The 576716-nt window shown below is 39.9% G+C and overlaps 5 protein-coding genes across 8 annotated transcripts; 4 read left to right on the top strand and 1 right to left on the bottom strand.

Annotated features, from left to right (window-relative positions):
* Positions 1-46883: 46883 nt before the first annotated feature.
* On the top strand, positions 46884-92549 carry ANO1 (anoctamin 1). Its single transcript, XM_061999299.1, has 26 exons — positions 46884-47054; positions 50722-51048; positions 53238-53336; positions 54867-55018; positions 56245-56299; positions 59136-59187; positions 61867-61932; positions 62422-62477; positions 63852-63893; positions 66907-66971; positions 67526-67660; positions 68924-69084; positions 72581-72663; positions 74465-74476; positions 75304-75375; positions 78473-78547; positions 79844-80045; positions 81607-81718; positions 82282-82339; positions 82437-82537; positions 83456-83601; positions 84376-84528; positions 86645-86697; positions 88360-88544; positions 90608-90713; positions 90851-92549. Exons 1-26 carry the CDS (start codon positions 46947-46949, stop codon positions 91109-91111), a joined length of 2937 nt encoding a protein of 978 aa, XP_061855283.1. The 5' UTR covers positions 46884-46946; the 3' UTR covers positions 91112-92549.
* Positions 92550-103348: 10799 nt separating this feature from the next.
* FADD (Fas associated via death domain) lies at positions 103349-107120 on the top strand. The gene is made up of 2 exons (XM_010206190.2): positions 103349-103898; positions 104294-107120. The coding sequence occupies exons 1-2, from the start codon at positions 103598-103600 to the stop codon at positions 104578-104580; spliced, it is 588 nt and encodes a 195-aa protein (XP_010204492.1). The 5' UTR covers positions 103349-103597; the 3' UTR covers positions 104581-107120.
* A 16648-nt stretch (positions 107121-123768) lies between these two features.
* On the top strand, positions 123769-179387 carry PPFIA1 (PTPRF interacting protein alpha 1). 2 transcript variants are annotated; one of them, XM_061999159.1, is made up of 29 exons: positions 123769-124994; positions 126098-126361; positions 144409-144510; positions 145173-145337; positions 146217-146291; positions 146717-146818; positions 147068-147289; positions 148046-148192; positions 149148-149282; positions 150316-150399; positions 150970-151101; positions 153313-153375; positions 154597-154676; positions 154931-155063; positions 155629-155852; positions 156249-156483; positions 160080-160231; positions 161017-161189; positions 161503-161596; positions 167595-167676; positions 167809-168009; positions 168796-168858; positions 171070-171245; positions 171330-171427; positions 173153-173328; positions 173901-173969; positions 175670-175835; positions 176981-177050; positions 178348-179387. In XM_061999159.1, exons 2-28 carry the CDS (start codon positions 126098-126100, stop codon positions 177037-177039), a joined length of 3672 nt encoding a protein of 1223 aa, XP_061855143.1. In that variant the 5' UTR covers positions 123769-124994; the 3' UTR covers positions 177040-177050; positions 178348-179387. The 2 variants fall into 2 exon arrangements, with proteins under 2 accessions (XP_061855143.1, XP_061855142.1); XM_061999158.1 differs by lacking the exon at positions 168796-168858.
* A 3185-nt stretch (positions 179388-182572) lies between these two features.
* CTTN (cortactin) lies at positions 182573-206885 on the top strand. 2 transcript variants are annotated; one of them, XM_061999753.1, is made up of 17 exons: positions 182573-182701; positions 185773-185856; positions 186288-186361; positions 187532-187661; positions 190653-190763; positions 191460-191514; positions 192031-192141; positions 192982-193092; positions 193719-193829; positions 194984-195094; positions 196791-196846; positions 197781-197850; positions 198291-198439; positions 203200-203289; positions 203382-203571; positions 204456-204527; positions 205058-206885. In XM_061999753.1, the coding sequence occupies exons 2-17, from the start codon at positions 185773-185775 to the stop codon at positions 205192-205194; spliced, it is 1662 nt and encodes a 553-aa protein (XP_061855737.1). In that variant the 5' UTR covers positions 182573-182701; the 3' UTR covers positions 205195-206885. The 2 variants fall into 2 exon arrangements, with proteins under 2 accessions (XP_061855737.1, XP_061855738.1); XM_061999754.1 differs by lacking the exon at positions 194984-195094.
* Positions 206886-219432: 12547 nt separating this feature from the next.
* Positions 219433-551738, bottom strand: SHANK2 (SH3 and multiple ankyrin repeat domains 2). 2 transcript variants are annotated; one of them, XM_061999345.1, is made up of 24 exons: positions 551648-551738; positions 543018-543121; positions 525427-525494; positions 510350-510569; positions 504390-504593; positions 502335-502406; positions 501696-501804; positions 501283-501434; positions 500317-500484; positions 497383-497499; positions 492535-492612; positions 472754-472820; positions 428537-428846; positions 424566-424735; positions 413029-413142; positions 369728-369803; positions 353105-353187; positions 351353-351477; positions 261739-261874; positions 259122-259202; positions 238430-238560; positions 237003-237114; positions 233456-235868; positions 219433-219533 (listed from the first exon to the last, which is right to left on the bottom strand). In XM_061999345.1, the coding sequence occupies exons 4-24, from the start codon at positions 510551-510553 to the stop codon at positions 219530-219532; spliced, it is 4926 nt and encodes a 1641-aa protein (XP_061855329.1). In that variant the 5' UTR covers positions 510554-510569; positions 525427-525494; positions 543018-543121; positions 551648-551738; the 3' UTR covers positions 219433-219529. The 2 variants fall into 2 exon arrangements, with proteins under 2 accessions (XP_061855329.1, XP_061855328.1); XM_061999344.1 differs by lacking the exon at positions 219433-219533 and adding an exon at positions 222327-222972.
* Between the last annotated feature and the right edge of the window lie 24978 nt (positions 551739-576716).

Raw genomic sequence — 576716 nt, 5'->3', positions numbered from 1 at the left:
AAACATGTCAATATTTATCACATAAATAAAGCTGGTGCTGTCATGAATCTGGTGGTATTTATAAATACACATCTGGCACAGTAACATTTGGTAATTATAAAATGAATGCTAATAAAATACACATAAATACTTACAACCTACTCTAGACAACTCAAACTACTGCTTTAGTCTCTTATCAAAACTTAAACATTGTACAGTCTGACATCATCCTTAAGTTCTTTAATGACCAAACATTTGTTACAATTCCCACCTGCCATTGTAACTTTATGGGCTTAACCAGAGGTGCTTTTGCTTACACCAGTGAAAGGAGACAGATTCAGACCATGTAGTCCTCATTATACGTTTTTCTTTCTTACGTTTTTCTTGCTCTGCAAGTCCAGTAGCTATTTAACAGTTATCTGGGCTCTCTTGATTGTAATGCCACTCCAATCTGGTGCTTATTATCCACCTCATCATTTTTTTTGTATCAGACCCAAGTCAAAAGTAATGAAAAGCATCCTCAGGTTTTTATTCCCTGCTACTACTTTGCATTGTGTTCTGAACAGAACAGTTAAGTTGGTGGCTTTTCACTGCCCAGATACAAGGGCAATGAAGTGCATTTAGGATGAAAGGGAGTTTTCCTACATCTTGACAAAGATCACAGGAGTATTTTAACTTTTAAAGCTCTGTAATTCTGAGGGTGATGTTGGTATAGTTCTGCCAGGTCAGGCTTTTCTCATCAGCTGAGTGTTTGATGTTCAGTAACAGCAAAGCTACACACACAGAGTGCTGAAACTGCCACTGTCACCTCCCTTTCTTTCAAAGCCAGGTTCTTTTCAGGCAGGGAGTACATGTTTATTACTACCTTGTTTTGTTTCTAGCATGGTGTGCCTCTGAAACAGCCATATCAAAAGGAGGCAACTCTTGTCTTTGTCACTGGTACAGGACTTCTGTGTACTGGTGTCAAATACAGAGGGTAGAAAGTGGAGAGAAGAGATGAATGTACAAATGTGTCTGAGTTATGTGAGCTCTGTGCATTTCTGTATACAGGTTAGTAATCTTTCTCTGGTTCCTTGGTATATTTTAGTATCTAGTATACCTGAGATTTTTAACTGGTTTTGAGTGTATTAAATGCATTCAGGACACATTAATTCCTTTTAAAGCACGGCTCTAGAGCTTGTGAATCAAATTCAGCTCTGCAGATCAAAGTTCCTTTTGCCATCAACACAAACTCAGTGTGCAAAACAAAGGGGAAATCTGCAGCAAACCTGCACAGCACACATCAAAAAGAGCACTATGGCTATTTGAAGTTTGAGTTTTGGGGTTTGGAAAGGTTAAGGTACTTTGCTTTGGCAACATTTTCTTTGTCATGTCAAAAGCCTCTTGGTTTTTTTGATTGTTTTGGGTAGAAATTTGAATGTAACAGCAAGATAATCAGACTGCATTAATCATTTGACTTCACTTTTACTTGGTTGATTAGTAAGAAGATTTCCTGTCTGCAGGAAAGCTCCACACTCTGGAAAGAAGGCTTTATTTCAGGCTAATTGAAATGTTCTGTGCCATAGTTGAAACAGTGAATGAAATAAAGTTCAGCAAGTTTGCATTGCTGCCTGAAATGAAATTTCATTAGACTTGACATTTATGATGTTAGAAGTTTCACTGCTAACAGTGGGGCATTTTCTAACTTTTCTATGACTGATTTCAATTCAGACTGTAGTGCCATGTGCAGCAGCATGGTTATTTATATAGGATGTTATAAGTAACCCTTTGCTTTTACCTCTTTCAGAGCTGTTTCATGCTCTGGGCCATCCCAGCATGTGTGCTGTCATGTTGTGAGATGGTCTCATGAACTAATTCAACTGAAAATAAAACAAACCCCTTTTTTAACCTTTTTTTCTCTCTCCATTCAGATAAGTTACCTAAGCAGTTTCTCATATGCAGAGGCACAGCTTGGGGAAAGGAGTACAGCAATAAAAGGCCCAGCATATACAGAAGGAGGGATTAAGCCAATGTTGCCACCACAAGATATTCATGTCAAGCCATAATCACTGTATAACTTCATGATCATGTATGTTATACCTTGCTTCCCTAAAATAGTGTATCCAAATCCCCAGAGAGTTGATTCATATGTCTGAGGCAAATATATTAAGTACCATGCAAGGATAAGAAACAGATGTTTTATGTAAATGTTAAAAATCCCAGGACAGTTTTTGCAGTGATAGAGATTGCTCTGGTGTCCTTGGCCAGCTTCCCTGGTCTTGTCACTTGTGTTGTATATTGTTTGGATACACTGCAGAGATGGACGCTGCAGTCATGTTTAACGTAAGGCTTCTATCAATGGCATCCTAGAAGTTTAGGGCACACATGTAAGGTATCTGTAGAGGGAAAAAATACAAAGGAAAGGAAGACAAAAAGAAGAAAATCTATTTATCTAAGTGAAGAAAAAGGAGGTAAACACAGAATCATTATTTGGGTTGGAAAAGAACTTTTAGATCATGGAGTCCAACCCCCCCCCCCCCTCCCCCATTGCCAAGCCCATCACTAACCCATGGCCCTCAGCACCTCAGCTCCATGGCTTTGCAATAGCTCCAGTGATGGTGACTCCACCATCTCCCTGGGCAGCCTGGGACAATGTCTAACAGCCCTCTCAGAGAAAAAGTTCTTCCTAATCTGCAGTCTAAACTTCCCTTGGTGCAACTTGAGGCCATTTCCTCTTGTCCTATCCCTCATTACATGAAAACAACTGTAGGAATAATGGCTCATGAAAAGTAAGCAAAACACAAAGATGTCAGTGAATATTAAGTACTGAAGCCCTGAGCAAAAGCATCAGGTCATGATTCTCAGTTGGTGGTTGTAGTGATGAAGGAGTTGACTGTCAGATGTCCCAGCAGCATGGGGCAGGAACAGTTCTGCTTGAAGCAACAGTGTGCACTTCAGCATGAGCAAAACTCCAGCTTTTGCAAGTACAAGAATTAACACTGCTACTAGGACACATGGACAAAAACATACCTGTGTCATAAACATAGTTGGAGACATATGGCACAATGCAAGCAAAACCACTAGTACTTTTGGAATTAAGTGAAATGAAAGTGAGAAAAAACCGTCTTAGGCACCAGTTAGACAATTGTAAAGTGATCTGCTCCTCTTCTCCATCCCACCAACCATTTCAGATTAAATGACTGAAGAAAAAGCACCTCTCACACATCTGAGAACTTTACAAAGCCAGAGATTTCCCTGATTTCAAGGACTGGTGCAATTGGAAGCCACTGTGGCAAAGGCTGGCAAAGCCAGGCTTCTGTCTCAATTTGCAGGAGTAATGGTCTTTTATTCTCCTAGTTACTGGGTCCGTTGTCAGTAACATACAAGGTAAACATTTACACATGAGAACTGAAGCACAGACAAGTCAGCAGACTCATTCACGAGAGAGGAAGTTAATGGTGTCACATCTCTTGACTCCCTCTTCTGTGTTTTATCCACAAAACCATTCTTAAGTCACAGGATACTTCTGAGTTTATGAATAATTTAAAGAATATGTCACTTCTTCAACACATATTTACAGAGCCAAAGGAGTTTTCTCAGTCTGGAAACCATTAATTTGCAGTTCCACCTATATTAAATAGGTAAAGGAATAAGAAATGATATTTTCATAGCTACAAGCAATTGTATTTTCTTGTCTACACACTGGAGGTTGTCTGAGCAAAGAAAACTGACAGCTGTAGTTACATGGCAGTCAAAGTTATACCTGCATGCAACTAATGCAGAGGGACTTCTAATCCAGGAGTATCCTGCTCTTGGATTCTCCAAGCTCCCCAGAGACCTTCTGCCTTTGGTTTTGCAAAGTCACCTGTATCTTTGTTCCAGGACAGATAAATTGTAAATAGAGGCTTTCCCATCTGCAGCATTCATTATTTGAAACTTGCTAATAAAGCCTTCCTAGATGTGGCAGACAGACAGCTACAACAGTGAACATGCAATTCGTAATCTATATGAACACAGAGAATGGGAAAAGTTATTCTGTGCAGGCCCAAACATGGTAAATTATCAGGAAAATCTTGACAGTGAGATCTGTGTCATTGTAGAACCACTTTCCCAGGTAGGATAACAGAAGCCTGAAACTTTCATGCTTGGATAGTCATCACATCAGTGGTGTAATTGTCCTTTGTATGGTATGACTCCATTGCTAAGCCATTTTAACTCCAAAGAGGGTTGTGCAAGGCTCAGCTGTGATTTTAAACGAGTGAAAGTTTAGCACTTTTTAAAAAGATACTTCCTCCTTGTGATTGTTGCCTGCTGACTTAAGGGTCCCACTTAAATGAGCTCTCGGTTAGGTGAGTCTCCTTTGAGACCTCATGTTCACCTGGAAAGCATTAATTCCACTGAAAACTGGTTCTACCAATGTTTGTTCAGCCTGGGATGAGGGAAGGGCTAGACAGATAATTACTCTGAGGAGTAGAAGAACATAAAAAATCCAGGATGAGTGAGAGTGCAACTAAGAAAGCAGGAAACAAGTAGAGAGGAAACCTCCAGCATGTGAAGTCAAAGAAGAGAAAAAATGGAAATGTTAGAACAAAAACTACTCAGGCAAAGCCCTTTACTGAAGTCCCCCAAGTGACTTGCTTTCAGTCACTGCACTAAAACATCCTGTTCCTTTGGATTTGGCAATCTTTTATGAGCAACAGTGGGAAAATGAAGAGCAACTGATCTTTCACCTATGTGACCTTACAACCTGGCAGAGGATCTTTCAATGGGACTAGAAAAGCACAGCAGCAATTCAGCAGTTAGAAAGGTGAGCAAGCAGAGCTCAGATTGCCCTTCCATCCCACCACAGCTCTGCTCTCAAGTCTCATGCACATCCTGTGCACTGGAGCAAATTCCACTTGTTTGTAAGTCCAGATGTCCATATTTCAATAGATGGGATCATGCTACATTAAAAACTTTACTATCTTTATTTGCATTTCAAGATTTCCTTTTTAGTCAGCTTTGTTGTGGAAATACAAAGAAATCTAGACGAGACTGGAAATTTTGGTAACACAGCATCACTGGTATTACTCTATTAAAAAAACCCTTTGGCTCAACTTTAACTTTTGGGGTGTATCTGGTATTTTTTTACATAAACCTGGATTCCCTCTTTATAAAAGCAAGGAAACAGGATTCTATCTTCCTCAAAAACCAGCTGTGGTTGGAAATAATCCAGATCCTAGCTAGTAAAAGAAAAGAGGGAGCCTAATATGCACTTGCTGGGGATTACTTTCCCAGTCTTTTCAGGTGAAGGAATGAGAAAGCGTTTCATTGCTTTCCTTTATTTTCCTTTATCTCACTTGAGGAGACTATCAAGAGTTGTACCATTTTTTTTTAAACAGATTTACTTGTGTGAACAGTTCCTGCCTTGTTCCACCAGCTTGTTGGTGCCCTCTTGTGTTTAAAAGGACATGATAAAGATAGATTGCATCTTCTAAAACACAAGATTACTGGAGAAGAACTTAACTATACATGATAAAGGAATAAAAGTTAGGGCAGAGGTAAAAAAGATTGTTAAAAGCCTTTTATTTAGACATGAAAAGTAATGTTTAGCTTCTAATTTTTCTGAATTGATTTCACATATTTCCAGATGTTACCAACACCCCTGATGAATTAAAGGTATTTGTAAGATTATATGAAGTGTATTTTTAAGAAGTATTTAAACAAATATTGAAAACAGAACATTGACCATTCTTCTCTTGGTTCAGCTTTATCATTCCCATGTGTATAACCAATAATCAAACACCACCCTTTATTGTCTGACAATGAAAAGTATCTGAGGGCTTATTTTTCAGGTACCATTATTTTCAGGTGTGTGGGTTGTTGCATGTGCAGGTTATCAATGTGAAAAAGGAGCTGGAGCAGAACCAGACACAGGACGGTCCCTTACTGTGTCACTGGTCCCCTTTCAGACCTCATGCCAGGTACATCATCACTTTGCAGCTGTTGATCTCCTCGTCTTCACTGTATGTGCATCTTCCCACAGCAGTTCAACCTACTGTTAAGGTGAAACAACTGAGTAGAAGCTTCTTGGGTCTAATTTATCATTGATGAAATAGGTCAAAGATAAAAAAGCTATGCATTTGGAAACTAATGACTAGATCCCCCCTTTATTCTTATACAATAGCAATGAATTGGGAAAAAAACAACCAAACCCTGCATGATTTTCAAGTCCCAGCATGAAGAAAGATGGATTCGAGTAAGCAGGCATGTTGCCAAGAAGAGATTTTGCTCTGGTCCTGGCTAATGGCAGAAAATGTAATGTCACATCTGTTGTGACTTCAGAGCAGAGCACAAAGCATGTCAGCAATCCAGCAGCTGAAAAAGAACTGCCAGACTATGGCACCAGGTCAGGAGAAGAGCAGTGACCAGACATGGGTTGGGTGAGTGGCAGCCATCCCAGCACAATATGATAATCCTGCAGATTGTAAGAGCTGCTGAAGGTCCTGTGCTTTGTAAGGGAATGTTCAGGAGCTGATTTTGAGAAGAATATGGCTCACCAGAAATTTGAGTGAATGCATCCATTTCCCACCTTTGCTCCACCTAAATAACACACACAGAACTTCCTAAAACTCCTCAAATAGTTTTCCATCTGTGGTCAGCAAGAGGCTGCTGTGATTTGAGTTCTCCTGAAAGAAAGGTAGCTCACTTCTGAAAGGAAACTCTTTAATCTGGTACCTCTTGGATCACAGCCTCAACAAATACGGTAGTGAAACACTCTTTTTTCTTTTCTTACAGTTAGATGTCTGTTTGACAGTCTCAAGGGGGTGCTACAAAAAACCCACAAATGACAGATTAACTCCCAAGTGGTGCAGTTAAAGAGATTTATTAACATTAGGTGGAGAAGGTAACATTAAAGTGGAGGAAATGGCTTTGATGTCATGTCACAACTGCCTTGACATGCAGCAACAGCTAATCAGGGAAGTTCTACTTTGCCTTAGTCACAGTAGATAAAATGCCATGAGTTTACAAACTCTTTTTTTATCAAATGACCAGGAAACAGTCATTGCTGCATTAATTTATTTACATAGATTCAAAGCACAGTATAAAAATGTCTATATCCTTTCTTGGATATAGATCCATTTGATATTGAAAAACATGAGGCTACAACCATACCTAATTGCTCATGTATTGCTGTGATGCTCTGTCTTGCTAAGATCTGTCCCAAGTGGATGACTTTATATTCAAACATTCTTTCTTTCAATACCTGTCCTGCAGGAACACAGAAGTTTGGGGCTGGAAAAGTATGCATAACTCTTTTTTAACGAGCTTATCATCCTCAGAGTTTCTTATTCAGGTCCTTGGATATTGGTGTTTTGGAAAATATTGATGAATCTCTCTCTACTTGCTGTTGACTCACAGCACTGGGCTGGATTCATTGTTCCCTTGTTTCCAGGGAGTCTCCACAGTGGTTCCCACTGAACTGGTGATTCATATGTTTAAACTACAAGCACCTCGGAGACAAACTGTGGATATTACAATAGGTAATGTCATGAGTTTTACAGACAAAAGCACACAAACACATCAAAAACCTAGCAAACACCTGTTATCAGCAGTTTTAGCTGAAAATACAAAAGCATAGAATTTAAACCTACAATTCAGTGATAGCCACAGGAATAATTGCACTGCTCATGTCTCACGTCCATGGAAAGACTTTATAATATTGGTATGTTACCTGGGAAATAATTGCTCTGTGTAGACCATAGAGACTTGCACTGTAGTAACTGAATTCTGGAAGAGTACAGGTAAGATCATGTGTAATATTACCCAAACATCCATGCAACTGGCTCTCTGCTGTTATAGTGCAGTCTGGTACTTAGAAGAGAGGTCAGGTCATGTTCCTGGCTGCCTAGGAGGTGGGATGGGTAGGGAGCACGATAGCCCAGTGTGGGACTGAAGGTGTGATTTCTGTTATGCTGGGGGGTGAGTAGCCATGCAGAAGGTTTAGAAGCACCAGCAGGTCCTTCTGGAAGTGCTATCAAATCTCAGAGCTTTACAGAGTCTCATCTCCAGTGGGTATCAAATCTTGACTTGTTTTAGTGGCATATCTACTGATAACTACTAAGGATGTGAAAGTATTTAGGTTCTGGCATGTGAAAAAAATTGCTGCTCATGGTAAAACTGTCATTGCTGTTAATGAAGTGTTTGAAACTTGTCTCTTGGTGGACTGCCAGCCTGTGCAGGATGCTATTCCTTCTGTCTCTCTGCCCTGTAGATGTCTCATAGCACATGGGCTACAGTCTTTCAGCATCCAAATCACTTAAAGGGTATTATTAGTGCCTCTTTGTATCTTTTATGAGAAGGATTTGCTGTTTTCAATTGCAGGTTCAAGAAAGAAGTTGCACTAAACACCTCCACTAAATGTGTGTGGAGGGAGATGCTGGCTCCTATAAATGCAGAGTGGCAAATCGAATCACAGGTAAACACTTCATCCTTTTTCCCTCTATATGACTCAAGTGGCAGTAAAGCTCTAAGAGTCACTTCTGGTAAGCAATTTTCCTTTTTTCAAACTTCAGTGCTTAAGAGCAAAGGCATAGAGGCAGGTCACAGCATGAAGCTGCAGTTTGCACACAGAAGCACTGTGGGCTGATTGTTGCTTTTGACTGTACACCACAAAGATAAAAATAAGAAGAGAAAAAATACATAGGTGAAAACTGTTCTTATTTTTCCTGGCTCTGTTACCTGAAGCTTCAGATCAAGGTAATCGATAGATGCTGCTGTTAGCCACACAGATCAAAGAGAAGGGAACACACACTTTCACGTCTGATGGAAATGGTCATGGGCTGATAGACTTGCTCTGTAGCAAGAAGGGAATGAGATTAGGAAAAACTTTTCTAAATGTAAGGATAATTTTAAGCACAGCAGAAGATTCCTACAGAAGCTTGAAATCGATGATGGCAACCTCATAAAAATGAGTCAGGAAAACTCAGATGGGCAGTAGCCTGATCTGAGTAGTTGAGCTGCATCTGCTTTGGGACTGAGAGAGTGACTGGATCCAAAGACAGAGGGTTAACAAAAATGAGAGTGGGCTCAGTTTCACTCCCCCACCCCTCCAGCCAGCACAGCTGGGCTCACCACAGCTCAGAATTTCCTTCCATCAGTAGCAAGGGGAGAAGCAGAGACCAACTGTGACTCACACAGTCTGAGTCAAATCTTCTCTCTTGCCACTCCTGCGAATGCAGCTCACAGCATCCTCTCATTTCATTTCAAGTCCTGGCTGGGCTCATGGGTGGTGTCACTTCCAGCTGTAAATTGCAGAGGGAAGAAGTGGGAGGTTCCTCACAACTTTTGTAAAATGACACTTGGAAACTTCAACAGCACTAATGGGAAAACCCTTCACATACCCATAGTGACTGATAGTGACTAGTGAAAGCATCTTATGGGGACATGAGAAAGGGAAGAGCCTCCAATATGCAGGAGCAGGGGAGGAGGGGGTTGTCTTCTAATCTTTTTCTGCTCTCATGTAGAACATCATTTTTCACCTCTTACCTTGTCTAAACTAGTGAAAATCGGTCATCCTAAATATTTATTCTTAACTTAGGGAACGTGTGGTGACCCCCAACTCACTTCTGCCACTGGCACAGGCAAAGACCTGCAAAGCAGTGGATGTTTTTCACGACAAGACATTGTTTGATTCAGTCCTTAAACTGCCTTTGGCTTTGGGCATGTATTTGGCATACTAGACATTAGTATTTACAAACAGTAACATTTTTCTCACTCCACTTTTGCAAAATGTTAAATCACAAAAAAAGAAACAGAGACTGCTCACAGAAGTAATATTTAATATAAGCATGCACAGAAGAACTAGCAGGATTGGGGCATTGATGAAATAATGTTTTTAGCAGTGTCTGCTTAGTAATTCCAACATGGAACTATGCTTGGCCTAAATGAGTTCATAACAAATACCCTGAGTTTTAGGTACATGAGCCCTATGTAACTGCAAAGTGTTATGCAGCCAAAAGACTTGCTATGCTCTGAGGTCCATCTAGCCCAGGATCATGTGTCTGTCAATGGTAAGTAGCAAGGAAAGGAGATAAGAAACAGAACATCCTTCCCCGCAAATGCCTTTCGAACAACCAGAGGCTTAAGAGCTTACTGAGATGAAAATTATAGCCAGTCTACTTTGTACAGTAGGCACCATTGGGCCTACTTTTCATAGATGTTTCTCATCCCTTTGAAAAAAAAAAGGCTGTGCTTCTGGCTTCATGGAAAGTGTAATGGCGCTCTGTATCCATAGGTTTGTTATATTTACTGTTATAGAAGAACGTACACAGTAATCTTATAGCTTCAGTGTACTATGTGGGGAAAAAAATCCTCTTCCTCTTTGTCTTAATCTTGACACCTGCTTGTTTCTCTGACTAATGCCTTTGTTTTAACATTGTGACTTATCATTCCCCGTTTTCCTGCATTGCCTGTGATTTTAGAGCTCTTTGGCACCAGATTCTCTACCTCATATGCAACACTAACCTTTTTTCTGTGTATCTGCATCAAGGATAGCCAGGAAGTGTGTTGGGAGGAGAAAGGGGGTACAGGCTGTCACTGCCACAGGCAGGCTTTGTTTCACCATCATGTGACTGTGTTCATGTCGTTTCAGGTGGCTGCCAGGGATATGGGCTCTTATCTCCGAATGCCCCAGCCAAAAGGAGAGCTGGAGTGGATCCCTGCCTTCACTGCATGCCCCTCAAAAGCGTAAAAGCGTTCACAAAAATAGTTCAGAGGCAACTGCAAGGCAGGGAGGCGATTAGTGGGTTGTTTTTGCCATTTGGGATGGTGGGGCACAGGCCTTTTCCCTGGAGCACAAGCACCCCAAACACCCAGAGCCTTTGCTCAGCTCCAGATCACAAGAGCTGAGAACTGCATGATTATTGTTATAAAGGTACACAGTACATTTTGCAGGAGCAGACTGTAAATATTTCCAGCAAGTGCATTTATTATAGGTGTGGATGCCAAGCAGCACTGTCTCCTTCCTAATTGTTAAGAAGGCATTTTTGTTTTATTGCATAGACAGTAGATTCTCCATCCCTTTACCATTCTCCTCACAAGTATGTGTTGAGATGGCACACTGGGTTTATCACACTCTAAGAAAGAAAACTGTAGCTGGAGTCTCTGCTTCCTATCAGCTCAACAGCCTATTTTAGCTCACAGGGCTCTTGAAAAGACAAATCATGTTTCCTCTGCTCTCCTGCCCCATCTCAGCAGCCTCACTGCTCAGTTCTGTCACTCCAGGTGCCAGGGTGGTCCAGCCTTTGTCAATCTAATTGCAATGTCCTTTTGCCCGCCCAGGGGAGGATACCAGGGAATACTGACATGTAAATGAAATAGTGTCCAGAAGCAGTACAGAGTGATGGAGATGAGGTAGCCTGTGTCCAGATGTGTGATTTTCCACTTCTCTTTATAGCAGTTTCCAGCAATGAGCTTCCCCAAAGCAGCTAAGGGATCTGCTAGGGCTCATTGAGTGGAGTGGGAAGGAAACTGGTTGTCCTGACTCTCAGTACTCCTGGGTGGAGCAAAAAGCTTCTGCATCACACTGAGATTGTTCCATTTCCACTCAAATCTGGGCCATGTCAGCTCAGGGCCTTCTAAAATGATTCTAGGCAGTTAATGTATTTTAACTGTTTTAATTTAAAAAGAAATGATTGCCCATTAAGACTTAAACACCTGGAATGAGGCAGTAATATTAGCTTCATTTTTATCTTTTTCTACTCACAGAGCTGGAATCCAAGCTTAATGTTTGAAATCGTGCTTGTCAGACTAAAAACTTCCCAAAGCTGATGACCTCGATTAGCTGACCTGGCTCTGGCTGGGCTTTCAGCAGAGAATTACCTGCAGAAGAAGTAGCCCTTTGATGAGGAAGGCAAATGCTGTGCCTGTCGTATGTGTGCATACGTTCCCACCCCAGGCTGTACTCAGCAGTTCTCATGGAGCTCGTGGTCATTACAAGACAGGATACTGGGATCCAGCAATCTTTCCAGATTTCTTTGTGTTTCACATTCGTAGAACAAATATATATGTTGGTCTTGTGCCCACATTTGATTCTGTTGCAAACTTCCATCCAAAAGAAATTCATTTCAGGCAATGGGAAAAGAGCATGCTCCCAAGTGCCTTTGATCTCCAGTTAAGTGAGCCAGTAAGTGAGGCTTCAGTTCAACATCATCTCCTTGCCTCCTCTTTTGCTAATAATAAACTAAGTATTGTGCATTTCAAAAAGAGTTTAAATCCATACTGTCTCAAAAAAAAAAAGCATCAGACTTAAAAAGGAGTAAGAAGATGCAAGGTGTAGCCTAAAAGCATCTTGACTCTGTTTCAAAGTCTGTAAGGGATTATATTCTGCAAAGGAACAATCCACCCATGCAAATTCACTTGTTTATGTATTTATCTCAATGTCTTTTCTATCCCTCCTGCCAAACCTCCAGCCATCCCAGGAAAGATGCTTCTGCAGTTTTAAAAAACAGTCCCATGGAGATGTTTTCTCAGTAATGAAGGAGAGCTGAGAGTGGAATTAGCACCACGCTCTACACAAGAACAGCACCCGTTTGCTGCCCCACAGCGAGGAGCCCTGTGCCACCCTCCAATGTGCTGGGCACCTAGTTTTCTCAGTAATGAGAGAGGAAGTCACTCAGCCCCACAGGCTGTGGCCACACACAGCTCCATTGTAGCCCGGGGGCATGTGCCACCAGCAAACTGCCGCTCAGCAATGTCCCTTTTGTGGGCGCAAGGGGAGTGGGAAGTGTCAGTGTGAGGAGCTTGCCCTGGTTTGGTGACTGTAGTCTTCTTGGGGGCTGCCTGCCAGAAGCCTGTGGAGCCTGTTTCCTTCTGGCAGAGCCCTTGTGCACGTCTGTCTCTGCATTTTTGAGGGTTAAGTGCTTGACTGAGATTAAAAAAAGGAGAAAGCGGTCAGACAGTGGTGCAGATAAACCCGCGCCAGTTTTGCCCAAGTAGGTTTCTGCAGCAGAGCACAGGATCAGGCAGCAGGTTTGGAGAAGAGCAGGGAATCCCTGTGGGGCACTGCAGGGGGATTTAAACCACTGGAATCCTGTTCACAACCTCATGTAAAAACTGTAGCCGCTCTCAGCTGGAGGTGTAAAAAGTGAGCAGCAGCTATTTTACACCTCATATTTGTAAAGAATAAGAAAGAAAGAACAAGTTATGAAAAGGTAACCTGGGAGTATTCTGCGAGGGATCAAGTTCGTTGGTGTGTGATGTGGTTTCCAGAGCATCCCTCTTGGACCAGACCTTGTGGGGGGGGCGACGAGGGGAAGGCAGCCGGCTGCCCGGGCCCTGGCTGCCACCGCGGCAGCGCGGATGGAGGCGATCGCGGTCACGGGTGGGGCAGGGGGAAAGAGGAGGGGGGAGCCGAGCTGGGGAGGGGAGAGCTGCCCCCGGGAGCCACAAACGCCAGCTTCACTTTGGTAGCCGGCTAAGACGTGCTTTGCCTATTTTTCCCCCCTTTCTCTCGTCTTTCCTTACTTTCGTTAAGCCGAGAGGTGCGGGAATTTTTTTAACGTCCATAAACTCCAGGACACAGCGCGGAGAAACGGTTAAATCGGCTTCATTTTAGGGACCGAAGGGGCGAGCAGCGGGCTCGGCTCCAGCCGACCTCGAGCGCCGGTTCCCCGGGGGGAGTTCTGCAGCCGCCGCCGGTCCGCGGGCGCGCAGGGCGCGCTGACCTTTCGCGGCCGCGCTGCCCCCGCCCGGCAGCAGCTGCCGCCGTCGCTCCGGTACCGGCCGCCCAAGGTCAGGGCAGCCCCCGCCGCCACCACCGCCGCCACCACCCCTGTTGCTATCCCGATCCCGGTCCTCGCCGCCGCCGCAGGTAGGCGCGGAGCTGCGCGCAGGGTGCGCGGGGGCGGGCGGAGGAGGGGTGGGGGGGAGCGGCGTGACGCGGAGGGCCGGCTCCCGGCGAGGGCCGCGCTCCCGGCGGGACGGGACGGGACGGGACGGGCAGGGCCGCCCGCAGCCCCTATTTAAAGTCTGAGCGGGGGGCGGCGGAGAGGCGCGAGGGGCTGCGCGGTGGATGAACGCGCCCTCCCCCCCAAAAAAAGCCAAAGGAGAGAGGAGGAGGGAGGGGGGGGAAAGAGAGGAGGAGGAAAAGGACGAGGAGGAGGGATCCAGGCAAGTTGAGTTTGGTACCAAGGGGCAGCGAGGCTCTATAGGAGATGGAGAAGGATGAGATCCACCTGCGCAGGCTATCGCCCGCCGCGCCCTGGGGACCGCGTAAGTTGTTCGGCGGCTGGAAGGTGCGGGGCTGGGGGGCTGCGGGATTTGGGGGGGAGGGGGTCTCTCCTTCCCGGCAGAGAAATGGGCTCCGGTAGCGGCCGCTGCCTCGGCCCCCCGCCCTGAGTGCCCCGATAAGGGATTTATTATTAGCTTTTCATCGACTATTTTTACAAAGCCAGGAATAATCACCGCAAAGTAGCGCTGAAGTAACACAGCTCTCGCCCGTCTTCCCCCGCCGCCCCCCGAAACATAAGACAAAGTCAAGTCTCTTTTACCTACATTAATACAGTAATTAAAAGCTCGTCTAAGGCCGGGAAGCCAATCTAATTATGAAAAATTGCCGGAGTACCAGGTACACGGGATAAATCCTTGAGTTGATGATTGCTGTTAAATCACGCTGTGCCGCGGCAGACGAGCAAAAGAAAAGGGGGGGGGGGGGGGGTGGGGGGTGGCTTACAAAATGAAATGGGTCTATCTTAGGTTGTCAATAGTGTTTTTACAGAGCTGGCTAAATCATGTATCTTTATATCATTAACTAATGTGTGCAGCAAAATAAATTATAGATATTGGAAAGGGAAAATACATTCTTTGGCTGAGAAGTTTGAGAATGTTTAGAGCCAAAGAGCAGATCGTTTAAATGGTAGGGGGTGGGAATTTCCTTGGCTTCCCTCTAGAAATAAATCACAGCTCTGTGTGCATGTGTGTGCACCCACATAGGCATCTCTATAAAACCTCCATGCACACACCCCATGGATATCAAACCTTCACACACGCACACAAACGTTCCACTCACTATTTACTGAATGCATTTTTCTACCAGTTTAGAGACAATAAAACCAGGACTGAGATGCTAACCAGGAACATACTGGAACACATCTGATTATCCAGTGGAATTGTATACAAATGAAGTAAATTTAGCATGGCACCATTTATGAATTCCATGCTTTACAATCAAAATTCCAAATCTAACCGTTTGCAGCTAAGAATAGCATGGGGAGCCCTTTTCTTTACTCCCTCTTTTTGGATTCCCACGAAAACCATTATCCTAGAGTCTACTCATTAAATGGCCAAATATTTCACTGGAGTTCAGCCCATTTCTAAGAGAAATGCTGTACACTCGTCAAACCTTGGCTAGCCGGAGCGCTCAGAACAAAAACTCTTCCTTTAATGTTTGACACAAAGCAGCTGGGCTTTAAATACTGGGGGATGAGGTTTCTGCATGCCACTGATTGCCCCACGTTGACTTCTTTATTAAAATAAGAGTGAGTTTGAGTTTTTCTGAACTGAAATGGGAAGCAAGCAAAGCACGGGAAGCTCAAGTGTTACCACAATACACTAACAGAAGTATCAGCAAGAGGACTAAGTGATAAAATGCCCCCAGAAAGCTCTACCATTACTCGTGAGGCAGGTGGTGGTTTATTATGAGGTCATCACCGTCTTGAGAAATTGTTTGAGGGGCTCCTTAACTCTGAGAAAATCTACCTGATATTTTACAGTGGCATTCTCTATTTAATTTACTGAATCATCCATTAGCAGCGTGAACACTGTGCACCAGCTTCGTTAATGAGTTCAAGGAGCAGTTTTGTTCTATTTGTGTTTCTATTGATAACCTAGCCAAAGAGTTTGTAAAAGCTGTTTATAAGATTAAACTCCTGTCTAATTATATAGTCGAGCCATGTATTGTGGTACAAATCCTATCCAGTGCTCTGGCAACTTTTGGATTTATTGCTGGAGAGACATGTGGAGACCTATCCTTGATGTTTTTATGTGGTCTTTGTACTCAGAAGCCCTCCCACAGTCAGCAAAGGGAACTTGCTTGTTGCAAGGAGTTAGGGAAGAGTTGGGGTCAGTTAGAGGATGGCAGAAAACAGGAAAATGAAGGGGTTACTCTGAGCTCTGTGCAAATACTTTCAGTCATTTACATCCAAGGTATAATTACTTTTTGCTAGCAAGGAGAAAAGTGACCTCAGAACATTATTTTTGGCTCTTTCGGTGGCATGAAAGGACAGGTGTCCTCAGCTACATCTATGCCCTAAGGATTGAGACAGGGCAACTAATGGCTGCCAGCTTGTTTTATGCCGGTTGGTTCCTTGTGTTCTGGGGTAACAAGTGCATCTAATGAAGGGGCAATGGTCAGAATTGGGATGGGCTCTGGGGAAAGATGCTGGCATGTTGGCTTCTGAAAGGGTCATGGTGCCCTGTCACTTCAGAGAAAGTCTTAGAGGCATTGGCAAAAGTGCCCAGGACTAAGCACAGGGTTAGGAATCAAGTCTTTATCCCTTAGGTTTCATCAATCAAAAATTTCCTGAGTGAACATCTGTCCCCTTTGAAAACCATGAGAGTTTTTTTGTCGCGAACTTTAACATCATTAGACTATCACCCCAGAAAATGAAATGTGTTCCTCTTTTTCTCTAGTAGACATTGCTCAATCTGGAGCTGGGACTTCCAGGACGGCTTGGTAGGTTTCTCACATGTATTACCCTGCTTCCCATGGTAGCACTGCAGCTATTTCCATTAACAGTGAAAATGATGGAGCATATTAGGCTAATAATTAATCAGGGATGACAAGGGACTAATAACTGTATTGATTTAATTAGAACTTCTTTTCCAGCTCAGTAACTTGCAGCCATGCACATCATTAACTTAATATTTTAATTTGTAGTAATAACTTATTAATTTCTGGGGATGAGCACATTCAGAGCCACAGCTCTGACTTTGTGCTGGGCTGCAGGCTTGTAGGAAGCATACCTTATCCTGCACCAGACTTCCAGCAAGCAGGGCAATTTGTCAGTCCCTAAGGGCTCTTACAGAGCACTGAGGTGGTGGGCAGCAGGGCATTATGGGGTCCCATGAGCTGGTCAGTTGTGTGTAGCTCTACGGCTGTCGTTGTACGGCTGTGACGTGAAATATGGGGTGAAAGCAGCATGCCAAAACAGAAGGCAGGAGAGTAACCCTGGGAAGTAGCAGTATTTGTTGGCATCAGGAAGGGAAAAATGTCCCTTTTGGCTTTAATTACCCCCCTTGGATTCTGGCGATTTTGAGAAAAGGAAATGCCGGGGGACGTGCTGTGGTTGGAAAATTAGACTCGCTTTAAATTAGGATCACTTTGGGGAGAAGGAAGAAAGGAAGGGACTGTAACAGGCAAGACAAACTTCAGGGCTTTACTGTGTGAAAGGCTGATGAGTGCTAAGCTTGCATCATCATCATTTTAGTTGGGATACTTAGCACTTGCAGGGGCATGCTTGGCATCTTGTGCAGCTGGGTCCTCAGCAAGCCACCCTCTGACACACTCCCTACCAGGGACTTCTCCGGGCGGCGAACGAGGGAGAAGCTGTTCTCACTGAGGACATAGGGCTAAATATATGGCTGTATCACACTGTACAGCAAGGTTCGTGACTTCTTGGGAAAGAGATCCCGTTATCCTCTGCATGGAGCTCACTGTCCTGCTCTGTGCTCTCAAGGTATTTGTAAACCTATGCGCTATACCATCGAGAGACTGAGTCCTCTGCTGTATCTTCATTTACTGCAGAGGACAGTCAGTGCAGCGAGGAGATCTGTGTGAGCCAAAAGCACTGAGCAGGGTCCAGAGGAAAGCCTGTCCCAGGTTCTTGGCATCGTCCTTCAGTGAGATGATGAGGAGTTTCAGGTGTTTCTACTATTAAACATTTTGTATAGATGTGTTGGGTCACTGTATAGGTAAAACATTAGGCTAATGAGCTTCGTGAACAGAAGCCACCACTTCTTTTACTTCTTGCAAGTATTTTCAGGGATGCTGAAGAAGTACTGCTGTGTACATCCTCATGGTTTGTTATACAAGCCAAGTTAGCGACAGGGGCATGAAATAGTTCTGCTTACTTTCAAGGACTACAAAAGCAGTTGATCATGTGTCAGTATGGGAACGCTCACCTTCCCAACCTCACACATACTTTGCTGCCAAACTTGAGGTTATGGCAGGACTCAGGGTTCTGTCATAGGTAGAAACCCCAGGAGGGGTTTTACAAATGACAGATCCTCAGGGGTGGGCAGCCTATGTGCCGTGCTGCGACTCCATCATGGTGTTATCTTCAGATGATTGCTAAGCCATCTTGTGCCAGCTGTTAGATCTAAGCCATGTCGTGGAGTAGCATGACTGCTTTCTTCTGTAGTGCACAACTTTCTTCTGGTACTTTGAAGAGTAACTTGTGGTAAATAGAGGTCCCTTAGAAAGCAAAGCAGTGTCTGCCTTTCTTGGGAGGCTCTGGATGCGCAGGGAGCAAAGCTCCCCGTGCTGAGCTGCATTAGTCACCACCACTGCTTCACAGGCGAGCCCACACGCCCTCAAGGGAAATAGACTGTTATTTATTTGGTTTAGCCTTTGATTTGTATCCTTCGTCCCACTATTTCTGAAAGTAGTACTCCATCCTGGTGGGAGGCCCAGCCCTCCCCCCTGCCCCCTAACCTCCCGGGATCCTTTAGCCTTTATCTGCAGACAGCTGATCCGTGTCCCTGCGTACATCCTCGCTTCTCGTTTCTTCTGTCTCTTTGTGCTGCACCGCGTGCTCTGCTGTTCCAGCTTCTTTTACTGTTCCCAGTGCCTTGTCCCTGCCTCTCCTCTGTGGCTTCTCTCTTCTTCAGGCTCCTGCAGTTCACATCTTTGAACCTTTTACAGGCAGTCTGTCCTTCCAGCCTTTACGGCAACTATTTCCAGATTTGAACTGATAAAAAGATAGTAGCAATGCCAGATCCAATGCCATTCCTCTTTAGTATTTTGTCTGCTTACCTTATCTGCATATCTGATTTCTTCTTGGCAGCTCTGTATCTGTGCTAGGACCTGGATGTACATTCTGATTCCTCCAAGTGGTGTATTAACAATATACATCATTGTTGGAACGTCCTTTCAGGCCACAGCTCTGAAAAACAGAATCTTTTGGTTTGGGGTTTTTTTTTTGAAACTGACAGTAACACCCACAACTCTTTGCCCACAAGTGTAAGTGCTCTGCAGGAGTTTTAAAACCTGAAATCTGTTATGAAAAGGCTAAGTGATTTGCAGGCATCAACTGCTCTTTTTCTCTCTTATACATTATTTAACTTATATCATGACATCGGTGGTCACAGGTTACATATTCTTGGCTTCTAGTCATGCTACCTTACCTCTCCCTCTCTTTGGATCCTACATGAGGAGAAGCTTGATGAATATGTTCTAGAATGAACAAAAAAAAATCCCTTTGATTTCTAAACACATTGCAAATATTTGTTGCCTCTTGTACATCTTCATTGACGTCAGATGGTGTCCTGCTTGCAGAACAAACTTGGAATATGTGATAGGGATCTCTATGTTGATAAGTAAGGTTCACTAAGAAAAATTTTATCCAAGGAAAGAGAAACACATTTCACAGCACTCAGTAAAAAAGGGAAAATGTTGGCAACTAAATTACATCTCCAGTGCAGATTCTGGACACTTTTAAAATGTGAATCCAACAAGTGGACAGATACTGACACCAGTGACATTATGGAGATAAAAGTAACGGATGCATTACTCTGAATACATTTTAAACATCTTTTTAACACCATGTTGTGGGTGTTTCACAATTGTTCCGAAGAAGAGGAATGGGAGCCAATGTGAAAGTTTGAGATCTAAGCATCACTCAAAGTTTTAGGTAATTAATGTGGCAGGAAGATGTTCAGTGCAGTGTTAACAGTCAAAGAAAATCCTGTTCTGTATTTGTGTCTGATCATTGGTGCTATAGCATCTTGGCTGCCAATGTACCACAAGATATGTCAATGAACGTGCTTTGCAATTCTTCCCGGATTTTGGCAGGCAAAGGTTCAAAATATGATATGACTTGATGCTTGTGGTATGGTTGCCCAGAAGAAATCTACTGCAGACTGCAAAAGATAGAAGCTTTTATGCAAATACCATTAAATTCATCAGTGTGCTGCAGCACTATTGTCCTGAAAAGATTTTCTACTGATGGATGTATGCTATTTTGGCAACCCAGCAAGAAGAGGGCAAAGAGGGACGTGTGGGCATTTTGCATTTGCTGTCATGTTTCTGGGAGTATTAAATGACCTATTCATTTTTGGTAAGCCTTGGCATGCTCTGCTTATATGGAGAAGCTGATCTAGACTTTGAGACCTTTCCTCTTGTATTTCACCTGGTGTCGGACACTGTTGATAGAAAGCGCGTGTGTAACAGTTTGGAATGTACCTGTTGGTGTTTCTGAGGGGATGGATCAACTGCAAGGCCACTGAAAGGATGAGACTAAGCAGAGCATGTCAAAGCAGCTGTAACGTGTGGTGAAAGCACCCTTTCCCGAGGCTTGCTCGTGGAAACTACTACATTATTGTCAGTATCCTGTGTTCCTGGCACAGAGTCTGAGACTGGTCTAAAGAAGGAAAATGGTTCTCTGTGTGTAGTCTGAATGTTGGTATGTGGTCAGCAAACTTCATCCAGATGCTTAAATCTCTCTGCATATTTTTTGAGTGTTCTTTTTCTGATGAATGGCAAGAACAGGTTTCTAAAAATAAATTAATGGTTTTCCCTTTTTATTTCCTGTGACTTAATATACTTTATTTATCTATATAGCTACTAGTCATCGTCATTCTTCAGCTCACAAGAGTATAAACAGAAATGAGCCTGAGTCACAAAGTGGAGCCAGGCTTTTTCCAGGATTTTAGCCAGGTGTAGAACTTGCAGCCTGGGGCTTGTGGAGGAAAAGCACAGACTCTGAGGTTGTGTCTCAAGGGTCTTACACATGAAACAGGCGGCATGGAGGTGAAACACTACCTGCTGCTGCTTTCTGTGTCTTCTTCCAAGGAGGTAAGAACTTGCAGCTCTGTGCAAAGAGTTAAAAAAAATAAATGAGTGGATTTTTAAGATTAGTTTATCACTAAAATAATGAAACCCAAGTGAGAATCTAGTTAATTATTCCTCTTGCACTACCCCTAAGGTTGATCAGACCAACATCCAAAGCAGCAGTTACTTTAATTTCATCAGCTCAAGGGATACAATACTTTAACAAATTCAGTCTTCTAGGTCATACAGTCAATTCGTCATGTTGCTGATAGTGTGCCCCAAATCCATCATGAACCTGAATCAAACACATCTGAGAGTGATATTTTTGGGGAATATTAGGAAATTATCTCCTTTCTGTGTGCTTGGCTACTAAAATTGAAAGCTGCTGTACAACCATGGCAGAACACGCTACGATTTTGTTTATTCAGCAGAAATGTGGAATACTCTGACCTAAGACATGCTGAGGATTATTTTCCTTCCCAGAACATATCCTGGGAGTACCTCTCTTTGTTACTAAGCAGCACATCTATATGCTGTAATGCATATTAGATAGGAAAGATACCTCAGAAGTGGACAACACAAATTTGTGCTGTGTTGGGATATATCATTTGACCTTGTGTGTAGTGGAAGATAATAAAAGGAAATTAACTCTACCCCAGACAAAACCAGCACATACAGCCCCACACACTATCCACGTATCTTTACTGATCTCACATTTTTGTGTGCACCATGTCTGTTTTGCTTCTTATGGGTAGCATTGCTTCTTTTCCTTCTTTCTCTTAAGTAAGCACACATAGCTTTTTCCTCAGCTATTCTTGCTTTTTACATTGCCTGGTAAAAGTGACTACTGCTCTGACAACTCCTGTGTAGAGTATTGCAAAAATTTTCTATGCTTTGCTTCTAAATATTGGGTTAATTAAAAGGGTCAAAGATGCAGAAACAAACAACCTTCTCCCCAGGTCCATGTTTGCACTTCCTGTGAGTTAAATGAAAGTGTTCTTTAAGTAGACTGGGACAGTATTTCACAGTCCAGACTGTCTTGTCACGGGTTTCTGGGGATATGTGTATCAGTACTGTGCTAGGAGGGTTATGTTTGCAGACTCTATCAATTTGTATGGTGACAGCCTTTTAGAGTTTAGTGTTGACATTGACAGGGATATAGATTTGAAATGCTACTTCATCTTCATAATTGCTGTAAATAATCCACTTGGTAGATAGCTGAGACCAGTTAAAAAGCACAAAACAGTCTAAGACATGTAGTCAGGATGTGCTTCAGCTAACAGAGACAATGATTTCTATGCTATAGATTTGTGTTTCAAGTTCAATCACTTTATAGAATAGATATGCCCTGGGATGTAAGATGATGTTGGGGCTCTCAGATGGGAACAGATCCTGTTTCTCAACAACTCAAGGATATACAGGAGATCCTCCTTTAGCTCACATAGGAAACCAGATTGGGAGACAAAGCTGGGCATAGAAATCATGTCCTAGTTATTTTGTGCATGCTTTGGAAGTGCAAAGTCTATCTTTACCCATGGATCTTAAAGGACTTCATAAACTGCAGTGTGCCCCTGGGAGAGCCCATCAACGCTTTGCATTATGTTCATCTGCTGTTGCAGAACTTTTGTCATCTGGCAAGGATGAATATATTGAATTCATGGATTTGACCAGAAACAGAAAACAAGAAATGTCATTTTGGTTGACTTGAACTGTATTCAGCTGACACCTGTCCAGGATACAGACGTGTGCATTGAGCAGTGCAGGTGAGAGTGGAAGAAGCACAGTGGTGTGTACCTGCCCCAAATTAAACAGGATAAAATTGTTCTAGGTGCTTCTTAGTCCCAAATTGGACTTTAGACTATTGGACAGTGCTATTCACTCTGCTGTTTACTTTGCAGGGAACTGCTGACTGTCATCCCAGTGGAAAATCTGGCTGAAATGATCACAGTTATTTTCTGAAATTGCAGCTGATGGTTTTCATTTGAGAATGAGTGTGCTCTCTCTGACACACTGAGAATAATCACAAGTCATTGACTGGAAGAGAAATTGTGCTCTCCAGTAGCATTCTTACACTGCCATAATGACTTGTCTTCTGTGTCTAGCAATAAAATGTTTTTCATTAATCTTAACCATTGAAGCCCATCTGATGATATAAATGAGTAGCTGGATAATAAAACACACACTAATTACCCATGAAGAGCAGAAACGGGTTTGGGTTTAGATTTTAAACATTGCTACATACCAGAGGCATAGAGATAAAATCTAAGCCTTTTAAAGCTAATAGTTTCTAAGTGTCAGATGAACCATAATTTTTGAACTCTCTCCCTGTAGCATCTTGCTAACAAGCTTTCAGCTAAAAGAGACAGATTTCTGTCTCCAAAACAAGATCTTTGTTGTCTTGATAATATACATTAATGAATGCATTCCCCTTTCTCCCTCTCTTCAGTCTATTTTTCTCAAAATAGCTCATTTTGGCTGTATCCTGCAATTTGCTGTGCCCTCTGGCCCTCATCCAGTAAAGCACTCAAGCATTCCGATAGCCCTGGTTTTGGTGGGAAGTGGGCAACTGAGCATGGGACCCTCTTGTGTTTCCTGACAGCTTCCATGGGCCTCTGTTTTCAAGGGAAATCTACATTTTCCCACCCTGCACAGGGTTTTCTCCAAAAGCCATGAACAGTATTTCATGATACAGTCCTGATCCTTCATTCATGCATCCAAAGAGTTTTGGGAACTGTTGAGTTGAAGTGGAGAATCTCTGTGTTTCAGGTAGCTTCTCATGAACCCTGCTCTTGAATCCATGGGGGGTTTTGCCATCCATCTTAATTTTGGAAGCAAAGCAATGTCTAATGCATCTCACCAGTCATGCCACTGAGTCTTTAAACTAAAACCCAGTCAAAGCAGTTTCTGGGAGCCTGTGATTGATTTCAGTTTGGTAATTACTCTGCATTGACTGACTCAAACACGTTGTCCTTTGATAGCAGGAGATGCCTACAGAGACTCGGTTGCAGGAAGCTTTCATGTTTTTGCAGGTGGCAAATGAAATATATTTGCCAGTGTCCCTGATTTTTAACCTCAGTGTGAACAACCTGATGTTAATAAACCCCAACACTTGAATTTCATGCACTGTGAATGGGTAGATGTGTGCTGTCATTTGATAATGTAAGTAGGAAAATAGAGATCTCTCCTAATCAGATTATTAGAGTGGAATGTCCCTCCTCTGGAGTTTGGTATTGCTGTCAAAACAGGGAGCTAATTTCAGCTTCTGTCCTTTCCCAAGTTTGATACCATTGCTCTTCTGTTTCTCTGCACCACATCCTTTTTGCAGCTGCTTTCTTTCTTACTCTTAAAAAAAACCCACCTTGATTTTTAAGATGCAAAAGGAGGAGAAAAGAGGATATTAGAGAAACAGAGACTGAACTGGGTAGGGAAAATGTTTCAGCTATGCACAGGCAGGAAATTTGAGCTCCTCTGGAACCTGAATGAGTTCTGGAGCAGTCTCTTTTTTTTTTTTTTAATATATGTTTATTTCCCTGTTTGGCTGTTCTGCCTGCTTTTCCCACGTTATCATCAAAGTGGCCCCAGAAGGGATAGTGGTGAAACAGAAACTATCCATGAGCAGAGGAACAAAACCAGAGCTTTTGTTAAGCTACAGATGCCTTGGTTTTAGCAAAAAACAAACAACTTGAATTGCCTTAAGTATTTGTAAATGTTGCTGCTCTCTTCTAAGTGTGTTTTAATATTGGTGGAGGGAAATGAGGAAAGGGAAGAAGAGATGTTAGTGGCAACCTCGTCTTGTTGAAATTTGGATTGAGCCATTACACTGATGGTGGTTTCTCCCTCTTCCTCCTCTCTTCCCTGGCCTGAATGCAGATAGATTCACAGGAGTGAAGCTAAAGTAAAAAAAAATAGTTTCTTCCCCTGGTTCACATGAACTGCTTTGAACTGGAACAGATGTGAATGTACAGAACTATCTGCTTACAGCAACCGTTCCATTTATAACCACGGCTTTTCTATTCAGGTCTCTATCATTTTGACTTGTTTCCACATACTTTTCCACAATAAAATATTCCCAAGTAAATTGGCTTTCAGCTCACATCCAAAGACTTTGCAAGTACTCTCCATTGCATGAACTGGCTATGCCAGCATTATTGTTCAGTGACTTTTTGCTAATGATAATGGCCAGTAGAGGTAAGGTGGAGTCTGGGTTTGTGGTATTTGTAAGATGGGATTCAGAATATCTGTTTATTACCAAATTAGGGCAGAATCCGGAGTCTGATGTAACGATGATAAAATCTCACAAAAGGTGTTTGCAATATCTGTCTTCCAAGTGGCATTTCCATTAATTTTCTGCTTCATTAAGCTGCTTTCAGTTTTGGTGTACGAAATAAGTTTGTGTTGCAACGAGACCAAATTTGTCCCAGTTAGTCCAACCAAAAAAATTTGGACAATGGTGTTGCTTTGTGTTTCTCATGAACTCCTGCTTCAGAGTCGTTTCATTAACTGTTTGATTTGATTAAGTGCTCAATAATTAATTCTGCAAGTGCTCTGCTAAGTAAGGAGGTGAGCCCTGCAGTTCCCATTGACTGAGATGCAGGGATGTGTCCTGAGATGAAATAAAAAATGTTCGTTATCACAGATGAAATCATTAGTAGTTTTTGGTTAAAACTAGTGCTTTCTGCTGCTCCAGTTTTGTGCTCACTTGAGTGGACCATGTGGCCTTTATTACAAAGTTAGGAATTCATTTTTTTAGAGTTACTTCAGTTTCTCTGTTCTCTAATTTTCTATGGAAACAGCCAGTTGTTTGTATATCGAAGACCATACGTGTCGAGCTCTTTGTTTTACTTCATTGCTTTTGGCCTTGACACAGAAAACAAAAATCTCATCAAAGTTGTGCAAACAGATAGGATTTTAATTCAAACCATATTAAAAGTTGAGACTCTCCATGACCATGAAGTTTCTTAGAGTTCAGCCATGGACTACCCCCTGCACTACTTTTGGGGTGATTTTTCTTTGTCATCTAAGGGCACTTCTTCTCTTCTGATTGGCTCAATACCAACTGTAAGACTGGATGATACAGTCTTGGGAAGTGATGTTGTGTTGGTGTTGGGATACTCTGAGGAAGAGTCTAGGAAGTCAGTGTGTCCCAGTACCCCAGGCTGGTGATTTGTCACATTGTTGGGTAAGAAGTGCATTGCTGTTGTTGGGCTACCTTCACATTGCTCAAGTTGCATGAAGTTAAATTCAAATAGAAGTAGATACTCATAGTGTGGAAAAGAGAGTTTCAAACGTTCCACAACAACAAACAGAGGAAGAAATAAAAGGAAAAATTATACTTAATCTGCTTTTACCAATGTTAAATGGATAAGATCTCTCTGTCCATCTGTCAATCTCATACAGTGTAGACAGGTTTCTGACACACAACTCACACTCACTTAGACTCATTTAAAACGTTGCATAGTTGCACCCCCCGGGTGCGCTTTCAGTGTGAAGTGTTTCTCTTTTCTCCTTCTCATTATCCATATGCTTTCTCTTTTAGTGGCTGTAACTTGCTTTATTTGCTTGGTTTAGTTTTCATGTAAAATTTCTTCCAAGAAAAAAACCCCCAAATGATATTCAACTGCAAGTAATTTTTTACTCTTTCAAAGTTTTTGTTTATACTGTACACTGCCACCACATGGAAAACTCTTTCCACATTACCCCCACAACAGAACTTTTCTCCTGAGCTCTTCTAGTGTCCTTGCACTACCCTTCTGCAGCTTTAATAAGAATTAAGACTTCATGGGACTGTACTCATGCCACAGCCACATCAAAGCTGTGTTGAAGTCCAGTTTTCAAACAGCTCCTGAAGTTGGCCAAGTCTGGTGTTTCAGTTCTGATTTGATGTGTTATATGGGGGATCTCCTTGCAACATTCAGCCTTGAAGGCTGGAGAGAAGGCATCAAGCTCCCTGAAGCTAATTGCTGTCTGGGCTAAGGCAACATCTTGTTTATCCATTCCTGTAACTTGTCTACATGAGTTGTTTTATCCTCTCTTTCACCAAAGCACCACGTAATTTCTCTGGTTTTAATATTGACCAGGAGTAATTTCTTAATATGAAGAATGTGCAGTGAAGGAAAATCTGTTTACGGTTCTTTGATAGAGCAGTTCCATTTTTTTGTTCACATTTGCCAGTTTTATTGACTTTATTTTTAAGGAAATACAACTTCATGGAGTCTGGTTTTAGTTCAACATTTGTCTGGGTTATTTGAGGAAGAGATAAAGACCTGTCACATCCGAAGAATAAAATTAGGTGAGGGAAAAAGCATTCTCTCCCTTCAACAAATAAATCAAGTGCTTCCACTATACAGGAATATACAGCAATGTAACACGTGTGGGCACTAAGGATAAGCAGACACATCAGCAGAGGGAAATCTTTGACAAGTTTTAGGTATGTCACTTGGACATGGGATGTATCTTACTAGACAGTCTGTCACTTTTGTTGCCTAATAACTTTTGACAAGAGACAGATGATCCTGCAGAATTTGTTTTAAGGTAGATTGTTTAATTTTATGCCTGTTCTCTTTCTTTTTTTCTTTTTTTTTTTTTTCCCTTCTGGATACTTTCCCTTTTTCATACCAAAAAAAAAAAGTGCCCCAGCTATTTGTTAAGTTTGGGGATTTGGGTAAGTAGTTGGTTGTACTGGGGAAGGAAGCAATGGATGCAGAGAGCAGCTGGATGCTGTCAGAGTGTCAATTCCTTGGCTGTGGGAGATGTGCCCCCCACTCCCATCCCTCTGCCATGTGCTGCACCCCCAGAGGTGGGAGAAAGCCCTGGGAGCTCTGGGGTTACTGAGCCTCCATCTGCAAGAAAGAAATCATACTCCTGAGCTGTCTTGAGAAAATATATGAAGAAATGCTTGAAAAAAAATAAGAGTGTTATTGGGATCAACGTGTCTGCCACTATCTGCCTCCAGGCAGGTCCCACAACCTCCAAGAAGGGGGCAAGAAATCTTAGCCCAAACAGAGAGAGGATAATTTGCCCCTGAAGAACTTTCTTTCATGTTCAAAACATCCGAGTTCCAGCTCGGTTGGTAAAGTGTTGATTGAGAGGCTGTTTCTGTAAAACGTGTCAAAACTGTTCTTGAATCCAACAAGCTCTTTGCATCAGTTGGTGTTTTATAGTGAGAGTTCACCAACGTTGGTGTGAAAAAGTGTTTCACTTTGCCTTTTTATGTATTTTAGTGATATTCTACAACAGCAGGAGAGTGTAGCATAGGATCAAAAGATTCTGTAAAGGAAAGAGGAAAAGATCCATCTTGCCTCACAGAATTTGTACAGTAAAATTATGAACTTGGACCATTGGAGTTACACCTGAACCCTTGTGTTAATAAAGTGTTTTGCTTTCTGCTGTCTGTGGCTTTAGAAGCAGAGATCTTGCAACTCATCAGGAGATTGGGCTCTATTTTCACCATTCTCTTGCTTAAACACCTGATCAATCATTTATGACTGTTACATGCAGCCTTGACCTTTCCTTGGACTTGGCAGCGCTATTTCTTTCCACCCTAATTTACACAATGATCTTACAGCTTGAAGTGATGATCCAGTCATTCCTTAATCGATGCATGTAAAACTTAAACCCAATAAACCCCCCTCCAGATAAAAGCAGGTACCTGGATGTCTAAAACCTGCTGTTCTACTAAGTGCTAAAGAAAACCTTATCCTTTAAACTCTCTTTATCATGCTTTATGAGGGAATAACTTGTAGTTTTTAGATGGGGGGGGAGGCAACCATCAAGTAAAAATCCAAAGTGAAACTGATAGTCACCAGGAAGTGGAATGTTATTAAGACTATAATGACTAAATATAGGAGGCACCCTGATGCTGTTTCTTTCTTTGAAACTGCTGTGGGAGCAGATCTCACTGCTTGAGGGTTTGCAGTGTGGAATCCAGGAGCCTTCTGTTTAGGATGGAGGGGAAGATGCAATTTAAATTATGAATTGAAGTAATGAATTTGAACCACAGGAGTTATGAACTGTAGGATTTCTAATACTAGTGTTTTCCACTGGCTGTAACTCAGCTTCAGTAAGCAGGTAATTGATTGGAAGAAATACAGGCTGCCTCTTCACTGGAAAATGTTTGCCTTTTCACCAGTTCTGAAATACAAAATCCTTGGTCTGCTCCATGTGTCGTGTAGTGTGTTGACGTGGTCCATCATCCAGCATGTAGATACAAATGTTTTGGAAAGAGCTTTAGAAAAGTATTTCCACCTCTGTTTTCCTTGGTACCAGCTGCTCTTGCACCCTGAAAATAAAATGAGAGCTGATTCCTTTGCCTCTTAAGGAAAGGGCACGTTAAACCAATGTTTGTAGTGGTACGTGTTCAAATTTCATACGCTGCTTATTTGGGTGGCTTCAGGAAAGTTGCGTTGGAGGACAGGCACCAAACCTTCACCAAGGTCAGGGGATAGACTCCACCAGTAAATAAATGAGTCTGTTCTGGGAAGGATCCACCTTGCAGGTGAGTCCTGATCTGTGTCCTGTCACCTGGGGTGAGAGGGTGCCCATCTTAGCGGCCGAGCTGACGGCTGAGCATGCAGGCAGGAGCAGCACTGAGCTTGCAGCCGTTATTCCGTGTAATTAAACCCTGGTAGTGCCAGTGGGCAGCAGCTGTTTTGAAAATAACATGACAGAAACGTGTTGGGACACATTGGTGGCAGTAAGCCCATATGCATACTTGCAACTGAGAGCACCCTGTCTCTCCTTTGATGCCCCACTCAGTGCCCTAGTTTCAAGTGTCCTTAAGGTTGGCTGTGTTTATGAGAGTCCCTAGTTAATTTGCTCAACTTTGAAAAGCTGTAGTAGTTCACAGAGCATGTATATATCTCAGGGCACATTAGCACTCTCATTCAAAAGACTGTCTGCTCATGTGTCATGCTCATCCCTGGAGCTGTTACACACTCACTTAGTCTCTCTTCAGCAACGTAATTAAAACCCCTTTTGGCAATGGGCAAGCAAGGTGGGCTCTTGTCCGTGCTCTGAAGTGTTTTAACTTCATGGCAAATAAATAGTCCAATAGGTGCTGGCACATATTGTTTGTGAATAATCCCGACAGAGTATGCCTTTTTGTGGTTCATATAGAGGATGTTTTAAAAATGGATGTAAATTTTTTGTGCATCTCGTGGACGTGTTCCAGTTGTGCTCTCCATGCCCCCAGCTGGAGCTGTCATAGGAATTATGAACTTTAGAACACAAGAACTGAAGTTGGGAAATGTGGGGTGGGAACTATTTTGTGCTGATAATACAATGTTCAGGATTGTTGTGGTATATTGAAGGTTGTTGTATGGTTGTTTTGCGATACCTGAGGCCATCAAAGTCACATTGTGACGGTGAAAAATTCCCCTTTCCATGGCTTGGCTGCAGAGTGAAAATGAGTGTATCTCATGGACATTAGTTGATGTGTAAATGGAGGGTCTGATGGCTATTTCTATTGAAATTGGGGTTTTTTGTTTTTCTCCCTGTGGTGGCTTTTGTGTTCATTTATTTCATTCAGTTTAAATCTCAAAAACACTTGAGATATCTCTTTAGTTTTGTCTCGGGTGACTTTCTGGTGAAGGGGGTTAGAGAAAAATATTTAACTCCTATATCCAAGAAAAAATGGCATGTTTAGAGAAGCCAGAATGACTCCAAGTTTCTGTCCTTTCCTTTGGGTTCTTATTCCTCATCCTTGTCACTACTGAACACTGATATCTTTTCAACCCAATCCTACGAGTTAGTAATGAGCCAGATCTATCTAGCCTGAGACATCTTCACTTAGCATCAGCCAGACAAACAGCCTGAGTTTTTCTCCACCAGGACTGACATGCTTTGCCCTCAGTTTTGTACTTATTTTCTGTTTCTTTCTAAAGAAGGCCTTGTAGCAAAGTGGTCAGAGCAGGAGCTAAGCGTCTGACCCCAGTTGTACCCATGGCTCAAATTGCACTGAGTCAACATGCAACTTGGCCAATGCAGGCTGCAAACTGAATTGTTGAGAACGACTTGCCTAAAATCTTGCATTTGGATTTAACTCATGCGAACAAGTGGTTTTAAAGCTGTTGGAATGAGGGATTTTTAGCTGGAGAGGATTTTTTGTTGGATTGGGGGATTTGTTTTTTGTTTAAATCCATGTTTGTGTTCTGCTCCACCATGTATTTATTTTAAAATCTAGCTGTGCATCACCACATTCTCAATCTGAAATGTAGATCGCAGGCTGAGATGTTTTAAATGTTTGAACTGAATCCAGTTTTAAAGTACCACAGTTATCTAAGAAGTACATCAAAGTTTCCTTCAGTATTCATTTCTCATCATTATCTATTCTGGAGCACTGATTGTTTTTCAGTATAATTAGTGTATGTGTTACCATAAGTTCTCTTTCTGATTTTTGCATCAGATGTGTTCTCGTGTTTATAGAGAAGATTCTTCTAAGTTTTATTATATCTAAAGCAAACTTTGGCCCTGATTCTACCATTTTAGATACGGGATCTATGTACCAGCAGACACTTGAAAGTACTAGTTTTGTTTTCTTTTGAGTATGGGCACATGAGCCTTGCATTTCTGTCAAATTCCTCAAAAAGACACCCAAATGGCTTAATGGTGGCAGAAAGGTTGATAATAGATCCAAGATAAAGCCTGTTGATACCAAAATGCCCCGCCAAAAAATGTCTTGAAACTTGAACCAATAAAGTGAGTGTGTTTTGCCCTTCATCATTTTGTGTTATGTGACTGTGGAGTTTTGGATCTTATACCAGCAGCCTTAAATCTTTCCTTGTTAAACCAGACTTGTTGTTGCTTATCTTCCTGGAAAACTATGTGCTCTCATGGCTTGGGATAAGAACCAGACAAGTGGAAAATACTCCATCTGGGTAGGAATAATGAGTTGGTTAAATAGGATTTCCTTAGAAAAGGGTCTAGGGTTCATAAACTAAACATAAATCCTCAATAGCTTATGTTGTGGGGAACATGTAGTAATTCTGCTCAGGGCTGGAAAAGCCTGACCTGGAGTACTTCACCCAACTTTGGGCATCTTTTTGCAAAGAAAGTGTGTATTATATAGTCTGAAGCTGAGAGGAGAGCAACAAAAACGACATGAAGTCCAAGAAAATATATCTTAGAAGAAAGTAGCAGAACAGAAGCATTTGACCATCAGGATGTGCAAAATTCTATTTGGCTTTCTAGATGGACTTATCATTTGTGAGAGAATGTTCACTATCCCTTTCCTATTCTGAAATGCCCTGTGTTAGTGGTGGAATTTGTTTTGAACTTGGAGGGGAAAGTCTGTGTTGGGAGAGGAAAGGGAACAGTGGGAAACCCTCTGTGCACCCGTGACCTCCGTGCCAGCTGATTTCAGGAACTCCCAGGTCACCATGTCCAAATCTTTGCTATTTCAGGCAACCACATCACTAAATCCCATTCATAAATTTCTCAAGTACCATTATAAAAATAGTGTGACTTTCTTTCTTTCTTTCTTTTCTTTTTTTTCCTCTCCATTGCTGTGATATGAAGCTGGTGCCTCTGATCTGGAGCCTCATCTCTAATCATGGCCACTGGGTGTTTTAAATGGTAATGTGTTGGCACTTACACTTTATTTGTTCTTCACAGCCCTCTGGCCTTTTGGCCACCTGACTGGGGCAAGGAGTGGGAAGGGTAAGGAAGGATAGTTTTCTAGCTTAAAACACCCAAAATCTATTATTGTCTTCTAGAAGGACAAGCTTCTTCCTCCATCACTGCCACAACCCCGTCAGCTATTTTGCATCTGTTTAAATTTGAGTTCATGATTCTGAAATAGATGGTGATGAATACTGCAATCAATATCCTGGAGAAATGCTGCTGTTGCTCTTTGATCTTTACTGGAAGTACCTTGCTTGACATACCCTCAATTGTCATTTGCCTTTTTCTGAGCTTTCTCACAGAGGAAAGAAAGAGAAAGGAACACTAAAGTGTCTTTCAATGCTAGACAGACCTAGCATGTGATACCTCTGGAGAAGATTAGGAGCAGCCTGTGTTTGAGCAGAAACCACGTTCCACTGTACTGAGAGCCCTGCTGGGCTTGTAAAGGAATGACAGTCATAGGAAAGATATTTTTGTGGGTGTTCTTTGAAATTGAGAAGTCCCGTTGCTTTTGAGCACCAGAGGGGACAGGCAGTGGGTGTGCAATTTGATCATAAGGTGTTAGCTGCAAGTTGGTTTGATGCTGTTTTCTCTTCTGCTCTGAGCACCTCTGCTACGAGTAGCAACCTGAAGTTCTCAACAGAAGGTGTCTGTCAAGAAAAAGGTGAAGGTGGCTGTGGGTGTGGAAGAGTGTTACATTAGCAGTTTCTTACAGTAGCTTAAAGCAGCTTGGGCAATCCAGAACTTGAAGTTTCATTTACAAGGAAGAAGAGATTTACAAGGCTGTCGTGTAGCTAACACATGAGGAAGGCGTTGATGTGTGAGATGAGGTTTTCTAGAGACTGAGCAAGAAAAACCTCAGCTGACTTTTTTCCTTCTGAAGGTGAGGGTGAAGAGGCAGTGGTAAAGACTCTGAAGGTTCCCAGCTAATCACATTCACCTCTTTCAGTAAAGAGAATCACATATTCTCGTTGTGGACAGCACATCCAGTTTCTAAGAGGAAGTATTTCTTAGCAGGGTTTAGGCCAGAGATCAGATTTAGAAAACTGAAGAAATGTTTGGTCAGGTGTGGCATACCAAATTGTGGCGTTTATTGTCACTGGGACTTGAGCAGAAGCAGCCTTGTCTGTGGTACCTACAAAGTGAGGAGAAGGCAGAACTGTCAGTAAATGGTACACTCAGTAAATATCCTCCTCTAAATCAGAAGACTCCAACTCAAGGGAAGAGTGGATCTTGTGCCAGTAGTGGGGCTATTGATGTATTTTAGGATTGCAGGAGCTTGGCATCCCAGCTTAAACTGCCAGCCATTGGCCCCACAAGGACTGCCACTCATGAGGACATAATCAGTGCACCTCATTTGGTTCCTGATGATGTAGCAACAAAGCTCTGTTCAGAAGGGCAGAGTTTTAAAAGATCATCCCCAGGTGGAAATTTTTATCTGCTGAACTGAACCAATATCTTGCCATTTGTAAATCGAGCAGCAGTGTGGTGTGCACCAACGATGCTGTTGAATTAATGAAAGATAAATGGCTGTCTGCACAAGAAGATCCCTTTTTGCCTCCTCTCTGTGTTTTCCTAAGGCACAGCAGCAGCACAACCAGGCACTTTTGTTGTGCCTCTCCTAAGCGTTTCCATATTTAAACAGTACTCCAGATTGTTTATTGAAGTGGGTAAGCAATAGGCCATCCAAACCTCTGGGAATCAAACCATAAATTTCCCAAATAAATAGGCATAAGGAGAGAAGCCAAACAGGATACAAGTGCTAAAAAGCTTCAAGATTAGCAAGATGTGTCTCTTTCTGTCAAACCAGCAAGTAATTGTTTTCCTATGAAAAATAGCATTTCAGATGCAGATTTTTCTAAAATGGGCTGGTTTTGGTGCTTGGCTTCTTAAATCTTGTTGAAAAGGTCACAGGCTGAGTGCCTCCTAAGAGCTTGAAGGCTGATTAGCAAGTGGAAAGATTAGCAGAGAAAGCACTTGTTATTTTCTTGTCCAGGGAGATCCCAATAGGGTGCTGCAGGAATTGTTATGTGGGCTGGAGGAGGTGCGATGAGGCTTTTCTTTTTTCCACTGGAACATCATGTTCAGGGTGACAACTTTGGTCTGTAGCTATTTTCTCCTGTGGGAACTGGCACTCCAAAAGCTTTGGGCTGGGTCGAGTCACACCTACTTGCTCCAATTTTCAGTACCATTAGGGCATCCAGCCTCCCACAGAACAAGATTATATGATGTACTATTGCGGGACATTAATCCCTGAAGTTTCCTTGAAGCACCTTGTCAGAACTTGTTCTGTGGTGGCCAGTGACAGGACAAGGGGTAACAGGCTCAAGCTGGAAGTTCCAATGGAACGTGAGGAGAAGCTTCTTTGGTGCTGAGGTGAGGGAGCCCTGGCCCAGGCTGCCCAGGGAGGGTGTGGAGGCTCCTTCTCGGGATGTTTCCAAACCTGCCTGGACACGTTCCTGTACCCCCTGAGAGAGGAGAACCTGCTTTAGCAGGGGCTGGGCTGGGGGAGCTCTGCAGGGCCCTTCCAACTCCCACCATTCCAAGATTCTGTGAACAGAGCCAGGCTTGTGCATTCACTCAGAGGCTGGCTGCCCCTTTTTAGGTCTTGCCCAAGCAGCTGGAGGAAGGATGTATTGATCTTGAGTTGGACTGGAGAACGACAGTGTGAAAATAAAAACGTGTAGACCCCCTAAATTTCTTTTTTCAGCCACTGCAACTGGTTCTAATACCTTAAACATCATTTGTCCCTCAAATGAACAGCTTGTGCAATAGCTCTATGACACCCGTTCCACTGTAACTGCTGTTGTTCTATCACATCACTTCACAGAATATCACCGATACATAGCCAGTTATAATACAAAATAGCAACAGCTCTGGGTTCCAGATATCCAAAAGGTTAGCAAAGCAGACAGTTCAAGGACATTACAACTGAGCTACCTCCATTAGATTTTAAATCGGTTGGAATGGGCTGCCTTATATTTACCTAATTGCCCTCTATTTTTAAATATCAGTACTGACAACATTACTGTGGTCAGGGAGAAATTTTCTTTCTCTGAGTCAGCAATAAATTAGTTGCAGGTTGAAACCTCAAGGTAATTTCAGAAGAGCTTGAGTATTTTTAAAAAGCAATAAAACAGAGACTGTTAATGAGACTGGGAACCTAGCTGGCAAAAACTCGGCATGGGTTTTGGAAACTGGTTGAAGTAACCAACCACAGAGAGTATGTGTTATTAAAAAGTGATCAAGTTTGCAAATAGCAATTTACAATATGTTTTGACAAAGTTGTCTGGAATAATAGATCCACTAAAGGACAGTATCCAAAGGAGTTGCTTTTCTAAATATTTGGGTAAAACAAGATTATTATTTCTTTTCATGCAGAGCATTGCTTTTCTAAATGTTTCAGTGTTTGAAGGTAAGCAATAAATTAAAGTTTAATTCCATTTTATTCCATTGTTTAGGATTTTTTTTTCACTGAACTGATAAATATTTATCAGATAAACGAACAGAACATTTTCTTTCTTCAACAACAAAAAAAAAGACAGCAAGTGAAATATTATTCTGCTAACCAAAACAGAACAACACAATAAAACCTTGTCTTAAGCTTAGAAGCTTAATCACAGTTTAAAGGAAAATAAATTCTTCTCCTAAATTCTAGGATGAAACCTTGGCCCTCCATAAATAACAAAGTTAAAACATCTTTCATGTCTTTCTCAGGAAATATGAAAACAAAGAATGGGTTTTTTCTCTTCCCCCTTGTCTTGCATCGATGTCAAATGCCTGTTCTTGGCACGAGATGCCATTTCCTTTCTTACCCAGCCTATCTCCAGGTAGACCATGACCAAACACACAGATGGGATTCATTTTGGTCTGCTTCATGGTTGTATTTTGCTAAAGACTCAGTGCTTCAGAAATCATTAAAAAACTCACCCTCAAATCCTAAAACATTGTCCTGTACATTTTTCCATCCAGGAACGACCAATATCATTTTCTTGCTGAGCCAAACAGCTACCATTTGGCAATTAATAGAATATTTGGCTGCCAAAGAGACATGCTGCTTGAAACTATATAATTTCTAGCTTTTGGGTTGGTGAGTTATATGTTTATAGTGCTCAGAGTTGTTTCCTCTAGGGAGGAGGATTTATGCCTAGTACTAAAGACAGAGTATTGAGAGTATGTCATGGGAAGACTAATGCCCACCTGGTGATGCTTGTAGTTGTCAGTCTCTGTCTGGGGACGATTTCTGAAACAATAATGAACAAGACAGAAAGAGCTCTCCCTTTTGCTAACTATGTCACACTTCTTGACATAAAACACTGCACTATAGTTGCACTTCATTATTTATTTCTGGTTTCATTAGTGGATTAGTGTCACACAGGATCATCTAAAGGATTAGAAAAGTTGTCCTTTTTTTTTAGAGGACATGTCTGATTTTGCCAAATGTCCTTGTTTGTACACAGGTCGAACACAATGATCTTTCAAAATATGTCTTAGGTTCTCATGATGTGAACTCATTGAGTTTTGGATATTTTGGGGGAGATGGGTGTTAACTAAGTGTCTATACTCTGGCAGGATACAACAGCCTTCATGTAGACACCTGCTTGTTTAAGGGCCATACCTTTGGTATGGATTCAGAGCTCTACTGTTGCAAAACACACAAGAGCAAGTTGGGAATGGAACCTGGAAATCTGGATATTTTGGCCAGTTGCCTGTGATGACCCAGAGCACTCCCAGAGCCCTCCTCTGCTTTCTGTTTTACAGTTGACAGCAATTTCATGGCAATTTCCTTTGGTTGTTGGTAGTAAATGTGGAATGATCATGCTAATAACAGGCCTTTTCAGAATAATCCAGGTTTTTGAACAAGTCTCTTCCCTGATTCAAAACCTATAGGGCAGCTGTTTATATTTAGTCTGGGTCTTGACTGCTCCTGTAATATGAAGATGTACTAGATAGTAAAGATTGTCAAAAGCTCATCAAGTAAGAGACACAATGAGCCTGAGCTCCGTGCTGTCATTATCATCATCCCTGCTGAGGGCCAAATTACAAAGAACGCCTGTCTCTGCTCAGACATTTCAAGTCTGCTTTTCATCTAGGGTCTAGAAATGCCTTACCAAGGCACTGACCCAGTCCTTCCTCTTGCCTGCACTAAATGGGAGCTGGCTTTATTCACTGATTAGCTTTCTGCTCCAAGAATTTTGCCACTCAAGTTGGGAGCCCCAGGAATCCTAAGCAGGAGTATCTTCTTTTCCTATAGAGTGTGCTCCTGCATCCTCTGGCACAGGGCAAACTATCTGGCTGGCATGTGACACCTTCCCAGGGCATCAGTCTTGTTGTGACAGTCAGACCTCAGCTCTTCTTTAAGAACAAGGAGGAAACTGCTCAGTTGTATAGTCACTTCTTAGGTCTTCTGCTTCTGGTGTGCCTCATCCAGTTCATTGAGACTGAGGAATGCAGGGAATGGTGTTCTCATGGATAGACAAGAGTTAATAAAGCTTTTCCCCTTCATTGATTTGAGTTCACTTGCTTAGAGAGAGATTGTTTCATTTGCCAGTGAAATCTAGCAGTGTATTGTTGCATAGCAGTGTTGTTCTGCATCCAAGTTAAAACTGCAGGGACATGAAAAAAACTTGGTAGAAACAAGCTTTTGCTCAGCAGAGTTTTGAGTTTTAATTCCTCAAACAGCACTGAGCTAGAGGCTGCAGTGGGACCTGGGATGAAATTATCACTTACCCTCATCTTACTATCAAATCAGCTCTACCTGTTGTCACACCCTTAGAACATATATAAGGTGGAGCTCTGCCATACAAAACCTGACCCAACCCAGGGTGAATAAATGGCCTTGGGACTTTGATGTATGGCAATTTAAACATGAGTGCAAATGTTTCCAGATTAGGACTTTAAAGGGGAAACCTCTTGGGTCAAGAGCAGCTTTGCCAGTCAGTCTATGCTATGGCTTCATCATCTTTGGATCCTCATCTTCACATGGTTGGTATAAGGAGCTATTTGTATTAGCCTGGTAAAGGAAAGTATACTTAGTATTTTAAATGTAACACGTGGTAGGACAAGAGGAAATGGCCTCAGGTTGCACCAGAGGAGGCTCCGATATGAGATTAGGAAGAACTTCTTCACTGAGAGGGTTGTTAAACACTGGAATAGGCTGCCTGGGGAGGTGGGGGAGTCCCCATCCCTGGAGCTATTGCAAAGCTGAGGTGCTGAGGGCCATGGGTTAGTGGTGGGCTTGGCAGTGGGAGGGAAGGGGTTGGACTTGGTGATCCTAAAAGTCTTTTCCAACCAAAACCGTTCTGTGATTCTAAATGTATTTAGATATCTTTAAAGGCTGCTGTGAGAATTTAGGTGTATGTCTCAACACAGACCAATTCTCTCCCCATAATCTCTTTCATCTTACTTAGTTCAACCTCTTGTTCTCACAATATGTGTAACTGAGGGTATGACATTACAGAGTGCATTCAGGACAGCCATCAGTACATGGTTAGGAAGTCAGCAGTAACATGTGTAAGAAATAGAATGACAGCCTTTAGTTGTGCTGCATTTCAGTGACTATCACACCAGTGCTTCTGCTTTTATTAAAACTAACTTAAAATGCAGGAAAAAACACATGGCAAGAATTATTCACTGTGTGTAGCAAAAAACTAGGACCAGAATTTAGCTCATTTGGCATATTTTGCCTTGAAGTACTATCAAATAGCAGAAGTACAATGTGTAAAACTGTGGTTACAGTTTGCAAAGAACAGTCTGAAGTGGGCTGGAGCGTGGCTTTAATGCTGCTTTTTGTGGAACAGAGTAAAAGCAAATCTGAAATGTTTTTCCAGTGCCTGGTGGAAGAAGAGTGCATTTTAGGAATATGTCTGAAAATAAACTTACTTGATAGACCATTAAGTAGTGGTTGGTAGTTGGGGTAAAAAAGTGGAATTTGAGGGGGGAGTTGTGTAGTTTTTATAAAATGTAGGATTTTCCAGGGTCTAAATAAAGATGTGTTTTGTTGTGTTAAAACTGATATTTGCTGGTCCTTTATGTTCTGTTGAATGCCATTTTAATCATAAGGCTTGGGATGATATTTTACTTTCTTTTTGCTCTTATTTTTTACAGCTTGTGACAGACAGGTTAGATGTGTTCAAGCCTAGGGCTACACATTGCAAACAGGGTAAATTAATCTTTAAAAGCAAAAATAGAAAGGCAGAAATAGAAATTATGTCATAGTTGTGTGTCCTTCTAACCTTCTTTTAACATGTTGCTGATAATAATAGATCAATAACTTTATAGCTGTAGACAGCCTTCCAGGAAAGCTGCAGCCCCACTCTAGAGACCCATTGTTGGTAAGTCAGTCATGAGAAATATAGCTAAGCAAGCTGAGGTTTCAAATCATCCTGCCAGGAGCTGAATTTTCTCCCCCCATGTTACAGGAGTTGGTTTTCAGGGTCCCAAATACTTGGACAAAAAGTCTCCGAGTGGGCTCTGCCATGCAGCGTAATACAAAGTGTCAACAAAGTTGTCAGCATCAGCTCTATCAAAGTCGTCCTCCTTTAAAAAGTATTTGTATTCTGTAAAGGAAACTGTCTTTGGAGTCCAAGTTCTGTTTCACTCTTTGATCTTTTTCTTTCTTTAATGGATTGGATTGTAACCTCCTGTTTGCTTCATTAAGGTAATTCCCTGTACAGACCGAGGAGGCTACAGCCAAGTTTTGAAATAAATGCAAAAAAGCAAAGGAGATGAGTGAGTTCCAGGGTGTCCTTAGCAGGGTGCTACAGAAAAACAAAAGAGCAGGGAGTCATTGCTCTGCAGGTGAGTGGAGAGGAGGTGTCAGCATGTCAGCATCCCTAAAAACATTCCTCTTGACTAGGAGTAGATCAGTCGCCTTTTACAGCAGCCTTTTCCTTGCCAGGCCAGTCAATGCTGTCAGTGCAACCTCCTGCATCTCCAGGAGTGCAGCTGAAAGCAACATCTGGCTGCTCACAACTGGACAGGCCACAGAAAATGTAAATGCACCAGTCCCAGATGTGGATCTAATCAGTGCTTAACTTCTAGACTTTGCACAGAAGTTTCAGGGCACATATGAGTGCTCCTTAGAGAGCCCTGTGGTTCCTGGGCTGTTGGGCTCAGGCCAGTGCTTTGTAAACAGGTGTCAGCATCCCAAAAAAAGAACTGCCCAGTTTGCCAGCAGTGGGTATCCTCGCTGGCATTCCCACTGCAGAGCTCTGCAGGCCAGGAGCAGTGACCCAGAGGTCAGGAATGACACACGCTGGTGGGGTGACGTACAGAGGCTTCCTTCACGTTTGCCTTGCCTTATTTTTCCTCAAGGATGAAGCAGGGATTTTTGGCCTTCAGATCTAACCACCTTTTAATGTAACACTTAACAAAAAGAGGAGGAGGAGGAAGCAGTAGACAAGGTGCTTGCAGGTAATATTGTGCATCTTCTTCTTAACCCAGTGAGTAGCTTTGAATTTGGAAGGTACAGGAAGGAAAGAAATGGGTAAGAACGTGCTGCAGGAGGCTTCTGCTGCTAGGGGGCAATATGTAGTCAGAGAAACCACACCAAGGCATTTCCTCTCAGTATCTATCAATATTTTTTTAAAGAAAGAACCCAAATCTCTCAAATACCCAACATATTGCACACACTGGCATTTCCTCTGCAGAAAGAGCCTAGTGTAAGCAAGACATACAGCCTAAGTTTATGTGTGTATTATTTTAACACATAAATATGTGTGTGTATGTTCCTTACTATGCTTTTTCCCTGTCACAGTTGGGTCATTATGAGTTTTGGGACCCATGCACAGCACTTTTACCTGTTCCAGCACCTTCAGTTTCAGGAATCTAAAGCCCAGATGTTAGTATTTCAGAAGCTTATGTGAAGAAGTGGTGTCATTGCTCCTTTCAAATGATTTGCTCATGGAACTTACCCTGCATGATACCTATTTTTTTCATTCTGAGTTCTAGCACAATTGATATAAGGCAAAAAAGATAAGAATGTGGACGTTTAAAAGCCTTAAATTACATGGCCTTGTAACTCTTCAGCTTCTTCCTTGTTGAGAACAACTGGGACAGTTGACTTTTTTGTTCCAGCTGCTTTCTTAAACATACTCCTTAAAAAAGAAAACATGGGAGGTAAGAGAAGCCAGCTTCAGCAAAATTATTGATTTCAGGTTGAGCCCTGAAATGGTTGTTCATTTGTTTATATATATTCATGCTGACTTCATGATGCTTGATTTGGAACGAGTGCAGGATTTTTCTGTGAACTCTGCATTGTGTGAGTGCAACTTTCCATTCATTTTAGAAGTTGGTTATACAGGGTTATGGCTATTATATTGACAAGTTAGTTGATCAAGTCTCAGGCTAGTAATGGAGAAAATCCCCCCATTTCTAGAGCAGATTTTTCAGTTCTGGTTCACCTGGTCATCAAAATCTGATAAGGAAGCATTGTCTACGTGAGTAAAGGTTGCAGCATAGTGTGCCAGACTTCTGTGATGAAACATTTATCACCAATGAATTAGCATTAATTAATCACCTGCAACCAAAGTTTGAAGGCAGGAGCAGATGTTTGCAAGCTTGAGGGTTTTAAAAATTAATTTAATCTTGTATCTCATATTGTTCAGAGTGAGAGATTCATTGGAGAGTCAGAGGGAAAAGTAACTGGTGCAAAGAAACAAGACATGCACAGACCGTCCTTACTGTTATAATGCACTTGTCTCTTCTGATCCTTTCATTCACCAGTTTCTGTCCTCATGCTGTCAGCTCTGTGATTCATATATGTTTATCTATTTCAGATGAATATAGTGCTTGCTTATTTTGTACTGGAAATGGCACAGAACTCATTGTACCTGATGCATCTTACAGAGAAATAATTTCACAGTGGCTGAGACATTTCTAGCTTTATTGCAGTCTTGCAAGGTCAGTGTAGCATCTCCGTGCTCTGAATTGCAGCTGGTGGCTCAGTGTAATCCACAACCTCCCAAGATCTCTGGGAAGACTCCCACAAAGAGCAGAAAGGTAGCTCAAGAGCTGCTGCAAACATCTGTTTCTGTGGTTTTCTTCCTCTTACTAAAAAAAAAAGGACAGCTGTTAAAGTATGAGTATGGTCATGTACCTTATGTTGTTGTTCCTAAACACAAGTTGCTGCCTAAAAGCCTGTTCTTTAATACCAACTCTGAACAATACAGGGTTATTAACAGCAAATGCAGTGGTGCCTGTGCTATGGAAGGTAGAAGTTCTGATGTTCACCAAATACTGTCTTAAACCTGATTCATGGATGGGATTGAAGTTGGTATCAAATGCTTTTCAGCATTCTGCACTCTTACAGAATGTGGATGCTTTGAGACAGGCAAGGAATACTTTAAATGATATCATTATATATTGTATACTTGGCTGGGCGTTCTGCAACTCGTAGCAACTATTGGGAAATGACAAAGCAATAGATAATAAAGTGCAAAAGAGGCATCATCTGGGTCTGAGGCTGTGTTCCAGAAATATGACAGGCTTCTGTTTCAAAATCCATGAGCTTCTGAACATCAGTTGTGGATGTGGAGGGGGAAAGGATTGATAGGTTGTATGGCTGTGCTGAAATACACTAAGCAGTTTTCACAACACTCTCCCCTTTCATCTCCCAACAAAGAGATTAAGATTTGGCTCTAGCTGAATTAGGATGTTAGTGTGTGTTGTGCTCTTTTTGTTACATCTGCTCTCTTGCCATAAAGAATTCTGAACGTGAATTTATTTTGAAATTAAAGTATTGTCCTTGCTTAATATGATGAAGACAAAATAGCAGTTCATGGTTTGAAGCCTTTAAAGGACTTGATTCTATATAAAAAGATGTTTAGTGTTCTGCAACAGAGTGCTTTGACCTGCCAAATCGGCAGAAGTGAACTGGTTATAATCCCTGTGCATTTGTAATTACTGAAGTGGCTTGAATGGCTTAGTACTAAATCCTGACATCATCTTCAAGTACAGAAATCAAACCTGTTGTAATTAAGATTGTATCAATGAAATTCTCACATTTCACATCTTTTCCAGGAGCTGTAATAAACCAAAGCTGTGTGATTCATTGCCCATCTTATAAGTATTTGTTCTTTCCGATATTGCCAGGCTACTGATGTGTAAACACAAATGCAAATATATGCTTGTGGATGGATGATTGTTTGGGCTTGCACAATAGCATGAATCACTTCAGCAGGTCTCCTTGCTCTGGCTTAACAAATACTGCTCAACAAGTGCAGTTCCAGAGCACAGGGAGCTCATTTGGAGTCAATGAAGCTTGTGATTTTTCTGCTCTAAACATCCATCCCAATTGTAATTTCTAAACTAGCTCTGAAAAGTTCACAGGTCTGTTACGAGATATGAAGAATGTTCAGATTCACAGTCAGTAAAAAGTCTCTTCTCTCTTCTCTCTTCTCTCTTCTCTCTTCTCTCTTCTCTCTTCTCTCTTCTCTCTTCTCTCTTCTCTCTTCTCTTCTCTTCTCTTCTCTTCTCTTCTCTTCTCTTCTCTTCTCTTCTCTTCTCTTCTCTTCTCTTCTCTTCTCTTCTCTTCTCTTCTCTTCTCTTCTCTTCTCTTCTCTTCTCTTCTCTTCTCTTCTCTTCTCTTCTCTTCCCTCATCTCCATCCTGAAGTAACTAGATTTTCTTTAGTGTATGTGTGAAAGGAAAAGAGAGAGAAACAAGAGCACCTCAGCTCTTGTTTCTAGAAAGTTGTTTTCAGGCATTCTTCCAAATAAAAATAAATGTTGTTATGCTCATGAAGTTCCAAAAGTTGTTGTATGTTTACAGGAATAGAATAAAAGCCTGGGTACACAGGATTCTGCAGCTGATCACATTTGTATCAGTTCCCATGTGTTCAGGGGTTGTGTGTGTATATGCATGCATATGATGGGCAAGGGAGAGCCTACATGTGTAAGCAGTTGTCTGAAGCATGCTAGTCACTCCCTTTAACTGATTTTTGGCTGCATCTCTGTTACCTCATAAAAAACTTCTTTAACTATTACAAATTGTTATTCAAGTGCTTTACCGAGTTTAAAGATGGAGCCCAAAGATCACAAGTGTGGCATCTGTTCTGAGAACAGCAGAGTGGTGAGTGTTTTGCATTTCACGCACACAGTGTGCAAAGATAATTGCTGCCCAGCTTTTATACAAAGGTGATGATGTTAATAAGCACTGCAGTTCCTAGGAAAGTGGGCAGGTTGTAGAGAGTTGCTTTGGACAGCAGATTTCCCAGAACTGAAATGAGGATCCACCAACTCGTGGTGTTTACAAGTTCCAGAGAAATGTGACTTTCATACAAATAATGCTTTTCTTACTCTGACAGTCTCAGGAAATGTGCCAGGGCTTTGGCCACACCTTCCTCTGTTGCTGCAGGTTGTTGTCTGTGCTAACTCCCGTGTGTCACCATAAAGAACCTGGATCGCAGTCCTCTCCCAACATTGAAGTTGGGACAGGTTGTTTGGGGTCATGTGTGTTTGAGCTCCAACTGTTTCCAGGGAAGGGTGGAGACTGCAGCTTTGCTGAGCCTTTCCCCCATTATGACCTTGTAAAACAGCTAAGACTTTTTAAACATCTGGCTATAAATCCCCTTGTTGCAACTTGTATCTATAGCCACCCATCATTTTGCTGTGCACTTGTGAGAAGAATCTGGCTCTGCCATGTCTCTACTTGCTCAGTAGGTAGTTGAAGGCCGGAATGGGACCCTGTCATTTGCTGTCTTTTCTTTGAGCTGCATAAGCACAGATCTCTCAGCCTCTCCATGTGCACTCAAGCTCCCTAGCCATCCTGATGGTCCTCAGAAGTTTGTCAATGTCCTTGTGTTTAGGAGCCAAAACTGTGTACAGTGATTTGGCAAGTGTCAAATAGAGAAGAAAATCACTTCCCTAGACCTTCTATCATTGCTTTCTTAATAACGGAGATTAGTATGCACCCATTCCTCACCACTGAAGGTGATCACTCACCTGGAACTTGTCTGCCAGGACCTTTTTCTACAGAGCTACTGCTATGTGCCCAGTTTGTGCTTGACACTTGTGTCTTGTCTTTCATGAGGCTGCTCTCAGCCCTTTTTTCCTATCAAGATCCCTCGAAGTGGCAACCTTACTCTCCAGTTTATCAGCCATGCTCCTCAGTTCCATGTCATCTGCCAACTTGTCAAGCAATGAGATTTTCCCCGTCTCTTCCTTCCACACCATCTCTGAAGTTCAACCAAATCCAGACAAGTAGTTTGGTGGAGTAATATACCCTTAGACTGAGACAAAACTAATTAAAATGCAATATCTATCCTCACCTCATTGTTAGCTTAGTGGTAGCTCTATGTAGGAGGGAAGTATTTTTCTTAATGGGCTAATTCTGTGTGATTTCTGCCTGCTCCAGAGACAGGGTGTTGAACTGGTTGCAGCAACAGGCTATTGTAATGTAGCTGCTATTAGAGCAACATGTTTTTGTTGTTTGGTTTTATGGGAATGTTAATTTAGCATCCATTGGAGGCTGACTTCTGAAATTCTTGCTTTATCTTCACTCTTTAGACAAGCAAATCCTGTTCCTTTGTGGTTTAAAGAAAGAAAAGAAGGCAAAATGCTGCAGTATTTTACTTCTAAGTCAAAATGAATTAAATCTTGGAAAACTCTCCCTTCTGGTGCTTCCATAAATGCACATATGAAAACACTGCTTTGTGTTTTATCAGTTACCTCATTGCTTGGTTTGTAGCAACTTTTTTACGTTAAATCCTTTAGCCCATCTATATGCTTAAATAAGAAGTGGAAACGGTGCAGGTCTGGCAGGTCCAGAAGGAGGAAACCTCAGATTTTCAAAAGTAAGAACAGTTCAGTAAATCAGATGCAGTGCATAGGTACCCGAGGGTAAACTACTTAGTTTTTCAGCAGGAACAAGTGCTGTTGAAAGAGAAAATGCCTCCTGAAATGGGGAAAACACCGTGCCACCTAGCACCAGCTAATTCTCATACTAGTTTTCTCTTTTCCCCTTTTTTTCCTTCTCCACTCAAGAAATATAACCATTCTATGAGACCATACAGTAACAACATCCTGAGACAGCAGTGCAGAACAGAAGTTAACTGAGCACTGCATTGGAGGAGGAGGAGACCTAGGTAGGGCTGAAGAGGGCTGTGGGAAAGCTGAGAAGGGAGGCACAGAGAAGGGGTGGGAGCCCTGTACACAGGCTCATTGGTAGAATAAGGCAGGAACAGGATACGTTCCAGCTTTTGAGTGGCTCGGGGAGGAGCAAGTGTGGGGATTAAAGTGTTGACAAAACCTTTCCTTTTCTTTTCAGACGCAGACAGTGAGTTTCATGGGGTGAACTTTCTGCCAGAGGATCTTCACAAGGCTCCAGAAGAGACAGGAATGAGGATGAGCAAGAAATACTCCTGTCTACCTGCTGAGGAGAAAGGGATCCACATTATCAACATCCGAGCTATTGAAGATATAGGATATGACCAGCATGAAAGTACAGTGAGTAAAGGGCTTGCCAGATGTGTCATAACTGGCATACTGCACTTCACCCCTCAGCTTATTTCTCGTTCTTTCCATTCCCAGGATGCTCTGAAATCCTCTCCCTCTCTTTTTTAAGAGGTGCTGAGGAGGATTGCCACCAGCCACAGGACAGGCTAACGTACTGGAGTTTGTCCTTTGATGTGAAGAAGGGAAGCAACGGGTTCTTGTTTCACCTGTGGCATAAAAAGCAGTTGGCTGTCCTCAGTATAAAGAATCTGGCAATAAGGCTGTGGCAACCTTTAAATCTCTTTGCCCATATAGAGTAGGAGAGAAAAAAAGTCTCAAATGTCACATGAATGCTCTTGTTAACATAGGAAGCATTAACCTAATCCTCTGTAGCACACAACAGAGGTTAAATTTCCAGTGTCTTTAATTGTGCCTTGGTCAAATTCTTTAACACCTCTTTTAAGTATCACCATATTTTAAGTGATATGAATATCCAACAGGATTAGGAGTTGGTTATGTCATAAACACACGCACAAAAGAGTTTGTTCAGGTGAAGGGATTGAGATGGAGTGGGCTATTTAACAGAGCTCACTGGAGAAAGATGTACCAGAAAAGAAGCAATACTTGATTCATTGTTCTTGTGCCTAATTAGGATGGAGTGTGAAGGAATAATTCTGTCAGAGTGTAAACATCTCTCCTGCTGTGGTAAAATTGAAATGTCTGTTCTCTGTCTCATTCACAACTGAAGGAATATGAGCTTTACGTGGTCTAAGTCAATGCAACTCTCTTTCAGCGTAGCAGCACTGCAAGAAAGGAGGTGGTCTATGAGTCCCTTTCAGCATTAATACTCCATCCTTAAAATAATCTAATCTTTTATTTCTTTGAAAAAGGACCAACAGGCTTCTTTCTGTTTTCAGATACATCTCTTTCACAGTGGAATTCAGCTATTCTCATATAGTAATACATTTTTAGAGGCTTTGGTATTCACAGTGCAGCACCTGCTCTTAAATTATCAGTGAGTTCCCAGAAGGGTCCCCTTTCCAACCAGAAAATTCAAGCACACATGAAGAAGCTGTCATGCAGTTTCTGCAGTGTGACCAGTCCCCTTCCTGGTGGCAGTGCCTCAAAGAAGCAGAGTCACAAGAGGGTTTCAGTGCCACTATTCTCCACCCAAGGCATGCTCCAGGAGAAGAGGAGCGGTGCTCAGCTGTGCTCAGTATGATCTGATCTCTCCTGAGCTCCCCAAGCAGTTAGAAACATCATCTTCAAGAGCCATCTTCAGTCCTGCCTATTTATTTTATTTATTAGTCTCCAGAGCAGACCACTTAATTGCTATCCCACATCAAGTCAGTCCAACAAGCCTAGGAAGTAGCTGAGATCTCAGTCTCTCTCCTGTTTTATTTCCCTGCACTTAGCTAAACATCTGTTTGTTTTCTAGAAATTGATGTTAAATTAATCAATAAGATAAATACAATTCTAAAAATTAAATGCAGTTAGTTCCCTTAAAAGTAATCCCAGTGTTCTTGCATCTTGTTTACAACATTTACTTACTCTGAAGAGGAGTTAGATCCTGAAAATCCAGGCAGTTACTACTTCTTACTGGTTTTGTGTCTGTAGAATAAGTAATAAGCTATTGATGGTCTTCATAGGCACACTGAGGAACAAAATAAGAATATCCAGACAGGGCACAAACAGAAGCAGCCTGTGCCCTGAGGAATGTGTAGTTGTCATGGCTAAGTAAGACATGGAGTGGGGGAAAGGGGGAACAGGACAAAGATTGAATTCCACAGTGGCAGTAAATGTAGTATTTATTCACCATATGTTTATGTATATCCATATATCCATATATAGTATATCTATCTATATATATATATATATGTATTTGGAAGAAAGGGTTTAGATTAAATGGAAAAGAGAGATGGGATCCTGAAGGAAAAAGAGGAAGAGACAGATAGCAAAGGCAGGCCTGGAGCAAAGCTGTGAGGGACTGAGGAGATGGGAACCTGAAGCCAAGCCATGTCTTTGGTCTAATTACAGTTTTCTAATTACAGTTGTCTAATTACTTCTTCAGTACCCTTCTTCCTCCTTCCAAACCCAGGAAGCTTGAGGTTTGCTGCTTGAATTTGTTGGCTGAGTAGGAATCTTTCCAAGACAAAGAGGGAAGAAGGGAGTGTGCCCTTAAAGGCATTGATTTATAGATATGGTAGCTGGGACCTGCCCTCCCCAAAGCAATACAGAATCACAGAATCTTAAGGGTTAGAAGGGACTTCGAGGGATCATCCAGTCCAATCCCCCTTCCAGAGCAGGACCACCTAGAGTAGGTCACACAGGAACTCATCCAGGTGGGGCTGAATGTACCCAGAGAAGGAGACTCCACAACTCATCTGGGCAGCCCCTTCCAGTGCTCCCTCACCTCAACAAGGAAGAAGTTTTCCCTTGTGTTTCTTTGGAACTGTTTCTGTTCCAGCTTGTACCCATTGCCCCTTGTCCTATCATTGGACATCATTGAGAAGACCCTGGCTCCATCCTTTTGACACCTGTTCTTTATGTACTTGTAAACATTAATGAGATCACCCCTCAGTTTCAATATTCAGAGAAGTGTGCAAATTGGGTTTTGATGCAGTTTTGGCTGCATTGGCTGTGATACACTGTACAGTAAGCTCAGAAGTTGCTCTTTAAAAATTCAGAGTTTAAAAACTTAAAAATTTAACCATTGCACTGTCTTAGAAACAGCTGTTTGCAAATAACTTGCATTCATGGTTTTATGGATGAAGTGAGCTGAAGGTATACACAGCCCAAACGATTGTTGATCTGCAGCTGGTGTCCAGTTGCTGTCATTTGGAGCACAAGCCCTTTTCCCTACATGGAGGCCTAACATCCCTCTAGACTTTTTAGTACTTTTGCATGTTTCTACAGTTGCCCTGGGCAGTTTTTCAGACAAATGCTTACAAATGGAGTTGTTTAAAACTTAACGTTTCTTGCACCTCGTAACACTTACATGACATGAATTCAAAAGGAGAATCGAGCCTTTGCCTCCATCAGTGACTTGGGTTTGCAAAGTGACATGGGTTTGATAAGTAGGGAGAAAGAAGTGATGAAGTCAGTAAGCTGTAAACCCACTTCCCTGGCTACGGTCCATCTTCATTTTTGGCCACGCTTCATGACCAGCTGTCTCCCTTCAGTCTGTATCTAAGATGATCTCTTTCTCAGATGATACAAACTTGCAAGGGCAGATAAGAGAAGTGAGAAGTGTTTGCACATGATATTAATTTATTGGTCAGAATTGAAACGCAGATGTCTCTGGTGGAAAAGGACAGATGATCTTAGTGGTGATTAACTCCTAAAGGAGAAAACCAAATCCACCAAGTAGCTGACTTACGAGCTAGTGTGCTGGTAATTAGATTAAATCCCAGGCATTTTAGACATTTATTGCTGGCCAATAAAATCCCAGCTGGCCATCAGTAAAACTGCAGGTGTTAACTTGCAAAATTGTTTTGAGTAAACATCATGGGGGAAGGGGCTCCTCTTGTGTGTGTGCATTTTGGAGATGGGTCATTGTGTGCTCCAAGCAAGGAGCCCTTGACACAAGGATATGGTCTGTCTGGTACCTGTGTTGACATGTGTACTCATTATTCTTCTCCTCTCTCCTTTTCTCCACACCCCCATTCCCTGCTTCCAGTTATTAAATTCCCTATCCAAAAATCCAGATGCTGACTGCAAATATGGACTCTACTTCAGAGATGGCAAGAGAAAAGTAGACTACATCCTAGTTTATCATTACAAGAAGTCCTCGGCAGGGAGGATACTCACACGGAGAGTTCATCACAATGATTCCAGTGCCCGAAGCACCAAGCAGGACCAGCCTCTTCCTGGGAAGGGGGGACAGCTGGAAATGGGGGAAAGTGAAGCTCACGTGGATTACCATGAAGATGACAAGAGGTTCCCCAGGGAGGAGTACGAAGGGAACCTCGTGGAGGCTGGTCTGGAACTGGAACACGATGAGGATGTAAGGAGCCATTGCCATTGCTTAAAGATGAGGAGGGTAAACTGATGGTCAAATCCTGGGAGATGCTGAGCTATTCCTGTGAACCTGGCTCTGATCAAGGTTACACAAGCTCACCGCTTCCAGAGTTTGATTTCACTTCTGGCAACGCCGTCCTCACCCACTGATGTAATTCGCTTCACAGGAATGACCTGTGTGGTGTTGTAAATGCCCCAACCAGGTGAAGTTTCTTACTTTTCTTGGCCAGGACCCATGACACATCCACTTTTGCAACATGACTTTTTGATGTGTTGCCCTGTCTAGAAGCGAGGCTTAAACTGCTCTCAAAACTAATTCCAGTTGGGTGGGTTTACAGCGTGCTGCGGTTTGGGGCCACTGGTAATTCCAGTTCTGATGAAAAATACCTAATACAACCATTGTTATACCTCAGTATAGACTCCAGGAGAATGAAATTTGCTCAGGAGGTTCTGGTACGTGCTCTAGCTCAGGCGTGTGGGTCTGGGTTACAGTTTGCTCTTTCCATTCTTAGATGTGAACAGTACAGCTTGTAACGCCTTTCACCTGTACCCTGAAAACAGTGTATTCTATTAAAAGACCATTAGACTATATATATATATGTATATATATATAAAATGATGTGTGTGAAGTACTGCCAGTGTGTGATTAGTAGAAATAGCCACAGCCATATTCATTTCAAAGAAAGCTATTGCAATTAACTGATCCAACCAATTGGCTTGAAATTGCTGTGAGAGAGGGTAAACATTTATGCTGGCTTTATTTACAGGGTCTAAAAGTTAATCCAGACCTGTTAATCCAGAATGTTAAAGAAAAATAAATATGCTACCTATTCTTTGTAAATCTATATAATGAGATATATAAATGATTTGCATAGTATAATGAAATAAAACCTTTCATTTCCCTGCCCCCCAGGTGAAAATTTGACTAGCAAACTGATGTGGTCAACTGGAAGTTTGCCTGTGCAAAATCATAGCTATTTAAATCCTTTGCAAGATGGGAGATCCCCACCTACGACATGGAATATGAATTTCAAATGATGCAGAGGGGCTCAGGGTTTAAGCCAGGACATTGTAAAAGAGAGAGGACGCTGTCTTTTCAGTACAAGACACAAAACCAGATCAGGGATGGATAGACATGAAAGCAAGCTGCAGGGATTTACATCAGCTTCTGTGTCCAGCTACTTAGTCTAGGGAGAAAAACTTGCAGTGATTTGCATTGGAGCCCTAATTAATCACAAAAAGAGCAAAGGTTTCATAAAGAGACAATGTTTACTAAGTCATTTAAAGTCTCTTCAATGGAGTAAATTCAAAAGTGGTTTGGAAGCAGTGCTGTTTGGTAGGGCTGGCAGGTATTTATGTCCTCTGACTAACTTAATTCCTAGGAAGTCAGTGTGGAATAAAGCTGTGTGAAAACTAATTATTGTAATAACTGCCTGAGTTTGTATAGCAACAGGATCAGAAAGGTTTGTTAAAGTTTCTCTCTTCTGTTTGCTGAATACCTGCTAGTTTGAGACTCATTTGGCCAATGGCTTTGAAATCACTGCTTGTGTGGGAGTGAATATGGATGTATGTGGCAAGGCCAGAAGCAAACCCCATGTCCACCTGTCTCAGAGCACAGAGAACTAGTGGGATGCAAACATGCCACTAATATTATCATTAACATTTATCCTTTTGTTTTCTTCTTGTTGTTGAATTGTACCTCACAGTTTTCCTAATTAAAGGTGTATTGCTTTAATGCAGAGGTTCACATCAATCTCTAAGGCTGCTTCATTCTTTCAGCAGTTCTGATCCTTTGAGATGCTGAGCAGCTCTTAGGAGGCAGAAGGGACTCTCTCAGTCCCATTAATTACAACACACTCACAAAATCATACCATTTGGCTGGGCACCCATGCTTCAAATTGAACTGGCTTAGTCTGTGTTTTTTGTCCATAGTTATTAGCTTTTATTTCCCAAACAATTTTAATCTGTTTAACCTTGTGGTAATTGTTCTGGAAGACAATGGCATTTTTTTTAGTCTTGGGGAGGTGTTTAGTGATTGTCCTATTGTTAGAAACTAGCCCTCTCAAACAAATGAGATTTAGCTTGTTGGTGCTTGTTCCTTCAACATGCATGAAACACGAGGGGAAAAATATTTAGTTTCCTCTCACCAGTAACTTTCTCTCTTGTTTTTTAAAGACTAAAATCCATGGGATTGGATTTGTAAAAATACATGCACCGTGGAATGTCTTGTGTCGAGAGGCAGAATTTCTTAAGCTGAAGATGCCCACAAAAAAGGTGAGCCCTCGTTTTCTTTGTTTTCCCTCTGGAAGGCATAGTTTAAACACATGCTCATCCCTGAGCACCTTACAAATCCAGACTTTTCTTCCCACAAGCATTTTTTAAAATATGTTAACTAATCTGTACAGAAGATGAGAGTCACAAACTTGCTTGGTTGGGGGAGTAGAAATCAAAACTTGAAGGAGGAATGGAAATCAAGAATTCCTGGCTGTTACTCCTACCCCTGCATTTAATGCAAGGAGTGATTTCATACAATGTCTCACACTCTCAGCATGTGTTGAAAGAAGAGGTTGCAACTGATGATGAAATTTCTGTACATTTTGAAGGTCTTTTTCTTCAACCAAAACACTAAAAATGAACTCAAGGCTGACAATTCCTGTGTAGTAGTCTCACTGCAGTGGCTGTTCATACACACTGTTAGTCGTGTTTGCAGGAGGTGAGACTCCCACAGAATAAATCACCTCTCAGAATATTTGAAATATCATTAAAGAAATGACAGGATATTTTCATCAGTTCTAAATCATCTGTGATGGATAGCTACCTGTTCAGTGAGCACAGCTTAGAGATGGATTAATATTTAAACAACCTCCTAAGTGCATGTCCCAGACTGCGGAGGGAAGTCTATAATGGAGGAAGAGACAGTCTCAAAGCCCAGCATCACTTATTACAACACTAAAACCACACTTTTGGTTTGGATTTCAAATTAATCCCCATTATTGCCTCACTTACCACCGATTTTAATCAGAAGCACAATTAGATTAGAAAGAAAAAAGAAGTCTTTGTGATTCTACAGTTTAAAGCTGCTTTGCCACAAAAGAAAAGAAAAGGGTGAGTGTTCTGGGGGTGGGGGTTAGGGGAGGCTGGGGTGAAAGAGACCACTTAGACCTTCAGGCATTGCCCAGGAGAAGCAACATGCCTGAGAACATCCTCAGCCTTATTCCCAACTGAGCATTTTCCTGCAATGGGAACCAAGCCTTGGATCTGCACATAGTTTTTGTGTCTCAGAGAGAGAAGCCTGTAATCCTCTTTTGTCACCTGCTAACACGATTTCTGCATTTAGCACCTCAGAACCGCAGTTGACAATACGAGATATTTTCATCCCTTTATATGGAACAGTGGGAAAACTCTTGGAACCTCTGGGAGAGGAGATCACTTCTCTTGTATTGCACAGGGAGTCCATACCTCTTTCATTGTGCCATTGCACTGAGAAAATAGTAAACGCCAGAGAAGCCAGTGTCTCAGGAGCCTGTGCTGAGGATATCTCTGCTGGACACCCCAGTCTGATTATTTGAAATCAAACACAAGCTATGTTTTTGCTCAGAGGAAAAGCAATAGGCCTCCTCTGCTTGCCTTGGTTTGACTTTCTATATCCTTCTGAATGTTTTCAAGAAGTAAGCTACGCTCTTCAGTAGTTTATTACGATGCATTTCTTTAATTGGCCGTTTATTCCTTACAGTTCACTCACTTATGGACGATCAAAACCAAAAGGGCAATAAAGTGTTACTGTTTTTCTCTTTGCCCACTCAGATGTACCAGATCAATCAGACCCACGGGCTTCTGAAAAAGATTAATTCTGTCATTCAAAAAATAACAGAGCCCATCCAGCCAAAAGTAGCAGAACACAAACCTCAGACGGTGAAGCGCCTTTCCTACCCCTTCTCCAGAGAGAAGCAGCACTTGTAAGTAAACACTTTCTGTAAATGTCCATGTCAACAGGTTCCAGCCTTTCTGGGGAAAGGAAAAACAAACACCAACACTTTGTTAGGGATTACTGTAAAGAATATTCCCATTTTGTGGTAAATGAGCTTTTTTTCTTTAATCACTGTTGAGGAATGAGGCTTTGTAGAGCCCTGGTGGAAAATCTCTGTGTGTTCTAGCTGCTGCTGTGGCATTTAATACATATCTATAGAACTATACACATCAGCTGTCAGGCTGCCAAACACAATTCACAATGCTCTCTTTTCCGTGTAAAATGAAATGCTCAGTAAGGTTTGTATGCAGAGGTGTGGGCTGATAGGTTTCAGAGTAATTTCATTCATCTGGTATGGGATTGCCAACCAGGCCTTACCTTTTGCAATGTTATGAAGTCAGTGGTAGCTTTTGCCACTGATTTCAGATCAGTAAAATACCTGGAGAGGTGGATGTAGGAAGAAAACCCATAAGGTGGGGCCCAGCCAGAGTTTTAACTGCCCTGGATTGCTTTGATGCTGCTCTTCTTTGGCCAGCATCCCAGAGGAGAAGCTTTGAAGGCTGTGCTTATGTGTGTGCCAGCTGGAACAGACCACAGTCCTAGGGCAGGATTTCTTCACCGTACATACATGGGTTTAGTTTCTAATCACAAGATGCAGAACACTGATGCAGTTGTGTGTGGTAGTTGAGCCAATCAATGTATGTGACATCTAGCACGTTCTTGGACTTGTAGGAAATGTATTTATCTATTTGTTGCATGTAGGACGTTCCTACAGCAAAAGGAACGTGGTGGCTCAGAGATGGCCCAGCAGATGCTCCTTAACTAAAGTGTGGACATGCCTGATGGCAGTGGTGGCTTTTTTTCAGTAAGACCACCTGTATCTGTGCTGAATAAGGGGGGCTTAAGGTACAGACAAAATGCCAAGACTATTAGAGAGATTCAGGGAATTCAACTTAAACAAGCATCAACCTTTTTTTTTCTGCAGAGAAACCTCCAAATACATCAAGGCAGTGAAATGTATAAACAGCCTCTTTCAAATATGAGAGTTGGGATGGCTTTTCTTCCTAACAAGATTTCTACAAGCTACTCTTTAATGTTAGCTATGAGAGATCCCCAGGAGAAATGAAAATATTGAAGGGGTCAACAAGAGCAGGAAATTACTGTGGGGTTGGGTTTTTTTTTAACCTAATGGGCTTCCTTCTAATCTTTTAACAGATTTGATTTGTCTGACAGAGATTCCTTCTTTGACAGCAAAACGAGAAGCACTATAGTAAGTACCATGTATAAATAATTTACAGTGCCTTAGTCATAGTGTTAATAGCTGCTTTCCCAGCTTCAGTACAATGCCTGTTGCAAGTTTGCCTTTCTTAACCAAAAGCCAGAGATCACCTGTGATATCAGTGATTGAAACTGTAAATAAAGCATTTCCATCTCTAGCTAATGTGCTGAATGGTGTCTGGTGCAAACAGGTCTGCTGCCTTCTGAAACATAACTTGGATCTTCTTTCTAGTTCCCAGTTAACCTGGGACATACTTTCTCAGTACATACCATCACCAGAAAGGAACAGATTGAGATTCTACTGCCTTTCTCCCACTAGCTACCTCCACCCCTGTGACTCATTTACTGTTTGTAACTATTCATTGCTCTTTTGTAAAATGCTGAGAAATCTCCCAAGACAAATTCCAGGTATTTACAGGGAATACTATTTATAGGTTTTAGGAGCAATTCTCTAGAATAGTGTTAAAAGTGTGGAGGTTTCTGACTTTTGTTGAACATTACATATGATTTTTATTTAACATTGAAGCTTAAATGACGCAAATGCAACAAAGACAGAAAATTGCATCCCCTTCTGATTTCTTTTAATGCATCTGCTCACATCTCTTATATCAGCAAATGTGATGCAGAGGCACGCAGAACTGAGACTGGGCTGACCCATTCCTGCCTTTGTGTTGGAGGATGTCTCTCTTCCTTCAACACTAGCATGGGACTTTTCCTCTCATAATTAAGCTTTTGCAGTTCCCTTACAGAAAAAACACATTATGCAGGAACACGATACCACAAACTACTTTCTTATTACTTAAAGAACATAAAATAGAGTGGAGAGAAGATATAGCCTCTTTATAGCCACCAAAGGAGGGATTTAAAGGACAGCTCCTACGACATCCAGGGCAGTTGGAAGGGACCATGCCAAGCAGTATTTGCTGCAACACTTTTCAAAGTATAATGTGAGCTCTTTGCCCCATTCCTCTGCTGCTAATCGGTGCATTGGAATGTGACTGTGCATGCTTTTATCTTATATTTACCATTAGCCTTTAGGATGCTAAGTGGTTTCAAAAGGAGCTTATATGGCAGTTATAGGTGCCTTTTATTGCTACAATGATAAGGGGTATAAGATATCTAACTTCTCTTTCCTGCTTTGAGATTCCAGTGTGTGGACTTCATAATGTAGTTCCCTTGTAGCCTGAAGTGCACTGTTGGGGTGTGAGTGCAGGTTATCACGACTAGGTGAGTTTGACCAGGAAAGGCAGATGCAGCAGCACAGAAATGGAAAAGGAACAAAAAAAACCCCACCCCAGACATTGAATTGGTTTATTTGTGAGAAAACATTTCATCTGAGATAGAAGAAACCCACCAACATTAGCTTTTGTCTGTAGGCTTTCTTTTATATGGCTAGATATATAGTACAGAAATTCTAAGGACAAGAAACATAAAAGAGCAAATGGAGTGTTTAAAATTCATGATAACATGCTGTCTGAGAGAGTTAGCAAGACAAAATGGCACCACAGGACAAGAGGGTGAGCAAGACTAACTGAAAAATGGGCTGAAACAAAAGGAGCTCACAGCAGAGGCTGGGAGGGAGAGAAGGGATGGGGTGTTTTAAACACCCCAAGGAACATTGGGCATATAACAGTAATGCAACGTACAGTGCTTTGTTTGAGGAGTTACGGTTTAGTGGTGGACGTGGCAGTGCTGGGTTAATGGTTGGACTCGGTGATCTTCAAGGTCTTTTCCAACCTAAATGATGCTGTGAAATCTCTGTAAATCATCCAGTGATAAAAGGCACGTATCCCGGCATAATTTTATCCTGTGTGCATTTCTCTTTGTGTTCTTGTTTCTCAAAGTTCTCTCTTGCCTCTCTCATTTGTATTTTTAAACCACGGTGCAAATATTGACCCTTCCGCCTACCGCAAAATGAACAGGAATCTAGACACTCCCTGTGAGTCTTTGACGAACAGAAACTAAGCCAAAGACCTTTTACTTACTTAATAAAACCCCAACATTATGTAACTGGGAATCTCTCAGTGACAACCTTTTATCTCACTGGAGTTCAAAGGAGAAGACAGGCAGATGAGCTGCGGGGCTCACGCCATATGCCCTCATTCGCTTCCCTCCATGAATTAGGCAAGTGGCCATCAAGTTATAGCAGTTGTATTAGTGAGCATCTCCAGGAAACTGGTCCCCAGCCCCCCAGATAGGCCAGGCAATGGCCAGCAAGTGCCTCTGCCCGTATTTTCCCTCTGCTGCCCACTCCCCTGCCAGCCTTGTGCCTTGCCCAAGGACAGAGGCTTAACCGCTCAGGCAGTATCTCGAGACGTGTAAAGGTTATTTGACAACAAGTGCAACACATCTTCAAATAAATACATCTGATTTGCCACTGAGGTTGTGCAAGCTCAGAAATTTTAAGGTCAGACTGTGTTACTCCAGTTTCTGATAAGTGTACACGTTACGCTAAAGTCTGTGGGTTGAAGGTGAGGGAAGAACTGTCCCAGCATACCATCTACTCTAGGTAGAAAAAGGCTTCTGATCTTTGACTGCTGTCTAATCAGAATGAAATTATGTTGTGTGAGTGTTTAGAGCTAACACTATGTGTCCCCCCAATCCATTCTCCTGGTAGCTGGCTACTTAGTTAAGCCTTTCTCTCTTGGATAACTCAGCACGGAAATCTTTAAGCCCTGCTCTGCTGAATACCATGACTTTTATTAAAGAATGATGATTTCATCCACGTCTTGGGTTTGCCAATATTTGAGCTGTACACAAAAAAGACTGTGCTTTTTGCTGGCAGTATCTGCAGTAACCCTTTCCTTTCTTGTGTCTTACTTCTATAGGTTTATGAAATACTGAAAAGAACAACATGTACCAAAGCAAAATATAGCATGGGTAAGGAACTTTATTTAGCTTTAAGATCAATGTCATTTTCAAGTATTGGAAATAATTGCAACTTTTAACGGGCTGTGGAGTTTTTTCTCCTGCTCTCTAATGTGATATATGTGGGTATAATTGTTTTATTTGGAAATTTAATTGAATTAATGTAGCTGCTTGGAATTCTTTTTCAAATGGGAATTTATAGATTCAGCTCTAAATGAAATGGTAAGTGACAAATAGCCCCTGCAGATGTTTGTTAGGCCCTTTGCAGGGGACTGGATGGTGGTGTAAACCAGTGGATAAGATGTGCTCTGTGTTGGTTCAGTTTTACACTCACTGAAGTGGATGAGTATCATGAATTTCAATAACTGCAGTGGAAGTCTATGGATTGGCCCATTCCTTTAAGGAGTAACCTCACATTTTTATCATGGGATGGTTTTTCAATACGTTGGGTGAAATGATCTTAACTGTCCTAGGTGGAACTGAGATTAACCCAGTAGGACATCCAAGGGCTAAGGCATGCACTGAGAGCTGGCCCACCTCTTAGCCCTCAAAACAGCTGTTGCAGGTCAGTGGATGTGCAGTTTGTACTGGCACAGCCCATAGTTTTAGGATTTCAGTTTTAGGGCTTGTGCTCTAAGAACTGAATTCATCATACAGACAAACATGTCTCAAATCAGATCTCCTTAAAGATCTGTTGGCAGCTTTTCCTGTTCAGCTGTTCTATATATTTTATTTTATATGTGTCATGATGTATGGGTATGTACTTGGCTGTGGGACCAAAGTTAACAAATAGTTAATGGTAAGAGAACTTATATAAGGTGGAAGGCTAAATTCTCCCATATCTAAGCTTCTCAACAGACAACCAAGAGAAACAAGTTTGTATGAGAAAAGTGCACGAGCGTGGCAGAAATGTTTGATAACAGCTTGAATACGTTATGTCATTTATTTGCCTACAAGCAGTTAAGTAAAACAATGGGAACTTGAAATACAGGTAGTTCTCTTCAATATTGACCCATCATCTGCTTTGAATACATCAAATAATAGAAGAACAATTATGCCAGAAATTATCTCCATGCTTTGATTTTTTTTTTGGTTGAAGTAACAACGTACAATGTACAATTGTCAAGCCTTTATATACACTAAATGTTGGTGTCCAGCCAGTATTAATAGAAGCACTGTTTCCCTGTACAGCATGGGAAATCCAGATTGATCTGTGACTTTCAGGACCTTTTTCGAGTCTAGTGTTGGATCATTTTCATTGGAAATTACACATTTGCCCTCTTGACAGGGGAAGGTCATACAGCTCAGTTTGAATTCTTGCCTCAGAGCTGGTTACTCGCTTGATTTATGAGTTGGGTTTTTTTCCCTTCTTTGAGCTGGTTTTTTTCATTTTGATCCAGAAATGGGAAACACATCAGAGATTGGTTGAAGAGGGCAGAGGCTAAAGGAAAGTAAAGTGTTAGGATTCCTGAATCATTCTTCTTCCAGAGACTGGCAAGGTCACACAGTTTACCTAAATAAAATTATCATTCAGCCAGCCTGTCCATGGATATACTCGGCATAACTCAATCAGATCCTTTGTGTTCCAGCACTGGAATGCTGGGTTACAACCCAGCAAAGGTTACAAACAGATTTGAGCAAACACAGATAATGCTGCAACGTTTCTGCTCAGCAGATGAGGAAAAAAAAGTGGCTGCCCAGTGACCACTGCAGTCTTTGTCATTTATATAGCAATTGTAAACAGGTGAATTTGTTTTCATTGTTAAATACTGATGTGTAGAAGGGTACTATGTAGCTCTTGGATTGGTTGCACAGCCTTAGAGGAATAATTTATCTCTGCTCACTAGTTGTTTCTGCCAAAAGAGTGGAAACATTTGCAGACAATTCATAGACCTGTGTAATCTTAAATAGACTTTGAAGGCTAGTGTAAGATACTGAGCACTCCTGGAGCCCTTCTTCCAGCAGGTGATTAGTATCTTGAAAATGTTAATGAACTGGAAAAATTCTCAGTTCAAGACCAATCCAAAATGTCTTGGGGAACCTACAGTGAGCTGTTTCCTGGTTCATAGTCATTGTTCCTTCACATCCAGCCCCACACTCTTTTCTTAGCGATGAACTGATGGGCAACAGGGAGCACACTGTATCACATCATTTTTCTTTCCTTTTTCTAAGTCCTTTTAAATTCTTCACAGTGCCACAGGACAGTTTTTTTTGTTGATGTTCTTTTAATTGGCATTAATCAGCTTAGTCTTGCAGAAAGACAAGTACTAGGCACAGCTCTGATTCAGCACTCGAGACTGGTTCATTGAATCCCCAGATCTATCTTCACAGATAACACGACACTTTCAGACATGGGCAATACTCCAGAATTGGAAGTAGCTATATTAATGCCAGCAGCTGCAGCAAGAACATTAGGGAAGTAACATGTTCCAGCCCTGAAAGGTCCAGGTCCAGCTGAGTGACCTTTAGGAAGGGTGGAGTGAGCTGCAGTGTCAAAGAGCCCCTCGCCCTTGTGCTCCTCCAGACTTCCACTTCCAATTCCCCACCCACCCTTGCCTCCCGTACTCTGAAGTAGCAGTACCTGTGAAAGCAGGACTCCCCAAAAGTCCCTCGTGCCACATACATTTGATAGATGAAGCATTAATTGCTCTCAGCCTCATGCATGTCACTAATGAACGGATGTGTAAACAGGGAAAGGAGAGGGAAGAAAGAAGGAAACTACCCTTTTAAATAAAAGACGAAAATGTGGTAAATATGGTAAGTATAACGCCAAGGTCTTTGCAAAGGCTTTCCCTACAATTTCTCTAATCAATCTGAAATCTCAATTCAAAACTTTGTGTGGATGATGCGTGCGTATGCGTGTTCCCGTATGCCATCAATTCCAGCCATATTCTTCTCGTGATCCAGCCTTCTGCTACACACTTTCAAATCTGCAGGCTTGCCCTTCAATCAAACTGACTTTTCAGAAAATGTGATTTATTTTAATGACTAATTTCAAGTCATTGGCTTCTAATCCTTGATTCTCAAATATATATGACTTCCTCTTGCTCTCTGCAGTTTTCCATTTCATAAAATGAGTCATGTTTAATAACCTACATGATTAAAAATGAAACTACGTGGAAAGGAATGAGATGGCAGAAAAATCAGTATCTGACCAAATGTTCAGGGAAGTCTCCAGGAAGGATAATAAAGTGAGACTGTCTAACCTCAACATCGTAAATAACTATTATGTCTTTGTTTTTCAAGGCATTACCAGTCTGCTTGCCAACGGAGTTTACAGTGCTGCGTACCCTTTGCACGATGTAAGTGATCTTGGGATATATTTTTACATGTTTACTATCTGACACCAAGAAATTCTGACTGTGTTACCTATTAATGGTATCATCCCAAACACAAAGGTTTCAGATCCTGGCTTCCTGCTCGCTTGTATCATGATTATCAGTAACTTCTGCAGGGTGTTTCTATCACTCTGCTCACTTTCAATGAATTCCTCACCTCTGCTCTACCTTTGGTGATCATAAGTGATGCTAGAACGTAACATTAGGTGTTTTGGTGGCCTGGTTCCATCATCCACATCTCCCTGGCATCCCCCTTGAAAGTACAGAAACTGCATGTCTGTGCTACTGCCTGCCATTGATGAAAAGCATCACTGCAGAACTTACTGATGAAACCTACTTGTGAGCAATTCAGTAGGATGTCAAGAGCGTGTTGTAGTGTTCATGCAGAGGATTAGAGAGGAGTAGGGAATTTTGGTGGTACTCAAACACAAGCTGGGGATTCCCATCCTGCCAGAGGTACACTGAGATTTTCAGGGTATGACTGGAACTGACAAGCACGCACCCTCAGATAGACCCTCACAGAAGGGCTTGACAGATGTCAAGAGGACATGGCAGTCGTGCTGCTCACAAGGTACTGGCTGTGTGAGCACACAAGGCTTGTTGAGCCAGGTGCCAGTTTTCCAGTGTGGGATGTGAAGATAAAGTGTGTCTCCCTAGTTTTTTACTCCCCACACTCGCATTAGTTTTACGTGGGATCACGAATGTTTTATCTTGGTGTAACTGAGGCCAGAACGGCCTCTTTATCTGCCTGATGTTTATCGGAAATGTCAGGCACTCTTAAACTACAGCAATATCACTTAGAAATCCAGAAAGGTTAAATAAACTTCTCTGCATGTAGTTGTCTCACGTCTTTAGACAGCTACTGATAGTCTTGTATATATGTTATTGATTGGCTTGGTTTACTCCTTTATCATGTTTAAAAATAGCTCCAAATTAAAAACTCAAATCTAATCAGCCCTGAGTGTTTGGAGACTCTGGATAGGGATCAGCACTCTCAGCTGGTCTCTTCTCTTTCAAGTGGACTGAGCTGAACCCCAAATACCATGGCAATACCGCATCCTTTCCCTTGACATTTTTAGGCCACCTTTATCACTTATTCATTCCTTTTTTTCTCCAGTGACAGACGTTATTACTCTTTCTTAATGCGCCCGACGACAGAAGACAAAGTGTGCCATGACAAATGAACTCCTAAAATACAGCATTATTTTACAGATTGCTTTTTCTGGTTTTGATGCATTAAGTGAGTGGGATACATGGGTATGCAAGATGCATAGCAGCTCTGGGCACGACTCACTGAGTGACGCACATTTTCTCTTCTTTTTTTTCCTTTTTTTAAAGGGTGACTATGAAGGTGAAAACGTGGAACCTAATGACAGAAAAGTAAGTTGATATAGAGGGGTTTTAACATATTTACAAGAGTCTCAGCCTGAGGAGTTGTTGGAGTCTGGGCATTTGACAAGGTTTCATAGAAAATACCACTGAAAGGCCTTAAATGCCAAGCAGTAGAAGTACAGAAGTACTATCCAGTGTTTACATTTGCCTAAATGCAAAATGCAGTATGGATGTGGATCAATTACCAAGCTCAATAATGATACATTTCTTGCCGTGCTGGTAAGAGCAGTGACAGCATTTAAGTGTAACTCTTCCTAAAGTTCAGATGACGTCATTTCACGACAGTACTGAGGAGAATACGTTCAGTTGTATTCCAGTGTCTGTACCTGACATAAATCCTGCTTTGCTCCACAGCAAGCTCTGGTCTCAGCACTTCAACCTCTGCTGACTTAATATGCTGATCTGGAGTGTGAGGATCAGAATTAGAAGAGGAGAAGGAGACAGTTGAACCTTTATCAGAAATGAGACAATCTTTACCAATAACGTTTGTGCTTATGCTTTCAGTCTCTGCAAAGGTTTGATGTGTGTTGTTCAGCTAGAAGCTGCCCTGTGGATGCATACTGATGCATTGCATCACTTCTCACAGAAGCCTGTGGTTTATATTGTGTTTCTGTTGTTTGTATACTGAAAGAGATTTGTTCACTGCAGTAATATGAGTAGGAATTATTTTTTTCACAAGACAAAGCAAATTGCTCAACCTTTACAGAAGTGGTGATTTCTTAAATTCAGAGTGCAAATGCTATGTACTCCCAATCACACTTCTCTAAAGAAGTTAGTCTCTTTTTTCTGTGTATCAGACAAAAACTGAAGTAGAGAGGTTACAACCAGTCCTCTCAGGAGCTACTAGATTTTTTTCTGACATATATGTTGGGCTTTCAAACTTGAAACTTTTGCCTTTCCAGTTTGTTTCATGGTCACATCTCCAAACAAATGCTGTGGACATTAAAGTCGTAGGAAAAGCAGATCTAAAGCCCTCCAGGTTGGTCGTGTGAAAACAGGGTACACAAATTAGGGGTTTCTTGGACCTTAAGATTCAAATGGCTCATCAAAAGACAGCGACTGTTATTTCAACCCCCTCTATCGATTTGTGTTAAAAATACCACATACCTGTCATTTCATTATTAAGCAACACATTGCTCAACCAAAAATAGGATCAAAGTCCCTGTTTTCTCAAAGTGTCTGGATTATCATCTTTTTTTCCCCCCTAACTTTTCAAACCTCACAAATTCACTCATTTCACAAGTTCACTGTGTGTTTGGAAATGTTTACCTTGGCTTTTGACTTCCAGTTCCCTCAAGTAATCTTTTGGTGTGTTTTGGCATGTCTCTTCTGGTGTCATGAAGCTTTCTTTAATCTCGTCCAGTGCTAGGCCAGGCTTGTGTCTTCTTTAACAAAATTAAAGATTTGAGGCATAGAAATGAAGTAAATATTTAGGGCTAGTGTGCTGATCTCCTCTAATCGTGTCTTTGAAGCTGTACTTTGGATATCAGGCTGATAAATGTCAGGATAAATGAGATAATTCACTTGTACTTTAGGCACAAACTTGGTTTGAAGTGTTGTACACAACTGAAACGGGGCACTGATGAAACATCTCCTTAGCCTAGTATTTTCCTGATATGTCTGACCAGCTGAGACCACAGAAAAGGAATCTAATTTCCAACACAAACTTAGCTTGTAAAAGTGAAGTAAAAGAAATAATAGAAGGAAGAGTCTCGGCTAGTACATATGGATGTTGAGGTGCCCCAAATCATTGTTTCCTAGACAACTATGTCAAGTTTCTCATGATAAAATAGCCTGCAGATTTAAGCAACAATATCCTATTTGGTCCCTCTATGAACAAGATTAGTCATGTTGCCCTCCCTGTAATGATAAGTGATTTAGGTCTTGGTTCTCCATTGCAATTTCTTCCACGGCTGAGTTGGTTGTGCAGCCCTCACACACCGATGAAGGTTTGTGTAGCCAAGCTCTGAAATCTTTTTCCTTTGTTGTCTTTTGTTTTTCACTCAACGTTTGATGAAAGAAAATACCTCAGTGATACTCTGTTAATGCTCTCACATTTGAGGAAAAAAGAAAAAGATGATGAATTAATGAAAAGAGAAGTGACCATCAAAGCACCCACTTGAAATATTACTAGTTTGTTCAGGAACATCCCTCTACCAAGTTCATGTCACTGGTTTGAAGCAGGAGGAGTTGCAGTAAAGGCAGATCTGACTTCACAAGCAGATGTAAAGCTTTTCTTCCCGTGTCCCACAAAGGAGATGATGGTTGGGTGGCCAGCAAGCACAGTTTGTGTTCTCCAGTAGGTTTTGTACACATGTTGATTTCTTGTTGACTGTTAGCTGAACCAAATCAGGGGGAAAAAAAATCAGATCTGAGAAGGACTTATTTATATATTTTACGAAGTAAAGGGTAAGTTGAAGGTCTCAGAGGATCCTATTTTTCTCAAAGATCCAATTTCATAACTCACTAATGGGGGATCATTGTTTTCCTTGGCCCGTATCCTAAGGATGAGTGGAAATTGTCGTGTTCTTTTAGTTTAAAGCTGAAAAACTCTTCACTGCAGCCTGTGAGGCACCTCTGCATGGCACCTCTTGATGAATGATGAATATTCTAGATGATATAGTGAAAACAAACGAGTTTATTCTAGAGGGTTTATTCTGTCTTGTAGCTCAAAGCATATTCATCTTTCAGATCCATTCTGCTTAGATACCTCCTACAGATCATAAAATCGGGACTGCTCTCCCTGTCCTTGCTGTAGTTATCCATCATTCCAGTTGCCCAAGAGCCTTTTAATGTACTAGAATTCACCACACTGTTATAGCATGCCAAATCATCGAATTTGTTTTTAATAGTTAATGCAGACTGCGTGTACTGGCAGGTTATGGGTTGAAACCACAAAGTGTTGAGAGCGGACCCACTGTGTGAGCTCTGCAGTTTTCTGGGACAGAAGATGCTCGTGTACTCAGCACTTTATCTCTCTCCTTGCTTTTCTGTTTTACAGCTCCTGTGTGAGGAGTGGGCAAGCTATGGAGTCTTTTACAAATATCAGCCAATTGACCTAGTGAGGTGAGAGCTCAGCCCTTAACATCACGTTTCTATGGGGCAATGCTGAAGCTGTGCACAGCGATGCTGGAGTGGGTGTCCCTGCAGGGATGCTGCCCTCAGTGCCACCCTGGGGGACTCCAAAGAATGAGAAGTTCACTGGGAAAAAAAGTGTTTTCTGTGGGTTTGGAAACATTCTGATGTATTCCACTTAGTGTGAAAGCTTCCAGGGAACATATTTTTAATGCATTTTGTTTGCTGGGACTCTTTAGAGAAAATGAGGTGCTTTTTAAAGAGGGTTGGCTCATGAAAGATCCAAAGATACCAATTCACACAGCAGAAACACGGCGTAAAAAAAATTACTAGTTGGACTGACTTGCTCTTGTGGTGCCCACATCTCTGAACTCCAGGCATCATGAGAAAGAGAGTTCTCTGAGAAGCAAATAATTCCCACAGGTCATGAGATCTTACATTCTCCACGCTTAATCCAGATGTGATTCATAATTTTAGCCCTCTTATATTTTAAGAAATAGGAAACATTTCTCTCTCTCATTTCTCTTTTTTTAAATGTCTTTCAGAAAATACTTTGGAGAGAAGATTGGACTATATTTTGCCTGGCTGGGAGTTTATACACAAATGCTTATTCCAGCTTCAATTGTAGGGATTATTGTTTTCCTATATGGCTGTGCAACTGTGGATGAGAATATACCAAGGTAAAATAATTAAATAAATGAGATTATGTTATTGGAGGCCCCTGAAAACTCAAAGTAAAACGGTACTTTTCTCTAGAAATGGTTTGTCACTCATATCTAGGGTGAGGACAGATGAAACTGTGGCTTCTAGTTTCTAGGACCGTACCATTCACTGCCCGACATCATCTTTGCTGGCCATGCCTTCCCCAGGTCTGTGCCAACTGGCCCTTGGCAGAGGATGGTGTGCTCTCCCTCCTCTCTCCCTGCATGCTTTCTCTTTTGGGAGCTCTGCTTACAATGAGGCCACCTCCACACGAGTCAGGGAGCCTGCAGCCCCATCAATTTCTGCTTCCAGTAAGCAACGGAGCTCTACCAAAGGGCTGAGAGTGGGCAGAAGAACTGCAGCACTTTTTAAAATCATTAGCATTTATTGTTAATCTTACTTGGGGAGTTTGCATTCATGTAGTAAAAATAATTCTTGGCTGGTTGCTCAGGTGTTAGAGTTGGTTTTTTCCTAACTTGGATCATTATGTTGAAAGAAACCAACAAATTACTGCTAATGATAGGTTTTAGTGCTTCCCATCATAAAGTGCTGATGAGGGCCTGCGTGACACAGAGATGATTCAAGAATATATATGCCTAAAATAAGCCATTGTGGTCACATTAACAAAATCTTGATGTCTTACTATTTTTAATTTCCTAATGAGTTTTGTATTGTAACATTTTTGAAGCCCTGTGATTTTGCATTCTTCGTCGTGCATGCATCATCAGATGAAAATGACAGAGTTTGTACAACAGCCATGAGCCCCGAGGAACAAAGCAGATAGTGGATATCAAGAAATAGATGGGTTTTTTTGTTCATTAAGGTTGCTTTGTACCACTTCCAACAGTTAAAGGAAGTCAAAGGGAGGGTCACTGCTGCTATTTCACAGATGGAGTGCAGAGAAAATAAATTGGTTGAACTCCAGAGTCTCGACACTCAGCGCTTCCTTTGAACCTTATCTGTTGCTGGAGAACAAGAATGATCTCTCTTTTTTTCTACTATAAGATCCTATAGTAAAAAGCACAGAGCCTTATGCCTCCCATAGTGCTATCTCTAATTCCCTGGAATAGTAGGGCTGGGAATGGAGTGAGACAACAACCTCCTGTGAGGATTTGAGCCTCTACAATGGTGTAGGTTCGGGATGGAGCTGCTCTCAGGAGGAAGAGCTGAGGAGCACTGTTAGGGTAGAAAGTGGAGCCATACTGACTGTGCTTTTTCCATATCTTGTTGCTTCGCTGCAGTATGGAGATGTGTGACGAGAGAAACAATATCACCATGTGTCCCTTGTGTGACAGAACATGCAGCTACTGGAAGATGAGCTCTGCTTGCGCGACTGCTCGTGCAAGTCATCTGTTTGATAACCCTGCAACTGTCTTCTTCTCAGTCTTCATGGCTCTCTGGGGTAAGAAGATAGATGCCTTCATGTGAAGTTTTTAATGATTTAAAATACAACAGGAAGAAGCAGAAGAGATAAAGCAATGTATTTGTACTTGGGCAGTTAATTATATAAAGAACTTCCCTTATTTTTTTTCTTTCCCATGCAACTGTCACCCCCAAATTTATATTCTGGACTGAGGGCTAAAATTCAAAAAGTCGCTCCAGATGAATATCAAATGAAACTGTTAAGCATCTGTCATAAAACTGCTGCATGGTATGTCAAAATTTCATTAAGGGGATTGCACAGCTTGCCAAAAAAAAAAGAAGGAGGAGAGAAAAAATCTACTTGCAGAGCCAGATTTCACTTTAGAACATTATAGAAGAAACGTATTAATGTACTCTGGGGTTGAGAGGAGGGCTCCACAGGGAAGTGTAATGGCCTTTAGCATCTCAGGACAAACCAAGATTGATTCTTGAGTGTGCTCTGAGATGCAATTAAGTTTATCATCAAGCAGGCATCATGCATGTAGACTGTGAAGCCAGAGCTGTTGCACTGTAGGCTTTTTTGTCTGAGGCTGACTGCCCCTGTACTTTGAGCACGTCAGTCACTTAACCTTTCTTGGCACATCTGTAGAGCTTGGTTAAAAATATTAACCCTCTCATGAAATCTTTGTGAGAGTGTCTTCAGGAATGGTCATAGAGGGCTTTTCTCCTCCATGCTGAAGCAGGGATAGAGACCTCCTTTCTTGGGCACCCTGGGGCCAGGCATGGGGGCTGGAGAAGCCTGCCATCATCCTCAATGCAGGCCATGAAGGACTGTTAAGATAAATGGGAACTGGTGGGGTTGAAAACCCATGTTTGCAGCTGGGAGCTCTATACAGAAAGGCTACAGAGAACAGGGAAATGTACATGATGGCCCCCATCATGTAGTATGATAACTACATACTCCCAGCATCAGTGAGAGCAGCACAGGATGATCTTTGACTCCCTCATACACTTTGCTCCAAGTCAGCAAATAACCCACTTTGGAATGCATTTAATTCTAAAACCATAGCCTAAGTTTGTATTGGTTGTGGTATGTGGGGAACCATTTTTACATTAACATTCATCTGAACTGATTTAAATGGAATTCAGCTTAATTCAGTCTGATAAAAAAGAAACCACTCTCAGGTCTCCATTTGAGATGACTATTTGAATGCAATGCTAAGAGTACATCATCAAGTGCTGTAAGTAAAAGGACAAGGACAGTCCTGCAGAGGGATTTTGGGAGAGCTGCAGGTTCAGAGGGAGAGCTGGGAAACGTGGGGAGGTTGAACTTGATCAGCCTTGTAGCAGAAAGGAGGGATCACTGTCTTATAGATCATCTTGCCATGCAGCATGTAGATAGAAACGTGATATACCCTAAAGCAGGATGCAGCGTCAGAGACTTTAAATAGTCTGATTCTCTCATATGGAGAGTCAGGTATTGGTCTCAATCTCCCTCATTTGCCTTTATTGTGTGAATCCCACGTGGATCTCAGCCCATAATACTCTATTGCCCAAAAAGCAGTGCTGTTTGCCTCCCTGTCTGTAGCAAAATACTATGAGTCTTTCCATCCTTTGTTTGTTGTTTGAATTTGTGGGGAAAGTGAGGCAGATTGGCAGAAGCCAGTTTGTGTGCTCATACAACATCAGGCTTAGTATCTGAGATGGTTTCAGAGTTGGATGTGAAATTCTTTGGGGTCAACATAAAATTTGATTGTGATACAATAACATGTAAAATGTTGTTTCAAAAAATTCTTTTTGCATTGGGAGAATCAGAGCTTTTCCCATATACTTTTGATTTTGAGTTATTACAAATTTAATTCCTAAGGGATTTGTCAAAACAATTAAAAAAATGAAACTAGTGCTTCATTTTTTAAAGAAATGGTATGGAAAAAAATTGTCTCTAAATGTGGGCAGAGAATCTTACTCACACGAGTGCTAAAAGAGCTACAGCACTGAGCTGGGCCCCAGTGAGAAGTTCAGCATTAAACATGGACCGTGGCCCAGTGCTGTTTGGTATTAAATGGCATTAAAAATGTCAGAGAATCCAGATAAGATCATCTGGACAATAAGCTTTGGGAATTATTAAGCTCCACTTATGCTTGTGGGCCCAGATGAAATATGGAAATGCAGGTACACTTGGCAGAGCGGCGGCTCATCGCTACCTGGCACGTTCGCTGGGGGCCTGTGAAATGAGCTGGCAGCGTTTCAGAAGCAGCCTTTTCATTTTGCATTGTTGTAAGTCAGTGCCACGAAGGATTTCCAGTAGCACTGAGCAATGATGTCTCGTTTATTCTCCATACTTCTTGCTGGACATGGAAGCTGCAGACCCCAGCGTGAGAGCTGCCTGCAGTGGGGAGAGGGGACTGTGCCATAGACTCCTTTTAAGATATAGCTATGGCCATCCCAATTTACAGGAAGCCTGCAGGGGCTCAGTTGTAAGTTTTGCACATGAGGGTTTCACTTGGAAGGTGAATGAATGTCACGACCTTGGCTTGGATGCAGTCATGAGGGTGTCTTTTCCTCTCCACTCAACTTTCTTGCCCTCTCCCTGCCTCCGTTTTTTTCTGGATATGAATGTTTCTGAGCACATCTGTTAATACTCACTGCTGGAAACTCCCCTGGGAGCAGCATTTCTTGGTAGACTTGCTTCTTTCATAATCATTTCTTATACAGCACTGGTGTATTCCCAGCGTCTAAATATGTCCTCTGAGAACTTGCTGGGTCTCAGAGGCAGATAGACTGATATAGACCGGGATTGTTCATTGGAACTCAATAATTGCCTTAACGAGGTTTCTTTTCTGTAAGTCTTCTCCATTGGGAAAAAAAAAAATAAAGCAATGTTTCTAATGATAAAAACCCTTAAAGGCTTCATTTTTAACAGCCTGCTTACCTGCAGCTTTCACACTGACATAAGTATTTGGGTTTGGAGGTAATCACACTATTACAACCAATAGACAGATGTAACTGCAACAACGTAAAAATGCTTTGTCTTGATAGCTTTGAAGGAATAACTATGCCATCAGTACAAACTAGTTAAATCATTCTTCTAGATGAAACACTGGTTCGTTGTGGACCTATGGATGGAATTATATGCAGGTGAAGACCAACAATGTCAGTAGTCCCACATACAAGTATTTAATTAAGTTTGAGTGTCTGACTTTCGTAAACCCCTTGAAAATTGTCATCGTCTTTCTACATAAAGCTATGGATGTAACAAATGCCCTTTCTTTTAGCTTACCTAGATAAAAAGGTTGTCTTCTAGCACTTCAGTATTTCCAAGATAGATGTTACTTAAAAAAAAGGACCAAAACTAAGTTAAGCTGGCCTATATATGATATGATATTGCACCTGCTGAGACTTTTTGGAGAGCAGAACCTACAGACATACAGCAGGTGATACAGAGAGTGGCCAGCAAGCCTCCTAAGACAAGTCCCAGAGGCTGATGTGATTTTTTTGGTAAAATAACAAAAATAATTGTTAAACTGTTGTTTCAGCTGCCACCTTTATGGAACACTGGAAGAGAAAACAGATGCGTCTCAACTACAGGTGGGACCTGACTGGGTTTGAAGAGGAGGAGGTTTGTCCATTCAGTTCTCACCCTTTGCCTTCCACCATGGTGTTACTGATAGCTCCTTGCCTTGATGTTGCCTCCTGAGGAACTGCTCTTGGAGTAGTTCCATCATTTAGAAGAAGGGAAAATCTCTGTACATGAACTATTTGAGGTTTTTATAGCAAGGGTATGACTAGTATGTCTTGTTGCCATAGAAATGTAATTGTGTAGCCACAAAATGTAGGGGTTTTTTTTTCAAGTGTGTAGTTGGGTCACACCTAGCAGCATGGGCATGGAATGTACAGCTCAGACCTTGGGGCTGGGTTGGTGTCAGGGTGCTGAAAACTAAGGACCTCATTCATCTCACACTGCTGTAAATCAGAAATGAAGTTATGGAAGCTGATAAAGCTACAGTGCTGTGAAAATGCACTGAAAAGTTCCTGTTAACTTTAACAGTGCAAGATCAAGCACTGACTTGGAAAATGCCTCAGGAAATATTGCCAGACATGTGGGCTTAGGGCACTGGGAAAGACACAATGTGCAGTTGTGGGGTTTGAGGAAAAAAATCAGTAATATCCCTGGCCAGGTTTATGCTAAATGTGCTAAAGAGCACGAAGGGGAAAAAGGGCAAATCTGTACACAAAAAGGTCTTAAAAATCAATGAAGATTTAGAAGAAAAGGAGAGAAAATCCTCAGCCACCTTTTTAGTTTTCATTTTATTGCTTAACACAAAAAAAAAAATAGAAGGAAAACACTTTCCCAGACCCTAAGCCAATCCCAGTCTGGGGTAGGGCTGACAGGGCTGTGCTGCAGGTCAGAGGCAGCAGAGGCAGCCGGGTCCTTTCCTTTTTCCCATCGTACACGACGAGCCGTGCTGTGACAGCCCCGCCGCGGGATCCGAGCTGGGAGCCACGGCTTGTACAGGCCTCTGCTGCTTTGTTTGCTGGCCAGCTGGCTTGCTTTTCCTGTTGTGATTATTAAAAGAAGTATGACTGCCCTTGTCATATCTCTAGATGTTCTAAATAGATACACAGCAAATATTGCTCACGTGAAACGAAAAAACCTCACCGGCCCTGGGTTTAACACTATTCAACTCGATGAGCCTGGCATAGTGATCGTTCCCCTGACCCCCAAAATCTTTCTATCTGAATTATGTCCTCTTAATATGTTTATCTCCTCCATAATATTTTCAGGCATGCTCTGCCAGCAGCCCCTATGCCATGCACTTCCCTAGACCATACCTGGTTTACTGGGAGGGAGGACAGGGATTTGTTTCTTGGATACTGCACTGCTCTTTTATTTTTGGCAACTTGATGTTAGCACACATGAAAGGAGAGAGGATTAACTGTATCTTTCTGATGTCTGTCCCCTTCATGTCTGAGTTCAGAGCTCTTACACAGCTAAAACAGCAGCTGTTAATAAAGTATATGTTGTTCTTTGTTTTGTGTAGTCAATGCTAGATAATACAGTCATGGGTTTAGCAAAGAATTCAAGCCCCTCCTATTTCTGATTTGGGTGAAACTTAAGCTAGTTTCATGTTGAAGAACCAGGGTTTCAAGTGATATACTAAACCCCACAGTGTCTCATCTTCTCATGTTTTTAGGGACATGCAGTTCACACAATACTTACAGTAACGTTAAGAAGTGGTTTGCAACATGAGTAGGCTGATTGAGGCTGGTAGTGTCTAGCCCTCCACTGTACCTGTGTTTGTTTCATGTAATTTTTAAGATATAAATCCAGTGTCATCTGCAACAGTTTAGTAATCATTTTTTTTGTGTGTTTTGTGTTTTTTTTCTTGTTTTTCCTGGTTTTTAATGGTTTCCTGAAGGAGGCAGTCAAGGTTTGGAAATCTTTTTTTTTTTTTGTCCAATTGCTCCTACCTTTTTTATTACATCTCTACTGATGAATCCCATCTTTTGATCTTCACCTCTTCTTTTTCAAGCATCAGATTTTCTTTAAATCTCCCACTGATTGCTTTGCCTTTATACCCTCCTGCTCTCCACTTGTTCAGACTTTTTCAGCTCCATTATGTTTTCCATCTGATGCATCATTGTGAATTCTGAATCTTTTGTGAATGCATAATTATCATGAATTCTGAATCCCTGAATCTTTCTGAATCTTTGGCTGTCTCTTCTGAGTGTTTTGTATACCCTCTCCTTCGATGCACATGGGTAATCTGTGGATACTGTCTAAAACAGGACTAGGGAAAGACCCCAACTGCCAATTATCTGGGATCCTAAGTATTTTGCATACTTACAACAGGTAACTGTTTCCCTCAGGAGCTGAGGTTCACTAGAATTACAGTTAATGACATGCAAAATCAAACTTTTATCCAAAAGGTCATTAAAATCCAAGTATAATGCCATTTGGAATGAACCAAGTTGTGCTGGATGCTCTCAAGTGTTAAATTTGATCTACATAGTGGGTGTCTGATAGGGAGTCCAGATCGTTCTGCAGTTGCTGCTGTAGAACTGTGAATGATAAGGGATTTAACATATTTTTCTAATTACAGTTGACAAACAATTGACATGAATGACATACCAAGTGAATTAGAATTCAGTGAAAAAACTCAGAAAGGAACAGGAAAATGTCCTGCAAACAGTTTATAGGTAGCTGGTATAGAAAAGAAATGATTTTGCTTTACATTAAATATGATTTATTTCACAGGATCATCCAAGAGCAGAATATGAAGCTAAGGTTTTAGAAAAATCACTGAGAAAAGAACACAAACATAAAGAGGTATGGTAAAAATGTATATCTGTTTCATTTATTAAAGTCTTTGAAAAAGAAGGTCATTATAGCAGGCATTGTCCCCAGACTAAGAAATAGGTTAAAAATAGAGTCACTGCACATTGTGTTTAAATTCCAGGTGTCTTCAGTCCCAGTATACCTGGGATACTCAGTGTATGGCTGTGCTCAGGACCTGACTGAGTCAGAAATGTCTTTAATAATTAGACATTAGGAGGGTGGCTCAGAGATTACTGAGCCTGATTGAAGGGGTGCTTTTTATGCTAACAAATCAAAACTGTAACAAAACAGCTTAACCTGTGCTAGTACAAGTATGTAATGCCTCTCAGGAAAGGTTCTCTGTCTTGCTAGACTTTGGTTGTTAATAAAAGTATTTCTAGAGCATTAATGAAGAATACTAACCCCAATTTCCTTGCTGAATTCCAGCTTTGGCAATAACTTTCTGCCTTTTAAAACCATAGCTGCCATTGTATTCCACTGAAGAAGGAAATACTCACTTCTGCTTTTACTTTGCTCTTTTACACTGCCATGAGAAAGGTGCTGCACATGCATCTCACCAACAAATGGTGCAGCTTCCCTGCCCTTTCACTGAAGGCTGTAATTCCTTCTCTACTGCTGTCTGTCAGCAGCAGGTCAATTTGAAAAAGCTCCTTTTCTCCCCCACATACTAGTTTCCACCCTATCAGAGATTATTCCCACTTAACTGCAAGTATTGAGATGTTTGCATGGCCATGTTTTCTAAGCAGAGAAATAAAAGCTCTGGCATAAACAAAACCTGCCAGCAGAAATTCCTCTTTTGTACCTGTTGCCAGTGGCACAGGAGTATGGAACCATGTCCTAAATTGTGTTTTTTATTACAACCCTATGAAAATATGACTGCAATAACCACTTCAACACAAAATCCACTTTAGGAGTCAACATACATAGATTGGTGTTAAATTAAATGTGTCCAATTTTTCATGTGCTTATACTTGAGTACTCCTGGGCTTCTCTTAAAGATGCTCTGAAGCTGACAGTGGTATGTTTCCCCTTAATGTATAGAATGTGATGTATAAGCAGATCAGCATCATGTGCAATACCTTACTTGCAGCACTGCTTTAAAATCCTTCACAGAAGAGAAAGAATTTAGATTGCTGCACTCTTACATGCTGCATAAACAGTGTGTTGGAATACAAATGTTGTTGTATTCTGCTAAAAACCCAAGACTTGCTGTACTTTTGGGCATATTAAGAGTGAAGATCTTAAACGTGAGAGACTGTAGGGTCATCAGACGATTACTGAATGAATGGTGATCTCAAAATATATCAGAGTATGAAAGACAAGCAATTAAGAGAGGATTATTTTTGTTTTAACCAAACTATTTATAACTTTTAGGGCTATGTTCAGTTTGGATGTTACTAATTTGGGAAACGTGAGAAAAGGAGGGTTCTTTTTCTGAAAGGCTCAGTGATTCTCTTTCACTGGCATCTAGAGTGTTAAAGCTGAAAATCAACAGTTGTAAGACAACTTGGAAATCTTAAAGAAAAACAGTACCTAAAGCTAAACCAGAAATTACTCATATTTTCTCAAGAGAAGTTCAATTATAAAATAATTGGTTTTAAAGGAAAAAAAACTTTTGGGGCATTCTTTAGACATCATAAAGGAAAAAGAATGGCACATTCTTAAATCAGAATGGATATCCTTTGCAGAGCAGCTTGATCTACCTCAGGATTTGGGGCAAGAGTTTGTCTTTTGTTGTCGTTACGTTTTATTAACCTATAGCTGAAACACAAAGCCTTAAGCAAACTAACAGAGCATTCACTTGTAGCTAAAGTGCTGTGAAAGCTGAGTCAGTAGAGAGTATACACCTTAATTTAGCAGTGCTTTGTAATGCTGTGTTGCCCGATCCTTTTTTGTTTCCTTTGACTGCCATCAGAAGCACCGATATTTTCCAGAAGAGACAGCAAACAGATGGAGACAAAGAGTTAAGACAGTCATGGCTGGGGTGAAATTGGTTCTTTTTATTCAAACTTATGAAGAAACTCAAATTATGAGTAATTATGGAAGACACAAATCCATTTGTTTTTGGCTGTTGAACCCTTGTTTAATATTCACATTCAGTTCTGGGTTTCTTCCCCTTCCTCCCCTTGTTTCTTCAGCACTCTTTGGGACACTCTTTCTATGCATTGGGAATGGCACTGCATGGCTAATCTTAGATTTACCATCCTGGACTGGCATTACATTTTGCAGTGGAGCATGGGCTGTGTGTTGAAAGAGTTGCTTGCACTTCCCTGAGACAACATGCCTGTAATAAACTTAGAATTTGAGTCATATTTTTATGTTTGTTACAGTGTGTGCGTCACTTTCTGTAATGTTCCTTTTTCTTGTTTATTTTCTGGTGTTTAGAAACAATTCCAGGCATCAAAGTTTATGGCTCTGGATGAGCAATACTGTTTTAAGTGAAATTTTCACACCCAAATTCAGGCAGTGGCTGGTTGATTGGGTTTAGGGCAACCTACGAAGACTTATTATATGTGCACTTCTTAACTCCTATTGGTGTGGTCCATTGAATACCATGTGGATAGTCAGGGAGTTCAAAATCAGTCCTGTTGAAGGAATCTCAAGTCTTATGGCACACCAAAACAAGATCTCCCCTGTCAACGGTGTGTTCCTCTTGGAATTACTCAGCAGTGTAATCAATCTGTATTTCAGTGGAACCAGTTGTGTGACTGCAAAGCTCCAAAATCTAAGTGTAGAGGGAGAAGGGAAGAAGGAGAATTTTCCAAGGGAAAGCAAAAGAAAATATGTAACATTAAGAGAGATCTTACTTTATGGTTTATGACAGCCTATTTGCATGTTTTCTTCAAAAAGTATACAGACAAATCTGGTTTATTTATACTCACAGTGCAGGCGCTTGACCAATCTGAATCTAGTTTTGGAGTAAACAATTTGCCTGTGTGGAATTGTAACTGTAAACACTGTGTCTTTGCATCTTCTAACTGGTGTGTATTTGTTAGCCTTTCCCCCCTTCCTTCTCTTTTTTTTGTCATGTGCAAAATCACACGCTCCCTCTTCATTAAAAGTACTCATTTTTCTCCCCTAATTTTAGACAGACAAAGAAAAGCTGACATGGAAGGATCGTTTTCCAGCCTATGTAACCAATTTTGTTGGCATTATCTTCATGGTAAGCATCACCTGAAATTTGTCTTACTGAGTCACTGTATAGAACAGAAGTGATGGAGATGTTTGTGAAACCGTGACAGACTTTCCCAGATTGATGTAGTTTGCAATGGCTCTGCCCCAGTGCAAAAAAATCTAAATAATCTAAATAATAAATAATCTAAAATCTTTTCAAGAGCTTGAATTTGTCCTTTGCTGTATTTTTCCAGGAAAGAAAGAAGAATACCTATATAGGGTAGAGGGAAAATGAGGGGAAATGGACATGGAAGTTACCACATCCATTGATGGGATGAAACTTAAAAAGTACAGTGAGCCCTGTCAGAAAATAGTCAGGAAATAAAGAATGTCCTTATTTTTATACCAAACTTTTTTGAAAGAAATTCTGTGGCCAAGTGCAGTCCTGACTGCAAGGGTTTTTAATTTGGAGTTATACCATATAACAGGAGAATTGCAAACAAAGCACTTAACTCGGGAAAAGGGTAAAATAATGATGAGAACAGCCTTTTTTTCCTGTTTGCTGATAAAGCATCAGCATGTAAAACAAATTTTGAAGGAAATTACAATAATTCAAGACATGGAACTGACTGGCAAGAGGTAGAATACACCAGACTAACTCAGTTCATTTGGGTTTTTTAGGATAGGGATTCTGTTTTGGGGTTGGCTTTTTTAATATTTGTGTTTTCAGAAGATGCAAATGCAGTAAATTTCATCTCAGCTGAAGAATCAGTACCTTATAAGCATCACATTTTTAAGTTATTCCTCTATTTAAGCAATCAAATATTGAGTAAGACTTTGTGCACCTTTCTGTTGCCTTGAGGCGTGTTGATTTAACCAGATTTCACTTCAGTTTGGGGTTATGGCAGCACAGTGTGCCTGATTAGGGTATTTGAAGGCTTGTGTGGAGACTTAAGCTGAAATACTCCTCTCTGCTTCAACCCTGCCTTTCTTTTCTAATGAAAAAAGTACCATGTATATATGGTATTACTGGTAGAGCTGAAAGGTAGCCCACTGATACTTTGAGTATAAGAAAGTAGTTTACATTTAGCTGCCTTGGAAAACAAAAAAAAAGGCTTTTACATGTGTTTGTGGCCTCATTGTATCCATTTTTCCACATAATGATCAAATAACTAACAAAAGAGGACCTTTTCCCTCAGTTCAAAGTGATTTGGGAGCCTTAATGCAGAATTGGGTGGGCTTGGGATGAGGCCCAGAGATCTCATTTTTAAGGTCATTGCTAAGTCTCAAGCAAAGCATTCATGGTTAAATCATCCCTAAGAGGCTGTGCTATTGTTACTTGCAGGTTGGGCTGACGTTTGCTATAGTGTTTGGAGTCATCATATACAGGATCTCGACTGCAGCGGCGCTGGCAATCAGCTCAACTCCCTCAGGCCGGTCAAGCGTGAGGGTCACCGTCACTGCCACCGCAGTCATCATCAATTTGGTCGTCATCATCATCCTGGATGAAGTATATGGCTGCATTGCGAGGTGGCTGACACAGATTGGTAGGTTGAAGTGCACCCTCGGTCAGTTTGCAGATGGCACGAAAATGGGTGGGAGCTTGGATCTGCCTGAGGGCAGGAAGGCTCTTCAGAGGGACCTGGCCAGGCTGGATGAAGGTGCCAAGGACAATTGAATGAGCCAAGGCTGAGTGCAGGACCCTGCACTTGGGCCACAACAACTTCAGGCAACGCTACAGGCTTGGGGATGTGTGGCTGGAGAGCTGTCTGGTGGAAAAGGACCTGGGGGTGTTGAGCCAGCAGTGTGCCCAGGTGGCCAAGAAGGCCAATGGCATCCTGCCTTGTATCACAAACAGGACCAGGGAAGTGTTTGTCCCCCTGTACTGGGCACTGGTAAGGCTGCGCCTCGACTGCTATGGTCAAGGTTGGGCCACTCACTACAAGAAAGACACTGAGAGGCTGGAGAGTGTCCAGAGACGGGCACTGGAGCTGGGGAAGGGTCTGGAGCACAAGTCTTAGGAGGACTGGCTGAGGCAGCCAGAGGCATTTAGTCTGGAGAAGAGGAGGCTGAGGGGAAACATGAACACTGGCAGGAGGCTGCAGAGAGCTGGGAGTCAGTCTCTTCACACAAGTAAGAAGTGATAGAACAAGAGGAAATGGCCTCAAGTCATGCCAGAGGAAGTTTAGATTGGGTATTAAGAAGGACTTTTCCCCTGAGATTGTTTTTAAACACTGGGCCAGGCTGCCCAAGGAGGTGGTGGAGTCCCCATCCCTGGAGATATTGCAAAGCTGAGGTGCTGAGGGCCATGGGTTAGTGGTGGGCTTGGCAGTGTGAGGGGAGTGGTTGGACTCGATGATCTTAAAGGTCTTTTCCAACCAAAATGATTCTATGATAAGTCCTCAACTGATATTCACTAGAGCAACTTTAAACAGGAGGGCCCCAATGACTGCCTTTTGTGGTTAACTCCAAAGCAATGAGCAAAGCTAGGAAATTAAATGTGTGGCTAAAATTCTAACTAGCTACTTACAAATATCAAAGCACATATGAATCTGGCTTAATTTTTAAAGCTTTTCTTTCAACAAGTGCTAACCACTAATCCAGTTATGGATGACAGGGAAATTCCTATGCATGACCTTAACATTCAGTCTTCTGTATCATGCAATTACTATTTTCATTTTCTGCTATTTTTTAATTGTCATAAGACATGTCAAGAAAATCAAAAGTGTTGAGTATAAAAAAACCACTGTAAAAACAGTTGAGTCATTTCCAAAAAACATCAGTGGTAGAGGGTCCAGAAATAAGATAAGTTCTTGCCCATCTGTAAATGATTGTCATAGAGGTCAACCAGATGTTAAAATTAAATTGGAATTACTATTGTAACACATCTGAATTGGAGGAATCCTCAGCAGATGGATTCCTGACCTCAGTGAGACCATATTGCTTTAATATATATTATATATATATATGTATATAGTTATGAATGAAGATATACCTCTTTGTTTAAAAGGTGGATGGTGTTTTCAAAAGTCCACATTTCTAAGGTCTTGAAATGTGCCAGGTAGGATAATTCCTTCATGTTTCTTATCCATGTCACGTTGGTTCCAGAGGTGCCAAAAACTGACAAGAACTTTGAAGAAAGGTTGATTTTTAAGGCTTTCCTGCTGAAATTTGTCAATGCCTACACACCCATTTTCTACGTCGCGTTCTTCAAAGGCCGGTGAGTAATGCCAAAGGCTGCTCAGGGTATCAGCTGGTCACGTATGAGACAGCTGAGTAAACACCATAGTTGGGCCCAAAAACTCTGCAGCCTCATGGGATAAAGCAGTTTCAAATTGGTTGGAGCCATTTTGGTAAGATAACTTTGTAAGTTCAGATACAACACCCAACAGGCTGTTTACAGTTGTCTGTCTACTGCTCTTAACTTTATATCATAGCAAGTATCACCTCTTTTCCTGCAACCAGCAGAAAAGCACAAGGTGAAACTAAATAGTCTATGTGGCACATTCCAGCTCATGCAACAGAAATGAGGATTATCTTAGAGCATTCCTGCCAAGGTGTGCCTATAATATTGTAAAACTTGCAGATTTACTGAGTTGTTTACTTGGTAAACGAGACTTACTCTTTTAAAACCAAAGCTAAGTGTTCTCATTCAGTTTGTCAGGACTAAACACGAGCTGGTCCCACTGAAAGCCACAGAGTTGGACATAAATGACTTTAGGGATCAAATCTGAAAAGCAGAAAACACATATGAGGTTTATAATTCTAACCATTTTGCTCTAGGTTTGTTGGACGGCCAGGAGACTACGTCTACATTTTCCATTCTTTCCGGATGGAGGAGGTAATTGCATTTTCACCCTGTCTAGGAGAAGCCCCAGCTGCCCCTGCCACAGGGATGCAGCACATGTTCTGATGGATGTTTCCTCTGTCCACTCTAGTGTGCTCCAGGCGGGTGTCTGATGGAGTTGTGTATCCAGCTCAGTATTATCATGTTGGGCAAGCAGCTCATTCAGAACAACTTATTTGAGATTGGCATCCCGTGAGTAGCAACTTTTGTCTGTTGGGGTTTTGCTTTTGAACACATGTTTTTCACAATGTGTACAACACACTGTGTATCCAACTCCCCTTTGATGTGAACACTTCATACGCTGCCTGCAAGAGTTTTGCAGTAACCTGTGTCTGCTCTACTGCAAATACCTGCATCCTTGCTGCAACTGCAGCCAGCAATGCAGATGTCTTCAAAGTGTCAGGCAATCTATTGCTTTCCTACTGGTTAGTAGGAGCTGTAACGTTGAACATGTGATTCAATTATAGCCATGTTTCAGTACCTGTATATGCTGATCCTTGATACTTTCAGCATACCGTGACTCTGGCAGACTTTTATATCAGGAAAAAAAAAGTATGGAGCTTACTGTGTCTGTTAATCACAGAATCACAAAGGATTGGAAGGGACCTTGAAAGCTCATCCAGTGCAACCCCCCTGCCAGAGTAGGACCACCTAGAGTAGGTCACACAGGAACTCCTCCAGGTGGGTTTGAATGTGCCCAGAGAAGGAGACTCCACAGCCCATCTGGGCAGCACCTTCCAGTGCTCCCTCACCTCAACAGGGAAGAAATTCTTCCTTGTATTTCTTTGGAACCTCTTGTGTTCCAGTTTATCCCTATTGCCCCTTGTCCTATCATTTGCCATCACTGAGAACAGCCTGGCTCCATCCTCCTGACATCTGTTCTTTATGTATTTGTAAACATTAATGAGGTCACTCCTCAGTCTCCTCTTTTCTAAGCTAAGGAGCCCCAGCTCCCTCAGCCTTTCATCAGAAGGGAGATGCTCCACTCCCTTTATCACCATGGCCCTGGGCTGAACTCTCCTGCAGCTCCCTATCCTTGAACTGAGGGGCCCAGAACAAGCACTGTGGCCAGGATGGCAACGCTGACTGAAGCATTTTCATTTCCCTCAGAAAAATGAAGAAGTTTATCCGCTACATGAAATTAAAGCGTCGCCGTTCTTTAGACCATGAGGAGCACATGAAAAAAAAGCAGCGTTATGAAGTGGACTATAACCTGGAGCCTTTTGCTGGTCTTACCCCTGAATATATGGAAATGAGTAAGTGAGGTGGAAAGAAGGCGTTTTAAACCACAGCTGTTCTGACTAATTGGGATGGAGAGCTGAGGGGTTTGAACTGGAGATTCAGTGGGCAGTGGATATGAGGCATAACTTAGTTATTAAAGTGTATATTATCAGGGATCAATTGTGCTCTCTGCTGTTCATGAGCATTTAGCACTGCATTTCAGGTATTATCTTTCAAGCCATGTGGCATGTCACTGTCAAGTTTCAAGTGCAAATGATTAAAAGGCATGAACTTGAGATTGTGAGGCATGTTTTGTCATCATTTGCACCCTACCTTGGAAATAAGTAACTTCACTCAGATTTGACAATTTCTAGTGCATATTCTCACACTGGCTTAATGTCCTTTTCGAAGCTCCTAAGTTTCTGTGCTTCAAAAGACAAAGCTTCCAGTGGGATCAGTGAGGGCTGAAAACCTGCTGGGTGAAGCATGGCAAGTTTAGTCAGAGCCAACACGGTCACAGCCCTAACCCCACTCCTTCAGGTCATTCTTGTGCCAGCCTTGCATGGCAACATCATTTTAGGACCTTCCTGATCCTTCTGGCTACTTTGCCTTGCCTTTTGCAAGAGGGGCAACTGGCTCTTCAGTGCCTGAACGGAGCACAGTCAAACCATGCCTGCTGCAGAAAACATGGTTCAGTCTCTCAGCAAGTGGCATTGTGTTAAAATTTGGGGTATGGCACTGACAGGATGATGCATGCATTCAATGAATGCTGACCACAGCCATTGAAATGGTTGCTTTTTCTTTTGCAGTTATTCAGTTTGGCTTTGTAACTTTGTTCGTTGCATCCTTCCCGCTGGCACCTTTGTTTGCTTTGTTGAACAATATCATTGAAATCCGCCTAGATGCCAAAAAATTTGTTACTGAGCTGAGGAGGCCGGTAGCAGTCAGAGCAAAGGACATAGGTAAGTGCACACTGCTATTGTTATCCTTGGTTTTTTGTTCCTGGACTGATGGCAGGATGTTATTCTGCTGAGTTAGTTTCATTAACAGGAAGATACTTATAGGAAAATTCAAAACATTAGGCTGTGGCTTAACTGTGAACTGTCATAACTTATCAAGGCTTAATTTTAAAATAGAAAGACCAGAGCTTTAAATTCAGATTAATATTTCATGAAGTAAACAATAGCACTTTTCAAATCAAAGTGATCAATACGACAGCAAACTATCTTGCACACTTTTGCATATCAACAGTTCTTCCTGGCAATGCAATTTTCTTGCAGAAGCAAAAATTTCTACATTTAATAATGGACTGGGCTGGAGGAATACACTGTCTGTGGGTAAATGTATCCCTTTGTCCCTACTCCACGTGAATGTCAGAAAGGTGAAGCCTGAAAGTTGCAGTGAATGTAGCTGGAATTGACACCTGACCAGACCTCCCCTTACTGTGGGGGGCTAACAGCTGTGGATGTATGTAATGAAGAAACTGTTTCTCCTAAACACTGGTTACTTAGGACTAAAAAAAATCACTGTTCATATTACAGACACAATCAGCAAGAGCAGAGGAGCTTATGATCTGGTACCAAACTCAGTGTTCATTCCGGTATTGTGCAAGCAGAGTTTTTCCTTGGGCTCATCCTTGTGCCTTAGGATCATCCTAGAGTGGAAAAACACATCATGTTTTCTCATGCTGTTGCCTTTATCACAACACTGCTTTTGGGGTGTTTTGTGGCTGTCTCATTTGATGCTACTGGGATGGTGGTTTTTGTTGTGGTGGGGTTTTGGAGGGTTTTTTGGTGTTGGTTTTGAGAGAATGTTAATTGCAATTTATGGCCATTGAATCCCACTTCTGTGAGTGAAAGAACTCCACTCCTTTCAGAGACATCCCAAAGTCAGAGACTGTGAGATGACCACACCAAACCAGACAAGATTTTAGGGCGGGTAACAGCAGAATCAGGAAAGGGAGAAGGTCCCACCTGCTAAAGGCAACGGGTAACCACTTGCAGCAAACAGAGGACTATCTCTGCTCCCACTGATACTGTAGTGTATCTTCCTGAAGTTCAATTCCATACCCTGTCCAGGCTGGCTTGTATGTGCTGTGCCAGAGGACTGAAGCTGTGTGAAGTATGAGTTAGGATTCAGCCAGGCTGAAGGAGTCGTCCAGGGATGTCACCCTGTATAAAGCCTCTTACATCTTCCTCTTCAGACCTAGAATAGAAGAGTGCCTGATCAGGGCTGTAACCACATGGATCTGGTACTAGCCTTGGATTTTTCCATCAAGACTGAATCTTGTAGTTTCAGTACTGCAACTAAGGAGAAATTGTCAAGCTCTCACTAATGACCATAAGATCATTAGACAGGCCAGGCACCAGCACTTAGTGTCGAATTCAGAGAAGTCCTTCCATGAGGAGTGGGATCTGGAGATGGGGAAAGGCCAGAGCTGTAGGACTTCATGAATCATCCTCAGACTAAATCCAGAGGAGCTGAACCAGAGTAGGGGAGAGTTGGTTGGTATTACATTGTAAATGCACAGAGGCCGTGCTGAGGAAACGTGTATCTACCTGGTTTCCAGGTGCAAAGGGAAAAATCCCATCAAGTGATTCCACTGGAGCTTTGCTTTCTTGAAATTGAGGTGGAGTCAGTAGTGATGAGAAGGTGTAGAAACAGATTCAAGTAGATCCTTCAAGCTGGTAGACCAATGTGTTCTATACCCTGTGTGTGGAAGTTCCAGCTTCCTATCTGTATTCTCAAGCATTTGAGAAGTTTGAGTGAAAATTCATGACCTCTTTTCTACCTATGCCAGCATCATTCCTCTGTCTCACACTTGCCTTCCCCTTCCTTAAAGAAGCTTATAGCTTAAAAGCTCGAAAAAGGGTACCTAAACATAGCTTTGGAAGATAGAGTTGGGCTCCCTTTGCTTACAGATCATTAAATGGATCTCTTATAATTTGCTCCTTTCTAATTTAAAATATAACTCAAGTTCAACACAATCATAAGTGCTTCTAACACTGCTAATTAAAAATGTGATTTCTCTAATTTTAATGACTGGAACAGCATTTACATATTTGTCTCCTTTCTTAGGAATCTGGTATAATATCCTTAGAGGTATTGGAAAGCTTGCTGTCATCATCAATGTAAGTATTCAGCATGAATAGAGTTTTAATTCAATAGGCTGGCTTTTACATTCTGCTCCATTAGTTTGATTTCAGCATAAATCCCTTAAAAATCAACGGAAAGGATATAATTTAGACCTTTTCTGAAATATTAGAGATTTAGATGCAGAGTTTATTTTAAAATTGTGATAGTAGTAGCAATAATATAAAGTAATAAATGGTCAGTGCAGCTTGTTTCCAGAATGTTTTCATAAGACACTTTTACCTTTCAAAAAAGGTAAAATCACAGCTGCTTCCTTTTGCTCTTTTGAAATACTGTCACTAAGATGATGTATTTTTTTCATTTCAATGCTAAAACCTATATAGGATCTGGAATTTAACTGAGATGTGAATTAGTTCAGCTTATCAGAGCACAGTGTCCCTCCAGTGAAAACCTGACCCCTGAACTGCATTGCATTGAAAACATTTTTGTTCACTTCAACAGGGAACATCCCAGCCCTTAGAAAAATTTAGCATGCCTTAAAATACTAATTAATATACTTGTATTCTATATGGACAGACATCCACAATGATCACCTTTATTGCACCCTACCTGGGCAAAGATTGAAATAAAAACAAAAGTTGAATGACAAGCTGAAAACTTTAGCAGTGCAGCAAAAGAGGGGCCATGTAGGGCTTACAGCCATGTGTCCATGGACCCTCTTGGGGTTTTTTTGCCATTATCCAGCCTGGAAATCCCTTCATTTTGCCCCTAGGTGTCTGTTGTGCTATAGCCAAACCATTCTGTGGGTTATTTGGTATGCTGCCTTAATTTGTCTTTACCATTTCTCCCCTTTTCTTTTGGAAATAATTTCTCTTCTTTTTTTTTCCCCTCTTTCCTTCCATGTAGCCTCTCTTTGTCATTATTCGGTGTTATTTTCCCCTCTTTGATCTATGTACTGTCCTCTTTTATCATAAAATAAGTAAAACATTTTGCACTGTGTTCGTTCCACATATACATGAAATTTATGCCAGTGAAAATGTTTCATAATAATGATAAATGAGAAAGACTAAAATGGTGACGAATTCAGCCAAATTGGCTGGTTTACATTTTGATGGTTTTAGAAAAAGAAAATTAAATAACCAAAAAAAGAGAGCCATTTTTGTGACCATAAAAATAAAACTGGGCTCAGCCTGCTCATCCATTTCTCCTGATGGAGTCAAAAACCACACATGATTAATGGCCTTCTGCAATGCAATGCAAATTTAAAGAGTCGATTCTCTGTCAGGAGTTTGCAGAACGGAAAAGTACTTGGAAATCCATCAATTGCACCTTACACAATGCATCAGGGACAAGCTGTGACCGGGGGATGGGGAAGCAGCACCACGTTTTGCTTTCCTCTGGTGCTGAGGAGTATGGCTTCTTCATTCTCTGGGGAGTTCAAGTTGTTATTCACCTACAAATCTCAGCTGGTTTGAGCCACTCCATCTAATACTCTGCAACTCGGAAGAGTAAGCAGTAAATACTACCTTGTTGCAGCAGTGGATACTCCCTTTTTAGGGCCCCATGGGCTGCAGTCATTCCTGTTGTTTTCTGAAGCAGTCCCCGAGTTGTGTGAGTTGTTGGGGCAAGACATACTCGAGTGTATTATTAACGTAACCACTGCTTGAATATTGCGCTCACTCTTTACTCTTGTGGCTTAGGCATTTGTGATCTCATTCACATCCGACTTCATTCCACGCCTCGTGTACCTGTATATGTACAGTGAGAATGGCACCATGCATGGCTTCGTGAACCATACACTATCCTCTTTTAATGTCAGCGATTTTCAAGCAGGAACAGCTCCAAACGACCCCATGGATCTTGGCTACGAGGTTCAGATATGCAGGTACTCTCTTGAGAGATAACTAATTCCAAGTGTTTTAACAGATGATTAAGGGTGGGACAAATTTTTTACATTCCTGGGGCAGGTCCCTTCTATTTTCAATACCTTTTCAGCACCGTTTCTCTCAGATGGATCTCCATTGCCTTGAACATCTTGGCTTACATATTCAACAACCACAAAACCTGAATATGAACTGTTTATTTGGGGAAATAGAGATCAGCATTGTTTGGTGTTGGTCTGAGCAAAGATTTCTTTATTCTTATATATATTCACTTTTTCAGGAAAGGGGATATATCATGGTACATAGCTCAGTGATGCTTAAAGGGAACAAAATGATGTTACTCTGATGTCATGTTGTATCATGTGCTATTGATGGAACCACCATGACTTCACAGTACACTTCTTTTTTGTCTAGTTTTTATAGCAATTCCTGATGCAGATAATAGCACCCTTATCTGCACTGGAACTTAAGATCTACTTAAATTGTCATTGTACAAGACATTTGCATGCCTGTAACAAATTCCACATATTCTTTTCATTTTAAAAGGATCATTACTGTTGCATATTTCAGCTGATGAAGCGATCTAGGTCAGTGCTGAAATGCATATTTTGCTGAGGCTTCCTTAGATAGCCATCATCTTCAAAACAAATGTTTGAATTCTTAGAATTAGGGACTAAAGCCAAATGTAACAGTGAAAACACTTAGACCAGCAAAACTGAAAGGGGGGCAATGGGGGTAAGAAGGGGAAGAGGAGAACAAGGAAGAAAGCATTCCAGTGGAAATAAAGATAAATTGAATAGAGCAAATTAATCTGCTGAAAAATTGCTCTGAGATGAAAGGAAAAAACAACTGCCATTGCATAACTATTAGCTTTATTTGATACTACTTTCTCCTGGTTTCCTTCTAGTGACTTTTGGGCACACGATAAATGAGGTTGGAAAACACAAGTGTCATGATCCAATACAAAAACGCCAAATTTATTTGCTTTTGAGTCATAGCCCCTTTCTTCTTCCCATCCCATCATTTCTTCTGTATTCCAGGGATTTAAAAAATCATTTGAAAACACAGAACCCTAATTCCTTTGACATTGACAGGATGCTGTGGTTTTAAATGTAAGGTATTTTTCTTGGTCCCATTTCTAGCAAGTTATTGTTGATCATAGAATCATAGAATGGTAGGGGTTGGAAGGGACCTTTAGAGATCATCTAGTCCAACTCCCCTGCAGAAGCAGGGTCACCTAGATCAGGTCACATAGGAACATGTCCAGGCGGGTCTTGAAGACCTCCAAGGAAGGAGACTCCACAACCCCTCTGGGCAGCCTGTGCCAGGGCTCCCTCACTGAAACAGTGAAATAGTTTTTTCTTATGTTTAAGTGGAACTTTTTGTGTTCCAGCTTCATCCCATCACCCCTTGTCCTGCTGCTAGCTACTGTAGAAAAAAGGGATGTCCCAACCTCCTGAGACCCACCCTTTAGATATTTATAAATGTTAATAAGATCTCCCCTCAGTCTCCTCTTCTCCAGACTAAACAGCCCCCGTTCCCGCAGCCTTTCCTCATATGAAAGATGTTCTATACCCTTGATCATCTTGGTGGCCCTCATGGATGTTCTGAAAGCCATAGCAAAGGCAAAATTGTCACCTCTCAATTCGGTAAAGTTTATCTGTGACTTTTTGCTAACCATGACAAGGAGAACACCATGCAGTGTAACACACCCTTTGGATGTGAAATCAGTATTTCTGTCTGGTATGAAAAATGTATGGGAAGAGGAGGTTTACCAGTCTTAAAGTAAGTTATCTGAGCTGGGTAGTTTACTCCACCTTTGTGCAGAATTGATATTGTGTGTAGTAATCAAGGAGTATTAAGATAGAAGAACTTTGAGTAAAACTTGAAGGCTGTGGGAGGCTTTCATCCATGTCTTGTTTCTGAGAGGTTAATTCAGCATCATGTTGTAACAGTGAACTTGTTTTTAAATGGTTTGCTTTGCTGTTCGACTGTTTAATATTAATGCCTTGTAGTGTTAAAATTTCTGAATGACATCACTGACTTGCTGAGTCTTGTTTTGCAGATACAAAGATTACCGAGAGCCCCCTTGGTCTGAAAACAAGTATGACATTTCAAAAGATTTCTGGGCTGTGCTAGCAGCGAGATTAGCATTTGTGATAGTTTTCCAGGTAGGTTACACCACAGGCCCAACTCAAATATTGTTCTTTTTTATTCTCCCTTCCAAAGTAGACTGAAAATCACCCCTTCCCCTACAGTCATCCTTTCGTTTGACCTTGTTGACATTTTCTCACAATTTCATTTTCAGAACTTGGTCATGTTTATGAGTGAGTTTGTTGACTGGATTATCCCAGACATTCCCAAGGACATTAGTCAGCAGATTCATAAAGAAAAAGTTCTCATGGTGGAGGTCTTCATGAGAGAAGAGCAAGGGAAGCTGCAAATGCTAGAAACCTGGAAAGACAAGGACAAGAAAAAAGGTGAAAACTGTAACAATCACAGCCCCAGACTCTCCAGGAGCCGCAGTGGGAGCTTGTCCTCCTGCCACTCGTATCCTCTTGAAGTGTAGAAGAGGAGGGAGTTGAGGACGTCGGGGCATTCCACTGACACACAAGCCATCGCGTAAAGGGCAGGACTCGATTAATGGACAACTGGGTGCATGTTGAAGGATGTGCTGCCGTTTAGCTCCCATCTTTGTGAGAAATGCTCTTCTTACAAATATGGAGGACCACATTCTATTTCTGATAATGGTGTTGTTTTTCTTTTGCACAAGCAGTAATGCAGGGAATTTTTATACTTCATCGAGAGATTACACTATTGACCTTGGTGTGCATTAATAAATGCAGGTACTTAGTCTGTCTTGATAGAGATATTCTCTGAGAATTTGACATTAGCTTATTAATTAAGTCATCAAATAAAGGTAATTTTAAGTAATAATATTACTAATTTAAAATATTTTTGGACCCCCAGGCTTGAAGGCCCATGGGGTAACTCCATAAAATATAGGCAAAATCAGATTTAGAATGTGCCCTAGTATTCCTTTTGGCAGGAGAGAAACCACGTAAAGCCTACCAGACTGGCTTGCTTTCTAAGATAAGGTTTAGCTCTGCTGGCATTTATCTCTGCGTTTGAATCTGAGTCTGAAACCATCAGAGCTCCTGCAGAGCTTGAGTCCCACAGGTGTGTGGGGCACTTGTGGCAATCTGCTGTGTGCCAGAGATTCTTCACTGGGGCACTGCTCTCTTCAGAAACATCAGCAAAGTGAATCTGGATTTTACCAGTGAAAGACTGATGTGGGTGGATGAAGCTATCTCAGTGTCCCAGGCTGCATCAGCTGTGGTTGAGCAGTCCCCCAGCAGCTCCTCACTCATGGCCAGGCAGCAGTAGCACAATTTTGGAGATCCTCCCAGCAATTAGATATCACAGAGCATTTTGTTAAATGCCCTGAGTTAAGGAGCACACTTAGAGCTACAGTGACTCACACTGCCCTGCCTAGTACTTGGACACTGTTGTTGCTGAGGAAATTCCCTTTGTCCCCCCAACCTCATTGTTTTAGCACATCCCATTCTCAGCCAGGTTTTTCTCTGTAGCCCTCTATCCTCTGCAGGAGAAAGGAGTCTGCACCCATTTTTCACAGCCAGTTGCTCCCACAGACTTTCTGCTGTCGAATGGCATTTCCCAGAGGCTGTGCTAGAGTGGTAAATCCAAAATGTTGTCCCACTTACTGTCTTCAATGGATGTTTTGCCTGCACTGGGGCTACAGGACCAGACCTTCAGTTTATTACAGGACTTTCGTTTTGTCTTAAAATAGTCTATCTTTTGTACAAGGAGTTTCCTTAAGTATAAGTCTGAAATCCTTACTTACGATGCCTAGCTAAATCCCATCAATACAACTGTTTTTTTAAGCATAGTACATTTAATTTCGCTTTGTCAAAGGATAAACTGCACTTCCAAATAATATTGGTGCAATTCACCTCATTTCTTTTCTCGCTTTGTCTTGTCCATGGCACTTGCGTTACAAATACAAAGCTGAAAAATAAAGTAAAAAGTGAAAGATTTCTTTAAGTCTAACTACTGTATGGTTTGTTACAAAACCAAACATCAAAAGACTGTTTTCAAGAGAAGTCAGTTATTACTTTTTTTCCTTTTCTGTTTTTTTTTTCTTTGCCAAACTAATTTAAAGATTGATGCTAAAACCTTTTAAAAAATGCCATATTTAGCTTTTGATATATTTATTTGTTTTAAAGTATGTGATAAACTTGATTATTTTTCTGTAGTCTGTCCAAAGAAAGTACCAGAAAAAGAAATTATGTGGAAGAAAGTAAATGATATTAACCAAATATTCTTGGAGCTTATTTAAAATATTGATCCAACCAAAGATTTTTATTAATAAAGGGCTTATATTTTGTTAACTCTTGTTTCTGTTGTATTTTGACTTGCAGGAATGTCACTATTTAAAAAATTTGTAACTTATGATAGCTTCCTCCTGTAGGGTCAAATCCTGCCTGATTTATTCACATGATAAAGCCCTGGTAGCAAGCGTTTACCAGATCAGGCCCAATGACTGCAATAGGACTGTGAGTGGGGATAAATCAAGCAGAATTCAGTCCACACATCCTGGAGAAAAAGTGTTCTTCCTCTCATTCCTTGGTAGCCCAAAAGATCCAGAAGACAGCCAAACGTCAACTACTTATTCTGAAGAGAAATCTTAGGGGAACTTCCTTGAAGGGGATTTCATCTGTAAATACTTATCTGAAAGTATTCCCAACTTAATACTGACATTCCTGTAAATGGTAGAACTATATCCTGGACACATCCGAATTTTTCATTATTTGCTAAAATCATGAAATAGTCACAGTTGCTTCTACTTTCTTTTGTACAGTAAATTGTTTAAAATGAAATTTTGTATATAAACCACTGTATTACTACTTAGATAACCATAAAACTCATTCATGGAATCATTTTTTTTTAAGAAAAGCAAGTACATACTACATCTGTTTTAGTTCAGTTTTTTTCTCTCTTTGAACATTTATCGAAATAAACTTAAATATGCAAGAGTTTCTCCTGTGGGACAGGTTCTGTTCCCAACCCTCCTTGTGCTCGGAGTGTGCAACTATGAGTACTGTTAGATTTGAGAAATACAGTAATTGGTGTAACAGTTTGCCCAAAACTGGATCTGCAATGCCCTTTCCAGTGTTCCTTGTGTACTCAGACAGCAGAGGCCAGAACTGAGATTTGACTGCTTCATTTATAGACAGCATTGAAGAATAAATCTTATGTCCAAGCTGCTTTAAGTACCCACTTTCATATTAAGTGGATCCAACATAAGATGCATCTGTCTTCAAGGGAACAGAGAGAGGTTTGGCTTCTAGCACAGATGTGGTCAGTTGAATATTAAGCAATGGGTCTTAGCCTGGGAGCTTTGATGTTCTCCTGATTTTAGACTTAGGTATTTAGCAGAAATGGGCTTATAACGAGGAAGAATGCTCAATTATAAGTTATTTACATTGAAAAATGTGTTCATAACTAAGAAAAGAATGGAATGATAAAACTAAAGGAAAGAAACTCAGGGATTCCTTCAACTGCACCTTGCTGAATTCAGCTCTGAAAGGAAATATGTGAGGAAGCAAAACGTGTATGGTACATTTCTATGGCATTGTGGGACCTGTACGAGCAAAGCTGGGCTCAGAACTTAGCTTGCTGTTTCCATATTTTTCTCATTCTCCTATTTCTGTGTTCTGTGAGAAGATAAAGCATGAGGCTTCATACCAATGCTCCCTTTCTAGCCAGAAAATATTAATACTCTGACTAGTGAAATGCAGGTACAAGGTGGGAATGCTGTTCCGAGGTAATGAATATGAAAACCAGAAGCAGCTAAATCACTGCCTAGCTGGTAACTGGTTTGGTTTCATCAGTTCTTAAACACAAAATAGTAGATACGAGCTCATTGGACACAAGATAATGCCTTCCAGGATGAGACTGGCACTGTGGTTGTGGTGCTTTTCATGAAAGTTGGGGTTTTTGGTCATATTTGTGAGGCAAGTAGAAACAAGCTTTGTTTTTACCAGCAGTAAATTTGAGGCAGGATTATGCTAATATGGATTAGGAAGGGGAGAAAAGGGGTTTGGGGGAACAGTTAAAACAGAAGCAGAGATCTCCAAGTGATCAAGAAAGAACTGAACATACCTTGATGTGACTCATAGCTGCCACAGGGGCCAGGTTGGCCACAAGATAGCAATATTTGTATTCATACAGTTACAGTTGAATTCTGTGTCCATAAGACGGTATTGTCACAACATGCTTTCAACCTGTTCTTGGCATGCTTCTGCCACAAAACTGTAAGTACAAAACCCAGCCCTGCTTTGATCAAAGGGAAAAATAAAGCCAAACCCAAACCAAAACCTAATGTATCAATGTGTTAAACAGGAAAACCATTACACTGGTTTGCTTAGTTCAAGAGCTAATGCAAACAATAGTAGGAAAGAAGCTGGAAGTGGCCGCACAGACCATTTTTGAACCATTGCTAAAACACACTGCTTTTTGCTAACCAAAGTTTGTGATCAAGGTACGACTTCAGTTGGTGCATCTGAAGAGGAAATCATACCCACCCTATTGTGTTGACAGCACAAGTCTGAATCTTCTGGATTTCCATGTCATTGTGTTTCTAAGATACTGTCTTACAAATATTTTGCAGTCTTAAATAGCTTAAGGGTGAATAAGTCTCAAGTCAAGGCACAGACTCATTTCTATTTTTAAACCCTCAGTGCTCTCTGGTCCTGAGCTGTTAATGATCTTTTTGGCCGTTGTGACTTTTCAATAAGCAATAAAAACCCAATTTACTTTTCAGCTTGTCACCTCAGGAGTCTGAACTCGCCTGAAGTTTCATAGGTCACTTGAGTCCATTTATGCTTTACTGCAAAATTCTCAGAGTAAACAACTCTTTTTCCTTTTGCCCTTGAAGAAACTATGTCTTAAAATGTATATGGATTCCATTCAAACTCTGGTTCCATTCTTTTCAGATTTGAGTACTATTTATTCCATGACCAAACTCAATATGCCATTTTTAGTACAGCAGAGAAAAACTAAAGTTCTTTTTTTAACCTCCTCCTTTTTTTAGCCCATTGGGCCTTTCTGAAGAATAAAATACTAATGTGGCTTCTTTTTAATTGGAAGCTTTTTCCTTAATTTTTAACATCATGCATGCTGCCTGATTCAAGGCCACCTGACACCAAAGGAAATGTTTCCTTTGATTCCCTTTGACTTCAGTTCACTGTGCATGAGACTAAGCACTGCTTACTGAATGATTGGTTCTGCTTGTAATAACAATTTGAGACACTCACTGTATGGTACTTTTATAACCCACACAATCACCTGAACATAATTACACAAGTTTGAAGGTTTTAAGATCACAGCTTTTGTCTCACCTGTGTGGGAATATTCTTGTCAAAATGGGAGATGTGTCCATCCCAGTGCTCATGAGAATAAGAACCAACATATTTAGCAGAGTGTTTGTGCTGACCAAACTTCAAAGGCTAACAAAGCCTGTTTTTCAGAGCAAGACTTAAATTCAGGTAGTTAAGCATTCTTTCTTAAAGCAGGAGAACTATTTTTACTTCTAAATAAAAAAGGAGGGGCCATCTTCTCTAGTTGAAATATAAATGATGGAGGCTGTGGAAAAGGTGCAAAGAGGCCACTTGGCCAGTGTTCTCAGATTCAAGCTGGCTGGCAGATCAGTTGCAGAAGCCGTTGTTCTGGAAAGACAATTGCTTTCAAAGGTGAGGTCATCTTATGGGTGGTCAGGTGGCATTTGCCTATGTTGTTGTAGCAATATGCAATATTGTCAGCAATTGTCAGATGAAATCTCAAAGGCTTTACTTCCTTTGGAAGGAAATGGATGGAAATAGAGTAAGAAAGAGAAGACCTCTCAGGCATCAGTGAGGGCTTGGTGACTATGCCTTCGCCACCGATGTACTGAATTGCAAATAATACCATTCCTTGGCAATGAAACATAGGCAGTTCGTCTTATTTTGAATGTTGATCAATTTATGAACTCTCACACAGCTTCCAACATTGAAGTCAGGTCTCAGTTGGTACTAGCCCTTTGATTCTGTAGCTTCTCAAGCCCCAAAGATGATGCGCAGGTAAGTGGCTCATGTGCCTGTGCTGCCTGCACTGTACCAAGACAGCACTGTGTCCCCATGGCATGGTGCTCACAAGCATGGAATCCCCTTCTGTCCTGGCACAAGCATGTCATTAGATGAGTATCTCTTAACATACTCAACTTCAAAATACATCTGTAGGTACAGAAGGGAGGTAATTACAAGTAATTAGCCATCAAGTGGGAAAGTAATAAACCTTAGCAGGGTAGGCTGCTCCAGGATGACTGCATGACCCCACAGGTCAGCAAGGGCCGGTGCATAAAACAATGGCTCTGCAGTCTGGTGGACTCTGGGCCACACTCCTGAGTTATTTAGGTACTTTACTCAGGCACTGTTGTGAGTGGGTGGGAGCTTGGAGCAGGGAAGGAAGAGTGAAAGTGCAGAGAGCAAACTAAATTTCAGCTACATCTGCTTCCTGGCTTCAAAGAAGTAAAACTGAGAGTTCTGAGATTCTACTAAACCTCTTCACTTTTCTCTTTTTGACTTTTACTTTTGAAACTAAAGTTCTTTGTGTCTTGGTGATGCATCACCTTTAGCTCTGACCAAAAGAGCTGTAGAGCTAAACTGGTAATCATCACAGGGTCTTCTTGGGGATAAGAAATGACAGTTAATCGCTTCCAGGTTCAGGTACTTGGCAAAGATGTAATACAGGCTATGTCTGCTTTAAAAAGCCTTACTCTAAAATTGGTGATAACAACAAAGCTGTAAGTTTATGTGTGTGTGTGTGAGAGACAAGAGAGGGTGAGCTTGGGTCCGATCTTGTGCTGCAAATTATTTGATTTCTGTTGTATCTCTGATCTTTGTGTATCTCAAGGAAAAAGAAAATGCAGTGCATGACTCTTTTGAGGGCAGGCAGACAAAGCTGTGGTGTGTGTAACTTCCTTCTAAAGTACACAGACTGTAAGGAAAATACATAAGTGCTACATTTTGTATTGTATGAATCCATTCTTCTCTAAGTCAGACTCCACAAGATTCCATCATGTTTGTGTATGAAAATGAACTCCAACTTGTGGCTTCACACTGACTTGTATCTGGTTCTGACTAGTTCAAATTAAAGTGGTTTTTTTTTTTTTAGAGAGCAGAAAATAATACTCCCCTCCCCCAAGAATCAAGGGGTGAGGAAACCAGATTTGCTTTCTTATTTATTATAGCTAAATCCCTATGAGTAACTAACTCAGTCATATCCTGTGTCAATGGTTGCAAGAAACAATTCACATTTTATACGGAAATGAGTGGTCTGGATAATAACTGTATGTGTTTGAGCAGACAAGGCACTCCCTCCCTAACTGGATATGAACTTACACCTTCCAGCTTCAATGACGGTGAGAGTATGACTCAGATGGAAAACACTGTATTGGCACGTTCTTGAAGGGAACAACAAAAATGCACTGATACTTTCTGGAATGGGTAATTCTACTACTAGTCACAGATATCAAAGGAAACACTTGGTTTCAGGAAATGTATTCCACGCTCTTGATTTTTTCATTATCTGCAGTTGCTGTAGTGAGCTCACAACACCTGAGTTTAACTCATAAATCAAGCAAGCACAGCCAGGTTCATTCATTTCTATTTATTAAAGTGACATTTTAGTAACTCTGGGAGACATTTAGAGGTTAAGATACTTTCTGGTCTGCAGGCTGGATGCAGAGACATGGCTGGGAAAAAGGTTACATTTAGTTATCCTAACCTTTTTTATAGCTGCTCAGAATACTGTATTTTACAATGCAAAGAAGGAGACTGGAGAAAAAAACACCTCCATTCATTTTCTATGCAAGAAAATAAATCTCTAGAGGTAAGTACTTTTACCTTTTTGTGTCTTTATTAGGCTTGGGAACTGGCAATACTCAGCAGCTCAGAAAAATAAAGAACAAATGTATACCTTTTACAGAAATGAATCGGTATTAGCTTTCAAGCCTGGCATTGGAACCACCAGATTCTTTTCCTGGATGGATAGCAACTTCCAGTTTGGACTTTAACTTTGTTTACTTCATTCTCAATCAGACCCAGGGCACACTACTGTGCAATGGGAACATATGGAAATCAATAGGTTGGAGCGAGCGTTGGACTCAAAAATGATTGAAGTCCAAAGGCTCTTCACCTCACCCTGAGGGTGACATTTTGCCTTCAGGCCCACACCAGGATCTTCATGCAGCACTGCAGGAGACAAGCACATGCAATTGCCTCAGCACTAGTTAATGTAATATTTGGCATCTCTGTATCATATCCTGCTGCAGGTTTATCTCCAGGATGAAATTTCTCAGATTGGTTGCCTCACTTGGTGATTCCAAGGCAGCTCTCAGAGAGTGGGCACTGCCCATGCTCTCCAAGTCAACTGAGTTTAGTTCCAGCAGTGACTGAATAGAAACAGAAAAGGCCCAAAAGAGATCTAATTTGGGGAGGTTTTTTATTTCCTCCCTGGCTAATTTCACAATGACATTCCTGTGCAGACAATCCCTGTTTTCTGTTTTCCCAAGTGCAAAATTGATGTTGCAGAGCTTAAGTAAGAAATACAGTTTAGAGGAATGAAATGTGCTGGTCTAATATATACACACAGCTTTATTGACATGTGAAATGTTTGCCTGAATGATTTCATACTTACATGGTATGATGAAAATTCACTACAAAAATAGGTAAAAAGTCAAGTCAGAGTTTTTTAGCTGGAGAAAATAAACAGAAGTCTGCAATTTACCCTTCCCCTAAAGTTAAACTAACTTCTTCTGCCAACACTAACACAACAGAACTGTATCAACAGAATTATATCAACACTTCTTCTGTTTCAATATTAAGTTCAAGTATCTGTTAACAACTTATTGCTTGTTGTTGTTGTTACTTGGCCAGATCTTTTATCTGTATACAACCTATTCGTGCCAGAGTTCACTTTCTTTTCAATACTTATTTACTTTTCCCACAGTCTGCCTTTAATTTTCTCTCTTTCAACCCACAATAATTTGACATTTCTTATAGGCCCTTTTGTCACAGTTTTCTCCTCCTAAGTCTCTTCACAAATAGTTTCTTTACTAGAGCATTTTCAATGCTAGCAACAGAGAAGCAATATCTGACAAAAGAAACATGGGTGCACCAATTAATCCACAAAAGAAAATGCAGGATGCTAAAAAAGTGCATTTTGGGATTTTGCAAAGAACAGACGAGAGGCATTGAAGAAGTACAGTAAGAAATTGTATGGAAATCAGTTTATTCACCGTGAGAATAAAAAAGCAAGCAAGTGTGCTGGCTTTGGCCAGGACAGAGTTAATTTTCTTCGTAGCAGCTCGTGTGGAGCTATGTTTTGGGTTTGTGATGAGAACAGTGATGATAATGCACAGATGTTTCTGTTATTGCTGAGCAGTGCTTACACAGAGTCAAGGCCTTGTCTGCCCCTCACATCACTCCACCAGCGAGTGGCCTGGGGGTGCTCAAGGAGCTGGGAGGGGACACAGCCAGGACAGCTGATCCCATCCAACCCAAGAGATATCCCAGACCATAAGACATCATGCTCAGCAGGTAAGGCTGGAGGAAGAAGGAAGGAGGGGACGCTTGGACTGATGGTGTTTGTCTTCCCAAGTGACCGTTACATGTGATAGAGTCCCGCTGTCCTGATGGCTGAACACTGAAGTTTCCATGCAAACTCAGTCACTTGTGGTTAGGTACAGCCACATGTTTTACCAAAATGTTTACTATTCAGGGCACGGGGATTAATATACTGCTTTCCAAACAGCTCTTAAGTAAGTCATGAACCCTCCCAAGCGATGCTAATTCACACAACGTGTTGGTGCCCAAGCGAAGGACAGTCATCTGCTCACCCATTGTGTGTCCACAGTCTCTAAATGGGTGTTTGTTGCCAGAATGTCCTGGTGCCTGTCACCTCACTGAAGGCTCGGCACAAATGAATCTTATTTTTGCTCTCTTTGCCCCGCTCCTTCAGTGAAGACCATGAAGTCAAAGGCTCATTTTGCAACACTCCCAAGCTTCGAGCTCCCTCTGCAGGATTTTGCAAGGAATCGTCTTGCCTCAAGAAACCTCAAAATTATTTGGTTGGGAACTGGATCACCCATAGCACTTAAATTTCTGAGAAACCTCCACTGAAATCTGAGCTCGTCTAATAAATCATTTCTATTAAGTTTTATTCTGATGTAGGATCTGTTGACCTTGGCAAATTCTTTCTTTGTTAAAGTCCCGTGAACTGCTTTCAAAGGAAATAACTGGAGGAAAGCAAGTTGCTTGGGTATTTTCATCCGTGAATGTGTCAAAGTAGAGTTAATGAGTCAGATTCAGACATAATAAAAGGGACCACTAAATCACTAGGCCAGGCATTAGGAATCAGTTTAAAAGCATTTAAGCCATGATTTATATCTTAATTAAACCATGATTCCTGTGTTTTAGTTCCGTGTTTGTTACTAATTTAGACACCTTTAGAATTACACTGATGTATGGAATCACTTTGACACCTCCTTGTACCTCAGTGCTGAATCTGGCCACTAAGTTCTTATGAACCTATTAAGTTCGCAGTTGCTGTTGCTTTCAATTGCATGTCAAGAGACAAAGAATAAAGGTATAAATTACACTGACTTAGACTTCCTTCTCATAGATTTGTGTCTGAATTCAGCCAGCTGCCATCACCAGGCACAAGCTATGCACTGTGCAGTTTGGTTCCTCCTGTTTTGTAGAGTCATTTTCCTTGGCAAAATTAAGATGAGATTTTATTTAACTGGATTTTATCCTTCAGATACCTTTGTTACTAGGGCTTACATTTGCTTTCTAAGCTAATCCACACACTGCAAATGTATTTCTCCTTGGCACCACACTACCCTTCTTACAGATGTTTTTTTCCTTCAGTTTCCTTCAGTATATTCAGGGCTGCAGAAACTCTCAACTCAGGCATATATCATCCCAGCTCAAATTCTTAGTGCCAATTCTTGTCATTATTTACTTTCCATTAGACCCTGCAACAGGTTAATTCCCTCCAATTTGCAGCATTTAGGGACTAAACAAAGATCTGTCTTCTAAGCAAGAGAGACTGTGACTTACATGGTCACATGTAAGACTAGCTCTGGAAAACAGACTGAAACAGGATGCTGAAAATCTAGTGGTTTTATCTAAGGAGTGCTTGTGCCTGTGGGAGTTTTAAAACTGTTTTAGGAGTAGGAGCTGTTCCTCATGTTGGAATATGAGATTGGAGAAGGAGATGTAGAAGACGATAACACTTCAGCTCGTGTAGCTGAGACAGCAATCTTTTCATGAAAAGGACCATAGGCCTATTTGTGTGTTGCAACAACAATAAATTAAAAGAAATAATTTAGTAACAGAGTAGCTTGGGGATTTGACAGGCCAGTGTTTACAGAAGGAACAAGGAAATCTCTGAGCTACCTACACACACTGTGAAACTCAATCAATTTTTTCTGAACTTTGAGGACCTGCACAACAATGGGATGAACTTGAACTTTCCCATTTAAGAAAAGTTCACAACCTTTCACCTTGTATTAAAGTTGCCTTTAAAAGGCAGGGACTTAACATTTGCTCTATTTCTTCCCTTTTAAAGGTCAGGAGTTATGTCACAATTAATCTTTGCAAAGAACAAAGACGAGGCTGCCAAGGCCTGTGTTTCCCAGGGAAAGGTGAGGGTCTCCAGAGGGCAGAGGCTGTTTTCCTGGGCCGTTGCCAGGGAAGGATGCTACAGGAGTTGCATCTCTTTGGGAACAGTGCTCTAATGTGGCCTTTCTTGCTCTTTGTTGGATGAGTCCTTTCCTCCTTCTACTGCTCTTTCTCCTTTCATGAAAAACCTCAAAAAGTAACCCTTGTAGCTATAGATACTCACATGAAGTTCAGTAATCCTGTATTAAATGGGAAACTTACAGTTCTCCCAACCTAGGGCTTGGCCAAGGCTGATGCATCAGGCACATGGCCTCCTGCAGCGGCCATGGCAAACTCAGCTCTGACATGTTTCCTATTTGGCATCACAAAACAAGCCCATTAACTTCCATGGGCTTGTTGAGCACTAAAACTAGAACAGCGTGGCCCTCAGAACCAGTGAAGTGATTGTCCTACTGTACTGAGCACTGGTGAGGCCACACCTCGAGTGCTGTGTTCAGTGTTGGGCCCCTCACTTCAAAAAGACACTGAAGGGCTGGAGCATGTCCAGAGATGGGCAACTAAGCTGGATAATGGTCTGGAGCATAAATCTGGTGAGGAATGGATTAAGGCCCTGGGGGTGTTCAGCCTGGAGGAAGCACTCCCTGCAACTCCCTTGCAGGCGGTTGGGGCCAAAGTAACAAGTGACAGGACAAGAGGAAACGGACTCCAGTTACCCAAGGGGAGGTCGAGGTTGGAGCTGAGGCAGAACTGTTTCCCTGAGAGGGGTGTCAGCCCCTGTGCCAGGCTGCCCAGGGAGCTGGGGCAGTGCCCAGCCCTGGAGGGACCCCAAAGCCGTGGAGCTGAGGTGCCATGGGTTAGTGGTGGGCTTGGCAGGGTGAGGTGAGGGGTTGGACTCGATGATCTTAGAGTTCTTTTCCAACCGAAACGACTCTTTGACCGGGCTACGCGGCGGCCACGTCAGTGCCCAGCGCTAACGGCGCTGCCTGTGCGGCCGCCATCTTACGGCGGGGGGAGGAACCGCGTCCGGCGCTGCCGTCACGTGACTTCCGTGCAAGGCCGGCGCGCGGGCAGAGGGTCAGGGCCGCCGGGGCCGCACCGGGCTGGGCTGGGCTGGGTTGGGTTGTCTTTCGTATCGCTTCATTTCGTTTCACCGCGGTCCTCCCCGTGCTCTTTGCCGTCCCGGGAAGTCGCTTGGTGAAAACAGGAACGCGGTCTGCCCCCAGAGGGTGGCGAGGAGACGGGCCTCCGGCAGCCTTTCCGCGCAGCCTGCGCCTCGCCCCGGGCTTGGTGGTGTAGGCCTCGGCGCCATGGATCCGTTTTTAACTCTGCTGCATTCTTTCTCCTTGAGCTTGTCGGACGCAGAGCTTACATCCATGAAGTTTCTCTGCCGGGACAAAATTGGGAAAAGGAAGCTTGAATCTGTCAAAAGCGGAGCGGAACTTTTCAACATCCTTATCGAGCAGCAGCAGATCACAAGGGACAAGGTGTCGTTTCTTGAAAGCATGCTCGAGAACATTAAAAGAGAAGATCTGGTCGCACGGCTGAAGCAGTTCGTAGAGGAAGGAGAAGTTACTTCTCCCGATGATCAGCCAGATCCGCGTGAAAAACGTAGGTTATTTCCACCCCACCCCCAAAACAATCCCAGTAAGTCTGTACATACTCTGTAGCAGTGGGTTCGCTTAGAGCCCACTGCTGAGGCTGCTTTTGCTGCCAACTACCGTAAGGAACTGTGTTGTACTCTGGAAACGTACTGTGAGGGCACCATATGCTGCAAACAGCTTTCTGATGCGGAAGTTTTTTTCTTTTTTAAATCGGATGATCACTTGGAAGTCACATTATAAACTGGGTATATCCTGTTGCTTTTCAAAGCATGGTATGACTTTCAGTGTGTGTGATGCAGCAAGAGTAGTAGCATTTTGCTAAAAAAAAACCCGAGCTTTTAAACATTGTCATGTGTTACTTAGTAAATCCATCACTGACTTAATCTCTTTCTGTTGCTTCAGGACTTCTGAAGGCAGCTATTGGAGTGATATGTGATAATGTTGCGAGAAACTGGAAAACGCTAATGCGGGAACTTGACTTTCCTGAAGTGAAATTGGAGAGAGTGATGGCTGCCAATCCATTCAACTTGCGTGAACAGTTTTTTCAGTCACTTCAGGAGTGGCAGAAATCGAAGGGAAAAGATGCTAAGGCGACTGACTTAATAAAAGCTCTTAGGCGCTGTAATATGAATTTGGTGGCAGACAAAGTGGAACAGAAGCTCTTACTACTGGACACTGAAACCAGGTGAAATCAATATAAAAACACTTCCAGGCCCTACAGCTACAGTTTTTAAAAGTATAAGTGCCTTCTCTTCTGAACCAAAAATCAAGAAACATTATTCTGCCATTATTTTATGTGCCTTAATAGATTGACTTGTGGTCAGATGAAGTTAAACATAAAACCAGATTTCTCTCAGGTAATGCTTTGTAGTTCAGTGCTTCCTTTAAGAGATTTTAACTTTTAGACCTAAACTCCATTTTATAGACATTCTGACACTTTGTTCTACCACTCACCTGAGAACAAGATTTGCTTTACTGCAGATACTTTCAGATACACCTGGTCTGGAGATACATCCATGAGACACTTCTGAGGCTACTGTAATTTAAAATTTCACAGGGAGGTAGAATGTTTTCATGTTTTTCTTGCCTATTACAATTGTAACGTGAAAACGGGAAGGAGTAGACCTCTTAGCTATGTACTGCTTTTTCTTTTGGAGTAGCATAAATAATACTTCTTATAATTTGTTTATACATTTACTCTCCATAAAAGCATACTAATGTCACTAACCTTAGGCCCTTAGACTGCTGTGCAATAGGGCTAGTAACTACTGTGGTGGCTTTTTCTTGTCAGAAAACGTTACCAGATTGAAAATGAACTAGTTGAAATCAAGTATTTCTATTAAGTGTCTTCATCATCCTGAAGGAAGTGGTCTCCTAAATCTGTCAAAGAAATTGTGTGTGTGTCTCAGATGTTTACAACAGCCTCTTTGTACTGCTGTGAATGTTTTAAGATTCTTCAATAGGAGTCCTTTCACAACCTGTATCCCAGAGTCTGGTCATGTCTGCTGGAAGTTGCAGCTCACCTCAGAATTAAGCTGCAGTTATCTGTGCACTTGGTAAAACAAAAGTATGTACTGTAGCAAAGCCCTAGAAAACAAATTGGTTTCTTTTTAGTGGAGGGGTGTGAAAACCTCCTGAGAGTTAAGTACATAGTACAGACTTTTCTCAAGTGATACACTGTGAAGATCACTTGTCTTTCACCACTGTTTGTTCTCGTCTAAGGTCACTTGAGATCCAGTGGCTCCTTCCACTCCTCTGCAATTTTTTAGTCCAGTCCTGTTCCTTGACATTTTTTGAAAGTGGTTGTAAGCAACTCACAGAGGAAGGAGGATTTATGAAAGAGAACGGATTCAGTTTTCAGCTTTAATTTGGAACAGACTTCAAAAAATTGCCTTCATGCCAAACCTAAGGCTGGAAAAATTGCACAAGCTTCAAGACATGCAGGGCTATAGAGGCCTCTGGGGACCATCCCCTGTGTGTTGGGGGTAGAAAGTCCTCTGAAAACCTAACTGCTTGAACGAGTAGGATTCTTTATTATTGCAAACATCCTTTTAACTACATGAATAGATACTTGAAGAGGAGAGGCTTTTTTTCACTACCATACTTGTGTGACTTCTAGCCCCTTGCAAGTTGTTTTTACGTGGTGCCATCACTGTGAAGGCTGCGTGTCAGCGTATAATATACCACTACTCTGCATAAATCTTGGGACACTGATAATTCTCAAGGTTTTGTTGCAGTTGGTGCCTTTAGTTTAGATGATGACACTTCAATGCCTGATTTTAGTTAAGGGAAACTGCTGTAATGTGAACTTAACTTGTCATTAAGGTTTTTTCCTTCAATGATTCTCACGGGTATTTTTCTAATCATAGTGTATTACATATCAGTGATTGTATCCAAGTAGAGGAGCAACGGGTAGGACAGAAGCTCCCATGTGTCTGCTTTTGGGGCAGATACAGTTGCTCCAACACTTCTCAGTATTGATTGTCAATTCCAGACTTCCAGGAGGAGATACAGTGCTGTGCTTCAGCTAAATCGCCTAACACAAATGTGTTGGAGGTTTCTGTTTAAATAGATACAGTCTTTGTGCTGCAAGGTTTAAAGAAAATGATTGCTTTGGACTTTTTTCCTTCATGCCTCTAAACAAGCCATGTGAGCAGAGTGGAGTAGAAGTGACGTTACCAAGATGAGTTATGGTTGTGGTGAGACAGCTCTGCAACAGTTCCAAGTTCAATCTGTCTGGTAATGTGTTTTTCTTAACCACTTCTAATAAGTCTTCTGGTTCACAGGAGACAGATTTATCTGGAATACTAAAAGAAGCATACTGCTTACTGCATGTGACCAGTGTATTTTTAGAATCAGCAGGAATAACTTGTAGCCAAGTGCTCATCAGCTACAAGAAATATTCTCCCTTAGAAGAGAAAAAACCCTCTTCCTTCTTTAAGGCTTTGTACATAGTGGATGTTTTACTGAGTATGAAAGCAATGACCTAGCCTGCTTCAATCTGTGCAGTACCTCAGGGCCAATTAAAACTGGCTTTATTAGAGATTAAGAAGTTGATTATGTGAGAACAAACTCAAGTGAAGCAAAGGGAACAAGAGGGGTCAGGGAGAAGGGTGCAATTTGTAATGAAATTTGTCATTCAAATGAACTGTGTATTTTTATAACTTGAATTAATGTTTTGTATAATTTTGTACACATTTCATTAAAAAATACTTCCTTAAAAGCTTAATGGAACTGTTTTTTTTTCTATTATGGGATTGCTGTCTATGCTGAGATCTCTAATTGGGAGAATATAAATGTAAAGGACACTTAAAGCAAGAAGTGGTGCAAAACAAGTGTTATGTTACCAACTCCTCCTTGAAACACTGGAAAGAAACACTGGAAAGAAGACAAACAGCTTTGTCATTGAATTTCTCAGAAGTGTTAGAAGGACTACAGTTTACCTAATGGGAGTAGCATTTGAATGCTGTCACTCAGGGAAGTGTAACAAAAAATTCTCTGCCAGCCCTCAGGCGTCAGTACATGGGAGATAGGCCTTCTGTGAGTGCCTCACAATTGTTTCCTTATTTTTCCTCTGCTAGTCATGCTGTGGTAAGGAGGTTGTATTTGTCTTATAATTAATTAAAAACATAGCTTATAGCTTGCTGCAAGCCTGTTGAAGATTTAGAGGATGTGTTCAGAAGTTAAACGGATAGAGGCTTGGGTTTTCTGTGAGGTACATGCTGGCACCCAAGTATTAGCATGCATTTAAATCTCTGAACATGTGAGACAAGTAACCTGTTCACCCATTTTATCAAATTGTCTGTTACCTGCCCATGAGGATTTACTGAAACCTTTTCCTTTTGGTCTTTTGAGAATCTTGTTTCCTTACAGCCTCGAAAAAACACATCAAAACATGTTGAGAATAAAAAGTGTCATCTCAGGGAAATTCTCAGTTCTGGAGAACTGCTTTTCCATGTTGTTCCACAGTCCCTCTCTGTGCTTGCCATTTCCTCTGACTTTTGAAGGTACCAATTACATCTTGCATATCAAATTGGGTTTTATTTAAAAGACATTATTTTCATTAATGAGTTAAAAGAAGTTTTTGAGACTTTAAATTAAAATTCTTTCTGTACAAATTGGTTGTGACTATTTCAACTGCAGTTTTTCCTTTTTCCCCATTCCCCCCACACAGACAGCTGTATTTCCTCCAGCCTTTGTTTCAGTCCTAAAATAATTGGCTGCTTTCAGAAATCTAATTGCTTCATTTATTTGTCTGATGCAAAAAGTAACACATGCTGTATCTCTGAGCTCTCTGGCACTCAGCGTGTTCTTAATTCAGGCTTTTTGGTTGGAGTAGTTTTCAATTTCTTTCTAATCACCGTCCTTGTTTCTTTCACAGTTACCAAAAAGTGGTTTGTTCTGTTCTTCCCATTCCCTGCATGGATCATCTGTGTCTTTTAAAATGTGTTCCAGCAGGGACAGTATTTTCCTAAGTTGTTTTCCCTTTTTGATTTATTACTTCTTTTCTCTGCCAGTGACTTTTATTGCAAAGATGCACTTAGAGAATTCTAGAAATTAGTTCACTGGATCAGCTGCACACCATAAAAATAGGAATTGTCGGGGTGAGGTGAGGGGTAGGAGAAGAAGCTTTGAGTAAAAGTTCAAGAACTTTTGAAGAACCTGTCTTGGCCTTTGTAAAAAAATCTTGGTAGCTGAGGATTACTTAACATTAAGAGGGTGTGTTGCAATGGGTTCTGGGAATTGTAGGTTGAGATGAGGAAGCACAGCTTTACTCAGCTGCCGGGAAAATGCAGGTTACTGCAGGCTCCTGCATGGGAATGTCCGTGGAATAAACTTAACACTCTTAACAATGAAATAGGTATCCGTTTCATCCACAGAGCTATTTCTGTTGCTGTTTCATTCCTGAGAGCATTGCACGTGCATTTCTTAGAAGAGATTGAAAATAAAACAACACAGGTTTGTTCTTATAAAACTTGATGGAATGTACATTAGTAAAAGAAGTTGGTAATATTGGTTGTGTTTCAATTTAGCAATTGCTGTGATTCCATCAAGGTTGGAAGTTGAAAACTTTTTCATTGTTTCCCAGATATGCTGTCTGCACTGTTCTTGTGTGAATGGTTATTTAGCTTTCCTTCCTCCCAGCATGCTGGGTTTAGTTTGTCAAAGAAAAGGGTGATGCTGTGTTTCTGGCAGGACACTACTTCAGACAGCTTTTAAAGTAACCAGCTAGTGTAGCAAAGTTAAGGGGTTTGTATTCTGTAAGACTCTGAAGGGGTTGGTATATAAAAAAACAACATCTCTAAAAGAGGTTATGAGGATTACAATACAATGTAGTAGGTTCCTTTGCTCAGGAAAGTAGCTTAATGTCAGCTTTGTATGTCTAAAGCATTTTCATTTATTTCATAGTTCTCAAGGCTTCAGACCAGGCTCTGGTGTTGGGTGAAGATTGGACCGTTGTCATCAGAGATGTAAAAGCCATCCAGATGGGATTTTCTGTGGTAGGCATTTTATTTACAGGTGAGCCTGGCTTCACAGAACTTTTATGCAAAGCAATTATCTCACAATTAAAAAAAGTACCATTTTCATAACGTTTTCTTTCCCATTTCTTAATTCTCTTATTCCTCTTGATCACAGCAGGACTATTAACTTCAGAAAATGACTTTCGGGATTTAATAAGTGAACACATCTTATTGTGGTCTAACTTTTAAAAGGGTTTTAACAATTATTCTGCAATCACACACACTACCTGTGGCAAACATTTGTCTAAAGAGATGTCTAAAGCCTGCGCTTCTGTCCAAAGGTGATTCTTTTTGTATGCAAAGCTGGTGTCGTATTTTATGTACAGTGAGCATATATACCATGAGAAAGGTCTGCTTTAAAAATTTATCTACAAAACTTTTCTTGTCATCCATGTCACTATGTGAACAATGGAGCTGAATGCTTTTTTCCCCACCAGTGGTCTGACTGCCTGGGAGGTGCTTCCCGTTGCTGCCAGGCATCTTGCTAAATTCTATAGACAAAGTTGCAGAGAACATGAGAATTAAAAGGGTGCAGCACCTGGCAGGTCTGGGCCTATGGCTTCTGGGATTCACATTTTCTATTAGTTTTTCTTTATGTTATGCTCAGTGTGAGCAGAATTTAGTCACAGCTTCCTGGCTGTGAAGTCCCTAATGTGGGAAAGTCTGGCTAGCCTGAATTACCCCCAAAGCCATAATTCCCATGGCAACCGCCGTGCAGTACACGAGGCATGCAGCTGCAGCACGCTACCTTCACCCAACTGAATTATGTTTGGAAGCTGTTACTGTGAGATTTGCTGCAGTCTCTGGCCAGTGACCATGTCAAAACTCCAAGCTCTGAGTGGAGGCACCTAAAATGAAATTTCTTGACTGGACTCTATGGGTTCCAGTGCTTCATTGGGATGGGGTGTGAGAGAGAGCACAGGGCTCAACATTTTCCTACCTACCAGTTTAGCACGTGGTGCTTCCAGTTCAGTATCCAGCTTGAACAGTAAAGTTACAACTTGTGTGTCTTAACTGCATGCTAATAGATACACTGAGGAATTAAAACTAATTAGAGCCAAAACCAGTAAAGTGTACCTTGCTAGCTAATGGCTACTTGAAGCTCTGTTATATACCACCTAAACGTATTCACTGTGGATCTGCTCATATGATTTCTGTAAAACATATTCTATTTTACTAAAATACAGCACTTTGATGCTAAAGAACTTCATGGCTCCATATGGTACCTGTGATTCTTTAAATGTCAAATTCCACATCTGGCCTGTGAATTTTAAGGGATATTAAATGTTACGGTGTATCTTGGATTGACTGTATTTATAAAGCTCTTCATGCAGTATTATTTCCTTTCCTTTCCTGGAACTTCATAGTTACCAGCACTCCAGCCCTGACTCACTTCAAACCTTTATTCATGTGACTGAATGAGTAAGAATTTAAACCTCGTAGTTTTATCTTAGATGAACATAGTAAAACAGTAACACAAGTAAGTACCTTAATGTGAGCAAGAAGCACCCATAAACTGTGGACTTTGATTGTATGAGTAATCCTGTGAGCTGGACCCTCATTTTCCACCCCACATTCAGTACACAAATAAAATACTGGGGAAGGAAGATGTCCAGGCTGCTTCGGTGCTTAGCTAAGACCCCAAAGAGTCCTTAAGTTCCTCATCGTGCATAACTGATGCTTGTCCTGCCTACAGCCTCTATGGTAACATAAAAGCTGCTGGAGCATGGCACAGGATACTCTAGTTATGATTTTCTCCATAGGATTATCTCCTCTTTTCTCCTCAATTTGCTTGAAGGTTGTAAGAATCCTCATCAGAGTGAGAGATCTTCAAAGACAGAGATTCCTGATTCTGCAATTGTCATTTCCACTGGATAAGCTGCTGAGTAGCGCGAAAGAACAAAATCGTTTTTCCACTTGAAAGTCAAACAGATATTTCACCTGTCTTTACTTCTGTGAATTAAGGTTTGCAGAGGTGTCTAGACCAACAGTCTTGAAGTAGGTACCGTCACAAAAGCAGCTGGAGCACGTAACCACTGTTAAGATCAATCAACACCTTTGGAAATCCTGAGTTTGCTTTCATTCATAACGTAATGCTGTTGTTTGTGCATTTCCTAGGTCAGTATTTGTGCTGTTTCATAGAGTATTATTGTTAAGGATACTTGCTTTTAGGTTGACTTGGATTTTTGATGGGTGAGGGCTTTAATAATCCATGATTCAAATAGGGTTGTGCCATGTCTTCTGCCAGAAGAGAGAGGCCTCACCAGCAGAGTCTGATGTCTGTTGCTCAGATCTGACTTGTGGGAAACTCGGTTTGTTTCACAAGGTCTAAGAAGTTCCCACAGGCTAATTCAGAGGAATTAGAGTAAGAATTATGGAGAAATTAGATCACAGCTTCTTTTATTTAAACAGTACCTGAAGTACCCCACAGGCTTGTCCCATTTTCTCCTGCAAAAAGGTTTCATCCCTTATCTCCCTTCCACAAGCTCATCCTCCCACCATCATTAAATGTTGAATAATTACACAAGCCTGAGGGAGGACAAAGACTGTTTTTCCTAGTGGTTTGAAGAGGACTTTGACATTTCTTAAATCATCTCTAGTTAGTCAGTCTGTTCCAGTGGTTTTTAATGTATTCAAATCGGATACAAGGACGTCAGTGAGGGAAAAAATGGGTGTGGATGGAATTGCACAGTACCTGTAGGCAGGTCAGGGAATATCCTGTTTTTGAAACGTTATCATGTCAAACGTTAGAGCAGCAGTGGCAGCTTCCTGTTTTTTTTCTCCATGCAAAGGCTGTAATGGGGAGGAGCTGCTGGCTGAAGAATGCTGCCACCTTCTTTTCGTCACTTATTTTGATACTACAAAGGTGGCAGTATTGGAGACAGACAAAGTCTCTAATCGTGCAACCACAGGGTCCTATGAGCTGAAAACCTCTTCCTTTGTAACTCATACACCTTGCTAAGAGCTAACTGGTGTCCATACACAAGCTTTCCTGCAGCATTTTGGCTGCAAACTGAGACAGGTAGGAGATGCTGTCTCTGTGGGCACTTACAATTAGGAGTCAAGAACCTTCCCCATTGCTACTACTGGACATCCTGACCTTTCTGCAGCATGTATGATGAAACAACCCAATCCAGCAAAAGCACTGGATTTGGTTCCTAAAGCTTGTAATCGTCACTGTAGATTTTGGCTGGTGTAAAATTTGATGATTCTGTTGACATTAAAATCTGGTACTGCAGCCCTTATTTTCCTTGTATCACTTCCACTCAATAGTCCCCATGTTAGATGAATAGCCATGGACACATAGCAGGTAAATGCTGAATATTTATGCAAGGAACATTACTGTTTGTACACAGCTTAAAGATATCTTGGAATCAAACCATGTTATTTTGGTGAAAGGAAACTCTACAGATTATTGTGGGAGAGAAAGCGTTGGACCTGAAAATTATGTGCCTCCCAAATCCTGATATGCTTCTGTATGTGTATATACACATCTGCATACACACACACCATTAAGTAAAGCTATTTGGTGCAATCTGGAAGACAAGACTTTCCTGACAGGGCTGTTTTTCAGTACTGCTTCTCAAACTTCTGTCCATCACTTATAAACTGCATACAATCTCTGTAAAGAAATATATCCCTGTGGCAATCTCCAGGAGCAGCCCTAGTTTTGCTAGAAAAAACTGTGTTGTATTTCTGGCACAGCACTAAATATTAAGCACAAATTCAGAACAAAAGTGATTTGAAGCCATTGTTTTAATCTCATAGATTTAAATGCAAGAGTTGGCTCAATTCCTAGTATGTGCTAGAGCTGTCATCACTTACTATAATTTTCAATACTTTCCCTTAATCTAATAATTTTGGTCAATACAAAACTGTGATGCTGACATGAACCCTCTGTTCTCTCCTCTGTTACTTCTACTCTTGCAGGCAGCAGCTGTATAAACCAAAGTAATGTTTTAACAGGCACAGTGCAGTTTAGAAATGACACACCTGATCAAAGTGAACGGAACAATCCTTCCTCTCCTTCTGCGTGTGCTTGCATCATGCCTCTAAATTATTATGGCAGAAGATAGGTGAGTCCCTGCCCCTTCAGTCTTTGGCTTCCCAGGTAAAAAGTAGAAAGAAAAGGTTATTGCCAAAATTCCTCGATGGTTTTTGTGGCAAGTGCAACTGTTCACTAGATCAAAACTGCCAAATTAATCTCACCTTGGCTAGACTTAATATTTCACATTCATCTATGAAGAAGTGTTAATGATTCCTGGAAGTTTTAGGCATCATTTGAAATAGTTTAGGGGACAAAGGGAAGCTATAAATTTGTTTGGATTTGCGAGAGGATTTGGCCTGTATCTGGAGTATTGACTGATTGATTGTATGTGACACGAGAAGAAAAGGTGACCAATATTCCTGCAGCTCTTTACACAAAAGCTTAAGTGCATTGTGGCAGATTTAGTTACAGGCCTAAGCTAAAACCTGTTTGTGAGTCAATATTTATGTTGACTCTTTTAAAAATGTGAATTACAATGCAAAGAGATGACATGGTCAAAGTGTCTTTAATACAAACTGTGTTCAGGAAAAGAAGGAATTTAACTTTGAAATAAATAATTTGCCTTGCTCATTACATCACTGATAACAACATCAGCTCTGCTAGTTTTTATGAGTTATTCCCCTTTATATTTTATATGTGGCTTTGAGCCATTTCCTAAATGTTTTGTTTGCTAATTTCACTTTGTTTAAGGTTTAGATAAAACAATGATACGGCTTTTTCAGCTTTTACTCATCCTCCTAGAAATAATACATTCTAAACCCAGAGCAGGGAGAGGACTGCCTCTCATATCTTTTTCTCATGCTTTTATTTTTCTCTTGCAAGATACATGAAACCTTACTTTCAGCAGCTAGATTGTAAGTGGCTTCTTATTAAATAACTGCCAGCATTAATGAATTGTAATTTCACAAAAGCTACATAAATACCTTCATACAAAGGAACAAGGCATTCAGGCAAACAGAAAAAGGCAAAAGGAAAAACTGACTAAGAGTATAATCTGGCAAAACACAGGGACAAATCTTCTGTTGGTAGCTGAGTCGAAAGACTACACGTGAAGATCTTAGTGGCAGCTGAGAACCCACTGGATCAAACCTCAGGTGAAGACAAAGACGCTCCTGTAAGATGCTTAAAGGAGGAGTGACCTACAGGGATCAGTCAAGAAGCTGTGTTATGCTCATATCAAACAGGAGGTTAATTTCTTAAGGCAGTATCAGCTTCTGTTTCTGGTGCTCAGTAGTAGCTATCTGAAGCTGTACATGTCTTGCTTTGTTCTGAACAATAGACAATCTTTGTCTAGGAGGGGATGCAGAAACTGGCCAATTTGATTTATATAGTTGAGAAATTACTAGTGAAGTCAGGAGAATTAGCTTTTCTCTCTGGAAGACATAAGTCTTTTACTTGATGATTAATAACGTTGATGGAGGAGATTTTATTAAGTACGCTGCCTTTATGCTTGAGAGGAGAATTACTGGCATGTAGACTCTCTGGCTATGTGACTGTTGCACTGGATCCCCCAAACTTCTAATTCCAAGGGCTGCAGAAGGCATTCCTCAGTCTTTAAATCCTCTGCGTGCTCTCTGACCGTAAGTTTTACAGGGGAAATTCCTGTGTAGGGGGAAGGTAAATTTGGCCAGGCTAGTCACAGACACACTGCAGATGGCAAGCCAAGAAGGACGTGAGGCCTCATTGTGGTTTTACTCATTGTCAAAAAAGATGCTTTAACAAGGACTTAGGTATCCGTAACACAGAGATCTCAACACCAGGACACCTTAGCAGCACTGGAATTCTAATTTCAGACAGGAACCCTGAGAATGAAACGTGAATCCAGAGCAGGGCTAAGCTGTGCAAGCAGGGCAGTGCAGAGGCTGCTCCTTGTTATAACATTACAGAGGATGTTGTGAGCATTCTGCCTCCTCTGTGAGGCATTGTGAGTTCTCCTCCTCACTGCATGTCTCACTGCATGCTCTGGGTTTATGGATTGCAGGGAAATTTGCTCAAAGTTAATGGTGTTTCTCCAAAAGCTAAGGATGAGAGTACCTGAAGCTCTTCTGGCTTATATACTGACAAGCATGTGCTACCTTCTATGCATTTGTTAGTTAAAACATGAGAGTAGCATAGCCTTTACGGCGCAAGTATACTGCTGAAGGGTAGGGACAGACCAATACAAAAGCAAACAGGGAAGGAATTCACTTAAAAAGACACTTTGAGCATTTTGCAAAAGAGAAAAGTCATCACTTACTGTCTTTCCATCATTTTTATTAAAATACCATTTAAAGTTGACTTGAGCACTGTTCCCAAAGGTCTCATCTTTTTTTTTTTTTCCTCTGGCAATAGTAGGGCTGTTCTTTCTAAAGTATTGTCTGTTTTCCCTAAAGGTTCTCTTCTGACTCTGGTTGCTTTTAAATGTCACTCTGCTGCTTAAGGCTGCTAGTAGGTGGTCTGAATGTTTACCATTATATGGCTTATACTTGTTTTCCATGTCAGATCCTGACCTAGTAACCTTCTTCTTCTCAAGATGCCAAAGGTGAAATGTAGTTTTAAATTACTTGGTTACCTAGGCAGAATTGATATCAATCAGAACAGATAAATATTGAGTTATGAACTTTCTTTGATAGCAGTTTAATACACTATCTCTTGGCAATTTCATCTCAGTCTTAGGATCACCTTGAAACTGAGGATGTTTTTTGAGCAAAACATATTGCTGCCATTCCAAGATTCCATTGTTTTTAGAGTTTTTATCTCTTGCAGTGCTCTTTATTACTTCATTTTGAGACTGTGTTGTCTTTTACTCATCATCTCAGCCAGTTCATTTTAGCAAATTAATATTATTAGTAAACACAGTGAAGATAGTGAAGAGTTCTAAAATGGTGAAAAGAAACGTTTCACTCAGGTACATAAGCTAGTGATTCACTGAAAGTGTTATTTACATTTTCATTTGCCTATAAGCTGAAGCTAGCTCCACAGAAAAATCAGTTTGCCGTGTTTATACATACACTATGTGGGTTCTAATACCCTACCAACATTATTATCTTCACATACATAGGTTCATATTTTGATTCAGCATGCATCTGAATAATGAAGATAGTGATTGCTGCATACAATTTCATGCAGCATGTAATGAAAGGTATGTTATCACTTGAAATCTAGTCAGTTAAGGATTAAAAATAGGCTTAACTGCTATTTAAGATCTCTTGATTTTTAAATGCTTTTATTTACTTTACTACAGTGTGAAGGACTAATAATAGAGGATCCTGAGTCCACTCTGCTTAGTGCCTACTCCAAAGCCACTTGAAACAGTAGGAGCCTTTTTGTAGCAGACCAAGTGAAAAACAAACCCTTTTTATCTTCCCTTCAAACTCTGATTGACAAGAATGGAAAGTTTAAATCATATGCAAATCCTTTTTGTTGTAGTCAAGCTATTTACAAAGCTCATTGCATACATTATTAAAATAATAGAATCTTTTAATTTGATTTTTTTCTCTTAACAGACTTAAAACATTCTAAAACCTCAACTTTGAAATGATCCACATAGAAACCAACTCCCGTTTTCTCTTGGAGAAGTAAACGTGCGAAGGCTCAATGTCTGTAGATCTCACTCTGGAGACAGTGCACAGACAAAGTGTTGCAGAATAACTATAACATCATTCTCTTTTTTTTGTTGGTAATTGAGTTTTTACATACCTTGAGAGACTGCCATGGCTCTGAAGCTCTAGGCTCCAGTCTTGCAAATACAGGAATTTAATTCCAGAGCAGTTAAAATTAACAAGGCAGACAAACCTTAGGCTGCTAAATCCAAAGCAGTGAAGCTGATAACATCACTGCTTATTTTTATGGACATTCACATTAATTTTACTTGTTTTCCTACAAAGAAGCAGTGCTGTTTCTCACACGTATCCAGCATCTCAGCCCGGATTCATCTCACGCTGGTTTAGACATCGCAGGAGTCCAGCTGCCCTAGGCTCCCTCTGTAGTCAATGAGAAGAGACAAGCGTCTTGAGCAAGTGATTCATAGACCACACCAAAGATCTGAATCACTCCCATGGAGTGGCTCTCTTGCTCCACTGATTACAGAGGCAACCAAGGGTAAATGGGTTCATGATGTAGGTGGTCAGCCAGGTGGAATGCATCCAAACCTGTTCTAGTTAGTCAGAAGCTGCATTAACATGGCTTGTTCTTAACACTTGACTCCAGTTTCTTCTTCCAATATCATTCACATCTATGTCACATGAATCTGGCCTTTCCTAAAAGTATTCTTTTTTTAAAAAAACATAGCTAAATAATTACCCTGAACTTATAACTGAGTGCACTTTGAGGTCAATGTCTTTCATTATAGCTCCAAAAAAACCCTGCCCGAAGATGTGCTGAAATCAGTACACAGACGATGTTTGCATTAGCTATTAGAGGTATATTTCACTCCAGATTGAAAGAAGTGATACTTTGCTTTAGAAATTCTTTCTAGCTCAAGGGGATTTCTGCTGCTGTAAATCCATACCAAAAAAGTTAAAAAAGACAACAGCTGCAATAATTCTGAACTGCAAATTGCACAACTGAAGCTGAAACTAAGCTGAAAACATTCTGAGTTCAGTGGATTTATACTTGAGTGGGCATATGTGGTTTTAGTTTCAGGAATAGTAGCTAAATTTGGAAAATATTTATGGTCTTGACATAGATATGATTCCCATTAAATCGTGTAAGTTCATCTGGTCTAAGTTCATTTGGTCCCTTAAGAGTTTTCTGCATGTCTTCAGTTTCTTTGTTTTGTGGCGACTTTTCTTCCTATCAGATGCAGTAAGTCAAGACTCCAAACCCTCTGACATTTCAAAGCAGCCAATTCTAACTTGATTTACACCTTTCTAAATCCAATGTAGATCCATGTAGACTTGTATTATAAAAATACTTGTATGATACAAATAGAACGTCAACATAAAGAACGGTGTCAAGGCATGGTTTCTAGAAGTCATAGCCTCTGTTGCCGCAGGGCTGACACATTTACTAGTGCACTTACTTTTATACATGGCATAACCATTAATTACCTCCATCCTTTTCTTTATAGGCCACTTTCCAGCCTTTTCCCCTCTCATTCCTTCTCCCTCAGGCAAAGCGTCTCTTCTGTCTAGCAACCTCTGGAGACATTTGTTACGGTAACAGTCCAAGCTATGTCTATCTACTGACAAAAGAATAATCAGTGCTGTTGGCAAAAAAAATCCTGTTTTTTTTATCTATTCATTTTGGTAGGAAATGCCTGAAATGTGTTCAAAATGCATTTTGCTGATGAGTCATTAAGTCATCTGTAAAGGACAAGGAGTAAACAAGGTACCGTCAGCTCAGAAGGGAAAAAAAAAAGCGTAGGCAATCTTGGACTATTTTCAGTGGAGGTTTTGTGCCAGCGTTGGGTGGCTTTGAGGCTCACAAAGGAAATTTCATTCCAACTGAACCATAAAGCCCTCTGTGGGCAGAGAAAGTGGCGGTGGCTGCGCTGCTGCGAAGCGAACGGAGGAGCGCTTTGCTCCTTCGCCTTCTGCTGAGAGGCGTCTTCCTCGCAGCAAGAGGGTGGCAGCAGGTGTTTGTCCTCAGAAGGCAACTCAGCACGGCAGGACCCCGACACCTCGCCGTGCAAAACTCGCTGGCAGGAAGAGGTTGATGTTTTGCTGAGCTTGGATAAACATTAGGATCTCATTTATCATGTGACAGGAAAGGAAGGCACTTTTTATTCTCCCTCCTCCCTGTTTTTAACAGCTTTTGTTTGAATTTCATCATGTGGTTTTGAGGTGCAAAGAGAGGAGAGATATTTAACCTGTGTCCCTGAACTGATTATTTGCTGTCAGCTCACGTAGAGAATGGCTCTTTCTGGACATGTCTACAACTGTTACATCTGACTAAATGACACGGACAGGGAGACAGACCTCTTGCTGAACTTAAAAAAGAGACATCATAATCATTTAGTTAAAAAGATCTGAGCTGGAAGTGTTCTTCATGTCATACAGTGTATCTTGGGCTACATGCCCAGGAGGAAGAAGAAAGAAAACTGTTTTCCTTGTACTACAAAGTAAACAGGAACACTGAGAAATATTTTGGTATTTGTGGAACCTGGGGCTTCTCCTGACATTATTATTGTTTCATGTGTGTTATGTGCAACATGAAGCATTATGCAAAGATCTGAATATTTGGTCATGTTTGTGGCATTTAAAGGCCTGATCCTACACTGATCTGCTCTGGCCTATGGTGGACTATACACAGGGATAGCAATATGGCATCAAAATTAGGCCTTTCAGGTATTTCTAAAGCACCTGAGATTCTGCTCTATCCAGAGTCTGGGCTTTGAGTGTAACATTTGCAAAGTGAGGTGCCTAACAAAGGTATTTGCAGTATGTCATGTGGGAAGCATACTCCTTAACTATGATGTTCTGGATTCATGTTCCCTCCTGCACTAAGCCATCCTTTGGGGAATGAATAAATACCTAGCTCTTTATACATGAGGAGACAGTGCCTCCCTTTTATATAGCAGACATTCATATGCCATGGGAACTCTGTTCCCACCTGAGGCTGAAACCTATTTCTCAAGAAAGAGCCTAACTGCTGACATTTCCATCTCTCCTCTGAAACTTGTGTACAGAGTGACAGCTGGTTTGGAGTTGACAGAGATAAAGGTGACAACTCCTTGAGGCTCAGGAGCAGGAGGATCTACAGTTAAAACCTCCTACCTTTTAGCTGGGAAATCCAACCACAGGTGTGAGGAGCTGAGAGAGCTGAATGTGAGAGTGTCTGTGCCTTGGTTAAAGTGAAGATTAATATATGGAATTCATTAATATTTAGTCACCATTTCAGAATTGTGTAGTAGGCTCTTTGCTTTCATAATGAAGCATGATTATAGCTGGTAGTTGGTACAACTGTTTTTCTTTGGGTTTAACTGTTGAAGGACAAAAGAAAACTTAGTCTCAAGAGAAAAAACAATCCCATTCCAAGTCATCCCAAACTGAGAGAAAAAGTAATGACATCTTTTAGTATCTAGATGAATACTGACATTCACTTATTAACTTACTCTACATAAGCTGGCTCAGAGATCAGTTCATCTGACTGGATGCACTGCAATGTCCAATTTGATAGAGATTATCAACTCTGTGCGTATTATGCTATTTAACCTTTTGCTCTTATGTTCACAAAGTCTCCATTTGACTCATATGTTAAATGCGAATCAAATCAGGTCAGATTCTTGCTACTAACGTTATTAGTTTTCATTTTTTTTTATGTGTGATGAGTTGAAGTGAAATTGTATTTGTTGATGCAGCTGTAAAGCCAACTCTATTTTTCAGCCTTGTGTTGGTTTTGCTTGAACATGTTATTTTGAAGATGCTGCCTTGACAGCTCCTTACACCGAAGTCCTCTTCATTCACAGAAGGGAGATGGCAAAAGTAATCAAGATGAGGGTTTTGCTTTTCCTAGCATGCACCACCCACCTGCATTCTGAGCTCAAAGGACTTCCTCTACTTGCAATATTGGTTAAGCAGAGCGGCGTCAAATAATTTCAGCACGTTTGAACTCTTGACTCCCAAAGGATGAGGACAAATGAATGAGCGTTGTCCTATCAGCAAGGGTGTCCTGTGACTCCATCGCCCTCAGCACCACAGCTGATGCACCTGAGAAACAGCAGAAACAAAAATTGTTTCCAAGATATATTTTGTGCAAGCCTAAGCATGAAATCTAAACACTGGACCTAGAGTAGGTCAGTGGATGTAATGTCCAAAGTGGCTGTTCTGCCACTACAGGTGGAAGGACTATTTTGCCTGTAGTGCATTATTTGAAGGGCTGGTGGCTAGATTACTATTCACAAATGATTCCACAATGATACTAGTGATTTCAAATATTGAGATCCATCTGCTAAAAATTATCACTTTACTAGACTGGTATCAATTTGACTTATTTACATTTTTTGTATTACCTTCCTGAATATTCCATTATAGAGGAAGGAAAGAATTATCTGAAATCCTAGTTTGAGAGGGAAGGAAATACCATCTCTCCTTTTCTGCCAATACGTTTTCATCCTCCATATTTAGAAAAATGGATTTGTTTTTCACTTGCATATGAAGAGTTTAAGTATTTTTACTAGTCTTTTGCTTAACTTTCAACAAGTGAGTCTAGCAAAGAAATACATAGATGTGCTTTAAAAGAAAGGCCCAGATTCTGCTGATGTTCTACACTAATGCAAATTATGTGAAGGAAACCCTTAGTCTGGGTTAAACCCTCAGTAGCAGGTTGAAAGAGAGGCCAGGAGAAGGATGCCTTCCTTCTTTCCCTCCCCTCCTGTGAGCATTTGAAGTCTTTTATGTTAAAATATAACCTTCTAAGTTTCTAAATATATCAATATAAATCTATCAAAGGTTGCAAATAGTAGCATTGAGCTATACTGAGTCTATTTGACAACAATGCATTCATAACGTTGGGAGGTTTCCTCAGAAAGAGCACAACTACTTTGGGGGTTTTTTGGCTACTCTTTTTCAGTATTTAAACAATTATATTCAGTATTAAGTCTGTGCTAACTCATATTTGGCAGAAATCATGATTTGAATGTGCCTCATAATATTTGGCTTTTTCCTTAGAAGTTCCATCTCCCAAAGTAATGTGAGAACTTTGAGGGGGGAAAAAAAAAATCTAGACCTCATGGCTGTAGAAGAAAAGCCTAAAAATGTGACCTGATTCACTTCAAAGGCTGAAATAGCAAAGGGAAAGAGTATAATGTAATAAACTTGTATTTATAAAGATTTTCAGTTTTGGAGGAAGGAAGAATGACTGGTTAATGAGCCATTCTATCCAGTGCTAGGTGTCAATATGTTATGTTTACAAACCATCCAGTCACAAATCTGCACAACCTTCAGTGCATGGACTGCTACTTTTTAGCATGATGTGCCTCTGTCGGCATAGCTGGTCCTTGATGCTTTTCAGAGCTTTCCACTATAAAGGTGAGAATAAGGTCCAAAATGCAAATGCTTTATTCATGGTGACATAACACAAATGGAAGATGGAAAAGAGAGTTTTCTAAGATTTGCTTACAAACGCCAACTTTACCCACATGCACAGTAAAAGCTTTAGAAACACAAACCTCTAGGAAGAGTAAAAGCTATATAAATGCAAGTGGAAAACATTTATATGCCATTTTGGAAACAGCTTACACAGGGGAAAAAAAAAATCGACCAACTTCTTTTGTCAGTGTAGCCAAATCCTGTTTCCTGTGGATGATAAACAATGCTGGCGAAGTCACCCCTGGCTTGGGCTGTGCTGAGGACATGGTGGTACCTCTCCCTCACGAGGTGAAGTGGGAGAAGCCTTTGTTGCCCATGCCAAGCCTGCTGACAGCCACACGCATTGTCCGAATTATAGAATCATAGAATTGTTTAGGTTGGAAAAGACCTTTAAGTCCAACCAGTATCCTCACATTGCCAAGCCCACCACCAAACCAGCAGCAGACGGCTCGTTGCGTTGCTTTAGCCGTTGATCTCCGAGGCCCAAGGACCTTGGCTTCTCCAGCTGCTTTACTCATGACAAAGCCATTACACCGTTAAAATTGGTTAAAACCCTCACCTTATAACTCTGTGGGCCCTGAGGCTTCATCACATGGTTTTCTATCCTTCCCTGCACACCCCAAGTTTTTCTGATGTACGTTGCCCAGGTGCAGGAGGAGGGCAGAGGCAGTGGGCTAAGGCCAGGGGGCCATACTAAGGCCAAAAGGACAATCTGTGGCGATGGGAGTCACGGCCGAGGGATCGGGGCAGGGCCGCAGAAGGCATCGCACTGTAGTCAGGAGCAGGCAGACCCGCCTGGCAGGGCCGTGCCGCGACACGCAGGCCCCGGGAAGGACTGCTATTGAGGGGTGACTCCAAGTCCTGCTCTGTTGCTCAGCCCTCAGCGAGCACGCCTACTACCCTGCGGCTCTGCTTCAGAGACGCAGCAGCCATCGTTTGGGGCGGACACCCGTGGGCGGCGGGAGTATCGATGCAGGGGAAGGGAAAAGGCGCTAGCTGGGGCTCAAGCCCGCGTTCGGCGGGGAAGCGGGTCTCGAACCTGCGGCCCCACGCTGCATGGAAGGAGGGCAGGAGCGCCCAAGCCTCCCCGCGCGGTGCATTGTGGGTCCCGCACTGATTTATGCAGAGGCCGCAGAGGGCGCCGGGAGAAGCGGGAGGCGGCGGCGGCGGTCGGGGCTGGCGCGCGGGTCGGGGGCCGGCGCCGGTCGGGGCTGTCCGAGCGCGCGGGGCCTTTGCCGCCCCCTGAGGCCGCGGCGGTACCGCCGGGCCCGGGTCGCCGCCGCCGCGGGACGCAGCGACACCCACCCGGCCTCAGCCGGCCCCTCGTCGCGCGCCACGGACGTGGAGGCGGCGGCGGGCGGAGCCGGAGCCGGGCCCGGCCCGGAGGGACGCGAGCTCTGCCGCCGTGGGGGAGCCTGCTCCGCCGCTCGGTAGCGGCCGGAGGGAGGGGAAGGCTCGCTCGGCCGTCGCGGTGCCGGGGCCTTTGCGCCGGGCTCGCTGCTCAAGGGCTGCGTCGAGCCCGAGCCGGCTGTGCGCGGGCTGCCGCAGCCGCGGGGCCGCGCTCCCGGCGCCGCTGGGGCCTCCTGCGGGGAGGGAGGCAGGCCCGGCCCGGTCCGGCGGTCCCCGTGAGCGGGGTAAGCAGAAAAGCCCCATCTCCTCCGTCAGCATCTTTGTTTGTTGGGCCTTGCCACGGGGAAGAGGAGCGGCGAGACCCGGGCGGCGAACTGCTGGTATCTCCGTCTCTCTTCGGGGCCTTCCTCCGCCTGTGCTTACCGGGAGCTGCCTCCGTTCTTGCGCGGGTTTCTTTTCACTTTTCTCGGCTGGATATCTCGGTTCCAGAGCATCATCGGTGGGACCAGCTGGGGCGAAAGCGTGTGGACTAACACAGAGGAAACAACAGGTCTCTTTTCTCGCCTTCTAAAGCGATACCAGCGCCTTGCTCTTGGAATTATAAATGTTTGAACTAAGACCCAGGAAACTGGAAGGAGAGCCTCCCGTTGGAATTAATAGAAGAGAAAAGAAGGGAGGCTTTTCCAAATCCTTTACAAGAAAACTCGTGCCGTTTTCCCATGCTGTCAGGACTCTTTTAAATAATGCGATTGTGACCCGAGTGGAATTTATGAGCGATGAACTATTGAAGCTTGTTGCACCACTGCATAGACTTTTTTTTTTTTTCTCAGCACATGATTCCCCCATCCCAGCTGTTGCAGGACCTACGGGCCAGTAATAGAGGGATGGGAAGCTGAGACAGTTTGTTTTCACATTCTTCTGTGCCGGGGACTTGGCTAGTTAGCTGAAGCTGCTGCTGTTTTTTACTGGATCTGCTTTTTTCTTGGCAGGTTTATTTGTTTTCGCGTGCACGGGGTATTTCAATTAAATAGACTTTGGACTGGAGCTGAATGGATGCTTTGCAATCTCAAAGGTTTTTGGAGGTAACAAAAAACTGCTAAAAAGGAGAGAAGAACTGGTACTGCAGGAAACCTGGGGCCTGTTCTCCAAGGCTTTTTATTTCACTGAGCAAGGTAAATAATGTAGTGGTGTTGAAAATGCAGCGCTTATGGAAATTATGCATGAAAATGTTACAAAGCACTTCAGGCTGACCAAGTCTTTCAGGAGAATGAGAGGTCCCCACAGTAAGGCTTTGAATAACTTTAATCTTTAAAATGTTCAGATATGAGTGTGAAGCTTGGGGCTGAGTGATGACTTTGTGATACCTAAGGGGCTGAGAGAACTATTTTGTCTGATTTGCTTTAGGTTCTTGGAAGTTTATGTTGCTGAGAGAGGCTGTCTGAAGAACAGACAGTGGCTCAGTGAGAATGTGCTGTAATTATATTAGTGGGTTTTTTTCCTCATGCTTTTTAAAAAGTTGATGTCTTGTAAGGATTTGTTAGGATTTCTTAGGTCATTCCAGTTTATCAGCAGTACAGTACTTAGGTTTATATTGTTAGCTATATTCACACACTGCCTTGAATTATTTTGCCTGCCCTTACTTTTATTATCCACACCAACAGCTGCTATCCAGTTGTAATGATTTTTTTTGTGTTTAATCTGTCTTTACATGTGTACCTTGTGAATTGGACTGTTTGGATTTACCACTAATTTACTTGCATCACTCTTACCATAGACTTTCCACAGCCAGCGTAAGCTCAAAGTGCTGTTTTAGATACTATCTTTGTATGTTTCAAGCATTGGAAGAAGCAGATAATGATTCCCCAAATATGCAGTGTAATCAGTTACTGCTTTAAGTGTATAAGTTTAGGTAGCGTACTGCATGCCTTATCTTTGTTTTGCCTTTTTAAAGATCTCTGCAGCAATTTACCCCTAACAAAAATATCAGCCCATTTAAATGAGATCACAGTTTGAAATGTGGCTGTAAAAATCTGGTTTTGCAAGAAGTCACAAGATTCTCATTATGAAGTGATGCCTTGATTGAATTGATTGTCTACCATTTCTCCTGCAGTCTTAATGAAATAGTGGCAAACGCCAAGGTGTTGGCAACCTTTACTGATGCTATCATTGGGAAAGCTGAGTTGGTGTGATGAGTAGCATCCAAAGTTTCTTTGCTTGTCCTGTTTAGATTTGTTTGACTTGGAATTTATGGTCTTTGTTTTGTCTTTGTTTCAAGATGATGTGTGAGGTGATGCCAACCATCAGTGAGGCAGAGATTCCCTCTGGGGGAAATGGAGGCCATGGTTCAGGTTCCCCGTTACAGTCAGATGCTGATTCCCATTTTGAGCAGTTAATGGTATCCATGTTGGAAGAAAGGGATCGCCTTCTGGAAACCCTAAGAGAAACTCAGGAGACGCTAGCCTTGACCCAGGGCAAGCTACATGAAGTTGGTCATGAAAGAGATTCCTTGCAGAGACAGCTCAATACCGCACTTCCCCAGGTATGGATGTTTTAAAAAGAAGGTATCTAACAAAAATTTTTGTATTCTTTGTTGTATTTCGTTGACTTTTTTGTATATCTAACTTACTGAAGACTCAGGTTATGGTAGAGGAAGATGGATCTAGCTTAGTACTTTCCTGATGCATCTTTGGTGATTACTCACTTTGAGAAAGATGTAAGACCAGAGCAAGTGAGGAACATCAACCCTTTCCCTCCAGTGTGCTTTCCCAGTTTCTGGCATTTGTTTGGCTTAGCTTGAATGTGAAGTTGTCTCCACATCGTTTTGTTTAATAGAGCCTCATGGGCTTCCTTCTGTCTCTAGTATTTTTAAATGTCATGTCTGATTCATCCATGTGCGTAGGAACTGAATACAGGCCATTGTGATACCTTCATGTCTTGGATGTAAAGACTTGAAAAGTTTCAGACTGCGACCTTATGAGTACACGCTGGGTTGTCATGGCAGTGTAGAAGCTGTTAGTTCCTTTTTGAGACTTTGAATTTGAGTGGGTTTGGGGTGTTTTTGGTCTGGCTAAGAGTTACTGATTGTTGGTTTGGGAAGGATGTAGCGTGTCAAAATGCAGCCTGTAATGCTAAACCTGTTAATGGGGGAAGTAGTGAGTGGTTAGGAAAGATGACTGGTGACTAGAGAACTTCTTGCATTTTGTCCATTCTATTTAATAAGAATACAACTGAACTTTGAACACTTTGACTACAGCCAAATGCTTTTCAAAGCAGATGCCACTTTCAGGTGTCAGTTGACTGTTGATAGCCTTTCACTTTCTAGCATGGTTGGTTGTGGTCCCAAGGATGTCATCATGGTGGCGTTGCACCTGCACACATTATTCCAGGAATAATAATCATTACAAATGTCATCCTTAAATATTGTAGTCATTGTTTATGCCCTTTAAAACAGTAGTTTTAAACCCTCTGTTTCCACTGTTCTTGCTGTAGTGTCATCACTGTGTGACTCTTGGTGTGGTAATGGGTACTGGCAATTATTCAGGGAGAGAAACAGAAATGCACGTTAATCCAGGTGTTTTACGGTGATACAATGGAATCAGAAGGATGACGTTTCCAACCTTTGCCTGCACCCTGTATTAAATCATGTGCTGCAGGCAAAAATCATTCTTTATTTTTTGTTGTAATAATTGTGGCTTCTCTTTAGCCTCTATTTCAAATCTGCTGCATTAATGGATCCCATTAACCAACTGTGTCATCTGCAAACTCTTCTGCTTGAATTTGTGGCTGAGTAGACTAGCCCAAGCTCTCGACCATACTGTTCCTCTTTTCCCTTCTCAACTTTCCTTCCTAAGTATAGAAAGCTACTTACATGTGAATGTTTCTTTCTAAACATTTCCAAAATATTAATTCAGTTAAAAAAACAATTTCTGTTTTCAAGAATGTTGTAATTGTCTGGTTTTGTGTGAAATCTGTAGGCAGACAAGTCTCATAGCTCAGTTGAGAGAGAAATGTTACTGCAATATCGTATAAATATACAGCAGTGCATTGGTTTTTGTGGATTGCCATTGAAAAATACTGTTGTTGTGGTGTAAAACTTGCCACTTTTATCCTCAGTGGTACTTAAGCCCAAGTGATTGTAGAAGGTGACAATTGATGATGCCTTTAAAAGTAAGAAATATTTCATTATTCGTGCTACAAACAGAAATAACTTCTGTATTTGACAACTTTTTGTTGCTGTTACGATAAACAGCCAATTACTTCATAAGCTGAAGTTTTTTGATGAGGTGAAACAATGTTGATCTTATCAAAAATTCCAATAAGTGTTCACTAAGAAAAAACTGTGGTGCCTGTAATATTTGAAACTATTCTAACTTTTTTGTTGATTATTTCAAGCTGAGCATTCTTTTTGAACTACTGTCTCAAATGACCAGTTGTTTAGCTGTGGTTTTCAAGGAGGGGTAGAAGCAGAAAAACTTACTGAAATGTTAAGTATTTTTGAGGAAAGAAGGGATTTAGTAGCATACATGATTTAACTTCTTTTTACCATACTAGTTCTTATCAATTTAGTAGAAAGATACAAAGATCGAATTAACTAGTTGTATAAATACTGGTATAATTACATGAATTGCTAAATCACTATGTAACCAATGTATTCTTTCTCTGAGACTTGGCATGTAGCTTATAATGTGTCTCTGAAGTTTATTTTGAAGTACTTTATCTTAAGGAGTATTGAGTTTTTTGTATGTCTGCTTTTGCTGTTTTACATATTTAGCTGAATCAGCCAATTAGATTGTTCTGATGACTGATAGAAACTTGTTGTATAAAACAAGGGAATGCCAGATTGATTGCTTCTCTGCACAAACTATGTCTCTGTTTTTAGTATGAAGACACTGATGCTAATGGCATCCCTATACTTAATTCTCTAACATTTGATAAGTTCTTGTGTGTGAGGAGAAGGATCACACTGGTGTGTGTATGGTTGCAAAGTGGCAAATTGCTCCTTTTGTGTTTGCACATCTTGCATTTACTTTTGTAATGCAACATAGAACATATTCTGCAGCAGTGATACACATTTTCTGGGGTGACAGAGGAGTAGACTTTTCTAGTATACTTGGAGTGTGGTGGTCAGCTGATAATTTAAAGGCATCAATTCTAGGTCACATAAACCTGGAAAAGCTGTTTAAAGAAAGACTTTTGCTGTGGATGTCTAATTCATGGAGTAGAGCATTCTAGTCTCTTACATAGATGTGCTTTATCTATTACATTTACACAGAGTAAAACAGACAAGTTTTGCTTCTATGGACAGCTGGAAACTAAATACATCAACATTGTCATGATAAAATTAACTGAATTCTTGGCAAGGCCTTTTGTTTTCTGGGAGTTACCTTCTGTTACAGATTACCCTAGTCAAACTCTACTCTGACCTTGGGAGGGTGAACTTGATGAAATCAAATTGCTGTGCAAGAACTTAAAATTAATTTTATTCCTCCTAGGGTTTTTTTTTCACAAAGAAAAATGAAAATTATCTTTTGACTTTGAGAACTTAGAAAACTTTTAATGTAAATACATTCAGTTCTGATTTAATTATGCCCTTTATGTCCCTTCTAGAGTGTATTCTACAGAAATCAATGTTTTTGTGCTTAAAATTAAGTTAATGTGTGAAACGTGCATTTAAACTGCATTTAAAAGTCAAATTTTGAACTTAAGATAAATGAAGTCTAAGTGATTCCCAGTTCTTGCTGGTAAGGTGTTGCAGGCTCATTTGGCTGGTACAATATCATATAAACAACACTGTAAATGAAAATATGATGCTTGTTTTGGATGCAGAAGACTAGAATCTTAATTTATAGGGACTCTGGTACCTAGTACCAAAAAAACCCTATGGATGAATTCACAGCAACTTTTATCAGATGACATTTTTAAGATCTATGGTAATTATTTTATAAACTGATGTACAAATATTATGCTTCTGTAATACAGCAACACTTCTATTAAGATCCATCTTAATCTTGCACTTCTAATATTTTGATCTTCAATTGATTGTACTTTATTTTCATTTCCATGTAAGGGAAGTAAAAATGGGAAGTGTTTTCTGTGTTTCTGATGGTCTCTTCATAATTTCTGTATTTGACAAAATATAGGAGCAGGTGAGAACTTTCTGTCATGGACTGTGGATGTCTCTACAGTAAAGTCCTTTTATTTACACAATGTTGAGTTAAATATGTGAAAAAACCTGTCTATAATTTTGCTTTGGCTTTGGTTTGACTAGATTGCCCATCATATCTGAGTTTAAAGTGTGTCCCTAGCAGAGTTTCTTCATTTGGATTGTATCTATAGTAAATATTTTCTCACTGCTGCCCACTTCAGTTAAAAGTAATATGAGTCAGATTATATTTATATTCATGTAAATTCAGATGTGTTTCAATAGAATGATCTTCTCAGAAATATTTTTTGATGTTTCACATGTAAGAAATATCTAAGCACTTGCTCTAAAGACTGCCCTAGTATTGTTTTGTAATGATGAACGTACGGATTTAGTTGCCTTTTTATTAATGGTGGGTGTTTGGATTTTCTCCAGATGAGTTTTAAATAATACAGGATGTCATAGATGTAGAAAGGAGGTTTTGAGTTGTACATAATAGGGAGAACACAGTTGCACAAAGTACATTAAGTAAAAGGCTTGCCAAACTTTGCAACAGATGAAATTTCCTTAGTGTTTCAAGTGCAACTCCATTTACAGTATTCAGAATTGTCCAGCCTTGAGGTGACATAGCCTGTACTTCTTACTCTAGCAAGATGTAGTACTGACTTCTACATAAAAGCCACCAGTCTTAGCAGTGAGCCCATGTCTCCAGAAATTCTAGAGATCCAAAAGGATTTCAGATATATGTCAAAACAGGACATATCCTCCACTTCTCTCATCCTGTTCTGACAGCAAAGATGAACATGACCCTTTCTGTTGCATTTTAAAACAACTTTAATTTTACTCTTTCTCTGTGTTGAGTTTCAGTTGCTAAATCTTACTTGGCTCTTACCCTTGATATAGTACTGGATAGATTTGTCTTTACACTAATCAGATGGAGATAGGTCACAGTTCTTGTCAGACTAAATCAATAAACTGGAGATGCCCTAATGTTTTGTCCTTTGCAAGGCATGGAAACACATGACTTTTGTCCAAAACCTTCAGAATGTTAAGATGTCGGAAAATACACTGTATGACTGGGCAGAAAGAGGAGTAGCTACACCTAAATGTTATAGTGGAGTGTATTGAGTACCAAGTCTCTAGTATTTTTTGTTCTTAGTTTCCAATTTAAATATGTTTGGGTGAGTTTGTTTATTGGAATATCCTATTCCTACCCAGCAGACATCTGTTTGCCTATTGTTAGCAACTTGCTGTTTGTACTGTGCTTTTAATTGAGATTGTCTTGCTAACGGATAGACCTTTTAGCTAGAATAAGTTTAGAATTATTTTTCAAGTTTTCTTGTATTTGAGGGTGAGCTTTAGTGCTGCTCTGATGTCCCACCAATCCCTTTAATAAAAAGATGTTATGAAGGCTAAAGCTATTGTTTTTATTTTCCTTTGTTTGTTTGTAGGAAGAATGTTTTGCTGACTACAGAGAAATGCCTTTTGTTTGTTTTTAATAGTGGATGTAGCCCTGAAAAATGAGCTAGTGATTATTTTTCCCTGGTCTGTTACTGTGTACAAATGTTGGATAGTAGGTTTATTAATATTTGGTGTGCTGTTGTCTAACTTGGAGTCTTAAGGACCAGATTGTATAGAAGCTTGGATGAAAAGAGCCATAATAAAAACAAGCTGTGTTAAAAATACATGGTATATTTAGAACCAGGTGAACTTCACATATTTACTTATCTATGTGAACTTGTCTGTAGCCTCTTGTACAACAGGTAGTGTTTATTTTGGTATTCTGAGAATTCTTCACCTGTAAGCTCTCTATTTTTATCTCTTAGTTTTAAGAGTGTCACTAAAATCTACTTTAAAGATATTTGTTACAAACTTAAAGATTCAGTCTGGCTGCATAGTTCCAATTTCCATCTAGATGTCTAAAAAAATACAAGGAGAAAAACCTCTTGGGTTTTTGTCTTTCAGATAAGAATGAGTTAAAAAACACAATTCCCCTACCCTCAAGTTCTTAGTGTTTTAACATCCACTAGCCTGTGACTTTGGTTTCTCCTTTTCAATGTTTATTTAGGAAATGGATGTTAGTCTTACTCATTGTAGGATTTGATCATAGAATTAAGAGTATGCAATTGTTTGTGCTTTGATATACGTAGATCTCTTATAGTTAACAGCATTGTCAGAACTTGAATCTTTGGAGAGAGCATTTTAGCTGTACATTAGTAGTTTTGGGTTTTGCTCTTCCCAAGTTAGTTGTGGTTTTTTTTGTTTTCCTGCTTTGAAGGAATATGACAGAGTTCTTTGTGTAAGCTGCTTTTAGCAATTTAGGCAGCTTAAGTCACTTTAAGTCTGTAAGGCTGACTGGTATTTGTTGACATATATTAGAAAATACCATAATCTCTCATCCATATGAATCTTGAGCTACAAATACTGAGAAGGGATAAATTTATGTTGTGTGTGCCAGTCTGGGTGTTGATAACTTTCCAAGTGTATTTTTTTGGTAAGCCTGCCTGTGGATTCTCCAAGCATACATGGGGAAATGTGTGGCAGTTTTTGCCAGGAAAAATGTTTTCACATTCTCCAGGCTGAAAGAAGAGTTATTATTTTGCTGTCAAGTGCAGTGAGTTTTTATTCAGCTTGACTTTTTACAGGAGTGCATGGAAATATTGTTTCTGCATTTTGTAAACTGGAGATAATTGTGTAATGATCTGAATACATATCTGTAGGTCACATGAGGAGGCTACTGTCCTATTTCCTATATTCACAAGTGGAGGAGTTTTGTGATGACAATATTTGTTAATGCTCAGTTTCATTCTGAGTGTTGTTTTTCTTTAGGAGTTCTGTAAATTGATGGTTTAGCTTGGTTTTTGCCTATGACCTTTATCTATTTCAGACTTTACGTTGGGTTTCATTTAAGTTGTACAGAAAATCAGCTCCTTCTGATAGGCACATCAAGGCTCTGTGACCTGATCCTAAAGTGGCCATAGCTGTAACATTTTGAAGAGAAGCTTTGTTACTTAATCTTCTCTTCTGCTATTCCACTGTGACTAGCATTGAACTTCACTCGTGTTTATGTTCATGTCTACTCAGGATGTGTTTTGTGAGGATAGTAGTGAAAATCTTAATGGGAGTGTAATTTTGGTTGCATCTGAAATACACTGTGACTTTTGATGGGTACATATAAATAAGAACAGCCAACATATCTTTTCCTGTAGTTCTTCTGTTTTATGGTAATGTTTTCAGAAATATAAGTGTTTAGAGATAGTATTTTGTTTTAGAACTTCTGTGAAGTGCTCCAAGATTGCTTAGTATTAGACGTCATCAGATATCTTCAGACTTGATCTTAAACTTGATTAAAGGTCTATGGGGAAAAAAAACCCTTGAGCATTTTGATATACATATCCTTCTAGTTTTGTTGAGGAGAAAAAAGAACATCTACTTGGAAAATGTGTTTTCTGTTTGGTAAGAAAACAGTCAGCCTTTGACTTTTTTAACACCTGCCTGCACTTTCTCCCCCTCTGCCTCCTGGTAGAACAGTCGCTATTTGAGTATACTCTGAGCTGTACTCTATTGTGCCTTACTCCTGTTGCTAGTACATGTTAGAGTTTGGTGTCTAATTCAGTTTCACATCTAACTGTCTAGAAATATTCTGAAGCACAATACTTGAGTGTTTTTTAATCCCACCTCCCATTTAATAAATACATATTAAATTTGGTTCTGTTCCATTTAAATTGTGTCAGGAAGTGTTGTTTTCAAATACATATTTACCTTTTTATAAAGAACTGCAGGGTAGAATATCTAGTAAAATGAATAAAGTGTAGAACGCTGATTAATTAACAATTTACTACTGAAAGAATTCATGTCTTTTTTTTCCCACCTCAAATTTACAGAACAGTGACATTGTATGGATATAAATATATAAGCTTAAGTAGCTAAGTAATTTTAAGTGTTTCAAAACGAAGACAAGTCCAGGTAAGATGTGCAGTTCAAAAAAAGAATTTGTTTTGACCTATACAGAGTTTAGACTGAGTGGATGTATAGTTGAGAAACCTAGCTGTGAGTATTCAAGCAGAGGAATGACCTTGCAGTTTAGTAGTAATTGTCTTATCAACATTGACAATTTCCTGTAAGGAGAAATAGTGTTTATTCAGAATTAATTGAAAAGGAGTTTTGGCTGCCCAAATCCTTGGGGTAAAAGCTAAGACTTGTGGATTTACTGTTCCCAATGGTAACTTGAACTCTGAAGTTTTTGTGATCTTGAATGTTCTGTTGTTGATGATATTTAAAGCCATGACTGATGTCTCACACTTTAATTTCTTGCTTCTAGGATTTGAGACATGGGCTGTCTTCTGGGTTTCAAATTAAAACACAGAAATAAAAAACTTTTGACCCAAGTAAAAAGTAATTTAAAATTTGAAATGGCATTCTGTTGTTCAGAGTACCTGTAGTACTAGAAGATCTTCAGATAATCTAATTATGGATGTAAAGGATTAATCTACACTTGACCCACGAAGTTTGGAACAGCAACACATGTGTAGAGGGCAGTCTTGGATGTATGGGTGACTCTGGTTGGGGTTTCTTCCATGTTTTATGTATCTTAGGTAAATTAACTTCAGACAAACTCTTCAAAGCTCTCGCTGTTTGTATTGCATTTGAGTGAATAACTAGAAGTTTAGTTTAGATAATTTCAAGGATGCCTTGGGATACCACTGTGAATATTTCTATTTTATCTTTATTCCTAAGCAATATATATATTTCATACAGTATTACCACTTTTTGTAGTTCATGGGGAAAGTGCTTGGAAGGTCATAACATTCTTTAAGCTCTATGTTGAAGAACATGGTGCAGGTGCATGTAGTAATTAATTTATTTTAGAACATGCAGCTTGAGTTTTCAGAATGTCTTTAGAGGGTGTGGTTCAACACATCTTCCAAAAGCTGAGACTTGAAGAACTCTGGAATTACTTTGTGTAAAGTGGAAATGAAAAAGCTTTTTAAGATGTTAGCTCTTGCTGCTTGTCTATGCAGGAAAACAGCTGTCCCTTTCCCTTCCTATAGTCTTAACTCTGATCCTCTATTGGAACTTAGTCTTTAGAGACTGCGTAAGACTCTTCTGTATTTTGTGCAATGGTTACAAAATATTAAGTCCTGGGAGGTAGAAGAGAAATGGGCCAAGCATGCCTCTTCTCAACTGAGAAGGAGGCTGCAGGGTTTTCTGGTTGCATCATCTTGCTCTTGTTTTATTCCACACTGTGCTAACAGAGCTTAGTCCTCTCCTCAGACCACGTTCCTCACCTTTGGCTTCAGCAGTTGTTACTGGCCACGGTGTATTAACAGACTATCCTCATCTCCTATTTTTTTTTTTCTCCCTTCCCTGCCTTTTATCATTGTTTATATTCCTGGGTTTGTTCTATGATGTAACTAGTTGATCTAACTACTTTGGGTTCAGGTAGTTAATGAAGTTTGAAACTGTTGATTCTGGATATATTTTGTGTCAGGTGAAAGATTACTTAGAACATTTAAAAAAACTGAAAAAAATACTCTGACACAATCTGTGTTGCTGAGTTGATCTTTTTTCTGTGTTTAAACACCAGACTTGTAAGAGCTGAGGCTACACTCTGGTTGTATGGGCTTTTAGTTGCCTTTATTTCTAAAAGAGCAACTTTTCCATGGAATGGTCCTGTTGAATTTATTCTGACTGTTGCATATTTAGGTATATTTAGCTTCAGTTAGCCTCATAAATTCACTTAGCATGTAAACTGGGGTGATAAGAGTAAAAAGAAATAGAAAAAGAAAATGTAAAGAGCCTGTAAGTTGAATTTCCTGCTGAAGGCATGTACCTCTCCTCATTGAGTGTTACTTGCTTAAACAGGTTTGAAATTATAAGACTGAAGTGTTCATCAGTTGGCAGAAGAAATTATATATATATATAAAAAATAGGAGAGCACTGAGGGGGAAGTACATGTTGATGCTTGTTTAATTAGGGTGGCTTGGCCAGCCTTATTCAGATATTCCCAAGCATTCCCTTTTAACATAGTGTGAAAAACGTACTTTACAACTGCTAGCCACAGAACCAAACCTGACAACTAGAGGCCAAGATGAATGATTAGAATAGGGCAGGGCAGTGCCTCAGCTGCTGCTCAGTTTTTGCAAGCAGAAGTGTCTTGTCACTGAAATAATCATGCATGATGGATCTTGTCCTGAGTCTATTTCTAAAAAATAATGAAGTATTAGTCATGTGAAGATTAATTTTTCTAATCACGCTAGAACACAATATTTAGATTTAAATAACTTTTAGGTAATATAAGTCATAGGATTTTATTAAATGTCAACTGAGCCAGAATTGTGCTGTTTTTTAAGTGCAGTGTGTTTAGAATTGATATACAGAAAAAAAGCTATTTTTTTTTTTTTGCCTAGCCTAATTGAACTGTCAGTTTCATGTTATTTACAAGATCTTGCTATGGCTGTTGTAATAGCTGCTTAGCCTCCATAATGAGGGGTCCCCAGGAAGAATATGCAACTTGTACAATTTTCTGAGCATATCTTGCAGTTGGTTTATGGTTTGGCATTTGAGGAGCACTGTATGCTATGTAATCCTATGTGAGATCCCAAAAAATCTTGACCAACTGTATATGGAGAGGAAAAACTTCAACAAAATCTCTATGGTGTCATATTAAAGATGGAGACTGGTTTTGTCCCACATCTTGTCAAACTGGTAATACAAGATTCTTCCTCTTTAATTAAGTACAACTGTATTCTCCTTTTGCCATAGTGGGTATGGGTGTGGATAGGTTTCTTCACTGGCATGGACTCCAAAAATGGAGATGCCTAAAGCTACAACTAAGAAGTTGTGCTACTACTTACTGTATTAGTTACTAATCAAAATAGATTAGAGTAGGAGTGCAGGAATGTGGTAATTCATATTGTGAAACCCTTAGTTACACTCTGAATCAGTGATTTCTAAGAGGCACCTACTTTTCTAACCTTCCCCAACCCCCCCAAAAAAAAAAAAATATTGTAAGCTTAATTCTATGTTAAGGTAAACTTTTGTTCTGGAATACTGTTTTTTTGATTGATACAGTATTGGAAAGGGTTACTTCATTATTGACCTGGGACAACAGTCATAGTTCTGCACAAAGTAGCCAGACACATCCCAAGTTGAAAAGCCTGTTTTTCAATGATGACTCAAGTTTTCCTGATATGTACTTTAGCTGATCTTGTCCATTTTTCCAAGTTGAACAAGCTTGGTATAGTTTTGAATAATTTTGTGCCATACCTACTCTTTCAGAGGATGTGTTCTTGTACATCCAAAAGCAACTAAGGTGGAACTCTTTTGTATAACCACCACAGTGGATAGTAACCATTGGATGGAAGCAGATTTTTTTACCACCAGTGCATATGAATAGGTGCCAAGTTTCATGCAAGTCTGAAGAGTGCTTCTGTATTTCCTATGCTTGCTGCTAGGCAGCTAATACAGCCGTTGTTGGGGTTCTGCTTTTGGACTTCCTTACTCAGAAGATTCACAATGTTTGCCTGAGTAGGAACAACATTTAAAAAATATTTTACAGAAGAAAATAGCTTAAAACTAGAAACGGGTGTTTCTAGTTAGTGTTCAGCTTGTTCTTGTCATGTTAGCCCTCCGTGAATTCCGTGAAGCTTGCAGGGTAGCCCCCTGAGGTGAGTTTGAAGAAAGCCTTTGGGGGGAAAAAAAAATAGTATGGCTGTTCTCTGATATGTGATTTTTAATAGGCATCTGTAGCTTTAAAAGTAATTTAATAGACTAGGTTAAAAATGGATTGTGTCCACTCTGAGTTAACTGAAAATGTAACCCGTGTGATCTACCATACTTTGAACAAGCTTCAGATGCTGGCAGTGATTTGTTAAAGCTGTTGCAAACAATAATAATCTACCTGGAGAAATGATGGAAACTTAACCTGTCAAATATCACAAGGCTAGTTGCCCTACAGGAAGATGCATAGAAACCTACAAGTTGTTAGACTGAAAGGGGAATGAATAACTGGATGAAATTTTCTGACTTATTTGAACAACTTCACATTCTCTTTCCTAAACTTCACAGACCTCCAAAGAAGTCGTAGGATGCAGCTGTGGCTTAGGTTTGAATTACAGTAGTCTTGTAGATGTCATTTGTTGCATATACGGTTATTGTATTCACTGTGTTGTATGTAGGTCTAATTAATGGTAGAGCTTGGAAGATGCTCAGAGATTGGCATGTGTACCTTGCAGTGCGAAGTACAGTATATAATCAGCGATTGCTGGCTTCTCCGGTAGTACACAAAGATACATTTCTGCATGAGGCTTTGCCCCTAGTCTTGTTTACATAACAGTACTGTTTTACTGGGTTTAGAGAAAATGAAATGCAAGAGTATAGGCAGTAATGATTTTGCCAGCCTAGGCGGTTTATATGGGTTGTAGTTAATGACTTGAGTGTAGGTGACTCTCCAGCCTGTGCTTTGCTCTGTGTGTTAGGGCTTACAGACTCACTTCCCAAACTGCTCTTCAGTACGTATAAAGTTTGAGCATTGATTAATGTGGTGAAAGGAAGACCTCTGATCTTTAAAGAGTGAGAGTCTGGATCCAGCCGTGTTCGGGTTCACTCACCACACCTCAAATAGGAAACGTCTGTCAGAAATGTATTAGATCAGGGAAGGGGGGGCTACAGGATGGGGAACATGCAACTAATGTGTTTTTCCTTGTACTTCTGCATTCCTCTTCCAGAGCTGCCAAATACCACCCTTCACTTGAGTTTCCTTGCACTTCACCATGCAGCGCTTCCTGAAAGCTCCGAGCAATGAAGTCCAGATTTAGTGCTTTGTAGTTCAGGCTCAGTGAACACTGTGCATAAATTTAAGCTACTCACTCAGGATGGTAACTGGAAACCTATTTATTACCATGGAGACTTGGTCTTACCATAAGCTTTTTGCTCTTGGGCATATGTTTGGTACCTGCTGACTGTGAGTTAAGGGTTCTCTTGCATGTTACTTGTCAGATGCTACTTTCAGTTCCAAAGTGGACTGTTAACAGCAAGTTTCATTCCAGAACATAATAACATTATGCAACTGTAAACACTTTAAAACTTAATTGCCTATTTAGGATTGAGCAGCGTTAATGAGAAAGCCTAGATAGTTCAAGCCAAGCAGTAAGCTTGAATATGTACTGAAGAAAAGGGCGCTGGAATGATAAAAATTTACTCCAGTTTAGTATTAGTAACTGACTGTCAGCAATGTTCACTGGAGTGTTTTCATGCAGTGTTACCGTTTTTGCTAGAGAAAGAAAAAGGTATAAGTTTTGAGTCAAAATAGAAAATTCTGAAAGTTGATCAAAGGTGGTGTGAAATGTTGGAAAGTATCTCAGTGTCACTAGTTGGAATGTGAAAATTTTTTTACTACTAAAGAAATTTTCAGCTCTGTTTTGGTAGTGGCCTCTTGAGTTATAAAACACTTTATACATAAGGAGAAATAGGAGAGGTTGATGCATTATATTATATATGATGCATTATTAGTATAACATATTATAAGCTGCAGTGTATTCCAGTGGGTGTGTAGCCTTATTTGGAAGAACAGCATGAAAAACCTTTCAATGCTCTGAAACACAAAAGTTTGACATAACCCTTTTATAAATATTACTTTGTATTTTCTTGTATTCTATTTTACATTGTTGTGAGGTTTGGGAACGAAGGATAAACATCTCATAGAACTGACTCTCTTAATGCTTGAAATACGTTTTACGTTTCCAGGTTAGAAAATCCAGGCTGCTTGGTACTTACTGGAAATAAATTTCCCCAGGTGAAAAGCAAAGTATTTTTGTTTACACACTCTAGGCTGATTTTTCACTTTCCCATTAGCACATGCCAGAGATAGGGGAAGGTCAAAAGCACTCTGATTTATTATGTAGAATAGCCAAAGCACAATTTCGGGCACAATTTCAGTTGGTGGTTGTTTCTTCTGAATTGATTGCTGTTAAAAGTGTGTGCAACTGTTTTCTTGGACAGTTGCATTTAATAATTAAAACAGTAAATTCTTTTCAGTTTTAACTCTACCTTTGAACTCTTTAATAGTTTTGACTGTTAGCCTGAAGAAAAGTGACTTAATAGGTACAAAAGTTTGCTTGCTAGAATCTTCCATATATTGGGGATCTTGGTCACTGCTACCTAAACCACTTAGGTTTAAAGTGAAGTGGCTATGAAATATCCTTAGATATTTAGATTTTCATTGATGGTTTTGTTTAAGACTGTATATTTGTTGTTTTCATGCATGCAGCATTTGAAATTATTGTGGTTTATATATAGTGTAAATAACATGATGGAAACTTACCTGAGATTCCACTGTTTTCTCATCCCTGATGATCTGCACTTTCCCCAGTTGTTGTCCTGCTCTCTTCAGTTTCTCAGATTTTGAGTGGGTTGTTTGATATACAGGCTACAGAACAGAATGGTAACAGTAAAACAAAATACTTCTTAGAGTTTAAACAGATAACTTCCACTCATGTTTCTGGCAGAGATGTTCCTAAAAATGCAACAGTTGCATCTTCATTCTTGTATTGCCAGAAAGTACTACTTGTAATAGTGATAGTATATTCTTTGAATTTCAAATATTTCCCCTTTTTTTGTATCTTTTAATCCTTTAAATTAGCTTTCTAGTCATGTTGCCTATAATCCATGATTCCTTATGCACTCAAGAGTGGTGTTGCATTTCATTGTGGAATAAACTTTTTTCCTTGAGCAAATACTGAACAAATTTACAGTTCTTTGTGTGAAATTTAAACTCATAGTCTTTGAGGAGTTACCTCTGTTTCTTTGAAGTTTTTCCCTAACTTAAATACTGTCTTTCTTGTCATGTAGCCTTTATTGGTTTGTGATATACTAGCTGTGGAACCTGTAGATTGTGCTTCTAATAAACGTGATGAAGAGAACGTGGTTCCTGGAAGCTGTAATATTCCTGGACTGAAATCTTGCTGGTAACCAAATGTCTGTCAGCTTGGACATCAGAAGTGTAAAAGCTTGTCAGCTACACACCAGCTGATCCAGCTTTCAGAAGGACATTTGTTGTGGCCTCTCAAATACTAAGGACTGAAGGTCACTTCTGAAGGCTGGTGTAGAAAAATGCTGTTGCTTCAAAAAATGTACTACTTTGTGGGCAACCTCAATGTATTGCTGAAAACCAACAAACTTTACGTGATCCATTGAGCTCTCTGTTGAGAGTATTTCTGACAGTGTGTCACATTTGGAAAGATTCAGAAAGTTAATGTCTTCAGTAAACATTTCAGTTGAGTATATCATTAGGAGTGTTTGTATGTTCTAATCACCAGGTGATATTTACCTGGTGTATTCCACACTCTGATTCTTGTGAGCACTTATTCTGAGTCCAATTCTTGTCAGTCCTCAAAGTTGGATGTTTATCATTTTAATGGCAGAAGAAGCAGAGCAGAACTTTTTTCAGATGTTCTCAGTCTTTCCCCTAATTACAGAAAGGTAATACAGCTCTGTGGTTAAGTAGAAAAAAATTCACAGGATTTTTCTTTTTCCTTTAATTCTAATGCCAAAGAATAAATTATAAGACGATGCAAACTTTGAGATGATAAAGTTGTAGATAGTTTCTCTCCTGAGAAAATCCCAAGTTGCCTACTGTTGAAGGTAAGTATTAAAACTAGAAAGGACTTGTCTTTTGGCAGTGTCAGCTGAAACTGAGGACATCCAAGTATTCTTTATAAGGCAGACTCAAAGCAAATATATTTTGTCAAAACAAACAGCAATGGAGATATTATGCAATGCCAGAAATATATGTCAGTCTGTTTATGCAGCAGCAATATAAATTCCTGTGTGCATTGTTCTTTTTTGGGTCATCTGACAGTATGATGGTTCATGTCATAATTAAGATATATTTGTGTTACAATTTATATCTGCACAGAAGTATGCAATGGAGTAGAACTGCATGTACTAATTCGAAGAGTGAATAGACTTCCTTTCAAATACACAGCCGTTTTTCAGATGAGGCTCATGCACGTCAGCATTATTACATATTTTCTTATCTATACACTGATTTTAAATTGAGAAAGGATGATGAAACAGTCTGTAGTCTTTACTGCTTGCTTCATCCTCCTTTCAAGACTTGAGGCAGAGACTGCAAAAAGAGAGAATGTTCCTGTGTGCTTTGGAGAATTGTGCAATGCTTGTAAAAATTTGTAAACTGAAATTATTTTGGAAAGGGAGAGGGGAAAACTACCAAGAAAATAAGTTCATGTCAAGCTCATTGGTGTATACTTTGAGTCAGTTAGTACTTCTATAAGTTTGAGTAGTACTCAAGTATCAAACACAGAGATAAGTATGGAAGGCCTGTGAAGAACTGCAACTCTAGATCCGTGTTCTGGCTTACTCAAGCCTGTACTGGAGCAAAAGGAAAGTGTACTGTCAGTTCCTTGAGAGTCTTGGAAGATCCCATGGGTGAGATGTTGAAGGTTCTCTTTTTTTAAGGATGTAACTGAAATATTGCAGTGAACTATGTGAGTGTAATTAAGTACATTTATATAAATAATTCTAACAATTGAAAAAGGAAGAGAAATTAAGGCCTTTTTTATAGCCATTTGATGGTTACTAGGGGGAATTACTGAATCTTTTTTCTAGTAAGTAGATTTTTACTTAGGAAGGAGTACAAAGACGGATTCTGCATCTGTGATGGTGATACTGCTACCTTTTTTCATAGCAACTTTTAAAAGTAATTCCAAAGGAAGTCTCTGTATGTTGTGTGATGTATTTTTTTGTCTTTTCAGTCATATGTATGTCTTAGGTTAATTTGTTAGACTTTATTCTTGGAACTTGCAGACAGTGTCTTTGATGTCTGTTTATTTTTGCTGCATTAGAATTTGCTGATGTGCTGGTATACTTGCTGTGTCCTTTTGTTTTATAAGCATGTGTTTTCTGTCACTTGGGATTTTACTGCAAAACAGCTCCATCTTAAAGCTTTTGCTTCATGTGCAGCTACTGTCTGTTAAGCTATTTGGCAGAGTCTGGATAATTTAGAGAAGCAGTGTTTGTGCACACAGTGTGTCTCCACAGTATTATGTCCTTGGTTCTTATTTGACTGTTTGTCGTCTTCGTATCTTTTGGTCACCACAACTTCAGCTGCGCTAATCTACCTTTTATTAGAGATGACTTTTGTTTATTAGAACGTTTTCCTTGGTTTAGACAATAGAGAGGACTAATTTATTTACCGGCATTTCAATGTTTACTTATATAAGTGCTTCTGATGTGTTTACTGACCGTTGGAATGACTGATGTGTATTTATTTTCACATTCTAAGCTGCTTTGATAGCACAAGGGATCCCCCACCCATTTTCTACTAAGCCATCTTTTAAGGTGTGGACTTGTTCACATTCACGCTTACTCTGAATAATCATTTCTGATGTGGTTCAGATTACAGCTTAAATGTTGCAAGAGTAATTAGGTGGATAACATGCTCAATATTTGCTTATAAATGTGATGTATAGTTGTATCTCATGTCCTATCCAGAGTATGCTCAGTGAGTTGATAGAACATTTAAATACCTGTGATGTTGAGGATTTTTAGTGAGGCTATTGGTTGAGAGTGGTTTAGGATGTAGTGGCTTTTTCAGGTATTCAGTATAATAGTATTGTCCTGACCAGACACAAAAAAGTAGAAGTATATTCTTTAATGTCGACTAGTCTCAGTGTTCACAGGAATAAGCGTGCAGTCACTGCTGTGAGTTAGCTTAATTCCTGTTCCTTGATGCCTTTTCACCCTATGTACTATTTCCTTCTAATTGAATTTTGTTTGGTGAAAGCTTTTGCCCAAGGGCTCAGCTTTTAGAAATATCTCATTCTAATTCTTCTGAGATTTTGATCAAGACTGTAGGGAAAGGACTATTCCAGGTCCATTTTGTGAGATTTGAAAGTAGGTATAAAATTCCTATATCTAGCTTAAGTGGACAAATACAGTTAAAGGTCCACATTATCCGGTGGTGAAGCTTCAAGAGCAGATGCCAGGATTACACATTGTCTCTCACAACTAAACACTGACTTGAAATTTGTAGTGTTTTGCTGGTTTCTGTGTTTTGTTGTGTTTAGTGTTCTGTTTTCTCATTTCTCCCTTGAAAGTCACTTAAACACATAAACCCCAGTTTCTTGTAACAGTAGCCAAGTGCACTGCAAATAGGTTTTTCCCTTTGCTTACCAGGGATACCCCAGCTCAGATAATGAGATTTTAACAGTACTGGCCAAGCATCTTTTTATCCTTAGATCTGACAGTCTAACGGTTTTAAGTGTTTGAACATAAGGCTACTTAGCGTGACTAGACAACTGTATTGTCTTTAGGCATCTGAAGTGAATACTTCAAGAAATCATGTCTAAGTGTTCATATTAATCCATTCTCACTGTGTCCTAATACTTGAAGTGCTTATATTTCTGTCTGGTTTCTTTCAGGAATTTGCAGCACTTACAAAAGAGCTCAATGTATGCAGGGAGCAGCTGCTTGAAAGGGAAGAAGAAATCGCCGAACTAAAAGCAGAAAGAAATAATACAAGGGTTAGTTCCTTATCTTCCCCAAGATCATCCTTGTTAAAACATCCAGCTACATGAAGAAAAGCAGTGAATGTCAAATTTGAAAAGCCCAAAGTCTATATTTTCCCTGATATTTGCACATGAAATCTCCTGGATGTGTAAATGTATGTTGATTAAGGAAGTTTGGAATCTTCTGCACAGCTCCAAATGCTGCTGTGCAGAATCGGGGAAAGCTTGTAAAGCTGCATTACTCCCTGTCATTCAACTTGCTTGCTAAATTTTTGTAATCATACAACACTCAAGATGGGAGGAATAGCGTGGGCCAGCTGTAGTGATCTGTTTCAGCAGCTTACACTGCTGCTGGCAGGACAGTTGCTCTCCGATTTAGAGCATTTTCTGTGTATATCTTTGACAGACATGCAATTGCTCAGACTGGTGGTGGAATTGAGAAAACCTGGTCAAGGAGAAACCTCATTTGAAAACTAGACTGAAAGAGTTAGGAAATGTGTTAAATCTGGTACTTCAAACACAGGGGAAATGTTAGAAACAGGTCCTTATGCTTGATGAAATAGTCTTTGGCTCGCAGATTTGAAGTTTAGAACTCAAAACCAGATGTTCTAGAAGACAGTTTTCTACATCTGTGTAGAACAAGAATAAGCATTGTTCCTTTTTTTTTTTTGTCTTAGCTATTGCTGGAACATTTGGAGTGTCTTGTCTCCAGGCATGAGCGATCTCTCAGAATGACCGTTGTAAAGCGACAAGCTCAGTCTCCAGCAGGAGTTTCTAGTGAAGTAGAAGTTCTCAAAGCACTAAAATCTTTATTTGAACACCATAAAGCCCTTGATGAAAAGGTAATTAAATATGGCAGCTAACATCATCTCATCCTGTCCCCTCTTTCTTTTGCATGAACTGTGCTGTTGTTGATACTAAAGTTATAGAAGTAGAGTTCTCTGGATGTTTGTTTGTGTTACGGTAATGGCTTTGCCATAACTGAATCAAGAACTGCCCTCCAAAATTGCTATGTTGCACTAGAGCAAAGTGTTGTAGTTTTATTGTAGTACTTCATTAACTATGCTAATGTAAATTAAGTGTGCTTCAGGGATAATATATTTGTTGAAGGAATGCATATGTTTCCTTACCTGTGTTATATCAGGATTTAGGCTTTTGGTGATGTAATACAAGGAATGGACTAGAGAGAGCAGAAGAGGAATCTGCTTATGCTGTAATATAAAATAAAGCTGAACTAAAGGAACACTGTCCTTTGGTTGTGACTGGTATTGGCAGCAGGAGATGCAAGTGGTAAAGTTAACTGTGAATTTGACTGCTGTCATAGCTTGCCTAACTTTTGTGGCCCTTGTATATAATGTCTGGTAAATTATTTGAAGTAGAATTTTGTCTCTTCTGTATGGAAAAACATACACACTCTGTGCCTTTGCAAAAAGGATAGGCAAATTCTGGATAAGTGTAATTCTTGGCTGAATGTACAGGTCATGTTGAGATAATGATTTGCTTATGAAAGAAAAGGAAAAGCTAGCTGTTGAAACACACAGTTTTCTTCTGAGAGGTTTTTTTGTAGCATACGTAATTAGTCCTGACTCAAGAGCCAGCTCTCAAGCCTTACCAGAAATAGTGTCATTTACTATCTAGAAGGACATGGCAACATGGCAGTAAGTGAAATGAGTTTCCTTATAATTGCAATGATTGAAAACTATTTGAAATTCCCCTTTCAGGTAAGGGAGAGGTTACGAGTAGCACTTGAAAGATGTAGCTTATTGGAAGAAGAACTAGGTACTACACATAAAGAGGTAGGTTTCTGTTTTGAAAAGGAGTCTTCATGTGTGTATTGTGGGTGTTTAGTCAATATTTGTACACAGTAATTTCTTGAGTTATTAAAATTCATTTTCACTTCTTTGTCTTGGTTTTTTTTTTATTTAACCAAGTGGGATAACTTTAATTTTTTAATCACTTTCAAAGAGCAGTAAAACAAACCCCAATCCCTGCCCCCTTCCTTAAAAAAAATCCTGACAAAAAGAGTTCCTGTGGCTTTAATGTTTTTGGATTGCAATGGCATAAGTTTTTGAGTGCCTGTGCCATGTTTTATTAATACATACCTTGTAGTAGAATCAGTAATTGTTGTTTTGCTCCTTTGCTTTTGCAGCTGTTCCTTATATTGTTAGTGAGAAAGGAATTGACTTGAAACATATGTATATAAACTTTTCATTTCTTTTAGTTAATGATTCTGAAAGAGCAAAATAATCAGAAGAAAACACTTCCAGATGGAATGCTGGATATAAATCATGAACAAGAAAATACCCCAACTACAAATGGGAAGGTAAGCTATTTACTTTTGTAGCTGATGTCTGATTTTCAATCATTAACTATGATACTTTGATTTTTAAACTAGAATAAAAGATTTTGATTGATGATTTAATTAAAGTCTCGGTTCCATGACTTCAATTTTTTTTCAGTCTGTCCAATAAGAAAATTGGTTTTGGGGAGGGGTGTTTGTAGGTAATAGTTTGGTTTTCAAATTTCGGTGTAACATGCAAATACATCTTTATTTTTCCTTCTTATTTCATAGAGATCCTCTGATGGCTCTTTATGCCACGACGAAAACCTCACTAAAGTGATTGAACTTCAAGACATCATAGATAAGCAAAACAAAGAGCAGACACAAATGAAAGAGCGCCTTACTACTTTGTCTAGCAGAGTAACAGAGCTGGAAGAAGATCTTGACACAGCTAGAAAAGATTTAATAAAATCTGAAGAAATGAATACGAAGTTACAGAGAGATGTACGAGAGGTGAGGAATAAACTGTCAAAATTTGGATAGCCACAAATGCATCTGTTTCAGAAAGTGTCAGTGTCACTGATGCTTAACTATACCTTCATGCTTTTGAATGTCTTTGGTTTCATAGATGAGAAGAAAATTGTTCAGGGCATAATGGTGCTGGTTTTTGTTTCTAAAAAATCAGTCTCTTAAGGAAGTTTGTGTTCAGAATAAATCTCTGACTAACTAGATACTTCATGAGTATATAAAACTGGAGAACATGAACGTGTTCTTGATCTTGTCATAAATCCTGAGCTTATTTGTAGAGTTTAAATTGTTTATTTTTAAAGATGTGCATGGTTGAGGAATCACTGTAACTTCAGTGGTGTGGTTGACAATCAATGTAATGGGTAAGTCACTGATCTCCATGGTCCAATGTATTGCAGTGTACTTTACCCTTATTAAATAGAAAGGGAGATTAGTTAAATCCCTAAGAAGTAAAGATTGCATTGTTTGTGCCATTAAAAGGTAAATAGCAGATCTGTGGTGTAATGGAATAAAGAGCAATCTTTAAGCATTTTCCATGTAAAAAACCCAAGAGTCATCAAACTTCTAAGCTTAAGTGAGACTATTCTCTTCATTTTTTACTGAGAGAAATAAGAGTACATCTGATCTTTATTTTTTTAAATGATTAGTATTTTTGGTTAGTGGGGTTCCCCCCCCCCCCCCCAGTTTGATCACCAAATAATTATCCCTTCTGTTCTAAACTCTGTCTTGTGTCTTGCATAGACTATGGCCCAAAAGGAAGACATGGAAGAGAGAATTACAACTCTTGAGAAACGCTACCTCGCTGCACAACGTGAAGCTACATCTGTGCACGACCTCAATGATAAACTTGAAAATGAAATTGCCACTAAAGACTCCATGCATCGACAGGTTGTCATTTGAAATATGATAAAGTACATTTTGCTCAGCATAAAACTAATGGAAATAATAAATGTGCTTAGAGTAGTAAAGCACTTTGCTTTCAGGAAGATAAATATCATCTATGGTGTATTGTTAGCAACTGTTTTTCAGTAACTGGAGGAGTGCATTGTCAGAGTTTTTACACTGGAAATGAGACAGTTCACTGGGGAGGGAAAATGGTTTTGTGAATCTTAGTGTACGTGATCATGGTGCAGCAAGCTGTTGTCCCTACGAATTGTGGATTTTTAAGTTAATTCTATGTGTATCCAAGCATCCTTAATTTCATATCTGTGGGAATTACTCATTCTCAGCTAAAACAGTTTGAAAATTCCTGTAGTGTGTAGTGATTTTTTTTGTAGCCTATAGTAGAAGGAACTGTTGCCTTGCTGTGGGAGGAAGTATGATACATGCTTGACTTGAAGTTGTACACCTTTATGAACCAGAAATGGTTGCTTAGGCGATTACTTTCTAGCTAGTGGCTGGCAAGTCTTTGTCAACAGAAGTCTGGTTTGGTATAGTTGTTAAAAGAAATAGTACATACTTTAAATAAAACTATGGGAATATGCATAGTGTTATTTATAAAGGAATTTATTTCCTTGCTGTAACTTGAAGACTTAGCACAGCCTTGATATAGAAAATTCCCAGCTTGTTCTATGCTACTTCCCATACTGAGCTCTGTTTATTTGGTGTTAGTGTTGCTTTCATAATACACAAAACTGTCTGTAGGGGAAAAAAATTGGTAGAGAAAATAATTTCCCGTGTAATGGAGGGAACAGGAAGCCACATGTGTGGTTATGAAACCAGTTTGGGACAGTTTGTTCTCTCTAGGCTTTGTAAAGGCAGTATCTATATCTTTACCTTCCTCTTGGATGAAAATTAATTGCTGTTTTAAGACTAAATATTTGTTGATCATAATCCTGTGTAGAGTGAAGATAAGAATAGGCAATTGCAAGAACGACTGGAACTAGCTGAGCAAAAGCTGCAGCAGACTTTGAGAAAAGCTGAAACTTTGCCAGAGGTAGAAGCTGAGCTGGCACAGAGAGTTGCAGCCCTTTCAAAGGTGAGTCAGTTGAACAGTGTCCTCAAGTCTCTCTTCCTGCCACTGGTTGATTTTGGTACATTGTATTTCCAGTTTTCCCCCCAACTACTTCAGAAAACAAGGAGAAACATTTTCTTCATTTTTCTATTCAACTCTCTGAACCCACTGTGATTTACTCAGTGTTTTGGGGGTTTTTATGGTCTTTGGAACTTGAGCAGGTCTTCTGTTAACTCTTTTACTTTACAGAAATGTCTCTCTGAATTGCTTTGTTGCTTTGTATTAAAATGAATTCAATAATAGACATAAAGTCTTTAAAAACAAAATATTTTTGAGGGGAAAAATCCAAGTTTCTTCCACTGTTAACCAGTTGAAGAAAGTGAGGAGAGAAGAGTAATGGTACTCATTAATATTCACTTGCAGCCTTCTAAAACTGTTAAATAATGAAGTCTGAAGAATTATATGCAGTAACTACAAATGAGCCTTTTCAAGTGTGTGTGTGTTTCTTTCAAAGTCTTAGTTTCATTTCTTTCCCTGTTATCTTTCCTGTCCCTAACTGGCTCTGTAGTCTGACCTTTTGTCTCCTGGGAGCTCTGCTGCTAAAGATGCTAAAGTATTGGAACTTACCAGCAAACTTAGGAAGGTAGAATTTGTATATTAGTCCTCATTTCTGCTTGCTGCTTTCTGCTTTGTCATGATTACTAACAAAGGCTCATATTGTTTAGACTGATGAGGAAAAGCTGAAAATGCACTTAAAAAGTACTTTTTTTTTGTTACATTCTTAAGAATATGAATGAACTGCTGCTGTTGCAAGCTCAGTAGTTGATTCATGGTACTTAAGGGTGAGAAGCTTCATCGTTTTATTACTTACCATACCAACTCTTACGAGGTTCTTTTAGTGACAGAAAGGCATCTGTTCTGCATTGTGTATTACCATAAATGGCAGTTGTGCAAAGCATGTCAGATATTATTGTGCTTCAATGTTTCTATGCTTTTTCAAACCTACTTTAAAAAGAACCACAACCCTGAAATTCTAATTTTGTTTTCAAATTGACAGGCTGAGGAGAGACATGGCAATATAGAGGAACGACTGAGACAGATGGAAGCACAACTAGAAGAAAAGAATCAAGAGCTGCAAAGGGTACTGTACATATTATTGGCAAAAACACAAAGCTGGAAGAAGGAATCTAATCCCCTTCATGACTTCCTACTAGTCAGCAAAGCTGTTTCCATTTCTCTTCTCTAAGCCAGCATTCAGGCTGGTGGTTGGTTGGGAGATGTGAGCTGTTGTACTATGGCTAACATTAAATCTGAAGAAAAAGCTGAAAGTCTTCAATGAAACTTTGAAAATATCTTTGGAAATACCTAATTGCCACACATACTAGAGACATATCAAAAACTTGCTCAATTAGGTGACTGTGGGAAAACTGCTTCCTAGGTTATAAGTAATGGAATTGGTTCTGAAATCTCTATTTTCTTGAAGTGTAATCTTGGATTTTCAAGCATCTGATCTTGAAAGAGTTATTAAAGTCTAAAGTATCCCTTATACTCCCTTACAGAATCATGGAAGTTCATACACTATTCGTTTGGAAAAATACTTCTCTGAAAGAAACTGCATTTGGATTAACGAAAGCATATTGTTGTTACAACCTGCAAATTATTACAGACATTATAAATTTTCACTTATTTCAGTGACTTTTATGTATCTTAGGCTAGACAGAGAGAGAAGATGAATGAAGAGCATAATAAACGTTTGTCAGAAACTGTTGATAAGCTTCTGTCTGAATCTAATGAAAGGCTCCAGCTTCATCTCAAGGAAAGGATGGCTGCCTTGGAAGATAAGGTAACAAGTTGCATTCCAGCATATGCATTAATTAGACGTTCAAGATTCTGCAGCAGTTTGTGTATTTTGCAAGGTGTCTAACAGTAAATAAATTCTGAGTCCTTCTTAATAAGTAGCTTCTGTTAAGGCTGTTTCCTAGTACAGATTTGAGAATATATTCTTAAGATTCTTTATTTTGGGGGTGTTGTCCCTGGGCATTGTTACTATAGTGTTGAGAAAAGATAAAGCTTCTTGAAAGATCCTTTCATGGACTGCATAAATAGGCTCATCCAGTGTAGTACAGGAAGTCTAAAGAATTAGAACTAGAACTTTGACCTTTTCAGTTCAGTTTCTTTTACTTCCCACTGCTTTTGTCTATACCAGTTACTCTGAGTCATTGTGGGGGTTCTTGCATGTTGAAGCAGACTTGTGTTTTCTTCCCAGGTACATCACTTTGAGACAGATTGTGTCAATGTAACTGGGCTATTCCCATTCTCTGAGCTTTCCTCTGTATTCAATTAATCTTCTAACTTGGAATATAGTTTTTCTTGTTTTTTTCTCTTTCTGCTTTTGCATCTAGGGCCTTATGGATTTTTCTTCCATGCATGCCTTTAAGTTAGATTCTCTTATCTGACATCAAAGACAGCCGGGTCTCCTCAAGTACCACTTTGCTTGGTCCCGACTTAAAATTGCTTTATCTTCAATTAAAAAAATACTTTGTTTCTTTTACTGGAGGATGAAGTGACCATATGGAGAAATATTTCAATAAAAGCTGAGTGGCTTTTTGTTTTAAAGCCATGGCAATGAAATGCTTGAGTTGCAGTATATAATTGCTTTCTCTTGCATTCATGTCAGCTCATCTCCTCTCAGATCATTACTAAGATTTAGTCCATTCTTTTCCCTGCTTTTGTGCTCTGGGAGCTGGGTTGAATTGAGTAGTGCAGAACAAATGTAGATATTACTGATTCTTGTCCTTAGATTTAATGATAAAGGTGTTCATCACCTGACTTCTAAGTGTGCAAACTTGTGTTTTTTAGTTAATATCGCTATTTTCAAGGCCAGCAGCTGCTCTTAATACTTTAGAAATTCTTATGAGCCTAGCTGTAGTATCAACACGGTTGCTCTAACAGTCTTTATAAACTCAGTTTCTGAGAAGAAGCTGACAGCACGTTTTTTTTTAGCACTTGAATATTGTGAGGTGTCTCAGAGTTGATCCTAATTCACCTTTATCTCCCAAATGCTAACTACATTCATGAATAATAAGGAAGATCTAGCTGTCTCTTACTGTGAGTAACAGTTTCTAGAGAAGTATTCTTGCTGTGGCTTCCAGATTTATTCTTTTAAGTTGGTAAGAAACATGTAGCTATAATAAGACTTTCTTCCGATCACTTAGGCTTTTTTTCAAATGATGATTTGTTTGTTCATGTACGAAACTTTATTTGCATCTTGAACATGTCATAATGATATTACCTCAGGGCAGTGTGTTTAGCAGAACTGTTTAACAGTGGTGGCAAGGGAAAAGAAGGTGACCTAGTTATAAGTTTTCCATTAGAAGGGGAAATCTGCTTTTTGAATCTTAGTATCAAATACTACAATAGTTTAAATTCTTTTTGGTTGCAGCTCTCAACGTTTCTTAATTCTCAGATGATTTTTAGTCTGAATTTGGAAACTGCTTTGAGTAGGTATTGTAGTAGTCAAAATTATTGCTGGAGTTGTTTGGAAATTGTGGTATAACTGTAAACATGACAGCTCTGATATTAATGAAGGCCCTTAAGTCAGTGAATGTTGAAGTGCTGGAGGTACAGTACACCCAAGAAGCTTCTTTGTAGTAACTTAAAGTCAGGCAAGTGCAAAGAAAGTGAAAGTCTAATGATAACAGCTAGTACTGCCTTTAATAACCCATCAATGAATTACTCTGAATTATTTTAACTGCCCAATTGTTCCTTTTTTTTTTCCCACTAGTTTTATCAAACAGAGCTTTAAGAGGCTGGTATTGGTATTAAATTTTTATGGAACATGTGCTATTGTTGAATTCATTATTTGGAAGGCTGTGCACCTGAAAGGATAAACCTTCAACTATAATCAAAGTGAAATGATGCAAGCAGCAAAGTAGCTGTAACTTAAGATGCATCTGTGTAGTGGTGATTGAATTTTTTTTATACTTACCTTGCTTATGGTTTAAGAGCTGAAAGCTTTTATAAGTAACATAATTTGTGATACATTTTGTTTTAGAATTCACTTCTTCGAGAGATTGAACACTCAAAAAAACAGATAGAGGAACTTCAGCATGAAAAGGTATAACGTACTTCTGGAATGCTGTATTGGAAAAGACTTGCTGCTCTGCTACATAGCAGGATTAGATTTGAATTCACCTCTAAAAGTGAATGTGATTTTGTCAGTTTAAAATATAGGGAACTGTTACTGATCATTTTACCGTGTGCCTTAGTTTTTCTGATGATTTTATACGTAGCTTTTTACTCAAAGACTTTTAACACACTTCTGAATATGTAAAGTGACTGGATATATTGGCAATCTGCCAAAGTCTGAAGACTGTGTAGAGTTTTTATGCTGTTATATGCATGACCTTGAAGAGTAAAAAGAAAAGAGAAATACTTTTAACATTAAGTATTTTCCCCTAAGTTTTTTGCCTTAAAGCACTGGGTACCAGGAAATGCTTGTTCAATTGATACCTTTTAATAGTTTTAGGAACTGGGAGACAGGGAGAGAAATAGTTATTAGACTTCTCTGCTCCTTTTGCAGTAGCAGCTGTTCTATGGCTTGCTTGTCCTGGGACTGTCAAGTTCCCTTCCTTGAATAATAGTGATGGGGCCATTCATTTCTTTGCATCCTTAAGCAGTGGCAACTGATTTTTGTGGTCATGCTCTCTGTTCTGAAATAACACTTGTTATTACTTATTAAATCACAGGTGTACTGCATCTCCCCAAATCATTCTAGTAAGTAGCCAGGCCAAACTGTAAAAGCTGTACTTCTGTAATAAGATGAGGAATGCCTTCAGAATATTTTGCAGATTATGCTTTGACTTTTGTACTTGTAGATGAGCAGTTTCCACACAAGGCACAGATGTTCATCATCAGCCCCTCTTTATTAGTCTTTTGTTGTTTTCTCATTCATTTGTTAAATTCTGAGTTTCTTGACCATGTAAAAATTGCCAAGTTAGAGTGAATTTTATTTATAACCTCTTATATGCAAAGGTTAAAGTCTTCTTGTTTCTTATTAAATCTTATCAATTAAAGTTAATATGTGAATTTTATTTAGTAGCTGTTTTGAGAAAACATATTGTCATTACCTAGAGTCACAGGGTAGAGAGTCAACTGGATTATTCTGGGATGCCCTTTTGTGATGGTGCTACATTATATGTAGCAAAAATCATTGTTTTAAAATCTGCTGTTTCTGAGTTTCCTAGAAATGAGGGGGAAAAAATAAACATCAGTTTATAAAGAGATATTTGAAACTGATTTTTTTTTTAAAGCATATTGTATTTTATCTATTTTACAGGATCAACTTGTATTAAATGTTGAAGCATTAAGGGCTGAAAATGACCAAGTCAGACTCAGAGCCACGTCACTTCATCATAGGTACCAGCACTTAGTTATTTCCTTCTTTCTAATATCTTTGAAGTCATTCTGCTAAATGTAACTGTGTCTGTTATAACTAAAAATACTTCAGTCATAGCTACAAAACATATTTCTATAAAGCACATAAAGCAGTTTTTATAATGCTTAAAAAAACCTGGCACTGGAGAGATGAAAGGAATTGTTTGGATGGGATTTTTTGATTGGTTTCTCCCTTCCTCCACCTTTGTAAGGATAAATGTTTCTCTGTGTTCCAGCCGGCAGGATTTCAGATACCCTATGCCATCTGCAGCTGTGGCCGACAGTCATACGGACTCCTACAGCACCTCTTCTGTGTTAAGGCGTCCCCAGAAAGGCCGTTTGGCAGCTCTCAGAGATGAACCTTCAAAGGTAGTACAACTGTGAAATGGAAATAGAAGTGAAACTTGTCAACAAAACAAATTCAAATGAGGCTAATCTGTTGCAAGAAGCTTTTAGAATAGGAATATACCAAAATGATGATTTTGAAGTCCAGTTTGGTTTAAGTATTGATGAGTCTGTAAAGTATAACTCTATAAACAGTCCCACTTTTGTGTCTATACACTAACATGTTACCATTCTGCAAGCAATTTTGAGTCCCTCTCAGGGGACAAATTCTCATTACATGAAGCTGATTCCAGACTTCTTACTGGATTTGATTAGCAAAATTCTAGTGTAATTTATAGTGTGTATGGCCAAGACACAGGACAGTTTTAATTTATTCAATGGACTGTGCATTTTGAAATTTAACTGTAAGATGCAAAGTTTTCTACATCATAGCTGTTTTTTTCCTACATTTCTTTAAATATTGCTGTCTTGATGGATGCATTCAGCATGTAAGTGGACTTTTAAAAAACTTATTTTAAACATCTTGAAAAACAGTAGGATTGTCATGTGTTTCCCACTTGAATTTGAATGTTGTTTTATGTTCTTTTAGGTTCAAACTCTGAATGAGCAGGACTGGGAGAGAGCCCAGCAAGCAAGTGTGTTGGCAAATGTGGCACAAGCATTTGAAAGTGATGTTGATGTGTCTGATGTTGAGGATGATAGGGAGACTATATTCAGTTCAGTTGATCTGCTATCACCAAGTGGTCAGGCTGATGCTCAGACTTTGGCCATGATGCTTCAAGAACAGTTGGATGCAATCAACAAAGAGATTAGGTATGGTCTGTCTGCTATTAAGGTTCTGATAAAAATGAGTTTCTGTGACACTACAAGCCCTTTCTGTGTGGTTATTCAGAAAATAGTGGTTGTGTATTAAATTTCTTGGAGCATATGAGGGAGGGGGTTGACAGAAGTTTCCTTCTGCCTAATTAGTCCTTTCAAGTTCTTTGTCTTCAGTCCCATTTATGGAAGAGATTGTGTGTTACTAGTTTGACAGGAACCCTTGAATGCTGCTAATAACAGTAGTATTTATCACTTTTTTCAGATTGTTTAGAAGATCCTTCAGTATGGTTGTTCTGTCTGATAAGTACCACTGCTTTCGATGCCAGTGTCAGCCATTCTGTTTATGGCACTTAAAGCAACATGACCTTCAAACTTCTGTTTTTCTTTTAGATTGATACAAGAAGAAAAGGAAAACACAGAGCAGCGGGCAGAGGAGATTGAAAGCAGAGTGGGTAGTGGAAGTTTGGATGCCCATGGCCGGTTCCGGTCCATGAGCTCCATCCCTCCTCCCTACGCCAGCGGATCACTTGCTGGTTCCTCCCCGCCCGGCAGCGGCCGCTCCACCCCGAGGCGGATTCCACACAGCCCTGCTCGGGAAGTGGACAGGCTTGGCATCATGACACTGGTAAGTATCCGCTAACTTCAATGTTTTGGAAGAGTGTTCCTTTTCTCTAGGAAGCAGGTGGTTTAACTTTCTCTTCCTCTTCATGCTCAGCTGTGTTTTTCCTTTCTCTAGACTTTTTTTACTGCTTTCATTCAACTTCTATAAAAAGTGTAAGATGCAGTCATAATGATTAGGAAAAACATTTAGCACTCAAGTCCATTATTTGGTCAACATCTCATGCCTAACTATTCCTTCTGTTATGGCCCTTCTTCTGGCTTATCTTCCTGGAAGAAAGAACATTTTCACTCCCTGGTGCAGCAATCACTCTCACCCTCTGCTTTAAAGTGGACTGCTAAAAATAAAGTTTTCCACTAAAGATTCATTTAAAAAGTGACTTGCATACAGTGCATTAATCTTGAAGACTGGGGAGGTATCACAGATGTTTTAAGGAGTGCTAGTGTCTTGTTTTAGTCTATCAAGACTGGTAAGTAAAAGAATTGTCTGTTACAACTAGTAGATGATGAAATAGCAGCTTGGTTGCAGCAGTTCAGCGAGTAGAGGAAGATGGATCTATTTTGACATTCATATGACTGCTTAGAAAAATGAATCCTATGAACTGTAAAAACAAGATGCAAATTTTCCACTTCCTTGGCTTTACCTGAATGTTAAGCAAACTTAGTTTCTCATATCTAACATACCTTTTCACTGAGGAGCATCCTGCATACAGGTATTTATTTGCAGGCATCCTTCACTGGAAAGTTGGTTCTTCGGTTTAGTTCTATGTACATCACCTTGCTCCCAGATTTGGATGTCCTTTTGGAAACTCTACATAATAGTAGATGCAACATGACTGTACTTGTATCATGCCTATACCATACCAATCAGTAGACAAGGAATGCTATATACTCTAAGAGCGGTTAGTCTGTAAAGGACTGACTTGGCTCATTTATGTCTCTTACAGCAGTGTTTAAAAGCAGCTGGCTTTTTAAAGTGAATGTGTATGCATACCAAAGAGTGGGGGATTTTTATGAGGAGGAATCATTTTGCCTTCAATTAAATAAAAAAACCCAAATCATTATACTTTGACCCTGTATATCCAGAAGATGCTGCTTCTACAGAAACTAACACATTTCAGACTGTGGAGTGCTTTGTTTTCTAATGTATCACAGTAATAAGTGGTTAACCTAAGTACTTCTTACAGAAAATGATATACAAATATAGCTATTTTCATGAACACTAGATCAGAAGAATGTGTGTCTTGTGTTGAAATCTAATTGAACAAAAGTAAACTAGGTTAATTCATATTAGATTATAAAAATTGTGAATCAAAGGCTCTTGATCCATTGCAGTTGCATTTTTCTGATGTTTTTGTACCTGACAACTGCTTTGTGAAAGCATGAAAACAAGAAACTGCTGCTAGAATTACAGGAAAGAGCTTTCTACAAACGTTTGGAATGGCTCTTGTGAATTATCAGTCTGAATGTGTTGTTCTGGGAGCTTTGTCATTGTTTTAATAGAAAGTTACATTAGTTTATGATCATGCAGGCAAATTAGCTTAATCTAACTGCATTAGTGGTGTAGGCAGTTCAGTTAGCTTGAAACTCCTAAAATTAATTAAAGCATGATGAATTGTGAAACCTACAGCTCTCTTGAACAGTTCTTGTGGACAGCTTTCATTCCATATGGTAAACATTTTCATTTTTATGGGTTGTCAGATTTAATAGATGAGAAATCCAGCAAGGGTAAAATGAACTTCTGCATTTTGTCCAAGAACTTGGGAGGGACTAGATCATCTTTAAAGTTCCCTTCTAAACCAAACTTCTACGACTCTCTGAACTTCTGATTTATTAACTTAGTACTCTACAGTCAGACTGAACAAAACTTTACATATCCTGCATAGTTTGCATATATTCTAAAGAGAAAATGATTGGGAAGTTATTTGTGGGAAGGAAGCAACCCCCAGTTCCCCTGTCCTGCCCAGTGTTTTGAGGTTGCCAGATGCAATGATAACTACTCAAATTATCTAGATTAAACTTTTGTCAGCCTCAATCTGAATAAGTAACTCAAGGTTGCTGCCTTGCTCTGTGCACTGGCAGACATGAGAAGTACCTAGAAGTGAGATACAGTGGCTGCTGGAGGAGATGGGAGGATAAAAGAAAACCAGTGGTAGACTCTTGCTCAAACATTCTGACACTTGAAGCTTAGTAAAAAGAAAAGAACCCTGGTACTGTACAGAAATCGGCTGTTGCTGACACTCTGTCTTTCACAGTTATTAAAGTATGGCTGCTTTTTATGCTCTGTAGGAAGCAACTCCAGACATTGCTAGTGTGAGAAGGGGCTAGTGCAGACAATGTATTAAGCTTGCTATGGCTAGCATATAAGTTACAGTTCAAGGCAAGTCCTTAACATATGATTGGAAATCCTGTCACCTTTTAAGGCACATCGTTATGCCATGATGCACTTGATGGTTTTCTCCTGAGGATAATGCACACTTTTGTGTGCTAGCTTGCCTATGGTACCAATACATTCAAGTACATCTGTAGATAACAACTATAAGTCTTGATTATTTTTTTCCTTCCTTTTCACCTCTCCAAGGATACTTTTAAGTAAACTGTGATTTAAAGAGTACTTCTTACACCGTGTCTTTGTGCCGTTGCTGTAACTGTTGTTTATATTCTACCTAAAAATTTTTGTCTGCACTAGTTTCAGTGTGTGTTACAGTTTACAATAAATACAGCTTTTCCAAATTTCTTTTCTTTGCATGCATCTGTCAGCCTAGTGATTTAAGGAAACACCGTAGAAAGGTAACAATCTCTAGTTTATTTATTGGTGTGCCCCTTCGTATCCTTCCTTGTCCCCAAACTCATTAATGGATAACAGGAACAAAAAAGAAAGCATTTGCAGGGTAACTGTATAATAAAGCAAGATTATTGTCTCTTTCACTTTAAATCTGAAATGTTTTTTCATCTTAACATGTGTGGGTTTGGGTTTTTTGTGGTTAGTTTTTGTTGTTGCTGTTGTTTGGCTTTTTGCTGGTGTTGGGGACTCTTGTGGTGTTTTGTGTTTGTAACCGCTCTTTTGCATCCTTCTGAAACCAATATTTTGTTTTAAAGATCTCTTAGTGCATACAGAAATAAACCTTAATTTCTGTTACTCAGACTTTGAGATAAGCCATAGTCACAGGTATGCAGGAATCTGACTTCACAGAATTGGTAATCTTGCTCTTGCTATTGTCTAAACACACAACAGTGAGAATTGACAGTCCCTTTTCACAGGACTCTCTGGCTTTCTGTCTTTGCACTTGCTTAAACTGAAGTCAGTTTATGACGCTGAAGACATTACTTCAGTTCTTAGCTCTGAGTAAATAAAAGATGAGTGCGACTTGCCCATTTCACTGGCTGAGTCTGAAATTTAGGTAGTTTGTTACTGAAGAGAATAGTAAATCCAGAGAAGTCAAACAAAAAATAAGGAACTGCAGAATGATAGAGGCAGGCACTTTTAACTCTTTAATACTGAAATAATTGATTTTTCCTTTCAGTATTTTGTGTAGCATTGATATTGCATTAGTGTTTCAACATTTCCAAGAAACCTTCAAGTTTTCATTCATTTTCCCTTAGTCTCCAGCTTCCAGAGAAGAGGTACGAGATGATAAAACCACGATAAAATGTGAGACATCGCCACCTTCTTCACCTCGATCTTTGCGTTTGGACAGAGTCCAAAAAGGAGCTTTGCATACAGTGAGCCACGAAGACATCAGGGACATAAGAAAGTAAGTAGCTGTGAATAAATCAGACCTACCAGTACTTTAATATTTCGGGTTATCAGAATAAAATCCTAAAACTGCAGAACTGTTCAGGTTATAAGATTTTAGTCTAGATATTTTGGTGTTTCTCAAACCTAAAGACTATCAGCATGTAATTGGGTGCTTATGTTGCATACACAATAAGAATACAGATTTTGGTAATGATCAGCAATGACTGTCTGTAAAGAATTCTTCTGGTTCTTAAGCTTCCTGCATTAAGTTTACTTTTCAAATGCAGGGTGTATGATTCTGATCTTCTTTCATAGACTGGAATTTAGCTATAAATACAGAAATAAGTTACAAATTTACTACCACTTTAATGGACAGATACGCTTTTCAAAATGCTGGTCTGGGATAGATTACATTCAGGTATTTCAAACTTACATTGTCTGACTTGATTTGTCAGGGACTTCTCAACTTTGGCCTCTGAATTGCACTTTAAACACTTTCTTACTTGTAAGAAAAAAACCTAATTCACTTGTTGTTACATGCTATAGTATGTAAATACCACATCCCTGCTTTTCTTGCATGACTTAATTGTTTCCACTGTGTTTTCTGTTTAAGGACATGTATTTTACTAGCTCTGTTTCTTTTCATGACTCATTAAAAACTCAAATTAGATGTCATTAGTAAATTACTGAGCTTGTTTTAATTTGCACAGAAACCTGAACTTGTCTCTTGCTGTGTTATGCCAGGGAATTTGTTGTACCTGTGCTCCTTAATGACTCCTTTGGTTGTTTTTCTTTGTGTAGTTCAACAGGCTCACAAGATGGGCAAACAAGTAACCCTAGCAGCAGTAATAGTAGCCAAGATTCCCTTCATAAAGCCCCTAAAAAGAAGGGGATCAAATCCTCCATTGGCCGCTTGTTTGGCAAGAAAGAGAAGGGACGACCTGGACAAACAAGCAAGGATGCGTTAGGACAAGGTTGGTTTGTGTCTGTGTCAGTGCGTGTGTATTTGTAACCGATTATTTTGATGTTGGTGTACAGCATTTCTTTTAAACTAGTGGCACTGAATCTTCAGGAAGGTCCTTTTATGAGTGTAAGATGCAAGTTGAACCAGTCAGGTATTACTGTCTTTTAGAAAATGGAGTAATGGACTTGGAGGTTTGGCTTTGTACAGTTCTGATCAGGATTAAATACTTTGATTCAGGAAAGAAAGAGTGATTTTTTTTTTTTTTTTTTTGAGTTGTAACTGGCCAAACTTGAGATGCTAACAAGACTGGTTTTCATTTGTAGGAGGCATGGCAGAAGCAGATAGTTCCTCCCAGGATGCATTAGGTCTCAGCAAGCTTGGAGGTCAGGCAGAAAAAAACAGGAAAATGCAGAAAAAGTAAGTACTGAACACTTTAAATCCTCTGTTCTTAAGGTATTGCTCTGTTTAAAAATGTTTTAGTTTCTTTTTTTGTTGTTTTCAGGCATTTCTACTTAGCATGGTGCTAAGAGGCCAATAAGCCTCTTAGATGTATTTTTACGACTTTTTTCCTAGAGCATTAGTGACCTAATTTTGGTATATTTGAAGCTAGTTTCAGTGCTAAAAGCTTGTTGTTGAAATGCAGGCAGTAAAAGTGGACTCTTACCAAACTTTCCCCTAGACTTGTTACTTTTAATACCTGCTTTGGATTTACTTCATTTAGAGGGTTTCTCAAAGTTGCCTTTGGCTGTTAGTTGCTCCAGCGTTGGAAAGAGTTGTGAGACTTGAAAGCATGAGATGGTCTGTACAGACATCATGCTGTATGCATTTGATGGTTCCTTTCTAGCTGATGACTCAAAGTTTGTGTTGCTAACTGCTACTGAATTCGCTTGACTTTTCCACTTGAGGTTGTCTTGATATTTTCTCTCATATATTTTAACAGCCCAAATCTTTTTTTTCCTCACACCATACATCACAGATTTCAGGGGGTTTTTAATGATTTGTGACTCTTTCCCTATTTTTATGGTAAGTTTTAGATATGCAGTCTCAAACTGATAGTTTTTTTTCCCAGCGTGTGTTTAAGAAAACTTCTAGTTTCCAGTTCAACTTTGGAGTGCATACTGCATGCTTTGTTGTTCTCAGACTTAAAAGATATGAAACAATGACTGTAATCATAGGAGAAAAATAGATAATACTACTAGAAGAAATCTTGATTTAATGTTTATATGGTAACACGGGAAACACTCAAATTTATGTAAGTAGGATCAGGCATTCTTTGCATTTTTCCACCCAAAGCTGAGCCATATACCTTGGATTTTTGTTGTTTCTGTTATCTTGAGCTGTCTGTCTTTCAAAAAAAGCTGACCAAGATCAGACATGTCTTGCTTTTTTACTTGCCTTCTGACGACAGAATAGCAGATGTTAAAAAGAAAGCATGCTCATTTTCCCTTTGCAAGAGATTTCTTGCAGTACCTAAGTTCTATTAACAAATATTGCCTGGTGACTGCTAATGAAAACCAGCAGTGTGTTGGTTTGAAAAGTCAGAATGGAATGTGGTTTTGTTTGTACAACAGAAGGCTCAACTGTTTTTCTTCAGACTGTTATACTGAAGGCAATCATATATTATTATGATCTGGTATTTTCCCTTTTCTACAGAGCTTTAAAGTCATACCACATCTTGGTTGCATAAATAATTTTTGGCTGGTCATATATAAATAACGGTAGGACTATTCTTTGAACAATATGATCTTTCTCAAGACCAGCAACAAATTTCATCCCAGAGTAAAACACTATAGTAACTTGCTTTAATAAATGCAAAAAATGCAGCTGCAGATAAATCATGACCTTTTCTTGAAAACATTCAAAACATTTACTGGTAGTACTGGTATGAGCCATACCTCATGGCTTCATGTTGGTTGCTTAAAAAGCAAGTGTCTGCAGTAGACAGGTGAAAACTCCTAGTTTGAAATGGCCTTGTCTAGCTTTGAAATATGGGTATGTGCTCATTCACAGGAAGCTATCTATGATTCAGGTATTTCAGTGAAACAAGTATGAAACAAGTCTGTGCTGATGAAGATATGTATCATGTTTAGTTTTATTAGTCTTGCTGCTGAGAGCCATAACAGGACCCTTTGAACTTCCATGAGAAGCAAATTTATCATGTTTGAAATCTCAGCAATACACTTCAATCCAGCTGTGTTAGAATCCTGCCAGTTATTCTGACCATAACACTCACAGGGTTAAACCAGATCCTCTAGGCAGACTGTTCACTTATTAAATCCTACATTCAGCAAAAAGGATTCCAGTTACCTGAATGCTTGGAACAATGACAGATAGTTCTATTTGTAGTTGGCTCTAATCCCTATTTGCTTGCTTATCTTTTGCATTTCTGCATGCATGCACATAAACAGGCTGAGGGCAATATTCAATGTCTTTACTAACAAAAAGCCTGTTTATAGCTACAGAATTAAAATACAGTACACATTGTCTGGTTTTGTATGTCTTTGAGTTCAGTTTAATCCTAGTTTTATATTTTTTTCTTCATTGTTTTGTTTTCCCTTTGTTTTCCATTTGATGTGGTAGTGCAAAATCAGGGTAAGTTTGTACTTATTTTATTAGGATTGTTGTGAAATTCTTATCTCATTTGGATTTTTTTTAGCAATATATTAAAAGCTCTTTTTGCAACAAAAAGTCTGAGATACTAGATTCAGAAGAATTTAGAGTGAGAATGTGTTGCTGAAGTAAATCCACTGTTGGCTAGTTCAGTGTGGATGCTAGTTCAATGTCTTGTCTTAATTTGCATGGTGTGAGTTTTTATAGTGGAAGTATTAAATCCTACTTAGATGGAATTAGTTGAAAGTTATTTAGCAATAGTAGGTGTCTGTGGTGATTCACTTCCAAGGTAGACGTATTTCTGTAAAACTGCTGCTTGTTGTTTACTAAATCTAAGTTGATTTTAGTGTTTTGTTTATGCTGTTCATCATCTTTGTGAGCTGTATTGTTGACAGTGTTTGCCACAAGTGTATGTGTGCTTTTCTGTGTGCAACACAACAGACTTAATACTGTATTCATCAAAAAGGAAGGCAACCCTAAATTTAAGGTAACTCTTCTAGAAAATGGTTTACACAAAAAGTTTATTACATACATTAAATCAATATATTATGTTACTACCTTTCCACTGATGTTCTGCCCAAAGCTAGTCTAATTTCATCTCCTGTTTTACTACTGTTGCCTTCATGTTCTTACATCTTGTGACTCTCTCATTTCCATCACCATTGCTCTCATCATCACTTTCCCTGCAGTGTTTTTTCTACTCTCAGCTTCTTCCATATCAGGAAGTTTTGGATCTTCAGATCCATTCAAGAAATCTGGAATACAACATTCCCCTTTAGCTACACATTCTGCATTTATCCATTCCCATGCAGTCTTAATCCAGTGACAAAGTGATGTTGCTCCAGGCTGCTTTATCTTCCTTGACGGGTTAGCGTATACTTGCCTGCCAAAAGCTGTTCTAAACACAAATACTTCAGATGTTCTTTAAAGGGTCTTGTGTGTTCACTACTGCATCAAGCACTGCAGTTCTGACGTTATTTCTCATCCCATATGACCACAATTTCTTTGTTCTCCCCAGCTGGCATTAGATGCCTTTTGGAACATGTCTAACAACAAGGGTTCCCCTCTTGCAGCAGCACATTTGGTCTCCCGTTCCAAGTGATGTTCAGCCAACTCTTTATTAAGTCTGTAGACATCTGTCCCTTGGTTTTATCACCTAAAAGTTGTTCCAGTAGCCAGCTACTCCTTTGACATTCTTTTATCCTTCACGGTCCCAGCTTTATACCATCTGTTAACACAGCCAACGCTACTGCAATATTATTTTGTCCTCACAAAAATATAAGGCTGGATTTTATACTCACTTCTTAAATGGTGTAATTGGATGGTCTATGAAGCTAAATTGGTGTGTGGGTCATGATCTTTACATAATCTGATATGTATTGTTGGAATGCAGTGAGTTTCTGGGTGAAGCTGGAAGGGGATTTTTGGAAAAGTGAAGTTCTCTGCTATAGGAAAAAAAACCATTGATGTGGTGTTTGCTGATAAAACAGTGGCTGCCTTTGAATTCTTCCCATCAAATGTTTTGTGCCTGTGCTGTATCTAGAGCTTTCAGCTTAATGATTTCCCCTGATTGTATGTTTGTATGAACAAATTCCAAATGAACAATTAATTTTCTACTTGATGACTGCTTTCTTCTTTGGATCCATTGAAGAATTTCTGCATGAAATTATCTCAAATATTCTTGTTCTGTTTCCTAGTTCTGCATGTTTGCCTCCATCACATAACACTTCCTTCCAGCCACACAGTACAATACCACCACAAGTTTCAGGTTTGTACTGCTGTCTCCAAATCATTTTGCTGTTTCATCATTAACTTGAAGCATACGAGGAGACTTATGAAGCTACTAGAAATTATGCTGTAATTCTCCAAATTACATACAATACCCCAACCAGCTTTATAAGCTGGAGGGAGAGGCAGTGCTCATGTGCTTTTGTGGGGTCATCCTCATTAAACCAGAGGCTATTTGGGGCATGTCTGTGCTCTTCCATCACTAATGGCCCTCCCTCGCTGCACAGTTATGTTACCACAACCACTGAAAAAAAGACAATGCCACCAATTTTGAAGTTAAACTACTTGGAGTGAAACATTATGTTCCTTTTTGGCAAATACAGTATTAAGCATTTTATTCTGTTCTTCCCAAGCATTATTTTATATTATTTATCTCAGGTATTAATCTTTAAACAACAAAGTGAAGCAAGACTGAATGTGTTGAGGGCTAGTGATTTGTGAGGTGAATGTGTTCTGCAGCAGGAAAATAGCTGATCCTTTTTTTCCCTAATTCACAAATAACAGTTATCTTTTTGAAGTGTACAAATATGTATTAACTTCTATGGTCTTACCCTCTTGTTAGTGAAATCTACTGAACACTATTTCCACCTTAATTGACAGGTCTTAAAATGGGTACATGAGCATGGTTATTTGTAACGTGCTATCTGGCAGTTCCTTCCTTCCTCCCCTTTTTTCATTCCTAGGCAGCACATTCAATTAGGTTAAAGTATTGGGAGGTTCTTTTAGAGAAATAGGAATTTATTGACATGTAAGTGGAGAAGGAGCATCTATTGATAAAATGGATGCTAGTATAGTTATTACTTCACTGATTATCTTTGGTATTTAGTTTTCTACCAAAATAACATGAGGATCCTAGGTATGTTGGCATGTCTAAAACAACTGAATGCTGCTTATCTGTTTTGCACTAGTAGCAAAGAAAGCTACTAGTTTGTCAGTAACCCCTTAATATCTGTAGCTTTTAGATATTTTTGTCTTGCATGTATTCAGTGATACAGTTCTGAAGGAAGATTATAAACACATAACATAGGATCATGAATCTGTAGTATTGCTGCTTATCTTAATATGATACTTTCAGACATAAAAAAAAGCATGAAATCAGTAAAAACTGTCCAATTAGGTGAAGCTGTTTTGTCTAAATATTGGAGGAGAGTAAATGGAGACTCAACCATATACAACTAGCTTCCAAAGGCAGCTTAAATAGCCTTTTTACAGACTTTATCTATTTTTTGAGAGATGTATCCAAGCAACGTTACATGCTTATACCCACAGCACTAGTTTTTGTCTTTTGGTTTATCAAACATGCTTGGCAGCTATTTATAGGGAACTTGTGAGCCTCCACTGTAAGCTGAATTGTGAATGTTAAACTTCAGTCTCTTTCAGAGTAACAAAGGAAATGGTGTCATCACAAGAGATGAAAGCTGAGTTTCAGTACACAGCCTTTCAGAATACAATTGCCAAAGTGTGGCTCTGAATATAATTGTCTGAAGTTGTGTCTGAAACTCTAACAGGCTTAAAATTGCAAACTGAAATTCAGCAATTAAATGGTTACTGTCTCAGTTTACAACCTCAACAGCCTGATGGACAAGACTGTTTGGCATAGATATCTGATGTACTCCTGTATTTCCATAGGTTTCAAATCTGCATGTTGAGGAGAAATGACCAGTTCAGCTCAATTTTCTGAACAGAAATTTACAGGGATTGAGAATCTGACTGATAAATAAGTCTGACATGGCCACTTTGTGTTGCCAGTGTTGGTTAGAGTGTCAGTAGCAGTTTCAGACACAAATTTCCCAGATACAGCATCTCTGCCACTCTGAAATTTCTTATCCAGTTCAGCTTACATCACTATGTAGTCCTTGTACACGTGCTGTGACTGCCTTGGTGGGTATATAAGGCTGAGAAGGGAAGAAAGCTAACTATTGGAAAGAAGATAGTAAACTGAACGTGATGTTTAAATTGTATCATCTAGTTATAACTCATTTCATGTTGTTATTAATAACTATTTCTGTAATTGTAGGCATGAGTTGCTAGAGGAAGCCAGAAGACAAGGTTTGCCTTTTGCACAGTGGGATGGACCTACTGTGGTTGTGTGGTTAGAGGTGAGTGATCTCTCCAAATAAGTAAAGAAAAGAAAAACCTCAATGTACAGACTTCTAAAGAACTTAAGGTTTTGGAGCTGGGAATGTTTTCCAGGTCATGCTTACTTCCTGTTTCTTTTCTGTGTGTTTCAGCTGTGGGTTGGGATGCCAGCCTGGTACGTGGCTGCTTGCCGAGCAAATGTGAAAAGTGGTGCTATCATGTCAGCCCTGTCCGATACAGAAATACAGCGTGAAATTGGCATCAGTAATCCCCTGCACAGACTGAAGCTGAGGCTGGCCATTCAAGAAATCATGTCACTTACAAGTCCATCTGCCCCTCCCACCTCAAGGACGGTAAGGAAAGTGATCCAGCATTAAACATCTTTTAGAGTTTCCAAAAATTACACTGTAAATGTGTAATGGGAAGGATTTGAGCTTCAAATAAGAGTTTCTGGAAATTATACCTTATAGATAAACACATTATTTAAATATGTTTCTTCCTTTCATGGAAATTAAATGAAAGAATAACTACATTTTCTTTCTTAAGGTAAGTATATAATCCAAAATATTGAGAGTACAAGTTATTTGCTGCATCTTTTGGCCTCAGAAGAATTTACGTAATACAGATGAAGTGTACATGTGCACACATGTAGTTGGAGGCTCTTCTAATCCATATGTAAGGCCATCAACTCTAAATAACTATTCAGCCTATATAAACTAGGAGTTCCCCAGTCTCTCTACCCTATAGTATATTTAGACAGTGTGAATTCCTTCTCATGAGTGACTCTGCCCTGCGATCCAAAGTGATTTCTGCCATTCCTGGGATTATGTAGCAGACTACAAATGCATTTTTCAGATTAGAGCAGAGTCGAGTGTTTGCCCATTAATTCCATCAGTGTAAGCTATTTATCACATTCAATTTTGTTAATATCTTTGAAGAAAAGTGATCCATGTTAATAAGCTTTTATTCCATGCTGTTACTTTCAGTAGATGCACCTGTACTTAAGACTTTAGAAACCATTGCTTTTGCCCATGCCTGCTCCTTACATGTACCGATTGCTTATATGTTCTGCAACCTCTCCTCTTTGTTACTGCTTTCCTTTCACTGGATGGGATTGGTTCCCTGTGGGGTCATATTAGACCACGGGCAATGTCTGGGTAACACATGAAGAAATGGAAAATCTTACAGCCACACAACAAACGGTTAGTTTATAGTGTTGCCACTTCTGTTCCTTAGAGTGCTTTTCCCACTTTCTGAACATTTGAGTCAAGTGCCTTTTAGTCTTTCTCTTTTTTTTTTTTTTTTCCCCCCTCTCAAATTAATGCATTGAAATTTTGGATCACTGCTGTTTCTAATTATTAACCTTTATAACCTGCATATTGATAGGTTTGGGGTTTTTTTTTTCCAGAAGGAAGGGGGAAAGAAATCAACCCTGATACAATTGTAAACAAAACTCTTTCTAATCTGTAAAATATACCTCTGATTTGATGAATTGACAAATTATTTATGCAGAAATTTCTTCTCTCCAGAAAACTTAATCAATAGATGGGTTTTGCAACCTCTCATCTTAACAATGAGTGCCTTGTATATTCTTTTAATAATGCATGATGCTTGTTTTATCTAGATTTTTCTTTTTGGTATGCAGTAGACTTAGAGTCTTGCAGTGCATCTTTAACTTTGATCTCCTTACTAAACTTAAATACTAATATGTATGTGTTCTTTTGCTTTCCTAACCACCTAACAGGAAGATGAGGAGGGAAGCTGGGCTCAGGTTGGAAACTTTATGTAATATTATAGACTGTATATGTAAAATGTCACAGTAATTGGAGCATGAAAGACTATTTTTCCTTTATAGCAGTTTCTTGCAGTGACTCTTGGTGTGGATTGGGAGAGGGGGAAGCTACAAACTTATCTCTGTGTAATACATGCTTGGAAGATAGACTTTTATATTTAGGTGTTGTAGAGCTTCCAAGATTTGGTGGTTCAGCATTCAAAAGTTGTGAAAAACTTTATTACAGTGTACATCAAGAAAAAAAAGCTATGCATAAGGGTTTTTAGTAGCAAGGCTGTTAGGAAAAGAATATTCAGAAGTCTCTGTTATCATTAGCTTTCCAAAGTATTTATTGTCTAGCTCATGAATCACCAAAATGAAGTTACTCTTTCTTTAATAAGCATTCTTGTAATATATGGGAAATTTAATCTAGTATGCTTAAGATAAATAATTTGATGACATAGTGTGGAGTATTTTGGTGGGGAAATGGCTCTCTGGGAAGTCCAAGAAGAATATCTAATGTGTGCAGAAAGTCCCTTTTCAACACAGCCACTGTCACAGGTGTGCTACAAGGCACACTGAGCCTAGATAGTTAAGTAGATTTCTGTGCACTAATTCTATAATCCTCCTTGGTTAATTGTTTTCCCTTAGAGTGATGACAAATCCTAATTGTATCTTCAGACTTTGAGATAGTCGAGTATTTTATACAGGGATATAAACAAAACTTAGGATTTGCCTGTGACCTGTGTCTTTGGATAGTATAGTCTCATCTTGCTTGGCTGCCCTCCAGCCTAAACCTGTTTTAGACCTATTAAGTAAGTCTTGAATACTCATTTGCAGATTGGCAGTGATAGCAGTCATAGCTTGCTCCCTGTTAGAGTAACTTGCTCTTTCAGTCTGCTACCTAGCGATGACTTGGAGAAATGCATTTCCATGCGGCTTTGCTCCTTTCTAGAAGATGCTTCCTCTAGAGGAGAAATGAAGCTTTTGACTTTTAATTGCACAACAGAAAGGAATAATTACCCATGGCTTTTGAAAGGAAGAACTGCTGGGTTTTGTTGCTCAAGGAATGATTAGGTATACAGTTGCAGGTCGAAACTGTAGTGAAGGAAGGTGGGCTTTTGTGGGCTTCTTTGTTCTGTGTTTAGGATAAGGACTAGCACTTAGAATTTCAGTAGTGGCTTTGAATCATTTTATGCTCACATAATTTGGATCAGTTTTTGACAAAAGTGTAATAAATACTTGCAGTTATCGATATTTTGTATTTATATGTTAATATGAAAAATAAGACACCCCCTCTTTTCAAGAGACGGTGTTTCTAGCATCTTACAACGAAATGCTGTAGCTTTTGCTTTCAAACAGTATAGATGAGTCTTTAGGAATTTTTATTAGTTTTTGCTATTTTTTTTAATACTGTTCATCAGGAAATAAGTTTTACCTGCTGATCAGATTACTTAACTTGCATTTCTTCATGAGGTTGACTACTTCAGAAAGCATACACATAGCATTCAATATTTTTCTTGGCTTATCTTTATGAGGCTAAGAATTAAGTATTGTTTTTGCTTTAGATTGTCTAAAAATAGCTTTCTCTCTTTTATTTCTCATTTTAATAAGCTTATCCCTTAATCTTTTCCAAACATAGACGTTAGCATATGGTGATATGAACCATGAGTGGATTGGCAACGAATGGCTCCCGAGTCTGGGGCTCCCTCAGTATCGCAGCTATTTCATGGAATGTCTCGTGGATGCTCGGATGCTGGATCACTTAACTAAAAAAGATCTGCGTGGGCAACTGAAAATGGTGGACAGCTTTCACAGGTAAAGAGACCAAAATTGGAAACCTGCCTTTATAGTAAAGGTTTCCGTTATCTCCAGATAACTTTTTTCCTCTCTTCTGAACAGAAACAGTTTTCAGTGTGGAATTATGTGCCTGCGAAGACTGAATTATGATCGAAAAGAACTTGAAAGAAAAAGAGAGGAAAGCCAGAATGAAATTAAGGGTTAGTGCACTGTCTTGACCTCAGTTATATTCTACCATGTTCAGATTTTTTTGTTTTAAAAGAAAGATACTTTAGGAAGGAATTTTTTAATAAAATATCAAGGAGTTGTCTTGGATGCAGAATCCCAGACAGTGAGTCGTGAAACACATCATTGAATCATTCCCTCATGCAGAGATGTGCTACAAAGGCAGACTTTTTGAAACTCTCACTACTCACAAGTGTGAAACAAAACTAAATGTTTTAGGAGGAGAAGGATTTTGAAGAAGTGTTTGGTTTCTCCTTTTTGATTTTTCTTGTTCTGACAACTTTGCATCTATGTGATTTTTACTGTTGCTTTTGGCTGTTAATTCAGTTACCCAGCACATCATGAAAAAAATATCCAGGTGACTTAGGCATTTATATCTCCCTGATTCATGGTTATAATTGAACAAGTGAAGAAGAATCAAAAAAAGCAAGATGGAAATTCAGTGCTATCCAAGATTTCCTGTAAAATTTTGTCCCCTGATGAGTATCAGAAGTCTTTTCTGACATCTTAAACTAAAATTTTAGAGTTACATTATACACAATTTGTTTAGAAGGCTCTGTACTTGCTCTTCCCCTTCTTCTTTCCCCTTGTTGATACCCTTTGAATTGTGCCTGACAGCATTCCCAGGAATCACAAATAACTGGCATGAAACAAGCTGGCAAACCTTTTTTGGCATCCTAAATGGTATGGCTGCATCTATTGCCTGTTAGTAATTGCTCTTTGGATCCTATCACTCTTAAATTCTTCCCAAATAACTCCCAGGAGGGATGCTAGTTGACACAAGCCAGAAACTTGCTGTGGATCATTATAACAGTGTGATTGGTATAGATATTCCTGAGTAGTGTAAAAAAACCCTACTTGTAAGAATGTAATTTTTGTTTTGACATTTAGACTGAATCTGTAAATGCTGCTTTGTCATGAAAAAATTGAATGATGGTATATTGATTGTTGAACTGTTACAGTATGAAATGCCTTCCAGCAAACTTCTAATATATTTACTTTCCACTTTAAACTTATCATTATGGCAGAGTGTAGTAGCATGCATAAACAAGGTGAAGGTAAGGCTGTGTTACCAAATTGAACACCTTCAGAACTTAAAGGCAGATAAGATTATAAAAGGAAATCATAAAGCTTTAAACAGTAATAAAGCAAGCTTTCTGTTCAAATCCAGTAGGAAGTGCAAGAGAAACTGCTGTAAGACTTTTCTTTTGAGGAGTAAGCGGTTGTTTCCTCCAAAACCTTTAATCTGAGTGATATCCAAGTCCCTAAGTGGCTGTTTAAAATTGAAGATCCTGTCTTTCCCACCTGCATGAACCATAAGTCCATCTGAACTTGTCTCATAGCTGTGATTGTACCCTCCCTCTAGGCAGGAAGGAGAATTGAGTGAGGACTGTTGTTTCCAGGTGCAAGGAAAATCACTGCACGGAAAGGATCTGACACTGAGCAGTGGAGTCTAAGCGTTTTGTTGCCGGTTAAGAGTATTTCATTAACACCAAAAACACAAGCACAGAGTAGATGGCAACCTAAGTGTTAAATAACATTCCCTGAGGGCTACTGCCTAGCAGAATTTGAGGGATTGCATATATATGAAAATAAATCCTGAGATCAACATACGGATCAAGAAAGGACTGGTGTGGGGACTTCTTTACATAGAAAAGTTGTGTTGTATAAATGGAACAATTTGGGCTTTTTCTCCATAGATGTCCTTGTCTGGAGCAATGAAAGAATGATCCATTGGGTAGCATCCATTGGTCTTAAAGAATACTCAAATAACCTTGTAGAGAGCGGAGTTCATGGTGCACTTGTGGCCTTAGATGAATCATTTGATTACAATGCATTAGCTCTCTTACTACAAATACCCACTCAAAACACACAGGTAAGCAAGAAGTAGTTACTTATGACTTAGCATTTCATCTCCCCCCCCCAGGAAAGTTAAAAATGGAACAGATTGATACTTTTTTCCTTAGCTAAGTGCATGTCTTTCTATTCCCAGCTCTAGAATCTTTAGAAATGGAAAGCTATCTGGTAGCCTATAGGACAAAACCACAGAATTATACTTTTCTTACTGTTTTCTAATTGTTAATAACAATTCTAGTTGATAAATTTCCTTGAACAAAAAAGCATTGCTTGATTATTTTCCTTACAGCCTATGTTGACAACATTAGTGTAAAACTCACCTGGTTTTGTTGTTTGCTAATTCTGAGGTAATCAAGTTTGAGACAGAAATCATGAACTTTGATATCACAGTGAAGGGAAGGGGGAGCAGTTCAGTCTTCCTTAAATTTTGAATAACTTACAACTTAATTTGTTTAATATCTTCTTACCAGATTAACAAACACACTTTGAAAAGTTACAATTTGGGTTATAGTAGGTTTTAAAAACTACTACAGCTTATTAATTTCTAATCTTTGGAACTGATTTCCATTTCTTTCATACTATAAACTTTAGGCTCGTGCTGTTCTGGAGAGGGAATTCAATAACCTTCTTGCTATGGGCACAGACAGAAGACTTGATGAAGTAAGTCGCTTGAGCTGTTGACCCACTTTATGGTCTTGGGAACTTTATCAGATCTGCTAAGTGAAAGAATTTGGCTGGAACCCCTTTAAGCTATTTACAGAGTAGTGGCAGAACTCAACTTGAAATTCTTTATCCTCAAGAGAAGGTGTCAAGTTTGTTTGTTTAGGAAAGATAACTTTGAATATGCAAGTACTGAGATGATTGACTAGTTTGTGTGTTTTGTAGCTTGTGTGGTTAATGTCTATTAGTGGCACTTTAGGCTGAATCTTCTATCTAAAATGGATATAAAACTCAAGGTGTAAGATCATTTTGTGAAGCCATGGTATGAGAGAGAATGACATCTTTACTCTTTCAGCTTGCTCTTTGTTGTAATTCTGAACAGTGTCAGGCTGATGTTATTTCCCCAAAAGACTCCTATCTCTGTGCTGCCTCTTCTTTGCTGCTAATGGGAGTTTGTGGTAGCAAGTGTAGGCAAATGTGGTTCAGGTTAAGGTGAGGAAAACCTAATGAAGTTAACCAGGTGAGAGAACTAGTCCATGGTACCTGAAATATTTGTGCTAGTACGAGACAGGGGAAGCATGAAAGTGCTGACTTAAGCTGCTTTTGGATCAGTGAGGTGCAGTATGTTGAGGAGGAGGCTGCTACAACAGACCTTGATTTTGTTTGTGTTCATCTTCTGCCTAATGGACTTGTTGCAGCCCTCCTGTGGCACATCCTGACAGCTCTGTTCTCAATGTGCATCTCTGCTAAGGTTTTAATAACATCATCAGAAACTACCTTGATAGTTTTCTAAGGTAATTTTCCTTAATGATTTCTAACTGCAGGAGAAGGAGCTTGGAGAGAACAGATGTTTGTTCTGTTTGAGTGGCACGGGGCAGTTTGATCATGATCTCTTCCAATAACGTAGATACTCGTCTCTCAGTTCTACAAGGGGATAAATTTTAGGTAAAATGGCGTTCAAAGGCTTGAACTATTTCGAAAGCTGAAGGTGGCAAATTGAGATGCCCCATGGGTATATTTGCATTGACACAACACCTTCCATGTAAAAGACATTTTTGGAAGTGGGACTTTACAGTATTGCACTTCTAACAGTTTATTTCTGAAGTGTAAAGTTACTTCAAAGATGCAGATGTATTAATGGGGTTATTACCCAAATGCCCTTGGGTAATTCCAAGTTAAGTTTACCCAAGTGCTTAAGCAAAATGCTGCATGGCAGTATGGTATTTACTCACTATCACTTCCTGCAATTTATAGCAGGAAGAAAGCAAAACAGCTGTAGTATCATTCCTATAAGACTGAACTGAAGGTTAAAAGCAATTGTTCAAATGAAGCCTTTATATGTCAGCATTCCCAAAGCAGCTTTTATGATTTGTTCCACTCCTCACAGCCCCTAAGAATGAGTGATGTGACACTTAGGAATTACTACAAATCATGAAGTACCAACATTTGAAGTACAAAACGTTTTCCTAAATGTGCTGAGCACTTGAATTTCCACAGTTACTGAGCTGAAGAGCCCACGCTCTAACAAAATGAACAGCTTGCTGCAAAGGAGGATCTCTGCTGCTGTTGCACCTGAACCATTCTGAAGATTTAACTCATTTAGTGGTGATACATTGACTTAAGAGTGTCAGTTATCCTTTTAATGTCAGTAACAATCCTGCATTTTTTTGAATTGCTGATGATGTTTCTCCATATAACAGGATGATGATAAGAGCTTTAGGAGAGCACCTTCATGGAGAAAGAAGTTTAGACCAAAGGACATAAGAGGTTTAGCAGCTGGATCAGCAGAGACTCTCCCTGCCAATTTCAGAGTTACAACCTCAATGTCTTCACCCTCTATGCAGCCAAAGAAGATGCAGATTGATGGTACTGATGTTGCATTATTTTAAGCATGATGTTCTTTTTTGCTTGGGATTACCAGGGAATTAAGTTCAAATTACTTTTTTTGCTGCATAAAAGCATCTGCCTTGTGCATGGTTGTGTACATATATATAACACTGTTTAACTTATAGGGTGCTTTATCATTTCAGGAAGCTGTGCTAGGTGTGGAGTTCTTTTTTTTTTTTTTTTTTACTTTATTGGAATAACAGAAGGAGAATTCTAGTTAGAAATGTATTTTAAACTAAGAAAATAGAAGTCCCATTTTTTAAATGCAGTAAAATGCTTTAAAGTAATGTGAGTAAACTCCCTTGGATAATTCTGATGTTGGTAAAACTTGAGTAAAAGGCGTGTTACTCACCTTGCAGTAATCAGTGAAGTATTGCTCATGCTTGAGATCACTACTTCATTCATTGCTGTGTGCTTAATGATCTGTATGTAAATGTGTGCATGTGCACACAGATGTATTAAAACCTCCCAACAAGCCCTAAAACCCCAGCTGGAAGCAGAAGTTGATCACCTGTCACACAAGTTATCTTGTCTGTTTCAAAACAGTCTCTTTAGTACCATGAGAAAAAGCTCTTTCCTTGAATTGGTTTTACAAAACACAATTTTAAATGATTGGAAAGTGTATTTAATTGGATAGGATGAGAACTTGAGCATCATCTGCCAGAGTTCTGAGGTTCTGAAACTTGTATTTATAAATAAAGCTCAAAGAAGTGACCACAGCAGCTGATGTTACTCTCCAAAATGTGAGCTGGTTTAAATTTGTTATATTGTCACTACCACAAAATATTAAAAAGAAAAATATGAAAATGGAATATGAACTGGAAATATGAGAGAGAAACATGACATGAAAAAGAAAAGGGAAGAGAAAAACTATGTAAAACAGAAAATGAATTCCTTACCAAATTCCCTTTGCCAGTTCCTGTGTGCTAGTTGGCATGTAGATTGTTCTCACTGAAATGAGAAGTGATTAATAGATAAACTGTGCAATGAATTCTGCTTTTCTAACTTGTAACCTTAGTCAGGTGAGTACCATAGCTGTAATCACATTGCTGTGATGGTTTTTTGGTTTGGAAAACTAACATGCATGCTGTGTTCTGCATGTCTTCCCGTGCTTCTTGAAATAGGTAGTGTATCAGGAACACAAAGATTGGATTCTGCTACAGTAAGGACCTACTCCTGTTAAAGCCTCTCCTGGTGAGTAAAGTTGATAGGTGTAATAATAAAGCAGCTATTTAATGAAATGAAACACTTCAGGTATTTTAACACAGTGGGTTTTTGCACTTAAACTGTTTCATTTTCTCAGGGTAGACTATTACATTGAGAATCTGGAGCTTATTTCCTACTATGAGGACTAGGAGTGTTTAAATAGTTATGTTTTTGTAAATACTGTGTTCTTTTGAGGGTTGTTTTTTTTTTAAACAGCCTCAAAAAGGACCTGTGCTAAATAGTGATGTAGAAAGTGTTGAAATAAAAGGTTGATGACACAGATAGTGAAAGTGGGGAGGAGGGAAGGGAACTAAATTGGGCATATTAAGGAAAGAAAACAAGTTAGTGTGTGATACTGCATTTCAGTTAGGGATCTTTCAGCCTTTACTCAGTCAAAGTTGTTCCACTACAACGTACCTCAGTGTTGAATTGTTACAGGAGTGATTGTACAGTTTTTCAGTTCACTGTGACTGCTTGGGCTGTCTGGTTGACTTTAGTTACCTACAGCCTAAATTTGGGTAGCTGAGAGCGGTGCTGGCAATAAAAGACAGGATGATAATGCCATGGTTGTTGTAAAAGAAAATACATGTGTTCTGGCTTATGAAAGACACAAGATCCTGTCTTACTCCAGAATGTGGAATGATTTTTCTTCAGCAGCCTCTGCCATATTTTCCCATGGAACATGAAACTTACATTTTGTTTACTCTATTGGACTTAAAAATCTCTCTCTCACTAGCTGGTATCTTCCATGGGCTATATATTGCCTGTCTACTTTGCTTATAGTTCTTTCCTTTCTTCTCACCAGTAACATCCCTACCAACTCATGTATTGGCTGCTCATGTATTTCTTCAAATTATGAACCTTTTTACATCTACAATTTTACAGTTATAAGAGTTCTCCCATAAGAAATGTCGAGAAGGGAAAGTCAGATCATGTGCATCTCTTGGGGCCATCTATATTTACTTCTTTTAAGAGATGAAGTCTTAAGTCTTCCCTTCCACCAAATTCCACCCCAAACTGTATCAGGATTTGCTATAGTCAGATGCCTTAGGATAACACTGTAAGAAGCAGAAATATTTGACCACATGTGCTTTACTTTTGGGCATTGCTACTGAAGGTTACGGAACGTGGTGGGATTGTGGACACCGTGGCATGGCAATAATTCGATGCATGACTGCTCCACTACTGAGCTGTTTGTGGGAAACTTGGAATGAAATGGTTTCTTTAAACTGCTAATGGAGTTTTTCTTCTGTTTGTGTGTGTGTGTCTGTTGTTGTTTTTACAGTTTACCCACACTATTTCTACCGGTGATATGCAGCATTTTGAACATTTGGAACCCTTAACCTGTTAATACTTGTTAAATGGACACTTTGAGATATTTTATTACAGAGTTTTTAATTAGCAAATAAATTCATGAGTACTATAGAGAAAATATTTTAGAATCTAAATGTTTCTTATATTTATGTGACTTCTCATTTATATAGTTACTGACTTTTTTCTGTTTCTATTCAGTCTACGAATCAAATCATTGCTGATTCTTTTAATTCTGATTTTAGTCTTTCCAACTTGAATGTACTGTAATGCCTGTATGTATATGTCCCTATGAATAATATAGGGGGTTTTTGTAAATTATGCTGTTACTGTAATTATCATTGTTTTTTTTTTTTAATAATGAAAACTGAAGGTGAAAAGGATTTTAATACCTTTGTAAAAGTATCACGACACCAAGCAGTATATATTTTGTCTTTCGGAAACGTTTAGCTTAGATCTGAAAACAAGCCCAGCTTTTTTTCAGGTAAGCCTACGTTGGTGTAGAAAGTGTGGTACATGCTTGTCCTCTTTTTCAGAACTGTACCCTTTCCACAAGGAGGACTTGTCAAGTAGTAGGAATTTGTCTTTATTTAAAAGTGTAACTTGTTTTAAAAGCTGGGACAAACTATAACACTACAGAACACGTTTTAGAAGTGACTGACTCGGTCATAACACCCTGCTGTATTTGTATAGTGTATCTTCACAGTGACTGAGAAGAAGCCATAAACCAAGAACTGTTTGTATGTTTTTTTTCTTAACTGAGGAAAATAGACTTCATAATAATTCCTGGCTGTAATCCACAAGCCACAGAGAGGGGTGGTTTGTTTGGGGTTTTTATTGTCCTAGATATTTTTGATTGAAAACACTTGTGGAAAGATGGTGAAACTAGTTTTAATGGACCAATGGTGAAGCACTGCAGCCTCATGTCAAATGAGTAGTGAACGATGAAGGTACAAATGGGCTGAAAACTAAAGCAGTGCAACTTCTAATAAAGGCCTTACTTTTCTCATGTAAGTCAGTTTTTGTGTTTTTGTAAACTTGTTCTGAAGAATTGTCTGGACTTTCATTTTGATGGTTGTAGCCATTTTGGACTGTATGAGTAGAAAATGTATCCAACACTTGTAAATGGCATATGAAAAAGCCAGCAAGAATCCGTTCAGATGGTGCATTATTTATTATGCAACAATATATATAGCATGTCTTTTTTTTCTCTCTTATTTTGTTTTCCACTTTTAACTTGCTTGTAAAACTGAAATTCATTGTTACTGTTCTGTTTTTTCTATTAATCTTTTGTGTATTTTCAGATTATGTAACAATATGTACAGTCTACTTTTGAACTATTTTTATCACAGTATTATTTATTGCTTTTCTTTCAATAAAGTACTGATGCATTTTTCCACTGCCAATAAAACACTATAGAGAAGCTAAGATCTAACTGTATGCAGGCAGACACTTGTGGTGAGTGGATATTGTCAATAAAGCATCTTAATGATTGTTTGCTGCCCCGTAGATCCTGTTTCAAATGATGACTTTCCTCCAGTAGAAAAAGCATTGTTAGGCATGGCATTTTCTTTGGAATTGTTCAAGTTCACATGCATTAATCAGTTTTTGAAAGCTGTTTTTCAGATGAGAACTGCTTTATTGTCTACTTCTACTCATGGTCAGAGCTACCATTTCCTTTTAAAGAGAGTAGCAGAAACTCTCACACAACTTGAGTGTGTTCTGGTCCACGTGATGAAGATGGAAGTGCTGTTCTATATAGCAGCGCCAGTTGCTTTTTTGTTAATCAAATGATGACCGTAGGGATATTTGGGAAGAAACGCAGGAGTTGAGGGAACCAATACAAAATTGGGTCACAACAGAGCTGTTTATGTCAATTTTAATACATTTATAAACAATTTTTCGTGTAGAATAGAAGACAGAAGGATAAAGTTACAGAACAATCGAAGCAGTAGTGAAGCGTATTTCATCATGTCCTCTAGATCAACAGCAGGATGTGGAATGCATGGAATGGAGAACTGTTGTGACTGATGCTTTAACCATTGTTCAGTAATGCATCTCTGTTTGTCTAGCTTGTCTATATGAGTTGCTATCTGATCATTTGCAGGCTCTTTTTATATTTGCAGAGAATCTATCTTTCTAGAAAAAAACAAAAAGCTAAAACGAAACTGCAGAAGGGGAGATCCTGACTCACTGTTCAGCTAAATTGACTTTTTAGAAGCAAAAAAAAAAAACCCTGCATAGACGTTTCTGGTCACTGATGTGATGATAGTAGATGTTCAAAGTCATGTGTTGTTGCTTTGCAAAGGTGAAAACAACGCGGAATAGACTTGTGAAATGTGAAGAAGAAAATAATGTTTATTATTTTAAGGCTGTAAAACCCTTAACTGTTATGGAACAATGGAAATGACATGAGAGCTAGAATAAATGAGTGAAATAGCAAAAAGCTTTCACGAACTGGCAGAACTGTGTGGTGATTTCCTTCGGAATGGTTGTACAGCAAAGCTACTTGAGAAGAATACTTCTGAATTCTAATAAACCCCTCCCCTGGGAAGAAAAAACATGCATGTGTCAAGGGCATATGGGTATGTTACAGTGACCTTTACATTAAGCTTGGTTAAATATAATTTGTTGTATGTTGCCAGATAACTTTTAAAGACTTTAGTTGGGAAAAGTGCTCTAAAAATGAAAATGTGTGTTCTTAAAAGGTGAGACCTCGTTTTATCTGCAATAAGGAGATGGTAGAATGATCTGAGAGAACTTCAGACTTCCAGTTTTTGCATATTTAAAGGACAGGGAGCCTGCAAACAGATGTTATAACTAATCTTTGCTTTCAAACTTGATAGTTAAGTTGCTTTTGCAGTGTCTTAGGGATAGCAGTGATTTATCGTGCCAAAAATCAGAGCACGTGTGAAGTGAGTTCAAAGCAGAATTTATTCTTGGAACTGAGTTAAGCTACAGATGGGAGAGGGAGGGGCAGCGAAATAAAACTCCAGGGAGACAATTGGGACAGTTATGTTTGAGGGGGTGATGTTTTTTTCCTTGAAACTAGAGTGTTGCTTCCCCTTTAAAAGGAGTCTGCTTTAATTCCATGTGCAGGGTCACAATTTTTATGCACTGCTTAGGCTCAAGGTGTTTCTAAATTATATTCATTTCAATTTTTGTTAACAGTAATTTTGTTGGGGGCAAAAAGGCAATTGTAGTCTGATTTAGGTATCAGCACCTTCTGGTTTTATATATCTAGGAATGGATGGATGAAAAGTGATATATAAATCTGGCTGCTTTTCATTCCCACCTGTAAATGTAGGGACAGGTGCAGAGCCAGAAGGTAATGCCAAAAGAATCAAGGTTCTCTGGGCCTGTTTTCTCCTCTAGCTGATACCTTTTTAAGAATAAGTTTAGCCTAAGTTTTAAAATAGAGCAATTTGGCTCTATAGTGTGTCTCGTACTGTGAGCTACACTGAGCCTGTATCTGGCTTTAGCTGACTGGAGGTAGCTGTCCCACTAAGACTAGAACTAATAATTGTGTTGCTCCCTCCAAAACGGCTGCAACTGTTCAGCTGGATTTTTTTAATCTTGTAATTTGTGTTTGTAAGGGGTGGGGGTTTGGGGTTTGTTTTTTTTTTTTTTTTTTGCTAGATATATCATTCCTTGGGCTCTGTTTTCCCTCCTCCAAAAGCCAGAGACATAGCAGCCAAAACACCACATTCCTCTAGTGTTAAGGCTATCTTTTAAAACCTCTCTTTCTCAGGGCATCTCTTAATTAATCTCAGGGTAACAGAGGTTACCCTGTGAACAGTCAAAGCTGAACTTTTTGCCCACTGCAAAAAAAAAGAGTTGGAAATCTTGTGGTTTTCAGGGTGCAAAAGTGAGTTAAGATTTAAGGGGGGGGGGGGGGGGGGGGGAAGTGTTCAAAATTGTACTAAAGCAGCAGATACCCTTATTAAAGTCCTGACAGTGAAGTAGCAGAGCTTCATCAGCTACTTCTCCGCAGCGCTTGGAAGAAACTGGGAAAGAAGGAGTTATGCTATAGATTTAAATACAGGTGTTGTCTTCTTTTCCTCTTCCCCGGCCCCCGCGTGTCTCCGGCCCTCTGTGCCGCCAGCCCCGCGGGAGGCGGCCGGGCCCGCCGGGGCAGCACCGCCCGGCGGGGCGGGGCGCGGCGGGTCCCGCTCCCACCTGGAGCCGCCCCGCCGTGCGGGAAGAGGAAGTGGGAGCTCGGGAGAAGCGGAAATTGCAGCAGCAGCAGCCGCACCAGCCGCCGCCAGCCCGGGAAGCGCCGGCGGGGAGCCAGGGCAGCGGCCGCCGCACGACGCGGCGGGGGCAGCGTAAGCGCGGCGGGGACGAGGGATGCGGGGGCTTCGCGGCCCACGGGGGGAGCGGAGCGGAGCGGCCCCCAGCAGCACCTCCACGCCCCCCTTGGCGGGGGCCTTGCCGGGGGTGCGGAGCGATGGGGAAGCCCCGGCCGGGCGGCTTTGTGGGGCTGGGGAGGGATGTGGCCGCTCCCGCAGGCCCGGCCGCGCCGCGTCGGGGCCTGGCCCCGGCCCTCTGCCCGCGGAGCTCGGTGCGGAGGGCGCGGGCCCCCGGGCAGACGGGCTCTGCTGGGAAAAGGCCGAGCCGGGCTTACGTGAACTCTGCCTCTTAATTTTGTAAACTCTGTAAAGCCGCCCGTAGCTCAGAGGCTTCAGAGCCGGGAACTTTTTTCCAAGTCCGCTGTAGGACTCTCGGGGGAAAGCACGAGGGGAAAAGGGGGTGAGCCGTGCCGTGGCCCGCAGAGCTCGGGCCAGAGGTTCTCATCGTGCTCTCGGAGAAGAAAAGAGTCTGCAGGAATGTCGTTTTCCTCTGGTTGTGCCCGTGGGAGCGGCGAGCTGCCGGGGCGGGCCACCGGTCCCAGCAGGTAGCCAGGCCGGCGTGAGCGCACGCCCATCGAGCCTTGGCGTGGGCCTGGAGCCGCCGCTTCCTTCCCTTCGCCTGCAGTGCAGTGTCTGGACTTAAAGCCTTGGCATGCCGCTTTGTTCCTTCGAGGAGCTTATCCCCAGGCCCCGGAGAAGAGGGGAGTTCCCCAGGGTGCCGCTAAAGGTGCTGGGTAGGGTGCAGTGGCTGCTGATTAGTCACAACAGCAGCAAAGACTAGGGCTGGCCAGCTAAATTCAAGGCATATATTTAGCCTCAGTTTGCATTTGAACTGTAACGTTTTCTTTTTCCTTCAGAAATTTGTCTATGTGAGTCAGTGACTCATAAATAGATCATATTTCTCCACGTACAGCTTTGGAAGAGATGCTGGAATAGCAAACTGCTGCGGAAATGAGGCTTATTCCTGTTAGATCCCAACCAGCAATGGGAGATCTTGACTGAGATCACTTGTTACTAGGCTGCTCTGCTCCCTTTTGTAATTCACTTCACAGAATGCAGGGTTGAGCTGTGGAAAAATGGTGGTGTTTACTTGCCTAATTTGGGAAGAAACGTGGTGGATTCTGGATGTTGGAATGGGGGGGGGGGGTGAAATCTGTATTTCTTTCTTTGTGTGAGTTTGAAGAGGAAGCAGGGAAATGTAGGCTTCAACATCTAGCTTTTGTTCTTTCAAATGCCCAAGCACAGCTGCACAAAGCAAAACAGAACAAGTGGATGCGTGAACGTGGGGGAAAAAGTTGTGTTTTGCACAAAATAAGCAGAGTAACAGTGTGTACCTGCACTTCAGCTCTTGTCTCCCCATTGTCCATTCCTGAGTGACTTGCACAGCACAGAGTGTGGTGGAACACAGGGGGAGGGATATGAGCTGTCACCCTTCCAAATGACCATGGGTTTGTGTTTGGTTACCAAGTTAAGAGTTTAGGCCCTGCATTGACTTTCATTATGGAGCTGGTTTGGTTTCACTTGGCAAGGTTTTTTCAGTATAAATATGTGGTCTCATTTCTGGATGTTTAGTCAATTAATAAATGCAAGTTCCTTAATAGCCGTAGGAATTTGGAGGTGGGAAACCTGAAGTAGCAGAAGGAGAAATGTGCTACAGCTTGGTCAGGATGTCATCTGCTCTGCTTTTATACCCTCCTTCTAGGCCACTCTGTCATTTGCCACCTTGGTGTTTGACAATCAGTTTGTCAGTTGCTCTGATTCTTGCTATGGATCCTGAAATGCTCCATAAAACTGGCTCATCAGCTTATTCTGTTGAGCAAGCAGTGGTCTGGTGGCTTTTTTTACTCTGTGTGCTTTACCTACTGATTATTAGGTACTCATTTAAAAGGAAGATTTCATTCTGTTTGCTGGATTATGCATGTGTGAATGAAACAGTCTGTGATAAAATCCTTATAGACCATTCTTGATTAGAAAGATAAAGTTAAGTGGACAGAATGATGGTGTCTTAAAGAACTGAACCAAGTAGGGATGAAGAAAACCTCTCACTCATGTTACTGCAAAAGCTGTGAGAACAGAAAGCTGCTTCTTCTTGTTCTGGTTTGCTTTTTAGAGTTTGTTTGTTTTGATTTATCCAGGATAAAGGGTATAAAACACAGCCACTAGCATCAAGTAACTCAGGTATTCTGCTCACTAATCACCTTCCAAAGTGTTGATTAAGTGTCCAACTTGATAATCCACAGAGAATAAGATGTCCAAAAAGTGAGATGCCTAAAATCAGTACCTGTTTTAAAGTGTTGAATGTTGTTTCTAGATGTTATCCCTTGCCTTTTGATGAGTTTTGCTTCCTGCTGTCAGTACCCCAGCACTCGCCCTCTGTTTCTCCTGAAAGTCAGACAACACACTTGAGGTTGTGTACGTGTTTCAGAAGGGATTCTTTGAAAAATGCAGGAGCTCTTGTAGTCTGTTGTTGCAGGGAGGTGGACTAATGTCTAGATTGCATGCAAATTCTTACAATTGTTTGGATTTCTTTCACAGTGCTGAAACTCCTTACGCAACAGAGGAAACACATAGGTTATCCTACCTAATCACCAGTATTATGTCGTTAGTTACGCCTGGGAAAAACCCAACTCTTCCTATTCCTCAGATATGCACACGGGATTTAGAATTAGTGTTAGTCTTTGGAAGGGGGTGTTGGTTTGGAGAGAGATCTTTTGGTGCAGTGAATGTAGAAAAGCACATCTTAATTTGAACAAGGAAAGATTTCCTTGTTCTCTTTGAAGTTCCATCAGTGATTGCTCCCAACTTTTTTTTTGCAGTGTTACTATGAAAACTAAAAGGGTTTTTTTTCAAATCAGCTTGAGAAGATAACCTGAGAGAGCCAGTGGTCAAATCTGCTGTCACTGCAAGTGTAGCCACCTCTGTTTCTGTGGTTAAAAGCCACACCTGACGGGGAGTTTTGGATCGCGTCTCCGTTAGCTTTATCCATAACGTACACCGCGTTACCGTGTAATCAGAGTGTGACAGTGCTGCTTCTGATGGTGTTGCAGATGTGGAAGGCTACTGCAGGCCACACCATTCCTGTCAGTCAGGATGATGGAGCTGATGACTGGGAGACGGACCCTGATTTTGTGGTAGGTCTTCTGAGTTTTACCGATAAGCAGAAGTTACGTAACGTTTTGAAGACTGATTCTTCAGGATGGGGGTTATGTTTCAGCAGAATAAACTGATAGGAGCATAGTCCTGGAAGGAGAGAGAATTAGCATTTTGTGCCTGTGAGTGATTAACAAAACTGCCTTGTCTTGGCTGGGTACTGCAGGGAAGCCTGTGCAAAGAGATTTGCATCAAGAAGCAGAAGCCTCTCGGGGCTGAGCGTGTGCTCCGTGCACTTCAGCAGGGGAGAAAGGACAGGGCTCACAGCAGAAGAGAGGTGAAGGTGGTAGTAACTGCTTTTCTAACTCTTCTGATCTTGCTGGTTGCTGGAGGCTTTTGCTGTGAGCTCTGAAGTGCAGATAACTAATAATGTCTTTGGGTTTTTAACTCTTTTTGTGTGTGTCCTTCGCAGAACGATGTGAGTGAGAAAGAGCAGCGCTGGGGGGCTAAAACTGTGAAAGGATCCGGCCATCAAGAGCACATCAAGTAAAGCAGCTCTCTCTTTAAATTTATTAATAGTCACAATCCCAGGTGGCTTTTAATCATCTCATATTCTCAGTTACTTGTATCTTCATAATTAAAACCAGAGTCTCTGTAGAAGATGTATTATTTGCCAGATTGCTGGTCTTTCGAATACGGCAGTACCTTCAGAGCTGAAATTAAGATCAGAAAGATGGCATAGAGGCTCTTAAATCCTTCTTTGTAACTGGAAGTGTTATTTTCTCCTGTCTCTTGTGACCAGAAAGGTTCTGTTTCTCTGAAAGAAAGCAAATGAATGCATCATAGAGGGCTAGGTGGGACAAAAATGGTTCATGTTTCATACTGAAAGAATCTATGGCTTAACTTTAAAGCAGTGTTAGGAAATCCATGATTGTGATGTTTGTTTTTGCTTGTGTATTTCTGGGGCATCAGCCCCTGGGGTATAAAGCTAAGAGTAAATGCAATGCCGTCAGTGTTGCAAATGGAGAGAGACTGAACTATGTGGCTTACTGCAGGGATCAATTCTGCCCTGCTTGGACTGCAGTGGGGATGCCTACTGCCTGAATCACACCTGAGGAAGCCTTAAACTCAGGTGGGAAATATTTTAAGGTACAGATTACCCTTTTAGTTTATCCTTCTTGTATGTAGCCTGCACTATTGTAGGTCAGTTCCTGCACATTGCAAGGGAACAGTTAGGAGAGTGCATGTCTGCTTGCACCCTTACTTTGCAGTATGCTTTTGTCCAGAATACTCATTTAGAATTAGAGTCCTGTTACCATAGGGACTGTATGATAAGAGATTGATCCCATTCTGAAAAGTTGCCATCTAACTAAAACGCCTTGGAAAGAACTGAAATTAGGACATGAGGAAAAAACCATGTGTGAGGCACACAGGGATTCCAGGTAGCTGATTGTTGAAACAGCAAAATACCTTTCCATGTTAGCCTTGAAACCAGCACTTTCTTTATAAGACAGTGTTTTGCAGTGGAATTAATTCTGTTTCTCAGAATATGATGAAGTGATTCCTGCACTGAAAAAAATGGGAAGGGCTTGAAAAATGCAAGTCATCCAACTTGTAGTTGAGATATTTTTATCCTCTTTTCATTTTGCATCTGTTTGAAGTTATCTTCTGCAACTTTCTTAGTAAGACCTGCTGCTTAATTATCTGTCTTTAAAGTATTCATCAGCTGAGAGAGAATGTGTTCCAAGAACACCAGAACCTCAAAGAGAAGGAGCTTGAAACAGGACCAAAAGCTTCCCATGGCTATGGAGGGAAATTTGGCGTTGAACAAGATCGCATGGATAAAGTAAGTCTGAATGCTTCCCTGGGATGACGATATGAGCTTTCTCTGTGGCCAGCACAACTATATAAGCCTGCTGAAGGTGTAAAGTTGTTCCATCTCGATTTGGCTACGTAGAAGCTAATATCATGGTAGAAGCTGTATACAGCAGTGGCTCATTTTAGGGGCAGAAGCGTCACTCTTACAGTGCTCTAACAAGGACACTTGTAACCACTACACCCAAACTTGTCAGGCTGTCATGCTCCGTTCCCCAGTTAAATCAAGATGCTCTTGCAGAAGGAACTGAACTAAAGCACTGGAAGCATCAGGAACAGGTATGTCAGGAGGCAAATCAGGAATCTGCAAGTGCTAAGAAGTTCTGGTATGTGCAGTGGCCCCACATATTTTTCCCAGAAGCTTGCTGTGTCTTCAGAGCAAGTCTGCATGCTTATGTCCTGGAGTGAAGATTCAGGTTCTATGAATAGTGACAAGTTATCCAGGTATTTACAAAGAAATCACTGTACTTCAGTCAGCTACTAATGTTTTGCATAAGGGCTGTTGAAGTTGCACTCTATTAACAAAAGAAATGATCATTCTTAAGGTAATTCCATTAGCCATGTGGTGATTAGTCATATCAACTTGTGGCTAGTTTCTTTCATGTGCTCTGTTAAAATAAGAGCCAAACTGTTTCCTGAATAAGAATGGTCTTATTTTCTTACTTTATTTACTTTTGGATTCCTAATAGTCTGGCAGCCTTAAATTTCTGCTGCATTCTCATAATCCAGAGTAAGCTGTGGTATAATTCTCAAGTGCCTTTGAAATAGGTTAACCTAACCTTTGAATCTGGGAAAGGAGTTGCTGAGCACTTGCAGCCCTTAGCCCTGTTCTGCAGCTGTGTAGCTCTCTAGTGTCAGCAGTTTCTCCCTCACCTCTGGCCACAGGGAAGAAAGAAACAGAAGTGAATACTGTTTCCTGTAGGCCAGAATTAAGCATCAGGAAAAACATGATGGTCATGCCCATCTGACTGATAGTGAGGGCAGGAGATTTCATCACTTGTTTTTTAAATAAAGCTTTCTTCCTTCTAACTCTAGTTCTAAAACCTTATCACTGAGACCTCTCCTTCATAGATATGTGTGGCTTTGTGCAGGTGTGCCAGCAGTAAGGTCTGACTGACCTGAAGGAAATGAGTGTTGCTGCACTGTTCATGGTACAGGTTTTTTCTGTATTCAGGGCAAAACCTTGATACTGACTTAAAACGAACACTTACATCATTCTGTGTGCCAGACCTCTCTAACTGTTACCAAATTTAGCTGGGGAATTGTGAGACAATTTACTCTGAAATACAGATTTCCAAGAATTATTATTTCCCTCAGTCTTTTCTATAAAGGAGCATGTTGCAGTGCTTGTTACTTAATGAAATGAAGGAATTTCTGGTACCACAGAAAGAAAACAATATGCTTAAACCATTCCTACCTCAATTGGTATAACAAAAGAGGGATTGTGTAAAACCACATAAAAAGTAGTATTTTCAGAGCTTCATTTCTTCCATAAACATAATGAGTAATGAGAAGAAGAAAGGGAGATGAGAGCTGTTTCTGTCACATTTAACAGTTATTCTGCCTCAGAGCACCTGCAAAATGAACAGGAGTATGACTGTTTCAGTCAGGAAAAGAAAAGAGCTTTTATATTGCTCAGAAGTTAAGGTAATGTCCTATTATTGACATCCTTGTTTTGTTACCTGGCAATTACTTGAGCCATTATGTGTGGTAATGTTTTGCTTTCCTGCGTGCTGTAAATGTTCCCTCCAGCACCTGTGTAAAAAGGAAAAGCAGCCACCATAAAAGCCAAGTCTCTTACAGTTTCTAGACACCTTGTAGCCTCAAATTAATTTACCTTGGTCCAGCTGTCTGATACTGTTACATGGTAGGCAGTTTCTCCTTCCTGCAAGGTGGGGCTTGGAGGGTGCTCTGCTGCACCACGGATGCCAACTGCCCCATGCAGGGCTGGACCTGGGGTGCTGGTGGTGGTGTTGGAGCAGGAGAAGTGAGTGGCACAGGGTGCAACCTCTCAGCCTGTCTGCAGCAGGTTATAGCCTGTTCTCTTTCTGCCTCTGACAGGAACTGTGGGCATTTGAGCAACAGACTCAAATGTTGATGTAGCACATTGGAAGTTGCGCTGGCCACTGCTCGTTTTTTCACTGGACAAGAAAGGAAGCATTTTTTGGCTATGTTATGTAACACCCCTGAAGGTGCTAGGCTCAAGCATTGATTCTAGGATCTCAAAGGATATCTTAGCACTGGATTAATGTAACACTAGCAAACACTGTCTGGATATACTTTCAGGGATGTAATTACATATCCTTGTGTCTTACCTGCAACCAGTCACAGCTCGAGTTCCAGGCACAGACTCAAGTGGGAGAGTGCAGGGCTGGAATGCCTTTGTCATGGAGAGCTCTGTCTTGATGTGGATACTGTTTTCCTAGTAAGGAGAAAGTATAGAGAGAAGATGCTGAATTTCAGTTTAAGTGAAAGGTTAGAGTGCCTCCCTAAAAGAATATCAATGGAAAACCTAGCTGTAGTTGGATGCAATCTAATATCAGCTAAACCAGATCTGTAGCTATGTGCCTAAATACAAGGCTGCACGTTTTATCTGGAACTAATCCTTGTTTTAAATCCTGCAGGAACACTATCAAGATCCCATCTGCATCTTTCATGTGTTCATTCCTGTGGTTTTAAAGAAAAAAAAATCTAGAGTGTAAAACAGTCTTCATAAAATACAGTCATTGCTGTCAGACTCTTTCTTGGCATTTCCTTTGCCTAGGTTGTATTTTGTAGCATGGCAAAGGTCTTGTAGAGGCTTCTCAAGCGAGTTCCAGGGAAGTTAGTTTCAACAGGAGGAGTGGCAAGGAGGCACATTTGTCATGAAGCTTATCCTCAAGTTACTCAGTGCAGTGTTTTCTCTTACATGCAGAACTGTATAGGACTGCTGGCTGTTTCTGAACTTTCCAATTTCTTTTAGTCAGCAGTTGGACATGAATATCAATCCAAACTTTCTCAGCATTGCTCCCAAGTGGATTCGGTGAAAGGGTTTGGTGGCAAGTTTGGAGTGCAAACGGATCGAGTTGACCAGGTAAGCGCTTTCATCTCATACTGCAGATACTCACTATAGTCAAGTCTCTCATTTTGTATGTACAACTGACAAATACCAATACCTTAAAATGCTGGTGTTGTCTGCTCTTCCTGCTGTATTTGAAGTTTAGCAGTAAGCACTGACTGCTAAGGAGATAAATTACTGTCTAAAGTGAAATAGAAAAAGAAGCCCTTATGGGAAATGGAGATGACTTGAAAAGAAAACTGAAAAGAGATGTTAAAACGTGCCTTTTAGCCAGGCTGTGCTCTTTGATGAGGAGAAAATCAGCGTGAATGCCACAGGAGGAGGGATTTGGGGATGATTTGTCCTATATCGCAACGTGAGCTACTGGGCAGGATCATTGGTGTCCTGTTCCAAGACTGTTTAACAACCCCAGCATGGAAATGCAGAATTCCTGTTGTACTGAGTGAACCTGGCAAGACCAGAGTGTGTTGCTAGTACAGCTTGCTTTGGCAATAGGTGTCAAAACCCCTTGCCATGAATACATGTAATAAATGATCATGTTGATGAATATGGCCTATAAGTGAAGTGAGTTATTTATGCTCCTTATCAAGAAGGTCAGAGCAGTGTGGAAAGCCACAGGAAATCTTCATGCTGTCCATCCACTGAAGTGCACACAGTTTTTCTCTTGCTGTCTAACTCCTTGTCACACATGCATTTTTCTTTCTCTTCTAGTCAGCTGTTGGGTTTGAATATCAGGGGAAAACTGAGAAGCATGCCTCCCAGAAAGGTAAAGTGGTGAGGGGCTCAGCTCTGCAGACACACTTTAAAATGGAATAGGTCTCAATTCTTTTACTCTCTGTAAAAAGTCTTGCTTTTTGAGACCTCCACATGATATTCTGAGGGAATCAAATGTTGGAAGGCTTTGGGTGGAAGGGGAGGTACAAAAATGAATTTCAAAGCAATTCCATGAGTTGTTGAGGGTTCAAGACACAGAAATACCCTGTCATCAGGAGTCTTACTTTTCTTTTTAGAAGTGAGGTTCAAGGATGTTTTTAGATGGATTGGGAGTTGTTCTTTGCTCTATTTCAGCTTATTGTAAATAGGGAGGAGATTTAAGAGGACCTATCATAAACTAACATACTGTTGCCCATCTTATTTTCTGTGTTTAAAGTTCAATTGTATGCTAAAGAGTAATAATTCAGTTCTGAAATAACTGTGTGTCCCCCCCAAGAATTGCTAGGATATGGTGTTTCTATTAAAAGCTTCTTCATTTCATTTCTGTTGTGTTTTGCTGTTTCTGCAGACTACTCAAGTGGTTTTGGTGGAAAATACGGAGTACAGGCTGACAGAGTGGACAAGAGTGCAGTGGGGTTTGACTACCAGGGTAAAACTGAGAAACACGAGTCCCAGAAGGGTGAGTGGATACACGTGTTGGTGGGGTCATGCTCTGATGTACTAAGTGTTCATGGTAGGCAGTTCATCATTTTTTACATCTGTTGCACTCCCAACCTGCTCAAAACTAACATTTATGTGCCTGAAAACTTGGACTTCTGAAAAAGAAACCCAAAACATAGGTTCTGACTGGTTTTAAGTGGTGATCCAAATGCCATTGCTTTGCAAGCAGGGCGTGTGGCTTCAGCTGGAGGGGGGTTTGCAACTGTTTTTTGGAAAAGCTGTAGGGGAAAGTGCTGGACTGTAAGCAGTTCAACCACAACAGAGGAGAGTTCCTAAAAGAATCAGCAGTTTGTAGATGAAAACATTTCTGGGAGTTAGTAGTGTTTAGAGTTTATTGCTAATCAGCTTTCCAGGCACATCTGATCAAAAATAGACCATTTCCTTGACAATTTTGGATGTTTTTGCTGCCTGTTTATCTCAGAGAAGTGTTTTGCACTCTAGAAACGCTAAAGAGAAGACAAGGGTGTTTGTTTGAAAACATCCAGGCTGTTGCTGACATGGTCTTTGAAGTTCACTTTGCTGTAAGTGTCTTGAGAGTTTTTATCAGGGAGTCAAGTAGCAGAATTACTGATATCACCCAGCAACTGGACTTCTTATGATGCTATTTTATATTCCACCCTGAAAGAATGTATTCTGAAGAACTTAGGACTTCAGTGTCTGGAATCAAGATTCACTTGGGGATGTCAGTGCTTCTTTTAATACAAAACATAACGTTAGCAGGTCTGATTATCACCATTTTTCAAGGTAATATTTTTGTTATTGAACACTTACAAACGAAATTCTTCACTCTTATCTCTAGATTATTCCAAGGGCTTTGGTGGTAAATATGGTGTTGACAAGGACAAAGTGGACAAAAGTGCTGTTGGCTTTGAATATCAAGGCAAAACGGAAAAACATGAATCACAGAAAGGTTTTTATTATCTTATTTAAAAATCCTAGTTCCACTCAATCAGCCTTTTAAACCTGGGGAAAGAAATACTTTGTTTGATTATGGGGTTGGGTTTTTTTGTGTGTGTGTTGTAAATGTGTGTTTGCCCTTTGCATATGCAGGTTTGTGTTTCCCTTAAATGGAAAGGAAGGCATTGTAAACTGTCCTCAAGTTTCAGAATCTGATTTCCAAGGGACCTTATGTCCATATGGATTATTGAAAGGAATGTGTAATTGCACAGGTCTGTGGTATTTAGAGGCAATATCAAGTACTTCAGTGTTTATAGATCTACATTGTGCTTATATGTATGAGTGTGATGTGAGTTTAGGTGGAAAGTGTATCAGATTCTTCACATCTCAGCATATTACAGAGTGTGTGTGTGCTGTAATCTTCACTGGGTTTGTGGTGCCTTCCTTGCATCATGATGCTGGAGTTACTGATTGGGTACCCGTTCTCTCTGTTGAGGTTGTGTAGCAGGGGAGAAAGGGTGAAAGACACTATCAATAATGACAGGGCAGTTTATCCCATAACATGTTCCTGTTTTTGTGTTAAATGCCATTTACAGTCATAAACTGCAGTAATGTTTTCTGAACCTTCCATGCACGCAGATTATGTGAAGGGATTTGGAGGCAAGTTTGGTGTGCAGACAGACAGACAAGACAAATGTGCACTTGGCTGGGATCACCAAGAGAAAGTGCAGCTGCACGAGTCCCAGAAAGGTATATCAGCTCACATTTCTTTGCCATTCTTCCTAACTTTCCTCATTTTGACCTTTTCCTTCCCTGTGTGAAGCCTCCTCCCCTGGCTTCTTTGGCCACAACCTTACAGTAGCTGACATGAGTCCTCTGTTTCCGTGTTTGAACTGTTGTGTGTTGGTTGTACTGGTGTCTGCAAAGCAGGTTTAACACACCTGATGCCAAGTCCCTGAAAGTTCAGACTTACCACTAAGTTCTCGGTGGAGTGAGTCTGGATTGTTTTGTTTCCTTTTCCAGTTGAGTTGTGCAAACCACAAATCAGCAATTTCTTTGTACTTTCCTTAAGCAATGTCCCTTCTGTGGTTTCTGTTCTGTGTACCCCTGTTTCCATGCAGGGGAGATCTAATAGCTAATGCTGTCCATTCCCATTGCCTGTGAGGTGCTTATTCCTATGAAATAGTAGTTCCCAGAAGAGAAATTGCAAGACAGTGATTGCTGCCCAGCCCTCTGCCTGTCACCACTCTTAACTTAAAGATTTGTTGTGAGAGAATTACCAGAAACCCTTTTATCTTGTGCCTTTATTTTATACCATATATGACAACGGCTGTTCTAAGGCAGAAACAGGGAATGGTCAGAGCTCTTAGCTGAGAGCTTGTTTTTTTTCCTCAGGCTGTGAAGCAGGAGGAATATCCCTTCTTTAAATAATGCTGTGTAGGAATATCTGGAGAATAGTCTCTGTGATTTATCTAAGACCCCATCTTAAGGCCTCTCTAAAAGTCAGATGTCTAGTGTACAAACATTAACCAACCTGATCGAGGAAGCTTGTTTTGTTCTCTTGTATCCTTCTGTGTGCTGTTTGGTTTTGGTGGACACGCTGTGTTTGTGTTTATCATTTGATGGATGCAAGTGCATTGTGCAGTATGTATGAGAAATACTGAGAAGTGCTTTTTTTTTTCTGTGACTTCAGAATGGTGTTCTTATGTCTGACCTCTTCCTAATCTCAAGTGGAAGCTTCCTTTGAATTTACTCTCATCAAAATGTACTGAGATTTGTATATTGTTTTTCACCTTCCAGATTCATTGGTAATTGAAAATACTGCAAGAAAAATTATTGTGTCTCTGAATAAACTTATTTCTTTTCCTCCCTCCATTTTAACTTATTACATGTGGCTTTTTCAGACTATAAGAGTGGTTTCGGAGGGAAATTTGGTGTACAGACAGAAAGGCAGGACCCATCTGCTGTGGGGTTTGATTACAAGGAGAAACTAGCCAAGCATGAATCTCAACAAGGCACCGTTTTCACTTGTTACTTTCTTAACAGTGCAGCCACTTCTCACACAGTCTTCAATAGTTGTCTGAGTAGATTGATGCCAGTAACGTGCAGACACTTTCTTCTGCTTCTATTCCTACGTGATCTAGCAGTGTCCTTCCACTTTAATTCTTAAAAGCTTACATAAAGCAAGCCTGTACTCAGGAAAGAGATATCCAATGTTTAGTTAACAGCTCTACAACACTATGCATTCAATTACTAGCTGTACAGACAGTGTGATTAATAGCAACATTGTTAGTATGATGTTACTGAAGGTGTAGAGTCTCAAACGTGAAGTTTTGCCTGGTGGGAAAATACTCAGATAAGGACCATGCATGTAACCAGTAACAAGCAGTGGGTTATGGCAAGCTGGTAGTCTTTTAAAACAAGAAGTTAGGGAATGTTTGTGGTTCTTGGGTGAGCAAATACTGTTATAATGCTCTCTTTATTCATTGTGAAATAGTTGGGGTACAAACCATGAATTCCTGGTTTTCCGTTATCTTAAAGTGAGAAGTCTGGATCAGGAAAATGTAAGTGTAGTATATTTGTTCTGGCTGAAAATACATACAAAGCTGAAGAAAATGAGGGTTGTTCATTCTGATAGCCAATATTTTCCTGTGCTACAGTGACACAAAGTCATGCTTTTAGAGTCAGGTGTACCTTAGCAGAGCCCAAATACAAACACTGAAATTGCTGCCTAGAGGACCCCGGGGCGATTTGGGAGCTAAGAGGAAGAGGAGTAATTGTATTCCAGGGGCCTATAGGAAAGCCTGTCCATCTCCAGAGCCTAAGGGCACATTGCTGCAGCTCACTGCCACCAGAAAGAGGTGTTTTTTCAACCAGCCACATGCTCTTGCTGCTTCTGTTGTGCTGACCCTGGTGCTTATCAGACATTTCTCTGAGGCCAACTCAGTAGAAAGAGCAGAAAGCTACTCTTGTTAGGCCATGTTTGGTGTTTTTCTCGTTAATGCCTCTAGTGAGTTAAACTGATTTTTGGAGTCTAACAAGTGCTAGAGTTAGCATCAGGTGAGAGTAAGAGTGTGCAGCTCAGGGGTGGTACAGAACAGCACAGCCACCCCATTTCCATGGTTCTGGGTTGCAGGCTCGTGCTGTCTTGTGGAATTGCCCCTTTCCATGTGTAGAGCAGGAGTTGTAACATTTATCAGTTGGGTGTCACGACCAAATCCACTGCAATGAGAAGTTTGTTACATTTTCCTGCCATTCATTGAATTTATGAAGTTAAAAGAGATTAAAAAACACCTCTGTGGTCTCTGAAGACTGGATATCGCTCCCTTGAGCCAAGCAAAATGGCTTAGGTTACACAAGTACTGCGGAGGGCCAAGAATTGGTGCTGTGAAAGGCTGTGTTACAGAAGTGATGCATTAGAAGGGCTCATCCCTTTTTCCTTGCTTGATACCTTATCAATCCTCAGCTTGATGTTTACTCAAAAGAATGCATGTGGCCCAAGTCTGTCATCTGCTGGTGTCCCTGAAGGCTCTTGCAGTCGCGTATCCTTTCTGCATCAAAAACCCAGTTGCGTTTTCTTTGGCGGCTGGCACTGTATCTCTGCATGCAGCTAAAATGGCTCTTTGCATCCAAAATGGCTGTTGGCATTGGGCAGAAAGATGGGAGGGACAACAGACTCCCTACTCTAACCTTTTTTTATCCTGCTTTTAGATTATTCCAAAGGATTTGGTGGGAAGTACGGCGTGCAGAAAGATCGGATGGATAAGGTAAGTTGCTTGTAAGAGCCGTGATTTAAATAGCCATGCAGGGATACCAAATGGTCTGGTTGGATCTGCAGTGCTCAGCTCTTTACTTCTGGATGCTTCTCCAGTCTGCCAGTAGAGTTCCGTGCTTTTCTAGATCATTATAAAGCAAGTTGGAACACACAGGAGTGATGCCAGTTTGTGCACCCCTGTGTGTGTACGTATGTGTAGCATGTACATATTTAAGGTGGGAAAAATGAAGGCTGGAAATGAAAGAAGAGCAAAATGTGTATGAAAGAATGAGAGAATCCATTAATTCCACAACTTCAGATGTGTCTTCTAATGCCTTACACCTTGGGGGTGTCCTTTAGGTGGGCTGCTTAAATCAGATGTCTGATATCTACTGACTTTGTCCCCTTTGATTGTCAGGGACCTTCTCTTGAGGAGGCTTTGATTTAGTATTCTGTAACAGTGAAAGATAGGGCAGCTGATACCCCCTTTCTACCTCTCCATTTTGAAACTTAAAAAGCTAGAAGATGAAAAAGTCCTCACTGAGGCTTATCTGCTGAATAAATTTACTCTCAGCTTTAGGTAGGACATTTAAAAGTGAGAAAGTAGAGGCTTTTACAAGTCTGTAGGATTATTTTACTTGTGGCTTCAGGACTCAAAACCATTCATTTGGAAAAAAAACCCTTTGTGTTTTGAATACTGTTCTCAAAATACTCCCTCTGTCTAAACAATATCTGCTTCTTTAAAGGAACTGGGTGCTTTTACCTTGGTAGAAATCCTGCATAAGGTGGACTAGAAAGCTACAGCTACACGAGAAATGTTTCTGAGATGTTCTGAAAGAAAAAAAGCCATAGGGACAATATCAGAACAAAACATCCCAGATTAAAGCTGCCTGCATGCCTTCAGGAATTTGGCATTTCTGATGTACTCTTTTTCTCCTTATTGATAGAATGCAGCAACTTTTGAAGATATTGAGAAACCAGCATCAACTTATCAGAAGACCAAGCCAATAGAAGCTGGTAAGGCATTGGCCCCAAGTCCTGTCTTTGGAGGTGACAATGTTAAACAGCCCAGGTAGTGACAAGTAGGAATGTTCTTGAGAGAACTGCCTTATTAACAAGTCTCTGGCAGCCTCAGCTGCTCTCTCCTTACTCCCTTTAGAAGTTGTGTTATTGTGCTGGTTTTTATTTGTTGGGGCTTTTTTAACTTGAAGATGATCAGAGTTGAGGAAGGGAGTATGGAAAGCATCAGAGTGGGGAATAGACTAAGCAGGGGAGCAGAGTGGTGGAGACTGTACTGTGAAGGGCAGGAGGGAGAGGTGTTGCAGAAGTTGAGAAACATGATGCACAAGAGGTTTGGACTTGGGAAGGAGAGAGGGAGAAGGAGGGATTTTCTACCCAAAGCTCATTCCAAGATACCTTTATACAGTGTTTGACTTCAACTTTTTCCCTTGTTACAGTTGCTAATAAAGCCAGTGCCATCCGAGCTAACTTTGAAAACCTAGCCAAGGAGAAAGAGCAGGAAGACCGAAGGAAGGCAGAAGCTGAGAGAGCACAAAGAATGGCCAGGGAGAAACAGGAACAGGAGGAGGCTCGAAGGAAACTGGAGGTCAGTAAGATTCAAATCCCATTGGAGGAGTGTGTGTGGTGTGTTTCAGTTCAATGCTGGGAGAAGAGAGAATCTTTTGAGAGCATTTTGCCTTCTTCCCAGCTAGGATTTAAAGCTCTTTGTGTGTAGATGTATGTTTGTGCCCTGTGCTTTACCTGTTTGCAACTCCAGCTGTCTATCAACATCCACCATATGTTTATCAGACATCAGATACTTAGTATGACATATGGCGGTTTTTTACTTTGCCTATCACAAAATGCATGTGCAAATCTTGAGCACCAATCCCTGCAGTCTCACCTCTTCCTACTGCACTTCTGCTTCTTGGTAGTACCAGTCTCAAACACAGAAGAGCTCATAAGGAGAGAGACATGTGGTCCCCAAAATACTCTGTATGAATGCTTGTTCGAGAAGTTTAATGCCATGGTGATAGTTGGTGATGATGATTTTCTTTGGATCAGTGTTGTGGAAGATGGAGGTGGTATCAGCCATTGGTATGGCTCGTGCCCTTGAGATGATGGGAAGTAACCTTTCAAATGTTAACTGAATCTCAGTTTGTTAGCTAAAATCAGTTCAGCATTGACATGGTTAAAAGCTTTGTGATTTCTGTGTTATTCATAAGCAAAATAATTCCAGGAGCTGTTTAGTCAGAAACTACTGCTTTGTAGAATTTGCATATTTGTTGAAAGTGTTGCTGAGATAGAAAGACTTGTGTGTTCATAGTAACCTGTCCTTTGCTGCTTGCTCATTTGCTTTGCTGCACGACACCTGAGATGCCTTACCATCAGCAATCCTCTGTGCATTGCTCTAGAAAGTGCAGCTTCACTGCAGCTCCAAGAGAGGCTCTTGTTTTCTTTGGCACTTGTTTTTCTCTGTCAGCACTCTGGATTGCCTTAAGGAATTGTGACTTAACAGCAAGAGGCATAGTTATCTTTGCAGGATTTAATTTAGTAGATGCTTCCCCAGTTCTCCAAATCAGGAAGCACCGTGACACAGGTTGATGGGTATCAAAGTGTCGAGTTGTTAACGAACAACTCTGGGATGTTGTGAACCCTTGGACAGCCTCTGCTTCAGGTTACTGCTGAGAATTCCTAAGTATCAGTCCCAAAGGAAAATGGACTTCCTCAGCATTCATCCTGCTCTTTCATTTCTTTCTCTGAGGTGTGTGTTTTCACCTGGCAGTAACTCCATTCCCTCATCACTACTTCTGCTTCATTCTCAGATGAGATGTCTGATGGTTTAAGGATTTCTCAGCCCACCTGAAGCTTCTTAGGTCATCCTCAAGATGCTGATGGTACTTGATAGACAAAGCTCCTCAACTGAGAACTGTTACTTTGATTTGGTTGTTTCTAGAGGATTCTACAAAAGACCAGTCCCTGTAAACATTGTAGTTCATCCTTGAACACCCAAGTCTTAAAGTCAATGTTATGAAGTAAGAAACTTGACTCATCACAGAGTGATTACCAGCTCTCAGATGCTAAGAATTCTCTTGTTGCAGGATCCCAGGATAATTTATCCTTAACTCAGTGCTTCAACTTTTAGGCAGCTACCTCATGAAAGTGTCTCTCTCCTGGGGCCTGTGCAACTCTGATACCTCATACTGATCTTTTCTATACTTCATGTATGTTTATTTGCTCTGCACCTTTGCTACAAGCAGGTCAGCATTCCTCTAGATGCAAGGAGGTACTTCATGTGGGGCATCCCTTATATGTTCCCTCTGTCTTGACAAGTAGAGATTTAAGTATATTCTCAAATACTGTGTGATTTCATAGCACCAGTTGCATTTTCATAAGGAGCAGCAGCTCAGTGTCAGTACCATGGAGGCTAGGTCCGTTTGAAGTACAGAGCTTTCATGCTTTGCTTACAAGTGATGATAGTGTAATAGGGTTTAGGAGAGACCTTGAAGTCTGTCCTTAGGATGACAACATAATATGGTTTAGGATCGACCCAGCAGGTGCCCTGAAGGGAGAACAGGACTCTAAAGTTCAGACCTGTCAGTCCTTCAGCTCTGATGGATGAGCTGTCCTGCAGCCCTTAGTGACAAGTGGGAAATCTGCTCTGGAGTTGTGTGAGCTTTTTGGAAGGTTACCCAGCTGAGTCAGGAGCTATTAATGCTTGTTTTTGAGAAAAGGTTTGTGTCCAGGCTTGGTCTTGGATACAACCCTGAGGCTGAGTGACTGGTACATACATTTCTCCAGGCACCTCTGCTGCCAGGTGCTGTGGTGAGGGTGAGGCAGGAGAACATCCTGTTGGCTCTTGTCATTTATGTACTGGGCTCTCTTTACCTTTCAGTGACTTCTTCACTTCTCTGAGTCTGAGCTGTATAACAGTTTGTCTGTCTCAGTCTTCAAACAACCCATTTCATGCTGGGGATGAATGGCTCTTCACTAGGCTATTCCTATTCCAACCCAGTTGAAGCCATGGGTTTTTTTTAACCAGTAAGGAGGAGATGACTGAACATTTCTGATACTTGCCAAAGTACTCAGGCTTTCTGTTCAGTATTCCCTTCTGTTACAAGGTTTGCAGTCTGGGCTGAGTAGGGAAAGAAGCTGAGCTTTTCCATTAGCTCTCTTACCAGTCATTTTGAGTGATTGTATGCTCATGAGTAAGATCTGTGGATGGAGAGTGGTGGATTTAGCTTTTCTTACCCACTTCAACTTTTCATTGAGATTTCATCCTGCTGAGGTTCTCCAGAAGGGTTTAGATGTAGTAACACAGGTTCACGTGAGTCATTGAACTGTTAAGTCTCTTTTTTACTGCTTTTTTTTCCTCTTTCTCTCTCTAACATGACTGACTTTCTTTACTGCTGTTTTTTTTCTGTAAGTGTGGGTTAAATTCAAGCCATTATGCTTGATTTTTCTTGTGCTTCATCTAAGATACTGTTGCCTGGACACATTTGAAGGGTTTCTTTTTTTTTCCCCCAAAACTGATATTTAAATTTCACTATAACCAGATGATTAATGTTCTTCAGACTGAACATCTCCATGGTTAATTGTGTGATTCTGCAGACACTGAGGGAGGGAGGGTGAGGTTAAGGGGGAACTGAAACGCCCCTGAGTGTGCTCCCCTCTCTCACAAGCTGAGCAGGACAAGGGGAGGGATATAACCAACACCATCCACAGATACCAAGGGTAGGAATGGACTTTGACTTAAATGAACTTTCTTTCTTCAAGTGAACTTCCCTGCACAGTCAGAAAGCTCTCTCACTTAAAGAAAGTACGTGGGCATACGTACTCCCACAAAGGGGAATGTACATATGGGCTGCATTCCTTCAGGAGCCCTGCTTATTGGTAATGCTTTTTCTGCTTTTGCTTTTCACATATGGCACAGTCAAATGGTGTTCAAGGAGCTCCTCTTGCACTGCTGGTTTGAATCAACAGGTGTCTCATGCTACCTTGGGGCAGGCTGAGCTTTCACCTGAAGCCTTTTGGGGAGGGGACCATGCAGTTTCAGTGGTTTGTGGCCATTATGCTGGGAGGATCCTGGACTGTTGCCTGCATTGCTGACACCCATTTCCTAGGACAAATTATTCAAGCTGTTGCTGTGTTTGGTGTTTTGTTAATGGACTAACACTACTTCATTGGTCTCCAAACTTAGATTTGACTTCTAATAAACACTTTGCTTTTGCTTTTTTGTCTGTAGCACAGGAGTTAAAAGTGGGGAAGGACTGTTTGCATCAGGACAGAGGTTCTTTTTTCTTCCAGAAGGCTCAGCACTGAGCTTTGAATTGTCTTCAAAGCTGACTCTGTTCTCAAGACACACTTTGCTTTCTTTTTCTGAGCTGTGACAGACAAAGGAAAGGAAGACAATTTAGTGTCAGTCCTATCACTTCATCTCTAGACTACCAGCTTCTCCTGAGGGCCCTTTGGGAAGTTAGAGCTTGAGAGACCTAAGCAACTGGAGTGCACAGTCTCCCATGACACACATTCTCTTTTCCTTTTGACAAGAAAGGAGAAAGTTTGGCCCTAGATCCACAGTTTTCTTCTGCCCTATGAGAGAGGCAAAACGAAATAGCAGACTGACAGTCTTTTCTAAGCCATGCAGGAAGTGCAGCATTTCTTGCACTATGGGATCCTGGCTTCCTAATTCTGCTTGTGGATTTGTCCCCTGATTCACAGGTGGCATGGCACAGTGTGAGGTGCTTCAGTGCCAGAACACTTGGTTCAGATCCATCACCTTTGTGTTGCAGAATACAATAGCAATGCTGCTTTCCTTCCTACCACATGTAACTCTTCCAGAGATTTGAATCCCTCATTGTCAGCATAGAGGACCTAGTTTTGTCTGAGCTCTTCAGTCTTTTGCCTTGGCAGGTGTTTCACAGACTACAAGAGCTTGTAGGATCATTTCTCATCAAAGACATCAACTGCATAACTAGAGACATTGTAGGCTTCAGGTTCTCTAAACTTAGGCAAAGCCAGCTAATGAACAGAATGAATGTATTGAACACAGAAAACCTGCAGCTCCTGTGGAAACGTGCCAAAGAACAATGGGTACTCTGGTTTGAAACACATGTATGCATACATACTGTGTGGGTTTTGTTCCCTCACTTTTTTTTTGCTCCTGTGTTTTGCTGCATTTCTGAGGTTTTACTGTACAGCCAGTCTAAACCTTCAGAGAGGTCTAACGACCCAGCCAGCCCAGCGCTCTCCTGCTCTCCCTGCTCACGTCAGTTTGTGTCTGAATGTGTCTGAATCTGTCTTACTGGAGGGTTGTTTCTTGTTCAGTGTCAGGACACCAGTGATTTTTCTTTCTCTTCCCTTTAGGAACAAGCTAAAGCCAAAAAACAAACCCCACCACCATCTCCTAGCACACAGCCAGCGGAGCAGAAAGCACCCACCAGCCCAGTCTACGAGGTCTGTCGGAATCGCTCTGGTACCTGGTTTTTGATCCTAAACGTAGGAACCTTTTTACAAAACCCTGACAAACCTCATCTGTGTTTCTACAGGATGCAATTTCCTACGAAGCAGAGTCTGCCCACAAGAATTCCACTGCAACATATCCAGCTGCTCGTGAGCCAGAGCCTGGCTACAAGGCTGCAGAGTCAGACTACCAAGAGGCAGTGAGTCAGCGAGAGGCAGAATACGAACCAGAGACTGTCTATGAAGTGGCAGGGGCAGGAGACCATTACCAAGCAGGTAGAGTGTTTCTGATACAAAACCCTTTCAGGTAAACATTACTTCTTTGGGCAGTGACTTAATGAATTAGTTGTGCTGATTAGCTGTCCTAGTTTTCCCAAGTCTTAGTCTGATGAGACTTTTTAGATTCTCCCCCAAGAAGCTTTAATTAGGGAATTAAGATTTGGCTGGATCAAGGTTGAAATTACTTAACTTTGGTGAGATGATGTTGGAATAATTACAGTGCTCTCTAGGGTATCAGTTCAAAGAGAAGTGGGGGGGGTAACTGTTTCCGCCCTGTGAAATGCAGCTCAAGAGCATAGAGATGAAGATTAAATGTGTGTCGAGCCAGGGCTGGCCTAAAAACAGTGAACAGCTCAGTTTTGAAGCGGATGCGATGTGTTCTGTGCCTATGAGGGAGTGGAATGAGGATGTCTGAAGCTGCAAGAATAGAGTCCTTTTGAATTCCCATTTTTCTCACCTTTTCTAATTACTAGATGAGGTGTGAAGGATGAATCTGCTTGATCTGCTGTGAAAACCTGGGAAGTTTAAACAGGCCCCTTCCTCCCCCTGCAACACACACACACTCACACACTCCTGGGATTAAATAGTCTCTTACACAATGACTTTGGACTCAGTTGTTGTTCTGTCAGATTCTATGAAAGTGTTATGAGGCTGATGGTTTTATTTTATACTCTATTAAATACCTACTTGTGAACTCTTCCTTTAATTGTGTGTGGTGTAAAAAAATCCCCTTCAGAAGGAGTGGCAGCCCTGCTAAAAACTTGCATAGTTTGTTCCCTGCTTCTTATGTAGGTTAGCAATAGAATTAAAAGAAAAGAACTGGAGGGGGACACACACAGACAGTGTGCTGCTTGCTTTTAATTTCTCTTCTCTTTCTTTAGAAGAGAATGCTTATGATGAATATGAAAATGAACTTGGAATTACAGCCATAGCCCTTTATGATTACCAAGCTGGTAAGCAAAGCTCATGTTTTTACCCTTGCACATAAGTCTGGATTTTTTTCCTTTTGCCTTTCATCCTGTAGTCTCTTTTAGTAATACATGAAATGAAGATAGAAAGGATTGTGAATTCAGTGATGTAGCAATAGCATTGAGGCACTGTGGAAAGCTGCTGGCCACTGTTTCTGCAAATGGGGCTGGTGTGGGGGTGGAGTTTTCAAAGATCTTTTTGAGCCAAGTTGCCTCAAGTTGCACCAGGGGAGGTTCAGGCTGGACCTGAGGAGGAATTTCTGTACTGAAAGGGTTGTGAGGCATTGGAATGGGCTGCCCAGGGAGGTGCTGGAGTCACCATCCCCAGAGGGCTTTAAGAAATGGGTGGATGTTGCACTTGGGGAAATGATCTAGTGGTTGATAGGGCTGAGAGAAAGGCTGCACTCCATGATCTTAAAGCTCTCTTCCAGCTGCAACAATTCTATGATTCTAAGTGGTTTTATGATTCTAAGTGCATCCATCTCTGTTTCCAACCTTCCCCTCTCCCTGTGCAGCTGGTGATGACGAGATTTCCTTCGACCCTGACGACATCATCACGAACATCGAGATGATCGACGACGGTTGGTGGCGGGGGGTCTGCAAAGGCCGCTACGGGCTCTTCCCAGCCAACTACGTGGAGCTCAGACAGTAAAGACTTATTGTCTACTGGTGATGCCTTAATTCCCCAGTCAAGAAATCTGACTTAATAACACTACAAATCGTTGATGCTTTTCTGAGGATGGAGGGATATAGACATATTGCTTTTATATTTAATACTTTGCTGATGCTTTTTAAGATGTTTATGCCACAGAAATCGCTAATATATTGTAACTCCTCTGTTCTTCACTTAGAAGGCTCTTCAAATGGTTTTCATGCATTTGGAAACATCTCCTCTCTGCCAAATGAACAACTGTCATTAAAAACAAAAGCCTTTCCGAGGACAGTTAGCTGTCTGTTGTAATATTGCATGTTTTACTCATGAGTGAGCAGATTTACTTAGTGTTTAAGTCTAGTTAGTCTTCCACTACATGTTTGCAGGTAGGAGAATGGTGGCTCTGCGGGCTGGTTGCAGGAGTGGGGAAGCACTGGGGAGGTGCCATCCTTCTGTTCTTTTCTTTCCGAGACAGTGCTTGGAAAAGCAAAGAGAATGCTTGAAGGTTGCAGCTCATGGCAGTTAAATACTGCCCAGTATTTATGGAATATTAATGTTATAAAGGAAACAAGTCTGGCTACTTTTTTCCTTCTTTTTTTTAAAGTGAAGTTCCTTGGCTCTTGCATTGATTTTGGGGTTTTTTTTATTGTTATTATGATGTTTTTCCCTCCTGATCCTGCTCCTCCTATCCATGTTATTCCAGAGGAGGGCTGCAAACACTCTAGCACTGATTGTCCCAACTTTGCTTTGCTTTTTGTTTTTGTTTCACCCTCCTCTTTCCCAGGAAAACTCTCAAAAGTTACCAGTGTTGAGTCACTCAGCGAGATCCCTGCTTGTTGTAAAGTGGCACCCAAATCTATGAGACTACCTGCAGGAATAGCCTCATTGCTTTAACTAAGAGAAAAAAAAGGCAGGATGGATTTGCAGCTGTGTTGTGTGTGCAATGCATCCCCTGTTCCTCCAAGGATGGCCTGCTGTGCAGTAATGACATTTCCTGTAACCACATTTGAGTCGAGGAACGCTGATACAAGTCATTAGATTTCAAGCCCATATAAATATCTCCCATTTTTAAACCACACAAGAGACAACCCTGCTTTTTGTATGCTCAACAAACTGATGGTAACGTTCTTCTCAGCAACAAAATGAACCCTGTTCCTTGCCAAAACTGAAACTTGAGCTTCTTGTTGTTTGAGGAAAGCTGCCTTCACCACGGCTTTAGGGTCCCTACCAAAGAGAAGCAAGTTGCATCTACTAGTGCACGTGTTCAGTGTTATGTACTGTCTGGTTCCACCTCCTGAATGCAATGGGATTGGCAGAACTGGTGTAGCAGCTAAGGAAGAGTGCTAAGAAAGGATTTTTATAACCTATACATTTGGACCAAGGGGAATATAAGAGATCTGTACACAAAATGGGGAAGGAAGAGGGGGCATCATGGTGAACCAATTCTGGGATGGATGGGACAATCCTTAATGAATGTCATGTCTGTCATGATTATATATATATATATATATATAAAAATATATATATATATTTCTTTTCCCTTTCCATGGTCTCATCTCTGTGTTATTTGCATTACTAGGGTTGGGTTTTATATGCAGTTTATTTTATCCAATTTTGCATAGAACACCTCATAGGGATATGATTTTTGTAAATTAAATATTCAATAAACTTTTGGAACCATTGGCATGGAAGATCTTTGTGTTTATTTTTTTCAATTGCTTTGTCAGTCAGTCAAGGACAGTTCCATCTTGTTTCCAGCTGATCAGGGACAAGCTTGCACAGGACAAATCATGTTTCCTACGGAGAGCTGCTGCTTGGTGCTGTGGTGAAGGGCAGCTGCAGTGTTCTGGGTGGCTGCTGCCTTCCATGTGCTTCCCTTCCTCAGAAACCCACTGGCTTTGTCTTCTACTCCCATGTGGAAATACTGTGATCAAAATCACTCTTTGGGTGAACTTAAAGAAGGATGCTTTTAAAAACACAACTAGAAATGTACACATAGCATCACAGAATCATTTGGGTTGGAAAAGGCCTTGAAGCTCCTGGAGTCCCACCCCCCCTCTGCTCTCCCTGCCCAGCCCACCCACAGCCCTCAGCACCTCAGCTTTGGGATCCCTCCAGGGCTGGGCACTCCCCCAGCTCCCTGGGCAGCCTGGCACAGGGGCTGACACCCCTCTCAGGGAAATTGTTCTGCCTCAGCTCCAATTTCAACCTACCCTGGGGCAACTCGAGCCTGTTTCCTTTTGTCACTTGTTACTGGGGAGCAGAGACCAACCCATCAGCTCACTACATGCTCCTATCAAGAAGAGTAAAGAGAGTGCTCTCGTCTCCCCCCAGCCTCCTCCTGCCTAAACAGACATTCCCAGCTCCCTCAGCTGCTCCTCAACAAACTTGTGCTCCAGACTATTCCCCAGCCTCCTTGCCCATCTCTGGGTACACTCCAGCACCTCAATATCTCTATATTTCAACCCTGAGCACAGCACTCGAGGTGCAGCCTCACCAGTGCCCAGTGCAGGGGGACAACCACTGCCCTGGTCCTGCTGGTCACACTATTTCTTATACAAGCCAGGATGCCATTGGGCACCTGGACGCATCTTTAGCACCTGAATCTCTTCTGTCTTCTATTTGCCTGTTGCTTCTGCTGCAAACACAAGTGGACTATGGCTTTGGTTGCTCCTGGCTTTGGGAATGCTGCTGGCAGCAGGACTTGGTGTGCTCAAGAACTTGGCCACCAGTTAGAGTCAAATAAACGTCAACATCACTCTAAAGCTGTTCTGCTCTTGTTCAGGATGGGGATTCTTATGCCTGCTGCTTCCCAGAGCTCTGATCCTGTCACCCTTGGCTGCAGGAAGGTGTCACGCTTTGCTGAGTGAGCCAACCCTTATTTTACAGCTTCTAATCCTCTGCTATGTGACAACATGCTGCTGCAAATGCTAATGAAGAAAAATCCTAACACCCTTTTTCCAATTATTCTTTAGTGCTACTATATTAACAAACAGGAAACCTGAAGCTGCAGAGCTCACAGCCACCAGCTCCAAAGTACAGGGAGGGTGAGCTCTTGCTTTAGCAGATAAAAACACACAATTTGAGAAGAAATTGTACACATACAGGCTTTTTGCACTGAGGGGTAGAGGGAGGGGGTATTAGACATTGCAATGTATTAATATATTGTATAAAGCCTGAATATTAAGTTAAAGACATGGGCTGCTGCTGCTGGAGCTGCTGAAAAGCAAATAAGCCCTGGCACAAAATGGGCATCTAGCAGGGAAGGAAAAGCTCAGAAGGGAAAGAAAGAACAGTACCATGTGTGAACTCACTGTGGGTAACAGCTGCATGGGGAAAATACTGCAATCCTGTGTCCATCCCCTCTGTCAGAGTAAGAAAGATGAGGAGGAATTGAGTTACTGGAAGAACAGATGAGGTTGACACTATCAGCAATACTATGGGCATTAAGTCTATGGGCATTAAGTCTTGGGACCTTATTCATGGATTGGCTCAACTCATGGAGAAAGTGTCATCTCTAAACTACAGATCTTACCTCTGTGTGTGTGAGACAAGATGTCCTATATTGGAGTGATTTAACTTGTCAAGCATATTTAGGTAGCAGCATTACACTGGTACTATTGATAATGAGATGAAGTCAAGTCTCAAAGCTTTAAGATCACTCCTATTCATCAGCAGTAATTGCTCTAGTTACTCAAAATGCTGCTGGGTAAAAGCAACCCACCCCAAAAGGCTGCATTTAGCATCAGAAGGGCTGGCTCAGCCCTCCTTGTGGGTAACTCACTAGTGTGAGCAGCCAGCGAGCCCATTCGTTTCTGTTAATGGATGTCTTACTGATTCACTGTGGCTGACTTTGGGGTGAGCCATTTACTTTCCTGGCACCTTGAATTCATCACCTTGCTTCTTAATGCAATCCCATTGTTGCTCTGAAGCTGACAGAAGGCAGCAGCAGCAGGTTTTTTTTTCCACTGTCTAATCAATTGATGATTTTTTTGCACTTCTGAGTGTCATTCTTCTAAATTAACGGTAATTAAGCACATAGGAAGAACACTCAATACAGTGGGGTTTTATACAAATGTTTTATCACATTTCATTTACCTCTTTCTGCAGTAATTGCTGGCAGCAATGACAAGGACCTGGTTTGCAAAGCAGTGACATGGGAGGTGGAGAAAGTCTCAGAAACATGACACACCTTCGACTGCCCTGCCTTGGTGTGGCAGAACTGCAGCTGCATTAAATCCCTCTGGCTTAAATCCTCAGCTGCAGGCACCAGGGGCTGCTGAGAGTGGATGGAAAGCCTCATGGCATACAGACTGATGGTATTTCCCTACACATGTATGTTTTAGTCCCACTTGGTGCTTGAGGAGCCTCTCATGTTAATTGCAGGTAGCTAACTGCCTTCTCTTGACTGCCTGAACAAATTGTCTGCATTAAACTTTTCCTGCCAGTTTGGCAGCAACTTTGCTCTCATGTTAAAAAGAGCTCTTGGCTAAGCCAGCAATCTCTTACCACGATGGAGTTGTCCTGCCCCCCTGAGCAAGGAGAGGCTGCCTAACAGGAATGATGAAGAGCCCCTCTGCAGTGCTCAGGGTTACCACCTCCCAAGTTATTTTAAGTCCAAGTTATTTTAAGAGCCTGGCAGAGCCTTGCCAATGCATTTCTCGGATGCATTTTATCAAACCTCTCCTTAAGCTGCTGCTTTATTTTTAGTCTGTGCAGATGGCAGGCTTAAGAGGATGGGTGAAGAATGTGCCTGCATCCAATTCATTTTATATAAAGCCTTGAAGCTGGGGAGTGTTTTGCTAGGCTTTTATGTGCACTGGGCCATTACCAACTTGTTAACATTGACTAGATTTTCAATAGTGAGAAACAGCCTGGTTTTTGACTTTTAACCAAGGAAGGAGAGCAGGAAGGCAGGGGAAAGCAGAAAAATGAAGCACGGGGAACTTCCTCCAAAGAGGTGGTTTGGCTTAGGTAAAATGCAGTAAAAATCTCATACTGCACGTCCTCAGCTGATTTTTCTGAACCTGGAAAGTCAACTGTGCCAATCATTTCAGCATATTCTAGTTTTTATGCCCCTTTTCTATCAAGTAAATGCTAGCTGCCAAGGAGATTTATCAGAAGCACCTACTTTTAGATGAGTGCTTTTGCAAATGTAGACTTAAAAAGCCTCCTGTCATTATTCTGAGAGACTTCAGCCTGTAATAAGAGCTTTCCAAGTGCATCCCACAGAGGTTTAATACCCAGCCAGCGAGTCCATTCCTTGTGGTATAAAGCTCAAGAGCCTCTACCATTTCATGTAGTTAAGACTCACCTTGCTGCAGGCTTTCTCCATGGTCCAGGAACACGGGAACCTTCAGGATTCAGGCTGCAGTGACATAGGCACATCATCACACGCTGGTCCATAGCTATTGACAGGATGCTAAATGACTTGGTGTTTAATTGGGTTAAATGTGAAGAGGCTTCCTCACATTCTCCTCACGTTGAGCACGCTGCTTCTACTGTGATTTACAGGTGCTGCTCTAAAGCTCGTTGGCAAAGGGGAAATTGATGTATTAGAAAGAGGAAAAGAGCAAAAATCGATCTCAGCTGTGCAACCCAAAGTATAGAGAGCACTGCCTTGGATGGCTTCCAGAAAGGGAATTTGAATTGATCAAAATAGCCTGCCTTGACATATTTATTTCAGAATCTGGGAAGCTCAGACAGAAAAGGGCTGATGCATCTTCTGCTGCCTGGGAAGTGACCTTGCACACAGCAAGGGAACCACGGTGGTCTAGCACAGCTTGCCACAAAAGCAGAGTTTAATGGCCCCTTTGGGCTCAGACACAATTAATTTAGCAATTGCTGGTATTTAAGTAGCCAAAACCACCTCATTCTTTCAGCTGTTGCCATTATACCCACCATGAAGGCAGAAGTGAGGGCTCTGCCCACAGGGAACAAGAGCTGATGGTTACCTCTTGCATTCAGGCTGCTTGGTGGCATAGTAGCCATCTATCTAGATGCTTAACTAAGGAGACACAGTGGCTCTTCAGAGTGAAAAATACCAGCTTGTTAGCCTTCAGGTGAGGCCCATCTGCTCCTTAAGGGCTCTTAAAGGCAGAAGATCAGACGGCTGTGCAGCTGACAGCCTTCCCCTCCTCTTGCTGCAGGTGAAGCAGGTTGACCAAATCACAGTGGAAGAGCCTCAGGGTGGCTTTGGGTGGCCTCGTTCTCCTTCAAGCTGTGCTTGCAGCTCAGCTCAGAGCACAGGGATGGCCATCCCTGTTTTGGCTGACCATAAACTTCCAGCAGAATTCCTACCATAAAAAACCCCCGAAGATTCTCTTCAGGCCAGTGTCAAATGCCAGATTTGGTTATTCTAGATGTTTTAAGCAGTGCAGCACACAGCAAAGATGTCAGACACACCAACAATCAATTAATAAATTCCTTTTTTAGCTTTTATCTTGACAGCAAGCTCCACTGAAAGAGAAGGAATCCTAACTGAGGAATAAACATCAGGCTGATGCCAAGCCAGGAGCTGGAGCATCGTTTAGAGTCTTATTAAGAATATTAAAGAAGTGGATTTTCTTTTAAAAGGTTTGTAAGGCCTATGCTTACACCAGCTGTAGGGAAATCACACCATTCACTTGCTTGCCCATTTTGGCAATGAGGCCAAAGAGGCTAAGTGGTATTACCTTTGCTCAGGCTAGTTGTGAAAATGTCAGGTAAAAAGCTTTATGGTTTTTATTAACAGCAATTTCCCTCCCTGTTTTGAGCCTAGTAAAGCTGTCATTGAAGAATTGTTAGAACTTCATCTGGGTAAAGTTACAGTTTACTTCAGTATTGTGCTCACAGGATGACACAAGCCTAAAAGGATTCTGTGGTGGTTTTATAGCCCCGTGGAGTAATTGATTAGTGTTCAAGTTCAGCATGAATTACTGCATGAACAAATTACTCTGCAGCTGCTGGCTTACCCAGTGGCACCAGGTAAGGCTTGTGCCATCCTCCATGCAGACACTGCTCTGTGTTTCACAGCTGGGGCAATGCTTCCTTACCTCGTGAGAGTACAGCAGTAGTATTTGCCCCAGTCACAGAACATTTCCTCGTGTTAACAGCCTACAGATGGTCCAGCTTGGAAAACAACATAGCTCTTGGACTGAGCATAACACTCCCCTTGGGTGGGACAGCATTAAGGTAGAACCTACATTGCATCCAAAGCAATTTGTTTGCTTTAGAACAAACTTGTCATGTAGAGGCTGAACACAGAGGTGCTGCCTGGTCCCATGTGCCTGATGATGGGACATGTTTTTGCCAGTGATGGTGTGCACAAGGCCGCCTGCCCTTTGGTGCCTTCTCCCTTTCCCCAGCATGAGATCATCTTGTGCCCTGGGTAACAGCCAGGTAGCTCTGGCCCTCCTGGAACTGCCCATGTGGCTGGGCACTGAAGGCACAACATTTACTAACTTGCTTGACCTGCTTCCTCCTTCAAACAGTTGGGCTTCTCCAGACACTCAGTTGTATCTGCTCACGTGGGGCATCGTCACGTTGAAGATGCTCCTGGTAAGTGCAGATGCTGTTACAGCTCTTTTGGTGGCTGCTTTAAACTGCCTTTCTTCTGCCAGTTGTCCCCTCAGCCTTCACCCTGGGATCTGAAGAAAGCTCCAGTTGATGAAGAGTCCTCTCTGCACCCCTCCACGTGCCAGTTTCCTCTTGCAGTATCTAGAGGTTCTGATTCACAACTCCTGCTTTTGGTACACGAACGGAGAATGATGGTGAGAGGGGTTTTACACTTGAGCTTTGTTTGCACAGCATGTGCCACAATGAGTCACTGCAACCCCTTCTGTGAGCCAGCCATGCCTCTAAGTGTCCTTCCTGGGCCAACATGAGACCACAATGGATGATTTAGACCAACAGTGCTGGCAGTTTGCATGGAACTAATACAAAATCCCTGTGGAGAACGGTAGCAGCTAGAGGTGTCCCTGTTTTAGGATGAGTAGACCTTTGCTGGGTAGTATCAATATGAGAGACAAGTCAGGCAAGCCAGTTGTACTGGTTAGATTTCTCATAAGCACTTTTGGTGCATGTTGTGGTTGATATCTCTGTTTACTAGAGAATAGTTTGGATCATATTTAGATCTAGTGATCTATGACAAGTAGCTGCTGTGAAGTTAAAGGGATGCTGTGTTATTTTAAGGAAGGGCCACAGCCCAGCATTTAATGTAAAAGATCTTAATTAATGTCTTGGTGTTTCTGGAATCAAGCCTCCAGCTGTAAGTTTTTGCTTTTCTTTGAGAGCAAAGTGTATGGCAAACTGAACTCCAGGTAGATCAGCAGAAGTACAAAGACAGTCTTAAAAATCACATTAGGTGTTGACTTGGATCTTGGGCAGGAATGGACATCATTTGCCAAAGCAAATGAAAGAAAGGGAGGTAGGTGCTAACTGCCAGGGCTGGAGCCAAGAAGCAGCTCTCTGTTTCATCCTCTCAAACAGCCATTACCAGAGTGCTCTCATTTCATAGCAGAAACCAAGAAGTGCCAAGTTACCCTGTTTTACTAAAACAAAGGTAAGCACTCTCCCATGCAAGACCAGCTGATGTTCCCTTGCCTGCCATCCTGACACAGCAGTTCTGTCTCGTGAGGTTCCTCAGGCCTCTTGGTCATCTTAAGCCTTAAGTTCACCCACCTGCTAATTTTCTTCAGCAATATGTGTTCATTTAACCCACATGCTACCAGATAATTATGTGCTCATTTCCATTTTTATACTACTTAATATTATGCTCCTAGTCAAATGTGTTCATCTGTGTGAGAACATTGGCCTACACACGTCCCAGCCTAATAAGCATCGGTAGCTTTATGCTTGAGATCAATTTTTATGCCCAGGCACAGAGTGCTATTACCATTTCTGGTAAGATACAATCTACTGCATATATCAGCTTATCCTGAACTCATCTATTTATGCCAGCTAGGAAAAAACTCCTAATTAATGAAGCCTCTTAGAGCTCGAGCTCCCTTGTGTTTGCACAACAGTGCAAGAAACCTCAGGGTGGTCAGCCAAGCACTGATAAAAATAAAGGCAATCAAAATCTTCCTTAATGTGGCAATATAAGAACTCAAATACAGTCTGGTAGTATTCCAAGTTTATAATAACATTTCTCTACTAAATACTGGGTGTTACTTCCATCACAATCTGGGTGGAAAGCTCTCCAGTGAGCTCCTACACGAGTCTCCTGCCTTTCAAATTGCATTGCTGCTAATTTGCCCTTGGGATCACCTTTTTCCTCCCATAAACACAGGACTTCTCCTCAGTCTATGAATCTTCAGCACCTGGGTTCCTGAACTCCCACAGTATTCCTGGTAGGAGACTACACCACAGCCCCACTCTTCTCTTAGTTCTTCCAATCTGAATTTATTCATCGCCAATTGGTAAAATGTTCTTGAAGCACCGACGTTCTTCACAGTTAAAATCCCTCTCCTGGCTGTTCACCCACTCATGTGAGTGGGAAAAGCAAACATCTCATTTCAGCCTTCTATTTGCTTGGTTAAATAGACCGAGTCATTTAAAAAACCTGCTGCAAGCCCCCACTCTCAGCATCTCGCTGGCAGCTCTTTCCCACACCTATCCCCAGCGTGCCCGCTGCAGACGAGCTCCTGCAAACAACCCCTCAGCCCACTCCTATTAATAGGTCCTCACTTGAAAATGCCTTGCCTTTTTCTTGGCTAGGTATTGTGCACATCTCTACCAAGACAAAGTTTTCTCTCCCTTTCTGTCACCTCCAACGGATGGATTCACGGTGCAGTTTCCCACTTGGTGTGTTTTGTACAGGGAGATGTTCCCTCTTTCCATCACTTCATCTTTCAAGCATGTACTCTGCTGTATTGATCTTCCTTGAGAACAAACCACCCTCATCATCACACAAAGAGGCCTAGTATTAGTGACTTTTCCTTCAAGGGTTGGAGATTGCCTGGCATTAACAAGGTGGTATGAGAACACCCAGCTGAAGACGTGGAGAAACAATAGACTAAAAGGCAAAGTGTGTAAATGATCTGCTTTGAATACACATGGCATGTGAAGAGTTTTTCTCTGTAAGAGAACTTGTTTTCTAAAAATCACCAAGTATCTTCTGGAAGCCACCCACCCTTGTTTCAGGTCCCCTCTGTAATGCAGAAAAGTAGCATTAATAGGCATTTCAAATCACCTCAGGTGAAAGGTAGAGCATGTTGTCTGCCACTGGGTCACTGTAAAGCCTTACAGGTGAATCAAACAGACCCATACAATGCTGCAGATGTTAAAACCAGCATCCACTGCTTTGTAAAGAAAGAGACAGGAAGAGCAAGTGGAGGAGAGGGGATAGAGCATGGCTTGAAGGAAAACATCAGACTCTAATCACAATAGTGTTTTAAGCACAATTGGACACAGCACTCAGATTTGTGTATGTCCTGATATAAAAGAAGCTAGTTGTGTTCTTTTTGTCAACACTGAGTGTGGACTGGTCAGTGAGATTCTGTCTCAGACACCTGTTCTCCTCTGCTGAGAGGCTTGGAACCTTGACTTCACTGCTGCACATCTTCAAAGGTCTGGTACCAACTTCGAATGAGACCACGGACGAACCAACAAGGTCAGAACAAAATGACGAACGACGCGGTCACAGTAGATCCTCACTAAGTATTTCCCAGAGGCAGGTTAGAATCATAGAATGGTAGGGGTTGGAAGGGACCTTTAGAGATCATCTAAAGGTTGGATAGGGAGTGCCATGCTAGGTACTTCCCAAACTCCATTATGGGCAACCAAGGGCCCGTTCAGGGCCTCAGCACTGTCCTGCAGCAACGTTTCCCCTCAGGATCTGTTTTGAAGAAGAACATCCTCAAGGAAAATGGATCAAAGGTTTCAGAAGGCCATGCAGCAGAGAGGTTCTCTCCTCTCCCCCCAGACCTCAGTTTCAGCTATTCCAAAGCTTCTTTTGAGAAGTTACAAGGAATTGCTTTTAAGGAGACTAGAACAAATGCAAAGACATTGGTGGAAAAGAACCCATTAAAACATGAATTACTTGTTGAGATGTCTGTATATTGTATTCTCTTCAGATTTCCAAAGCAAAAAGGTACACTGCAACATTTATTCCAATACATTTTGAAGCACATGCAACATCAGTGTCCTATTTGTACATTAATTTCTGATGCTGTTCAAGAAGCTTTACATCAAAAGCATACAAGAACTCACACACACGTGCATGGATTCCTCCTAGCTTTAGTCCCAAGGAAAAAACACTTCAGAAACCAAACTTCAGTTCTGCAAGTATATCTGGGGAATAACCCACCACTGACTAACTCCTGACCTAAAAAACTTGCACTCTTTTGCAGTTTGGATCTGAAATATCTGCTGCTCATCAGATTGCAATGGTTGCCATTGCTCAAGATTAACAGCACTCACTGGAGACATAAACTGGATTCTTGTTAAAATAAAAGCAAAGCATGCTGGATGCAGATGAAGGATCAGATGGAGATGCTGACACTCACAACAGAAAACTGGTAAAAACAAGCACCACACATATAAAGTAGAAAACCACATGACAATACAAAGGTCTCTCATTTGTTGTGTGATTTGTGTCATTATCCAGTCAGCCTCTTGGATTTGTTTGCTGACTTAAATATTTTCAGGCTGACTTACAGTAATAAAAACAATTTGCTAAAATGACTTCTTGTAGAAAGCATGACAACAGTTGCAAAACAAACAGCTATTTGAAAAGATCCCCTATTGCTCTGAGAGTCCATCTCTCAAACCCCACTAGATGTCAGCGCTGGAGAACTGGTTGGCTTCAGACTGAAAAGCATTAAGTCCACATGGTTTAGTAGTTCCCTTGTCTGTGAACTACAGCAGACATCAACTACACCAACAACCGAGTACTTGTGGTTGTCAACTGAACCCAAAATAACAGTCTCTCTTCATTTATTTCCCCCTCCTCCCATTTACTTGATATGAATGGAGGACTTCAAATGCAGTTCCAAAACGCTGAAAAGACTTCCAAATACGAAGTGAATCACTTCAGGGTTTGGGGTTTTTTCTTTTCCTAACCATTTTTCCTAATGCAGTGACTTGGCCTCCTCACATCATACAGCAGCACTAAAGCTCTTCGTGTCAGCTACTGTAACATCTTGAAGATAAAGCCATTTCTGTTAAATACAGTGTAGTTGATCCAGGTTGAAAACAATTATAAGGCACGTACATTTGTTTTTATAAATCACATATTCTGAAGTCCTGTTACAATCAGGCTGTTCTGTGATGGCCCAGTATAGCTACTGGTTTGGGTGCTTTTGTGAAAAAAAGGAATGAAAGACCATGAAATACAGGGAAATGCAGCCAACCAAGAAGGAAACAAAGACCACAACACATTGATCCAACCTACACCACAACAGCGATGATCAGAGCTTCCAAACCCTTTGATTGACAATTGCAAAGGACACCCTGGAAACACCTGACTTTAAACACACAGGTGATTAGGGCTGGATTGTCACAATACCTGAAATTAACAAAAAAGGGGGCTGGTTTCTCTCCTTTTGCACTTTTTGGAACAAAACAAAGCTGATGGGTGATTGTTGTTGGGTAACTACAAAACTGATGAACTAGAACGACATCTGAGAAGAATAGTTAAGGAACATATGAAACCAAATGGCAACAGTTCTAGGCATTTATTCCAATATTTAGAAAGTAAAAAATATTCTTCATTCCATCACCATTTCAAGATAGAAAAAAACCAAATGTTTAGATTAAGCCAAAAGAAGATGTGATTTCATCTTGTTTTCCTTGTATTATTTTTTCTGGTTTAAGCCTTGTTTATTCACAGTACAAATACACCCTCTGGTACATTTCTTTAGTCACAAGATGCACAAAGTCTGAGAAGGAGCACTGTTTGCTTTGCTCCTCCGTAAAGCTGCTTTGCCCTACAAAAACTCCATCCAACCCCCAACCCCCCCCTTCTTCCAATTTTTGGTGCCTTGATAAACTGCAGAATAGATCCAGAGTCGAGTGCCTTATAGCAGTGGCAGTACTCAGTTCAGAGTGTGCATTCCCACACAAACACTCAGCCAAGGAAAAACACCACCCAAATCTGATGACTATTTGAAATCCACCTTAAGGCAAAGAGAGAGAGAGATGGCACTTTCTACCCCTTGCTGACAATTTTCACTTTAACGAGACTTTAATTCAGGATGTGACCTCCCATTTAGCATAAAGAAGGCTTGAACCAAACAGAAGAAACCAGAAGGAAACGTTTTTTCCCAACAATAAAAAAGCATTTCCTTTGCTTAATTCTATCTACATCCTGTTAAAAGCATTTGATGAGTTTTCAATAACATAGAGATTGCAATTTTTTGGGGGGGAGGGAGGGGATGGGCACTTTGTTTCTTCTTGAATAAGACTTCAGACAGTGTTCTCTTGCTTGCAATCAGAACCACAACCTTAGTGCAATATGATATTTATTTCTTACAGTAATTTTGGTTGCCATACAAGAGTATTAAGGATTGGGGAAAAGTGCAAGTTACAGGAGCTTGATTAATTTTTTTTTTTTTCTCTTTTTAATCAGTTGAAATAAGAGGAATTAAAGCACAAAAATTACAGCAACATAGATAACGTGAACACAAGTTGTTTTACACAAACCATAGCGAGGAAACAGAGTCATATCTAAAAAAAGAAAAGAAAAGGCAAAACTAAATGGAATGGGGAAAAAGAAACTCATCCATATTTGTGGCTCATACACATAATCATCGCCAGATCAACTGGGTAATGCTCTTTAAGAACTGAGAGGAAGGAAAGGAAAAGAAAAGAATCACTATTTTTATTAACTTAGGTACCACAAATAATTAACTTCTGTGATATGTAAATTCTGTAAATCAACAGTCACATCTAGTCAGTTGTATAATATATGAATCCAACTCAAAATGTTCTCAGACACCTGGGGAAAGGAGTCTGTGCAAGTTATACACAATTTACATCTTGTAAGGTTTTGGTATTGTATACACAAATATTACAGAAACTAGGCATGTAAATGCAATTTATTTAAATTACAGTATATAAACAAAAGTTGATCCTAAAACCCAGAATATCATTAACCTAGTTCATAGATCTCTAACAACTTGGTTTGCACTATCATAGTAGCATGAAATAAATGGGTCTTCTCTCCTCCCTCCCCCCTCCCAACCCCCACCCCACCCAACATTTCCAGACCGATGAAAATACTCGGAGGCAACGTCGTATCTGTTACTATTGCTTTCTGGAGCAAAAATCCTCCCGCAGAGCTAGAGACCAATTCGTCTTGGCAGAGGTTTGCATGTTATTGGTGAAAGTAGGTTCCCCCCCTCAGGTCTCCTTACCTTTACAAAAAAGAAACGTTACAAAAGAAACTGTCTGGTGTTAGCTCTTTCATGTGTTACAACCTCTTCTCTAATTGTATCGCACCTAAGCTTTCAGTACCTGAAAAGACACACGAGCAAGAAACCCCACCTGTGTAAGAAAGGGATTACAAGCAACTGGTAATTCACCGTGTGTATCAGCACTCGGTCAATGGAAATTCAACGAGCAGCTCAAAAGTCAACTTCTTTTCTCCTCTTTTCCTACCGTTATCTTCTACCGTATTTTCCTGGCACGTGTTACAGAGGTAATATCAACCGTACCCAAAGAAACCCAAAGAAAGAAAGAAAGAAAAGAGCATGGCATTAGTGGTTTATTTACTGAATTCTGTCAGATCACCAAATGGAAGACAACGATGGCTAAATTACCGGTGGTTTTTTTCCCACACTTCTTAAAAGTATCTGATGGCCTCGAGTTGCCTGTAGCGACTATCTGAAGGAAACTGCCGGTTTTTCTACACCACCTATGGAAAAACTCAGTACTCTTGGAAGTAAAATGCCTTAGCACTTGAATTGCTTTTTATTACAAGGTTGCTTGGAACTTTCAAATACAAATAGAGCGTAGCAACAGGTGTTAAGTCAAAAGATCTGTCGTTCTGTAAAGGGGGCAGGAGGCTAAAGAAAGCTGCTTGTTTGGTTTGGAACGAGTATCCAATGCCTTGGTAACTATAACCACTTTTGAAGAAAGAATTCCTCCTCCTTTGTAGAAGTTCTAGCAAAGATAGAAAATATAACACAGCTCTGCTGGTTCAGATGCATCCAAATGAGGTTGGTTTTTTTTGTTTTAAAAAGGTCAAGACTTTTAGAATTATTCCACAGAAATAGTAATAAACCACAAAAGTTGATTTTTTTTTTGTCTTTTTTTTGTCTGTTTTTGTTTTTTTTTTTTAACTTTCTAGCACTGAAGTGGCACAAAGGCTGCCCAGTAGACCAGCCACTTATTTTCTTAAAATATTGTGCTTATAAACTATCTGTACAACTATTTAAACTTGCAGTAAAGAAAGATATTTAAAATGCTAAACTTTATGTACTCAGACTAGGGCTGTTGCAGACCTAATTAGACACTTGTTTGTGAGCAAAAAAATAATCACAATAAAAAAATTAGAGATAGGCTGGACCATATCAAGGACCATATCAAGGAAAGAAAGTTCAGGTACCTTGCAAAATGGAAGAGAACCTGAAAGTATGGTAGGTAGGCAGTCTAGCCATCCACACACAAGTTACCCACCTTGAACATCTTGAGTATTATGTTAATAAAGACCTACAAAACTCACAGATATTAAGAGGTGTTAATTACAAAGGGAGTTCAAACATGCAGAGAGAGACTTGTTAACTTGGTTTGTTTTTTTTTTCTTTGGAAAAAAAGCCAAAAGCAAAAGCAAAGGTCAGATTAACCAAATCTGTGTGTTTCTCCCCTGCTGACTGAAGGCTCTCGAGCTCTGTCACCCACCCCAGCCCATGTTCTAACAGGGTGCACGTCCCTCTCCTGCCACCTCACAAAGAAATTGCTGGAGGCTGATGGGCAGCATCCGGCTCTCCCTGAAGTGCTCAGTCTGCTGTCCTTACCAAGAAGCCAAGACCTATTAAGAGCAAGAAAAATGAGAAACAGGACAGGTACCCAGCTCTGCTGGCCCTTGGGACACATGCATTCTGAGCCCCCCTGTACCTCTTTCCATCGTGGCGTTACCTTTTACCTCCTTTTTTGTTTTAAAAAACAAGCTGAAACATTTCCACTTCTGCTAACAGGCTGCAATCCCTCTCTGTCACTTAAAATCCTGGCAACCTTCCCACTGACTTCAAAGGGAACATTCATCTATCTTGTACTTCTTTCTCGGCCTGATGTTCTTACTTACTACTCACTGGATTAAACAGCATCTCTCAGCATCTGGAATATCTGAGTACCTGACCGTGAAGCCCAAAAGATGCATCTGTACTTAACTCCAATTTTTTACTGGCTTGTAGAGTTCATATTGCAACTTAGCAGTAGTTTAGCTGGTTGAAAACTGGGAGGGGGGGTGTCTCGTGTTCAAACTAGCTTCATTTTGTTGTACCTCTAAGTGTGCATTCCTCCTCGGTTTTAATGCAACGTCTACATCATCTTACAGGTCAAGTCAATGGAGCATGGATTGAACTTGTTCTGCCACCTTGGAAGAGTGCTAAGTGTAACTGCAGAAATAAAGAAATACCAGGTAAAACAGAGCAAGGTTACCCTTGAACAAATTCCAGCAGAACAACCAGCTTCACTGCCAACAAGTTAGAGCACTAAGCTAGTAAAAAAACCCCTCAGTAATATGAACTCCTGCTCCCGTCTTAATATCGTGCCTCTGCTACTAATAAAAAGGGGGTTGAATGGTAAGGAAGCAACTTGTCCTCTTAAAAAAGAACCAAGGGTTGGGGAAGGAAGCCTGCTCGAGACTCAATGTCAAGAAGAGAATACAATGCTTTTCAATAACAACAAAAAAATGAAATGCTTGCCATTTAAAATGGAAAGGAAAGTGGCACCTAAATGACTCCAGCAGAAGGGCATCTCCGAGAGATGGCATTTTGGAAGTTAACAATTTTCTCTCTCTCTCTCTCTCTCTCGTTCTCTCTCGTATCTCCCCACAACAACTCTGAAATAAAATGGCCCCACTCTTGCAACATATTTAGGTTTATGTTTGGGCATGTAGCATACAGTCTGCATTACCTGAGTACCAGGAATTCAACTGTTTTCCCCCTCCCCCGCCCCCAATTTTGCTGGCACTCGCAGACAGACAAGGCATTTGGGGTATTTCAGTACCAGCCCATCTCTAGTTATCAACAGAAGTTTGTGAGGCAAAATAGCTATTCTTATCTGTCCAGCAGCTGTTTCAAAGCTCTTTCTATGTTCATTCTGTGCCCAACTCTAGTCACTCCAAGGTCTATCAGATCTTCCTTTTGTAGATTTGGTAAATGAGTGCCATCTATTTCATTGTCCATAAATGTTTCTTTATGTTCACCTAAGTTTAGACTTTCCAACCAATCTGCCACATCTGGTTTAGTCCACAGGTGGACAGGCTTTGTTGTAAAAGGCTTATTTGAGATTGGCTGTTGTAATATTGAGGGAGAAGGAGACCTGCTGCGCCCTGTGGTCAAGCCAAATAAGTCCCCAGAAGGGGGCTGGCTGGGAAGGCTAAATACATCGGACAGAGTTGGAGAAGGAGATGAAGCCGAAGCAGAAGCAGTCAGAGGAGCAGGCATGATGTCTTTATTAATCTCTGTTGGTGAAACCACAGGGCTTGGAGCATGTCTTGCTCCTGAGGTCCTACTGTCATAGTCTGGGGACCTGCTCTGCAGTGTGATGGGCTGGCTGGTTCCAGGTCGGACAGTAAAAGTGATTGTTGTACTTCGTGTACCTGAGACAGTACTCATGACTTCTGTGCTCCTGAAAGTGCAAACAGACATGGAAAGTTAGAGATATCAGCCACCAGCTAAGAGCTCGTGCAGATCAGCACGTGGTAAACAACAGTTTTGGTGTGCTTGAATGCATTTTCAATTCATTAATGAGCAATATCAGGTTAAAAGTGCTGAGATGTCACCGTTAAATCTTTCCCATTAAACAATCATCAATGGTAAGCCATAACTAAAAAGAAAAGCTTTGCTTACGAGCAGTTCAGAAAAAAACCCCACCTTGCAAAGCACATTCCTCCTTTTTAAGGCTAAACCAAATTCACTCACAGTTAAATGAGAAACACCGAGTGGAATAAGCACACGAGCACTTTGTGCTCCCCGTGAAATGCAATCAGGAGCTGATCTTCCCTTCGTTGTGTGGAGGGGTGGGATCCTTCAGGGTTAACCTACCACAGTTTTACACACTGTTAAATGACACAGCTAACGGTGGTAGCTATGGAAAGCATTGCAAGCATTGGGTTTGGGATCTTTGGGCTCATACTCGGTGAATGTCACTGTACACTTGTATTTTAGGGCATGTTTGTATTCCCACTTCTTCACAAAACGTGCTCCACAAGCTCATATTTCCCTTTCTGTTCAGCTGGCTTTCTCATGCTTTAAAAAGCAATGGTACTTCTAAGGTTCATAAAAGGACTCCTGTGCCCATCTCCTTCTACACAGCAATCGTGCTTGGGTAGTATTGCTACAAAACCTGAGGAGACAAAATTCTTGTTACTGTGCCTGCCCAGAGGTGATGGAGTTGTTCTCAAGTCACTGGCACCTATCTCCTGCCTAAAGGAAATTTCAGGTTACAAACTAAGCAGGCATGAAGCTTGCCAAGGGGCTAGGCTCTAGAGCTTAGGCTGACAGGGTGGGAGGAGGAGCAGACGAGTCTGCGTTTGTCTAGTGGCTCCAGAACAAATTTAGAAGCAGAAGACGCAGGTTCAGGTCTGTTCTTATCATAAAGTGCTTAATCCCACAGCCCTTACCTCTCAGGAGGAAACTCTGCCAGTCAGTGTGCGTGCTTCAGGGTCTTCCAGTGAACCCTTGGGCGCCTTAAGCTCCAGAGTTTTTCACTTCTAAAATACCCTGCTAACTAGGAGAACCTTCAGACGGCTCATTTCAGGCCCTTCCAGACTAAAGGACAAGAAGTGACCCTTGAAGTGATGCCACAGACTCCAGAGGATGATCTAGAGGATGCTGTAGTTAGAGCTGTTACCCAGACCCTGACTGAAGACCTCTGTATCTGACTGCCAGCCTGTCCCTGGGCCTGACCTGTCATGCCTGGGCAGAATAGAGATGACCTGGGTGCAAATGTCAGGTACAAATGCTTTCATGAATACTTCAGATTCACCACTGAGCAGAAAAGATCTCATGGGGCCAAAGAAGGATGGTGGTTCTGGAGCACCTGTAGCCAAAGTGCTGCTAAGGAAGAAACTGCAGTCTCTTCTTAAGGCATTGCTGAATCGTCATTCCTGTCAACTGTCACTAAATGAAGCACCAAAAATGATCCCCACAGCAGGGGTCACAGCCCACATCTGTTCTCTCTGAGGTATCTCCATCCCCAGTAGATCTGCTTTTGAAAAGAGAGGCCCTCTCGTGCTCCTGTGCCCCAGGAAATCATCATGGCTTTGCTCCAGCCTGCAAGGACTGTGGCTGCTGGGAGGAGAAGGGTTATCCTGTCTCACTGGGCCTGCTCCCCAGCGCAATGCAACTTTGTACAGCTGCAGGAGGGGAGTGACTTGTCTTTGGTCACCCACATCCTGAATATGGTTACAATTTGAAATCAAAAGATGGTGGCACCATCACTTCCTCATCACCCACCCTAACCCACTCCCCCTGGGAAATACTCATCCATTACCAAAGGAAGGAATGGAGGCAGCTGAGGCATTGACAATGGGCTATTAATCCCTTTCTCTGAGCCTTACTGCAGTCCTGGTACTGCTGAGCTGGAGACCTTCTTTGGTGTTTCCTCAGTTTGCTGCTGGCTGCCTTGAGCCCCGTCAGCTACACACCCCCCACATCACATCTGGGGCTTTTGGCACCATAGTTAACAAACCCAGACATCAGGTAACCTCCAGCACTGCTCCACTGAGACTCAGAGCACGTTCCAATCACAGTCAGTTTCGTTCATATAAAGCTCCAATACTGTATTATTAGAAGAGCACAAAGAAGTTTGTGGAGAAAGGACCTGTTATGAGCAATCCCACTGATTTCCCACAAATTGTTCCACCTATTTCAATAGGCACAGGAGGATCTCTTTGAGAGGTGAAAGATTGGTACTTCACTAAAAACACAGTGGGAACAATACTTCTAGCACTTATGTCTGTGTAATTTAACAAAGAAAGAAAACACTTGGCAAGGTCTTGAGTGTTCCCAGTGATTTTTTTTTGGAGGTTAATGGCTCTCATTGTCTTCCAGGACTGGAGCTTGAGCATTCTTACAAATATGGTCTATGGCTAGAAACTATTCCATTCTGCTAACCAAGGGATGCAAGTTAAAGTTTTTTCTACTTACTTGAACTTAATATTCAGAGTTTCCCACACTAAGGCATGATATAACTTTAAATCAATAAAAAACCTGCTTTGGGAAAGGCTGGGGTACTGCTGTCCTGCTGATTGTGAGAAGAGCTGGATGGATTTTGTGTAAATGTGGAAATCTCTCCATATCTCTTTACCTGCGATACCCTTCTACTTAACTTTCCTGCCTTGCAAATACTAGAAATCCAGGTTTTGTGTTCACTCCCATTGTGGCAATATCAAATGGATGATGCAAATCTCTCTTCTAGATGCTGAAAGATCATTTTCTGTTACTCATCTGACAACTCCAGGCTCAGTGTCCACCTCCTGCTTTGTAACTCACTTTTGCTGCTGCTTCTCTGCATCGTTCCTTTCATAGGCTCCCTGTCCATCCTTGCTCAGAAATTCTGTCTCCCTGTTCCTGTAGGGAAAGTATATAAGCCACTACAACAAAGTAGTAGTAGCAGCGATGCTGGGGGAGCAAAGCAGTCCAGGCAAAGTTGTACTTTGCCTTCTGTCAGCCTGGGTCAAAGGAATGGCTTCACATGGCTACAAGCATTATTATGAGACATGTGGGTAGCTTGTTTTTCTTCAAGACATAGGCTCAGGATTCCTGGCTGTTAAAATACATCCCTGGAACAAAGGTAAGGTTTCTTTCTTATCTGAGCTGATTAATGAGGTTTCAATACCAGCTCTACTTTATAGCCACAGCAGTAATCAAGCTATTAGAAATATTAACCCTCCCATCAGAAAGCTCAGAGCACTTTCTTAACAGACTTCATGCCACAGCAACAGACCTTCTTCAAGAAAGTTGTTATTTCTACTACACACTTGGGAACACCAGTTCTGTGAGTCAGCACGTGTCCCCCACTGCTGGAACAGTCCTGTTCAGGATATGTTTTATAACCACAGCATCTCGAGGTCACTGCTGCCTCCAAAATGCTTTGGCAACCTGCAAGGTTGAGTTTTGTGCTCAGTTCCCAGCTGTTGGGCTTCAGTCAGCTCTGCTCTCAGTTCCATGGCCCTCATGGTACAGACATAGCCCTTATGCTTTCTTTTATGCATGCTGAAGCCCACAGTTGCATTTCCAGGCTTTCACTTTGAAGACTTTAAATTCCAAGGTTCAACTTTTCCCTTCTTTCACCTGCCACATAAGCTCCAGCATGTTCTAGAGACTGCTAGTACTGTAGCTGAGATCCAAGGAAAAAAGCCACGTATTTGTGTAACTCCTGTGCATCCTGAATCACAATTTATGACATCTCCAATACAATCTGTGATGCAGACACAGCCTTGAAGCCATCAGCTGTCTTGCATTTTATAGTTGATTGGGCTGCTGGTCAATAAGGAGCAAGCCCATTCCAGCTGGAGTCTTTGCTGTGCTGTGGGTTTTCCAGATTTTCAATGAGAGCAATTTCTTATGCCTTTATTTGATCATCTGCTATACTAAACATATTAAACCTGCCTAAACCCAAATTTCATTTGAGAAAGGTGAAAAGTCTGATAGTTATTTTAAACCAAATTTACTTTGTTAGAATCAGCATATGGTAGTGATTTCTAAACATTTGCTGCTGTGAGGCTGCACTGATTGCAATGACCATCATGTTGCCCCCTATTAAAATCATGTGACGCAATTCCTGTGTCACAGTGATGGCACAAAAGCCATTAACACAGCTTGCAGGCAAGAAATCCTTTGAAATTTTAAATGGGATTGGCAGGATTCAAATTTGCTGTTAATGTCAGAAGCAAATCTACCGCAACAGCTCTTAGGAGGCTCCCATGTAAATAAGAAAACCACCCCCAAAAAAGCCATTGTGCTCTCCTAGGAGCTGTTTTATCCTGTAACTTGCCAAAAGACTCGCTGTTTTTAACAAAGCTCTTCCATTGTATCAGAGGAAAAAAACCTCTTTACAACCAAGAAAGCCAATGAGTGAAATGAGTCCCTATACAGAGGTACTTTTTATAGACTTTTGAGAACACACAAATCCAAAACTTTGCCTTCGTCTCTTGTCATATTTTTGGACTGTCAAAGGAAAATTGTATGGTGTGAAAGTAAGACAATCGTTGTCTGTTTTGGGGGAAGATTAAGAACAAGGGCTGACGTGATGACTGGCAGGATACAGGGCTTATAATCGTGTTATTTTAGTCAGAAGAATTGAGAAATGGTTAGTGTCTGTTGCAAGGAACGCTCTGCAGTTGGAGTGAGGAAGAATCGTTAAGGTCTGTGGGAGGTTGTTCCAGAGCAACAGTTTCCATGTAAATAGCACAAATGTCTGGAAACTGGCAGTAAGGGCAATGGTGCTGGTGAGGAGCAGAGGACCAGGAGACGGCCTCAGCTCTCTCTCCTTGTGAGGCTGCAGGGCAAAAGGTCAAGGGAAGCTGGAAGGAGAAAAGGCAAATCCCACAGCTTCCAAGGACAAAAGACTCAACAGTGATGACCACAGCAGACCTCAATTATTTTGAGGGCTGGTTTGTCTCTACTTTTAACCTCACACAGGCACGTAAAACCACACAAACCATCCCTCCCCACTCCTCCACCTCCGAAAATCCATCTGAATTTGGGCATATTAGAAAAACCATGCCCTTTGTTTAGGGGCTCAGACATAAGTTCAGGAACCTGGTCTTATGTGCTCATGTTATCAAAACATTTGCTGAATACTTCTCTGATGAAAGTGGCTTTTATTTCAGCTTGAGGCACGTCCTATCTCTAGTTTTAGAATGGCTACCATTTCTGGATTAGGATCATCTAATCCACACTGCACTTTGTAACAAGGTCAACACCAAAAATCACTCAAAAGGCAAGTACAATGAGTGAGCAGGAAGAAGAAGCAGAATGTACAACACAGAACACTCTATGCTTTATGGTTGTCACTTACTTCATGGCACTTCAGCATGACCCTCTTCTGACAACAGCAGTCATGACAGCAAATAAAAATGACAAAATGGAATGGCTGAAACGCTGCAAAAATCACCGACAAAGCAAGCAGTCCTGTGCAACTGGCTGACAAACAGTTAAGGAAATGAAGTGAATCTAATGGGACAGCAGTTAACTGAAAAATCAAGGCTTGAGAATTATCCCACAAGATATGTATTTCATCACCTGTGAAATCCAAACGTCCTTTTACAGTAAACACAATGCAGGATCAGTCCCTGTGCAGGACTTGCTACTAAGTTCAGTTCTGCCTTACCTGTTTGTGAAAAACAACAGGAACTTGCCCAGATAGTCACCAAAAAATATATATAAATAAGTTCAGAGATGGACAAAACCCCTGGCCATAGGTAGTTTCACTTTTAAAACTCATGATGCCAACAGAGTGCAGGTTATTTTCCCTGTAGGAACTGATCCTGCATGGTTAAGCATCCCCCACCAAACAACTCCCACTTTTATAATGAGCATTTCCCACTACCAGGAGTGACACTCAACCTGCCCAGAAGCCATGGGGACATTGTGCAAACACGTGAGCCTCGTTTGAAGGAGAAACTGTTCCTCCCTATGGCCAAAGCTATTGATCATTTTGGTATGGTGTCGGCAGAGAGCAGCAGCAGCAGTTGCTGTTCATTATTCCTTATTAGGACCATGAAGCTGTGGTGGAAGGATGCTGTTTTCACTGAGGGTTGGGGTTTTTATCCTCCTTCACAGCCACTGGGTCTGTTCTGCATTAATCATGCTGACATTATTCAGTCGGTCTCAGCCTTACACTTGATCATTACGTTGCTAAGCGACTGCTGGGTTCACAGGCAGAGCGAGCACTCCTCCCCTTCACCTGATAAAAACCCCTGCATTAGTCTTCTCCCCGTTTCTTTCGTCAGCTGTGTGTAAAAGTCAGTAGCCTCTCCACTGAATTTATAGCTCTGCTATATTTATAGCACGATGGTGGATACAGGGCCCGTCCTCTTCTCCCCTCTCCCTGACAGCAGAGTCTCGCCTGCCAAAGCCTTGGGGCTCCCCTGGGATGGGGTTTCCCGTCTCTGTACCTGTGCATATCCAAATTCAGCAATAGGAATCCTGAGCAGAGCTCAGCATTGGGGCTTTAGGTCCAGGTATTTGGGTCAAGCCAAGCTCCCTTATCCAAACACCCTCCACCTTTCCTGTAAGGAAGGATGTGGAAGTGACAGTCAGCTGCTGTGGCCTGACATGGATGGACCAGATAAAAATCTCTATCACCAGGACCAACCTCCAAAATTTCTTACTGTAAACGATGGCCAAAATTGGGAGTGAGATCATAGAATCATAGAATGGTAGGAGTTGAAAGGGACCTTTAAAGATCATCTGGTCCAACCCCCCTGCAGAAGCAGGGTCACCTAGATCAGGACGCATAGGAACATGTCCAGGTGGATCTTGAAGACCTCCAAGGAAGGAGCCTCCACAACCCCTCTGGGCAGCCTGTGCCACTGCTCCCTCCACCTCACAGTAAAACAGTTTTTCTTATGTTTAAATGGAACATTTTGTGTTCCAGCTTCATCCCATTACCCCTTGTCCTGATCCGGAGCACTATTCCAGAACCTTCTGATCAAAGCCTTCAATTACACTTTCCACAGTCCAAAGTCTGTAGCACATCCTTTTCCTTTCTTCCTCTTTTTCCTTCCCCTTCCAGCCTCCTTTTCCCTATCCCACGGCTGGTCACTGCTGCTGAGAAGCAGATGGTTGCCAGCCAAACGCTTCCACGCTCTGTTTAAAAATCATGAAACTCGATGTCTCCATAAGAACCATGGAAAACTATAAATACACCATGTAAAATTACTGCTAAGCCAATGTGCAAGGGGAAAAAAAGCCAGTCTAAGGTCGTTTTTTAATGTAATAATGAAGAGAGAAACGCTGCTCGGTACTGTAGAACAATCTCTTCCTAATCCTCATTTATCAAAAACATAGAAAGAAGATATTTTTATGGGTTTCTGTAGCAAGCCATTACCCGACTCTCTATAATTTAATTCATCTCTATGCTGTCCTAACAGAGCAATTGCTGTGACTGAACTACAATTGCATGTCTACTGCCCGTGCAAAAGTAACTCCTAGTGATATTCAGGCTATCTGGGCTGTAACTTCATGTATGTCCCCATGAGCACATACAAATATTTTTAATTTCATCAGGCTGCTAGTGCTGTGAACACAACCCAAGCAAGCCTGTGAACAATGTTCCTATTTATAACACTTCCCAATACTTTGGCTGGAAGATATGAAGAGGAGTGCTCATTTTTTATCACTTTCCCATCAACAGAGCTAACGAGTTCTTCTTTAATTTAGCAGAACCCTTGTGAACTAGAATTCCTTTCTCTCTTTCTAATGCTTCATCACAGTGCTACAAGCTTGACAGGTGGTTCTCCTAGGCTTTACAGTATTAGAAAACAAGATACTTGAAGAATTTTACATTTAACATTATTTTACATTATTAGCCTTAATACTTGGAATTGGGGCAAGATGGTCCTTAGCGGTCGAAGCTTTGGAAAAAAACTTGTGTCAGTTGTGCAGTTGGGCTGGAAAGGCTGTAATTTCTTTAACTTTTTACAAGGTAAGGAGTAAAAGTAGTTAAAAACAACGCCTGTGTCTGGGAAGTGTTTGCCGTGCATCCATCTCTTTTATGCAGGCACCTCTGAGGAGAGAGTTGAGATTTAATGCAGAGAGTTCAGGGCGCCAACATACATCACACGACCCAAAGACATCGGAGCATTTTCTCCTCTGTGATAAATCTTGCTATTAGCCTTTTGCTCTCTCTTTTCATGCTCTTTATCAAGCTCAGAAAACAACTCTCTCCCGTCCGTCGCTGGAAGATGGAGCTGGTTAAGCTCAGAGAGAGGGGAAGGTGTCAGTGCGGAACTGGGCACAGATATAGCCAGGCAGAGCCCACCTAACAAACCCTCTCTACCTCACTCTTCTCAAGATGAGAAGGAATTGTCTGCAGCACCTTTTAAAACATACTTTTAATATTACTTTGCTTAAAGAAAGAAGTCCTGAATAAACTTTCTGGAGTGTTTTAGTACCTTCAATTCACCTCAACTGAAAAATAACGTAATCACACTGGGTTTGAACACAGATGGAAACAACACACAGTCCTCTTACCTTCCCTTCCCACTGGGAATTCTGTGGAGGTGACATATACTTCCACAGTCCAACGGCAGCCAACAGTTTTGCTGCTCAATGACGCTGTCAGCTTATCTCATTGATTACCTCATAGGTCTGTTGACAAAGCTATGTTCCAAGATCCTCTCTATAGTTCCCAAAGATGCCACTTTGGGTTTACTTTTCGGGAAAGAAAGAGGATTTCGGTCACATTGAAATAACGCTTTGTGTGGTTTTGGTCCCAATACACTGTGCAATGAAGCTAGAGGCAATGTGTTCATGTGGCTTAACAATAAAGGTGATCAAGGTCTAGCAACAGTAGTATTCCTGAAGACATCAGAAAAATAATATGAAATGAGACTGTCAGAGTCATTTAATAGAATCATAGAATGGTAGGGGCTAGAAGGGACCTTTAGAGATCATCTAGTTCAACCCCCCTGCAGAAGCAGGTCCAAGACTTATGCAAATTCAAGCCTAGTGCACAGGTGTTGATTTCTGCTTGCCTGAGGTATTCTGCAATGTATAGTATTCACTTTCTGTGCTAACTTTGTTTAGACTGTCTTCATCAGGCAGCCAGTACTTACTGTTTTTCTTGTACAGTTTTCAATGCTCTTTTTTTTTCAGGTATTAAAGGTTTTCCTGAACAGGCAACTCAATTTTCCTTTTAGGCAAGTGCCATTGACAGGAACTGCTGAATTTCAAGGTTTCTCTTCCATCTCTTAATTCTACAAATTGTATAACCTCCATACCTCCCTGTCACCAGTTTTTTGACTTCCATCTTGCAGGAAACAATAAAACTACCCAACTCTGAAGGTTTGATCACACTGTTTTCCGAATGAGCAATCGTTTAGCAATTAGCAGAGCCACCCTTCCCCTGAAACCACATTATCTTTGTGCTTGCAAAGAGCAGCAGCTTTTCTAAGGGCAAGTTATTTATTATCCAGAAAATGCATTTCTGTGGAGCACTCCTGGCCAAACAATATGTAATGCTTCAGCAAAAGGCACATTTAACTGCTGTAAAAAGAAATACCTCAAGCTCTCAATAAAAGTAACGAAATTACCTTTGTTTCATAGTTGTGGATTTCATATTATATCCATATTCCACACAAATGTGACTTTGGACACAATTATTGGTACATTTACCCAATGGTGTTTGTCTACAGTGGGTTGCTTTTCACTTAAGTACCTTTCAGAAACCACTTCTACACAAATGGATTGCACCGCACTACCAGGGATACTGCTGTTGGGAGAAATAAGCCACCTCCTTGAATGTGTAAACATCAGAGACTCTTCCCTAACAAGTGTGTGCAATAGAAAGTAAGAACCCAAACCCCACAGTACTGAGTGGTAGAGATGCTAAATTAACTTCTTAGTAATAACATGAAGGGTGCAAAGTGATTTCAGTGAGTGTTTTTCTAAGACAGCTTTACACTTGATGATAAAGCAAGCGATGGGAAGCATCAGCACGAATCAAATGACATCACATAGTAAATGTGAAGTAAGCCTAGGCAAAGCCACTTTTTTAACTCATTTGATGCCAAATGAAGTGATGGGACTGAAGACAAACAAATCACCACCATGTTTTAAAAGAAAAAGAGCAAATTACTGCTTAGAAATAAATCTAAGTAACTCACATCAAAACAACTGCAAGGTCTGTGGAAACTGTCTTTGAAGTTTGAGAAGGCTGAGAGAGCTCCCTTCCTATGGTGCAGGCTACACAAATGTGGACAGTGTAGGAAATTCTTCCCCTCTGTAAAACTATTTGCCATAGACTACTCATTAAGCGAACATGTACGATAGAGAGTACATTCTTCTTTCATCCACATGATTTACAGGGGGAGTTAGTGAAGGGATGGGAAAAAAAATCAAGCCTTTATTAGAAAGTTATTTGGTTAAATTACATTTACCTTGTACTGAGACTTGCAGTTTTTGTTCCAGTAGGCGACTCCAATCCTTCCCCTGGCTTTGAGGATTTCTCTCTGTTCATTTGCTGGAGTATTGAGTTCAATTCACTAATAACATTAGCCTTTGGGCCTGAGAGAATTGGGCTTTTCACCTCCGTCACATCACCCCATAGCTTAGATGTCCTTTGGGGAACAACTTTAGCCATATTGGGCTGTGCACTGATGGGAGGTGGGGGAGGAGCGGGAGGAGGAATAACAAAGCTGTCTACAGTTTCTTCGATTAGCGCGTCCTTGTAAAGTGCATTGCTTTTGTTGATTATGGGCTTCATTTTTGGCTTAGGAGGTACTGGGGGTTTGTCCACCAGAAATGTTTGCCCATCTGCATAGACTGTACAAGTATCCACGTTCTCACCCCCTTCCGAGGATAAGGTAGAGATGCTGGACACCGTTGAGATAGTGCTGGTTGTCTCTAAGTGATGGTCACTACTACTTCGACTGTCTACCTCCTCAATCCCAGAGTCAGTGACGTTATCAAAGCTGTCAGGGGGTGGCAGAAAGGAGGCAGGCAAACAGTTTGAAAGACCCGCTGGCTTTTTACTGTCTAAGGAATTTGTTGGCTGGCTGGGGGCAAACGGTGCGGGTGAGGGCGTCCCATTTTTCCTTTGCTTGATCAAGTCCGTTAGAGCCGAGCCAGGGGCCGCGCGGTCATCGGGGATATCGAAGCTGTTGGCGAACTCTAAGGGGGGTGGCAGTGGCTCAGTAAAAAGAAACTCTTCATCTATATCAACTGATGCTAAGGGCGGTGGAGGGATGCGGAACGGCAAGATGACGGGGTCGTCGACGGAGCTGGCTGCCACGATGGTTTTGCAGGGAGATGCCGGGGGCTCAGGAGCAGCAGGAACGTCCAGCTCCCCTTCTGCTTCCTCACTCCCCTCCGGCCTCTCTGGTGGGGAGTTTTCAGGGTTGTCTTCCATTTCATCTCTCTTTTCCTCTTCATCTTCAGGCGTATCATCCGACTTTACCGTGTCCACGGTGTGAACCATCAGCAAGCCAGCTGACTTTTGCTGCGAAGTATCCACTATGTTTATCAACATGTTTTTCTTCTCCTCAGCTTTCTTTTCTTTCCCTGCATCTGTTTCGTACTTGTTCTCGGTCTCCTGCCGTCTCAGCGGGCCACGAGTATTTTGCCTAGTGACAGTAGCGGTAACAGGAAAAGTCGTTTCAATGTTGGGTCTCAGCTTTGTATCGATGTAGAGTGGTTTATTAAGGTCAGCTTTAATAGCATCTCCTTTGCCTGGAATCTGCTGCGTTTGTTCTTTCATGGCTCTGTCCCTGGCAGAGAGAGCGAGGGCTAGTGGTGAGTTTGGATCTAATAGCTTTCCTGTGACCGGGTGGACGTAATTATCTGAGCTGGATGCATTCGTGGGCTTAGTTGCCACTGCACTGTTTTCAGTGCCTTTCGTTTTGGACGAAGAATTTAGTGTCCTTGAATCACTTTGATTGCTGGGCTCACTGCTATTAAAAAGATTTTCAGGCTCTCTAGGCGCAGGAATCGGAGATGCTGACATCAGCTGCCTGAAACCATCTTCACTACTAAACATCGCCTCATCAGTAAATTTAGATTGCCTCATACGTGGTGTTGGTGGCGTTAGTCCAACATCCTCATCTCCCAGGTCTGTGGAAAGGAAGGCTGGAGAATTACGCCTCGCTTCCAGCCTCTTTTCCCTGTCCCTCACTGCTCCAGCAATGGCTGCTGCAAACGGACTGCTGACACCTAAGCTATCGTCAGGTCGGAGTTGCCCGGGTTGCTCTGAAGACTGAGGATCGATTTCCATGCTGCTCCCTTGGCTGCTTTTCCCACTGCTGCTGGTGGATGGCTCTTTCACAATAATTGTCGGGATCGGGATAGAGCAGGTCTTTTCTGGACTGTCTTCAACATTGGACTGTTTCACCAACATTCCCTTCCGCCTCGCTGGTTTGGCCGGCACGTAAACTGCTTTGCTGGCAATCTTGCCCACCTCAGAATATGGGTTTTCTGGCATCTGCCCCCTCTTGTTCCTGAAATTTGCCTGAGACGTGGCACTCCGACTGTACAGGTCTTCAGAGTCCAGAGAGTATCGGTCCAGTTCTCGTCTGTAATAGATCCCTTTGTCCCTTATCATTGTCCCCACGTTCTCGGGCCTAACCAAAGAAATTTTTGAACCTGAATTCTGACCAAATGGAGGTTTGATAGTTCCATAGCTCCTCGATGTTGGGGATTTGGGAGAATTGTACAGAGAGGGAGAAGGTGGTGGTGGTGAAGGAGGTAAGGATTGTGGCGGTGGTGGGATATCTTCAGAGGTGTCAGGCATCGAAAGACTTCTGGTAAACTTCAGCATGGGTGGAGCCAAAAACTGCCGTTCTTCCTCTGTTATCCCTAAAAACCAGAAAGCACAGTTAAAGTCTGTCTTCATGTCTTCCCCTGACTTCCCTCATATCTTCCTATTTCTGTATCCAACCTAAAACACCGGGGTGAGCTTTGCACGACACGAGGCATATAGAAAAATTACGAAAGAGGTCTTTTGGCTGATCCCTACCACCAGCATTTTTTTTTTTCTTGTTGAACCTCCAGGGACCCAGATGCCAGAATTAAAAAGGAGGCTACAGAATTTTAATTAAACTGGTGCCCGACTTGCAGGCAAATGTTTTGGTTTTATGTATCATCAAGGTAGCTGTAGAGGAGCACATTTCCTTGGAAAATTATCGAACAGGGAAGACATGCTGTGCAGAAGAGTAGCTTATGCCTTGCTTTAGAACTCTATAACTGCATATAATAATGCAACTTAGAAACCTAATGAATTTTTAAGACGCGTTTGAAACTTAGCAAAGAGACCTGCCGAGATTCTACTGGGGAAAAAAAAAGAGTAATGTTTCATTTCAAAAGATGATCTTACATTACTACAAATAAGGCTTTTAACATAAATAACCTGGGTAACACTGGGATAATTTAGATGCTAATTTTATATCAGCATAACGAGATTCTAAATTGATAAATATTGCTACTAAGATCACTACCAAGAACAAAAGGAGCCCAAATTTGTTCTGCTCTTTTCTGGTTTAGGTGGGTTTTTTTTTGGTAAAAGCATCTATTCTCATCATTTGGAATGAAAAAGAGGCAAATTTTATTCCATTTGATCAACAGGGATTCGTTTGTAAACTACACAGTTTTACAATGCTTTTGCCTCAGTGACAAAGAAAACAGGAGTAACGTTTTGCCCTAGGTAATGCATCGCAAGGGGCTTGTACTGAGCTTTTGATATCTCCTTCTCACTGACTTTCCTGGTCAGAGGGAACATTTTAAAGAAAGGAATGAAACTATAATTCCATAATACTTGCCTACTGCCTTCACATATCATCTTACACACAAGCTTCTCTCATGAACTTTGGACAAAAAGTTAAACAGTCACTCACTGAGGTAAAGGTGTTGGAGAAACATGCTTTAAGAAAGAAGCAAAGTTACTGAAAGTATGAGATCAATGCACAAGCAAGCTATACATGAGAAGCATTTTACCTATAGATTTTTGTCTTCTCATTGTACCCCGAGGTATACCCAGAAAAGGACCTTGAGGACTCCCTGGTACAGTGGGCGTCATCACAGCAATACCCTGTCTCTCATACATGGACTACAAAAAAAAAGCAAACAAAAAACCCCACAAGCATTAAAGCATGCAAGTCTTTCTCTCACATGTAAATAACTCTGCTGTTACATCTGCTAATCCACTACACCTTTTACTTAGAATTCTTATGGAAAAAAAAAGCAAACTTGGCATTAATTTGGGGGAGGAGGTGAAGAGCAAAGGAAGGCTGGGCTTTATTTACATGTTATTAAAATGACATCAGCTGTAAGCAAGGGTTAGTTGGAATTCTTTACAAGGCAATATGTTAAAGTTTCCAGCACGTTTTGTGTGCTGGAAGAAAAAAACAAAGCATGAGCAATCGCATTTCGTTTCACGTTCACTTCCAAAATCCTTGCCACGCACTGCACAGGCATTAATATTCACTCTGCACCAATCTGTACACCCTCTTCACCTCTGAAAAACAGACTCAGAGTGTCTTGTGCAAGGTTACAGCAACTCAGCCAGGAACTAGGGAATGCCACCTGAATCCCAATGCACTCAGCTGTCCCTCCCTGTAGGCCACCACAAAACTGTTTGTTTTCTGCCACTTAGGGTAGGCTTAATTTCCTTCCATCTCAAGCTGCTGAGAACAGCAAAGTGCTGCTTGTGTCAGGAGTGATGCGCTTTTGGAGGCACAGGTAGTGAAAAATATCTCTATAATGCAACAAAACCAATTATTTTATTCACATACCAAGGTCTACAAAAGCAAATTCTGCAACTGAGTCATCCAGTTGCAGAGCTCTGGAGTTTCAATTTTTAATACATGCTGTAGTATAATGCCAATTCTCCCCTTACAAATCATCGTGTATTATTTAATCAAGATACTACATATGCCATTAGGGAGAATAAAAAAACCTGCAGCAGGAGAAACCTTCACGTGAGTGCAAATTGTGTGGCTGCACTAACTCTGGTGCTGAAGCTGAAGCAGCATACCTTGGCTTTCAGCAAAGTTTGCTAGTTTGGGTTTGGTGTTGCACTGACACCTCCAAGTTCAGAACGTAATGGCGTCTTACCAGCTCGGGCTACAGGCAGAACAAGCTCACATCTGTTTGAATAACACTGAGGTAGCAATGCTGCTGATGTGACAGTCACATAGTAAACATAAGGATATAATGAGAAAGTTGTATAGGGAAATCCAGACTCTTCTGTTAAAAAAGCATTCTTGAAAATACTTGCCTTAAAGTTGCAAGACAACAAAAGTGAAACGAGCTCATAAAGGAATGCTTGTGAATTCGTTTCTGTTGTATACCCTGCATGCTGCCAAGAGACCCCCTCCAATCAGTTTCTGAAGTGAAAGCAGTACTTCATAGCTACCACTCACATTCATATCTGTAGCTGAGGGAAAACATCTACTAGAAGGCCGCTGTTTAATAGTTGCCACTCTCGAGTCCACAGTTGCATTGTCTGCAATTCTTGATGGCTTGGAAACTGGTACTATTTCATCCACCTTATCTGTAATATAAAAGTATTCAGTAAAATAAATACAACTTGTCCAAAAACTGAAAATGTAAGTATTGCAAGGTCAAAGGAAGAGATTTACTTTTCAAAAAAATGCAAAGAAAAAGGTTTTTTGGCATTTTAACAAGGCAACGCTTGAGCATCATAAGTCGTGCAAGCCGAGCACTTTTTATTGCTGCTACATAACATGCATGCTTTAGTTTTAAGCCTGCATGCATTTAATGTTTACTTAGTGTGACTCGAAAAACAATCCTCTTCTTCAAACCTTCAAAATGTGAAGGGAGAATATCTATATAGAAATGGAAAGAAGACCTTTAGAAAGAATGAATCTGTACAGCACTGTTTCAAATAGAGATAAGCAGACTGTACTTAGTCATCAGAATTTCAGTGATATTTTGGACAAAAACAAGTACTCCAGAAGTGCTCTTTTATGCCTATTCTCCTTCAAGAATCACATCCTGATTTATTCACGCTCATGGATTATTAGGTTAGCGTTAGCAACTGCATCATTTGCATAAATGAAGCTTTTATATGTGTTTTATATTTTAAACGGCTGCATGGTCTGGGAATGTGTTTAGTCCTTGTCAGAAACAGACCAAATAGGCAAAGTCCGAATCCGAATGAGAACGTCAACATTGGGATTTGGGATTCTGATCTACCACGTGATGTGATCATGAAATATAGGGAAAACTTTAGTCAAGATCTTCCAAAACTTAGATTGATAGTTTTTAGCCCCGACTTCAACTTTGGTCACAAACAAGGTTCATCGGTATTTAATATATCATGTTACTCCCTCAGACTGAAGACCTCCATGTACCATATAATCGGCTAGCTGTGGCCTGACACTTCTACTGCTATGAAACTAAAGCATGGAGAAATTAAATGACTAGTCCAAGCCAGCAGAACAGTTCGATTTTTGAACCTGTACTAGAATCCAAACTTGAATCCTATCAACAGGTTTCCTTACTACGCCTTCCATTGCATTTGCTTCCCCCTAAGGATGCCCAGACTCTCCTGTATCATGTTAATTTAGCATCTATCCCTTTGAAGTTTCACCAAATGAAGGAGTAGTTCTATAGCCTGTGGTGTTTTTTGGGAGTGAAATATCTCAGCCTGGCTCCTAGGCTTCCACAATGTGAGTCAGAGCACTGTTACTTTTCAGCAATTAGATCCATCTCACAAATGATTGTTTGCTTCAGCGAAAAAAAGGAGACCTGCTTTATGAGGTTACTATAGACTTAAAAAAAATCCCAGGGGTTTAGTGGTCTAGAGATGGTGTTACCATGCCAAGTATCAGATTTAGGGATATAAGTTTTACCTCTCACTGGAGAGCAGTGCACTCGGGGCCCTGGGTATGGATATGGATGGGAATAAGGCAGGAGGAAAAGAGCTTTTGATCCCTCTAAACAGTGGCTCTGGCTGATATAAAGATGATATTTTAAATGGGACAAGAAGAGAGGGAAGAACTTTTAGCCTTCTGGTTAGGAAGAAAGTTGTCCTACGAGTGGATATTTCAGTGTCACAGAGGGTCAGGGAGGAAAGGAAAGGTTGAGCAGAATCAGTAAGCTGAATGCTGTTGAAAACTGTCTCACAAGAGTGGTGTTGCTGTTTCGTTTCAATTGAAGTTAGCATTCAATTCTTTTCATCAGTCTGCTTTATTTTTGCATGTTTTAAATCATCCAGTGGAAGGAGAAAAGGAAAAAAAAAAATCTCAAAATCATCACATGTATTAAAAAAAAAACCCCAAACTTCAAGTCACATTTCGTAAGATTTTTTGTCATACAAACTGTGAACTTCTGGAAGAAAAATATCTGCGCTTCTGCTTAGCAAAAGGCATCAGAAAGCAGTGGTGTAACCATGAACATTTGACTTATACAGCAAAAATACATCTAGACTGTAGGATTGTACTCAGGGGATCTGTCACCAAGAGCTTCAACTGGGCAGAGATTTCCTGTTAAGTCTCTCCCACCCTTTTTATCATCCCAGAAGCCAAACAACTGGTCTTTGGGATACAGAAAGAAGTAAGTTTGGGAAACTGAAGTGCTAGGTACTCAAAATCTGCAAATAAGATATAGAAATATACCGTGTAAGAAGCGATCCCCTTTATTTTTAACAGACACATGTAACCATATACCCATTCAGACAACAAAAAGCTACAGGGAAAGAGTGATGAGGCTATGACAGACACTTGAAAAGCATGAAAATATTTGTTTGGGGATGGAACATACATACCCTCCAACTGCACTGATTTTGCTAGACAGTACTAGAAGTCAGATTCTAATTTTGGATCTGACCAAAATATCAGTTGGTACCAATTCTTACACCATCTACTATTTCCAGATGGGAAAAAAACCCCTTTGTTTTGTGTTCGTTGCAGGCTTCTTGTCTGTAGACAGGTTCTCAGTCCTTCCCACCCTATAGCTGCTCCCATTCGAGTTGGTGCTTTGTGCCTTGCCAAGTCTAGCTAAAGCACTTAGAAATGGGAGAGGAGAGTAGGTTAAAGCTTAAGCTGCTTTGCAGGGAACTCTTTAGGGGTTCCCTGCGTGGTATTTCCAACGGCAGCGCCGCTACATCTGCGCAGCTTCTTCTTTTGCTCTACTGCCTTTGATCAGAAAGCAAAGGTAGAGTGGAGGCTGTCGTTTTAAAACTACAACAACAATAACAACAACAACAACAAAAAAGAGAATTGGAAGCTACAGAAACAGCCAGCGTGTAGAACGAGGTTTATTCTAAATGGCAGCAGCTACATGGCGGGTCCTGCAGGATACGTCAAAATCTCAGCATCTGGCCGCAACTGCACCACGCTTTGGAAGTGAAAGCACTATGCAAAACAAAAACATTCTCACTGTATCATCCAACGTGCTAATCTAGGCCAAGGAAATTAACTGGCTGAATTGTACTTTAGCTTCATTGCAACTCATCCCAAAGAAATAAGACGTATGTACATTGGGACAAACTTGCTTCGCCTTTGCCTTTTAACTAGGCTGTTCATATCCACAGTACCAGTGTGCAAAGCATTGTATGCACCAGAAACACACGTTCAAAAGGCCGCACATGCTGGAATAATTTGTCAGGCTTACTAATCAGCTTCTCTCCCAACCTCCTTGTGATCTTAAATAACTCTGCAGCATGCATTTCTTGTACCAATGAGAGGGGAATCTTACAAGCTTGTGTCAGAAAGTCCCTGAGGATACCTTTACAAACAGCTTTACCAAAAGAGATAGAAAAAAAGCCACAGAACGGGGCGCAAAAATCTGCAGCCGGTGTGAGGTGTGTCCACAGCGTGGCCAAAGAAGCATCTCTCCAATGGTATTCTTAAAAGGAATGCACCTGGATGCAGGAGGGAGGGAAGAAACACTCTGTGGTGGAAAAAGCCTACGTTGGAGGTTGTTGGCCCTGCCAGCTGCATTTTGTTGTGAAACCAGTCATATAGCAAAGTACAGCCACGAGCACGCACGCACACACACCTGCAAAGGGAGCAACCTGTGGCTGACTGGCAGAATAACAAAACACTATCTGCGTTATTTTGAATAGCTTCAGTCTTGCAGAAAGACAGGGAAGAGGATCCTATGGCTCACTGGACAGAGAATGCAGCTCGGTTGTAATCATAGAAGAGGATTTTTAGGCCTACAACTTTTCTCTAGTATTTGCCAGAGGGGGAATTCATCACTGCTTTGCCATATAAACTCTTCTGAACCTTTACGAGAAGTTACAATGGCATGTTGAGAGTCAAACACAGGAGCCATGCTACACCTGTGACCATTAGTTACCACCGCTCAGGGGGCTCCTGGTAACAGCATCCTTTCAGAGAACTGTCAGGGATACCACATGTATAAGCCAGTCTGATGCCTCTGCATGCATATAGCAATTTGAGTGCCACTATATTAAATTCCCCCGAGAGAGGCAGCACCAACGGATATAAAAGAATTTATTGCAAAGTGCATTTCCATCTGCCCTGTGGGTTACCAATCGCACCCATGCTCTGCTCAGGGTGCCAGCCCTCAGGAAATTAGATGGCCTCAAGGCACAGAAAGTGGTTGCATTTTATCAACATGTAGGTCGTCTCTGACGAAAAGCTCTTAAGCGCAGACAGAGTAGCACAGTACCCAACAGCGTGTCATGACTTTTACATTCTCAAGAGGTCTGGCTGCTAGGCAAGTTGCTTTTGTCTTTTTCTTTTTCTTTTTTTTTCTCTTAAATAATTAAATATCTCTGATAATTACAGGGGACAGTCTCCTCCTAATAGATTTGTTGCAGGAGATGGCTCTTATCCCCGTAGAACACATTGCTTAGTGACTCCTGTTTCAAATCCTCAGACTCTCTCAGAGGAAAAATTATAATGCTGCCCATCAAACCACCAGATCCATCGTCAAAGGAACTTGGAAAACGAGAGTCAGGTGCCTAGATAGATCTGGTGGCACAACACTATACAGGCCCCCAAAAAAGAGAAATTATGAGGTATGATCCTGGCAACATTACTTATTGTACGACATAGCCAAGACATGTGGATTAGCTCCACCGAGGGTCTTAGAAAGTGAGCTCGTCAGACCCACAGAGGATAAGAATGATCATGATCCGGTACAGGCTAACCCCAACACCTCAGGCTGGCATGCCAGAAACACCAGGCAAAGACTGATCGAACACAGTTTTGGAGGCGAGTATTGCCAAGACCTGTATACTTACCACCAAGTCCAGAATGCTTGCTCAGGGGGGATGGGGTAATGGAGAAAGAAAACTCAAAAAACAGCTGCCTCAAGAAATGACTTGTATTTGTAAGAAAAGCAATGAATGCCTGGCACAGAGTAAAAAAATGCTCGTATGAAGTTAAAGTGAAAGAACAGAGGCAAATGTTCTTCAAATACCAGCAGCACACATCGTTAACAGTGCAAATATAAACTACAAAATGTTAGACTAATCTAGTCAGCCAGAATACAATGTTAGCCAATGTAGGAAATGGTTGGATTGCCACCGATGGCCTTATGGCTAAGAATTAAAAGGACAGGCACATTAAAAAAAAACCCTAAAAATCCTATGGTGTGGTTATTTTTTCTTCCCTCCCCCTTTTGCCTGGCGTGTAGGCATGGGCAACGAGGCCCTCTCGGTTATGGCTCTCTGCAGCCGGCCACTGCGACAAGGCAGCGTGGCCTGCGGTGGTTCTCGAGAGTCGCTCGTCCCTTCGGACCCCGGTAAGCACACAGTGGAGGATGCCACTGCGTCCTCACCGGTCCATGTCGAGGCACAAGTTAACTCGACATGGGGGGTGGCTCTTTGGGAGATGCGCGTTTCAAGGACCTGCGTCCTCGGCTGCTTGAGGAAAGCTAAAATCTCTGACAGGTAGTTATGGATGGCTCTTGTGGAGGTAGCCACAATGCCCAGCTGCAGCTCCATGCGGCCCATGGACTGTGACATGAGACCCATGGACTGAGCATGCTCCCTCTTGATATTTTCCAGCAGCTGCACAATCCTACTGTTGGTTTCCATCAACAGCTTCTCTCCCTCTGTTAGCTGGGGCTGCCCTCTCCAACCCCGATCCCTAGGGACAGGCTCAACACCGCAGCGCTCTTCATTCATTTCATCATTTCCCTCCTCCTCAGGAGAGTCACTTTCAAACTGAGGAGTCCTACTGAGTGACTGATCCCCGGGAGACTGTATGTCCATGGTACACTCCGGAGTCCGCGCCGGCGTTTGAAATCCCTCAAAATCCTCCCCAACGTTGCTGTGCGTTTCAGACGAGGACAACGGCCACTGCCAGCTCTCTGTGGTCCTGGCCGGCGAGTCTTCGTCAGAGGCAGGCACCGAGGATTCCTGTTCTTCAGCCGGCGTGGACGGCGAGCTCCCTGGGTGACGGCTGGCTTGCCCCGAGGATCCAGGAACCTCCCCATCTTGTTCCCCAGTGACATCTGGCAATCAAATAGAGGAGCAACAACCACTGTATCTGAGGCCAGGCAGATGGAGGTATCTACATGCATTGGACAACACATAGAAAGAAGCCAGTTGGGAAGCCAGAGTGTATGTGTTTGGGCAAACGGAAGGGCCGCCTAAAGTTTAGTGACTGCACTGGGCACGTGGCGGTCGACGTTATTAACCGCTTTTGGTATAAATGCACACTGTCCTGTACCCATAACACACACAGCCATGCTGCATCCCAAGGCAGAGGAACTACCAATTCACCTCATCGTGACTGTGACAGGAAATGTCAGTGAACCTATCAAAAAGCTCACCTATGCACTGCAGTGGTGTCAGTCAGAAATCCCTGGGACGAGCTCAGGGCCAAGGGTCCAATTGAGCTTCCTGGGGTGCCAGATGTGCTCCACCACTGGCTGAGGGCAGCCCTTTGATGCTCTGAAGCACTGCTGGCTATCTTCGCTTTTGTCCGCCGTCTCGCGTCACCCCCACCCCCTTCCCCCCGCCCCGTGCGCTCTCTCCCAAGCCACCGCTGCAGCGCGAGGGCGGCCGTCCGCAGCGTTTATCCTGTGAGCAATGCCCTCCCCGACACTTGCCACGCTCTTCTCGTTCTTTTCTCCAAGCGGTAGGCAACGCTATCCGAGGGCATTGCTCGCCAGGATCTCGTTCACTCCTGAAAATCAACTTATGCCCTCCCCTGGCTACGTCTTCCCTTGTCTGAGGGAACGTGGTGGAAACCTTGGGTGCAAGCGCTTCCCTGCAGCAGCTTAGTGTGCAAAGAGGCATTGTTACAGGTGTTAATGAGGAGGATAGTATATACGTGCTTACTCTACGTCCTCCCCTACAGAAAATGCACTCCCCAAAAGGCTAGAAATGGCTAAGGTTTTTGCACCCACAGCGATCACTGACTCACAGTAGAGCACAATCTGCCCAGCGCCACGCTTGGTTACACGAGTCAGTATCTGTAACGCTCAACCTCTCCCTTCTTCAGATTAAAAAAACAAGAATCCACTTTGATTTGTTTTGGGGGAAAGGAAGGGGGCAGTGGAGAAGTGAGAGGGCACAATTTGGTCATCAGAAATTAATCTGGGGCTGTCTGGCTAATATGTTGCAGTATGGCAGCCCAAAGAGCCTGCGCTCCTCACACGCAGGCAAGGGACAGGCGAGAGAAGCTCTGCTGTCTGTAAGGCTGGGCCCTGAACAGCCCTGGCTGACTGTTGCTAGCTGCCTGGCTGTGCTGCTCACGCTGCAGTGGCCTGAAGGCCAGGTCAGTGTCAATCCCGTTAATCTTTCGGGGTTCATTTCTCCTCGTTGAAATACTATTTATACGCTGCTCTTCAGACCTCAGTTTGAAGCTGTAAGCTTACACCTGGAAGGTGTTGCTGAGGTCATGTTAAAAGATACTTATGGTTCTGTTTATGGCCAGAGGGGTTTTATTTGGATTTATTTTAAATTTTTATGTGGTTTTAAATTAAAGCTCCTTCTGACAGACCCAAGGATCCCTCCTCCTCCGTATCAGTTCCTGTCTACCCTAACGTGGCACTTGTTATTTCTGTACCCAAGTGCCTCCAATATTATGCTGCTCTAAAAGGCATTCTGTGTGGTTTAACGTAATTATGACTTTTTAAATCCTAAAATAATGGATATTATTCGTGCATTTAGCATATTCTCTACTTCAAAGTATTCACATTCAAAGTATTCACATTCTCTCTGTGTCTAGCTGGACTGTCCAGTTGCATGTTTATGGAAAGTGAGGATGAGATTGTACTTGTAAAAAGGCATGAGCTCCTTATGAAAATGAATTTTAGGGACAAACTGTCATGCAATCATTGGCTCTTCCACTCCATGGAGATTTGAAAGGGACTGTATAGCAACCTAACTGTCACAACTCCTTCCTTTGCAATTCTTCTCCCCCTTTGCCTAATACAGCTGCAACCCTTCGTTAACAAATCTCTCTTGACAACTATAGTGCAGGACCATGAAATTACTTCTCAGCATTCTCCTATTTGAGTACACATGAAAAAAAAAAGAACAGAAAAACAGGGGACCTATTTCACCACACATAGCAAACACACATTTCAGTTAAATTCTGTGGAATTGGAGAAAGATAAGGGATCATATCTATTCGTTCTGGTAGAGCCACTATTCATGCAAAATGTCTTTGCATTTCTCTTGACGTGTCATCAGAAGTTCTCCCATATCAAGTGTTCTAAACAGAGCCCACCTAGCAATTGGTAAGTAATAGAACCAAACTAACTTCAGAGTCAAAAACTAAAGCAAAACAAAACAACTCCAAACCCCACCTTAATTTATGAATATTTCTGTCAATAGTATCACTGAGTTTAGTCTGTTCCGATTCAGGGGGACCGTAACACTTTTGTTATTTGTGCATGTTTACACGTTTGCCAGAGGCTTGCTGAGAAATGTTTCTCTGAAAAAACACAACTTTTGCAAAGTTCCTAATTCTCTACGAAAAAAGAATTAAATCAATTACCTCTTGCTATCCTCCTCATCTGCATTTTCAGCCTTTTGGAGCTGAAAGAACAGCATCTGGCATAAGTGAGCAATAACACAAATGACAAAGAGTACAGGCAAACACTGTGGAAACCCATGGGCAGAAAGTTAACTGTGGGAACTCCTGGCGAATACTTATGAATAATGAATACAGTCACAGGTTTTAGGATAGGTTTGTTAACTTGACTGGCAATCAAAAGGAGGAATATTCATCAACTGTTATTCTTTGTAACAAAGTGTTCAACGGCTCTGGCAGCTCCAGTTTCTGGAAGCTTTGTGAAGCATGGATATGGGGCACGGGGGAACCAAGGGTGCATTATAGGCATGGCCTGACATGAGCTTTCATTCAACTACAGAGCAATATGATGAGAAAACTGCCTGAAGGTCAATGGCTGACACCATCTTGATGACTGTGTCATCCTCTGCCCAATATATCCATTCCTTGATGACCAAAGGTCACCCTAAATTCAGACTGGATCTCGGTAAGATGACTGCACCAATGGCTGGGTTGGTGCTGTGGCAAAGATGTACCAGTTACAGTAGGGACACTGGAAATCTTGGCTTGGCCAGAGACTGTCCTTATCAGTCAGAGAAGAGGCTGACTGCTTTGAACAGCTGCCGACAGTAGGATTAAAGCTGGCTTGAAACAGTTACCTCAGCTAAATGCCTTTACCTCAGTTCCTTGGCAAAGGGATGACTTCCAAAAAAATCCTTGACTATCAAGTCAGAATTGACTATGGACCAAACTCTATATCAACACGGTCAGTCTGATTTGGTTGTTGATTGGCTTTAAAAACAATCTGTCTCATTAAAAAACAGGCTTTAAATACAAAGAAGCAGAGCTAGCTTCCCATAGGTACGGAGCAAAGGGAAGAGGTCAGATTCCCTGATCCTTTCTAGTTCTTTCCACCTTACACATGGTTCCTACATGCAGTATTTTGCTTACAGCAATATATGTGACTTACAGGTAAAATAGGTAACATTGTTTTTAACAGTTATTTTTACATTTATACCTAATGATACCAGCAACAAACTGGCAGCCTCCAAAGCTGTGACTTTATGCCTCGTGTTCCTAACCTCGTGCTCCTTGCACTGACAAGGCATGACTCCCTTAAATGATCAAGTAAGGGAATCAGAAAGGAGCATGCACGTGGGCTGAAGGAAACACAAATATCTGGCAGTCAGTGACCCGCTGCACTTTAGTGTTTGATCGCTGTGAGTACTATGCAGCTATTTCCAAAAGCCACATGGGGCTCCCAGGTTTCTGAAGGCTGTATTTTTGTTTCACTTGTCTGATTCTGTTGTGTTTAAAGAAAAAAAAAATGAAATCTGTTATTAAAAGTGGTCCAATGCAATAGTAACTAGTGAACTTTCAGCAAAGTCCTGGCTTCCTTTCTTTCCTGTTAGACACGTCCTCTGTCTCTGCAGCGAAGCCTGGAGCTGGCTGCCTGAATGGGTGTTAGCACTGGGCTGTTATAGAGCTTGGTCTCACGTGGTAAGTCAGTAATTGCTCCTGGTTGGAGACAGGAGAACTGCTGCATCTTTTGTGCCTGCAGGGGTGGTGTCTGGTTTGCCTGATCCTGTTCTGAACATGGTGATTTGAAGCCAGCATTATTCCAGCCTTTTAGGTTCGTGAATAACGTCCATCATTTTGGAGCACTGCAATACCATGCTGTCTCTTTGCACCACAACAATCATTACCAGTGACAGTCCTTTAAGTCTGTTATTAGACATATTTAGGATTGTAGTAAGCATTGGGTTAAGATACACAGAGAACCGAGCAGTTGACTTGGCTGAAGGGAGAGAGGACTGAGACAGAGGCCAAGAACAGAGCAGGGCTTTGGATATAGACAAACTTTAGAGACATCAGAGGCATTTCTTTAACTTTTGGTCACTGAAGAACATTTGAGATTTATGCCTGGGTTGTGCCTTACCTGCCACTTGGACTGGCAGTTGATCCCTCCCCTCAGATGTGCTGCTCTTTAAGAATCCCTCCATTTGAAATCCCACCATTTCTGTTTCACCTCTGCTACCGGATCGTTGCCTTTTCCATTATCTTTCCTTTTCAGATTCCCCACCAGTGGAGCTGGACGTGAGGGTTTGGGGCACCGTCTTCCTGCTGACAGGTAGGTGGAGATGTTCCTTGGCCACAACAAGTGGGCCAGGAGCTCAACAACAGCGGTAACACAGTTGGGGAGCTTCCTGGGACCTGCCTCTGCTGCTCTGGACCTGGGCCTCTGCCTGTATCTGCATCATGCTTCCTGGGGTGGGTGCATTTTTCAAACTGCTTAGGTACCAAGGTGATAGATGCCTTGTAAATACCTAAGATAGATACAGACAGAAACTGTACCAGGCGCAACCAGTTATGCAAAACTTCATACAATGCCAATTGCACCTATATGCTGTAGCATCACCCACCTTTTCTAGCATCTGCAGTCAACCACAGTCAAATATTTGGCACATGTATTTTTCCTTTGGAAAAGTGATGGGAACACGGGACATTCATTCTTCCTTGGTGTCAACAGGTCTTAGGGCACATAGCCCTTAGTGTCAGGTACTGCATATGCACGTGTTTTGTTCCATCGCCTTCCCTAAATATGAGTTTGCAAGTTTAGCTTAATTTCTTCAGTAAGCCAATAAACTCTGTTTCCTCCTCAATAATCTGCAAAAGTCAGTAACATAAGCAGTACTAAAGCTAAAGGGGCGGTCTATTAAAATGCATAAAGATTTGCTTAAATTACATTAAAAAAACATGTCTGAGGTGTTGCTTTTCTCTTATGGGTTAATTTTAACAATGCCTTTTATTTTTAACTGTAAGTATCTGGCTTTTAGCATAAAGACCAGGAGTGACTATGCATATAAATATAATTTTGCATGTCTGAATTTAAAAAGAAAAGCATCTAAAACAAGTAGGTGCACTCATTTACATGATGTTCCTTCTCGATTTTTGTCACCTCCCATACATATGCAAAAGACCTTGCCCTGCTCAATTTGTAAAAGAAGAGCTGGGAAGTAACTTGATAAATACTGTGGGGCAAATGTCTGTGGATGGGGGCAACTATGACTCACAGAATGGTAGGGTTAGAAGGGATCTTTAGAGATCATCTAGTCCAACCCCCCCTGCAGAAGCAGGTCCACCTAGATCAGGTCACATAGGAATACGTGTGCAGGCAGTTTGGGCAACCAGCACATATGGGAATCCAGACAATGCTTGGTACGAAGCAGATGAACAAAAGTCTAGAACGGCTTTCCAGTACTAAAGGAGTGGTAGCAGAAAGATGAGAACCTACTGATTTCAAAAAGAAAGCTTGGTCAGACTGCAGAAGTTCATATGATGTTACTTATCATAGAAGCAGTTGTACTTGATGAACAGATCTCTAGTGTCTCTTGGGAAACAAAACAGGCAACTCCTATTTGCAGTTGGTTAATAAAGGATCTCCGTTATATTAGCTCTGCCCACTGAAAACTAAGGTCTTTCTTTTTAGATATTCAAATAGAAATAGATGTATAAAAACTTGTCAAAGACCAAAAGTAGGTGAAGTTTAACTAGGCCTTCAACATACTGCTAAGAATGTAGACTAACCTTAGCTAAAACATTGTTTTAGAGAAAGAATATTAAAGGTTAAGATTGCAATGTAAATTTGTTGTTTATGATTGCAGTTAAAGGAAAGAAACAAGTTCAGTCTACAGTTATGTCACGTAAATGTGTAGTTGAAAATATAGAGCATCAAATTATTTGAGCTTTCATTTAGATAATTAGGCTGATCCTCATAGATCTGCCACCACGAGCACATCTTAATCTGGAATTCACTTCTTCCAGCCCCATCCCAAGTGAACAACTTGCAGGATTGTGCTTAAATCACAATGCCAAAGTCACATATTTACCATATTGCAAACAACAGGCAGAGAATACATGTTAGCGGTTAGCATAATGAGGAAATAACAAAAGTGCTTTGCAATACAGACAAAATCATTAGACATTCAAACACTTTCCTTCTGTGAAAACGGAGTAAAAATACTGCTACGTTCTCTGGGATACTGTAAAAACTCTACCAAGTACACTAAAACCCCAAAAAGGGATAATTATGTCAAATAGATCAGTAAAACACAAAAAAACACCCCTGTTTAGTGACTACAATGAAGCATTTAACACTGAGTATCTATAAATACCGTTGCGTAACTTATGAGAATGATTTGTACGTATTCACAATAAAGAACTATCAAAACTTTCTTGAAAGAAAGTCTCATTTGAGTTTCTGGGGCAGAAAATATCTCCACATTAGTACACAAAAGTCACATTTACATATTATAATCACACCATCAAAATAATTTTAAGGAAGGCAGAAAAACTGGTAAGTTCAAATTCCTTCTATAGATACAATTTTCAAGTACCAGCTCTTTAACAGTCTGTTCAATTAATGAAATAATTATACAGGCTTCTAAAATGCACCTGCAATCCTGAAGCCTCACAATTCAGCCTACCTTGAAAGAGGAATGGTCATTGTCTAACAGTGGTTTCTGTTTAAGAACAAAAACAAAGCAGAGAATATAGTCAATACCCACTCCTAACCTGCAAGCCAGGTAGAATTTAAGTGGCAATTTGATGTTCTGTTTAAGAGACAGCATTTGAAAATTTGGCCTATTCACAAAAGAAAGACAATCAACTAAAAGAAACCAAAAAGAAATGTGGAGGACCAAAGGCACTTTCAGCCTTCTCTGTTCTTAGATTGACTCTCATGCTTCCACACCGAGGGGAAAAACCAAACAAACTATAATGAATTATCTAGAAAACATTTATTTGTAATTATATTGGAAATTAATTAACATGGGTGTATGAACATTTGAAGGAAAAAAAAAAGAGAGATAAATAGCAGCAAAGGGAGTTTTGAGATGAGGGAGAAAAGTCCTTCATCTCCCTGGCTCCTGAAAAAGAGAGAGAACACATTAAAAGTGTTGAAAAAGTTTTTCTCGCCCCTAACTGTACCACGTTGGGAAACACATGCAATTTTTACTGTCCCTCAAGAACTCTTGATTTGGAATGTGTGGTTAGATACTCAGTGAATAATATCTGACTACTGCAAGCAATGCTCACGTAAGCCAACGGATTTAATTCATCTGTTTCCAAATGCCACAAACCCCATGTTTCTTTAACACTTACAATTCCTTTTCCAACTTCTTATATACCATTGTCTTGTTTGGCTGATGTAGAAAGGCTTTGAAAACCTTTTCAACTACTGTCCTGCAGTAAAGAAAAATAAGTATCACAAAAGGGAGCTACGTACTCAAACTGATCAATTCAAAATAGTACTGGAATAAATGAGAATACCCACGCAGAGACTCAACTGACCTCTGCTAAGGAGTCCCAGCGTTTCCAAAATGTTAGTGAAAGCTGCTCACTTCATACAACATAAACCTTGGTTTGAGCAAGCATTCAGGACTGAGGGTTACCTGTTAATTTAAGACTCTGTGCCAAATGATGCTAATCAGCACATTGCCAGCTAGATACCAATTATTCTTCAGCTGAAAACACGGGGTTAGCATTGTTTCTCCTTGAAACATGCCGATTTTCAATACTTTTCTCTTACAAAGTGCTTTTAAAAGCACATGCCATAGGCATGGTCCCAATCCTATACCTTCTTACTCTGCTGTGGACCCCCCACAAGTTAGACCACGAATCATAAAACCTGTAACCTTGCTACATCAACAAAACACAGGCCCCGTTTTTTTTCACACGTATCCTTCACAAATTCCACCCAGAGTCACTGCTTTACGCTTGTGAAAAAATGACAAGCTGATAGCAACCTTTAGCTTGTTATTATATTGCCATCTCGTTAGAATTTCAAATATGTAATGCAAATCAACTACTTACAAGGATACCCTTCAAGAATTCTTCATTAAGCCTGGTGCCTTTTGCTCTCATCTTCTGAAAGAGTGTCTGGTGACGATCAGAAAACCTTCTTCCTACATAGAAGCACTGCAGATGCTGGAAACTACCAAAGGAGTCGACGTTGTGAGTGCTGTAAAAGTTGCTTTGATGCTATTTCCATTGTTTCCTGCAGACAAATCTCCATCATCAACTCCACCACAGTGAAATAAAGAAACGATTTTTGAACGCAGAAGCCTTTGTGAGTGGTTTCTTCAAACATAACACTGTAAGCTAATCCGACGTTTGGCATTCATTTATATATATTTGCTCTGCAATTGCATTGTTTCAGATGCCATTAGAATGTGCCACCTTTGAAACAATGGACAACAGGAATGAGATGAAGTGTGAATGCTTATTGCAGACAGAGCTAATAATATTTCTTTTGAATGCCATCAACTGATATTTTTCTATACAAATGCCACTGAGACTTGATGCCAGGTAACAATACTCTGTGTTGATGATATCACAGTTATTCTGTATCTGAGAGGTTGTACTAGCACCCAAAGTCTTCAAAAGGTGAAAACCCATTTGTATTTGATACTGTAGCCCGTATCGAACCCCAAAGGTATCAACAGTATCAACACATGTAGAGGGACTATTTGATATAGATTACCATATCAAATCTGAGAACAAACCAACCTCCCCCTCCAGCTCACAATTGACACTTGTGTGACACTGTCAAAGTAATATTTGTTAGTGCAGAAGAATTGTTTATCTGCCATTCCCATTCCACTATGAAAATTTAGCCTGCTCTGCCCCTAATTTTGTACTTTCAGAGGATTTTTACATTACATTTCTAAATTTCAACGCTATCCACTGTATCTTTCACTGAAAATCCCAAATCAGTCACTAAATCAAATCCAAACACTTAGGAGCATGAGACTTTTAAATCACGTATCTGGACATTTACAGATGTTAGTTTATGGATGTGTTCCTTAAGTATCGCACCATTTTAAAAGCCTCCATCCACAAGAAGTTATCGATGAACAAGTCAAAACAAAAACTGAAGGAAAAGTCCTTTGTAAACAAGCTTTCCGTGAGCCACATAAACTTCTTATGCATAGTTACATTTATTATTGTAAAGTATTAACTCTGGAACTCTAGCAATACCTATTTACTACAGGGACGATGACATTTACGTTACGACCCCGAAGTTTTCTGCCAATGTTTTAGTTTCAGTGTATTTTTAAATCACCATTTTAATTGGCTGCATGGATATTTTGGTTATTCTTCAGTATTAATGTGCTAACTCCATGTGACCATTACGTGTCTTAAGTACCAACTCCAAAAAGTTGCTGCTACAACTAACAGCTTATGTATCGCCACGACTTAATCAACAATCCTTGAAAACCTGTCACAAAAGAAAAAAAGAATGTCTCTTCCCCTTCCCCAATATCCCACAAAATCCAGAAAGTAGTTTCACTATTGAAAACATGATCCCTCCAAGCCTATGTTTTCAAATGGGATGCTCTCTCTCTGGGTCAGGCAACTTCTGTACGAGGAAAATCAGTGGCCCAGAGGAAGCAGTTTACGTTTTAACAATTCATGCCATAGAACTGCAGTAAAACGACACTCCTGCTCATGCCAGACTGCTGTGAATCTAGAGATTTTATTCTCTCTCTCTTCAAACACAGACATCATCTCTTCTATCCTGAATACAAAATACCCTGCCTATATCCTTCCCTTCTTCTATCCTCCGAAGGAACTGGGACCCTTCTCAAAAGACAGCCAACAAAACCAAATCAAGCACAACCACAGAAGTCATGTTTTCCTCTTAATGCCTCCCTCACCTGTGACTCAGAAAACCAAATTTTTGGTTGACAGAAATCTGTACAATACCAACATCAAGATTTTTTTCCTATATGCTGCCAAAAGATATCTTTCAGAAAGATACCAGTAGCAATGGGGTTCATTCTGTCACGTTCTATGAATGGAGAATGGAAAACATCACTAGCTGCAACCTCTGGTTGCGACCTGAAAGGAGGTCAGGAAAGAGCAGAAAAAAAATCAAGAGTGGTAAACAACCCAATTTTGTTGTGTTTCATGTTACAAAAAAACTTCTCTGTTGAGAGAAGACACTGCCTACAGCCTAGCTTTCCTTTCCGTGACACTGAACTTGGTCGAAGAGAGGGCGCAGACTGTTTTCAGAGCTATCACCCAGGGGCTGAGGGAGGTTTGAGGCTCTTCCTTAGGCTAGACACCATGGAAACGTGTAAATGACACAGTCCCTGCTCAGGAGAGCTTACAATCTAAGAAAGCAAAATGACATACAGGAGTATGGAAAAGTACAGCTAAACACAAACAAACTTTGTATACATAAATATACATTTATAAAACCTATTAAAATAGCACCACTATTTCTACCTGCCCCCTCTGCCTAGCCATCATTCCTTGGATGATTGCTTAATAGGGATCACAGGGGATGTGGGTCTTTAGGAGAGATTTCAAGGAGAAGGTAATGGCCTTATGAATCAGTTCAGGGAGGGCACTCCATGCATACGGGACAGCGTGGAAGATGTTATATTGAAAGCTTAAAATTGTGCAGAGCAGCATTTCTCCAGGACAAAAGTTCAAGTGTTGTGTGCAAGATCCCTATTTCCTGAGACAGAGACAGTGTGGTTATGGGAGGAACATTTGGCCATCAAAAAGACAAGCGAAATCACTAACGTAGGGCTACACTGAGGAAATGTTACTGGCCACGTATTCTCTGTAGCTGCCAGATAGCACAGTAACTGTGAGGAGATGATATGGAAGGGTTTGGAAAAGAGTTGGATACAAAGAAGGAAAAAAAGGCAAGATGAAGGAAAAGAGACAAAAGGAAGAAATGTGGGGAATATTTTCAAATGTAGTCTTCTGTTTGAGCTCTTAGTGTGTTTGCAATTTATTAACTAAATAACTAAAAAAACATATACAATAATTAATGTACATTTGACACCATAAAATAAACTGGACCATATGCCAACATTTACATTATGTTATTATCCTTCACTATGGAAAGGTGAGAAACAGGTTAAACAAGAGACAAAATGCTTCCCCTTACCCTTCTTCTTCCGTACTGAAGCTTGGAAATAGAAAGGGAATGAACTGTAAATCAATTCTGAAGGTAATTTTTATATGCTAAATCCTTGTCTGTCATTTTGAGCATAAACATTTTCCCTCCATCTAAGAAGTTAGTCTCTCCCTGCCAGCCTCTACTAGGCACGTATCTATCAATCCTCAGCAGGTAAACAGCTTCGCAAAAGCACAGTTTATCAGGGCTTACACCTTAATTGTAAGAAACTGCTCCCCTGCAGATATTAGGGATGCATGTAAATTTAAGGGGTTTTCTTTTTCTTCTTAAAAAACAATCATTGGGCAACTTATTGATAGCAGGCTTTTCAGACTATGATAACAAGGCTTTTTCAAATCTTTGCAGATCGAAGTGGAAAGGAACCACTAGCACACATTATCTGCTGTATTTTGGATTGACTCATTTCAAAGAGAACGACTGAGACAGTCTGCTCAGTATTGGGGAGAACAGGGTAGCTAGAAACATATCAATAAAACCTTAAGCAGATTTCAGAGCCAGGCAAAGAAGTGACTGTAAAGACTGCAAGATGTATAAATCAGTTTTTTTAAACTTATGTTTATCTTAGCTAGGAGAAATTACAAAAACTATATATTCTAAGGGAAAACAAATGGGGAACTTCTAATTATCTTTTTTTCCTCTATTACATAACAAGGGACATTCAATAAAATTAAAGGCATCACATTTAAAACCAATAAAAAGGAAATACATTTGTACACAGCACATAATTAGCCTGTGGAACTCTTTGCCACGAGACGTTTTTGAGACCACGACCTTCTTCAGTTCAGAGAAAAGGTTACACATATATATTGATGAGAACATCCACAGGGTTCATCTATGCACGTTTCCTTCTCAGTTTGCACGTATATCTTATGAAACAAATGCTTGCTTGCTAGATAGTTCAACGGATTTAAAAATGTGGGTGTTCTCATAATTCATACAGATGTCCAATATATACACATGTACATAGAAAGAGATATAAATTATATATAAATACACACATACAAATCTGTGGTTTATGCCAGAAGACAACTTTTAACTGATGATAGTGGGAACATTTTCTCTTTGGAAGCTCGCTTGGCTGTTGTGTACTTTAAGAATCCTTGATCCTTTTGATAACAGCCCTTTTACAGGACAAATATTAAAATAGGCAGACCACAGATGTTATTTATAATAGTAGTCATATTGTTTGCTAGGGTGGCAAATGCTCAGGGTATCACAGAACTGGTATTTATAATCTCATTTAGGAAGAAGACGAATTTCTGCCGTGCTCTACTATTTCTGCAGCTTTATTAGGGGACATATATTTCTGTAACGTGGTGCAGGACTATCGTTCTGAATAGCAATGTCTTGCCACTGTAATATTTGCCCCATCTGGATAAAGATATGGATGGGAAACATGCTTAAAGATTCAAGGACGTCCCATGGCTGCTAGTCACAAGAGTTGCAGTGGTATCAGCTAGCCAATGAGAACAAATAGCAGATCGAGTACTGTAACCTCAACAGGGGGGTGAGAAAGCTAAAATGGGATGGTCCCTGCTGCAGAGGTGATGTTACTATCTCAATAAGCTGTCTTCCTCTAGAAAAGAGAGCTGCTTCTCTCTGCTTTAAGAACAGTATCTGCTATGTGAGACTGAAGAGAAATAGAAGAATAACCTCAGTTTCCAAGTGATTTGCAGAAGGGGATAATAAAGGGGGGAAAATAGTACCTAAGCATTTCTGTCCCTTTGGGAAAGTCTGTTGATAAGTCAGCAGAGTTTTACAACCTCTTGAATGAAAGAAAAACAAATCAAAACACTCAGACTGAAAAAGTGGCTCCAGAAATTATATTTTCCATTTTAATCCTGAAAGAAAAAATATGGAGCACTCACAAAATGCTGAAACCTTTAGTGAAGCTCCTGAAGTTTGTGGGACAGAAAAATCAGACTGAGATGTGTTAGAGCTAAATAATTAGACTGTTTCATTTTGGTCTTCATGCGGTTGTTATACCATAGAGAAGACAGCAATCACTTCAGCACCCTTTTGTTGGTAAGAACTCCCACTGAAACTCTGTGACCTGACTCACTAAAGGATGGATAGAGTCCATCTGCCTCAGAAAACATTTTGTTCCAGAGGCAAAAAAAAAAGTGGCCACATGGATTTGATCCCTTCCAGCTGGCCTTCATTGGAGTTCATGCAGAAATAAAAATCATTATAAAGTATAAGTATTTAAATCAAGGTGAGGCTACATGGAAAAATGGTTTTATTGTATGGCAGACCCTATTACTCTGCAATGAGGGACATGGTTTGTTTTTATAGCCAATTATCACTTGCTAAACACATTGTTTTAGTGTAAAAGCCATATATAAACATGCATTGGGCTTTTCTCTCCATGTATGGACTATTCATAACTTATTTATCAGTCTAGTTGCAGAAATTCTGCTTTTTAATGACTCAACAGGTTAAAAACAGGAAGAAAGGATCTATTGCCTTACTTCTAGAAAAGAAATCGACATTCCCAACGAATTATGCATATCTAGAATGTGGATGGTCAAGCAAAGGAATCTACAATGACATTTCTTAAAATTAGCAAATAAAAGACTGAATGCTCCAGACCTTTTTATTCCCCATAGCGAGAAGAATTAAGTTTATATCATGCACAGAAGTCAAAGTGATATCATAATATGCACTTTTTCACATCAGGGTCTAATGAAAACAAACTGAAGTCGAAGCTGCTTTAACACTGTCAGCTTTTTTAACAACAGCTTCTGGCAGCTTACCTTTATCCACTAATGAGAGGCCACAGAAATTTAAAATAAAACAACATTAGATGAACTGAAAACGTAGGAAGGCAACGCTAACAAAATACGATACGGCATTACTTCTTAGGAGATGTGCCAAACTGATGATGCATCGAAATGTATCGACATTCTCTTGCGTAGCAGTAAAGGCACACGAGTTTAAACAGAAATCATTCATGCAAAGCATGCACATTGGAACTCTACAAAGATGCAGCATTCTTAAAAACTTTTCTGTACTATATACTGTACACGGTGCAGTTCCTCTTAGTCAATTTTACATATATACAGATCTCTCTCTCTCTCTCTCTCTCCCTCTTTTACATTTCTACTATGCCAGCATGCTTGTCAAAAAACACTTTCTTACCAAGCTCTTCAAGCTCTGAGGTCATTGACTTAGACCGCAAGGTCAGTGCAGTAGTTGGAGCTCGCTTAGGTGGTGGTGGGGCTTTGTAATGAAACAGAAAGATATACAGTGTAAGTAAATGCACATCTCTAAAAAGCTCTGTTCACATACACAATTTTGCATATATTTAAAAGAATATGCTGCATTAAATAAGGTAATAATAAATACATACATGAGGAGGAAAAAAACCACGAGATGCTTTTCATGTACTGAATTTCTATACTGCTTCTGCTTTTAGCGTAGGTTGTTTGGCACATCAGCAAGCTTTTATGTAACAGGATACATAGAAACATTTAAAGCTAAATAACTGCACTTTTTCCTTTTCAGCAGGAAAAAGACTTTCTAAAGTGTCTCACAGCAGTTGAGCCCCTCCTTCTAAGAACTGTCCATAGCTAAAAATCTCGTAGTGACCAACAAGCCTCTGCCACATCAATTTCATCATTGAAGAAACTGTTTAAATCCGAGAAATACAAGAAAGAAGATTCTAATTCATCTTAATAGTTGCAGTGAAACTAGGGAGAATAGGTGATCCTCAGAAGAAATAAGGTCTTAAAATATATCATCTAGCACAGAAAATAAATTTCAGCATGTGGTTTAGCATCCCGATAACAAAAGTTTCTGGCCGTCAGGATCATAACATCAGAAATGATTATGACAATGGTGATATGCAGCAAAGACAAATGTCTCTGACACACCAGGAAAGCTTAAGGACTCATAAGTGTTTTGGTTGATACTATACATCAGGCTGCACCATTTGACAAGAGGTGGCAATGCCGTTTGAAGGTAAGAAAGAGTGATGGAGGAAAGGAGTAGACGATGTTCTTCCTGTATCAACAGCCACTATGTCAGGGTCATCCTCTCCCTGTTAAGCTCCTTCACTTTATAGAGGCTTAAATGACATTATGTCATGAGAAAGAAAAAACAGAGCTCAGGTTCGGTGCCAGATGCAAGTATGCACATACCAACTCCAGGTTAAGGTCTGCCCTTGCCCAACAAGGGAAGTGACAACAAATCTGGGAGGAAGACTGCACCAAGGATTAGATTGTTAAATGAGGCTGAGTATCTGACACAGGCCTCACCATAAAGGACACTGATGGCAAGAAAATCCTTCCATGTAACTCTCAAGGTACAATGGCAATTGCCAAGAAACAAGAAAGGCTACCAACTTGCATCAAAAAGGGACAAGATCCAAAAGTGAAAGCTTTTGGCAAATGACACTATCACTAGAAGGCTCTGGAAAAGTGTCAAGAACTGGATTTGTTTTTATAGAAGCAACTTCTCTTTGGGTTGTAGACAACAGCACTTTTATTTAAGGCCAATCTGACACATCCCAAAAGGCAGAGGTGAAAGCTTTGTTTAAAATGTGCAAACAGGAATTTTATCAAGCTAAAAATAATGCAGGATGACCGTGTTTGGACATGATTGGCTCTAATACAGACTTTTTACCTCCCCAATGGGCTTTAAAAGATAATGTAGATTCCAAGAACTCTTCAGTGTGCAGATAAAAAGTTTTACTTATGGATAAAGAGGTATCCCTTGGGTGCCAGCTTCTGGCCCACTCTCGTGTGGAAGAGTCAGGTGGTGGTGAGTGACAATTCAGGAAACTGGTGGGAGGAACAGGAATTTTCAAAACTGTGATGCTGCTGCATTGAGCACTAGTTAGCAGCAGCAATCTTTTCTGCTTAATTATAATTCTGAGGGCCTAATGACTTCCTAGAGTAGCTGTTACCTGAGCAAACTCAAAGGTAATGGAAATAGTATGGGTTGTTTGGAGTGGTATTTTTGGTGGAGTTTTGGTAGTGTCTCCTTTGGGTGGGTGGGAAACATATTGAATTCTTAATCTTATGATTTAGATCAACCCATAATCTCCATTAAAATTAATATATTCCCTCCTTAACAGGCTGGAAAAAAATCCTTTGTCCTATTAAAACTCAGATAATTCTTTGCCCAAGTCTTTGTGGCACAGCATGCTATGACAACCTCTCTTGGAGTAGGTGCCTTCTCCTAGCAGCAAAGCAGCAGAAAAAGCAGCTGTGCATGTTTTCTATTTATGGGAGAAGGAGGGATTTTCCCTGGTTGGAACAACTTCTCTACTTTGAATTAATCTGGAGGAATTTTCTCATTAAAATGTGCCTTTTTTTATTCTACCAGAACTTCAGTCTAAACATGTTGCTTACTTTTCCTGTTCCTATAGAAGTCCTTTCTAAAACACGTTTGGCAAAATCCCAAGTTCTCAATGATTTCAAGTGGGTTCAAAGTAACCTCATCTCAAGTATATTTAGAATTAATCTATAACATATAATCTGCTCTTTGTACTTACTGCAAGAAATTTTACTGCAGTATCTTCAAACATATAAACTCATAAAGCTCCATAAAGATGAAATTTCATGGCAAGGATGACAATACATCTTAATGCACAAGTCAACAGAATGAAATTACTACAAATTACATGAGAAAAGGGTATTTCAAATGTTAAAAGTGAAATCTGCAAGTCAGAATTTATAAAACAGAAAGTTTGCAACCATACATCTGGGGAGCAAGACCAAAAGGGTTCCATTAAGAAAAGGGAAAAATGTACCTTTCTTTCTAGCTGTGTCATCTGGATCAAGATTCCTGGTTACTGTGACAACCTTAAGAACTAGGTGATTGCCCCCTTGCCGAATCATGTTCACCACCTGCCTGTGGCCAACTTTCACTACATTCTCATTATTAACCTGCAAAGAAAGAAAACAGTCCTTTAGATCAAAATGCAGAACATTTCTGCTCTTCCAGTTTTAAAAACAGAAGGTGAGAGGAACAGGAAGATATAGCATTTTTAATTACTGCCTCTTAATACAAATACATATTTAAGGAACAGTGTACAGCTGACATGAAAACAGGAAAACCAAGCTGGCTCTTTATGAAATATGCAACTAATTTCCTTAAAATTACCAGTCTTAAAACACAAGTTAATGACTTCAACCAGATCTTTCCCTTTACGTATTTTATTTCCAACAATTAGTGTGCTCCAACTCTGCATTTCATGTACTAGAAATATTTTGTTAAATGATAGTCATTTCTCATGATTGTATTATCCACAAATGCTTAAATGCATTTTATGCCCTCTAACAACACCAATGAGATATTAAGAAGCTTTCATTTTCAGATCATCCAAGAACAAAGATTTTGTCACTCCTGAAGTAAATTCTCGTGCTCAAGAGACGTTCTTTTGTTGTATGCAATCTCCTTTCCCAGCATTTTCCTTCTGTAAGTTTCTGGAAGGTTCTAAAGTCTTGGAATCAAAGGTAACAAGACCAGAGCAGTCCAAAAGAGTCTTCATGGAAAAAGATGAGTTGACTATATGAATCCCTGACCAGTTATTGTGGTTGTGCCAATTAAACTTTAAGCTACACTGCAACATTAAACTTTTAAATGTATTCTCCGGGTAATCCCTAGTGCTACATCATAATTTTGGCTGTATACATCTTTCCATAATATTAATGAATTGACATAGCAGAAAGCATAGGCATAAAAACTGTAAATAAGCAGGGATAAAAGTAATTTGTTTATTAGCTCAATCTATAAGAAGTCACCGAAAGTTATCTGAAATCTGAATGATAAGTGGCATATAAGACTGAAGCGCTGCATATGCCATTTGAACATAAAAGATATTGAGGAATGGAATCAGTGAAGAGGAGATGCTGCCAGAACACATGCTGGGAAGTTGATCTCTATCCAAAATTCAACTGACTCAGTTATATTTCACTGAGATCCCTGAGCGCCTTCCAAAATGAACAGTCATTTTCAAAGTTAGTGTTTTTAGCCTCCTCTATTTATTCTGACAGGCTGGGCATCTCACACTCTAAAGAATTTACAGTTTAGAGCAAAATCTCTCATTAAATATTATTGCCATTTAGCAGAACAACAGGCACAAGCCGACCCACTCCAGCTTGAAATAATTTCTCCATCCACTGTATCAAAGGAAAATCTTGCCTTTTCTCAGGCTTTAGCTGAGACAAAATGCATCATGGTGAAATAACGTTGCGGTGAACCAGATTTTTAACACAATGCTGCAGTCAGGAGGCTCAAAGCATGACCTGTGTCCTAGGTCTACAAGCTTGAGATGCTTTTTGAGACCCTTTTGCAGATTCATAAACAGTGATGTAGATGTAACACACACTGAACATCCAGACCTGCTGAGAAGCCAAGTTCTCTCCTTCTGTAGGTGGGGGATATAAAAGAATATTGAACAGGACTGTTGCTGTTTTGCTGTTTTACACCTTCTTAGCATCTGGTATTTAATTCCAAGATATGTTATTTATTTAGCTGGACCAGTGACATTTACATTTAATCAATTTAAAACATTTTGGAAAACAGTTATTCATTTACTTCCCAATTTCTTCCAGTATTAAAACCTCAACCAGGTAATTCTTTGTCACAGTGGAAAAGATCATGTTAATTAAGAACTCCAGACTTCATCTACCCTAGTGGAATTAAATATGAAGGTTGGACACCAGTATGGATTACAATATAAGCCCTAATGCTAGCAAAAACTAGAGACCTCCAAATAAACCAACAGTTAATATTAATCAAACACACATACATCTCACTAGTGTAACGAGATGAATGTGTAAAATGATAAAGAGCTTCTGCAACGTACCATCTGTTCACATCGCTCTGTGCAATGGTATTTCACTTTTAGAGCAAGAGCAAATATATACAACACATTTTTCTAAAGCTGCCTCAGAAACAGAACCTGTAAACGACTGTTTATAGCGGCTTTGTTTAAAAGGCACAGTTACAAAAGCTGGTACCTATAAGATGTATACTGCAGAAAAGAAATAGTGATAGAAGATTGATTTAACTCCAAGAGTTTTCAGGAATCCTTGATTACAAAAGAATCATGAATTCAGTAAAGCAGTACCTCATTTTCACTGCCTTTAGCACCTCAGTGGGTAAAATTGTAGCGTGACTACAAAGCAATGACATTGAAATTGTCCATAGCTTCTAAGGAATGACGATTTCACCGACAGATTCTTCTTTTAACCTTCTTCAGTATTTCATATATATGCTAAATGACTGTAGAAAGGCCATTAAACAGTAAGACCCCAGAGTTCAAGCAGGTCTGTTTGCTAGTTTTAGTTTGATACTATTCAGCAAAACATTTTCAGGTGTGAATAATTTGATGAGATTGTCTCTCTGCTTCAAGCTTTGTCCCCACTTCAAGCTTTGGCAGTGGGGAGATGACTCATCTTCTCTAGACTTTGTAAACAAGCAGAGGAAAGTAAATCTTTATAATCAGTATAACAGATACCTATTTTGCCTGTGACAATTCCTCTCATGCTAACATGTATACTAAGTACTACATGTGATCACACTCTTTGAAATGTTAAAAAACCATTTTTGCCTTTAGTGCCAAAGTGTTCAGAAGGATGTGCTACAGTCAAATAAGCAAAGCTGGTTTGCAGGCACAAATGTGTGTCTCTCCCTCCCTCCCTCTTCCTCAATCCTATATTCTCAGTTCTATAATCTTTCACTGCAAAACTCTAAGTTCTTCTATTCCTTTGACTTTCTCAAACTTACCTGCATAGAACTTTCTTTCCTATATCCTTCAGAAATAACAAAAATAGATAAACAGATGTGTGCTGTGGCTGGTTCCATTCAACACCAATGGCAACTAGTCATCCAACAAGCCAAATGCAAGGAAAACTTTCCTTTGGGACAGCCAACACTTTCAATAACTCTCCTGACTCTTGGGAAAAGCCTCAGAACTTCATAGTCCTGAAATTCATACTTTATTATCGTTGGCTTAAAAGTGGGCAGGGCAACTGAAATTGCTTTGAGAGAATTTGAGAAACAATTTATGAAATAATATGAGCTCACAGACTATTGTAAAAGTTAACTGTTAGTCAAAAATATCACTGTCTCTAAGATCCAGGTCCACCATGAAACCCAATAAAAATACTGAAACTTATTCAAGGATAAATAATGATGTGGTCTCCAAGAGCAACATATCAGTCAGGGAATCATTTTTTTTTCATGTGAAATATTCCCTATGTGAAAGAGCCTCCCATACAAAAGATGATATATGAACACCCATGACATCAATACATTTCTCCTGAACTTTATAAAGAAAAAGATGCTCCTGTTGAGGTAACTTTGTAATCTTGATAACATCAGAGATGAGAGCACAGGATAGAATGACAGCAGCTTATGAAAAGGAGGAGGTTTAGAAATGGAGACGATACAGCAGGAATTGGTTTACAGTGAATATGAATGGAAGGCAGGAAAGTCATCTGGTGGGTGATTTCTAGATACCATATCAGAAAGCATGAAGTCAGGAGCAAAGGAGGAATGCAGCAGCAGTATTTAACATGAGATGACTGCTAAGAGTACAAAGGAGAGGAAGCAGGTATCTTCTCTCCTGGTCTGATTCTACAAAGACATTGAAAGTAATCTCAAAGGCAGCAAAGAGTTTAAACATGATGGGGTAAGAGAGTGTACTACAAGATGTAAGTCAGTGTAGCCACATAGATGCTGCTGAGAGGCACAGAAATCATAAACTGGTTGTTTCATGTATAGTTACATTTGCACACCACTAAATGATCACTATACTGCCTACAAGGCAGCTGGCATTTACTTTAGAAGCAAGGTTAGAGACAGTATTAGCTTGAAATTTGTTTCCTGAAGACTAAAACTACCCCTCTGCCCCCCAAAGAATTGTGTACTTCCATTTCTTAAAGAAAAATGGAAAAGAGTATCATTCTTTATAGCACTTATTCCCCACAGAAGCTACAGCTGGGCAAGTCCCTGTTCCTTTACCACACCCCCACTGTCAGGCAATAAAATTTGATTGCCAACAGACTCTTCACTGTTTAAATACTCGCATTTAGTTTACTTACATGGGCAGATTTAAGACAGGAAGGAACAAAAGCTATTATTTAAAGATATGTCTTTTTGTTTTTGAACAGAATGCATTAATGAGTGTCCTAGAGATGCTGGGGTAGGTTTTATGGATATTGGGACAGGCTGCATAAATCTACTGTTTTCTGAAATGTGTAACAATGTGATGTGCTGACAAACAAAATGATAGAAAAAATAAAGCAAAATAAAATAAAGTAAAATAAAGTAGAAGAGAGTAAAATAAAAAAGGAGTAAAAAAGAAAACAAAATAAAGTTAAAAACAAAACAAAACAAAATAAAACAAACCTGCACATTATAGGACAGCAGATGCATAAGCTGGAACATATTCACCAGAGCAGCCTTCCCGTAGGAAGGTGCAAAAGAAAAAACACTACCAGAGAAATAGACCTTTTCAGTTTGTTCTATTAATAATTATATATATATATATATTTATAATCTTAATTTCTTCAATGCATCATCCTAATCCTTCCATTATCTAAACATTCTCTCAGTGGAAAATGTAGTCAATCATTTGCAACAGTAATTAAGTAGACGATGGCCATCGGTGGGACGGTGAATAAATTCACCTTACAGTTGTGAATGCACATTCTGTCAGAAGCATCATCTCAGAAGCTCTTCCTATCCATTGAACTACTTGAAAAAACCCAAAACAACAGAAGTCCAAAGCTGTTACACACACTTACAAACTGCCTACTCGCTTTTAAGAACTCCACCATTTCTTTGTAAACACTTTACACACACTAACCCAATTACAACTTGTACCAGCAAAACACAGAGTAAGCAAATAATTCTGTAGGCTCAAGCTATACTTTTGCATTTCAAGTCACTACACAGTTGTGCACATAACACTGCCTAAGAGTGTCACAAACCAATAGGAACTGCCCATCGGTGAAGTATTCTTATTCTGTAGACTACAATGCGAGACAAAGACAGACTTGGTGACCTAGACCATCCTTGGGAAGTTATTTGCTCAGTTGTTCCACCTGCAGTACTACCCCTGGGGTGTGCTGTACAACTGCTTCAGTACTGAAAACCATCAACTGCTCGTGGTGGCGTTAAACTTTTGGTCATAGGCTGGAGCAGGATTTAGCACAAACTTCAACCATGCCCAAAATTTGTACTCCACAAGTATATCTACCATCAAAAGTCCTGTTCATTGCTTTAAGTTGTAACCCCTAAATTCATTCTAAATGCTGAATGATTTTACAAGTGCTTGTCTTCTGCAACCAGCATCATCAACAGTAGATAATCCACTGAGAAAGGTTTCTGTGCAAACCAGATTTTACATACATTTTACATTGGCAACATACTTTGTTCCCTGAGTATTACAGGAATGGACTGAATGAATACACTTGCTGACAGATTTTGGAGATCCAAATGAAGAGGCAAGTCAAAAAGGTCCAAATCCAAAAGATTAATATGGATTAATATGATGTTTTACACAGGTATAAAATGTACTTAACCACAAACAATTTCAAGATTTGTCTCAAAAAGCTGGCACATGAGTTGAATGTGTGCCTTAGATTAAAATAGAGAGTGATGATACACAAGTCCCATACTGGAAATTAATTCATGGATTTTTATCTGTAAACCCCATTATTCACATCCTACCACAGAAGCTTAAACTGACAAAACCAAATGACTTCAGTCCAATGAGCCTTGACTATTTCTTTGAACAGGTCCTGAAACTGGCCTAGAACAGCCTCAGGAAAATTCCTGAAAAGTTACTGATCCAAATTTCTTCAATGCACCTGGTTTTATGTTTCATCCTGCCACGAGACTCACTGCTCTTTGCGTATGGGGATACGCTGTGCCCTTTCTCTCACAGCTCCCTTTGCAAGGGAAGGTGTTTGCTCACAGCAAGGGTAGTAGGTCAGGCTGAAGTGCACTGAAACCCAGGATCTGCAAGGTTGCTCCAGCCAGGCAGCAGATTTTTCCTTCAATAGATTAAGCAGTGGCAAAACTGTCATTTTCTGAACTACAGTGTGAATATGATCTCCGCCTAGAGATAGCTGAGCCATGCTCTTGAGGAAGGCTTTAGTGTGTGTGCCTTCATCTGCTTGAGTAGCATCAGTACTGCAAGTCTTCATCTGTGCTTAGGAACATCTATTTCTGATAGAAGCATTGGAATGAAGAGGCATCTCAGATCATAAACTCCAAACTCCTTTGTTGTCATGGCAACTGTATCATAATTTGTCTCTTAATGTTTAGCCAAGCTCCATCTTGGAACTTCTTAGATTTCTTGTCCCTGTTACTCTTGTTAGGCTGAGAATCTCTGAAAAGGACCCTTTTGTTTTCCCTAGTTTCCATCCTAGGTGCAACTAGCTTATATTTTTCTGTACCAAACTGACAATAGCCTAAATAGCTATTTCCTCCTACTCCCTGTGCATCCTGCAAACATATCAGGTGAGAGTAATGTCCTGTCTTGGCTAAACAAGCACTCCAAAGCCAGTTTTGGGGGTTTTTTGAAATGCATCTAACTTTAGTTGAAATACCTTATAAAGATTGTCATATGTTCACCTGTATTTCACCTCAACTATGCTGCACCCCTGACAGCACCCGACCGCTCTCAAGAGAAATGCACAACTTACTTTCCATTAATAACCTCCTAGAAACAAGTGGGGAATGTCTGCAAAATCCCTTTTCTCACAGCTGTTGACCTGGACCAGAGGTATTTTTTGAGTCTGAGAGTGTTACTTATATATGGCAAGTGGAAAATGTTTGGGATTTAAGTCCAGCCACAAAATATTTGATCCTAATGTTGGTTAAAACTGTAAAAATCCTGACTTTTTTTCCACAAAAGTCAAGTTGTGGATGTTTCTCCAGTGACCAGCTACATATATGTGGACACAAACACAGCATAACAAGAGAAATACAGCTGGATATTTTAATGGAACTTCCCTGATCCCCAGTTTACTTTAATTAAGGCCATTCAATAATAATCCATCCACAACAGAAAAAATATGCAATGGAATAATACATTAGAATGTTTTCTCATTGACATCTTTGTCCCATAAATACATTGCCAAGTAACACAAAGAGGAGCATTGGCTGTACAGAACTCCATGGTTAAGTTTGGGGTCTAAGTTGAAAGCATATGCTACAAGGAAAGCAGTAGAGTTGAAGGTTGCTGTTTATTTCTTGCCCATGTCATGGTTTAGAAAATGGAACCACATTACACCAGCATTTTAATCCAAAGCTTTGCATTTTGCATAACTGTATGTAATATGAAAGCTGCTGAAAGTAACTGCTGTCCTCATGAGACTGCTTTATACAGAACATTTCAACATCATTCAATTACTTGGACCCACTCCTATTAAAAAATAATTGTCTCCATTAATCAGTACCTGTTACTATTTTGAATCATTTGGTTTCAGTCACATTTCTTAGGAGAGGTTCAATTAACTTTATTGCAGCTGATTGATCTGCAGTGTACTGCAATCAATCAAATTACACTGAGGATGAATTTGTCCAATGGTTTTCAGGTGCAAAAGGTGGAAGTTTTTCAGGTCTTAACTTCTCTTAGGAAAAAAAAAGAAATCAAGTGAATTGTGCACATCTGTTTTGCTCCCCCATGGACTCACCTGAAAAGGTTTCAATTTCTGAGGAATCTACATGATAGTGTTATATCTGAGATGTTGATACCAGGCAGCATGAAGTTGTGACCTACACCTGATATTTTAACCTGTTTTAACAGACTCTGACTTACATTCACTGAATATTTAATGGTCTGGGAACATCCAAGAGGAACAAAAGATGTGTCAGTGGTTGTTTGGGTGGCCTCTGACCAGTTCTAAGTTGCTGCATTTTCAGAGTAGTTATCAGAGAGGAGGTTTGCACCTAGGAACAAGCTTTACTGGTCCAGAGCGTGGACTCTGTGTCCAGAGTCTGGGCACAGTTTAAGATTTCATCTCCTTCCTCTACCAAATCTTTCTCCTCTTCCCTTCCCCTGTCCTGATAACTCAAGAGCATGCCAGAGCCAAACCTGTCATCTGGCTGGTTCACAATGATCTTTAGGAGGAGTGTGGTTTAATTTAATCACAGACATTGGACTTGGCATTCACCTCATCCCTTGCCCTAGTTTTGTTGGCATTGTATTTATTTGCTGCTCCTTTTGTCTTTTCAGCATCTACTTATTTTGTATACCTGAATTCCATTAGTACCTGATAGTTTGTCCACTTTCTGGTAAGTTTATTTCTTTTCTCCTTAACTCAATGAAGTTAAGCTGACAACCATTTTTTTTCCCCCATATTCCAATGCTTTAGAAAAATATGTTCTAATTTAAAATTCACTAAATTAAAATGAAGTTTGAAGTGCAGCAGTATCTTAACATTCATTTCATGAACATGCCTCTTACATTTAATTTGCTCTCAGACGCTATTATAGCCCATAAATTATAGTACACAGCCAGCACCAAAAATAGGGTATGAAAAATAGCGAACTAGAGGTCACCCATATACTAATGAAACCTCTCCAGCATGTCTGCCCTTCACAGATGAAAGCATACATGCAAATCTAAAACTGCTTAACCATTGCAACCAGAGCTGCTTTCACTTCATTTCTCTGACACATCCACAGTCATCTGGTCTGTTCTGAGGTCTGAGCAAAGGAGGTTTTTTTCACATAAAGGAAAATAAACTCGACCCAAGTTGCACATTCAAGCAGTGGTTCTGCAGTGGAAAAGTAAGCTTAACAGACTCTCATCTCTCTGCTCTCCTCTGCTGACCATTCCATACTAGTTTGCCATTGTCTCAGTAGAGTCACTGACAGATTGTGACTGTGACAAGCTGATTCCACAGGAGAAACAAAAAAGAAGATCAGGTGAATTTGGCTCATTTATGTGAAATGGTTAATACTGCATAGTTGCACAAATTATCACTGGGATCTGACTGCAGAGCCAGTGATGGGCAGCACAGTAGGTGAAACAGTTCTCTGTTAGGTTGATAAGGCATGGACCAGCATCCTTCTGGCAGTACTGTGCTACCACACCCCTGTTGCATCCCTCAGCTGTTCTGGGATAACTCTTTGCAGGACACTATGAAAAACATCATCCATTTTGGACAGACTGCATTTCTAAGCCAGCCCTATTCTCAGAGCTAGTTCCCTGAACAGCTTCACAGCTTCACCTCTGCAGCTGAGCAGGTGCCTGGGGACAGGAGTGAAGAGCAGAGGAAGCTGAAGCCAGCATTACTGATACGGGTGCCCATACAATTATGCCCTGGGAACAGCACTCACCTGTCACACTCTGACCTTTGAAGTGATTAAATCCTTCAGACCCCAATTAAACAATTCCCAACCTTACACTTTATAAAAACATGAGGCTATGTTCAACTCTAAAAATATATCCTTTCTTAAAATATGGAGTACAGTGGTATTATGCAAGCACTGAGAAGACAATAGATCTTTATTTGAATGCTGAATGAACCACTTGCTATGTATTTACAACGGGTAAGATAACAGGCTGAGCCTATTTTTAATACTCTGCATACCTACATTAAAGGCCATTAGGCAGAGGATTCTAAAACCTGTATTGAAATAGAGATCACTTTGTAAGTATTAACAATGCAGCCTGATATTCTTTTTCATTAGGTAAGCACACACTAATCAGGCAACACAGTTTAAAATTAAGCATCATATATGTCACATAAACAGACTGATTCTACGTGTTTCAAGGATTTTCAGTTAAAACCTTTTCAGAGATTGCACAGAATGTGTTGTCATCAAGTACAGATAATCTATATTTCCTCCTCCCACATATAGTCACTTTCCAGAAAACGCATCTGCACTAGGAACAATTCAAAACCGTATTGCTCATGTGTTTCTCTTTAGGTAGGGAAGCCTGATCTTACAGCATACAGAGGTAATTCTGTCTTAAATAATTCCTCACTGCCTTAAACTTGGAATCATTCATAAGGGATTGGTTTTTTAGGCCGTGTATTATGTTGTTAAAACTCATGGAATGGTTAGGTTAGGATGTATGTGATGGCATTTGCTACACAAACCTGGAGGAAAATGTAGCAAACCACTGATGTCTTGTAGAGAATAATTTTATTCTTCAGAGATGGAGGCAGTAAAGAAATAAGAGCTACATAAGTGAGCTTTAAATAGGTAAAACAAATGTAAGCCAATATTCCTTATTCAGGCATGCAGTACATTGACTGTCTCTATGGAAGGCACAAACAGGACTGCTTCCAGAAACAGAAACCTGAGCAGGAGCAGCTCAAGCTTGATTTTTGAACCACCTAGACTGTGTCTCCTTGTAAAGCACACTCTACCTGACGTCTCTCTTCAGTGATTAATGCTGGCAGGGAGTGTGGATTTGTGTTTTGCTATCTATTAACACATGACTATCTAGATGGACAGGTGGTTTAATTTATCACCCACCATACCCATCAAGCTTGTGGCCAAGCCTGAGTTTTGCACTGTTTGCAGTTCTAAGATCATTGGATCTTAGATTAGGCTGTTGTTTGCCAGTGCTAACGGTATCCTTTGATCCAACAAAGTCCTGATTTGATTAACTTTGTGCTCATTGACTTCAATAGCACTACTGACTAAAGAACCAGTAAACAGTTTGTGTCTGTGGACCATTTTGCCACAGCTATGCCTGACAACAAGTGAGAATGAAGGCTGAAGTCTGGGCCTAAGAAATGTTTAGGCACATACAGAATAATCAAACTCACACACACACAAAATGTTTTCTGTATTAAATTAGAGGTAAGAAACACAGAGAAATCAGTTGAGTCATGAATTTGGTGATGTTAGGAGTGTCCCACCCTAATTTAGGAGATTACTAATTGCACTAACCATACTGCAGTGTTCTATTAATTGCCAAAAGAATGTGCATGTTTCATGCAAAAACTTCTGAAAATAAAAGCCAAGAGAGCCATCAATCATAGTCACAGCACACTGTAGTTACAAACATGGCAGGGCTTAGTTTAAAATATCTAGACAAACTAAATCACAAATAAATCAACTACCTACAAGCACAGAATAAATGGGAATTACAAAGGAACACCCCAAAATATGCACACAAGTTGTAGCAGCTCGTTGGCAGAAAGAGATGGTTCTCCATCCCAGATCACTGGTTCCTGGAACTCTAACCATGTAGTGTAAAGTTCACTCACTCAAATTTATTTGCTGAGAATGTATTACTTGCACAGCAGATGCAGTTTGTTCTAACTGCTTCCCAGCCAACCCAGTCTCGATCATTTTGGTTCTTTGTCTAAGACACTAGATGGAGTTCCATTAATTTCTTTCAAAGTTATTCCTTCTTTAACACCAACTCAGACTTGCACTACAATTCCAATTCAGCCTGGGACCCACCTTGCAACATTTTAACCTGTACTTTGGTTCTATAGCTTTGGAAAGAGGAAAATAACTAATTCTGTGTATCACACACCTAACCAGCCACCAACCACTACAGCCTCATCAGTGGAGGTAAAAAGCTCAAACAGATTTGGTTAGGAAGCACAACATACTGTAAAAGACAAATAACAGACAATCCTCTAGTATCTACTTTTGGTGTGGTATGTCAGAATTCACCAGATGCTTCCACAGGGACAACAACAAAAATCCTACTCATGCTACTTTGTAAAAACAAGATGAGAATATATATCCATGACTGTGGTGTAAAATAAGACACTAGCCACAAATCTCTAGTGTTACACAACATCAACAAATGCTCAAAAGCAACAACAGACAACTTTTGCAGCTCTCTTTAAGGAAAACAAACTTGTTTATAAGAGCAACTTCATTAATTCACAAGGAGTCTCTTTGTTACTACTTCAAAGAAGCAACGTTCTAATTTACTTACTATCCACACAGAACTACCTTTTCTCAGCTCAAGCAAGCACGTAAAAGTGCAAAAAGCTTCTGCTAAGAAGGAATGCTTTTCTTTTGGTTGGTGAACAAGCCTCAGAGATGTGTAACAGCAGACTCCTCAGAGCATTTTGTCATAGTGAATAAGGATCACCAACAAACCTTTCATTAAGTTGGATTTTATTTGTAAATAGTTAGAAGTTAAAAATCTATTTTCGTATGATCCAATGACTCACTGAGCACGAGGAAATTTTCTGGCCTTTAGAGAGGCTCCACCTAGCCTACACAGAACCCTAGTCCTGCAGCAAAAGGCAAATCCAGTTGAGCAATATTTTGCCTCATGCATTGCTCCAAGTCTGTGGGTGCCTGCAGCAGCAAGGAGATGATGCAGCCTGTCCTTTGGAAACGTTTGCTCCACAGTCAAATTTTGTCTCTAAACAAGCTGGAAACACTTCTCTGGAAACACTGCTTTCCTTCCAGTGGCTAAAAGGAACCCAAACCTGCCCTCCTCTTTCTTTCAACACCTAAAGTTAGCAACCAAATTGTCTGCTTCGCAAACAGAAGTCAGCTGTGCAATGCATTGGATGAATCAGTGCTGTTACGCACTGACATTTTAGGAACACACTGAATAGCTACACAACCATGTAAAAAAAATGTAGCAACTCACCAGAAGCATGTTATCAAAATAAACATGCCACAAAGCTGAACACAGCCACTGAGGAGAGGGAGACAAATGAAGCACAAGTGAAGACAACATAATGGGGTTTTCAAGTAGAAAACCCTCGTTGGTAAGAACAGTAATTTTGGACTTGTTATCCGGGCACTTTTCTGTGCATTCCATTAAAAACCCCAAACAATCAAACCCAAAACCCCTGTAAGCATGATTCTATGTTAAATCTTTTGGAATGTGAATTAAGTGTAAAGCAAGCAGGGAGAGATCAGTAAAGGAATTGATTTAGTATGTACAACAAAGGAAGACTAGAAAGGAATGATGCTTCTCTACGCTGAAGGGCAGAAATGCTAGATGCTTCCAAAGGTGAGGAAGAGAAACTTGGATTTAAACACCAAATGTTATGTAAACCCTTTGTAGTTACAAAGCAATTTACTTTAAATGAATTGTTGTAAACTGTGGAAAGAGTTAGTATTTCTCACAAAGTTGTAATTATCAAAAGCTGTGCCTAGATGATTTGTATCTACCCTTGAAAGTGAGATGGATGGCTTCAGCAAGACTTTGGAGCTCAGATTCCTGAGGTACTTCGCAACCTGCAACCCACTGCAAAGGAGATACAGCTCCCCAAGGTGCTGGGATGATTCTTCTGAAGACTTGATGTGCCAAAGCTTCATCCTAAATTATCATCAGCAGTGAAAGGCCCAGTCAAATGCTCACCCCTGACAGCAATGCAGATGGCAAGTTACACACCACAACCCGGCCACCTTCCCGAGCGTCCAGCTCCCTGCTGGGCTACTAAATCCTGTTTGGCCAGAACCTGCAAAGGCCCTCCTTCCAGACCCATGGAAGGATTTGGGAATCAGCATGGGCTGAGGACCATCTCCAGGAGACAGAATGGATGCAGCTGCCTTGCTTGAGAGACTGATTCTAATTGTTACGACAGTGCATTGCTCCATGCTAGTGAATGTTTAACACTTTAATTTACTAGCTTATGTGAATTTGACATGCTAGAGATGTATCTGGGAAAAAGAAGTTTGCATTTTGCCAAACAGGCACCAAGTAACCCCACTAGCAGTTACTGGGTTCATTTCACAGCTAGCTATAACAAATTCTCTCGTGACATGTTGCTCATACGGCTCTGCTGTGTGAGACACCCTAGTGGAGACAGAACTGTAAGAAAGAGGTTCACTCACAAGTCTAATGTCTGCATTTGAGATGACTTTAAGGTAGTAACTGATTCTTTTTGAATGCCATCTTTTTTTATCCCATCCTCTTAGCTCTTTGCTTAATTGCTCAAATTGCAGTAGCATCACAAGTGATATCTCTCCAAATACTTTGATCTAAATCAGTTTTGTCGCAGTTACTGACATTGACAAGCCAGTCTGGCACTGGTAGAGGGACATTTCTTAATGCTCTTTTTACTGATTTACAGGTGGAGTCCTTTTAAATTACAGCTATGAAAGATGTGATTTAGATCCTGAAGTCTGACTCTAGTAACATGAACGCTTCAGTTCTAGGAAACTTGCAGTAAGAAGTCATCTGCATGTGCACTACTCTGTCATACCAATGTGTACCCCAAATCCTGCACAGACAGCACTGATGGAATTGCCCCAATCTGAAGCAGAATGTCTTCTGTCAGTGGGTTTCATTATTGCATGCTTGCCAGCCTTCACAGTGCCTTCCTGCAGAAAGCAAGGAATTCCTGATCCAAAACCAATGGTCCCAAAAGCTTCTGAAAGGAAAAATACCTTTCAGCATTCTAAATATATCCTGTCTGAAAGAGTTAAGTGATCAATTGTTAGCAACATACAGTTTCTTCCCTGCACATAGATAATATGTGCTCATCAGTAAGAATACACTTCTTACCAAGGAAGCACAATTTTGTCCAGAAGAATGGAGAAAAGTGTAGGTGTTCATTTGACAATGTATAGATCTACTCGAAATAACTCCACTAACAGGCACAGGAACAGCAAAACCAGTGGTGTTCAGTGGCAGCAATTTAACAAGAAATAAGTAAACCAGACAAAAGATGCTATTAATTAGTCCTTAATGTTTTTTAAGTGGGGAAAAGAAGCTAGAATCTGATGTGGCCTTTACTTACTCCATCAAACGGCCAACAACAGGCAAGGGCTACATGAAAATAACACCAGAGGGCAATGGATGGGGAAAATTCAGTCTTCTCAACAACATATTGACTCCAATTTTAACGTCACCTCAACAGAAAGCTTTAAAGCAATTTTGGCTGTTTACACAGCAGTTGTTCTCAGCGCTCTTGCTAAGAAGGAAAGAGTTTGAAACTTCATGTTCCTGGAGAGCCTGAAACCCATTATTTAATTCAGAAATTGACTTTCTTCAAATCTGGAAAAAACTAAGTTGTAAAATGCATTGCTTTTGTATGTCAAGGTCAGAGCAAATATTTAGGGCTTGCTGATTTCCTGTGCTATCCCTGTGGGCTTGGTGGCTGTGTCTGGGAAGCTCTGCAGTCCCTGTTTAATGTGGTAATGCTCCTGTGCATCATTCCCATGTACCACTCTGTCCACACTGAATGTACCTATTCTCTCTCCTTTTGATTTTAAGATGCTGAAGGGCACTTCATCCTTTATCTCACTACAATTTATTCTGAGGACATGTCTAGGACACAGAGAGAGAACAATTCCCAGGGTGGGTGAGAGAATACTGCATTAGAAGCACCTGAGCTAGCACAGAGCAGTCTGGCATAGCTCAGTGATGCAGCGTGACACCATGCAGAGACATGAGCTTGAGTCCTGGAAGCAACACAGTCCTAACAGCATGGTGCTGCCCGCAGGCTAATTAGCACTGCATCAACACGTTTTTGTCGCTTCTCTTTTCAGAGCTAGTACATTCAATGCCAGCTCAAGGCTCTTCGTACCACAGGCACTGCATAGTGTTAATGTGTGCAACAGCACTGCTAAGGCTAAAGGTACAAGGACAACAGGCAGAGATGTCACATGGAGATGGCTGATGAAGGTACTAAGTGTAGTTTTCGAAATTTATTCAAAATCAATATGATTTTGTACCCTGACTACAGTACTCTCAGAACAGAAGGGATTGAGGCATTCAGTAGTTACCCCTCAGCAGTTGAAAGACACAGATAAACGTGATTACATGATTGTAAAGATTTTGCCTTTTACTTGCTCAGAGTTCTCATCTTGCAGGATTAATCCTGTCATTTTGTGACCAGATTCTTCCCTGACTTTTGAGAAAAAACGTTTATATTACCAATACTCTAAATAGAGTCTAAGATGCTGACTCCTCACATCTCATAACTGCTCAGAAAGACAGAAAGCTACCAAAATCAGCTCTCACTCTCTCCCAGTATACTCACATCTTCAGAAATGAAGTCAAAGACATGCAGTTCCTGCTAATTAATGGGGTAAAACTACTTCTTTTCCCCCCATGCAATCTTCATTTTAGAGTTAAAAGAGACTTGTAAACCTGGAAAGAGACATCCCAGAGCAAGCTTTAATTTAGCTAGCAAATGCATACTTAGCTGTTTCCTGGTGTATAAGCAGTGAGATCTTTGTCTTGGTTTGGTTTTTGCTACAATCAACTGCAATACAGATGGGCCATTGTACTGTCATTTTACCTACATAGTAGCTACTTCATCCTACCTTAGTGTTTTCCTGTTTTCTCAGTGTTCTTTAGACTATTACAATGTTTTAGACCTATGTTCTTGCTAAGTGACAAATCTGCATGTGAGACTAAGAATCTGAATTTATTCCCTTCTTACATTGCTCATCATTTAGGGTGCTCTCACTTTTTTTCTTAAGTGGTTGGACACTTTCCTATGCAACCTGATCTAGGTGAACCTGCTTCTGCAGGGAGGTTGGACCAGATGATCTCTAAAGGTCCCTTCCAACCCCTACTATTCTGTGTATCAGGTCTATACAGTCAGTTTCCCATACCAACATTAGCAAAGAATTTTAAAGTCACACTTGGATTATGGGGTAACTCTTTACTGCAGTAAGAACAGAAAACAAACCCACTCTAAAGGCCAGGGACTGCTAATAATACTTAAAGATGACTTTTGGGTTAAGAGGACACTGTAAGGAGAAACAAACTGTTGAGATATCTTAACAAGCTGAGGTATTATGTTCATAAGAGAAAGATCTTGAATAAATACTTTCCTGGCTAGCTTTATTTCTAAAGAGAAAAGAAGAGAGTGTATCACAGAGTATTACTCACAAATTGGAAGATCTATGAGAAAATAGCAAAAACCTCTCTGGGATGTTGTCCTCTGTCTAGGAAATAGACAGAATAGTGGGAAGCTGTTTGAATGCAGGAACTGTAAAAACACACATTCAGTCACTTTGGTTATAGATAAAATACCTAGAAAACATGATGCAGCCTCCTCAAAGCATCAAATTCCCAATCTACCTTCTAATACATTCCCAACACTGCTCTAAAATAAATCTTATAATAGAATCACAGCGTGGTTTGGGTTCAAAGGGACCTTTAGAGGCGACCTAGTCCAGCCCCCCTGCCCTGGGCAGGGACATCTTTCAGTAGGTCATGTTCCTTCCCCTAAATCCAAACCACCGACTTCAGGATACAGACAAATCTATGTCCTTGTTGCAAATAAATTAAAGAAGGTATGTGAAAACTTCAGAAACCATGCATCATTACTTATCTGCACCAAGATAAAACTGACAACAGCTCTGAAGTAAGGTTAGCTGCTTAACAATTGAAACTTATCTCTTTCAGAGTCTGAAGGAGGCTTAAGGGTCGAGTAACTGTTTTGGATTACTTATAACAAAGTTTTCCAGTATAATTGTAATCTTATAAGTTACAAATCAATCAACTAAAACTTTACGCTATTTTGATAATATTTTGACTCCTGCTATGCACGGAAAATACATTTTTGTTTGATGACAAACCCAAATGAGTCCACCTAAATTCTGACCACTAAAAGTATTTCATGAAGGTCTGATTCTGCTGCCATTCAGCTCTCTTTGCATTTTGGGACAGCTCAGTTCTCTGCAGAACTGCAGTGAGGGACTTAACAAATTCTAGGTACTTCTTACCAGGAAGGAAAACGTTTTCCACCATCTTTATCCCATTCACCTCAGTAAGATCAACTAAACAATCAGGAAATGGGTGAAGTAAGAATTAAGATCAAAGCTTGTCCTCTAGTCCTGGACAAAGTTTCTCACAACATTGAGGAGTTAACAAAGCATAACTGATAAGTAGGACAGAGTCTGTTGTCTTCAGCCAAAAAGAAAAATATTCCCAAACAAGAAAGTGAAATGGAAACTTCTTAAAAGCCAAAAATAGAGAAGAAGGATAAATTGGAGGTTGTGATAGAAAAATTAAGGTTAGTTTAGTTTTCTCCATCTGGAAAAGATGAAACAATCTTTTGCTTTCAAACCAGTAAGGGGAAAGTAAGATATTTTATGGTTTGACTTCTTGCTTTGCCCTCTAAGCAGGAAATGTATCATTTTTAGCTTTGTTTAAAGGCTTGAATACTGCATTCACCACAGCTCCAAGTGAAACATTAGCAAAATCCTATTAAATCTTTCCACCCAGAAATCATAATTACCAGCTCGGAGCTGAGGGCTTGTCAATTATCTTCTTTGCTTCTGTTTTTGCTTTTTGTTTTCACTGGAAGAGTTACAATCATTTTGGCTTGAACCAATTGTGCTACTTGTACTCTTTCCCTCTTCATGCTTTTTAAAATGAGTACTGCCTGTTTATAAAGCCACATGGGCAACTTCTCACAGAGTACTAGGCTGCTTGTCACTGCCATCGCTGAGCTGCTTCCCTATCCAGCCTTCCCACCGTTGGCCCTCAGGTAAATACAGAACAACCTCACTTAACTATGTATAACTAGATTTGTTCCAATTTTTGTTTCACCCCAGGGTTATCACATAATTTATCAAGAAGAAATGAAGAATTTACTTTGACAGAGCTGTAGCCCATCTGGAAGGTTGTAGAAGAGCTAACGTGGCCGAAAGCTATGATTTAATACAGTACCATGACAGCCAGTAAAAAGCAGCAAATCACAGAAACCTCACTGAGCATTCTATAGTTTCAGAACTGTTTTCACTGTAGATGCTGTGTTAGTTAAAAGCTTCCTAGATAATAGTCACAGAAAGAATAAACCGTGGTTACTTATTTTCTTTCCCACTGCCGTGCAGTAAGACATAGATTAAAAAACAAAGGAAAAACACACACTTTGAGGTTTTGCCAGTATTTTGATTAGTGGCCAAAGCCAGTGAACTGCACTTTGTCTTGTCTTTTATGTAAGAATAAGGATGAGTCATCCAAGACTAAAATAAACACCTTTTTAGAGGCAGTCTTGCTAATAATAGCTGCTACAGCTTTACAGTCTTCCCCACTTGGAACTGTTCTATTACTAACACAGTATGGACCACGGTACACTCAGCTCAATTTTACCTCAGCTGATTTTACCTTAGGGATTCATTCTCATGATGATATCAAAACTGGTAATTCACCAGAGACAGTTGTATTGGGTCTGCATGGGAAAGTTCTGGAAGTGGGGAGGCTACAGGAGGGGCTTCTGCAAGAAGCTTCTGGAAGCTTCCCTGGTGTTGAATAGGCCCAATGTCAGATGGCTCCACGATGAACTCACTGCTGGCCAAGGCCCAGCCAATTAATGTCACTGATAGTGCCTCTGTGACAATGTACTTAAGAAGGAGGAAGAAAAGCCTGTGCACCTGCAGCCAGAGAGAGCAAGAACATGAAAAGAAACAACAATGTCAATTAAGGAGGGGAAGAAGATGCTGCAGGTGCCAGAGCAATTGTTCCCACGTAGCCTGAGGTGCAGCCCTCCGTGACGTCCTGCCCCTGCAGCCCACGGAGGCCATGGGGTACCAGAGATCCACCAGCAGCCCATGGAGGACCCCACACAGGAGCAGGATGCCCAAAGGAGGCTGTGACCATGCTGGAGCAAGTTTCTGGCAGGACCTATGGAGAGAGCAGCCTATGCTGGACTTGTAACCCCATGGGAGACCCACGAAAGGGACTCACATTGGAGCAGCTCATGAAGAACTGCAGCTCATGGGAAGGACTGATGTTGGAGAAGTTTGTGGAGGACTGTCTCCTGTGGGATGGACCCAAGTTTGTGGAGGACTGTCTCCTGTGGGATGGACCCACACCAGAGAAGGGGAAGAGTGCGAGGAGTCTTCTCCCTGAGGAGGAAGGAGTGGCAAAGACAATCTGTGCTGAACTGACTATAACCCCCATTCCTCATCCTCCTGTACTGTGGGAGGAGGAGGAATTGGGAGTGAAGTTGTGCCTGCAAAGAAGAGGGTGCTGGTAGGGAAGGTGTTTTCAGATTTTCATTTTTTTTCCCCCTGATCTGATAAGTAATAAATTAAATCCTTTTCTTCCCCCAAGTCAAGACTGTTTTTCCCACGACAGTAATTGCTGAGTGATTCCCCTGCCCTGTCCTTATCTCAACCCATGAGCCTTTTCTTGTCTTTTATCTCCCCTGAGCAGCTTTGGTGGGCACCTGGTGTCCAGCCGGGGTCAACTCACCACAACAGTGGGGCACAGCAATTTTAAAACTGTGCTATCACAGGAACACTTATACATCCATTAAACTTACATGACAGTGACACCAAAAGCAAGTCAGGTTACTGATTGCAATACTAAGCAGGAACAGCATCCATTCCTAAAACATAAATCATGTCTGTGAACTGTTCCATGCAAAGAGAGGATGTTTTCAACATATGCATCTCAAAATAAACACATGAATTACATTTTGACACTTTGAGAAAACTATGACACCATTAAATGTATTTCATGTGTCTTTGGGTAAGGATGAGTATAACCATCTCCAATGTCTTTTATACAGCAAATTCAAATATTGGATGTATGTAGAGTGCAGAATACTACACAGGTAACGTTATCTAAGGATAAAACCTTTCACAGCACAACAAAGCCCAATAGACAAAGTCAAAAGAAACTTCCCTGAGTTACAAGTGGACCATGAAAACCTATTCATGCTTATCCCAACAGACAAGCTCTTCCTGCTCGAATGTGCATCAGACAGCTGTATTTGATTTATGTTTCCCCAGATTTAAACAAGGAGCTTGCAGACACTGTCAAGCTCTCTATCCTCTCCATAACAACAAGCACCTCCCGTTACTTCATCTTAGCAGTTAACACAACAGCTAAACAATGGATCTGATATATCAGTGCTTATCCTCAAGACAGCCTTCCTGTTATCCCATCAAGAACTAATCCGTTTTCTGGATTTGAGCAACCTTTTGTACAGTGAAGACTCATCCTGGTTAGGATCTGCCACTGCATCAGAGGGGTTTATTTATTTAAAGATAATCAGAATGATAATATTTTTAAAACACATTTTATAATTGTTCAAGGGGGAAAACTATTGTGCAGAAAAACAAGGAAATGCCCCCCAGGTTCAACACAACTGATCTTTCATTACAAGCCTCAAACTATTGCTGTCAGGTCACTGAATTTTGTCCTTCAAAACTGACAACCAAGAGTGGCTGCTACTAGGAAAACATCATTAATGGCTTTCTCTGCAATTTAAAAACCTCACTTGGCTTTTAATTTCCTGTTTGAAGATCTTTTAATTATGCAGCCACACTTGGAAAAGCAAAGCAACAGATTCCTTCATGGCTCTCCTAGTCCCACCATATTATGAGCATATGCCATCATCAGAGACACCAAAATAATTTAATCTTGTTTCTCGTGCACTTCTCAATTATTTCTGGCAAAGAGAAGTATTGAGACTAGAAAATTAATTATCCTGACAGCAAGAGCACTTTCTTCCCAGCCTTTAAAAAACCCCCGATATGTATAAAGTCATACAAATGAAAACTTGGAATACTTTCCACACATGCTCTTTGTGTTACACAAGCAACAACCACAGCCTAGGCAGGATCAGGAATATTATTTTCATGCAGCATGCTTTGTCCATACAGATGTAGAATAGCTCAGATTTGGGACAGTACACCCCTTTTAGAAGTGGAAGAATCATGAATCCCAAATACCTGCAAAGCTTCATTTGTATCTTTACATCTATTTATCTTTTGTTTCACAGAAACTTTAAAGTTAAGCATGGCTGTCAAATTCTTTTCCCTTGGTTTTAACATATCATTTTACAGGTGTTTCTTTCAAACAGTCCTCCATTGAGTGAATTAGAGAAGATGATGACTTGGCATATTTTTCCTCACAAAGTAAAACTGAAGCGTTTAAGTAGATGACAAGAAGATTGAAAAGAGAATTTCCTTACTAAATAAAAGGACCCAGAAACAATGTCTAACATAATCTTCCAGAATGTCCTCCCCATCAGCATCCCAGAAGGTCAACAGCTGCCCTGAGGATTCACATTGGATACTCATTTGAGTCCTAAGTTAATGAACTAAGTCAATGAACTAAGCTAGCAGACTGGTAGAAACCTTCTCACAATTTAAACTTGAAGCAGAATGACAAAGATCAGAATAGCTATATTCCAGTACATCCCTAACAGGTCTAGTTAGGGAGGTCCACAGGTCTACAGGCAGGAAGGCAGCTACATGGCAGACAGGAGTAGAGATTGCCCTCCTGTCTGCCTTCCCAAATGTCTCTCCTAGCACACCACATGTTTCACATAGAATATTCCAGATGGATGCTTAAAGTGTTCATTAATTCCCCAAACCCAGATTTCTGAGGATCCGTGCAACACAGCCCTTACTTCTTCCTTCCTATCTTACATAGAAGCAGAAAGGGAGTTAATTTAAGATGCATGTGCAGGGATGCTAATAAGCATTAGGAGTCAGTAACAACTCTGAATTACTTCCTTTGGATCAAATGCTTGAGAACTGTCTAATTTGATTGAAATAATCAGTACACAAATTGCATTTTAAATACAGCTCCTCTTTTGTGACATCAGGCACAACTTTGTAGCTTTAGTTTTGCTAAGAGATGAACATTCTATCAGTCATAACATTGGTTATGATGTTCCTTAACATTTAAAGGACCAAATATGTGTCCCACTAACACTTTTGAAGGAAAACCTTCATAATATTCTAGAGCCAGAACAATCCATCATTGCCTCTCATCTTTACTTTCTTTGCTTCATTCTTTTGCTCTACCACTGACCATCTTGAGCACTCTTCTCTGACCAAGATCAACCACAGGATTGTAACGATTCTGTGGCACATTTTAGAATGTTAACTGAGATGGTTCTGGCTTAGATTAACAAAACATAAACCACAAAGCTCCAGTAGAAAGGGCCATATGTCAACTAAAAAAAACCATAACAGGCCACTGGAGAAGGTTCCTAATTGTTTCACTTCTATCACAGTCAACTGTAAGAAAACATTCTCCCTTCAGAAATTTAGGTGAGTTATAGGGTGTGACTCAACACCGTTCCAAACTACATCTCACAGTTTACTACAGAAACTGCCAGGAGACTGTGTTAAGTTCTGCTCCTACAAGCAGAATACAAACAGATGAAATCTGTGAGAAACATGCAGACTACTTTCTAGGTATTAGAAACACACATGCAGAAATGGTTTGGCTGGTGAAGGACCTCGTTAACTAACTCTGAATTGCTGCATGTACTGGGTCAGATTAAGGCTGCATAGTCCATCTTATGATCTTCAGATGATGTAGAATACAATTCACTCTTTCCACAGCAAAATGGAAAAATGCAAATGTCACAATATAGTGACCAAAAAAAAAAAAAATCAGGTAATTTGATTAGATTGTTTTAAAACAGGAGCTGAATGGGATCCTGGGAAACATCTGCTCAAATCCTACTGCATTTGATGAAGCACGAGAAGATCATGATTCAAGTCATTCTACAGGGTAGCCTAGCAAGATCTGAAAAAATCTAGAAGGAAAAACAGCATTTCCAGAGCAGAAAGCCAAGGGAAGAAGTAGAAGGACTAGTATGAAGATGAGGCAGTGGTGAAGAGGCAGGCAAAATGTTGAGACAAGAAGCGAAGGAGAAGAATAGAAGAGTTAGAGAACAGAAAGGTATAAAGGAGAGATGGATTCAGAAGGTGGAAGGGAAAGTCTGTAGTTGGCAACGTGATTATTGAGGCCACACTGTACCCCAAAACAACAAACACTTTTTCATTACATCACCTCACAGACCTGCTTCAGAGAGAACATTAACTATACACAACTATTTCACAGACTGAAAGTAAAAAGTTCCCAGAAATACAAAAACGTTTTGGATTTGTGTTAGTCTGTCCTCTGGGAACCTCTGTCATTCTTTAATGCTGCATCAGCCAGGAACAACAGGTAAAAAATGTACCTCTACTTGCCATAAAAGCAATACCCATTAAAGCTCAGAGTTTCCACTGATATACATCATCATATGAGCCACAGAATAACCTACAGCCTTCCTCATGCAGACTGAGTGCTTCACTTCAGAAAAAAACATGCTGAAACACAAGTGCTTTAGAACATACATAAACATTTGAGAGGCAGATAGCAGAAGACAGATAGTAAAACTTTTAATGCAGATTTATGCCTCCTTCCATTGTCATCTAAGATTTCACCAAAGCTATTTGATCTCTTTTTCAGCTTTTCTCTGTAAGAACAGACAGAAGGCAGGAGAATAACATGGAAAAGAACAACAAAGTCCTATGCTCCTGAGAACAATAAACAAGCTGTAGAAATAGATACATCTACTCTTCTTAGCAATGACTTTTTACTAGAAGTTTCCCCAAGTACATCCCATTGTCTCTAAACTGATAAACTGAAGAAGGCAGTTTCCATCACTTAAACATTCCTAAATTCCTTTAAGTTTTTTTCCCCCTTATCACTGACCTAATAATAAAGGCTTTGACATTTTACAGTGGCCTTTGAGGAAGGTACACACCATCCACAATCAATTTTTAACATCCATCTCTGCAGGATCTAGACAATAACCATCAATATTAGAAGCCTTTGTAGCTGAAGGACTAACCAAATATATGCCATCCAAGAAAGAAAAGGATTACATACCCTAAGCCAATAAAGTATCTGTTTGGAATTATGTTAGTCTGTGGTTCTGATAGATGAGAAATATGTGAGAGAACACTCATTGCAACGTGGCATCTCTCAGATGCAGTTAACTTGGGCAATTCTCTTATGTGTAAGCCTGAGTTGCTGTACCCTCATTGCTCTGGTACCTCAATTATCTATAACATAATCTTAATGAATCCTTACCTGTGGTTTGTATGTATATACAGACATACACAAATGCATACATTTATATGTAAGCACAGCAGCTGCCAGCAGCATGATCAGCTGCAGCAGATCAGAGTTCAGATGCTAATTCAAAAGGCATGACAAGGGGCTAGGAATACTCTCCCTTGACTTATGTGATATGTGACAAAGTAGAGTATGATACTCTGCAGTACCAATGAGTCCTGATCACCCACACTTTAGAAAACCATCCACGCTCCAAATACTATCAGAAAGGATGAAGAAACCATTGTGGTGAGTAGGTAACATCTATGTTTCTACAGATTTGCTTTCTATGAATCTGAAGAGAACTCAAAGATAAGTGCAGTATTAATTACACCAGTCCACTGACAAAAGGAGAGATTTCACTGTCTCAATTGAAAAAGATGGCAACAGCCTCTTCCACAGCTGCAGCTGGCAAAGGCCACTGGGCCACTACTGATGTATGATAGTGCTGAGATAGCTGTGGATCCAGAAGGTTACATTGCTTGTACTTCTTATTCAGCACCACATGTAATCGTCTTATCACAACTTTTAGCTATTTCTGAGCTAATTTTAACTTTAATTAAATGATATGAATAATGACATCCCTATATTCCCTCTGCCTATGTTATTTCATCTATGCTTTTAGAGCCTTGTAATCTGACTTTTCTTCTAAATATACTCCTACTTTTGTTTGAAAAAAAACCCCAACATAGTGGTTTTCTGCCAAATTTTGAAAATTGTTTGAAGTTACTTCTTAGAATGTTTTCAGTTCTCCAGATTTTGAGGTGGAAGTGGCTAAAGGGGACATACAACACATCAATGATTTTGAATTTCAATAATCCATGTAGTTTTTTGAAATCCAACCCTTAAGAAATATATCATCTGGTCTTCCTGTACATTGTGGGGATAAACCTCAAATTATTGCTCAGTACACGAAAGGAATCATTAGTAATTCTTGCTATAGAAAAGGAATCATGAGACTTCAGACTAAAATTAAGATCTTCTTTCTGCAAAACAGGTATGGGAGAGAAGGAAGAAGGAAAAGAACGAGGGAAAAGAAAGAAGGAAAAGAAAGAAGGAAAAGAAAGAAGGAAAAGAAAGAAGGAAAAGAAAGAAGGAAAAGAAAGCAAATATCTTTTAGCAAACCTAAAAGGATTATTTTAGATAATATATTTCAAGAGAGATATTTCCTCTCTTCCCTAGTGAGAATTTCTGGGCAGTAATCTTTTTGTTCAATGTGAATGTAAGATGATTTTTTCTTTGCATTACAGGTTTAAAACCCATCAGTTTATGTGCTGAATGGCATGGTGAGCAGCAGCAGCACCAGGCTGACAGATAGGAAATCAAGCAGTACAAATTCAGACACTGCCTTCTTCTTTAGCATATGAAAAATGTGTGTGTACAATGTAAAATCTAAAACCAGGTCATCAATACTAATTTATCTTACTTCTGAAAGGTTCTGGCTTAATATTAAGCTGTGAATGTCAGAGACTTCTACTCTAAACTGACATGTAGGACAGTGGAACTTTGCATAACTGGCCAAGAGTGCTTCAGAAACTAGTATAGAGTGCAAACAAAAATGCAAAGTGTACAGATGGTCTATATATAATGGAAGGAGCAGGGTCAAAAAAAATCAGGAAAAGAGAATTAATGTGTTACACAGCTTATTACAGTATACTAAATAATGTATAACTTGTTTGAAATCATTAAAAAGAAAAATTATAACAAAATTATAATCAAAAGGGGTGGTGGTTTTTCAGATACAGAATTCTTAAGTATAAAAACAACAAAATAATCTAGTCTAGCTAGATTTACACAGTCTGAAGTAATACAGTGATGTTGCATTTCTTCAACTCTTCTAGGGAAGGAACAAAAAATCGGAAGTTTCCCATGACAATAAGTAAAGTTGGAGGTATTGTGGTGAATAAGTTGACAGAAATGCAAGTAACAGCAGTATTTGCACTAAAGGAGCCTTCCTGTACAAGTACCAAAATGTGACTTTAAGCTTATTGAGTACACCATAATTTCAGCATATACACTTGAATTATGATTCCTGTTAAAATAAACTCATATATATATATATATATATGGAATTAAGATAATTTGCCAAGTTCCACTTAGACTTTCCTTCATGACCCTAATATTGGCCCCTTTGAAACAAAAACTGCACAGTACAGCAGGAATTGGAAATGAAAAAATGTGGTAGAAGGAAAGTAATCTTAAAATAATGGTGTTACTTTATTATTTCTGGTGTGTTTCAGTGGTTAGCTGACTACAGACTTTAAAACCAGAGTGAAACATATAATATCCCAGCCCTCAGTTACCATGGTAAAAAGGTCATGGCATTTGGCTACTAAGTCAACAATTTGTTAGGCTGTCATTAGAAGCTGAGCAATCTTGTGTGAGCTAAAATATCTCAGTATTCTTTCTTTAATCTAAAATTAATGAATGGAAGTAAGAAATAATAACAGCTAAAAATAATCCAACAGTAAAAACTTGGTCAAATAATGACTTACTTATCTCTACGTTGAGGTAGGTATATGGAGAAACAATGAATAAAGCAAGAACTTTTGTGGCTCAGTAGCTCAAACAGTATGGCCCTAATTTGTCCACTACAAATAGCACTGTGTTCACTTTCAGCATGGTATCTTGCAGACTGATTGTACTTGAGCAGAGGAAATAACCCAGCTGGTGTACTTTGATTATGCATTTTAACTCTACACCCTCTCTTCCTTAGGCAGAAAAGACATGTTTTGCTTGCTCAAGATTTCTTCAGTATTTATGCACCAATAGCTATGTTAAAAGAACCCCACTTTGCCAATTCTTCTATGATGTAAATATATCAAATTGATATGTATATATAATACATACTTGCATTTCAAGATTATGGCAGCAACATTTATTGATTTTTCTTCTGTCAATCCTTTTAGCAACTGGGACAAAGTCAAAAGTAAAACTGAAAAATAACGCTAACTGGATGAATGAGGCCTTAAGCAACTACTCATTACATGTTGCCATCAGCAAAATAATCCTCTGCAGAATCCTTTTTGATTTTAAGTCAGAGCAAACATATCAAGAAGCAAAATAGACAAGGAAATAGAAGGGCTCATCTTTGTCACAACATGCTGCTATTTCCTTTTGTAATGGTCAGAGTCTGGGCAAGAGGGGAATGACATCAAAACTCCCAACCATTTATCATTTTCCAAGAAGATCTTTAATGCTCCATGGGCCAAAGCAGCTTTATCCAGCAACTTATTTCCTAAAGCACATGGATTCCCACCATTTCTGCAAAATAGGTATGAGAGAGGAGGGAACAAAAGGAGGAAAGAGAAGGAGGAAAAGCTGCTATCCATAGCAAAACTATGACCCATGGCCACAAAGATAAAGACATCTAAGCTTCCCTTCAAATGCATAAGTAGTGGATGGCAGAAACCTCTGTACACCTATGCATAGGTTGTGAAACTACTCCTCACATCCATTAGTACAGTTGTTTGAATATACATCCTTTTAAAAATGGCCACTAGCCAAGAAGTATGATAAACACAATTCAGAGATAATAAAACAAGTCCAAGGAGGAGTCCCATCTGACACTGTTGCAGTTATGCTGTCAACACATATATGCTGAAAATAGCAGATCTGAGAGAGAAAACAGAGGTCATTGAGAACAAGGGAAAGGTGAGAGAAAAAGACAGCATGCTAAAATACAGGTGGTCACTAGAGAAAAGTACTAAAAGGACCAATAAAACCAGATGGTTGCTTAGAGAATAAAGCAGGAAGCGTGCAGACAGAGCTAGAAAACCTTTAAAATGACACAGCATTTTATCTGTATGCAGACCCTCAACTGCAGAGTATTGCTGTACTGGCTACAGGAGTGTTACAAAGGATTTTGGCCACCGAAATGTGTAATGGAAGACAAAGAAATTAGATAACTTCTGAAAATAATGTAAAGCAAGAACTGTTAATTCTGGATACCAGTCAAGGGCTGCAAAATAAGGAAATTAAATGAGTTTTAAGCTGGTGAAAGTGGAGATAAAGGAAAAAATCAGAACATTTGGAGGTGAAAGAGTTTTCTTGTGAAACGTGAAAAAACAGTTATCATGACAAAAATATTGAGGATACACAAAATCACTTAAAGAATTTGGGAAAAAGACAAGTCAGTTTGTAGTAAGAAGCTTACTTCATTTTCCCAAGTGAGGACTTGGTCCAATTGACAATGAGAAAACGAAATACTATTCCGTAACTTATTTCAGAGGTGGCAATAAAGAATAAACACCAGCTTGAGAACACTGGCATAATATACACTGAAATGAACGGGATTCAAGCAGTAACAATCTCATTCTTTGTTTATATTGCTTTTTTCCCTGAATATTATTGAATTAGTACTGTTTATCACAAGAAATCTATCTTAAGAATCTTAAAGCAAAAAAGCAAAGATAGTCTAAGTGGAATAATGAGGGTACCAAACTAGTCTCTCAAACACTGTGTATGAAACACATTTCAAACTGCATTCATTTATAAAATGGAATAAAACAGATTTTGGTCACCATATAGGTTAAGTTAAAACACCATTGAGCAGCAAAGTAATGATTTAGTACTACTTTTGCAGGAACTCAACACTACCCTATAGGATCCACTCCAGAAGCCACTAAGTCACTCATAGCAGCAGAAGAATTTGGGTTATATCCAATTCAGGCACATTTAAGGAGGAGGAATTCTGATCTACATCTTTACTCTATGTAATATTATTGTTAGGAACACATATGTAAACAACAGCGCTTCAGATTCTGGTGTCAAACAAATGATGATACTGTAAGAAGTAAGCCATACAGAATTTTGTCTTCAGAATGAACCTACTCTGTTGTAGATGCTGGACCTTGCAATTAAACACATCTACCATTCAAAGAAAAACATCTTGCATGTAAAAGGATGCCATCAATGTCCATTGGTAACACTAGAGGTAATTTGGGAAACAGGAGTTTTGACATCAGCATGTGCTACTAGTCTCTGCATCACCTCTGTACATCTTTTCCTTTGATACAACTACCTTGGGTTGGTTTGAGCAATAACCATTTCCCTTCCTCCTCTCCAAAAAGGCAAATCTGATCAGAATGATCAAAGCCATTTTTATGCTACTCATAATCTTATCAATACACTTTTTGGAGAATTTCTATTTAAAATATGCTTATTTACAAACACACAGGATCTGAAGGTGAGTTTCTCCTTTCAGATCAGCCATCTCAGTTCTCTGAATGCCATATTCCATCCAAAGTGCAACAGATCACAGCATCTTTCATTTCCCACAGCTACTGCTATAGAGCCTGTGAGCTGAGACTCATTTACATGGACACCTGCATCTTAACAAAAGGCCTGATGCACAAAACCAGTTTTCATCAGCAATGTTTCCACATAGATACGTGGAGTTTAAATCATTCCCATTACTATCTATACCAAGAAAGACTTTAAGACATTTAAATTCTGCCTAATTTGTGTTTCAAGACAACACAAAACGCTGTATTTTCATGGAATCCTCGTGCTCACTTGAGCTGGAAAGCAGCATGCCAAAGATCATGGGGTCCTATTTTCCTTTCCAAAATACCTCTGGAGGAAAAGTAATAAATATTCTTGTTCCTGGTATTATGAGCTAGTAAAATAGGGATTAAAGTATTTTATTTCATGTTGACATTTCTGTGTCTGATAGCTGAAGATTCTGTAATCTACCAGACTATGCCAAATGCATTAAAAAATCATCTGATGTTTGAAACAAACAAAAAATAGCCTGATCTCATTTCCTGCTAGGCAATGAACTTTAGAGATGGCAACAGATCTTTGCACCACACTGTGCTGCTGCAGCATAAACAGGTTAAAACATTTCCCTCTTGTTCACAAAGCCCCTTATCTCCGTAGTTTGCTCTCATTCAGAATTCTTTGGTCCTCAGGAGCGAATCTTGGTGACTTCTTTGAAATCGGCAATAAAAATGCCACAGGCAGCATGTTGCAACTTCAGGAAGAACTTAAAAATCATCTGCTGTAATCACAAACCAGTTCAAATAAATTGCCTTCTCTTTAGTACTCCTGCAATCACTAACCTGTCTGCAGATCAATTTAAATATAGTTTAAGAAAGTACATGACAGCAATCCCTTTCCCATGGCAAAAGATGGCAACTGCATGTGGTCTTAAAAAAATCATCTGATGTTTGGATGAGAATTAATTATCACCTAAAGAATTCATTTTCACCTCAGGAAAAGGCAAATTCTTAAGCATGACATAGATTTCGGAATCTTAATAGGTTTACTTAATTGTTTGCAGTGAAATAGTTTTCATATTGCTTAAAAAAGCTTAGAGAGATAAGCCATAACAAATCCTAAAAATGAAGCTGTGAATTAGGTCTGTTATACAAACAGAAATAGAAAAAGCCTCACTGTTTGTCCCAGACAGAGATTTTACTAACAGCAGACACCCAGCCTCATGATTCCTGTCACTGTCAGCAAATAAACTTTTCTTTTCTAGAAGAATTTGATGAAAATACTTCTCCACTTCCATAATTTATTGATTAAATCTAATGTTGCTGCCTATTCATACACAAATGTTTTTACAAACATTATTCTTATGAATATGTATAATCCACTTAAAATAAACCCCAAGGTCATTTGTTTCTATATAGCTCTTGGGGGCCTTTGCTTAAGAATCTGATGAGAGCAGAAAGCCTATGTGAGAGCAGCAGTTTTCCCCACGTGGTTTGCGTCTGACAGAGCAGAGAAGTGCTCTTAGAGATCCTGAAACAATTCCTTCAACAAGGTGTCTAAGGAGGACACCGATCACCTCATGATCTGTTTCTACTGTACCAAGATCTCCATGGCTGCATTTTCTAAATCTTGATGCTGTTAGGCACATTTAATATCATTTTATGATATCCAGACAAGTTGATTGCTAGTATCTTAATTAGGATTCCAGATACAACACCTGAAAAGAGCATGGACCTCCAGGAAAAGGAAGTTACCTGGGATGCCACGGCAAGACTGCACCAAGTTCAAGGCCTTGCTGGTTTTTTTTCCAGCACAAGTATTGCTGCATGATACTTCAGTTGCTGCTCTGACTGCAGCATAGGCATATGCAGGGATTAACTCACCTGTTGTTGGACTGTTGTATGAACAAAGGCAGAAAAGCCAATCAAGCATCCACCATTATCAGTGGCTCATTTAGAAAGAAGTTTGGAGAGGCAGGTAATGATTGTGATTAAACTCATTAGACTGCACCTCCTGTTTACAGGCTCAGAATGTATTTTAGGTACATTAAATCTAACCTGTTAGCACCCATACTAAGACACTAAGGCATTAGATTCTTATAAATATATCAAGAGTCAAAGAAAACCTGGTAACAAATAGATCTCTAACTTTGTTGCTACCATCTTAATGTCTTAATGTCTTAAAAGTGCAGTTAAGGCATAACTATCTTGAACATCATGGAGATGATTTCATTGAAATATGTTTGAATGTTTTAATACTTATATAAAGTCAGCATTGCAAAACAAAGTTAGAATTTCAAGTTAGTCTCCTACATCCAATCATATAAGGAGCATGGGGTATGCTAATAGGGAGGGTTCTGAAATGGTCTAAACCAACACAGACAATTAGTAGTCCCTTGTAAAAGCTACTGAATAATGCAGCTATTCATAGGAAGGAATAAACTCTTACTATGGAATACTGGTTTAAATACTGCTGGTTTCTTTTTCTTCTCCCTATTGCACATCTCAACTACCCTTCTCTGAATATGAATTGTGTCTTCAAACCTAAATACTCACCAGCTGGAAAAAGAAATACATCTTGTGACAATTTCACGATTCCCACAACTCTGCATAGCATTGCAATTTCACTGAAAATCTTCTCACAACATTGTTCTCCAAAACCTGACACAAAAGGAGATTACAACAATAAACCTGTTCATTTACAGATATAGCAAAGATGAACAACTGAATGTTGATCAAGGAAAATATTTTACTTTCTGTTCTATCTCTTTCGCTGCTTTCTATTTCTCCACCTCAGCCTTACATCTCTATGACAATCATCATACAACTACATCATTCTGCAGCCCACACAGGCAGTTAATAATTTATCCCTGTTGTCTCAATCATATCCACTTATGAAAGAAGCAATCGTTCTTACTTGGAGATTCTGATAGATGAATATGAATGACTAATTTTATCCCTTGAGTCTCAACGTTCGTTTCCACTGTCCCTTTAATGACTTGAACAAACAGGCTGGGATCTTCATTTCTGCTCCTATCAAGCCACAAATCTTTTAATGCAATGAAAGAAACAGCCTTAATGCCCTTGATCTCCCCATAGAAATGTAAGAGCTGTGAATCATGTCACAGCCTTCCACACAGCACACTGCATTTATGGAATTTCAGATGTGTCAGCTACTTCACCTGCATCTGTTGAATCTACAACTGAGCTGACTATACACCTGATGATTAGCCCTATTAAAACCCCTGCTGCTCTTGTTCAGTCTGTATTGCTCTTGTAGTACTGAAATCTCCCTCCATCAGAAAAAAACTCCCATGCAGTAGATGGAAAACCACCAGAAAAATCAACCTAGCTTTTGCTCAAATTCATCTTGTTTTGGGTTTTTTTTGCCTTCTATTTTCCTTTTCAATGAAAAGATTGAAGTTGTTACTCAGGTTCCTCTCAAATAGCAACATGTCATCTGTCACTAAGTATGTTGTCTGGCTTTCATGCTGACACTACCATTTCTTTTCAGCTCTGGATTACATGACATGGCAAAGGGCTCACCTTCACAGAAAGATAAACTACCCTGTGGCTAGCTTAGTCAAGATCTCCCAAAACAGGAGCAAAAATAAAAACCAACATTTCTATTATCACTGTTCATTTAAGAAATAACATGCACTTACAATTAAATTTTGGTATAAACAAACCACCCTTGACTGTCTTATTACCTCGACCACGCCTACATGGAAGACATACCATGCTATAAATAGTACTATCTGAATATTTCCTCTCATGAAATTCATATTGAATCTGAAAATTCACTGGAATCCACTGAGATTCACAACAATTTCCAAAGGGTTACGTTTGCCTCGGAAAGAATCAACGTGTAAGCTGTCTTTCTGTTATTTACAGAAAAAGCCAAAACATCCTATTAGATCATTTATCAGCTTTAACTGATGTAAACCATGATGCATCCTTAAAGAGCTGTGAAAGAATCAAAGGAAGAGAATTGCCATTTTCAATTTCATTATGTTTTCCAAGCTCACAGAAAGTGCAAATGTTATGCTTTCTCACATTTTATTGTCAAAGCTTAACCTCGGATTAAGTGCATACAGCTTGCTTTAACAGCTAAGCAAGATCAACACTGGAAATGGTATAACTTTGGTCACAAAACATGTTTTTTCATGTTTCATAAACTTTGTTCATATTATATAACACAATATTGTCTTCCAGAGGCAATTTCCATTTAAAAAACCCCTTATTTTGCACTCATTTCTGTGCTAAAACCAGAACATATGTCTGACATTGCTGCTCTGTGATACACATCAACAGCTAATTAAATCAGCTACATTTATTTCATTGTTTCACACAGCTGTTAATCTTTTCCCTCTCATATTCCAGAAAGTGTCTTGTAACAGAAGAACCTCCAGAGAAGGAGGCATTGGCTGCAGCCAACGTGCAGGAGAGCTGGCAGCAGCAGGGCTTGCTCTCCTTGTGGCACTTTCAGCAATTTAAGGCTGTGGTAGAATCTATGCTGTGCCTTCAGCTTTATGGGTAAATTGCTGCTTCACAGAATCTGCTCCATAATTTCTCCATACGTAGTTCCTTTATTGATGGTGACATTTCTTCCCCCTCAAAGCTGTATTTGCAACAAACCAAATCCATTATGAGACTAAGTCCAATAGCACTATTTTCAGGGCACTAAGAAGATCCTTTCGTTCATGTATAAGACAATCAAAAAGAAATTATGCACAGAAGAAAAATACCCTCTGTTATTGCAACTATATTTGTTGATCAGAGGGTAATAACACACAAGTATTCCATTAACTTAATGGAAATTACATTAATGAAGAGCCTCATTTCCTACGCCTACCATGGCCAGCCAGAGAGGTATCCCAGCCAGCTCTATTGCCTGCCCAAATAAATGTGCTTCTAAAAGCTGAACTGGCAGAAGAGAGAAATCAAAAGTTCATTTTCTTCTGTTCAACTAAAATAACAGGAGCATATTTAAACTTTTCACCTCTGAGCTTTCCATCTCAGTTTGGCTTAGGAGCTTGGAGGAGCACATCAGCATTAATTACGTAAAATAACTAATCAGGTTGCTTGAAGTCTCTGAAAGACATGACCAATCTGCACAGAGCAGACTCAATTCCTTCAGTGTAATCTCATGTTTTGGTTTTCTGCTAGTAACTCTATGAATTTGTGAGAAACTAAGAGCATAATGGGGTCAGTGTATTACAAATAAGCTGTTAATTTACTTGGTTTGATTATCTAAATATGAACACCTAAATACCCAAGAAAAAGCAAAATATATCATGTAATTTTTTCCTTAAATAATGAACACGTGCATTCACTCTGTGATTTCTGTGAAGCCACGATCCTGTCTTGACATTTTCAGTGACATTAACCAAGGATACATGGATTTAATTAGGTAAAGCCATTAAAAGTGATGAACTAAGCTCAGATAGTAAGGAGAAAGACAGTTTGTCTTGTCATTTATTAACATATACTCACTGACAGGAATGCAACACGTTAACTGACTGATTTTCAGCAAAAATTTCCTTTATAGCACATAGTTTTCCATAACCAACTCTAGTCAATTAGGATACATTCATCAAAAGAATGAAGATGCAAAAAAGAATTTGGATGACAGCTTCTTTATAGGTATCACTGATTGCATTATCTGTCCTTCTGGGACAAAACTGGTGGCTTTAAAAAAAGGTGCACAAGAGAAAAAAGGGCTAGTATTTTACATAGATGAGCACACAGTATGACCACAGACTTATCCACTGTGCCATAACAATCAGAAGACAGACAAATAAAGGAAAAAGAAATCGTTTGGATAGAAAGCAGTTCTACAGAGAAGCCACATCTGATGAATTTGAGATTAGCCAGTAGGCATTTTTGGAAGTAAAGCACCAGACATACTGAAAGGAGTTAGAGACACTCACAGATTTGGTCTGCAAAAAGAAACAGTTCTTTTTTGCTGAACTTTCTTCTAAATCATCTATAAAATGCCTTCTAATGAAGCTAAATAAGCAAGTTAATATTTAATGACCCAGAATACTTTTTGTGTGTATGCCAACACACAATAAAAGAAATCCAAAGTGTCAGAAACACTTTTTCTTTCTTTTGCTAGGTTGATACTTCAGCTAGCTAAATTTATATACTCATCATGGCTTATCACAGAGTAACTATAGCAGAGAAGTGCAAAAATAAACAGCAGAGACTACCTTACAGCATCTACAGTCAGATATAGCAAAACTTGTTGGACATGGAAGGGGACAGGTGAAAAGATAATTGGGACAGTGAGGACACAGTTTGCTTTCTTTTCATAAGCAGAATCACTTGGTTGTCATTTTTTCATTGTTGCCAGGGGAAGAAATAAAACTCAAACAAATAACCAAAACTAGTGTCACTCAGAAGGAAAATTTTAGCCAAAGACCACTTGCTGCTGCTGAAACCTCGTAAGGACCTCTTGGTTCATTTAGCTGAATTTATCCTCTGAGGAAGTTATTAGGAACAGTAGTTATGAAACCCTGAAGATGACTCTAAAAAAAACCCCCTATCTACCTGATAGAGTATTCTTATAATAAGAAGATTAAGAAAAACAAGGCTGTCCCAGGAAACATCATTTGGTAAAACATACTTTAAAGAAATACCTGAATCTCAACGTTTTCATGTATCTGTCCACTCAAGCTCTTCTACCATTGTTAATGCTTTCTTTATAATGCATGTTTCTTTTAAAAAGATGGCTGTGCAAGAAACAAAATATTCTGTGGCTGGAGGAGTAACTGCTCCCTGCACTTAGTATGAATCAGCCCCACCAAGGATGCACTCAAAGACACCATGTAGTTGCTCCTAAGCTTAGGTTCTACTTATCATCTTTCCCCTAAAGTGGAAAGTCTACTCGGGATCTATTTCAGCAAATCAACCACCAGTTTTTATTACATTTGTAGGAATGATGATCTTGTGACTAATGACTTAAATATAATGACTGGATCTCATGACTAATGATGAGATCTAATGACTTCTGGCTCTATCAAATTTGCATGAAACAAACCAATGTGTGGAAAAAAGGGGAGGAGGTTGGGTATTGATAAATAGTTGAACAGGGAGACATAGAGATGGCAAAATTTGTCCCTTGGGAAACCAGTCTAAAAGGAAAAAGACATCTTAGTGAATAATCAATTTATTTTAAATTTCTTTGACAACTGTTTCTCTTCAGAAGAGGCAACAACGCCACAATTGAAGTGTGCTAGCAAACAAGGTTCAATTTAAAGCAGTTTCATATCAGCAGGAATTAAATCAATCTTTCCACCCTTCTTTGTTGTAGGGAACATATACTGTGTGTTCTAAACCTTTGTTCCAGCAAAGTAGGGTGTAGATGGAAATAGAAATTTGTATCTTGTTTGTTACAGTTAAACTGTACTTTGGAGAGCAGGTAAAGATTATCTGAGGTTTGAAAGAGAGGGGGTTCTGCAGTGGAAAAACACATTTGGGATGCAGGAGACAGGACTTAGAAGGAAGAAAAGACTGTGTAAGGCTGGTGCACGACTAACACTTTCAGCTTCCTGACAGAGCTTGCCAAAGCCTCTGCAACTAGCAGCTATCAAAGCAAATCAGGCCTAGGTACCCCAGGACAGAGCTGCTACAGAAGGCAGCAACCACCCTTTTCTAGATCTCTTCCTAGGAATGGCAGCCACCATATTATAGTAAAAGGGGTGGAAAATAAGATCTGCTACAAGAATAGTAGTTATTAAAGAACCGAGTCAACAACTCCTCCCCATCAACACAAAAACATGACATGCTGTTAGCTAGTAAAATCACTTCAATGTTTATAAACAATGAAAACAGAACAGTTGTGACTTTAAATTTAAGTGAAAGAAAAAACAGACCATCAACTTCATGGTAAGATTGTGATAAAGTCTTTTCCACTTACCAGCAAACTCTGGCTATACATTTTCCTAAACAAGCATAAGTGGAATTTTTACTCCTCATTCAGGTTTTTGGAGCAACTACAATATAAAATTCAAGTACAAATTGATCTAAACTATGTCAACTCCAACTTGGATGCTTAAATAAAAGCAAAAGCACATAGAATAAAAGAATACTCAAAAGGCATCTTTAGTTTGCTACAATAAAATGCAGATTCTCTTCTTGCATAAACAACCTAAGCCATTAGAGATCAGCCAAAATTTAGATGGGAGGCACAACATGACTCTGCAGAGATATCTGAAAGCTAGAATCTATTTCTCCTAGCTGACAGCTGATTTGTTAACCTAATGTACTATTGTAATATAATGGCCTCTAAAGACATAGAGACATGACAAATGCAACAAAACTTTCACAAAGAAAACTCTTTTCAACATACACGTTTCACTGTCGCTCCTGAATCTTCAAATTAGGCTACACAGTCTTGCCTGGCATTTATTAACACAACAGGAGAGGCTTTGGGGACAGAGGAACTGGCAAAACCACTGAATGGAGGAAAACTGGGAAAAAGAATGCAGATGTGAGGGGGGATTCGCATGAAACATGTGAAGGAGCTAATGACATCGTTAACACCAAATTAAATGGAGTTTTAATGAGTATTTTCCCCACAGGAGAGAAAGCAGTAAAAATGTTACTTGCTGGAAGTAGGAAGTAGATGAGGATTTGGATAGACTTTTCCTGAATCTCTGAGACACCATTTTTCTAAATGGAACTTTTAAACAAAATGTCATGATATAAATACTCACTATTCTGTAATCTGCCAGATCACAAGGAAACACAACTTTTTATCTGAATCTCTCCCATAGGCTAAGATGAGTTGTGCCTGGTAAAACAAATGAGGACCTACCAGTACATATTCAAAATTAAGAGGGGTTTTTATTATTATGATGTAGCCAAGAGTTAATTATTATTATTACCTTTAAAACCTACTCTCTCCTTCCCAACAAGTAAACGTTTCTGAGATGGGAATTCTAAATGCCAAAGAGTCAGTTATTTGACACATTAATAAAAAGGGGAGTCATCAAATTAAAGACACTTCTCCTCAAAACTAGGTGATAAAATCCCACATTCATTCAGATTGGTTGGGTGAAAGAAGGAAAGAAAGGGCTAATTGTTACTGAATTCTTCTGTCCAAACTTAAGGAGATGATGGTCTGTTGCATGGGGGGATAACTAGACCATAACTTTCTCAACCAAAATACTGAAGAAATGCTCATCAAAACCGAATCTTCGATTTAAACCAAGACCTGGAGCTGTATTTTGAAGCCAGAAATCCAAGGATAGCAGCCAAAAATAGCACATTTGTAGACAGTATTAAGCACTTGGCCCTATCTCTGCAGACTTTCCATTAACTGCCTTCTTCAAAATTGAATTTATACTTCAAAGGATTAGATTTCCAGGTTGCCATTTTAGCACACTTAACTTTTCTAATATGAATGGTCATAAATTGAATCTAGTTCTGTTGAAGATCTAGTTATGTATTTAATTCCATTGATTTCCTGGCAGACCAAATCTACCCAGGCAATTATGCACTCTGTACACTTCTAATTAACAATATTATTTATTTATATACTTTAAGTGTTTTCAAGAAAACTCATCTCTCTCCCAAAAAATCAAGTTTCATGTTTTTCTCCTGTTGGCCTTCCCCATTTAAATCTTTGTTGTTGTTCGTTAGGAACCACAAAGTATAAAGAGAAAAGCCAATCTGTGCATATTTCTTGGATTTGCCTTGCAGCTTCCTTCATCTCTATTTTGCATTTGTTGATGCATTCAGCCAGATTTTTTTGGGTAAAGGTGGATGTTATAAAACATAAAAGGGCTGAAATATGCAGCTTGAGTAGAAGGCAAATTGTGGTTTATCTATATCCTACTGCAAGCCGTTAATTCTTATAACTTATTAATGCATATTGAATGCAGAAATCTTTGGATGCTTTAATAAGCATCATTCAAGTTTTCAAATACTACTTTTCCTGAAATGCAAACCACAAATAAATAGCTTGTGGGTAGTAGAGTAGCCACGGTGTAGTAATAATGGTCGATATTTGTGTTCATGTAATTCTCATAATCTAGTCAACCTTGAAAAAAAAGCCACATGAATACAATTATTTCTATGTTAAAGATACATAATTAATCTGCAAATCTGTTAACTAATCTGAAAATCTGTCAAAAGCATCAGGATGTAGAATCAAGAAGTTCAAGGAACTAGGTGAGTCAAAATAAATACTGTCAGCAACCTTTGCCCCATGGATTGTCAGTTAACAGATACCACTTTGCAAGTTAACACACAGAATCTGAGCCTGGAACTTCCCTTCTAGCTTAGCAGTATCATGGCTTTGAAAGGAGGGCTGCTGTATTCCCAATGCTCTTTTGTTCACAATAATTCAGAGTGCATTAAAAAACCCCACACTTTAAATTCACAGAGAAAACTAGCAATGACCTCTACAAACTTACTATCATCTGCATTTTGGAGTCAGATAGGTTTTATTTATTTATATTTTAATAAGAATATCTATTTATTATCCTATATTTAATAAAAAGATGCACAACCATGGTTGAGTTTAACATTTCTGTTACACAACTTGAGTGGATTTTTTCAACCTCTGAAAGAGGTCTTTCTAAATGGTAACAGCAGAGAGTTAACATAGAATGTGTCAAGAGAAATAAGTGGTACTAATGTGGTAGAAGGTCATGTTTCTTCAGACAGGAATGAAGAACATGGATATTAGCCTCCAAATGTATGTTATTTTTCGTTATTTTAAATGAGTCAATGAATCAACCTGTGAAGCAGCATCATCACAGGACACATGCAGTGAAATGCAGCATAAAAAGATTGCAGCTGCTGCTGATTCAAGAAACAGCGTGCAGGTGTGTTTTAGCTAAAATTCTACAATGTCCCTTCAATCTGAAGATGATCTTGGCTCAAAGCTCTTGGGAACTGCATCTGTGCACAGACAACGCCCGTGCTAACTTCACCCTGTTAATACAGCCGCTTGGCTGTGCCCTTGGTACAACTGTCTGCAAAGTGGAGCTTTAAAATACATCCCTGCAGTGATCTGGTTTTCAAACTATCTGTGTCGAGGCAGAGTATCCAAAACTGCAGCAGTAAGTTTTATTACAATTGCTAGGCTGAAACCCATAGCAGCAACAAATGAAAGGCTCCATTCTCAGCCTTCCCTCTGCAGCCTCATCACAGTCTGATAATGTCAGCTGATGGGGGCTTTGCAAATACATCACAGAGGCAGGATAACATAAAAGAGAAGATACCTTAATATAGTTAGAGAAGGCATGTTCTCAAGTGCTGAGGATAACAGGGTGCTTAGGTCTCCTCCTGTGTTTTCCCCTTGCTCAGATTTTAGAAAAAGAAAAAAATAGTGCAAACTTCCGTAAACCTGAGAGTTTGTCAAAGATAGGACTCTGGGTTTGATGTTTTGCCTGTAGGAAACAGCTACATGTGAATTATATACACACTTCTACTAGGAAGAGAAAGGAAAGGTTAGTTATTAAGGAGAAATTGGGATGTATTTGTCATTTAACAGCACGCAATGAACAATGCAATTGCTGTTTCAGCATCCTTTTAACTTTCAAAGAAGGAGAATTATTAGCACATTACACTCTTCCTTCCTCCCTCTTCCCTCAGCAATGCTCCTTTGATGTTCTGCTACGTTATTTCGAGTATGCCAACACATCAACACACTTAACAGCGTGATCTAAATACTTCTTGGAGCCTTTCAGTTCAATTTCATGCCTAGTGTTTCATATATCATTAGGTATATTTGCATCCTTCCTTGAGGCAAGAGAGTACAACTGGATCCCTCCTTGTCATACACACCCTGTAAAAAGGGTTGAAATTATTCTGTAATTCTTCCTCACCTTTTGGGTTAGAAACTGTCATCATGGAATTAGTAACCCTTGCTCTTGAGCTAAGGTGAATAAATCAGCTACTGGCAGAAATAGGTTTAATTCTGTATCTATTAACTACAAGTAAAAAGGATAGAGAGGTGTTACAGTGTGCCCTGTCAGGGCTGTTGCATACTTTAAGGCATTTTTCCTGCATTCAAAAGGCAATTTCTTAACATTTATTGTGATTCTGTACAAGAAAGGATTATTAACTCAAAATGTAACTCATAAGCAATACTTTGGTTAAAAGATACATGTGACGAATTACTTAAAACTGTTCTGAAAATGACCCAATCCCCGAGTATTTAATCAGATAAATGTAGCATATGACATTTTTCTATCTTCACCAACTCATTCAAGTGACCAAATGACTCCTGGCCTTTAAGTAGCAACAACATTTAATAACACTTGTTTATATGTTTATTCAAGCTAACAATACTGGGCTGAGACCTCCTCAGCTCCCAGTAAAAAATTCAAAGGCAATTTACATCATTTTTGCTTTCATGATATGCAAAGCACCCAGTTGCACTTCTACAGCTTACAACTTGGAGAAGGCAATGACATTGACTGTAAATAATCACTGCAACTTCACTGCACAAGGCAGAACATATGCCTTGACATTCAAATGTACATCCCCTCTCCAAAACAGGAAGCAATTACTTCTCTTTCAATAATACACTTGCATCTGCATAATACGGTTATACGATGGGCTATTCAATATTTTTGGACACATTGTTAGTAGTACAGGCTAGTTTGGGTTCAGTGTCACCCCTGATCCTATATGCTTACTAATTGCAAAGGAGGAAAAGGTTCTGTAATTAACCTGCTGGGAAATATCAGGAATCTTTAAAATTCTCACTTTATATGCAAATATATGCCATCTTTCTGTTTTACTACAGGCTATTCAAACTGCTGTCAGTCTTAACAGACTGCACAGGTCTTAGAAGAGTCAACTGTCACAAAATTCAGCAGATCATTTGAAGCAGTGTGGAGGTAAGCAGGAAAAAAACCCCCAATATTAAGAAAATATTCTATCTTTTACAGCAACATCCCATTTGCTGATGTGGTGGAATTTATCAATATTCATAACAACAACAGGCTCTGGCTTTAGAAGCAGATTTCTAACATGTCTTGATAACCAGCTGTTTCATCTCATGAATTGAAGCCTTATGACATTGAAATATTTTTAAATTAGAAATGCAACAAAGAATTTCTTTAAGGGTATGGCAGCCACATACAGCAAATCAGCAAAATCATCTGAAAAGAGCTACAACAGTAAATTTACAGTCAAAACAATAACCTTCTTTATTGGCAAAGCTTTTTATAAGCCTGTATTTCATTTTGTCACAGGATATTCCACATTGAAACTAGGGAAGAGAATATTTAACATGCTACAAATGAAAGAATTCTTAAGAATACTGTTGATTTAACAGTGCATTGGGCTACTGCCAAGACTAGGAGCTATATTCAATTAGCTTATGAACATATGTCTTAACATGTTTAGAAGAACCAGGGTGCAATTAAATTCACAAAATTATTTAGCAGATGGAATCAAATTAATGTGTTCCTGTGTCTCGTGTTCATATAATCCTGTTTATCTTTGCTTACAAAAAATCTAAACCAACTACAAATCTAGAACCAGACTTTTTTTTAATCTTTTCTGTCAAGATGCAAAGATGAGTATCAAAAGTTGTCTTGAACTCAAGGAACAAATCTGTATGCTCTGTATTTCTTCAGTTATATGCAGTGTAAAACACGTCTAGCTAGGAGAGGAACAAGTTACCTGTACTGTGATAGTATTTACAAATCTTTTGAAACGTGCACTGATAAAGATGTGCACCTATTAAAATCCAGCACCACTCCAGAAAGAGGAAGCCAATGTTGATTCCAAATTAAACTATTTGTGGCAACTCCGAGCTTACAGTCCACTTCAGTTCACCTGTGACAGGAAAACTGATTAATACACGTACAGATAAACCTGTAAAGCCACCACATACCAGGAAAAGAAAGCTGCAAGGAAAAACCCCAGCGTGTGTCTACTCTAATTCTAGAGCATTAGAGTGAAATGTAGATAGCTGAAACTCCCTGACAGTTTACTCAGATTTCCACAGCTCTTTTGACAAGCTCCATGCAAAAAACTATTAAAGCACGAGGTAAAGCCATGAAGTAGAACTTGGTTAAGAAATAAAGGAGAAGGAATGAGTCATGCCTTTTAGTGCCTTGAAAGAAAATGTGACGGCCCACACTTCCACAATGGAAATGAAAAAGAGACTGAGTACACAAAGGCAAACCACCATAGTAGACAACCATTCTTAGTCAGAGTTTGAGCTTACAGAAATTTCCAAATGAATCTAGCAGGAGAAAGTAAATGGGAAGTCTAATACCAGAGAAAATTTAATCTAATGGAACAGATGACATTCAGCACTGACAACAGACCTTTGCATTAAAGCATTTCTGTTCATATTTTACATTACACAGAACCTCCTCCTAAATTAAAAGGAAAGACAAAAGTCTCCACATTTATTGCTGAGAGATAAATAGATGATAACAAAAGCGAAATATGCCCATTACTGACTTCTAGACTGCATGGAGGACTGCCCTGTCATCAGGATGGACCTAAAAGCTCTTCTGAGAGCACAGCAGTATTCTGACAACTTGTGGTATTACTGTTGCTTCAACTCAAAGTATATGTTACTGAAAAAAAAACCAAAATAGTTCTTTTATAGCACAGACCAAGGCAAGTCATATACATTTGCACAGGATTCAGACTGAGGAAAAGAAGGCACGAGGTAGGGCAGACACTGAGCTGTTATTATATGAAATTGCTGCTTCCCAGTTTCGGCTGAACATCTCTCACACAGCGCTGCTCAGACCTGCATTTACCTTTCTGGTCCATTCTGCAGCTGCAATCATCCTTCACAGACCAGTATCTCTGGCTTTCTTGCCACATTGCCCCTAGTTTGCAGTTCTTAGCAGTGCTGCACAACTTTGACCATTGCCCTGCTACATTTTCATATCCTCTCACTCAGTTGACAACTTATTTCTATCTGCCCTGCATAATGAGCTCTCCTGTCTGAGCAAGCCCTCTCAATTTCACAGTGGCCAATGATCAAAGAATATCTTCTAATCATGGTAAAAAAATCATTAATAACCTCTACCCATTCTGAAAAGGTTATTTGCTTCACAGCTTCTCATAGCTGACCCCTTCACCATCTTCCTGCACCAACTTTTGCCACCTTCAATAATAGTTTCCTATGGAATGCCAAAATAATGTCTTGTTTAAATCCAAACAGATTGATTCTCCTGCATTAGCCTTGTTGAAGAAACCAGCTAATGTCTCACTCATTAGTCTTCACAAAGCAGTTTGGAAAAAAAACACACTGCCATTTATATCACTTCCCATTTATTTCTCATTTACTTTCACTTATCTATTCTTTAAAAAATTCTGGTTTAAAACTTCTAAGAGAATAAAACCACCAGAAAAATCTATTGGCCTATAGTTGTCTCACATTTTCTCTTTTTGAATACAGATGTTATGTTTCTATTCATGTTTCGTGCTGGACTGTACTTGGGACTCCTGAGAAACCCAAGCAACATAAATATCATTTACCAGTTCTGCAGTTGCTTGTCAGACACATTTTCAGTAGGTACCTAATCACCCACATGCACAACATGAACCTTACTGAAAGCTGGCACAAAGCACTCTTTTATTTCCAGACCTAAAGAAAAGGTAATGCTACATGTTGAGAGAGTGTGAACATACAGTATGTCATGGAATCATAGAATGGTAGGGGTTGGAAGGGACCTTTAGAGATCATCTAGTCCACCCCCCCTGCAGAAGCAGGGTCACCTAGATCAGGTTGCATAGGAACATGTCCAGGTGGGTCTTGAAGACCTCCAAGGAAGGAGACTCCACAAGCCCTCTGGGCAGCCTGTGCCAGGGCCCCCTCACCTCAACAGTGAAATAGATTTTTCTTATATTTAAGTGGAACTTTTTGTATTCCAGCTTCATCCCATTACCCCTTGTCCTGTTGCTAGCTACTATAGAAAAAAGGGATGTCCCAACCTCCTGACACCCACCCTTTAGATATTTATAACTGTTAATAAGATCTCCCCTCAGTCTCCTCTTCTCCAGACTAAACAGCCCCAGTTCCTGCAGCCTTTCCTCATATGAAAGATGCTCCATTCCCCTGATCATCTTGGTGGCCCTGTGCTGGACTCTCTCCGACAATTCCCTGTCCCTCTTGAGCTGAGAATCCCAGAACTGGACACAGGACTCCAGATGAGGCCTCATCAGGGCAGAGTAGAGAGGGAGAAGAACCTCCCTTGACCCGCTGGCCACACTCTTCTTGATGCATCCCAGGATGCCATTGGTCTTCTTGGCCACGAGGGCACATTGCTGGCTCATGTTTAGCTTATTATCAATCAGGACTCTCTCTGCAGAGCTGCTCTTCAGCAGTTCGACCCCCAGCCTGTCCTGGTGCTGGGGGTTGTTCCTTCCCAGATGCAGGACTCTGCCCTTGTCTTTGTTGAACCTCATGATGTTCCTCTGTGCCCAACTCTCCAGCCAGTCGAGATCCCACTGAATGGCAGCACAGCCTCTGGGGAGTCAGCCAGTGCTCCCAGTTTGGTGTCATAAGACAACTTGCTGAGGGTACACTCTGTCCCCTCATCCAGTGTCCCCTAACTATTAACAAGAATGAAGACTTTTGTGTGTGTGTATGTGTTGTTTAAATATGGCTTCCAAAATGCAAATCATAGAGGATTCTGACTGCTTTTGAATCCTTGTAGATTCTCTGCTTCCTCTTGTATCCTCCTTAAAGAGCTTATTCATGTAAGCAAAGCTGCTGTCTTTTCTACAAGCTTTTGACACAAGCCTGTCTCCATGTTCAAAGCTCTCCAGACCAATTAACTGTACTATTTAATGTTCTTAATTTTTCAAAGCTTGTCTTTCCAAAATCCCAGTGTTTAACCATATTAGAATTGCTTGGAGTTTCGTTTTTAAAGTGGCTCACGTCTGCTTTGCAATCTGACCAGTGCAGTCCGCAAGCTCGCTCAAAATCCAAACTGCTTAGACACATCTTTCCCTGAGAAAACCAAACATCCCAAGTCTCTCTTGGTAATATCATTCCTTTAAGACTGTTTTCAAAAGTACTTCATGATTCTGAACCATTTCTCTAGAGGAATCCCACTGAATTCACCTGAGCTGCAATGACTTCGAACATTTTTCATACCCTGTTTCATATAATACCTGTTTCAGCAAGAATCTGGCTATACTGTCTGTTCCAGCAATAACAACAATAAATTGCCCCTTTTCTCTTCCTCAAACACAAGTTTGTATTGCTTCCTTTCTTTTACTGTCATCATTGTTATCTAGATTTTCTCCTAACAGCTTTATCTACTTTTTTTCATGAGCTCCCACTGACAAAGACCTCTTACAGGTGGTGTATTTCAGATGGTTACAACAGTCTGTAAAGTCAGCCCCACATTTCATTTTTGACTTACTGTGACTGTGATACTGGACAGATTTAATGACTTATTTATTTCTGATCTCTTCTCTTGGAGGCCACCTCTGCACCTCTCCTACACACACCTCCCTACTACCAAAACTTTGCCACATAAACCCAATGCAAGCATTACCTTCAGTTGCATTTCTGGTCCATGTTCTTCTCACCCAATAGCTACATTAGTCACCATGTCACATGTAAATAACTTGCACTGGAAATGACTCAAGAATGATGAATGCTTCACTATCTTTCTCTATTGATTGCATATTTTGGCACTTCCTGCATTACTTTTCACATTTTACTTCTAAGGGAAATGGATAACAAAAATCAAACCCTACCAGTTCCTTCACAAGTTTCTACTGTTCACTGCCCTATTCACTATTACTTGCTGCTTAGCTTTTCCAACCCTACTGCATCAGTCATATGTTTCTTAATTAGCTGCAGGGACCAGACCCTAATCTTCATAGTTATAAGAAGTCTGTGAAGCCTCACTCATAAAACATCCCACAACACCACAAACTACCAATTGCTATCAACCAGTGTCATCTCTTGGGAAGAAAATATGCTCCACGTACCACTACCAAGCACATGCAGCTGCAGCTCTTGAATTCCTACAGAGGAATTTCTCTGTGCCATATAGTCTTCACACAAGTGTTTATCTCTGACCAGAATGAAGGAGAAAATGGGGGAACACTTTCTTTGCACATCTCATGCTCTGTCAAAACAGTTGTTCTGACTGCCAGCACTCCCTCTACCTTCATAACTGACATATTCTGCTGGTGTCAGCAATACCCAAAGCCATCAACTGCCTGAAAATAAAGTACCTAATGAAAATGAGGTTCACAAAGACAAGATAAATTATTCTCTTTTCCTATAACATTGAGGCCTATGCAGGTCATCCAATTCTTTTAGGGTGCAGAGACCTGCCACAGGGCTGAGGGAATAGCCATGCTGGGAATCCAGCTCTCACTTGGTTCAGCACCCAGGGAAAATATGGCAATAAGCTAAGAAAGTTCCCAAATATCAACTAAATACTTCTCCATCATTTCTCTTAGCTGCCATTTAAGGCTCTGAAGAGGCCTTGTGCCTGTTTTTATACCAGAATAGCTCCTTATTCTAGCATCATATTCCTTGCCAGTTCTCCATTCCTCAAACTTATTCTCCATCTTCTGCTAGTCCCAGTCTTCCCAGTTTGTCTTCAGTCACACTCAGTGTATACACTCATCCCTCTTCTTCATTGTTTAGGCATTGCATCTCCTTTAACCCCCATAATCTATCCTATTTTCTCTTTATCTGTTCTTCTTTACTTCTTTCCCTAGTTCATCCTCTCTTCTTAACTTCTTCCATCCATACATATACCGATCTTAGGTTATCACTGCCTCTGTCTAGTTCCCATCTCTCTCCTATAGCTGTTTACAAACTCATTGTTCAGTTGAGACTGCTCCCTCACACAAAGCCTACTAACCAGGTATACCCACAGCTCAGCCCTATCTGCACTGGAGAAAACAAAGTCTGAGACTTCCACCACATTTTGAAAGGTCAGCTGAGGAAACAAGTGCAATTAAAGAACTGACAAACAGAATGAGAAATAGCATACAATTAGTGTATATCTTCAAAAGAAAGCTTAGTCAGAAGCATAAGAGCACTACCTTTTTCCTAACCAAAGCTCACCTGAATTTAAGTAAATCAATAATGAGAAAAAAATCAACCAAAAACGGGGACAACCAACCAACACAGAAAACATCAACTCAAACAATTACAGTTTCAGAAGACCATTGATAACTCTACAGTAGAGTTTCTAATAGTGGTAAGTACCTGACAATATCTTACCATAAGGAGTATAAGCAAACTGTCTTATAATAAGGGATAAAGAAACGTCAGCAGTGGTTACACAGCATCCACAAGCTGTGTTAGTGCATGAGAATTTCACCATGGAACTGATTAGAAGATGAACAGGAACGAAAGTGCAACTTGTTTCTTTTCTGTATCTAAACCACAGAAATAACTAAGCTGCCTAAGAGAGATAATTACCTGCATGATATACTTTCAATGCATATTTGTAAAGCCATATGTAAGCACCTTCATTTTAAAAGAACGATCTAACTTGTCATTTAAAGGTCTTTCAGATAAAAAGGTGGAGGGGGTTTTTTTTGGCATGTCCATTGAAGGATATTTAATATTTGCTGTTTTCATCTTACCCCCAATTTACTTAGCATGTGTTACTCCATCATGATTTAATTTGGACAAGAAAACTGCATGGCTGCTCAAGCAGTAAATTTAAAGTGTAAATGGATTCTTGGCTGCCGATGGCCCAGATTCTGCTTCTGTTTCCATAGAAACCCATGTAGGAGTGGCAAGAAGACATAACTTAAAATATTAACTTAAGGCTTTAGTTCTCTCCTTCTCCTCCCTCTCATTCTAACTCCATCTCCAAGTAAATGGGATGTAGCTTAAATTTTTAGCCCCTTATTTCTCATCCTTTGATTTCACTCGTGCAAAAATGTGAAGCAAAATCACACTGGACAGCAATTTCCTCAGCTAAATTTCAAATTCAGGACTGTCAAAAGTGTGTACATGAACAGGAGGAGGAATCCCACACTCTCACATAGCTCAAACATCTCTGTTTGATACCACGTCTCAAACTGTTCCTGTCCAGTGAAATTCTTACATCATATCTCTTACCGATGAATGGATGGAGCTAGAAATGGTTGAAAAATCATCTTTAAAATGAGATGTACAACACTCAGACTCGCAGAGGGGGAATCATAGAATGGTAGGGGTTGGAAGGGACATTTAGAGATCATCTGGTCCAATCCCCAATCAGGTCCACCAAGATCAGGTCGTGTAAGAACATGTCCAGGCAGGTCTTGAATCAGGAAACTGAATCCTCTGGTCAGGTACTTCATATAGCTAAAGTAATCTGCTAGGGCAATAATAACTCTCTCATTCATTAACCATTAATCTCATAAAATCTTAAACCTTAAGGTTCAATGTATTAATATCTGTGATGAAACCCAAGTGGGTGTATTTCCTATAATAATCTGTCCTATAATAAAAAATCACTTTGTGAACATAAAAATTTAGTGAGTTTGGTCGTTAGAAATGGTTAAGGCCTCGGATGTGACTAAGCAATTATTCTTTAAAAGGAGTGATAGGGACAAATGGGACCCTAACTAAGATTTCATATCAAGTAACAAATGAGGATCATAAAGGATTCTGAGGCTGCTACAGTGTCTCAGTCTCCTTACTGGGTATATTTGTTTACTGAGCATATTTATTTGCAAGTCAGATCAAGTGCACACACTCTTAGACTACTTGAAGCAGTTTTTTAACACTGCATCTTTTTAGGTTTTTGCAAAAATGAACCCCACAATAATCAAACAACCACCACCCCCCCAATCAAAACAGGTTAGGCAGGGAAATAGGAAGAACCAGTTAAGTATGTGAAGACTACCATCCAGTCACCTTCCTCTGCAGGGTCCTTTCCTACCCATCAAACAATCATTTTCCCTCCCATACAGTTCTACAAAATTCATGATGGTTTGTAAACTTCTCTTCCAGAAGTGGTGGAACTGGTCACAGTACATGAACCCTCCTTCACTTTTTCTCTCTAGCAGATGTCAGGAGCCTGAGCAAGTTGATTTCTAGAAAAAAACACTTGCTGATAAAAAAATCTTATTACTTCCTTCTTCCATTTATGTATCAGGCTGTTAAAACAATACCCGATGGAGTGCTGGTACTGTGCTGGACAACAAGGACAAAACCTTAGCTCCTCTAGAATCTGAAATCAAGAAAGTACCTACAATGGGGATACCACTTTAGGAACTAATTAAACTTGCCTCTCAGTACATATGTGTCCTATAATCATCAAGTTTGCTACCATACAGTTAAAAAAAAAACCCCAAACACTTTGAATCCTGTATGTGATAGAGGGAGAAATGTTCTCTGAATAAAAAGCCACTCTTGGTCTCGGATCTACACCCAAAGTACATCAAACCTTACCAATCAGCACTTTGCAAACTCATCTAAAATTCAAATGATAAGGAGAACATTAAATACATTTGAAGAAATTACAATAGTAGGGTATGATACATCTGCCCTACTCATTCATGAAAGTGAATTCCACCAGTTTACAAACAGGCTACCACATGAAACTGCTCAATACTCAAAACTGATAACTGAAAGGACAGCTGTAAAATCTCTGATGAAAAGGCAATATAAAAATCTATATAGTTTATCTCCAAATCCTCCAAATTTGTGTTTAACACTATACCAAGTAGTTATAAAAACCAATCTACTAGGAGTTTAGACTTGGATTTTTGCTGTTTTGGATGGAAATGTGCAAACAACTTCTCCCTGCACTAAACTAATTTTTTTGTAAAAGTAAAAACACACCAGTGGATATAATAAAATGACAATTATATTTTTCATGCTATTATACAAGGGTTATGACTCATTCACTAAAATATCTAAATTAGAAGACTACTGCTAGATAAAATGCAAAGATGTTAATATAGCCCAAGACTCAACAATTTACATTCTATATTACTAACAGATCTTATTGTAGAATGATGCATAAATATTCCACACAAAGAAAACGTGCTTTGTAAAAAGTAGCATGATCTGAAACACTTTCCAGCAAGCCAGATCACATCTGAAGTGTATTCAAAACCCCCTTGATTACGTCACACAAGCAGAAAAGAATCAGCATACATGCCGAGTTCAATTTAGTCTAAATTGTGGGTCTTTGCCATCCACTGGGACTGATAATTTATCTTAAATATTGAAGTAAGAAATCTCTAAGCTACTTTTCCTTTTGAAAATATACCAAGAAGTACTCAACGGCCAATAAAACACCCAAGAACTTTACATGTTCTTAGAAATCAGTAATTCAGATATAAGTCATTTCCTTATTTTAAACAGGTCCAAGAACATTGTCCAGACAGGAGCAGAGTTTGAGATGATTCTTTTATTCATTTGCTTATAACCTCAATGGTATGAAAACACAGACTGTTTCACATGACATCTTGAGATTTCTCATTTGATTCTTCCACTCTTAAGCTTTTCCTTCCCTCCTCTTTGCCACACAAAAGCATTAAAAGTTCAGAGGAGGCTTTCCTGTCTGTGTGCTCTACTTCATACTCTAATACTTCTTTTGCAGAGGTAGAAACATGATCATCTGTTAAAACCTACTGGAACAGTAACACAAAGCAGACTTGAGTGTACAACTTACTTTTGAGCTGTACTTTCCCTAAAACTTCTTTCATTATTCTCTAGTTTTGAGTTTAGTTTCGTGTGTATCACAGCACCAGTGCTGTGTCAGCAGAGTCCTCTTAGCAGATAGGTAGTAAATGCTGACAAGATGAGCTTTTCTGCTGGCACCAAAGTATCATCTCTTTGAGCAAACAGCATAAACTAGCTAAGCAAACAGAAGTCCTTTCACATCAGCAAAGCTGCAGCAACTCATGAATTTTACCACTGTACCAATGTCAACCAAGGGGCAGAACTTTTCACATCAAGCCAATGTGACCACATCATGAGAATGCTGGAGTGCAGACAAGAAAATTACTGAAGTTATTTTGTGACAGACACCTTTCCCACCAGAACAGGGACAACTTCTCCACTAGCATCAGGAGTTTTCCACTCAAATTTCATGCTCACCTGAATATTAGTGCTAGCATTTCTGTGTGAATTGACAAGGTTTTGACCTCAGTCTATTCACACAGCAAAGATTTTACAAATCTTGGAAAGCAAAATCTGGGATTCTAACAGGACTACACAATGAAAAGCTCAAGAGGAAAGAAAAGGCTGAAATGCACATCAACATTAAATGCCATCCACAGGATTTAAGTAAATGGCTGTAAATTATTTTCCTTTTAAAAAATTATTCTGGAAATATCTGATTATACTGTTTTTCCACTTTCTTTTAATCAAGGTACTCATGGATTTAGCTCCAGAGAAAAACCTTTCTGTTTCCACAAAATGATTTAAGGCAGTCTGCTTGGTAGAAAGAGAAACGGAACTCTTAACTTCAAAATCAAGGATATAATAGTATAAAGAAGTCACATGAAATTAGGCAGCCAAGCAAAATTACTGACATGTTAATGGTCAGGTTCCAAGAAATACATATTAGAAGAAAGAATTTTACTGTCAACTTTAGCTTTGGGAAATTTGAAGTACTTGACACAAGGGGACGTCTGATCCTGTTTCCTAGATTGTGAACCTGCTTTAGACATGGTTTGTACTTCTGTTGACTCCATGCTTATCTGTTCTCTACCAATAAAGTCACTGCAAAACCCAGTTTCAGCCCAATAGCTATCCTCCAAAGAAAGCAAGCCTGGTTTCTTTCATATAACGGTGAAAAGAAATTGGTCACAGATGCTGTTCCCTCTTGCAGAATCAACTGTCTCGCTTCAGGAAATAGACACATGTTGTTTTCTCCACATGCTTGGCAAAATGTTAGAAGAGACCACTGGACACAGACCACAGCTGTCTCAGGGAATACTTAAACCAAACAAAACAAAATTCAACAGTAACGTTCAAACCTGCCTCTCGCTTCTGGAAGTAAAAGCTGCTAAATTCAGCTTCTAATATTTTCTCTTTCCTTTCACTTTCTCCTTCCTTTCACTTTGCCTTTCAAAAAAATATGAGACTCAAAAGCTACAATGAAACAAACTTCCATAACTTCAATATAGCAATTAAATGAACCATGTTCCAAGCATCAGCTAGAGACTGATATCTTGACATTCTCTGTCTCTGCTACGTAAGGTGATGCACAAAATCTAAAGATGCCAATTGGGTAGCACCTTTACATCAATAATGATATTAGCTTACAAGTTTAATGCATTATGTTATGTTTATAAAACCTCAGAGGTGTAAATACCATGAATGTTTTGCAGAATTTTCTGATTGATACTTGCTTAAATTTTTGTTTCCATTAAAAAGTAAAGGCTGGTCTTCTCACCTCTTAAAAAGAGATGTTTCTAAGCCAAGAGTAAAATAAACTTCCCCAAATGAAAATAATTTTGTAGCCTCTACAGTACATTCCAGACCTGCATGGGATACATTACCAGAAACATAAATCTAGATATTCTGTTGAGACACCTTTCAGTCAGAATGTAAAAGAGGTATCAAGATGATCACATAGCAGGGCAGGTGAGGAAAGAGCAGATGCTGTCCAAGTTAATTTTTCATTTTCAAGATCAAGGCTTCTGTATTTGCTAATCTAAATGAAGGTCTTTCCACATCCCATTTGGAAAAAAAGTTGTTGGTTTTTTTTAATAAGGGATGTCAAAACAAATATTCTAATACCTCCACTTTCAAAGTTCTCTGTGCATAGACAGAATGCAAAACCTTCCCTGCAAATAACACATCGCAAATACAATTACAGTGCAATCTACAGTGCAAACTCTGTTATTCAATTACAGATAACTACAAAAAGGTTTAGCTTTTTAGAAAAAAAAATATGTTTGCTCCAGAAGCTCTTAGCAGGAAGCAAAACACTTAGGAAATTTGTGTTGAAATGTAGTGGGTCAGCTAAGCTTTCTGCCACTAGCAAAGAAGTCTTATTCCTCTACTGCTGGCCTGTACTAGCTAGGACTGAGAATGTGACCACATCAAGAGAAGGACAACTTTGGAGAATCTGCCTGGAGGTAATTTAAGAAGTGGATGAAAAAGAATAAAGACCAGTGACCAATTCGTTCTTCAAACACAAGAGAGTAGGACTGTCGGGAAATGAGTCCCATCATCCATCCTATGTAATTCTAGCCAGCTTAAGGTCAGACATAGCAGGAAAAAAGCCTGTTAGTTTCAAAGACAACATTCCCTTTCAGCAAGTTTGATATGTGGCAAATAGAAATTGTCCCCTACACGTGTCTATATCCATGATCTCTACTGTCTACCAGACTTCAAATGAAAACCACACTTTTGAACCACGATTGCAAAGGTTTCATTTCTCAGCTAGAGAAGTCTTTCTAATTATTTTCAATGTACCCAAGTCTGGAATATAGATAGCACATGATTCTAAAGCACAAACACACCATCATATTTCTGATTATACAAGGATTTTTATTGACTTTACAACAACCACATGGGGTTCTTTTATGTACTGTTAACTTCAGCTTTAGGTTAGGTATTTGGATGCTAAGTTACTATTAATTTCTTCATTTATGTTCAGTTATTTCATAAAGATTCACTGCTGCTGTGTGGACATTTATTTAAAGACTATTTAGAAAATACTAGAAGAAGGAGTAAAGGAAGAAAAATCTCTGTGGCTATAGCTAAAATATGTGCAGTCTATAACCACCTCCTCTAGGTATCTTCCTACTCCTCCGAATTGGTAATACTCTAAACGTCCTCCCACTTTGTTGAGCTGCATACTTGAATCTCCAGCACAATTTAATAGGTAGGTTCATAGGGTCAGCTCTTTACATCCCTAGCTAGTTACTGTCAATTATTTTAGTCAATATCTGTATCTCCTCACATTTAATACATTTGAAAATCTAATATAAATTACTGTTAGTACTTGCTTAAGAATCAGCTAAACTTGCTAAACATATGCAACTCTTCCCTGGACATATGGTTAGTTTGGAAATGCAACTGAGGCCATAGTTTTAAATACCACAAGCTCTATAAAGCACTGAAAAACCAAAGCATTCAATGACATTTCTCTTTAGAATAGTCCCAGTCAAAGGTAAAAGTAGAGAGCAGAAAAACATAACAATCACCTTTTAAACTATGAAACGGCAACATAAGCACAAATTTTTATCGATAGCAGAATACTTAGAAGCCATTTACATCTTGCAAATAGTAATGGAAATAAAGTGAGAAGGTAGTTAAACAGACTCAGATTTCTAGTCCTCAAATACTCTTAGATTTCTACCAGCTGTCTCAAAAAAACATGTACATTATCTCATGATAAGTTGACATCCTGAAGATAGGGATGCTGTCATATCATAATCAAAAAGCAAAAACGCCTTCCTAAAAGGCTGGAATTCAAACCCTGCCAATTCCATTGTCTAGATAATGTGTTGCTTTGTCTGATACATGTGTATGCATATATGTACGCATGAGTGTGTCTCTGTATCTGTATAAGTAATTGTATATACTGAAATAAATCAAAAATCTATCTATCTATAAACCCATCCACATGTTATAAAACATCTCTGGGCAGGAAAGCACAGCGAAATGCATTTAAAAGCTTGGTATACTACAATGACAGGGAAGAAAACATCAATGTTCTTCCCACCAGGTAGTGAATTAAATGCAAGAATTACAATACCATTCTAATGTTAAAAATAGAATTCAGAAGACTTTTCCTTCTCCTGCCAAACAAGCCAGTGAAAACAAATGAGCTACTCCCAAGTCACAGCATGTGACGTACAAGACTGAGCATTATATGATTATTTTTTGGTGCAGAGAAACCTAAAAACATACCATTTTTTTCCTGAAAATAGAAACTCTTTTGTCACCCAGGTTTTAAATGTGACACATTTGGAAGGGCTGTTATTCCTTAAATAAAGACAACCTGAAATAATGTCAAAACCAGGGACTAACAACTATGAAAATCACAAGTTAAAACTGCCTTTACATTGGTAATTTTCTAAGGGTGACACCTCTAATTTCTACTTCTTTCAGCTTCTCACTAGGTTAGTACAAGGTCAGTGCCAATACCCAGTAAAAGAACTTGATTCACACTAAATGTGGGAGTTATTCTTTATGTTATATTCTGGGTGTGGATAGAGAAAGTCACATTAAATCTCAAAGTTAAAGAATGTGTTTTTAGGCCAGTATAAGTCATTTGATAGAAGTCAGGATCTTGAAGTATAAAACTAATTCAAGGCATAGATGGCAGCTCAGAGTACTATTTATAGAAGCAAGTAACAAATGAAATCTCCTTAACCACCTACTTATTTATGCTTTTAATATTTGTATGCAGGAAAGGGTAGCCTTTGTATTCTTTTAACAACTTAATTATTATATGCTTAAGCACTGTAGATTCATAACCACTAAGATGTTACAGCCAGTGTTGCTAAATTAGGAGAACAAGAGGCATAGCAAAGGATAAAATGTTGGTTTTGTAGATTTTTGCATGGAATAGCAATTGCAGCCACATGAAATGCTGAAATCATCTATTTAGGTTTGAGTCAAGGTCGTACAGATAGCTTCAGCATTCTGCAAAGCCAGTGGCATCCCTCTGAAATTTACCCTAAAAAGCTTCATTCAACAGACCTAACCAGCTGTTATGTTACATAAATTAATAGAATAAGTAAAAACATCTGCAAAAACTATCAAAGTGTTCCGATTTGGGAATAGGAAAATGAAAGTGTTCTGATTCTATGTCTCTCTGTAGAATGTGGTCTACCTATTTGAGCTAAAAATGAGTTTAGATGAACCAACACGAGGAGTCTATCTCAGTTAATCTTCTCTTTTGAATAGTATGCAATAACTTGCTTATACAGTATCTTATGTACCAGAATCCGTGAATCAGCACATGTACAGTTTTTCCCCTTGTGCAGTCTCCCAGTACTCTGGGAGCTGGAGTGACTTAGTGATCCAGAAGTTCCATTTAAACCAGGTCTTAAGACTCACCAGTGGACCTGTCCCCTTTCACTACTTCTAAGTTTGTAATTCTGGCCTCTGTTGTGATATGATATGCACAAGGAGATTGAAAAACCAACAAAACTGTAGTGTGCAGAGTATGTCATGACAGTCTGCCAGATTCCAGAGTCAGTGCACCTTCTCAGTGTTGTCCTGCTTCCTGTTCTCTTAAACTTCTGCTACTTTGAACCTAGTTCCAACCTCTGCTACCTCTACAATGATGATTCCAGTGACTTCTACTTTTTGCATCCTTGAACAAAGAATATCCAGAAAAAAGAAACAAAGTCCTTTACATCAGCCATTTGAGAATATACATGATTAAAGTTCAACAGGATCAAACCTTTTGCAGTATTAAAACCAGAAAGAGAGTTCAGGACTCATTTGAGAAGCAGAAGATTTTACTTAGTTGCTATAAGATCAACATGGGATGGATGCACAAGATTTCATGTAAATGCAAATGCCAGTGTGAGCTCACACTTCAACCTCTTTAAGTGGTCTCAAGCCACATGCAATCAGAGAAACTTAGCATTCTTTTGCCAAGCAAGGGTAGCAAAAAGGCAATTGGACAACTGTATGCTATTTCTCCCTTTTTTCCTCATTTGGAGGACAATGACACAGCGTTGGTGTCCTTCCAAAAGCACATGTGATTAAAGACATTACACCTTTAGCAGTTTTGCTGCTTGTTGCAATATAAGCACAAAATGCCCTTTGGAATGTCATCTTGCCCCTGTGCAAAAGCATTATCTTCTGAGAGAAAAACTAGAGAAAACCAACATATTTTTTTCAAAGACCAATAAAAATGGAAAGAACTGAAAACACCTGTGCATTGCAACACATTGTTTTGACTGAAAATGGAACTTGTTATCTTGATGATTGCAAAAGTATTAAGTAAAAGATGACACAGTAATGACTTCAGAGGGAATGGTTCCTATTAGCAGCACTCCACATGTGTATTCAAGGGAAACAGAAGGGTGGTGTTTTGAGGGGTTTTAGGTATGAAAAAGCATGGCCCTTGCATTAAAGTTTTTATATCATTCCTGGACCAGGTGTGAACTATCTACACTTTAGGAAAAATTATGCCTGAGGCCATTAACATGGTTTGAAATCTCAGGACATCTTCACGTGAGTGTCATGGACTGCCTCAGCACTGGCCTTCAGCTACAGTGGTTAGTCAGTATTTAGGCCCTTTGACCTAAGGTACCTATGTTAAGGTATCAGTGATAGGTCAAGCTTTGCTATTTGAAACAATTCAAAACAAACAGCAGGTAGTTTCCTCACTTAGAAAACCCTGACTGTCCCACAATTCTGCAAAAGGAAAACACACAAGCACAGAAAAACCTAAACAGGGCCCAAAACAAGAGCTGTCACGTGATACTCTGGCCCCACTGACCTCCTGCTTCTCTGTCTTGCTCCCTTCATGTCACTTGACTTCAGAGCTGAGCTATCAGCATTCTGGGGAAAATAAAAAATCCCTGCATTTACTACTTCATATTGATTTCTTTCTTTCAAAAAACCCTGGACCAGTGCCCCGCTGAACTGTGGGGTGGAACCACCTCAAATTGCTATCAAAAAAGAGCTTTTTTCCCACTCTACACTTTTATTGTTACACAGTCTATTACCATGATTGTCTAGAGACATCTTTACTGAGTAAAGAGCCTGAATTGCTTCTTTCACTGAGCCTGAAAGGAGGAAATTGGCACACCTCTAAACTTTCTTTTGGATGTCCCTTAAAAACCTTGGTCTATGGTGGCAGGAATCATTGACTTTCAAAAGTAATTCCAGGAAAAAACTGATTTGATTTGGCAGGAGGATTACATTCTAGGGTTAATTACTTTGGCAAAGGATTTAAATAGATAACCCTCAATTCAGCAGATTTAATAACAAAAACCAACTGTCTGGTTGAACGATGACAGAGAGAAATAGAGAGAATTTTTGCATTATTGGATTTCAAATATTATCAGCAAGCTAATCTGGAAAACAGCCAGAGCATCTGGGTTGCCACTCCAGGTAGGCAAACATTACAAATGAAAAAAAGAGCAAGAACTGCACCAAAAACTAATTACATAGCAGACTCTGGACAAGCTTGCTGGCAAACATCACTGAGCAAAGCAAAGAACTCAGGTGTGGGGACTGGGGAATTGCCATGACAGAAATTCTTCCATCTCCCTATACACCTCCAAGGGCAAGAAAAAATATTTCAGATCTCTCCTGACACTGGACCTGACAGACATATCACTGGATTGTTTGCCCTTCTCTCCTTCAGAGGAGAGCAGTAGCTCCATGTATGAAGGGGAAACAGTGGCTTCACAACTTCTAGCCAATATCCATAAAGAGATTAGGTGCTGCAACGTTCAGCTTTAATGAACATTTTTAGGTTTTTCCTCTTAGCACCCCCCAGAAAACCCACCACAAGCGTATTTTAAGCATATATATCCAGAAAAAAGAAGGCACCTCAAAATGACACCCATGCTCCAGCACAGTGAACAAGTAGCTACCGTGGATAGCACAAAAGGTTCAAGAGGACCATGTGTCTAACCTCCCTCACTTTGCCAAGCAGAACTACATTCTTCTGCTTATGGGGGTTAGGCTTCAGCAGTGTAGATGTGTGAGCATTAGCTCTTGGCATAGAAACAATCCAGAGAGTATTCTTCAAGTAAGACTTTCACTTTAATCCCATTTAGAATATGACTTCACTGATACTCTGAAGAAAGCCCCTTTGCTCCCTGCCTCTCTCTTGGTGAATCTTAACACAAAATGCATTAAAGCAGAGGAGACATGGGATCATGGGCATCCTTACAGCCAAATAATAAGCCTACTGGATAAACCAATGGTGTGTTTTGTAAAGAAAATATAAGGGCATGCTTCTGCACTCTAGGTTCTCGCAGAAAATCAAATTCCTGAGGCAACCAAAGCAGAACACTGGGTCAGGAGTGGGTTTTGTCACTGACTTTTCAGACTGTAAGGTTTGGTGATCATATGCATTCCCAGTAACATATGACCATTTGGAGATGGAACGTGATACATGGGAAACTCCAAATATCCTCAGATTAGGTGGCAGTTGAATAGGATTTGAAGCACATAACAGTGAACACAACCAGTTAATGCAAGCATCACATATGATTTATGCACCCAAGTTGTTTACAGGCATAGCCCTTGACACCAAAGTCTATGGTTCCAAGGTCTCTGCCATTGGTGGGTGCACTGGCTGTCACACAGCAGCACCATGATCATGGTCAATGAGGAGAAATGGCTATGCTCATGTCCACTCACCCATCACACGTGATTTGAGGTTTTGTCAGCTTCATGCCTCTCTCTGAACTTCTGATCTGAGCTGATCCAGCACACACACTGTCAGTACCAGTGAGGCCAGTGAAAAATGCTCGAAAACAATTTGAGCCACAGAAATCAGCTCTGTGCTGGATCAATGACTGTGTCACTTGGATGTAACAGTTCCACTTTGGGATCAAGAAGTCTGACAGTAGATTATTTGCCCATCTTACTGGCATCAAGAAAGAAAGAAAACAGTTAGTTCCAAACTTGAGATCCACTGATAGAAGAGTCCTAATGTGCCTTTTAAAAGGGCACATCTGGTCTATAAAAAGCAGCTTAGGACAGGAGTTACAGGCTAAATGACACAGAGGTGAGCCCTACAAAATATCTGTTGACTATATTAGAAAAAAAATGGCTAGTATAACAAGGAGGCTGGAACTTGCATTGTGTCTGCAAACAGTGACAGTTAACCCCAAACAGTGACAGTTAACCCAGAACAATCAGAAAGTGAAAATTACTGGTGTGTAAACCTCAGCAACATATTTGGTGGAAAAAAAACCCCAGTCAAAGTTATGCAGAATTTGAAATAACTGCAGTCCGTGGCAGCTGCTTGGATTGATCACAGATTAAAAGTAATACATTAAACTATTCCTAAGCATTGTTTGAGACTTCTCTTCCCAAAATCTCTCTCTCTTTAAAGGTGGGTGGTTGTTTGGTTTTTTTACTCATAGATTTTACATCTGACAAAAATTACTGGATAGCTATGAGGAAAAAATTCAGTCAAATCAGACCCAACTGCTTACTCTTTCTCTTCATCTCACTAATAACTATACATAATGTGATAATCACATGGAGTCCTTTTGACTAAAGTAGTAATAGGATAAAACTAAAATGATTACTACCGATGAGGAGAATGAAATTAAACCTCTGGATATTTAAAAATACAGTTATTTGATCAGGTGAGCAGAGCCAAAAGAAAGGCAAACCAATAATATTTATCTGAGTTTACTCCATATTACCATGATGGATGTTGGCTAAATAAGCAAGAGAAGTGGAGGCAAGGGAGCATGACCAAGGCTTAGGAATAAAGCCCGTATCAATCAGCTCCTGCACTGCATTCAGTCTGAGGGAACAAAATAAATACAAGGATGCTATCAGCATGGAAAAAGCAAATCTCATACATCAGGTATAGCTGATATAAATACAGACTTGACATATTGCTACACAGTAATACCCAAAAACTGCTTTAAACTATGAGACATTCAAATTGTGGAGTAAGTACCTTACAAAATACAGCATGTTCAATCTCCTGATGGTCAATAAGGCCAAGCACTGTGTTTATAAGGGACTTCTAGAACAGATAAATGGCAAGGCCTTGGGCATCCTCACCAAGTCATTTGACAGTATCTTGGGGGGGCTGGTGGTGGGGAGGTGAAAGAGAGAATACAAACAACATTGGTCCTGTCACGTTTATGCAATGCTAAGCTGAAACACTGTAAAAGGTGCAACATTCCCAAAGAAGTTACAAGTGTGGGAGGTAAATTTTCATAAAACTGTAATACTAGATACTAAGTTAACACCCTGCATACAGAAAACTATTGAGTAAGCCCCAGTTGTTCATTAAGTACAAACTTCGGAGCTTATGAGGGACTTATGTATAAGTCTATATATAAGAGCATATCAAGAACTTCAGATTGATTTATTTTGCTCTGTCTACCAACATTTTCCATATGCCTTAGAGTAGTTTGTCTTTCACTTCAGGCTACAAGTACATTTTGGTCAAGGATACCACACTCAGTACACCATAATCCTTTTCTCAATTCTTTGATGGCTATGGGTCTCCTGTGACCTTATTTTCAGCAGCTTCCACTTCAATTGCTCTTCACTAAGAGATTTAAAACATCTAAATGTATTTTGATAAAGTAAAACTTTCAAAGTATGTAAACATTAAACTTTTATGACCTTTGCCTCCTCAAACATGCATATACAAAGGTGTGGCTCCTATTAAGTAGCTTCTGGTTTATCTCACAAAAAGTCATCCACAAGGTAAAACACAGGGTAAATACAGAAAGTCAGTGCTACAATGCATGCCATTACTTCTGCCTGTTAGTACAGTTCACTAACAAATGGTTATTCAACTACCAAGTCCCACTGGTGACACCACATACAAATAAAAAGGGATGACCTCATTAATGTTTACAGATATGTAAAAGGAGGGTGTGAGGAGGATGGAGCCAGGCGGTTCTCAGTGATGGCCAATGATAGGACAAGGGGCAACGGGTACAAACTGGAACATAAGAGATTCCAAAGAAACACAAGGGAAAACTTCTTCCCTGTTGAGGTGAGTGAGCACTGGAAGGGGCTGCCCAGATGGGCTGTGGAGTCTCATTCTCTGGAGATATTCAAAACCCATCTGGATGAGTTCCTGTGTGACCTACCCTAGGTGGTCCTGCTCTGGCAAGGGGATTGGACTGGATGATCTTTCAAAGTCCCTTCCAGCCCCTGAGACTCTGTGATTCTGTGAGATTCTGTGATTCCATCCTCTTATGCCAAACTCTATTACTGTCACAGGTCAAAAGCAGACAACAAACAAACTTCAGAGCTCTGAAATAATAAAACTGGCAACCTTAACAAGCTAAATATGCAACAAATAGCATCATCTTTCCTTCCTTCCCTGATTCCTTTTGCTTGGAAATCCATACAAGAAAAGCCTCCTAATAACATCAAGATGTATCTAATTTTCATTTCTTTTCTTTTTCTCCTGAAAAGACATAAGCAGACTAAGCATGCAGATGGAAATAAACTTCAACATAAATTACTTGGATCATTAGATTTTGTACAGTGAGCAGCTTAATTGAATTAATGGTGCAACTTTGGATTTTGAATTTCTAAGGTTGAAACAGAACCTGTATCATAAAAGCTTAGTGTAGAAAACTGGGGAAAAAGATGATAATCAGAGTAGTCAAACCAAATGCCACATTTCCAGATTATTCCTAGTCACTAGTATCTATGAGAAACAAAAATGAGACCAACACTACACACACAGCACCACCAATGAATTGTACTAAGACCAGAAAACAAATGCTCTCAGACAAGAAAAGGCACTCGACAAACAGAACAAATAAAGTCTCAAGTCAAAGTGGAACAACAGGCAAATGGAGGGTTTCTAGCCGTGGAAGCATTTGTAAATATTCACATGTTTTGAGGACTATTCAGTAGGTTGTCCTGACCTTCTGAAATACAAAATGCAGGAATAAAACCAGCCATTTCTGTTTTACTGTGGTCCATACTGATCACATGCACTGAGTGGAAAACTGTGGGATGACTTCTCTGATCTACTTGTGTAATAATTACACTTTATCCATTCACTGTGGACTTGAAAGTACAGTTGGATACCATAGCAGTTTGTGATTCTGGCCAATTGAACCTATCTTTTCCCTACAAATAAACGAGTAGAGATGATTCCTGACATTTATTTTCCTCATTGGGGATCAGAGTCCATTCTGCCTGGGACTAGGGTATCAAGTAATGCTGCTTTTCCTCAAAGCTTTTCCATGTAATAGACTCCAAAGGAGAGCAGCATGAAATTTAACATTGCAAGAGTCACCACCGGGTGGGTTTTTATCAATGGGAGGAAATAAATGTGTTGTTGAGCTTTTAAAATCTGGATAAAATGTGATTTTAGCAGTTATTTACACTTCTGCTAAAGTAGCCTGTCATCCACACAACTGGCAGCTATCATTAACAAGTTAGAATATTGCTTATATAGTAAGTTTGCTCATTTTTATACAGGTTTTTATCCAAAGTAACCTTCCTCAAAAACATTACTTTAAATTATTCCAATGAAAAAGAACATATCTCCATAGCTAATGTGACCTCAGTAATAACAGTTCTCTCTGCATTTCACGTTTAGAACTAATTGCAGAACTGGTACACACCCAATAAAATATGTCTTGTCTATTATGGCCTTTATAAAACATAGCAGGAAAATTTAGATGATGGCAGGCAGTTGGACTTGGCATGAAACTAGATATGTTTTGTGCAAAAAATACATGGAAATAATTATAGGTGTCTGATGCTATCAGAGAAGCCTTCTTTTTAAGACACTGGTTTGGGGCTTTGGAAGGGTAATATTTAATTTCTTAAAAGATAAAAGGAAGAGACATGCAAGAAATACCTTGAAAGCAAAACTCCTGTCTCTGAAGAGCAGAGAAATGTTCGTTAATTAACAGAAAAGCGGTTAATGGAACAGGAAAATAATCAGAACCTGGCTACACAAAATACCACTACAATAAAATGGCTGAATGGAAAGAACTAATGTCCTCTATGGAATCAGTAGTGAATGCTGAGAACATTTGCATGTTAACTGAGGGAATATAAGAAATACTTTCAGTACAGGAGATTATTTAAACTATGCAAAACCCATATAGGAAGAATAAAGGACAACCCCAGAAATACTAGGAAGGTTTAAGATTTGGATTGCAGATGGGTATTTTTTGCTCTTCTCTATGGATTTCCCAGAATAGAGGACATAGGTCCTTGTAGTCAGCTCCAGAGCTCCTTTCATCTTCCTTAGGCCCACGTGTGACACAGGTGATGTTTCCACTCACCTCCCTTCAGTTTCAGAGTTTAAGTCCAAAATAGAATCATAAAATCATAGAGCAGTCTGTGTTGGAAAGGACCTTTAAAGGTCACCTAGTCCAAACCCTCTGCAGTGTGCAGGAACATCTTCAACCATATCAGGTTGCTCAGAGCCCTGTCCAACTTGACCTCAAATGTTTCCAGGGATGGGGCATCTTCCACCTCTCTGGGCCGTGTCAGTATTTCACCGCCCTCAGAGTAAAGTTTTTCTCCTTTTATCTAGTCTGAATCGACTCTCTTTTAATTTAAAACCATTACCCCTTGTCCTTTCGCTACAGGCCCTACTAAAAAGTCTGTCCCCATCTCTCTCTAAAGCCCTCTTTAAGTATTGAAAGGCTGCAATGATGTCTCCCCAGAGCTTTCTCTTCTCCAGGCTGAACAATCCCAACTCTCTCTGCTTTTCACTTCTAGGAGATTCATTTATTTGTTGACAGATTTATTAAAAGTCCCAATGTGGGGGTGGAGCAGGATGCAGAGAAGAAGGAAAGCAGTGGGCCAGGGAGTTACAGATTGCCAGCATATTTTACATTTCTTTCCATGTGAAGCAGAAGGGCAGGAGATGCACACACTTGAGCTGCCTTGCTGCTGCACGTACTGCTAGCCCCAAGCCTGGGGTGCCCCACAAAGCCCTCTCAAACCCTCAGCAGCCTCATGAAAAGGTTCAGGACCACCTCAGGCTTTCTCAGGAGTCAGCAGCATTCTCTCTCCTGATGCTACCTTGAGCTAATGAGAATAAATTGTCTCTTCTACTCCCAAAAATCTCTTTTTTTTCCACAAAAAGATTCTAGATGAAGAAAAGGAGAAAACCAGCAGCTTCATCTATATTCACAGAAAGAGAATATATATATCTCTCATATTCTCAGGATGGAGATCTAATCATGGAATGGGTGGGATGAGGCTCTAATCTTTGTCAAGCAGAAAGCAACATATATATGTGCATGTATATATCTACATCAAGCTATCAATCCATCCTTTGAAGGTTAATATAGGGTAACAATATGCTGAAGTCCTATAGTCAGAGACACGTTACCCATATTATCAAGTTCATGTAAACAGTCTTAAAACTGTTCCTGCAACTCAAGTGCAGCCTGCAAGAGATACTTGACTCTATGCAGCTTCTTCATGACTGTTTTCAAGAGTAAAAAAGAAAATTGATGGTGCCAACTTGAGAACAGGGGTAGTTGTAATACACCGAGTGTGCTCCAAATGCTGCAAGTCATTCATGTTACCAATAAAAATGATCCATATGCAAACAACAAATAAAAAATGGTCACAATGTTTAGCAATGAAACCTACAGATACTGCAAACCATAAAGAGTTTGGGAGAAGGCCTAGTCCAAGCAGGTTCAAGATGACTCCACAGCATCCCATGCTGTGTGCAGACCTTTGCTATCCCTGCACCAAAGTTTCTGCTCCAGCTGAAGCAGAGCAATGTGAGCACCGTGTTGGGCCTTCGTGGCTCATTTACTTGCCAACCACTGAGTCCATTCCTGTTTAAAAAGTGTAAAGCCTTTCTCTAAACTTCAAATTCAGATACAACTTAATTTTTACTGAATAATAAATAACAATGGTCTGAAAGAGTCTAATCACAGAAAGCAGTACTCAGGAAGGACTGTCAGCACTTTGGTGTGGCTCTCAGCATAACATGCTACATTATCTTACCCAGAAGCTTTTACTTTCTTTTAGATAATTACAACTGGAGAAGGCATTTAATTTGTGGTGCAAAAATGTTTCAGTGGGTTTTTTTCTGGTTTAAGCTATTTAGCTCAGTAAAACAGCACCTCTAGATTGAATAGCAATAATGAATGTCAAAACAATACAGAAAGTATCTATAAAATGGGTGTACAGTTATCTGCTCTTAATGAATGGTCACCAAGAGAACCCATTCAGAATTAGAATTTCAGAAGAAGAGACAATAGGGAACAAATTGGGAACAGCAAGGCAAACCTTACAGTATAGTTCCCAGCATCACTCACAAGCCTGCCAATTTAGGCTAGGAGAAAAGAAGCAGCCAGCAAGGTAACAAACACAAAGCAGATCTGGCCTGACATTTTGTTAACCTATTGCACAAGAGAACTGTGAGAAGAAACTGAACTGTTGCCTCCTGTAGTTCAGGAACAGGTATACTGATAGGGAGCACAATCTAAATAGGTTTCTGATCCCATTTCATGGTTCAAGACTAACCTGTGGAATCACAAATATTCTGCTGGAGCTGGAACTGCAAGTGCTACTGCCAGAATAGTTTTGGCAAAATGCTTAACATCAGTGCTGATAACAAACAGATACTATCCAAACAATATTGTCTTTGCTACCAGTCTGAGAATAGTTCTGTCATTTTTCTCTGCCCTCTTCCCCTCTCTTCATCTCCTGAATTAAAAGGACAAAGCTTTTCATCTGGTCTTCTGAACTGCCCCAGTGCTTTGTCTCAAAACACCTTTCAAAAATTATAAGCCCCCAAAACCAACAGCAACAAATGATTCTACAAATTACAACAGCAAAAGGAAAAATGATCCTGAGTTACTAGCTTCTGTCACAAACTATTTCACAGATTACAGTTCTCTTCCATAAAGGATTCGAAATGTGATGCTGGAACTAAACTCTGGGCTGCTGCATTCCTGCAGCTTATACAATGGTTGGGATGGGTCCTAAATGAAACTCGATACAACAACCAACAAAATCATGAGTTTTAATCAGGACAAGCACAACAAACATGCCTTATTACCTTTTCAAAGAAATATCTATATTTCTTTTATATACCATATCTATATTCCTAGTTTCACAAGTATAAGCAGCTGGGGACAAATGATATTAAACACATGTGGGTTTTTTTTCACTGTGATGTTTATTGATTGTGGTTAATTAGATTAAATCTACTTGAGTAGCTGGTTTGAGCTGGGCCTGCAAAGACACTGTTTTGGTTTTGAGAGCTTGTTTAGATTCAGTTAGCTGCAAAAATAACATTTTGACAAGACTCACTGGTACAAACTAGAGAACTGAATTGATTAATACATTAGAGTTATCCCAGCAAAAAAAACCACCCAGCCTGACGTGGGCAAGTGATGACCCAATCTGATTTTCCACCCACGGAAATAGCTGCATCTTACTGAAAAGGGCCATCTCCAACACAGCTGGAGCCTGCCTTTTCCCAGCATGAGGCATGACCTGAAGGCTGGGTGGCCAGGGGTGCACGCCAGCAGAGCTGTCTCGCTTTCCCCCCCATCTCTGCGTGGGGTTTGTACACCCCGGTTGTGCCTCCTGCTCGGTTGCACAGTTGCTTGGAGACAGTTGCTGCGTTACAAGTCAACCAGCACTGTAAAACAGCACTACAGGCATAGATTTGTTACACTCTGTCAAGATGAGATCTTGTACTTACTGACTGCTCGGGGCTTGCTCTCCTCAATCTTGCAGGTTAAAAGATTGAGGTACTTAGGAAGGAACGACTTAGAAAGTTTACTGTCCTTACTGATACATTTTTTGATCTGTATTTCATGAGAAGGCAAAACATTTCCACACACCTTTTGAAACTGCACTGCTGATTTCTCAGTGCTGAACTGTGTCCACAGTATATACCAAAAAAAAAAGTGGAAGTTTCAGTTATATGGGACAAGAGAAATATTTAATACCCTCACTCAATGAATATAAGATATATTTTACCAATTAGCAGTTGTATCCTTGCTCAATAAAAGTATACAAACCCATTGTTCCTTCTAATGAACACAAATCTATAGCATGTGTCAGAGCTACTTGATGTAAATCATGAAGAATTTGATTTACTGCTAATCTTTCTGTTCCCTAGTAGGTGGTATCCTTGACATTTCTGGTATTTCTGACACTCGATGCAGTTTGCACGTGTGCATTTAAAGTCAGCCATGAAATATAGACACAAATGCATTTAGAGGACAGAAAACAGAAATATTAAAAGTGACCAGTCTTCATTTTTGTGCAAAAAGGTTGAAAATGGCTGGATCTAAGGTAGCTGGGCATTCAAGTTTCACACCTACAGTTCAGTTGCATTACACTCACAGAAAGGCTGAGGCTGGAAAGGATCTCTGGAGGTATCTGATCCAACCCCCAGCTCAAGTAATGCCATCTTAAGCCAGCTTTCCCATATTCCCAAGGATGCTGACTTCCATGACCTGCTGGCAAGACTTTGCCTAATGCAGCCCAGGGTACTATTTGCCTTCTTCACTGCAAGGGCACATGGCTGGCTCATGTTCAACTTGGTGTCCACTGGGACTCCCAAATCCTTTTCTGCAAAGCTGCTTCTCAGCTGGTCAGCCCCCAGCATATATGGGTGCTTGGGTTCATTCCTCTCCAGGTACACTTCCCTTTGACATATTCAACATAGGTGTCCAATGTTATTTTAGTTACACATGGCTATCACAGAGATCAGACCATGGCTGCTAGATAAGACACAGAACCTCCAGGGTACTTAAAGTCTTCTGGAGTAAAAGATATAAGCTGACAAGCATACCCTAAGGGCATCTAAAATGATGCTAGACATCTACACTTAGTTAACTGTGTGGCATCTATTGAAGCCCATCTGAGCACTAGCCCTACTAGTATAACTGCCTCCATAGCCACTATGCAGTGAGATTGGAGCTTCCACCTACATGTGAGGACTGGACTCTACACTGTCTGGAAGACATAAAGCAGAAAGCTGCTTGTAGGTGTAACCATGCAAGTGAATGCTGACACAAGTGCAAAGGTATTCTTCCCTGACTAAAACTGATACATTCCCATGCAATCAGACATGGATTTAAGTACCTTCTGAGTGCTTACTGGTTGGTATCTGACCTACTGATAAACGCTGTAAGATACCCACGCAGCTCCCTAGGAGATTTGGTTGAAGCATAGGAAGTTTCTTTCACAAGGCAACCTCTGACATTTTTTTCTGCAAAGGCAAGATGCATTTAGTGAGACAATTAATAAGAGCTGCATCGTTTGCCTCATCTTAAAAAAAGGCTTGAGAAAGACTACACAGATATGATGAGACCAAACTAGACAGAGTTTATAAACCTCCTCCAGTAGGAACTGAAGTTAAAGTGAGGGAGATTTGCAACTCAGCCCAGGAATTTCTCTGCCCTCTAAGGCTGAAGCCAAAGCTGCCCTGCATGTTGTTTTCAATGATGATTAGTAATAGCAGCAGGTGGAGATGAAATCACCAGTTCATCTAGGTTTATTATGGGGTCTAAAAAAGAAGAGAGGAAGGCGAATACTACAAGCTTCTTGGAAACTGTTAGTTTGGATATAGACTAACCCACCCCATCCCTTGTGTGTCTGGCATGTGTGAGGTTGGTGTGGGACAGCATGCCACAAAACACTGGCAGAGTGCAAACCTCCGGGTCCGAGAAGCAAAAGAAGGTATCAGGCAGCAGGAGGTCAGAAAAAGCAGCCACAATTCCTTGTGCATCCTGAAACTTATTTATCAGTGGCCTCTATAAAGAGCTTGACCAGGCACTGAATGGGTTTTTTTTGCTAAAAAGCAATTTTTTCCATGATTTAATATTCTCTAAAGCATTTTAACAAAGCTTGAAAGTCCTGTTAGATCCTTAAGTAAGCTTCAAATGCTTTACTGTCTTTGAATCATGCCTAAGATTAAATCTGATAATTGCTGGACAGATTTAACAGGACGGTTCACAGCACAGAGTCCTCTAAACCTTCACTCTTTTCTCCTGTGTTTTGAAATCTGTGCATTTATTTCTACCTTTTATTTCCTACCCTTAATGCTAGAGGTAATTTTCTCTTACTACACAATTGCCTGGTTTTTAAGCCTGTCTTTATGAATCTCCAAGTCAAAGCTGAAGAAGTCAAGGCAGATATTAACTATAAATTAACTATTAACCACTAATTCCTTCAAAACACACAATTTCCTATTCTAAATGCCATTTTGACTCTTGGAGGTTCATCTCTATTTTTTTTTTAAATCACATTTGCAGTGAGTCTAGTCTTTGTGACATTACTACCAGTTCTCCAGCAGCAGAAAGAAGCTTCCCAGTTCAGTTCTCAGGATTAGTTCCACAACTCTAAGGGCACCTATGCATTTGTTACGTCCCGTTCCTCTACTCTCAAGGCACAGCAACAGATACCACTTCTGTTCAGACATTTCATAGCTGAGTTATCCTTGGAATATCATCTTGTCTCAATGATTTATTACTGTTCATTTTGTCAGTCAGTTATGAAACCTTTCTATTGTGTCTATGAAACCAGACATTGCTCCTCAGGGTAGGCTTATGCCTAAATTGATCTAGCAGTAAACTGCAAATTCCTGCAGTCGAGAAGCTTTCTAGGTGGTTCTTGATGGTTGAGCTGATCGCTGACCCTGCAGTTTTTATGTCTTTCACTTCCTAGCTAGACCAGCAAATCATTGTTTGTGGATGGCAGTACTAACCTGAGAGGGAAGGTGGGAACCTGCACCTTCAGACACAGGTCTGGTAAAGGACCAACAGGTCACAGACCACAACTGACCTAAGCAAAATGGAAACTGCACCCTGTCTTTATTTCCAGCACCCTGAGGGAGCAAATGTATCTCAGGTTCCTCCATACACTACTACTAAGAATTCACTAAGGTTTTTTTTATGGCATTCTCTTTCAACAGTGCTCCCTTTTACAGGTTCATCATCTTTCAGGTCTGCTGACCCCTGGCAGACCTTCCTAATTCTGGTATGTTTGAAATAACAAAATCTATCTTGAGCTTTTATGCCTTTAGCTAGTTCTTCCTCGAGATCTATTTTGGTGAGCTCTAGTACAATTTTAACCCTGCAGGATTGAAATTCTTCACCCTCTTCTCTCTTCACGTTTCCAATTTTGAATCCAGACTTCCTCATTCTAAATACCATTATTTAGAAGCCATTTCACTGTGCTGCCTTTTTTTAGTGTCTGCATTCCTCACAGGTAAGAAAGAAATGAAAAAGTGGGCAGATATCACTTGTTTTGAAAAGTTCCTAAGGCAGGCCAACCTGTATACAAGGATATAGTTCCCAAGCAAATTAAAATACAGTTAAAGATACAACAATAAAGAGAGATGAAGATAAACGACGTTCAGTTGAATGCAGAGGAATAGTTTACTGCTTGGAGTTTAAACTAATTATAAATATTGCAAACAGGACATTACTCTCCTGCTTAGCAAGAGTGGAATTGTTTAATTTTTCACCCTTAATCTTGCTGTGGAAAGGGTTAGTCTGCACTATGTTGTATTACTCCTTCTTCAGAGAGACCAATCTACATCAAGTGCATCCTGACAGCTCCTTGGGCAGCAACCCAGGTCAGTTTTGAGAACCGGCCTGCCTCTCTCACTGAATTGATGAGGCAGCCAGTCCCCTGTGAAATCAATTCTTTGGAGAAATCTTTCACTATTGTCTAGTGTCTTCATTTCTCTTCTGTAGAACAAAAACCAGCAACTCAGTGTTCTTAGAAACAATGGCATGAAACAGACACTAAGTGAATCAGTACCCAGTGAGAGAAATTTATCCAAAAAGACCATTGATGGGATTAGTATATTTTAGTGACAAGAGCCACAAATGCATGAATCCCAACCATTAATTTATTAGGTCATATAACAGTGAAAGAATTTGATCATTACATTGTAACATAGCTGTTTCATTTCAGATGTGGAATGACTCCAAGTATCTGATAATTATGCTGCTTCAATTAGTGGCAACTCGAGAGCTAGTTAAGTGGTATTGTTTGCTCCTAGGCAGGAAGCCCAGGGAAGCACATAAACAAGTCTGAGGACGTGCAGGTCTACTGTGCTGATATGCAACATTCAACATGAGGTTCCAGCATGACAACAATATATACCTTCCTTTCCCACACTAAATACTGTGAACAGCGGTTAAGCACAAAATTTACATCTTCTACTAAAAGGGTGAGGAAGGGAGGCATAAGGGGAGGAAGGCTGCTGGATGTAATAAAGTGGCACCATCCTAAGCAGCAAAGGATTGTCTGTGCCTGTGTAGAGATCTCAAACAATCTCTGATGAAGACTTTCATAACGTGGTAGAGCTGATGAGCGTATCAGCAGTGTCAGTAAAACAAAGGTGTCTGCGATTTTCTGTTTGGTTTTTGGTTGGTTTTCTTTCCTGGAAATTCAAGAGCTCATTTTCCTGCATCAGAAACCAACAGTTTATTCATACTTTCTCTGTCCTGCTTTTATCAAATTGCAGTTGTCTTATCCTCAAGGCAGTGACGTGCTGTCAGTATTTTAATAATGTTACCACAACTCAACCATCCCTAGCCACCAGCTCAGTATAAAGTTAGTGCCCTCTGATGATCTGGAAATCACTCCATGGAGAAGTTAGGAAGCATTAGCTTCTGTTTCAACCAGTAAAAAAAGCCTAGAGCACTGCATGATATTGCTACTGCAAATCTTTCACTTCTAGAAGAGAGACAAGGATGGAGAAAGATTGTCAGCATTAACCACTGTGATTGCCATTCGTATTTGACCTTGTCAGCAAAGCAGAACAGAGAGAATCAAAGAATCACACGTTAACTTTCCAAATGCTGGGGAAAAAAATGTAGAGGGAGAATCATATAATCTTCTTTTTTTTGTACTATGACCTCTTTAGAAAGTTTATCCATATCTACCTCTCTATTTAGATTTCCTAAAGCATACTTTTCTGGACATTTTGATGGGCACAGGGAGAGGAGGAGCAAGAATGAGCAGAGAAGGGTAACAAAGCACATTCTGCTCCACAAAATCTGAGTCACTGTTGGTTAAGATACAAAAGGGTTAACATTATTATTATTCCCTACCACTTGCATTACTCAGAAAAATCCTGGCAGGCTTCCAAAACTGCCATAAAACATGAACAGCCTGAAGAGATGGATACATATGGTCTCTGAAGCAGCTACATCCAGCTCATGCTACCACTGCTCTTACTAATGCTGAGAGAAAAGGGATCTTTCTGGACTGCAGGTCTCCAGGAAGCCCAAACACCTGAGAAATGTGACAGCACTTGGGTAGACTCTTATTTTTCAGCGCTAGCTCTCCAAATCCTGTTGTTTTCTCAAGCCTAATTTTGATGATGAGCTAAGGTGCACCAATTTGGGTATCTCCACTTGAACTACACGGTTATCTACAGTAACTGACGGAGTCAAGACAGTGCAGCTGGCATTAAGATGACATGACACAGGAGGATGAAAGGAAAGTGTGGATTCTACAAATACAATCAACAGCTTTACTTTTAAAAGTCATCTTTCAAAAATGGTGATTTTAGATAATTAAAAAGTATTTTTTTCAAGACAGGTCAGAATTCATAGATGTTAAGAAGTGCTGGTTTTATGCTGTTTTCCCCAAATAAACAATATGTTCCGAGCCATATTTACATATGTCACTGGTGATAATCCTCAAATGACTCAGTGCTTTGATAAACAGCCATAAATCTGACAATTTTCAAATGTTTGATTGTTCAAAAGATGTACAGCCATTGGCTTCATTTATGCAGAAACACGTGGACTGGATTTATATGATTTATCCAGCCTAAATTATGTGCTTGCCTGAAGCATCTTCTAAGCAATTTTGTCCCTAACCTGGGATGAAGAGACACTTACTTAAAGCCCAGCTGTGGTTTGGAGTCCTTAAGAAATCTTGTCTACCAAGCCATAGTTTTATCTTTGGAAGAAAAACATTACTGTTATGTTTTGACTTGTATAGCTCTTAGGAATGCAGGTTGATTCAAAAGACCTCAGCTCTGAAAACTTCATAAAGTGAAGTCCCAGAGAGCCTTTCTTTGGTGTTTACTCCTCCTTGAAATAAATTGGTATGCATTTGCTATATTATAGTAGGTTTAGTAACCCAAATCCAGATCTAAGTACATCCTTCTTTGTTCACTCACCCCTAACACCCTAAAGCCCAACAGAGCCATTCAGTCAAGCTGATAATTGGCAAATACAAAGTTGGTCCTCAGACTGATACCTTGAAACTTTATTCTCCATCACAAAATAAATCACAGCCTGTTAAACAGTGAGATCAAAATGTCTCAGCACACTGATGGAATAAAAGCAATTTTAACCACTTTTTCCCACTTTTCTTGTTTAGTCTCCAGTCCTCTCAATTTTTAGGATTACAGTTATAAGGTTTTCCTGATTATTTTTTTCTCTTCAGTAAAAAGACTGACAAACAAAAGGTATGCTGGGATTCTATTTTATCTGGCTTTAGTCTCTCTCATAGCAGTTCATCCACTATTTGTAAGATCTAACTCCAAACCTCTCAAAGTTTGGTAGTTTAAAGACGAGTAGAGCGCAGTAAGATATTGCTGGATCTTATAAAACCTTGCAAATACAGATTATATATTAAAAGCATCAAATCAAATCAGACCTTTCATATGCTAAAAATAGACTGGGCTTGCAGAGACCAGCAGGATCCTTTGGTATGGGGTTTATGGAGCCCACCTCAAGTTTTAGTTCCCCCTGGTGATGTATGCAAATTCCTCACAAAGCAAACACTCAACCCAGCAGGTTGTGCAAACTAAATATCCCACTTTATATTTAGGATATGAAAGACCAGAGAGACAGAAGCCTTCCCAGAACTACAGAGAAAGTTGGGGTTTGAATGCAGGTCCTCTGAGAACCAGCCTGCAGCACACACTGCAAGAGAGCCCAGTGAGGTGATGCTTTGTAACAGTGTGTCTGAGGTGAGATAAACCTTCAAAAGCATCTTACTCTGAGTAGCATCAGGAGGAGCTGATATGTGATTACTTAATACCTATACTTGTAATGGGGTAGTTTTGAGAATAAACTTTGTTGTGAGACAGTTCTCTGTATGCACAGGAGAGAATAATAACCAAAGTGAATCAAAACTAATTAAAATAATCATTCAAAAGAGACATTTCTTCCAAAGATATTATTACAGAACAATAAAAGAAGTTGCTGTGCAAACATGGCACATTTTATTGAAGGCAGTGTTTCTCTATTCAGAACCCTATGGACTGGAAATCAAAATCAGAAGGAAGCAAGAAAATGTTTCTCATCTACAGAAAATGATGAAAATTAAATATTAGAAGGAAAAAACCCACCAAAAACAACACATCAACCAAAGCAAAAAAAAAAAAAAGATAACAAATAGTTGGCAATAAAGATTTTTTGAGGAGAGAAATACTGGACAACTGTCAAACTAGCCAATAATGCTAACAGACTTGACAAGTATGTCTGAAAAATATAAAGCCATTTATTCTGAGCCATTGTTCTTATTTCCAGTTGACACTGAGCACAGTTCAGTACCAGGTTAAGGACTATATATACTGCTTCCTATTGTGAGAGCCCAACAAAATCAAGATTTAACAAAAGACAATCATAAGAATTCAATAAAATGTTGAGAAACAGATATCTATGTATTTTCTTCACTGCTTTACAGATTTATAACAAACATATTTAAAGACTAAAATGAGAAGTTTTACTTTTAAATGAGTAATATTTTTAGAAGCTAAAGTCAGAAAACCGTGGAGTTACAAATAATGAACAAATCATGAACACTGGAAGCACCAAAATGCAAGTGTTAGAATTATGTTTAAAAGCTGGTAGCACTGAAAATGACCACAAAGTGATTCATGGCAAGCAAACATGTCTGTTTGCAAACCCAGTACTTTCCAAAAGCGTGAAAAATAGTCCCACTTAGGGTACTGGAGAAGTGGGTAAGATCCAGACTGTATTCATCAGTTTAGAAAGAATATGCTGGCTGTATTCATTTCCCCTGAGTTATAAGCCAGACTTTTTCAACGAAAGCTGCTCCTGCATGTTAACTTAATCTGCGTGCCTTAAATAGGAATGTAAGCAAAACAGCAATGGAGCAAATTGACTGTGAGGTGCATCTGCTCTGCATTTTAGAGAAAAAAACCAATCTGAAAAAATAAATCAGACCCCAAACCCAACCCTGTGTTAGTAAATGCTGAAACACCCCAAATCTCAGTTACCCTGGGTGGTTCAACTGCAGTTACATACCTTTCCTAAGAGTATATTAATTTAGGATATGACAGCTCAGGATGAAAGTTTACTACCTCTGTTTTCCAATCAAGCACAGCCATGTATGAATACATGCATTACCCTGGCTGAATGATTGCACAGATTTCCTTCACTTCCTTATATATCAGCTGTTGAAACCCAGGCTGGCTTCTACAACAGTTTAAACACAAGTACATAACCTTTTGCTGCAAGCAAGTGAGCAAAAACCACCCTCTGATTCTGTTCTGCTGACTGAGTCACAGGTGTGGTAACCCTGCATATGGATTCACCTTAATTCTAGTATCCTTTTTCATCTAGTTCTATGTATTTCTCCCCTGTAAATAAACAGAGTTTTCTAAAAGGTAGATTTGCACAACCATGTCAGTTTGAAAGCTGATAATTAGAATGGGATCATGCATCTACCAAAAACTGTTGTCATGTCACTGATCTGGTGTTTGTTATGAGTAACGGTGTTGAAAACTCTCTGGGTGGATAATTGCCTAGCAAGCATCACTTTTGCACGTAAGATCATCACTAAACCACCTCAACTTTCACACCTCACTCCAACAAAAGGTCTGGAAAGATTAAATTAGATTCATAACGTTCATTTGTACAATAAAAGCTGCAAAACAGAGTCTATTAAACTATTGAAAATATCAAGTACTTTTTAACGTAGAGAGGTAAACTGACATTTAAATAGCAATCCAGCAATTAGATGCAGGTTAGTAAGCAAATGATGGAGGAATTTCACTTATTAAAAATGCCTCTGTATATGTTAGAAAGCTGACAATAGCTCTGCTTGCAAAAGGTACTCTTGCTAAGTACAACATATTGTACCATAGAATAGAACCATAGAATAACTGCTGAGACAGCAGGCAGGAGTGCTTGGGGTTCGCATTCTTTGTGTTCCAAATCCTTCCTGTTTTCCACTGCTAAACACAAGAATTTGTCAACTGACTAACTCCTTCAGAGAAGGAAAAGAAATCTATCTAAAAAGCCTTTCTATTCCAGTGACAAACAGCATTAACCTTAATATAATCTAATCTATATGAAACAAATCTAGCTTTCATTTCAGCCTCCCTTTAAGAAGGGGAAATACTGGATTACAAGACTTAACAAAGATAGATTAGGGGCATTTGAATAGTTATAGACTATCCAGCTATCATACACAGCCATCAAAGTATTTACCCATCATGCAGCTTTGAATCCCATTTTTCCACTTTCAGGAAACCTGCTGAAACAGGAACACTTCGATAAGGCAACTACAATTAACACAGAAAGCTGGAGCTGTGCATCACAGAACTCTTTACATGCTGCAAGTTATGCCAGCTACTTTGTAAGGATATCATGCTGCAGGTCTTAAAATGGCACAGTTACCCATTTTGCATTATTGCCTACCAGGTGAGGCATGGGCAGTTTCCTTAACTTCAGAGCTGCTGAAGAGAAGCATTTTGTCTCAATATTGAGGTTCTAATAGCTTGGAACTAGACTTAGTTAGAGAAAACTGCCTCAGTCAACAACACACAGAACAGAGCACAGCAGTACGCCTCTGGGAGACCCAACAGGACAAGTTCAAACATCCAGAGCTGGGCCCAGATTGTAAGAAAGCAGCAAAATGGCTAAAGAACTAAATACCACTTCTGAAGAAGAAATGGGGAAAAAAAGAAAAGCTGCAGAAAAACAAGACTTGGGGATGAATAATCCTAGTTTTTGATTCTTGGACAATAGGTGCCTACATAATTTCCAGCTGCAAAGAACAATCAATTTGTTAGGTGTACACTTGATTCCTACTAAAATATCTCAGATTCCGAAAATGCACAGGTAATTATGGGAACAAAGTACCCACTCACAGACAAAACTCATCTGAAATTCAATTTCCAATCTGTATGTGTTTTGTAAAAGCCAGCTCCATAATAGGCACAGGCAAAAAAAAGCTCATTTAGATATAAAAAAAACTATCAAGAAACTTGGAGAAAATGCTTACAATAAATGTTTTGCTGGTCATCTAAAAGCAGTTATCTCTTTAATTTAGCAGTTAAAGTGAGTCATAATAACCCTCAGTGTAAATAAATATGCCAAAAGCACTGTTGACAACTTAAAAATCTGTCAACAATGACTACTGCCTCACACAGAGCTAAGTAGTGCTGAAAAGCCAAGCCACAGGTTGATTCTGTTCAAAGCAATGGCAGCTGTTTGAAGCTTGTTAGAAGAACAATTCTAAAAGGGTTGTAATAGAAACACTAAACAGATTTATATTGTGAATGGAAAAAGACAAATGATTCTCTAATTTTGCAGCTTCTGTTTCTTTATAAGAAAATAAAACACAGTTAATACAGGAGTTTGGCATCTACTTTGTTAGGCTTGCTTTGGGGACTACAAAGAATGAGCTTCATGCATTTCCTCACCTATTTTAGCATCCAGGCTGGCATCAAATATATGCATGGTTATAGCATTTTGGTTTATGACATTAGTGCAAGTCCAAGCCTAGGCTTTATAAAAAGGCTTTTCTGCCACTTTTAATGCCAATTCCTTAGCAACTACTAAATTAGTAAATCATGGATATTTCATGCTGAAGTTTATCCCTGCAATGACTTACTCTGCCCAGACTATCATGACTCTCTTGTAATCCTCCTCATTCCAGTGAGTACCTAAGCAACCATGTTATTTGTCCACAATCAACCCTTTTTATTCTAGGTTGTAAATAAACCCTTCCACAATTTCTTTTTTACCTATATACATGCTTTTCCATTTTCTCTTCATCACTAAATGCAGGATACATCTAGCTACCTGCTTTTATCCTATCACCCTGTTTATCCATTCTTGAAAAACTCCATTAAATCTTTGATTTATTTGGTAGCACAATTTTCAGTGTTGTGGTCAGCAAAGCCTTAAGAGACCTTCATGTCCAACCTCATCCAGTACCCTGTAACAGAAAAGTTGCCACTTGCCAGGAAGACTATCCAGGAGTTCCTACTTTGAAAATTGACAGATAAACTTCTCACCGTGGAGAAATAATATTTCTGTAACAAGGGAAAACTTTGTACCACAAGATGAGGAGAACCAGAAATCCAGCTCCCCAAACTACTACCAGAATATAAGAAGCAAAAATGAAGTAGTAGAGATAAAGGATTGTTATTTTCTATTGTTATATAGTAGACTCTCTGAAAAGATTCTTATCTGTGTTACAGTAGGATATAAACTGCTATTTCTTATCTGATTGATTTCAAGTAGATTTCAATTTCCTTATTAGATAAATTTGCTGAGTCCCACAGTCACAAGCCATAGGGAATGCTTTGAATGCAGCAGAACAAAAGGCAGGGGTTCCTCAGAAAGCTGTCTTCTATCATGACCTCTCTCACTGGTGTCCTGCATTGCACAACAACTTCAGAGGAGCACAATGGCTCTGGGAGAGGGATGACCACCCATTAGCATACCTCCAATACTGAATGCTCCCATTTATTAAAAGCATCAGGCTTTTCATTAGATCATATGTCAAACTACATTGCCTTGTGTGTCCTGGTTTTCATCCCTTCTATTTCTTATTAGAGAAGACAGATCCCTAGAACGTTCATACATACTAATGTGGTGCAAAGACACAAATGAGACTGAAAGCTTAGTTTGAAGTTTGTGATTTATTCTTTCACCTCCAGCTGCAGCAGGATGAGAAAAGGAATAAGGAAAGAAGCCTTCTCATGCTGTTTTATGTAATTAATGAGTTAAATCTGAAACCATGGCCACTCTTCTACAGATGACATGTGCTAGAAACTGAATGCAAAGGAAATAATATCTGAAGGAATTCAGAGCTTCTACTAGATCAGATTCAAAAGTTTTGAATCTCCTTAAATCAGGAGTGTTTCTGCAGTTCCCACCACCCACACAAATGCAGTGGGGAGCCTGTTCTGTATACCAACCTGAAGTGGTTTATCTAACCCCTCTGAAACATCTAAACCATTTTAGGAATCCACTTCCACAGCATAGGTTAAAAGATTATGACTTTCAGGAAAACCTACCTAGAAAACAAAATGAGTAGAATACATGTTATCTGGAGTTCTCATTCGCTTTTTTTAGATGTAGAGATAATAGCAGAGAAGTGTTTTTGTACAGTCTGAGGCTGTGGATAAAGCTATTTCTTCAGAAAAGTAGAAGTTTTGGGTGTGGAGGCAGAATGGTTGGGAAGAGGAGGTAAGGTTACTGCTCATGAAGCATGGGATTATCAGACATCAGGCAACTTCCTCTGGACAGATTTGTGAAACACAACTAGCAGGTGAACTGAGCTTTCCAGCAGCCTGCAAATTGTTTGCTCATCTCTGAATAAGAAAACCAAAACTGGCAATAAATAAAGGAATATGTACACACACAGGCAACTCCACGTTGGAGTATTTCTCCTGCTTACACCTCCAACCCCTAAAAAAGAAAAAACAAAGTAAAAATTGCAGGTATTAGATTATTTCTACTGCAGCACTCAACAAGAGAGATTTCTTAGTTAATTCTGCACTATTTAAAACAACTCATCTATTTTCCTTCACCTGTAATTGTGCTGGTTTGTAGCAACATGTCACAACTAAAAGAAATTGTATTTTCTCCCCTAAAATACCAGGCACAAGTACTGTTTTTCATAGAGTTCCATTCCAGCAACCAGGTTTCCATAGTATCAAGAGACTAAAAAAAGCCAACAGGCTTCAGAGAAATTAATTTTCATATGATGTCTTCTGGAAATCTCCAAACTATACCTTAAAAAACGGTGTTTATGTATATGGTGTTATTAGTCTTAACATCTAACCTCAACACTCAAGAGCTAGAGGTGACTTGTATCATTCTTGTCCTGTTTGAACAAAGGACAGACAGACGTCTGCAAGAGTGAAGACCATCCATAGCTGTGTTCTCTGTGAAACACTGGATGGCCAAGATGGCTGGATGCCACTGGATGGCTTCCAGGTGGCCAAGAACTGGCTATCTATAAGCAGCTTATCTTTAAATAAATTTGCTATTTTTAGAGGATTTAGTGGTAGGAAGTCAGGGAAATACTGTCTCTCATATTCACAAGAAGTCAAAAAGCTCCCTTGTGAGAGCTCCATCCTCCACACCCATCCTCATTAGCTTTGGCAGAATCTCTCAGGACAGAAATGTTAACAAAGTCCTCTTAAAAATACTGTGGCACCTGGGTCAAAATGCCTTAAAATTGATAATAACTGAATGGACACAGAGCTAATTCTGACTGCTGCTGCCATTATCACAATTCCTTCCAAATCCTCCCCTGAAAGAAGCATAAAAATCAGTTCTGAGTATCAAATAGATGTCTCATTTCTGGGAAATATGTTAAATAAAACCATTTTGCACCTTGGCATTCACACAGAATCAAGGCTAAAGGAAAATGTTTCCCAGTTTTGCTCACAGCCTGGCTTTGTATGTCTGACAACAGCAAAGTGATTTCATCTTTGTCTGCTTTTTGGTCTTATTTTAAAGCATATTATTTGCTTAGGCATGAATAACTGAGCTCTTCTAAGAACAAGAGTCTTTTTTCTGTCTAGCCATTTTTATCTATCTGAAAAGGTAACAGTCTTATTAATGTATTTTTAGAATTGAACAAGATTGGCCCATCTCTTTTTTTATGCTCACACTGAGGGCATTTGGAATGCCATCACTTCCTACAGGTTAGAGGCTGCATTTAAACAGATAAAAGGAACAATCCAAAACAGTTGTCATTTTTTTTCTCTACAGTGCTTTTATGCAGATCCAAAGCACTTTGAAGGAACAATAATTTCATTCAGCTACCATCATCGTCCATTAAAAACAGAAATTAAGAAAAACAAACCCCAAACCCTCTCTCACTGAGTTTAAGTAGAAAGCAAAGTACTTTTCTATCAAGAGAAGAATTAATCTGCTTCGTCAGAGACTGTGTAGATACATCACATTGGTCAACATTCGTCCCACAGCTGCTCTTTTTCCAAGACCCCAGTGTCTCAATTCTCCAATACATCTGTAGTTATGCTTAAGCAGAGGAATTTCATAACCAAAACAGCAAGTTTCCTTTGGACTCTAACAACTTCAGTTATCATAAGTTGTCAGGGGTATGCTTGTGCTTAAGACATCATTTACAGTTGTCACCAAGAGGATGGTGACTAACTGTTAAACAGATATTACCTTTTTCCTCTAATGGTTGGTTGACTCAAACTATGCATCAATTATATATATAAATTTCAAAATATATACATTTCCATTATGCTAGATCTGCTTGCAGGTTACTGAGAGTCCTGCTATCCTTCAAATAGCTATGTACATACACACACACACACATATATCTATTATATATTATATATATACACACATATGTATGCTGAAACATTGCAGTACTGTTGCAGTTTTGGTAAATCTATCACTGAAAAGATGCAAGACTATTGTTTGCACAATTGAACCAAACTCCAAACTAGATGCTGTCTAGGAACAGAACAGCTCAGAGTGTGCTGCAATGGAGCAGCAGCCAAATTGGCAACAAAAACCCCCTAATGCAATGCAGTGAGTTGAGTTGAGCTTTATTCTTTTGGTCCACCAAAAGGCCTAAATTGTGAGAGGTAAAGAGCACACAAAAATGTTAGAACATAGTTCTTTTTTTCTCCTACACACAATACTAGGGAGAATCTTACTAAGTACCACATCAAGCTGTTGTGCAGACTTTTGGCAGGGCATGAACAAACTTTCAGAAAGCAAGCACATGAAATTGCAAACTGATAATCCACATTATTACAGAGACACAAAAACCCCCTCAGTTCCTTTCCAAGGGAATAAATACACTGTAGTCCTCATATGGCTGCCTGGAAAAAAAAATATTTAGGTTTATATCTGGTGGGAGAAGCCAGAGAAGTTCACATAGAAATAAGAGAAAACTCAGCCACAATCATCAATTAGTGACAATTATCTAAGAATGGGAAAGTTTCTCTATTGCTAAAAAGATTCAATTCAGTAATAGATGGCTTTGTAAACCCATGAATTCAACCAGCCATTGAACACAAATGTAAGATGCAACATTTCTAGGCTTGCCAAAAAAAATTCCTAATGGCTATAGTCTAAGTTACAACAATAAAGTTAAAAGTTTTGAACTCTGAATAAAGTGTTTACTTGAATAAAACACAAACCCAACCTATGGCTGAATAGGAATCTAAAGTTACTCGAGTGTGTATGTGTCTATTTACAAAGAAAAATAAAATCCAGGGTATTTCAAATGTCTCCCTAAATGCTTTTTACTGCTTCCTACATACAGTCAGAGGATGGATATCCAATACAACAGTAAAATAACACTGTCTATAAAGTGATGTTACCTTTCCACCTGTCACTACTTAAAGTTTGTACTAGTAAATTCTATAAGCTTTTAAGGATGAAGAAGTACAGGCAGTTATATTACAGATCATTTTGCCTGTTTTAACACAGGTACCAACTGAACTGTTCTGCAGCAAAAGAATGATATTTCATAGAATCATAGAATGGTAGGGGTTGGAAGGGATCTTTAGAGATCATCTAGTCCAACCCCCCTGCAGAAGAAGGTTCACCTTACCTCTCTGGTTTTGATCCTCAAATCAAACCTTGAATTTTGACTCTTTTTCTTTTTTCTCTTTTTTAATGGATAATACTGTGGGTTTATCTAGTTTACATTTTAACTGAATGTAAATAAGCAGCTATCCTATACCGAAGACAATAAGATTTCAATTCATCTGGAAAAATAAGTGATTTTATGGCACAATAATGCAAACTGCAATGCCTCACTTTGAGAATAAATGTATTATTCTGGTAAATGCAGCAGAATTAGTTTCACTTTCTAGGTATTGGTATTATAGCATTATTATTTGGTATGAGATATGCTCTGTGGCAGAAAAAAGTCCCCACACATCACATCACGTAACGTTTACAAAACAGCTACATGCTCATGGGTACAATAATAACAAATAGTTAATAATCTACTGCCTTTTGAATTAGTAAAATAGTCTATATGCTATTAAACTAAAAAAAAACCCAAAAGACTATTCCAAGTTAGTAATTCTCTTCCACTTTAAGGGATCACTTTATTCAAAAGTGATCAAAGTAAATCTCAAAAGGAAATACAACCCCAACTTAAATAATTAAGTAATGTTGTACAGCAACACTATGAAGGGCTAAGTTCAATGGTTCCTCAATTTAAGCTCAGTTTGACTACTATATAAAACAAAGGTAACCAAGGGTTGGGCACATGATGGTTATTCATAAATAAGAGATTTAGAATCACAGCTAATAATTTTTCACGTATTTCAATTATGAAATCAAATCAGCTTATGGTTTGATTTCTTCTGATCAAGCATGTATCAACTTGAAAGAGGTGTGTACTATAAAAATCCACTCACTCTGACAAACTGCCAATGGACTGTAATGGCTTTAGTACTGGTGTGACCATTAACAATGGCTGGAACTTCTAACTGTAGAAGCTGTAATTTTTAGGTTGGATAGCACTTGCGTCAATATGTTGCTATACTTCTGTCTTTTTACTTTGATATTGAGACTGAAGAAAACACTAACTAAAATACTGAAAAATAGCAAACATGCAATCTCTTTCAGCTATAACAACCAAATCATAACATTTCTGATTGTTTATCAAAGCTAAGAAAAATTACCTGAATCAGCAACTGTTGAACTGCTTACGAAAATCTGCATACAATGAAAGCTGTCTCTAGCTGTTTCAGCTCTAAAACTATTTGTGTGCTCTTCCAATACACTTTTATTTGTGCTCTCTCCAGAAAAGCCACTACACACATTACAATTGTTATCACAAAAACTATGACTGGGTTTGAAGCAAGAGGAAAAAAAACCTACATTGCCAGATATTTCAGTGAAGTGCCTTTGGAAGTAACGTTCACAGACAAGTTGAACCATAATCTCTGATGTTAAAATTCATTGTCCAGGTTGGGCAAATCAGTATCTCCATGGCTTTTCAGAAAAGCTGCAAACTTGATAAAAGTTCAGTCAAATAATACTATGTCAACCCTTTTTCAGCTAATTACTACTCTGTTCACCTGCTGAAGCAAGACAACATCTCTTCTTCCTTTTCTCTATAGATCTTTTATTTATTCTGCTCAACACATCATCCTCAACATTGAAGTGCTTTAGTATGCTCAGTAGCTGACATTGAAGTTGAGAGACTTTAATTACACTAAGAAATTACACTAAGAAATCACGTCTTCTCTTCATCTACCCTCATGATCAACTCCTCCTTCCAAAGAAAGGATCTATCTTCCTGTCAAACCCGGCTTTCCACAGCAAGGATTAAAGGAAAAGGTTCCCTTATCTATATGACCCCAAGCCACTGAACCTCCTCAAGCAAGAGTGAAGCATCTGCTCTCCATTGCATTTTGCCCTCTGCCAAACTGGACTGTTGCTTCCCTAAAGCCTGACGCTTCCCACAAGTGTTATAGATGGGTCTAATTAGGATCCTAGTTGCCCATTAACTCCTTTATTATCCCAGTGACATTTATGATAAATGCATTATATTACTTACAAATGGTTGAGGTGGCACTTAGACACAGCAGCACAAACTTTAGAGTCATGGGAGAAATCATTTCACAGTAAGACAGACTCAGACTAGCAACACCAGTTACGATAACCACACGCTGCAACATACAGTCCATTTAACTCTCCTCAGTTCCAGACTGGAAATAAAGTAGCTTGGCATTCCTAGAAGTGCAGGTAGACCAGTTATTTATATTTCAACAGTAGGATCTTTTGCATCAGTGTAAATATTTTCAAAGATGGCTTTTGAGAGACAGACTGTACTGTGCACTGCACAAGTCTAAATAGACAAGAAACCCTTTGCCTTTCTCCAACATAAAAGCCTTAAATAACAGCAAAGTTGGGATATCTCAGGATTACCTTGTCCTCTTAATCAAGTAAAAAAATTCAGAACAGAAAAACATAAAATTACACAGAAATGGGTTTGATTTGCACATAACAAATGCTTCTTTCAGAATTAATTACAAATATGCTGGACTGTGTAGAGTATGGATTAATGTCCTGATTCAGCAATGCATGTGTATGTTTAACTGCTATTCTAAGCCAAGTCCAGGAGTAAATTGTCTAGACAATTAATTATAATTATTCTTTCATTTGCTGGAAAACCAGCAAAGCTTTCTGCAGCATCAGTTATCCTGACTTCTTGCATCCCCTTCAAAAAATCCATATGTATAGTTATCATTCTAATCCTCCCCATTAAATTACACATTATTCCCCATCAAACCTATCTATAAAATCAGTCAATACAGACTATTCATATTTCCTAAGAGATGTAAAGCCTACTAAGCAGTCAACAGCTAAAACTAAAGCATTGCTTAAAAAAAGCCCCATCTAACATTGATAATGTAGTTTTGAAAGCATCCTTGCACAGAGTACACACCAGGCCAATCTGTAAGCTATTGAACAGTTTGCTAAATGCTTATTCTTAAGCAAACAGTAAAAAAAACCACTGAGGTACTTCGAAGACACAGATCAAAATGCACATCTACTTCCTTTAGAAGCCTGCAAAGCCTGTTCTTTCACTGTTATAATGTGAAGAAGTGGTGCAACTATTCAAATTCAATCACCATGGGAGTTCAATCCACACAACAAATAAAAGCTGCATATTATATCCTCTCCCAAATGTAAAGTCCAGCTTTGCAGAAATAAATGGCATAACACCAGTAAATGCTTTAACAAAACACAGATGTGCCTGAAGTACTAAAAAAAATGAAATAAACCTGATAGATCTTACAGACGTGGCTTGGTTAACCCATCCTGAAAGACCTATTTTCAAATAGCTAGTTTCACAGAATCACAGCATCACTTTGTTCACCGTGAAAAGGTTTGGGGGGAAAGAAGAAGAAAATCCCAAACCATGATTTTGTTGCAAACTGCCTGGTAACACTAAAAAGGGTATCAATTATTTCAACAAAACCTAAAAGACCAAGCAAAAAGTCTTCTGAAGTATAAATCATGAAGGCATTTCTGGTACAAATGAAGAGATTATTCAAATATAAGACTTTCGTAGAGTAAACTATATTGCAAGAACATTCTTTCCTTGTGTTTTGTATGGCTGTATTTATAGTGCATTGTTGGGAATACTTAATTTCAAGCCAAAACAATTTGCTTTATTCTCTATAGTTTCTTAACCACAGTAGATTGCAGAAATAGTTGCACAAAAAGTCATTCTTGTGGTGACTCTCTGTAAAAATATTTCAAAGACCACAGAACTGATAGCCTACAATAAATATTGGAATTGCCCTAGATTTCAAGAATGCAAAGAAGAATAAAACCTCTCAGATTTCTCTGGCAGTGGATTCCCAAACAACAAAAAGAACAAACAGAAAATTTCCAGCCAACCTGAACGTGCTCCTTTTTCAACCGCTTTCTTAAATGCTGCATGAGATTTTAAAATAGAGCAACTGAAGTACATTAATGGTGTTAGTCCACTGAAGTTCCTGGTCAGAAGCATCACACACTTCTTCCAAAGAAAATGCTACAAAGGGAACATCACCATTTCTCCAATAGAGCACCGAGAATCAGATTGCAGGATCTCCTACCTCGATCAAAAAGTCTCCAGTTCTCAGGCCAGCTTGCCATGCTACTCCCCCTTCGTCCACAGATTCCAAGTACTGCAAAGCAGGAAAGGCTGGAGTTGGGGTGAATTCTTCAATTGGTGTATCAGCTTTAAAAATAAATACCACATTAAAAAAAGAAAGTTATGGAGTGCTTGCAAATACCACTTCACTAAAGGCCTATCATTGGCCATTCTAGTTTATGGTTAAAAATGGTGGGAGCTAAAAGTAAGAGGACTCTTCCTCAGAGGATATCAAGATGCTGGGAACAGAGTGCAATCTCTCTGCAACAGCAATCCACAGGTCTTCCATTCAGAGAGAAAAAAAATACATGCTTCTTTACTGACACAGACCAAATGAAGTTGTTTAAGGCAATAGCTGGATGGTAAGTATTCCAGCATATTCACTATTAACTCAAGTAACCCTTTTGTATGCATGGCAAAATGCTTGTAACTCTGGCAACATCCAACTAGATATTAATTATGTACTGTAGCCAGAAGAAAGCATCTAGTTAAATCCAAGGGGGATGGGGTGGGTTGGAAAGGACAGAAAAGATCAAAGAGAATTTTCCTTCCAGATTTAGGTGTATGTTACAGAGGAGGCAACAGAAGAAATCACTTTTTAGGAAAGGAGGCACGGCAGGCCTTGTAACAGCCCTCTCTCTCTCTCTGTCACGTACACATACAAGTGGAAAAGTCCTTGGGTCTTTCACCTGAGGTGCCCTCACTGTTACAGAGAAAATCTGGGGGAAAATGCCGGGCTTATACAGAGGGAGCAACCTCTGTGAGATGCACAGACAACTCATGCTAATGGGCTAGCTAAACGGTAGCACTACTGGCTTTCTGAGTACAACTCCAAAAAGACTGATTTAGCTACGATCAGAAAAAGCTTTTGCAACACTGGAAATCTCTGGTGGCACCGGTTTAGGGGTGAGGGAACAAGGAGAGCAAAAATGATGTCCCAAGAATGAAGATATGGAATAATTTTCATGCTCAAGCAAGGCAAGGGAGAACCCATGTAGAATGAGGGGGAGCAAGAGCTGGGACATACCATCATATAGATATTTTTTAAATACAAAAGGAGCAAACTAGACTGAAAGTTAAAAAGGAAAGCATTAAATAGAATGCTTTTTTTAACTCTTAAGAATGCCATCACTGCAGATTTTAGTCTACAGAAAAGTAACATGCAGCTTAACATATGACCAGCTTTTAAAATGAGCACACTACAGGCCATGCAACATACGTGCAGCTTCTGAAGATATAAAAAAAGAACATATTTTCATACTAAAACTGCACCAATGTCACCTTGCAGAAGATCCACACCTATTTTAAACAAAACATCACTCTCTTGTCTATTTCTATTCGTAGACCTATTTAAATAGACTGACATTTGAAATAAAGAAGCAGGTTTTATAAGGAAAGCAGGTTTCCCATAGTTAGGTAAACTGCACAACAAAACAGATTAATGACAAAATATTACATGTACCAATATAATAAAAATACAGATAAAACTTTCTCCCTCCCCCAAAAAAACCCCGATTATACAGTGCTTCTCCTATGTAAAAACACAAACTGCTTCAGACAGAGCCACTAAAATCCATCTGAGTAGTATAGCATACAGAGAATCCTGTTGTCTAGCAACCAAGTGCACCAAGAATAATTCCTGCTTATATTCTGAGATGTATAAATTTCTTCATGCCCGTGCACATTACACACACACACACACAGAAGCACATACCTTTTGCCCCTCTGAGCACAAATCCAAATCCTTCATTGTCCTTTTTCTGCAGGACCACTGCCTTTTCTTCTATTATGCAGTCACTGTAGAGAGAATTCCGAGGATAGCGACCATTATTACATCCCTTCATCACCACTGTAGTAGCTGCTCCTCCAGTGTGCAGGTTCATCATCATCACAGCCCGTTAATCAAATAATATTGCAGTAACCAAGCATGGGAAAATGTAGAACAAATAGTAGCGAGAGGAAGACAAAGACTAAGCTTAATGATAAAAGAGAACATGACAAGGCAACTTAAAGGGAATAAAAAAGGCAGAGAGGAAAAAGAAAGAAGAAGAAATCATGCATGGTGGTTTGTGTTCTATATGAATTACTGAATGAACATGTGATCATGTAATCTGTGGGCTAGCTAGGACTCTAAAAGGAAAAAAAGTGAACTGAATGACAGTATCATTAATAAACTCCTCAATCGTGGATGTACCAGATGCATCTTCTAGTGAAGCCAAAATGAAACCAACCAGAAGAAAAATGAGGCAGCATTTTAAATTTAAAGATAATAAATTATGATTTTATATTAGCTAACTAAAAGGCACAAATATATTCTGAAAGCTATGCCTTGCATCAAAAGCCCTTTTTCAATCCTATTGAATGTTGCATGCTGCAAGAATCCCACATGATCATCTGACAGCCTACAATGCTAACAACGTGCAGCTGCCTTGGCGTCATCAAGCACAAATTTCCACAGCATCAAGAATCTGCATAATTGAAATAGTAACAAGGCATGCACAATCAGGAGAACACATTTCTAAGGAATATTGCCCATCTTCTGATCAACAATTAATATTATAAAGCAAGGAGATGGTGTAAAGGGCTATTTATGTAAGCAGTGTGTTCTTAAAGAGAAAGTAGCCTTAGGAATCGTACTGTCATTGGCTAAGGAAAAAAGTAGACGGTAGCTGAAGAGAACGCATAAAATCCACATTCCACATGAAAATGAGTCTTTTCATACACAAGGAATGATCTGTGAAAGCCTTAAGTTGTTTAGGGTCTTTCATTAAAATTTTGGTTACTAAAAATAAGCTCAAAGTGAAAAAAAAGGGGGGGGAGGATTTTTTTTTACGCTCTTTGAAGTATAAAGCCATTAGACAGCACAAGTTGCATCCTGCTGAATACAGTCAGCGTCAGGGGTGAAGCATTCCTGAATCCTAAGCACTGCACAACATGCTGCTAGGTTGCTTTTAAAGTACCTACAAAATTATTTAGGGTAGAAAGCAATGGGAGCAAGTTTTCTTGTCTTTATTTTTTACTAGCCAACTACTGTTACCACTGCTCTTGTACTGGCTTGCTAAAGCATCCAATGCAATCAGAGACCGGATCTGCTTCAGTGCCATTAATAATCCAGGAGGGGAGGAGGAAAAGAAAGAAGAAGTGCTGTGACCTTTTCATTTAAAGCTCTGAACAAAGAGAAGGATGATGATGTCAGGATACCAGTGGACAGCCTCCCAACTCCAGATCTTTCGTGTGTCACAGACTGTCCTTTTGGTGACTTTCCAGCTGTGAGGGACACAACTTCATGTCACTGCTAACATAATGATGTAATTAGGTCTTCCCAGCTCCACAGTATTTAAACACCATACATGAATTAAAACCACTGTAATGGTGACTTTCTGAGCAACAGATGATCTCCACAACTACCAACAGCTTTTGAATACTGCTCTCAACTTACTATTATTTACACTGTAATTCAGACATTATCATTTCTTACAATTAATAGCCCTGCTATGGAAAGGACAGAAGAAAATGTGTCTTTCTTGAGAAAGCCTTCCACACTCCTGTTCAGGGATATTGGGCTGGGATGGAATATGCAACGCTCAGAGCCCACACTCTAGTGCTGAAGCCCTCCGTCAATGTCCTACTGGTAGAGAAAGTAACTGAACTTACAAGCCTGCCGGCTTTTTCCTTATTTCACCACTCTCATTTTCAAGGTGACGCTCCATACTTATCTACCAAACAGCCAAAAGTAAACCTGTCCCTAGCATTTTTCCTAATACATATTCAAATTAATGAATCTCATTTCCTTCAAGTTTCCTCATAAACAATCAATAGCTTAATAGAAATCAGAAGGCTGCTTTTGAGAACCTAATCATAGAAAGTGTTTAGGTCAAAGAACATCCCTCCTCTCCCCGGATCCCACTCTCATCTCAATTCATTAATACAAAGCATTCCTTAGCTAAATATCAAAGCTTGTTCTGATTCTTTCATTTCTGTTGACAAAACCAAACAAATTCAGAATATCATTCCTTAAAAAGCTGAAGGCAGTGCTCAGCAAACTCAGGATCAATTCACTTGATCAATATTAGGCATCTACACCTCAATAAAAAAAGGCATCTAGGGTCCTTTCACAGTTAGCTAATTAAATGCAGAGGCATTTTGAAGTTATGTAGTCTTCATTCTAATGTAGAGGTCTACGACTGTTCAGATTAGAAGCATGAAAACCACCCATGATTTTCTTTACATGTACAGTACATTTACGGCATAAACTCCCCAATTTTATACTCCACTTTAGACACTGAAACTGGGAGTGCTAAATTGTCAAAATTGTACAAAGTCTTGTGTTTCACGTGCAGGGAGGAGAGGAAAGGGAGAAGGAAGGGAAGCAGAGCAACATTTTTTGGTAATAAATATACAAATTGATCTCTGTTGACAAATACAGCTTAGTATTTGTAAATGCTGTAGCAGTCACGTACTACATAAGGAAACCTCATCACAGCCTCTGAAGCAAAAATGTAGGTTTAAAGAAAAAATCAGATGTGTAGTCATTTCTTCTCTTGTACATGCTGGGAGAAAGGGACCTCCAATAATCTTATGGCATAAGGAGTTTCAACTTGTTTAAAGCACTCACAGAAAGCAAACTGATTCTCTACACCCACCCCATTCTGCAGACCTAGGAACGAGCAGCAGGAGAAGGATAGAAACCAAACGCGCACACACAAATGAACCGACCTTGCAATCTCCACACCTCTTCTCCCAGCAAACTCACGTTGCATCCCCAAGAGCAGGGGGCAGAAGAAGGGAAAAGAAGTTTAAGCTGTGACTGTTTGCAATATTGCTTTCTGCCTGCATAGCTATGACAGGGTTGTCTTATGTCAGACTGGACACACTCTTCACTGAAGACACGCTGAATGTCTGTTCACACTCTGTCTGGTATTGGCAAGTAAAATGGTGCCAAACGTGAAGGTAGGTCAGAATTTCTCACAATGAGGCCACTTGGCAGCATTTCTTTGATCGTGAAGGTGTTGTAAATATTTAGCAACAGAACAGGGTATTACTACCAGTGACAAATAAAGACGATGTTATGTTACCAGATTGTTCAGAGGTCTGAGCTCAAGCAAGAACAAGAGGCATTTCTTCACAGCTGCTTTGAGCACCCTGTATGGCTCTACATGAAGCTGAGCAATCACTGCTACATTTGATATGCTGAATTTCAATAGGTAAAATCCTTAAAGTCCATTTCTGTCCAACTGAAACTGATCAGCTTCCATTTCAGAGAGGAGTTTTCAGAATACCACTAGCTCCATATCACTTTAATAAAAGGAGTAATTTTAAAATCAATAGCTCATTACTTAAATAGCACAAGCATTACTTTGACTTTGGGCTGTATATACCCAAGATTCATTGCATGCAAAGTTATGTGCAAAATATATCCTATCTAGTGCAGAATATTTCTGCATGAAGTGCAATCTTAAATATAAAAACTTCAGGCCAAAAAAAGAGGTCAATCTAAAACCATTTTTGCTTCATCAAAACATTAAATATGAGAGAACACAGTTGTTCATCAGTTCATGTTGCTTCCCTGACACTTTGAGGCTCAAGAACTGTGGAGAGCTGTCATAATTTCCCTAATTTTACAGACTTACCAATGGAGAAAAGAAAATAAAGAGATTTACCCATGGTCACACAGACACCAGAGATTTGAACTCGGCACTTTTTTATATTCAGCATAACAACCATCATTCAACTAGACTTTTCAAGACAGTAAGAATTTCTACTTTGCTAACAGCCCATTAACACAATACTTGAGGAAGGAAGTAGAAATGTCAAGTCCTTCATAAAGACCTGTATGAAGAAAAGAGAGGCTGAAGCACATGTTCCCGATGCAAACCCATGAAGCTTAGCTTCCATTTCAAAACTACAATCTATATTAAAGCGGGACTTATTCCAATCATTCAAATACTAAATTAGAGAGACAGAAACTATCAGGACCACAGGATATGTTTAGCTCACTTTTTATCATGTGTATCATTGCTGATTTCAATCTGAAAAACAGCACATAGAGTACACTCCACTGGAAACGATAATCATTATCTGGAAACAAAACCAACTATTTGGTATGTTGTCTATCTCACTCTAAGAGAAAAGATGAGTTTAAATAGCAATTATTTTCCTGATTCTCTCCAATCATGCATCCACTAAGAACCTAATCAAACTCTAACCTTTTCAGCTCTGACAAACTACACTACAGCCTTCCAAGGCAGAAAGGTTGTCACATAGCAGATGCAAACAACCAGAGTTACAACCAAATGAGTAGCCTTCTCAGCCCACAAACTCTTCAGTCAGATGGCCTGCTCTATCCTTGAGTTAGAAAACAGTGTGTCCAACTTCACTCAGTTGGCCAAGAAAATCCAAACCTCTTCATTAGATCTTTTTTTATGTCACCTCAACACTCTCTCTATTTCAATCTTTTTGAAAGATCCACTGAGTTCACAGATAGCTACATGTCAGAAGGATCAAATCACAGCCCAACAATAAAGGAAATGTCTTTTTAGAGAGTTCAGTAAATACCACATAGAGATGTTTGATCATGAGAAACACAAGGCTGCACATTTTCTATTGAAATTCATTTGTTGACGAAAGAAGTAGCTGCCAAACTGTAGCATGCCATAAAAGACATTTAGATATTCCCTAATTCCCACATTGCACAGGTTTAAATTGCATTGTAAGGAAATTGCAGACAGGGCATATAACTTCTTCCACTTAAAAAGCTCTTTCATTCACACTTTTAAACAAGTAATCAAACTGTTTTTACTGGATTTTGAATACTTCCTAACTTGGTAAACAGTGAATAGAATTTCACTAAGTTTCTAAACCCACTGGTATCATTTATTAATTGATCCCATAAGAATTAGGAAGGCAGAAAGATTGTGCTAATTTTTCCATCCCTGTGACTGACAGAGTTGCCCAAAAGTTTAACCATAATTATAAAGAAGTATTATATATTAAAGAAACTAAGAGTGCTCTATCTTTCAATGAATTTAGGCTACAAAACTTTACAAAGAAATACAGGTTATAAAAGAGAAACATCAAATTTTATGACACAAGTGCAAAGAAGTTACACAATTTCTTTATGCAGAATCAAGGAGAAACTTTATGTAGGTATATCAGTCCACATTCTTTTATCCAGCCGTTAGTTACACTTACTGTCATATTGTTTGGTGTGAGAGAGAAGTGAATGAGTAATGTAAAGCAACACTCAAGACAATTGATTCGGCTAGTAGTAGTTTTGGGGTTTTCCCTGCTTTTGCTCTAACTTGCTGCAACTGTAACCATTCAAGTAAGGTACTGACATAGCAAAACAGGAGGTGAAACAGCTTCCTGGAAATAGAACTCATCCAGTAAAAGCCTGATTTTATATTACACAGAAATCTCAGGATAGGATATGAAGGACAGAAAAAAGTCAGTGGTAAGGTCATGATTCTATACACACACACACAGATACAGTATATATATTAAAGATATATATGTATGGATAGACAGATATCCATATATGAATATATATATATATACACCCACTATATACACACAGACACAATTCATTGGGGGTATATATAGTCTTTTTAAAGAGAAATGTTGTTATTCTCTTGCATCAGCACTCTCAGAGAGGAAACAAAACAGCATGGTGGGGTGAGGAGAATGAACAGCTTCGTTCCTCTAAATTGATGTTATTTGTACTTTAAAAATAAATAGTCAATTGAAGTGCTACACATGACAAGGTAAAAACCAAACATGAAACAGTCAGGCAGGTGTCCTTCTAGTATAGAACATGGGAGTTTTATAATGCAGGGTACTTCAAAACATTTCACACAGATGTTCCATCAATCACATTAGTATTTTGGGCTACAGCACACTCCACTTATACCTGACACTTAGTAGCAATTTTCACTTGCAATTATCAAGCATTTGAGCAATCTAAGCCTGCACTGTGAAAATATTAGTAATCATGTTCATCCTATGAGCCTTGAACAAACAGACTGTACAAACACACACATACATTTAGGTAACTAGAAGATTTACCCATCTTACTTTTTAGGTTTGTGTTTTTCTACCCTAAACCAGCTGCAATTCCAGCCCTTGTTATTGCCTCTAAACTACACAAGAAATACAAATTTTCTCCCTAAGTATCTTAACATATAAAGTATTTACACAAAAGGAATAATAATAGCTATAAATAACAACACTGCTTTTCTGTCTAGGTTTGTTTAACCAATACATTTCCAAATGTTTTTGCTAGAGGTGGTCACTATTATCCCAGAAAACCACAGTAGCAAAGAAAAGGACGTGTTGAAGGTTGGCAAATAGGACAAGCTACAAAGGGAGAACCAGGGAAGTAAATCCAGATCTAAGATAATGGTGTGAGTGAACAAAAATGGAACTGCTTATAGCAATGCCAAAAGCAAAGAAGGATGTAGAGATGGAGAAGTACTTTTCGTGCTTCTCCAAAATCCTCCACCAGCTCCCAGCCAAGCTGAGCTACTTGCTCCTTGTCTTACTGAAAAAAATTGTACACTCTACTCCCTTCTCATGACACTGTTTTGTCATCATGCCTCAGCACTTGTACGTTCCATAGTCATACAGGGGATTACATCTGCCTTCCTCCAGATCTCTTGATTCATGTTTCTATGATACATTTTAGTCACATTTTCAGTTAAAAAAAGAGAAGTGTTTTATTAACACTTTTCAAATGTGTTACAAGCCCTTTAAGGTAGCAGGTTGACATTGCATGTCTTTATAACAATTATTAAACTCACTCTGCATTTCTGTATCATAACTTGATTTGCTCACTCACCCATTCAGAGACCCTCAAACATATTAAAGGCTAAACATAAATAAATCATGAAATAGGAGAACGAGCTGGATGATTTTAAGACCAGTGATAACCACAAGTTTCAAAGTAGTTTACAACATACCCTGTTTGCTATGATGGGCAGGAGAGATTGTCCTCCTGTCCTACATTCCTTGGAAGCTACATATAGCTCTCACCACAACAAGTCTGAGTGCCTTGACTGTTGGTTTTTGCTTTACAGACTTAAAGTTCCACGTTGCACAGAAGTGTACAGTGTTTTAACCATCAGTTTTTAAATCCTCATAAAATTTTATGACATTTGTGTGTGTGGCACATTTACAAGTAAGTTTCAAGTTCTGTCTTGAAACAATCCAGTCGGGTCAAGACAAAGACATAGAGAAAAGCTTTTCTGAAAACATTTTCCCACTTTCTTCTTCTCCAAGAACTTTAAAAACACAGCATAGAGTGGGAAACTTTGATTTTTCTAGGGTTTTACTGAAAAGGCATTAAGAGGTGATTTCAATTAGTTTAATTTTCATGTTATCTATTTGAAAACCCTGACTACTCATCATATTATTTTACAATCTTCTGAACATCACAAATGAGGTGGCAACTCCACCTTTTCTCTGAAATACTTTCTCCCCTCTCTCCATTTCTCTTCTTACACTAAGCCCTTGAGTTACTTTAAGGCTACTCCAAATTTTGTTTACTTATCTGCAAAACAGCTCGAGAAAGGTCCATCTTAAGAACTTCTCTGTCTAAAAGTATCATAGTTTGCAGCATTTTTGTCACAGCATGGCCAGTTTAGCCCACAACTTTGGTAGCAGTGAAAAAACACTGCCTTTACAGATACCAGCTGATGAAGGGACAGAACTCTGCTTTATTTAAAGCAGCTGTTACTTTTCTTAAGTGAATGTTGAACTGGAATCTCTCCTTATTGCCCCCTTTCTTTTGATGTGCAGCTACAGCTCCCTGGTTGCACTGACACATAATTTCTTGACATATAAAGCTTTTATTTTCTGAGTAGTGGAGATAGGGTAAAATTTTTGGTAACTTAATTTTAAGTCCTGAGTTTGATTTTAAGCATATTTCAGGATTTATGATATTCAAAGTGTTTTCAGTAGAGCTATAAACCACCTCTGCTATAGTTACAGCTGTTCTACAAACTTGACAGGGCTATGCTGTCAGGTTTTTGAAAGGCTAGTTTAAAGAATCAGGCAATCTACTCAATATCAGCCCTAGTTTTCACTTGTAGCATTAAACTCTCAATTCTGAGACCTGTTTCATGTTCCCAACGTGCTTTTCTTTAAAAAGCAGAGAAATTGGAAGACATACTGGTAACAGTCTAAATAAGCAGTTACCACTGTTTCCTAGTGCATGTATTTAACTGAACAGCCACTGTTCTTCTGTTCAGAATTTTACCATGAGATCAATTTTAGTGAAATGCTTTTCCATTAAAGCAAATCTTTTGTTGATACATTTGAGTCTAAATTAAGTCACTGTTAAGACATTATTTCTCTGGAATACAGGGTGAAATTTTATGTCAGAGAGAGCAGGCAGTGCCAGCAATATCACTAGCTATTCAATTGGTATATCTGCCAATCATTCAAAGCCAGCATCCCAACCTGCATGTGACAACCTCTGAGGACAGAGCTAGCATCTGTCTCTTGGCACAATGAAAGAATAATAAGTTTCAAGAGGCTTGGGTAAAGAACTGCTCTATCTGCCAGGTTCTTGGCATTCATGAGCAGTACAAGACGTGGGTTTAAGTTGAAGCTAAAACACATGGGACTCACGCCCAGACCTTCTTTGTTCCAGGTGAACATCCTGGCACCAGCTATTGCTTGGCCTTTAGCAGATCCCTCTCTGCAGGGTTTGGCCTCACTCAATTTAGAATGAAATACAACTCCAGCACATCTGTTTTTTCCTCAAGACTAAATAAGACATCTTCCTCCCATCAATTTTGCATTTTGTACAATGGAAGTGACCAGCTCTACTTAGAGCATGAAAGTCAACCCCTTTCTGACTTCTCCATAAGAGGAAAAAAGACATATATTGCCGGTCATTCACCTTCAGAATTTGCTTTGTAGACCAAATTTTGCAAATGCAACCAATATTTGTGAAAATCTGGCTCGAAATAGGGACAAAAAATGAAAATAAAGTGGTTTACATCATTGGTCCCACTGGAGGAAAGCCCACAGTGAGAGCTTTGGCCTGCCAAAACTTCAAAACGCATTGCTTACAATCAGAGGGGGCACATGTAGGCTTTTGCTCATCTACTGATTGGGTGAGAGGAAGGCAGCCAAAGGTGGAGTGGGGCAAAGAGTTAAAGGTCACTTAGAGGAAGTTAAGCCATCACAGTGGAGGCTAAGAGACAGGAATGTGAAACACTGATTCTTAGAAATGTAAACCTTCTCTTTTTCACTGAAAAATAAACAGTTAAATCTCCTGCTTTCCTCTGCTCTATCCTTGCATCTAATTATGTGGCTCCTGTTTCTAACTAACCTGGTATTACATCCTCACAATCTTTTCTTGCTGTCCTCACCTCTCATTTTCACTCCTTTTCCCTATTTTCCTTTTTTTCCCCCCGTTTTCTCTAGTCTAATTTAGAAGACTTTATTCCTCTCCATGCACTGGCCACAGGTCACTGCTTTCAGCTCTAACATTTAAATCCACCCTTTCTTGCACCATCCAGTTAGGGGAATTATACAGAAAATATTGTTGAACTGGAGATTATCAGTTGCTGTACAACCAGTGGCACATCCACCAAACAATGGCCCTTGCAATCAGGGTCTTCTGTACCCATAGTCACACAGTTATGTTTTCACTAGCACTACACCCAGATCCTTCATTTTCTTCCAGATTCATTTATAATTTGGGAAACTAGGTATATAGATTATTCTTTTTAAACTTTGGGAACTGATGGTCTTTCCTTGCCAACATTTTATCACTACAAATTTAGGCAAACATCTAGCCCAGAAATTTTCTGATGAATTTTAATCATTATTTACAAAGCCATTGGCTGCTAAGAGCGGGATCTGACTGAAGTGTTTGAAACAAACTTCACTCTAAAGGCAGCAACCAACTTTAAAATGCACTTACAAGTTTGTGGAAACTCTTAGCACTCACTGCATAGTTTTGCATTTACTGTAATTGTATTGTACTACAGATTTCAACAGACAATTTGGATACATACACACACATACAACCTTTTTACCTCCTATTTTAGTCACCACTTTAAGTATTTTCTATAGTTACCAACATAAAAAGCTTAGTCATGGCTGCACAAAACAGCAGGGGAGGAAAAGTGCAAAGTTGTTTATCAGCAAGATAATTTTAATTAGAAATTAATAACTGTAAATAAGAACTTCACATCTCCACCTGTCCCATAAAATCTACCATGTCTTAATTATTGCTTAAATGTATATGTAATTTTCCAAGTTGTATTAAATCCTATTCTACAAGTTAATGAGACACAAGGTTTTAAACATGAACTATCCTCATCTTTTTGCCTCAGACATTAAGGGCAGTTCAGTGCTATCAGACTCTAACACAGCAAATTAATTACTTCAGAGCAGGCATCAGGCAAGCCCAACAAAACATCTTGAGAAAGAAAGTAACAATTCATGCACACAAAACATTTTACACACTTTGTTGTGTATAATTTGGTTGGTGCTGACTGTTCTCTATGCCTAAAAGACCCATATGCAGAGATCTTAAATCACTGAAACCCCAATGAGCATCCAGAGGTCACCACAAGCCTGTATCATGTGCTCATCTCTGTATATCTATTTCATTACAACTATGAGCAGACATTTTTGCTACTCTCTCCCAGACAAAAAATGAGCTATGTACATATGTAAAAAAGTTCAAACACTACTAGTTTTACTTCTTTCCATCAGAGGGAATCAAGAATTATGTTTGAAATCTATGCCTGCAGGTAAGAACTGTAAAATCACTTTCAGTTTATTACAAATGTATCAGTCTCAGAAGAAAGTATCAGAAATTGGGAATTTACTGTTAAGAATGAACAGCATCCATTTTAATATCCTTACTCCAGTTCTGCAAGACATCAACTGAACACCACCAACTTCAGAGAAATCATTAGTACAGTGGAACTAGCACCATCCAACAGAAAACCCAAAAAAGTCAGTTATGTCAATGCAGAAAGGGCTATTCTCTATGTGATGATACTGCTCTCAGCATCACCGTTCTGCAGGCTTAGGGAGAGCCAACATGAAAGTGTGGCAAGCAGGATATATTAAAATAACAACAGCTCTTATGCATTCCTTCAATTTTTGTAAACATCCATGTGCCAGGATTTAACAGATTGCTGCTGAAGGCTGCACATAAGCAAGCAGCACTCAGCAAGTACACACACTCCGTTCACCACAACAGGGAAAAGATCCCACAGCTCTCTGTCTCATGTTAGAAACCTCGTGACTCCCAGTGACCAGATCTCTACAAAAGGTTTCCATCTATTTTAAATATCTATTTAAACAGATGAATAATTTCCTTTTCTTTCTTTTTTTTTTTTTCAGGAGGGAGATAATCTATTTATGTAAAATATCCACATGAAACCAGATCTCAAGCTAGATGGAAGTATTTCTGCATAGGATTGAGAGCTTCCACTAACCCACTGTAATTACTGTGTAACACACCTAATGCTTAACTTATTGACAGTACCATTAACATCACAACTTTGGGACAAGGACTAGGTAAACAGGTGTGTTAAAAAGCAAACAAAAGCACTAACCACCATGTGGAACTTCAAGGGTAGAGAGATTCAGCCATGGCAAGGAGTGTTTCTGAGCTGTCTAGGATTAAAGCCTGTACTGCTCCATTCAACAGCGCAGATGACAACATCCACAGAGAAATACAGCTGAGAAGAATCTCTCATTCTTGTCAGGTGCTTGTATGTAAATTGGCTCTGAGTTGCTTTTGTGAGCTTCTGTGCTCATCAGACATGGAAGCAGCCACCTGACTCCAAGAGTTAGGGATAATGAATTAAGCTTTTAATTAAGCTTTCTTACACATACCTCCCAGACTACTCAATCCAATTTTCCTCTTTTTCTTCATCCAGAAAATAGAACTAAAACCAGAAGGCAAATCAATTTGGACCCATCATTAACTTTGTGTCAACAAGCCTTTGAAAAAGGTTATTTATTATTACTTGCTCTCCTGTGAGTTTCTTAATACTGCTGTAGCCATAGGATGGCAAGAAAAGGCACCAAGAAAACTTCTCCCTTTCAGTGACTAGTACCAGTTAAAGTGGTTAAGAAAAAAAGATGTGAAAGCCAACTGTGTTGTTAAGACAGGGAAGATACAGTAAAAGCTTCCAGTATTGGGTTCTGGAGTTTCTAAATCTATGGTGGCACTGAATCGTGTTTTTCCACCAAATCAAGTTTATGATTTTTACACAGTACTGAAATGGATGGTATTATTTCTGTTTCCAGAGCATGAAAACTAAGTTACCATTTCATAACCAGTCATATCACATTTAAAAAGGTGCTAACATTTTACACTTGCAATGAACAACTAATCAATTTCACATATTTTAACTTGATAAGTCAATATTGTCTTCGTTTCAGTTTTCCTGACTAAACAGTTCACAGTTCTACCTTAAGAGAATTAACTCATTCCCTCACAAACCTGACATTTCTGATCATTTACATTATTTTTGAGTTTTTTTTAAAAAGTAGTCGATTTTTTTGAGTTCCAACATCTATTCTATGCCTCAGCCAGAATTTCTGTTACTAAATTGGAATTGGACTTTGATGAAGTAACTGATTTAAGGCTTACCAGTAGAAAATATATAATACTTTGGAAGTCTATGCTTTGCTGGTCAGAACTGACTCAAATAAGCATTTTTCCTAACAAACTCAGTAAGATCCACCCCAGCTCTCACAAGCAATGTCCCATGGTTGTCTTGACCACTGCTGATCATAAATACAAGGAAGGCACAAAACTCTAGACACTTGTCAAAGCAGTCTCACCTTATCTCCTTGCAGCTTTGTTGGAATATGTGCTCTTTACAAGGGTAATGGTTTTAAACTACAAGTGGGTATATGCAGACTAGATACAAGGAAGAAATGTTTTACTATGAGGGTGGTGAAACACTGGAATAGGTTTCCCAGAAAGATGGTAGATGCCCCATCACTGGAAACATTCAAGGTCAGGTTGGATGGAGCTCTGAGAAAGCTGATCTGGTTGAAGATGTCTCTGCTCATTGCAGGGGCTTGGACTAGATGACCTCCAATTGTCCCTTCCAAACCATTCTATGATTCTATCCTTCCCTTTAACATTTGTCCATCTGCATTAGATTAAAGGTAAAGGATTGAAAGTAATTAGTTCTTGAAAGGTCTTAATAAAATAGTAAAGGAATCTATGTAAAAGAATGTCAGAAGTAGCAGCGTGTGACAGCTGCAAGAGACAACATCATTTCTGCATCTCAGAATTCATGTATCCCATCAGCATTTAAAGCAGATAATACAATAGACCTGATAGTTTCAAATATTATATTTGTATGATATTTGATGACTATTTGTACTGGCAAGCAAGTCTCACTGCCTTTCTACATATCAGTAAGTATACTCCCCATTTTCCTGAGGTATTAACGTATGGATAACTGATCTCTTATGCAAAGCTGAAATAGGATTTAATGAACCTCCATTACTCAAGCTGCACATTTTCCTAAAGATGAAAAATGCCATGTACAATGTATTTTCCTGCATGTGAATAAGCCCATTAATACAGATTTCTGAACAGAGTGTTTCTACTCAGCAATTTTTGCCCTTTGGGAGGGGAAAGGAAAAAGAGAAGGGAGCAGACACTTCCCCTCACTCCCCCACATCATCTCCAGAAAAGAACTGGATCAGCTTTGTTAATACTTTGCTTTCAAGGCTCTTTTTAGTACATGGGCACAATTGCCTTCTGACAAATGTTTGTTAAAACTTAGCTGCAAGCAGTTGAATCTCTTTACAATATTCTTCCTCTACTTTTACAGGAAATTACAGCAGAGAAAGCAATCAAAGCAGTACAAATTTGGAAATATTGAGAACTGCTAGTAATTTGACATCTTGTTTGCTGCTTTAACAATTCCCCTCCCTAAAGAAGCCCATGTTAGGAATTAAACCTGTACCTACTAACGAGACATGCTAATCTCCAGTCAGAATCTTAAATGCAAGCTCTTTTTCTTTAGCAGCAAGATGTAAGCACCAGTAAAATTACCATTTTCCTATGTCATGTTTGTAAAGGATGAAGAAAGAAGTTTACCTTTCAGCATCGTGGTGTATGTTCTCTGTAAATACATCATCACAGTAAGTTGTTATCTGTGCCTCAGGGTAACATGTATTTTTTTTCTTTACCAGCAACTACCTAGGTTTGTAAACTCAGATATCAAACCCATTTTTCTACTTTTCCTACTGTTATTTTACAAAAATGCTAAAATTACCATACTTTTCTCTACTTAAAAGTGTCAGGCAAGTCTGCCTTTCCACTGGATTTCTTGGAGCTTCCTGTTAATTCTACTGTCTCCTACTTTTCCCTCTCAATTGCCACCATAATTCCTCAAAATGTGCTTCAGATTGTCTGTGAAAAGGATATTTGTCTTGAAAACCTTGCTTTACTCAGAAGCTGACAGAAGGATTTTGTTGCCTTTCCTCTTACTGCACAAACAATTAATAGATATCGAAGGCAGAATCAGGAGCAACTGTAGACATACTTCATAGCTAATTTCTCAACATTAAAGGCTGTACAAAACCTATCATTTTATCTTATAAACTCTCCTGCTCAGCTGTAGCCCTGGATCAGATAATGTACGTTTTTGAGCTTTGCTGTTGCACTGCACAAGCTCAATACCTTAAGAGGGGGACAAAAAACTCCCAAACCAATCCAAAAATAAACCAATAACCTTCCTCCCTTTCCCTCAAATGTCTCACACGTTCCATGACTTCTCAGAAGCAAAGAGTATGTTCTGTTCGGCCCAACAGCTCACTAGTTAAAAGACATACTTGAGCACTGCTGAGATGAGGTTCAAGCCCTTGGTCTGAATTAGGCTTTTGGGCTCCTGCTTTCAAAACAACCTCTCTGAACAATAGAGCACTGCCTATTTCAGAAAGGCAGAATGGCATTGTTCTCTCCCCAAAATGGACATGAATCTTCTTGGGAAAAGGAGAGCAAAAAATCCAAATGTTTTGGAACTGATATTTTTCTAATGAAAAACATCTTTTGTTAGAAAGCAGCAGTAGGCTTCCAAGTGGGATTATTTGGTATCTCTGAGGCAACATACTGAGGTCACAGCTTCCAGCTTTACAGAAACAACCCTATCCATTAACACTGAAATAAAGAGACAAAGCTATGACTTTCATAGAATAATGATAACTCAAAGAATCTTGCAAAAAGTCAACTCTGCTCGCTGGAAATGGAACCAGTAACCAGTGAGAGTGCTCTGCAGACCAGGTTTGTGTTTCATAGCACAGACAAACAGTTTCTCTTGACACCTTCATCATTATTATCCTACCCCAGGCAATCACATCATTGTCCAACAGTGCAAAGCTCTTGTAACATGTCTGATTATGGCAAGATGTTGAAAATGGGTTTCTCTAGTCTTAAATCACTGCAGCAAGAGCTGATGCCCTTTAGTACACCACATATAGTAACATGAAGATCAGAGCCTCTGGGACAGGATGATTGTAGCCAACACACAAGTCTGTGCGTCCTCCCATGCCTTCACCAAGCCTTCCCTCTTCATCCAACATGGCAACACTCAGATCACAACTCAAGGGACTGTGGATTTCTATATTTTTCAACTATTTACAGGCTGTATGTAACAGACAACCAGCAGCCACCCTGCTTTTCAGAGCTCTGCATACCATCAGGAATACAGAAGGACATCTTGGGTATCAAAACCACTTCCAACAGCTAACTGAGGCTCTGTGCTTTAAAAACCATTTCTACCAGAAGTTGGTTCCATGTCCAATGTATATGCATGAGGGTGAAGAACCTGCACAAAAAACACGAATACTCAGCAGAAAGTGCAAAGAAATGATTTCATTCCTAAATTCCTCATTTCTAACAGCCTGATTTCTACTTAGTAGCAAAAGACACTGTTCAGAATAACAAATCATGACATTTTATCTTGGTTTTCTTGTCAGCATGGATGATTCTGTGAAGAGATATAAAAGGCCTGATCTTGTGAAGTAGCCAAGAACTTAAACTGTCCTTGACTGCAGAAGCAGCTGGAACATACTGCTTCTGTGAAACCCTGATCTCTTCACCACTCACGAAAACAAAAGAGTGACACCCTTTTTGTAGGCCCATTCCACATGAAAAGAAGTAAACTGTGATAAAAAAAGCAATTTAGATGTAGAATGATACCTTGAGAAGCTCTGGTTAGTAATCTGCTTCCCTCTTCCCCTCAAAAGTTGAAACCAAAAGTAACAATTAAAATAAAACCCAGGAAGGTTTTGTAAACAGATTGCAACCAAAAAGAGAAATTCTTACCTTGAAGCATCAAAGCTGTCATAGGATCCAACTGTATAGTGTCTAAACAGTTTCTTTGTTCTATCTGTTCGTGTTTCTGCACAAAGAAAAGAAAACTTTTAATAATATCCTGTGTTTCTTAAGCAAGTGCCGGGTTAATTTGCAGCTTCAAAGTGGATTTTCTGCTCTACACCAATAAAAGAAAACTAACAGTGACTTCATAGAATCACAGAATGGTTGAGGTTAGAAGAGACCTCTGGAAGTCCTCTTGTTCAAGTGAGGCCATCTACAGTCAGTTTCCCAGGACTGTGTCCAGACAGCTTTTCAATATCCCTATGCACAACCTCCCTGGGCAACCTACTCCACTGCTCAGTCACCCTGATGGTTAAAAAGGTATTTTCTTAAGTTCCCTTTAAGTGAATTAACACAGTTTGAAGCTGTTTTGGAAAAAAAAAATCTTTCTTTGGAGTTGAGACATTATTTTGTGTATGTGTACACATCAAGTGAAAAAGGAGAACTTGTAGATCATGCATCATATCTTTCACAAGTTTCCCAATTCCACCCACATTATCGGTGGCCAAACCTTTCAAGTCTAGGCTTTGGTTCTTTTACAGCTTGGAATAAAAGGCAAGATACAAGAATAAAGAAAGAAGAAAAACACCAGTAACACATTTCAGAAAGGTTGGAAAAATAGCCAAAACCAGTATTTGCTTGTTTAAACACACACACACACACACAAAACTAGAACTATTTCTGCAGTTTTATTAGGCATATGGAGAATGGGGTAGAGGGAAAAGTAGCTGCCCACGTTTATCACCATCAATCAAACCTCATAGGAAACAGGGCTATGAAACTTGTACTACCATTACATTGCAAAAGCAAATAATCCAAACTGGAGGATATGGGGTGATGCAAAACACAAAGAAGCCCCTTATCTGGGAAACACAAAGAGCAAAGGGATAAGCTACAATATATCTGCTAGAAAAAGGCACTTACAACAATAAACATATCAAAACTGTACATTTATTCTTTTACTTAATTAAAAAACACAATCCATCCCACTGCTGGAGTTCCCACATCTAGTGGATGCAGCATTAAATCAGTCTCCAGGGCTATAAGCATTATGTTCACAAGTATTTCTACAATTCACTAACAGTAACACAGGTTTAGCATGGGTATTAACAGTTACAGCATTTAGTTCAGAGCTATATCTGTGGAATGACAGACAACAGAGCTAAACATCTCTTTTCTAGCATTGGAAAGATGCTCTCTCATGTATTGTTTTCAATGGGTACCTACAGGAGCACCAATAAATCAAGGACGTGGGAAAGAAGCAGAAGCTCCTCCAGTTGCTTCAGTTTGCACAGCGAAGAGCATAATCTACAAGGCTTTCACTGAAAGAGTATCATTATATGTGTGTATATACACATATGGATTTCAAAAGTTACACTTCCAGAGAAGGACAAAAAGATTGCAGAGGAGGTGGGTAATTCATTGCCACATTCTTCTTCAAAATGATAGGAAAACACACAGAAGCTTGCTTCCAAAGCAGCATCCAAACAAAGTACAACTTGAACAAAAGCAGAGAGTAAAGAACCTTCTTTGGTAGCTTTATGTATTGAAATAATTGTTGTTCAAATGGATTTATTTTCTGAATCTTACTCAGCCATTACTGCAATAATATTTTAGTGTATTCATTTTTCCTCAGATGAGTATCTTTAGTGCAACCCATTTTTATATGATATACTCATGCAGAGACTAGTTTTTGAGAGAGGAAAAGGACTTGCCTAAATACAGCCTGGAATCACATTTAGTTAGGCTAACAGACATCAAAAATCAAATTGAAAAGTTTCTGGTTCAGCTTGTGACCATGAAATTCTCATCTGCATGGATGAGGAATCTTTCATTGAAGGACAGTTTGACTCCATCCAAACAGATTTATTAGTTCTCCAAGCTAGACATAGCCCTCAAGGTACACCATCTCTATGTCACAACTTTTAAGGGTGTTAAAAATTACCATGAGAGTTAGTGCTGTCAGATGACCAAGTCTTATTCTGCACAGAGGAAAAAATACATCAGTGCAGGCCGACAGGATTGAAACATGATGAAGGAGCACACTGCAGGAGAAAGCACTGAGAGGCAGACTTTGGGAAGAAGGACTGACAAAATGCACCTTTCCTTGCTTTAACCAGTACAGCTGACATGTCACCAGATTGTGCCCCCAGCTGGAGACTCAAATACAAGGACATACATAATACAGAGGAATTGTGGATGAAAATGTACATGCAGGTTATTGATGGCTAAAAGAGTAAGCAAGTTCTTTCTTCACAGTGGTGCACCAATTTGCAAGACACAAGAAAAGCAGTACTAAGAGAAACCAGAAATGTTTACATTTACATAGTTTTTGTGGAGACTCTTGAGATTCTTTTTGCCAACCTCTTTCCTACAGCACGACCAGAGGAAGAAAATCCCTATTACACACGAATCTTACTTGATAGTTTCGTATTGGGTTACTTCGTCCCTTTGTCACTCACCTGCAACCTAAATTTTCTGTCAAAAAGGCCTTACCTTTACCCCAGGTTCCAGTTCCTACACCCAAAATGGACACAACTTGAGGCAGGACTCACCTAGGACCTACTTAGACACAACCAAAGCTCAGCCAGCCAGCACATCAGCTGCAGGGCTGGGGGACAACACGCTGCCTTTCACAGAATAAGAGCTGTAAGCGTAGTGAGCAGCAATGGTACCCAAGGCTACATGACAGCTGCTCAAAGAGATCTGGCTTTGAAGCTGCTCACTGTATGACTGTACCTCTCAATGTGCTGTAAGAGGTTCAGGGAATTTTATGGGTCATGCCTTTGTTGCTGAGTTTACAAGTTTAGCTTCAAAATCCAGTGCCCTGCTGTGATGTGGAATAAAGTGATCTGAATGAATTGCAGCCTATTCCCCACCAAGCAGTCTTTTTCACACTATCCTCAAAAATCAGATTAATAGCAAGAGACATAATCAGCAGAAACACAGCCAAACATAAACCTGCTTTCCACTTAGAGTTTACCACTGACCTGTTTAAAGAATTCATCAATAATTAAAAGAACGCAGTCCAAGGAAGAATATTTTGCAAATCTTCAAGCGACTGCTTGAGCCTTAAGGAACCAGATGTTTCTTTTGCAGAAACTGTTTTCTATAGCATGATATTTCAGTGCTATTAACGAATACAAAGTGGGTGGGAGGAACGGAAAGGCGCAGTAAGACAGATAGCTTTGTTCAGCTACTTAGTATTGCAAAGCCAGCATTCTTCAGCTGCAGCTTGTATCTGCTCCCTATCTCTCCCACCCCTGCACTTTCCCCTACTTCTTTGTGTGCAATCATATTCACTGGGATTATTTGGGAAACCATTACCCTTACAAATCCCTGAACTGAAGGCTAAGTGGTATGTTTCCCAGGTTGCTGTGGAAATTCTTTAATCACCCTCTTTCCCTAACCTCTGACTCAGATTCCAATCTGTCCTCTTATGCAGCATTAAGTATAGACATCCAAAAAGGGGATCAGGAATCTGCCATCAGAATGAAGTGGATACTTAAATAAATAAAAAGAGAAATGGAAAAAAAAAAAGGTTCTGTTCTCTAAATTGACTAAAGAATACAAAGAACATATAGGCAATTGCTTAACAAATGCACTTCTGAATTCAAGCCATGTGTAGCACAATAGCACTATTATAGGTGTAATAGCACCAAGGGGTTAGTTCCAGGTTTCACTGCATTTTTACCCATTCTTATGTCCCCAGATTTTCTGAAGACCAGCACTTTTAACCAGAGTGCTTTCAGAGAGTCATTTCAGTTGGAAAAGACATTTAAGATCAACCACTCAGTAAAATGAATAGCCCTAACATCACATATTGAGTCTTTACCTGTGGAATCCCATGAAGATTTCTTTTTAAACTTGATTGCACACAGATTAGAAAGACTATTAAGAAAATATGGACAAAAAGGTCTAGAAAAAATTATTTAGCAGTGTATATATTACTGCATTATTACTGAGGAGAACATCTGTTACCAGAGATGAAAAGTCATTGCTTCAAATTGGATCAGTTCCAATTTCAGGAATGATTCTAGAGGCTATTCTAGGAGGTAGAACAAAACACCAGTGTTTGCAAAGACAGAATAGTTTCTTTACATTGACATTGGTATATCATTTAAAATTGCCACAGTTCTTGAGGAGCCCATCTTTTACCCAAATTTTTCTATTTTATTTTTTTCCTAGTATCTATAGTTGAAGACTTTGTCTCTACAGAGCTTCATTCATCTCTAGGTTACAGCAATAGAGCGTACCTGAGCATGAAGCATCAGGATAAAGGTCACAGCTAACAACTCATTCTCACAGTACTGCACTGCTGTTCACAGAGTAAAAACCATTATGAGAAAAGGAAAGTGCCCTCTACAGTTACTGGAACTATTTTCTATGAGAACACAACAGACAGATTAATAAGCTTCTCCACTTTCTGCTAAAGAAGAAAACCCTCACCTCAATACCATCAAAGAGGTTTTATTCACATCAGTTAACATGCCATCTAGAAGCAATGTGAGTCCTAGTATGATGAGAGTCACAGAAGGGTCTACAAGGAACAAAATAACATGGCAAATTTACTCCTGGTCCTTTCTCCAGTGAAGCCAATGGAGTTGCAGGAAAAATAAGTTACTTTCACTGTGTGACAGTGATAATACAAATAATAAAGCCCTGATTCTTAATTAGAGTCATGTATTGGTTTAGCCATTTCAGTAAGCAACAGACACAAGCCCTGCCATTACAGAATGTAGTTTATAGGGTTCAAAGAAAGGTGACCATTGAGAAGATGCAGGTGAAAAAATGTTCTCCTTTTCTTCTTCCACCTTCGGAGGAGTGCTGGCTTTCCTCAACCGAGAAACATGTATATGATTTCCCTGTAGCTTTGCTATGTTAGTCTCATATCTGACCACAGGACTCCAACAGAGCCTGCAGACATGATCAAAAGCTGAAAAATCAGTGTCATGAAAAGCAAGAAATAAAATGTGGACTCTAATCTACATAGACAGGTAATGCCATTCCTGCTCTGTTTCTTCAGTGATTAGCAGGCAACTGTTGTAGGTGTGGTCTAACAGACAACTTGATTACTGCACTGATACTATTATTTGTAGTAGATTGCTTACATATCTTATAATGTTTGGAAGAGTAAAGGACTAGGGGAAAAACAAAAATCGCAAAGCAACTGTCTTCATTCCTTTTATTCTCCCTGCTGCTCTTCACAGGGCATTTCGGCGGCCGTGTTTCCTAGGAAACTGCGAGGGGTTGCTCTGCCAGTGGGGATGTTGTCAGATGCTTGCCAGCATTCTGGGAAGGATCCACACACCCATAGGATGAACAAAGGAAATAAAAGTGTAACAGCCTCATTTATGTGTGACATTGAAGAGCCAACACAGAGCGGCAGATACCCTCCAAACAGCCCTGATTATTAAAGGTAAAGTCAGGTTATACTCATGCTCCAACCTAGATACTGCCCTCGTTATGCTGGCAGAATTTAAGGAATGGTTTCAGCCAGTTTCCAGCAGGAAGAACTACGTCTGCACACTCAAAATGCTTTTTCAACTCCAACGTAACAAAAAAACCCATGCAAAAATCATAAGTCACTCCTTCCTTTTGCTCTTCATCTGGGCACAAGTCAATTTAACACTTAAGCACCATCCCACAACACAAAGCTTTTCCTTCTTCCCCACTGACTGATGTTTCACTAATGCAATAGATAGTTAGAGACATTTGGTTTGCTAGAAGAGGCTCAGGCACAGCGCTTTGCACGTGTCTGATGGAAAGCAATACCCAACCGTTGTGCAAGGCTGAGGCTCTCACTGTGCATCTTCTCCTTCCTGGGGAAAAAAATGCTTTCACAACTACTTATGTTGAGGGTTAGATCAAAACTTGTTCAAACTTCTTCTCTGCTACTGCCAGGTACACAGATAATACAGAAACTTAACAGAAGTTCACAATTCAAGTGCACGTGTGGTAGTCATTATTTATTTACTTCTTTCACATCAAGGCAGTGCACTTCTCTTATGAGCCTTTCCCAAAATTGATCCAATAGCACCACAAAATAATTTAACCCTACCAGAAAAAAAAAAGAGGAAAAGTATATGGGATTGAAAACATCACTAAAAAGAGCCTTTAGTTTTCTACTCCAAGTACATGCACATTCAAAATATTTGTCACACTACATGATTTCAAATCATCTCTTCTGTAGAAGAAGCAACAAGCAAAAAGTGGAAGCAGGTTCATTAGCAAAACCATGTCTTATAAAAACTAAAGTGGATATTCTTATCCTAAAACCTATTTAGCATCTGTTTTTTTCCCATTTATTAAATAAACTAAGCACATTATTGCATCACAGGTCCATGTTGCTATGAGGCAACCAACAGTATATTATGTGCTTGACAAAAAATGTGCTAATTTATATCATGAGACTGATGAAAGGCAAACATAGCTTATGTACTCACTTGCCTCACACGAAGGCCATAGACTACAAATTGACTTCCCAGTGCTACTAGCAAATTGCAGCAGGTCTAAAGCTGTGTAAAGCTTTGGTTTAGACGAGAATGTAATATAACTTATGTGTGAAACAATGTCTTAAGGAAATTAACGCCACATTTAGGATGCCAGAAGGATTTTGTCTCTGTTCCTTCCATTCGTTCAGATTTTCACTGATTTAACTCATTACCAGTTCAGTGTGCATTTTGCTTTCCAGTAACAAGTGATTTTCTTGATAACAGACATGCAGTGACCTCTGCTTCAGAAAAGAATCGGATTAAAAGGAAAAAAATCTTCTTTGCCATGCACTGTGAAGTCTCAATAAGCTCTTTTATTTATTCCTTTTCCTCCTTAGAAAAGGGAGAGTCATCAAAACTCAGCTTTTCCCTAAAATATGGTACATCATTTTGATAAGTCAGAAAGTATTTCAGGCCTACAATATAGTTGTTTGACATAATTACTTCATATTTCTTTCTCTGAGCATTCATTTGAGCCACAAAAAAGGTTAAGTTCAGGGGTCCTGCTGCAAATCAAATGGAGCAGGGGCTAAGATTTTAAACAACTGTATACAATGTAAAACTATGATCAAGTGATGTAAACAGAATTTGTCTCTATCTCATCATAGGAGCCTTGTTTTTGAAGAATAAAAGTTATTTCATTGAAGGGCTCAAAGCCTTAGTTCCACCTATGTGCTGTGTTTCAAATCTGGACCAGGATTTCCCTCCCTCCTGAACATTTGTACGCATCATTTTGAAGCTGGAATGAATAAGGAATGTCTAAGAGTTGTAGGCAGTACATGTAAATACAGCCTGCTTCTCTTAAAGGGGTATTAAAACTCATAACACTGAAATCTGCAGAAACTACAATTACCTCTTTTCTTTTGCATCTTGAGAAATCTGAAGAAATATCATTGTCACTTCAGTTGAAGGGATAAACTATGAGGGTCTTGGAAAAAATAAATGTATGGCATAGGCATTATCAACTGGAAAGTCATGCAAACCTTTAGTTCTTAATTCACTATTCTCCTTTTTAAGCTGGTAGATGATCTTTTTAAAAACCCCAGTGTAGGGGTGGTTTAGTTCTCTCAGCCAATTTTTCTTTCAACTGAAGCTGAAAAATAGCAGATCTTACATGGTTTTGAAGTTTTCCAGTAACAAATCCTTGGATGTCCCCCTGCCTTTTTTTCTTTTTGCCCCTGCTAACTCCTATTTTAAATAAAGAAAGGAAGTCTGATGTTTATTCTCTCCTGTATCCTTAGAGAAAGAGTAGCTGGAATATAGTGAATTAGCTTACTCACAAAGGATGCTGAAATGGCTGATCAACGTAGCGAATCAGCAGGTTTCTTTGCAAGAGAAACCTTGATAACTGAAATATGCAAGTGAGATCTATTGGAGAGGAAGTTATGGAAGAACATTGATTTCCATGTCATTAGTTTTCCATTTACTTTATCAAAAAGCGCAGTCATACCTGAAAAAAATCAGCAAGTAGTTGCTGAAACATTGGCTTCTTACTCTCTAACACCGAATAAAGCTTAGAGAGCTAAGTAAGGGGAAATCAGTATTCTTGTAATAACTTTGCCAGTTATGTCTACAGTTCTGTTGCTGAAGTTTAAATCTGACTAGAAACAACCTCATCTGCTCATATTTGTGTCTTATGAAGAAGCAATGTTATATGTGCACTAAAATCGAGGCAAATCTCTGAGGTAGATTTTATTTCAGAACTAGGTCTTCCCTGCGACAGGCAAACTGCTGCTAATCTGTTTGCAGAGCAGGCACAGCAGACAGACTTTATTCTGCTCTTCCCTCATTTACAGAACATTTCAAAACATGGTAGTGATCACTTGCTCATTCCTTAAGAAGCTCTCCTGCTGGGCTTCTGCAGGACTTCCCTCTGCCCTTCATTTACAACCCATCTGCAGCAGCATAGTTAATCAATCTACCGCAGATGTTTCCAGGCAGCTTTGTGACCGTGGTCCCAGTTGAAATGGAGAATTAAATTACTCAGTATCTGGAACAGACACGGTCATAGGTCTGGATGATGTCATCAAAGGAAACTATTTGGGAGAGGAACTATGTTTTTCCCTCTTTGCTGCAAGATTTATGAGGCTTTACAGACTTTGGTTCTTGTAAAAAGATGGATGTTCACCTGGTCTGGTAACATACCTCTGAGATTCCAGCAACCAAGCATGGAATTGGTCCATTTACACATAGTTTGATCATTCATGAAGCATGCATTTTTTTTGGACAAAACCAGGTCCAAACTAAAGTGACTTCAATGCACAATATGAAGTGTATATTTAATAAAAAACAGCTCTAAAAATTGCTCCTGAACACTTAAATAAAGGCATCTTGTTTTTTTGATTTAGGCAGAACAAAGAAATCTTGCTGCCTGCTGGCAGCATCAGCTGTTGCAAATATTACTTATCTTGAAGGTCAGGATGGTTTGTTCAACTACAAAGCTCAGGTGGTGTGATGTTCCAGTTCTTTGGAATGGATTTGTAGTACAAATGTTTGTAATCATAACACCTTATTTAATATTTTCCAGCTTTCCTGCAAATATTCTAGTGTGTGGCTGCAGTATTCTCACTCGTAATGGCAGCATCATCCAAAATGATGGCCTGTAACAAAAGGCAGGAATCAGGTAAAACTTCACTTAAGAGTTTGTTTAATAGTGGGATTTGATTCTTCAGCCTCGGTAGATGCTAATTTTGTAGTCCCCAGTCTGCAAGGCTTCTTTCTGCACATCCTTAACTTTCTGCAGACACTAACTTCCAGTATTTCAGTGGTCATCACTCAAATCAAGGACCGTTTAAAGTCCCAAATCACTACACTGCAGAGGCAACACGAAAACATGCTTACATGTGAAAACAAAGCTGAGACTTTGCAGGATTCATTGATGGGGTGCTAACACAGTGTTGAGTTTATCTGTATTCCTACAAGGAAGAAACCTGCTTTAGCTCCACATTTAACCTAAAAATCCAGGGGAAAAGAATCTGAAAGAAAAAAATGGAAAAAAGGAAATCCAAGCAATTTTTAAAAGCTTGACAACTATTTCATTCATTAACTTCTATTTTTTCTTACAGCTGCCACTACTTTCTGAACTCCCAGCAGAATTTGTTTACTTCTGCTAAAAAGATGAAGTTTTGCAGCTGTAAGGCGACACAGAGCTACATGAAACTGGATCAGTACAGTAAACCACTGCAAAGGTGCCTGATGCATCTCCACAGAACGTTTCCAGCAAACATTCAAGAAGTGACATGAAAGTGCCACTTTCCCTGTTGCAGGTGTCCTCAGGTGTGTCACAGAACAAGAAGAACAAGAAAAAAACCCATTAGTATAGCTTCTAATTTTGGTCAGTTATTGGAGTGTCAGCTATGGCATTTATTTTCTGATGAGAAATGCCACAACAGAAACCATCTCAAACGATCATTTTCACATGGTTATAAACCTGCCACAGGAACATGAATAGCAATCTAATAGAAGCATTCATTTAACTAGTATTACAGAGCGGTGGGTAACAATTTTCACTGACTTTGCCTTAAATTCAGGGAAATTGCGTTAGAGGTTTGTGAAGGAACTCTGTGTTTGATTGCTTGGCAGAAGCCATGATCTAATCCACATAACACAGGTTATTACAACCTGAGACACATTTACAATCACACCAAGTTAATCAACCGCTTTGAAGAAGGTCACTCTGCACCCTAAGGTGGAAAGAACAGATGGAGAGCTATTTTGGGCTGGGTTAGGAAAAACAAGCCCTGATAAACTATTCTTCTATTCAGTTTCAAAAATCATTCATTTTCATCTACAGCAAGTTTCAACAAGAGTCATTATGGACTTTTATCATCAATGGTGACACAAATGTTTCCTCTCAATTTCCTCCCTTATAGAAGCCTCATTCAAGTCTAAATCTTCAGCAGCTGTATTCAGGGTCAATGATCTGTCAAATTCACTCACTTCAATAATAGATTAAAAATTTTGGATGCCTAAGAAGCCTGTGTGTCATCTGCTGTGTAGAAGAGATCCGGGACAAGCTCAAGGAACCTCTCATTCTTTTTCACAGTAATGCTCCCTGACATCCACAGTGGTTGCAAACATCTTTTTGCCATGTTTGCAGTTAGCTATCAAGTCAAACTACTTGTAGTTCTCTTCCCACCATCAAACAAGCCTCCAGCTGCCCTGAAGAGTCCAAGGGGGACACTACGAGAGCATTTTTAACACTTTCTGCTAGATCAGCCATATGGGGAACTCATTTGTCCTGTGTAAAACAAACTCATTTCCTTTTCCTGTACCAAGGGCCACTGAAGTCAATGATCTGGAGCACACAGTTCTCGTGGAATATTTCAGACATTTGTAAAAGTGTCTCCCAATAACTTCCTTGCTCTGTCCTACATTTATAGATAGAACTTTTTCTTCATCCTCTTGCTAAATCTTGTCAAAGTTAGTCACCCTAACATCATGGACTAGATGATCTCTAAAGGTCCCTTCCAACCTCTACCACTCTATGATTCTGTTCTATGATCACGTTAGGGTGGCCTGACAGCTATTTAAAAGAATATAAAATGATCATTTCTAAGAACAAGACAACACTAAATACAAAACAAGCAAAAGCTAAAAGTTTAAGTCTTCATCCAGTATCTTTTCCTTCCTTTGCTTTGATTGTGCATATGGTCTTTACACTGTGAATTTCACTCTAGATAAGATACACTGTTCCCAAAACCCAACAGACATACAGAATATTCTATGACTTCTACTGTAAGGGCCTCAGAATATCTTCTAGTTTAATATTACTTCAGTCAGAGAGAACAAATAGCTTGGATCAGCAGAGCAGAATGTTGCTAAGCAATGTCATACCAGAGTTTACACAGGACTGGGAAGAGGAAGATAAGGGTGGAACAAGGAGATGCAGATGTGTACCATTTCCTGCTCAAGAGGAAGAACTCCTTCCTTGCCACACTACTGAGTGGGTATGAAATGCAAAACTATCACAACAGCAAAACTACTTACATACACCACGTCACTCTTAAGGAGAATGGAGTACAACACTTCATCCATCAAGTGAACTTGTGAGGCTTTACCAGAATATACAGATGCAACTGTACGTGGATACAATAATAATACAAATAATCTAACATACATTGTATAATATATAAAATATCAAAATAACTTATAGATGTGTTTAGAGATACTTGGTATTGATGGCTTGTTAAGTGACACAAGTTTCAGAGTCAGGCCACAGCTAATTTTCAAGAAGTGAACAACTACTCCATCTGGAATTGTAATGTGACCATTGCTTCCAAAGCCTCCAGCTACAGAACCTGCACCAGTATTCCAAACAGAATGATCCCAGTTTGAAAGGAGCAAAACCTGAAAATATTTCTACCTTTTAAAAAGTATGGGAGGTGCTTCTCCCATATTTTGAAGACAGATTAGGGTAATTACTTCAAAAGAATACATTTGAAAATCTGGGATCTGTGGCAACCTTAAACACTCCTGGGAATTAGAATAAACTGCTGAGAAGGCCAAGAAAAAAAAGGTTTTCCTAAAAATAAGATTATTAAAGAGATATTCTATTTTAGGCAGAGCATATTGAGAAAAGCAATACAGGACTGTGCAAAGTTTGTTCAAGTACACATATTTTCCAAGCATTTTACTGAGGTCACCACTCTATATAAAACCTTTCTGTTTTTACCACCACCACCTATAAAAACCACTCATTCTTCTTTAAAGCTATATACAATACCACCAAGGTGAACTCTCTTCTTGGATCTTGACTTTTCAGCCATAGTTTCTAACTAGCTCCCTCGAGTTTTGGGTGCTTCTGCATCCTCAGGAAGAAAAGCATCCCAGGCATTTAAGTTCAAAATGTACTATTTTAACTATCAAAGAAAATGTTGAAGCTTCTGAGCAAACATAGGATTTGGCAAAGGTTCTACATTTTCCTACAAAATGCTGCTGGAAACAAGTTTTTAAGAGAACAGTGACAACAAAAATCCCCAATCAAGATGACCACAAACAAGTCATCTTATTTTACACAAGTCACAGGCTCAAAACCCACATCCTTTCAGTTCCACACTGTACCAAGGGATATTTTTTTTCCCTGCTGCAGGTTTCCATGGAAATGCATCAGTCACTAATCTAAATAAGTGCGGGTGAAGGATGCCTGAAAACCTAGAGCAATTACGCATGCCATTGGAGGAAAAGAATATGATTCAACTCAGCTATTAGAAATGTGGCACAGCTATCACTTCTATATATTGTTGGAGTGTTCTAAAAACAAAACTGCTTTATTTTTTTTAAACCCACTCTTTTGCTGCCTCTGAGAGGGAAAGAAATAAAGCATTAAAAATACCTCTCACGTAACAAGCACACAATGAAGTCAGACCGTATCAACTGCAAAACACAAGTGCAGTTGATAGCTCACATTTGTTTTGCTATGAAAATTCATCATACAAGAAAATTTCTCTCTCCACTACTGGTCAAAGATACCTCACTTGAGTCATTTTGATGAGAAATAGGAAAGTGACTGCTTTGATCTGCATTAAAGAGCTAATGATCCTTTAAAATAACGAGTATAATGTTTGATTAATGCATTACTAAATATCTATTTCTAAGCACAGCACACAGGTCTGGCATTGATGGGTCTCTGCTTACAAGGTAATTGCAATTCAGCACCCATACTAACCTTATGTATATATATAGATACATATATATATAGTCTATAGCAGTATAGGCACCTATTCTTCTCTACTTGCACACAAATGCTTCCAGCTCTATTACACAGCACGTACAGATCTCCAGATATCCCCTGCCAAAGTCTCACCTCTGTCACTCAATGTGTGTTTCTCACCTTGTCCTCCTGCTGCTTTGTACTCAACCTCTTCCTATCTCTTGTCACACAGGAAAACTTCGAATGATGTGGCACAGGGACTCTGCTGCTGCATATGAACAAATGTTTTGCCAGAAAGGCAGAGAGTTACTTCAGATTACTTGAGGTTAGTATTACTACCCAGTTATTCTTCCCTCACTCTTCAAAAATGAACTATGGCAGTACATCTGATAGGAGAGAACACTGGGCAGCCTTGAAAAGAGACAGTTTTAGGATCCTAATGACAATTTTGTCAAGCTCTGATTATCTGTATCAGATTTTACAGAAAACATCTCTCAAATGGTTGTAGTTATTAATGAGTGAGGTCACTGAATAAATAGCACTGTTCCAAAGTCTGGAACACAGATTTGAGCTATAGCATCTACACTAAATGTAGGTATTCAAGGAACACACTAGCTTTAGTCCCATTGACAAGCCTACCCTAAATCACTGCAATTTCAGCCAATAAGCATTGCAATTAGACCACAGCAATAGGATGTGGGAAGAAGGAAACATGCTTCTGGAGGAAAAGGCTTCTTAAATTTTCAATTCAAGTCAACTTTCTAATCTGTGAATGTGATTTCCAACCACAGCTAAGCACTCTGTGTTTACCCTAAAGTACTGGGTGCATCTAAGTCAAGAAAGCACTTAGGAGGCAGAGAACTTTTCTTATGTGCTTAGGGTTCTCCTTGCTGGAATCAAGACAGCACTAGAAGTAAAGTCTATCTAACATATTTGAATTCATAGGTTGCAAAAGTCAGAATGAGGGAAATGAAAGGTTAGAGTAAGGCTATCAGAGAAAGCAGTGTGAAACAAGACAGGAGCAGCAGCAGAAACTGCATAGGAGAAAGATGAGACTACAGGAAGGAGCAAAGGGTAATGAAGCAAACAAGACAGGAAAGAGTCTGTCTAGTTTTAACACCTGAATTTAAGTGCCCTTTCTTCAAAAAAGCAGTGGAAAGTAGGTGCTTCTTCTGAAATGTATTAATCTTTTATCTACACATCAGGCCGGGTCTTTTCGGTTTCCTGAGGCAGATCTAGATAAAGAATTTATATTGAAAGTGACAGTAAAAATGCTTTTTAAAGTTAAGATTGCAGACCACTACTGTGGCAGAAACCTTAAAAGTCTTCTTTATAAGACACTTTGAAACCCTTGACAAACACAAAGCTGTGAGGGGATCACTATGAAATCACATGGCTTTAAACTGTACTACTGGTTACATTGACCAGTTACTATCAAAATCCAGTCTCACTTCATTGAAGATTAAAGCAAAGAGTGCGTGATAATACATACATTTGGAATACTCTTTGAACGTGTAATTATAGGAATATGTAAGTATAACAAAAATGGAAAATCTTACGCCTGAAATAGTGTCATTTGGATTAAATTGTCTAAGTTTAAGCCAAAACCATCAATGAAATGATCACTGTGACCAGTAAAAGACAAGCTTATTACTGTAGATCAACACTCATAAAGTCACTACGAATCTCTAAATCTTCAGAGCATTTCTCCTCAGGATAGCACTGTAACACAGAGAATTATCCAACTGAGGCACAGGGAGTGTAAATGGCAAGAGACAAAGGAAAGGCAATAAACCCTTTTTTAAAAGCAATTCAGATGCAAAAATGTTTGAGTTTTAAGCTTTTAAGTGTAATGACAAAAACATACATTAACTATTTGTTACAGAAACATTGAAACACATATTCTAAGATACCCAAAGGCTAAAAAAGCAGGAATGTCAATAAAAATATCTTTTCCAGATGTTTTCTGTAAGTCTAAATGAGTACTTCTTGGAAGCAAGTAGCTATATGGAAATGAATTCTCTTAAGACTGATATATTCCTGAAACTCCATCATGTGCCATGCTTAATGCTTATAAACTAATAAGAAAAACCTAATTATGTTGCATCTTTGTACTTATGAGATTTGTAAAATGTTGTAACTGGAGAAATCAAATACTCTGGGTATATTACTCATGTGAAAGAAACATCCAGGAGGCTGACTGACAAGAAGGGGTAGACAGAAGGAAACAGGAATTCAGATGCACTAGACATAGTCAGCAGTGACTAACCACTCCTTATGAATCAATCATACTCAAGTATAGAGCACCATTAACTCTGTCCAGCAACACTATGTAGATACAATCCTGGCTTACCAAATTGATAATAATAATTGTTGCTAAATGAATCTCTGATTAACAGTAACCAGAGGAGGACTGACAATCTCAGCGAGGTTTCAGCTTTTATACATGTCCTTATCATTTCAGACACAGAGAAAACTTTTGTACAAGTCTGACTGACTCTAAGTTTCAGAAAACTCTGTTCAAAAGTGTTACAGCTTGGTGATCTGGTCCTAAGCCCCAGTGAATGAGAAGGGCTAGTCAACTTCACCCAAAGAGGGAAAAAATGTAACTGGAATTGGCCCTGGATCCCAGGGGAAGAATTTCCAGTCCCTTGGCAATTCTCTACTGAGGCCCAAAACCAAAGGGAGAAATCAATTGAGAAAACAATGTGCTGGGCTGGCAGTTGGGGGTGACAGAAAATTTGCTACTGTGTTTTGCAAAACATTGCAGACTAGAAGAGTTTCTCCTCATCAAAATGAGGAGGAAAAGAATGCATCTTAGTAACCTATTATGATTGAGGGGATTCTCCAGAATCAAAATGCATTTTTCTTCCCTCATCTTGAAGCAAAAGTAAGGTAAAAGGCTTAACATAAAACCCCTCCCACTTGACTGACTTAACTAAAATTTGCAACACTTAATGAACATGAAGCCTTGGTCTAACAGAAACTTTTATCGTATGGCATTAGTGACATCTCTAATTTGACTGGGGGAATAAAAAGAGAAGTGGACGAGATGTTGAATTAGTGACTTTTTGTTTTGTAGTGACATCTCAAACATGGGATGGACTTTATTGAGATATCTGATAAGTAGATGTATTCCTTTCTAAAAATGTAATTGAGTGTATTAAACCAACCTGGATTAGCCATCTCTCTGTACTTGATAATCACACTTCCTTCTTCTCACCACACACCCTCTCTTCTTATCTTTTCCTCACGTATACATTGCATCTCAGTGTACTCAAACTTAATCCTCAAAGACACCACACAAATCTAAACCTTCAGTTATATCACAGAATCATAGAATGGTAGGGGTTGGAAGGGACCTTTAGAGATCATCTAGTTCAACCCCTCTGCAGAAGCAGGGTCACCTAGATAAATCCTGTTTCATTCTATTTACCACAATCCTGCACACAAATAGCACAAGAAATAATCACCTAGCAATGACAATGATTTGCACAGCTTGAAGAGTTCTTTTGACACTCAAAATGATCTAACTGGTTAAACAATTATGCCTTAATATATCATTGTCTAATTCCTCTTTACAGGACTGCTAAGGCACCACGAGTTATTGGCATACATATAACATCACAATTATTTTAGGAAAGAAAGGACCTAGGACTGCTTTTAAATAATCTCCTTCTCCATCACATAATCTGAAGTTGACAACTTGTCATCTCAGTGAGATTGTGATGTCAAAATTTTAAGATAATACCGTGTGAAAGAAAACATCTCTTCTAGAAATGGGTAAAACAGGAAGAAAGTGGCTAAAAGTAGACTTGCTATTTCCACTACAGTATTTGTGGTTAAATGTAGTTCTGTCAGCTTTAAGCACATTTTGTTATCAGAAAATAGTCTGGTCAGTAATTCAGCTTATTAAGGAAGACCCCATGTACTTCCACCAAGTACTCAGACCTCTGTAAGATTCTTGGGGAAGCTACCACAGATTCACACAGTTTGGCTTTTTTTTTAAACCAGAATTCCTTATTCATCTTGACTTGCAATCACAGAAATCAATTGAGAGATGTTAAATGTTGACAGCACTAGCCTGGCTCCAGTGAGTTGTTTTCAGGACTGATCAGCAGGGTGTTCCTCCTGGAACTCAAGTAGCAATAACACTTATTTTTCAAAGCTTTTTTATCAATGAAATGTCATGAACTGAAACTCTAGGTATACATAACTATTTGTAATCCTGTCTGCAAACACAAAACACTCAAAATAGGTAGCAGCTAAACCAACCTGCCTTCAATCCAGGGATATTCCCAGTAAAGACAGTAATCTATCATTCCACATTAGCTCTGTTTACTAAATAAGCTTCAGAGATCTCATTTTTTTTCCCCCCAGATGTTGGGTGGAAGGCCATCTGTTCTTTTCCTGAAGTAACAGAAGCTATCATATGTTTTGCTCTGATAAAAAGTGAAGCAGAATGGTCATTTTCTTTTTACCCAAAAAAAGGGATGAGTACTTTCTGGAACACAGAATCAGAGATCTGATAAAATGGACTTTCTTGACTCAAAAAGTCAGAAAAGTAGAAAATATCAGGAGGGAATAAAGATGTCATCACCTTTGTCAAAAGTACAAATTACAGAGAGGGGAAAGATCCTCTAGATTTTATAAATCAAGTACAACTTAAATGTGGGTATTTAAATATGTATATCCTGGAATTTGGAGGTGACTTAGTAGGACAAAGTTTATCCTGCTTCACCTTAGTTCTATTTTAAATCCCATACTTACAAATTTACTTTCTCTCCCTCTGTCATCATGCCTAATAAGTAAATTCCCAAACTGAATTTTGCTTGAAATTTTGCTTACTGGAATGCTGTGTTATCCTTTCTAGTTTGTAAAAGCATGAAGCACCTCACTGAATACAACCAAAAGCTTAAGCTGTCCTCCTCTGGAAGATGCAGATGTTAAAAGTCATTTTAGAAAACTAATGAGAGTAGGTCTAACTTTTGACATTTCCATCATCCAGAAACAACAAGAATCACTTGGAAGAAATGACAGCAATTAGGAAGGGTGTCATTTCATCTCCGTATAAAACATACCCACATCTCAAGTACTGTGGGAAGTTCTGGTATCACATCAAAACTAGACTGCACTTCATTGACTAATTGAATAATAATTGATGTTAAAAAGATAAATAACTTAAAAATGAAGAGGGAGATTGCCAATTTACACATTAGCAGTTAAAATACATTGATATCAGAACAGATTCTAATTACTTGTAAAAAAAAGTCAGGAATGTATATTATTAAATCCCATTCTCTGGGGGGTGGAACTCTTCCCAAAGCCATGGTTCATATGGATTGTCTTCACAACTGGGTTGCTTTTTCAACTGCCAGTTAGGAAGGTCAGGATTCAGGACTCTCCCAGACCAACAGTCACCTGTTGTTTTCAAGGCTGGGTGAGGCTACGATGAATTCTCGCAGTATTTTCTCTCCATCACAAAAAGGGTGAAAAGGAAAGAGGTCCTAGGTAAGGAGTTGTCTTCTGACACACCATCCTGCAGAGTGCTCTGAGGCCATTACTCCTGCTCAGGATGCTTGTAAGTGCTAGCCCTGGGTATAAGACATAAAACCACCTTCTGAAACCTACTCCCTAGGCTTCATACACACATCAGTGCTTCAAGTATTGTAAAGGAGGAAGAAGGACCACTTCAGCAAGGCTTTTGACACTGTCTCCCATAACATCCTCATCAGAAAGCTCAGGCAGTGTGGCTGGGATGAGTGGACAGTGAGGTGGATGGAGAGCTGCTGAATGACAGAGCCCAGAGGGTGGTGATCTATGGCACAGAGTCGAGTTGGAGCCTATGGCCAGTGGAGTTCCACAGGGATGGGTTCTGGGGCCAGTCTTGTTCAACATCTTCATCAACCACCTGGGTGAGGGGACAGAGTGTACCCTCAGCAAGTTCCCTGGTGGCACCAAACTGGGAGGACTGGCTGATTCCCCAGAGGCTGTGCTGCCATTCAGCGGGATCTCAACCAGCTGGAGAGTTGGGCAGAGAGGAACCTCATGAGGTTCAACAAGGACAAGTGCAGAGTCCTGTATCTGGGAAGGAACAACCCCATGCACCAGGACAGGCTGGGGGTTGAACTACTGAGGAGCAGCTCTGCAGAGAGATACCTGGGAGTCCTGATTGATAATAAGCTAAACATGAGCCAGCAATGTTCCCTCGCGGCCAAGAAGCCAAAGGCAGCATGGGATGCATCAAGAAGAGTGTGGCCAGCAGGTCAAGGGAGGTTCTTCTCCCCTCTCCTCTGCCCTGGTGAGGCCTCATCTGGAGTCTTGTGTCCAGTTCTGGGCTCCTCAGCTCAAGAGGGACAGGGAAGTGCTGGAGAGAGTCCAGTGCAGGGCCACCAAGATGATCAGGGGAATGGAACATCTTTCATACGAGGAAAGGCTGCGGGACCTAGGGCTGTTTAGTCTGGAGAAGAGGAGACTGAGGGGAGATCTTATTAACCAGAGGAGTTGTGGAGTCTCCTTCCTTGGAGGTCTTCAAGACCCGCCTGGACATGTTCCTATGTGACCTGATCTAGGTGACCCTGCTTCTGCAGGGGGGTTGGACTAGATGATCTCTAAAGGCCCCTTCCAACCCCTACCATTCTATGATTCTATGATTCTAGATAAGATTTTTTTCCATTTTACTGTGTTTATTAGTTTTCAGAGTTTGGGGTGTATATACATATATATATATTTATATCTCTCCATAAATCAATCCAGAAACAAGAATAATTTCTGAGGAGCAATCCAGAATGCAACTGAAATCCCTCCTTATATTCCTAACACTTAATGACACAGAAGGAAAAAAGAAAAGTCTTTATTTCCTTCTGAGGATCTACCTTTGTATGAAAGAACAGAAGTTCTCTATTTATACTCTTCATAGCTTTGAAGTGTGACTATTATTAAGCTAATGAGCATAGGGGTTTTTTTTCTCATGGTCTGAATAAATGCTCCAGTCCTCATTTACTGACATACACATGCAACAATTTGGAATTAGAATTTGTCTAAAGATTTATTCAGTGATGCAATTTGTAGCTGCAGTTGGGGACAAAGAACTCCAGAATCTGACTTCTTCACTTATCAAGAGCAAGGCTATGGACACTGGGAAGCTCAAAATTACACCTTTGATCATCAAAGATTTCAAAGGCCTTCATCAAGATAATAGCAGGTATTATTTCTACTCAGTTGAGCACAGTAGCGATAAGATTATATCACACTTCGATCTATTTAATAGTTTCACACAGTAAAAACTTGTGTCACTTTCTTAGTGTTTTTTAAAAGTTTTCTGTACCAGTTATTCATTTACAGAGTTATTTTCCCACTACATAAGGACTTGCATGATCATTAAGTAGCTATTAGTATTGTGCACTTTACTTGGCCAGTTCTGGGGAGTATAAAAAGATTAAAGAACCATCAACCATTCTCTTTTCACTTCATTATTTCTAATTCACTAACTACATTTCCAGTGAATGATGCAAAGGGATGAACTATTATTACATTTCAAAACCATATTTACTATAAGTGCAAAGAAAAAATAATAGGTAGCTATTTATGTTAGACAACTACAATACAGAAAGTACCTTTGCCACACACAAACTAGCTCTGATCTTACACAATGGATTAAAAGGTACAAGAGATCCACCCTGAAGAAAATGGTTTTTTGTATGCCATTACTTTTTTTTTTTTGAAGAGAACTTTCTCAGGTAAAATTAATACACAGAGGCATCTATCAAAAGTTCAAGGGACACGACTAAATGTTCCCCTAATGTATACATTTTCCCTTCCCTAACTATTTCCTATATACATTAATCATGCAATTGTAACATCTCAATAGTTGCTGTATTTTTCAAGTGAGAAACCATGTACCTTTCTTAGGTGCCTGCTTGTAGCTGAAGAAAATAGGAAACAGTAGATTCTCCTCAAAGACTTAGAAAACTCTGGTTGACAGCAAACTAAACCGAGCCAGCAATGTGCCCCCGTGGCCAAGAAGGCCAACGGCATTCTGAGATGCATGAACAAGAGTGTGGGCAGCAGGTCGAGGGAGGTTCTTCTCCCTCTCTACTCTGTCCTGGTGAGACCTCATCTGGAATCTTGTGTCCAGTTCTGGGCTCCCCAGCTCAAGAGGGACAGGGAAGTGCTGGAGAGAAATCAGTGCAGAGCTACCATGGTGATCAGGGTACTGGAGCATGTGGACCAAGAACCCAAACTTTATGTGACTTCCCACTTTTATACCATCCACATGGTTTCCCTTTGACATCTATTCATCTCCCTTAGACCTCACTCAGTGACCCCTTGATCTTGTTTTCTGTGATGACCAATCAATATTTGGGTTTTTGACATATTCTTTTCCCACATGCTACATCTGCCCAACCAAGGACAAGACAGGTTCACTGCCAAACTTGCCCAAACATCAAAATCTCCCTTTGACCTGCTCATACCTGATCTTCCCATGTCTCTATCAACACCATTTTATAGAATTATAGAATTACCAGAGCTTTTTGCCTCTAACACCCACATCTTCTGTGTTACGTGAAAAATAAAGCCAAAGGAGTTGCTTATTTAAAGTTATTTATTTTATGAGAGCGCTCCTTTCATGTAGAGGAGGAGTGATTGTAGCCTACTTGAAAGGGACTGGGAGTGAAACAAGCACACAGTGGGATGAAGGCAATATGAATTATATTTAACATGTTTAGAACACATGCTGTGTTATACCAGTAAAGCTTAAATGACTGTATTTTTGTGTTATCAGTTTTCAAACAGTTTGCATCCTTCTGGGGACACAAATCTATCCTCTAGGTAAGATTAACAAAAAAAAATGCAGTATCTGCCTTAGAAACCAAGAGGACTGAATCAAAGTCTCTCACACTGTTGATGAGGACTAGCCTGAAGGAAATGCTTAGTTTGACAAACACTACAGCATCTATGCAAACTCATGACAGGCCATCTTTGCCACAGGCTGAAAGGGAAATGGGTAGAAGCACTCCTTCTGCTCTTGAGCTGAGACCATCGACAAAGGATTTAACCACTGGCGAGTGTGCAAGAGAAGAGGTTGTTTAGCAGCACAGGACACTTACTTGGGAGAGAAGAACATGCACTCCTGTTCCAAGGATTATCCTATTAAAAATGTAGATGGGTAAGGTGTGAATGGCAGAGCTGCTGCTTACTGTGTAAAGCAAGAAAAGAAAGAAACCCACAAGCTACAGCTACACAGCCAAGCTTTTTGAAGAGTAAGACTGTGAGAAGAGCAAGTCTGTGAGAAGAGCCTAAAGATCTGAACAGACTAGATGGGAGAGGAGAGCAAGTAGGAGGAAGAGATAGTAGGGAAAGGCAACTAGTAAAGTCTAAGTGCCTTTGGGTCAGATAAAGTGATAAACAACAGATATGGGAAGAGCTACAGGAAACAACATGCTTATTCAGAAGAATGCCAAGCACTGCTTTATTAGAAGTGTTACAATTATGTATAGGAAGAATTTGTGTTCAGAGAAGTGTTTGAAATAGTGCCCAGGAATGAAGCTCAAATGTTGACAAACTGGGAAGAAAAATATGGAAACTCACCTTTTTTTCACTTCCTATAGTATAGCTCCTTAAATACATTTAGGTTATCATTACGACTTTACAGAAGAGCTCAAGATAGAGAAAAGAAACTGTCAATAGCTAGGAGGATTCTAAATAAAAGGTGCAAGCTCTACTGGCTTTAACTGACATAAAAATATTTAATAAACAGCTTACTCCATTCAAATCCCAGTCCCTCATGCTCACACCATTTCTTTGGCTTAATTGGACTGCCACCTACTGAGTTACCCTCATCTTTATATGTTATTAGGAAAGAGATTAAAATTGCCTTCAAATAATGAGGATTTTGATAACAGCTTTTGCTTTTCCTTATTTGTACCTAAGACACAGAAAGGTGTGTAAAACTGTAAGGATGAGAGCGCTGGACATTAATTTTCTTTGCTGCAGAAGTTGTTTTGGTGTTAAACTGGAAATTCTTACTAGTAACTGGTTCAAAACAGTAAGGTCCCTCAGAGATTGGCACAGAGAAAGACAGTAAATTAATCATCTTATATCTGAAATAGGCTGGATACCCAAAATCTCACCAGTTATACTGCATAATGAAGGTAGCACAGGCAGCATGAAAAACAGGGTGTTCTACCCTTTTCTCTGAGCTGCTGAGGCAATAAAAACAAGTGGCAAGCAAGCCCAGAGAACACTGCCTGCAATAAACTGCTGTTACTCAACAGCACTAACAGAACGGTGTTTATAGCCACTTGAGATAGTTCATCTCTCATTTTGAATTAGAACAAAATAGATGAGTCAGACGTGAAACACAGATAAGAAATCAATGATGACTGCTTTTATTCATCCTAAAATATGGCACTGACTGAGGGAAGGCAACTGCCATGGAGCCAGCTCGCTCTTACAGCTTTTACTGGAACAACATATTTTTAATTACTCCATCCATTCTGCAGTCCTGTGATAGTTTTGCCAGAGATGTTATCAAGAACTGGTCCCTAGGTCTAAATGGGATTTGTGATTACCTTCTGAGAGGCAGGTTACCATCGTATTACACACACGTATTGTCCCAACCCTAAAAGAGACAATGTGAGTAAGTATCTGCACTCATCCTCTGATTACCAGAGCTTTCCTGCAGTTCGACTCCACAATGAGAGCTGGCATTGCTGATAAGTTGCTTTCAGTTTTAAGTGCTTTGAAGATGTGATCTTACCTGGAACATTTCGTAGTGATTGATTCTTGTCTCCAAGGCGTGTGAGTAAAACACGTTACACATTAGCAAAGTTCCAGATAAACTAAGCTGCTTAGACAGCTCAGCCTCTGAAATGACTAAATAGAGTGAAATGCTTCCTTACTCCTTTCTCCTCTACTGTCCCAACACATCCTTTCTTAAGTTTTTATATTAGGGCAGAAATAACCGTGGACTGAAATGTGGCTGAATACAAATTAAACATGATTCTTTTCCCCTTAAATTGTGTACCCAAAGAATGCCATCTAGTGACCATCTACTGAACACAAGAATTGAGAGCAGTAACGCATCTCACTCCCACTGGTAAGAGAACATATCACACATGAACTACAATGTGTGTGTTCATTTTGTTAATCTATTGTGTGTGTGTGGATGAGGAACAGGAGAGGTAAGTTATTAACCAAAGTATTTCTGTTCTGGCACACTTGTCAGATTATCGTCTCTGTGCTTCAACCACTCCATCCAGAAGGTGGCTTCTGTCTTACAGAACATTTTTAGGATTATCATCTCCTTATGCATCCACAGACAGCTAAACACTGAGGCATTTATGGTTTCCTAGCATTTCCTAGGCAGAAAAGATCCCATTTTCTCTCGTTACCCAGCTTCTCTTTCTTTCCTTAAGAAGAAATATTGAGATTACTTCCATATCAGTTAAATATTCATTTTTTTAACACTACAGCCATTTCTTTATCTCAACTCTTACACAGATATCTTACCTGCACTGGAACTTGCAATACAGCTAAACACAGATCATATTTTAAACAAACCCTAAAGGCAGGGCTTTTCAACAAGCCCTCACATCATGTAATAAATATCAGAACAAATATTTTGCTATCCCAAAACTCAAATACTAAGCTGAAAGACACATATTAGCAATCTATTCACTTACTGTCTGATAAGGGCATATTTTGTGACTTGTTACTGAATACTGAAATATTTCAGCAGTTTGCCATTTTCCCTTGCTAATCTTTACTTTCCTCCTTTCCTTTACTTTCCTCCTCCTGTGACCTGATCTAGGTGGACCTGCTTCTGCAGAGTGGGTTGGACTAGATGATCTCTAAAGGTCCCTTCCAACCCCTATCATTCTGTGATTCTATGAACACTGAGAGTATGTCCTGCTGTGTGGCTAATGCTCACTATAATATCATAAAATGTAGTATCCAAAACTATGCAGCATGTTGATAAACAAAACTGAAAGGTCAGAAAAAAACCAGAATAGCTTCACCTGAAGCATATTATTAGATTATTCCTATTTTTTAAAGTATTCCTATGTTTTGACATTGCTTTTCTACTGTTACTGGATTACACATTTGGCTTTTGATTAACAGGCTAATTCTTACACCACTCTTTTCCAGATTAATTTTGCCTTTACTTGAGAAAACAAAAAGTAACCTGTGGTTGGCAGCTAACAGGCACAGAGATGAGCAACACCTGTCATTACCTCCAGCAGCACTCAGAACACAGGCTGGGCTGGTATGATGCTAACCACAAACTAAGCAATAAATGTAGAATCAAGTCACATTCAGTTGATCACAGGAAAATTTAACCTCGCTAGGGAGCTCTCATTAGAAAACTTGAGTAAGGTCATGTTCTATATATAGCTTGACAGCAAAGAAAAACACTTTAAAAGCCCTCACACTCTTGAGGAAGTTGCATATTAGGAAATATAAGATAAGCCTTTTGCACAGTATCAGGTGAAAAACTGCAAGCTATGCCAATTTATAATTAATAATTACCATTAAGAGCTCTGCATTGAAGTTAGAGCCACTAGAACAAAAGTACAGGTAAAACTACAATACCAGACAGATTTAAGGAATAGTGCTGTTACTGTCCTTTTTCATTACCAGGTGGTGGATTAAGATAAACCCCTCACATAAAATATGACCATCCACACAGGGATTTACCTTCATCTGCCTAGACACATCATAAACCACCAGAAAAAAAACATGTACTGAATACTTCTGCATTCCTTCTTTTTTCTAGTATCTCTCCATTCATAGACATTTCCAATACTGTGGTTTTACTGCTATGTAAATTCATTAATATAGCAAACCAAACACAAACAAGAGCTGGAGTACTCTTGGGATGATAGTTGTGAGGGTCAATACAAGAGCTCTCAGAGAAAGAAGCACCTTCTCGTGCCCACCTTTTAGGAATAAGGCAGCACACTGGTGACCTTATCCAAAGCCCCAAGGGGATTTAAACAAGGGGCACAGAAGAGAGATACACACACAAGATGCAGAAGTTATATTGGAGGATTAAATTCAAGTTTTGATTGTATCTTTTTAAAATTCTGCTGCTGTAGGCAAGAGTAATTGATTTTCTGCAAGGAAAAGATGCAATCAGCAAGCTAAGAATGTACTAAGGCTTTTGAATATTGATATTCCAGATAAAGATACCAGAACAGTCAGATTCATTGAGAAATAAGTTCCTGATGCTCAAGGTTTCTGTGACACGAGATTTGAACTTCAAGCAGCCTTGACTTAAATGTTTATCAAATGTATATAATAATAATCAAAAGTAATTTAAAATAGATTCTTTTTTCTGAGTTGCTGAAAAACTCATGAAGAAGCACTAGGTCATACCTTAATGTATGTTTGTGGGATGGTCTGTGGAGTAGTTTTTTCTTTTTGTGCTCTAGAATCACCAAGAAAATTCGGGGATGAGCCTCCAAAAACTTTTCCACATTCAGACTTGATTAATAACAATGAAGAGAAAAATCAATACTAATCAGAGGTGCATTCATATGCACATAAAAATATGTTTGATCCTGCAGGCAAAGGAATTATTGCAAAGTCACTGGTAAAACTTGACTTAGGGCATCAAAAAGAAGCGATTAAAATATATAGCACAGGTTTCATAGGAAGGGAAATCACAATGTTATATTGTACCTTTTAAGCTAAAGCCTTTCCTTTAAAAAAAGGCCAAGAAAACTTTAGCAATAGTATACTTTCAAAATTAAAGCTTTAAAAAAATATCTGTTATAAGCAGTGATGTATTTTTTTGAGGTTCCTAATGCTTAGTGTCAGTTTTATTTCAAACAAAATGCTGTTTAGATCTGGAAAATGTGGTTTCCAGGAAATCACTGGTCTCTTACATTTATGAATAGCATCAATGTTAACTCCTAACTAAGCACACATGCTTGTGAAAGTATTAAAGCTATTCTTTCATGTTTCATGGCAGGGTGAACTGGGTTTCTTATTTTCATGCTCCTTTAAGTGCCATATTTCCAACCTTTACCTTAACACTTGGTGACAAGAGACTACTTTGGAAAAATTAATTTAATCTAAAGATACACATTTTGAATGGATTAAAACAACTTTAATTCAGAATGACAGGGATTTATGGCAATTCAAATTCACACCTGCAGCTCAGACTACTTTTCACGATATCCACAACCTTTTTGTGACTCAAATACTCTGTGCCCTCCAAGATGAGCCCAAATGTGGGCTGACTACAGGGCTGACATCCCACATGGTGAATGTGAACATGCCAGACTGAAAATTAGGTAATATTCAGACAATAATCATTTCAAGCTTATTAATTTGAATTAAAAACTACTAGTTGGTTAACAGGCTGTTGTGGTTAATATGCTTTCACCCTGCTTTGAAATGATAGCTGAAAGTCAAACCCTAAATGTGCCACTTCAGAACAGCTTGCCTTATCCAGAGCCCAAACCACAAAAGTTTTTGCATGGGTTAATCTGAACATTCTAGTTTAAAAAAAATAGCACAACTGCTATCCTCTCAAATATTTCCCAAAACAAGATTCCAGCAATCAGAGAAAAATGGTATTTTAAGCCTACTCATTTCAGTGTCCAAGTAATCTGTTTGAGCTATCTGAAACACGGAGATTAAGGGAAAATCCTTGTCAAAGGTGGATCTTATTAGAAAGCACAGGTCCTCCTCCCTGTGTACAGGAAACTACCTGCTAGCAACTATTTTCTTCCTATTCCACTGTCATCTTGGCCAAAGAATGGATGGTAATAGCCTACTGCACATAGGAGTCAGAGACACTAACTCATCAGGGAGTTTTAACCTGGAGTTCAAATAGCCTGCCTTACGTAAGGGAAACACATTTCACTGATTTAAAGCAAATAGTAATAGCAGCAAGAAAGGTTAAAAACAAATCTGTAAGCTGCTTTCCATAGAGATTACTTACTGGCAAAGTCACTGTGAAAAAACTTTAAGAGAGATTTCTAGTACAAAAACTGTTATTGCCTCGCCTCCTGTTTCCAAACTATTGCAACTGTCAAGGACTGAAGTCCCTTCACCTCCCTGTCCAAGCTTGCCTCAGGCTTTTAGTTCCCTACAAACAGCCTCAGCCATGGCCAAAACCAGGATGAGTTCTATACCAAATGCTCTTCCCTTACTTCTATGCTTCCTCCCCACATGGTCTTTGGAAGGTTCCTTTCTTTCAGGTGTGGGCTTTGGAGAGATTCCTCACTGTCTGTCATGCCCACGACCACCGACCCCACGTGACTGGCTGCACTTCTATTTCCACCATCACCCTCACTGCCTTCTTCCCAGGGCAGAAGCAATCCTCAGCCCACATGTTCCTGAAGACATTTTCATCCAACCATTCCTCCAGACACCCTGCCTGGGAAGAGGGAGGCCACAGCAGCAGCCCAGCTTCCCGCCGGGTAGCTACCAACAAGCCATCCCAAGCCTCAGGTGCCTTTCCCTGCTCCCCAGGATGCCAATTGGCACAGGCCCTCATGCCACACCAAAGGATCCATCAACCCTTTATTCACCCATCAGCTTTCTAGTTTTCATGTACTAGAATCCCTTCCCAAACAAGAAAATTTGATACAGTGCTTCCTCAAAAACAAACGTGTGCTTTCTCACTCTGGTACAACCTGTAAAAGTCAATTACCACTGAAATTACCAAGGCCTACAACCTCATCAGTTGAACGGTTTTCCTTTTAAAAAATCAGTTTTGAGTACAAAGATCACAATTAAAAAATAAAATACGTTTAAAAATCCACACATCACACATTTTTGAGATATTAATATCTCCTATATATATAAAAAAATGGGTAAAAATGAGTAGCAGATGAACAGAAAATATACTTTCCCCACATTTACCTTTTGTGTGCTCATAAAGCTTCAGCAAAACAACTAGAGATGCCAGGACACAAACGTGGCTTTTTAGAACACAAAGGTTCCACAAATCAAAGTGCAAAAATATAAGGAAATAGGTTGACATAAACCTTTACAATTGCATGGTGTTTGTCAGGAGACAAATTTCAATGTGGAAAAAAACAGATAGTGCAGCCATCAACCTGTTTACTCTTACCTGCAATGATATAAGAACACAGCCATGCAAGACTTCAAGACTATTGCCAATGCCTGTTTCCCAAAAACCTGGACCAGAAACTAAACTAATGTCATACTGCAAAGCAGCACTTAGTGATTATGTTAGATATATGCATGAGACATACCTACACTTCGTCTTCATTTTACAGAAAACAGTTAAATTCAGTGGGATTCCAAAAAAGGCCCATATATGATACATTTTTTACCTAATTGATCAAAACCACCTTTCCAATACCTTTTATTCATGTCTTGCTGATGCTTTAGAACCCGTTAACTCAAGTACTCCCAGTTAACTTTCAAATGAAAAGTGCAAGTTGCAATATCCTGCAAGGTAAATGTAGGACTTCAAGAAATTCTAAGGACTTACTCTTAAAGTGGAATAAGATGAGAAACTACAGTGCAGCTCACATAAGTCATTAAATTTCATTTTTAGGTTAAAGTATTTTATATTTTCAGAACTAAGTGTAAAACATATATCAAAATTAATACTGAAAAATATCTTGTTAGAGGTGAGGCTTCTAATTAACTGATCAGTATTACCTGCACTCATTAGAAAGCTATCTGCCAATAACTTCTGCTTAATGAGGATAAGAAATTCAGTAACATTAGATAGTTTGCTTCTCATTCAAAGCATGATAAAGATTATCATCAAACTCAAGATTCCTTAAGCTCTAGACACATCAGTCATTATTTCAAGAACAATTTACACAGAGTTTTGTACACAACCTAACATAAAACCAATATATTTCTATTTCACAGGTTAGTGGCACTACTAAACATACAGTTAAATAACACACACAAAACAGAAGGGAGGCTGGAGGTAGTGGTGCACCGAAATACACAGAACTAACAGCACTTGCAACCATGTCAGCTATTTCACTTCCCAGCTGGATGTTTTTCCCTACTTATCAGTCTTACAAACACTTCCCACCCCAAGCTACTTGGAGTCATTAAGACCTTGTGGCAAGGTCTGGGACTATGTCTACATGTACTACTGAGCATCTGTATTTTTTTAGCAATATTGCAACATGTTTTGGAGGAGTGGGGACCTGAAGACATCCATTCCTAAGAATAGCACCTTCTATACAGCAGCATAGAAGGCATCCTCAAGAGAAGAGATATGATGCAGAGAGAAGTGAGTTCCAGACTGCTCAGCAGGAACAGCATTTTTGCACTCTGTTAGACTACCTCATAGGCACAAATTAAAAAGACAAAAACTGGGAATTACCTACTTTTAACTGCAGAGCAAGAACACATGATCCTTCTGACAAATATTCCCACCTTCCTGTTTATCTATGGACTCTACTACTGTCTCTGTGAAATAAGACATTTGCAAGAAAATAGAAACCTTCTTCTCTCAACTGTCCATCTGCGGTCCAGAGAACAGATAATACCTCACCATGTCAGCAGCCTACATCATGAAAACTACATTAATGTACCAAGAAAGAAATAAAGCAAATGAGTATTTATTCTATAAAGACTTTGAATGTCCCTAGGAAAATGAACCACAATATGAGGAAAAAAAAATCAAAAGGATATGTGATTTTGTGTGCTCTTACCTGTAATAATGATATCTGGATGCTTGGTAATTAGTTAAAAATAGGTGAATAAGTATGAAGCTTAGGTATGTCGTGCCTGAGGTTAAGTGCAACTCGTGAGCTAGTTAAAAGGATGAGAGCAAAGGAGGGGTCTCAGTTCCCTGCTGTTTTCCAAAGGAAAGAGAAAAGCTCGGGAGAAGAAAGTGAAGAAAGCTGAGCTGTGTAGATACCCTACAAATGCAAGGCAGGCCCAGAACTGCCCCAGAGCTACAGAAGCTAATCTTCATTTCCCAGCCCTGTACTTCCCTATACTCCAAGTAAACAGAAAAAAATGGAGTATTACATTTCTATTCCAATTTTGCTTTGTAGCTCTCCTCTGACTTTATCTAAGCTTCCCTTCCTGCAGTAGTAATCAGGGCACTTACCTACAATTTACCCTCTTGTTTTCTCAGCCAAGCATTTAGCACAACTCATCATTCTTTCTACTACATTTTACACATCTTCTGGCTCTTAAAAATAAAGAAATCCTGGCATTGTTGCTCCTTGTAATCTTTTGTTCACTGCCTGTAACTGTATCCTGTCTGTGAAGGATAAAATCTTAGCAAGATCTGTGCTTTTTGTGAAAGTGTCTTGGACAATTTCTCTGGGTGTGTGTATATATATATATATATGTATTTATATGCATTTCCTCTCAAACAGTGGCTTACTAAGACTTCAAAGTCTTATATGAGAACAAACCAAATCATAGGTTTTATCCTGGCAAAAGAACAGAAAAGGATAATCTACAGGCATTCACAGTGAGGAATACAACTGTTGGAGGATTTTTTAAGTGTTGCCTAACAAGTGCTACCAAAAAAAGTCGTTTTCTATCTCAGAGACAAAATATTCAGACTGGAAAAAGCAGCTGTGATTCAAAATGGGGTTTTTCCCTTGATTTGTTTTAGAAGTCTTTTACCATGGAGTTTAATTCTGATGCCAAATAATGTCAAAAAGACTCTCATCCTTCCCTATTCTTCCCTCATTGCAAATTGTTACATCTGAATTGCAAAGGATTGGCCTGCATCTCTACATTTACAGGGTGAGCTAAATGTCTGAAGCACACAGACATGCTAAAAAGATGGAAAGGTGCCTGGAAGAGATTAATTTGAGTGCAAATGTTTATGCCACAGACATATAACTAGGGAGGAGTTATCAAACTTTCTCCATTACAGCTTTGCTGTCTACATTCAATCAGGTAAACTGCACTCATATTACAAGAGCATCATGGAAAGGATTAATTGTTTTGAAGTGCCTTATAATTGCCACCAGCTTATTACTGCAAAGCAGAGGGTGTTTGTTGGCTCCTGCTCTTCAGCAATTGCTGTGTCACCGGACAGCTGACTCAGGCTGTAGTTCTATGTTGTACAAAATGTGTAGCCAGGAAGGATGTGATTACACAGACAACATTGTACAAGATGGAGGTTTTACCATAAACTTTTCAGTTCCCTCATCAGCGGGTAAAGTGTTGTCTCTGTCTTTTCCACAGCCATGTAAAAGCATCTGTAAGCATGTCTGCACCAACCTTAACTTAACACCTCACAGAAATGTTGGGCTATTCTTGTGCTAAGGTACATTCCAACTGACAACTTCCAAAGCACAGATGCACTAAAAGCATGAAACTCCTTCCTTTCCCTTTCCTCCTGCAGATATTCTTTGGCAAAGACAGACTCATGGCACGGATCATAATTCAACACATCTTCCTCCCTTCCACTGCCAAGAATTTTTCAAGCCCTGTCTGTTATGGATGATGCTGGTATCTGACTGGATTGGTTTTGCCAATCCATTTTTGTTGTGACCATGCAGAGCTTTCATAGCACATACGAACATTCCCAGCATATACTGCAACACCAATACTCTCAATCTTTCATTACCATGTGATTGCAAAGGCCTCTACTCTTGTCACCTAACTGGATCTCCTGCAGTGTATTATTGCACACAAATGTGTCCAACAGAGCAGAAGTACTTTTCTTACACTCATATGATCCAACACTTTAACTGTTCAGCCAAAAGGCATTGTTACAGCTTTCAGAGTTTTCTTGTTAACCTTTATTCCACAAAATGTATTTTTTAAAATGCAAGGAATATTTAGATATATTACTTCTAATTTCCCTAAACTAGTAATACATTGTACAGGGAATTAAATATAATTCCTTCTATTTTTTCCAGGTGAGCAGCCAAAATATGTAGATATGTCTCTCTGGATAGCATTAAGCTAGTGCTTGACAGATGTATAATATATCTATAAGCATAAATTAAAGGCTTAGTGTGATTTTTGTATAATTACAGTTGAACTCTTGGCTACAAATAAGCCCCAAAACAACACATAGAAGTCCTTTCTGTTTGTAAATCATCCACAAAATTACCTTGACTTTTGCAGCCCTTTCTGTTAGTTGTGAATTGTATGTTGAATTGAGGGTTAAGAAAGTCACTGGGCATCTTTCACCTCAAATCAGAAACCAAATTTCCAAACTCAGCTCCAAATACCACCATGTTTTTCTAAATGATGTAGCCAAGCTCAGTTATCATTTAAAATTCAATACATTTTGAGAGTTCAGAATCAGAAATAGTTACTCAGGTTTGCCTATTTTATCTGAAGGCAAATAACCTATTCCTGACTTGAAAAATAAGACCATTGATACTGATGTACTGCTCTTTCACTTTACTGAGCAAATGCAGTCTGGGATCTTGAGAGTCTGAGTAAGCACAGCCCTGGCATAGCAAGTTTCAAAGCCCAGCTCCAGAGGCATAACCTTTAAAGCCACTGCCACAGAAAATCTGCTGCAACCCTTTCTGACTGACCCCTTCTGACTCTGACCTACAGGCACAAAATGGACAGTGACATATAACAAAGAAAAGGACAGAAAATAACAGAAGCAGGGGAAAAGGAGAAAGTACAAGGCTCTCTGCAAGCTCTGTAACCATACTGAAGGCCGTCTAAGACACTGGCAAGATCTGAGGCTTCCAACATAGAGCTGATGGAGCCCTAGATGAAATGTTGAAAAGTCAGAGAGAAAAATATCTTAATTTGGAGAAATTACACTTTATCTCACTAGTCTGGGGTAACAGTCACAAGGCAAGGCGAGACCCCAGAGTTTCCCTTAGATACCAACCAAACAATAAAATTGGCAGAGCTTTCTAGCACAGGAGGTATTCCACTTACATGGTTCACACTGCAGAATAAAATCAGCAGTGGAATGTAATTTAATAACTGATTAGATTTTTTTTAATGAATCAAAATAACAAGCCTGTTTTCATGCTGCTTCTACTACAATCATCTACTGTCATGAAATTGACACTTATAAAGCCATTTTCTCACCATCAAGCATTGGCAGATCTTTTAGCCAGCTGGAAAAAGGCCCTTTCCAGTCTCTTTTGCTGCAGACAGGCATGGGAGCAAAAAAGCAGTGACATAATTTAACAGAATACGGATTATCTGACGGTTGCTGCTATTTAGGTACCATTTTCCCAATCACCTCCAGCATTGCCATTACTCTAAGTAGATGCTCTATCATCTTCCTTAAATTAATATGAATTTGATCTCAAATAACTGGGGAGTGTTTCAAAGAGTTTTCAGCCTCTGTTGTCAAGCCTTTTATCTGAACCATCAAAAATAAAGAGGGGGGAAAAAACCCAAATGTGCCATTCAGTAGAGGAGAATATGAAAGAAAAAAGGTGATTTATCAAGACTTTAAGAATATGCACAGATGTAAGACTTGTCTTGCTTTATGTCAGTCATTTTATGGAGATGGGTTTTATGTGTGTTAGGTTATGATAAATGAAATGAGTTAAAGGAAATATGGCACTTTATTTAATCCTGATAGCTATGCAGAACGATTTCAACAGAAGCTGTATTCTGATATAAGTAATAGTTGCATAGGTGCATTAGAGAATCCTGACTAAACAGAATTTGGGTAAAAAATGGATGTAAAATAAAAGCTAAAACCTGTTGCTACTGTAATTATAGAAAAAGCAAAGGTCAAGTATATTTGATCATAGGAATGCAAGACATTAAGAAGTACTTGCAAGGAGAAAACCCTATTAGTACAGGGAAGACATGTTACTATTAGAATACATATGCTTTGTCAAATTTGAAATGCTCCAGAATGCCAGAAGGTGAAAGCTGAGGCTTTTTGCCTATTAGCAAACACTGAGATATGCCAAATTGGTTAAAGCTCAAATAACTTGACTGAAGACTTTGATGGGCTGGAAAGAAAAACGTGTTATATGTGTAGTTTCTACAAGAACAACTAAGAAACACAAAATTAAGTCTCACTTCTAGAGTGTCAGCACATTACATACCAGAGCTGTAACAAATTCTGCCATGAGCTGAAGTATTTTGTCTTAAACCAATAATTGGGCTTGAATTCCTCAGGAGGCTGTATCACTTTTATGGTAACTATAATGGTAACTCCATCCTTGAGACACTTCTTGGAGTGCAATGTTTTAGCCTGGAGGGTTTGATTGACAGTTTTTTGAGGAAAAAAAAAAGAAGAAGAAATAATCACAGAATCTTAAGGGTTGGATGGAACCTCAATAGACCATCTAGTCCAACCCCCTGCCAGAGCAGGACAACCTAGAGTAGGTCACATAGAAACTCGTCCAGGTGGGTTTTGAATGTCCCCAGAGAAGGAGACTCCACAACCTGCCAGTGGTCCATCAGAGAAGGAAAAACTCTACACTTGCACATCCCAGATATATTTGAAATGTTGAGCTTCCTAACATGTAACTTAAATTTTATGCTGCTGTGCAATTTATTTTTAGCCTGTTTCAGTGTTTTAGAAGATTGTGTTGCTCCTTGCAGCTGATTAGTGTTATTCCTAAGTGGCTCTTAGCAAGCATGGGAATCGGAGTGAAACGGATGAAGTGAATGTCAGCTGAGGAGCCGAGAGAGTAAAATATTATGAATTGAAAATTACTTATTCAGAGATAAAGATGCAGACAGGCTTACATTTTTTACAAGCTCTAGATCTAGGATTCTATTTTCTTGCTTTTGAAAAATTTTTTAATGGTTTTGCTGTATGCTATTCTCATAAAATGGGATCAATTATGAGCTGATCATGGAATGCTTCATTGTAGCCTTTCATGAAACCAAACCGATATCATTCACAAAGGAAAAGCACTGTAATTTGAGAGAGAGAAGCTGATCAGTTAAATGAATTGGTAGACTAGTGCTTTCTATTCCTTGCTGTTGTAGGAAGAAAATTCTAGTGCATCTTAGTCAGAGGACCAAGACTGAAAGAATGAGGGTCTTTCATGGTAACCTTGGCCATGCTTGTGTGGGAAGCACAGGACTCCGTCCTACAGCCAGCTTGCAGACATAAACAGCTATCAAGCTACCTCGCTTCCAAATTAGTGTTATTATTGAGTGATGATTCATTCAAAGTCTTCTCTCAAACTGCTGTTTATCATTACTGAGAACACAAATGCTTTGCTAAGCAAAGCTAAAGTGCAAAAACTTGCTGAGGTTCATTCTTTAAATTTCCATTTCTTGAGACAAAAAGTGGAGCTGATTTACATCCTCAGCTACAGAGAGTTGTCAGAATAAGCTGAATACTACTGCACCAACTTCCTCTGTCAGCTGGGTTTTATGGACTGGCTTGCCAGCACCTCAGGTCTAGTTCTTTGCATTGACTTTTTTCTTGCAGTATAAATATTTGCCCCACTATTTGATGGAAGGGAATGCAGTTTATGCAAAAATACGCTATGTCACATACACTTGATCTTCCTAAGCAATAAAGCAGAACATTATGTTTGTGGATAAATATTGTACTGAGATTTGTTATCATCTATTCACATCTCTCTTAATTACAAATCTGTACACGGGGAATATATTTTGTGGCAGCAAATCACTTACCAAAAGATGAAACTATTCAGAATCAAGCAAGCCACGTGGTTTGTTGTGCAGATACACGGGCACTTTTTAGTCTCAAGGTGAAATCATGTAGAAGGAGCATTTATCAAAAGTTATTATCAAGAACCTCGAGGTGCTCGTCTAGTCAGATAGCATCTCTTGTTTGCAGGCTCTTCTGTCTCACTGAAACCCTCTTCTTTCCAGTGGTTTTCAAAGTTACTTAGGTTATAGAATTTTTCAGAGGGCTAATCTCTGTAATGTTTCCATCTATTTTTTCTAGACAATTGTCTTTCTAGTTAAATAACTACCCAGAACAGTCCCTACAAAACAGGAAAAAGTTGCTTCAAAAAGATTTCATTAATTTGGATCATTTATAAAAGATGAGTAATTAAGGGAAGAGACTGGCTGAATTTTTTTGTTTTCTGCTTTTTTCTTCCTGTGCTGATCTTTGCATGCACAATTATATGTGATTAGAGAGTGCTTTTACACTCAATTATGTTCTGGCTATCTATTATGTCTAAACAGCAAATTTGACGAAATGAAACTCCTGTTCTTCTTCTAGAAGGACCAGAGCTACAACTCACAAGTTCAAGTTTTGCATGAGCTCAAGAACTAATACCTGTGTGCAAACTAAGCTAAGCCTCATCAGAAACTTTAAACAGAACTTGTACTATTAATCTGTTTCATTTACATGTGCCTCTAGAGTGCTAAAATCAGGTGACCTTAACCAACAGAAAGGACAGACAGGTCTATTCCACAGCAAGTTTCCTTGGATGCACACACAAGATGTGCTCTGTTTGCATGTCAGGTTGAGATCCACATCAGTGACCACGTGCTCCATCCCATGACCTCTGGGCTTGATGATTTGGCAATGAGCACTTTCAGGCTCAGCACATTACACTCTGTTTCACGTTGGGATGGAACGGGGTGCACACACAGAGCCCAGATTTCTGTGGTGTGCTTTAGTTTTCATCTATCTCATGGAGTACACTCTGTAATGACACTGCTTTGCAATATAACTACCACAGCACTACCCTCAGATGCTTTACATGTAGAAAAAGAAGAACGCAAAAACTTAACTTTCTAGCAGCCATCTCTCTCATGAAAGGTTAAACAGGAATGATTTGAAATTAACTATAAGCCACATAAGAGCATAAGCTGGGAAAATTCATTTCTTTATAACTTCAGGCTGCCTACACTTGTCCATACACAGTGAAGGCTGCAACTTGTGCTCTGGTGTGTAACCATTAAACCTTCTTCACTGTTAGTGGTACCCTAGAACAACTTCCACTTATGGCAAGTACTCTTCTTCCAAACAGTACCCAGATACATTTCAGTGAACAAAAAGGTTGATGAGACTTCCACAAGGCAGCATAAAGAAAGCAACCTTGACGTGGCTGGCAACAGGAAGAAAACTTTCAGGTGCAGTATGTGCCAAGCCACTTGTCTGCAGAGGACAGAGAAGATACTAGCTACTAGCAGAGATGTTAGCTCCTCAGTTCACAGTAAGGCAACTTCCTTTTTTACAAGAAGGCAAATCATTTTTCTAGCAGTCTGACTAGATTGTCTGAAAATGTGTTGTGCTAATTATAAAAAGGGATTGAGGGAACAAGGAACAAATCTGGTTTTAGTGAATGCACATGGTGTTAAAAACAATGAATAAAGAAGATCCTGTAACTTCAGAAATAGCAACCTGTTAATTCTATTAACACAGCTTTGACTTGTTTGGTAACTTCTGAAATCTAGAGGGGATGCTTGATAAGGATTGCTGCAATTTCTGCTGATAACATCCATGTATGATTACATAGCTGAAAAGAAATGGGTAAGGGAACTGTACTATTACTGGATAATCTGTCGTTACATTTCCAAGTTACTGGAAACTCAGTATTTATCTTCAATGTTTAAGTAGAGACGGTTTGAAAGAGAAATCCCAGCTTCAATGCTAGGTAGTGTCTGCTCAGAGCACCAGTGACACTAGAGGTCAGCATGGGTGCATATACATTAGCATTTTAGTCTGAGCCAGGACTGTGCTTTTTAAGTGCTGCCTATTCCGCTGCAGCCCACAGGACTGAGCAGACTTCAGAGTCTGGATTCTTTCATGAACAAACGAGCTCCTGAAAAATGCTTATTTAAGCCACGTGCCTGGATTAGAGCACATCTGCAATAAACTCCCAACTCACAAGGCAACTACAACTAGTACTACAGTGTACCCTAAGGCCACGGGGTCAAAAAATGCATGAAGGATGCTACTGAGTGAAAAATCACCCCAAAGATGATATTACAGATGGGCATGGAACTCAAGGAAAGGTGCACTGAGGAGGCAAAGAGGCAAAAGTGCAAGAAGTGCTAAAAGACATGCTTAGTCTGCCTTCAATTGAGTACCATTTGTAGTACCATTTGAGTTCTGCAGGCATACAGGGCAGAAAGGAATAGTAAATGGTCAAGGTAAAATATAGATAAAGATCACAAATCTAATAGAAAGCATTTTTGTAATCAATCTCTCAAGTTGGAGTAATAAAATATGATGGAAGAAAAGCAAACATATATCCCTTAAGCAGGAGAAAGGAACCTGCAGCTTCCATTGGTGGGGCAGCTGATGTTATGGATGTAATTCATTTCCCATTGGAAGGTAGCAGGTAGGAATTCTTACTGTTTTAAGAAGGATAATGAATTTTAACAGGTAAAAAAGCTTTGCTTTTTTTTTTAATAGGTAGAAAAATTAAACAAAGCTACATCATATAGTGTATTCTCAGTGGACTCAAAGTACTGCTGCCAGAGGCCCAAGACAACCTGTGATTCTCTGCAGTACCAAGAGCACTTAGCTAATAAACCCTGTTAATATGTCTGTAACCTAAGGTAGTGCTTCCCATTTGCATAAATTTCAGTTAACTGGGATTTTAGATGACTCAAGCTTCTCGTGCACAGAGCTTTCTTCAAAAAACAAACAAATGTATTTTTTCCCACATCTCTAGGAATACAAAGAAATTAAGGATGGAATTGCTTAATTACTGAATAACATCCAAAGACTGTCAACACAGAAAGAATAAATATGTCATGTGTATCCATCTCATTTGAAGGAATATGTTCTCTCTAAGGATAATTCTGGAGAATGTTAAAAACGGGCTACTAAGGCTCCACATTATAAAACGAGATGGTGCAAAGGTTTTCTGTCTAAAACTGTTTTAAAAGCAGGCAAAAAGAACCTAGCAGACCACTGATAATGATCTTGAAATGCCAAGGAGACTGCTTAAGACTGAAAGGCAGCAGGTCCTGTGCCAGTGCTATTAAAGGGCAAATGAGACAACCTGGATAATTAAAAGCCTACAACCCTGCCATCAATCCTGGCAAAATAATGGAATAACTCCTGTAAGTGGCAAGTAATGAAGGATTAAAGAGGGGATATAGAATTTATGTCACTCATGTTTCTTTAATTGGTAAACAGAACTTGTCAAGCTGTCATGATACCTCTGAAGAGATCATGGGAATCAGGTGCTGTCCTGTACAGCCCACTGCCAGACAACAGTATCACAGTGAAGTTCCCTGAAAACTGAACTTGTTTTAGAGGTGACATTATACATCAGCATGATGTGAAACACCTGCCCACCACTTTTACTGGGCATGTAGTGTTTAATTGTGGCTTGTTTCTTCCAAGAACTGTTCCTCTTTCTTTCATTCATGACATGCAAATGACAAGCTACCATTAAACACAATTATCCCAACTCCAAGGCAAAGGGAAGCTGTTTGAAGAAACGTTTCTCAATCTCATTTACAGGAAAGAACTGCTACTGTGGAGCTGATCTGAAAAAGGCTGAGTTTGAGATTCATTTCCTACACATTTAGATGATCTACTTTCTAAATCATTATCATAAGGAGTTCTGCTGCTTCACAAAGTCTGTGATGCAAATTCTTGCAACTCGCACAAGTTTGTGATGTTGCTCAGCTGATGTTCTTTCAGCCATCCCAGTAGACCTAATTTAATTTCTAATCATTTCCCCATGCTTAACACATTTTTCTAAATTACTTTTGCATTTGGACTCAGAGGGAGTACTGGCTGATTTCTGCTTATAAAGCTTTCCTCTTTCATTTCCATTGTTTCCTATGCAAAAGGAATGATGCCAACTGCATAGAGCAATTCAGCCATCAGCTGCTTTCGCTCCATACCATATTTCAACACTAATATGGCACATAATGTGGATTTCATATGCCTCATGCAGCTCCAGCTTCTATTGCATGACACAGAGAAGCACTGCAGCTCATTTCTGCCTTCTGGGTGCAGGATATTTTTCAAGAAAGCCCAGAAAAATATGTGAGTTCACAAGTTCAAAGGTAGAGAAAAGGTGCTCATTTTGTACTTAATTATATTTTAATTCTTTTAGAGTAGTGGAGTGGTATGTTTAAAGCCTTTAGCTATGTTAACATTATTATTCACACTATAATATAAGCCAATAGGAAAAATATCAGAGAGACAAGAGTATGCAATAGGTATCAACAACAGTTAAGGGCTCTGGTGTTTTGCCAAACATGTGGCATAAGTTTTCATAGTTTCATGTCAGAAAATTTGTAAGATGTTTGTGTTTATATTCTTTTACCACTTCCAGTTTTGGTAAACCTTCTGATACTCTTGTGACAATTTTTTTTCTTATTTTTCATTTTCCTTTGAATAATCAAAGACATTCTTGCTAGAAAACAATCTTGTCATATACTGAAGTAATCATGTCACGTGCTGAATTTACTTCCCATAGTATTTCTTGAAAATATCTTTAAGGATCTGTGACAAACAGGTTTGGTTACTTTCTCTTCAAAAAGCACTGAAGAAGATGCAAAACTCCTTCATATTTTAGAACTTCATTTAATGCCTCTCCCCTGAACTTTCTTCCAATTTGGAGAAAAAAATACCCAGCTCAAATTTACTGCAGAGCTGTCGTGACAGGCTCAAGAAAGCTGTTTGTGTGACTCACACAGACTACGTCTTAACTCTTTCAACCAAGTGGCCACAAGATTTTGTTGAAGGATCATCAGAACCGTTCACACAGGGCTCTTCATCAACTCATGTTGCACACTGACTGAATTTATTCACTTTCCATAACGTTTCCACGTTCATGCTAGAATTACAACTTGTTATCCACTTTTTACACGTAGTATTTGAGAAGTGGACAGCTCCTAGATTTGCTGTTTCCAACCTCAACCATCCTCATGTTTAATACTTCTCCATCTTTAAATTTTGATTTGTTCTTGAGTCCTTTGAAGAGCTACACAACTATTCTCTCTCTGTTCTCAGAGACTAAATGCATTCTCTCCAAATATTAGATCTGGTTTTGCTGCCTCTTTTTCTCTCTCTCAAAAGAGAAATTGAAAAGGAAGCATAACCTTTTCAGATAGTGTTTAGTTATCTGGAGCAGTGTCTCTGGTGCCCCATTCCCTCATCCTTTTAAAGTTTTCATATTAGAAAAGCTGACTTTTTGCCTCCTCTTCTGTTTATACCTTAAACTCAATTTCATCTTACTACAGCTTCCATTATAACCAATGAAATGAAAATAAATACTATTATAAATATTTCCAAATCCTTCCTATTCTGGATCTATTAGCTTGTCCAGTGCATTCTATTTCATTCTATTACATTTATGCAGTTTGTATGCATATTAAAGTATATTGGTACAGTTTATATGACATAAGTAAATGAATAATGTTTGTGACTGAATGATACGAAGCATAAATGTCAGTGCATTGTCTGTGCAATGCCAAAAGTTCATAATCGATACATCAGAGGTCCAAAACATACCAATAGTTAGTTTAAAACCTCATACAGTGCTTGAGAACATTAATGATATTCTTAGAGCTCATTTATAATGAGCTTTTAATTAGAGAGGACGTCCTCATATCTTAATTCTTAAAAGCAGAGAAATTATGAGATGGTAGGTAGTTCTTAAAATAACATGTTTCAGTGTACATTCATCTTCGTTTATCATACCTGAACTGTAAAGACATCTTACTCAAAGTCACTTGAGTTTTATTTACTTACAGCAATACAAATGTATGATAAAGAAAGATTCTGTTTCCTTTGACATCAGTAAGTATATGGGACAACTAACAACACTAATTGATACCTCCTCTAAAACTCAGTAAAAGGTCAACAGAGGGAATCCTATTGCTATGAACAAAGGCTTAATACACTGTAAGACTGCCTCAGATTGGGAAATGATTTTCTTCCATTATTTAATTGTCTAATTAGCCATTCTCCCATACCATAGGAAATGAAAATGCAGCATAATGCTTTACAAATCCTCTGCATATAGTTCTGTTTAAAAGCTTTTGCAGTACTTCACAGCATAATCCCTCAAAAGAAAGACCATTTGCTTGGACAGCACCCAGAAAAAAATCTGATCAATAAACCCATCTGTATTTTTTTAATTCAGCACCTCAGCCTTATTTAATTCTCCAGTTTCTACTGCTGCACAACCACATCGTTGTGTAACACATTACCGTGTAGGATGCCTTATCTGCTTGGACAGACACACGGCATTTGTCATTGTTAGGACTCAAGAGGAACTTGATTTGATTACCTGGCTTGCTTTCATTTGGTTTACACTGAACTTCTTCAACACATTCTGCAGGAAACCATCCGATATGTCCCCGGGTGCTGCCTTCCCAGAATCCACCTTCTCCAACGCTTAAAACTAAATAGAGACAGACATAGGAAGCGTTAAGACTTTTCTCTCTTCTCATGTAAATACCAAGATTAGTTACATAACACATTCAGTAATAACTGAACACCATGTTGATAAAAGCAAACGTCGTACAATAACTCAAATGCTGGTACCCCAAAAATGGGCTCAGAGTAACCTTTAAGACTGATCCTCACTGATCGGTCTTCAGAAGCTCTTCCCCAATTTGTTTTTGTCACAAGTTTTAATAATTACACATATTTTTGTATCTCATATATTTTCCACTTCCTAAAGAAACATGATCTTTTATCTGGTGGGTAGCTCCAGAGATTTGCAATGTAGGTCGAGTAATATGATTTAATGGTTTGAGTACAAAGTAAACAGTGGAACATCCCACAGGTGTGATACACAATGTAGATGTCTTTTGAAACATTTCAATGATTTTTCTCAGTAGAAGATAATGACAGGAGAAAGGATAATGATCCACTAATAGAAGAAAAAGCTTTATCCTTTATTTCTAATTATCTTCATGTTAATCTTCAGACTCAACAAGGACTGTGACAGAAGACTGCAGAACAACAATGGATGTTTTTACTGGGAAGCAACTGGAGATGACTTACAGTAATGAAAGGGTCCTAAATGTTTGCCAAGTATTATGTTTAAATTAATTTCATAGAAGTGTAGAAGTACACAAATCACCGGGTGTTTAGTATGTATTAAATGAACATCTATGTACTATTAAAAAGACACTATAAATTCATATTGGAATAAAGGTGGTATTATTAACAAAGTCACAGTTAGCTCTTCTAAATAGGTCAATTAGGAATGTAGCTCAGTCATGCAACACAGGTCTTCAGAGTATGTCTGTGCAAAACACAGTGTTCAGTGAAGAGGTCCCCGAGCTACCAAAAATAAGCCTATGGAAGTTGAAGCAGCACAGCTCCATTAGCTATGCACTAGCTAAGCCAGCCAAGATAACCGGCCCTGCTGAAAATCAAGGCTAATTAGCCCAAGCACATCCCTTTGCTAACATATGCATATGGTTCTCAAGACCTGGGATATTATCTCTGCAGGATATTTCAGCATGGTAGGGATATTAACTTGCTTAGAGCTACTTTGATGATCTTCAACACAAGCACTCTTTGTGCTGTTAAAAGATACCTTACCAGGCTTTAAAATCGTAGTCCCTGACCCTGAATGCAATTGAACTCTGTGTCAGTGGAACTGCTGTGACTCAATGGCATTGAATTTCAACTTGCTTTGAAGTACTATGGAGCAAGATGAAATCAATGATAAGCCAAAGAAAAAGTAAAATGCTTTGTAATACTAAAGAGGAGGTAAGAAGTCTGGTTTGACACACCAGGATCTGTAAAACTACATTTGAAATGAAATGTTTATCTGGTTCTTCATTAATGCAATTCTAGGCTGTTTGTAGTTATTACTCACAGAGCATGGATATCTCTTAAAAGAAAAATGGTTTTTAAATGTGTCAATTTGAAGTCATTTATGCACTAAATCAAGAGATATAGATTTAATTAACTGCATATTAATACATCACTGTCAATAAATACATATTAAGCCCCAGGATCAGATCCATTAAGGCAAAATTCTACACTTGGCTGGGTCCCAAATGCACAATTTTATCAAGTACATCTCTGACATATACAAGGAATTATACTCAGGTAGCTATGGGATAATGGGGAAGGGCACTGACCTTGGAAGACATCAATAACTCTTCAGTGACATTGAATCTGAACAAAAACATTTTAGCTTGCCTTTTGTTATGTTAAGCATGCCTTGAGCATGCTTGTGGTTGTCTTGTAGTTGCCTCACACATACTGATATTATTAACATGTGCAGAAAAAAATGTCATCTCCACATTTAAATGAAAGCAAAAATGAAGAAACCAGATCTGTGCTTTAATTGTAGTAACGAAACAAATAATACAGAAGTATTTTTTTCATAACCAAGGTTAAATATGTTGAAAAATTCCAATCCTTCTTGAAAATGTTTAAAACCTGTGCATGTTAACACACAAAGCCAATCTGATAATTCAATGCCATATAAACTAAAAGCCTATCCATTCATCCAATATAAACCAGATATTCATCAATGTATTTTTAATAGTGTAACCTCTGCTCATATGAAAATAGAGTGCATTTCTTATATATGACATAAGGAAGTGGAACAACTTGGTAAGATCTAGATATAGATATTATAATTATTGTAGGATCCTACTGTACATTGATTTAATGTTAAATCATAAGAGTGAGTGTGGGATTCAAAACTGAATGAAATTTCAAAATGTGAGACAGTGCAAGTAATTAGGGGGTTTTTTTAGGAGAGTTTTCATCACTGAATCTCAGTCCTGATTTCACTCCACAATCTGTCAAGATAGGGAGAACAAAAACTGATTGAGATTGAGAAAGATTTCCCTAATTTGATATTTCATTAATCTGTCAGATCTGCTGTTTTGATGCTCCAAATGACACAGATATTTCCATCTCCACAAAGCATTTGCACTGGAAGAAGGAAACTGGGTATTTCACACCCATACAGTATTCTCATGTGTTTATGGTAGTAGCAGCTGATAAGACACTCAAATTAAGATAGGAAAAGAGATTTGCTTAGTAAGACTATCTGTGAGCGTAAGGCAAAATGTGATTACCACAGAGCAAAACCAGTCCTACTTTAGATCATTATTATATGAATTATTAAATATTAGCAATTACTGACAGCAAGAGCAAAGCAAAAATACATGGAGACCTGCCTGAAGACATAATATTTATGGAAAGGAGGGAAAAGAAGAAATAAGGTGTTGCCAGGACACAGTCAGTCTTCACAATTCTGGGTCAAGCTTGTCTAGAGATTACATTTACATCTTTGGACCTACTATCAAGGGAAAACATCATTATGGTTGCCACAAAAGGAAGGGAAAACCTGATGAAATTGCAACACAGATGACACAAGAGGCAAATGAAGAGTCAGAGGTAAAGCTGATGTGCAGAGACAAATTGTTGAGGTGGAGGAGAAGAACACATGGCCCAATAGTCAAAAGGCAGAAGCTGAGATCTAGATGGTTCTACACTACCAAAAAAAACCTGAAATAATCTTTTTATTATATCTCAGGTGGTGCCATAAATAAGAAATTCTGCAGCAGGAGCCAAAGCCATAATAATCTACATATCTATGAAAATTTTCAACACTTCATGTATTCCTATATGAGTAACTGGGAACTTAAAGGATAAATCAGAAAATATCATTTATCTTTTGTACCCATGAATGCTTTTTCTGAATGAGGCCTTAATTTCTATCTTTTCTTTCTCACAATAGTCCCTGAGACATTGTAATAGATAATTTGGTACCAGCAAGAGATTTTCTAATCAACAGTTTCCCTTCTGAAGGACATAACAATGGTAAATCAAAGGATAACTTTCCCAAAATTAATAATTAAGCTTTATCATTTCAAGTATTTTTTTCCTTTTGCTATTAGTAAAAACAAAAGATGTGGTTGCTATGGCAGGAGTAGGCCAGAGTCTCTTTACACACAACATGAATTACAAAGAGAATCTGATGTTACAAGATTAAAACTAAGAACTTCGTAACATCATGAATCCTGCTGTCTTCTCACAACAAAAGTATAGCTTAAAACAACAATTATGTGGACAAACTTCAAATTAGAATTGAGTTGTAATGACAACATATTTCCTAAGTATATGTATCAGTGTAAACAAAAATGCAATGGCTGATCTATTTTGCATACAACCAGGTAAATGGAAAACATTGAAGAGACAAGTTCTGTGCAGAGAGACAATTCTCTCCATCTGAAGCGCAACTTGACTCAGACTTTACACCCAAAGCAAATGAAGGTCAGCACAAGTTCTAACTTAATCCTGCTTTCTCTTATATATCTCTTAAAACCCGGTTTTAGTTTAAATTTTGCTCTATTTCTTCATCTACCCTTCCTTGCTCCTGGTAGACACCGCTCCCTCCCTGTGACTAACGCTGAACAGGATCTGTCTGTTCTGCCTTATGGGCAGATCCTTTCTGGCTTTCAAATACTTAATCAAGAGAGACTGACTTAACTTGAGATCAGTGCAATAGGACTGAGGAAAGGAAGCAATTGTCTATCACCCTGATGACAATCACATTAAGGTCTCCAGCATGCAAACTGTGCCCCAGCTGCCACGTAGAAAATGTTCTCGTGGAGTCCACGTACAATCTGGAAGGAAAAACTTGTTTGAGTGCAGTTAATGATTTGATATAATTGACCTGAGCAGTCAGATCTCACTGCAGTCCCACAGACATTTCTTTCCACAGAGAAACCAACTGAGTTTAAACCACAACAATCCTTTTTGGCAACCAACGTGGAGCTTGAGGCTTGGGCATTGGAGATGAAATCAAGATAAGGATATTAATTGGGCTATGGGACCTCACAGAGAAAGCAAATTAGGGAAATACCATGGACAGAAAATATACCTCACTTTTTAAACTCGGATTTAACTTCCTGTTTTGCCTCCAGACTAAAAGTGGCATCTGACTGTGGCTTCAAGGAGTTTACCTTACTGTAATCCAAGTGATTCTGCTGTTTTAGCTGAAAACCTACTTTATCTACCTGTAATTAAGTATTTGTCTGACTTCCAACAGTCTAACGGCCATACACTGAGCTTACTGCACATCTACTGGTTGTGTCCTATCAGTTTCTATTGCCACTCACAATGCAAGCAGATGGTAAGACTAAGGAGCTTTAGCTTCAGGTTTTGGGTGCTTGTCACTTGCCCAAAGCATCATGGCCACAATCAATATCAGTATAGACTTAAAACAGCTTTTCAGCTTTCATCATCTCTACTTTCTTGAGGAAGAAATCGTGCAAACAAGCTCTGTTCAGGAAAAGGACCTTGGGATGAGAGATGATAGCGACTGTTAACAGAGAAACCACTTACTCTCTATCTACAAATACAATAATCTGTGCATCAGCCTTTAAATGTGAGGAAACATGGCTCAACTGAAATGGAACTGAATGAGCACTGTTGTTCAAGACTTAGTCTTATATATTGTTTTTGTTTCCTTTCTCATCTTTACCACCAACTTTCTATGAAGATCACCTTTCTGCTGTTATTTGGGTGTCTCTTAAATACTTTTGGGAAAGTGAAGGAGAGAGAAAAACAATATAAGAAACAGATCTCTGCACTGATTTGTATTGTGGACAGAAATTCAAATGAATCATTGGAAAAATCCATCCATTTGTAATGTTGGTCACCATCTCTGTTGAGGAAAGTGGAGACAGAGTCAAGTTTGCTGTTGTCCACAAGGGTGCCCAAGCTATGGCTCAAGGGAATGCAGAGTTGAGAGTGTTCATCTGAGAAGAGTTCCCAAACCTAGATCTGGAGCCTGTACTATTGTGTTAGACTATGCTAGTGTGCTCATACACTGTTCACAGCTCCTCTCAGTCTTGTGGTTCTCCCTGTCTCCTGGGTATTTCAAGTCAGTTGTTGACTGCTGAAGGAAGGCTGCCTTTGAGTAGCCAAGAGTGAAGACAACAGGCATTTGTGGATGCTCTTATGTCTTAATCACTTCCTTTCAGCCTTGACAGCAAAGTGAGCTTTGCTGGGGCAGGAGTAAGGCCATGTCTTTGCTACCTCACTTTGATATGCTAGTTGGAAGTACAACTCTCTCCTGCTCTTTGGATGCAAGGTTAGGTTATTACCTATGATGAATCATATTTTTTTTATGTTAGGTATTTAAATCAAATCAATCAAGTCAGGAGAACACAAGGAAGCAAATCAGACCAAGGAATCTGCTTAAGATTAATATTCCATTTCACATTAACTTCATCCTTCTGACAAAAGAGAAGTAAAACAATGCTTTTGCTAACCCCTTGGGTTAAATTTTGCTGCCGTTACTTAACTCACACAAGGTACAAAATGCTCAAAACAGTGTTTCTGAGTCTCTTTCCTTTTCAGTCTTTTATTTACTAATCTAACAAGTGCAAAAGCCCAGGAGATCAACTTTCCTTTTGCCCACAAGCGCTGTCTGTTGGCAATATCTTCAGGCACAGCAGGGGTTTGATAATCTTTCTTTTTCAAAATGACTTGGAAGTAGATTGCACAAGAAGTGAAAACGTTAAGTGATACATTTGGATTGACCTACTGGCTGGGATCACGCTGAAACCAAAGCAGTGTTGCAAGGGTCAATATTTCTAATGCTGAGAACTGCTGACTTTCTGCCCAGAACAGATGCTTGAGTCATTACTATCGTTTCTCTGACCCCAGAGAATGTAGCTGAGAACAGACTTTGGTTATGGTAAAGTCTTCCCAGACGTGCAGACTGTGCCTGCACAGGAGGCATCTCCTTAGGTTCATGAAAAAAATCTGTTGGATCATATTTGAGGTATTGAAATAACTCTCCATTTTTCTAGATATTAAGCACTAGAACAGTTGTTTAATCACAGCAAGAGCTAAGGAAACTAGTTCTGTATTCTGTTTGCCTTCCAGGTAAAGGAGAGAAGATAGTAACACCAGGGCAAGCAACAGAAATGTGAGAGGATGGTAAAAATTTCCAGTTGGAAGCCACCCATGGATAAACTATAATATGATCTAGGATCTGAAAATTGGAAAGACATCACATGGTAAATGGAAACACTGTAATAAAAACACATAGAAAAAGAGAACCATCAGTGGGTCGAGACTTCACAAGTTCTCAAAGTATTTGAACCAGGCAACCATGTGGGTTTTATCTTTCTAGGCTAGTGAGAGATAATTCACATGCATTTCAGGGATGTGTTAATGTAACACAGATGCTGAAAACAATATTGATTGTTTTATTTCAAAGTGACCAGAGATTGTCTGCACTGTGTTGATTGGTACCCAGAACCTATATCTGTTACCTTTCCAACAAGGTATGCCAGTGCAGACTGGAATCACAGATAACCTTCTCCAGGATGCACAGATATTCCTGTATCATTTCATCTTCATGACATGGAAACCCGCTAACTCTTCACTCACAAAGAACTTTAAAGCACTGCTTTCTCTTCATGCATCTGAGATTTGTTAGAAAAGAAGCCACCTGATTTCCAGTGTAAGAATTAAATTTAGCAACACAAAGACTGACTAAAATACATTTTACAGATATTTTCTATGTATGTCTATGTCTGGACTGTGGCAGATTTATTGACTTTTAGATATAAAGTGATGAAAGAAAAAGAAAATGAGAAGTGTTCCAGTGAAGCATGAAGCTAGCTTTAGGTGAAAACATAACATTAGGTATGTTCCTGTACAAATAAAGATATCAGATTTATTTTTACAACAGCCATGGCCCCTCTTTCATGAGTGGCAGACACACAAATGATGTCAATATGTATGACTAACAACTAAAAATAAAGTGGATATTTTTGTACAGGCTATGTAATATCCTATTAATACGAGCCCATTTTGTTTGGTTTACACTTTCTTTGGACATTGTCCATTCACGGCTTTCTCTGAGCAGCTTCCTTATATCATATACTATGAACTATGCACTTCTAGCAGTTTCAGAGAAAAACAAAATCCACTTCATCCAATGAAAGCACTTTTAATTCAGACTTTAGGAACTCATCCCTCTCCGTGACCCTTCTAATTCTACCAAGTTTAAAAAAGGAAATCCATAAAAACATTTCCCAACTAATCCCTTTCTCTAATATGTTGTTCTGGGATTTTAGCCCTGTAATAAATGCTGTGCTACATCTTTACTGTGATTAGTCTCATGGGATGTACATGTGATGAACAATTTCCCAGGGTCAGACTCAGCACAGGGCAAAATCCTACAGCAAATGCCAATCCACGTTTGAATTCTCCCAAAATCAACCAAGAAGCCTGTAGTTTAGCATCAGTTCTTTCACAGGACAGTGCAGCTACCAAGCTGGAAGAGGAAAGAGGCTAAGAGAAAGCTTTTCTATTTCTTAAATGTGAGGCTAAGGTGTTTTCAAAGTGAGGAAAAATGGATTTCCATCAAGTTTAATGTTGTTTCATTTCCTCCAAGCACTGCACATAGTCACTAAACCCCTAACTCACACGTGTACCCCTAGAAAATTAAGACTTCAGTGCTGACTGGATTTATGGTCTTGCTAAGTAAGTCAAAGATAGAAAATAGTCTGGTATCAAGTGGATTTTCTGCTCAGAAAGAGAACAAGAGCAGGACCTCCTTAGAGCCACTGGTTCTGGCACTCACACAGCACTCAAGTACTGAGGATTATGAGAGTTCTGGTGCCTGTGCTTCTGGGTGATGGACAGGTAGCCTATCAATCTCTCACATTGGAGTCATTTCTTAATTCTCTACAAATAATTACATTTTGACTGGAACAAGGACATGAATCCAATTGAACCTGGATTTTTGTCTCGTGCTAAGTTTGAATGGGTTCCTCAAAACTGTTACGCAACTGAGACCTTTTTAAAGCATCACTGTCTTTTTACTCAGACTCTTTGTTCTCTACACGACCTTGTTGTGTTCATTCTGACATATTTTTTGGTGACAACTGCGGAACCATTGACATGGTAACATGAAATAAGATTTGCTCTTGTTCTGGAAGTTCTTCCTTTGATTAGCAATGGGAATCTGTCACACGGTGTTCCAGCCTTGACGTACAAACAGCCTTAAATTACACTTCACAAGATTTCATCCTAACACTGAAAATCTCTGTGTAGGCTTTATCTTTTCCCAAACTTTTGCTAAAACCAGACAGATGTGTAGAGAAATCTCATTAGACTTATTGCATCAAAGTTCTTTAAAGTGCTCTACAAGAAGTGTGCCTGCAAATGCTAGAACTCTGCCAGATTTTAATTCAGTGTGCAAATCATATACTTGAAGCTGAAAAATTAATCCCTGCAGGGATGATTTGATGTTTAGATGGCCATGTCTCCCTATTTCTAACAGTAACCATTAATTTCGAGTCAGTTACAGTAAAAATACGTTTTCCCTGTAAAGATTCAAAACTCACAGATCAGGTACAATCTCAATTTCTGTTTCAGCATTTTCACACCCATTGGTTAGTGTTCCCCACAAAAATAAGTGGTCTCAAGTTTAGATCATACTATTGTGAGAAGGTTCGAAAAGTGGGTTAATTTCTTCTTGTAATTTCACAGTTATGTCATAATAACTTAGAATCAAGGGCTCCTGGACTGTTCTTTAAAAGAACGTTAACCTCTTCACTGATATTTAAATCACTTGTTCTTGGGATATTTTTGCATGCAATAGTCTCAAATTCTAATGTGAACAAGTAGACCAATAACAAATGCCTCCACAAGCATCCCAAGTAACCTGCTGCATCCTTTCCTCTTTTGCCAGGGAACTTTTCTGCTTTGTTTCTCTCCAGAACTGCTTAGAATCACTATTGTTTTATTCTGAGGACAAGAATCCCTGTTGATCTTACATCCTCGAAACATAAGCAAAAATACTGCTACATCTTTAAATCCCACAAGGCAATTGAACACAGCTGTGTACAACACTCTGTGAAAGAAGAGACGATGGTGCTCAACCATATTCATCCTTTACGTCTTGGCACCTCCTAGATCTCTGTAAACACACTCAGTGAAGACGGTTATTTATCACTACTCGTTACCCCCAAAATTACATCCCTTGGAATAACCAGCAATTCTTCCTGATGTTGTTACATTTCCTGACTTTAGGAATAATCAAAGAGTTCTGGGCTGTTCTTCAATCTCACCTTTAAAAACCTTTTTCTTTTCCACTATATGCAACTTTTTTTTCCTTTTCTTACAACTGGCCAACAAGCCTGTTTCTCAACTGATTTGCTCCTCCATCCTTCTGGTGAGAACTCTATACCGAAGACCCTAGGCCTTCCTATGTTAACCCAACAGTCAGTATCCTTTTGTAAAGGTATAAAGAGATCACTTTTCCTGTACTTTTTTTGCATGATGGTTACTCATAACATTGCTTTACCTCACTCTAGATTATGCCCATTTTTTTGGAGCTTGAAGGCTTTTAGGAAGTGCTATGATGTATTACCTCTCCTGCATTTACTCTCATTTACTGGATGCTTGCAAAGCTGGTTCCCAAATCATGCAAAGCTCCATCAATTTGGTTTGAATTTGAAGATAGATGACCTCTGGTTTTTATCATTTTAATTCTGATATTTGGAATCTCCAAGAAATTCTGTCACCTCAGGGTTTTGCTTAGCTTCTATTAATTTTACTCTAGCCAAGGTAACCTCCATTAATTGGGAACTTTCATCATGTTTTATGAAGTGTTCATACGGGCTCTTCCACAATTTCTTGTGCTCTATCTTCTTTAGATCATAATCACTGCTTCCTATCTGTTGAGGGCACAATCTCTCAGAACTGCAAAATCATTTTTTTTCAGCCCTACAGATATCATCAGCTCTCCTAAATTAAACCTTCGTCCTTCGTCCTTGCATTTCAAATGAATCTTGCATACGTTTTAAGTGCAGCATTCTTCAGATTTCTGTCCTACACCTTCTGCAAGACTGAGTTAACAGAAATTATTAAACCCCCAAATGCCTCAGAATGAGACACATCCTGAATTCAAAATACAAAAAAATACCTTCTAATGGCTCCCTAGTATTGTTTTTTCAACTACTGTTTGCAGGCTCAAGCGAGGAGATAGTTGAAGCTTTCCTTTGTTTGATTAGCAGTTTCAGCTGCAAGGAAATTTTCAGCTGCTTAACACTTTTATTAAGGACACTAAATTTGTTCCCTTTTACTTAATTTCCGTAACTGGGAATTGGTTTGTACAGACAGAGCAGAAAGTAATTTTATGACATTCTTTTTACCTGGATGTTCAAAACCACAGCTGAAACTGCAGTACAATGGACCCTTAAGAAGGCCAATCCTGTAACCCACATTGCCCACTTTCTCAGCCATACCTGCAAATACTTATTGCCTTCAAAACAATAACACAAAGTTTGGCCTTGTTTTTAACATATCCTTAGTTGGGAAGTGTACCAGCAGACACAAATGATACATGCACCACCACATTTCCTCTGCAAAGTATTTACAGTGGGCTCTATCTACTTACTTATCCCAATTCTCAGGAGGAGACTTTTTCTACTTAACCAATAAATTGTTCCTTAAAGAAAGGGCTTGAAACAGACTTGACCTTATCCCTGATTCCTTCCTGAGCTGCTTAGATAGCTGACATGTTTATAACCTTTCAAAGCCCTGGAGTTGTCTTTCTATAATAACTACAGAGGCAAATTATGTGCTCTGTGTAAAAGACAACGCTGCTATTAGAGCCTGTGTTTCTGAACTTCAGGAGAACTTTGAAGTCACTTGCAGTTAAAGTGGTAGCTAAGCATGCATCAGTTACAAATGCACAAAAGCACTTCTACTGGACAGATCTCTTTTTCCCCTAAAGGAGAATTTAAAAGGAAGATTTCTGTGTAGCAAAAGGAAATGTTTATTCCAAATTAATGAGGTACTCACCTTTGACTCTATCTCCTTTGTGCAGATGAATTTCCCCTTCTCCTTGAGGTTGATATGGCTTTACGACAATAAAAAGTCTTCCAGGTACAGCGCTGTAAAGTTTACGTTTTGGACCCTGATAATCCAAGGCAGACAGAGTATCCTTGTTGGCACTGGGACTGTAAACAGCACTGGAAATTGGAATGGAAAAACATTAACTGCTTATTTCAAATAGGCAAAGTTAATCATTTATCATCACATTCCCAGGGTTAAATTAAACAGTGAATAACATAATTGTCTTTCATTAATCCATCTAACCCTGCAGAGAAAATACACATTTCTCAGCCTAAATACATGCTTTTAATGGTTGAAATCTTTTGACATGAAATGTGATCAATATTCATCTGACCACAATAGTCTAGAAAACTAAACATGTAACACTAAAGTTTTCAGCTTTTCTGCAAATTAAACTTGCACATTCACAGACTCTGATCAGGCTTAAAATTCATATGCAAATCACACGCTACAAGTATCACAACTTGTCAGAAAGACCTTAGAATGTCGGTATTTACAATTATTGTCAGGAATGTATGTCTTTATAATATTATAATGGTAAATGAACAGCCAAGAGAACTGAATTATTAACTCAATTGACTGAATAATCAGGTTACTTCATGGCTTAGAGTACTCCTATCAAAATAGGAGTCGATAAGGCTCTCAAGATGGAGAAAGAAGAAGTTGTCTGGTAAAAAAGCCCAAACATAGTGGATCTTTCATATCAGGAACACTTCCTTCCATTTTCCTGCAGTAACTTCTTTACCATTTGGAATAGCATCCCGCTTTCACCTCATCATTCTGTGAGCAGGTGCTAATAAAGATAAGAGTTTAAAAGTGAGCTCTGGCTGTATGTCTGTGATGGAGTTTGCATTAGAAACCTCAGCCAACTCTCACAGTCGTTTAAAGGAAGACAGGAAAAGATGATGTTCGAGTTTCAGTTCCTTCTCTCCTTTCCTTTTTCCTTATAAGTGAAGAAACAATCATCATCATAAAAGAAATCCAGATTTAAGCTGTTGCTACACATCTGATTTCCATTTGTATCAAGCTGTATTTTCTGCCTAGTCTGGTAGCAGCCAGGTAGCAGCTCTTCACAATGTTACATCCCAGCATCATCTTTAACTCCTAGCAGAGAAGATTTTCTCTCTCATTTTCTCTCTTACTGAATGGCACATTCAACCCTCACAATGAAGGCATCAATTCTCATGGGGCAGGCTTACTAATGGAAATTGAGGCTGCAACATGAGATAGATGACTTAAAAAAAAGATCTTTCTTCCCTACTTGTCCCCAGCATGGGCTCCCAGCCCAGCAAGCTCCCTGCCATGAAAAAACAGGAGGAAGATGTGCACATTTCAGAAGATGTGTGGACATGTTTCCCTCTCACAGATGAAGGTGGCCATTCTTGATAGTTCAGTCCTGGCTGAGGCTGTGCTGGCACCTCGTTTCACTCATCACCATGGGACAAATTCCAACCAGTTATCCCTGTGAAAATAGTCTGATATGAGAAGCAGTAGTCTCACAAGAAGATAAACACCTAAGCTACACAGGCTGTAAAAATCATATGAACCACTTCCAGCCCTTTTCAACAGTGCAAACCTCACAAACCTCATTAATCCTTTCTCATACTCTAACCCTCTCCATTAACCTACACCTTCTGGCTGCTTCTATACCAGAACCCAATCTACTGCTATGTCAAAAAGGGCTTTTTCATCAAAGGAGAGCAACAGCTCCATGGTGAGTGTATTATTTGCAAATAATAAGCGGAGACCACAACAATTCCCACAGTTAGCAGACAGTAAGTAGGTGGTCATACAGTTAAACAAAAGCTGTGAGGAAACTGTCATGTAAAGTGCTATTCATCACTCCAAAACAAGCTTGTGGCAAGCAAAGGCATTGCTTGCAGGAAAAAAAACAACCCCAATAAACCTTTTTAATTGTCTTTAAATGTAAACAGGGTCCAGCTCTCTTCTCAGTACTTGCATGTACTCTGGACACCTCTGACACAAGTATATATGATGGTACATATGCAACTCTGCAGTTGAGATACTGATGCACTAAGAGAAAGACCAAAATTATATTTCCACAAAATTTCAGGCATTACATTGGTTTCTATCACTTGTGTAAGTTTTCTAAGTAACGTGCTTTCAGAAAGGGAAGAGGAAAATGGCTGAATAAAGGCAAAGCAAAAAAATGCTTGCTTATTCAGCAAAACATTCTAGTTGTTTCCCCATCTCATCTTCCCCATTTGATTCTATGATTCAAAGGATACTCCAGGAATTTAGAAGCCCATTATCTCGCGAATATTGATGAAAAGTCACTTTTTATCCCTTCCAGCTAAAATAGTCGTTGACTCTGACGGCATCAGGAGTATCCAGTGGAATGTGATGGTACTCATTCTCTGAAGAACATGTCACAGCCACCTCCCCACCAAAGAGAAGCCTCATTACAGACAACCTGACTTTAAGCTGATAGGGGTCTCTGTGGGGAAGCATCACCTACATCATAATCAAATGAGCTTTTGCCACTGTAACACACATAAGGTAAGGTAAGTTAGCTCTACTGCCTGAAACCACTGGCACAAGAAATTTGCATTCTATTCCTTCCAGTGAGTCTTAAAATTTCAGACAATTTCTTTTCACAATGCACCTTATTTCCACTCTCCAGCAGTATTGTTACTATCAAAAATAGTGCTTGTCAGTTTGGGTGCCTGCAGTCACAGAGAGAAGAAGAATGTGCAGGGTAAGAGGTGACAGCTTTGACTACATGACATTTTGTTTTACTGCCTTGAAAACTCAAGTATTAAGATCCATTACATCTACAAATGACAAAGAGAAACCAGCAGCTGCATTTCTTAACAATACTCATGTCCTTTGCTACGCTGAACAGCAGATGGGGATTTTTTTTTTGATGTTAGGAAACAGATTGATATTTTTAATGACCATTGAATTACATGTGTTTGGTCAAAACACTTGAGCTCTAATTCTATCCATCAGTACTCAGCTCTACCTCCCTTCAGTTTTGCAACCCCTTATCCTGGGGCAGCTCCTTCACTTGCATCTTTGATGCAGTTCCAGAGTCCTCCTCAAGTGAAGTTGTAGTTGCCTATTGACAAGACAGAGACTTCACAAAGCTAAAGCCCTCATTTGTGATCAAAACTTAGATCTAATCTGATGCTTTATTATATTACTTACAATACCTGCATCACTGTAATTAGTCAGGATTTGCTCTCCAGTGAGACACAGCTGCAGGATATTTGCAGAGAGCGCTACGTCACATTTGTAATTCACGAGGAAAGGAAGAGCAGCAAACTGAGAGAATGCAAAACCCTGCAGCAAGAATAACCATGGAAGAAGTCCATGACATCTGTCATCACCATCTCCATGACATCTATCATCACCATCTCAAGAAGCCCCCTTCACTCCAGGCCAGCCTTCTACATAGCCTCACTTATCCCCCCTATTTTACTCTCTGGTTCAGCACACATCTGCAGAGGGGAGAACTAAACAGTCTCTGCTTCATCACCCATAAGCAGCTCCAACACAGGTTTCAGGCTTGACCAAGAGTTTCATGAAGGAATCAAGTATCTCAGGAACATTTTACTGTGCTGTTAAATACAGACATTATTTCACCTATTAAAGGATCTTGAGAACTAACACCTTGATTTGGAGGTGCAAATTCAGTGATAAATCACTGCTGAGCTCTGATGAACTTTAAAACCTGCCTGGCTGCTGGAGCAATGTGAGGAAACAGCTGAGTTTGACTGGAGCTTCCCATTAAAACATTCACATTTGGACATGTTCCACTGGGCTGAGTTTTTATTACCTATATATTATATAAAGTGTAAAACAGGCCTATGAAGAACACAAAAAAGAAGGTAGTGGTCCAGCATGGTGACATTAGAGTTATGTCATGCTGAGAAAAAGAGTCAAAAAGTCACCTGATGTGCCTGTGCTGCTGCCGCTTGGCATCCTCTCCCAGCCTGTTCAGGGATGGCGACCGGCTCCGGGAGGACGGAGTGTAACTCCCCACAGTTTTTACAGTTCCATTAGGATTATTCTGCATCTGTTGAAGTAGATGAGGTGAAAGGCTGCGGTGTGAAGAAGCAGAGGAGGAGGCTGACCACTCAGGGAGGTTGTTGATGTTCAGATTGTTGTCGCTGTTGGAACGAAGCAAGATCCGAGGTGCTGCTAAGGTGCTTGGAGGTCTCCGCCTTCTGTTTGAATAGGTAGGAGCCTCTCTGAAGGGCACTGTGTAAAGAAAGGCATCCAGGGTAATCTCAGATGATTTCATCATTCACATGTGTTTACCACTCCATAAAAGATTTAACAACATATGGCATTGTTTCTTCTGCACAGACAGAAACTCTACCTTGCATGAATAGCTGATAGAATTCATTCTCTTTAAAACATCACTAAAACTGAAAACAACTGGGCAACATTAACCTCTTTCCTGGCTTTAAGAAAGTTAGGCAACACCAGCGACATGAGTGTGATGAACAGTCTGAGCTATGGTCCAAGAAATGGAAAACATCTCATTATTGCCAAGTTGCACTCTTTAAATTTCATCTAGGTGGACTTGCTTCGTCTGGGGGGTTGGACTGGATGATCTCTAAAAGTCCCTCCCAACCCCTATCATTCTGTGATTCTATGATCCTCTTGCTATGTTGTTGTATTCAATGGGGAAGCCATAGAACAGAGCTGATCAGCAGACTTTTGTTTGAGTTAACTTCTGACTTCCTTCTCCAAAACCAGGAGAATGTTGTTCAGTCACGAGTTCAGGCCTAACCTCAAATCTGCAGTGTTAACAGTCACCTTATCCTCATCTTCCAGGTTAAAAATCGAGGACACAGATTCTTCTCCTGGCAGAACTCTATTACATGCTGTAATCCCTAGGTATTCCCCTCTTTCTAATCTAGGCATTTCTACCATATCTATTACTATTGTATATAGAACATATTCCCCGAGAGTAATACACTCGCTCCATCACGTGCCACGTCCCAAAGAGAGCATCACTATATCCAAAGGCTGCAATATACTACTTAATGAAATAGTCATAACAGAAAACAAAAGCATGAGCAATACAAGCCTAATACAAACCAGAGGGCCCATCCTTTCATCAGCGTTACTGTTACAGTGCTGCTGTAGTCATACAAGGCAATGAATATGTTTTCCACATCTCCTTTCCTCACTGTGGTGGGTCAGTTAGTTCCAAGGGCAACTTAAAAGGTGAGTTGGCTGATAAAAGACAGCTGACTAGCACTAGATACGATGGCATTTCCTACCCATGTGATAAGGTAATAAAGGATTCGACCCTGAAAGCTTAAGCTTGGTCCCCATTCGTGCAACAGATTAATGAGAGGAGTCAGGGAGTTGCAAGATTTGGTCTAAAGTGCACATATTTACATCTGAAAAGTCACAGTAGTATAACTAACAAAAGGCAGACGGGTATTATTCTGAGGACTTTATCGAGCTGTTGGGAAAAAGCCCCACAAAATATCATCCTACGTGTCTAAAATGACAGGAAGTGCCATTTATCAAGTGCCAGAAATGTCTAGGTATTCAATACACTTCAAAAACACACCAAAAACCAGAATAAGAATGTCTGTCATACTCTGCAAGCAAATAAATTCACATAAATATGAATATACATAAGAACCAATCTGTCCTGCTGTGAAATACAGCCTTTAATTGAGAGAACACAGCAAAACTTAAGGTTTCAGAGCAAAACTGAAAGCTTATTTATAACAGAAAGATGGAACTGCAAGTAAAAGAATGGTTTATATAATTTTCACTAGAATTAGCTTATGATTATTTATGAATCTTTCTAGTGAGCTGAAACTCAGAACACGACTCTAGGAACTATTTAATTGAAGACAAGCATCTTTCCCAGGTACAATGAAGCAGAATAGCTCCTGTAATAACTTCAGTCAAGGAGGAATCACACAAACCTAAATACAGGGAATGTTTTGCACATAAAGGTTTACTGCCTGAAGGTCTAATTCTGTTCCCTTGGGGGTCACCAAAGTTTGACTTGGGCTTTAGATTTGAATGATTCATTAATTTGAACAGGTAACACTCTAAGCTGACTGCCAAGCCCTCCAGCCCCAAACTGATCAAACTAATCATTAGTAACATTTTGGGGATGTTTACTGTAACTTTGGAGAGGTTGGTGGGGTTTCTTGTGGCAGGAAGGGGAGGGAGAGCAAGGGGCACAGTGCTGAGACACAGTGACAGGACAGACAGGGAATTGCTGAGCCCGGTAAGACCAACAGACTTTAGGAAACACAAAACTGGCACATTCTTTCCTCCTGACAAACAGGGTATGTTTTGTACATACACACACTCTCCAGGTACCAGATGACACTAATTCTTTTTGCCTCACATGCCTTAAAAGGATTTTACATGACCACTGAGTAGTTAGCTTTTGCTTTGCTATCAATGTTCTATTTTTAAGGAGGGGGTTACAAGCAAAATTATCCTTTACTACAGAAAACAGACAGGAAAGGCAACAACTAATTACACCAATTGTCGTGTGTCTAACACAAATCTTTTATAGAAAGAGTTAAAAATAAGCATTTCCGTGCCTAAAGTGATTAATATTCCACCCAACTGTTTCTTTTCCCCAGAAATCTGCAAACTGTAAGTGGGTGGATATTTTTTTAGCTGCTTCTTATAGGCATTATTTATATTATTTTCACAATAAAAACATAACTACAACACAAACTGATGAAATGCAAAGTGCCATGCTTTAACCCCTGTAGGACACTGGTTTCCCCTATTATTTCACCATGTTCAGAACTGTAAGCATAACTGTTGCAAAACTTGTTTGGGAAAAACACTTCATATAAAATGACACGAAAATGTCTGAACTAATTTAATACCCCTGAAGTTTAAAATTATCATCCCTAAAAGCATTCCTGAAAGTATCGTTTAATCCTTCCTCCAGCTCTCACGGTTCTATTCCTGGCATTCCATCAATCTGAAGGGGTAATTCAGCACCATTCACTGACAAAATTCACCTAGGAAATGCCTTATGTGTCTTCAAATGCATTTCTTAGGGAACAACAACGTTTTTATAACTACGTGACTCTTCGGAGAAAAGACCTAAAATGAATAAAGTCACAGCCAGCCTTAATAATCACTTGCCTAAATGGATTGTCTAACACAACATAATTTTGAGCAAAGAAATTGCAGGAACTGATTAATTACAGAGTCACTAAGCCCATCATATTAAATGTACACAAGAAAACACCGGTCTGAAACATCAAAGTGTTCTGCTTTCATTGCTTACCTTCTTTCTTTGTGAAGGCATTTAACAAAGACTTCATTTTCCCTTTTTACTTTAGCAGCAATCCCCTCATTATATAACCTTTTGCTGGGAAGAAAGAGGCAAAAAAAAAAACCCAAACCCAAGAGAAAAGAAAATAATAATAAAAAAGGAAAAGAAAAAGAAAAGAAAGCTACCCAATTTCTATGTGTTCAGGCTGCCTGCACCCTGACATAAGCAGCAGGTTTCTGGGCACTGTGTAATTGCGAGCATAGCTGGGCATGCGGTACCCAGCGTTCTGGTGACAAAGCCCACCCCACATTCTGTCTGTCAGCTGGGAGCCAACTGTGCATAGACTGAAGCTGCTTGGAAGGAGAAAAAAAAAAAGAAAGAGAGAAAGGAGAAAAAAAAAACCACACACCCTTGCTATCTTTCACAGCATTAGTCATGTGAACACCAACAGCCACAGCCACACAGACCATTCCCCGCTCCCAGCAGCACCGTGCTGGCGCGGGAGCGGACGCGGGGCTGAGGGAGGTGCAGGAGGACACAGCTCGAGGGGGACAGAAATTCATGTTAAGGGCAAAAAGGAGGGAACCAGGAGGAAAAAAAGGGGCTTGGCAGAGGTGCTCTGCAGCCTGCAGCTGGGGAAAGAGGAACCCTGACAGATGAGAGCTGCTGGAGAAGTACGTTTAGCCTTTAAACTTGCACGGCTGACTCTCAGGGCACAGAGGATTTCTGCTATATCTTTGCCTTTTGCTATTTCTTTGCTTTTTTTTTTCTTTTTTGGCTTTTTTTTTCCCTTTTTTTTGCCATTTTTTTACTTTTTGCTATTTCTTTGATCTTTTACCATTTCTTTGCTTTTTGCCATTTCTTTGCTTTTTGCTATGTCTTTGGACCTTTGCTATTTCTTTACCTTTTTGCAATTTCTTTGCTTTTCACTGTTTCTTTACTTTTCCCTGTTTATTTGCTAGTTTCTTGCCTGCTGCAAAGCCCCAAAGAGCCAATTTGAGGGAAAGTACAAATCACACCAAGCTTCACACGATGACGACATTAAGAGCGGAGGCAAAACTGCTATTAAACGGAGTATCTTAACATGGCCTATATTCCAGTCTGAAGGAGATGAGATACAAGCACAATTTTCCACCCCTCTTCCACTGCACTGGAAGAAAACAGAATTTCTTTTTGCACAGGGTAAAAACAACAAAAAACTGACCAAGCTGTTTTGCTAAATTCAGTGCAGGTGAAAGAAAACAAGTGATGGAGCCTCTGCAGCTTTTAAAGTACTAATTCTGAAACAAAAACCTCATTCTATAGATAGTTATGCCAGCCAGTGCCAGCCTTCTCCCAGAGGAAGAGCAAATAACTGAAACAGGCAGACAGGAAGCATGGGGGAGGTGCTAACAGTTACCAAAAAATTAAGCATAACTACTTAAAAGTAAAGATTCCAAAGAACAGGGAACTCATTGGTCAGGAAAATCAAACAAGTGTAACCCACATTTAAAAACTGCCTTCAAACAGTATAAACTATATAAGAGTGAATAAAAACTTATTCCATTTCAGACACCAATGCAACTATTTTGCAAATTATATCTTTTAGTGACTGATAAAACCTCTTCAAGAGAGAGAGAAGACAAATTGCTTACATTGATTTAACCTCTGTATGCATAATGATCTCGTAATTAAAAGAACACTGAAAAGAATCAGTAATCAGAAATAAATGTAACAGTTCAAAGTTAATGTAACATCCCAGTGTTTACAGTTACTAATTTATAAAGGAAAGAATATTTCTCTAAATTAATATCATTTTATGCTTTAGTTCTTTTTAAAGCAACTATTCTCAGCGAGTGGAAATCTTTACCAGAGGAAATGTCAGACACAGCATATGTACATCATTAAACATCTTTATTTGACAGGAAAACTGTTCTTCTTTAACTTGGAAAAGAGGCAAAGCTTTCTATCAAGTAACTTCGAACTGTTATTCACTAACTTTTAAATATGTGCATTCATTAGCTCCCCAGAAGAATCAATATCCTTTCCAGAACTGCTACACCAAAACAACTGTGCCACCAATTTGGATGATAAGCTTCTGTGCCTTACTTTAATATCTTCATTCAATGCCCTGATTATTTTTGGAGCTACACATGACAAAGGAACTATTGTTATTAATAAGATTCTACCTTTCCATAGTGTTTTCTAACTAAGTTTTGCCAGTAGTATGTGAGGGGTCACCAATGAAAACCTCAGACCCTTGTAGCACTCCTGCTTCAATAGCCAAACAGAAGCCAGTTTTATGGTGGTGCTGCCTGAAATGCTCGGGAAGGAGATCCAAATCCTAATTTTCACTTACTGATGGAGCTGAGGTAGTTCTTTCTAAGAAAGTTAGGCAAGTGCTTGCTGGGGATCTTTACTTTCAGCAGCTTCATGCCAAGATTGAGGGCTGTGCCAGGCATTCTAGGCACTGCCACGATATTGCCTGAGGGTGCATCTTTTATACATGTTGTCAATATACTTTATTGACGATACAGAGCACAGAATGGTTCCCATATACTTCATTACCTGTCATGGCCACATGAAAACAGGAAAACCATTGTCTCCCTGTGCTTAGTTTTGTGCTTTAATAACCAGAACTCCAATCACAGAAAACTGAGTACAGGCTAAGCATTAGCTGTCTCCAAAGGAATGGGATTCTCTAAGCAGAACGTCCCAGGCATTTTACTGAGAAGGTGACACTGATGTAGAAACCTGGGAGCTGAATCCTCAAACTGACTCTGATGTGGGTGTCAGTGTTTCAAAGTAATGACAGCCTAAGTACCTAAGCATAGCAGCTAGGCTAGGAAGGGGTTAACCCAGTTGTGCTCAATCATGTCTGTTTTTATTTTACTGTATATGAACAGATAGGCAACTGCAGTCAATCAAAACCAATCCCAGGGGGTGTTTTTATTAGATTCTTGCTGGAGCTGGAGCATTTCATCATCTAGAGGTTTCTAATCAGTGTTATAAAAACATTAAAAAAATACCAAAGTCCCTTGAAATTATTGAGTTTCATGGAAATTGTGGGAACTTTTCCTGATCTGTGCCATCAGCTGTATCACCTGATGAGTGATTATTTCATTCCATTTAACTGTCTGTCTTTTCCCCAACGCAGGAAATAGAATTTCTTCCTATTGCAGAGCCTACTGCAATAAACACTGTTGCACAATGGGAAAATATGACAATCAAGGAAGACAGTGAGCTATTTGCAGCTGCAGGTTTGGATCTTTTTTCTAATTTTCACTAATATCTTATTAGAATTTGTTTACTTTAAGCTAAGTCCTAAAATCTGTGGTGTTGGGAAGCTAAAAGAGAAAATGTTCTAGCAGCTTCCACCTTTTCCTGAGAGACTTTCTGCTTCACAATGGTAATCTTGGAATTAGTAGCTGGGGACAAATACCTAGTAATTTGCCTATGCTGGCACACAATAATAATGAAAGCCACAAGCCATTAGCATCTATAATCTAAAAATCATGAAAAACCTTAAAAATAGAGGTAAGCCCAAATTTCCCTGCTTCTTCTGTATGTGCTCAGGAAAACGTGTGTGAGCTCTGTCTCTGAGAAGAAAAGCCCATCTTAAATGCAAATCAAAACATGAGCTCTTTGGTTAATTTTCATAAGCATTTTTTGGTACATTTGTAACATCAGGCTCCCAAATTTTATAGGGATTTCAGTTCACAGCTCCCATTAGAAATCTAAGGAAAAATCAGTGAGTTACATACTCCTGAGGATCTATTTTTAGGCACTTAAATGCCTTTAGAAAAAGCAAAAGTTATCTGACCAAGTCTACGCTCTTCCTCACTCATCCCACCAACACACCTGGAAGAGCAAGGGCTTCTCAGATAATGGTAGAACATGGTTATGTTTGCCTTGCTTTATTCTTCTTTGTTTATTATTTTGTCCACTTTGGAGTTCTTGCCAGAAAAGATTCCTTTAACTTGTACATACATCTAGGCTTTTGTTAAAAATACAGTTCTCAGAATGTATGAATGCATTTCTCTCCACTATAAAATAGGCTTCCCGTATGCTAAGCCACCAAATGGAGAGTTAGACAAGAAAAGACAGATTCAAATATAGACTGCAAAGTACAAAAAGATTCCTGGAAGAAGAAAAAGAAAAAAAATAGGTTGGTACAGTGCTTCTAGATTCCACATTTATTCCAGAAAGCTATAGAGGGTCAGCAACACAGGCAATGGTAGGAGATTTAGAGGGAATTCACCTCAGAGGAACAAATAAACCTGTTTTATGAAGCAAAGGGTTGGGGTTTTTTTCATCTTTTTCTGAAAAAATCTTGGGAGTTTGCTCAGGAACTTGCAGTTAAACCAGCACTGAGAGAGAAGCATCTGAGCCCACTCAAATGATGCTCGAAGAGCCCAGCCTTAGGTGACCTAACATTAGTATCTCTCTCACCACCATTAGCAGCTTCTCACCAAACAGCTACTACTGACATCCATGAGCTCTTGTTAATAGCCTTCAGGCAGGCAGTCCAAGTTTGAAGGGTAGAATGGGGGTAGGAGACTGTGTAGAGGAAAGGACAGCAGAGGGATGGCTCAGGAACAGATGGCAAGAGTTATCAATTAACAAGAAAAACAAAAAATAGCAGTGCAAGTTACACAGCCATGTGCCAGACATCCCTTCCGTCCCCTGGCATTGCTGGTACATTGCCAAAGCCTACTCTGCTCTATGTGACAAGGGCCAGTCTCACTCTGCTCTCACAAGGAACCTGCAGGTTCACAGAACTTGCTTAAAAACAAACCAGACACCCAGCAAAAGCCACAATTGTGTGGATGGCAACTTGGTGTGTTGGAGTGAACTGGCCACTGCTGGGCTCTTAATTCTGCTGAAAGCACTCTACTCAATTCCTGTTACTAGAAGTATTTTAATAACTAAGCACGTGAGGTGTATGTGGTGGTGGCACAATTCAAAGGAATTTAAAGTTGATGAATATGCAGTTGCCACTACAAAAATTAGCTTAAAATCATCCAAAATGAAAACCAATCCCTTTTTTCTTGCCAGATTCACATAATTATGAATAAGCCCTCGCTAAGATTAGAGCAGTAATGTTTTTCTTTAGCATGAGGGTTGGACTAGATCTCTAGAGGTCCCTCCCAAACCCTGCCATTCTGTGATCTGCTGATTCACTAATGCAAGAACACCATTCAAAGTACTGTGTGCCTCTGCAGAAGGGGGACATGTTCACCTTAAGGCTTTACTTCCAGATGCTTACACAACACCAAGAAGATGTAGAGAATCTGCTATTTAGGTCACATTTTCAAATTGCCAAGTATTGCTTAAAACTCGTTGTGTGTCAGAACAAGCATCTGAAATCTCTTTGATAGGTTACAAGATAAATAGGTTCAGCAATTATGATCCAAACCAGCTTGAGTATCATGGTGTTTCCCTGGTTTTAAATACAATTTACCAGGCTCAACGTGGCAACTCCTGCAAATATCTGAAGCTCTGACTGCAGTGATACAGATACACAGACTAGAACTTACCTGAGGACAGAAACAAAACCTCTGCCCCCAAGAACCAGAGGCTACTTTGCACCCTGAAATTGCACGAGGAATCTGGGTCTGGGGTGCAGGTAAAAGCAGAACAATGGAAGGTTAAAAGGTGTGAAAATGAAACCCTCCAATTCTGTGTGAAAGGCTGGAAGTGGGGAGGAAACAATGGGCAGTAATGAGAGGGATGTCTTGCAAGGAGCATCTTGGAGAGAGAGAGAAAAGTAAATGCAATGAGAGGCAGCTACAATAGCTGAAGGGGAATTTTAAAACACGATTGAAATCTATCAGCAGCTAGGAAGAAAGCAGCCTATTTGAATAAAATATGGATGGCTCCCTTTCATTCTAATAGCTTATCCAAATAAAAACCTGTATTTTATGTAGTTCTTTTACTGCACAGTGTTATCCCTCAGCCAGAGGTGGGAAATGGGAAGGCCAGCTCTGGCAAGGGTTTCTCAAGGTTTTATACTCCCAGAGCCCCTCATTTTGGTTGCCTGTGTTTGGCTTGAAAGTAACACTCAATCTTACTCTGAACAATTCAAATAACTACAATAAATACTTGTGTCTACCTTCTATGCATTTGTGCACTCAGATAACACATGGTTTCCTCTGCTGGTTGTGGAGACAAAGAAAAAGAAAACCTTTAGAAAAGCAAATAATTCTTGTGAAGCCTTCCCAAAAAGGCAAGGGGTGATTTGCAGGAGATAAATCGTGAAACTACTTGTTTCAACTGATTTCTTTAAATATAGACTGGGCTGATATCAAGGTCTGTTTTCATCTGCAAGAACTCATCCAGAATCGTTCATCTTTCCACAGCAGTAGACTATTAGTAACCAGATACTTAAAAGTGACGTTGAAGAAAGAGATTAACAATTTGTACAGTATCTGGACAAAAAGATCTATTTAGCTCAGATAATCAGCTTGAACTGAAAGCATTCAAGTGTGAACCCCTAAAGATGCTCTTTCTTTCACCTCCAACAATAAGGCAGAAAATACAAATCAAATATAATTATAACCCACTACAAATTCTTGTGCTCTTTAAATAAGCTGGTGAAAGGATGGTACCATTTTCTCCACTAATGCTACACTGGGAAATCTAATCCTGATACAGCATCATTCAGAACCATTGAACTACACAACAAATTAATTTTGTTCATTGCATTATATATACATTGAGTTGGGGAAAATATCATTTAACATCAGGGGGTTGTGCAGATCCCAACCCACATAGTTTATGCTGATAAAAATCCCCACTAAAAAAAGCAATATCATTCAGAGAGAGGAGAATTTCATGGCTGGCAGCTCCTGCAAAGAAAGATGCTTGATTTTTCCTTTTAAAGGCTGATACTGATGGGCCTTGGATGCAGTATAGAAATTTGTGGGTTGCAGTCTGATGTTGCAGAGGAGAACAAAGGCAAACGAAACCACACAAGATGCTTAGAAAAACAAATGTATCAATATTGGATTGCATGCTGTTTCTGTGTTCTGGTGTTGTACAGAAAACAATCTAATTTTGCCTCTATGTAACTTTCCTCCTACCAAAAGCTCTCAACGAATTCCTTAAATCATTATGTTGTTCCAGGCTTTATTCAGTGATTTGATTTCACTGCTTTAATCTAAGTGTGAACCTCTTTAGTAAATAGTGGGACAAAGCATCTGTGCTTCCAAAAGTGTTGGTGGATGGTGTCAGTTTTATTTAGAATAACACCATTTTCATAACTGAAAAGTGTACGTTGCTTTCAATGGGGGGGAAAGGATTGGACTCTTGTAGAAACTACAAAATATATAACTAGACAAAATGGTCAAAGGGTGTGCCAAAGGCACATGCACTATGCTACTACAATTTATACAGACAGTTGTAATTACTGAGAGGATAGGGGACCTTGGGCAAATTTATAGGTACTATTTTAGGGATCAGTCAGTTGCATCCAATTCTTCAGGCTTCTTATCTTTCAGCACTATTCCCCCAGTATATCAGTTATGAAATGTGTCCACTCTGATCTGACAACATTTTACAGTACCTGTGCAGAAGTCTCAATGATCACACAAGATGTGTAAGGACGGAGAAGTCCAGCCACGATGAATATCAGCTTTATAGCTCATTTCTGGCTCTAGTAGCTCTCAAACATAACAGTTACTCTTGATTTGCTTAAGGGCAAACTAACAGAAGAAACCATGTCTTGACATTAAAGTCCATACATGAGCGTGAGTTAGCTCAAGGCAATATGATAAGAAAACAGCAAAGAAACAAATTCACAGCATCTTTTAGCTCCAGCTCCTCCTTCAACTCAAATCTTCCTTCACTGCCATTTTTCAGTCTTTATTTTCTCCCTTCTTCTCATGGCTACAGTTGCCTTTCACTGCATCCATCACCAGATCTCTAAGGATAATCTTCCTGCCATGCAGAGACAACAGGAAATAAATGATATGAGTACATCAGAAGAGATGATTTCTAAAAGACATCATGTCATGGCAAAGTTACAGAAAACCAGTAACAAAGATAAATGGATAGAGGTAGAATGGGGGATACACACACACACACAAAGAAACAGTTTATGAGGTATATATTCATCCAGAAGAGGAAGATTTAGAAGAGGTCACAACATGTAAATGCTTAACACTAGTGGAATAAAACCACCCAACTTTCATATGCCAAAGTTTAATCATGAAGGAGGGGGAGGGGGAAATAATCAAGCAGTTAATATAATATTCCTCATCTTTTTAATGCCTTATTGCACTTTGAAGGTAATTTCATTGAGAAAATGATCAGTTTTACTGAGGAGAGGTAGCTGGGCTTGAACTGCCTGCAAAAGAACTACAGAACTGTGAAAGCTTTTCACTCTACTAGTTGGCTTCCCACAGGTGCATGCTACTTTGTGATGTATTTAAGGACAAGAGCTTGTTTTACCACTTTCATTACTATTTTAGAGCAGAGCAGCAAAAGGAGCCCATTTTTATTATGGCAGAGATATTCTCAGTAAAACCATAAACTAAGTGCTGTGAGAACTAAATTGTTGACTCTGCAGCCTCCCAGAAGCCCATAAATCTGCAAGTCAAGAGAAAGAATGTAAGGAGAGAACACCGTTGGGGTCATGAGTGTAAAGAAGCCAGCAAGATGTCCATATCCTATAGACTTGCCTAACAAACTAGAAAGCCAAAAGCATTTACGTGATTGCAGATGTAGCTTCTTAAATGTGGTGACAGTGAGAACCACCGTGTGTAACCCTCTGAGCACTTTTTCCCCTCCCCTCTCTGATCTAGTAAAAGCAATCTTCATGAATCCACCATTTGCTCTTATTCTCACAGTCTCAATTCCAAGGTGGACCTAAGCACTGTGAGCACCAAGTAAGCCAAACTTACACTTTTAAGACTACATGCATTTGGGTTTCCTGAGCACAGACTCCCTCACTGCAAATTTCCAATTGTCTTTTATACTACAGGTAGTAGATACCCAATGTAACCATTCATCTCTCAAAATACCGTCTAAATAGTGGAGAGTGAGCTCTATCTAAACTCATGTTATCAAGCAGGATCTCTAAAAGATAAAACCCAATAATTTAAGCTGCTAATTGTCTCACTACCCTTAGTTCCATTTAGACATTTGGTCTTAAAAAGGAATAACAGCATTTAAGATTATATTAGTAGCCTACATTTCTTCGTCTCAAAAATAACTGTTAATGAATCATGCTGGTATAAATAAGAAAGGATAAAAAAAGAATGTATCCGCTCTAACAGGGGGTTATCTTTGTACAAACATGTAGGTGTCTGCAGCATTTATAATGTTCTCAGTGGCTAATCCCATTGAGAAAGAAAGGCTTGCTCACTGAAGACTTTCCAAGGTGGATTCATATTTAAAGAATATTAGCAATACAATGCCTACTTCTGGTTTGAGACATTACCAACTGCATTTTATAATGTTGGATAACTTTGGGGGAAGATTTTCCTGACCTCTCCCCATTGTTGCCTGTTTCTTGGTGCTGCCCGTAGATTATTTTGAGATGGTGCACTGACAGTCGGGTTGAGATTTCATGCAACAAGTATACGAATGAGGACTCATTTGTTTAGGTTACAGAGCAGGTAAATAAGATCAATTAAAAGAAAAAAGAAAGGGCAAGCTTAAAAACCCATTACCAAAAGTAATCTTATGTACATAGTACTTCAGATGTGTTACCATCTTTTCTTAATGTTTCTGGCAGCAGTGGTAGATACAGCTACATGATATTCATTAATTCAGTGGAAAATTCATGGCTGACATCCAAGACATCACTATGAAAATAGAAGCGTTCTGGATATTATTTGGCAGTCACACCCCCGGCCATCATGAGTACTACAATATCATTTGACTTCCGTCTTCAAGTTTCAAAATAAGTCTGTTTTCTTCCAGGCAAGAAGTGATGCAAATAAAGCTAGTGGAAAATGGCAATGTACATCCCTAAAAGAGAATGGGATCAGAGCACGGAGAGTAAGTGCATAAAGAAGCAAAATGCATACGTTGGGGTTTGCTAAGTTGTGTCATTTCAGGTGCAGATTCTTGGTGTTTCAGAATAATTGCAGACTGTGTGTTTAGGAGAGAAACTATTTTCATGTTGGTGTTATCTGTACATGTGTGTAACCGATACAGGTCTCCAACTAGCACTTTCATTGGAGGAAGGGTCATTTGGCATTAACCACCTAGAACCATCTACAGAGCACGAGTGAAATAAGTTATGATGATTGTACTCATCTATTCAAGGGCACAACTGCAGGTATGAGAATTTTAAGTAACAAACAATATATTTTATAACTAAAAACAAAGGTATGAAGAATACTCTGTATGTGAAACAGATAAAACAGAGCAACATAAAATACGTATTTCGGAAACTACATTAGGGAGCTTCATTTAAGAAGCAAATTCCACTTACTTGCAATATTTTTTTTGTTTAATGTTTGTAATAGAGACCTAAAATGAAGGAAAGATCCATCCCTCAGCTCCACCTGTGGACACCAGACATGGTTTCACCAGGAACTTGTGGTGCAGCAATCCTGCAAGCAGCCCCCACAGCAGCTTTGGCTGCTGAGGAACCACTGCTTCTAGACCACATATACAGTCCCCAGATTATTCATGCCTTTCCCTGCTGTGTTCCCAGTGGAGGTCAGGAAACCCTAAAACCATTCCCTCAACTGGCCAATGACTGGTGAAAGGGTTGTGAAATGGAACAAGAACAAAGAGAAACTTAGGAAGGTGGAGAAAACTTTCCTGGAATTGCTACAAGAGTAAATTCTACATAAAGTCTTACTATGTTTCTCCCAGTTGAGATTTGGCAAGAAATTTAGAAGTGACTCACCCTAAGTCCCCCTGGCTAGGACCATGCTTTCCTTTGTGTTGGGAAGCTGCAAGGAACATCAAAGGAATTATCAGCAGAAAAGAAGGAGGATAAATGGGATCCACAGGGCACATCTAAGGTCAAGAAATTGAGTATAAATGGAAGAAAGAGGAGCGGAAGATGGGAAGAAAATAAACCAAAATTCCAGTGATTCTCAGTGAATCTGGGAGATACAATCTGAAAGAGACTTTCAGTTGGGAAAAAGAAAATGGATTAGTGCTTTCACATGCTTAGGAATTAAAATCATTTTTTAAAAAGCATAAAAGTGCTAAGTAATGGATGTAAGTAACATAATGCAGCAAGAGCAGAGCAAAATCTGGCAGGCACCACTGGGCATTTCTGCAGCGCATTCCCAGACCAAAGTGCAAAAGAGAATGTGGTTCACACATCATTTCTGAAGAGTCAGGAAGGTCTGGCAAGGTAGGCATGATGCTAGAGCTAACAAGCCATTATTTTCTCAAAGTACATACACCTAAGAAGTCTACACAGTTTCTGGCTATGCCAGGTTTTTGTTGCTGTGGATAGTGAGAAGTGAGTGCAAATGCTACTGAAGGATGGTGGATTTAACACTAAGCATGTTTTCTAGGTCCATTTAATTGATTTCTGAAACATTTACTTCAATGGGGCACAGGCATCCAACTGGTCCAAAAAACCATCCTCAAATGCACCTCTCTACACCATTAGGCATCAGCTACCTATAGAGATCTAGCATTTTTATGCCCCTAGTCACATGATGGAAATCTCACAGGAAAAGAGAAAAACCAGAACCAAAACAATTCCACAAGCAGGATGGGGTAAGATAATTAATTAGAAGGTTTGGAATGGATCATAACACATTTCACACAACAACCCCCAGACAGTCCAACTGCATTTGAGTCAGTGATACTGTTTAGTTACTCAAAGGATGAGACCAAGGAGGCTTTCAGAAGTGGCACAGTAGCATTTCAAACATCAGTATCTACATGTTTCCCTCATTTAAAAATATCACAGAAGAGGGTAATTATTAAGTTTATGGAATAACTTCCAGTTACTGCTTAGGTTTTTAATGATAATGTTATGCCAAAAGAACCCCACATCATTTATACCAGCTGATACCTTAAGAAGTCACCACTGATCAGTCAAAAGGACTGCACATTTCTTCATAGGTATTTCAAAGCTAGCTTGAATAAACTAATATACTTCATTTGTACAGTATTCTAAGAGGACTAGAAAGAAAGACAACAATTAAACAGTATCCCACAGAAAAATATCAGCTTCTTTCTTTCCCTTGAAAGCATCTACAACTACTAAGAAAAATCCTTCCAAAATATATCCTCAAAAAAATCAATCTTTTCCCTCACTGTGGTTTGAATATTCTAATTCTGCCCAGTAGCATGTATCTGTGCAAAGCCCTCATTAGATTATTTTCTGTCCCATAGCAACCACTTTGTTTTCTCAGGGAAATAAAATACTCTTTACAACCCCAGGCAGTACCTTTCTCTGCGTGGTTTCCCAAATGAAGTTGGTTGTAATCTAAAGCTAACATCACCATTTACAGTGAGCTTTGCAGAGATTTGTAGTTATAGATGTGAAAAATAAAATGCTAGCCATAGGCTTTTCTAACTGTATATATTTTTTTGCCTGTTCACTTATTGAAAGCAGCAGCTTCAAGTTATTAGATGCGTTGACATTATTAAGCAATTATCTAAAAGACAGCAATGGAAAGAAGAGAGAGGTGATGTTTTAACGATCTGAGCGTGCAATGATAATTTAGGTCTGAATTTGTGAAGCAGTAAGAAACTAACTAAGACACCAGAGACTATAAACTAACTGCTTGAGAGGATCTTCCTGTAACTGTCAGAGCTGACAATTTAATGCTAATTCAAAAACTTTAGGGCTGCTGGCCATAGCCACCGGTTCCCAAACAAGAGTTGTTCTCGGTTCTTCACCAAAGGTCTCTGTGGAGCTGGCTTTTTCTTAAAAGGGTGGGGTTTTTTTAATTATTAAATCACACTGAAGTGACTATATCTATTTTAAATAATTCACTGATGCTATTCTATGGTGCAAGTCACTGCTGACATTCCCTAAAGGTGTTACACAAAAGCAAACGTGAAGAGAGGATAGTAACATGCCACCAAAATAATGGCCAAAAAAAGCCACAGAAGCAGATCCTGTCCTCCTCTGTAACTTACTGTAATCGTGTCTTTTCAGGACATAGAATCATAGAATGGTAGGGGTTGGAAAGGACTTTCAGAGAACATCAAAATGCTGCTGATCAAAGTTTTGGAGAACGAGGGACACCGGATTGTGCAAAACTCTCCCAGTGGAAACTGGAAATGCTGGAGGTACTGAAGGCTAAACAGGATGCAAAAATCCACACAAAATGTTGTGGGAAGACAGTATGCAGGAAAAAGTAAGATTCAACTAGCTGTTGTACTACACCAGAGCTTTAGCAAATTCAATGTCTCCTGTTAAAGTTTGAAAAACAAAGCACCGAGCAGGTTACAAAGGGTGAAGCTTTGAATTTTCCTCCCTGTTCAATTAGGATTGCTGATTTCAGCAGAGATGAAACGTTTCTGTCTCTATTTACCCTAGCTTTTGAAACCAAATACAGAAAGAAAACTAGTAGGAAGCCATTTGTTCACGTTGTACAATTTCCATTTCTTGTCATTAAGCTTTAATGTAAGGGAAAGACAAGAACTGAACAGCGTTTATTTTCAATGATGATGCAATGTGATGGATGCACTGCATAATGTCATATGATATCAAAAGATGTGTCCCAGTGTAACCTCCCTTATACATAGTGAGAAGCCTCTGAAAATACAGAAGGCAGCTAACAGCTTTGAAGCTGTTACTGGAAAGTTGTCACTTGCTTTCAAGAACTGCACAGGATTTGTGACTATCCAGCCTTATTGGCCCATGTTGCTCAAATGCTTAGTTATGAAACTTTGCCTCCATTAGCTTCTGAGAGGCTTATCTTTCTTCATTCATTATTAAGACCTTTGCCACTTGAGCATGGAAAAGAACTGTACAAAATCAACTTAAGGCAAGTTTGGCACTCCTTTGTATGGAGGCTGACTCAAAGCTGCACTAATTGAAGCAGAGTTCCTCAACAGGGCTTCTCACTCCATCAGTCAGGAATGCCTGGGTGATGAGGACAGCTCAATCATGTTTTTGCAATCACTGTGCCTCCTGAAACAGGGAGGACTGATACAAGAGCTTATTGGGCTTAGGGAACTGCTAAACCACAAATTAGGCTGAGCCTGGATCAGCTCAAGGTTGCTAAAGAGATGTAAGTTGGTGGAAGCAGGACAAATAGTTTTGCTTACTGGTTTCACATCCCATTTTGGTTTTCAGTGCTTTGTATAAAAATGCAAAATAGTTTATATAAATTCCTCTTCAGTTGAACCTTCATTGTTTTAAGAATTAGATCAACTCTCCATGCCTTTTCTTTACAGATGTAATGTGATGCCCCAAACTGTGTGTTTATGACCATTTTACCAGGTAAAAGACAGAGCAGAATTAGGAACCCATGAGATTCTAGTTTCTTGTCAAGCACTTATCATGCCAGATTTTGACAAGAATGTAAAATGCCATCAAACTAGGCAGAACTAAGCAGTCCTCAATTTCCAACTTCTAATAAAAACAGCACACGGTACATCTATACATTCCATTACAAAGGCTGTAACCATGGTAGAAAATGCAGCACGATTTCATTCTGACAACCTGTAATCCTAGTTCCACCAGTTTGAATAATTTTTTTTTGCATCTTCAAAGCCACTACATTATAACTTTAAACCAAGAAAAATAAAACCTAATGAAACTGCATCGAAAACTTCCTATATTTTAGCTAGGGCTCAGGGGAAAGGCTTAAAACAATCATATTACAGCACAGCATACCACCACTTTGGCTGAGCTAATATAAAATGCACTTGAAATGATACTTGACTGGGGAAGAAAGTATTAAGTGGAAATGTGAGAGAATGATGGTTGGAGATTGGAGAGTCACTGACAAGTGACAGATCTTCTTAGGTTGGACAAAGAGCAGAGTAGACACTGCACAGTATTTCAGTGATTGCCATAGAATGGTTTGGGTAGGAAGGGACCTTAAAGATCATTTTGTTCCAAACCCTAGTCATGGGTAAACACCTTCTACTAGGCCAGGTTGCTTCAAGCCTCATTCAACCTGGCCTTATACACTGCCAGGGATGGGGCAGTCACAACCTCTCAAGAGCAATCTGTGCCAATATCTCACCACCCCCATAGGGACGAGCTTCTTCCTAAAATCTAATCTAAATCTTCACTCTTTCAGTTTAGAGCCTTGTCTTGTCACTACATGCCCTTGTAAAAAGTCTCCCTCCAGCTTTCTTGTAGGCTTCTTTTAGGGACTGGGAGGCAGCTTCCAAGTCCCCTGGACCCTTCTCTTCTCGAGGCTGAACAATCCCAACTCTCAATCTGTCTCCACAGCAGAAGTGCTCCAACCCTCTGATCATATTTGTGGCTTTCTCTGGGACTCACTCCAACAGCTCCATGTCTTGCTTACACTGGGATGCCCCAGAGCTAAACAGCTCACCAAACAGAAACATTTTCATTAAAATATTGAGTTCATTGATATCAAACTGTTCTCCAAAACCAAAAAAAGTGTCACTGGAAATTTCTCCAACGGCTCTAAGTGGGTCATCACATCATAGGCAAACTTAAAAGCTGTCAACACTATAAATACTGCAGTTACCAGGGCACTGTCACTCCTCATAAATGCCAACTAAGCAGAATCTACATCCTGACAACTTCTTGTAGTAACATGTAACTACACACTGAGTATTTCTTTTTCCCTTTGAGACACAATAGTGATAACTGATAGTAATGAAAATGATTCTAACTGAATATCTCTCACCAGGACTTGAATTGACTTATCTTCAAACTTTCTCCACACTAAAGAGGTAAATTCTACTCTAATAGAATAAATATACTGTAAGGTGCTCTCAGATGATTTGCTCTTCCAAAAACACAGGGTACAAGCATTTAAGAAAACAAGTGATTCCAATCATGATGGAGAAAGTATTGGTTAATGCATCCCTACTGATTTCAGAAGAAATTTATTGGGGTTTTAGCAAACTGGGAATGTGGCTTTTGTTGCTCTGACATGTATCTAGCAACAAACTACTAGTGACACTCATTCCTGAAACTCTGATCCACAAAGAGATAAAATGCAGTTAAAGTGACAGAAGAGTACAGGCAAATTCACCTAAAATAACAACAAAGTATGTTTAACATTTCCTTTACACTTCTGATAATACTAAGGACACTGAAAAATCTCAGATTTATTGTTCTCTTGTTAAAGTATTTGAAGCATTTTATTTCATGTTTTGGGAACTTACTCTGAAATGACTTCTATGCCTCACTGCACCATAAAAAGAAAGGATATGCATGTACCCAGAAGTATGTACAAGTGTCCACAGACAAGTGGGCTCACTGTAGACATATTACAACAACACTTTATGTAAGCTTCCCTTGTCTAAACTGTTCTTGATAAACATTTTACACGAATAAATACAGCGAAACGGAGTTGGGACATTCTGCAACCATTCTCCTACTTTGCAGAGTCTGCTTGCCTTGTGCAGACACCTTGCAAATCCCAAGGCAGCACTCAGGATGTTGTCTCAATTTCCAAAGTCAGGATGTTCAAAAGGACCTTTATGCTCAAATTCTACTGGCTTTACATTACAATTAAACAGCTATCTTTTTTTCAACTTGAAAAAATCCACTCTACATTGTTTGATGAATTTGGAGTCTTCCTATTAACAACTGAGCAGCAAACCACACTAAAATACTAACCCAAAGTAACCTATCAGTACACACTAAGCAATAACCACTCTCTTAAAAGAACCTCTAAAGAAAAAGCCCCTGTCTGTATTCACAGAAACATTTATAGAGAATTAGTATCCTATTTATTACACATGAAAAAGACGAAAGTCAAAGTGTTTTATGGTTTCCACAAAAACCACAGTGCATCAAAATGAAATGGATGACAGTACAGTGAAGAGCAGACAGTACACTGAGAACTAATCCTGGGGGATTACCCCATCCACTGCAATGCACACCTTAACCTGTCCTTATGCAGTTTAAGAATACAATTTTAATGTATATTACCCTCTCTTTGGATCTATTGTTCTGACAGCTTATGTTTTCTAACTGTTAATTTGGTCCATACCATAAAACATTCATTTTCTATGCAAAAGTTTTCTAACCAAAGTTGTCCTCTTTTTTTCTTTTGCTGCAGGTTTATTGGCTTTCCCAGAAAAACAAAGCAGCAAGAAGGATCATGTAGAGCAGGCTACATGTATACAGGATCCTTGCTGTAATATCATCTGCAAGAAAAACTGCGAGATGAGGTGCAAAACTGCCTTATTTTCCCTTGACAATATACATATCTATTACTCCTTACAGTAACACTACTCTTAAAATAAATTCATTATTCTACACACTTTTCCACATTTACAATTGTTTAAATTTGGTAAAGAAGTTTTCACTGGTCTTAATATAGAATGTTGGCCACAATGAAGTAGAGCCTTTTACACCAGTTCCAGAATGAGTTAGGCTTTGTCAGTCAAACACAATTCTCTGGTACAGATTTATAAGTGATGTAGAAATTACTGTCAATAGCACCTCCACGCAAAGGCTGTGCTTTGTCTGCCTTCTGCTAATCACTGTCTCTGTTCATTATGGTACTCTCTCTCCTGCAAACAAAAGCAGAAGAAATTCTGCTCTACAGGGCTTCTAGTGATGTTTGCATCAACCTGTTCTAGTGATGTTTGCATCAACCTGTTGCATCATTTTGTTGCTGTTTATCAGCCTCTTGAAAGGTCCAGCTACCTTTGTGGTGTCCTCTCCTTGATGCATCCTGCAGCCCTCCTCCCCACATGTCTGCAGGGATGCCTGGATGGGGGTGCATCTGAGCAGGCTACAGCTCCTCCTTGGCCCACGCAGCCAAGCTTCCCAACCATGGGCAACCCAGTAGAGGAGCAAAGGGGAGAAAGGGACTGGTCCACAATGGTGGCTCGCTGGGTCATGGAGTTGAGAAGTGCCAAGATAGTTCATCTGAATACAGTTTAAATGTAATCCCTTTCCATAGCAAGTCAAGTCTTCTGAAAAAATACAGCCCCCTCAACATTCTGTTTGACATACTGACTGGGATAATACAGCATTTAATCACTACTACAGAGATATGATTTCATATATAGAGACACAGCATAGAATATTAAGAAGAGATTATTCCATTAGTCACAATGAATAACATCTTACACTAAAAACACTTTCTCTATTCCATCCATCTTTTCAATGTTCTGAGGCCTAGATACTGAGGTGAGTCTCATTTGGAGCCCAAAGTCTTTAACAACGACCCCTCTTTGTCTACCACCAACTAAAAGAAGCTCAAGACAACAGATTATGGGTCTGTGAAGCCATTCCTTATGGGAAAGGCACTTAAAATACCTCTGTGTTTCGTTAATACTCAACAAAAGCACCAAAATCAGGCCTTTCTACTATTGTCCCCAAACAAAAACATTACTGTGTATTAACCCTTACCTGACAGCAACAGATTCCAGGGGCTTCTAGTTGGATATGGGAAGCAGGAACCTTTAAGAAGGGCAAGGAATGAAGGCAACATCAAAAAGAAGTTAGGTGTCAGAATTTGGTTTCAAGGGGAAAAACTGAAAGCAGAAATTTATGTAAGCAAAGCTCTTCTGATGGCATGATTTTAAAATGGAAAAGAGGACAAAATAAACATTTAGAGGAGATGAGGAAGCAAATTCTAGTTCCTCTTAGTTTCTCTCACTCTGTTGTCCCTGCCACTTTGCACATGAAATGAGGAAATGAAAATGAGGTAATGATAAAGGAAATGGAAGGTAATAAGAATGTTAAACATGATTGTGGATGGCAGAGGAAGGTGACACGGGGTTTGGAAGACTGGAATATCTTAGTCATCCAATGCAAGGACTGCTTTAAGTGCCAATGTTCTGGATGACACATGGCAAAGCCAAGGATCACCTTCTGTAGTGGTGGTCAACATCACCCTCTCTGCCTTGGTGACACTGGAATCAGTGAATGACCACCACAAAAAGGCCATTTATCTTTCTGGAAAATGGCTTTCAGAATATGTTTTGTAATTATTTCAAACTTAAAAGATATCTTCTCCAAATATGTTTTTCTCTTTTCTTCTCAATTATTCTTTGGTGATACTTTGAGGGTTCCTGTTGTACAATCTGATACTGGTAAAAACTAAGCATAAGAATTCTTTTAAGCATGCACATTTCTGCCAAATATTTTCTCTGCTATTTGCAGTGTCTTTACACCAAATACTTTAAAAGGTCCACAAAGGACTCATAGGACTGTTTAGGAATATTCATAGAATTCTAATATCCCAGTTATTAAACTACATCTGCTTTTTAACACTTGCACAACTCTATGCCTTGTTTACTATACAGCCTCTACAATTTCACACGCTTTCAATCTTTTATCTTATGAGATGTCAGGCTAAGTTTAGTCTGAAAACACTATTTTACAACACACTTATCTACAGTTCATGTCTGAATGTCTGTAACTTCAATTGATGATGTTACATTTGTGGACTTAGATGTGTTTTATAAGACTGTGTCCTTCAGTAGCCTGATTATTTTAGAGAGCTCTTTCTAACCACACTGTCATGGACTTTCATATCAAACACCATTTTCCAATGTATTTGAAGTCAGATACGTGCCTGGAAGTTTTCACACATCACATTTGACTACTCCAATTAAATACTTTGTTTAGTATGGCCTACAGCATAAGTTTGAGAGTTTTGATGCTTTAGGGATCAAATTATGATCTTGAAAAGATAATTGGAAGGTTAACCTCAAGCAAACAAGAACAATGGTTGTGCTTTAATTTTCTACCACTCTGGAATATAAAAGAATGTTTTCTAATAAGGTGAAAAGGGAGAAAAGATCTGCCTACCCCAGAGACTGAAGCAAGTGGACTTCAAAACACACAAATGCCCACCAGCAGAATAATAAGGGGGAAAATTGAAGAGGTTTTCCTACTAAGTGGACCATGGGTGGGTTTAAGTGTTGTTTCAATCACTACAGCATTCAATGTGTTTAGTTCTACCTATAGAAAACATTGCACATATTATACAAGAGAATTTTACATATCTCTGCCCCCAAGCTGCTTGTGCAGCAAAAGGACATCCCAATTATCCCTTAGGGACATGCTGAAGACTAGGGAGGAGGTGCAGGAAGGAATTGGTGTTTGAGACAGTAAAACAAATTAACTTTAGTGGCAGAGAAACAACCAAAAAATCCCAGACTGATACTCTTCAGGAAGCTTAAGCAGCAGGTACAACAATGTGACATTGAAATCTTGAGGGGGAGCCCCAAGGAAAATAAGCTTGAGGGAAAACTGGCAACTGACTTTTTCATTGTAATAACAAGTATTCAAATGGAAAAGAAGGCAAAAAGCAAGCATTGCCAATATTTTGGCATTTGTAGGAGTTACCTAAAAAAAGCATATCTAGGTTCTCTACAGCTTTAACCTGAGAAAAAAAATGCACATTAATGCTGCAAAGGAGCTGACACTTTTCATCTGCAGCCCACTCAGCCAAGGAACATCCACTTATATACCCTCATGCATTATTCACCAGGAAAACTGAAATAATCTACCAGTGGTTAAGCAGCTCAGAATCAAATGCAAATCAAGGGGAAGCAGTTAAGAATGAGGATCATTCACAACTCCTGACACTCCTCCACAATGCAAGCCTGCAGACTCCTGCGGGAGCCACACAAGTCATTACAACCCCCGTTTTGGTGCAACTTCGCCTGCAAATTAGGCTGTTCCTGTAGTGATGCCAAAAGGACTCGTTTCCATGCTCTGAAACAGAACTTGCCTTATTCATATTCAAGTAGATTCTCACTCCCTGACAATAAGAGTGGGTTCCTTAGTACACACCTGAGAAAGTCTTTTTTTTTTTCCTGAACTATTAAAAGCCTGTGTTATCTGCAGCACTGACTACACTGATATTCATCCTGTATCTGACTATGCAGCCATACAAAAGTCAAGCATAAAAACAACTTTAAAGTTATGTAAAGCAATAGGGGAAGAAGTTATTGCTGTCACCATCTTTGTTTTCAAGAGTAAGACTCAATGGGAGTTGCCTTAGACCACAATTTATGACTATTACCTTTTGAAGTGTACAACGGTAAACATCAAGATCACAAAGAATAAACTAAGTTTTAAATTACAGTGAGAAACTAAAGGCACAGTTAGCTGTTAAGAAGTTGTAAACCACTACTTACAAGCTAATGTGAACAGTAGAGGCATGCTTAACTTCTGCAAGTTTATCCAAATTACCCTAGACAATTTTTCCATGAAACCTACATAAATCTTGTCTTACAAAGCATTTCAATGCACCTGAATTTACTGTCATCAATGCATCCTCTGGTGACTGTAAACTTGATGCATTAATGTTCCTTTTCAGGACTGAATAGCTTTAACTCTTCTGGTTTTAAGGACAGTCTTAATGTCTTCAAGCTGTGCAATTTCTCTCCACATATCATAGGCAGCAAAAGTGGTTTCAATTCAATGGAAGCTGATGTTGATTTTTTCAGACAAGACATTTGTTAGAAAAACAAAAAAGAAAGCTAGATTTAATCAACCAGTTATTTAACGATTGGTTGACCCCAAAAATTCCCTTGGCAACCCTGGACACGATCTCATGAAATTACAGAATGACAAATTCCAACAGAAAACCTTCCTGTCACAACTGTAAAACCAGAAAGTGAAAAATAATGAAGAAAAAAGTCAAATACACTTCATTCTAAGTGGCAAGGAAAAAATCAATTAAGGTAATATATAGTTTCACAGTTCTTTCAGATTCATAAGTGATAGAAAACATATGAGAAATCCTAGAAGTCAGATATTTCAGGAACAATGAGAAAAAGATGCTGTTGACAAAGAAGAAAAGTCAGACCAATAACCTCATCCATCTAGAATCCATGATGAAATATTGTTTCAGTACGACTTTGGCTAGTACCTTAGGATATTTGAATACTTTTAAATGGTTGGAAACACTACTGACATAAAACACTACACAAACAGTTCATTTGCCTCTAGTTTAATTGGACTTCCCTTCATGGATTTTCAGTTAAATTTGCTCTTTTAAATCTGCTGGAGTAACACCTGTAGCGTGACAACTACTGTATTGTAGTGATTGTGTAGTGACAACACACTACTCAGTCAAGGGAAATAATACCCCAAGTCAGAGAAAAGAGGGTTAAGCTCTCACTTTATGGAAATTAACTCTGTTTTCATGATGACTTCTTGAAGATTTCCACAAGGCCAAGAACAAGAACATCCTCAAAGAATGTTAACCTCCAATTCTCGGGATCCCAGGCACTTCAGACACGATCCTTTCACTATAAAAACCACGTGAAACTTTGCACAGATTGCTTGGAGGCATTTCTTTGCCAAAAACAACCCCTAAATTTAAGATTAGCTGAATTTGTTCAAAATCCTTTGCAATGTTATTTTGTGTGACTAGCACATTGTACACACATATTCAAGATCCTTAATTAAACCAATTATTCATTTAGGTTGTATAATTGAGAGCTCTATCACTGATCCAAGACACAAAGCAGCAGCATTCCAGACAAAAAAAAAAGGAGATGAAATATGTATCCAAATATTTTGCCAAATACTTGAGAACTGGCATCTCTCTTTACATATAAACTGTATCGACCTCATCTCAAATCCATATGTCTTAAAAGAGAATGTCTTGAATATCATTAAACACAAAGATCTGGTTTTGATTTCAAGCTTCTTTTGGGTCAGTGCTAATTGCACTGATTTTTCTACATGTCTGGTGGGGAAAAACAAAAGGTAGGTCCTAATGGCTTTGTTTTCTAGACTCTGGGTGTGTGTGCATGTGTCTGTGTTCACTTTCATGCAATTAAAAGGTGTTCAACTTGGCAGAAAAATATTCTTTATCTAATTACGAAGGAATTTTAACTACTGATCTGGATTTTGTCACTGTAAACACATCTATTCACATCTTGACACGTCAGAAGTAAGCAATTTATAAAATGCTCTTTAATGTGGAAATGTGAAAGCTCTTTCAAGAGGACATCCTGTAGCTGCAGCTTTTATCAGATGAATATCAATGTGATGGCTCCATCAAGAAACAAAAATGGCCAGAATATATATGTTTTACATTGTAATCAATCGCCTACGGATCTGGCCTGTGGCCAGTGGAGTTCCACAGGGATGGGTTCTGGGGCCAGTCTCGTTCAACATTTTCATCAACGACCTGGATGAGGGGACAGAGTGACCCTCAGCAAGTTCCCTGATGACACCAAACTGGGAGCACTGGCTGACTCCCCAGAGGCTGTGCTGCCATTCAGCAGGATCTCGACTGGCTGGAGAGTTGGGCAGAGAGGAACCTCGTGAGGTTCAACAAGGACAAGGGCAGAGTCCTGCAGCTGGGGAGGAACAACCCCATGCACCAGTACAGGCTGGGGGTCGAACTGCTGAAGAGCAGCTCTGCAGAGAGAGACCTGGGAGTCCTGATTGATAATAAGCTAAATATGAGCCAGCAATGTGCCCTCGTGGCCAAGAAGGCCAATGGCAGCCTGGGATGCATCAAGAGTGTGGCCAGCAGGTCAAGGGAGGTTCTTCTCCCTCTCTCCTCTGCCCTGGTGAGGCCTCATCTGGAGTCCTGTGTCCAGTTCTGGGCTCCCCAGCTCAAGAGGGACAAGGAAGTGCTGGAGAGAGGCCAGTGCAGGGCCACCAAGATGATCAGGGGAATGGAGCATCTTTCATAAGAGGAAAGGCTGCCGGAACTGGGGCTGTTTAGTCTGGAGGAGTTTGAGGGGAGATCTTATTAACACATATAAATATCTAAAGGGTGGGTGTCAGGAGGTTGGGACATCCCTTTTTTCTATAGTAGCCAGCAACAGGACAAGGGGTGATGGGATGAAGCTGGAACACAAAAAGTTCCACTTAAATATAAGAAACAACTATTTCCCTGTTCAGGTGAGGGAGCCCTGGCACAGGCTGCCCAGAGGGGTTGTGGAGGCTCCTTCCCTGGAGGTCTTCAAGACCCGTCTGGACATGTTCCTATGTGACCTGATCTAGGTGACCCTGCTTCTGCAGGGGGGTTGGACTAGATGATCTCTAAAGGTCCCTTCCAACCCCTACCATTCTATGATTCTATGAATAAGGAAGTTAAGTCATAGACTGCTATTTATTTGATAATGATCTCTAATGAGTCTATTGGTGTGCAAGCCCGACACCTCAGGAAACAAATTCTGGACTTGAATATTTCACCTCTTTCTGCTTACTGTAACAACTTAGTGAAATGCTGATCTTGGGCAACAATGACTCATATATGAGTTAAGAAACATAATTGACCACTGATGCTCACTGATGGTCAAATGGCTCGATGCTACACCACTGCCAATCCCTTACAGGCAACTCTCATGTAGCAGAGATGCCTTTAGTATTCCCAAAGTCAAATTTTAGGAGCATTTACCAAGAAAAAAAGAAGTAATAAACACAAAGCAGAAAAAAATTTGCCAAAATTCTGAGACTTCTTTAACATATGATACTTGGCTGACTTCTTATTATCTGGAAGCAATTTAACCAGAATAGAGAATTTAATCCTCCACAACATGTATTTTAATGACTCATCGTATTCCTACTTCCTTCCAGTTTCCACAAAGCTGAATGGACTTGAGCATGATTATTAAACCACTGCAAACAAAAAGAAGAAAACCTTTACTTTTCTCATGAAAAGAAGTATATGATAAAAACAATTTAGCTGTAACCAGTAAAGGGCATTCTAAAATCAGAGCCTGTTGTGCTAGGGATGGTAACAAAGTATCTAAGCCATATGCTGGTGTAATCTATAGAGGCTAGATACAAAGCTTATGTCACTGTATCTTACTGCTTCAGAAAGCAGCATAACTGCTGTTGTACATGAACCCAGTATTAACCACATGGCTTTAGATTTTAATTTGCACATAGCACTGTATCAGTGCAAACATTTGGATATCAGAAGTTCAGTACAGTTTTATCTTCACATGTCAAGAACACGCCGTTATCAAACACTAAATAGAACTAAATGGGGAATCTTTGGTTTCAAGCAGTTCTTTGCTCCCAACTTACACCAATTTTTCACTTAGAACAGAAGATGCAAACCAAGAGAGGAACAGATTTTTTTAAGCTACATAGATATTGTTCAGACTGCACAGGACACAGCTGCCAGGAAAAGTCTGAATAGATGTTATCTTTTTTCTTCTCCAAAAGGAAAACCAAACACACCCTGAGATAAGGCACTAGCCTAAATCCTTAATAATTTATGTGGCTTTTATCCAGATTTACACTTCTTTAACGCAGAACACGATTTGTCACTTGCATAACAGAGTTTAGACACCAGAAAAAACTTCCCCCATCCACTGAACTATTTCCCTCATCAGCTGGCACAGAATAAACAGCAGCTGATTATTTAGACATAGCCATGGGTGGAAAACAGAAACGCTGACCGTTTTGCAAAGAGGGAAGCACGCAGGGCACGGTAACTGGTGGCTACCTACAGTAGGCACAGTGGTCATTTCCAGCCCATGGGATGCTATAGCACAGTGTTCAAAACAATCTGCCATCACCATAGTGACCAGAGCATCACCCCTGCACAAGAACCTTAGTCTCTGGACCACTGGCAACACCCCAGACTTAATAATAGGCGCTTCAATCTTTCAACTTCCAATTATTTGCAGCAAAGAGGCAGATCCTTCAAAAGGAATAACAATAGATAAGTCCATAATTGCTTTTATAGAGACAAGAAAATGAAAGTAAATCAACAAACAAGTCCCAAACCATGCCAGTACTTGCAACACCACAGTATATAAGACACCAGGGTACTCACTGTACTTGAAGCTCAAGTATCTCACATATCACTTACAGAAATCACAGCCATTCAGTGCAACTGCTGCACATGCAATGGCACGATAAACAAAAAGAGTTTTAGCTTTGCATCAGTCAGACTCTGAAAAGCTGCAGAAGATAATCCTGCAACAGGGTTGAAATTAAGCTTTGCACTCTTTTAGGATAAGGGGCAAAGGAAGTATTTCTCTTATCCCAGTTATCTTACAATTACAAAACCAAAATTGCTGAGGGAAAGGAAAATCAACACGCAGAAATCTTAGCAAGTTCCTCAGACACAGGAAAGGGTTGTATCTTACAGAGGAATAGAAGCTGAATAATCAAGGCAAAGAACTGGGAGAGCATGGAGGTATAATACAGAACAAAAAAAGCTGGCACTACCAAAAGCAAAAGTAAAATGAGGAAAGGTGACAACAAAGGAAAGAAACAGGAAATCAATCGTGATTTAATGGAAAAGTGATCTGAAACCGGTAAGATGCAATCAACTGATAGAAAAATTTAGGGTGGAATGAATCGTTAAGATAAATCCAATACAGGATGAGTACTTGGTAGCAGTTCTGAAGAAAAGGCTAAGGCTATGGATGTTACAGTAGATCTCAAGCAGACTGTGTGTGGCTGAGGCAGACAATGACCATTCCTGAAACCAGATTGATGCTGTATCACAGTGAGTTAGTCCAGCACTCAGCTCCACTAACAACCCCCTTGCTTGGAGGCCTCCTGATGTTAAACAGAGTTCAACACAGTGCTTAGCTCAGTGGCTTTCAGTTTGTGGTCTCCCAGTTGCTGCCTCTGAGCAACTGTAGAAAACTTCTGGGATTGCCTTCAGAAGACAGAGATGTACCTGGAGGCACAGTGCTGTAGAAAAAGCAAACACAACGTTAAAATGCACCGAGAGCACTGTTTTAGTGGAACTCAGTTCCTGGTACTCAGCCACAGTATTACATATGGATTAACCAGAGGGACTTTAAGGGACAACTGTCTAGAAATCCAAAGGATCTATTGGGAGGACTGAAATGGTTTGGTTAGCTTAGTCTGAGGAACATTTTCTTGCCTTATTACTACACTGTAAATCATCATAATTGTGTCTGATGTTTTTCTGGGTCTCTATCCCATGAGTATCAGCTACAGCAGAGTGAGATTTTAGTCCTTGCCCCTTGCATTCAGGTCAGCATCAGAGTCCCTATGTTGGCTGGTGGCTGCTGCACAAAGGATCAGAGCATCTCTTTTCCACCCTCCAAGTTCCCTACAGCCTAGTCAGTTGTCTGCTCCTAAGACCACTGGGCTTAAGCATAACCTCACAGTAGATTGTCCGGCTCCTCCTCTGAGGAGACAGCACCATCAGGTTCCTCCCCTTCTGCAGATAACTGCTTGATACTGAATGCTAAATAAGAATGCCATGGAATACCTGTACATAAGGGAGGGAAATTCTGAGCCACTGGTACTTCAGAATCCTTTATTCAAAGACTTAGAAGCATTTTTCATAGAATTGTCAGGAAATAGCCAAGTGACTGATGAAATATAGCCAACACAATGTACTATTTCACTTCTTATTTTATTTGGGGTTTTTATGTGCATCATTTCCTGTCTTTAATTTTAATTCCACACCCTCTCACAAATGGAATCTCACAGATTTGTCCTCCCCTTTATTTTCCTGTAATAACATCATAGCAGTTTTCTCTGGCTATTCGCAATCTCTTTGTTCCCTTCACAGCTTTTCCCAGTCATAGAATGAAGAAATATATAAAAATAGGCCACAAGAAACTAGACACACTTGATCTGCACAGCAAAAAATAGAGCTCTTTAGCACCTGGCATTCTCAAGAGTGTTAATGAAGCTGGCAAGATAAGCCATGCTTTAACCCAAAATAAAACTCTTAGCCCTCAAAAGGAGGGTAAAGATGAATTTGAACCATCACAAAAATTTATGTGGACTCACAGCCTCTGTTGATTTCTTGCAAGGTGCAACTCCAGATATCTGGACAAGTAGGAGGGATTGTGTTTGACTTTGAAGGCAAAGACAGTGAGCTGGGATCAGGTTGTACAGCAGGAGATACACACAGCATGTCTCTGGGGAATGGGGGCTGTGGGGACTCTCATCTCTGCACAAACACTCACACAGGTGGGGCATTCAAGACTGAAAACAAGTAACACATCAGAAAAAAATTGGATCTACTCAAATCCCTGAGGGCAAAACACACATATACCTTGGTGCATGCAATTCCAAACATGCCAGAAGTACTAGTGGCTAGGTGTTAGATCCAACAAAAAAGGAGAGACTGAAAGGACAAACCAGCAAGAGGACAGCCTGACCTTGGAAGGCTTTTTTTCAGGAGCAAAAAACAATTTCACTGAGATAAATAGTTTGTGATAAATGAGAGCCTTGATAAGGCCCATTTAAAACTGCAAACACAGACTTTATGTTAAACTTTGCTATCTCAGATGTTCCAAAGAGACATAAGAGGCAAATTCCCAAGTAGGAAATGCTACAAAACAGAAGATTTATAAAGAGAGAATGGAAACCTATCAAGGGACTGTGTGGGGTTTTTCATAAGAGAATACTTCAGGAGAAGGAATAAAATCTGGGCATTTTATTTTCATAATTTCCTTATTTCTGAAAGCCAAACAGCTAGGAAGATAATGTTAAGATTGTATCTTTATTAGTGTACTGAAGTCCCAGGCTGCTGGAGTTAGTAGAAATATATAATTAACAGAAAACTAGAGATCCTCCTCCACACACACACAAACAATACAGTCTTAATGCTGCAAATCTTCCTGCCTCTTCAATTCAATACATCTTTTGTTGTTTCATTCAGTATGGGTTTCACTCAATCATTGCCACTCTCCTGGATGATATTTACCCTGCAACCTCTTCTGAATCAAGATGGTATCACAATTCTGTCTTTTAGGAAGAATTCTGAACAATTATTTCAGCAACATTAGATGGAAAATGGAGCAGGAAATAGTCTCTTGACTTTGAAAGCTGCATATGAAATTATCAAGACACACATAGAAAGGATAAGGAAACAAAAAAAAATCAAAAGAGAATAGAGGTTCACTGAGCAAACAGTCTTGTTGCACCCCAGTAGGATCCCCAGGCTATGCAGGGCATGGAAACCACACTGCCCTGGGCAGACTGTGGGAGACAGCCCAGTCTGGTACAGGTACTGTTCAGATGGAATATGTCCCTCCTTGTGTCAGGATATGAGAAGAGAGAGATGCTGCAGAGAAAGAGGTGAAAAGAGTAAGCTCATTACAGAGCTTGCTTATTTATTTGTATTTATAGCTATAGTTACACACAAATACACCACTCCCCAAAAAAAGAAGTTTAGACAGGCTAGTAGATAAAACTTTGTCTGATTGGTTAGCTTTGAAATGGAAGAACTTTAAATTGTCATCCCTTAACAACATGCACCACCCATAAATTCTGTCTTATGTTACTATGTTTGGAAATAATCCACATTTTCAGCTATTTCTGAAAATACACAAAGCCAGAGGAGTCCAAAGTAATTATTTATCTGATACCCTTAATGACTAGTTGTTGTACAAACAGTATATAGATCCTTTGGAACTGCCATTTGCAACTGGAGAGTACCACAGAAACCAGTAAACAAGACAACTTTCTGATTCAGCTGCCCTTGGAAATGCAGAACATAGAAACATTTTCTAAAACATCTTCAATGAAGTGGACATCTGACAATGAAAGAGCAGAGAAAATAAACCATCCAAGCACCAGCTTGTTAAAATAGAGGAAATGACAGAACTAAGATTCAGTAGTTTCAAAGGCTTTGGACACCCTGAGAACTCAGTCCAACATCCTAAGGGGATCTGATTTAAATACTCAGAAAGCGTTTACTTTGAAGATATCTTCCACAGTGTGACAAAACCTTGACTGCAGAAAAAATACAGCTTACCCTGAACTCCAAGGGAAAGACTATCAACTCAGGCATAGCCCAGGAGATTGAGATATAAATGGAGCAACAGCGTGAAACATTGTGAACGGTGTGAAATACAGTGTGAAATATTACACTCATTAAAAAGCAGTATGCTTCAAAGCCTATCCCTTTATCAACCCTCATCTATAATTTGACAACAAACAGGCTTCTGTAAGGATACTATTTCCTTTTAAAGTGACTGCAGATTACAAGGTTAATTTTGACTACAATTCTGACATTAATGCCTTGTTGGGAAAACCAGATTATTCAAAACAAATTTCTCCAGTGAGGTCTCAGTTAATGTAAATTGACAAACCACTGTATATTGAAAACATAACATTAACTTACTGTTGATAAATAATCTAGTTTGGAAGAGAAGCAGTATTCTTAGCTGTTAAAAAAAAATGTCATAAATATGTATTTAGCACAATAGAAAGAAGAGTTCCAAGTAAGGGACTCAATGAAGTGTAATAAATCTGTTCAAAATGGAGAGTATAAGCACTTACTGAAGAGCCCCACTTAAAAAAAGTCCTTTGAACTGATCTAAAATAAAAGATATTATCCTTGCAAGCACTAAGTTCATACAAAGACTTAGTTTTATATTCATACAAAGCTTTTATTGCCACAAATACTCAGTTTATCTGATTGGCAATGTAACCAAGTTGCTCCTGTATTTGGAAGGCTGTCCTCATCCAAATCCAATTAGGCCATGGAAAACAATCTTTCCCCCAAATGGGAGTTATATTGAACCTAATTATTTTCAAATCCCCAGCAATTAAGATACACACTGGTACATAAAAGTCCACACATTCAGAAGTTACAAAGCCACCCGTCCCTGTGCCTTAGTCTTAACTTTGTAGTCTCCTGGTAGCCTCATTATATAATGGGAATTACAGGATGCATAGAAAGGCTTGTGATGAAGTGCTCAGCATAAGGACCTACATTACACTGAGAGTTCCTTTGTATGTTTGGGGTTTTTTTAGTCCATCTCTGTACTTACTTCAGGCAACATAGGAATTGTATTCAGGAAGCATTCCCAACTGTTCTCAACCTCTATTTTGTCTTTTCTCTTCATTTTATTTTTAACTTCAGCTTTTATTTCACGCTCTTTCCTCTCTTTCTTTCCTGTGTTCTCGCTATTGTAAATGAGACAAATAGAAAGCCATGGGATTCTACCCACATCTATTTCTCCATTTGTCCTGCTGCTATTTTTGACCCGTCTCACTGTTTGAAATCCTGCACACAGCATTCAACACAATCTTAGAGAGCTCTCGAGGTTCACGTTGAAAAACCATTTAAAGAAAATGCATTAACTTTTCAGGAATACTAGAATTCTCTGTGAGACACTTCAAACCTTTTTACTTCTGTAGTACCCCTTGTTGGGCTGCCTCATGTCTTACAGCTGCATTGAAGGCTCCTCCTGCCTCATCTCACTCGGTGTGGGCTCTCTAATATTGGTATTACCATCCAAACCCTCCTGTTTTGTTGCACAGTGACCTATATATATATAGAAATGCACTGATCACATACTTACAAAGGGCATAACCTCTTAAAGCACAGCTATAGGAAGTCTCAGGGTACAGATTTTAGTGCACTCTGAGCAATGTCAGCAGAAAGATAAGATAATACGGATCAAAAGTCAACAGAAATAAACCCCACAATATTCATGGTAGCTTCTTATATCCAATTTAGACCTGTCTTCAAGTTTTACATCTCCTCCTCAGAGCTTTTCCTCTCTAATAGTTAAGATCAGCTCCTTGTCCCTAAGCAAGGAGTAGCTTTAGAAGAGACAGGTGGGCACAGAGGCAGTACAGTTGAGAAGATTCAGGTATACTCAGGGTCCAGTTGCTACAGCCAGACAAACTGGTACTAAAAACAAGATACATTATTTAATGAAGGGGTAATCAACTCTGAAACAAATGGATCAAAAAACATCAGATCACAAGACTGGGACAACATTTTCCAAAATCCATTTGCATTACTGTAGGTTTTTAACAACAAGACTAAAGATTTTTTTCCACTTCTGATGCAGTTCAAGTAGGAATTAGTTAATCTAAACTCTGCAATTTAGGAGCACGTAAACCTCTTCCAGCTTTACTATCTATGACCTATAAAATTGGAGATGACTGAACAGATTTCAGGTCCCATATTAACACAAAAGTATTACTTTCTTTAAATATTCCCTCAGCTTAATGCAAGTCCTTAACTTGTCCCAGTATCTGCCCTTGCCCCCCAAAGACACCCTGGTACAGCATCAGGTACCTTGCCTGGAAGACTGAATTGAAAAGGGGACTCACAAGGGATGGGTCACCTGGTAAACATTTCCAGCTCTTCTGAAGGGAGCTACAGGGGTTAGAAGGATCCAGCCAACAGGCTGAACAGCACTGGGAATTTTGCTCACAGAGGGCAACTGGAAATCAGTACCCTAAGTTTCAGTTTGGCTGAAATACTAGTTCAAAATGTCAGCACTTAAGACTTTGGGGTACTTGCATTGCTGTCTGCTCATTACACCATCCTTGATCTGCCTCTTTATAGCTCAATGGCATCACCCTTTGATGTATTTACCAGAAGTTTTGAGGACAGTACAACCGACTCAATTACCTTTTGTAAAGCAAGAAACCCAGTTTATTCATTTGATAACCTGTTTGATATCCAAAACACACTGTATTTTTGTCCTCTCTTAGGGCAACTATCTCTGGTAAACTTGAGCCATTTCTTTTCTACTGACTATGCTTTATAGCTTCTTTTAATCCAACAGCTTGTAGTAGTTCTGTGGGTTCTGATGGTAGGTCCCTGTATACCATCTCAGTGGTGGCAAGCTAGTGAAAGCTATTGAAAAGAAACAAAAGCAAAGTAAAAAGCCACCAGTAAAAGGACCATGCCCTTTAAAGACTTTGGGAAAGGCAACTGGGCCCTGCTCCTTGATGAAACAGCACACTGATGACAGGAACATCACCATAAAAAAAAACACAGTTCCCAACTGTGGAATACAATGGTCCCAGGCTAGAAGGAGCAGGGAAGGTGAGAAGCATTTCTCCTGATGAGATGCTAACAGACTAGGAGCTAGCTAGAATCCAGAAGGAAGCAGAAGGTGAGGGCTATAGAAACACTTCCAGCTATTTAGGTCACAGCATGAAGATCTGGGCATGACCTAAACACATTCCAACTTTCTTCTCTTCCTCTCCACCTTTTCTTTGCCACCTTCCCAAACATCTCAAACAGAAGATGGGGACTAGCCAGCAAGCCCTCTGTTATCTGCACCCACTGCTCAGACTACAGAGTTCTTGTCTGAGACCAAAACAAGCTCAAGGACACTAAAGATGGCCTGAGATATCTCTAGCAGTTTATTTTAGGCTCAATTAAAAAGTTCTTCTTGTTCAGTTTGTAAAATAAAGTTAGAGGCAAGGACACACTACAAATTGGTTTACAAAACCAGGTGAAATCATTCTGAAATCTACTGTACTTATATCAGCAGTTACATGTCATCTGTTCTTACCTTCCTGCCCAACATTTAGTTACAGTAAGCCTAAGGAATCACAAGCAATGACCATGCACTGTGTAATTTGTTCTACTCTGCATGCAGTTCCACACCACATGCACAGAACATATCAAACTTCAAAGGCCAACAAGAACAATCAACTTCTGAAAATACAGTTTAAACTCTGAAACAGAACTAGTTACTGCACAATTCTTCACTGAAACACACACACACAGGGAAACACTACTTGTGATCAAAGGCAAAAAGAAAACTATCAGAAGTTTTTCAAGCTCTGCCCTACATTTCAGTATGTAATTACATTAACAGATCACAACTCCCAGTTTTCCAATTTGTTTCTTACCACATAGCAGGCCTGAGCATATGACTCTCTATACCTTGCAATCCAGAGCATATGACTCTCTATACCTTGCAATCCAGAGCATATGACTCTCTATACCTTGCAACCCAGAGCATATGACTCTCTATACCTTGCAACCCAGAGCATATGACTCTCTATACCTTGCAACCCTTTGGTGAAAAATACGTAATAGTAACACATTTGTTTTGTATGGATCAATACTCATTTGGTTGTAATCCAGATTAAGAGCTGTTAATGTAAATAATGGGGTTTTTTTTCCCTATGGATATGATAATTAATTATTAATTTAGCAGAGCTATTTGAAAGAAACTGCAAAAGAGAACCAGGATTACTGCAATCTACCAAACAATAGGCATTTAAAATGTGGGCAATGAAGATCTGTCTTTGCCATCCTTATTACACTAATGTCTTCCTTTTTCCATGTTAAATACACCTGCTAGTGTATCAAACAGGTTCGTGTTATCCACGTTCAGATGACAAATATACAGGGCTATAATACATACTTGTGTCCCTTTTGCTTCTATTAAGTAACATATGATAAAAATAGAACAAATCATCGCATGCTGCTGACAGGTTTGTAGCTTTATAAGCCTTTTGATTTACTGCCTCTTCTTATTCCTGCTTTTATCTTCCTAAATATGATTTTTCCCTACCTTGAGAAGGATTCTGCAGGCATTTGAATGACAAAAATCAAAATTACTAAATGGTTCCCCAAACCAAAATAAATAAGTAAACAAATAGAATATTCATTGGGCCAGCTAACATTTAAAAAGAAACATTTGCAGCTGAAAAAACAAGGTTGCTGACCTCAATCACTCCGATCTAATTAAAGAAAATGGGGTAGAAAAGCAATTTTACCACAAACCAACTAATATCCTTGTGTTTGGAAAGACCTCTTCTGCTTTACTCTACAGTTAAATGCACGTTTCTTAAGATGTTTACAGTCACAATTCCAATAAAAACAAATACTTTTACTCGCACTCGAAAAGTGGTTTATTTAAAAGCAATTGCTCAGTGTGGCTTGAGTATATTTTAAAGGATAAGCCTACTATATTAGCAGATTTTCAATATTAGAAAACCAAAAAAGAAGCAAAATCCGTGTGAAAGCACAGACAAACCATCACACATACATATCTCTGTGTAATTATAGAGGAATACAGGAACTCTGACTTGAAGCCTAGCAACAGTATCCAAGTATTAGTTAGTCTGCTAATCAACTACCAAAAACTCACATACCAGCTCAATGTGTTTCATTTTTTTTTTTCTAAAGCAAAAAGCAAACAAAAATAAACTAAAAGGATCCTATTGCTTCTGGCTTCAGAGCTGCTGGAGGACAAGAGGTACAATATAAAACAAACCTTGTTCACTTGAAGAAGAACAACCCATGTCATTTAATCCATTTGAAAATTCATCTCAAAGAACCAAGGCAAAAGAGAGACTTAAAAATAGGTTATCCAAGTCAAAGGATTATCAGCTTGCAACATACTTAATATCTGCATATCTCTATCTAATGAAAGCTTCAACATCCTTACATATATTGTTTGGTTTTGTATGTCCATCCTATAGAAGCCATAGTAAATTCTGCACAGCGAATGCTTCCCAAATCTGCTGTGCTCATTTACTCACAGACAGCTGTGGGCTGGATGAAAACAACCAGGGATTAACTTTCCTATTCATCACGTCTTTTAATCCATTACTTTCTCTTAGTTTGCAATAAATAAATGCATAAAGTTAACTGATAGATGTGCTACAGTTAGTTAAAGAAAAGGAAGAGGTTTAAAAAGGGACGTTATTTTTTTACCAATGTGTAACTGCTGTACTGTACATCAGGAGCATATGTAACGTCTCCCTCAAAGCAGCAGAGAAGATGGAGCAATAGTCACTGAGCTGCAATATGCTTCTGGCTTCCAAAGACTTTCAAAGTAAGTGATAATTAAAATAAGCTACTTTCATGTTGTTGTTATTCCATAAAAACCCCTAATTTAAGGGCATAATGAACTGACATCTGAGAAGCCATGCTAAGTATTTCATGCTGCCTGTAAAAGAAGTTTCTAAGTACTTTATGGGGATAGGTTTTCCTTCTTTATGAAAAATACTGTTTTATTTTACTTCAAACAGGATTATTTCCTAAATGATAAAGCAATTTTTATTCACCTTTCAAACATCTGTCAAGAAAACAAAAGGGATTCCCTGATGTTTAGAACCTCATAAAAGAAGCAGAGACAATGAAATCTGGATCTTGTTTTTAATCCTTTCCTCAGATCCTTTTCTCCCCTCCCTTCTGAAGCCTTTCTCTTTTATGCTTGATTTGGTCTTACAGAACTGCATCATCCCTGTCTGAATAAGACTAATGTGGACTTTCTCTGTTAATGACAGCAAGGTGTCTCTTTTGTACAAGAATCATTTGCAAGGCTTCTTTTCTTTTCTCAGCACCCAGTAAAGAAATGAACAGTTATCTGTGCTAAATACTTCTCATGCCACCATTTCAACAAACTGGTCACTCAGACACCTAATGTACTTCCTGAGACGGAAAGATTAATTGGAAATTGATGGCAGGAGAAAGAGTATGGTAAGGAAGGAGCTGATAGAATCACACAGTCATAGGATGGTAGGGGTTGGAAGGGACCTTTAGAGATCATCTAGTCCAACCCTCCTGCAGAAGCAGGTTCATCTAGATCAGGTCACATAGGAACATGTCCAGGTGGGTCTTGAAGACCTCCAAGGAAGACAGAGCATGTGGGAGAGAACCCACACAGCTTCTAGGTTTCAGAGGAAAAGGTTGAATGTTTTAATAGGACAGAATACTGAACAGATTTTTATGCTGGTATCAGGGCAAAGCAGAAGCAAGTTCTACAAAACTCCAGTTTGCTGGGAGATACAAGGGCTTACAGCCAAACAGGAATATAAGTGCTTGGTGTGACCTTGCCTGCACACTGATGCACTGTAGATCAGTCATGAGAACAGTCAGTAGGGTTCAGATCCCAGGTCTCCCACATCAACAGATTTCACTCTTATTTCATCTTTTGCTTCCTCTGTGAATTCATCCCAGAGGCAGAGAGCTGCACCCATCCAGAATGAGGATGTGAGAGAAATCAGGCTTTCTCCAGACTGAAGAAAAACACAGAGTTCGGTAGGTAGGACCTTTGTGGTACGTGATCTTCAACCAAAGCACTGCTGTTCCAAGTACATCTACCAGCTCTGAGACCTCCTGATGGGTTTCAAACCCTAAATGACCTTATCTGTCTTAAAACACACTCAGGTTAGCCAACTCAATGGTCTCCATAGCATAATTTTATGTAGCTGAGAAACCTTACTGGCAAAACATCTTTTTTCCTTTTTTTTTCAGGTGACTAGGTAGGGACTCCTTGGATTAATCAGGTTGCCAATAGCATCTACATCTTCCACTCCTGATACAAACTTTCATACACTTTGCTTCTACAAAAGGAAAACAGACTTGATCTCTTTGACAAAACACATATGCTCACATTGGCCCTAAGTAGATGCATTTATCTGGCAAGATCTGAGTGAGACACTACACACCTTAGAAGAACATCTCTCTCTTAACAGTCAGATGTCACATTACTCCATGGGTCATTTATTTTTGCCTTCTTTAGCTCTAAAATAGGTACTTTCATGTTTTTCTTCTATTTTTACAGAACAGTGTGAAGTCTTAAGATATTCCAGAGATCCTTATTTTATATGTGTCTCAGTTTTCAGCATTTCAACACATTTGTCTAATGAAAGTGCTTTATAATTAAATAAAAACAAACTACAATCTTCATGGGTTCTGATCTATAAAACAAGCATTTAATAGTTCTGTCATCAATTAGAGTTTTCTACTGCTAGAGGACACCCTGGTCATTTTCCACCTGAGATGCTTCTCCATCATCTTCAACAACAGAGACATTACCATCTGGCACAGATCCAATCCAAGGAAAAATAACCATAAAACACCCCGTCCTTTGAGATATGTCTCTTCTAAATTAAAGAATCCCAGGCTTTGAGTACAGTTTAAAAGGGTATTCTGTTCTAAATGCCAATGAAATGTAATTGGCAGGCAAAGGTGGAATAGCTAGTAATATGCCCAGTACATAAGCACATATGGGTTTTTTTCTGTGCAGCTCTTGTGAACCAGTGCACCAAGAGGTAGTGCTTTTGTAGTCCACCCACTGCAGACTTATCCTTGTACTCCACAGGCAGTGATACCCTCCTTCTGTGTGACCTACTCTAAGAGGTCCTGCTGTGGCAGGGGGATTGGACTGGATGATCTTTCAAGGTCCCTTCCAATCCTTAAGATTCTGTGATTCCGTGGAGAGGGTGAGCTACGATCTCTGCCACTGAATAAAGCAGCTCATTCACCACAATGCATAGCACAGGATCGTGAATCATAAGCTTTACATTGCTGCTCTTAGATCTTTATAATTGCAGCTTTGGCAACATTGCTTGGAACAGCTTTGTGACTACTGACAAACTGGAAGACACCCACATACTATCTTGTGCATTGAAAGTACAAGCGACTTCCTACTGCAATAGTTTGGGACAACAAAATTATCTAAGAATGATGTTAATTAGCACATGTCAAAACAGATGGACAGGATAATGTAGTTCCTCACTGTGCAGGATTTCAGAGTTCAAGCAAATATTATTTTTCATATTTAAGATACTTCAGTTGGAGAAACATAAAAACTTGTTTCTGTCACCAGATAAAACCTGCTCTTAAAGCAACAAAGTTAGGTCCAGCTTCCAACCATAAGCATCGATTAAAATTCTCCCATCCTGAAGACAACATGCAAGAAACTAAGCAGAATCTTTTTGTTTTGTAGTATTGCCACTCACATTACTTAGCTGTATATTAGGCTTGGATTTAAAAGGTATCTGTAGCTAAAAATACTGTGCATGAAGACAGCTAGAACTTAGAAGATTAGCTCACAAATCTTGGAAAAGCAACGTGGAGCTTTTCAAATGCATCAAGTGCAATGTGGAGTTTATTCAAACGAATCAAGAGCAATGTGTTTTTCCCCAATACATCACCAGCTCCTCCTTCTAATGACTGCTACTGTGAGTAATGATAAATATCATTGACAGGCTTACTATTAAATGATTGAACAGCTCATCATCTTTCAGCCTAAGCTGAAAGATGAAAGATGAAATCTCTCTTGAGACGTCATAGTACAATTTGTCCTTCGTGTGGATATTTCTCAAGCTCTTTGCTATTCCTTCCCACTCTGTTGCCTCTGGGCATAAGAAGGTACATTACTCAAATGATATACATTGGAATACATCCAAAACTACATGAATGGAGCAGATAAGCAGACAAGTAAGATGAATAAAAGCCAACTTGCTGAAGTTTTAAACGCTGACATCATTCTGCACATTCATCAGGTTTTCTGCTCAGGATATTGTTCTTGGATTTATTGTTTTTACAGAACTGGGAGACATTTCAGAAATAGACATTTCAATGACTTAACTTTTCTCTTTTTTTTTTTTAAGTAATAAATCTTAAGGGACAAATGTCCAGCTAAATCAAATTAGAAGGAAGGAAACAACATAACATAATGCTTCCTCTTTAAGACAAACCTTCTAATTAAAAACAGTTACCTACAATCCACCACCATCTTGAAAAAAGAATGTAAAAGTATGACAGAAGTACCAATATTTCAAGTGGAAAAAGGAAGACATCAGGAAAATTCAGAGACTGTTCCCACAGAAGATATTTTCTAAGCATTTTGCTAGAAATCACAAAATCCTACAGAAAACTTTTTTAAGTCAGCAAGAAGTAAGTTCTGCCTAAAGCCTCAGACATGTGGCTATCACTTGTTTCCTGGACTCTCATCCATCTACTTCATTCCTGCATTCCAATATCTCCCACACACTGACATAACTTGGAACTTGCACTGCTTGAGGGAAAGAAATAGTAGTGCAAAACTGGCCTGTCCAAAAAATTATGATGTGTAGTTTCATGGAAATCAGTCTGGAGGCTTCTGTTTTTAAGTGCACTGTGTTACTTTTGCTTTACAGTTACTCATATTGTAAGTATATGCATAATTAATGCTACCAACTCATCCCTTTACTAGCTTTTTCTTTCTTTTATTATACACAACTGTTTGTAAGAGAATAAAATCCATTTAGAGGAACATAAAATGTAATACTGTGCATAGTCTATGTGACTCCACACACACAACAAAATATCAGGAACATACAGAAATAAACATTTGAATCTAAACAGCCATTTCTTTTCATTTCAGCATCTTCACAAATGATAAAGCCATGAGCCATAGGGAAATGTAAACAATGAGATATTTGCCCTAATGGGAATAAGTGGTTCATTTTTAGTTCATTTTTTTACATCAGATTGCTTCCTTCCACACAGGATTTTTAACTGTACACCTGCAGATCATATGCAACTGGGAAGGGAAATGGAAAGGAGGCCTTAACCCAGAGGAATCTTTCACAGTCCTAGGTTTCATGTGAGCTGGCCTAGTTTTCCACATAAATTAAATACTTTCAAGTCATACATTTGCATCATTGACTTAAATCAATGCAGATAACTCCTGTTTCTAAAGGAATACTTTAGTTTTGGTCAACTTCAGCAACTTCTCAATGTTTCCAGGGAACTTCAATTAACTTGAATAAAGTATTTTAATTTATTTTAACTAAATTCTATTAGAAATCACTTTTTATCAATCTGGTTTTTGTTTTAATGGCAAAACTCTTTACATAAAAAGATCTTTTAAAAAGTCTTAAGGTCTCTTGTCAAGGTCCTTTAACACCTGTCACCAGCCTTCATCCAGTGCCACACACCAAACTCAGTGAGAAGAAATGGTTTTATGGATATGGATGGACAATTTCTGCCATACATTCACTTGATTGCAGAGAAGCATCTTTATCTTCTTCTGATCAATTACTCCTATTTGAGAGCTGCTTTAGGCTAGTGCCAAAACAACCTGCAAGAGCCAATTTGGCTCTTCCAGGTGTGTGGATGTGTATTTAGTCTGTTACAAACTACCTAATTTATGAAGCATCTACCACTCTCTTGCATTGCTTATCAGATTTTCAGTTTCAGAGCATATCTTGAAAACATTGCAGTTTTTCATCCAATTTTTACAGACAAGTTGCTTTGAAAACCCCCCTGAAATGATACTGTCAACATCCCTGCAGTCAAACCTCACAAAGAATCTGAATTAATGGCTTTGCAAAGCCCTGCTTAAACAGGTATCCCTTATTTTCAGCATGTGTCAATATCTTACTTACCTATATCAGCTTCCCTGTGGTTCTTGATATATTCAGCAAGTTCAAAATTTCCCGCTATTATAGCCACCTAAAGGACGGTAAAATAGCTACAATTAACATGTTGCCATCACTAATTAACTAGGAACACTTATTAACTAGGAAAATATGCACATTACATTGTTGACAACCATGGTGGAAACAGATTTTCAATGTACAGAGTAATCATTTATTATTTCTGCTCTGCAACTAGTACATTTCTGAAACAATGTTGAGAAGCAATATCTCAATCTACTTGTAAGCAGCACTGCCAGTCCCCCAGTGTCCCATTTAGTGAGAAGGCTGTGATTGTGGATGTCTCAGGAGACTGCTAGAAGAGCTTGTGCCTCTTCACATTGTGGCAGTCAAAACCAGCAGCGAACATTAAACACACCGTCCCCCAAAGCTCTGGGAGCTGTATGGATGTGTGGAGAATGCTACAGGAGCAGGCTCAGAGACACACATTGAAGATATTATTTCCCTTTAATTGCTACTTCCTCACCACTTACCTGAACAATGGCACTAGGAATGAGAATGCAATGTGTGTGGGATAACCAGTGAGGATGTACCGAGAACTACAAGTATTCAGGTAACAGTAAGACAGCAAAGACTGAAAATAGAAACTGGAAAAGCTCATGTATATGTATAGCATTTAAAGTGTTTTAATAAATACAGTTCTAAAAGAGTAACTTTCTCATGTATTTCCTTGTTGACAAACACAGATATCGAACTATTACTCTGAATTCTCATCTAAATGCACCGAAAGAGGAAAAAAAACCTCCACTGGATATGAGGAAAGTGATTTGGTTATGTCATTGCCATCTTCTCCCTTTTTCTTCTTCTATTTTTGCACTGGATATTGAGTAGTTACCTCTTCTGGCTCCATTTTGCAGCTTTATCTCATGACAAGCACTGTTCCCTCTAAAGGCACTGTGGCTTTCCTGGGGTATAAGCTGTACTCACCTTTCTCAGAAGCTTCTACATATACAGAGTCAAGACCAAAATACTTAAAAATGTATAAACATTTAAGGGCTCCCCTGGTTATAAGGCTAATGTCAACCATGAGAAATTACTGAAAACTCGTGGAAATTTCTGAGTTGATGACCAATTTCGGTTATCTGCTGGTTTGTACCACTCCAACAAATCTCAGGGATGAAGAATAATGCCAAGGGAGACTAAAGAACTGAAATGGTCTTAGGGAAGTGTACGAAGCACAGTTAATGCTCTCGGAGTGGAGTTATCACATATCCTACCTCAACACTAGAAGAAGCCTCACTGTAACACAGTATTATGATGATGATTTGCCACAGGCATGAGCACACTGTCTTAGAGAAAAAAGAACTCACTGCAACACTCCTAAATAAAACTAGATGGGAATGCTCAAAGCCAGATTATCATACCCTTTGCTCCCCTCTACAGCCCTCCTAGTGACCTCATTTAAGACTCAAGACTCCAATTGTATTAGCCCTTAAGCTTCAAGCTATTACTCATGAATCTTTTCTGCATGCAGCCCTGGAAATCTTTACAGAAGGACTCAGATTTAAAGAAATGGTTTCAAACACAGAAATTAACCTCCCAATTTATCCTTTGGTCCTAAGCAAGCAACTGTTGGTCTAAACAGAGACAGACTGAGTTGATTCAGGTTGTAAAGTCTACTGGCTAGTAAAGTACAAGCAAGACTTTAAAGAAATTACTATATTTCGTAACATATTATCAGAATAAGATTTTTAGACTAGCTATCAAAGCTGAAAACCAACTGAGTATATCACTTATCATGATTATGCCCTGAATCTAAGAGGGATTTTTAATGCTTTTCAGGTTGTGAAAATTGCAAATTGCTTATAGTTTCATTAAAAATTTCTACACAATGCAAAGTCTAAATATAGTAATAATGGGGTGGGTTTTTTCATTTCAAGTGTATCTGTTTCATGGCAGAAATACATCACACCTAGTAGTTACACTCAATAAACCTATACTTGTGTTTTGAAACAATCCTCAGTAGGCAGCCATGAGCATGCCATGTGCAGTGTAATCATTTTTGTCCTTTAAAGAACTAACCCACATGTAACATCACTATACCTACTAGTGAAAAATATGCACTTATTTTCTCATTATAATGTTAACAGTAAGGACAAGCTTTGCCTTGGGCATTTCTCAGTTGTGTTATTTCAAACATTGATTGATTCCTGGGAACAAATAATACTGGCTTCACTTAATCTCACTTCTGCTTTTAGACCACAGTTGAAAAAAAAATGAGTATTTCTTTTCATATATGCCATAAGACTTCTGGATGCTAAAAATATCTGCAACCATCAGGAAGGTCAGAGATAGAGAGAAATGGATGTACTCCCACCTCAACACCAACAGAGGCAAATGTCCACCTCAAAAGTACTATTCTAATGACTGGTAAAACAATCATTATTACAGAAACTACTCCTGAAATAAACTGCTTCTCAGCATGGATAATGTGTCAGAACCTGGCCTCCAGCCACCTCTGTGCAACCTCTAAACTCTCATTCATCAACGTCCCTGGCAAATGGCACTACGAAACTAACACCAGAGCTGTACAAATGATACGACTTCACATTCAGCATCCCGGCCTGGTTGAGGACCATAAAAGCAACATTTGTGTCTAGATCAAGGCATTCCTCTACATTATAAGCAAGCAATAATAACTCTCTCCAACATTACCCCTAATTAGCATGTAAAATTCAAACAGGGAATTCACCAGTGACAGGCAGCTTGCTAGACAGCAGCCATGGCACTCAAAGGAAAGAATGTTTGATACAGGATAGATTTTAAAACTCAAGTATAAACATGCTGTTCAAGTGATATACACATTTTATTACTTGGAGAAAAAAAAGAAAAGATACTGCCAGATAGCTGAGACAGCTCAGCAGAGAATTGTTCCTTTATTTGCTTCTAGATCAAACACTAGATTCATCAAGCTCAAGGAACCATTTCTCCCAATTTAATTTACTTCGATCTGTTAAAAACAGAATGTAAAACTCTACCAGCAAAAACGAAGGAAAAATATGTGAAGATCTAAAGAAAGCAGGAAAAAGTTAAAAAGTACAAATACTTCTTGGCATAGCATCAATGTACTTTGCTCGAATGTGATGGGTAAAGAGTGTGGGAGAAAGTGAAGTCAGAGAAAAATCGGAAAGACACGGAATTATACACGTTACATTTTTACAGTTGCAAGCTCAAAGTACAGCAACCACAGTCTCTTTTCCATCAAAATGTGTCTTCAACCAGTTATAGTGTGGTCAAATACAACTATAAACTTGAGTGCACTAGGACAAGTAAATGATCCTCACAAGAGCCAGGGCTTGAATGAAATTAAGGTGGGGTAAAGTCTCCCTTGATTAAGGGCAAAACTAAATCCAAATCTAACTGAAGTTACATTTGTACTAAAATTTGTGTTAAATTTCTCTGTACTTTATAAAACACCAATGTAGTACCCTTGTAGAAAATACTAGGGTTTAATTCTCTATATGCTTCATGACTTACATATTTTAAAGAGCTATATTTTGCTTCTTAGGATGCTCTGTAGCCAAGTGCTAGATTTTCAATTGAGAGGTCACTGCAGGAAAGAAGATTTTGTTTGGAGGGCTTTTTTTTCCAAAAAAAAGGACATCTCTCTTTTAGCAATGAAAAAGTAGCACAGCCAGAAAAACCATAGTGAAAGGTTTCTTCTCATTCCAGTAGGAACTGGATTCCAGTCATCAAAATGCATCACATGCATATTCACAGACATGAAATATTATGATGAAAGGCTGGAGGTAGCACTTCACAACTAGAGGCTATCTACAGATTCTGCTATGCTGAAGCTTCAAAAATTGCAGCTTTTTTTCTGCCTATACAGCAATCTTACTGTGATTCAGGTTCTTTAATTCATGCAGCCAACCTCCTTTCAATGCAGCCTTTTGCCACAGACATGTATCTTACAACAAAAAGCTGCATGCCCTTAGTCACATTATTCTGTATCCTGATAAAACCTGCTTGTGCATCTTCTCAAAAATATATTAAATCATTCATACACAATTTCCAATGAAACCTGCTCTTTTTTTCCCCTTTTACTCTGTTTTTAAAGAGCAGACTTACTTTGCATCAACCTCAGAATCAGAAAGTGCACCTGCAGTGTCACAGCACGGTGTCAAATCCAAGTCCAGCTGAAAAGCATAACTAAATAGTTCAAATACAGTGCTTTCAGACCTAAACCAGGATCTTTATCTGCCGCACTGACATTTTGGTTGGGATCTCTGCCATATATTCTACTGTACCATGCAGAGAATAGAAACTCTCTTGGGGTTTTTTTTTAGTCATCCTTACAGACAAATGTATATGAATTATAGTAACCAAAGTGAATCATTAATCAGCTCCCTCCTCTCTCAGTTTAATTGATGCCACTAAAGGGGTTAACAAAGGCACCTAATGATTTTCATATTGCATTTGGTAACATAATGACTGCCCTGAATAAGTGCATATGCTTATAAAAGAGAAATGAGAAGAAAGCCAAGTTAAGCAGAAAAACCTATCCTAGCAGGAGGTAACTTATACAAAATCAGAAGTAGGGCAAACCCATGCAGCGAGACTGGCAGTATCACCTCCTACTTCCATGATACTCTGTCTTCATAATGTCATCGTAACAAAAAGTTAATGGAGTCAGTGAAACAGGTCACAGCTGAGACACGTGCAGAAGGCTGTGAAGCACAAAGCCATGAGGGTCAATGACTCCCTGGGCAAGGCAGCAGAGAGGAGATAAGAGCTGGTTGTCACTGTCTGGGTGCGTAATGCAGAGTATAACCGTAAGCTGCATGTTTTATATCGATATTTTCTTGGTTGAAGCAAAGCTTGTTACAATCAACCCATTGTCTCACTGTCTCACAGACAGATGCTTTTTTCCAATGATGCAACTGGTTCCAGGGCCGTACTATTTGCCACAGCAGGCAATGTCAGATGCTCTGCCACCAATTCAGTGAAGAAGGGGAGTTTGATTGACACTTAGCTAGTTGCTATGGATGGTAACTAAGTGACAGCTCAGTGAAGTAGAAACTTGAATGAATGAAGTAGCTGTGACGAACAGACTGAGGGGAGCAGGCAGGAGACAGAGGCACTCCATAATTGCTAGCCAGGGCACTGGGGGAGGAAAGAAATACTCATAACTGGTGAAGCACCTTTACAAGGGTATTTCTTTCTCCTGGCATGGCATTTATTCTCATTTACAGTCAGAAATGTTCCCTCTGGACACAGACAGTTTTTAAGCTGGCTTTCAGAAGTCGATGCAGAAACTTAACATTTGGCATGTCTGGTTAGTTCTGCTTTCCTGAATCTCATTCCCCAATGAATTTAGTTTAAATAATGGCAAATGAGACTACTTCATGTAAACAGTGAAACCTGACAGATGTCCAGTTACAGGTTTCAGTGTGACAGTTTCATGATGTTTTCAGACTCTGGACCATATATAAACAACAGCTCTGACTCACCAGCATCTCTCTGTTAAACCTCATCAATGCAGGTCTCAATATATCAATTACTAACATACAAGTATTTAGATGTTTTTGATTGTGATTAATGCAATGTTTTGCTCCTTTTGGGAAATGGGAAATTATAGATATACACTTTACCTGTCACTAAACTTTCACAATTGATGTTTTTCTTTTCCTGAACTGTATCACAGGTAGAAGCTGTATTAAATTAGAGTAAGATCTTTTTAGTCTGTTAACAAATACAATTTTAGAGCTTTAGAGGTTAGTCACTGAAAGGTAAGCACCAAAACTAAATTACATGACAGCTCTTTGGAACAAACTGCTCCACCCAAGAAGAAATAATATCCAAAAAAAGAGAAAAATCCAAGTTGTTCTCTCTCAAATCCAGCAAGAGAACTTTGCCAAAGTCTTTGCCAAAGTTTCTTCATGGGAGTGAGGAGAGCATCTCTCTGTTCATTTACATTTCCCTCTTAATCAAGGCTGCAGCACTTCCTGCAGCATTTTAAAGCCTTAAAAGGCTCAGTCTAAATGGAGAGAGGAGGAAGCTGTTTGGGCTGCAATTCACAATAAGCAGTTCCTGATAAAATAGTCAGAACTCCCTGCTTGCTTTTTCTCCCCCTTCTCTTCTTTTCCAGACAATTTCACATGCCTGATGAAAGTACATTTCATTATTCTCTCCTTTAGGTCTGATGTTTCACCCTTTCATTGTCTCTGTCATCCAGCCGCACTTACTAAATGATGGTCTTTCAAGCACCCTTGATATTGCAATGAGTTCAGGTATGGCACTGTAGATTAAAGGAGATAGGGCTATCCTGGGATAAAATGCAACTTCAGTCTTGAATTTGCTCAGTCTCAGCCATGCAGCAGAAACACAGATGGACACACAGATACACTGAGGTACATCTACAATGTCCACATTTTCAGGCAGAACTGGAAGGTGATGCAACCCTGAAAATGACTCTGGAACTGTAAGACTCTCCAGAAATTGCCTTCCACTTAAATCATACACTTATAAAGTCATAAATTATTTCTTGTACCACTAAGGATGTTATTTTAATAATGAAGAAACACCATCCAAGCAGTTACAGCCGTTACACAACAGGATCCACAATCGGCAGAGCCTCGAGAGAAATTAACACAAGTGAATTTAGAAGGAATGGTTGGGATCACCTCCTCCATGAAAAGACTACAATAAAAACTCTTCCATGTGTCACAATTGGGATGTGATAGCTTAATGGTTAAAAAAAATATAAGAAATGTTACCTTTTATAATAAGCATAAGTTTCCAGACAAAAGAATCGTGTCAATATTGCAGCTACTGGGTGAACTGTTAAGAGGAGCTAATCCTACAGTAAGGCAATCTCCAAACCATTCCATTTTAACCACAGCCTTTGGAGACAGGAACCTCTTTAACCTGATATAAAAATTTATCAGTGCTTACTGTTGGGCAATGAAAAAGCAACGTAGCTCAACTCAACTCAAGCTCAACTCAAAAGGAAAAGATCTCCCTAATAAAACAATGGGATAAAGGGTTTTTTTCAGCTTAAAGCCACTGTGAAGTTTGTCACAGCATAACATCAAGTATGCAGTAGTCACCCACAAGGACACTAGAAAGTTAAACTTAGGTTGCTAAGCACAAAAACCTTGCTCTCACATATGCCTGTGCATGCCCGTGCAGCACACAGCACCATAAGGGTCCATCCCTGATAAACAATGACACAAAATCATGCAGCACAATCTGCAGACTCTGTAAAAAAACTTCAATCAATATGCATTGGTTGCCTTCATATACGAGCAGCATGTAGATTTTAAACCTCTCTTCAGTGGTACAGATGGAGTTCGGTTTGGAAAAGCAAGAAGCAATCTGCGCTCCGAATTTCTTTCCCATAGGTGTGGGAGAAAAATGTACTGATCAAACACTATTGGTTTCTCCTGCAATTTCAGAGAGCTTGTACATCAATGTATGTTTGTCTACTCAATAAATACAAGAATGTACCTAGAAATCCATTCTTTGTAACACCTTAGCAGAATGTGGCAACTCGGCAAGCACGGTTCTCAGCTCAAACCACAACACAGGCTTTAGGTATTTGCAATTAGAGAAGATATTGAGAATTCAATAAATGCAATAAAATGGGAGGGTTTTTTTGAACCAGTTGGAAAGTTCTATAGAGTTACGGTAACTCTGTAATCTAAACCAGAAATGCTGAATAATCATGAATTCTGTATTTGACTTTCTGAAACCAAAAGGCAAAGTATTATCTCATATCTTGTAGCTGTAATGATTACGGAGGATTTTTCACTTGGAGACTACAACATTGTAAATTAAAAGTAGCAGAAGCTTCTCAGTTCACCTCATTAGAGAATAAAACCAAATGCTTGATTAATCAGCTATTAATATCACTAATTTACACTCCTTTTCTATCAGCGCTCCTCAATACGTACAATACGGATGACATGAAACACGACCTCAAGAAGACACATGTTTATACAATGGAGACACACATTTACACTCCAAAACTTTACCAAAAAGTCACCAGTTTTGAACTTGAGATGTAATCTAATTAGATACAACTAGAAATCCGTTGGAAGCAAATTACTACTTTGAGAAGTTTGTAGTCGTGTGGTATTTTGTGCAAACGAGAGGATGATGCTTCTGTTGAAACTGAATCAGAACTGAATGGCTTAAAATTCATTTCATCAATTGGAAGGTTTATTTCTAGTATAATATTTTCAAGTTTCAGTCAAACTCACTGAAACAAAACAAAGAAGATATACACAGAACATAGAAAAGCAGTAAAACTATTATTTAAAGGGGAAAAAAAAAGAGAAGCCAGTAAAGATTTACACTAACTGCAGAAACAACCCACAGTCTCCACCAGGACAATAAAATGCTGGCATTTTCCTGAAATACTCTTTAGTAATGTTACGAAAGCATATAGGTACCAAAAAAATCCTACTCAGCATTTTCATAAATGCTTCTTTCCTGGACAGAAAGTAATTCCTAACTATTTTAATTCTATAACATAATATGAGCCTAATATTATGCATTTTGAAAGGAACTTTGGATATTAATATATCTGATGTCCAGTAGATGGCAAAATATCAGCAACCATCACCTTATCAATCTTCTTGAAACTTGCTTAATTTAAACCCCAAAGCACTCTTCTTCTTTCTTTTTCTAGTCTCCACTTTCTATTTCACCAGATAGCAGGATTAGCTTTACCTTTTGGATGTTTCCTGTACGTTATCTGCTTGAAAGACAATTTCATCTTCGTCAGTTCTCGGTACAACAAAGCACAATAATGTTACTATCCTTTAAATAGTCCTTTGAAGACAGTTTCTTCACCACTGAATTTTTTTTCTCCAAAAGCATGCTGCTGCTACTGTTCCCAAATTTGCCAGCACATGTTAGCATACTGTGTACAAAAATCTCTTAGCAACAATATCTTAGTGTCTAACATTTTCCTTCTTCCAACTATGATTCATGGAGCCATCTGTAGTCAGATATTGACATGCAGTATCTTAAAATAGATACCTTACATTTGCTCAACAACTAGTTTTAGCATCTGAAAATATAAATTATGGGAAAGGGCCAACATTGCTTTGAGGCTCTTCACTATTCCCTTGATCATTTTAGCACTGTTTAAACAAAAGCTTGCCACGATCACTTCACCTTAGTATTAAGGTCAAAGTATTCACGCTTTCCAGAGCTCAGCGAGTAAGCAGCTCCGTTGTGCTGGGTGCAGTCCCTTACATAAGCCCTCCAAGCAATCTCAACAGCTTCCCCGGTGAGGATCAACTTATGCTGATCTATTTTATTAGTAACTGAACACTAGGATTTTAAACTTGCAAGTATTGCTACGTGCAGCACTAAGACCTAAGTGTTTTTCACACCCTTGGAGCCTAAGCTTCATGAGAACTACCCTACAATGGGTGGGACAAGGTCAATGTCTCAGCTGAGCAATGACAAAGAGACTTCTGCAGCAGCAGCTACGGTAGGGAATGCAACAGTGTCCTGCACTCTGCTCAGAGAATGGAAAAAGAATTAAAACCATAGCCTCAAAGTACTGGTTTTGCCCCCCAAAACGCTTAAAGTTGTCACTCCAAAGAGAAAATATCTTGCTTTCAGCTACAGCAAATTATTAGTAGCTAAAGATTTGGTGTAACCCAAGTTATCTGTTGCAATGCAGTAAGCAATTTGGCATAACTTAGGAGAATAGCATAGCACTAAAATAAGGAAATGTTAATGAAACAAATATCATCTTCAGTATAATATATAGAAAAGATTTGGTACCGTGGCTTTGACACAATCCTAAGCGTGAGGAACACACTTCGACCCCAGCAGGTCAGGATTTTATCCTCTTCAAAGGAACTAGGATTCTACCTTAAATATTTCTGAGTAATGAGTATATTAAAAATAAGCAGCCACACAACTACATGCATCAAAAAACCCACAATGTGTGAGTATTATCAAAAAAGTACATATGCAAGCACAGCAGTGCTGGCACATTTTCATCGCTAAAATGCTGGGTGTGCTTGCAAGAGATTTTACAGTCCCTACGGGTCTTCCTCTGAAATATACTCAGTAGCCATGAAACAGTGCCAAGGTTGGCTAGCTTGGTGAATTCAAGTCATAATTAAGAGACAGTTCTCACACTGAATGACTTCCTCTTGGTCTGTGTCTTGCAGTGCTGTCTTAGCAGGACTCTATACTGGACTGACACTTGAAATGCCTGTAGACAGCCTTGCTCATTTTCCATAGAACCTGCATCTTATTTTAAGCTGTCCTTTCATGATCATACACTGATGCTTTCTTAAAACTTCACTACTCTCAGTGATGAATAAGCCATGATTGAATACGTTCAGATTAAACTAAACCTGCGTGAACACTAGGATAAAAAAATGTAAGCCCTTTCCTCACAACTTCTAAATCATCTCACTCTCTTGGCTTTGAAATGCAAACCTCACTCCTGTGACAAAAGGAGACGATGTTATGCAATGACCAGCTTGCCAGAAAGTGTTGACTTGAATAAGAGGACAAGTCACAAAAACATGTCAGGAAGGAAAGAAAGCAAAATACAAGCAAATTCATCCCAGGCACAACTTTGCTACTTCATCACATTCATTTGTTTCTTCCTGTTTCTTTAGATGAGATATAACTAAGTTTAGGTTACCCTACTTTGTATAGATTGTGTTAAGCCTCCTTCATGGTCACTGCATGTACTGGAAAATTAAATGCTTATATCTATTTTAAAAGCAGAGAGAAAAGAAGTAAACTACATCATCTTCTGCTTCTCTCTCAAATGCCACCTACCAAGTCACTCTCAAGTAAGATGCGTTTCTCTCCACTTGTGTTTTAATAATTAATATGGAAAAGAAAAAGCAAACAGCATGATACACACACATTGACAATTACAGACTCATTTCACAGAAAATCTAGATCATGCTGGAAAGAGCCATCAGAAGCCAGTTATTGCATAATCCTTATTACTGCTACATGGGTGAGCAGTAATTTCAGGGAGGTATTTACTAAAAGCAGATAAAGCCAGGTTGCAGCATCATATGAATCAGATAAGACACAGCCACTGATAAAATTGACTTAATTTTCTTCCTTCTCCCCCAGTAATACGCTAAATCCAAAAGCCATGAAAGGCAATCTTCTTCAACTGAACTCTTTCAGGGAAAGACTGAGAAAATGTGCTGCTTGCTAGATTTTGCTTGCCTTGAAGATACAGTGAACGTCGGGTCATACAGAAAACTCAGCTCAAATGTGTAGAGGTCTGTACTGCTGCAGGGTGAAAACTTTCACCTCTGAAGGCAGTCCTATCTCATGGAAAAGCCAAACCATGTCACATCAGCAGCTTCTTCCCCAGACACTTCCAGGAAAATGCCTTCCTACTCACAGCAGGCAGTAGCTACTGCCCACTATTTCACAGAAGAAAGCTGTTCACGGGATTCCATTCTGGAAACACTTAATACAGTGTCACTTAAACTGCTAACCCAAATGGTTGAAAATGCTTTTTGAAAGCCCTTGGGATAAAATGCTTCAGATTCGTAAAATACTACAATTCTTTTGCCTAATACACTTGGTGGATTTGTTCCAAATCCTGTGAGTTACCCGTAACGAAACCTTTGGAAACAACGGTGTAGTAAAACATACCCTGATGAAGGCAGACACAGAGTAGCCAGCATATGCCAACTGCTTGTCCCTAACCTTCTCTCCAAAGGGCATATCAAGAAGATGCTAAGACTGTCCTAGAGCCATAGATCCTCCATTTTTGTAATCAACAGCAGCTCATTAGGAAATTGCCAGAAATTAATACTGTGTAGTCACACAAAAGCAAAGGATCATGCTCCCACATCACCTGACCATCCTATGATATCAATACTCTGTACTTGCAGAGTACTGAAGTGCCCACAGTTCCCACGCACAGGTGATGCTCAACACTGTACAGACACCAAATGAAAATATCAGCAGCCCAGAAATGCAGCTGTGATAAAAGTTTATAGAATCACAGAAAGGTTTGGGTTGGAAGAGACCTTTAAAGGTTGTCCACTGGCTTTGAATGTTTCCAGGGATGGGTCATCTACTACCTCTCTGGGAAACCTGGGACAATGTCTCACCGTTCCCAGTGTGAAAAAACATTCTTCCTTCTATCTAGTCAGAAGTTATGACAATCTGTTTGTGTACAAGAAGAGAGAGGAACACAGGAGAACAGCAGGACACCACTGGACACCCTGGCTTCTGTTCATGGCAGAAGCAGCCTCAGCACAAAAGGTGGATTTCACTTTCTCTGATACTTCTGGTTCATTAGTGTTGACTAATTCAAATAATGTCCACTAAAGCTATTACACAAACAGGGAATAAAACATGTAATAAGGTATTCCAATTTAGAATGAAACTAAATGGCATTAATATCTAAAACTAACACAGTTTAACAATAAGTACAAGTTAAATGTAGCAGATTACCTCAGGCATGCTCATCTACGGTTGGTGAAACAAATTGCCCCATAAGACTTCACCTTATACCACACATACAGTACAGGAGTCAAGAATTCATAAAAATAACATCATCTCTCATCTCTCCTGCAGTTAAATCTGGAGCAGAGGCTGATATAATACACTCTTTTGCAAGAACACTGAGAAAAAAATACTGGATAACTGTCACTCTCTAGGTGTTTACATGGTGCCTATCATTTCCACTTCAATACACATAAAACCCTGGCAAGGATGCAATACAAATAAACGGACACCTCATCTCCATCGTGGCCACTCAGCTCCTGTCTTAAGACTAACGGGGTTTATTGATGTCTCAGAGACACATCATTCATTCACCTCAAATTTGTTTTAAAGTCATAAAAATACCAAAATTTCTTCTGATAGACACAACAGTAAAATCAACTGTTTCCAATGACAAGGTTTACCATGGTCTTTATAGTCACAGCTGATCTTTTTGCAAGGGTAAGACGTGATATGTGTGACTACCCAGTCACGATCAGGCTATTGAAGAACTTACCCTTGTTGCCTTCTCTTCTAGGATATACTATAAAGATCAGAGGAGCAATATTCAACCTTGCTGTCAAAATCCTGTAGTTAAATTAAGATTGCACAAATCTCCATTGTCCTCTGTAACTTCACCCATGACAACTAACCACGTCTGAATCATACCCGAGCCTTTCTTACTTTGAGGCAAGAACTGCTAGTGACTCTTACAATTTAGTTGGCTTAATTTGTTCCCTTTTATAACCTAGTTGCTTCTGAGCTTTTGGCAGTTTATCCATTTGGTGGAAAAATAGACAGATTGGTTCCTAGGTACCTCAGAGACACTGGTTTTCCCAGGGAAATGCTGCTGCAAGTGAGAACACCTGAGGCATTTCAGCTGGACACCCCTCTCTGAGCAGGGAAAGCACAAAGGGGAAGACAAAGGGGTCTCAGATCATTTATATGGAGCATGATACTAAAGATGGTCTGGCGGGCACTCCTCTAAGTTTACAATCGCATAACTGCAGCAGCAAGAGCTATTTGTTTTAAAAAAGGGCACCTTCTGCAGTATTTTTAGCATCTCCAAGCATCACAATGTTTTGCCTTTCTCAATAAAAGAAAACCACATTGCTTGATTTCTTTACATTTTTATGTATTACTTTCTTTCTGAAAAAAAACCCCACAGAGGTTAAGACAAAGGTTAGCAGTGATCAGCCAGCACTTTGAAAACCACCACTGGGGTCAAGGCGAATGGATTTTAAGCCCTTTCTGTATCCATATACGTGTTTCTCTGCTCTTGTATCTCTTACTGCATCCAACCCTTACCAAGCCCCTAAGCCTGAGGTCTGACTTTTCCAGAGTAGCTGCAATATCTTCAGAAGCAGTTGAGGTAGAAGCATCTTTGCTGTCTCATGTTTTCAGCAAGAGTCTTTCCTTCTGCTTCGTTATCTTCTTATAATAATAATGAATCTATTCCTGACCTTTGGTAAATGTACTTCATGTACTTCAGTAAGGAGAAGCATTTGCCTAACAGTTTGGTCAATACTTCAAAACTGACAGTAGCAGAAAATCTGCTGGCACTTGAGGTCACTTCTAACTTGCCATCATGCACTTTCCTGCTGGAAGTGGTACTTGGAACAATATCTTGTATCCCTGCTGTTCTCAGGAATACATTCACTTGCCAGCCTTTTCCCTAATATCCCCCTAACAGATGCCATATGAGCACCACAAAGCCCAAGGTGCTGTGTGAAATTCCCCAAAAGCCTCTTTCTCAAAGGAGAACATGTGCTCCCCTGTATAAATAGCACTTGAAGGTAAGTGATGAGAAAACATATCTTAGCTAATCACTGTTTGCATCTGGATGCATCACCATGAGACCCATCCTTTTCGAGAGACTTTTTAGTTAGTATTTGAATTATGCCTTTTTAAGAAATTATGCTGAGTATGCCCACATAAACACATATTCCCACACTTTTTTAGCTTTAAAGGAAAAAGACATAGTTTGTTCTGGTATGGTCACTCATGTAGATTTACAAATGCTAAACACAACTCTTACTAATTCCTCTAAATCTGAACCCTAAAAAGCCATCCTGTAGAAATGTTTATTATATTTATTCTAGTACTTTTGGGATTTTATGTGATTCAAACCTTAATTCCTCTCCTATCAATACCTAAATATGACCTAGAATGACTTAGGTGCAAATTAGGCTCCACGACAGGTTGCTCTTCATCTATTACTTCATAACTCCAAAACACAACGTAAATGATCGACACAAGCAGTGATCTAACTTTCAAAAAGAAAAGCACCAAAGCAAGTAGGAATCAGGTCCATTATTTGACTCAAGTCAGGACAAAAGCTGGAAAAAACTAGAAGTCTGACTGAAGGCAGAAGGCATCATGAGAAGTGAGTTGTACTTTTTGCCAATAATACCCAAGTTTCAGTGGTGCATTCTTCACACAAGTGCTTCAGGAAAGGAATTAGGATGAAAACAAATACTTGGCAAAAACAAAGTCCTTGTGTAATTCATATGTTCCATTAAATTTGGGTAATTTGGTTATTTTTTTTGTTTTAACATTGAGCTTCTCAGAGTTTCACTCCTTCAAAAGTAAGTTGGAGACAAATGGTAGTTGAGAGCAACCTTTTGTCCTTTGCCAGTGAATTTCATCAAAAATATGTAACTTTGAAATAACAAAATGGGTTTTGGGAAGCCATTCCAGTGATATGCTGGATAATAAACCAGACTGATGTTTTACAGATCATTAGCAGGGCTGGGAGCATTAAGTGCACATCCACCCTGTGACAGTCCCATCCTCCCTGGCCTCCCGGCTCAGCCTCCCCAGTCTGAGGCTTTGTCCCCAGCATCACTGTCCAAGCAAGGCTCCTTTTTTATACAGTCTACAATTTCCCCTCTAATCTGACATTCTTTCTCCTCTGCCCTTGATGATTAGGAGTCTCCACAGGACCCTTATCAATCTTGGTCTTGGCTCCGTTCACTCAATTATTTTGGGCTTGGGCTCCCAGCCTATCTCCCAGCCAGTCTTGTCGCTCACCTCCTGGCTCAGTGTTTCCTTACTCATGCCCAATTGCACCTGTTTACATTCCCCCCAGCCAGCTTAGCTTCCAAATATGCAGCCTGGTTTTGGAGCCCCTGCATTTGAGTCAGACTACAAACCAGTTTACACTGCCATGTTATTAACATGGAGATCACTTGACAGCATGCAGGGCAATTAAGGAAAACAAAACAAAGCCAGATAACACAACAGGGGAGATGGGACAAGGAGAGGTGGGTCAACAGAGTTTTTCAGCATGAGCAAAACAACACATGTTTTTTTTCCCCTCACTCATACTCTGAAATAGCTGAATCATTCTGTTTTTCTGAACAATGATGCCTGAGATGCATGGCATGGGAAAATTCAAATGATTCAAACCTGGCAAAAATATGAGCAATTAAAAATAGATGTACAGCCAACACAGTGAAAGGAACAATTCTACCTGCAGTGGACCTGGTAGATTGCTGCTGCTTCTGCCATCTATGTAGCTTAAGGGAATAAATAACCCATTCTGATTTGGGATAGCAATGATCAATAAAAAGGTACAACTGAGAGAGAAATCATTCTCAGATACATTTCTGCCACTAAAAGGTGTCACTAAATGCTACCTCAGGATAGTTCTTCTGAGCATTTGAACACATATGTTTCAAAAACACTGACTTATTATTAGCTCTAACCTTGAAAGTGCTTTACAGCCCCTGTGATAACAACTGATTTATTCATATAGAGTTCCTACTCACTCAAAGAAACAGGAAAAACACAGTAAACAAGGTGCATGTCCATTAACTTGCACAACAGAATGTCGACAGACTGTACACACTTGAGATTTCTGAGATACTGGGTTAGTATTTGCCAGGTAGATTAAAAAAAACCCCTTCTTACATTGATCTAGGAGCACATAAAACATGTGGCAAACTAAATAACTATGAACACTGATAGGATATCACAGCTTTTCTGAAAGGATCCTTTGGGAGGTTCTCGTGTTAAAATAGAAACTGCAACAGCAAATAAACCCTAAAACCAATGGAAACTTGAAAGTTAACCTATAGCTAGAACAGATGTTACTGTTCAGCATTTCATAAGTCAGTTTATGAGAGCTCTAAGTGATGTAGTATGTTGGTGGCAAGCTCTACCATAAGGTATGAATGGTTGTGAAGACATCAGCAGTGTTTAAAGCAGGCATGGTTGAGGGCACCTCCAGGTTCAGTGCTATGAATGAAAGCACAGACCTGCTCCAATTTTAGTCACTTCAAAAGAAAAATGACCATGCACAATGTATGCACCAGTGTATTATTAGTTGGAACTTGCAGCGTTGTGATGCCAATGGGTTTTTAACCATCTGTTAGCACAGAATAATTAGCATGTACTTAGATTACCCAGTCAAGACAGGATGGATAAGTGATTAATAAACAGAACTGGCAATACAATATAATGATGTGGCATAGATTTCATCTTACCTCTACTTGTTAGCCAGCCTTTAACCAAAATGCACACTACACAAAAAATTCTCACACTTAGACCAAGAATGGTGATACAGGAACTACCCCAATCTACCTGGAACATCCACAGGGAGGACAGAGGGAGGAGATTCATCCCACATCCATGCAAGGATTAATACTTATTAGCAGAGAGGAGACCCCCATAAAAAAAAATACAGAGAGACATTTCTGCTGACCCATATTCTGCTACTGCAGAGTTCAGCCTATCAGCACCAATACAGCTGATGGCCACAGACCTTTGGCTATGGGTGACATCAGTTGTACTCAACACTGATTACTAATTTAACAGACCCCAGTAATGAGTCAGGATGAAGCACACTCCTTCTAAAGTAGCTAATAAAAGCTTAGGTGCTTAGCTGGAAAATATAGACAAGGTTTTTCATGGCTTCAACACCTGACAATGCTTTTCCAAAGCTCACTCTGCCAGACACTGAAAAGACAAAAAGGACAGCCAGGTCCCAGGCAGAGGTGTATACACAGTGTGGGATACCTGAATTAAGTGGTAGAGTTCAGTCCAGACTAGTTTCCCTTCCATATGAGCTGATAAATCCATACTTCTTTCAGTAAGTGCTGTGATTTGGTAAGAAGAGAACACAGGCATATCTTTGGGGTGGGGGGAGGGATGTTGACTGCATTTATTGGACACTAATGCTAGAAACAAATCCTGCTGCTCATTTTCATCACAATAAATAAAGCCTTGGCAGGCATTGAAAGCAACACACAAATTTCTCCATGTCTGGATACTTCTGTTTCACAGAATAGCACAGTTTACATATCACCAATTTCCTAAGCAGCAATTCCAAAGAATCACCCTTTCAGATTTCTGAGAAAAGAACATAACAGAGGTGACTCCAAGGAATAGATGCTGCTGCCACAACCACTCTCATTATGTACATATGAGATACTTTGATGTTCCTTGCTACTGATTACATGAGTAAACATTTTTTAGTATGCAAAATCCTATTAACTCCAGGGGATTCTGTATAATTTTATAACAGCTCCACTTGTGGTGTCTGATGGACTGGGTCAGCAACAGACAGATGGCAAAGAATTAATTCTAATGCTGCTTTATCGCAGTGCTGGCATCAGAGTTTGCTCTACTCACTGCATCCAGGAAAAACCACAACTTATCCTACGTTCCCCACATTTAAAGTTAACACATCCCAGAGTAAAAAGATAGAAAGTAATTTCCCTTTCTTAAGTGGCTCTAGATAAAAAAAAAGACAGTGTAATTGTCAGCCCTTCTGCCTGTACTAGGAGGAGAGAGACTTGACAGAAGCACAAGCATCAGAAGTGTTAACACAGAATAAATGATAACAAATCAGATTTTATTCCATAGGGACAGGGGATAAATTCACTGGTCACTAAGTGCCCTTCCACAACCACACTCTGCTCCTGAAATTATTTCTTCTGTCTCCTGTCTTCACTTGATTTTATTCAGTTTTAGCTAGTCATCCTTCACTTCTTAAAGCCCTTTAACTATCAGCACGAGCTTTTACACTTCTTATCCATTCTGCCTTTTTCCCTTGTATTTTTCTGGTCTAAGAGGAAGAACCAGAATGTTGCAGCAGTCAGCACAAAGTGGAAGAGAACTGGAAACTGTTCTACTTGCCATTTATCCTCTCCAAATAAAATCTCAAAACAAAAGGAAAAGTTTGTCTCAAAGACATAAAGTAGCAATCTAATCGCTCAAAGTAAAGAGATGAAACTGACAGCCATCCCTCCACATGGACACAGTTAATATTCCAACTATTTCAAAGCATGAGAGCAAATTGAATTCTGTGCCAAAGTGGGTTGAGACTGTGCTGGGAAAGACACAATGAGCAAAGTAAATCTGGAATTTGTATGGTGGAAAGACTATTCAGGTTTAGGAAATAGCCCCCCTCACATTTCACAACAGTACCTTTCCATGATACTCTACCATCATTCTTCTGTAGCTTGAAAAACGTTCTTTCTGTTCTTTTCTGTTATAACATACCAGCTTTCATCCCATCCCTATTTCTCACACGTCAGTTTGCGTTATGAGCGTTTCTCTGCAATCCAGGCTAATTACGACTGCTTCAGAAATAAGGGCTTAAGGTTGTCAGCCACACCTGACAAGCCTTTGGACAATTTCCTCCCACATGGATTTTTAATTAAGCTTTCTGAAAGTACTTTAATATAAGAAAATAGTATGGGGAAAACCATCTAGTCAATTCTGACTAAATCAAAGAAACACTTCATTTTCTTTTGGAGATATTAGATGACAGCTTCGACTTTCAGCACTGAGAGTGCATTAAATCAGCCTCATCCCTCAAACTTAGCCCAGCTCTTTGGCCTTACATCCAAGGAAGGAAGGGATTCCTGGGTAATTTGATAGGGGTCAAGCAAAGCTTAGCTGCAAAGCCATTCCTTGGATGTCTCTTACATGAGACTGGGAATAATCACAAAGCAATTCACATCCGACCACAGGACACCAACAGTGTCATGTTTTGTTATCCACAGCTCATTTAATTCTTGAACTTGGTGGTGGTATCACCAGAACAGCTCAGAGGGAGGGGGTTTTTCCTCTCATTCCTGATCTTTCCAGGACATCTTCACTTCTTGCATCACACAAAAGCCACAGTTTCCAAAACGATCATTATTGTACTCTACAGCTGTTTTCAGCTTTGTGCAGTGTAACTTCTCCACAAAACCAAGCTCACATAAAGTTTTCTTGCAGATGTTTCTGGGTGGCAAGGTAAATGAGTATTTCTTTTTTACCTGAAATGGAGACTGGCTGTTGTAATTCTTAATCTCCTTGTTGGCTCCCCGAAACAGCAGCACTCTTGCACAGCTCTCCTGAAAATGGCAGAAGATTCAGCTTGTTAATAAGGGGCTTTACCTACAAAATAGATATTGTGGCTATGAGGTGTGTTGCTGTTTAGTATCTATTTCCTTAGACTAAAAGCAAACAAAATAAAGAAATAATCTCAGAAATTAAGTTATTAAAAGAGCACTTTGAATATGCCAAAACCTTAGGTGCTTTGCAGTGTGTTAGAAGGGAAACAATATGCAAGTGCAAGTGTAGAGAAATGCCAGAGGTAAACACAGAACTTTAAGAAACTCTACTGTGGAAATGCCCTGCTTGGCAAATCAGATTTTGCAGTTTCAAAATGAAACTTTACTCTCACATGGGTTTTGTGTCCACAGTACAGTAAACAGTACATGGGATTAATTATATCCTCCCTTACTGCTAAACATTAAATAAAGCAGTTTTATCCCTGGCGTGCACTTTTGGGGGGGGGTTTTTAACCTATATTCACTTTTAAACATCTAATGTATGATTATTTTTTTCCAATATACCTGAAATTGTACTCCTATACTGCACTGAACAGCCTTAACTTCTCCCTTTTCACTTAAAGCATGCTAACAGTTACAGTGCAAACCCAACACGGTCCTTCTAACAAGAGAAAAGTACAGCTGGAGGCCCTCTGAACTGAGGGAATCCTTTCAAATTAAACCCTTTGCTTTAAAAAATGCTACAGTATACTGTTTAAGTCTCTGCTCTACACTACTGCAAAATATGAGTGGCCATAACCTGCCAGAAATGCTCTTTAGTTCTGGTGTGGTTCTCAGAACACTGGACTCTCTGATGATTCATATGTAGACTATATTTCCTATCTGTCATCTTTTAATGTTCAACTTAGGAGCTCACACAAAAACACTCCAAAGTGTCTTTATGTTTCCTCAGTCTAAATATTTCTATTCATTTTATTGTGCTGTCCAGATTTCTTGTCATGTTGTGATGCAGACTTCTACCTAATGAGGTGTTTCACTGCACTACTTTCACTTTAAAACGTGCAGCCAGAGAAACAGCTCTATAATTTAGCTGTTTTGCTTGTAGAAATGAAGCTTATTTACTAGATTCTGAGTCATAAGTGAACACACAGAATTTCTGACTGAAAATATTTATTTACATTGTGGTTTCTACTTTTATCACATCAGATTCTTGATCCCATTAAATCTCCTCCATCACAAGGTTGTCCTAAATATATCTGGGGAGGAGGCTATCCTACACCCTTTCACTAAGATTCTATACTCCACGCTTCCTATTCTGCATAACAGACTGAAACATTGGAAAGGATCAGATCTCACTGGTGGCTATTTTTTAATGATATGTAATTAACTGAGATGACCTCATTTGCTGGCACTGAAATCTGCACATTAGGTGTGTTCCCTGTACCTCTAAACATAAGAAGACTGAGAGCAACGTGTAGAACATTAAAATGCTTGTCCCATTTTTCTGTGCTATCATAGAATTGTAGCACGGTAGGGGTTGGAAGGGACCTTTAGAGATCATCTAGTCCAACCCCCCTTCCAGAAGAAGTAAATGTGTTGCAATCTAGAGAAAGGAATTCATATTTTGAGTTGGTTTTTTTTCTAAAGGGTTACTTTTCCAACAATTCCTTTTTGACTGACTCCTAAGTGATTCCAGCTTTGCACACTATATTACATTCCCATAATAACAATTATTCCACTATCACTGCAGGTACTGCTTAGTTAAACTGACTGGAAACATTAGTAGAACCCTTTAGCATGAAAATGCCTAATTTTAATGAAGAACCTGAAGATATCAATAATGATATTAGGAAACACACGCTATTGTCTGATTATTCGTTTGGTTGATCAGAGTATGTAATTCAACACTACAGAACTCTAAGTTGCCTGGAGGGTAACAAAAAGCATGCAAAGGGATTTACTTATTACATGGATTGAATAAGAAAAGGTTTTGGAGAAGTTGTTAGAGTTGCTAAACGCAAGAATTGTCAAGAAAACTTAATTGCATGAAGTGCTGCATTTCTTTGTTTATTTATCTTTTAAAAGAAACAGAAGCATTCTTAGCTTCATTCTATCTTCCCTTCATCTCCTCCCCATCCTTCCATTATTAAGGGGAATAAATCAGGGAGAAGCTGCAAAAAAGTTGCCCCTAGATATGATTTTGATTACTTTTCCTTTGTTCACTCAATGCAACTTCTACATTTTAGAGCTCTCTGTTGTTAAGGTGTTGTCTATCAATGCCAGAACTCATGCTTGCACATATTTTAGCTCTGATAACCTAATAACTTCTGATATTGAGAGCTTAGCATTGTTCAGTCTTTACACATCAACTGAATATGCAGTAGCTTTTTAAACTTCCTAAAGTTAAATAGTTACACAGAGAAATGTTGGCTTTTCAGCAGATCAGATTCAATTTCTTGCCTGAGAGCTAATTGCCTAATTCAATACTACAACAGTTTTCACACCAAATCCAACCCATTGACTCAAAGAGGGCACACTTCATCCCAGCTTTGTTAGTTCCAAAATACAGAGGCATAAGGTCTATCTAGATTTCACTAAGTTAATGGACAGCCACAAAAGAACTTTAAAAACCAAGAATTTATTCAATTTAAAGCTTAGCTGACATTCAGGAAAACACAATTACCAACTTCACCCCAAGAAAAATCCCCAGGGAAAAACTGGAAGAGAAAATCAAATGGGTAATGACTCCATCTACAGGAATCAAGAGGTAAAAGGATACTTTTCCCAGTCTCTCAATCCAGACAAGGCCAACACTGTTCCCTCCACCTTAGCTAATAACAACTTCAATAAAAGGGACACTGAAAAAAAACACAGCACAGGTTACAGTTCACACCACCCTGAGAAAAACTTCTTATTTTCCCATTCACTGGATTCAGGAAAACAGAAGCCTGACAGCATAGTTACAAGATGTTAAACTTCCATTCACACCATCAAGATTAACAACTATGAATACATTGGCAACTCTTTAGATGCTCCTTCAATTAGAGCTTCTGAGTCTCCTACAAAATCTTTGTTCCCTGAGGTCAGGAGGAAAACACACCTCTACATGAAAAATACTGTCACTCTATGGGATTATTCTAAATCCAGCATCATATTGCATAAACTGTCCTGAAAGTCTGTGATTTTGTAACCAACTATACTATGAAAGCACTGCAATAAAACTGTTGCAAAAAAAGAACCCAGAGATGAGTTCACATGTTTAAGTTTATATCTGCATTGTGGTTCTGCCTTCAAAATTCTTACTCAGGGAAAGTAAAATCTGGAAACATGAAGTAGATGAGATGAATATATATAGAAAGAGGGTTTTTTTAAAGCAAATTTGTTTTAATCAACAAAAATGCTTATAGTTACACATGTCAAGCTCTTGATGTGAAGGCTAGATGACAATTTTTAGTTGAGATGAAGGTGAATTTCCTTTCTCTGCAAAATTTTCCAGGAACTCAATAACAAGTGTCAACTTGCAAAAGCTCTTTATGTTCACTGTTGCAGGAGTCACTCAAGCCCAGTCAAGAAACTATGGCTAACCTTAAACTAGTTGATGTAGATACTTGACAGCTTGTTGAAGGTGGTTGGTAGACAGTGAGGCAAAAGCAGTTCATAGAGGTACTGCTCCTGTACTTCAATCAGTATTAACAGGGAACAGTGAGACCCTCAATCAAGACACACACATCAAGTCCATAGTCATGAAAAATGTCAGATTGTTCCTAAAATCCTCTTTTTTGAAGAAGTAGAGGGTATTTTGAACCTAATTGAGGAATCTATCTTGACAAGGCACTGGAAAAAAAAACCCCACCAAAGCTGGTAATTAATTAAGAAGCAGATGCTTTAACAGATGTTTCACTAGTTACAGTCACATCTCATAACTTGTGTTTTCCTAAATCCTCTGTGTTTTAACAGAGTTATAAAACTCATTCCTTCCCCATCCCATCCATTCAAAGAGAATGTCAAATGCCATCAAATCATATGTTTCCATTACTTCTAAATGACTAAACAAGTTGTAAACAGCAGAGAATTCAGTATCTTCTGTGTAAGCTACAGATCTATTTCCACAGTGTTTTCCAAGTGTTTCTCAGTTAATTCTAGCCAAACAGCAATAAATTCTGAACAGGAAACAAATATTTACCTATGATACAAATAAAAACCAGAAGCTGGTAGAATATGGTGTTGCTTTTATTTGCTAATTGAGGTGTACATTCTTGCTACCTACACTGAGCAGCCCTATTTGTAATCAGGGAATAGGACACCAGTAAACCAGGTTTTCATTCTTTTCTTTCTAGTTTCTAAGACCACTGTTTAAAACCTGTAATACTTGATTGCATGTTAAATAAATCAAGTGAAAAATAATGAGCTATGCTCTTTGTCAGTGGAACTTGCCTCTATAGATCAGTAATAATGGGAAGCTTATCCCAAATGCATTTATTAAAAGCAAGGAAACTGTATCTCAGGAATCTCTATACACCTACCCAGTAAACTTCAACAGAAAACTCAACAAGTGTCTGTTTCTGTGGATGAAAGGTTCAGTATTGGCACCTCACTTATGTCTTTTTTGTTCCCTGGCTGCATGTCATTCTCTCATAGCACATTCCCTGTCTCCACAGGGCTGGACTCCCCACACCCATCTCCCCCAAAGCAAGACATCCCTCCCTCTCAGTCATGCACAGGGGACCCAGGGCACCCCTCAGCTGCGGCTGGGGACCTTTAGGTGACTGAAGGAGGTGGTAGGTCTCTGCAGCAGAGGGTCTGCTGGCAGAGGAGTGTGTGCCAGCTCACCTGGTTGTACAGGGCACAGATGTGCAGCGCCGTGTTTCCCGAGGCGTTCTGCGCGCACATATCGGCGCCGTAGAAGAGGAGATGCTCTAGATGTTGGACATGCCCATATCTGCAAGCCTGTAAAGAGATGCATTCATGGTTTTGGTTGTTATATAATCCAGGCAAGCATTTCAGGTAAAGATTCTTAGCAGAGATGATGCTATTTAATTAGTCTAATTTTTAGAACCACTCCTGGACTGAATGGGAGGATCAGCATGTGCACGTCTACCTTTAAACACCAACATGTTTCCTTTGGTACACCAAGTCTGAGCATAATCTGTTTACTTGAGAAATGGCAATTTAAGAAGGAAATACAAAGTTTAACGTTTTCTATGCACTAATATTCACAACTGTCCTATGTGACATGCAGACTAACAGAAAATGAGGGGGTTTTTTGTGCTGTTAATCTCTGGGAAGTCGCCCACTAGATGGCACTGAAGATGATCAGATTTCTAAAGCTTGCTTTGAAGGAGTAAAAGCAAGTCTGAAAATCTGGCCAAAACTCAAGTAACAATCTTCTTGATTCGGTGATGCCAAGGAGACACACAATACACACAGGGCACTGATCCAAACAGGAGAAGTCTTCAACAATTCCTTTATCAGTCACACAAATACAATGTTACCTGACCCTGAATACCTGGAGGTAAACTAGATGAAGAGGATGCCAGTGAAATTTGCAGCTTCTCTGCTTAGCGAGAAAAATCCCAGTATTTCCATTCATCAGCCTCATTAAGCACCTTCCTCTCTGTAACACACCAGCAGAACACACCTCCCAGCCTGGGATATTTTTAACTTTGTTACCACCTCAAATCAGTATCATTCCAGTGTAATAACATGGAAGTAAAGCCGAGAGGTACAGGTATACAAAGCCACTCACTCTTAGGTATCTAATTACTACTGACTTCAGTGGGAGGTACAAACCCACACATCTTGCAATTTGAATCAGAAAAATTAAGCACACTGCTCAGTACACAAATTAAATGTGACAGATCCCAAATCCCAGTCTAGTATCCTAACCATTACAGCTTTTCTTCCTCCAATTTCTATTCCCAATATACAGAGAGGGGGGAAAAGAAAAAACAGTGTTTATTAAATATTTTATTCATTTACAGGGAAGAAAATAATGGAGATGTGCTAGCTGTTATGAAAACAGAAAAAATAATAGTGTTAGGCAACAGAAAACAGGCATCTAAGAACAAGGAAAGGGAGAAACAGTACCAAAGGCTAACTGTGTTTCTGACTGTGGGGGAGATTAGAGCAAACATACAACCAGCTATAAGTCATCAATTCTGCATAGTCTCTAAAAGCCACTCAGCATCTAGCTGTGAACATCCAGAGGGAATTTAAAATATCTCCTAAAGTGCAAGAACTAATTCCAACCTTCTGTTCTTACTACAATTGAATTGGACTAAAACCAGGCCCTTTCACCACTTTGCTAGAGCAGGATTGCTTTTTGCCAACTGACTCAGCTGATGCAGAACAAGAAATGCAGGGGAAATGCATTTAAAGGGGTCTGCATGGTAGGTGAGCTGTCCAAACCATTCCTCAGGCCTTCCCAATGCAGTCAGAGACAACTATCTCCAGATGATATCCTTTTATTACCACCCTAGCACAGCATGGACCTTATTGTTTTCCTCTTTGCTATATAAGTAACCCAGAGGCTTAACTTCTACCATTAAAGACCCTGATAGTAAAATATACTTGCTACCAATTATTTCCTTGCTATGCAAGGGAACTTTGCCTTCCTCACACAGACAACAGTATGTGGCATGGTATCATTATCACTATCTTTCTTAATTCATTGAGGAATGCTTGTATTATTGATTACTGAAACAGATTGCCCATAATCCAGACGTAAATATTGCTTTACTTAGGATAACTACAAATACAATGGGTTTGGAAAGCTCTGTTTCATTACAAGAAACAACAACCACATGTGTATGAGGCTGGGTTTTGGAAATAGGGATTGTTTTAGGGAGTCCCGATGGGGTAATATTTTGAGTCCCAATGGGGTAATACTTTGATCTAGACAATCCATTTCCTTCTCATCCTTAGGAATGATGGTAGTAAATTCATCCCTTTTTTTGCCATCCTAGAAATGGATCCAAAGAACCTCGATCTCAACACACACAGTGAAAAAAATCTCAGGTCCCTGATCAAAGCTGAGTACCAAAACTATCTCCCATTTCGTTCAAAGAAAAGCAGAAAACAAGTTGTGTACTAAAAAGATTACTGCACAGAAAAGAAAGTGAGCCTAGAAGATCTAAGCAGGCCTCTAAGGTTGATTACTTGTATCTTACTTATCTGATCATCCTAAATCAATTTCATTTTTTTATGATTACTTGAACTCATCCATACAGAGATAAGGCATAAAACAACTGCTGTGACATCACCACTGCTACAGTCTTTAACCTTTGGAAATGAATGGGTTTGTTGCTATGCAAAGAGAAATTAATGAAGCATTCTTACACAACTATTGCATAATATTCAGATGTTTCTGGAGAAGACAAGACAAAAAGACCTATAATGTCTGGTAAGGCATTTGCTGAAAAAACAACTTCTTCTTTAAACTCTTTTAAGCAATACAGTTTAGGTCTCTGGTGAGAAAAGAGTTCTACCTTCCCAATAGCTATGGTGAAACTGACTGATGAACTCTGGCACCACAGAGGACTCAAAGCATCATTAGCATCATGAACCTCAAAAGCTTACTCTTTTACAAATCATTTTTCTTTATAAAGCATGCTGCCACCTTTCTCCACACACTGACTGTGCAAGAGAGGAAAGGAAAACCCATCTACAAACAGCAACAGAAAAACCATTGCAGTCCCCATTTCCCCACAAACAGGGAATGAAATATGACTCAAAGTGTCAGTTTATAAGAGTGTAACATCCTACCTGATGAATTTCTTGCCATCCATTCTCATCTTTGCAGCTGACTGTAGCATGTTCATGAAGTAACAGCTCACAGCAGTAAGGATCCCCTCCCACAATAGCAGTGTGGTACAGTGGTGTCAGGCCACAGCTGTCTTTGTAGTTAGGAGATGCTCCAAGCTCTAAAAGGGTCTGAAAGAAATCACAGACTGTGAAAAACACATTTCAGAGGGACTTTAACTGTAAAGGGGCTTTATCTGAGAAAGTATCTATAAGGTTGATACTTGCCAGAACGTATCACTTAGATATAAACTGATAGAAGAGGCCATGGAACAGATTAAGTTAAGCAAGAAATGACCTCAGAAGAATCAGCATTTAAAAGAATCTATGGGGACAGTAAAGAAAGGAAGAGTGGCAATGTCCAGCTTCCATTCTCTCACTAAGTTCAGACTGAGTTCTGAAAATGTCACATTGCCTTTGCAGCACATTTGCCTCTTCAGTTACAAGATGCTTGATCAAAAATGTCATGCAATTTGAGTACCTGTCAAAAGGAAATCAGCAAAACCCATAAATAAGACTTAATCTAGACTATCAAGGTGATTTAAGAACACCTGCCAAAAATACAAAAGAAAACAGAAGAGACTGTGTTAAGATATAACGTGTAATCCCTGCCACTGGCATTTACTGTCAATGAGATAAGCAACAATAATGCTATTCCTATTTCCTCAGACAGATCTTTCCCAATGTGTCAATGAATGAGGTTAAATTTCACCACTTTTTCTTGCTACCAAAAATAGTTTGAAGAACTCAGAAATGAAAAGGCCTTTTATTGAAAGAAACCTCTAAGATTTTAAAGCCACAAGAACGCACCAGAACAAGCATATATTAAAGGATCCATTGAGTACAATATAGTAATTAGCTAAAAACATTCTCCTTCATGTATGTCTTTTCCTAGAAAATCATGTACAGTTTGCTACTGAAAGCATTTACCTTGAGGGTTACTTGGTTTTTGGCTCTGGCTGCTTTGTGCAGAGCTGTCATGCCATCTTTGGCTCTGAAGTCTAAATGGGCTCCTCCATTTTTCAGAGCTTTTATCACTTCTGCTGTATTGTCAAGCTGAACTGCCAAAGTCAGGGGTGTTTCTGAAGAAGAGAAAAGCATGGGCTTGAAAAAAGGTGACCAAATTTATAACGTAAAGAACATCTGCTTTTAAAATGTTACCTTAAAAATGCTGCTTAAAGAAAAATCACATACTCTCAACTTTCTCCTTTGAACAACAAAACCATACAGACTCCCAGAGTGAGGAAGCCAACAGAAAGAATGTCTGACATTTGGCCAGTTAATCAATTCAAGTTGAAGAGACTCAAGGTACTACTTTATGCTGCTAGTTTTACTGTTCTGACCTCCACTTTCTAGGTCATGATAGTTTGGGTCCAGTCCTCGGTCCAGCATCTTGGTGATTTTTTCCACTGAGAGATGGTGGATGTGATCCATAAATTTTCTCAAATTAGCCTGAAACAAAGAGTGACAAACGAATCACCTTCTAATCCACTGACATCATTGAACAGTTGCTCATTCACATTCCTGGAGACTTGACTTTATACCGACAGCATAAAGATTCCAGTTTATAATGGTCAGAAGTCAGGGCTTATAGTTTTAAGGTAAAGAAAATAGAGATTGAAAGATTCATTCAATAAGAAATTAAGATGGGGTAGGGTGATTATTGTTATTGCTGTTACCTGCAAATGAGTCTAAAGACATAGACCTGCATTTTTGCAGCATGCTGAAAGTATCTTGCATTTAAAAAGTAAGCTTCATTTCAAATTGCTAGTATACATATGGAAGAGTCAAACATGGGAATATTGCTATGAAAGAGATTCCCAAATCCCAGTTCACACACTCCTGTTGGTGCTGGCAGCACATACTGTTTGGTGCTTAGCAATTGGCCCAGGTGGTAATGAACTCCTGCTTGTTTCCACTTTCTCAGACACATTGCTTTGCTAAGTTGGCAACTGCTAACTTCTCCAGTAGATTGGGCATACCTTTGTGTGAAGCTTGGCCAGCTGTTTTTCATCAAGATTGAACTGTTTGTACACTCTCTTCTTGTATCGAAACTGAGGGAGGGAAAAAAGACTATTTAAATGTTCCATTTTGCTTAAAACCTCATAATTTTCTGCCCTTATCAGAAAGTATCCTCTCCACAGTGACAAAGATTTAGGAAAAATGTTTAAAAAGGCTTAATATTTTTAATATTGAGCAACAAGCAGCACTTCAAATAACTTACAGTTCACACAAGAAAAGTTCATATCACAGAATCTTAAGGGTGGGAAAGGACCTGGAAAGCTCATCCAGTGCAACCCCCTGCCAGAGCAGCATCACCTAGAGCAGGGCACACAGGAACTCATCCAGCTGGGTTTGAATGTCTCCAGAGAAGGAGACTCCACAGCCCATCTGGGCAGCACCTTCCAGCGCTCCCTCACCTCAACAGGGAAGAAATTCTTGCTTGTATTTCTTTGGAACCTCTTGTGTTCCAGTTTATCCCTATTGCCCCTTGTCCTATCATTGATCATCATTGAGAAGAGCCTGGCTCCATCCTCCTGACACTCATCCTTTACATATTTGTAAGCATTAATGAGACCACCCCTCAGTCTCTATCTTGTACAAATGCACTGAAATCAGCAGAGGTGCATGGGAAATGAGATTGGCCTCTAGAATCTACAGAAATAAGCAAGAGTTGCAGTGAAAAGAGCTTTTCCCCAATGGTATCTGTGCACTTTCATTTACAGTCTCAGGCAGAAAAAGAACTGGGAAGGCATGTTAAATAAAAAAAATACACATTTCGGTGTATCAGCTTAGTATTTCTGAAAGTAAGGAAAAAAGATCCCTAAAAAAAGTACTTTAATGAACATAGGTAGAACTTATACATGGGAATAACTCTCCTGATGGTTAACAACACTTGTCTTGCCAATGAGGTTGAGGGGTTTGCCTCTTTTGATCCATGATCAAAATCATGGGGTTCACATAGTTACAATTTGCTATTATATTGTGCTATGAAGGATTCAAAGCATGGAGCATGTCTGTTGGACAAGGAGACTGTATTGAATGAGGCTTTCACATCAGCTTTTCACAAGATGACTTTTAACCCCTGATTTGCAATCCCTCAGTTGCACTGAGAACAATTTTGCAAAGAGTGAACACTCATTAAATATGAGAGGAAAAAAAAAGTGTTTGTTTAATTTGCTTATGGCTATAATATGGACATGAGTGACTGAACCTCTGAAATAAACTACTAGAAAAGCTCAGACTTGAAACCCTCTCTGGATCCTGGTGTTTTCCCTTGGATTTGTGTCATAATGGAGTAAGTCTATTAACTGCAGATTATTAGTGGTTGAAGTACCACAACACAAGCAACACCAAAATTAATTAAATACTAGTTTCATGCCCCAGTTTCTTGCTATACTGTGTTTCTATGTGATCTGGCTGTGCTCCATGTTCACCCAGTTCTGCCCAGTTTATCCCCCAGCTGCATGGCCTCTGCATGAGCAACAGAGAGCTGGGAAATTCCAGTGTCTATGTATAACTGCTTCACACATACACACCCTTTCTTCCCTTATTGCTTTCCCAGGACATGGACAGAGGAAATCTGTGCACTCAGAAGTAGGGCACAGAGTGAACTAGATGGGGGTGGAGGGGAAGCTTCACTATGACAGAAAGACCCTCTCTTTGTGAGAAACAAAGACTGGTTAATTCAGCAACTGCTACCCTACTATTACAAATCTAATCAGAGATCCAAAAGCTTAATCTAGAACCTTATGTTTCTTTATTAAATCACAGAATAAGATACATCTCCTGTGTCCTCAGCAGAGGAGAACTCCAAAATCAAAACTCCCAGAGGGACTGATCCCTTACAGCCTTTTGGGGATAACACATGGAACAGCTCCTACAAGCAAGTGAATGCCAGCACTTACATGAGTAAGTGCTCAAGTTCAGACTTGCTGCTTACTGTTTCCCAAATGCAATTCAGATGTCTGTAGAAACTTCAAATACAGTTTACTGCACGAGAATATAAATGCTTGAGATACTAAAGCTTAAAATACCTCAAGTGAAGGAACACCTTTATTCACTGGCTGTGGGTATTCCCTAAGAAGTCGTTCCTCATCCAAAAACTTCCCATCTCTTCCATTGCTTGCAGGCTGGAACAGTCCATAATTCAGGACATCTTTTAAACTCTGATTCAAGGTGCACAAAATTCGTTGCTTTGCAACCCACACTGAAGCTTCTGGGTTAAATCTAATGCATTTCTGCAAAGAGAAATTATTAATACATCCAATTAATGAATAAAACCACCATTTTAACAGTAGCATACGTTCTAAAATGTATAGATGTCATCAACACACAAACCTACAAACTCCATGAGACAAAAAGAACTGGACAAGTTTTTCTAACCTTCAACAACTTACTATAAAAAAGAATACTGAAAAAACAGGGGTTAAGTTAGTGACAAAAACTACAGAAAGACATACAAAGCAAAGATATTCTGCACTGACACATGTGGGACCTGTTATTTCCACCCTTTATGCCACACCTCAAGACTAGATAAAATGGGACAGGTTGTCTTGCAGGCTAGCTACATACACTGTAAAAATTGCAACAGTTCCTTCAAATAAGAAACAGAAAAGAATCCCTGAGTGGCTCAAAAACACTGTCAAAATCACATTAGGCCAGTCAAAAATCCCATCAACATCAGTGACTGAAATGTGAGACTTGCTTTTGTTATTTTAAAGCTCTTTGGATGATGAGAGACATTGTCAATTATAAGCCTGCATTCCTGCACTTCAGTGACAGTAAGTCACTAAGAACGTCAGGAGGACTGGAGGCAAGGGAAAAACATAGCTCACCAACTCCAGCTAAAGGGAAGGTATCAATTCAATGGGAATAACGTTCAATGATATGGAATGTCTGAGGAGTAATGTTTATCTGTTAAAAACTCTATCAACTAACAGCTTTTTCATCAGACTCACAAAGATGTCAATCACACAGCACTGTGCTGTGACAGAGGAACCATGCAAACAGTTTCTACAGCTGCCTCCAAAATGTGACTGTCAGCAAAGCAAAATAAAAGTTATTCCTTTCAATAGGAAATGGTGATATTAAAGATGTGACAACCAAAAAGTGGAAAATGAAAATGAGCTGGGTATCCTCAAAATAAATGGAGCAAGTCATTTGTTTTGATTTGTGGTCCGTGTTCCAACTTAGTTCTCAGAGGCAATGCTTTCCTTCATCCAAATGGATTCAGAAAAGACAGAATTCATGAGATTAGAGGTCATAAAACCACTCTGGCCACATCATCAGTAGCTGGCGAGTCAGATCACCTGTCCAGACCTAGGACATAACAACAGATGTCAGCAGCACCCACAGTGTTTCAATCGTCAAACTGAAGATAAAAAGAAGGAAGATCAACTATAAACAGAAAGCAGCAATGGCCAAGTCACAAAATGAGATACAAAAGAATACTTGTGAAAAGCTGCAAAGGAAAACCTGGGATAGAACTGTGGCAATGTATCACAGTACAGACTGGCAACAAGTTACAACAGGGGCATCTGAAGCAAAAACGTGACTCAAGCTGCAGCTGGGACAGCAGGGATCCTGCCTTCATCAGAGAAAAGTTGCACAAACGAAACAAGTGTTATATCTGATAAAGAAAAGCACTAAAGGAAACAAAGATTCTTAATCATAAAAGCCAAGGAATACTGGAAAAAGTAAAGAAAACATACCAAAGTATAAAAAACCAATGCAGAAGCAGAAAACCAAACAGTAGCTACAACTGAAACTGCTGTTGTACCCAACTGCCACTTACCAAAGAATATTTTGCATGGGAAGGGGAGGCAGCAGTGAGCAAATGCTCATTACTGAAGTAACAGATGGCAGAAGCATTCCAAAGAAGTCCTCAGCATCAGAATTTAATCAAACACATGAATCGGAGCATTTTGATTCTAAAGGTAGCCCACAGGGAGCAGCCAAGTGGAGGATTAAACAAAACAGCAGAACAACCACCACGTATTGATGACAAAATGAAGAAAACAGTCCTTAAAACAACTGGCTGATAGATCTGAAGCCTGGGAAAAAGCACAAAACTTAGGGCATCATTGTCAAGAACATTTCCTTTGCACAGTGTTCTAACAGCTACTAGAGAAGCACCAGACTGCTTGCAGTTATAGGCAGAATCACTCGTGGTATGTTCCCACATGGGCTGATAAAGGGAATGGATACAAGACAACTTATCCTGGATTCAGACCAAAGTGGTCCAGGGAGAGGTCAGATGCCAGGCATCACAGAGGAAAACACAGCATGTTAGTTCACCCAGTTTTCCATGTCCAAAAGACACTTACACCATGGCCAGACATGGTTGCCTTTAGGCAAAAGGTAAGCAGTCATTCTTGAGGCACAGGCCAGAAAACCACCCGGGGCAACGTGTGGTTGCAACTGAGGGCTGTGGACAACTGAGGGCTGTCAACTGCCAATTTTGGTTACCAAGGAAGAAAGATGTAGATTATGTCTCCAACCAGTGCTGGCAGCCTGAACTTCACTGCCCAGGGGATGAAGCATCCTTAAGTTAAGGGCAAGCACAATTGAATAATGCTTAAGCTGCCAAGAAACCCTGCACCACTATTGCAAAGAGAGAAGTGAGTCCTGCTACTGCCATTTCCATCTCAATAGCAAGGAGTATCAGTACTCATCAAGCCAGTATCCTCTGGGCTGGATGGACTGCAAATATGCTTCTGGTCAGAAGAGATTACAACTGTGTGCTGCTTCCATAAAGGATCTGTTAAAGTGGAGCCTCCAGGCTTATTAAATCAGCTTATTAAATGCCAGATAATACAGCTTTTTTACTCACTCTCCTATGAATGTGAGTTTGGCAATATGGAGGGTTTTCTATGCCCTCTATTCCTTCAATGCATTTACTGAGCTCAGGAAACTTTTAGTCATTCATTTAAACATTCTCCACCCTCCTGAGCTAGGGGTGACAATTAAATACAGGTGTACAAAAGAAAAACAGAAAGAAATGATCCTTTCTACAAAGTATTGTTTTACTACATTGGATTTTCATCTGGAGAGCAAAAAAAGAATGGATGTAAGAACTGAAAAGTAAGCCTTCATAAGAGATCTGTATGAACTTGTCAAGTTTTACCTTATCTTTAAGGATTTAAGTGAGAATAAAAGGGCAACAAGACATATTTCCTGCAATGGGTGATAATTTGTAATGTTTTCTACAGCAGCACATCCTGTTTAGGACACATGCAATGAAATAAAGGCAGTTTACACCACAGCCACTGCAGATGAGCAAACTTCTATTCCTAGTGTCTTTAGTTTGGATTTTAAAGCCTCATGGGTGGTCGAGCTTTATCTAAAACCCTAAACTTGTCTCCTCTTAAACCAACATATTCTTGATCCTGCTTTTTAAAAAGCAAAGAATGAAAATTTAAAATTAAACTCTGTCATTTCATGCCTCTTTGATTAAACAGGCTAATTTTAAACACCTCTAACATTAATTATAATTATACAGCAAATGGGGTGTAAGTCGGATTTGGCTCGTAGCTATAAGCTAGCTCGTCATCTTCTCCAAACTTTGCTACACTACATTGAAGCTTCCAGGCTTTCTGTTTGCAAAACTGAATCCAGATTTCACTTTTCTGGACAAGAGCCTGAGGGCTGATAAATTAGATCAGCTGCTACAGAACTGCTTATAACAATTGAGTTATTTTCCTTAAGAGTTTATCAAAAAGGAACAAAAAATGCAAGAAGTAAAGCAATGAAAATGAACAAATGAAACACAGCACACAAAAAAAGTACTTTTTGTCTTATTTCCTGCACAAAATGAATGTTTAAAAAATGCTTCAGTGGTGTCAATAAATAACTTACTATTGGTCTAAAAAAGAAGAGTAATGAGAGAAGAGGGCTTCAAGGAGGCTAACATCCCTCTGTTTTTAACAGCAGAGTAAACCTAGGAGGTAGAGATAATCTTTCCATTGTACTGGATTGATTCATTAAGCTCTGAACATAGTCAAAGATAAAGTGAGCTGGTAAGACCATCAATAAAATCCTAACCATGTCCAGTTAGAACTTGTCTTGACAGAGCACTTCACTATAAGCAAAATCCTTTCACGTTCAAGATGTACAACAGTCGATTTGAGTATTTCAATCAGCACTGAAATGGAAGACCCAAGGTGATGACTGCTTCACCCTAGATTTAATAAAAATGTGGCTCACAGCAGCCTCAGTCCTGCTCTGCTCTCTGAAGCCTTCCTGTGCAGCTCAGGTCCTGCACCACTGCCTCCTCACAAAGGCTCATCTCACATCATATGAACTACTGGAGTGGTATGGTAATTTGAGCAAGAACCAGCTCAATCCTTAAGCTAAACAAATTTTCAGTACAAGAATTTAAGAGATAATGCTCCCCCATCCAATACAGATCCTCCAAGTTTCTGCTATGCTGCGTGGATTAAGCTTTAAAAACAAGAGAGCTCTACAACCACACCTGAGGCCACAACTGTCAAAACAGCTCTTCCCTGTCAGCCTGTAGACAGGCAATCTCCATCATTCTAAAAATGAACTTAATTAAAAAGAGGTAATTTCATTTGAGATGGATCCTCAATGGCAGCACAGTATGATGTAGATCCTAAATGTCAGCACAGAGGGATGTATGTAGCACACATCCATAAAAAGAACATGGTTTTTTTACAATCATCTTTGAAAAAGTCTGATGTCTACCATCAACTGAAAACCCTGGCAACAGCATTCAAGGAGGCCAAGGGTAATTTAGATAACTAATCACAAACTTGGACAAGTCGTGCTGCTAGATAGAATCTGTAACTCCCAAGACTTTCACCAAGAGAAGGTTGCACTTGTGGAGGTCAAGGAGTCATTTACTTACAACAACCACCTTTTCCAACTATATGCTCTTAACATTCCAGGCACTGAATGCTACATTCAATCCTAAAAGAAACACAACTTAGTAGTTTCCTTGTGAGAAAGAATGAGGAACTTGGACTGTAGGTTTCTAATGCATAAGGAATATCCAAGATTAGTTTATTATTATTCCATTTATTGGTCATTTCTTTAAAAGTCTGTTCAATTCTTTCTGCAAAATGTTAGAAACTAACTCTTTTGTTAGAAGACACTATTTTTACCCAGTAGACTTAGGGATGTGAGACAGCCATAGGTGTGTGAGTTAGCTTGCAAATGACTCTTCTAGGAAACTCAGAAGGTTCATTTTATCCTCTCTGACATGTTTCCAGTGTAAGTGGTGAGGAACTGGAAAAGAACAAAACTGTGATTTCATGTTACTGTAAAAACTGTGGAACAGCTCAATGCCATGCTTTATTTTTCTTCCTCATACTTGAGCGTGTTGATGTCTCTGGATGGAAGTCTGAGAAACAACATTGTGTAGTAAAGGCAGAACAGCAAAGGAAGGAAAGACTTATTTGTGCTTCTTTTTTCTCTTCATACTCTAAAAGCCACCAGCTATCTAACAAGGATATCTTTTTGTGAGAAAATGACAGGGAAAGCCAAAGAATGTGGTAGAGAGTGAGAGAATTTGATGATCTCCTGCTAGACCTCAGCCTGTATCAATCACAAACTAGCTCATGAAAAGAGAAACCACAGAAGACAATGGAGTTACATATGTATGAGGTTTTCAAAGACATAAAACATGTGATTTTGGGATTCAAACCCTCATCTTCTCATGAGGTTTTAGATTCCTAATTCTCTTTCTTCTACCCAAACACAGAGGTGTGCAGATCAGACAGGTGTTTTGCTTTATGATCACTGTTTTCATCAAGTTAACATACTAAATACGCTCACTTGGGTGGGATGGTACTTTTGATTTACGTAGTCAAACACATCACTGGGGTACAAAATGTAGGCATTAAAAGAAAACACAACATAAATTTTGCCTGTAATATGTCAAAAGGTTGTAAGAAACAGAAGAGATATACTACAAATTGAAGGCAGCAAAGTTAATGCATTTCTTTTGAAATGATAAAGCAATCTGCCTTACTGTTTGCTGCAGATCAGGGATTACAATGCGAATCACTAAGGTGTTGCTCTGACTGTCTTCCATTCTGCTGCTTGGCTTTTCTGCAGTTGCTCTAATTGTGTCATAAATCGTTTCCTCTTTGGAGCTGTCTGATTCAGACTCAACAGAATAGTCGGAAAAGCTTTGTGCCATCTCATCTTCGCTTGACGTTGGGCTACGAGGCATGGTCAGGTTTTTTCTCCTGCCAATATAAAAGATTAACAGTTATAGTTCAAATCTGAAAAATGAATCTGCTACAAGTTTTGTTTTCTGGGAAGTAACATGCATTTAACAAAGTTTTACATCTTATCCCCCTTTTCTTTCCTTCTGTAATTTATGTATGTAGGCTACCAATTTATCTGGCTTCCAGTTTATTACAGAAGAGGAAGGAGGACAGGAGAAGGAGAAGAGTAATAAAAGGAAAGATGACCTTTCTTCCCAGGAACATCCATCCTCCCAAAGGACCCAGAAAAAACCCAGTATAATTACCAGGTTCTTTGCTAAATAGCCCTGTTGTAAACTGTACTTAAAACTAGATCTGACTTTGAAGCCTCTTCACCCAGTACAAAAGGACAGTTCAGAAAAATCAATACAGGTGCTAAATTAACATCATTCAGTACATCAAAAGCTGTGCAGGTTAAGGCTTCAATAAAAGACAGTTTCTTCAAATGGCAGAATCAACCAAAAAATTAAATACTACAGAGAGCCAGACAGATGCAGATGCTGCTTTGTGGCTCATACAACACCCTTTACTACCAACACTACCAAAACCTTTTGACTGTACATCCTCAAGCACAGATTTTAGAAACACTTGCAGTCTGTGGTATACATTAAGGTAAAATGAAAGCAATGTTGATTCTAAAGGATGGAAATTTCTATCAGAGGCCTCACAGTAAGAACAGCAGAACATTTCCCTTCTGTAGAAGCACAAGAGAAGGGGTTTTGTCCCACCAACTAAAAGCTTCTCCAGGAAAACAAACTTATTATTCTATTAAAAAATGGGTGAAGAATTGACACTGGTAAGATTGCAATAGCCACCATAAACTTTGCAGTCCTTTATAACCGTGTATTATTCAGTTTTCAGAGGCCAGAAAAGCACTATTTTAAACATTTGCCATTAGAAACCTCCTTTTTTAATAAAAAAATCCTCAGCTAAAAGAAAAAAAACCCCAAACAGTCAATTCCACTGACAACTAACCAAACAGCCAACTGTAAGTTTGAGCCAACTAAATACCACAACCAGATTATTCGTTCCTCTTTGCTGTCCAGTCATTTACACCCCGACGATTACAACGAAGGCATAAAGGGCAACTATACTTATTTAGCATTTTAAGGTGACCATAGGCCAGAGCCAGTATTTGCACCAGAGGACAGGCAGTGGCAAGGCAGGCCTAAAGCTTGAGGGCAAGGGCAAGCGTTTCCAAAGCACATTGCATACCCACATCATCAAGTCTTATTGTTATTTCTGATGAAGGACAATTCCAGCGTTATTACCCTCAGCTATAATTACTAACAAAGACAAAAACAGTGCATTCAGAAATCTGAAAGCAAGCCAGTTCACAGCAGCTTAATGCAAAGCTCTATTTACAAAAGAAAACTCTTGAGGGACTATTTCATTTTCTTCCTGCTTCACTGAACTGTAGATTAATGCAGCTCTCCAAAGCACCTTAAGTCAATAAAAAGCATAAATTCAATGGCTTCATTATTTATCCACCAATGCTAAACCACATGAAGTCAAAATATAGTAGATCAATATACAGTATTTAAGAGCATAAGAGCTATAGGTCAGTGAGTGAGAGGGAAAAGACATTGAGACCATCACGTGGGTTGTCTCTCCCTAAAGGCATTTGAGAGAGCAACATCTTCCAGTGCAATGGATTCAACTCCTCTTACAGAGAGCAGTGAACTGCAATTATACAACACACACATGAAGAGGTGCATTAGGAGAACTTCCCAAGGTTTTGGCAAGTGGATTTTCATGCAAAAACTACCCAGAAATGTCTCATTATGGAATAACAATGGGAAATCACTAGATAAAAGAACCAGCTCGCAGGTATCAAGCACTTGAGTTTAGTAAATCGTGGGACAAAGAATTCCTTGGAGACATATGGAGTCACACAAGTCACTTAATTTCATGGAATACAGGTTTTTTTTCTCAAAAATGCACAAGTAACCATAAAAAGGATAATGAAAGGCTGTATTCACAGTGGCAAAATAGAACCTATGCCCTACAAGTGCTACAAGAGAAGCAGATCATTTCAGTGCCTTAAAAAAGACAAGCCAAAAATCTAACCACTGGAGAAATCAACTCAGTGTGGGTCCCAGTCTAGGGTAGAACCTTCCAGGGAGCAGAGGTCAAGCACATCTCCCTAAATCTACAGACACCTTCGAGCAATTTTGTTGTTTGGCTTTTAAGTTGAGTGGAAATGGAAGATACCACCATTTGTTAACTTGAGATGCCTGCTGTCATAGTTCACATGGGTAAGTTATATTTTAGGAACTGTTTCACTTTTGCCTCAGTGATATTCCAAACACTTTTCCACAATCAAAACTATTGCCTCCGAACAAACAAAGCAGGTTGCCTGGTTTACCTAGGCTTGTACAGCAGAAGAAGATCCCAGGTCTCTCTATTTTTCTGTTGGCAATTCATTGGTTCAAAAGGACATTGCACAGCTAAAACAGAGCTTAGACTTTGCTGATATAACTATCTGGGTTGTCTGTTTTTTAAAGTCACAAGAGATCTTTGCTTCCTACAGTAAAGCTGATTGTATTTTGCAGCATTGTGGTACATCACTGGAGTTTTTCGGTAAAGGAGCACTGAATGAAGACAGTTTCTCTCTGAACAAAGGAAAGCAGATTTCCAAAGATCTTGGAAGCAAATCCACAATAAAAAACTACTGATACAAACAATCTTTGCTTCACCTCACACCCTCTGTCTGTGTTTTCAGCTCCTGTACCTTGAGGTCCCCACATGCCCCAGCCCTCAGCTCTCTCCTTCCCTTGTCCCTGCATGTTCCCTAACCACCTGAACAAAGCAAGAACGAGCTCCAGCTGGTTAAACACCACTTCTGACACAGGTTGGCCCTAAAGCAGCGTGGAAGATAAAAAAATGAAAGGATGGCTATATGCTTGCCCTTATTTTTGTACTTCTTCCTCAGGACCTTGCCCTCTACCTCTGCAGGAGCACGGGGACATTTACTCTGCCTCTATGGCTATTGTTGGGTTATGTTTCTCAGGCCAACAAGACAGATGAAATGAGTTGAGCTCAGATTGCTGTCTTTCCCTCACAGATGCTTTTTTTTCCCCCTCACAGATGCTTTCCCTCACAGCTGAGGTCCTGAGTGCCATGGGTTAGTGATGGGCTTGGCAGTGTGAGGTGAGGGGTTGGACTCTTAAAGTTCTTTTCCAACTAAACTATGATAAAGAACATTAAAAGGTAACAATCCTCCCTTCCCTGACCTGTGACATGTTGGCTTTGTTACCACATGATTGTGAGCTAGAGTCTCACATGAGTGGCCATTTCAAACCAATCACAATAGTCTTCAGTTCTCTCTCTAAAACACAGCTGAGGCACATGCATCAAATGTCTTGTCCAAGGCCAGCTGAAGCTAGATCTCAGAGCAAGGTTTCAAATTCAAGGGGCACTGGCTGGTAGTCATGATAAGAACAATCTATTTTTATATAAACATTCAGTTGCACAATAACAGTCCTGTGGCCTGCAGGGAGAAGCCCTCTAGACTGCTATTGTCAAGCGAGTTCAAACACCTGTGGGAATATCTCAGATACCGAGTTGGCATTGTTAGGGGTTGAGTAATGCCATTAACCAGACTGTGAGAAAAGTTTACTGTTAGGGTAAGAGCAACTGCTAGAAAGAGGTATTTAATCATTAACTCTGAAGTAAAACTATTCAGGAAAGGGATTTCCGTCTGTGTAAAACCTGCCAGAGCTCCTAACTCTTGGATCTTGCAACTTTGCTTGGGATTATATGTATCAGCTCAAGAACCAGCTCACCAAGTTATTAATTTCAGATGCTGGAGAAGATCAAGCATTGCCTTTTCTAACTATATTAATATTAAAATAAGGATGCATTGCAGACAACGCTAAAGGTGGGAGTACAACCCCATCTGCATTTCACACCTCTGCACAGTCCTGCAGGAAAGGTCACAGAGAAGAAAATCTGAATTGAAGACCGACTCCAATGAGCAATTTGCAATTTGATGGGTTCAATCTCCACTTTGCACTCTTACTTTAAAGCTGGAAACAACCAGCATTGCCTCCCAAAGAAGTTATCTCACCCCCCTCCCTTACTCCGCAGACTGCTTGCTCCCAGACTGCTTTAGTCTCTGCACTAACATGAAGAGTGAAGCAGAACAAAGCATCAATCTGGGTTAAAAACCCTCTTTTTTTTTGGTTTGGGAGGTTAGTTTCAGCATCCATCACGTCTCTGAAGTGGATCACTATGCAAATGTTTGCATAAGCAGCAGGAGGAAAATGGCAGAGGGCCAGAAGCAAACAGCCAGGGCATGAAAAGGGCAGAATCACTTTTTTGAAAGGCAGCATTAATGCTTGCCAGGCTGAAGTGAACCTGAGACACTGCTGCCTAAGTGACAGGAAAGAAATCTACATAAATACAGGCATTTGATTAACTCCAATGAAAATCTGTTGATTATTCATAGAGAAATGCCATCATTCCAGACAGGACAGCTCATTAAAACCCACCGACATAAAATTCACCCAGGAAACTGCAGAACGTAAAGGAACACATCTACAAGAAGGAAAACAGATGTGTACAAGGAGTGATAACCAGCCAATAGCAAAATCTCAGAGCAGACAAGGTACTTCTGTTGTCATCAGATGAGAAGGCAGCTTTGGTGTTGATGTGACGCCACCTGAAACTGTGCTGGTCAGGCTCCTGTCCTGTGGACCTTCTGCAAAAGCACAGTGTCCAAGGCTATCTTTATCCTTCTAGGAAAACCAGTGGCCAGGCAGCAAAACAAGGTGTTGCTTCCTCAGCATGTCCCAAGTGTGGTCCCTTGGCCAGTGCCAGGCAGTGCTCCTTGAATACAGGGCATACACATGAGATGCTACCAGGCTCAGCACCTTCTCATCTCAGCAGCCTTCCACGCTACTGAAATGCCTCCCTGCTGTACTGCAACGCAGCCCATGTGCTATTGCAGACACTGACTTAGGCTAAATCACCAAAAAACAGTTTCCTGAGGCTCAGGAGCTCAGAAGATATCCAAGGGTCAGCAAAGCCCACTGCAAGCCACATGCCCTGAGTGAACACAGCCTGCTCTGATTTTATTTAGAAGCATAGACGTAGTTTTAGAGACTGAAAAATAAAGAGCAATGTCTCTAAGAAAGGTGACCTGTTATCCTGCAGTCCCCTTGACATGCCTCTGTAAAATGGGGCAGCTGATTCTTGAGTCTTCTCTAAAACACTTCCATTCTGTGGAAGAAAATGCTAGAAAGCCAAATCACTGGCTTGTTACCTGAAAAAAATCCCCATCCACGGTCATTATCTAAACAAATGCAATCATACTCTATTTTGCTGTTCACTACCCCCATAATTATGGTTTTATTCCCTGTACACCAGTCCTTTTACTTCATTCACTTTGGTTACACTGACTGGTAATGCATTTTTGATCTCTCTGTTAAGTAACTGAAACACCCCAATAAATATTTCACAAGATGTGTGCTGAGGCATAAGTGTTAACGTACCAGAAGGCCAAGCAAAATTCCTCCTTTACTTTCCTCTGAAGCTGTTGTTTCTCAACGTGGCATCTCTTACTTCAAATCTTAAATATTGCTTTGCAATCAATACTGAAAATCAGTGTCCATATCCATTTGTTCTCGCTGCCACCATCAGAAGATTCTTCTTGTTTAAAGAGTAGATTATGCAGTCCTTGATTTCTTTGCCAGGTGATCTGCACAAGTGACAAACAGTCTTGCAGAAAGGCTCAAGAGTGACACTTCTTTCCCTTCTTTTTTGATAAACAAAAAGAGAAAATGGAGTGTACTAATTGTTGAACCCACTCCTTACTTCTGAGGCAGTTTCTTCACGTATATTTACACAGCATAGCCTTGCCAAGAAGAGGCTAAGCCCCATTAACGGCTGGTATTTAGAGTCTTAAATACCAACATCATATGATTACAGCGAGCCTTAAGATCAGACTGTAGGAATGTTTTGGGTTTGGGGGTTTTCTTGTTGGTTGGTTGTTTTTTTAAACAGATACACTTCACCACTAGCACTCCTGTGCACATACAAAATCCCTACACACACAATCTATTTCTGCAAACAGAGAGTAACTCGTTTGCTATAAAGTTTCCTCAGTTTCCAAATAGCTTTGGATGCTAAAAATTCTCCTTGGTCCTCTGTCTGTTCTACTTAGTATCTCTTCTCCTTGCAAACTATTCAGCTGGTCACGCTATCTTTATGGAAAGGTTGAAGTTTGCAGATGCAAAGGGAGATTTTTAGGGAAGGACAAATGCAAAGAAAACTGGAGACAAGCAGCTTACTGGGTTGAATGAGCAAGGCTGGAAAACAGGTAAAGGAAGCAAATGGAGAAAAAGCTTCAAAACATTTGAAGCAGAAGTTCAACATGGGAAAACAGAAAAATGTTTGATGGAGGAATTTGACATGAGAAAACAGAACCTGAGAGAAGGAAAAGGAACCAAGTGTAAAGATTTACCACAGAGGAGCACAATCAGGTTGGTTAAAACAGTTTAAAATCTTTTTAAAAGAAAGAGTCAAACATACTACTAGGGGAAACACAGCAAGTATTTATAAATGTTAACCACAGTGAAGTTTACAGTAAAGGCCAACTCCCACTGGCAATATAATATCTTAAGTGCCTTCTTTTAACCACCTGCAAGGTTTTCAGTGCAATTCTGTCTGACTTTTATTTAAAGGTCATTCTTCCAGACAAGGAATTACAACCAGCCTCCCAAGCCCCAAGGAAGGGAGCTTCCAGGCTCCATTCATTTCTATATCTTTTTTTAATATGGGGTCTAGTTTTGAGCATTAAACTTCCATTTTCCAATTGACTGACAAATAACAGCACTACTAAGTCATTCTCTAAATACTGCTTGCAATGGATACTATACCCAGGACAAGATCATAATACACTTTGAAGTATTAAATAAGAGACTAGATCCTGAAGCAGTTGCATAGACTTAGAACTTTTGGGTTGAAAACTTATCTGTTTAATGTATTCATCCAGTACTCTAAAGCACTTTAAGCACATGTTAAGCAAATTGAAGCTAAATGAGTACCAACTAAACAACACATTTGAATATGATGAGAAAGAACAAAACTTTTTAAAAGAAAATGCATGTTATCCCAAGCACCAAAGTTCACAGAATCATAGAATGGTAGAGGTTGGAAGGGATCTTTAGAGATCATCTAGTCCAACTCCTCTGCTAAAGCAGGTCACAGGAACACATCCAGGCAGGTTTAGAAAACCTCCAGAGAAGGAGCCTCCACACCCTCCCTGGGCAGCCTATTCATCACCATCCCAAACCTGAGATGTGTCTTCTCAGACTGCTAAACTCAAATACATGCCCCTTTCTAAGTAATCTGAGTTGGATCTGTGATATAATCTTTACCATCTTGATCTTGCTACATGCAAAAGTATAGAGAGTAACCTTCTGAGATCCTTTTTAGGCAATGTGGGATCTTGCATGGGGAATCGATCACATACGTAATCCCACTGCAGCCAACAAGTTGTCTTCAGGACTAGTTCCAACAGGACTTGAGCCCTGCATGTTCTGCTCATGAGAAAAACAACAGCTAGGGTACGTGATGAAAAGCCAACATGGGACAATGAAAAGTTTATCCAATTCTGGATCCAGGAAGGTATTTCTTCCTAATATGACAGCTTTTCAGTGATCAAACCAGGAAAACATGGTGATACGATGCGACTCGTTAGCCGTGAATCATTCTCTAAGTAATGTGGAAGGGTTACACAGCTTCAATTTCTAAAAGTCATTATCTATTGATAAAAGACAGATATAATGGCTGGGTTTGTTTCCCCAGAAATTTTCCTCACAAAACAGAATCATGTAGGGCAAGCAATTTTCTCCTCTAGCCTTTTTGCTCCCAGCCTCTGCTTGCACTTGACTACGTAAATATCAAGAAGATTACACTGTGTTGGAAGGGAAAGGACATAAGAGACTTTAACAAGATTTACAACAGGAACTTGAAAAAAGGAGAATCAAAGCTTGTTGAACATATTTACCTCATGTTCATCTCCCTTGCGGACAAAGCAGCTTAGTTGCTTGTTAATTTGCATTTTATGCCTATCAACCTTTTTCCTCTTTATCCGTAAAGAAAACGTTTTAGGAGTAATTCAAATACAACCATCATTAACTGTTAACAGAGAAGCACTGTTGCTGTCTTTTTACATAGATTAGATCGGGTCCTGAGAGTAGATAAAGCAGATTCCCACTTCTCCTTAGCATTGATTTTGCTATAAAATTAAACCTGAACTTTCTTCAGAAGCGACCCTGATGGGGGCTGCTTTTGTTTTACTTGCCATATTGCCAAAAACAGTCTCATTGTTTGCAATACTTTAATCAAAGAAATAATATGCCAGTAAAAAAAAAAAACAAAGCTTCCAAGAGATGCTCCATTTTCCTTATAAAATGATGAGTTATCTTTGTCAGCTGGTTGAAAACAAAAATCAATGATCCTGTCTCGTTACGTGTCTTGGCTTTTCTTCTTGTTTAGTTTCAACAAATTCATTTTTATTTCAACTTAGTAGCAAACAGCACTTCAAATTTTTACAGGACACAACATTTTCAGCACCTACAAGGTGGGATTTGGGGGCACAGATCTGGTTGTCCAGGTCTGCAAATCTGGGGCAGTACCCCTACAAAGCACCCTGGAGCTGAAGATTTCCAAGTTAAGCCATTCCAGTGCAGGGCTCTAGGACACAGAAAATGGGAGTTTTGTTTCAAAACCCAAAGAAACCACATTTTGAAATACAGCAGTTCTCTACAGAGCAGCATTTTTTCCCCTCTAACAGATGTGCATAAGTAGGGCAGCTGACAAATGCAGAGCCCAGTTTCATCCATCAGCTTCGTTTGGAGTCAGGTTTCATTTGAAATACTAACGTGAGGATCCAGAAATCTCAGATCAAGAGCCATTGTACAAACACAGGTCAAGTGTGACCATTATTCTTCACTTCAATAAGTATATTGGCAATACCTCAGGCAGTATGGTAAGTGAACAAACATCTAGTTTAAGTCAGTTGCTGCTTTAATGGCTCAATAGCTGAGCAGAAACAAGCCCTGGCCTCAGGTAGGACCACTAAACAAACTTAAGTAGAGAGGAAGGAAGAAAGATGGAATCACCTGGCCTTCAGATAACTTCTTAATCAAGAAGGAAGCAACAAACAAATAATGACCCAGAAAGGATGCACACACTGTAGAGGAGTCAGGGAAGGTGAGCAGCCCTTGGTTTAGCCAAACCCCAGTGTAAGCAAAGCCACGTGCCACGTCCTCGCTATTGCTGTGCCCATCTGTGTATGTCTGCAGCAAATATCCCTGCTTCCCCGTGACAGATGGTTTCCAGGCCTCTCTCATCCCAACTGCAGAAAAATTCACCTGATTATTTGCAAAAGAAACCTTGAAAAAAGAAATCTGCTGATCTTATCTGCATCCTGCCTACTTATTTTCCAACCCAAAGTAAGCATGCCTTGGGCTTTAACTTATAGCAAGTCTGTGCAAAGAAGCCCGTGCTCATGGTGCAAGAAAAGGACAATCTTTAAGACTGTGTATGTGAATGATGATGGTGATGGCAGGCTGGGGAAAAACATCTGGAGGCTCAGAAGGGTTAAGTGATCTGCCAAGATGACCCAGGCAGCACAGTGATTCTGCAGAACAACTGAGAAAGTATTCTCTTGATCTTTGAGATTTTGATTCAACTCATTGTAAAGATGGGAAATGAATTTTTACCTAGTTATATCTACCCAAAGTTTAGGCACAATAAAACTGATAAAAAGAACCATTTATTCTCACTGATTACTAACACTTAATTATTATCTTCAAGAGGCTCAGGTAATTCTTCTTAGGTGGGAAGAAAACAGAATGAGAACTGTGTTCCTGGCTAGTACACAGAAGTAGGGAAACAAAAAATCTAAAGAATATTAACTTCTGAAAATACAGAAAGATTTATAACAAACTTCTTGAGTTTTCATCACTGAAATGCCACTCTGCTGTACAGAGGCTAGCTCTGTCATCTCAGTATCCTCCTGGAGCCCTGGGTTGGCTGAGCAAGCCCCTGTCCCTCAGCCTCTCCCTGCAGGACAAGGACTCCATCCTTCACAGAACAGTTTGTCAACATCATTCCTATACTGGGGGAGGGTGTCAAGACTAGACACAGTGCTCAAGTGTGGTCTACCAAGTGTCAAGTCAAGTGGTATAACCACTTTTCTTGAGCTGGTGGCTGCAGCTTGCCAGGACAGCCCAGGTTGTCATCTGCTGCTGCTGTCAGGCACACTGCTGGCACACGTCCAGCTTGCTGCCCACCTGGACACCCCAGTCATCAGAGCTGCTCTCCTGCCAGCCAGTCCCCACCTGCACTGCTGCAGGGGCTCTGCCTTCACAGGTACAGGACTTACTCCTTGTCCTCCCTGAATTTCACATAGCTCCTGCCAGCCCTATTCCATCACTTTGGTGCCACCTGCAAACTTGATGAAAGCATGCTCCATCACTCCCTCCAGGTCAGAGACAGGAATAAGGTCATTTTGCCCTCCTACTGAGGCATGCAACAAAGCCATGACCAAACCCCTTACAAAAACTTGACCCTATAAAGAAGAAGGACTAAGTTTAGAAGGAAAGCTGGCAGCCACATGTGATGTATGTACAGCTCAGTCTTACTGAGGCCAACAGCAAAATGCAACACTTTTATCTGTAATTTTCCTTTAAATAGAGATGTAAGGCTTAAGAGAAAGCCAAAAGATTATCTTACAACTGCACTTTAGTTCTGTAAGCCCAGAGCTTTCTGAAAGTTAGCATGTAAGCAGACATACCTTTAGCAATCACTATGATCTCACTTATTTACACACTGCAAAACATACTCATGTGCATAAAGTTTTTTCAACCATAGAAATGCATGCTGGCTGTTAGACCCACCACCAACAATATACTCCTTTCTTGCACTTTCCAAGCAGACATAACAATGAAAATTGGCATGGACTCAACAGTCCCACCTATAGTTTACAACCGAGATTCAGGTAAACTTCAGCATCACCAAAGGTCCTGGATTTGGTTATAACACCATGATTTCTTTGCAAAGTGTAATTTCTACCTGTTTATGTATCTGCTTATTCAGCCCCAGGTGATGTAAGTCCTAAAACGAGGCTATTGGAAAAGCAGAAATAAATGGATTTCTTTCTAATTGATTAGATTTCCTGATGGCTGTACTCCTGTAAGGCCTGCTTAAGTGAATTCATTACCATGGATAACATTTATGTCATAATCACAACAGCATACTTTAGAGATTCCAGCCATGGAAATGACGACAGTCTACCCAAAATACACAAACTGAATACAAAACACTATTAAAAAAGGAGAAATCTTGAGTGAATCGTGATGTCAAATATTCCTGACAAAAAAATCCAGCATCTCTTGAACTACCATTGCTCTGCCATTAAGAAAGCATGTACTAAAAGTTCTTACTAAGTGCTCCAGAGGTATCAAGCAGCTGCTGATAAAGGATTTCACAGTCAGAAACATTTGTGACTCCCACCCACATGGGACTGTGTTTCCCTAGGAGTGAAGAGCAGCGATGTCCAGGAATACTATGCTTGAAAGGACTCCTAGTTGCTACTTAACCGAGTGCTGGAGTGACCCTATGAGACATACTTTTCATTTTGCTTCACTTCTTTCTATTTTGCTGCTCAAATACTTCCACATGTATTGCTAATCTGACCAATTTCTATGCAAAGCTCATTTCCTAACGCTGCTGTGGATGCTGTCAGAGTTACCTATCCCTGCATCTCATTATAAGAGAGGAACAAGGTCTAGGCAGCTCTGCTTACCCTGTGATGCAGCTGTGCAGGGAAGGAAATAATTAAGCCCATCATGTGAACCAAGTCCTTCAGGACATACCCATTAATGAGATTTATTGAACCCACTCGCAGCTTTTCTGCTTGTAGGAATGAAGGAGGCAAAGGCAGAGAAAGAAAACTCCTCCTTCTCAGCATTAATAGAAAACCAGAGATATATTTTGTTCCATTCACACTTTTAAAAGGAAAGAAGCATTAAAAAGAGATTTGTCACCAGCTTTTATGTCTGCTTCACATTCTCTCATAGGTTTTATTGAGTCTACCTCACAGGTTTATTTTACATTTGCCATCACATAGCTGCCTCACCTCAAAAGTTTTCCCCAGGCCTTAATAAATCTAAACTCCTCTTCTCCTCACATTTCTTTTCAACCACACATGAAGAGTGACCATTTCTGCCCCTTCCATGCTACTGGAAGCACATCAGAATTTAATTACTTATACACATTCATTTTTACTTGATATTTTTTTCCTGTCTCTCCCTTAGGGAGCCCCTGGCTTCTCCTCAGGTTTTTGTATGAGATTTCATAGAATCATGGAATCATTACAGCTGGAGAAAGATCTTTCAGATTTTGAATTGGCTCCTAACTTTCCACCCAGCATCCAGGTCAGCAGGGGCTGCTTTCACCCACCACAAACCTGCAGCTATCAGTATGCCAAACATCTGCATTTCTTACCATTATACTTTGCCTTTTCTTGCCATGCAGGGTTCCCTTCACAAAGCAAGAACCAGGCAAGGTGAGATGACCCTCAGAGACCATCTCTTCTTGCAGCAGCACCCAGGCTGATGACTTGGTTGCCCAGATCCATGCAGGACTTAAGGCTGGATCTCTTGTCTTCCTTTGAGGAAGACTCATTACATCATAGTAAGTCAGAAAGACTACATACAAAACAATGTTTTGCTATGCTAAAAAGAATCAAGCACATGATTACAAATTCTGTCTACTGTAATAAAGGCTGTTTAAATATATGGGTATATAAAAATACCCAAACCCAACCCTAACCTCAAGATTCAAAACCAGAGACCACTATGTGCAACAAAGACCTGCAACAGTGAGAAAAGAAAACCACAGAACTGAGATGAAAGTTGCAATTCACTACCCTACCCAAAGCACCTAAAGCATGGAGGAATGTTGACATCTTATAGCAAACATCACTGTCACTGCTGGCTGTCACTAGGAGACAGCACAGTGTGCTCAGTCTTGAATGTCTGCTTTTCACATCTCCAGTGACTGTGACTGCTCAGAATGCAAATGGGAAACAACCACATTGCCAGAAAAAATATACCCAAACAAGACTGGAAAGATAAGCAAAGGCCTTGCACAATCACATCTGTATTCTCAACTACATTTCAGCCTTCATACGTTACCAAAGCTAGTTATGAGCCACTGTTGATCCTTCTGCTTCAGACTTCTTTGAAAGGTAGTTCAGCTGTGCCCTGATGAGGTCTTTCTGTTTCCCACTAAGTTCCATAGTACTGAGCAAATCATTTGAAAACTGAGCAACTTATTTTCCTCATCTTAGAATTACTGCACATATATCTTTTCACAAGCCATGCTTTCTCCCTTCTGCATCCAACTCAGATATATACATCCTTTATTTATCCTGACAGTGTGGGCTCTGATGAGTTATTTTGGTCATACCATAGAATAAGGACCACCTTGACTTGTGAAAAGCTCCTAACCACAAAACTCACTTCAATGTTTCAGCCAACAAAAGACTTGTATTTAAGACTTAAAAAATCCAAATCTATGCACCTGCTTCTGTACCATTACCTTTCTCTTTTGATTGGCATAAGTATTCCTCATTGATGGTGGCCCTACCACAGAAGCAGTCAGTCAATTATTAAGTGCTTGGTAAGCTACATAGCTTTGTGCACTGGCCTTTGAGGTACACACTTTCTTGCAATCTTTCTCTCCTTTCAACCTTTCCACAGACTACTCTTTCAAATTATGTTGCTTCATGTCACCACACACTTTACAGCAATCCTTCTCACACATTTTAGACAATTTTGGTATTTTCACTCTCCTTCCAGTGCTCATTCAAAGATATTGTTAGGACTCACTGTCTCACCTTTAATCTGGGTTCATGATGTGCATTAACACACACACCTGCAGCAGCCAATACAAGAAAAGGCACCTTCAGTTTCTCTTATCACAGAGAAAATTAGTTTTTTAGTTTTCAGATCATACAGAACTATCAAACACTACCAAAGGAAAGCTAATCTCAAATCATTGTCCTTTCTGTTCTAGTTTTCTGATTCACACCTTTAAAGTTTCTGTTTATTTTGTGATGATTGCACTGAAAGCCAATAAAATAATTCTAGTTTAAAAAAAACAGTTTTGCATGAAAAGTTATAAGTTGTCTCCAGAGTACCAGCAAAACTTCTTCAGCTGTGCTTTAAAAGAATCATAGAAAAGATTTGTTAAAAAGGAAAAGACACAGAGAGAGACTAGAAGCTGGTTTGAATAGAAAACACTGAAAATGTAGCCTTCAGATAAGGTAAAAAAAGGTACAAAAAGCCAGCAAGTCTATCCAGCTCTAACAGTTGCAAATTCACAGGAAACTCCTGAACAAATTGCTCTTTGGGGAAAAAAAGCCCAGTGTTTTGAACATGTCTAATACGAGAAGCATTATGACATCAGTCTACTTGCCAGTTCATATTTAAGGTATATTCAGTAGGAGGAGGAAGAGAGCTGTTACATGGGAGAAATTCTTCACTAGAGGCTACGGTTAAGCTGCAAATTCCTCTGCTGTGAGATCATTCTTGTAATCCACTCAACACTGTAAAGCAGGAAAAGGAACATTCTCCTAGTTGGGGATCAAGCAGGTTATTTCGAGCATCTTTGACCACATGTTTATTGAAATGCACTTTAGCAGAACCCAGCAAGACACACAGCTGAAGTCCTGGGCTGTAACTGTATCTTTTGCTCACTTGACACAGGTAACTGGAATGATTTCTCTACAAAATTAGTTTGGCATATTTACCTGTCAATATTCAGATGAGAGCAATGGTGGCAAGATGATCATCAGATTCTCTCCATCATCTCAGATTCCTGTTAAAAACACAGAAAGATGTAAAGACTGAGGTGTGGAGAAAGAAAATCAGTGACCTAATAGCCATTTCATTTAAATTCTATACAGCAGAAGTGCTCAGGGCACAAAGGGATTTTGATATGTTAGTTTGCAAGAGAGAGAGAGAGAGGAAGTTTATCACACTCCACATTTCCAACGTATTTATCATGCTGTAGCATAAATATTATGCAAAGCTTTGCAACAGCAGAGCCTGATGTCATTTCACTCGCTTCAAAGTGCTTCTGGCAGCATGAAGTCAGTACTAGAGCAAAAATAGGCTCTTTCAGTTATTAAGACAGACATAATCTCAGGCCAGATCTGACAGAAGGTGAAAGATGCTGCTTTGCTGCCTTCCACAAACACCTTCATTGATTTAAGTCTTGCCAAAGCACAGAGTGTCCTGAGCACGTGCGTTTGCTGAACCACCCAGATTTGAGCACTGAGATGCTTGGTTTTGCTCCATATCCATTGGAGATCCAGAAATTAGGGTCTGCTGTTTCCAGCCCCCTAAACCAGCAGACGTTTGCTGAGCATCAAAGTCCAGTCCTTGGCACAGAATGCAACAGCCTATAGCTGGCTACCTGATACTGCATTCGAATTTTATTGCCTTCATTGATGGGTTGCAGGTCATGCTGAAAAAAGAAGAGTCTTGCCTCCCCTGCATTTCCTCCTTTTACAGATAGAAATGCAATAGAAAATCCAGAGATTTCCATTGCAGAAGCAAGTTTGGCAAACTTTTTTACTGTTGTACTCTGGTGGACAGGATTCCATTAAAAAATAACACCGATTATGTTCCATCTATTACTTCTAATCCTATTAAGAGGTCTAAACAGGCACTTTCTACTATACACAAGAGAAATGTAAAGCAGCCATGCAACTCCAGAAAAAATACAGAACATGACCATAAGTGAAACTAGAATTACTCAAGGATACTTCTGGGAACATCATTGGCACTGCACCACTTACTCCAACATAAACAAGAACTGACTTCACCTCAAATTCACCCCTCCTTGTGCTGTGCTTTACTAGACTCTTCCTACTGTGCACATTCAACAGTTAATGCTAATATGCACACATATTCCTAAATGTTTAAACACCTTGTAAGTCTATTTAAGACCATTCTTCACTTTAAACAGACTCTGACATATTTTACTGAACATAAACCTATCCAAAAAGTTTTGAGTAGGAAGAAAATACTTCGAAAGCTGTCTCCAGCACCTGCAGAATTCTGCACAGCTACCTTACAGCAGCAACATAAATGCTATTGAAGGACATTTCCTACACTGAACTACTATATTTTGTATCACATAGGAGGAAGCTGCATTTGGGATTAAACCTACTAGGTTTTGCATTTTTAAAGCAGAAGATATAAATGTGATCTCCACCATCACAGGAAAGTGATGGAAAGTCACAGGAAAGGTAAGTAAGGAAAGATCATCATCTGTTCCTCATAGGGCAGAAACCAGGATCCATAAAAAGAAAGAAGTTGGGAGATTAAAAGCAAAGCAAAATTAACCAACCTAACAAGTGTTTTGATCTCTGAAAGACAGGATAAACTGCTTCTACTTTTGAAGTATCTATTTTCCACACATCAGGTTTCAGTTTCTAATCAGATCCAGAGATAGAGGAGGAAGATTACCCTGGGCTGCATATATCCATCACGGATTAAACCTTCCAAAATTGCTCTCAAATGTTGACACATCTGCTCAACATATTCCAATGCCAAGCTTCATTAGATTTAGGGAAGATTTATAACTTGCTCAGCTTTGGATAGGTACAGCTAAGATTTACTAAAGGCATATCTGCACCAATAGCTTGAACCTTTAGTAAATATTTTGGGACTTTGGTAGTAAACAACGTAAGTGACGAAAGCAAGATAAACATTAAGCATTGAGGTACTAAATAACCCACACATAGGGGCTACAGAAATTCATTGCAGGGAATTTTTGCACTCCATTGTGGAAGAGTGGAGGATGCCAGCAGTTTGTTCTATGTGGAGGCCAAATTCTTCTAGTTACACAAATTATTACAGCAGCATGACTCAATTTTGCACTTTGGATGTTAACTTGTTTGTCACATTACCCTGCTGAGCTAACTCTACAGATAAGAAAATCAATGTGAAAAAAACTCACAATGGTTTACATGGAGCTAGGAAAAGCTCTCTATAGGAGAATATTTGTATACTATGGTGTCAATACTGGTTTATTAATGAGGCTTGGTGAGGGTATGTAGTTGGGAAAGACACTGTCATTGGAGAAGCGAGCAACTGTCCTCTCTCCTGTTTCTGACAAAAAATACCAAGTCTCCTTGTGGATCCTGTATTTTCCTCTCCACGACTACAGGATGAGTAGAGCAGAAACTCCTCTTTACCTCAGAGCCTCTGATGCATCCCTAAATAAACGTCTGTGCCATGAAACCCCAGGTTACTCACACATTCCTAACACTTCCTACTGCAACAGGTTTCTCCTCCAGATGTTGTTTTCACGTGTGGCTGGGCAAGAGAGCACAGCCATGCACAGATTCATCCCTCAGGCAATCCACCAAACATAGCAGTGAACATGTTCTTCCCTCTGTGACAGCTCTATTATGGGTCTCTCCTACATCTAATCACTCATTTTTAACACTTTAGTGTCATAGAATCACTGAGGTAGGAAAAGACTTTTAAAATCACCAAGCCCAACTGTTAACCCAGCACTGCCCACCACTAAACCACGTTCCTTGGCTCCACATCTAAACATCCTTTGAATATCTGCAGGGATAATGACTCCACCACTTTCTTGGGCAGCCAGTTCCAAGGTTTAATAGCCTTTTTTTTTAGATTAAATGCTCAGAAACATTTCTTCTTGGTGCAAGTTGAGGCCATTGAGATGTGAGCATATAAAACCCTCAGAGATTTTTCTTCCTTTAAAAAGCTGAAGTTGAGAAGTAAATTCAAAAGCCATTGGAAAGTAGAACAAGATGGTTAAGGAGGGGAGAAAAGACTGACAGCACAGTCTCATAAGCCATTTCCCTTATCAAATCAATCTGAAAACCACCAAACTGTAACCCTAAGCCCAGAGATGAACGGTGCAGTTCATTATTTCCCTGTGATTCAGTGCTGTACAGTAAAGAGATCTGACATCTTTTTGCAGTGTGCAATGTAGCAACAGTAACTTGGTTGAGGGAGCAGCGTAGCTGCAGCCATGCAGTATTTATAGTCCTCGCTCCTCAGCTTCTTATTGCTGCTCCTTTCCCCCTGGCAAATGAATCAGGATGCCATCTCCCAAACACAGCACACGGCAGCTGCTTCCACCGCCAGAGCAAAGCCTTCACTGTACCAGCATGATGCAGAATAAACACTCCTTAAAGGACACGGGTCAAATCTTCTCTTAGATTTGTCAAGTTTCAGAAACAGATACGTGTCAATATTTGTATGAATTTTAACAAGTGGGATAAAAGTATCAAAATGTTCCTGTTCCTTTCATGGCAACAGGGGCAGATAACTTTGTTTGCAAGCATTTCTCTACACCTATGTGCACAAGCTCAAGTAAACTTAACTGCTGACTAAGGCATGTCTATAAGCTCCTTGTCAAAAATGCATTTATTCTGCCAGTATTCTGACTCACACAAGCACAAGTCAACAAATATCATACAACCCTACTGGCAAACTCAAGTGAAGATTTCTTCCTAACTTAACACTATTCCAGAGGCCCCAGTTTGAGCTGGCTCCCAGCTGACCAGCTGGCTTATCTGCACAGCTGTCTGCACAGCCACTGAAATACCATTCCCTGTCAATTTATGAGGATGGCACAGAAAATGGACATACTGAAACACCCCAAAATTAAGCACTGGGGAGCAGTCAACTGCAGGATTAGCATGTTTTAATTAATACCATTTAAAACAACACATTTCATTAATTTCTCCCTAACTTTTCTGAACACAAACAGCTCTTACAAACTTAATGCTACCATAACAGCCTGAGTGTTCCTTGTCTATTTTCATGTATCCAAAGTTGCCATCAGGCTCAAAGACCCTCTTATTTGCACATAAGCACAAATTACTAGCTGCTTGTGAAATTAAAGGTAATTTATAGGTGATATCGACAGAACATGACTACCAGAGGAGTTCACATGACTACACAATACTTTACACTACCTATTTTAGTAAAAAAAATCACTAAAGCAGGTTTTTTGTTAACAGGATACTCATATAATTTAGAGAGTTGAAGACACTTAGCAGTGTAAAGCTCCAGGCAGCCCATTAGCTTCATAATACTCAGAAACCTCCAAATGTCTTTAGTACTACGATACCTCAAACACATCCACTGAGTTCTGCATTGGTTTCCCCTGTTAAACTGAGAACTCAAATACTGAGGTAAATACCAGGACCAAGACTTTCAACTCAGACACATACATACATGAAATGCTGCTTGTGAGAGAGTAAGTAAACCTGATTTGATTCCAGCTCAGCAAAGAACAAAGCAACAAGCTGAACAATGAATTTAGCAAGGGAAGAGCTATCTGAGATTTTTGAGAGATTACTGTCATCTAATTCTGCTATTATACAAAGCCAGAGCAAAGAAAGTTGGTCTGTTCACAAGGTTAAAATGTGGACAGAACTGGGAAGTGGAAAAATTGTTATCAAGAGAGACCATATTTGGGCATCCATTTAAAATTCAGAACAGAAAGAACTCAACATGGACCATTTTAGAACTAAATATGAAGCCTACAGCTGCTTGAACACTTACTGAAATGAATTCCCATATTTGAGACTCTTGGTTTTTTGCTATGCTCCACTACTCTAATCTTTTTTTTCCTGAGCAGTCTAATCATTATGGCTTAAATGCTTGTATATTGTGTGGTGGTAGCAGAGAATGGTCTTCAAAAATGTCAGATGCTTTGCAGCTTCAGATTATTCATTGCTTATGGCAGCAGCAAAAAAAAACCCTCCAAGATTTAAACTGTGTCCAAACATAGACAATGTAAATACACACTGATAATTTCATACACCCTAAAGAAACAGAGAATCTCCACAGTCCTACACACTGCCTTTCCAAAGACACATAACAGACAGGCAAAAAAGGCAGCATCAAGAATTTGAGCAACAGAGTAAGCCAAAATGACACAAGCGAGCATAAAACCAGGGATGTTCCATCCAAGTGCAAAGCAGTCTACAGAAGAGATCCCTCAGCCACAGCTTCCCAGCCAGGCTCTAGTCAGCTTCTTCCAACTCCCTGGACTCAGAGAAGGAAGGAAGGCAAGGTGAAAAGTCATGAGCAAGACATGATCCCACCTATCTGAGGCGTGTTCAGGGTCCCCTCACTGACCCAGGTTGCTTCCATGGCAGATTCTGCCTGGACCATGCAACAGCAGAGGACTGAACAAGGGCTCTACTCCCTTTTCCACTTTTGTGCAATATTCATGACTCTACCTGGACCTCCATTACAGCTGACTTGATTTCACTGGCTCTTATTAAATCTGTTTCCAAAATACTTGGCAAATTAAATAGTTGGTAGACCTCACTTAGTAGTTTTGACCTGCATGGGAACTGCAGACTCTTAACATCTCACTCATGCATAACGCAGAAGGAATAGCTCATGGGTAAAGTTAGAGAGTATATGCAACTCCCTCCCTGAAGCTCAGTGACACACTTAGTCTCTACTCCATGGCAACACAAGTTGAGCACTACTGGCCAGAAGATTATGACCACTTGAATTTGAAAGCCATAAAGCAAAACCTTCTTGTGACAGCAAGAGCCAGAATCTACATATTTGATGTTCAGCCTGAATAAATGTGTAGTAACTCATAGTAAATGAGTTGATATAAATATGAATCTAGCAGAATCTGAGAAGTTTCAAACCTCACTCTCAAAACATGTAGCTAGCTGATCCAACACAGAATTCAGGTCTGTCATACAAACATTCACCTCTTTCAAGCAGAAATCAAATAGTCACAGGCTTTAAATAGGACAAGCACAGTAACAGGCAAAAATCCTTCCCAAGCTCAAAACGCTACTGGGCAGTACTGCTGCCCAAGCACTCTTGCACAACTTTTAATCCAATGTGTCATTATGCTGCTTTACACCAGAGATTTCCCAAGTACAGGAGCTATAGCAGGAACCCTCAGGGCAACAGCTCTCTCGATTTCCCTCCTCCTCTCATAAAGTGGGACAGTCATGAAACCAGACCATCCTGCTCATGGCTGCCAGCTTCCCTAACAGATTACTTAGTGTAGTCTAACCTTCATTAAAAAGGTCCCTTCAGGGAAAACACTGAAGAGGCAGGATCAGAAGAGTTTGCAAGATACCTAAATAGCAGTTGTATTACAAACAGTAAGACTGACAATCACCTGAAGCAGAGCATGGTTTCACTTACACCATGAGGATTCTTGAGGCCTCTGAGCATGTCATCACCTAAGGAGGATTCAAATAGGAAGAGACTACACTAAGTAATTTGTTCGCCTGGCACTTTGTTAAGGGCGAGTCCTTAGCTACTAAAACAACTACAGCATATGCAATACTCTGGCTAAACATTAAAGTCAAGATCAAGGGTAAAATACACACTGTCAACAACCCTTTTCCATTCCCCAAAAATACCTGTATGTCTTACTAATAGTTTATGTCCAGCCTTTTCAATGCTTATGTTCAATATTGTTAAAATGAAACACTTCCACTCCAAAACATAAGCTTATGGAGACTCATTACTAAGAAAGCCACAGCATATAAGGAATAATATCATTCCTAACAGCATAAACTCTGAGTTTATGATAACTGAAGAGAGTAGCATCAGATCCTGCTTTTTTCTTGCCTGGTTGTAGGCTAAAAAAAATCATGTTCAGTTATAGAAAGAAAAAACACCTCCTTCCTATGCTTAACTAGACATGAAATGGCACTATAATTAAAGCCATAAGTATCACTGCAAATTATAAGCAATCAGTGATGAAAGAAAAACGTGTCATCCTCAGTTCATGGCTTATCATTATTTCACTTCCCCAGTACTACAAAATCCACGATAACTAATAAATAATAAAAGCCCTTTGAAAAGCCAGAAGGTGCTCACCTTGGATGTAATTTTTCATGGAACTCATCACATCTGTCCAACTCAATTAAGTCAAGCCTCAGTTTTGCACTGTAACATTTCTGCTCTTTGGTCCTGCAAGAATGTGGGCAATTTTGAAACCTGGATTCACAGAATGACCTGAACTCAATTTCTACCTATACCTGCAACTGCATTTTGAGTCATTAAGTCAAAGGAAAACCTACCATTCATATCTACCAAAAAGCAGGCTGCTTGTTTTTTCAGACTTCAGCACTTTCCAAGGGTTGTGAATGTTACCAGCTGTTGGCCAAAAACAAATCTTCTCAAGAAATGAAGGAAATCTACAGGTTCCAATTACCTATGAGGAAGAAACAGACTTCATCTACCCAAACTAGCAGACTACTGTATTTGCGGTCCAGATGGCTCCATTTTATTGACGTGTACCATCCAAACAACCACTGCTGCCTTGTGAAAACACACTTGTTAAATGTTTTGACAACAGGAGGGAGACTACTTGCCCAGTTATAAATCAGCAGCCACTGAGGGCAGCTACAGCCTGGGCTTCTTTATCGCTTTCTTAAAGACGGGAATTTTAGTGAAAGATGTAAACTTATTAACTTTCCTGGCTGAGCTCTGGTAAATGAAGAGAGATGAAAGATGGTGTAATGAAAGAGGGAGAAATTGGAGTTGGGGCTGGCTGACTGTGCAAGGAGAGCCAACCTGCTCAGATGTAAATTATTCAACTGCCACATCTTGTCTGCAGCTCCAGTGGTGTGAACACACAGGTCAATTCATTCCCATGCAGTTCCATTTACTGGCAACATATTTAGCTTGGTGTTAGAGGACAGGATTGTTGGTATTTTGGAGGAGGTTGGGTTGAAAATTTGGATAAGAAAAATATTTGCCATTATAAGAAGAAATAAACTAGTTGACATCATGCCAGCAGTATTTAAAGGAAACAGAAAGGCAAAGGAAAAGGCAGCAACACGTTTCAAATCATTTGATCAACCTGTCATGGGAGATTGAACCTTTCTGACCAAAAATACTGTGACAGCCATAAAAATAATAAAGAAAACATCTGTGCTAATTTAAAACGTTCTAAGGGTTTTGCAAAGAAATCACCATGCATGCAACAAGCTACAAAGGTTAAAAGCTGCCGTTGCATGATCTCAAGAAGATTCATCAGGCCTAATTCATCTCATGATGCACAGTCTCTGCATTGAGAAAACTACAGGTAAAACAAACAGGAGAAAGTGAGAACCACACAAAATACAAATCATTCACTTTCTCCCAGAGCATCAGGGGTACATTTTCTCATTCCATCAGGTGCCTTTTATATGAGCAGTGTGTGAGCCTTTTCTTGTAGCAGATTTCAGATAGGCTTCTGGAGGGAGTTTGCCTCCTCAAATGCAATTGCTTGATTCAACAGGATCTGGGAGACAACTTCCTAATCCAGTCTGGATTTGCTTGTGATATGTGGTGAGCTGGAAGGGAACCAGTTGAGGAAACAAAAACCCAAAAAAACACAATTCTCACAGTGTGCTGTGAGGACAGTTTACAATGAATGAGATTGCCTAAGCAGGTACAGCAAGAAAGGAAACATCCCTGGGAATTTTTTGAGCTGCCTAAATGGGATTATCTCCATATATGTGGGAGAGCATTCAACAAGATTAGCCTCATGTATGTTACATTCATATTACAACACATGTTTATATGCTTTAACACGGCAGATATGTAGAACAGAAGCAGATCTTGGGCATCAATACCAACTATATATATATATATATATGTTTCAATGAATAGTTTCACTCCAGGTTATCATAGAATCATAGAATGGTAGGGATTGGAAGGGACCTTTAGAGATCACCTATGATTCTCTTCTTTCCCTTACAAGTACAGAGAGCAAACAAGCAAGGTCCAATGAAACTGGAAGCACAACAAATGGAAAGCTACAAAAGCTTTCCATAAGTTACAACTTCGTAAGTCTTTGCACATTTTGGATAGTCATATGCAAGCAATGCATTAAGATCACAATCCCAGTTCAAAACACCCAGATACCAAGTCTGAGTCTCATTAACTACCCACCATACCCAGGATAGTCACTGTTACCAGGCAAACACTTTATCTCTGACAAAGTGACAGGAGAAAGGGGAATAAAATTGACAGATGTACACAAAGCTCAGTGAAGATCACAAATAATCAACCAACTTTGTTTATGCTTATTTACTTTTGCTGAAAATACACTGTGATTTACATGAAAAAACAATTACATAAGAGAAAGAAAACCCTAAGAAGCCAGGAGCAGGTATTTTATATAAAGGACACTTAACTCCAGCTGTCTCTAGTCGAGTGACCCTGAGATGCAGCTGCGCTGTGCAGACTCCTCCCTCAGAAAACACACCATCTCTGACAGCATTACTCATGTTTGCATGCCATTACTGATACCAAGACATGAGTTTTGGACAGCTGTGTCAGTGAGGCATAGGTTTTACTCTCTGCAGCAAGGCTGTTGCACTGGCACCAAGTTCTGGCAGGCAGCTTCAACCCCGTCTGTCTCCCCGCTGCACAGTTGCTCCTCCTTCATGTGGACAGTTGATCCCTGTCCCAGTGAGCCTCACTTGGCTTTTTGCTAGTGACATGCCTAGATAGACATGGCTGTGTATAACTACATCTGATGAGTGGGCCCATTTATTATCAAAGTACTGGATTTCAGGTCTTGGGTTCTGTGGAGAAGTAAAACAAACATTGTCCCTCCTCTGAATGCCCACAAAGATATTTAGCAGATTAGTGGAACTGAAGTTATTAACAGCAACAAAGCATTTCAGATATCAAATCCTTGCTCAGGTAACATATTGCAGTAAATAGAGTTACACCAGATATCAATTTGTTTATTTGCATTTTCCTGTAAAGATCTACTGCACAGAACATCAACCATTGTTTCCACAGGGGATTTATTTGGCACTGTATCCCTGCTCCTAGCACAAACATCATTTAGAGCCTCCAGTTTTTACAAACTTGGATCTGTCTAGAATAGAGAAAGTATAAAAACAACTAAAGGTCTAACTTTCAAATATGGGTCATGCTGCCTTTGGTAATGTGTTTCTTCTATTCATAGCTCGTTCCTTTCCCTGGTTTTATCTGCCTGTATACAGGTTAATTAGTCTTGTCCATGTGACCCAGTTTTGTTCTCCACAAATTTGTATCACACCCCTAAACACTGTGAAACAATGTAATACTAAGGAAATCTATCCCCCCCAAAAAATAAGGTGGCCAAAAAGTCATATATGGCTATAAAAGGACACTCTGCTACTACAGACCACTAAACTAGCTCTACAAATTTACTATTTGGGGAATTTACCTTCCATGCAGAAAAGAATAAATGTTAATATGCCCCAAAGCAGTACATGGCCATGTAGCCTGTGAAGTGAATTCAAATATTCATACACACAGGGCAGTTGTAACCTCTGTCTGAATGATCTTTTCCCTGAAAAACAGATTATTTTGATTCAAATGCCATCTCAGACAGAAACAATTCTTCCTTTCCTTTCCCTGAAAATACAAAGTGTGTGTCTGTCAGGGGTTAAGCAAAGCTAACTGCATGGTGTCACCCTGACCTCAGCTGCAATTACAAGGTGTGCTACAGACTTGAGACAAAAAGTGGAGAGGAACTGTGGAGTGCACATTTGTGCATGTGAACTGCAAAACTATTTATTTTCTGAAAGATGTATATGGCTTCCATCAAGCAATTCTTTAATCTCTAGGTGACTGAGTGTGCTTTTCTGGCTATATGGAAGAAATAAGTTAAAGAAGAGAGCACAAAACAGCTGCAAAAGCCACTATTGACAATAAGCCATGGTATAAGATCTGAGCAGCCTGACCTCTCTGAGCTATCCTGGGGGATTCCCAAGAGCTCTCTTCCTCTGAAACACAGCTCTGGGTCCTACCTCCTACAGGGAGAGAACCACTAGTTGTCCATGAAGCTACATCAAATAGAAAAACTTACATCACCCTCTGTGTATTTCCAACATAACATTCAACAAAGTCTGGGAGGAATCTGAAGGGAGGAAAGAAGCTGGCAGCAGGGAGCAGCAGGAGAAAGTGATGACTGGGTAAGAAAACAGTAGATTGAATCTGAAGTTGATAAATATGAAGTGACATGGGCAAAAACAGCTCTACACATACAGTAATGGAAATTGAGCTAATTACTGCCATTCAAGACATTATTTTGCAAATGGCAGTTTTATGCACTGTAAGAAAAACTGCAATATTAGGAAAGAAATAAAGACCAAAATAAAAGATACTCATTCACATTATAAATATGTGAAATGCAGCTCCTGGGCCTATTCTTTCCTTATCTTCCTCTGCTTCCTCCCACCTTGAAAGAGCTTGGGTGGAACTAGAAAAGATATAGAAAGTGGGCCAAGAAAATAAAGATATAAAGCAGTTAGCATGCACAGAATGGAGGGAGGGAAGCATTACAACTCTGTAAGCCTGGGGAAAGTTTACTGAGAGTCATGTACTGTTATGAGTGCCTGGAAAAAATGAGCTGGGTATGTCCTATTCCCTCTCACAAAAGGACTAGGAAATAGCAACTGAATTGCACAAGTTGAAAACACACCATAAAGCTGAGTAGCTCACTGGTACACAGTGCCATTGCTCACTGAAGCTCAGCATATATTCCAAGAGCAACTGAACACTTTCCTGCAGGGAAAGTCCATTAAGGGCTCAGAAGACACTGCAACACTGGGAGAGATACCAGGAGCATTATAGCAAAACCATGAATCTAACCTATCCAATCTTATCTGGTCAAAATCTCTTTTGGTACCACAATGAGCCAATCTGCTGTGGTCCAGTTTGGCCATACCTTCTGTTGCAAGTCTCTTCTGTCTCTCTTTATCCATCTCCTACCTCCACTTCTCCTTCCTTGACAGCAGTGTGAGGTGAGTGGATGCTATGTACATGGCATCTCAACTCAGAGCCATATTATTATACTTTCTTACTGGTATTATGAGCATCAGAAAATTACCAATCACAGGCAAATCACATGAAATTAATATGAGCAAAAGGAGTATAGAGAACAGTCACTGAACACAGATTTCAAAGGTCCCTTCCAACCCCTACCATTCGATGATTTCTCAGGACACTTGCACGGAAATTACAGGCATGGAATTCATAACTGTTTGATTATTTGTAGGAAACAGAGAAGAAAATAAGCAGTGTTGAAGGGAAAACAATAAGGACTATGTTTATAGCAGTACTTTTCTGATACGTCTTCAGAGGACAAATCACAAGAGTGCCTTATTAGTACCAATAAGCACAAACACAATAGTAAACAATCTGAACTAAGTATCAACACTCAGTGAGAACAGAATCAGTTGTTAATGATCTATTAGCATCATAATTAGCAAACTGGATATTTATGCTCATTATCTATCATTCCATTTGCAAGCAATATTTTGAACAGCTTAAAATACAACATTCTCAGGAGAAGTCCCACTTTCAATTAAAAGGTTACTGAGTTTCCCCACAATGCACTAAGGTTTATTCCTGGAGCTCCCAGATGCTTTGAGAGAACTGTCATGCTGGCAATGCTTTGTTGCTAGTATTGACTAGGTCTCTTTATCACACCAAGCAGAGAATTGCAAGGCTGAGGTTGACACATTCATTGGTTCAGCAGTATTCAGATGGCATGAATCTATCTGGGTTTAACCCAGCCCTACTCTGCATTATTGGAAACATTTTTGCATTGCCCCAGGAAGTCTCTTAACCTTTTCAGCAGCTTTGTCCTGGTAGTCACATGCTACAAAGCCCACTCAGTGCAATATCCACTGTGCAAAAATGCACTTTACCTGTTTTAAGCCAATCTACCAATTTCAAGTAGAACTTTCACTTTTTAGCTCTCATGTTGCAGAACTCAACGGATGAGTTCCACGTACACTTCATCCACCACATTCATGGAAAGTTCAGTTCCATTGAGCCTTCTCCTGTCCAAACTGAAGCCACAGCCACTCTATAACCAGGTCTAATGTAAGTGCTCTGGTAGCTACACACCACCCTTTCTCTTTGCATGGCTTAAGTCAAAATAAGCCCAGAAAGCTCAAAGGATCATCATGTTTGACTTTCAGCTTCATCATTTATCTCTAGGACTATTCTGCAAGGGGATCACTCAGTCCTACTCCCTCTACCCACGCCAGCCCTGAGAGATAGCTGCCCTGTCTTTCTCCTTCCCATACTTGCCTGGCCTAAACATGTTTTCAGCCTCTGCTTTGAACTGCCTGTCAAATTTCTGTTGAGAAAGGGAGAAAACTTTTACCAAAGGCTCTGATGGGCTACACTTTCCTTATCACATGGCCACCAATGACAACAGCAATCTCCACAGCAACTTTGGAATGCAATCCAGTAAATAAGAAATAAAACACAGTGTGGTTAAAGGTTTCTTCCTGGCAAGGGGTGAAGTTGATGTCAATGCTCTGGGTAAGATAAATTAAAACCTAACTTACATGTTTCTTTGGCTATAAAAACATTTCTAAAATCCTACTGAATCAACCTAACTTCGTTTGCAGCTTTTGAGGGCCATGGCAGTAGGAATAAAAATGAGTTCTGCCAAAGTAAATGTTTAAGTCAGCAGAAGCTCTTCTTCTGTAGGCTTCTCTGATCTTTAAATATAATAAAAACACTTGTACCTAATGCCTGGCCTCGGGATCATTGTCACTACTATGGCTTGGGATGCAATAGCTAAAGACAAAAAGAAGTTCCCAATGCACATAACTGTCGACTGCTTACACACTTTTATTTCCCTCCCTGGTTTTGAAACACATTTCTTTTCAAGAAACTGAAAGCAATATGTTCTTAGACAACTGCACTCTTTTCTCTTTACAGAAACCTAAGCATTTTACAGAGGACAGACCACCTGAATGATGTTGTTTAGGAGACCTCACTGAACAGTTCTCGGGGCAATACATTCTACTGTAACCTTAGAAATCATGATGACCTTTGCAATGGGAGAGAAGTGGGTGGAAAAGGCATTCCTATGAGCTTTGTATATTGCCAGAAGTGGCAAGAACAACACTCTCTCCATCTACCTCTGGCAGCTCCATCCAGGGAATGCAGATGTCCTGTTGGCATTCATCTGACTAAACAACTGATTGCTGCACCTGAAATATTTCTTAACTAGTTTAGTGATTCTTCTGAAAACATTATAATTCAGTGAGGCTGCCAGGGATTTGCCACACTCTGCCCTTTTTAAGAAAGGCTGAATTAAAGGTGTGTCCCCATTAGCAGCCAGTCCATTAAATAAATGATCTACATCCAGAAACTAGAGCAGGAATTAAGACCACCCCAGACAAGGCTATGTGTCCTTTTAGCAAAATGCTTTACAGTAATGAACAAGTGATTGTAGTTTTTCCTCACACACAGGTGAATTAATCACAAAACTTTGGAGAAATGAAAACAAAGTGTGCAACATTCAATGAATAAATTTCTTCAGGAAAAGTAAATTCAATAACATTTTCTCAGCTTCATAAACTATTTACCAGCAAGCTTGTAGCTGACCACTTCAGGCAGATGGAATACAAGGTAAATTAAGGCCAAATAGACATTAAGAAGATGTTTAGTGCATTCTCTGCCCCTAAGCAAGACAAAATAGACCTAGGTATATGCCAACAGGTATCTCCCACTTGTTCTTACAAGAGTGCAGTGACAGAGACTCTACAAGCTCCCTGAGATGTCTGAAGTGAAAATAAGCGTTAAGCCAACAACCCTTACACACAGGTAGAGTACAAGGTGTGCTATCCACTGCAGCAGCCTCCCAGGCTTTCAAATGGCAGAAACATCAGGCATACATCAAGCAAAACCATCCAAAGCATTGGATTCCTCCTTACCTGGAGCCAATGTTTATGTTTACCTGAAAAACTCACTCCAGTGGTTACATGAATACTATCACACATTTAGAAGAACAGCCAAGGATTTCATACTGATTCATTCATTCACTTGGAAAGAACATTAGCATGGTTGGAACTGACAAAATTGTGCTCATCTTTTATTACAGAAGCATTGTATATACTGATTGCTTTCTCCAGCACTACTGCTGAGATTTTTTTTTACATTACATTTTAAAGCCAGATAGCTCTCAAGGTAAAAACCAATGCTGTCTGGGTATGGAAAAGGATAAAATGCCATCTGTTGAACACCTCTGGGTGCTACTGGAGCACATTTTTTTGTGTGTATTCACAGCTATCAATGCAACATCTGGATAGTTTGTGAGAAACTGATAAAATTAATCTGTGAGTGAAACACAAGGACTGAGCACACTGAAATGCAAGATGTTTTGGAAACCATAGAATCATTGCAGCTGGAAAAGACCTTTGAGATCATCAAGTGCAACCACTAACAATTAAGGAACTTGTATTTCACCTAGAAGCACCCAAGGTGATCCAAGCTCTCCCACTGATATGACTCCAGAGACTCAGTAGAAAGCAAGTCTAAAGCAGGAATGAAATTAGTTGATGCTCATTTTCATATTGAACTTTATTTTCTTGGTGTTTTCCATCTGTGAATCTGATTCTACAATCACAGGATTTCTTTGTTACTCAGGGAAGGATGCAATATTTACATGGGAATTTGAAGTCCTTACCTTTTAATCAACTGGGAGGTAAATGAAAGTCTAGAAAACAAGTAATTCTGTTCACTCTTCTGGTCACCAGCTGAACAGATGCCTTGGCAAAGATGACATTTAAAAGTTTGTGTGTTAAGGTTAAAAAGTAGAGAGTCTTAAGTATCAATATAATTAATATACTACTAAACATCATTTTGTCCCTCAATAAAAACAGTAAGCACAAACAAACTGTACAAAGACTGTACAAAAGAAGACATCAGGCATTTTCTGCTAAAGGTGCATTACCAAGAACTGGGAGCATTGCTAAACTGCTACATTCAGCATGATTGGCATCTTAGTTTTGGCCCATTTGGTTTGGGGAGCAAGAGAGCTTTGCAAAAAGGGAAGCAAAAAGTAATTTGATGAGTTTGACTGCATGGAGTTTTACATCTTGTCAATCTCAAGCCTCATGTGAGGAAAGCTGCACAGTAATCTCAAAGTTTTAGCCCAGCTTTATCAACAGAAAGTTGTACCAAACAAGTGGTAGAGAAGATTCCAAGGAAATGTTTAAGTTTTCAGAGGAACTGTTTTAAAAGGCTTCTCTTTCTCTTTTCTGTCTTTGAAAGGTATGAAAGGTTTGGATTTCAGGAACTCATTAAAAATTAAGATCATGTTCTCAATAGAAGGGGAGGTAGAATGGCCATCAAACACAAGAATGTTATAGACATTTGGGATTAGAAATATAATCCACTGGAAACCAAAGAAACAGTGACACAGCATGATGCAGCTCTGGAGGATATAAACCAGTGCGCTTTCATCACACAGCTGTGAGAGAGGTAGCACTCTGCTCAGGAGAAACACCAAATAATACAGTATTATTGGGATATCACAGGAAGGAGAAAAGGAGAAAGCATAAAAAGGCAAAACACTACCTAGGACTATTTTGTGTAGGCTGGATCTTTTAGAGACCCTGACATACTGTATTTCATGTGGCATTTCAAGGCTGCTCCACAGTGCCTGCTCCGTGCACTAACGCTTGTGATTTTGAAGTCAGCACCAAGAGGACATAAATAACTGACTTCAGCAGAGCTGCTGACACCAGCTGAGGATTTCAAAGCACATAAAATAAACATTTTTGTTCCTCCAATGTTTCACATGAGTTTTGAAGTCTAAAAATTTCCCATCGCTTTCTTCTGCACATTCAGCTTACAGATGAGTGACAAGCTAAGTGGCATTCACAGGGACAGGAACATTTTTCAGACCTGACTGTGGAAGTGCAAAGGCCAGAGTAAAAAGTAGAATTTGTCAAAAGCTGATTTCTTTCATGGTAACATTTTCCAACGTTTGTTTAAGAGGTAATCTTGCCTATCAGGTAAACACTATGCTGACGGCAAGGTGAAGCACACCTCTCTGCTTTGCACAGCAGGAGCATTTAAAAAAGGAAGCAAAAAAGCAGCATGTTTCTCTTCTGTGATGCTTTTTCATCAGATGGGAAAATGGTAGGTTTAGCTCAGTTTTGCAGTTGGTGCTCATGGTATTTGCAAGGCATAGATAACACATCAACTACAGCCTGGGAAGCTGGGAGACACGAGAGGACAAACTGTAAAGATGGTATGCAGTGACTACCAGCAGTGGCAGGAGACCTTGAAGCTGAGATCAGGAGGAGAGGGATGACTACCTCTGTCACCAGCTCTCATCCCTCACACAGTTGTAACTACACAGAAGACAGCACTGGGGGACTGCAGACTTACAGCGGAGGGCAAGAAAACAGAGGAAAAACGGCATTCACAGACGTGAGATGACTTCCATGGGACGAAAGGCCAAGAGGGATATTTAGCTCTGATCTTGAAACCACTTTTCCCTCACACAAGGTCTCTCCCCAGGGTATGGCCTTACCTCGTGTCCCAGCGCGAGTGTGGCAGCTGCCAGGTCGCTCCTCCCTCCCGCTCGCCTCGTGCTTTCCAACGGGGAGCGAACGGACCAGAGCAGATGGACCAGGGCTGGAAGTGAGAAATGGGAGAAAAGTATTACATTTCTGTGAGCTTGACTTCCCAAGCATGTATCAGGTGCGTTTTAGAGATGACAGCGTGCAGAGTCGCCGGCCTTTCACCTGGAAGCTCCTCAGAGCCTCCCCTCTGAGGTCAGAGTTTTGTGTGATGCAGCAGCCAGGTCTCCTATCACTGCCAAGCATCATCCTAGGCAAGAGAGAGGAACTTGCCCATGCAGAGATGCCTGAACCATATGGAAAGATGTGCTCTCCATTCTCTGTTTACCACTGAAGGTAATCAACCTTTAATTAAATGTATTTGAAAGCAGCAAAGCCCTGTAAGCCATCCAGTGCTGGCCACAATTTGGCCTTGGAAACCTGCTTCATTACGTTAGCAGGCAGTGAAAAAAAAACCCTAAAAAGCTGTCTCTTGGCTTGACTCCTCATCTAGATCTCTTCTCTCAGGACACATCCCACAGCTGATCCATCTTACTGATCATAATGTGAATTACATGCTTATAAACTGCAGTTGCCTGCAGTAGACAAGCCATGTCTACAAAAAGTATTGTCATCTCATTTGATACTTTTCAACTTTTTTAGGTCTAATCTGAACAGCCTATCAGTAGGTGATTGAGGAGGTGCAATGACTAGACAGAACTGGGTCTTTGGGTACACATCAGCTTTTGTTGCTCCTACAGTAACTGGGAGTTAATACAAGAGATTCTTACAGCAAAAATATATTTTAAACAACCAAGGATAAAGTGGAAGAGAAAATAATTGGACAGCAGTCACACTCCTCATTATGATTCCTATGGAGACAATGAGTAACAAAGGATACGTGACTATCAGTTGTAGGACAGGGTATCATCTTCTTGCCTACGCTTTTCAGGCTATAATTTGCTTCAGAAAAGCCTATCTTGGTTTTTCCTGCAGAAGACAGAAATTGTACAGTCTGCTGCACTGATGGTACCATCATTCTGCAGTCTTATTAATGTATAATAACAATATACTACACCAAAGTCACATCCTGTGAGAGTATTATCTAATTGGACAGATATCATTTAAGAGAGACATAATGTTTCATGGAGCTACAGTCATTTATAATGCACTTAAAAATCTATTTTCAGACATAATGGCTACAGATGTGTACACATGCTAGGCTAAATTAAGGGCCAAATTACACTGAGCTTGCTGCAGTGATGGCATGCTGGAAAGGGAACCTAATTGGAAAGCACTTGATCTAAAGGAGCTAGTGGGAAGATTTCCACAGGTCAGTTACCTGCCAGTTTAAAATTTACTGCTAAAGTGGAAGATGTAAGGACGTATCCTGGGAGTAACCCAAAGGCTGGCAAGGGGCACAAGTTTTATTACACTTCATTTTTCATCAGATGAGAGCTTTGAAAGTCTCTCTCTGGAGAGGGGGCACAGGGTAGCAGCAGGCATCTGATTCTTCCTCCCTGTCTGCAATGTGGCAGCAGATCATGGCTCAGGTGGGAGTCCCTCTGGTTCCCTAAATTCATAAGGGGCATTGAAGTGGTGGAGTGCACTCTTTTTTGATTAACTGAAACAAAATCTCCATGTGTTACAGTGGTCATTAAAACACTTGAGAACTGTGGGGAAATGGGAAAACGTTATTATTACAAAGCAATGGTAATGAAAATGTGCCTGTTAATTGAAATGCGACGTGGTTTCCAGTGACACCGCCTATTCACATCACTCTTTCACTGGAAAAGCTGCTTTCAAAGTGTAGATATGAGGAACATCAACATAATTCACTAAGTCCACTGCTCATCACAGCTTCTGCCATCAGCTCTCCTTTTAAAACAAGCTGATGGGATCTGAGCAGAGGCTCGTTACAAAAGCATCTTTTTGTACCCAGAAAAGTCCTATTTCAACATCTTTAATGTATGTCTAGTCTAATTATAGCCTACATTTGGTTAAAAATTAGATTGGAGGGAGTGTATAACACAATCAGTGACACCTTAAGCTACCAAGATGACTGCTCCAGGTTTCTTATTGAAAAAACTCTGGGAGGGGACACTTCAAAAGTTTCCCAAAGATGGGTGAGTAACTTTGAGTCTTTCACACCTAAGTACACAACACAGACTTTCAGCTGCAGAACTAACTGCAGCTTTTACAGCTTAGTAAAGAAACTGTATATGAGTTCAACCAGAAAGCCAACATGTGTACAGGAAGCAAAGCCAAATTTGGGAATCAATTTTATATCTCTTACAGAGTGGGAAACAGAGGCATTGTTTTTCACCAGCAACAGAGATTCTTGTACTAGCAGGATAAAATAACTGGCATTTTAAGGATGTTTTCTAGCACTTCTCTTGTTGCTGAGTGTTTTTACCCATCTGTCCCACGTTAAGGTCAGCAAACCCTTTCTACCTGGATATGATGAACATAGTGCAACGCCTTCACTGGGACAGATTTTGCTCATAGTGACTTCTCTCCACCTCTGCTCCTTTAACATCTCTTGTCTCTGTTCAGTTTTCTCACCTATCCTGTTTTCCCCTTAGTACTCCAGCTGGGCATTACAACCATTGGCTGTTGTAAATGACTCAGAAACAGATTTCCCTACCTGACACTTAATGTGGGAGATTATCTGCAGAAGTCACAAATGATTGAGGCCACACAACCTCCTCTTGCCTCCCTAGGTAAAACTTGTGATGGTGGAATAGCTGGATGATGTAATATATTTATACTGCACTGTTAACACAAATCAAAGGAGGAACATCTCAATAATCAGAGTAAGGACCATTGAACATATTCTTTGTTATACTCTGGTGATTAAATTTAAAGCTTAAACTGCTGGTTTCATAACTTCACAGTCTCAGTGTTGAACACAAAAAATGCCACTTAACTAACTGCTTTTTTCTGAGGTTCACTTTCCAAACTTACTCAGAGTAAACATCCTCTGTTTGTAACTGAAAAGATGTTAGTCCAGAACTGTATTTCCAGAACAACTGCATCCTCATTACCATTCTCAAATTCTGTCAACTACTGGCTCTGCTGATATTTTTTCAGTAAAGTTTAATTAAACAAATAGCAAGTGCTCAGTGTGAACCTCAAATGGCAACGAAGAACACCTGTATGGGAATTACAGTGGTACCAAAACCCAAGTGAGAGACATCTATAACTCAAACACGGGAATACAATGGTTTAAATCAATTAAATATGACAACTCCTTCTATGTGAAAGTGCAACAATGATTTCAGAAGCATGATGAGATGGGTCCTGAAAGTTACAGCTGCAAACCAAATAGGCCAGAGATTGTTTATGTGGCTGCACTCTCATTGGCAGGTTTTTTGCCTGCTCACCCTGGGATCCCGGGGGAAAAAGTGAATGGGTACAATTCAGGCTCCATCCCTGACAGACAGTGTAGTCACCACCACTCTGTTTTGGAAAGGAATAGAGCTCAGGTGAGCTCAAATCCCAGACCATTTGGCCTCAGGGACAGAGAACAGCCACTGGCCTAGTTTATTTAATTATAATAGCATAGTCTCCAGAGCCTCCAAGAAGGTCCTGGCACAACACTTACTGCATCCTTCAGCATCCCCTCATTAAAGCATCCTATTGCTCAACCATGCATAGCTATCAAAATCCTCTCAGCACGCTCACACTGCTGAGCACAGTGCACATTTCACCATATGATACAACAGACCCTTACACATAAGAACAACAAATGCTCAAGAGAGAACACGGGTGCGCTGCTCTCCCATGATTCTTTCCATCAAAAAGGTTCAGTAGCCTAGCTGCTTTCTAAAAAACTTAGCTGCTGCCCAAAAAGAAAGGTTTGTTATCACATACTGTTTATTTTCTCTACAGACATGTATTAGAAAGAATGTTGAGCATGAGATACAGCTACTGTATCTCAGACACCACCCAGAACCACACTTTAAGCCTGTCATGGCAAAGAAAACCCAAATGCCTTTTCAAACATGATTTGTACTTAAATCTGAGCCACAGATTGCCTCCTATTTTATCTCACCATTTAGAATTAGGACTTTGTCTCAACAGAAACGTCATACCCTGTTTTCCCCTCCTTCCCAAAAGAAAGGACACGTTAAAGCTGCTTTATTGAATCATCAATAACGGTGGCACTTGCTGTTTGTTTCTGCTCCTAAGGGGTCCAGAACGTGCATTTCTAACCCACAGTCGGATGCACTCCAGCCACACACAGCATTTGCAGTACTGCTGATAATCCTGCTTTCAAAGACTGGGAGTGCTTTCATGTAGGGATGGCTCTTATATGCTTTGGCATCTGATCCACAGTAACCCCGTGCTGGCTTACCGACTCACTGACTTGAAGGCAGCCTATTAAAACAAGACCCGAGCTCTGGGCAAATGATGCATACCAAGGGCTCATTTCAGACTCTAGGTTTTTAGCACAAAATAAATCTCATCTGCTTTTTCTTAAAGATAAAATGACTGTGTCAAAGACACATACTCAGCATCTCTGAGCTGCCAGTGACAATCACCTACACGACGATGCGAGGACCCGAGAATTTTTATTCTCAGCATCTCTGGCAGCAAGCAAAAAACACTTGTGGAAACTGCTGGCAAATCGCCTCTGTCGTATCCTTGTCTACTGATTGCTCCATACAGAGGCTCACAGTCTGATCTTTCAGTTCATACACAAAGCTCTGTGCTAGGGAAACCAAAATCCAGGGTCTGCTACACTGCTACCCAAGCTCCCACGACATTATCTTCTCCTGGTTTCCCTGTAATCCTCCAAACCTGCAAGGTCTTGTCTGCAGGTATAGGTACTTTCCATGAAATACCTGGAATGTATTAAATGCTGTGTTCATAAATGATCACAAAGAGATCAGTGCTGGCAAGCTGAGGGTTAGAATACACTAGGCTAAGTTTGGTCATTTTTAAACAAAAAAAGGCAATGAAGCTTTTCATTGAGGTACAAAGACTGAAGAGAGAAACTGGATAGAAAAATCAGCATCACAATATCTTTAATTTCTTCTTCTTCCCTGGCTGAACTGGAAAAAAAGTCAACAGCAGTGCTGAAAGCACTTTATATTTCCAGAATTCTTGGTTTGTGAATTCCAGGTGCTACTTCTCAGTCAGGCAAGAAAATTAGATTCCAAAACCCATTGATTTGAGCATGGCAGTGGGGTTTTTTTCTGAAGTTAATGGCATGCAAATTATTATGCATGTATTTACATTTTTGATTAGGACAAGGTTGAGAAGTTAGAAAATAGAGCAAAGATCCTCCTGGAGGTTTCAGCCAAGATGTTGCAGATATGCAAGAGGTGTGAATAACTAACACAGGAGAAATAAGCAGAGGTCAACAACGACAAAAAGAGTATTTTAAAGCCTGAAGATACATAACTTGCCTCTAGTATCCTTAAGAAGGAGCTCACATTATCTAGGGTGCATACTTTTTTTGTAATCAATAGAAAACTAGGTTGATGGGAAGATCTATGTCACAGAGGGGCTCTGAGGGGCTTCTCTAGAAACTCCCAGGTCTGTTACACGGTGAAGGCTCATCAGACTCCCCAGCATAACAGTCTGACCTCAGAAGCAGTGAAACTGAAGTCTGCCAATGAAACTTAAGACAGAAATTTGACCAAGCCATTGGAGTCTCTTGCATAATTGATTTTCTCCTCTTTGGACTGCTCTTGGCTGTTCTGGAGAAGGAACATCATGCCTCCCTGCCCTCTGCCTTCCTTGCATCCCAGATACCCTCCAGGCACCTAACCTGAGGCACATGCTAAAGGGCTAAAGCCACAGTCCCACACACTCCAGGAACTGCAAACGCCTGTGTGGTGCTTATACCTCATATATGTATATGGGCCATCAAACTTCACACTGGGAAAAGTGCTGCCCCTATTCAGCAAGGGGTTTTGAGGACATTTACAGGACCAGGAGCGTTTCCCCTAACTGGGATCCAGCTGTCCTGCTCCCCCCCTCCTGCCACTGGAAGGAACTGAGCATTGACAACATCTGTTTCCTTATGCTGTTTGTGATTTATGCTCTCAATTTCTGAGGGATTAACACATTTGGCCTAAGTGGAGTCCTTGATTTTTTCCTATGGAAGACACAGGCAGAGTTCATGTCCTATGACATCCAGGAGGACAGCTGGAACTTCAGCATCTTGGAGCTACGAGATGCATACAGGTGCCCATTCCAAACTCATGACATTTCAGAGATGCTGAGGACCTGACAGCTTTCACTCACATCCCTACCCAAGACTGAAAACTCAGACAGTAGTACCCAGCAAAAAATCAAAAGATTCAACATCAGGCACTCCAGTTCACTAACTGTAGCTGCAACTTTTAAACAGGAGAGAAACCTGGAAAGGGTGGATCCTGTACTTTAGCCCATTTCCTTGGTGTCCTATTATATCTAAGCCACTAGATGTGGTTCCCAGTTTCCCACTGCAGAGGGGAAGTGGGATGGTCGTCAGTGCCTTACTGAGCCTGAAGACCATGCCCCAGGCACACCAGGCAACAGCCACTGCTGCTCCCTCCACTGACTCCCTCAGGTGCAATGCCACTGTATGCTATTTCCTACTATTTGTTCCACAATGACAAGCAGATTAAGGCCACGCTGTGCAGGCTGGTACAAATGTATTGTAAGAAGAACATGAGACTGGAAGGACAATGTCATTTATTGATTCTCATTCTTCACAATCATGGCCAATCAGGCAATCACAAGTCTAATTCAGATAGGTCTATAGGAAATCTAATCCATTCACCAACACACATCAGGTTTTGAAATAACATTGTGTACCAATAACATTCTGTAAGAAACACAAAAAAACCCTAAAGACCCCAGGAATAAAGTGTAAAAGATTTAAGTATTATCAATTTTAATCTCTACCCTGAAGTACTACTTCAAAAAAACCCACAGAAAAGCTGCAAAAAGGTCTATTACTAATTATATATTTAGCCACAAGAGACATGAGGTACTGTAAAACCTACATTAAAGCCTCACACTGCTGAATTGCATTTCAGCCTAGCTACCTCCCAAGACTTTGATTTTTCTACTGTGTTATCATGTTTTTAACACAAGGAAAGAAGAGCCATGCTACTTCACGGTTAAGCCACAACCTTGATTCACAAATAGCTTTAAACAAAGATAGCATTTGTTTGTGAAGACCTGGGGTATTTTTTTTCGCTGCTGACAGAGACTCATTTCAACAAGGCAGGTTATTCTGAGAGGAGTTAAACAGAGCCAAAACCACAGGAAAGGAGAAAGAAAAGAGGCAAGGATGGAAAAACTTTGAGGAGCAGATTAAATGCACAGGTGCAATCACTTACTTTCAGGGAGGTTTTGTAAATTCTACTGTGTTGAAGGGCAAGGCTCACTGGCACAGGTGTTTTGGACCAAGCATGCCCACAGCTCACCAGCAGTTGACTGTCTTTCCCACTGCTTTCACTACTCCAGAGGCCCTCAAGAAGCAGAAAGTTGTTCCTCTTTGACCGAAGTTTTAGTATTTCCTACTTCTTTGCTTACTTCTGCCTCCCTGCTCTCTTCCTTTTGTGCAAAAAGCCAGGACGCACTTGTACCCCCAGTGCCTACCAGCCGCTCCCCTCAGTCACCCTCCACTATCTGAGAGCCGGGTCCACCCGGTACCAGCCTGTACCCGACCTGTCCCAGCACACACCGCGTCATCCTCAGGCAGCACCGAGGGCATGGGCTGCCCTCCAGCCGAGCGGCACCGCCGGTCCCATCCCCAGGCAGCACCGAGGGCAGGGGCTGCCCTCCAGCCGAGCGGCACCGCCGGTCCCATCCCCAGGCAGCAGCGAGGGCATGGGCTGCCCTCCAGCCGAGCGGCACCGCCGGTCCCATCCCCAGGCAGCACCGAGGGCAGGGGCTGCCCTCCAGCCGAGCGGCACCGCCGGTCCCATCCCCAGGCAGCAGCGAGGGCATGGGCTGCCCTCCAGCCGAGCGGTACCGCAGCTCCCATCCCCAGGCAGCAGCGAGGGTATGGGCTGCCCTCCAGCCGAGCGGCACCGCCGGTCCCACACCCAGGCAGCACCGAGGGCATGGGCTGCCCTCCAGCCGAGCGGCACCGCCGGTCCCATCCCCAGGCAGCACCGAGGGCAGGGGCTGCCCTCCAGCCGAGCGGTACCGCCGGTCCCATCCCCAGGCAGCACCGAGGGCATGGGCTGCCCTCCAGCCGAGCGGCACCTCCGGTCCCATCCCCAGGCAGCAGCGAGGGCATGGGCTGCCCTCCAGCCGAGCGGTACCGCAGCTCCCATCCCCAGGCAGTACCGAGGGCATGGGCTGCCCTCCAGCCGAGCGGCACCGCCGGTCCCATCCCCAGGCAGCACCGAGGGCATGGGCTGCCCTCCAGCCGACCGAACGAAACTCTGCCGCCAAGTCAAGGGGCTGATGGGGCACCGGCCTGCGGGCACCGCGGCTTCACTTCTTTCCAGGAGCTTCCCTTGCTCAGTTCTCCCTTTCATCTGTCCTTCGCCAGAACAGGTCCCTGGAACCGCCTCCGGCAGAGCGATACCCCCCGATACCCCGGCGGCCGTGCCCCCTCTCTCCCCTCACCATCAGTGCCTACCTGTGTCGGAGCGCAGGACGGGGCGAGAAGCCGTGAGGGGGCGGCGGGGACAACGCTCCCCTCGCTCCCGGCTGCCGCCACCTCCGCCCGGGCTGGCCGGGGCCGCGTTTCCCGGGGCGAGGGGAGGGAGGGGGAGAGCGGCGGGGGACGGGACGGGCTGCGGAGCCGCCCCCCGCGCTCAGGCAGGCAGCTCCCGCCTCGCTGCCGGACCGGCCCCTGCACCCGCCCCGCTCCGCTCCTTACCGGCTGCTCCCGCCGAGGAGCCGCGGTACCGGCGCCGCTCCCCGCTCGTCCCCGCGGATGCAACGGGGCGAGGGACGCGTCGCTGGATACTTGCATTGGCGGCGGGGCTGGCTCAGTCCGCATGGCCCCAGGGGCTGTCCGGCAGCTCAGCCAGCGCCGGTTCCTGCATATTCAGTTTTCCTGGCTTTGTTGGGGTGTTTTTTCCTTTAATTCTTTAATCTCCCCCGCCACGTCCCAGCCTGAGCCTGTCAGCGCACAGCCCGCGCTGAGGGGTGCGGGGATGGGGCTCAACACCGCCGACTCGACGGGTGCATCCAACGTTCCCTTTTCCTCTAAGCGCAGAGGTGCTGGCCGCCGTCGGGCAGGGGCAGCTGCCTGCCCCGAGGCTCTGGCCGGGCTGCAGAGCCACACAGCAGCTCAACCCCGCAGCTACAAGGGATGAGCATCGCAGCCGACGCCAGGAGTCGGAAACTTCTACCGGCACAATGATTTCTTAGGGGAACGGAAGGTGTCAGGCTCGACCCGCGAGGAGAAGCAAGTGTTGGGTGGGCAGAGGGATCACAAATGTCACGCTGGCCGAAAATCCTGGCTGGAGATGTGGGTACGGATGCGGTGGGGAGCACACGGGCAAACCAACGTCCAAGTGCACCTGTGCTTGCTGTCGTCTCTCCACATCGCCACGCACCTGTAGCCAAGGAGGGGTGGGGGGGGAAGGAGTTACGGCTCGACAGAGTAACCCCAAGCGAACCGCAGCTGGGTATCTGACATCTCACCTGGGTAAACATTAATTTCCAACTAGGATCACTGCCAAGCCACTGAAAGGACTGGGAGGCACAAGAACCATAGTTTGAGTCCTTGGTGGATGCAACAAAGTCAGGACCAGTACTCAGTAAAACATCATTCTCCATGTCTTTGACTCCTTTTATCCCCAAATGACACAAATTTCAAATCAATAATGCCACTTACTGCAAATTTCAAGTTTCCCCACTCAAGAGTATGGATTTGAGACTACTTGAAGGAGTCAAACCTCAGGCACAAAGCCATACTGAACTTTTAACAATGACTCTCACTATATATTCTTTTCTGTATAAGCCATTTCAGTATAAATAAAACATAAAACAGGTGGAATTATCTTTGGCAACACACTTTGGAACTTTCTGGACTGTTTTGTATAGTTCTAAAACTTTTTTGCACTGAAATGGCTCTTTTTAAACAAGAAAAGTCCTTGAAAAGGAGACCATTTATTTAATATACACAGAGCAACTGTGTTACCTCATAAACACTAACAAACATTAAACAACGTGCCATGAACATCATTTTCATGCAAAAGGTCTTATGCACATAGATGCATTCACTGGCAAAGCTCACACATCACTCTCCCTGCTGGTTGCAAATCTTGGTGGGTACATGGGCATCTTTCCTTTTAGATATAATGAAGGATATTGGGAATGTCTCGTTCTCAGAACGTAACATCGTTATAAGAAATTAAAAGCAAACAAAACCAACCCAGAAGCAAGCAAGCAAACAAACTAAAGGAAGACTATTTGATTTGGATGGGAATTTCCTGCCTCTTCTAAACCGATTTAGCCGTGCCTACATTTTGCTCTTTAAATTTTAAAGCATCTGAACATTTGTTCTGTCAGTCGAGAAAAAATGGACTTACTTAAACTCATTGTAGATCCCCTGGGGATATCAAGGGAAAAAATAGGACAGCAATGCTAAGAAGAAAAACTCCATCTACAGCATCTTTCACAATTAAAAACTTGCAATCAGTGAACAGCAACAACAGGAGAATTAAAAAAACCCACAAAAACCCAAACCAGTGAAAAGTATTTCATTCCTTTTTATGCTGTTATTCAAAACTCAATAGTGAATCCAATGAGCAGTGTATAGGAAGTGCAAATGAAAGTTACTTACATCAGCTGACTGTTGCTCTGCATGAAGTGCAGAATTCTGCATCCATATCTTTACTGGTGGCTAATTAACACACACTATCTTCATCAAATTTCAAATGAAAAGTCTTACAGTATGGCAAAGATGCAGGAAAAAATTGGTACCCTTCAAGTGTTTTGTAAATACTGATGGAGACAACAAGAAAGCACAAATTTATGCCCCCCAATTGTTTTAACTGTGATGTCTAAAGCTTTACCCAGATGATTTAAGTCCTGCCAAAGCTTTATCTATAATTATATATATTTTTCAGTTTCTAGATCTTTAGGGTTTTTTCCTTTAAAGTAAAAATACAATGACCTTCAAGAACTTCATCTGAGTAAGAGCTGCAAAAAACTGGGACAAAGAAGCTACTCCCAACTATGACCAGTTTGAAAAACATGGTTAAGTTGGGATGTGATGTCAGGAAATTTTGTATATAGCGTTTTCTCCTTCGAAAAGCACATGAAAAGAAGTACAGCAAAAGCGAATCTCTATATGAAAGGACACAACTTTGCAGCTTCAGGGAACTTTCCTTCATGAATATGTTTGATTGTTCATTTCCTAAACCAGTCTAGAATGTTTTATGGTTGTCCATAAAGCTTCTCAAAGCCCATAACCCTGCAGCAGCACTTTGGGCTACTTTGAGCCAGCAAGAGGCAACTTTTGTCCATTACAAATAAGGTTTCTCTGATCTCAGGCATTATCTGGGCCAGGCTACCTGCAGCTGCTCAGCTTCTTTCCATTTATTGTAGAAGTATAGGGAACTATTGGATTGGAGAACTACCACTTTGTAGGCTGAGAGGGTTGGGTGGGGTGAAGCTCATGTTTCTTATTTGCAGCAAACGAAGTTTCAAGGACTTTTTAACCTCTTGTTGTTTTAGATTAATGACCCAGCTTCAGTGCATTTTGATAACTCTGAATGCAAGTTCAGCATTAGATTTATTATTAGACTCATTACAAGATTTTTTTAAACTCCAATCAAACAGAACCTTTGTGTGGTTGAATTACAGGAACCAAGGTGGGACTAAAGCAATAACGTGGCAGACTCCAAAGTCATATTTCATGCATGAGAGGTAACAAGTGAAGTATTTGGTTATAAAAAAGCCTACAAAAAAAAAAAGGCAAGTTGAATAAATTCCTCTCCTCCAGATCAGACTGCAGAGAATAAAAAAAAATCAACCCCCCAACCAGTGAAACACATACTGGAAGTTACTCCACTTCCCACACCTTAGCACGTCTGTCTTTAAGAATTAACCTTAACAGACATCCACCGTTAATCATGTTGGCATCCATAATTACCTTACCCTTACAGCAAACCTAACTGTAGGATATCTGAGGTTCAAAGGTGTTTGAATTGCCAGATCTGTTTTAAATCAGAGACACTTGTGCAGAGTTAGTTTAGGAAAAAAGCAGGCAAGAACTGGAGCCTGTAGTCCAAAGTTCAGACTGGCACTGGAGCTCTCAAGGTGAGACCCACAACATGGGCTTAAAGCAGTGCAAATTCTCTCTTCTAGCTAATCTCAGTGTTGCCTCAGAATAAGTGACAAACCACAAATACATGTTTAAACTTAATATTGGATGGTGGGCTCGGTAGTTTGCATTTCTTTTGTGCATTTCTGGATAGGAACAGACAAATGCTTCCTTGAATATTTTAGTGAAGACAAGATCAAATCAGGACTTTACACAAACATATATAAGTGCATTTGAGTTTGGATATGTACTAATAGCCAAGCAAACATTAGAGCAGTTTCTGAAGATACCGAGGAAAGAATTTAGAAGTGAACTATCATGTTTTTAACAGAGTGATTTCAAGTGACTTCACATGACAAACATTTCTATCCACTGCTCTCCTCTTACCATGACATAGCTAATCAGCTGTAGGCTGTTGTGCTGGTTTTGGCTGGGAGAGAGTTAATTTTCTCCACAGTAGCTAGCTTGGGGCTATGCTTTAGTTTCATGCTGAAAACAGTGTTGATAATATAAGGGATGTTTTCCTTACTGCTGAGCAATATTTGAACAGACTCAAGGCTTTTTCTGCTTCTTACACTTCCTCTCCAGTGAGTGGGCAAGATGTTGGGAGGGGACACAGCCAGGACAGCAGACCCCAACCAACCCAAGGGATCTCCCAGACCATCTGATGTCATATTCAGCGTAAAAAGCTGGGGGAAGAAGGAAGTGAGTGACGTTCAGAGCGCTGGCATCTGTCTTCCCAGGTAACCATTATGTGTGATGAAGCCCTGCTCCCTTGGAGACTGGCTGAACACCTGCCTGCTTTGAGAAGTGCTGAATGAACTCCTTGTTTGGCTTTGCTTGAGTTCACAGCTTTTGTCCTGCCCATCAAACTGTCTTTATCTCAACCCAGGAGTTCTATCACTTTTACTCTACCCATTCTCTCCCCCAGCACACCAGGGAGGAGTGAGCAAGCGGCTGTGTGCTGCTCAGTCACCGGCTGGGGTTAAACCACAACAGCTGTCCCGCTGCTAAGTCAGGCACCAAACCACTTGTGACTTCAGCAGATGTTCTCCTTTCCATGCCAACGGGAATATTGACTAAGGTTGTTTCATGTTACAGTTTTCTGTCACAAAACTTACTCCTCAGGATCAGGAATATGCCACTTTTAACCATCAGAGCCGAAAAATATCCATTTACTAAGGTTAGTGCTTGAAAGCTACACAACAAGATTTTTACAGAGTTTATTCTTCACACTGGGGATTACATGGACCCCACAGTTAAAAATGAGAGTTTGCTGAAGCTTGTTGTTAAAAGACTGAGCTGTTCATCAAAACTAGCAAGGCTTTCTGCTCTCAAGGTAAAGGTGCACTCTGTCTTCATCCAGCTTGTCTCAGCCAAATGAGGTGACTGCTCAAAGAGGGGGAGAGATGCTCCCCGGTAAAGCAGTCTTTCATTATGCAGGTATGTAATCTCTAATCTGTAAACAAAGCAGAGCACTACTCTTTTTTTTTTTATTCAGCTTTCACTAACCAGCACCTCAGGGAGAACTAAACAGCCTTTTATAAAGAAAAGCAGGTAAATTCTTTTCTTTAGAGTTACCATTTAGCTGTGTTTACAAATCATTGGTTACTTGTTTTTATTTACATGAAGTTCATAAACACCTTCAGTCCATTCCCATGAAAGTTCATTTTCCATATGGATCTCTTCAGGTAAAAATAGACATTAAGAAACTATCCCAAAGGCATGAGTTAGTCACAGTAGATGAAGGTTTCATGAATCCTGCTTCTTGCTAGATCCAAATTATGTTCCCTCTTATATTAGTTCGAGGTTTCTGAATTGTAGTTGATGCTACCAGGTGTTTGGTAAGCTTAGATTTTATTGCTTCTCAGCCTCTTGCCAACTGTAATTAATTTTAAAAGCTGAAATAGATGTGAATACTGTCAGCTGGCTGCCACATTACAGAGATCCAGGGCAAACAGAAAGGAGAGAAAACAAATCTCCTTTTTCCCTCTCTTGATTTCTTTTGTTGCTGTGCTGGCTAGGGACAATCACTCCCCAACACAAACCACAGGAGCTGGGAGCACCCTTGCTCTGTGACTTAATATCTGCTGATTACAAGAGTGAGTAGTTTGAATGAACCCATTTTATACTTCTCATTGGAATGATGGAAGAATTTGCACCCAGTTACACAACTCAGCTGAGGGAGCAGGTAAACTCAAACTTAAATGGCCGTGTACTGAAATAAGCAAACTGAATCTTTATGGCTAAGTATTTCATTTGTTGTTAGGAAAGACAGGATGAATGTACCTAACTTTAACTGGGCAGCAGTTTCCTTAAATTTGCTAACTTGGTCACTTCAATTGCCTGACTCTATCTTGAGTGAATCGAGGGTACACTCAACCCATGAGAGGCTGAGAAAATACTTGAGAGCTGTGTCTTGAGTCAGGTGGAGACTATTACAGCACACAAACACTGAATCCTAACAGATGAATAAAGTGTAGATAAATCTTCAAGTCTTGAAAATAAAGAATATTTTCCTTAAATGCATATTCTGGTAAAATTATCCAATAACACAACAATATTTACAACAAATTGTTTTCCTCACAGACCAAAAAAGACAATAAATACAAGAGACAGTCATCCTGGTGTAATAGGATTACACATACCTTGTGACACAAGTTATAATCATTTTAACATGAACATTTTAGTTTTATCTCTGAGCATTAGTTCTAACAAGGGGGATTCATACATCTGAATTGCAAAATCCAAATCAGTTGTTCATTACTTGTTATTTACACTTCAGGGCTACATACTGTTTCGCTCTTGAGATTAAATACAAAACACTGGTGCATTCAACAGTTTGGGATAAAAACACTCCACCTGTACTCTGTCATCTCATGGAAGGCAAACAAGGCAATCACTTCCAAGCTTTGCAGTCTTTAGAAACTCAGGTATAACTGCTACATCAGACTGTTGCCTTGCTCCAAGTATGTGAATTTCACTGAAATCAAGAGGATTCTCTGTATAAAGACATCATTGGTGGTGTGACCTGATTTCCAAAGACAGTGAGCACTCAGACCTCCCTTTGCCTTCACAAACAGCTTTGGATGTTCATCATGTCAGATACTCGAGCCATTAGCCTTTCAGCATTCTAATATTTAAGATCATTTAGACAGATTTATCCAGAGGAAATTACTGCAGCTATTAATTTATGTTCATTTCCTCACACGTAGAGGGAGCATATGAAAGTCAAGTCATTTTTGCTGCTAACAATAAAAGTCATGCATTCAAAGATCAAGTACTTTGTGGTTTTGCTGTCCCAAGCCCTTCATGCCTTGTCAGCTCTCTGTCCTCACTGGAAGACCACCAGTTAATGGATTTAACCTTTACATCAGTGAAAAATAACAGATCAGCACGTCAAAGTTCCTCTAAAGTTATGCACGTCCCCTTTCTCCTTCACTAATGTTTATAGTCATTACACCTAATTTCCTTCAGCATTGCTTCACTTAGTTTCATAGAAACTAGTTTTTCAAGCAAGCAAAGGGCAGTTAAAAAGAGCAAAGTTACAGCTGTTCACAAAGCTCACTCCTCCCTCAAATTCAATTCCCACCTGTGCTAACTTCAAAATGTCACTAACCATCTCCTGCAGGCACTTTGATAACTTCTTCCAGCTCTTGACTCAAGCAACAGTTTAAGACGACTGAAGGTGTAATAACTTTTTTTTTCCCAGGTGAAGACAAGATTTACTTTGTGTCAAAATAAATCTCTGTGTATGAAGCAAATGAACACAAAAAGTTATTATTTCACTGCCTTTCCATGAACTTCCTGCAAATACAGTTACTTGTACATAACAGGAACAGTCAGGTAACTCATGGCAGATAATATGGAGGTGTCGGAAGAGAATCAGAGCTCTACACTAAAAACTCCAAGAGTGTGTGCAACAGCAACACAATTTCAGCTTGATTCATGTTTCCAGGAAAACATCCAAGACAATGCAATAGAAGAACAAAACCTGAACTAAAAGATTTAGGAATTCAAGAAGTCAAAACAAGAAACTGCTGAGAACTTTCTTTGCTGTGACACTTGGGCTCATCCCAAAAGAATTTCAATGAGAAATCTACTGAAATGGAGGCAAGGCCAATTTGGTTAATGATTTCTATAGATTTGACAGATCCACTTTGGTATCAAAGTGGAATGAATGATTTCCTTTATTATTATTTAGAAGAGAGTTTCACCTGGAACAAGCAAAGCTGAAGTATACATTTTCAGGCTCTGTACAGAATGCTGCTTCCAGTAGTCTCAGATAGGTTTCAGAACCATGAAGTGCAAAGCCAAACATCACAGGCTGCAGCATCTGTCTGCTAATGGAGCAAATAATGCTCCAAGTTTAGCAGCAGTTGAAGGCATCAGTCAAAGTGAGCAAAAGTGTGGATTTGTGTCATGCTCAATGACTCCTCCATGGACCCAACTTGACTTCTCTATATAGATAGCTTCCTTTCTCACTTCAAAGAGAAAGTTCATGTACTAAAAGCAATAATGAGGATGATAACCAAATACATTTGAAAACTGATGACAGTGTTTACTGAGGCTTCCTCCCTCAGCTCTTCCAAGGATACCTTTGGCTGCAGTTTACTCTGCAGTGTGTAATATGTGAATCAATCCTTGGAGCCCAGACAAAGTTGTAGTGTTTTGAACAGCCACAGTTTTGAATGCAACACTAGTTCCTAAATCTATTCACTGTTTATAGAAAGAGCTGGATTTTGGTAAATAGAGAGCAGAAGCCTGAAAGAAGTCATAGTTTCCACAGGGCTTACTAAAAGTAACATCTCCAAAACAGAGAATGGATTGTTTTCTGCTAGATTTCTCAGCTCTTACAGCTCTTTTCTTTTCTCCTATCCACATTTAAGTCCAAGGTGTTACCTGAAACACAGCCCAGCAGGTGATAAATTCAGGCAGTCTTCTATATATACACACACTGGATGGTGTCTTGGTTCCTGGGAAGTCAGTGGAAGCTTTGCCAGATTTCAGTAAAATGCCATTATGGTTGATCCCTTCAAAAATTGAAATCAAACTCATTAAGAAAAACACTTCTTCACTTTTGCACAGTTATAAATGTAACCAAAATTTTACCAAGATAGATCATGGCATGCAAAATGTCAACACTAGGTACTTGTCTTCAGGGGAAAATAATAAACCACAGATGAGCTGGAAGGACAGACAATGCTAAAGCTAAGGACACGATGCTGTAGCTCTCCTTCCATAATGTAGTGAAGTAATGGACCTGTATAAAAATACAGAAGGGCAAAATAGGAATCAATTGACCTTTTAATATTTATTTTACAGTTCTAAAAGGTAATTGCTACTCTCACTAGAACTTTATTAAAAGAACAATAAATATCTGGTCCTAACTTTCTCAAAACTTTCCCAACGATGACAGATAGATGTTTGGAGATATTTGGATGTTAGACATTTCTTGAGTCTCTTCAAGAGTAATCCAGGGTGTCTAGATAGTCTATAGTCTAGATAGTTTATAAAAGTAAGTAACAAAAAACCCCCATCACTTCAAAATCCACTTCAATCCATTTTAGTAAATGCTGTGCCTCAAGTAGGGTCTTCTCTTTGGATCTCGTCTGATAGAAGGAAACAAGTCTTTCAGCAACTTCATTTTCTGTACTCCACTTTGTTATTGCTTGGTAAGAATTAATTAAGGGTAGTTCTTGAGGTCCTGGACTCCATTAGAGCTACCCTAAACTGCCCATAAAAGAAGAGAAAGTTTTGAAGACTGAGAAGTTATTGAGAAGAAATGTTCTCCACGTATGAATTGGCCAGCAAAAGATGAACCTGAAATCAGCAAAGCATCAGAACCCTAATTCAGTACTACATATATTCAAAGTATCATCCAACAGGATTCCAACATTTGTTATAGCAAATGTTTCCTTCCACATGTTACCTGAAGTTCAAGTTTAAAAAACCACAAACAACCCAAACCAAAACTTTGCTTTGAAAAGCTAATTTGAAGAATTTGTCCTTTTTGGCATCCATTTTAAACAAGATCCCAATTAGAACAGCCCATTACACAGCAAGCCTTTTTCATTTCCACCCTCAGTCAGCCATAATGAGCCTCACTGGTCTCTGTCATGGTCCTCTGTGCACACACTCCGTATAATCGTGCTCATCAGCCTATTTCAGTCATAGAATAGTCAAGTAAGAACATGTGCAGTCAGTAACACTTAGGAATAACAGGCTAGGTTCATCACTGAAGTCAGTGGGAGGGCATTTGGCCCATTAACTCAGAAATATAGGAAGTTTCATTATGAAGTAACCACTTTGCAGAACCAGTCTGTCTTTGCTCATGCTGTTTCAAGGTCCACGTGCAGCACTTGCAATACCAGATGGAAATCCCAAATGAAAAATATTCCCCTTATGACAATGGAATAGACACTGTTACTGAAAATCCCAACCTATCTACCTTTAGCTCTGGTCTGAAAAATCCAATCTCACTTATCATACAAGCCACGAGCAAATTGCTGCTTCCTCCTGCATTACAATTGCCAGATAAGATAAATGGAGATTCTGATTGTAGCTCCCATGATGAAGATGGATGCATGGTGGTGCTTGCAGTAGTGGGGATCTCAACTTTTAGCACAGTTTACCCAGAGCATCCCTTTATCAGCTTGATTCTTGGTTCATTTAGAGCCTGCTGCAGCAATCTGTCCCTATTCAGCCAAGCACACTTCTGCCCATAACCAATAACAAATGCATTTAAGCAAAGTCTTGTAAATAAACCTGTCTTTAAATGCTTTGCTCAGCACAGGAGAAATCTAAGCTGTGTCTGAAATAATGAACTGGACTGGGATCTTGCTTCTAAAGTATTTTCAGATGTTGAAAGTAAAGTTATAATAAGCACATTAAGAATTTTCTTCAGTCTGCATTTTTCCAACTAAAATCTGGTGAAAACAGTATTTCTGAGTGGGGGAAAAAAGGTGTCTTTCCCTTAGTTAAATGTGGTAGAAACTGGATCCTTCATTTGATGAAATCTTCAGATTTTTCAAGTCTTTGATGGAAAATTCTGATGTTAATTAGTACTGAAATGCTAATCAGTATTTAAAGTGCGCTGTAACTACTGGGATGTTAGACACAAGGTGAATGATCCCAGTGTTTGCTTCAGGGACAAGGAAAGGCCTCAAGTTTAGTATAGTTTTTCATTTTCCATAGCTGATCATGATAGGAAATACATTCCCTCAGCCAGGAGGTTGTCTGAGGACAAACTGGGCTTCACCTAGTTTAGAGGTCATTGCCAACCCCAGCTAATTTAGAACAAGGTAACATTTATAGCCCTCTATGGGAATTGATTTACATAACATAAATCCTTTGAGTCAAGGTGCAGCCACTTCTTGGTGATTTGTTTGTCTGTTTCACCAAAAAGCCCTCTTTTTTTCCTAAAGAAAATGCTATTTGGCTCAGAAGGCAGCTTGCTCTTCACTATTATACATTTTACATGATTGTACATTCCTCGACTTCTGACTCTTCCCTAATCCAAAATGGTTATTTTCATCCTATCACTTTCAAAGGCAATAAATTGACCCTAACTTGAGTATCCATCTGTGCTTCTGCAAACTGAACAATGTCAACTGGAAGAAGATTTCTAGGCACCAAAAGCCTACCAGTCTCCCAGAAGTGGGAAGAACTGGGAAATATCTAGTCTACACTTCATAGCAATCTATTGAATTTTCTCATCTGAGAGGTCTATTTTGGTCCAACATTTACTTATAGGAAAACACATCTATGGACTTATCACTGAGCACTGTCAGGACATAATTTCACACTGCTGAAAATCCTGTTTTCCTGGAAATAAGATGGTGTGATGCAGTGATGGAACACAGCCAGTGGAGTTAGACCTGGGAAACTCCATCCATTGACTTTGGAGAATCACATCAAAATTACTGTACCCCAAGTTTCCTGCTTGATTAGGGCATATGAATGGGAAATGTACTGCATTACCATACATAAACCTCCTGTTTGGCAATACTGTTTGATTTATGACACTTATAATCTGCTTAATGCCATTGCATAAATGCATAATTGCACTGGTAATTCTTTTCACTGAGGCATGTGCTGAAACTGAAGAACCTCCTGCTTGACTTCACAGGGAATGTGGTCTGAAAGCAGAAAGGAAGCACGAAAGAGGAAAACAATGTAGTTTCACTCTAATGGTTGCTCCTGCTATAAAACATACATAAAGCTTTTCCAATCTCATACAGTTTTTATCCCTCTCCAAAAAACAAGAGAATCCTTCTGTGATAGGTATTTGCTGGGGTAAAACTGACAGTGGATGGAACAGACTGGCTTCTTTCCTGTTTAACAATGCCCTTGGTCAGCTAAGAAATCCCAGCTAAGGAAGAAAACAGTCCTAAACTGGGCATAGAATCATTCTACATTGTGTTGCTTGAGGTCAATGTCTACACTTGGTTTATCACAAATTGCAAAAGCCATGTCAGTGTTGGATGTTCTTCAGCTTTTAACAACTCAGCGATCCCCTTGTCCCTTTGAATTTCTCCAGTGATCACGTGCTACTTTGAGTAATATTCTGTCACTTCTCCTCTGCAACTCCAGCAGCTCAGTTAAATTATGTGGTGCCTCAGCCCCTTGCTAGAACTGTTGTAGCAAGACAGCCAAGGGGAATGTTGAAGAGACAGCTTCCTTTGAGTGCAGAGAAGACCGTAAGCCCCGTATCTGGATCCCTCTGGTACATGGAGAGCACAGGACTGGAGAAACAGCAGCCAGAGCGGCTCTACATCACCTCTACTCTACTCTCCAGGGAGACACAGATGGATCAGTACAATGCAACATACAGTACATAAAACTGTATAGATTTTACACATTGCCCTCTGGTGTCAACTCTTCATCTAAATTGCCAGTGCTCTAGGGTCATTCTGCCTGCATAATATTTAGATGCCTTATTACCTGATGATGGGAAAAGGAAAATGGGACTCGATTTTCCAAGCACTCACTGGTATGAATGCAGGAGGCAGACAGGCAGTGACCAGCAAATTGTGCTGATGTACAAGTTCTTCTCTGGCCACAGTCACACCCTCTTTGAGTGTGTTTTGCAGGAAAATCTGAGCAACCAACTTTTCACAAGCCAACGTTCACAGAAGGAAACAGAAAAGTCAAATGTGTGAGTATTGTTTGAAAACAAGTGGAACATGTGCCGATGCAAATATTTGAACAAAGAATTCCTCTGGTTTTCCTTCAATCAAGAACATATCTGGCCATATGCATTCACATAAATAGCTCAGGTTTTGAATATTCATGGCTAGTTGTAACACAAATAATCCTCATGGTGAAAAAAGAAAGAACCTACTTCAGAACAGCTCTGTAAATGCAAACAGCAAGAAAATTCCCTAGGGAGAAATTATATGCCCTGCTGTAACTCCCACATTGTCAGAACTTCCAGAGTTAGTTTTCTGTGCTGTAACATTAGTCTGGATTGGTATTTACATTGTAATTTAACAACTTTATTTCAGGTTTCCAAGCAAGTGAAATTTCATGCTCCTGTAGGGATCATCACCTTAATTAAAACTAACTTACTGTATCTTTGTCAGGATGCTTCCATGTAAGTATATAAATGTATATATCTATACTATAAGTATCCTATGCACAGTTAAGAGCTTTCCACTCTTTAGGGATTGCCTAAAATTGAGTGCATGTTCATAGGGATTCTATTTTTCATTGTGAAATTCTAAACAAGAACTTAAAAACACTGTCTTCTCTAATTTCACAGCTTTCCCTCATGTCAGTCTTTCCACCAGGCTTCCCTCAGAATCAATTGTTGTATCTCTATGGTAGGCCAGCACAAACTTGTCCACGTTTCATTTGGGATTGAAGAAAATTAAGATGGAGCTATGAGAAGATGCTGTCTTTCTATTTAAAGACAAAACTAGGAAGGACAATTAAACAAATCATATATACTCTGAAACTAGAACAAGAGTCCATCACCTCCTGGAGCCAAGGAAGCATATATAGGATATGAAATAAGCAGGTTGGAAGTGGAGGACATTTACAAAGAAACATCCTCTCTTTTTAACAAAAAACAACACAGCACAAGCAGAAGGGATTTAGGAGCTATATAAAAGAGACTTTATAAGATGGCATCTATTTGAACAGTGAGAGGGTCACAGGGGAATGTGAATAAAGTCTCCTGACAAGAGTGACAAATTTAGATGGCAGGTGTGTCTGTGTTAGTTTGATTTTAATAGGCTCAGAAAAGCCCATTCTCTGGAAGCATGTGATTTTGCTTGATTACTAACCAAAAAAAGAGTATCTAATATTCCTCATTTTAGACTAGAAACATTCTTTTTTGGGGTTGATTGTGTTTTTTTCCACTCCTAATTGGTCTTTGTGTTGTTGCCCATTGCAGATAGTTGTGAACAGCTTGAAAATGTGCTTTAAGTTATTGCAGGGATACAGAAGATGGAGGAAATTTAGCCATAAAAAACCCCCTCCAACTCATTGTTGCTTCTGAGATTGAGTGTAAGGATTTTAACTGACTGAATTAGCCTTGAAGTCTCTGGTTGAAATCTGTAAGGGAGGAAGCGAAGAAAGGGAATCTGGACTCACCTTTACTCACAAGTCTTAAGAAGAGATACCAAATTCATCCAGATGATGCCTTCTCCCCTGTGAGCCCATAAATCTTCAAGAAGCACAAGAAGAGGTTTTTCTCACCACTTCCCTCTTTAATTTTCTGTGCTATTTTAAGACCGTCGCCGTTGTGAATTTGCTGCAAATGGTGATGCACACCTGCAGAGCAGAGAACAAGATCATGCTAAGCATACACAGACTGTTAGCCTGTCTCAATTTGCTAAATCCAAGACGTTCATGCCTGCTGAAGAAACTCTGCTGAGCCCTCTATGACATGCTCAGGGTATATAATGCCATGCTGTATTCACTGCCTTATCGTTACTCAACTTCCTATTTCCCTACCTGAATTTTTGACCAAGCAAATATCTCTGCATCAATAGAGAGCTAAATCAACTACATAACGGAGCACATATTGATCTGTTATAGCCAGTGCAGTTTCTTGCTTGCATTCTCTTAAGGGTCTGCCTAAAAATCAGCTTTTGAAGGCAACTTGCAGTTGACATTACAAATCATGCTACAGATAACAAACTGAAAACCATCCTGAAATCCAGTGATGAGTATTTTGGTATCTCTCATCATATGTTTATTGGTCCCATTGGTTCATTTTAGGCAATATAAAGCTTTTCCTAATCGTACACATTCCTTTACAAATCATATAAAACTTATTTTATCCCAAGTGGCAGATACAGCTTTTAATGGAGAGAATTTATGGGGAAGGTCAGTGCTGGATCTCAGATCATAAGACAGCAGTAAAATAGGTCATTTTTATCTCAATCCCATTCTAAAAGGCAGATGAGCTGAGTTGGTGGAGGTGTTTCTACAAAACCCAAGGGGGAAAGGGTGCAATTGTTCGTGCTAAGCAAAGTAAATACATTTATATTTGCTATGGCAGGCATTTTGTACAGCTAACAGGCACCTTAAGGATCTAGAAGAATCTGGTTCATATCAGCCGTGGTGTTCAGTCAGTGTTACTTGTCTGATAAGAACACCATCCTTCATCACCAAGTTTTACCTAACTTTCAGTTATAGAGCCATATCTTAGTTATAATCTCTGTCTCAAAGTTTTCCTTCATCATCAACACAGACTACTTGACATTTCACAGCAGGCAGAGTCTATGTTAAACATTTGCATTCATACTACAGCCTAGGATCAAACACAGAAGGTTTGATTCCCAGGTTTCCAGGTGGGAAATGTTTTAATCAACTAGACAGCACAAAGCAACCATTTACTTCTAACTTCTATGTCAATAAGGCAAACAGCATTTGATCCTGCACCCCAGTGTAAGCCTGAATTTAGAGATACTGTTTCATGAACCTTCCCAGGCAGAGGGTTCTTGGTCCATTCCTCTGAAGTAATTCCAACAAAATTGTTATCTTAACATATTTTCAGTTCTTTGGACCCAGTTTTCTCGGTATTTTTAAGCAGTGGTTTGGTTTTTTTTAAATAGCACTTTAAAAATGACTTATGTCTGTGTGGAATATTTTGTTTGCATGCTGTTAATAAAGTTGGACATTTGGTAAAAGTTCGTAACAGACAAGTGGATTAAATCCATACCCAGTGGAATAAAAGTATTTCCCAAAGGGTATTGATTGTTTCTATCATTCAAAAGTTGATACTCAAAACATTTATCAAGTCAAGCTGCTTTGCATTTGTTTATCAAGTTTTGCAAATGTGTCAGATCTAGCAACAGTGATTTCGAATTCTATGGTTGAATTGGTGTTAGAAAGCTGGGAGAACAGAAGAGGTTCCAAAGAAACACAAGGAAGAATTTCTTCCCTGTTGAGGTGAGGGAGCACTGGAAGTTGTTGCCCAGATGGGCTGTGGAGTCTCCTTCTCTGGAGACATTCCAACCCCACCTGGATGAGTTCCTGTGTGACCTCCTGTAGGTGGCCCTGCTCTGGCAGGGGGGTTGAACTGGATGAGCTGTCAAGATCTCTTCCAACCCTTAAGATTCTGTGATTCTGTGACATGCATTACCATTAAAACAGACACTAAATTCCTTGTACCACTATATGCAATTTCAAAACTTCCCTAAATTTCTCAACATTCCCTTTGCAGTAAGTGATGTAGTAAATATGGTTTAATGCCAGAAGGCTCAGCATACCTTTTTTCAATCCATCTCTAGGTAGCTGCATTTACCATCACAGATGTCAATAAAGTGCCTATTCTCTTTGAAAACCCTTCCAGTTGAAAAGCTTAGGAACTTTTCCCTACTGTACAATCTTGACTTGCTGTCATGAAGAAATTTTTAAGGCAGCCACCAAGAGTGCTCTAATTCTTTTGTCCCCATTGCTCAAAATATCAAAATGATGTTATGTGCCTGTTTGTCCTAGGTTGTCTGTCAGTAGATTGCAGGGCACGACAGATGGTTTTCTGGTATCCCAGAAACAAGGAGTTACACACCACCCTTGATTGCAATAGCCATCCTGCTGCTGTCAGCTGGGTCATAATGCTGTGGCAGAACATACTGGGTTGGATCAGCTCTATAAGAAAACATGTAAAATATTTTACATTGCTAATAACTCACAATTATAACATGTAAAATACTTTCTGCACCTTTGATATTTGTAGCACCCCAAGAGCATTAAATGTCAACCATCAGCACTACAGATAAGGTGGATTTATGTGCAGTGGCACAGAAGTCTCTAGAATGGCTGTAACAGATTGGATTTCCTCAGGGTCTGACAACAGCCAAAGCCTATGTACAAGTCCACCATTATCTATCATCTGTGCTCATGACAGTGTGCACTGTAGTTTGCTGTCTTAATGTTAGAATCTTAAATTAAGCTATAGTCCTTTCAGCATTTCATGTGTCTACTCTACCTGACAGCATAGTTTCCAACAACCTGCGGTTACTTAGATGCCATACATATATTCTACATGCTTCTTATACATATCTATATATCATACATACAACCTTTGTAAAGTCTATCTTTATCATGACTGAAACACCTTCCTTTCCAGGCAGCTGTGAGACCCCTTCAGAAAGCTGCTTGGGCATTAATATGAAATGTAAGAGGCTGCATCTCACGTTCAGAATGATTACCAGACTCCATGGTGTTCCCAGAGAATAAATAAACCTCTGTGCTTCTTAGAAAGCAAAATTGCTGCCCATCCAAGGAGTGACAGCTAATACAGACACTCGAGTCCACCTGTGACAGCTGTTAAATAGACACAAGCTGTCACCTGGCTGGTCTTTGCCTATGCTTCCTCCTAAGATCCTTACAGAAGCAGACATCTTATTCACAGTGGTGTTGCCACTGATATTGGGTGCCTGGGCAGTGTTTGAAAATGGGGTATTTGCCCATGAACAGAATTATCTGGAGTGGTCAATAATTAGGAAAGCCCTTACAAACTCCTATGTAAATATATCCATTTGAAAACAAACAAGAAAAGGCTTTGTACTGCCAGAATAGATCCCTGGAACGCTTCACAACGTTAAATAATTAAAGTTCTCCACTTTCACATCCTCTGTGACAGTGGCTGTGTGTGAATATCAGTTGCTTCATTGCTCTGTGAAACCTGGATAGTGGATATCACAAAGCTCTGAGGCAGGGCTGAGACAGCCACTCATCACAGGCAAGAACTGAGCAAAGTTGGGCAATGTGACCCCAGATGAAATCTTGCTCAGCTAGGCACAGCCCTCTCATGCAGATCCTGACTTTGGAAGAAGGTGAAGCCTGACCCAGCATTTTTGATAGTCAAAGATGAGACAAAGTTGATGTTTCTCCCAGGCATTAGAGCAACAGCAAGTCACAGGTTTTGAGAGAAAGCATCATGCAGTTATTTCCCACAATACCATGAGTCAGTCTTGGTATTTCTGTGAACTTTGTGACACCTGTGGAGCATTAACACAAGTTCCATGTGTTTAGGCTTTCAAAGTGATCAAAAACTGAAGTAAACATGTCCTAAACGTCTTTAAAGTGGCACCAGGGTCCCTACATTACCCACACTTCCCAAAACCAAACACACAAATGAGGATTAACAACCAGTCTCTTTTTTAGAGCAGATTAAGACATTCCAAAGGCATTCTCAACCAAACTACTAACCATCTATTCAAAGCATTCAAAGGGCCCAGTTCATTGTTCCCTAGCTGTGGCTGTATCTCCTATTGTCTCTTCTCCTCTTAAGTATAATTCCAAGTGAGATATTCTTCCATTTGGCAGCAGAGCTTTCTACGTGCTGGCTCTGGAGATCCCTTTCCCATCTGTTCAAAGTGTTTTTATGCTCCTGGGCTGAAAGTGTAGTTGTTCTACTCTGATTTCTTCAAATATTCATTGGAATGCTTGAATTTACTCCTGTGAGGAGGCCTGCTGATCTCAGTTAGGACACAGAGATAGTAGTGTTTGCATATCTGGATGCTTCTATTCTCTATTTATGTAAAGGGGATATCACTTTGCTCACTGTGTGAGTATGGGAAAACAAATCCACACAGGATAGTTGCTCAGGTAGCACTGTGACTGCACAATTGCTGTAGCTGGTTTGATTCTCTGTTATTATTAATGTGCCAGATGAACAGTCTATCAGAGATGATGACATACAGTCATAAGGATGGAAATTAGCTGCTGCTATTTCCCCAACAGGAATGCCTCCTTCTTAAAAGTGCCTCTGTATGGCTGTGATAGATAACAGGGAAGAGGATGCAAATGGGTTTCAAAGACTGTATCTATAGTCACTGTTGCTTTGATCTGGTTGAAACAACCTGGTATTTTCAAGATCCCTCACGTCCTAAGTGGCAGGTGTGTGTTTCTGCTGCTTATTAGAAAAACCCCCAGCTGCTTTCTGAGAATTTAGCTTTGGGAGTCGAAGCGTTCCAGTTTCACTCTGCATTCTGGGACAAGTAGCACAGACCAATTAATCACAAAAGCTCCCTCAGATGATCTCACCTTCTTTTGTCTTTGACTAGCACAACACAAGATAAAAAATGGGTCATGGATGCATCAGCAAGAAGGCTGTGATATCCCATCCTTGAAGAGATGTTATACTTCCAGCATAGATGTGAGATGGAGAGAAAAGCAGTCCTCTACAAAAAGCAAAAGCCTATCATCTGAGAGTGGGCATTGTTTGCTGATTTGTTTTTATAGGCAGCACTAGAATACTTTTTTTTACAGCAAAGGACATAGATAGCTTTCACCTCTGTAAATCCTGGGTGAAACAAAAGTTCTAACACATAATGCTGAGGAACAGGTTAACTCACTGCACACCAAAGCTGCTCACTGTCAGTCAGAGCCAGGAGAAACAAGGGGATTTCAAATTCAGATCTCTGACTCGGCAGAAATCAGCCAAACCCTACCATATAGCTTTAACAGCAATAACACATCCCTTGGGATCAACAGAATAGGCAGAAGTAGTAGGATGAAGTCTGTGTTACATATATTATAGATATCAATTTTAAAAAGAATTGAAACCCAACCAGAAGGCTCTACGAGTAGGATTTGAATAAGAAGAACAGCAGAAAAATAGTTGGCATGGAACATTTAGCAAATGATATGTAAATTGCAGACAGTCAGCATGCATCCCCACAGAGAAGTTGCCTAACAAACCTCATACTGCCTCATGGAAGCAGCAACAATAACCAAAAAGATTTTACAGGAAGAGAATCTGTGGGTATAATGACATGGCCTGCAGGAAATACTTTTGACAGACTAATCAGCTGGAAGTTAAACGTGAATGAGGGAACAACCACAGCAATCAAACTTCAGTCGGTGCAGTGTTATGCTGAAAGAGAAATAGTGAAGGACAGCAATAAATTAGAAGAGATCTCATGGTACAGGACACCAAGGGAATCAAAGGTCTTGACTGACAAGGCACATTCTGCATTATTCCCAGGAAAACACTTGGGAATGTATGGGGGCAAGAATCCCAAGGGAGGGGGTGTTTTGTGCTTAGCCAGGAATAAGCCATACACTCTTCCTCAAAGAAGGTAAAACAAAAAAGTTACAAAAAAGAAGTTTGAAGCATATGAGTTGAGAGTCTTAAACTTTGAGGCTGAAAGAGACTGTGATGAATTATCCTGGCGTCACGTAGAAGGCAATGCCAAAGAATCTCATCCAGTCATTTCTGTCTGGACAACCATATATCTAGGAAAAACAGTCTCAGCTTAAATACTTGAACAAATTCACTGTGTTCATAGGTTAATTGTTCTGATGGCTAATTACTCTCAGTGAATCTTAAATGTACCCTGAATTAGTCCATCACCAGTTTTCACACTCAGTATTGTTGCACCTTTGATTTCAGCACTCTCTGCAATCCTCTCCCTGGAGGCTCTACAGCTTTAAACTACCTTATCTCTCAGTAGGTTGATCTTTAGTTTCTCATCATTGATCTTGATTTTGAGACTCCAAATCATCCTCAGAATCTTTTTTCCACTCTTTCCCCGTTTCTAAGTTCTTTTCTTAGAAGCTTGTACACCATGTGTCCACATAAATCAACCAAAGCAATGGCAGAAAGCACTGCACCTTAGGATGGACCAAAAAGTCAAGTCAGAACTCCTGAGAATGACTCTATAATCTGGCTTCTGGTGGAATTAACCCTATTTGATGTGCTTTTTTCCCCCCTCACATTTTATACTTAATCAGAGGAGAATCTGGGGCAATTCTGGAATTCTGGTTAGAGGAAGAGGTTAGAAAAAAAGAAGTAGACAACACAGAAGGTTGAAGAGAGGATAACTGAGATAGTAAGCCTTAATGACCCTGAATGATAAGCAAAAGAAGGTTAAACATGCTGTGGATTAACAGAAGACTTCACTGCTCTATAAAACACCTTTAGGGAATAGCAAAATTTTAGTAGACCAGCAATTTGACAGAGGAATATGGAAGAAGGATTGATTAATTAATATTTGTACTAGTTAATGATGATGAAAAGCTCTGCATTGTTGCTGAGCTGTATGATGAATTTAAGAAACAGAAAGAAAAATAAAAGCAGAAGCCAACTTTGTACTTTTTTATGCAGAAGTTTAACAGAACTACTGTGGAGGCATCACTCAGCTGGGCTGACCTAACACAGGCACAGCAATGGAGGAGGGAAAGGGGACAGAGCTGCTTAGGGCAGGGTAAATTTTTGCTCTGATACAAGAGCTCTTTGTTTGGAGAATTCATTTTTGCCATCTCTGCCTTCAAAATAAGTGACTCTCTCTTCCAGCTAACTCAGATTGGAGACAATAAAAAGGAGTTACCTTCTCCCAAGTCTTAAGGAAATGTTTGATATTCTAACTCTGCAACAGAAAGAATAATCATGTGGTGGAACAGATTGCCTGCAGGGACTGTCAAATCTTCATCCTTGGAGGATTTTAAGACCTGGTTACACAAAGCCCTATATTGGCCCCATGTGAATTGAGGTTTGGCCTTGCTCTGAGCAGTAGGTTGGACTGGAGACCTACCAAAGTCCTTTCCAACATGAACAAATCTACAGTGCTGCAATATGAAGGAAGACTGTAGAAAATAGCAGAGAAGAGCATTGATAAGGAAAATATTAACAAAATGAGAGATATTTAAACACAAAAAACCCAAATCCATGTACCAAATAATTCAGTGGATTTTTGCCTGGAGTGATTTGACACTTCACAGTCTCTGAAGTGTTTTAGTGGGTCTTGATAACTATCACAAAGTCCATTGAAGCAGCTGTATTTTTCAAGCAAGAGGCTGATCTACAGCAAGCAGAAGCTAGGATCTCTGTAACATCTGCTTGTTTGATTTGGAAAGGTGAAGGCTGGTTTTAAATGCATTTCAGTTTCAAAGAAATATCTGGAGCTTACTTTTCTTTCTCTTTTAATTCTGTGCTTCTCATATTCTCATGAAAAGGAGGAAATCAAAGCTGAACTTTTGCAGTATAAACACACAGAATGTACAAAGGTAAAGGGCTTTTATTTAACAGGGTATATAGTAAGAGAAAAGTTGTACCCACGTTGATGGTAAATCCTGAAGCACTTCACAGTGTTTCAAAAGCAACTCCTGACTTTGAGGGTTGGGAGTAAACAAGTTACAACATCTCTGAATTGTAACTCTCTCTTCAGACTGGTTTTGTCTGTGGGGGACTCCCAGACAGAGATAGGAAGCAAGAGACAGATTTTTCACTGCCAAATAAGATGCAGTTGTGAGGCTTTTTTATACACAGTCAACCTTTCTAAAAATATCTTAAAATGTATTGAATAATCTACAATATTGCCAGCTGAAATGTTTAGTCTAACTAAACCTAGCAATTAAAATAACCATGATGCCATTATGATTGACAGATAATCTATAACTGAGTAGACTTTAATAGGATACCTCTACAGGAAAGAAAGTTTGCTGCCAATCATTGGCTTATTTCAGTTCTACTGACCAAGGGCTTTAAATGTGATGAGAATCTCATTTTAGCTTCTAAGAATCAAAGTGATTATCTTGGACAGACAAGTCCATAAAAAAACATTTAGACACTAATTCTGCAGGTGTTTTGTGGTTGGATTTTGCATTCCTGAGACCTCAGCAATGAAAGCTAAAAAGCAAAACTGGCTTTGCATTGCTGGTACTAGCCCAGGAGACCAGGATCCAGACAGTTTTTGGTAAAGCTTCTTAAGTTTCCTGTGCCTTGGGGAATGGCAATAATCTCTTTAGTACTCAGAACTGTCTTTAAAAGGTGTGTTTGCATCGTTCAATATAAATCAAGTTCTGAGTGGCATTTGAACTAGTGCTAATTTTAAATGCTTCCCAATCTAAATACCAGCTCACACAATATAAACTTTTTGGGGCATATAAGCCTAACTGCAGCAGTATCTTCTTGCCTTGCAATACCTGTGCCATGGTGTTTTGCTAAGACAGAATACATAAAGTCACAATGAGAGCACATTGCTCTGGTAATGAAATCATGATGAAAACATTACTGTGGCAGAACTGCACGTATTAAACTCCATTGATAAGAGAATTCCTCTGCATAGATATAGCTCACTGATAGAATGATAAAAAGGGGGGAGAAGGCTTTTCTCACAGAGAAATGTGGTGATCCTTCCCAGTAAAACTGCTACATCTGTTAGGAAGTCATCAGTCTAGTTTCATAACACAGAAAAGGAATCCTCATTGAAGACACTGTCTGTGCTGAATTTTGTTGTCTTTCCTCAGGCTACAAGTCCTGCTGAACTCAACGTTTTCTTCGAGGAGATTGTGAAGATTTAGTGCGATAACATGGGTTTTTAAATGGAAGGAGAAGAAATATGGCTCATTAGTTACACTCTTTGTGTGTGTGTGTGTGTGACATTCACTGGAAGGTAGCGGAGAATAAAACTCATCAAGGGAGCAGCTCAATAAACTGCAGTGTCCCAGAGCTCTCTGTTTATGCAACCTCTCATTTCAACAAACTTAACCAATATATTTGCCCAATGTGAGCCTCATAGAGTGATATTTGCCTAGTAAATACTTTTGAGAGAGAAAAGGCTATTAATTAAAAGCAAGCAAAGCAAGCAATAAAGTCAGAGGTGTTTACTACCATTTTTTCCAATAATTCTCCTTTTTTAATAAACAGAACTGAAAGCACAACTTGTTAGATAAAGTTCTGCAGCAACAGTAGTGGCTTAAAAACTATCTACCCAATGCTAGCATGGAAAAAGAGAGACACACATAAACAGCTGCATGGTTAAAACACAGAAGCCGTCGGTTGCTCCCCATCTGTAGTCCCTTCTGTATGTTCCTCTGCTTTCCAGCACACCAACTCACCTCCCTAATTTGGCATCATTTGGAAACCTGCAGAATTATGGCCCATCATTCAGGTAAGGGTGGTAAGACATTAGCATAGGTTGTACAGAGAAGTTGTAGATGTCCCATCCTTGGACATATTCAAGGTCAGATTGGATGGGGCTTTGAGCAGTCTGCTGGACTAGATGACTTTTAAAGGTCTTTTCCAACCCAAACCTTTCTATGATTCCATGACCCAGGTCATTACAGAAAGAGCTAAACAGTATCAGGACTGAGGTAAGGAGTGGAGTTCCTTTCCTCCTTGCCTACCTTAAAGATGGTGTAGCATTCCTTTACTCCTGTCATATCAGTTAATTCATGAGGATGAATTGTGAAAGGTTGTAAAATCCTCAGATGAATTAGATAGGATGCAAAGATCCTGGCCTAAGACTACAGAAAGAGGTGCTACTAAATTTTGGACACAGACAAGAACTCCAGTTTCTCAGCAAACACTAAACTCTCTCCCCTGATGCTGCAGCTTCATGAAACAGGATGGCATGCTGCCAAGGTAAGGGGCAGCTGCCAAGGCAAGGGGCAGCCAACTCCCCCTTTGTCTCCCACCGCCTCTCTTCGCTTTGTGTCAGCCTTGACAGTTGCCAGGGCTATCCAAAACACAATTCAACTCACTAACCCATCTGAAAGCTAACTAGTCGAAACAAAAGAGCCCTTTTAAACTTATGTCAGGTTAGTGAATCATGTCATTAAAAAAACCCACCACAGACTAGGCAAAAGGAAGGGCAGGGTAAGAGATGAGGGGCAAGAAAAACGCCATCATTTTGTGATGGCATCAAGCCAATGGATCAGCTTTGATGTCTGTGAAACTGCAACTTTAAAAAGATACACCTTCAGCATCCTGAAATAGAGCAATTCTAGAGCAATGGCTAGCCCAAGCAGCAATATTGTAAGCAGAGAAAAATAGTCTTCTTATTCATTTAAATATGGTCAGATGAGGGAAATCTAAGTCATACTTTTCTAGCTATTGATGCATCCCAGCTCTCAACCCGTTTTCCAAAAATGAACCACAGGCCAAGATACAAGCTGGTTTCTTTTTAAGCTGATGCACAGTAGCCTGCTGTCAGGAATGCCACTTAAATAATAA

Source organism: Colius striatus, chromosome 7 (assembly GCF_028858725.1).
Source record: "Colius striatus isolate bColStr4 chromosome 7, bColStr4.1.hap1, whole genome shotgun sequence".
Lineage (NCBI taxonomy): Eukaryota > Metazoa > Chordata > Aves > Coliiformes > Coliidae > Colius > Colius striatus.
This window is presented reverse-complemented; position numbering and strand designations above follow the sequence as displayed.

Bases quoted from the DNA above. Each gene is read 5' to 3' on its own strand.
- ANO1 (XM_061999299.1), top strand. From the start codon at position 46,947: ATGAGGATGAGCAAGAAATACTCCTGTCTACCTGCTGAGGAGAAAGGG. The intron at 59,188-61,866 runs GTAAGGAACTTT...ATGTGTAAACAG, and splicing joins CAAAGCAAAATATAGCATGG to GGAAAGGAGAGGGAAGAAAG. The intron at 84,529-86,644 runs GTAAGTGCACAC...CTCCTTTCTTAG, and splicing joins AGTCAGAGCAAAGGACATAG to GAATCTGGTATAATATCCTT.
- FADD (XM_010206190.2), top strand. From the start codon at position 103,598: ATGGATCCGTTTTTAACTCTGCTGCATTCTTTCTCCTTGAGCTTGTCG. The intron at 103,899-104,293 runs GTAGGTTATTTC...CTGTTGCTTCAG, and splicing joins GCCAGATCCGCGTGAAAAAC to GACTTCTGAAGGCAGCTATT.
- PPFIA1 (XM_061999159.1), top strand. From the start codon at position 126,098: ATGATGTGTGAGGTGATGCCAACCATCAGTGAGGCAGAGATTCCCTCT. The intron at 173,970-175,669 runs GTAAGTCGCTTG...TCCATATAACAG, and splicing joins CAGACAGAAGACTTGATGAA to GATGATGATAAGAGCTTTAG. The intron at 175,836-176,980 runs GTACTGATGTTG...TTCTTGAAATAG, and splicing joins AAAGAAGATGCAGATTGATG to GTAGTGTATCAGGAACACAA.
- CTTN (XM_061999753.1), top strand. From the start codon at position 185,773: ATGTGGAAGGCTACTGCAGGCCACACCATTCCTGTCAGTCAGGATGAT. The intron at 186,362-187,531 runs GTAAAGCAGCTC...CTGTCTTTAAAG, and splicing joins GGCCATCAAGAGCACATCAA to TATTCATCAGCTGAGAGAGA. The intron at 196,847-197,780 runs GTAAGTTGCTTG...CCTTATTGATAG, and splicing joins AGAAAGATCGGATGGATAAG to AATGCAGCAACTTTTGAAGA.
- SHANK2 (XM_061999344.1), bottom strand. From the start codon at position 510,553: ATGCCTCGTAGCCCAACGTCAAGCGAAGATGAGATGGCACAAAGCTTT. The intron at 472,821-492,534 runs GTAAAAAAGAAA...ACCGTCCTTTAG, and splicing joins ACAGCCAGTCTCCATTTCAG to GTGGCTATAATAGCGGGAAA. The intron at 222,973-233,455 runs GTAAATGTAATT...TTGCACTTTCAG, and splicing joins ACTGCAAGTCTCAGTACAAG to GAGCACAGAAGTCATGAGTA.